At 41.3% G+C, this 561,433-nt stretch overlaps 6 protein-coding genes, 2 long non-coding RNA genes, 1 other non-coding gene and 9 pseudogenes across 102 annotated transcripts, besides 25 other annotated features; 9 read left to right on the top strand and 9 right to left on the bottom strand.

Annotated features, from left to right (window-relative positions):
- Window positions 1-38,520: 38,520 nt before the first annotated feature.
- On the bottom strand, window positions 38,521-60,704 carry AGAP7P (ArfGAP with GTPase domain, ankyrin repeat and PH domain 7, pseudogene; annotated as a pseudogene). The gene is made up of 7 exons (NR_126580.1): window positions 60,356-60,704; window positions 59,917-59,986; window positions 57,551-57,619; window positions 54,870-54,904; window positions 44,300-44,335; window positions 40,953-41,004; window positions 38,521-40,316 (listed from the first exon to the last, which is right to left on the bottom strand). The product of NR_126580.1 is annotated as an ArfGAP with GTPase domain, ankyrin repeat and PH domain 7, pseudogene (transcript).
- Window positions 72,826-73,120: an enhancer, noted in NCBI's record as "tiled region #7132; HepG2 Activating DNase unmatched - State 5:Enh". NCBI's record gives its function as "activates a minimal TATA promoter and a strong SV40 promoter by Sharpr-MPRA in HepG2 cells {active_cell/tissue: HepG2}" and the evidence as "EXISTENCE:reporter gene assay evidence [ECO:0000049][PMID:27701403]".
- Window positions 72,826-73,140: a biological region, named in NCBI's record as "Sharpr-MPRA regulatory regions 2667 and 7132".
- Window positions 72,846-73,140: an enhancer, noted in NCBI's record as "tiled region #2667; HepG2 Activating DNase matched - State 5:Enh". NCBI's record gives its function as "activates a minimal TATA promoter and a strong SV40 promoter by Sharpr-MPRA in HepG2 cells {active_cell/tissue: HepG2}" and the evidence as "EXISTENCE:reporter gene assay evidence [ECO:0000049][PMID:27701403]".
- Window positions 78,366-78,660: a silencer, noted in NCBI's record as "tiled region #10026; K562 Repressive non-DNase unmatched - State 7:EnhWF". NCBI's record gives its function as "represses a minimal TATA promoter and a strong SV40 promoter by Sharpr-MPRA in K562 cells {active_cell/tissue: K562}" and the evidence as "EXISTENCE:reporter gene assay evidence [ECO:0000049][PMID:27701403]".
- Window positions 103,106-103,606: an enhancer, noted in NCBI's record as "H3K4me1 hESC enhancer chr10:51528729-51529229 (GRCh37/hg19 assembly coordinates)". NCBI's record gives its function as "activates a minimal SCP1, AML or CMV promoter by ChIP-STARR-seq in primed H9 embryonic stem cells {active_cell/tissue: H9 hESC(primed)}" and the evidence as "EXISTENCE:reporter gene assay evidence [ECO:0000049][PMID:30033119]".
- On the bottom strand, window positions 106,431-106,962 carry RPL23AP61 (ribosomal protein L23a pseudogene 61; annotated as a pseudogene).
- Window positions 115,959-116,783: an enhancer, noted in NCBI's record as "OCT4-NANOG-H3K27ac-H3K4me1 hESC enhancer chr10:51541582-51542406 (GRCh37/hg19 assembly coordinates)". NCBI's record gives its function as "activates a minimal SCP1, AML or CMV promoter by ChIP-STARR-seq in primed H9 embryonic stem cells {active_cell/tissue: H9 hESC(primed)}" and the evidence as "EXISTENCE:reporter gene assay evidence [ECO:0000049][PMID:30033119]".
- Window positions 117,516-117,810: a silencer, noted in NCBI's record as "tiled region #2638; K562 Repressive non-DNase unmatched - State 23:Low". NCBI's record gives its function as "represses a minimal TATA promoter and a strong SV40 promoter by Sharpr-MPRA in K562 cells {active_cell/tissue: K562}" and the evidence as "EXISTENCE:reporter gene assay evidence [ECO:0000049][PMID:27701403]".
- Window positions 117,516-117,810: an enhancer, noted in NCBI's record as "tiled region #2638; HepG2 Activating DNase matched - State 5:Enh". NCBI's record gives its function as "activates a minimal TATA promoter and a strong SV40 promoter by Sharpr-MPRA in HepG2 cells {active_cell/tissue: HepG2}" and the evidence as "EXISTENCE:reporter gene assay evidence [ECO:0000049][PMID:27701403]".
- On the top strand, window positions 123,930-136,886 carry MSMB (microseminoprotein beta). Of its 2 annotated transcripts, NM_002443.4 has the most exons (4): window positions 123,930-123,964; window positions 130,108-130,213; window positions 131,128-131,233; window positions 136,648-136,886. In NM_002443.4, exons 1-4 carry the CDS (start codon window positions 123,962-123,964, stop codon window positions 136,775-136,777), a joined length of 345 nt encoding a protein of 114 aa, NP_002434.1. In that variant the 5' UTR covers window positions 123,930-123,961; the 3' UTR covers window positions 136,778-136,886. The 2 variants fall into 2 exon arrangements, with proteins under 2 accessions (NP_002434.1, NP_619540.1); NM_138634.3 differs by lacking the exon at window positions 131,128-131,233.
- Window positions 125,480-125,981: an enhancer, noted in NCBI's record as "H3K27ac hESC enhancer chr10:51551103-51551604 (GRCh37/hg19 assembly coordinates)". NCBI's record gives its function as "activates a minimal SCP1, AML or CMV promoter by ChIP-STARR-seq in primed H9 embryonic stem cells {active_cell/tissue: H9 hESC(primed)}" and the evidence as "EXISTENCE:reporter gene assay evidence [ECO:0000049][PMID:30033119]".
- LOC105378287 (uncharacterized) lies at window positions 134,350-139,424 on the bottom strand. Its single transcript, XR_945923.4, has 3 exons — window positions 139,332-139,424; window positions 137,415-137,610; window positions 134,350-134,806 (listed from the first exon to the last, which is right to left on the bottom strand). It is a non-coding gene; the product is annotated as an uncharacterized LOC105378287 (long non-coding RNA).
- Window positions 139,531-139,600: an enhancer, noted in NCBI's record as "active region_3324". NCBI's record gives its function as "activates an Ori minimal core promoter by ATAC-STARR-seq in GM12878 lymphoblastoid cells {active_cell/tissue: GM12878}" and the evidence as "EXISTENCE:reporter gene assay evidence [ECO:0000049][PMID:35858748]".
- Window positions 139,576-165,111, top strand: NCOA4 (nuclear receptor coactivator 4). 5 transcript variants are annotated; one of them, NM_001145260.2, is made up of 12 exons: window positions 139,576-139,673; window positions 142,671-142,767; window positions 153,505-153,659; window positions 154,933-155,073; window positions 155,257-155,345; window positions 155,647-155,755; window positions 156,560-156,649; window positions 157,173-157,316; window positions 158,993-159,976; window positions 160,648-160,788; window positions 160,987-161,075; window positions 163,602-165,111. In NM_001145260.2, the coding sequence occupies exons 2-11, from the start codon at window positions 142,734-142,736 to the stop codon at window positions 161,050-161,052; spliced, it is 1,953 nt and encodes a 650-aa protein (NP_001138732.1). In that variant the 5' UTR covers window positions 139,576-139,673; window positions 142,671-142,733; the 3' UTR covers window positions 161,053-161,075; window positions 163,602-165,111. The 5 variants fall into 5 exon arrangements, with proteins under 5 accessions (NP_001138732.1, NP_001138733.1, NP_001138735.1 ...); NM_001145261.2 differs by lacking the exon at window positions 160,987-161,075; NM_001145263.2 differs by lacking the exons at window positions 142,671-142,767; window positions 160,987-161,075.
- Window positions 139,961-140,050: a silencer, noted in NCBI's record as "silent region_2350". NCBI's record gives its function as "represses an Ori minimal core promoter by ATAC-STARR-seq in GM12878 lymphoblastoid cells {active_cell/tissue: GM12878}" and the evidence as "EXISTENCE:reporter gene assay evidence [ECO:0000049][PMID:35858748]".
- Window positions 146,566-146,735: a silencer, noted in NCBI's record as "silent region_2349". NCBI's record gives its function as "represses an Ori minimal core promoter by ATAC-STARR-seq in GM12878 lymphoblastoid cells {active_cell/tissue: GM12878}" and the evidence as "EXISTENCE:reporter gene assay evidence [ECO:0000049][PMID:35858748]".
- Window positions 146,566-146,880: a biological region, named in NCBI's record as "Sharpr-MPRA regulatory region 5969".
- Window positions 146,586-146,880: an enhancer, noted in NCBI's record as "tiled region #5969; K562 Activating DNase unmatched - State 1:Tss". NCBI's record gives its function as "activates a minimal TATA promoter and a strong SV40 promoter by Sharpr-MPRA in K562 cells {active_cell/tissue: K562}" and the evidence as "EXISTENCE:reporter gene assay evidence [ECO:0000049][PMID:27701403]".
- Window positions 148,407-148,602: a silencer, noted in NCBI's record as "fragment chr10:51574030-51574225 (GRCh37/hg19 assembly coordinates)". NCBI's record gives its function as "represses an EF-1alpha promoter that drives an FKBP-Casp9 reporter gene in an ReSE screen in K562 erythroleukemia cells {active_cell/tissue: K562}" and the evidence as "EXISTENCE:reporter gene assay evidence [ECO:0000049][PMID:32094911]".
- On the bottom strand, window positions 166,457-197,710 carry TIMM23 (translocase of inner mitochondrial membrane 23). 3 transcript variants are annotated; one of them, NR_073029.2, is made up of 8 exons: window positions 197,469-197,710; window positions 194,687-194,745; window positions 187,583-187,676; window positions 187,269-187,353; window positions 184,758-184,816; window positions 181,352-181,462; window positions 167,715-167,838; window positions 166,457-166,996 (listed from the first exon to the last, which is right to left on the bottom strand). NR_073029.2 is itself a non-coding variant. In NM_006327.4 (7 exons), exons 1-7 carry the CDS (start codon window positions 197,572-197,574, stop codon window positions 166,881-166,883), a joined length of 630 nt encoding a protein of 209 aa, NP_006318.1. In that variant the 5' UTR covers window positions 197,575-197,710; the 3' UTR covers window positions 166,457-166,880. The 3 variants fall into 3 exon arrangements, 1 of the variants encoding a protein (NP_006318.1); NM_006327.4 differs by lacking the exon at window positions 167,715-167,838; NR_073030.2 differs by lacking the exons at window positions 167,715-167,838; window positions 194,687-194,745.
- Window positions 167,506-167,800: an enhancer, noted in NCBI's record as "tiled region #10440; HepG2 Activating DNase matched - State 5:Enh". NCBI's record gives its function as "activates a minimal TATA promoter and a strong SV40 promoter by Sharpr-MPRA in HepG2 cells {active_cell/tissue: HepG2}" and the evidence as "EXISTENCE:reporter gene assay evidence [ECO:0000049][PMID:27701403]".
- Window positions 171,702-172,244: an enhancer, noted in NCBI's record as "NANOG hESC enhancer chr10:51396871-51397413 (GRCh37/hg19 assembly coordinates)". NCBI's record gives its function as "activates a minimal SCP1, AML or CMV promoter by ChIP-STARR-seq in naive and primed H9 embryonic stem cells {active_cell/tissue: H9 hESC(naive and primed)}" and the evidence as "EXISTENCE:reporter gene assay evidence [ECO:0000049][PMID:30033119]".
- Window positions 185,388-185,591, bottom strand: SNORA74C-1 (small nucleolar RNA, H/ACA box 74C-1). Its single transcript, NR_145721.1, has one exon. It is a non-coding gene; the product is annotated as a small nucleolar RNA, H/ACA box 74C-1 (small nucleolar RNA).
- Window positions 197,536-198,226: an enhancer, noted in NCBI's record as "H3K27ac hESC enhancer chr10:51370889-51371579 (GRCh37/hg19 assembly coordinates)". NCBI's record gives its function as "activates a minimal SCP1, AML or CMV promoter by ChIP-STARR-seq in primed H9 embryonic stem cells {active_cell/tissue: H9 hESC(primed)}" and the evidence as "EXISTENCE:reporter gene assay evidence [ECO:0000049][PMID:30033119]".
- PARGP1 (PARG pseudogene 1) lies at window positions 197,771-315,364 on the top strand (annotated as a pseudogene). Its single transcript, NR_029388.2, has 13 exons — window positions 197,771-197,982; window positions 207,205-207,388; window positions 216,993-217,076; window positions 223,288-223,362; window positions 230,752-230,838; window positions 254,028-254,120; window positions 259,493-259,650; window positions 269,773-269,852; window positions 273,955-274,015; window positions 277,692-277,767; window positions 281,887-282,034; window positions 307,085-307,213; window positions 315,304-315,364. The product of NR_029388.2 is annotated as a PARG pseudogene 1 (transcript).
- Window positions 197,825-344,605, top strand: PARGP1-AGAP4 (PARGP1-AGAP4 readthrough; annotated as a pseudogene). 2 transcript variants are annotated; one of them, NR_160519.1, is made up of 19 exons: window positions 197,825-197,982; window positions 254,028-254,120; window positions 259,493-259,650; window positions 269,773-269,852; window positions 273,955-274,015; window positions 277,692-277,767; window positions 281,887-282,034; window positions 307,085-307,213; window positions 315,304-315,396; window positions 315,569-316,544; window positions 322,887-323,074; window positions 323,444-323,512; window positions 325,805-325,873; window positions 328,512-328,546; window positions 336,083-336,183; window positions 338,770-338,805; window positions 342,119-342,170; window positions 342,598-342,686; window positions 342,809-344,605. The product of NR_160519.1 is annotated as a PARGP1-AGAP4 readthrough, transcript variant 2 (transcript). The 2 variants fall into 2 exon arrangements; NR_160518.1 differs by lacking the exon at window positions 342,598-342,686.
- Window positions 197,890-198,019: an enhancer, noted in NCBI's record as "active region_3323". NCBI's record gives its function as "activates an Ori minimal core promoter by ATAC-STARR-seq in GM12878 lymphoblastoid cells {active_cell/tissue: GM12878}" and the evidence as "EXISTENCE:reporter gene assay evidence [ECO:0000049][PMID:35858748]".
- On the bottom strand, window positions 229,286-229,740 carry RPL35AP23 (ribosomal protein L35a pseudogene 23; annotated as a pseudogene).
- RNA5SP310 (RNA, 5S ribosomal pseudogene 310) lies at window positions 313,777-313,892 on the bottom strand (annotated as a pseudogene).
- On the top strand, window positions 315,509-344,605 carry AGAP4 (ArfGAP with GTPase domain, ankyrin repeat and PH domain 4). 5 transcript variants are annotated; one of them, NM_001393378.1, is made up of 12 exons: window positions 315,509-316,544; window positions 321,287-321,356; window positions 322,245-322,339; window positions 322,887-323,074; window positions 323,444-323,512; window positions 325,805-325,873; window positions 328,512-328,546; window positions 336,083-336,183; window positions 338,770-338,805; window positions 342,119-342,170; window positions 342,598-342,686; window positions 342,809-344,605. In NM_001393378.1, exons 4-11 carry the CDS (start codon window positions 322,969-322,971, stop codon window positions 342,646-342,648), a joined length of 519 nt encoding a protein of 172 aa, NP_001380307.1. In that variant the 5' UTR covers window positions 315,509-316,544; window positions 321,287-321,356; window positions 322,245-322,339; window positions 322,887-322,968; the 3' UTR covers window positions 342,649-342,686; window positions 342,809-344,605. The 5 variants fall into 5 exon arrangements, 4 of the variants coding, with proteins under 4 accessions (NP_001380307.1, NP_001380306.1, NP_001263272.2 ...); NR_171664.1 differs by lacking the exons at window positions 328,512-328,546; window positions 342,598-342,686; NM_001393377.1 differs by lacking the exons at window positions 321,287-321,356; window positions 342,598-342,686.
- Window positions 344,606-352,874: 8,269 nt separating this feature from the next.
- On the top strand, window positions 352,875-354,771 carry FAM25EP (family with sequence similarity 25 member E, pseudogene; annotated as a pseudogene). The gene is made up of 2 exons (NR_172103.1): window positions 352,875-353,004; window positions 354,580-354,771. The product of NR_172103.1 is annotated as a family with sequence similarity 25 member E, pseudogene (transcript).
- A 22,463-nt stretch (window positions 354,772-377,234) lies between these two features.
- Window positions 377,235-443,156, bottom strand: WASHC2C (WASH complex subunit 2C). 54 transcript variants are annotated; one of them, NR_159966.1, is made up of 33 exons: window positions 442,879-442,933; window positions 442,660-442,782; window positions 441,173-441,337; window positions 432,154-432,216; window positions 429,953-430,126; window positions 428,126-428,222; window positions 426,716-426,809; window positions 425,317-425,378; window positions 423,552-423,599; window positions 420,556-420,668; window positions 419,993-420,103; window positions 419,361-419,448; window positions 418,646-418,717; window positions 417,493-417,611; window positions 416,962-417,019; window positions 415,654-415,713; window positions 415,084-415,263; window positions 413,060-413,187; window positions 410,798-410,884; window positions 406,710-406,811; window positions 406,355-406,550; window positions 404,389-404,520; window positions 400,581-400,750; window positions 396,841-396,943; window positions 392,774-392,926; window positions 391,064-391,246; window positions 385,506-385,634; window positions 385,298-385,378; window positions 384,568-384,690; window positions 382,952-383,164; window positions 380,708-381,328; window positions 379,666-379,843; window positions 377,235-377,938 (listed from the first exon to the last, which is right to left on the bottom strand). NR_159966.1 is itself a non-coding variant. In NM_001367412.1 (32 exons), the coding sequence occupies exons 7-32, from the start codon at window positions 426,756-426,758 to the stop codon at window positions 377,799-377,801; spliced, it is 3,447 nt and encodes a 1,148-aa protein (NP_001354341.1). In that variant the 5' UTR covers window positions 426,759-426,809; window positions 428,126-428,222; window positions 429,953-430,126; window positions 432,154-432,216; window positions 441,173-441,337; window positions 442,660-442,782; window positions 442,879-442,933; the 3' UTR covers window positions 377,235-377,798. The 54 variants fall into 54 exon arrangements, 53 of the variants coding, with proteins under 53 accessions (NP_001354341.1, NP_001354326.1, NP_001354336.1 ...); NM_001367412.1 differs by lacking the exons at window positions 406,355-406,550; window positions 420,556-420,668 and adding an exon at window positions 383,525-383,587; NM_001367397.1 differs by lacking the exons at window positions 406,355-406,550; window positions 420,556-420,668; window positions 428,126-428,222 and adding an exon at window positions 383,525-383,587 and having other exon boundaries at window positions 380,708-381,013; window positions 381,242-381,328.
- Window positions 428,764-429,058: an enhancer, noted in NCBI's record as "tiled region #4830; HepG2 Activating non-DNase unmatched - State 15:Elon, and K562 Activating DNase matched - State 6:EnhF". NCBI's record gives its function as "activates a minimal TATA promoter and a strong SV40 promoter by Sharpr-MPRA in HepG2 and K562 cells {active_cell/tissue: HepG2 | K562}" and the evidence as "EXISTENCE:reporter gene assay evidence [ECO:0000049][PMID:27701403]".
- Window positions 442,217-442,961: an enhancer, noted in NCBI's record as "H3K27ac hESC enhancer chr10:46222686-46223430 (GRCh37/hg19 assembly coordinates)". NCBI's record gives its function as "activates a minimal SCP1, AML or CMV promoter by ChIP-STARR-seq in primed H9 embryonic stem cells {active_cell/tissue: H9 hESC(primed)}" and the evidence as "EXISTENCE:reporter gene assay evidence [ECO:0000049][PMID:30033119]".
- Window positions 442,962-443,707: an enhancer, noted in NCBI's record as "H3K27ac hESC enhancer chr10:46221940-46222685 (GRCh37/hg19 assembly coordinates)". NCBI's record gives its function as "activates a minimal SCP1, AML or CMV promoter by ChIP-STARR-seq in primed H9 embryonic stem cells {active_cell/tissue: H9 hESC(primed)}" and the evidence as "EXISTENCE:reporter gene assay evidence [ECO:0000049][PMID:30033119]".
- On the top strand, window positions 443,017-445,447 carry LOC107984227 (RNA guanine-N7 methyltransferase activating subunit-like). The gene has a single exon (NR_199876.1). It is a non-coding gene; the product is annotated as an RNA guanine-N7 methyltransferase activating subunit-like (long non-coding RNA).
- Window positions 443,193-443,242: a silencer, noted in NCBI's record as "silent region_2348". NCBI's record gives its function as "represses an Ori minimal core promoter by ATAC-STARR-seq in GM12878 lymphoblastoid cells {active_cell/tissue: GM12878}" and the evidence as "EXISTENCE:reporter gene assay evidence [ECO:0000049][PMID:35858748]".
- Window positions 445,448-446,950: 1,503 nt separating the features above from the next.
- Window positions 446,951-470,817, top strand: FAM21FP (family with sequence similarity 21 member F, pseudogene; annotated as a pseudogene).
- On the bottom strand, window positions 470,818-491,683 carry AGAP10P (ArfGAP with GTPase domain, ankyrin repeat and PH domain 10, pseudogene; annotated as a pseudogene). The gene is made up of 8 exons (NR_160521.1): window positions 491,159-491,683; window positions 490,721-490,789; window positions 488,359-488,427; window positions 485,679-485,713; window positions 478,041-478,140; window positions 475,416-475,451; window positions 472,083-472,134; window positions 470,818-471,443 (listed from the first exon to the last, which is right to left on the bottom strand). The product of NR_160521.1 is annotated as an ArfGAP with GTPase domain, ankyrin repeat and PH domain 10, pseudogene (transcript).
- Window positions 497,125-497,844: a silencer, noted in NCBI's record as "silent region_2347". NCBI's record gives its function as "represses an Ori minimal core promoter by ATAC-STARR-seq in GM12878 lymphoblastoid cells {active_cell/tissue: GM12878}" and the evidence as "EXISTENCE:reporter gene assay evidence [ECO:0000049][PMID:35858748]".
- On the top strand, window positions 497,386-554,699 carry ZFAND4 (zinc finger AN1-type containing 4). 24 transcript variants are annotated; one of them, NM_001282906.1, is made up of 11 exons: window positions 497,386-497,520; window positions 506,357-506,657; window positions 507,518-507,619; window positions 517,140-517,215; window positions 518,166-518,233; window positions 521,665-521,905; window positions 530,236-530,383; window positions 543,094-544,248; window positions 545,562-545,616; window positions 551,939-552,059; window positions 553,628-554,698. In NM_001282906.1, exons 4-11 carry the CDS (start codon window positions 517,178-517,180, stop codon window positions 553,761-553,763), a joined length of 1,962 nt encoding a protein of 653 aa, NP_001269835.1. In that variant the 5' UTR covers window positions 497,386-497,520; window positions 506,357-506,657; window positions 507,518-507,619; window positions 517,140-517,177; the 3' UTR covers window positions 553,764-554,698. The 24 variants fall into 24 exon arrangements, 22 of the variants coding, with proteins under 22 accessions (NP_001269835.1, XP_016872422.1, NP_001121796.1 ...); XM_047426011.1 differs by lacking the exon at window positions 507,518-507,619 and adding an exon at window positions 502,003-502,069 and having other exon boundaries at window positions 497,427-497,927; window positions 530,218-530,383; window positions 553,628-554,699; XM_047426010.1 differs by lacking the exon at window positions 507,518-507,619 and adding an exon at window positions 502,003-502,069 and having other exon boundaries at window positions 497,427-497,949; window positions 530,218-530,383; window positions 553,628-554,699.
- Window positions 515,504-515,603: an enhancer, noted in NCBI's record as "active region_3322". NCBI's record gives its function as "activates an Ori minimal core promoter by ATAC-STARR-seq in GM12878 lymphoblastoid cells {active_cell/tissue: GM12878}" and the evidence as "EXISTENCE:reporter gene assay evidence [ECO:0000049][PMID:35858748]".
- Window positions 554,700-561,433: the final 6,734 nt, after the last annotated feature.

Genomic DNA, 561,433 nt, shown 5'->3' with positions numbered 1-561,433 from the left:
TATCAAGTCTGAGAAGTAGAAAAAAAAATAATAAAGAAAAGTAAATGGCACCTAAGGGGCTTGTGAAATGCCATCAAGGGGACCAACATATGAAGGAGAATCCCAGAAAAAGATGACAGAGAGAAAAGGCAGGACAAATATTTGAAGAAATAATGGCTGAAAACTTTCCATATTTGATGAAAGACATAAATATACAAATTCAAGAAACATGAATAAACATCAAGTAAGATAAAGAGATCCACACTGAGACATACAGTTGTCAAATTATTGAAAGCTAAAGACAGACAATTTTGCAAGTAGCTAGGGAAAATCAATTTATTATTTACAAGGGATTTTCAATAAGATTAATAGCTGATTTCTCATTATAAATGATGGAGGTGAGAAGATAGTGGAATAACATGTTTTAGTCCTGAAAGAAAGACCAAAAACAATAACAACTACTTACTGAGAATTCTTTATCTAGCAAAACATTCTGTGATAAATGAGTAAAAAATTAATACATTTAAAGAGAAACAAAAGATGAAGGAGTTTATAACTTGCAGACCTGTCCAGTGAAAAATGCTAAACAGATTCCTTCAGGTTGAAATGAAAAGACACTAGACAATAACTTAAAGATGAATGAAGAAATAAAGGTTTCCTGGAAAAAGTAAGTCCATGGGCAATTATAAAACTTAGCATTATTTTATTTTTAGTTTATAACTCCATTTTTATTTTCTATATGTGTTGAAAAAAATTTATAAAAATAATTATAAATTTATGTTATTCAGCACAGAATGTATATGAATGTAATTTGTGAAACAACATGAAATGGGTAAGGGGACTACATAGATATGGAGTGTTTCATGCTATTGAAATTATGTTCGCATTAATTAAAACATAGATGATTATAAATTTATTAAATAGAATCCTTATGGCAGTTAGAGACAATTTTTTTAAAATGCACACATAAGAAAATGACAAAGCTTTTTAAAACATTTCACTATAAAAATCAACTAATCACAAAAAAAGTATTAAGGGAAGAAATGAACAAAAAATTATAGAAAACAAAAAGCAAAATGGCAGTAGTAATTCTCATCAATAATTTCTATAAAAGTAAATGAAGTAAACTTTCCAATTGAGAGGCAAAAATCAGTGTAATGGATTTTTAAAATCATACAACTACATATTTTCTATAAGAGACTCAATTTAGATGCAAGCCACAAATAAATTGAAAGTGAAAAACAGAAAAATATATTCCATACAAATGGTAACCAAAAGAGAGGTGGTGTGGCTCTACTAATATGACATGAATTGACTTTAACCACTGTTACAATTGGAACAAGGGCATTAAACACTAATAAAAGGATCAATTTATCAAGAAGATATAACAGTTATAAATATGCACACACTAAACAACAGAGCCCCCAAAATATACAAAGCAAACATTGGCAAAATTTAGGGAAAGAATGTGTAGTTCTGCAATAATAGTTGGAGACATCAATAGGCCACTTCAAATTCTTGATAGAAAATCTGCAACAAGGAAATAGGGGAATTAAAGTATAGTGTTTATATAAATCAACTATACCTAATAGACATACACAGGACATTCCACCCAACAACAGCAGAATACATGTTCTCTCTGATAGCCCATGTGTTAGGCAACAAAGAATTCTTCAGTATATTTTAAAAACATTAAACTTATACACAGCATCTTCTCAGAACACAATGGAATGGAACTTTAAATCAACAGCAGGAGAAAAACTGAAAAATGTACAATATATGGCAATTAAACCATGAGTGCCTTTTCAAGCAATGGATCGAAGAAGAGAAATTACAAATATCTGAAGATATGTAATAACACAACATACTAAACTTATGAGATGAAGCAAAAGCAGTGCTCAGATGAAAATTTATAGTTGTAAGAGCCTACATTTAAAAATGTACAAAAGATCTCAAATCAATAATATAACTTCGAACTTTTATGAACCAGAAAAGAAGAGCAAATTAAACACAAGTAGAAGGGAGGAAATAATGATAATTAAAATGGAAATACATACAATACAGGGCAGGAATTATAGAGAAAGAAATAATAAAACCAAAAGCTGATTCTATGAAAAAATCGACAAAATTGACAAATCTATACTGATAAAGAAGAAAAGAGATAATAAATAACTGAAATCAGAAATAAAACTGGGGCTATTACTACTGACCTTATAGAAATAAAAATGATTGTGAGAATAATATGACCAAATTAGGCCATAAACTAGATAACCTAGATGAAATTGTTGAATTTTCTAGAAACACACTAATTACCTAAGCTCACTCAAGAAGAAATAATAAATATATGTCAACAGACCAATAACAGGTAAAGAAATAGAAGTTGTAGTAAAAAACCCACCCAATCAAGAAAATTATGATACCTACCAGATGGTTTTGTTTTTTGTTTTTTTGTTTTTGAGACGGAGTCTTGCTCTGTCACCCAGGCTGGAGTGCAGTGGCGTGATCTCGGCTCACTGCAAGCTCCGCCTCCTGGGTTCACGCCATTCTCCTGCCTCAGCCTCCCAAGTAGCTGGGACTACAGGCGCCCGCCATCTCGCCCGGCTAATTTTTTGTATTTTCAGTAGAGACGGGGTTTCACCGTGTTAGCCAGGATGGTCTCGATCTCCTGACCTCGTGATCCGCCTGCCTTGGCCTCCCAAAGTGCTGGGATTACAGGCATGAGCTACCGCGAATACCAGATGGTTTTAATAGTAACTTCTAGGATACATTTAGAGATGAACTGGCAGAAATTGCTTGGCAAACTTTTCCAAAAACAGAAATGGAGATATTACTTATTAATTCATTCTATGAGACAAGCATTTCCCCTAGTGTAAGTTCAGATGAAGAGATCACAAGTAAAGAAAATTACAGGAGAATATTTTTTACACATATAAATGCAAAAATCTTTACCAAATACTAGGAAACCAAATTCCTAAACAGGATTGTGCCCTATGACCAAGAAGAATTTATCTTATAAATGCAAAAGTAGTTCAACATAAGAAAACCAATCAATGTAAAGAAGCACACTGAAATTACCGATGTAATAGAGCAAAGAAGAAGAAGAAAAAGATCAATTCATTGACACAGAAATAGCGTTTGACAAAATTCAACACACCTTCATGATAAAAGTCACTGAGCATATAGAAGGGAATTTCCTTAACCTAATAAAGGACATTTTAAAAATACCCCCAGCTAACAACCTATTCAGTGGTGAAAGACTGAACACTTTTCTTTAAAATCAGGAACAAGACAAGGATGTCTGCTTTAATCACTAGTGAACATTGCAACTTCTAGCAGAGCAATCAGCAAGAAAGACAAATAAGAGGTATCCAAACTGGAAAGGAATAAATTATTTCTCCTTTCAGATTACATAATTCTATATATAAAAAAAATCTGAAGAAAATCCATCAGAAAGCTACTAGAGCTAATAAAAAATTCAGCAAAAGTGCATATTACAAGGTCAACACACAAGATTCATTCATGTCTCTATATGCTAGAAATAAATAATCCAAAAACAAAATTAGGAAACAAATTCCATTTATGATAGTATCTAAAAGAACAAAACACCTAAGAATAAATTTAATGAAAAATGTGAACACTTGTACACTGAAAAGAGCAAAGCATCACTGAAAGAAATTAAAGAAGTTCTAAACAAATTGAAAGCAACCCTGTGTTGATGGATTTGAAGACAAATTAATAGTGCTAAAATAGCAGAACTACCAAAGCTGTCTAAAGATTCAATACAATATTTAGTAAAATTCCAACAGTCATTTTACTGAAACAGTACTGAATTGGTACTGAAATACCAATTCTCAAATTCCTAGAATTGTACATGGAAATCCTAAAAAACAAAGACAAAGTTGGAGGACTCAAACTCTACCATTTCAAAACTTATCAAAAACCTACAGTAATTAAAACAGCATGGAATTGGCATAGGATAGGTATATAGATACATGGAATAGAATTGAATCCAGACATAAACCATATATTTATGGAAATATTTATATTTCCATAATATAAATATGAAATATTTATTTTCAACAAGCCTGCCAAGTCTATTCAATGGGCAAAGAAAAATCTTCAACAAATGATGTTAGGACAACTGAATTTCCAAAGGCAAATTAAGGTTAGGCTTCATCCCATATACAAAAATTAACTCACACCATGTGTAAAAAATTTACTCATACTATATACAAAAATTTATTCAAAATGAATCGATGACTCAAATATGAGAGCCAAAACCATGATACTCTTAGGGATAAATATGAACTGGGGTTTGGCAATGGATTTTTAAATATGACACCAAAAATACCACAGCAACAAAAAACTAGATAAGTTGAACTTTATCAAAGTTGAAAACATCGGTTCATCAAAGGACATTATTATGAAGAAAGTGAGAGATAGCTTACAGAATGGAAAAAATATTTGCAAATCATATATCTCATAAAGATTTAATATCCAAAATATATAAAGAATCTTTAAAACTCAATAACAGAAGACAAAGAACCTATTTTTTTAATTTCCATAGTTTTTTGGGGAACAGGTGGTGTTTGGTTACATGAGTAAGTTCTTTAGTGGTGATTTATGAGATTCTGGTGTACCCATCCTTGATCATTAGTGATGTTGAGCATTTTTTCATATGTTTGTCAGCCATTTGTGTATCTTCTTTTGAGAATTGTCTATTCATGTCCTTAGTCCACTTTTTGATGGGATTGTTTGTTTTTTCTTGTTGATTTGTTTGAGTTCATTGTAGATTCTGGATATTAGTCCTTTCTCAGATGTACAGAGTGTGAATATTTTTTCCCGTTCTTCGGGTTGTCTATTTACTCTGCTGACTGTTCCTTTTGCAGTGCAAAAGCTCTGGTATAAAAATAGGAGCATAAACCAATGGAACAGAATAGAGAACCCAGAAATAAATCCAAATACTTACAGCCAACCGATCTTCAACAAAGTAAACAAAAACAAAGTGAGGAAAGGACACCTGTTTCAACAAGCAATTGTCCTGCCTCAGCCCCCCGAGCAGCTGGGACTACAGTCTTATGCCACAACGCCCGGCTAATTTTGTTGTTGTTGTTGTTGTTGTTGTTGTTGTTGTTGTTTTTCAGATTTTTAGTAGAGACAGGGTTTCATTGTGTTGGCCAGGCTGGTCTCGAACTTCTGACCTCAGGTGATCAGCCTGCCTCAGCCTTCCAAAGTACTGGTATTACAGGTATGAGCCAGCACACCTGGCCTTCTTCACAACTATTATGATGACAGTAATAAAAATAAATAAATACATAAATAGAGAGAGAGAATAGGGGGAGGAAAAAGGGTTAGCCAAGATGTGGATAAAGTTAAAGACACTTACATTGGTGGTGGGAATATCAAATTGTGCGCTTACTGTGGAAATCAATTTGGAGGTTAATCAAAAAGCTAAACATAGAATAATTCCACTTCTAGGTATATACCCAAAATAATTCAAGCGTGACTCAAACAGATACTTGTACACCAGTGTTTTTTTTTGCAGCATTTTTTACAATAGTCAAAAGGTAGAAAAACCCTAACAGATGAATCTTTAAGCAATGAATAGATGAACAAAAATGTTGTACATAAATACAAAGGATTATTATTCAGCCATAAAAAAGAATGATGTTTTGATACACACTACAGCATAATGAACCTTAAAAACATTTTCTAAGTGAAATAAGCCAGACTCAAAAGGACAAATATTGTATGATCCCAAACATATGAAATATCTAGAATGGGAAAAGTCATAGAGATAGAAAATATGTTAGTGATTACTAGGATGTGAGGGGAGAGTTAAAAGGTGTTACTGTTTTATGAGTATAGTTTTTGTTTGGAGTGATGAGCTAATTTTAGAAATAGATAGTTCTGATGTTTATACATTTTGCATGTAATTACTACCATAGAATTATACACTTAAAAATTTTTAAATGATGTATGTATATCATATTGAAATTTTAAAAAGCAAACAAATAGGAGGTGCCTAAGCTTGACTCATGTTCATTAATTTGCTGACCCCTTTGTTATGGCAGTGGTTAATATATTTTAGAATTTAAAATTCACTTAAAAGATGTGTTAAAAGACAGATTGCTGTTTCCTTAGTTTCTGATTCATTCATGCTGGAATGGTACCCAGGAATTTGCATTTCTAATACATTTGTGTATGATGTGGATGCTGTTGGTCTGTTGATCACACTCAAAAAACTTCTAGACTACATTATGCCTAAAACAGTTCCTCTGTCTCATCAGTGCAGTTGTTTAATTGATTTGTTTTTTTTTTCTCCAAGTAAAGAGATTAAGTTATTCTAATCTAATAACATGCTAATATAGTTTGGCTCAGTCAGGCAAAATCAATCATACATATGAAATCATTAACAGCTGAAAAGAAATAGAGAGAGACAAAGTTGGGAAGAGATTAAAAGTGAGAGCTGATGTAGGATTGCCTGGATGCAACTAACATCCCAGTTCCATCACCTTTCTCCTCTGTAACACTGGAACAGGTAATGAACTTCCCTGAGATTTAGATTCCCTTGCCTGTAAAGGAGAATAAATAACAAAAATTCCTCATAGAGTATTTTGAGGATTACATGGGATACTGCTTATAAAGTTGCTAGCAAAATGTCTGGTACATAACAAGTCCTAATAAACAGTTACAGATGAAAAAAAGATGGACAGGGAATAACATTCATGACAAATCAATCTGAAAAATGTTGATGTAAAAAATTCTAGAACTCAGGATATCTTCACAAAGTCGGTGTATTAAAATAAATATGGCATAAACCCTCCAATGTGAGCCTTATAAAAAGAGGAGATTTGCTTATTATGAAAAAGAGAAAGAGTGGAGGGTCTATGAGGTAATTATTAATATTAGTTTTATTAAATATTAGCACATTTCCTTAAGTGTGTACAGCAACCTCAAGCTGGTGTTATTAACTGAACTTGGGAGAACATTTGAGCTCATGAACTATTCACATTGTTCTAAATCTAAGTAAAAAAGTGATAAAAGAGAGAGTGAAGAAGCTAGTTAAAATGTGTTTTCCATATATATAAATATACATAATATATAAATAAATATATATTATATATAAATAAATATAAATAAATTTAATATTTATAAATTTAACATTTATAAATATATTATATATTATATATAAATAAATATTTATAAATTTAAAGTTATAAATATATTATATATATTATATATAAATATTTATAAATTTAAAATTATATATAAAAAGATATAAATATATATGTAAATATATAATGTATAATATATCTAAATATAAATATATTTAATAATATATAATATATCTAAATATAAATATATTTAATAATATATAATATATATAAATATAAATATATTTAATATATAATATATCTAAATATAAATATATTTAATATATAATATATCTAAATATAAATATATTTAATATATAATATATCTAAATATAAATATATTTAATATATAATATATCTAAATATAAATATATTTAATATATAATATATATAAAAATAAATATATTTAATAATATATAATATATAAAAATGTAAATATATTTAATAATATATAAATAGATTATATATATATAAATGTAGCTAACAGTTCCAACAATGTTCAAATAAGGCAAAGGCCCAGCTGCAACCAATCCAGTTGTTTCTGTACCTCACTTTCCTTTTGCTGTCCATAAATCTTCTTCCACCACGTGGCTGCGCTACAGTCTCTCTAAATCTGCTGTAATTCTGGGAGCTGCCTGATTCTCCCATCGTTCATTGCTCAAACTACTTTAAATTTTATATATATATATATTTTACACAAAGAATAGGCTGAGTTAAATATACATCTTGCTGTTTGCAGTGACCATTCTGGCTTATCATTACAGATGTCTTGTTTTCTCCTATAGAAGTAACACACTTTACTACTTTTCAAGACAGATTGTTACACTGATTCTATGATTGTCGTTAAGAGAAAAATTTCAACCAAATTAAATGTAAAGTAGTATGAGCAATGAATGATGGGAGAATCAGGCAGCACCCAGAATTACAGCACATTTAGAGAGACTGTAGCGCAGCCACGTGGTGGAAGAAGATTTATGGACAGCAAAAGGAAAGTGAGGTACAGAAGCAACTGGATTGGTTGCAGCTGGGTCTTTGCCTTATTTGAACATGGTTGGAACTGTTAGCTACATTTGGCCAAAACTCAGTGATTGGTACAGATGTGGGCTACAGTTGGTTTACAACTTCACTTGTTATAGTTCACGATGTATAGAAAAACCTTTAGGTTGAACTTTAATATGTAAGGAGGCAGCTTTAGGCTAAACTTGATTTAACAATTTCCCTCTTTGGGTCATTTTCTCAATCTTGAGATATTGACCAAAACTTTAGTTATTGATGTTACTATTACCATGGCTCTTGAAACTTACTGGGAAAGAGCAGAACAGTGAGTTTGGCAAAGATGGGAACAAGGACCGAGTAGAGGGTATGTCCATATGTTGGAACATTCTGTTTACAGAAGAAAAACAAAACCTGGTCTGTTCTAGAATCTGTTTGCTATGTTTTCCATGATCAAACGTAGTTTGATTATGTTACATTCAGCACAAGCAACCCCAGTTTTGTCTGGTTTGGTCTGTTGGGGCCTAGTGCATGAGCTCAGTCCAAAACAATGGCCTCCCATAATTTCATTTAAAAGAATCCCCTTTTTTTTAGGTCATGTTCTCACTTAGGTGAGAGTGTGACCAAACTTAGGGCCTTAGCACCACTCTCAGTTACCATCATTGTGGATTTCTGGTCTCAGCATGTCATTCATAAGTTACGGTGTCCTCATGGCTGCACATTTCTTTCAGCTCTTGTCATTCCAGTTAAAGAGAGACCATTTGACATGCTAGAGATGTCTGCATGCAAACATTTAACACTTTTAAAGAGAATATAGCACACCAGAAAGACTATTATTATGACTATCAGTAGGATAATACCAAGAGTTTGGAGTGTGCTCCTTACCCGGGGTCCCCATAAACCAAACCACCCAAAATTAAATAGATCAAAGGATGAGCTACATGAAGAGTCTACTCACTTAACTAAAGAGTCTCGGCCGGGCGCGGTGGCTCACGCCTGTAATCCCAGCACTTTGGGAGGCCGAGGCGGGCGGATCACGAGGTCAGGAGATCGAGACCATCCCGGCTAAAACGGTGAAACCCCGTCTCTACTAAAAATACAAAAAATTAGCCGGGCGTAGTGGCGGGCGCCTGTAGTCCCAGCTACTTGGGAGGCTGAGGCAGGAGAATGGCGTGAACCCGGGAGGCGGAGCTTGCAGTGAGGCTAGATCCCGCCACTGCACTCCAGCCTGGGCGACAGAGCGAGACTCCGTCTCAAAAAAAAAAAAAAAAAAAAAAGAGTCTCTTCATTAATCCCCTACAACTAAATCTATAATATGTGATGTTTTCCCCATAGGCCATAAGTGCCAGCAGCTGTACAGATACTTCTGTTTAGCTAGTAACTTATCCAGATCAATTCTATTATTTAGCATAACTTTCACAAGAGAATTTAAAGTTTATTGTGTAACCATAGCCTTTACAGTAGAATCTGCTTCAGAGCCTATCATGAGGAATACATTTTTAATCTTTGCCGCTTTTATTCCAAACTATGGAAAAAGGACCTAACAAATGATGCCCTTTTAGAAGAGTGAAAGCCTCCCAGCGATGTTCTCCTTAACCCATGATGTGGGTTAAGAGGAGTAAATCAATGTTCTGTTTCTGACTGATTATGAGGCAATGTACGTACCATTAAAGTTTCTCATCTACATTGGGCCTTCATTTTTGTCTATTAAGGTATAAGGTTATCCATGTATAAGGCTGGCTGCAAAATCCTTCACAAATAAAAGTATACCCCATAAATGCACACAAGAGAACCCTTTCACTTCTATTATTCATAGAAGCATAAGCAAGGGACAAATAATCAAAGATAAGAGTCTCATGATAGTAGAGAATTCTTGATCCATGATCTTGGGAAAACCTGTTCACAGTCAAGGATGCCATCTTCTGGGGAGAAACCCCCCTGGTTAGCTTTTCTTTAAGGCTTCTAATGGGTGTACAGTTCCAAGAGTGTAAAGGGAGCCTTCTCAGTTGTGAGATTATGAACCCAAGGTTCAAGGTCCTGAAGTTTTACTGTAGTGTGCATGCCAATGACAGTCTTTCTTTGATGTTCTCAGAAGATCAGTCTTCAGGTTCTAGTTTATGAAGGCATTGATTGTCCTCAGTGAACCATAAAAACCTTACTTTACCTGGTAAAAATACACTGTAGTATAATTATCTACTGCTACAAAGATGGCAGTGGCACCCCATCTGGAGCAGCCACTGCCGTCACATCAGCTACAGCGGTGAAACATGGTAAAGAGCTGGATACAAGTGGGAAACATGCCCCTTCTGAGTTGGTGGAGTTAGAGCTTCCTGGGAACAGTTGCAGCAGCCCAAGTAGTGGCTGCAGATCTGGGCCTCCCATTCCATGGAGCACACAGGACACCTGTCCTTCAAGATGCAACTACAGATGCCCAAGCCACGGCTGCAGAGTCAGGCATCTCTACACTCTTGGGGGCACAGGAAAAAACCCCAGGCCCTTGCAGACTTGGAGGTATCTTCTGCTCCCATTGCCTGGCTCCTCCCCACTCTTGACATCTGCTCTGATCTTGGAGCAAGGTTGTGGGTAGGCTCAGGTGCTGTTGCAGCCTGGTGGGTGTGCACATGCTTGAGGCAGTGCTGATACACCAGTACCATACTGTCTCTGGCCCCTGCCCAGGCTTTGGGCACTGACAAGCATGGGAGGGAAGCTGAGGAGATGCTGAGGGCAGCTTGGCACTGGCCTGCAGGCATCCTTTGGCACAAATAGCCTGGGTGCCATGAATGGCAGCAGGAGGCAGACAGGCTCCTGCACAGAAGGGGGTGGGTCCTTGGTGAGGCCTTTCCTTCAGGCCAGGATGGGTGTGAAGGCTGGGGTCTGGGCTGCCAGTCCCGTGAACCAGAGTGTAAACTTGTGATGCCTTTTCTGGGGCCATCCATGGCCTCTCATGGACTGATCAGTGTGCATTTCTTCCTTTCTGAGACCTATAAAAGCCCCAGGCTCAGCCAGAACTGAGCAGACATTGGGACAACCAGCTACAGAGAGCAGCTACCCACTCCAGGGCCTCATCTCTTCTGAGAGATGCAGATATTGGGATGCCCAGCTGCAGAATGGAGGTGCCCACTCCAGGACATCCTCTGAGTTATTCTGTCACTCAATATAGCTCCTCTTTGCTCACTCTCCACTTGTCTATATACCTCATTCTTCCTGGAGGTAGCACAAGAACTTGGGACTTGCCAAATGACAGGACTAAAAATGCTGTAACACAAACAAGGTTGAAACATGCCCCTTGCTCACCATGTTGTGGATGACAAGAAGAGAGAAGAAAAAAAGAGCTGTGGCTCTATGGGAACCCAGACCTGGGAGCTCCCCAGGCCAGAGCTGTGACTCCCGCTATGGGACCCTGTGGTTCCTGGAGTCTGCAAGCTTCCAGGTACAACTGTGTTCCCTTGTAACAGCCATGGAAGCTGCTTGTGGTGTGTCTGGTCCAGCCAAAGCCTTATAGTGAGCTAGCACTCATGCTGGCACCTGGAGCTGCCTGTCCCAGCTGCAGCAGCTGGTGTGCCTAACTGTGTTAAAATATATTGAACAATATGAACTTCCACTCACCAAGCCTGACTTGATTGCTCAGTCTACCAGTAGCAGAGGACAATATTGAGCCCCTGATATGGTGACATTCCCTGGAGTAATCGGCTGGCTGCCTGGGGGCAGGCTGATTACATGGTATGAATTTCATCATGGAAGTAGCAGCATTTTGTTCTTATAGGAATAGACACTTACTTTGAATACGGATTGCCTTCCCTGCATGCAGTGCCTCTTCCCAAACTACCATAAGAGACTTACGAATGCCTTATACACTATCACAGTGTATCACACACCATTGCGTGTGATCAAATAAGTCACTTCCTAGCAATAGATGTCAGCAATGGGCCCACGCTTATGATCCAATGGTCTTACCATGTTCCGCATGACTCTGAAGCAATTGGATTGATAGAATGGTGGAATAGCCTGTTAAAAACTCTGCTGCAGCACCAGCTAGGTGGCAATGTCTTGCAGAATTGGGACAAATTCTCCAGAAGGCTGTATATGCTCTGAATCAGCATTCAATATATGGTGCTGTTTTTACCATAGCAGAATTCATGGCTCCAGGAATGAAGGAGTGTAAATGAGAGTGACAGAGTTCACTATTACTTACCTGTAGTGACTCAGTAGCAAGATGGTTGCTTCCTGTTTTCATGACTTTATCATATAATATGAGATGTACTGAATTTGTTTCATAGTATTTAAGTAATCCTAATTTTACATCATAGTATTTAAGTTAGGGGATATCAAGAAGAGTAAACATTACTCAATGACTTTGCTTCCTCTTTCTGGGAAGGGATTAGTGCAATTTTTGGTGTATACAGGATAGTTGTATCCTGTCAGGCAGAATTATGACCTTGCTATTGTGTTTATTTGAAAATTAAATATGGTTTTAAAAGATACATATAGGTGCCACATTGACACAGAATAAACTTATAATAGCTAGTTTTATGTGTTGGCTTGACTAGGCCATGGAGTGCTCAGATATGGAAACAAATACTATTGAGTGTATCTGCAAGGATGTTCTAGATGAGATTGATATTTAAGTTCATAGAGTGAGTAAAGCAGATTGTTCTCTCTAAAGTAGGTAGGCCTTATCCAGTCAATTGAAGACCTGAATAGCACAAAACAGTTGATTAAGGGAGGACTCCTCTTGCCTGGCTTCCTGAGCTGGGCCATTGGTCTTTTCTTGCTTTTATATTCAAATGGAAACATGGATTTTCTCGGGTATTGAGCTTGCCAGCCTTTGGACTGAAGCTTACACTATCAGGTCTGGTTCTCATGCCTTTGGACTCAAACTAGAACTAAATTTCAGCTTTTCTGTGTCTCCAGCTTGCCAATTGCAGATATTGAAACTTATCAGCCTCCATAAGATGTGAGCCAATTTCTTGTAATCTCTCTTTCTCTCTCTCTCCCTCTCTCTCTCTCTCTCTCAATATTGAGAGCAGTATACACAGCTAAGATAGTCATGGAATGGACATGATGACTCTATTACTCAATGTTATCTAGAGAAACATATGATGAGCAAGAAAGGATAAGAAATTGGCTCACACCATCCTTATAGAGGCTGAGAAGTCTCAATATCTGTAGTTGGCAAGCTGGAGACACAGGAGAGATTAAATGTAGTTCCAGTTTGAGTCCAAAGGCATGACAACCAGGAGAGCTGGTAGAGTAAGATTCAGTCCAAAAGCTGGCAGGCTCAATACCCAAAAAAGACAATGTTTCTATTTGAAACATTGAAAAGGAATCCTCTCTTAATCAACTTTATTTGTGCTATTCACCTCTTCAATTGATTGGATAAGGGCTACCTACACTAGAGAGAACAATCTGCTTTCCTCACTCCATGAATTTAAATATTAATCTTATCTAGAACATCCTTGCAGATACACTTAATATCATTTGTCAGCATATCTGGGTACCCATAGCCTAGTCAAATCAACACGTAAAATTAGCTATTATAAGTTCATCCCCTGTCAACCTGGCAGCCATGTGTCTCCTAAAACCATACTTAATTGTCAATTAAAGAAAATAGCAAGGTCATAATTCTGCCTGATGTGATACAACTATCCTGTGGCAACCAAAAATGCACTAACCCCTTCCCTAGAAGAGGAAGCAAAGTCCTTGAGTGGATGAGGGCTGCCTACTTTGAATATACATGGATGTGTATAAATACACATTTTTTTCTGTTCCTCTAGATAACCTTGACTAATACAATCATCATGTTCATTCCCTGACTATCTTAGCTGAAACAGAGACTACCAGTCAGTACTCTTATTGCCCCCGATTTGTTTATTGAATGTACTTGCTAAAATCCAAAAAATACAAATTTACTTATTGTCTACATCAAATATAATGCAATCACTATGGGAGTAAGTACTTTGTATCTCTTTTTACATCACAGAATAGATTGCATAACATAAAAGTGATGCTCAACAATTACCTGTTAACCTAGTTTTGATTAAAACATTCTGTAGAGTTCAAAAGGTTCTATTTTTGCATATATGTTCCCTTTGTTTTTATAAATAAATAAATTATATTAACTTAAAAATAATGGATATAATGGCTTTGAAAATTCTGAGATTCACCAGATGGCAAATGATGCTGAAATGAATAAATAGCTTTCAAGCAAAGATAGAATCCAGGGCACTGCCAGGAAAGTATGGTCCAAAATTGTAGCCAAAAAGATAACTGTAAAATTTTCCATATGTTGCAGGAAGATCAAAGGTTGTGCTTTGGAATGCCATTTAGTTAGACATACGGTCCTCTAAAATATAAAGTATATGATACACAGATAACTCAATCGAACAATGGAACCTGCAGGAAGCTCACAGCATTGCTCTGCAGCCTCCTCAACAAAAGTTCAAGAAAGAGAAGGGCATGTTTCTGAAAATATTACTGAGTTACCCTTTGTGTATGAGTGAATCTCAGTAAGATTCACAGTAAACCTACAAAAATTTGAAGGTAAATTACATATGTAAAAATATTGATAATTTAAACTGAATAAGCCAGATTCATTTTAAAGTGGGCCACCCAAGTTTCTTTAAGCAGATAGCAGGCTGAGTAAACTACTCAGAGTTAAATATGTTCTAACTTTTATGAAAAAGTAGGGCTATTTCAAAGGATAGGACTGAGACCAGACAGTGGAATCAAGAAATAGCCATTGATTGGTAGGAATAGGATTAAATTCCCCTCAAAAAAAAAGAAAAAATTAACATTTTCCCAGCTAGATTTCAGAACTCTCATTGACTGCTGACTTCTGTATGTCTCCCTTTTTCCTCTATTAAGTCCGAGTGCCTATGATGATTATTCTATGCCTGTCTCATCATTTTATGATAGATGTGTGAAAGATAGGTAAGTTGTTTCTTTAGTTTCAAAGGTCTTCAAATCAAGACAAACTGTACTCAAGGAGTTGTATTTGCAGCTAGACCTGATTTAAATGACAAGATTCTAGACTTCAAACTAATGCTGTGATGAGATGAAGCTTTGGTAGACTTAGGATACAATTAGTGAGGTGTGTGCATTACTTGGAGCCAGAGAGCAGTCTACAGTAACCGGCCTCTAAGAAGGACCCCAATGGACATTACCTCCTGGTATTCATGCACTGGTATAGTTGCCTCCCGCAGTGTACCAGGGTTCATCTATATGACCAGTAGAATATGCCAGTAGTGATGGTATGTCATTTCTAAGATGATACTATTTGGCACTCAAGGGTTAGCCTTCTGGGAAACATAGAGTTTGGGATTTGAAATTTAGAAACTGAAGCAACTTTTATTCTGGTAGTTACATGCTCTCATTACTGCTTCTCTCTATATATTTCTAATAATAATTAATTTAATTAAATATCTTCTTCTTCTCACCATACAATTTTTTCATATTTTACTATTGGTAATGATTTTAACTACTACAGAAGTGGTCTGTATCTATCTGCCTATTTATCTGTGTCTCTACAAGTGCATAAATGTGTGTGTGGTGTGTGGAGGGGAGTCTATGTATATGTGTGCTTATAAGTTCATGGATGAATTACAAAGCTTTCATATGTGCATTTCAGTTTACTCAGAAGTTAGCAAATTTATTTTTGGACATTTTAACCTCTGTATTACTATGAAAAGATCCACATTTCCATTTTCATGTAATCTCTTTCTTTCTCCCTCTGTCACACACGCACACACACATACACACACACACACACACACACACACACCCCACACTCCAAACAATTCTTCATTTGTGTAGATTTGTGTATTACCCTCTTCTTGGTTTTGTGTCTCTAAATTATTTACTTAAATATTAAGTTAGTTAATTTAATTGTGTTCCCCCTCTATAATTTCCATATACGGTTTACCTTTGAACCATATGGGTTTGAACTGCATGGGTTCACAGATACATGGATTTTCTTCTGCCTCTGCCATCCCTGAGACAGCAAGATCAATCCCTCCTCTTCTTGTGCCTCAGCCTACTCAACATGAAGATGATGAGGATGAAGACCTTTATGATGATCCGTTTCCACTCAGTGAATAGTGAAGATCTTGTAATTCTCTTAATAACATTTTCTCTCACTTTCTTTATTGTGAGAATGCAGTGTATAATACATATAACATGCATGACATATGTTAATTGTTTATGTTATTGGAAAGGCTTCTGATCAACAGTAGGCTATTATTATATTACCAGCAGTTAAAGTCAAAAGTGATACAGTGATTTTTGACTTCATAGAGGTCAGCACCCTAACCACTGTGTTGTTCAAGGGTTAACTGAAAACGCACTGGATTGCATGAGCATAAGATAATAATGAGACCTTAACTACTTTCCAGCTGAGGTAGGGGAATTTAAATTCTGCATAATATCTGCTGTCAATAGATTTGCCCAGTAAAGTTTTGTATCAAATAAGTTCTAAGTCTTATTTCACATTTTTATCTCAGTTTCTAAATCTGCCATTATTACATTGGATTTAGGAGGAAAATCCATTATAAAAAACCTGTTCTAACAAGAAGACTGTTTTTTGGTAGTCTCTTAAACTTCATATTGGGTGAAGATTATGCTCCTTGAGGATAAGATTCATACTGTAACAATTTTCTATATCCTCCACAATGTTTTGCAGATTCAATAACTATTTAATGAATTAAGTTAAATTTACCTATACTCTTACAAGTCTTACTCTCATAAATAACCTTCTAATCCACAATTCCTCTAAAACATACAAAAAATTGCCAATATAAAAAAGCAAGAAAGAAGGTGTTAACCATTTTGTCATTCAAAATATGACTCATTCTTTCTTATACAACTACCTTTGTCAGCATTCTTGCCATTGGACTGTCTAGCCTTTGACACTGTTATATCATGGCTTGTCGTTAGAGAAGGTAAAGTTTGGAAAAAAGAAGCAGTTACGTAAAGCAATGTTAGAAAATCCTTGAGTTTCCCTTAGAATTTTGTGTCTTCTACGTGTTTTCTATTTCACATAGATTAAGTTTGCAGAGTTGTGTCATAATTTCATGAGTGTATCTGTCAAAGAGCCCTTTGAAGGCCTATTTAATCCAACTAAGACCATTTTTTCTTGTTTTAATACCATTAAACTTGTTCTCTCTTTGATAACTGAGGGAAAAGAGAAAGACATTCCATATAATACATCAGATGCCTAAGTGCTTTGGATAGTCATAAGCCTTTTCTCCTACAGCTTCCTAATTAGAAATGCCTGCTCTGCGGAGTTTTCTTAAGTTTTCCAACTTGCTCCTTCCATTTTATAATAGTCTATTGAGGAAGACTATTATCAAATAAAAATCAGAATGATCACTGGACACCTATTTTAGCCTTGGGATTTATATCACAATTCCCTAAGACTTCATATTTCCAGAAAAGAAATTCAAACTAAAGCTCACAATTACTATTATTATGGTAATCCTGATAAGATGTACATTTTAACTAAAAGAAGTTCCCACTATTTTTTTTCTTTCTACTTTTCAATAATTCTTGGGACCTTAGTAGGAGTGTGCAATAGTCTTGTGGTGTATTTTTAGTTTAAAAGTCTATCTGATTACCACTTGGTAGATATTGTCCAAACTCACTTTTGAATCCAAGTGTTTTTACCCTTATATAATTTTTTTAAAAGAGTATTTGCTTGTTTCTATTATACTATAACTATTGGAGCTACTAGGAGGCCTTTTAAATTTCAACAACAAATAGGCAGAATGGAGACTAACTGAAGGGTTGATGGGCTTAAAGAAAATAAATAACCTAACAAAGGCTAATGGCAAAACCAACATTAGAAACCAAGTCACTTTACTTGGGATTAGTGGATACCAAAATGTGCTTTCTCGGAAGCAGCACTTTACAAGGAAACATGAAAATCCACCTTTGTTGTCCTTCAGCTAAAGGGAATAAAATCGTGTACTTTCTGTAATTTTAACCTTGTTATAACAGATGCTACAGAAACTCAAGTGGAACTCTGACTGCCTTGAGAGCTGAATAAAATGCATCCCACCATCCATTGCTGCTGCATCAAGGTATTAAAAAGAGAGACAGAAGGAAGAGGCGAGAGAGGCACAAGTTCAACAGTGTGAGGGACTTGGACACAATGGGAGGGAGAAAGAAATAAATGTCTAAATGTCATGGAAAGAACAGACAATGAAGGCATATGTAAGAGGCCTGCTAAAGCTATGGGACCTCAGAAGCCTATTTGTAAGAACTACAATTTAGAATAAGGAACTTGCAATACAATGCCTGACCTTCATTTCCTTACGTGCCTCAATCTTGTCAAAACCTTTGATTGATTTTTGTATGAACATGAATTACTGCTACAATACTCAGTTGAACTACATGAATTTCTCAAAGCAGTAATACAGTGCTATAGCGTAGCTTAACATTGTTTAAGTAATATGGTTTGCTTATATTTAAGTCATTTCTAAGGGACCCATGCAAACACAGTCAGGAGATCTATTTCTGATGTATTTCCAAGGCTAAAAACAAAAAATGCTGTTAATGCATAAACAGTCAAAAAGCTACGCATTGTGGTTTTACAGGGACTTCTATTTCTAAAGATGATGGTTGCATGAGGGCCTCTGCCTTTATAAGGGAAATGTGTAGATTTTAACTAGCTCTGTATTATAATGTTTGTGTTTTGAAAAAGAAAAGCATGTTTCTGCACTAAAAAATAAATTCCTAATCAAACCTTTAAAGTTAACATTTAGAACAGGGACAGAAATTTCTATTGTTTCCTAAGTGTTTTGTTGCTGTTGCTGTTTAGATTTAAATCATTTTTTAGAAGTTTTACTGAGGCATAATTGATATAAAAAATTATACACCTTTAATATATTCACTTGGATGAGTTTGGACATGTGTGCATACACCAATACCATCATCACAACCAAGGTACTGAACATACTTATTCACCTCCAAAAATTTTCTTTTGTTCTTTTTTAATGGTGGTAGTATATTTTTAAGAATTCAGCCTTTGAGCAGGGTACGAAGGACCTTCAACAACAAATGCAAAAGTAAATGAGCTAAGTTCATATAAAGGGTTAGCTCTCAGTGAGATATTCAAGTTATGATCATATCCTCAAGAGGCTTGTAAGCTGACTGTGGGTTTCCAGTTTGGTTATTCACAGATAGGCCTTCATTTGCTCATTTACCTATTCATTCATATAGCCACTCATTCATTCTCAAGAAGAGGTATTTGTCCATATCTCACCATGTGGATGAGCAGATGGTCAGTTCTCACTTCTTTTGCCATTAAGTGTGCTCACCGTTGAGCTCCAGGATGGTATTTTCTCTCACTTTGCATCATTACCGAAGTGGCTATCAAGATTCCCTCCCCTACCTTCTTTTTCTTTTTTCAATGTTTAAGAGCTGGAGTTAATTTCTTGACTCCTTTGGTAACACATGCACATATATACCACTCAAGGCCTGTTGGATTAAACTGTTAAATTTGTCATCTAGCTAATGTTTTCTCAGAACCAGACAAATTAAACAGAGTCAATTGTTGAAATTATTTCAAAAGATAAACAATCATAGAATGGAAATAAACTACAGAAAGTAGGGAGCAGGAGTAACTAAGTCTCCTAGAAAACATTTGCAGCAGATGTTAAGTATCCAGTCTCGTTGTTATAAATGAATTTCAAAGAATCTCAGAGCAGCTTTACAAAATTTTACTGCACTAACAAATGGCAGCCAACCTCTGTAGTAAACACAAAATACTGTACCATCCTTTGTATCTCCTTAAATTAAGCCAATTTCTGCTTACACAGAAAATCTGTCTGTGGAAAACACTGCTTAGAATTTGAAAGCACATTAATCTGGAAGCCACAACAGAAGTGTGCTTCAGAAAACTTCTTAATGTTTTTCTTGTGAGTTATTCTCTTTACGCTTTTCACATTACAATATTACCAAGTTATCATAATGTATTTTCTGCACTCCCAGAGCAAGATAAGACTCTAGTTGTTGCTGGGAACTATACATTGTCTAAATATGGGTTCACATTCTCTCACAGTGATTCTGGAATCATACACACAAATGAGATCACTGCTGTCACATCACTGGAATTAAGACAACCTCTCTACTCACTGGCCATGTAAATATAGATACAGTACTCAAATCCTCTGAGGCTTAGCTAATTATTGGTTGATTTGGTCTACACTTACCACATTAACTATTTGAAAAGATTCATTGATATAACATGTACTAAGAACAGTTCCTGACTCATAATCATTATTAAGGCAATATTTACCAATATGTGACATTAAAATAGATACTACTATTAGATAATAATTCATACTATACATTCAATATTTAAGCAACAGAATTATAATTTTGTGAAGTAAATTTTGTACTCAAATAGAAAATCTAATTCTATAATTATTTTCTGCAATATTGGGTCATAGAACCAACAAAGAATATATGACTGGCTTAGACGTATGTATTTACTTATGCGATTAGTAATAAAATTCTTCACTCATTCCTAGATTTGAATCCCAGATGCTCTGCGTAGCAGCTGTATAGTCTTAGACGAGTTGCTTAATCTGTCTGTACCTCGATTTCCTCATTTGTACTCCAATTTTCTTATGTGGTAAATATAAAATTACTTAACTCAGAGCTATGAGGTCAGTTTTATTTGAGAGAATCCAGAAAAAAAAAAAACTTAACACACATTTCCTACCATTCGGCATGCATAATACGTACTCAAGGAAATTTTAGATCTCTGTACATGATTAATATATTAAATCCTCAAACCGACTATAAGGTCTGAAAATGCATGTCTTTATGTCACTGTACCTCTCATTGCACTTGGCACAGTGTTGTGAATATATTTGTCAATTGTATGTTCTTTCTACCATACAATTCTGCCACTCCAATTAGCATATTGTGTTGGAAAACAATTGAGTGCTTGCCTTATGTTTTACTAAATTTATATGGAACTACGTTGACACTTCCTTGCCCTTAAGATGCTGGGACTCACTGGTTGCTTTCTAGTTCTCAGGAGTCTCTATGTGACTCTGTCCTTTACACTTGCCCTGCAACATCACCCTCAGCCCTAGACAAAGCCAACATCATTTTTAAAGACCTGCAAATATGTCTGCAATTCACTGTATGAATATTCTCATTCTATCAAAACCCTGACCTCACTAACTCAATGGAGCAATACAGGATGATAAAGTAGTTTATATGAAAGTCATAGAAAGTTTGCTTTGTTTATTCACCCAAAGGTATGTTTTTAAAGGATGAGGCTTTTATCTGAAATAAATAAAATTATAATTTGAAATTTCAAATAATGTGACTAATAGATTATGAATTCATTTCCAAATATAGAAATAATTAAAATACTTGGGGGTATAGAAAAAGTGAGTGCTGTATCTATTCTTTTATTATATTAATTTTACCCTAGCTGCCAGAATTTAGTACTTTTAACATCAACTGAGAGATTTAAGGCTATTGTAATTTTCCTATTTTGATTTTCCTCTTCTATTTATAACTCAAAGTAATTTGATAATATACACTGTGATGTGTCCCCATGTATCAAACATTTAAAAAATATATTTGGAACCAAAGCAAAGATACATATTTTTTTTTAATTTAAATTTTTTTTTTTGAGATGTCACCCAGGCTGGAGCGCAGTGGTGCAATCTCTGCTCACTGCAAGCTCCCCCTCCTGGGCTCACGCCATTCTCCTGCCTCAGCCTCCCAAGTAGCTGGGACTACAGGCGCACGCCGCCATGCCCGGCTAATTTTTTGTATTTTTGGTAGAGACGGGGTTTCACCGTGTTAGCCAGGATGGTTTCAATCTCCTGACCTTGTGATCCGCCCGCCTCGGCCTCCCAAAGTGCTGGGATTACAGGCGTGAGCCACCGCGCCTGGCGCAAAGATATGTTTTACTAATACCACAGAGGTATAATCTGCTGCTATTTCTTGATCAGAAGTAAACAAGTGTCTTCACAGCAGTTGATCTAATTTTCTTCCCCATTCATTCAATGGTATTTTTTGATTATTACAGAATATATTGAATTAGATAATGATAAGTCCTTTTTCTTTTTTTTTCAGAAATGGCTTCTCTCTGTTACTGAGGCTGGATTGCAGTGGCGCTGTCTTGACTCACTGCAGCCTCTGCCTGCTGGGCTCAAGAAATCCTTCTACCTCAGCCTCCTGAGTAGCTGGGACTACAGGTGAGCACCACCATGTCCACCTATATAATTTTTGTATTTTTTTTTTTTTGTAGAGATAGGGTTTCACTGTGTGGCCTAGGTTGGTCTCAAACTCCTGGGCTCACACCATCCTCCCCCCTCATCATCCCAAAATTCTGGGATTACAGGTGTAAGCCACTGCACCTGGCTGAGAAGGCTTTTTATTATAGGTTGTTCTTATTGTTCTATTTATTTGGTTTGCTTGTTGGTTTTCAAGGTAAGTTTGACATATAAAGTGGTATAATGTTTAAAGGTCAAGTTACAGAGATAGCTAGATTGAAGTTCAAATCCAGAGCCAAGTTACTTAGACTCTCTAAGGACCTGTTTTTTCCCTTATAAAATTAAAATAAAGTGGATAGCCACTTCACAGGTTTGTAATAAGAATTAATATGATCATGATGTCACAGAGTTGCAAAGAGATACTGAAACTTGGCTCTGCCAAAAAATATTAGCTATTGCCATTATGATTGTTCTCCTTAATACCTAAGGCATTTGCTGACAATCAGGTTACTCATCATGTCCTTCCAGGAAAAAAACTTTAAGAATGTTGAAAACTTAGGAACTACTTTTAAAATTTAATTTTCAGACCTGACATAACACAGCTGAGGAAGAGAGGTGGTAGCTGATTGGGGATAGATGTAGAGATCATTAATGGTATAAGAGTGTGAGAATGTGAAGCAGGATAGGATATGATATTACTCATACAGATCACAAATACATGTCAAAATTATATTTATCATTCATTTAAGTAAAATTCAACATTGTTTTCTTCAAAGAAGAAATTGCGCATTTCACTCTACCTATTTAACTCTGGAAAATTTTACAAACTGAGCATGCCATTTTTTAGTATGAATTCCTTTATTTCAGCTGCCCTGCTAACTTTGCATGATGAGCAGAAAAAAATGAAACAGAATGGTTAGTTCTGGAATATGAAAAAGTGTCCAAGAAGAGGAGTAGTCTTGAGAAGTAGGGAACAGGATGAAGTCACTAGGGGACAGAAGGATAGGAGGGAGTGGGACCAGACAAACACTGAGCTCTGCATGCACACGTAACAGTCTAAAATAGTCATCCAGCACGCAGACTCTAGGTCAAGATAACCAAGATGAATTGCAACTTCTCCACAAGCAACATGACTTTGGGTAAGGTATTTAACTTTTCTGAGTCTTAGTTTCTTCAACTGATAAATAAAAATGACGGTCATATCTACTTCATAAAATTGTGATAACTGATTAATACATGTAATGAATAGTGTTTGGCATTTAGCTTAATAATAAGACATTTCATTAAAATATTAGCTACTTTTGTTAGCTAGCAACTCTCAATTTTGCCTAAAGCTGACCCCATATCTAGGGTTAGGTTTTGAAAGAAGTTTATCACCATCAGAACTAGGTCTGGAAATTATAAAGGAAAGCTTAAAAAAACCCAGAAATATGTGCAACACCTATTTACAAAGAATCCACTGGGAAACCCCCATTGAGCCCAGGTAGATGGCACATGTCCCCTTTGGGCATGTAACTCAGTTCCCTGAGGGTCAGTATATTGTCTTTGTTTCAAAGGTCCCAAGGCAAACTTTTTAATAATTGTGGTCCCACTCAATAGTCATGTTCACTTACTTTATGGGTACATTTGTGGCATATTTTAAAATGCGAAGTTGAGTGCATTTCACTTAAAAACCAAAGGCATGTAATGACAACATGCTATAGAGGAAAAATTATTGATTTGTGTAAATAGGCAGATCTTGTTTGTATTCTAGCTCCATCACTTACTAATTTTGTGATATGGGCAATTTATATCCTATCTGAGCCTGTGTTTCCTCTACAATATGAGATAATTTCTACTTTGAAGTACTGTTATGAGGGTTAAATATAAATTACTTTCTGGTTTATGATGTTGGTATATACTATTTCCATGCATGATAGTTATTTTTATGAATAAGATTTTAACAGTAAGCCATAGAAAAATACAATGTAAGACTGATTCTTAGTATCTATCAAAACAGATTGTAAAAATGACTTAAACATCTAGCATGGCAGTGACTAACATTTTGAAAAGCTTAATTTTTCCATTGAGAACTGTAGCCCAACACAGTGTCTGTGCCTCAGTGTTCCTCTTATCAGGAAGGATAATATCTGTGATGCATGGACTAACTCTAATGAAAATTTTTATTCTTAAGACACAAGATATTTCCCAGCACAGTACATAAGGTCTTTGTGCTCATGTCAGCATTGGAGATAAATTTCTGGGAAAGAAGTAGAGAAACCGCTCATTTCTATAGACATCAAAACACCAAAGTAAAAGTGAAAATAAAGGTACGCTGCAGACTTTTTTTTAAATGCCTAAACTAAAAAGTATACCTATCAGGAAACATCCAACTCACAAATTACTTTAAATATGTTTTTAAAACAGTGTGCTTGTTTTATAACCACAGATTCATGCTATTTACCTGATATTCCCAGGTGGTTGCTTTGTGGGGCTCAGTGCCATCCTTGGAGCAATAAAAAGCATTTCTTCTACACCAGTAAAAAACTGGCTACTTCTCACATAAACCTTGGAGGGCTTCCCTCAGTGGGCTTAGTGATCAGCAAATCATGTCAAATAACCCTTTTGGTTATTTTTGACATAATAGTGTTCCTAGCAGGCAGTACTCAAGAATTCCCAGATTCTTAGCTTTAAATTCAATATACTCTCTTGTATTAAAAGTCAAGCTATTTATCCACAGTAGTTCTTAGGTCCACGTTTCATTTTACACATATATGTGGATGTAACAGCTTTTTCCTTAGAACTTTTTAAAAAAATGGAATTCAGTAAAAGTCCTATATTTGTATTTTCTATGTGCCAAGAACAGATAACCATCATTAATGTGAGCCAAATTTGAATTGAGGAGCTGAAATTAGGAGGAATTGAAAAACACCTGAAATAAATCTTCAAGTAATGAAGGGGAAAGTTTACTTTAGAATTAGTGTATCAAAAATGAGAAAATTGGCTGGGTGCAGTGGCTCATGCCTGTAATCCCAGCTCTTTGGGAGGCTGAGGCATGTAGATCACCTGAGGTCAGGAGTTTGAGACTTGCCTGGCCAACATGGTGAAACCCTGTCTCTACTAAAAATACAAAAATTAGCCGGGCATGATGGCACATGCCTGTGGTCCCAGCTACCCGGGAGGCTGAGGCAGGAGAATTGCTTGAACCACGGAGGCAGAGGTTGCAGTGAGCCGAGATCACGCCACTGCACTCCAACCTGGGTGACAGAGTGAGACTCCTTAAAAATAAATAAATAAATAATAAATAAACAAATAAATAATTTAAAAAAGTCATTGCTTTATTTTTAAAAAAGTAATAGTTTCAAAATGTATACATATAAAATCTAACTGGGAATACTTTGTACCTACTTGTAGCCCAAGATTAAGTTTATTCTCAATTACTAGGAGGTTTGCACAATAGAGTACATATTTAATCTGTATGACTAAAAGCCTCATTGTCAATGTGACTGTGTCATCATTATCACATTTGTGAATCTCCTGATTATAACTTTCACAGATGGTCTATCTACAGGGTTCTGGGATAAGAAACTTGCTGTCTGTCTACAGAGGAAGCTGTTTTCACTTCCAGATAGTTCTGAATATTTGAAAGTACTTGCTGATTCAGAGTCAAATTATGTCTTGCTGTAACATCCACAATTTCTGAACTTACATTTGAGATAAACCAAGATTAGACTAAACCATGCCTTCAAGTGACAGACTCTCAAAAATGTGATGTATTTTTTTTCAAAAAAAACTGCACGTCCAGGATACTCTACCTGGAGAAAAACGTAGCTCTCATTAACCTTGTCCAGACATTAAACTTATAAGAGAAAATCATTATTTTCCTTGTAGCCAAATTATTCCGCTAAATTGTTTTTAGGCAGGATTAATAAACCTTTACTGTAAAGGGAAAGAGGCTAAGATCTTAGGTTTTGTGGGCCATATAATCTCTATACAACTATTCAACTCTGCTGTTGCAGTGAGAAAGCATTTACAGACGATACACAAATGAATGAGTGTGTCCATGCTGCAATAAAACTTTATTTACAAAACCAGTCTATTGGCTGGATATGGCTTGCAGGCCATACTTTGCCAACCCTTGGTTTACAGCCTGGCTAGCTAAACACTGCTTGTTGTAGTAAAATCTTGCTTTTTAAAACATATGTCTCTCATCCTAGCATTGTCATTACATGTGTGTGGTTTATTGTTGAATATGTAATATTTAAGGATCTTTCCTATTTAGTTTTATTGACTAAAAGCTGTTTCATAATTATAATACACAGACATCTATATAGGTTTTTATTTTATCATTCAACCTATTAGCTAATCCTTAGAGTTGTTTCAATTTTCATGTGTTTGACAGATGAACATGTCTAAAACACTGATGAAAATGTTACCAGAATATAAACAAAAATGAATTTTTCCGGTTAAAACCATTTTACTTGTTAGTAATATGTAACTATTAACCATTAAATAATTTACCAAATTATTCCATTACGTAATCCATATTGCTCCTTCTTGTCCACAAGAATATAGTAAGGTACATTATCAAATACATACCTCTGACTTTAGTGGGCATTTAATGTATTATTAGAGGATCCCAATATCTGTCTTTCTTAAGAAAATTAAACTCATCCCTAGTGATTATACACTTTCTTCATCTAACACTATAATATTAATAACATTTGAAAAAGTAATGTCAAATAATTAACACTAGATTTACAGAGTATTTTTAGACAGTTTTCTAAAATTATCTGAAAAATTTGGCCAGAATCAGTGTAAAATTCACATCTGAGCTTATGGAAGCCAACTTTATTCCACTCTAAAAGTACAACATTTTATAGTTTTAATTTTATCTTTTAAAATGTTTTAACCTAAAGGTAGTGGAAGACGTTACTAAAGGAAGCTTAGGTAGTAACGTATTTGTCGTCTCAGTTAACACAAAGACCATAGATGGGGCAGATCTGCAGGATGCAAAAACTTTCTTTTTTCTCACCTCATAGTAGCCATATGGCTACTGCAATTCTCTGGTTTCATGTGCTTACAAAATGTCCTTTAGTTAAAAACAAAAAGAAAGAGAAAGAGAGAAAGAAAGAAAGAGAAAGAAGAAGGAAAAAAGATAGAGGAAAAATAATTTCTTCATGTGTCTATTTAAATTAACAAAGACGTGAATTGTCCCAGACCTCCCTGTGATGATTAATTTCATGTGTCAGTTTTACTGGGCTAAGGGTTGCCCACATGGCTGATAAAACATTATTTCTGAGTATGTCTGTGTTTCCAGAGAAATTAGCATTTGAATAGGTAGGCTGAGTGAAGAGGATCATCCTCACCAATATCTATGGGCATCCTTCAATCTCTTCAGAGCCCAAATAAAACAAAAAGGCAGAGGAAGGGTGAATTTAATCTGTCTTCTTGAGCTGGGACATCCATCTTCTCTTATCCTCCAATATTGGAACACCTGGTCTATGTTGGTAGGAGTGTAAATTAGTTCATCATAACCTTGTTGGCACTAGGGACCAGTTTCATGGAAGACAGTTTTTTCATGGACCGTGGTGTAGGGAAGATGGTTTTGGGATGATTCAAGCACACTACATTTATTTATTTATTTATATTATTATTATTTTTGAGATGAAATCTCACTCTTGTCACCCAGGCTGGAGTGCAGTGGCGCAATCTAGGCTCACTGCAATCTCCGCCTCCCAGGTTCAAGCAATTCTCCTGCCTCAGCCTCCCAAGTAACTGGGATTACAGGCACCTGCCACCACACCTGGCTAAGTTTTGTATTTTCAGTAGAGATGGGGTTTCACCACGTTGGCTAGGCTGGTCTCAAACTCCTGACCTCAGGTGATCCACCTGCCTTGGTCTTCCAAAGTGCTGGGATTACAAGTGTGAGCAACCATGCCCGGCACAGGCACATTACATTTATTGTGCACTTTATTTCTATTATTATTACATTGTAATATATAATAATTATACACCTCACCATAATGTAGAATCAGTGGGAACCCTGAGCTTGTTTTTCTGCAACTAGAGGTCCCATCTGGGAATGATGGGAGACAGTGACAGATGCACACACTGCAGGGGGATTGCATTAGATCATCAGACATCAGATTCTCATAAGGAGCGTGCAGCCTAGACCCTTCACATGTTCAGTTCACATTAAGATTGGTGCTCCTATGAGAATCTAATACCACCATTGATCTGACAGCAGGCAAAGCTCAGGCAGTAATGCAAGTGATGGGGAATAGCTGTAAATTCAGATCAAGCTTCGCTTGCTTACTCACTGCTCCTACTGCTGTGTGGCCCAGTTCCTCACCAGGCCATGGACCTAGTCCATGGCCCACAGGGTTGGGGACCCCGATCTAATGTGACAACTCTGGAAATCAGATTCTATACCCCCTATTTGTTGTTGCTGTTGTTGCTGCTGTTATTGTTGTTCAGTGTCTAATGAGCTTTCTGAAATAATTTTGTAGTCTGGGACTACTCTTCAACACTCAGCCAGGCAGTTTACATCTCTGCCTTAGCCTTCACTTCCTGCTTGCCCAGAGCCTCAAGGCCAGTCAGAGGTGAGAGCTTTGAGCCTTCCCAGGTCTTTACTGAACATGTACGCAGGCCTACACTTGGGAGTAGCCTCATAGATTTCTAGGAATCATTCTGTTGGAATTTTCAAAGCCCTTATGGACATCTCATTCTCCTGTTTTACTTTTAAAGCTTTTTAGTTAGCCTATTGTCTGCCCAAAATGTTATCTACAACCTCATACAGGCACCAACTTGAATAACGGCCTTTAAATGTTTTTGACAAATGCCATTAAGGAAAAGGCTTTTTCGTTAAGTGAGCTCTTAGGACAGAAAAAGACATCCTGGCAGTGGGATGTTTCTGAAAACCACCAGCCAAGTCAAATGACAGTTCTCTGGGAATGAGGCTTTGAAGGAAATCCAGCCCCATTCTGTCTTTCCAGTGGCTGCCAGGCTATTGGTCTTCACTGTAATTATGGGCTGTTAATTTTCAAGGCTGCAGTGGAGCCAGCGAGGAGAGGATGAGACTAGAATAGGGCAAGTTAAAAATACCATACTGCTTGCTGTTCTTAATGAGATTTTTCATTTTATTTATTTGTGTGTGTGTATATATGTACACACATATATATACATACACACACACACACACACACACACACAGTGAATGGAAAATAAATCTTGGGGCCCCAAAATCACTAAGCTAAAGGGAAAAGTCAAGCTGGAAAAGGGTTAGGGCAAACCTGCCTCCAATTCTATTCAAAGTCATCCCTCCATTCACTGAGATAAATGCATATCGGATTGCCTCCTTTGGAAAGGCTAATCAGAAACTCAGAAGAATGCCACTTGTCTTTCACCTACCTGTGACCTGGCAGCCTTCTCACTGCTTGTGCTGTCCCACCTTTCTTGGCAGAACCAATGTATATCTTCCATATATTGATTGATGTCTCATGTCTCCCTAAAATGTATAAAACCAAGCTGTGCCCTGACTACCTTGGGCACGTGTCATCAGGACCTCCTGAGGCTGTGTCACAGGTGTGCCTCCTCAACCTTGGCAAAATAAACTTCCTAAATTAACTGAGACCCTTCTCAGATATTCAAGGCTCACATTTTGGCAACCATGAAGGGATTCTGGGTGGAGGCTCCCCTGACCTTTGACAAATCTCCTATCAGTGCTCGGTACCAGCTTGAACTATCTTTATGGCTCAAACCAATAGAACAATTTGCCGAGACAGGCCTGGAAGCACCCCCTCCAGAGAATCACTGATCTTTCAAAATTTGGTCAAGATCTAAAGTTTATTTTGCAGTACAACTCCTTTTTTTTTTGGAGTTTTACTATCTTCCAACGCAAGAAAGGCAAGTTTTTCCTGCTTTGATGACGATGAAATGCAGGTAACTCCTTTATGGAGTTTGAGCTTGCTTCCAACGGGGAAGACAAATGTGAGTTTCTTCCTTCTTCTAGTAAGGGAGGAGACCACCCCTCATATCGTCTTATGCCCAATTTTTGCCTCCAAAGAAAGAAGTAAAAACTAAAAGGCAGAAATGAAATCCACAGGCAGACAGCCTGGCGCCGCACCCTGGGCTTGGTAGTTAAAGATCGACCCCTGACCTAATCGGTTATGTTATCTATAGATTACAGGCATTGTATAGAAATGCACTGTGAAAATCCCTATCGTGTTTTGTTCCAATCTAATTACTGGTGCATGCAGCCCCCAGTCACATACCCCCTGCTTGCTCAATCAATCATGACCCTCTCACACGCACCTCTTAGAGTTGTGAGCCCTTAAAAGGGACAAGAATTGCTCACTTGGGGAGCTCGGCTCTTGAGACAGGAGTCTTGCCGATGCCCCCGGCCAAATAAACCCCTTCCTTCTTTAATTCGGTGTCTGAGGAGTTTTGTCTGCAGCTCGTCCTGCTACACTAGGATGGTAAAGAGCAGTCTTCAGCCTGAGACCCATCCCTTACCTAAGGATGGGTAACTAAACTGGGGGTTGTCTTGGCTAAAGTTAAGATTAACAACCAGCTGGTTGTAATTTCTCTTTACCATTAGAGCACTCAGTAGTTGGATAAGTTGTGCCATCTTTGTTTTGCTTAATTGTTTTTGTTGTTGTTGTTTGTTTGTTTCTGTTTTTGTTGTTGTTTCAGTTTTTTTGCCATTGGGATTGATCAACTCTATCCGACTTGATCAAATCCAAAGGAAACTTCCAAATTATGGGGAACAAGACCTCTGAAGTGGCTAAATTTCCACACTGTGGTGGGGGAGAAAAACAGCCAAAAAAGGGGGAAAAAAAAAAACAGGGAAGATTTTTTACTTTGACTACTTAAGGGGCTTTATTTACATAACAAGGCCACCTTTTTGCTAGCCAGGCCAAACTGAAAGAGCAATGGCTGTCACTCCATACTGCAGTTCCATAGCTAAGGGCTCTGGCTTCTTTTTTTCCACCACGACAGCTTGGGTGTGGTTCCTAAATCAAGCCATTTTCGGTTTGATACTTGGTACTTCTGAAATAGCAGCAATTTGTTCTAGCTGAATTATGGTAATGAGATTTTAAAAGATTTTTTTAAAGGAGCTCAATGATTAAAAGTCAGCTTAACTAAAAGCTAACATCCAAGATGTGTGTGTGTATGTGTTTGTGCATGTGTGTGTGTGTGTGTGTATGTGTGTGTGTTTGTATTGAAAAGGCCTTCACATATTTTTTTTTTTCTCCTAGGACCTTGTCTCTCTCTTTTTCTTTTTTAGTTAAAGATTTTTTTTTCTCAGTTGACTGAGTTCTGTTTTTTGTTTTGTTTTGTTTTGTTTTATTTACTTCTGCTGCCTCTCCTTTCTCTTGCACCCTCTGCTGCTTGAGGGACCTAAACTATTATAGTTTATAATAGCCTGGCTTTCCTTCAAGAAAGCAGAGAAGGCACCAGACTCCTTTTTGGGGAGAAACCTGTTTTTCCTTATGAAACCCCAAGAGTGTAAGCAGATAAGTTCATCTCAGCTCTTAAATTGCCTGCTTTTGTATTGTGTTACCTGACTTATTGACTAAAAGGGTTGTTGCACCAAAGCCTACTCTGGTTTTTAAGGAAGAGTGTAGTTTACACATTAGAAGTGTCTTCGTTTAAAAAAAAATTTTAAGTGCACTGAAAAAGCATCACATGGTCTAGCCTCATAATAATTCTCCCTTTTGGGAGATTCAGGATTCAGTGTGGGCTCTGCCCAGAGCTCAGAGATCTAGTCAAAAGACAGGTATTTCCTACATAAATAAAATTGGTCTCTTCATATAATCCTATGACAGATTTCTTTTTTTTTTTTTTTTTCTGAGACAGAGTTTTCGCTCTTGTTGCCCAGGCTGGAGTGCAGTGGCGCAGTTTCGGCTCACTGCAACCTCCACCTCCCGGGTTCAAGTGATTCTTCTGCCTTAGTCTCCTGAGTAGCTGGGACTACAGGCGCCCACCACCACACCTGGCTAATTTTTGTATTTTTAGTAGAGACGGGGTTTCACCATGTTGGGCAGGATGGTCTTGATCTCCTGACCCCATGATCCGCCTGCCTCGGCCTCCCAAAGTGCTGGGATTACAGGCATGAGCCACCGTGCCCGGCTATCCTATGATAGATATCTGTAACTTTATGTTTGATTTGGCATCCCTCTTTTGTTTTGTTTTGTTTGAGACGGAGGCTCTCTCTGTCACCCAGCCTGGAGTGCAGTGACACAATTTCGGCTCACTGAAACCTCTGCCTCCCAGGTTCAAGCGATTCTCCCACCTCAGCCTCCCAAGTAGCTGGAATTACAGGCATATGCCACCACACCTGGCTAATTTTTGTATTTTTAGTAGAAACGGGTTTTCACCATGTTGGCCAGGGTGGTCTCGAACTCCTGACCTCAGATGATCTGCCCGCCTCGACCTCCTAAAGTGCTGGGATTACAAGTCTGAGCCACTGCCCCTGGTGTAGTACGTGGTTTTACTGCATGTGACTAGTTTACATGCAACTAGCCATGCAAGTTCAGTAACCCAAGGCGGTCTATACCCTGTTCAACAAGAACCATCTACTAATGACACTTCTGGAAGTCTGGGCAATGTCAACTTGCTGTAAAAGTTCCCAAATGCTCTCAATTATCATATGATAACAAAGGTCTCAAATCAGTAAATTTTGAGTGGCCCTTTACTAGGAATAATCTTGAATAAGCTAGTACTGCCCTCCACAACCACAATTAAAAATATATCGGTATTGGTTTTCTCTTCAGTTCAAGAATCATGTAAATATGTAATGTAGAAAATGAGGATTTCCCATATTCCCACAGAATCACAAAGATGATCACTGGTAATATGCGTGCTACATATATGATACCAGGTTTATTCTACTCTTTTTTTTTTTTTTTTTTTTGAGACAGAGTCTCACTCTGTCGCCCAGGCTAAAGTCCAGTGCTACGATCTCAGCTCACTGCATCCTCTGCCTCCTAGGTTCAAGCAACTCTCCCACCTCAGCCTCCCAAGTGGCCGGAATTACAGGCACCTGCCACCATGCCCACCCAGCTAATTTTTTTATATTTTTAGTAGAGACGAGGTTTCACTAAGTAGACCAAGTTGGTCTTGAACTCCTGACCTCTGGTGATCCACCCACCTCGGCCTCCCAAAATGCTGGGATTACGAGCATGAGCCACCATGCCTGGCCATTTTTTTGTACTTTTATACAATTATATGCTTGCTTTATAAAAATGAACTTATTCTACATATACATGTTATTACATTATTAGGACATGTTCCCAAATGACATATTACATTTTCATCATTCTTTTTTAAAATATTTTTTCGTGAGACAGTGTCTTGCTCTGTTGCCCAGGCTGGAGTGCAGTGGCCTAATCACAGGTCACTGCAGCCTGAAACTCCTGGGTTCAAGGGATCCTCCTCTCTCGGCCTCCTGAGTAGCCCAGCTAAGTTTAAAAAAAATTTTTTTTTGGCCTGGCATGGTGGCTCACGCCCATAATCTCAGCACTTTGGAAGGCCAAGGCGGGCAGATCACTTGGGGTCAGGAGTTTGAGACCATCCTGGCCAACATGGTGAAACACCGTCTCTACTAAAACTACAAAAATTAGCTGGGCGTGGTGGCAGGTGCCTGTAATCCCAGTTACTTGAGAGGCTGAGGCAGGAGAATCGCTTGAGCCCAGGAGGCGGAGGGGGCAGTGAGTCGAGATCATGCCACTGCACTCTAGCCTGGGTGACAGAGCAAGACCCTGTCTCAAAAATAAATAAATAAATAATTAAATATATATATATTTAATTATATATATATAAAATTAAATATATATATTTAATTTTATATATATATAATTAAATATTTAATTATATATATATAAAATTAAATATATATAATTAATTATATATATATTTAATTATATATATATATTTGGAGAGACAGGTCTCACTATGTTGCCCAAGCTGGTTCTGAACTCCTGGACTCAAGCAATCTTCCCATCTGGGTTCCCAAAGTGTTGGGATTACAGGTGTGAGCCACCATGCCCAGACATTTTCATCATCCTTTTTTTTTGAGACGGAGTTTTGCTCTTGTTGCCCAGGCTGGAGTGCAATGTCACGATCCCGGCTCACTGCAACATCCACCTCCCAGGTTCAAGTGACTCTCCTGCCTCAGCCTCCTGAGTAGCTGGGATTACAGGCATGAGCCATCACGCCCAGCTAATTTTGTATTTTTAGAGGACACAGGGTTTCTCCACTGTTTTTACTAGACCTTGATCACATCAAAAAGATTGTGTCTCTTCCATTTATTGTGCAGCTTGTACACAATTGACACAATGAGGAGCTCAGCAAAGGACGCAGAGTGACAGCATCCTCCCTTCAGTGGAATGGCCATGTCTAGACACCTCTTAATCACTCCCGAGAAGTAGGGATGGGTTCGGTGTATGAGAATAAGAAACGGAGCCTCCAGGGTTGAGACAATTTGCCCAAAACACACCTCTTGTGGGAAGTACAGTTGCGATCCCCCAGGTCTCTTGGGCTTGCAGGTTCCTGCTCTCCCGTGGGCCCCCAGGAGATGTTGGCTGCCAAGAGGAGGAGGAATCCTCCTGGGCAGAGGTTAACTTTTGCCACTCCAGGATTTGCCCACCCTGGGGTCCCTGCCGGGAATGTTCCCCCAGCACCACCCTCCCCATGCCGCCTCCTAACTGGCTGTGTCCTTCCCACCATTCAGCAAACACATCCTACGTCCAGGACCAGCCCCTTCATCTCAGGAAGGCTGCCATGGGACTCCCAGAACCCCCATGGCTCCTGGAGCCCTGAGGGAATCACATCTTGGGTGGGGAGTGATTTGTTTTCTCATCCAGTGCAACCTTGGAGGTAACAGACAAGAATGTCCTGTGATGCGAAGCACTTATTGTCCTGACCTCTGGTCCAGTGCCCTTCGCTCTAAGCACATAGAATCCCCAGGCTGTTCCTGGAGGTGTGGGCTGGGGTTTGTAGGGACTAGCTGGACCAGCTGGGCCAGGGGAGGCAGCCATGCCCGGGGCACATAGCCACTGCCCAGAGCTGCCCCCAGAGCTGGGAGCCATCTTGCACATGGTGCTGTGAGATGCCCTCCAGAGAGGAAGATGGAAGCTGTCTCCGTGCCCCGGGACTGATGAAGGGCCCATTCCAGGCCTTTGGGCACCCGGGCTCGCTACCCTTCTGGGAGCCCTGTCCTGTGGGCCAGGACAAAGGTGCCCTCACTGGTGGCATTCTCAGAAGCTCAGCCGCTCCCCACACATGCACATAGGGGCGTGCCCACACCAAGCCACGTGTAGGTGTCTGGGGACAATGAGTCTTGGGGGAGGGGGTGGGTCCCTTCCAGAAGGGTCTGGCCAAAGTCCAGTTATGAAGGTGAGCTGAGATGGGCTCCCTCAAAGGAGCCATAGTGTGGGGAGCCCCGGGCAGAGCCCAGAGAGAAATGCCAGCCCCGAGACCGAGACACGCTCCAAGGAGTGCTGCCAAGAGCAGTAGACACAGCCGCTGAGGCCCACGGGGCACAGTGAGGCTGTGGGAGAGGGTGGCCCCTCTGTGGCCATTTCCCTGCCTGTGCTCACATCCCCTCCTCAGGCCTGTCTCACCAGCTCTGGCAGCCCATGACCCACATTCTGTCTGACTCTCCTTCCTCTCCTGGCTACAGGGATCCCCAGTGCCCCTCACCATTCCTTCTGGTCTCTCCTCTGCCTCCCGGAACTGTTCCCCAGGACTCTCTCCTGGGCCAGCCCTTCCTGCCCCTCCACATCAGTCGTTCCGAACCCCGGATGCCTTTGGGATCAGCTGGGTGCACTTTAAATCCTTCCAGCCCAGAGCCCTGAGGCCCAAGTCACCCCCGCCTGCTCCTGTGGGACCCCTTGGATCAGCCAACCATTTTATCATCATCCATCATGTCCCCTGTCACCAAGGGCCTCTGGCATGTTGTGTTGTCCCCATGCCCACCCTGGCACCCCTCACCCACCAACCTGTGCCCACGTCCTGCCTTGAGCCTGTTTCCCCTCCTGAGTGGTATTTCCTCACTCCAGGTGGGCACTGGGGCAGCTGGCAGACTTGGCTGTGAGCTTCTGTCCCATCCAGAGGGACCCTCCCTTCCAGATTACCCAGTCAAGCTTGACCCCATGGTGTCACCGAGACGGACCAAAAGAGGGTATTGAAGCCACGCAGTCCCCCGAGCCCCACTGAGCTGCACCAGCTTTGGAGCCGGAGAGAGCCTGGGAGACTGAGCACTGAGTGCTAGGTCCCTTCTTCCCACTCTTGAGGGAGAAATCATTGTAACCTTCCCTTCCTCCCACTCTTGAGGGCCCTGGGGGGACACAGGGCACAAGGAGGGTGGCAGAAGAGGTGTGTGCCTAGGTGCTTGGCACCTAGCCGGGGTTCATTTCTGTCCTCTCAACTTGGCCTCCCAAAGTGCTGGGATTACAGGCATGAGATACTGTACCTGGTCTTATTTTTTCTTTTCTTAAGATACAGGGTCTCACCATCTGGCCCAGGCTGGACTCAAACTGCTGAGCTCAAGTAATTCCCCCACCTCAGCCTCCAAAGTAGCTAGGACTAAAGGCATGAAACCACCATGCTTGGCTCGTCCAATTTCATTCTACACACTTTCTCGGTATTTAAACAGCTGCTGTTGCTCTTCATTCTGTAGCTCTACATCAGATTCATGCTCTAGTCCTGTATATCCAAATGATGACTAGAGGCTGCCGGCTCTGCTCTTTCAAAGGCACAATGAGCGTAGCCCGTCTACAAAACTCTCCCTTTTCCAATCCAGCTTTCCCTCCTGCATCACCTATCTCTCTACATCTGGAACCATCGGCAGCTGCCTTCATAAGGCACCTCAGTCTGGCATTCGGAAAACCACCCTGTCTTGCCAGAGCCTCTTGCTCTTGGGTAGCAAAACCTGTATGCAATCTAAATCAAGCTTTCAATCATGAGAAATCACATTCCTTCTTTTCCCTTTGTAATATACTCATGTGTTTTTTTTTTCCTTTCTCAATAAGCAAATTGTACCACCATCTTATTCTGAGATGCTCCTTTTTAAAAGCTGTAGATCACATTAATGGAAGTGTTTACTGCTGGGAATATTTTCCACGTGCAATGATCTGTAACCCTCTTTTTCTTTTTTTTTGAGACCGAGTCTCGCTCTGTTGCCCAGGCGGGAGTGCAGTGGCACAATCTCTGCTCACTGCAAGCTTTGCCTCCTGAGTTCATGCCATTCTCCTGCCTCAGCCTCCCAAGTAGCTGGGACTACAGGTGCCCGCCACCACGCCCAGCTAATTTTTTTTTTTGAGATGGAGTCTCGCTTGGTCGCCCAGGCTGTAGTGCAGTGGTGCAATCTCAGTTCATTGCAAGCTCCGCCTCCTGGGTTCACGCCATTCTCCTGCCTCAGCCTCCCGAGTAGCTGGGACTACAGGTGCCTGCCACCACACCTGGCTAATTTTTTTTTTTTTTTTTTGTATTTTTAGCAGAGATGGGGTTTCACCATGTTAGCCAGGATGGTCTTGATCTCCTGACCTCGTGATCCGCCTGCATCAGCCTCCCAAAGTGCTGGGATTACAGGTGTGAGCCACCACGCCCGGCCATGCCCAGCTAATTTTTTGTATTTTTTAGTAGAGATGGGGTTTCATGATGTTAGTCAGGATGGTCTCCATCTCCTGACCTGGTGATCAGTCCGCCTAGGCCTCCCAAAGTGCTAGGATTACAGGTGTGAGCCACTGCGCCCAGCCGAACTGTAACTCTCTTATCTCAACTAGCTGACATTATTACTTCACATCCTGTTCAATTTATAAATTAAGAGAGGTGCCATGGGCTGGGCACGGTGGCTCACGCCTGTAATCCCAACACTTTGGGAGGCCGAGGCAGGTGGATCACGAGGTCAGGAGTTCGAGACCATCCTGGCTAACATGGTGAAACCACGTCTCTACTGAAAATACAAAAAATTAGCCAGGTGTGGTGGCAGGCACCTGTAGTCCCAGCTACCTGAGAGGCTGAGGCAGGAGAATGGTGTGAATCCGGGAGGCAGAGCTTGCAGTGAGCAGATATCACGCCACTGCACTCCAGCTGGGGCGACAGAGCAAAACATCGTCCAAAAAAAAATAAAAATAAAAATGAAAAAGAGGTGCCATGTGTAAAAAATCAATGCATATTTATGAACTTTATTTCAAATATATTTTCACACATTTTATCTAAATACATAATACAGAAGCCTGTGTGACTTGGGCAATGTGGCCAGGAGGGCCTGAGACTAACAAATCCACCTTGGCAAAAGGACATAAAATACGTCTTATGGTCAGAAAAATCAACATTTTGTGTATTTACTTAGTTTACGAAAAGTACTGAAAATGCTATTATTAGCTGAATTTGTGATTTCCTTTTGAAATTCTGAGTTATCCTTATTTTTCCCATTTTGTTTTTGCACCAAGGAGACTGCAGTCAAATAAAACAGATACTACACACACTCGTCGGGGCAGCCGTACTGCAGAAGCACGTTGATGCACTCCTGGCTGGAGGCCTGCCGGGCGTAGGTCAGCGCTGTGTTCCCGTGGGCATCTCGGGCCATGACGTCCACCCCGTACCAGATCAGGAGCTGCGCCAGGACCACATTCCCCTTGCGGCAGGCCAGATGGAGCGCCGTGCAGCCGTCTCCCTCCCCACAGGTCTCGTTCACCTCCTCACGGGAGCCATGTGCCAGCAGCAGGATGGCTGTCTGCAGGTCCTCATCAGCGGTGGCCCGCAGCAGCTGCTGGCCCAGGGACAGCTCAGTGCAGGGTAGTGGGGCCAGAAAGAGCTTCTCCTCATATTTGGAACGGATCCACCGTTCCTTCTCTTCCCTCGTGGACTTTTCTGTGGGTTTTGTCCGCCCCTGGCTGCTCCCTTCCCAGATGCTGTTGGCTAGGTCATTGCCAATAGATGACATAACCTTCCTGAGCTCAACTGGCCAGTCATCCAGCTCCAGAGATCGCACACGGGAAAGGCGGGTGCCAAGACTGCGGTGGATACCTGAGCATTCAATACACATGAGGACTCCCAAGTTCAAACTGGCCCACTTAGGATTCTGGGTCTCACAGTCCACACAGTGGGCGTTCCCACGCATGTTTTGGATCGACTGCAGGGCCATGGCCTCGCTCTGGCTGGTCAGCTGGGACTTGCTTTTACTGCTCTCGCATGACTGCAGGCTGGCCAGGATCTGGCTCTGGATGGCTTGGACCCATGCATCCCGCTCCTCATATGTCGTGGCTTCAAAGTGCCACGTTTGGCCAGTGGCAGACACAATCATAAAGTTGTTGGTGCTTTTCTTCTTTAGGTGTTTCTTTTTATTGGCATGAGGAGAGGGGGGCGGGTTGAGCTTGGGGATGGTGGTGCTGGAGATACTGGGGCTGAAGCATATGGAGTCACCCAGCCCGGTGTCCATGTCCTTGGATAGGCCATCGCTTTTAGAGCTGGAGATGGGTGTGCAGGCCAATGTGGCTAGGGATGGCCACTTTCCTGGGACTTTGATGGTAGATGTCTGAAGGTCAATCTCTTTTTTATGAATATACTTCATATAATCACCTAAGCTTGAATAATAGGTGAGCACACCATTGGAACACAGGGTGACGTATTTCTTTTTCCATGTCTTCAGCCATTTCCCACTTCGCTTTAAGAGCATGCCCTGTTTAATGGGGATGGCTCTGCCGCTCCCGATGGTGTCAGCATGATTCTCCGGGGCTTTCCTCTCTTTGTCTGGGTCACTCCCTTTCTCAGATGTAAACAGGTTGGACCAGCGCATGGACCGCTTGCAAACGGGGGTGGGTGTGTTGGCAGTGGGAGGAACACTGAACTGAGGGTCCTCCTGGCTGGTGCTGGGAGTCGATGGAATGGAGGAGGAATAGTTATTTAAACTCCCACCTCCATTTCTGTTCTTCGTAATGTGCACGGTGGAAACCTGTGTGGAACAGAAGGAGGAATGGCTTCAAAAATTGGGTAGTGGCTTGCAGGGTCCTATAGACAGCTCACAATTACCTTTTAAAAAGATACATTTTCTGGGCCAGGCATGGTGGCTCACACCTGTAATCACAGCACTTTGGGAGGCCAAGGTGGGTGGATCACGAGGTCAGGAGTTCAAGACCATCCTGGCCAACATGGTGAAACCCTGTCTTTACAAAAAAAAAAGAAAAAAGAAAAAAAAGTTAGCTGGGCATGGTGGCACATGCCTGTAATTCCAGTTACTCGGGAGGCTGAGGCAGGAGAATTGCTTGAACAGGGACCTGGGAGGCAGAGCCTGCAGTGAGCCAAGATCGCGCAATTGCACTCCAGCCTGGGCTACAGAAAGAGAGTCCATCAAAAAAAGAAAAAAAAAGATACATTTTCTGTTGTTTGGATAGTATATTTACTCATACTAGCTCACTAACTAAACAGAGCTGCAGATCAGTTCTTACTCCAGCACATTCTTTTTACAACACTTAAGATGACTAAATGCAACATGAAATGGGGAAGATTTAAAAAAAGATGGCTTTGACTTCAGCATGAAACAGATACAAGTGTACGATGAAAATACAACCTCAATAAAAGTGCCACTTACCGCAAATGAGTGTAACTGTTCATCAGGTATGCTCAAAGATCTATCTGCATCTCTATAAAATAAGAAAGCGCATTACTTCAAAAACTGTTAATATCTTAGTATAATATTTGTTTAGTAAAATACTGCCTCCTGTGTGCTTTGGTGTTTACTTTACCAAAGCAGTTTTTACGAATTCTTCTCCTGGATCCTGACTTGCAGAGGGTTTCCTGACTTCTTCTTTCTCAGCACATCATGGCCTGTACCGTGAAGTCTTTTGTATGATAACCAGTCAGAAATGCCCGTGAGTATTGACTCTCCCTAACAGGCCATGGCAATAAACCAAACATATTTTCACTCTTCTAACCACACATTGAAACACAAGAATGTTCTACAAAGCAGTAGTAGTAAACTTTAATAAACGTAAATGTGATTCAGATTTCCTAGCTTCCTTTCTCTTTAGTTCTCTGTAGTATACTCTCATGATGTATTTATGTACTTTCTGTTGTTTGAATGACAAACTCATCTGCCTTTTTAAGAGGCCAGTCTTTGATGAACTTTAAACTTTGTAAAACTAATGCATTGTGCCTGTGTATAAACCAGTGGTTCTCCAAATGTGCTGTGTGGACCTCTCGGGATCCCGAAGACCCCTTCCAGAAGGCCTAAGAGGTCATAACTGTTCTTTTTTTTTTTTTTTTTTTGAGACCAAGTTTTACTCTTGTTGCCCAGGCTGGAGTGCAATGGTGTGATCTCGGCTCATGGCAACCTTCGCCTCCCAGGTTCAAGTGATTCTCCTACCCCAGCCTCCCAAGTAGCAGGGATTACAGGCACCTGCCACCACTCCTGGCTAAGTTTTGTATTTTTAGTAGAGATGTGGTTTCACCATGTTGGCCAGGCTGGTCTTGAACTCCTAACCTCAGGTGATCCGCTTGCCTCGGCCTCCCAAAGTGCTGGGATTACAGGCCTGAGCCACTGTGCCTGGCCAACACTGTTCTGAATCATACTAATTAAACCTGAGAAAGCTGATGAAAAATTTTAAAAATTTGTGAAAGTAATACAAAGTCATTGCCTGCTTTTTCATTGACACTTGCCATGATTATATAAAAGCAAAAGTGGGTACAATGGCTGGTTTCTCAGCATAAATCAAGGCAGTAGTACCAATTACATTAGTAGTCATTCTATTCTTCACTGTCCCGTACAGGTAAAAAACATAGCCTGAATTTCTTAAGAATGTCTTTGATGAAGCAGTAAAAATTAATGTTGTTAAATCTTGACATGTCTCTAATATTCTGAATAAGTGGAAAGTTAACCAGAAGCGCTTTTTTTTTGTTTTTAAAGAATCCGTGATTTAACTGTGAACTGAAAAATCACTTTTTTCACAGAACATCATTTTTATTTAAAAGTACAACTAGGCCAGCGCAGTGGCTCACGCCTGTAAAATCCCAGCACTTTGAGAGGCCAAAGCAGGCAGATGGCTTGAGCTCCTTCAGGAGTTCGAGACCAGCCTAGGCAACATAACGAAACCCTGTCACTGTCAAACATATAAGAAAATTAGCCTGGCGTGGTGCCACACATCTGTGGTCCCAGCTACAAAGGAGCCTGAGGTGAGAGGATTGCTTGAGCTGAGATCATGCCAATGCACTCCAGCCAAGTGACAGTGAAACTCGGTCTAAAAAACCAGTTCAACTATCATTCTCAAAAATAAATGAAGTGAGAGGTTGTCACTTCAAGGGAAATACGTATTTTTTCCCAATGATAAAATTTAAGCTTTCCTGTGGACTTTGAAAAACTTGTTCCTTCTACTGTAGGCTTGGCAGCTTTTCAATACTTAAAGGTGTGTTAAAGTAAGATTGGTGGTTAAACTAAAAGTGATTTTTGACACAATAAAACATAAACCAATATATTCCAAGTAACTAATGCATGATATTATAAATGCAAGTATGGAGCAAAAGATCCATTTACTGTGCAAGAAAGATCAACGAGTACTGATGGAATAAATTTATTAATATGTAAAATGACACCGTAACTAATTTAAGAAACCACCACTTGTGAAGTTTTGATTTAGTGTTAACAAATACCCACAACTATCTGAAAACTTTAAAAATACACCTTCTACCAACTACATATTTGCATGAGGTTAGGTCATCTTATTGCTTCTTTTTTTCTTTTTTTGAGACAGAGTCTCTCTCTGTCACCCAGGCTGGGGTGCAATGGCGAGATCTCGGCTCACTGCAACCTCCACCTCCCAGGCTCAAGCGATTCTCCTGCCTCAGCCTCCCAAGTAACTGGGACTACAGGCATGCACCACCATGCCCAGCCATTTTTTGTATTTTCAGTAGAGGCGGGTTTTACCATGTTGGTCGGGCTGGTCTCAAACTCCTGACCTCAAGTGATCCACCCACCTCGACCTCCCAAAATGCTGGGATTACAGGTGTGAACCACTGCGCCCCACCAGCTTATTGCTTTTTTTGTTTGTTTGTTTAGGCAGAGTCTTGCTCTGTCACCCAGGCTGCAGTGCAATGGCACCATCTCAGCTCTCTGCAACCTCCGCCTCCCAAGTTCAAGCGGTTCTCCTGCCTCAGCCTCCAGAATAGGTGGGACTACAGGTGCGTGCCATCATGCCCAGCCAAGTTTTTGTATTTTTAGTAGAGACGGGGTTTCGCCGTGTTAGCCAGGATGGTCTCGATCTCCTGACCTTGTGATCCGCCCGCCTCAGCCTCCCAAAGTGCTGGGATTACAGGCGTGAGCCACCGTGCCCAACCTCTTATTGCTGCTTTAAAGCAAATTGCAAAGAAAGCTCTAGAGAATCCATTTGTCTCCTATTAAGCTCAACATGAGAGACTTTAAATAATATAAATACATGACGCACTTTTTACTCAACTTTTTGTTGTAGAGAAGTTATTTTTCAATGAAAAAATTCTGTTAACAATACTGTTCTCAAGGAATATTTTCTGTTGTTATAACCTGGGTCATGGGTTACTACTGACATCTAGTTGGTAGAGGCCATGAATACTGCTAAACTCTCTGCAATGCACAAGACAGTCCTCACAACAAAGCATTATCTAGCCCATAATATCAACAGTGGTAAGGCTGTGAAATCTAAACTAAAAATAGATTTTGAAAAAATTTCAATTGTATAATTCTACCACACTAAATATCAATATAATCAATATAAACACATACTCTTTGAGATTCTCAATCATTTAAGAATTATGAGAGTCTTAAGGAACAAAGAAAATACAAATAATTTGCTTCAATATTTTAGTAGGCACAATACAGCTTATGATGTCTAGAGCTGTGACCTAACACTGAGCTTGATATCTTGCAAAGTACTTAGCTAGAATAACAAGACAGGTTTCTAAAAAGCTCACCTTTGTGTGATATGATGAGGTATCTCCAAGGTCACACTGTGGAAGGAAAAAAAATTCATAACAATAGATGTTAACATTTGTTAGGCCTGAAGACATTTTTTAAAAGGGGGGCAGAGGAAACTCTCCTAGCGGCCCTGAAATTCAAATCTTCTAGTTCAGAACAGTACCATAAGGGCACTTTGTTTTCATTTCTTTGTTTTTTACAAAAATATGAGAACCAAAATGCAAGGAAATATGCCGTTAGAAGACGCGTTTCTGTTGGTGATTACAATATATAAATAATAACAGATTTCCTTGTTATATGCTTTTCTACCCACGAAACCTTTCGTCCCATGCGATTTATTTTATGTATTTATTTATTTTTTGACCCAGAGTCTGTCTCTCTTGCTCAGACTGGATTGCAGTGGTGCCATCTTGACTCCTCACAACCTCCACCACCCAGGTTCAAGCGATTCTCATGCCTCAGCCTCCCAAGAAGCTGGGACTACAAGTTTGTGCCACTATGCCCAGATAATTTTTTTTTTTGGGGGGGGGGGGCGGTGGATGGAGTTTCGCTCTTGTTGCCCAGGCTGGAGTGCAATGGTGTGATCTCGGCTCACCACAACCTCTGCCTCCCGGGTTCAAGAGATTCTCCTGCCTCAGCCTCCCAAGTGGCTGGGATTACAGGCATGTGCCACCACACCCAGCTAATTTTGTAGAGTGAGGCTCAAAACAACTGAGGGAAGGCAAATCTCAATTCTACTAATAGGTCTACACAATATTAGCACTTTTTAAAAAGCCTGTAACATTAGCAGGTAAGATGGATATGTCTATAGTGCTTCAAGTAGTTTTCATCTCTGAAATAATTTTAAAATCACAGAATTTAAAGTTACATGCTGGAAAGGACCAATGACCTTATGTGACATTTAATTCAACACTCGTTTTACAGATCAGGGAAACAGACCTTAAAACTGACTTGCCCAAGGTCCCACCAAATAGGAGCAGTTTCTCATCCTAAACTCAAATTAAGCAGTGGCTCTCAAACTTTGCTGCACATTAAAATCGCCTGAGAAGCTTTAATATCTGCCTCATCTTCCACATGAGACATTTTAATTTAATTAGTATTGGGTATGGCTTTGGGCATCAAGGTTCTTGGTAAACGTTTCCCAGGTGATTTCAATCAGCAGCAAAGTTTGGAATGATTGAGTTGGGGTGAAAATCAGAATCTTCTGGGATGCTTTTCTTCACAGAAAGATGCCTCACATCCATCCCGATTTTCCTAAAAGGCTTCTCAGTGCCTAGAGATAGAGGGAAAGTGGAGATGGGAAGATACATGTGTTTGCAGACTTGTATTTTGAAAAAAACCTTGCATAAGTGATCTCAGCGAGTTCCACCTATCCCACTGACAACAGTGCACTACTGATTCATGATAAAACATTTTTCAAAATATCTTCTTGAAGCCAATTTGCCCTATTAATTTGTTCAATAACTTTATTTCACCAATAGTGAATACACCAAATGATCATTTCTCAAACTTGCTGGTGGCAAATTAAAACTTACTATACTCTCAAAAGTAGACTTCTAAAAAGTAGAATAATGAGGAGAAAAGCACGAAATTTGTTTCAGCAAAATTAATCTTCAAAGCTGCTTTTGAATTATATGCTAACATATCAAAATCTTTGGAACTCAGAAGAAGCCAGGGACTCTAGTCAAAGTAATTTTTGTGTATGTGTGCTCAGAGATTTAAGAGACTTAGCTGACTACAGACATTTAGTGATTACTCAATAGGTCCCAAAGCTCAGGACTTGAGACAGAGTTTGAGTCCAGTTTTTGTTCGAAACACAATTTCCTCTCAACTATTGTTAAAAGGGAGGGAGGAAAGTGACATTATTATGAGTGTAAACTTTCCACTTTTAATTGAAGTAAAAGTTATTGACAATTGAATTAGTTAAAAAGGCTAGTGCATTTGAAACAAAATTGTTTATAAGCTAGTTATGTGTACAGAATGAAAAGTTAAATTAAAGATAAAGACATTAATATTCTAAATTAGCACTTTCCAAACTGTGTTCTAAAAATCAAGACTAATAACCCAAGAAGATGAGAATAATGTACACTGGACAGCCCCTGTGGAGCTGGTGGTGGTGTTGGTTGTTGTTCCTTTTAAAATAAACTTCATCTCAGGGTGCTCTCAAAGCGCATCTTTGTGGCCCATGAGGTGCTCATGCACAATGGGAGAAATTCAAATGCAGATACACTGTGGTGCCAGAAGAAGAAAAGCTGTTCCTTCTTCCAAGGATAATGTCCAAAGTAGTGCACACTGATTTAGGCCTATGATGCATTGAAAAACTAAGTTTCCACAAAAAACATTCAGTAAAGGGAACCTATCCTTCTCACTGTGTTCAACATTGTCTAAAGGCATAAAGGCATCAAAAAGATACACTGTTTCTGGGATTGCTTCTTTGCTAACTGATTTTTCCTTCCACCACGACGTCTAAGATTAAAAGAGAAACTGATACTTAATATTCAGAATCTGGATATCAATATATGGTTGACTCCAATTTCTTAAACTGATTGCTGAAAAGGACAACCAAATGACTGAAATAATTTTAGAATAAAGGAATCTGTCCCTCGGCAGCATAGTTGTACTCATGATATTATTGTCATTGTAAGATAATGCTGGATGGCTGTGCTGTCATCAAGGAATATTGTCGAACACAAGCTGTATTGTTGACTGAAATGCACAGTAGATACCTGAAGGGGAAGGGAAGTGTAAGTCAAACTTATCAAAGTGTATTATTTTCTCAGTTAAAATGTCAAATGACAAAGCACTAAGATATGTCTTACACTCCATGAACTGCCTGAGTGTGGTATCATGTGCACTCTATAGAAAACCCATTGGAGGCTCTCAACTTCCAGAGATGATGTTTAAGATATGGGTTATAAAATGCTGCCCTTAATATGGTACCTGTCATCAAACCTAACAAGGATTTTATGAATTACCGTTAAAAATAATGGGAAAAGTCGGCTTCGCGGGGCGCGGTGGCTCACACCTGTAATCCTAGCACTTTGGGAGGTGGAGGCGGGCGGATCACGAGGTCAAGAGATCGAGACCATCCTGGCTAACATGGTGAAACCCCGTCTCTACTAAAAATACAAAAAATTAGCCGGGCGTGGTAGCAGGCCCCTGTAGTCCCAGCTACTTGAGAGGCTGAAACAGGAGAATGGGGTGAACCCAGGAGGAGGAGCTTGCAGTGAGCCGAGTTCGCACCACTGCACTCCAGGCCGGCAGACAAAGTGAGACTCCATCTCAAAAAAAAAGAAAAGTTTAAAATAAGATTTCATTTTTTTTCTGCAGCAATAAAAAGCAGCTGAGAATTTCTATTAATTAATTAATTTATTTATTTATTTTTGAGACGGAGTCTCGCTCTGTCGCCCAGGCTGGAGTGCAGTGGCGCGATCTCGGCTCACTGCAAGCTCCGCCTCCCGGGTTCACGCCATTCTCCTGACTCAGCCTCCTGAGTAGCTGGGACTACAGGCGCCCACCACCATGCCCGGCTAACTTTTTGTATTTTTAGTAGAGACGGGGTTTCACCGTGTTAGCCAGGATGGTCTCGATCTCCTCACCTCGCGATCTGCCTGCCTCAGCCTCCCAAAGTACTGGGATTACAGGCCTGAGCCACGGCGCCCAGCCCTTCTATTATTTATTTACTACGATAAAATGTAATGTATTAAATAATCCTGCTACAAGAGCATTTTATTGCAGTGAATACAAGACTAATGCATTTACTAAATTACTAATCCTAAATGTATTATTTCAGGTGATATTGTTACAAAAGAAGTGTTTCAGATTCAGAGGCTCTGTGTGCCAGGGCTGCTAGGCCACCAACAAGTGAGGAAGCCATAGGTTTCTCTAGTCCTATTTTCTTATGTGGAGGATAAAAAGAGTATCACTTAAATATTCTCTCACACCCTGAAAACAAATGACAACTTAAAAAATCTAACTTTCACTTCATGTTTAAATAAGACTGCCAAGACATGACTCAAATGAGACTCTCGGAGAATACTTTGCATTCACTTCAAAACTTGATCAATTGCATTCTATAAATCATCTGACCTGCACCTAGCCATTTTCCTGCTCTACCCCTGCTCTCTGCCTAGAATACTGCTTTTCTCTTTCCTTGCTTCAGCAAGCTCGACTCCATCTACCCTCTTGGATCTCTTTGTCGGCAGCCACACCAAAAAATGTATTTTTATACACTAATTAGTTGAATTCACCACTGCTTACAAGATGCTAATTCCTGCAGAGTATTCCCCTTGTGAGAAAGTATGCCTCTCCATAAGAGTAAGGGAGGGCCCTTACTCTTCCTACCTCCAGCTGCTGAGCATAGAATTTTGAGTAAATCCAAAACTTCGACAAGTGTTTGACAATTCAGTTATCATTTGGAAGGTAAGTCTTACTACATTTAATTACAGCAAAAACACTACTAACAGTTTACTCTTTATAGGTATTATTTAAGGTAGTCACAAAATAGAAACAAATACTCTAACGTCAGGCAGCATAAATGAGAGTATGAAATTTTACAGTATTTAACAAGAAATGGAAGGGGTTACTTAGTAGTTTTAAGGTTTAATGACAAAAACTAGAAAATAATCGTACCTAGTAATTTAGTAAGTCAAAACCAAAGCTTTACCATCAAAGGTGCAGTACCCATTGGATGCAGATGCCCACGCACTGACTTCTTCTGCTGTACCTGCTGCCTCTCATTTTAACCCATTAAAAATACTAAAGTTGTTTTCCTTGTAGACATCTTTCACCTCCTTGGTTAGGTCTATTCCGAAGTATTTTATTTTAGTTTAGTTTAGTTTTGCAGCTATCAGAAAAGGGGTTGAGTTCTTGGTTTGATTCTAAGCTTGGTCGCTTCTGGGGTATAACAGAGCTACTGATTTGTGTACATTAATTTTGTCTCCTGAAACTTTGCTGAATTCATTTATCAGTTCTAGGAGCTTTTTGGAGGAGTCTTTAGGGTTTCCTAGGTATATGATCATATCATCATCAAACAGCAACAGTTTGACTTCCTCTTTACCGATCTGCATGCCTTTTATTGTTTTCTCTTGTGTGATTGTTCTGGCTAGGCCTTCCAGTAGTATGTTGAATACAAGTGGTGAGAGTGGGCATCCTTGTCTTGTTCCAGTTCTCGGGGGGAATGCTTTCAACTTTTCCCCCTTTCAGTATTATGTTGGTTGTGGGTTTGTCATAGATGGCTTTTATTATATTGAGCTGTGACCCTTGTATGCTGATTTTGCTGAGGGTTTTAATCATAAAAGGATGCTGCATTTTGTCAAATGCTTTTTCTGCATCTGTTTAGATGATCATGTGATTTTTTGTTTTTAATTCTGTTTATGTGGTGTATCACATTTATTGACTTGTGTATGTTAATCCATCTCTGCATCCCTGGTATGAAACCCATTTGATCATGGTGGATTATCTTTTTTTTTTTTTGAGATGGAGTCTCGCTCTGTTGCCCAGGCTGGAATATGCAGTGCGGTGATCTTGGCTCACTGCAACCTCTGCCTCCGAGGTTCAAGCGATTCTCCTGCCTCAGCCACCTGAGTAGATGGGATTACAGGTGAGCACCACCACACCCGGCTAACTTTTGTATTTTTAGTAGAGATGGGATTTCACCATGTTGGCCAGGCTGGTCTCGAACTCCTGACCTCATGATCCGTCCGCCTCAGCCTCCCAAAGTGCTGGGATTACAGGTGTGAGCCACCGTGCCTGGCCCGATTATTTTTTGATATGCCGTTGGGAACTACAAAACGTTGCTGAATGAAGTCATGGACACAAACAAATGGAAAGACACCCCATGCTCATGAATGGGTAGAATGAATATTGTGAAAATGACCATACTGCCAAAAGCAATCTACAAATTCAATGCAACTCCCATTAAAATAGCACCATCCTTCTTCACCGAACTAGAAAAAACAATCCTGAAATTTATATGGACCAAACAAGAACCGGCACAGCCAAAACAAAACTAAGCAAAAACAACAAATCTGGAGGCATGACATTACCTGATTTCAAACTATACTATAAGGCCATAGTCGCCAAAATAGCATGGTACTGATATAAAAATAGGCACATACACCAATGGAACAGAATAGAGAACCCAGAAATAAACTCAAATACCTATAGCCAACTGATTTTCAACAAAGCCACCTAAAACATAAAGTGAAGAAAGTAAACCCTATTCAACAAATGGTGCTGGGATAATTGGCAAGCCACATGCGGGAGAATGAAACTGGATCCTCAACTCTCACCTTACACAAAAATCAACTCAAGATGGATCAAGGACATAAATCTATGACCTGAAATCATAAAAGTTCTAGAAGATAACATTGGAAAAACCCGTCTAGACGCTGGCTTAGGCAAAGACTTCATGACCAAGAACACAAAAGCAAATGCAACAGAAACAAATAGGTGAGACTTAACTAAAGAGCTTCTGCACAGGAAAAGGAACAATCAGCAGAGTATACAGACAACCACAGAGTGGGAGGAAATCTTCACAGTCTATACATCTGACAAAGGGCTATTATCCAGAATCTATGAGGAACTCAAACAAATTACAATTACAAAAATATGGAACCAGCCCAAATGCCCGTCAATCAATGAGTGGATAAAGAAACCGTGATATACATACATATATATATATATGAGGAATACCACCTCAGCCATAATAAGGAATAAATTCATGGCATTTCCAGCAACCTGGATGGAAGTAAGACTATTATTCTAAGTGAAATAACTCAGCATGGAAAACCAAATATCATGTTCTCTTTCATACGTGGGAGCTGAGCTATGAGGATGCAAAGCCATAAGAATGATACAATGGACTTTGGGGACTTGGGGGAAAGGCTGGGAGGAGGGTGAGGGATAAAAGACTACAAACTGGGTTCAGCGGATACTGCTCAGGTGATGGGTGCACCTAAATCTCACAAATCATCACTAAAGAACTTAGTCATGTCACCAAATGCCACCTGTTCCCCCAGAAACCTATGGAAATAATAAATAAATAAATAAAGTACAGCATTTTTCTCAGCAAACATAAAATAAAACAAAGACTAAAGTTCATATTTTTCACTCTCCTTTTGGGCAGGACAAATTTTAGATAGGTTTTTAAAGAATTAGTAACTTTAGGCCGGGCGCGGTGGCTCACGCCTGTAATCCCAGCACTTTGGGAGGCCGAGGCGGGCGGATCACGAGGTCAGGAGATCGAGACCATCCCGGCTAAAACGGTGAAACCCCGTCTCTACTAAAAATACAAAAAATTAGCCGGGCGTAGTGGCGGGCGCCTGTAGTCCCAGCTACTTGGGAGGCTGAGGCAGGAGAATGGCGTGAACCCGGGAGGCGGAGCTTGCAGTGAGCCGAGATCCCGCCACTGCACTCCAGCCTGGGCGACAGAGCGAGACTCTGTCTCAAAAAAAAAAAAAAAAAAAAAAAAAAAAAGAATTAGTAACTTTTTTCCTTTTTCCGAGACAGGGTCTCCCTTTGTTGCCCAGGCTGGAGTGCAGCGGTGCAATTATAGTTAACTGCAGCCTCAAACTCCTGAGCTCAAGCGATCCTCTGCCTCAGCCTCCTGAGTAGGTAATACGAAAGGCGCATGCCACCAGGCCTGGCTAATTTGTTATTTAACCTTTTTGTAGACATGAGGTCTTGCTATGTTGACCAGGCTAAAAATAAACAAATCTTAATTAACTTAAATATTTCTAACACTTTGGGCATTCAGGAAAACAGCTCCATCTATGTTGTGAAGTAATGGGAAGTATATGGCAGTGGATAAACTTTGAATGAAAATATTAAACAAGGCCTTAGGAGAAAAGTGTAATATGCTTATTATAGATACATTAATTTAAAAAATTCTCTGGCTTAATATCATTAATTATACTCAAATTAGACTTTGATTTAAACACAGGTCCTAAATTTGGATTAAATATAATAGATTGACCACAAATTTATTTCGTCTCCCTCCGGAAGCCTCATCAGTCATAAAATAAAGGTTACACCCATGACCAGCACAGAAGGTTGACAGAGATAATTTTTAATAAATGCTGAGACATAAAAAGTAGATAAAGGAGTGGTAAATAACACAGAAACACAACTTTGGTGCCTACAGAAAGTGACTGGAACAGAAGCGAGCCAGTTTGTCTTGCAGAACTAAAGGCAGGTTGTGAAATTACAGGCAAATGGCACTTTGGAAAGTAGGGTAAAATGTGAAAAAAAAAAAAAAAGCCAGCAAGGTCAGTTGCAAATCTCTAACTAGAGCCCCAAGTCCACCTGTCCTTCCATCTGACAAGAAACTTAGATGTGTGTTCTCCGGATATATCAAACCTGAGAATTTCTGGCTCAGAGATACCATGGCTTAAACCTGAGATATAAAGAAAACTGTACACCAAAAATGGAACTCCAACTTTCTTCGCTAACTCTGCTTTTCCTTTCCAGGCCTGCTTTTCCTTTCCAGGCAGAAAATTGGGAGATCCTTCTCAGAAGAAACTGAAATGTCTTCAATAAAGATCCCCAGATAATACACTGAGGTCTCCCAAATGAAAAGCTAGTCAGGCTTCTAAGGCCTCACACTGAGTGCTATCAGTTAACAGAAATCCTGCTTCCAAATAAAGCAGGCCAGGGACCACCACACATTGGAGGGAAGCCTCCAAGAAAAGAGATCAAAACAATAGAAAAAAGGAATTGATAGGACCAGTCAAAATCAGGAGCAAAACTTTAAAAAAAAATCTTAAAACACTCTCAAAAAATATAAAATTCAATAGAAATAGTAGAGGATAAAGTCACAGAATATCCCAGAACTAGAATAAAAAGACAAACTGAAAAAAATACAAGGGGAAAAATTAAAAATCAATGCAGGCGTATTGGTCTAAGCAGCCTAGCATCTGAATAACAAGACTATCAGTAAAAAAGTAACAGAGAAAATAAAAAAAAATTCTCAAGAAGAGATAGTCTGCAGGTTTAGTAGCCTCAATAAAATGAAAAGATCCCCAACAAGCTGTTATAAAATTTCAGAACCTTAGAGAGAGAGATTCTAAAAAGCTTCCGCAGATAACTAAAACCTGGTTGTAAATAACGTATCACACACTGGCAATAGATTCAAGAACAACACTGTAATAAGAGCACAACTGCAAAATGTCTTCAGAACCATACAATTTAGATTCAACCTAGAGGTGTACTCTCTATCAAAGAGGAGGGATTTTAACATCTCCACACAGGAAAATGTGTTCAAGTACAACTAGAGACGATAACAGGACAGAAGGAAACACAGAATCTAGGACTCAGGCGATCCCACACAAGACAGCAGTTACGTGAGATACCAAAAGACTTTAAAGAGTTAGCCCAGAAAAGCAGACATTGAGCATATCTAGGGAAACCCACGCTATATTGAACTAGGATGACAAAAGGCCAAAGAAAGTTGCCCCCCACACAAACATAAAAAGGAACAGATGTGTTTTCGCAGATGGAAAATATCTTTGAAAGGCATGTGATAAATGCTACAATACTTGGGGGAAAACAGCTGTTAGAAAACAGGCAAATGAATATAGTCAGAAAATTAGCTTCATGCTAAAAAATAATGGATGTGAAAGCAAACAGAGCACCCAGAGGCTACTTAACGATATTTGGATAGATAAACTAACATAGGCTAGGAAAAAAGAAGATCCAGGAGAATTGCAGAAGTCCTCAGATTTCAGAACTGTTTCAGAGACAGGATGAAGGACATGGAATGCAGAGGCACAGTGAAAACACCATATGACTTAGCAGTGAATAATATTTGCAGAGTCATAATCATGTAAATATTACTGATTTAATTAAAAAGTGTGCTACAATTGGAAGAAACACAGGGAGAAACATAAGATCATGGTGTAGCGGGGAAGGTATGCTTTTACCTGCTGTGACAGAAAGTCAATAGACAGTGCTGGCAATTAACTTAGCTATTCTATTTTTGTTCTTTCATTAAAAATAAGATTAAATATTTAAGGCAATTTTTTTTTTTTTTTGAGACAGAGTTTCGCTCTGTCGCCCAGGCTGGAGTGCAATGGCGCGATCTTGGCTCACTGCAACCTCCGCCTCCTGGGTTCAAGTGATTCTCCTGCCTCAGCCTCCTGAGTAGCTGAGATTACAGGCATGCACCACCACGCCCAGCTACTTTTGTATTTTTAGTAGATACAGAATTTCACCATGTTGGTCAGGGTTGTCTCAAACTCCTGACCTCAGATGATCAGCCTGCCTCGGCCTCCTAAAGTGTTGTGATTACAGACGTTAGCCACCATGCCCAGCCTTAAGGCAGATCTTTTGAACCGGACTATTGAAATTTAACTTAAATGTCAGAAATCTTTAAAAGGTGGACACGCTAAACTAAGCACTTTTCTGGATAAATTTAACACTCAGGAAAATAGAAGAGATTTAGAAAATCCACAAAAAGAGGTCCATGCTACCACCACCAGGTCCACATTGTAATTTAAAGAAATCAAGAGAGACATCCTTTTATGTCAAACTGTCAATTTCTTAACTATTTGAGTGTTTACTTACATGGTTTGTACAGTTGCTTCTTCTTATTTCTACAACTAAGAATAAAAAAAAAAAAACTGGTCACTTCTGATACAAATACCATAAAATAAAAGTAGTTGTTAACATCTTACTGATTACTCCTATGAAAAATGAGACAAAATTCCATTAAAAAAAAAATTTTTCAATAACATATAATTTAAATTATCTGGCATGATTAATTTCATAAGTCAAATCTAAAAACTTAGATTTTCATTTAGTTTACTTTTTGTTTCTATTACATACAAATGAAAGAATCCTCATGTACAAAAGAAAAGGGCAAAAAAATTAGGCCAGATGAAAAATTTAGCTAATAAAAAGTTTAACTGTTGCATATATGAGCCATGATCCATTAGTATTCTCTCATTCTGCATTTACACATAGCTTACTTTAATTATCAGACTCTAAGAGCTAACAGTTCTAAAAACTACTTCCTGACCAGACACCTATCTCTAGATGCAACAGAATCCCTGTAAGCATCTTGAACCACACTTAGTGGTTATCTACTAATATGTCACTAAAAACAAAACAAAATTAAAAAATGGTCTTTACACAACTGGAAAGTAACCTATCTTAAATTTGTTTTCTTTTTTGAGATGGAGTCTCACTCTGTCACCTAGGCTCGAGTGCAGTGGCGGGATCTCAGCGCACTGCAACCTCTGCCTCCCAGGTTCAAGAAATTCTTCAGCCTTAGCCTCTGGACTAGCTGGGACCACAGGCACGTGCCACCATGCCTAGCTAATTGTTTTTTGTATTTTTAGTAGAGACAGAGTTACACTGTGTTAGCCAGGATGGTCTTGATCTCCTAACCTCGTGATCCACCCACCTCAACCTCCCAAAGAGTTGGGATTACAGGTGTAAGCCACAGAGCCTGGCCTAAATTTTGATGTTAAAATAAGTATACAAACCTAATTGGACATGGTGTCTGCAGCACAAAAAATCATTTTTTTTTTCCCTAAAAAGAGGCCAGAATAATAAAAGCCCCAAGAGGGACTTGGGCCATGCTTTGTTTCCTACACTGCCTCTGCCTTTGATGCTGGGAGGGCCTTGTAGGCAAAAGTTACTACCACCGAAGAGTGAGGGACATGGAATAGCTTTTCTTTTACTGCTTCCATGCTCTCTAGGTGTGAGAAGCCCATGCCTCTGGAAGGAACTGGGAAATACAATTCTGATATGTTTTGGATATGTTGCCCCTCCAAGTCTCATGTTAACATGTGACCCTTAATGTTGGAGATAGGGCCTAGTGGGAGGCGTTTGGGTAATGGCAGTGATTCCTTATGAATGGCTTGGTCCCATCCCCATGGTAATAAGCAAATTCTCATTACGGTAATTTAAAAGACTGTGGTACTGGCCAGGTGCGGTGGCTGAAGCCTGTAATCCCAGCACTTTGGGAGGCTGAAGCGGGCAGATCACTTGAGGTCAGGAGTTTCAGACCAGCCTGGCTAACATGGTGAAACCCTGTCTCTGCCAAAAATACAGAAATTAGCCAGGTGTTATGGTGCCCACCTATAGTCCCAACTACTCAGGAGGCTGAGGCAGGAGAATTGCTTGAACCTGGGAGATGGAGGTTGTAGTGAGCCAAGATCGTGCCATTGCACTCCAGCCTGGGCAACAGAGTGAGACTCCATTTCAAAAAAAAAAAAAAAAAGAGTGTGGTACCTTCCCCCTTCCCCTCTCTCCTCCCTCTTTCACGGTGTGGAACCACCTGCTTCCCCTTTGCCTTTTATCATGATTGTAAGTTTGCTGAGGCCCTCACCAGAAGCAGATGTTAAAGCCATGTTTGTACAGCCTGAAAATCTTTGAGCCAATTAAACCTCTTTTTGTTATAAATCACCCAGCCTTAGGTATCTCTTTATAGTAATGTAAAAAATGAAGACAAATTCTAACCAGAAATAACTGACTCAAGATGGCAAAGTCTACTCAAACTATAAAAACAAAGGTTGCAAACTCCCGTGTTTTACTGTGCTGCATTACTTCGCACACTATTATAGAACCCTCACTTGTGTTCTTGCTGTTTAAGTCAACTGGAAAACTTGGCTGTGTATGGCTTGTTGGCAAATAAATGAGGATTTAACATAACATTAAGGGAAATAAGCAGGAGTAAGGCATGTTTAAATTTACATTATATCAAATGAAAAAGTTAATAACCTAAAACTTTTGAGTAGCGTAAACTTGGATGTGGTAAATGAATGTGGTCAGAGGACTGTGTAAGAGGAGGCCCAAATCACAGATTCAATCCCTGATGATAAACAACTATGTTTTTTAATTTGTTTAAATGAAAACCAAGCTGAAGCCTAAGTTCTATCATTCATCTTTAAAATGTACTTTTTGGAGCAAGGGAAAAGGGATTATAAATAAAGATAAATCCATTAATTATAAATAAAGATAAATCCAAGAATTATAAAGAGAAATCCATGACTCCTCCATCACATCACAAATTAATTGTGTTGATAAAAAGATGCCAAAATGTATAAACAAAAAGGTTACACATTTTCACTAACATCATAACAACTAAAGGAAAGTATATCACATATTAAAATAAGAAAATGAACATGTGAAAAGGTGAAAAATTTAAACCAATATGAGTTTTTCTAAATACTTTCTATAACCTGATCAAACAAGAGCTTTTATTCTTTCTCTTGGCGGAAAAAACAATGTCGTCTCACCATCTGTTTGAGAGTTCCTCTGGAATATTGTGCTTGCCTCTGGATTGGCAGAAGGGTTAAACTCCAAAGCTATATGCATAGAGGAAGAAAAGAAAAAAAGATGTAATCATTGATAAAAATTTATCAACTCGTTTATTCGGCTGCTGCATTTAGGCTATTTCACTATCTCTACTTTGATTCTTATCCATTGAAATGAATGTATAGACATAAGATAGAGCCAGGCAAGATGGCACATGCTTGTAGTCCCAGCTACTCAGGAGGCTGAGATGGGAAAATCACTTGAACCCAGGTCAGGAAGTTGAGGCCAGCATGAGTAACACAATGACACCCTCCTTTATTAAAAAAAAAAAAAAAAGAAGAAGAAGAGGTAAATTTTGGCTTTGAGTTGTGTAAAATCAACTATGCATAAAATAAATCAAGATGGCAGTAAGTTTTAAAAGACAGGTCTATTTTATAGGCAAAATATAAGATGTATTCTAGAGTTTTTAAAATTTTTAAAAAGTAAATTCATCATATCTGTCACTTCCATTTCATTCTGAGGACACAGAACCTTAGTTCTCTTGAGTAGCTGTCTTCCATAGTCATGTGATATCTCTAAGTTTTCATTTCTTCATTAGCAATACATAGGGAGAACATACACAGGCCTTATTTGTATTGGAAAGGGCCAAGTGAGACATACATAAACTGTGTTGTAATCCTAAAGAATGACAATAAAGAGCCATTTTTGGGCTCTCATCCAACACTACCCATCTACTAACTGGTGTGTAACATCCATCAGGCTTTCCGAACATCACCAAGCAGAGTATAAGTTTACACAAGTACTTACATGCTTTGTGTATAAAGGTACAATCAATTAATTCACATAATGCATTTGTTTATTCTAAAGCAATCCTTAAATATCTTGAAATGTGAAGATAGTACTTTCAAGTTACAAAGTCACACTCATAATGAGTCTTAATTATCCTACCTCTTTAAAAATTAAGAGCCCGACCAAAGTTTAAATAGAAGAGCTATAAGACATTTCCTCTACAGTAATGAAATCTCTGGCATTTAAATGAAACCAATAAGCCTACTGGATTTAATATGTTTATGATGCAATGTTTTCTATTTTGAAAATTTCAGTTTTTATTCAAGAACCATATTATTACCCAGAATTACTTTTACTTAGATTCATCTCTTTGCAAAATTTTAGAGGCAAACCAACTAATTGTTTTCTCTTTTCTACCGGCTCCCATCCCCTGCCTCTGCCAGCAGTGTAGAGACTAAAAAACTCCAACTTTCTTTCCTTTTTTTTTTGTGAGACGGAGTCTCGCTCTGTCACCCAGGCTGGAGTGCATTGGCGTGATCTCTGCTCACTGCAACCTCCACCTCCCAGGTCCAAGCAATTCTCCTGCCTCAGCCTTGTGAGTAGCTGGAACTACAGTCATGCGCCACTACGCCCAGCTAATTTTTGTATTTTTTTTTTTTAGTAGAGACAGCGTTTCACCATGTTGGCCAGGCTGGTCTCGAACTCCTGACCTCAGGTGATCCGCCTGCCACGGCCTCCCAAAGTGCTGGGATTACAGGCGTGAGCCACCAAGCCCAGCCAAAACTGTAACTTTCTTATCTTTGAACAAGATGCTATTGTCAGGAGGGGAAGGGACAAAGGGGGAGCCACGGCAACAAACACTCTTACAGGGAAGGTCTGACATTTTAACCTGCAATCTTTATATTACACATTAAAAGTCTACATTGACATTTCATGTCTTTTGAAAGTTTTGACCATGAACCAATCCCCACCTCTCTTTTAGAACAAGGAGGTAAATAAAGTCTGTTAAGTCACCAGAATAAATCTGGAGACACATTTTCTGTTAAAGTAAGAACTTTAACAGAAAAGAGCTTCATAGGTAAACTCCTTTGAGAAACCCCAAACACACACACACAACCATTTTTCTGCAGCCCCGGCTGTGACATTTTACACCTTTCACAATTATTTTAAGCACTCTCCTTTTTTCTTTTTCCTTCTGTGTTCAAATTACAGTTAGAAGAAACTAAGCAGCTTCTATCAAGGTGACTTAAAGCAGCCCATTAAGAATACCATATAGCCTCTCCCGTGGCAAACTCCATTCTGATTTTAAATAAGAAATCCCCAAATATTTGAATAGGAACTGTCTTGAGATTTGGCTACTTTAACAAAGGAAACAATTAGGCACTTACCTGGTTCCTTCACTTAGGTACCATCTGGATAGGTACAAAGAAAAAATAAGATGGGTACTGAAAAGTTGGGATATTTGAGTTTTTATTGAGAAAAGGAAGAGAATAGCTCAAAGAAGCCTAAACAAAGTCCCACAGGATAATAAACAGAGCTACAGACACTGTTGTCTCACCATCTGTTTGAGAGTTCCTCTGTAATATTGTGCTTGCCCTCTGGATTGGCAGAAAGGTTAAACTCCAAAGCTATGTGTATAGAGGGAGAAAAGAAAAAAGATGTAATCATTTATAAAAATTTATCAACTCATTTATTCAACTGCTGCTTATTCGACAAGAGCCATAAATAAATGGTCCCATGCCAGCCTGGGAGAATGAGATGAGAGAGCAAGAACTGGGCGATTGGGAGGGGAGGCGAAAAGAAACTGACTGGACTCGGTGGGGAAAGACTAAGGGGTGGGAATTCAAGGCAGAGCCAGCTTTTGTTCCTGGCCAGCCCCCGGGAAAGCTGGCTACAAGCAGAAAGGAGCTCGAAGTGGGGGATGCCTCAAAGGGAACCTTGGGGACAGTAGCAGCCAGAGGCAAACCGAGGGTAGATGGCACCTATCACCTCCTCACCTTCAGGCATCTCCCGGTCACGAACGTGGTGCATGTGGAGGTCCTCACCAACTTCAACAGTCACCTCAGCAGGCTGTACAGCAGCAGCCATGGGCGCTCCTGCCATCCTGTCCTCAGCTCCTGCCTCATAGATCTCAGATTCAGAGGGACACACCGACCCCTGCTGCTGGTCAAACTCGAGGCTGACGCTAGGGTGCACACGACAGGTCAGTATGTTCCCCATGGGGCGCCTCTACTGTCTGCCACCACCTGTGCCTCTGCTCACAGCTTTGGCCACGCACTCCCGCTGTCCTAGGCCGAGGCTATGCTGCACTTGCAGAGATGGTCTTCCCGCTCCTCGCCTGCCTACCTCACAGCGAGGCCCCGGGCACCAGCCCTGGCCCCGGCCCCGGCTAGGGCTGCGGGCCAAGGCCCGCACCCTGCTGCCTCCCCTGAGTTGACTTGTCTGGGAGGGTGAAGACCAGCCGGCTTATTTAATAGGTTGTGAACCCAACAAGCGCTGAGAGACACAACAACTGCCTGAAGAGAGAACAGACGGAGCTCCTCCTCCTTCTGTAGTCACCTACAGACTGAAGCCCACTGGCCCCAGGTGGGAGCCCAGGCATGTGGCACACAATGCTCCACCCCACACTTCACAATGCCCTCCCCGACACCTCACAGTGCCCCACCCTGCCTGCCACCCCTCCCCAACAGCTCAGAATGCCCCTGCCTTGGCTGCCCCACCCTGTGGCTTATGATGCTGCTGCTCTCCTGGCCCCTCGTGCAGTGCCAGTGGGACTAAGGTTTTCATTCATCACCAGCTTCCTGAGATTTTAGTCCTAAGAAAAGCAAAGGGTAGTTCATTCCTCGAAGCCAGCTTCCTCTATGAGTTCTATACAAAGCCTCAGTAGAGTGGGTCCCATTAGCAACCAAGTTGAACAACTTTTATTTGCTGACTGAATATAGATACACCTGAATTGTTGACTGCTTTTGTAACTAAACACTCCTCTCCTGTCTTCCAACGAGTGGTCATTTTTGTCCGCAACTTGACCACAGCAATCCCTGGGGCCCTAGCTCTACTCTCAATAAAGAGTTATGGCTGTGTGTTTTGAATGACACCTTAGGACCCATCCTGCCTCCACCTCCTTCTCCATAAAATAGAAACCTAACTTGCCCCTCCAAGCTCTGAAATGCTGAAACTTACCAACTCCCTTTTCTCCCCGCTATTTCTTCCTTCCGTGGCAGGGACTTTCAGGTTTTCTTTCTTTTACTAACAAGGCACTAAGCATGATTTTCTCATACAAAATCGAGAGCCATAAAGTGGCTTACCACAGTCCTATTTCAATAAAGATGAATACTCGACATCTGGCAAGTAGTGTGTGCCTGACAGTGTCCCCACTGTGCTATGCTCATTTAACCCTCAGAAACAATCTCATGTTACAGATTTTGCAGAAGTTGTTGAGACGGAGAAGGTAAGTAACCTCCCCAAGGTCACATGACTGCTAAGGGTGGGGCCATAGTTTGATCCCAGGTAGTCTGAATTCCCCAATTGCTTAAGCATGATTATCAGAAAGTATAGCAATATGGCGTTGTTTGCCAACGGGCAATGAGTACTGCTGTTGCTCCCTGTTCTATGTCCTGGCCATCTTCAGCCATGTCCATGGCCGACTCTAAATCCGCATAGCAGGGCCCCTTGAAGCACTGCTGGATCTGCCCTCTGCTTTCACTGGCCCTGCTTCTGCACAGTCTCAGGCATCTGAGTGGGTGATGGGATTGCATCCATCCCTATGAGGGTCCAGCTCGCTCTGTAGCCCAAGCTGGAGTGCAATGGCGCGATCTCCGCTCACTGCAAGCTCCGCCTCCTGGGTTCACGCCATTCTCCTCCTTCAGCTTCCTGAGTAGCTGGGACTACAGGCGCCCGCCACCATGCCCAGCTAATTTTTTTGTGTGTTTTTAGTAGAGACGGGGTTTCACAGTGTTAGCGAGGATGGTATCTATCTCCTGACCTCGTGATCCGCCCGCCTCGGCCTCCCAAAGCCGAGGATTACAAGCGTGAGCCACCGCGCCTGGCCTAGAATTATTGTTATAAAATGTCTCATGTCACTCTCAGGAGTAATTAGGCAACTTCATTTCCGTACATCAGTGGCATGGGCAACTACATATTTTAGAAATTTACTGTTATTTTCTTATTTCCAGGCTTCCTCAAATGTTTCAGGTTCAAAGCCCTGGCCTCCCACTGTCTTCCCACAACCCAGCTCTGTATCCTGCCCCCTCCCTCCCCTGCACCTGGCATTGCACAGAAGGTGTGAGTGTCCCTTAAATGCTTCTGCGAGGCTTAGCTTACTCCTGCAATGTCTGTGCCTATTAGTAAAAGGCAAAAGGTCAAGGAAAGAATGCAATCAAGCTGTGATTCTAAAACCAGATGTTTTCTTTCAGGTAACTCTGAAAAGTCAGAGATTCATAATTTGATCATCTATGTATTTTCCCCCAGAAAAGGCACTGAACAGGTTACATGTCCAGATCTTTGGATATAATCTATTGGAGAAAGGATCTGGGTCTGATGCATGGTTCTTACCCTAGCAGCCAGCCCAAGAAGATAATGGAGCAATATGTCATGAACGGAGGGATGGGTGGATGAAGAGAACCGCGGCCCAACATGTCTCTCTAGGAGAAAAATAAATCAAAGGGAGAATTCTTGCTTGCAAAAAATGAGCGGAGGATAGGGAGAGAGAAAAAGACAGTGAGAGAGGGAAAAGAGACAAGACAGAGAAATAGCCAATAAAGCAGACACACACAAAAAAGGGAGAGATGAGAGGAGAAAGAAACGGGACGGGACAAGGAGACAAGAGGCAGAAAGGCAGGGGACAGGAACAGGAATGGGACTCAGAGAGGACCTGGGAGAATGCGGGAGGAAGCTGGCGACAGAGGGAAGGGAAGGACCCAACAGCCAAAGTCAGGACTCAAGAGCGCTACTGTGGGGAAAGGCAGTGGAAATGAGATGGGCCCCGCTGCCCGCGCCCGCTTGCTCTCGGTCTTGGTCTTGGCCGACCTGAGGGCGCTTCTCTCCCAGGCTGTCAGGCGGCGCGCAGGGAGGAGGTGCAGACGCGGCCGCCACCGCCAAGCGCCCAGCGCGCGGCTCTGAACTTGGCGCCAGAGCCCTGAGGACACCAGGCCCCGCCTTCCTGGCCGCACACGCCTTCCGGGCAGGGCTTGTGGGTGGGCGGCCCCGGCGCGGGAGGGTGCCGGGGCCGGAGAACCCGCAACCCGGTAGAAAGCCTGTGATCAGCTGGGCAGCCCAGTCCTCCCCGGGCTCAGCTCGGCAGACAGCCCTCTGATGGCTCGGACTGGGCCGGGCGCCGGCGCCTGCGGGAGGGCGAGGGCGTCCTTTGAAGGCGGCTCCAGCTCTCGCCGCCGCCCTCTGGCTCTAGGCTCCCCTACCTCTCGCTCCTGGGCCCTGGGGGCCGCGGCGATGCGCCCCGTGCCTGTGGCTCCCTCTTCGCGGACGACCCCCGTGGCCTCCCAGCCCTCCCTCCCCGCGCGACCTGGCGGCCCCGCTAGCGGCACCTCCCCAGCGCCCAAGTAGCCCAGATCCTCCAGGAGCGCCCCGCCGCCTCCGCTCTCCTGGCCCCCGCTCCCCTGGCCCCAGCTGTGACCGCGCAGCACTTTGCCAGGAAGGGGGGCTCCGCGACCCTTACAACACAGAGGTGTCTGGGGGCTTAACTGCCCCTGGAGGGTGGGAGGGGGCCAGGGCAGAAGGGCCGTGGTCTGGACGGAATGACTGTGGGGTGGGTGGAGACTGCGCTGGGACTCGGAGGACCTGGGGTTTCCCCTGCAGTGGGGGAGTGAGGGTAGATGGGATAGAGTCTCAGGTAATCGCAGTTCTTGGTGCTGTTGCAGGCAAGTGTGCATGGGTCACATTGCTTGAGCGTAGGGTGCAAAGCAGCTTCGTTTGGAGAAGGGAGAATTCTTCAAGTACTGAAAGGAAAACCACCCTGAGTCCCTGCTCCCTCATTGATTAATTCCGTCACTCAGTGGGTGTTCTGACGTGGTAGGGGTGAGTGGGTGCGCGGAGATACCGTGAGGAAGCGCTGAGTTTCTCTCCAAGGCTTTGGAGGGTCTGTTGCAAAGATGAGATCCTCAAGGACAAACATAAGTCTGAGGAGGGGAAGCTGGGTTCAGAACATACATCAAACCTTAGAGATGGTCCTGTTACAGGAAAGAGGTCCCCATCTAAACCCCAAGAGAGGGTTCTTGGATCTCACGCAAGAAATAATTCAGGGCGAGTCTGCAGTGCAAAGCAAAAGCAAGTTTATTAAGAAAGTCAAGTGGTCAGAGTGCAGCTACTCCATAGACAGAGTGGGACGTTCCCGAAAGTAAGAGGAGTAAAGCCCCCATCCTAGGTACAACGCTTGTGTAGATGGGGAGATGTGCTCTGCAAAAGAGTTTGTGATAAAGGATTCATTTTCTTAATTACTGTATTTTGCAAGCATCAATATTATCTTTAAAGCAAAATTAGGAATGCCTTTGTTCTCCAGATATCTTGATATCTGGACACTCCCAAGTCTGGGTCTGTTTAGTAAACATTATTAATTTGTTCCCTTAACTGTGAACATCTAGAGGCGAGGAATGCCTAGCTTTCTGAGAACGCAGCCCAGCAAGTCCCCTCCTCATTTTCCTAGCCCTCACTCAAAATGGAGTCGCTCTGGTTTGACTGCCTCTCACAGTCCTGAAGCAAAACTTTTCTTTTATGGAAGAGAGAACATTGAGGAATAGAGAGAGACATCAAATCCGAAATGCAGAACATCAGAGACAAAGAAAACAATTTGAAAGTCACCAAACTCAAAACACAGATTACCCAGGAAAGACTGGTGGTGAAACCAATGATAAAGTTGCCACAGCCACCAGTGATATGTCCTTGGGTGCCTCAAAAATAGAATTCTGTATCTATCTGGAATATAAATCAAGTGTGAGCACAAAATGAAGGTATTGTCAGATGTGCAAAGTGTGAGTTTACAACCTGTACAACCTTGATGAAAGGATAAGAATGTATTTCAGAAAGAAGGAAACAACTCATAAGAGTGGAGTTCAACAAACAATGGTGAGCAAAGAAGCTGGGAACACGCTGATTAAGGTGAGTGGCTAGATACAGAAAATAATGACCATCACCAATATGGGGAGTTTTCTGAAAATGAAAGAATAATTTCAGAGGGGAGACCAGTTCCAGGAAAGTTTATCCAAGCAGATGGGGAGACCTTGAGCCATCTGAGGAGTCTGAGATTTCCTAGGCATGGGCCTGTCTTCATATCCCTGCTGGCCTCTGGCTAGAAGAAGCCTGTGAGGGGTGTGGTCTTTCCGTGAATGTGGTGGCCCATTGTGGTGGTAGAGAATGGATTCCCAAAACACTCCCTTCTCCCAGTCATACTCCCCACAGTCACAGATCTGATTGGTGCAGTTTCGTGCTCCCCACAATGTACTTAACTTGCCATTTAAAGTCAGAATTTGTCTGCTAAAAAAAAAGAAAAAGAAAAAAAAATGCAATCCAGCACCGTGGCTCATGCCTGTAATTCCATAGCTCTGGGAGGCAGATGCGGGAGGATTGCTTGAGGCCAGTCTGTGCAACATAGCAAGAACCTTTCTCTCAAAAAAAAAAAACACAAAAAACAAAATTAGCTGGGTGTGGTGGTGCACACCTATAGTCCTAGTTACTGGACTGTGGGAGGCAGGAGCCTAGAAGTTCCAGGTTATAGTGAGCTATCAGTGCACCACTGCACTCTAGCTTGGGCAACAGAGTGAGACCCTGACTCTTAAAAAAAAAAAATTGGCTGGGCACGGTGGGATCACGCCTGTAATCCCAGGACTTTGGGAAGCCAAGGTAGGCGGATCATTCAAGGTCAGGAGTTCGAGACCAGCCTGGCCAACATGGTGAATCCCCATCTCTACCAAAAAAATACAAAAACTAACCGGATGTGGTGGTGCGCACCTGTAGTCTCAGGTAGTGTTGGTGTGCACCTGTAGTCTCAGGTACTCGGGAGGCTGAGGCACGAGAATGTCTTGAACCCAGGAAGCAGAGGTTGCAGTAAGCCAAGATCGCACCACTGCCCTCCAGCCTGGGCAACAGAGTGAGACCATGTCTCAAAAAAAAAAAAAAAAAAAAAAAGCAGCAATAAAAACTGGCTATATACTTTCAAAAAGAGACATATCTAATACATAAGGACATAAAAAAGTTTAACATAAAAGGATGGGAAAAGATAACGGAGATATGGCCGGGATGCTGGGGAAACCAAAAGGAAGTGGGAGTCTTCAGCACAGAGAAAGTGTGACCAGGGGTTAAGAGGATCAGTTCCTAATCAGCTGCATTTTCCAGGAAGCCATAACAATTCTAAACTTGCATGCACCTAATAAAATAAAACAAAAAAACATAAACTATAAACTGAACAACTTTATAACAAGGCATGCTAATAAATGTTCAAATTCCTAGAAAAATATGTCATATGAATTGACAGAAATAGAAACACTAAATAAGTGTTAGGGCCGGGCATGGTGGCTCATGGCTGTAATCCCAGCACTTTGGGATCCAAGGCAGGCTGATCACTTGAGATCAGGAGTTCAAGACCAGCCTGGGCAACATGGTGAAACCCTGTCTCTACTAAAAATACAAAAATTAACCAGGCCTGGTGGCACGCCCCTGTAATCTCAGCTACTCTGGAGGCTGAGGCAGGAGAATCGCTTGAGCCTGGGAAGCAGAGGTTGCAGTAAGCCAAGACCATGCCACTGCACTCCAGCCTGGGCGACAAAGTGAGTCTCCATCTCAAAAATAATAATAATAATAATAATCATCATCATCATCATCAATAAATAAGTGTTAGTCTGCTCTGGGTGTCATAAGAAAATACCACAGGCTGGGGGACTTAAACAATAAAAATTTATTTGCTACCAATCCTGGAGGCTGAAAGTCTATGATCAAGGTGCCACCAGGATTGGTCTCTGATGAGACTCCTCTTCTTGGCTTGCAAACAGAGACCTTCTCATGGAGTTGTCACATGGCCTTTGCTCTGTGCATGCTTGAAGAGAAAACTCTGGCGTCTCTTTCTCTTCTTGTAAGGACATCAGTCCTATTTGATGAAGGCCTTACTCTTATGACCTCATTTAACCTTAATTACCTCCTTAACGCCCCATGTCCTAATACAGTCACATCACCAGTTAGGGCTTCAACATACCCATTTTGGGGGAGACAGAATTAGTAACATCCAGGAACTATTAAATTATATCATTTTAAAGTCTTCCCAAAAGAAAACACAAGGATGATATCATACCAGATATTCAAAGAGCAGATTATATTTATCATGTTCAAAGTCTTTCCTAGGAGAAAGAGCAAACCTCCAGGTGCATTTTATGAGTCTCTTATGACCTAATACCAAAAACAAATAAGGACAGCACAGAAATTGGAAAGCATGGACCCATCTCTCTCATGATCATAGATAAACAAAAAGTTCTAAATTATGACTAAACTCTAGCATGTTTTAAAATATGGTGGCCAAGTTAGGTTTATTTATAGCATTTTAAAATTGGTTTTGCATGCATTAATGTATCTAAACATACTAAATTTAGGTTACTGGACAGAAATACATGTTCATCACAAAATACCAGAAAAAGCATTTAGATAGAATTCAACACTCATTTGTGACTTGTAGCAAACCAAGATTAGTAGAGAAACTTTCTAATCTGATAAAGAATTTCTACCAAAAGCCTTCAATGAATATTATTAATTGTGATGTTAGAAACATTCTCTTTAAAATCAAGAGTGCCTCCTTCACTAGTCAACATTGGATTGGAGAACTAGTCAGCACAATTCTTATTCTTTTAAAAAATATATATATATAAAATTATAAATTAAAAATTATAATTAAATTTTTTTAAAAAAATTAAATGTTATTGTAATCAAATATTAAGAAGTTTTTGAGGGAGAGGACACTTGATGAGCTGATTCTAAAATTTATGTCAAAGAGCAAATAGCCAACAATTACCAGAAAAAAAAAAAGGTGAATGATTAACCGTATTGTGTGAAGACTTGCTGTAGAACTTTGTGTATGTGTCAGATGAGTCTAGGTTATCTTCTGGTTACCCCCTTCCCTCTCCCCATTTAATCATCTGAAAAGCACAAACTATATTTCTCATGTGTATATATCATTCTCCCACGTATCCATCCCAGGTTCCCAAGGGAACGCCATACATCCTAGTTGCTCAGGCACCAGGCTGTTGGGGCCACCTGAGTCATACCTAGACTCTTAAACATTTTCTGTCCAGAAGTGGCACACATTACTTCTGTTAACATTCCATTGGTCAATCAAAACCTGCCACAAACATGGCAGGAAGCACAGTCCTTCCCTTAAATGGAAACGGACAGTTATGGACAGTAATACAGTCTTGCCCCATATAGTCATTAAGATAATGTGGTATGGATGCTATCAATATAAGCCAATAGATAAAGAGATTGGCAGCCTGGCCAACATGGCGAAACCTAGTCTGTGCTAAAAATACAAAAATTAGCCAGGTGCAGTGTGGTGAGTGCCTATAATCCCAGCTACTCAAGCATTATAATCGCTTGAACCTGGGAGGCAGAGGTTGCAGTGAGCTGAGATGGTGGCACTGTACTACACAGCCTGGGCAACAGAGAGAGACTCCATCTCAAAATAAATAAATAAATAAAAACAGATTCAAATCTATATGGAACTTGAAACACAAGTAGTGACAAGATCAATGGGGAAAAGATGGAATTTTCCACAAATGAAGCTGGGACAATTTGTTATCTACATGGCAAAAAATGAAATCAAACATCTGGCACAAATCACACTTATAAATTAATTCTAGGTAGAATCAAGACTTCAATGTGAAAGGCAAATCTTTAAAACTTGTAAAACAAAATGTATTTCACCTGTAACAGGGAAGAAATTCTTAAGATACAAAACAGCAAATCTTAAAGTTTAAGAAAACTTAAAGCACTTTGGGAGGCCGAGGCGGGTTGATCACGAGGTCAGGAGTTCAAGACCAGCCTGGCCAAGATGGTGAAACCCCATCTCTACTAAAAATACAAAAATTAGCTGGGCGTGGTGGCGGGCACCTGTAATTCCAGCTACTTGGGAGGCTGAGGCAGAGAATTGCTTGAACCCAGGAGGCAGAGGTTGCAGTGAGCCGAGATCACACCACTGCACTCCAGCCTGGGCAACAGAGTGGGACTCTAGGCAACAGAGTGAGATTCTGTCTCAAAACAAAACAAAACAAAACAAAACAATAAAACAAACAAAAAATACCAACAACAAAAGAAAAAAGAAAAAGAAAATGACAAACAACTGGATTAAAATGAACACCTTTTGCTTTACTAAGAGACAACAAATAGAGTGAAAGAACAAGCCACACCATGCAAGAAGATATTTGCAACAATTGATAAAGGATTAGTATTCAGAATTTAAAGAATGTGAATGAATCAATGTGCAAAAGACAAACACCCAAATCAAGAATGGACACAGAGGCATGAATAGGCACTTCACAAAGGAGGGAACATGAATGACCCAAAATCCTGTGAACAGATGAACAACCCTTTAGTAATTAGGAAACTGCAAATTAAGTCAATACTTTTGTCTATTGATTAGACATCAAAACATAATTAGAAATCAAAAAATATAAAATATGGCACTACCAAGAGTCATGAAGGATGTGAAGAAAGAAAACCTAATATGCTTTCGGAGGAATTACACCAACTTTACCCATTCTAAAATACCACTTGTTTAAAATGATCCATTATTTTAAACACCACTCCAAAGCAAGACAAAAAACCCCCAAAGTCCACTAACCCAGTGCTTTTTACTACTTGTAATTTTTTTTTTTTTTTTGAGAAAGAGTCTTAGGCTGGAATGCAGTGGCGCAATCTTGCAATCTGCAACCTCTGCCTCCCAGATTCAAGTGATTTTTCTGCCTCAGCCTCCCAAGTAGTTGGGATTACAGATGTGCACCACCACGCCTGGCTAATTTTTGTATTTTTAGTAGAGATGGGGCTTCACCATGCTGGCCAGGCAGCTCTCAAAATCCTGACCTTAAGTCATCTGCCAGCCTCAGCCTCCCAAAGTGCTGAGATTACAGGCATGAGCCACCCTGCCTGGCTATCACTTGTAATTTTTCTGTTAAATATGTTGAAAGATCTATTTTAGACTTATTGAAGAAAGATTTTTAATCATATATCACTTCTGCATACAAAAATGAAGAAAATAAAATTAAGGTATTTCTAACTATCACAGTCTAACTTTCCTGAGTCCAACTTGAATCCCATCATCAGTGCCCACATTTTTCCACACATCTCTGCCATTCAAAGCGTTGGTCATACAGCAGTTTTGACACTGGGATATGAACTCATCCACACTCCTGCCCTAGAGAGGGGGCCTGTGTTCTCTCCCATTGACTTTTGGCAGCTGTGACTGCTTGGACCAATAGAGTACAGTGGAAGTGACACTATGTGACTTCCAAGGTGATATCATAAAAGGCTCTACAATTTCTACCTTGCTCACTGGAAATACTCACTCTTGGAGCTCTGGGCCACCTGTAAAAACCCAAGAACCCTGAAGCTGCCATGCTGGGAGGAAGCCCAGGTCATACGAGGAGGCTACATGCAGGGTCTCCATTCACAGTCCCAGCTGAGCCCAGCTTTTGGGCCCTCCTGCCCAGGAGCCACACTTGTGAGTGGAGCAGCCTCCAGATAATTCCAGTGCCCAATCCTTCAAGTCATGGGGCCCCAGACATGAGGAGCCCTCCTAACTCGCCCTGAGTGCCTCATCCTCAGAACCTGTGAGCGTAATAAAATGGGCCTGTTCTGTGTCTCTAAATGTAGGTGGTCTGTTACACAGCAGTAGAGAACCGGAATGTCCCTCATTCACAAAGACTCTGGCAACACCACAGTTTCCATCTCCTTTCAGATCTGCCATCTCCTGGGGGACTTCAGTGTCACACAAATAACCTCCCATTGCCAACACTCTGGCCTCCCAGTCCTTGACCTCCTCATCCACAGCAATGTCCTCACCTAAGTCACCTGGGCTAACTCTTCCAGTGAACAAATGGCAGGGTCTAGTGGTTTTAAGGGACCCTGTGAGGGCTGTTATAAGGGAAATGGAGGCTTCCTCTTGTAGCCCCTCCACAGGTCCTGTGCCTCCCCCTGGTGTTGTCAACATGCAGGACATTGGGAAGAGCTGCAGTTCGCAAAGTCACCATGTCAGCCTTCCTGTCAATCACAATAGGGAATTCATAACAGAGTTGGGGTGGGAGGTGGGGAATTGGCATCACTCACCCTGGCTTCTGAGCTGGTGCCTCCGGCTTTTCACCAGTACTTGATTCTGTCTCAGCCCAAATAAGCGGATGTCCTTCGTCACCTACTCCACGGACAGCAACACCGTCTTGCCGGCTCACCTCAGACAAGTGAGTGCTGCTTTGAGCCCTAAAGGGAGGCCTGATGAACTGAGCCAGAGGGACCTCCAGGGAGCTGAGGGGCTCCCAGAGACCTTGGCTGGGAGCCTGACAGCACACAGGGCAGGCCGGTCAGGGCAACTCACAGTACCCACCCTGACCTTAGCCCCGGCTCCCCTGCATCCTCCTACCCATGGCTGCAAGGTTACCTGCAGGCCCCTGTGCTCCAGAAGTTCTCAGCCTCCCTACTTCACACTCCCCTGCCCTCTCTCTGCCCTGCCTCCTTCCCTGGGAGGTGGCTGTGAGGATTCCCGGGGTGCAGGGGCTGGCAGGGCGGGGGTGTGTGTCCTTTGAACACACACCTTTGCTGGCTGCTGCTCTGTGCCTGTTCCCCCTGCCCTGACCAGTGCAGGAGGGAGACAGTGTCAGAGCCGGTGGTGAGAGTCGTGCGACTTTAGCGCAGGGATGCTGGCAGGCCCAGACGGGAGTCCCTGGATGGGGTTCTGAGCTCCAGGCCAGGCTGGGAAACTGGAGGGAGGTAGGAGGAGCAAGCTCAGGTGGCTTGAGGTGGCCTAGAGAGGTGCCCAGGCCCAGCAGGGTACATTGCAGAGTTCCTGTTTGGCGGGAGGTGAGAGCGCTTCCAATGCACATGCCCAGAACTGGGCCCACAGAAGTTGAAGCGCAGGAGAGAGGTGAGGACACTGAGTACTGGATGGGGGCCTGGACCCCACTTGCAGCTTCAAGGGGATACAGGGTGGGCTGCCGCATCTTGAGCTAGGGGGAGGCTTGGATCTGTGTGTCCTGCGCTGTGGGTTTGGCAGAGAGACTGGAGTGGGTGTGAGGTGGTAAAAAGCAAGTCTATGGGGGAGGACTGTGGCGGGTGACCCAGACGGGGAGCCGGGTTTGGGCATGGCCTCTTCTGGGTATGGATGGACCTGGCCTCCTCCCCTCCTGAGCTGGGCAGGCAGGGCTCTCAGAGCTCCGGCCATGGCAGGGACTCTCTGCCCGCAGTGGGAAGCCAGCCTTCAGGGTCCATGCTCTGCCCAGCCTTGCTGTGCAGGCTCAGCCTGTCACATTGGATTAGCCTGACCCTAAGTCCCCAGCCTGTCCCAGTCCTGCCACCAGAGCCAGTTCTGGCTGCCCCAGCCCATTTTGTCTGTTTTAACAGCAGCTGACAGGCTATATCCCCCAGCCAGTCTGCAGATCAGTGTTCAGACCGTGCATGCACAGCCATCAGGGCTGCCTCTCCAGCCTTTGGTCTTTTTGTTTCAAGGGCACAGGAAGTCAAAGAGGCCAGGCAGTCTAATTAAGCAGATTTGGTATTTCCTGTAGCAGGGTAAAGAGAGAGGAGGAAACTGAATCAGGTTCAGGAGTCTAGGGCCATGGGGGCTGGGTGTAGGGTTGGGGGCTTAGCAGGATGACTTTTCCCAAATGCAGCCCTACCTGTTAAAGGATCGAGTGTCCAACACAAGAGAACCCTTGTTAGGGTTACGGTTTGGGTTAGAGTTAGAGTTAGAGTTAGAGTTAGGAATGTCAACCCCATTGTCAGTGGCAGACTCTCAGTTGCCCATCCCCGGTTCAGGGTTAGGGTTAGCATGAAGATTAGAGTTAGAGTTAGAGTTAGGAATGTCAACCCCATTGTCAGTCGCTGACTCTCAGTTGCCCATTCCTGGTTCTGGCTTAGGGTTAGGGTTAGGAATGTCGGCCCCATTGCAGTTGCTGACTCACAGTTGCTCATCCATCGGAAGCTCCCACTGTCACCAGAGATGGTCTAAGTGGGGCCCTGGTGAGATTCCCCAGGCCTGCATTCCCTGGAACTGGGATGAGATCACAAGGCCTGAAGTCTATGGTCAATGTCACAGTGAGGAATGAGCAGGGCAGAGCCCTTGCTTGGCCTCCTCCTCCATCCAGGAGGCCTTGCACAGTTAACAGTGGCACCCAGAGAGCTTGGGAGCTAATTTTTAACAGTCCATGTCTTTCCACGTCAACCACCTTTTTGGAGTTTTTTAAGGAAGAAAATAAAAGAGGGTCTCGACAAGCTTCAGAAAATGGTGCCTGAAGGACACACGTCCATGCAGGCAGGATTTAGAAATGTATACCACCCTTGAGCTCCAAGAATCGATTCTAGTTGACAAGGTCTTAGAGCATCAGTGGGAACATTTCACTGTCCAGGCTAGATATTTCTTCATTTTCTTGCAGGCAATTCGGCAGTTAGAAAATTTCAACTCCAGGTTTAAGCACCTGCTGTCCCCATGGTGGTCCTGTAGGGGGAACAGAGCTGGGCGTGAGCCTCAGAGAGCTCTGTGTGCAGACTCTGCAAGGCCACACCTGCCCTGCCTCTTGGAGCAAGTTGCTCACCTGCTCTGAGCTCCAGGTCCCTCCCTGGTGCAATGAGCATAGTAAGCCCTCGCCCCATGGAGTTCTGAGAACTGTGTGGGATCCTGCGTGTGCAGTTCTGGTGCTCATAACCCTGAGGTGCTTGCCCTCCAGCTGGGCTGTGTGAAAAGGACAAGAGAAGAGCCAAGGAGTTTGCCCCCTTGCACACACCTTAGTCTTCCTCCTCCCTTCCTCGTTTCCCCTCTGAGTGACTTGCATCCCTTGAGTGTGTCTCAGATGATGCAGAAGGCTGTCCACAGCCGCTGACTCCCCTCCCCACTGTGTGCCTGCAGCTCTTGTCAGGAAAAGGCAGGGTTGGTGGGGAAAGGCGTTGAGGTGGCCGTGGGGTCTCCCGCCCCGGTGCCACTGACCCGGAGTCCTGTATTCCTGGTCCCAGAGATGCCGGTAGGGCTGCCCACAGGCTCTGCCCACAGGAGAGCCCAGTTGCTCCTCCCCCTGCCTGTGCGACAGGCCTGTGCTTGTGGAGTCCTGGCTGGAGCTGCCCTCAGGCAGAGGTAGTGCAGGCTGCTAGCGGGTGAGGGTTCAGACAGCCTGATGAGAAGGGGCCTCCCCCTCTCAGCTCCTCCTTTGTAAAATGGGTGCTGGGCTGAGACCTCCCTCACTCTAGGGGTCTCTGGGTAGCAGGTGCTTGGCTCTTGGCAGCCTCTCCCCTGGAGGATGAGGTGGAGGCACCTGGACATGCCCTGGAGTGATCAGTGCTACAGGCCCAGCATCCCACAGGGGTCCCGGAGTGTTGGGGTGATCAGACCCAACACCAGATCGTGGGAGCGACAAAGTCTGGCGGAGTCAAAGGAATGAGAAAAAGACAGTTTGAGAGAGACAGTGGGACCAGGGGGCCACCGCAAGTGTGGAGGCTGCAAAGGCCCTGAGCTTTGCGAGCCCATGCTGTTTATTGGTGCTCAAACAAAGAACCCGTGAGGATGTGGGGGTTGAAAGGAAACAGTGTATCAAGTGAATGAGAAACATACAGCTGCTTGAGATAATGGGAGTGCTAAAAGCAAGGAGCCAGCAAGTCTAGCAAACATGCAAGCCCTGCCCCAGCTTTTCTCCCAACACTCAGCTCTTCTCCCAACACAAGAGCTTTTGGAGGTCACTTCTGGGGCCTTTGCTAAGCAGGCCACTCCTTGCTTCTCCTGCAGACAACAAGGTTTCCAGCATGATTATTGCAATGACCAATGGAACAATGATGAAACATCCATTTTTGGACACTCTCAAAGAAGTGAGTTCAGTTCATATTTATCAGCATTTTGCTTCATGTATTTTGGTAATTAATACTCAATGCCTTCTTTCCCTTATGCTGAAAGGGCTTAGAGCCTGGGGGCCACCATTTACACCCTGGGTGTGGCTGATTATAGGAAAGACCCAGTAATTCCAAACAGGTTAACCAGGCACCAATATGGAGCCTTGTGATCAGGTTAGGGTTAGAGTAGGGAAAGGCATCCCAGGTGGCTTTTCCAGGGCCACCCTGGGAAGGGTCATCTAATCTGCCCCAAGTGAGTTGGGCCACCCCATGACTATTGCAGAAATGACACGTGTCGTATAAATCCCACCACACCAGAGGGGAGGGCGGAAGACACTCCCTGAGAGTGGGCTGCTGGCTGGAGAAAGCTGTGGCCCTCAGAGCCTGGCATTCTGCTGCCCCCAAAGCATGGGAGCAGGACGCTGTCCTCTGGGCTGGGGGTCTGCTGCATCCTCACCCCTGGGCTGGGGGTCCAAGCTAGCTCTGCTCTCTGTAGATAACAGCAATGGCAGGCATTCCGGACCATGTGTTTGCAGTGGAGAATGGCTTCAAGGCCCTGAGAAGCACCATTGATGCCGTGAGTGGGTGGAGATGAGGGGCTGGGGGCCTGGCTCACTCTCCCTGCCCCGCCCCACCCCTCCTGTGTTCCAGCTCACGTCAAAGACCTGTCTTGATGTGACATCGGTGGAGCCTTCCTCTGCGTGTGTAGGAGGTGAGAGCTGCGGAGGCCCTGGGGTAGCCAAAGGGTGGTGTGCACTAGTGCATGTGTGTATGGAGTGTGTGCATTTGTTTGGTATGTGTGGGGGAGGATGTGTGTGGGGAGTGTGTGAGTGTGGTGTGTGTATGTGGTGTGTATGTGTTTGGTGTGTGTGGTATGTGTGTATGTAGTTTGTGTGGGTGCAGTATGTGTAGTATGTGTGGGAAGTTGTGCTGTGGGAAGCTTGATGTGTGTGAAGTCTGTGGGGGAGGGTAATATGTGGTCTGTGTGTTGTGTAAATGTGTATGTGATCTGTGTGTGGGGTGTGTATATGTGCTGTGAGTGTGGTGTGTGTGGGGTGTGCATGAGTGATGCATCTGTGTGTGTTGTATTGTGGGTGTATGTGGTGTGGGAGCCGAGGAGGTATGTGCTGTATATGTGTGGGGGTGTGAGTGTGTGTAGGGGGCATATATGCATGCGTGTGTGGGTTATGTGCAGAGTATGTGGCATAAGCTGGGGTGCTGTGGAAGTGTGTGGGAAGGGTACCTGGTGTGTGGTGTCTAGTGTGTGTTTGTTGTGTGGAGGAGTCGGGAGTGGACTGCTTGTGTGTGGTGTGTGTGTATGGGATGTGTGGTGTGTGTTTGCTGTTTGTGGTGTATATGTGTTTACTATTTATGTGTGTCTGTGGTGTGTGTGTGTACAGTGGGACTAGAGTGTTTGGGCGTGTTGTGTGTGTCATTTGTGGGTGTCTACATGGGGATATCTTGTGCGTGTGGCATGTAGGGAAGGAAATGGTGTAATGGCATGTATGTATAGTTTGTGTGTGCATTCAGTGGGAGGTGGGTGTGTGTGCCATGGCTGTGTGTGTATGGTGTCTGTATATGTGTTTGCTGTTTATGTTGTGTGTGTGGGGTGTGCTGGGTGTGTGTTGGGGGAGTGGGGAGTGTGTGGTGCATGTGTGATGTGTGTGGTGTGTGTATGGGATGTTTGGTGTGTCTTTGGTATTTTTGGTGTATGTGTGTTTGCTATTTATGTATGTGTGTGGTGTGTGGGTGTGTGTGCTTCGGGTGTGTGGTGTGTGGTGTGATGTGTGTGGTATAGGGTGGGTTGAGTGTGTTTGTGGTCCAGTGTGCATGGGTGGGTGGGTGTGGATGTGTGGCCCACATGAGTGTGAATGTGAGTGTCTATTGGTGTGGGGGGAGTATGCAGAGGTGGCAGTGTGAGTACTTGTGTACAATTAGTGTGTTGTTACCTCACAACAATAAGTTTAACCCTAAAGCAAGAAAAGACATGTGTGAGAAGCTCACAGGAAAACACTAGCAAATGGCATGGAGCAGCAGCTAACCCAGACCACAGGGCAGGAGCAGCCAGGGCTCCTCCCAGGAAGGCCAGGCAGGTGCAGAAGGTGAAATAGCTGTGAAATTTACCACATCAACAAAACGGGAAACAGGAACCAAGCGGTTATCTCAGAGGATGAAGAACAAGAAGTGGGGGCGTCAACATGCCACAGCACCCTGGGAGCAGAAGGAAACCTCCATAGCCCGACAAAGGTGTCCACACAAACACCCTCGGCTCACCTCAGTCCCACAAGATCAATCCCAGCATCTGTCCCTACTGTCTGGAATTAAGGGTGACCTCATGCCATCTGGGTACCCAGCATGGGTGGTGACAGCCTTGTGTGGTCCTCTGTGATGACCCCTGTCTGTCCTGATCTCCACCTGTGCGCACTGGGACTCCGCATGGCCGGCATTTATGCAAATGCGGCTGCTGGAGAGGAAGAGAGCCCTGGGTGTCCTCCCTCCATGGGGACAGCACGAGACTGGGTGCTGCTGGCCCAGAGCAGCAGCTGGGTTCTGGCCTCCCAGTTCCTCACTGCAGGGTGCCCTGGCAGTAGGCTGTGAGGACAGACACACCGTCCATGTCAGCTCTGCTCTCCATGGGCACACGACCAGGAGCAAATTGTCCAATGTCAGCGAGCTCCAGAGGTGCCTCCCATGAACAGAAAGGATGCTGTCAGGCCTGTCGTGAGTCCCAGGGCACTGAGCTGTGCAGGGACTGGCACAGGGCTGGGAGCTGGTAGGTCCCAGAAACAGGAGCTGTGCTGACACTTCCATGATTGGTCCTGGGCTCTGACCCCACTCACCTCTCCCCGATGCAGAGCTGAGGATGGGGGTGGAGTAGAGAGAGCTCCCCTCCCACTTGGGGTCTCTTTCTGCTGCTCCTGGTTTAAAGCTGCTCAGTCGTGCAGCCAGTGTGCTAGCTGTGCTCCTCTGACGATGTCCCCTGGACATGCACAGGCTGTGGCGTCTGAGCAGTCCTGTCAACCCCAGGTGAGGATGTGAGTCGTCACTCTTCCCTGGTGGCAGCTGAGTTGAGGTGACAGGTGCCCTCTGCCCACCAGCTCAGCCCTCTGCCTCTGCTCACGTGGCCCGGCAGTCACAGCCCTGACCTGTCAGCTGTTGGCTGACTTGGGCAAAGCTGCCCCACATGGAGGGTGACAGTCACAGCAGGGAAAGGCCAAGGCAGGAACCTGGAACCTAAATGCAACAGAATAAGCCCTCTCAGCAGGCTGCCACCAAGAAACCAGGAGGGCTCCAGGGAGCCCAGGAAGGAGGCCAGGGAGGGAGGCACGCAGCCCAGACTCCCCCATTCAGTCCTAGGCCTCATATGCAGCCTGGCAGAGGCCTCTGCTGGGCTCACTGCTCCAGGCCAGTCCTGAGCCCATCCCCCACACATGGCTGGAGGGTTTTGGCAGGAGCCTCCCTTCTAAGCCTGGCAGGTGTCTGAGGCTCTTAGCAGAACCCCCAGGCCCTCCAGGAGCCACTTCCTGTTCTGGGCGCCCTGTGCAGAGGTGGGACCAGGTGGGGCGTAGGCACCCTGCAAGCCCTGCCTCACCTTGAAGGGCCGAGCCCACCTGTCCTTCACAGCCCTGTTCATAGGGCACCTCATCCTGGAAGCCTTCCCTGATGACCAGCCCCTCTGACTCCCTGCAGCCCAAGGGCTTGGTCTGTCCCTCTCATCAGTCACTTGTCACCCAGGATGTATCATGACTTCTGATTGTCTATGTCTAAGCATAATTTTCTTCTTTAGTTATTTGGTTTTCTTCCATCCTTTATTGTTGAAATTTTCAAACCTATAGGTGAGTGGAAAGGATTGTGCAATGAACACAAACACACCTATATCCACCACTGGGATTTTACAGTGAATGTTTGCCCATGCTCCTTTATCTCTCTCTCTCTCTCTCTTTTCATCCATCCACCTTGCAAAAAAGGGAAAAAAAAATGTTTGCAATACGTAGTCCTAACACAGCCTAGAATGTAATTTGCAACCACCCCGATTATGAAGCTTTGGGGCAGCCCTCAGTCCTGCTCAGGGTGGCCGAGTTGGGCTGACCAAGGGGTGCAGGCCACAGGCCCAGTTGCTCCCTCCCGGGCACACTGAGCCCAGTGTCCGGCTGGCCAGGGCCCTTTGGACACCTGAGCGAGGAAGATGTTGAGAGTGTTGCCTGATAGCATCAGACTTGGAAGCAGCTGCTGTTGGCCTTAGTGGTGGGAGAGCACCCGATGCTTGCCCTGAGTGGGGCCAGGTCTGGTTGCTCAGCACAGGATACCAAGCTGGCCTTTCCTGCTACCGCTTTTTTTTTTTGAAACAGAGTCTCATTCTGTCACCCTGTCTAAAGTCCAGTGGCATGATCTCGGCTCACTGCATCCTCTGCCTCCCAGGTTCAAGCAATTCTCCCACCTCAGCCTCCCAGGTAGCTGAAATTATAGGTGCCTGCCACCATGCCCACCCAGCTAATTTTTTTGTATTTTCAGTAGAGACGAGGTTTCACTAAGTTGACAAAGCTGGTCTCGAACTCCTAACCTCTGGTGATCTGTCCACTTCAGCCTCCTAAAATGCTGGGATTACAAGCATGAGCCACCAAGCCTGGCCATTCTTTTGTACTCTTATGGAATTATATGCTTGCTTTATAAAAATGAACTTATTCTACATATATGTTATTACATTATTAAGACATGTTCCCAAATGACATATTACATTTTCATCATTCTTTTTTAAAATATTTTTTCGTGAGACAGTGTCTCGCTATGTTGCCCGGGCTGGAGTGCAGTGGCTTAATCACACATATATATAATAGAGGCAGGACTTGAATCCAGATCGTCTAGCTCTGGAGTGCTGGGTCTTAACCACTAAACTACAGTGAGTTCTTAAGCTGTTTAACTGAGTTATTGCATGTAACAAAGTGGTAGTAGCTGTTCTTACCTGGAAAGGTTTTTTTTTTTTTTTTTTTGAGATGGAGTCTCGCTTTGTTGCCCAGGCTGGAGTGCAGTGGCGCGATCTCTGCTCACCGCAAGCTCCGCCTCCCGGGTTCATGCCATTCTCCTCCCTCAGCCTCCCGAGTAGCTGGGACTACAGGCGCCCACCACCACGCCCGGCTAATTTTTGTATTTTTTAGTAGAGATGGGGTTTCATCGTGTTAGCCAGGATGGTCTTGATCTCCTGACCTCGTGATTGGCCTTCCTTGGCCTCCCAAAGTGCTGGGATTACAGGTGTGAGCCACCACGCCCGGCCTCTGGAAAGGTTTTTAATGATTTTTACAAATATTAAAAATTACATTAATATGTCAGATTAAAAAAATATATATAGGCCAGCTGCAGTGGCTCACGCCTGTAATCACAGCACTTTGGGAGGCGGAGGCAGGCGGATCACGAGGTCAAGAGATTGAGACCATCCTGGCCAACATGATGAAAACCTGTCTCTACTAAAAATATAAAAATTAGCTGGGCACAGTGGTGCGTGCCTGTAGTCCCAGCTACTCAGGAGGCTGAGGCAGGAGAATCATTTGAACCCGGGAGGCGTGGAGGTTGCAGTGAGCCAACATTGCACCACTGCACTCCAGCCTGGGCGACAGAGCAAGACTCTGTCTCAAAAAAAAAAAAAAAAACCAACAACAAAAACTGTTTGGGTTTTTTTGAGACAGTATCTTGCTCTTTCAGGGTTCAAGCGATTCTCTTGCCTCAACCTTCTGAGTAGCTGGGATTACAGGCATCTGCCACCACATTTGGCTAATTGTTATATTTTTAGTAGAGACGGGGTTTCACCATGTTGACCACGCTGGTCTCAAACTCGACCTCAAGTGATCCACCTGCCTCAGCCTCCCAAAGTGCTGGGAATACAGGCATGAGCCACAGTGCCCAGCCTATATATTAGATTTTTAAGCGGAAAGGTGTTTGTTAAGAATCTTAGATCACTTGAGCCCAGGAAATTGAGGTTGCATGCCACTGCACGCCAGCCTGGGTGACACAGAGACACTCTGTCTCAAAAAATAAAAGAAAAATCCAAACAGTTGTGTTCTAAGTAGGATATGTAGTAATCATGACCTTTAGCATTGTACTGCAGCAGTCTATCATCTAATAAGTGATTGTGTGATCTAAATTCACAACATGGGGTGATAATGCTACAAAGTTGGTTTGTTTAAAATTAAAGTTTAATTAACTAAATAAATCATTATTTTAATAAAACCAACATGCCATATGTAAAAATAAAATCCACACACAGACATCATCTCATTTATAGGGAGAACATACCTCTCTGTGCAATAGTTTTCTCATCTGAAAAAAAGAGGTATAATAGAGCCTATTTCAGAGTTATGTGCAATTAAGGAAATAATATATACAGAGCATTTAGAAATGCTTGGCACATGGAAAGCACTCAAGAAGTGTACGTGTCCTCAGTATAATAAAGACCATGTAGGAAAAATCCACAGAGAATTTTATTCTCAATGGAGAAAAATGGGAAGCTTCTCCCCTAAGATCAGGAACAAGACAAGGGTGCCCACTTTCACCATTTCTATTCAATATAGTATTAGAAGTTTTAACCAGACTAATTAGGCAAGAAAAATAAATAAAAGGCATTCAGACTATAAAGGAAGAAGTAAATTATCTCTGTTTGCAGGTGACATGATCTTACATGTAGAAAACCCTAAATTATACAAAATACCTGTCAGAGCTAATAATTGAATTAAGCAGTTATAGGATGCAAAATCAACACACAAAAATCAGTTGAGTTTCTATACACTCATGATGACCAATCTAAAAAGGAAATTAAGAAAATTATATTTACAATAGTACCAAAAATAATAAAATACTTAGGAGTGAACATAACTTCCTTGGTTTACTTTAGTGTGAAGACTTGAACACTAAAAACTACAAAACACTTATGAAAGAAATTAAATACACAAATAAATGAAAAGACACCCATGGTTATGAATTGGAAGACTTAACATTGCTAAGATCCAGTGCCATTCCTATAAAAAATTCAGTAACTTTTTTTGCAGAAATACAAACAAACCTAAAATTTATATGGAATCTCAAGGGACCTCAAATAGCGAAAACAATCTTAAAATAAGAACAAAGTTGGAAGACTCACACTTCCTTATTTCAAAACTTTTGGCCGGGCGCAGTGGCTCATGCCTGTAATCCCAACACTTTTGGGAGGCCGAGGCAGGCATTTCACGAGGTCAGGAGCTCGAGACCAGCCTGATCAACATGGTGAAACCCCGTCTCTACTAAAAATAGAAAAATTAGCCAGGCATGGTGGTGCGCGCCTGTAATCCCAGCTACTCAGGAGGCTGAGGCAGGAGAATCACTTGAACCTAGGAGGCGGGGATTGTAGTGAGCCGAGATTGCACCACTGCACTCCAGCCTGGGTGACAGAGCGAGACTCTGTCTCAAAAAAAAAAGAAACTTTTTACAAAGCTACAGTAATCAAAATCATGTGGTGCTAGCCATATAGACCAATGGAATAGAAGAGAAGGCCTAGAAACGAACCCTTCGATATATAGTCAAATGACAAGGGTGTTAAAATCGTTCAATGGGAAAAGAACAGTCTTTTCAACAAATGATGCTGTGGAAACTAAATATCCATATGCAGAAGAATGAAGTTGGACCCTCACTTTACACCAGATACAGAAATTAACTCAGAATGAATCAAATACCTAAATTAAGTCCTAACACTGTAATGCTCTTAGAGGAAAACATAGGGGAAAAGGTTCATGACATTGGATTTGGCAATTATTTCTTCAATATGACACCGAAAGGATAGGCAACAAAAGAGAAAACAGTTACATTGGGCTTCCTCAAAACTGAAAAATTTTGTGCCTCAAAGGACACTATCAACAGAGTGAAAAGGCATCCCACAGAATGAGAGAGAATATTTACAAATCGTGTATTTGATAAGGCATTAATAACCAAAATATATAAAGAACTCCTACAACTAAATTATATAAAAGAAACAACCCAATTAAAAAATGGACAGAGGCCGGGCACAGTGGTTCACGCCTGTAATCCCAGCACTTTTGGAGGCCAAGGCAGGCCATTCACGAGGTCAGGAGATCAAGACCATCTGGCTAACAAGGTGAAACCCCATCTCTACTAAAAATACAAAAATTAGCCGGGCATGGTGGTGGGCGCCTGTAGTCCCAGCTACTCGGGAGGCTGAGGCAGGAGAATGGCATGAACCCGGGAGGCAGAGCTTGCAGTGAGCCGAGATTGCACCACTGCACTCCAGCCTGGGCAACAGAGCGAGACTCCATGTCAAAAAAAAAAAAAAAAAAAGGGCAGAAGGCTGGGTGTGGTGGCTCATACCTGTAACCCCAGCACTTTGGGAGGCCGAGGTGGGCAGATCTCTTGAGGTCGGGAGATTAAGACCAGCCTGACCAACATGGTGAAACTCCGTTTCTACAAAAAATACAAAAAATAGCTGAGTGTGGTGGTGCATTCCTGAAATCCCAGCTACTTGGGAGGCTGAGGCAAGAAAACTACTTGAATCTGGGAGGTGGAGGTTGCAGTGATCCAAGATAATGCCACTGCACTCCAGCCTGGGCAACATAGCAAGACTCCATCTCAAAAAAAAAAAAAAAAAGGCAGAAGACTGGAATAGACATTTCTCCAAAGAAGATACACAGATGGACAATATGCACATGAAAAGATGCTCCATATCACTAATCATTAAGGAAATGCAAATCAAAACCATGTTGAGATACCACTTCACACCCATTAGGATGACTATTATCAAAAATCAAAAATAACTAAACAGAAAGTAACTAGTGTTGATAAGGATGTAGAGAAATTAGAACCCTTGTGCACTATTGGTGAAATGTTAAATGGCACACCGATGTGGAAGACAGTATGGTAGCTCCTCGAAACATTAAACATAGAATTACCATATGATCCCACAATTCTGCTTCTAGGTATCTACCAAAAATAATTGAAAGAAGGGGTCCAGGTGTGGTGGCTCATGCCTGTAATCCCAGCACTTTGGGAGGCCAAGGCGGGTGGATCACCTGAGGTCAAGGAGTTCGAGACCAGCCTGGACAATGTGGTGAAACCCTATCTCTACTAAAAATACAAAATTTTTAGTATGGCATGGTGGTGGGCGCCTGTAATCCCAGCTACTTGGGAGGCTGAGACAGGAGAATTGCTCGAACCTGGAGGGCAGAGGTTGCAGTGAGCCAGATAACGCCACTGCACTCCAGCCTGGACAACAGAGAGAGATTCCATTTCAAAAAAAAAAAAAGCCATAGGAGCTTAGGAGTTTGAGACCAGCTTGGGCAACATAGCAAGACCCCATTTCAACTTTTTAAAACAAAAAAATAAAATTTTAAAAAAATTCTATATCTCCTTCAACTCTTATGACCATTTTGGTTAGGCTGGTCTCGAACTGCTGACCTCAGGTGATCCACCCACCTCGGCTTCCCAAAGTGCTGGGATTACAGGCATGAGCCACCGCCCCTGGCCTAAAATGATAAATTTTATGTTATATATATTTGACCAAAATAAAACATTAAAAAAGAAATGTGTGTATGTGTTTTAAACTTTTTCAGCTATTTTAGCAAGGTAGGTTTACATGAAGAGTATGCTATTTGGAAATATTTATTCGTCCATTCATTACTCATTTCACAGTAGGGGAAACATTCCTGTTTCTCCCCCGTGGTGGTGATAAGTGGAAATAGCTTCTTTGAACGTGTGCAGGGTTTCACTGACCTTGGCCCACCCCTGTGACGTGGGGCCTCAGTCAGCGAAGTACCAACTCTCCGGGAGTCTATGGACTCAGCCTGCAGAGCCTGGAGGAGCCACTTCTGGTGGACATGGGGTGCAGAAGGAAACATCAGACTCATCCACCCTGCCCGTCACCTGCAGGTTTTCTAAAGTGTGGAGGAGTGTGAAGCTACAGCAAGGCTGGCCCTTGTAGAGCAGTTTTCATTGTGTGCTCTCTGCATCCCAAAGCCAGACTGGTGCAAGATGCGCGTTATTTATACATGTACTCCCTGGAATTACTCTGAGTCATCACAGGAAAACTCCAAATCCTCACAAAATCCCTTTCAGTTAACTGTACTTCCATGACCTGCTTTTGCCTTTTGCATTAAGGTTTTCATCCATGTGTGCTGGATAGTCTTGGACTGTTTTTTTAGATCCATTCTACTCCTCCCCACCCTGCTCTGTGCCCTGGGAGGACGACTTCTACAGACCACATCACTTAGGTCACCTCTCCCCCTGGCCTCGAGCTGGGTTAGGCTGATGGAGGTAGCAGCAGCTGTTGATGTAGGAGGAGAGAGAGCCTGCGGCCTGGATTTCCCTGGCTCCTTCCCCAACAGGCCATGGTTTTAGCAATAATGGTATGCCTTTACCAAAGCTTTTGTCAGGGGCCCTCCCTCTCCCCTGGCCACAGTTCTCTCCCCAGATTCTGATGATGGGTCCCATCCCTACTGCTCAGGTGAGAATGGCTCCCTGTTACTGCAAGCCTCTGGGAACATCGCCATCCCATAAACATCTACAACTTTGAAAACGGTCCTGGTTCTACATGTTACAGCTCTGCAATCTTTTTTCTAGCAGGACTCTGACTGATACACGAAGAGAAAAAAAAAAAGAGGGCATACCAGTATGGGAAAAGGAAATCACATCTCTTAAATGCCAGATTAGAGTTTTACGTATGTTATTGCATGTAATCCTTGTGACAACCTTGTGATGAAGATTTTATCATCTCTGCTCCCCTGAGAGGGAAACTGAACTTCAAAGAGAGTAAACAATTTCTCCAGATCCTTCAAATAGTGACTAGTGAAGTTGGGATTTAAACCCAGGTCTTCCTGAAAACAAAACCCATGTTCTTTCCCCTATAAGAGCTGAAGGAGATATATATTTTTTTAAAAAATTTATTCTTTTATTTTAAAAAGTTGACATGAGGTCTTGCTATGGTTGCCCAGGCTGGTCTAAAACTCCTAGGCTCAAGCAATCCTCCCGTCTTGGCTTCCCAAATTGCTAAGATTAAGGTGTGAGCCACCATGCCCAGCCAAGCTATGGAAAATTTACTTCTGTCTAGCTGGAAAATTGTTACGCATTACATCAATCAGTATCACGCATTATCAATCAGTATCTGAAAAGTAAAGTTCCACATGCGAAATTTACCTTCGAAATTTTAGATTTTATTTATTTATTTATTTTGAGACGGAGTTTCGCTCTTGTCACCCAGGCTGGAGTGCAATGGCGTGATCTCGGCTCACTGTATCCTCTGCCTCCCAGTTTCAAGCGATTCTTGTGCCTCAGTCTCCCAAATAGCTGGGATTATAGGTGCCCACCACCATGCCCATCTAATTTTTGTATTTTTTTTTTTAGTGTAGACAGGGTCTCACCATCTTGGCCAAGCTGGTCTCGAACTCCTGATCTCAGGTGATCCACCAGCCTTGGCATCCCAAAGTGCTGGATTATAGGAGTAAGCCACTGCACCTGGCCAGATTTTATTTTTTAATTAGGCATTTAAAAATTTAAAAACCACTTCCATAGTATTGGAAGTTCCGGCCAAGGCAATCAGGCAAGAGAAAGAAATAAAGGGTATTCAAATAGGAAGAGAGGAAGTCAAATTGTCTCTGTTTGCAGATGACATGATCCTATATTTAGAAAACCCCATCGTCTCAGCCCAAAAACTCCTTAAGCTGATAAGCAACTTCAGCAAAGTCTCAGGATACAAAATCAATGTGCAAAAATCATAAGCATTCCTATATACCAACAATAAACAAGCAGACAGCCAAATCATGAATGAACTCCCATTCACAATTGCTACAAAGAGAATGAAATGTCTAGAAATATAGCTAACAAGGGACGTGAAGGACCTCTTCAAGGAGAACTACAAACCAATGCTCAAGGAAATAAAAGAGGACACAAACAAATGGAAAAACCTTCCATCCTCATGGATAGGAAGAATCAGTATTGTGAAAATGGCCATACTGCCCAAAGTAATTAATAGATTCAATGCTATTCCCATCAAACTACCATCGACATTCTTCACAGAATTAGAAAAAACTACTTTAAAATTCATATGGAACCAAAAAAGAGCCCACATTGCCAAGACAATCCTATGCAAAAAGAACAAAGCTGGAGGCATCACACTATCTGACTTCAAACTATATTACAAGCCTACACTAACCAAAACAGCATGGTACTGGTACCAAAACGGACATATAGACCGATGGAACAGAATAGAGACCTTGGAAATAACACCATACATCTACAACCATCTGATCTTCAACAAACCTGACAAAAATGAGCAATGGGAAAGAATTCCCTACTTAATAAATGGTGCTGGGAAAACTGGCTAGCCATATGCAGAAAACTGAAACTGGACCCCTTCCTTATACCTTATACAAAAATTAACTCAAGATGGATTAAAGACTTAAATGTAAAACCCAAAAACATAAAAACCCTAGAAGAAAACCTAGGCAATACCATTCAAGACAGGCATAGGCAAAGATTTTATGATAAAATTGCCAAAGGCAATTGCAACAAAAGCCAAAATTGACAAATGGGATCTAATTAAACTGAAGAGTTTCTGCACAGCAAAAGAAATTATTATCAGAGAGAACAGGCAACCTACAGAATGGGAGAAAATTTTTGCAATCTACCCATCTGACAGAAGTCTAATATCCAGAACTTACAAGGAACTTAAACAAATTTACAAGAAAAATAAACCTATCAAAAAGTGGGCAAAGGATATGAACAGACACTTCTCCAGAGAAGACATTTTTGCAGCCAATAAGCACATGAAGAAAAGCTCAACATTCCTGATCATTAGGGAAATGCAAATCAAAACCACAGTGAGATACCATCTCATGCCAGTCAGAATGGCAATTATTAAAAAAGAAACAACAGATACTGGCAAGGCTGTGGAGAAATAGGAATGCTTTTACATTGTTGGTGGGAATGTAAATTAGTTCAACCATTGTGAAAGACAGTGTGGCGATTCCTCAAGGATCTGGAACCAGAAATACCTTTCACCCAGCAATCCCATTACTGGGTATATACCCAAAGGAATATAAATCATTCTATTATAAAGGTTCATGCACATGCATGTTTATTGCAGCACTATTCACAATAGCAAAGACATGGAACCAACCCAAATGCCATCAATGATAGACTGGATAAAGAAAATGTGGTACATATACACCATGGAATATTATGCAGCCACAAAAATAAATGAGATCATGTCCTTTGCAGGGACATGGATATAGCTGGAAGCCATCATCCCCAGCAAACTAACACAGGAACAGAAAACCAAACACTGCATATTCTCATTCATAAGTGAGAGCTGAACAATGAGAACACATGGACACAAGGAGAGGAACGACACACACAGGGGCCTGTCGAAGCAGGGGCGAGGAGAGGGAGAGCATCAGGGAAAATGGCTAACGCATGCGAGGCTTAAAACTTAGGTGACAGGTTGATAGATGCACCAAGCCACCATGGCACACGTATACCTCTGTAATGAACCTGCACGTTCTGCACATGTATCTCAGAACTTAAAATAAAAAAATAAAAAACAAATTTGTTATGTTTAAATTTTAGAAATTTGGGAGGGAAAATGCATCTCTGCTAAGAATCTGGAATGCTTTCCTCTTTCTGATGAGAACTGCGTAACTTGGTGGTTTTATGTGGGTTTGTTTTTGTTGCTGTTGCTGTTTGTTTTGTTTTTACTGCTCTGGAAACTAGGAACCTCATGCCCACATTCTGATGCAGTTACAACAGCCCTTTTGCTCCCATGAATTCTTGGGTTTTCTTTCCTTATCTTGATTTGCCACTTCTATTTGATTAGCTTCATTGTATAACCTTTGTTTAAAATATTTTTGGGAAATTAATATAGGAATATATAAAATTAATATATGAAATTAATCATATATGTCTCTTAGCTTTGCCTAATTTGTAGTTGAAGGTGCTGGCCTAACATCTGAAGGATGGCACTAAGAGGATCAGGGTTGGGTGTAGACAACTGCCCAGCCTACACCAGTTCCAGGATAGCCTGTCCTACAGCAGGAAATCAGCAGGGTTGTCTTTCTTTATAAAGGAAACATTCCATTATTAATGTGAACTTCAACATAAGCCAATGATTAAGGAAAGAACCAATATGTACCTGCTGCAATTTAGATCTAAAATATAAACATCCAATGTGTAGGAATAATTTCCTCCTCCTTTCATCGAATCCTGTTTGCCTAATGTATTTCATGGGTAACTTGCCACTCAGATATCCCAGGAAGCCCAAAGGCTAACACTGTGGGCTGACAAGTTGGGATGATACCAGCAGTGGTTACATTCTCACCATCCAGTCGTGTTATAGCTACAGGATCATGAAAGTTTGCTCATGGGAAATGCAAGTTCAAATTATTGTTTCTACTGAGCTGGAATTTATTTTAGAAGTGCCTAGGGTCAGTTCATTCCTTGAATTCCAAGCACTGTTTGTCAATTCCTGGTTCCAAAATTTCTTAAAGTCTGAGATCTGAAAAGGCAACATTTTTGTTCTCTTCTAAGAGGTATATGCCTGTTTGTGTTTTAAACAGGTTTGTCTGTAACTGAAAGTTAACTGACCCCAGTGGCAAAAAGGAGAAGCTGTTAGCTTGCACAAAAACTGTCAACCACAGCTGCAGATAAAACAGGGAGGGCTGAAGGGATATGGGACCGATGCCATTAGTATCTAATGCAATATTTAGTAAAAGATGTTGCCTAAGAGGATGATGCTATGGGGAGCTTGGAAGAACCTAGGTAGAAGACTGTGGAAGACATGGAGTTGCCCGACTCACCCCTTCCTCCATCTTCCCCACCAAGGAGGATGTGAAGCCTAGCTGCAGGGCTTGCAGTCAATGGGTGGCCTCTAGCTTTTGGCTCTTTGGGGGTCCTTGGTCTGTGGGGTGATCTTGGGTCACCCAAGGTTGCTGCCGTCTTGGGGCAGCCTCATCCAGTGACTGGGTGAAGCAGGATACACAGGCCCCAATATTCCAGTCTGAACAGGACACTCTTTTTTTTTGAGACAGAGTCTCGCTCTGCCCCCCAGGCTGGAGTGCAGTGGCGCGATCTTGGCTCACTGCAAGCTCCGCCTCCCGGGTTCACGCCATTCTCCCGCCTCAGCCTCCAGAGCAGCTGGGACTACAGGCGCCCGCCACCACACCTGGCTAATTTTTTGTATTTTTAGTAGAGATGGTGTTTCACCGTGTCAGCCGGGATGGTCTCGATCTCCTGACCTCGTGATCTGCCCGCCTTGGCCTCCCAAAGTGCTGAGATTACAGGCCTGAGCCACCGTGCCCGGCCTGAAGTGGACACTCTTGATGAACACCGTTGCTCCAGGGTGCCCTCCAGGTAGACTGAGGCTGTGCTGGGCCCACAACACAGTTCAGTTTTTTCCTCTGCCCCATCAGTTTTTCCTCCTTCCCTTCCTAGGTGTGGATCTCTAATAAGTATCATGCGCCTCAAACTCCATCTCACTGGTTGCTTTTGGAGAACTCATCCCTTGACAAGTCCACCAGCTAAGGCTCCCTGTCTTTATAGAGAGCACAAGGAGGGGCACCTTTTCCCCATAAAGACCTGCCTGCTGATGGGCTCTTGTTTTCTCTAGGACCCGGCACTTGGCCAAATCATATTCAAAGTTAGCAGGGAACTCCGGTCTTTTAATTATTTCAATCATAGATGATCTTCCTCTGTAGTCATGGGCCAGGCCCCTCAGGGTGTTATCTGCACAAACGTTGAAAAGTTATGCTTCCGGCGGGGTGCAGTGGCTCACGCCTGTAATCCTAGCACTTTGGGAAGCCGAGGCGGGCGGATCACAAGATCAGGAGATTGAGACCATCCTGGCTAACACGGTGAAACCCTGTCTGTACTAAAAATACAAAAAAAAAAAAAAAAAAAAATTAGCCAGGCATGGTGGCACGCGCCTGTAGTCCCAGCTACTTGGAAGGCTGAGGGATGAGAATCGCTTGAACCCGGGAGGTGGAGGTTGCAGTGAGCCGAGATCGCGCCACTGCACTCCAGCCTGGACGACAGAGTGAGACTCTGTCTCAAAAAAAAAAAAAAAAAAGTTATTCTTCCTAGAAATACTCCCAGAAGACTTTGTCTCCAGGAAATTCAGTGCTCTCCAGGAGAGAGCATCCCTGGCACCTCTGTTAGAACTGGACTGTTCTCTGGCTATTAGTGGAAACAGCTTCAACTCCAGAATGTTCCTGGTATTTGCTGGAGGATAAGGCATGGAACACAGATACAGTTATGCTTGCTGATCCTGTTCAGTCTGAACTCACAGCACAAAAAAGGAGTGAGTTTCCAGAATGTTCAGCAGGCACCTCTTCTCATTTCTACAACTAGATGCTTGGTGTAATCGAGATATTTTCTCATTGAATGAATATGTGCAGCAGTGCCAGTCATACTTCTCCATTCTGGGCAGCAGAACTCAATGGGTGTCTTAGCCCATTTTGCATTGCTATAAAGGAATACCTGAGGCTGGGTAACTTACAAAGAAAAGAGGTTTATTTGGCTTACGGTTCTGCAGGCTGTGCGGGAAGCCTTAGTGCCAACATTTGCTTCTGGGGAGGGCTCCAGGGAGTTTCCAGTAGTGGCTGAAGGGAAGGGAAGCCACCTGTGACATGGCCACAGAAGGAGCAAGAGAGTAGGAGGAGGGAGGCCCCAGACTAGCAACCAGATCTCTGTGAACTAGTAGAGAGAGCACTCACTCATTACTGCAGGGAAGGCACTAAGCTATTCATGAGGGATCCACCCCCATGACCCAAACACCTCTTTTAGGTCCCACCTCCAACACTGGGGGTCACATTTCAACATGCGATCTGGAGGGACAGATATCCACACTGCATGAGTGGTAAAGACCCCACTCTGCCTGCACTAGTTATATGCGTGAGCCAGTTCCTTAATCTCACTGAGAGTGTGTTTCTCCATCTGTATCATGGGGATAGTGATGCTTGGCTTACAGTTCTGTGCTGAGGATGACAAGACTTAATGTATTTCAATGCCTGAAACAGATCCTGACACTAAGCACTCCACTAAGGGTAGCTATTATAGCCCTGATAGTGACTGCTACCAGAACGCCCTCTTAGCAATCATTGCTTCATTAGTGTCTTCAGTAAATAAGAAATGAAAAAGAATATTGGGTCCATAAACTCTTAGGAAATTTCACTGGCTTCATGATGCCCACCAGCTTCATGGTGAAGCAGGAAGAGCTCATAGGAAATCACAAAGGTTCACATAAGAATATGCCTGTTCATGTTTTAGCATCTTTCCCAATCTTCTCAGCTCCTTTCATTATCTTGACAAACCACATCTCATAAATAAGCAGTTGAGACTATTACGAAAGAGGCAGGAAAGCAGGGTAGCTGATGTTTTCTTCTCAGCTCTTCCCTTCACCATGTGGGTAATTGTCATTTTGTGATTTCCGGCACTGTCAGCTCTCAGTTTCCCAGTGGCTCCAGGTGTTTGAGATGTTAAGCGAGCTTTTTAAAATGCTGCTTAAATCCACATGCCTTTTCCCTGACATAAGTACAGCTAAGACAAATACTCACTTTATACACATCCTGCGTAGGCAAGGTGAAGAACCACAGCTATAGGTTTTGTTTGTTTATTTGTTTGTTTTGAGACGGAATCTCGCTTTGTCCCCCAGGCTAGAGTACAGTGGCGCGATCTCAGCTCACTGCAAGCTCTGCCTCCCGGGTTCATGCCATTCTCCTGCCTCAGCCTCCCGAGTAGCTGGGACTACAGGCGCCCACTACCATGCCTGGCTAATTTTTTTGTATTTTCAGTAGAGACGGGGTTTCACTGTGTTAGCCAGGATGGTCTTGATCTCCTGATCTCGTGATCCTCCCGCCTCGGCCTCCCAAAGTGCCGGGATTACAGGTGTGAGCCACCACGCCCAGCAGGTTTGTTTTTTGAGACAAGGTCTCACTCCATCACCCAGGCAGGAGTGCAGTGATACCATCATGGCTCACTGCAGCCTCAACCTCCTGGGCTCAAGAGATCCTCCTGCCTCAGCCTCCCAAGTAGCTGGGACTACAGGCATGCACCACCACACCCGGTTAATTTTGACATTTTCTGTAGAGATAGGGTCTCACTATGTTGCCTAGGCAGGTCTTGAACTCCTGGGCTCAAGTGATCCTCCCACCTCAGCCTCCCAAAGTGCTGGGATTACAGGTGTGAGCCACCCCTTCCCCCACCTTGCTGTAATTATTTACTTAGACTCTAAACCAAAGAACAGGCTTCAGGCCAGGTGCAGTGGCTCGTGTCTGTAATCCCATCACTTTCGGAGGCCGAGGCAGATGGATCACCTGAGGTCAGGAGTTCAAGACCAGCCTGGCCAACATGGTAAGACCCTGTCTCTAATAAAAATACAAAAATTAGCTGGGAGTGGTGGCGGGTGCCTGTAATCCCAGCTACTCAGGAGGCTGAGGCAGGAGAATCACTTGAACCCGGGAGGTGGAGGTTGTGGTGAGCCGAGATCCCGCCATTGCATTCTAGCCTGGGCAATAAGAGCAAAACTCCATCTCAAAAAACAAAACAGAACAGGCTTCAGTGCCCCAAGGCACAAGGGAATGGAGGCAAGGACAGGAGGATGTTGCCCACAGGTGACATTATAAAGGAATTTTATGAGAACAAGCTTAGGGAGAACAAACAGACCGAGGGTCAATGCTCCCCGCCCTTAGAGAACTGGAGAACAAGGACAAATACAAGGCCCCAGCAGGTAACTGCAGACTTCTGACCCTTAGGTCCCGTATTTCCCTGTTGGTTCCATTTTAGCATCTACCTTTTAAAGCATGTTCACCAGTGATCATGTACCTAATTCTTCCTGTCTGTTTTTGGTAAGTGTCCCCTGCAGTCTGACAGAGAAACAGAAATCCAGCTGACCAAATGTATGCTAGTATTCTTTTCTCTCAAGTTTGTTGTTGTTGCTGTTGTTTGAGACAGGGTCTCGCTTTGTCACCCGGGCTGGGGTGCAATGGTGTGATCATAGCTCACTGTAGCCTCAAACTGCTGGGCTTAAGAAAGCCTTCTGTCTTAGCCTTCCAAGTACCTGGGCCCACCAAAGCACTGGGATTACAGGTATAAGCCATCACACCCAGGCCTTCTCTCAGGTTTGTTTTTTTTTTTTTTTGATTTTGAAACATGCTGGCTGGGTGCGGTGGCTCACGCCTGTAATCCCAGCACTTTGGGAGGCCAAGACGGACAGATCACCTGAGGTCAGGAGTTCGAGACCAGCCTGGCCAATATGGTGAAACCTTGTCTACTAAAAATACAAAAATTAGCCAGGTGCGGTGGCACGTGCCTGTAATCCCAGCTACTCAGGAGGCTGAGGCAGGAGAATTGCTTGAACCCAGGAGGCAGAGAGGTTGCAGTGAGCTGAGATTGTACCATTGCCCTCCAGCCTGGGCGACAAGAGTGAAACCTCGTAAAAAAAAAAAAAAAAAAAAAAAAAGAAAAAAGAAAAAAATACCAAACATATATTATCTAGAATAAACCACTGTTAACATTTTGCCACATTTACTTTTTGTCAGTTTAAATTTTTTTCAGAAGCAATTTGATACGGACATCATGTCACTTCATCTCAGACTACTTCAGTTTCTATCTACCAAGAACAAAAATATTCTCTTACATAACCATAATATAATTACTTATAATTACCACATTCAGAAAATTTAATATGCACACAACACTATTTCTTAACATAGGTATTCAAAATTCCCCAATTGTTCCAGTGACATTCTTTATAGTGATTTTTCTGCAGTCCCAGATTCAATCAAGGATGCTGCATTGAATTTATGTGCCCATGCCTGATAATGACATGCTTGGCTTCCAGTCTGAGAACTGACCCATATAAATTGCCTAATGGCAACTGCATTTCACATCCAGTACAATTCCCTTTTTCCACATGGGTCTCTGTGATCAACTCTGATCCTGCATGGTTAAGCCAAAACCAGTGTCTTTCACTGTACTTTGCCCAGCCCCTACCACCACATTACCAATCAAAGAAAGCCCCAGATAGCCCAGGGTGTGCCACAGCTGTTACTTGGGGCTTTCCTCATGTTATGTCCAAGCCAGCTTCAGCTCCCCTTCAATTGCATCCCCTAACAATCCTGAATTGCATTTCTGAATCTAGGACTAGTTTTTAAGGCCCTCCAACGTGGATACATGGTTTCTTTGCCATTGACCATTGACAAAAAGCTTTGAATTCAACTCTATTTTTCCCTCATTTGGTCACCTCAAGTAGTAAATTGAATCACTTTAAACTACTGGTTTTGTAGGTCAAAAACAAATATTTCATAACTTTCAGTGTAAAAAAAAATTACTCTTGAGCGACTCCAACACCTAGCAACCCCATAGCTGGCGCTAGCCCACTTGGCCAGCACTGTGGTTCGGCTGGCTCCCAGTTTTGTACAACCCCACTTCCATTTTGCTTTCCCAACTAATTATTTTATTATACTCTCTTTTGATGCCTGATAAACCCCTTCTTGTTCTTTTTCAGAATTATTCAGTCCACTATTGCTTATTTTTCAATGTTGGATTCAGCTTGTCTAGTACCAAAAGTACCTTGTTGGTCTTTTCCAGAAAGATTTATGGATCAACTTAAGAACAATTGACATCTTTATGATTTTGGATATTCCTATTCAAGAACAGAATATGCCTTTTGATTTAATCAAGTTATCTTTGTGTTCTTTATTAATTTTAATAAAATATTTATTGAAATATAATTCAAATACCATAAAATATGTCATTTATTTTGTTTCTTTATTTTATTTTTTTAGAGACAGTCTCACTCTGTTGTCCAGGCTGGAGAGCAGTGGCTCCATCATGGCTCACTGTAATATGGAACTCCTGGGCTCAAGTGACCCTCCTGCCTCAGCCTCCCCAGTAGCTGGGACTACACCACACCCAACTAATTTTGTAGTTTTCTGTAGAGATGGGATCTCGCTATATTGTCCCAGCACACACCACCACACCCAACTAATTTTGTAGTTTTCTGTAGGGATGGGATCTTGCTATATTGTCCTGGCTGGTCTTGAATTCCTGGTTTCAAGTGATCCTCCTGCCTTGGCCTCCCAAAATGCTGGGATTACAAGTATGAGCCACCATGCCTGGCCAAAAAATACCATTTTAAACTGTATATATCACTGCTTTATAGCATATTCACAGAGTTGTCTAACCATCATCACAACCAATGTTTGAACTGTTCATCATTTCAAAAAGTCACTCCATAACCTTTAGCTATCACCCCAGTCCCCTATTCCCCCATCTCCAAGCAACCACTAATCTACTTTGTGTCTCTATGAATTTATCTATTCTGGATAGCTTATCTAAAGGGAATTATATAATACATGGCCTTTTATGACTGGCTTCTTTCACTTAGCACAGTGTTTTCAAGGTTCAGCCATAGTGTAACAGATATCAATATTTCCTTCCTTTTTATAAAAAAGTTGTGGTAGGCCAGGCGCAGTGGTCATGTCTGTAATCCCAGCACTTTGGGAGGCCGATGTGGGCTGATCACCTGACGTCAGGAGTTTGAGACCAGCCTGGCCAACATGGTGAAACCCCATCTCTACTAAAAATACAAAAACATTAGCTGGGTGTGATGGTGCATGCCTGTAATCCCAGCTACTTGGGAGGCTGAGGTAGGAGAACCACTTGAACCCAGGTGGCGGAGGTTGCAGTGAGCCAAGATCGGGCCACTGCACTCCAGCCTAGGTGACAAGAGCAAGACTCCGTCTCAAAAAAAAAAAAAAAAAAAAAAGGAAAAAGCTGTGGTAAAATCACATACAAAATTTATCATCTTAACTATTTTTAAGTGTTTGTTTCAATAGTGGTAACTTTATTCACATTGATATGCAACAGATCTCTAGAACTTTTCCATCTTGCAAAAGTGAAACTCTGTGCTCACTGGACAGCTGTCCATTTCCTTCTCATTCCAGCCCCTGGCAACCACCCTTCTACTTTCCGTCTATGGATTTGACTACTTTAGATACCAAATAAGTGAAATCATACAGTGTTTGTCTTTCTGTGACTGACTTATTTCATTTAGTGCAATGCCTTTAAGGTTCATCAATGTCGTAGCATGTGACAGTATTTTCTTATTTTTTAAGGCTGAATAATGTTACAATTTTAATAATTATATATCATTATAATAACTGAATAATATTTACAACAATACAATTGCATTTTATGTATAAGTACATTTTAAAATCCATTAATGACATTTGGGTTGCTTTCACCTCTTGGCTATTGTGAATAATGCTGCAGCAAGCATGAGTGTGCAAATATTTCTTTGGGATCCTGCTTTCAATACTTTTGGGTATATACCCAAAAGGGGGATTGCTGGAATATATGGTAATTCTATTTTTATTTTTTTTAGGAACCTCCCTACCATTTTTCATAGCATCTGCGCCATTTTACATTCCCATTAACAAAGCACAAGGGTTCCAGTTTCTCTACATCCTTGCTAGCATTTGTTATTCTGTTTTTTTGATCCTAGACATCCTAACAGGTGTGAAGTGATGTCTCATTGTAGTTTTGATTTGCATTTCTTGAATGATTAGTGATGTTGAACATCTGTTCATAGGCCTGTTAGCTATTTGTATATCTTCACTGGAGAAATGTTTATTCAATCAATTGCCCATTTTTAAATTGGGTTATTTGTTTTTGTTGTAGTTGAGTTGTAAGAGTTCCTTATGTATTCTGGACATTAACCCTTCCTCAGATATGTGATTCACAAGTTTTTTTTTTTCCATTCCATAGGTTGCCTTTTCACTCTGCTCATTGTTTCCTTTGACAGAGAGACGTTTTTAAGTTTGATGTAGTCCCATTTATCTATTTTTGATTTTGTTGCCTGTACTTTTAGTATCACATTCAATAAATCATTGTCAAATCTCATCTTATGAAGTTTCCCCCTAGGTTTTCCTCTAAGAGTTTTATAGTTTTACATCTTAGCATTTAGCCTTTAATCCATTTCGAGTTATTTTTTTTTTTTTTTTTTTTGAGACGGAGTCTCGCTCTGTCGCCCAGGCCGGACTGCGGACTGCAGTGGCGCAATCTCGGCTCACTGCAAGCTCCGCTTTCCGGGTTCACGCCGTTCTCCTGCCTCAGCCTCCCGAGTAGCTGGGACTACAGGCGCCCGCCACCACGCCCGGCTAATTTTTTGTATTTTTAGTAGAGACGGGGTTTCACCTTGTTAGCCAGGATGGTCTCGATCTCCTGACCTCATGATCCACCCGCCTCGGCCTCCCAAAGTGTCGAGTTAATTTTTGTATATGAGGTTACAGGCATGAACCACCATTCCCCGCTATCAACTTTATTCTTTTTGCATGTGGATATAGTTTTCCCAACACCATTTGCTGAAGAGACTGTCCTTCTCCCATTGTGAGATGTTGGTGCCCTTGCTAAAGATCATTTGACCATATGTACAAGGGTTTATTTCTGGGCTCTCTATTCTGTTACATTGGTCTATATGTCTATCTTTATATCAGTACCACATTGTGGGTTTTTGGGGGTTTTTTTGAGACGGAGTCTCACTCTGTAAGCCCAGGCTGGAGGGCAACGGCACTATCTCAGCTCACTGCAACCTCCATCTCCAGCTTCAAGTGGTTCTAATGTCTTAGCCTCCCAAGTAGTTGTGACTGTAGCCACGAGCCATTATGCCTAGCTAATTTTTTTATTTTTTGTAGAAATGACCTTTTGCCATGTTGTCCAGGCTGGCCTTGAACTCCTGGGCTCAAGCAATCCTCCCACCTTGGCATACCAAAGTACTGGGATTACAAGTGTGAGTCAGCACATCCAGCTGCTATGTCGTCTTCTGTCTCCTCGTGTTTCTGGAGAGATATTCGTTGTCTCTGCCCATATAGTCCCTTTTGTATCCAGTGACTCTTTGCTGCTTCCTCGAGATCCCGGGACATAGGATTCCTTTAGAAAAGTGAGAGCCCTGGGGCTTTTGGTCTCATCTCCTGGATGCATCCCTCACTCATTCCTCTCTGGGATCCTTCCATGTCCAAAGGGGCCTCTGGAAAGAGAGGCTAAGATCCCCCTTTGCTGAGAATTCCAGCTTTCCCTCTGCTCTCCTTGGGATTCACAATCCTGCTTCCTTTCAGCACCACTGATCCTTCCCTGGAGCACTCTTCTCCCTTTGACTTTTTCTGAAAACTTTCTCATTCTCCTTAAAAATGAAAGCCAAGGAGCATTACTAGCTAGCTAGGCTTTCTGCCTTGCTTCCTGTCTCCCCAATGCACTAGAGCATCTGACTCCATGGCTGAATGAGAGGAAAGGAAAGAAAAAATTTGTGATAACTGAAAATGTTGCTGCCCATATACCTCTACCTTGCAGACCTCCAGAACAAACTCTTCCTATGGAATGATAAATGATGTGATGTGATGTGATAATGATGTGATAAACCTGAATACTGTGAGCCCAACAGGTCTTCCCTCCGGGTCCACATGCCGACTTCCCTCACCATTCTTCATAAAGCATGGTTTCTGTCATGTGGTGGCATCTGGAAGATCAGTGTTTAAATTCCACTACAGAGTAGCTGTGCGACTCATTTCTCTGAACTTCAGTTTCCTCGTTTGTGAAATGGGGCAGTTATTTCTTCTTTCCTGGATTGTTGTGATGATTAGAATGAGGCTGTACGTGCAAAGCAACTAGCACAATGTCTGGGTGCAAGAGTTTTAAAAAGTGAAGCTATTGTTATTCTAACCTGGGCCTCTAGCTCACTTATATTGGAAAGCCCAAACAGAAAACACTCATTTTGACCAGTAGGAGAAACCCTCCCCTGCTTTTGGCCTGGCTGCACTCACAGAAGTCTACGAAGACTGAAGACTGTGCAGCAGAGCCCAATATTACCCAGACCATAGCTCACACATGCTCTTCTGCACCCAGCAGAACACTTCTTTATTCCTCTATGGTGGATTTAATCTTATGAGCCTCCATCCAGAGGGGGAGCAGGGCAAGTATAAGGTGAAAGTGGACTTCACTCTTTTTTTTTTTTTTTGAGATGGAGTCTCGCTCTGTCGCTCAAACTGGACTACAGTGGCCCAATCTCAGCTCACTGCAAGCTCTGCCTCCCGGGTTCACGCCATTCTCCTGCCTCAGCCTCCCAAGTAGCTGGGACTACAGGTGCCCGCCACCACGCCCAGCTAATTTTTTGTATTTTTAGCAGAGATGGGGTTTCATTGTGTTAGCCAGGATGGTCTCGATCTCCTGACCTCGTGATCCGCCTGCCTTGGCCTCCCAAAGTGTTGGGATTACAGGTGTGAGCCACTGCGCCCGGCCAAAAGTGGACTTTACACTTGCCAATCTCATTTTTTTCCAATTTAAACAGCCTCTTCAGGAGGACTCAATCTCTTCCAGAGAAATCCACAATTGTTCCTCTGTCTTTGCCTCTTCCTTCCTTTGTCCAATTCCAATAGTACAAGCCAGGGATCCCTAGTGCCTTTGATGGTCTTACAGAGAGCCAAGTTTGCTGGGGTTCCTGGGCCCCTTATCTTGGTGTATTTGGTGTGAATTAGTGGTCTGGTCTTGACTCATTCAGGCTGGTAGTCTTCCCTGTGAATTGGCCCCACTGTGGTCTTGTGATGCTGCTGCCTAGAGTTCTGGTTGTTATTCCTGTTCAGCGAGGTCCACTTCACCCCTCCAGGAAGGCCTGCTTTGCCAAGTGCTCCAGCCAGAGTTAGCTACATTCTGTGCTCCCTGCCTCTCAGGGGACTTGGAACCTCAACATCACCAGCACATCACACATGGGCTCTGGTGTCGGCCACTGCTCTCTGCCATTGCTGTGCTTTCATCTCCAGCTTGCTGCAGGCCCCCAGCAGAAAACCCTGCCAGGACTTCAGATGGACAGAGCCCCTTTGTTGTTGGCTTTCCTTTAATCTAACATGTTGTTTTGACTAGGAATGTTTTTGGCTGCAAGTAACAGAAACTCTAACTAACAGTGACATAAACCATAAGGGTTTTCATAAGGTCCTGGAGCAGGTGGTATCAATGGTTTGGCAACTCCGTGAGGTCATTAAGAGCCTCTCTGTGTTGTCCCTCTGTTATACTTGGCCTATTTTTCTTATCCTTTTCAGCTAATCATCATAAAATGGCTGCCTCAGCTCCACCCATCACGTTTGTGTTTAAGGAATGTATAGGTGAGACCAACGAGCGCAGGCAGCGTTTCTTTTGTGCTGGTCCCTTTCATTTGAAACAAAATGTCTTCCCCAGAAGCTCTAGAGGAAATTTACGTCTAATCAGTCAAAACTAAGTCACATTCTATTCTCAAGGAAGGCTGAGAAAGAGAGTATTTGGTTTTCCAGCCTCTTCAGGAGGAGGTTACTGGGGAGAAGGAAATTGGGGGCACCTTGTGAGTAATCACCTCATGTCCTCCACCCACTTCCCCCTTTGGGACTTTGGAATAGAAAGGGGAGATTAGGAACCACTGTTTGACCACTGCTTCCCCGAGGAGCATGGACAATGGGAAAGGATGCAAGGTCTGAATCCCTCATAGGGATACTGTAAGGATCAAAGGAGATTATTTATGTAAGCAGTTAGCACTATGCTGGCACAGAGTAAGCACCCAATAGAAGTTTGCTATTGTTATTCTTTTTATTGATACTTTGTTATTGTTAATGCTGCTGTTTTCTCCTTTCTTGACTCCTCCAGGCCAAAAGAGCCAGGCTTTCCACTTCTTCTCTGAAAGAAAATTCCCCTCCTTCATATCCTTTTTCTATTGCAAGAGCAAAACTCCATTATCAAATCAGGCTTGCTTTTGAGTCCTATATAAAACTTAAGTAGAGTGATCATACAATTTATTATACAAACTGGAACGCTTTGGAGAACAAACAAGAACACTTTTTGGTGGAATTATGGGAGTTCAAGAGGAAAAAAATTTTAAAAACAACACTTTTTGAGTAATAGCTTTGTTGAGATAGAATTCACATACCATACAATTAACCTTGCACCTCGGTGATTTTTAATATATTCACAATTGTTCAACTATTGCCACAATCAATTTTAGAATATTTAATCTCTCCCAAAAGGACACTCTATATCCTTTAAATATAACCCTGCTATTCTCCATCCTCCCCAGCCCTAGGCAACCACTAATCTACTTTCTGTCTTTATATTTTGGCCTATTCTGGACATTTCATATAAATGGAATCCTATGATGTGTGGTCTTTTGTGCTTCCTTCTTTCACTTAGCATCATGTTTTCAAAGTTTCAAAGTTTCAAAGTTTACCCATGTGATAGCATGTATCAGTACTTCTTTGCTTTTTATTACTGAATAATATTCTATTGTATAGTTAGATCACATTTTCCTGTTCATTCACGGACATGTGGATGGTTTCCACCTTTTGGCTATTGTGAATAATGCTGCGATGAATAATTGTGTACAAGTATGTGTTTTTGTATCTGTTTTTAATTCTCTTGGGTGTATGCCTAGGAATAGAATTACTGGGTTAAATGTAACTGCACATTTAACCTTTTTTTTTTTTGAGACGGAGTCTTGCTCTGTCGCCCAGGCTGTAGTGCAGTGGCGTGATCTCAGCTCACTGCAAGCTCCGCCTTCCGGGTTCACGCCATTCTTCTGCCTCAGCCTCTCAAGTAGCTGGGACTACAGGCGCCTGCCACCAAGCCTGGCTAATTTTTTGTATTTTTAGTAGAGACGGGGTTTCACCATGGTCTCGATCTCCTGACCCCGTGATCCGCCAGCCTAGGCCTCCCAAAGTGCTGGGATTACAGGCGTGAGCCACCGCGCCAGGCCACGTTTAACCTTTTAAAGAACTGCCATACAGTTCTAATATCTACACCTTCACATCAACATAGGCTATCTTTTTTTTTTTTTTTTTGAGACAGAGTCTTGCTTCATTGGCCAGGCTGGAGTACGGAGGCACGATCTTGGCTCACTGCAACCTCCACTTCCTGGGCTCAAGTAATTCTCCTGCCTCAGCCTCCCAAGTATCTGGGATTATAGGTGTGTGCCACCACGCCAGGCTAAGTTTTGTATTTTTAGTAGAGGCGGGGTTTCATCATGTTGGCCAGGCTGGTCTCGAACTCCTGACCTCAGGTAATCTGCCCGCCTCAGCCTCCCAACGTGCTGGGATTACAGACAAGAGCCACCGCAGCCGGCTGGCTATTATCTTTTTGACTGTAGTCTTCTCAGTGAGTGTGAAGTGGTAGCTCATTGTGATTTTGATTTGCACTTCCCTACTTTCCTGAATGCCTGATGATATTGAACATCTTTTTTTTTTTTTTTTTTTTTTTTTTTGAGACAGAGTTTCACTCTTGCTGCCCAGGCTGGAGTGCAGAGGTGCAATCTCAGTTCACTGCAACCTCTGCCTCTCAGGTTCAAACAATTATCTTGCCTCAGCCTCCCGAGTAGCTGGGATTACAGGTGCCTGCCACTATGCCCAGCTAATTTTTGTATTTTTTAGTAGAGACAGGGTTTCATCATGTTAACCAGGCTGGTCTCGAACTCGTGACCTCAAGACATCCGCCCGCCTCAGCCTCCCAAAGTCCTGGGATTACAGGTGTGAGCCACTGCATCTGGCCATTGAACATCTTTTTATGTGCTTCTTGGCCAGTAGAGGACCCTTAAAAAACTTTTAATTTTGACCTAGTTTCACATGTACAGAAAAGTTACAGAATAGTTAAAACAAAAAACTATATACCCTTCACCCAGATTTTCCAGCGTTAACACTTTGCTCCATTTCAGCTATTATTTCCTCTCTCTCTCACTCTCTTTCTCTCTCTTTTTTTTTTTTTTTTGAGACGGAGTCTTGCTCTGTCGCCCAGGCTGGAGTGCAGTGGCGTGATCTTGGCTCCCGAGTTCACACCATTCTCCTGAGTAGCTGGGACTACAGGAGCCCGCCACCACGCCCGGCAAATTTTTTGTATTTCTTTTAGTAGAGATGGGGTTTCACCGTGTTAGCCAGGATGGTCTTGATCTCCTGACCTTGTGATCCGCCCACTTCGGCCTTCCAAAGTGCTGGGATTACAGGCCTGAGCCACCATGTCTGACCTCTCTCTCTCTTTTTTTTTTCTTTCTAAGGCTGAAGTGCAGTGGTGCAACCTCTGCTCACTGCAGCCTTGATATCCTGGGCTCAAGAGATCCTCCCACCTCAGCCCCGCAAGTAGTTGGGACTATAGGTATGCGCCACCATACCTGGCTAATTTTTGTATTTTTTGTAGAGATGGGGTTTTGCCCTGTTGCCCAGGCTGGTCTTGAATTCCTGAGCTTAGGCAATCTGCCTGCCTGGCCTCCCAAAGTGCTGAAATTACAGGCTTGAGCCACTGTGCCCAGCATCTGTCTCTCTCTCTCCCCTCACCCCCACGCATATACACTTATACACTTTTTTTTAAAACAATTTGAAAGTAATTTGCATTCATCATGTCCCTTTATCTATGAACACTTCAATGTGGAGTTCCTGAGAACAAGGACTTTTTTTAATGTGATCTCAGAACATTTATCAAAAATCAGAAAACTCAATGTTGATAAAATAATATTATGTAATCCATAGTCCATATTCAAACTTCACCAGTTGTCCCAATATTCTATGTTCAAGTCCAGGATCACAGATTACATTTACTCATCAGATTTCTTTAATTACCTTTCATGTGAAACAGCTCCTCAACCTTTCTCTCTCTTCAGTGGCCTTGATATTTTTGAAGAGTTTAGGCCAGTTACTTTGTAAAATAGGTTTGTCTGCAGTTTCCTTGTGATTAGATTAAATTCTGCATTTAAAAATATTTTATTTTACTTATTTTTGAGACAGGGTTTCACTCTATTGCCCAGGCCAGAGTGCAGTGATGCAGTCATGGCTCCATTGGAGCCTCAACCTCCCAGGCTCAAGTGATGTTCCCACCTCAGCCTCCTGAGTATCTGGGACTAAAGGTATGTGCCACCACCCCCGGCTAATTTTTGTATTTTTTATAGAGATAGGGTTTCGCCATATTGCCCAGGCTGGTCTCCAACTCCTGAGTTCAAGCAATCCTCCTGCCTCGGCCTCCCAAAGTGGTAGGATTACAGGCATGAGTCACAGTGCCCAGCCTAGGGCATTCCTTTGGGAATCTCTTCAGAAAACACTCTCCCTGAGCCCAGGGGCACCAAGTGGGAGAGTAGGGTGGAAGGACAGGGCAAACCTTGTTGACTAATCCTGTGGACACCAGCCCATTATTGTGCAGTTAGTCTGGGGGAAATAAACACAGGATTTCATGTTTATCTGCCTGAAATATTATCCTTATTTATCTACCTTAATCACTCCTCCTTTTAATGTTGAACAAATTAAATATTTATCTGCCTTAATTCCTCTTCCTTTTGACTGTAGGACAAACTAAATATTGATCCTGCCTTAGTCCCTCCTCCTTTTGACTTTAAGACAAGCCAGATAAAGAAATGTCTTTATTGACATTTTACTTTATTTTATTTTTCTGGTAGTGTGGCAGGTGGGAAGGTAAAGATGACTGGAGAAGGCAAAAGAGGGCTAGATCCTATGATGGGCTGTGTGCTCAGGCAAGGAAGGAATGGAACTTTGCGAGCATTGAAGAAAAGGGTGGCTGTGCTGAGGGAACTGTGTGGGATTAACCCCGGAGAAACAGAGGCTGCGTCTTCACCCAAGGCATGTTTATGGCACAACAAATACAACAAGCAGGAGCTTTTTCTGGCAGAGAAAGTTTCCTTTTTTTTTTTTTTTTGAGTCGGAGTCTCGCTCTATCACCCAGGCTGGAGTGCAGTGGTACAATCTTGGCTCAATGCAACGTCTGCCTCCTAGTTTCAAGCGATTCTCTTGCCTCAGCCTCCCAAGTAGCTGGGATTACTGGTGCCCACCACCACACCTGGCTAATTTTTTGTATTTAGTAGAGACGGGGTTTCACTATGTTGGTCAGGCTGGTCTTGAACTCCTGACCTCAGGTGATCCACCCACCTCAGCCTCCCAAAGTGCTGGGATTACAGGTATGAGCCACCGCACCTGGCCGAGAAAGTTTCCTTTTTTTTTTTTAATGGTGAAAAGATATACACATATTTAGAATTAGCCAGCTGGGCTCAGTTTAGATTATTCCAATTTTGTTGGCAACATCCAGAGCATCGTAATCAGGAGCCAGTGAAACATATTCCTTCTTCTCTCCATCAGGCCAAATCACGGTGTTGACCTTGGCCACATCAATGTCTTAGAACTTCTTCACAGCCTGTTTGATCTGGTGCTTGTTGGCTTTAACATCCACAATGAACACAAGTGTGTTGTTGTCTTCTATCTTCTTCGTGGTGACTCAGTGGTCAGCGGAAACTTGATGATAGCGTAGTGGTCAAGCTTGTATCTCCTGGGAGCGCTCTTCCAAAGATATTTGGGCTGCCTCGGGAGTTGCAGCGTCTTGGGCCGCCGGAAGGTGGGTGACGTACGGATCTTCTTTTTTTGTGTGGCTGTGGACACCTTTCAACACTGTCTTCTTGGCCTTTAAATCCTTCGCTTTGGTTTCGGCTTTAGGAGGGGCAGGAGCTTCCTTCTTCACTTTCGGCGCCATCTTGTGAAAAGGGAAAGTTTCCTTTCTAATACCATTTTCACTTCTCCCGAATTTTGTGGATCGTTTCTTGGTATCTACCCCAGATTTCAGGAGTGTTGGCTGGATCTTAGGGATTGTGAAGTCTTCATTTCCCTGTGGTGAGATCTGAGGCATGATTTTAAACAGTGTGAGGGAAGGAGATCTCCAGGCACTTTAATAGAATGGAGAAGCAGGATGGGATTTGAGAGGAAATCTGATTTTGAAAAAAGGAGAACTAGAGTTGAGTTCGTAATTAACTAGCACCTTAAAGGTCATTCAGCATGCCCATCTGCACAGTGGGTGTAATCACCCTACAGAACAAAAACAAAAAGGCAATGGAGAGGAAGCTGTAAAGCACTGTACATGTTTAACTCATTGTTATGTAAGCTAGCCGAAGGCTTCACAGACTTGAATTCATCTCCCAAGTTCTCTTCCTGTACTGGAAACTCTGCCTTAGGTTGCTTAAAACTTGAGAAACAGAATATTGCTTCCCCTGCCTGCCTTCTTGAGTACACTTGCCTACACAAAGATGCACATCCTTGTTTGTGTGTGTGTGTCCATTTGCTGTGACATTCTTGTGAAAGTCAAAGTTTCCCAGCTGTTGACATACACAAGTTTGTTTGGTGCAACCTGTCAGATGCATCCCTTAGACAGGCCCTTTGATACTCTGGGAAAGACATTGGACTTACAGTCGGAACGAAAAGAAAGAAATGTGATATGTATAGCGTGCAGTGAGTTGGAGTTTTACCTGTATTGTTTTAATTTCAACAAGCCTGAGGACTAGCCACAAATGTACCCAGTTTACAAATGAGGAAACAGGTGCAAAAAGGTTGTTACCTGTCAAAGGTCGTATGTGGCAGAGCCAAGATTTGAGCCCAGTTATGTCTGATGAACTTAGCCTATGCTCTTTAAACTTCTGAATGCTGACCATTGAGGATATCTAAACTTAGATCAATTGCATTTTCCCTCCAAGACTATTTACTTATCAATACAATAATACCACCTTTACCAATCTATTGTTTTGATACGAGACTCAAATATGCCAGATATATGTAAAAGCAACCTACAAGCTCTCTAATCATGCTCACCTAAAAGATTCCCGGGATCTAATAGGCTCAAAGAAACTTCTTCTAGAAATATAAAAGAGAAAATTGGATTATGCAAAAATTCATTATTAATTTTTTTCATCCATCCTTTAATTCAGCAAACATTTATCTGTTGTTGACTTTATGCAGTATGGCCTTTTAAGGATTGGGGGACAGGTGAAGAACGGGGTGCCAGAATGCATCCTCCTACTAATGAGGTCAGTACACATTTGCATTTTAAAATGCCCTGTCCAGCTGGGCATGGTGGATCATGCCTGTAATCTCAACATTGGAAGGCCAAGGCAGGAGGATTGCTTCAGCCCAGGAGTTCAAGACCAGCCTGGGCAACATAGAAAGACCCCATCTCTCAATCAATCAATCAATGCCCTGTCTTTGAAAATAAAACTCTTTAAGAAAGGTTTAATGGGCAGGGTGTGGTAGCTCATGCCTATAATACAGCACTTTGGGAGGCTGAGGCAGGAGGATCACTTTAGCCCAGAAGTTCAAGACCAGCCTGGGCAACAAGTGACACCTCATCTCAATTTTTTAATAAAATGAATACATACATAAGGAAAGATAAAAAGAAAAGTTTAATGAAAGAATACAGTATAAAACAAATCTCTTGGACCTAAAAGTATTTTTGTTCAAGCCAAATATTGTGAATCACCTCTCTGTGTTGAGGATACAGAATATCTAAGCCCAGGAAACTGAGCAGAAAGTTCATGTACTAACTAATCAACCCGAGGCAAGGCAAAAATGAGACTAACTAATCAATCCGAGGCAAGGGGCAAATTAGACGGAACCTGACTCTGGTCTATTAAGCGACAACTTTCCCTCTGTTGTATTTTTCTTTTATTCAATGTAAAAGGATAAAAACTCTCTAAAACTAAAAACAATGTTTGTCAGGAGTTACAAACCATGACCAACTAATTATGGGGAATCATAAAATATGACTGTATGAGATCTTGATGGTTTACAAAGTGTACCCACTGTTAATCACTTTAAACATTAATGAACTTAAAAATGAATTTACGGAGATTGGAATGTTTCTTTCCTGTTGTATTAGTTGGCTCAGGCTGCCATAACAAAATACCACAGACTGGGAGGCTTAAGTAACAGAAATTCATTTCTCACAGTTCTGGGGGCTGGAAGTCCACGATCAAGGTGCAGGAAAGGCAGGCTTCATTCTGAGGCCCCTCTCTTGGCTCACATGTGGCCACCCTCCCACTGCGTGCTCACATGACCTCTTTGTGCTCCTGGAAAGAGGGTGTGGGGGACAGAGGGAAAGAGAAGGAGAGGGAACTCTCTGGTGTCTCGTCTTTCAAGGACCCTAACCTGGGCCACTTTGGCCCAGGCACTGTGGGGTGGGGGGTTGTGGCTGCTCTGCTCTGAGTGGCCAAGATAAAGCAACAGAAAAATGTCCAAAGCTGTGCAGCAAAGACAAGCCACCGAACAGGGATCTGCTCATCAGTGTGGGGACCTCCAAGTCGGCCACCCTGGAGGCAAGCCCCCACAGAGCCCATGCAAGGTGGCAGCAGCAGAAGAAGGGAATTGTCCCTGTCCTTGGCACATTCCTCACCGACCTGGTGATGCTGGACACTGCGATGAATGGTAATGTGGATGAGAATATGATGGACTCCCAGAAAAGGAGACCCAGCTGCTCAGGTGGCTGCAAATCATTACAGCCTTCATCCTGGGGAGGAACTGGGGGCCTGGTTCTGGGTCAGAGAGCAGCCCAGTGAGGGTGAGAGCTACAGCCTGTCCTGCCAGCTGGATCCCCAGTCCCGGTCAACCAGTAATCAAGGCTGAGCAGATCAGGCTTCCCGGAGCTGGTCTTGGGAAGCCAGCCCTGGGGTGAGTTGGCTCCTGCTGTGGTACTGAGACAATATTGTCATAAATTCAATGCGCCCTTGTATCCCTTTTTCTTTTTTATCTGTCTACATCTATAATCACTATGCATACTAGTCTTTGTTAGTGTTTCTATTCAACTTAATAGAGATATGTTATACTTAAAAAAAAAAAAAAAATGGGCCGGGCGCAGTGGCTCATGCCTGTAATCCCAGCACTTTGGGAGGCCGAGGTGGGTGGATCATGAGGTCAGGAGATCGAGACCATCCTGATTAACGTGGTGAAACCCCGTCTCTACTAAAAATACAAAAAAAATTAGCCGGGCGTGGTGGCAGGCGCCTGTAGTCCCAGCTACTCAGGAGGCTGAGGCAGGAGAATGGCGTGAACCCGGGAGGCAGAGCTTGCAGTGAGCCGAGATGGCGCCACTGCACTCCAGCCTGGGTCCAGCCTGGGCAACAAGAGTAAAACCCTGTCTCAAAAAAAAAAAAAAAAAGATAAATAATAAAAAATAAAATATAAATAAAAAAGCAAACTGCAGACTCTCAGCACAAATGATTTCATCCACCTCTGGCACTAAGAGACTTCAACAAACACTGTTGTTTCTAACAGTTCATGGCCACATCCTTAGGATGATGACTTCAGCCCCCTTAAGTTTCTGCCTAATAAAATTCAATGCTGCCCAAAGAATTTATGATTTGTTCCAGGCAAAACCTGAATATAGGCCCCCGAACCCCCTTTTCCTAAAGGATTTACTTTAGAAAACTGGCAGTTAGAAATCCTTTCTCTGTCTCTTGGAAATGTATCTTCTATAACACAGGAATGTCTTTCCCAAGGACCTGGGAGCCATCCTTTCGAAATGTAATCATTAGGTAGGACAGAGCCTCTGTCTCCCAATCTTGGTGGTAGGGTAGGACCCTGATATTGATAAGCACCAGTTCACAATTTGATAAGCACAAGTTCACAATCTGGTCAGTGTACTCATTGACCAAACCTCCCTCCCCTCAACTAGCATCCTTCAGTACTTTTCCCTTAACACATCCTAGCATTTAAAAAGCCTCTTGCCTTCTGGTTTGGTAGAATTGAGCTCAGTTAATGCTGAAGTGTCTCTTCCCTGCCACAGTAGTCTGAATAAAATCTGTCTTGACATTTTTGACAAGTGTCTGGTGCAAAATTTTTCTTTAACAATAGCAAGTGTTGAAATTGGATAGTGTAAGTTTTTTTTTTAGCTTTGTTCTTTTTCAGAATATTTAGGCTATCCTAGGTCATTCGCTTTTCTATATAAATTTTAGCAAAAGCTTATCAATTTCCACAAAAACCTGCTGGACTATTTTTTTTGTTTTTGTTTTTGAGACCAAGTCTCACTCTGTCATCCAGGCTGGAGTGTGGTGGCACAATCTTGGCTCACTGCAACCTCCGCCTCCCAAGTTCAAGCGATTCTCCTGCCTCAGCCTCCCTAGTAGCTGGGATTACAGGCAGATGCCACCATGCCCAGATAATTTTTGTATTTTTAGTAGAGTCACTGTTTCACCATGTTGGCCAGGCTGGTCTTGAACACCTGAACTCAGGTGATCCACCTGCCTCGGCCTCCCAAGTGCTGGGATTACAGGCGTGAGCCACTGCACCCAGCCAGGACTGACTTTTTAATTTTTTCCCTTGATTTCGCAGTATTTGGAATGGACTCACTTTCTTAGGAACGACATTAATTTTTTTTAAATTGGCAGAAATTTATCAATAAATTGGGGGAGGACTGTCATCTTAACAATAGAGTCTTTTAATCTATGAACATGGGATTATTTAAATCAGGGATTAGCAAATTTTCTGCAAAGAACCAGATAGTAAAAATATTTGTGGTATTGTGGGCTATATTCAACTTTGCTTTGTAGTGTAAAAGCAGTGTTGGCCCGGCGCGGTGGCTCATGCTTGTAATCCCAGCACTTTGGGAGGCTGAGGCGGGTGGACTACCTAAGGTCAGGAGTTCAAGACCAGCTGGCTAACATGGAGAAACCCCGTTACTACTAAAAATACAAAAAAAATAGCCAGGCATAGTGGCGCACGCCTGTAATTCCAACTATTCGGGAGGCTGAGACAGGAGAATCGCTTGAACCTGGGAGGTGGATGTTGCAGTGAGCTGAGATCACACCATTGCACTCCAGCTTGGGCAACAAGAGCAAAACTCCATCTCAAAAAAAAAAAAATTGTGTTTCAATAAAACTTTATTTACAAAACAAACAGGGGGCCAGTTCAGGGCCATGGACTGTAGTTTGCTGCCTCTAATTTAGAACTTCTTCAATTTCTCTGAGCAAAGTTTTATAGTTTTTATTGTAAGTCTTGCATTTCTTTCATTAAACTCATTTCTAAGTATTTTATTCTTTTAGGTGTTACTGTGAATGAAATTTTGTTTCCTTAATTTCATTTTCACATTGTTTATTACTAGTATGTAGAAATACAATTGATTTTTACATATCGGCCTTATATACTTGAACCTTGTTTGCTAAACTCATTTATTAATTCCAGTAAAATTTTTTGATAGATTACTTGGGATTTTCTGCATACAGATCATGTGGTCTACAAATAAACACAGTTTTACTTTTTTCTTTTCATTCTAGATGTCTTTAATTTACCTTTCTCTCTCTTTCTCCCTCTACCCCCTTTTTAAGTTGCCCTGGCTATGACCAGTAGTACAATGTTGAATGGAAGTGGTAAGAGTAGACATTCTTGCCTGTTTCCTAATCTTGAGTGGGAAACATTCTGTCTTTCATCATTAAGTACATTAACTGTAGGTTGTCTGTAGTTGCCCTCTATCAGATTGAAGAAGTTTACTTTTATTCCTAGTTTGTTGAGAGTTTTTACCACGAATGTATGTTGGCTATTGTCAAATGCTTCTGTATCTATTGAAATGACAATGTGATGTATTTTAGTCTATTAATCTAGTACATTACATTCACTGATTTTGAGGTTTTGTTGTTTTTAATTAATTAATTTTAAAAACCTCACCATATACTAGAGAAAGCATTACTTGATTTTTGGATGTCACACCAACCTTGCATTTCTGGGATAAATCATACTTGGTCATGGTGTATAATCTTTTGTACATGTTGATGGATTTTTGTTTGCTAATATCTTATTGAGTATGTTTGCATCTCTATTCATGAGAGATATTGTTCTATAATTTTTGTTTATTTTGGTGTGTTTGTTTAGCTTTGATATTGGGGTAACACTGGCCTCATTAAAGGAGTTGGAACATGATCTATCCTTTTTTATTTTCTGAAAGATTTTTGTGAAAGACATAATATTTCTTCTCGTCTTATTGTGTCGTGTCGTGTCCTGTCCTGTCTTTTTGAGGTGGAGTTTTGCTCTTGTTGCCCAGGCGGGAGTGCAATGGCATGATCTCGGCCCATTGCAACCTCCACCTCCCAGGTTCAGGTGATGCTCCTGCCTCCCAAGTAGCTGGGATTACAGGTATGCACCACCAGACCTGGCTAATTTTTTTTTTTTTTTTTTTTTTGAGACAAAGTCTTGCTCTGTCACCCAGGCGGGAGTGCAGTAACGTGATCTTGGCTCACTGCAAGCTCCGCCTCCCGGGTTCACGCCATTCTCCTACTTCAGCCTCCTGAATAGCTGGGACTACAGGCACCCGCGACCACACCTAACTTTTTTTGTATTTTTAGTAGAGACGGGGTTTCACCACGTTAGCCAGGATGATCTCGATCTCCTGACCTCATGATCCACCCGTCTCGGCCTCCCAACGTGCTGGGATTACAGTTATGAGCCACCATGCCCTGCCTAATTTTGTATTTTTAGTAGTGATGGGGTTTCACCATGTTGATCAGGCTGGTTTTGAACTCCTGACCTCAGGCCATCCACCCGCCTTTGCCTCCAATTTGGCTAATTTTTTTATTTTGTAGAGATGGAGTTCTCACTGTGTTGTCCAGGCTGCTCTTGAATTTCTGGCCTCAAGCAATCCTCCTACCTGGGCCTCCCAAAGTTCTGGGATTATAGGTATAAGCCACTACTCCTGGCCTAAAAATGTATTTTTTATACATATGTCTCTGTCAAAATTGGGATAAAGAGAAACAGACTGGCAGTGGTATGCATTTCAAGGAAAATAGGAGAAAGCCTATTTACTTAGGAAAGTGAGGCTCATAAGTACTTCATATACAAACATCATACCTGCTTCACTGGGTTGTGTTACCTGACTTGCCCCGAGCATTTGAACTTGCTACCCCCAATAGAGAATTGACTCCCTCATTAGCCAAAGAGGAATCTGAGACCTGGTGAGGGTGAGCACCTGGCCAGTCATCAGTAAGCTCCTTTTCATCCCACCCACCGGCGGTGATTAGTAACCATGTCTGACAGGCATTTACTTTCCTCCTGGTGAGTAGCTGGAAAAGAGAGTAGTTTGGAAATATTTGGAAATAGCACCGTTTGTCTCTCACATATGTGATCTGGAAGCCCCCTGCCTGCTTCACATTGTCCTGCCTTTCCAGACTGAACCAGTGTTCATTTTACATATGTTGAGTGATGGCTCATGTCTCCCTAAAAGGTATAAAACCAAGCTGTGCTCTGACTACCTTGGGCACATGTTGTCAGAACCTCCTGAGGGTGTGTCACGGTAGCATATCCTCAACCTTGGCGACTTGGTGCTAACGCTGTACTAAATTACCAGGCTGGTTAACATCTATTGGAATTTCTTGGTGCCAAAGGCTGTGGGAGACCTGAACACATTGTCAAGGGAGGAGGAAGGGGAAGGAGAAGGGCTGTGGGATCTCCCGCATGAAAGGCCCCATGCTGGTGGTAGCCCCCACCTGCTGCTCTGGGGCTCAAAGGTGCTTAGATCTCTTCACTTGAGTGCAGATGCTGCCAGCCCTTTGGGCAGGTGTGTGAGGGAGGCAGCCCTGGCTGTAAAGAGAGCAGGGGCTTGGCTGGGCGTGGTGGCTCACGCCTGTAATCCCAGCACTTTGGGAGGCCGAGGTGGCAGATCATTTGAGGTCAGGAGTTTGTGACCAGCCTGGCCAACATGGTGAAACCCCATCTCTACTAAAAAAAAAATACAGAAATTAGCTGGGCATGGTGGCATGTACCTGTAATCCCAGCTACGCAGGAGGCTGAGGCAGGAGAATCACTTGAACCCAGGAGGCGGAGGTTGCAGTGAGCTGAGATAGCGCCACTGCACTCCAGCCCGGGCGACAGCGCGAGACTCCATCTCAAAAAAAAAAAAAAAAAAAAAAAAAAGAGAGTACTGGCTTTTGGGTCATTAGGACTATTATATAACTGAATTGTGTCAGGCCTCTGAGCTGAAGCTCAGCTATTATAACCCCTGTGACCTGCACATATATGTCCAGATGGCCTGCAGGAACCAAGAAGTCTGGAGCAGCCAAAAAACCCACAAAGTAAAACAGCCAGTTCCTGCCTTAACTGAGTAACCAAAATTACAACATTTTACCATTGTGACTTGTCCCTGCCCTACCTTAGCTGATCAACCAACTTTGTGACATTCTTCTTCTGGACAATGAGTCTTATGATCTCCCCACTATGTACCTTGTGACCCCCTCCTCTGCTAACAATAGATAACCACGTTTTACTGTAACTTTCCATTACCTACCCAACTCCTATAAAGCAATCCCTTCCCCATCTCCCTTTGCTGACTCTTTTCGGACTCAGCCCACCTGCACCCAAGTGAATTAAAAGTTTTATTCCTCATACAAAGCCTGTTTGGTGGTTTCTTCACATGGACGTGCTTGACAAATTGGGGTCGGCTTGCCCAGTGCAGTTAAGTCCAGATATCCACACTGAAGTTGCAGCACTAGAAAGGAAGGTGTTTATTCACAGAGCCCTGAGCAAGGGGGACCAGGCAGCGCATGCTCAAAACCTGAACTCTCTGATGGCTGGCAGATGTGAACCCTGAAAATCTGAGACAAGTGTCAATTTAGAAAGTTTATTTTGCCAAGGTTGAGGACATGCCCCCGTGACACACCCTCAGGAGGTTCTGACGACATGTGCCCAAGGTGGTCAGAGCACAGCTTGGTTTTATACCTTTTAGGGAGACATGAGCCATCAATCAACATATGTAAAATGAACATTGGTTTGGTCTGGAAAGGCAGGACAACTTGAAGCAGGCAGTGGGCTTCCAGATCACAGATAGGTGAGAGACAAACGGTTGCATTCTTTTGAGTTTCTGATTAGCCTTTCCAAAGGAGGCAATCAGATATGCATTTATCTCAGTGAGCAGAGGGATGACTTTGAATAGAATGCGAGGCAGATTTGCCCTAAGCAGTTCCCAGCTTGAATTTTCTCTTTAACTTAGTGATTTGGGAGGGCCAACATAGTTTCCTTTCACACAGGTAAGGGTTTTTAAAGGCGGGGTAAATTTTCAGGAAAGCAGCAGAAGTTAGATAAAATTGTAAATCAGTACATGAAGGGTACACATTGGTTTGGCCTAAAAAAGGTGAGATATCTTGAAGCAGGGGCTTACAGGTCATAGGTGGATTCAGAGATTCTTTGATTTGTAGTTGGTTCAGGAGGCGATGCCTTGCCTGAAAATTCAGGGTTAACAGAAAAGAATATTAGCTTTAGCTCATGGGTGTGGCTTTCAGGAGCCTCCGGAAGAAATTTAGAATGAAAGAAGGTGGTCAGAGTGCAGTCCTCAGCTCCCTCTATCTGAGGTCTGCAGGCCAGCAGATCCGTTTGGTGGGGGTCCACATGGAGGTCCAGGTTTCTGAATGACAAACTCAAGGACGTGTGTTAAGATGTTATCTTTAGTTCCTAAAACTAAACATCTCCGGACTCTAACTTCCTTGGCTATTGTTTTGGGCTACTATTACCTTCCTGCCTAACAAGTTACTTACTTACTTCTCAGGGCTAGCTGGATGCCTGAAATTTCCCTTGAAGGCACTCAAGATTTTCCTTTATTTCCATGCTTGATGGTGGCGTTCGGGGTGGTGGCACAGGTCCCTGCTTCATCTCAGGCCTGGGTTTAAATTCTCACTCTTTCTCACCATCTGAAAACCCTGAATAGTTGTTTCCATCCTGAAACCTCAATGCCCCACTGGTAAAGTGGGCGAGAGAAGGCCTGTTTTGTTGTGTTGCTGGGAAATCCCTGAGGTAATGCATGTGTGGACATGAGAGGCTCCAGCTCCCTTCCCACCTCTCAGCCCTCCACCCTGGGGTGGTTCTGGAAGGCACTGCTCATGGTAAGGACAGAAGGTTGCTGGCTGGCGTTCTTCTGTCTGATTCAGTGGCTGCATTTACTTAGCATGTGCTCTATGAGGAGAATAAGGGCCTGTGATGCTGGTATAGATCAGTTCAGATATACTGGTGGGTACGTGGCTGCTGCCCAACACTCCTGAGTGCCCCCACTCAGCATGTTGGATCCTGGCCCCTCCAGACCTCAACATCATCCAGAAACAGAAGGAATAGAGCCTCGCACAGTAGGGTCCCCCAGACTGACTTCTGGCAGCTGAACTGAAGGGTCAGTGGTTGAGCCATACTGGTTGTTCAACACTTTGAATACCACATCCAGAAAGAAAATACAAGCTCCCTGTCACGGTAGCCTCCTTGTGACTGTGTTACATTCAACACAAGACAAACATCAGCTTCACAAAAGGGAGCAGTCTCTGGGACAATCCATTGAAAGCGTGAGAGGCAGGTAGTTCCTGGGTTCTGTGCATAGTTGCTTTAAGCTGTAAACACACAATCCTTGACCAAATACCCTTTAATCCACTTGACAAACAAGAAGCTTCCGGGCCTCCAAGGGGATGCCCAAGTCTCCCTTTTCTCTGGGACAAAACCTGGTTTTGTTTCTTAGGTTTCTCAGCGGCTAATCTGGAACATGTTTGCTTTTGCCCCGTTTCTTTGTCCCAGTGTTTTTTCTGCTGTTTTCACACCTCTCTGGATAAGCTTTCCAAGTTCCTTACAGAAAACCAGAAAGATTATTCACCAGCAGTCTTCCTGGTCCCTGGCTTGTCAGCCTCAATGCATTCCAGTGCACTCTTGTGACACTGTATCCAGAGTAGCTGTGGCTCACAGCATTTACAGTGTTCTTTCTCGCTATTCTATTAGTGGCTTCCTTTTCCAACCCAGTTCTTTGCCTGGATATCCAGGATCTCTATCCCACCGTCACCCTCACTCCATATAGGGGGTTCATCCTACAGCATTTCTGTTGCTGTAAAAAGACCCTCTACTGCATCCTTTGGCATGGAGAATTTGTCTTATTGTATTTTTGAAGCAAGAGATTATGCAGAAATGAATCCATGGGTGGGGGCAGAGTCTGTCTTTCTGGTTTCTGCAGAGTGAAAACTCTCATAATGTCTGTCCTAGACTAAGCCCCGCAGTCCAGAAGCTGGTCCACCTCTGGACTTAACACTTGAGCTGAAAACGTCTCTTTTTGCCCATGCTCATTTTAGTTCGGTTTCCAACAGAACAGAATCCTGACGAATACCAAAACGGGTCCTGCCACAGGGTATCACAAAGATTGGGCTCTACAAAGTAAAATTGCCAGGGTATAAGTGGACCCTCAGGGAGGCTGGCTTATGCCAGGCTGGGAATTGGGCAGTCCTCGAACACTGAACACTTTTCCATCTGTCCCTTCATGCCTGCTTGTCTTGGGGAGGCTGGCTTTTATGGAGGGGTCCCTGGGAAGGAATGGGGGCCGATGGGGAGGGGAATGGGATCCGTATTGCGTATTTGGGGTGAGGAAGGGACCCAGAGGGAAAGTGGAAAGAACAGGAGCCGGTGGAGGGCAATGTGCAGGGTAGGGGTGGGGGTGCAGTTTTCACCTCTGGTCTCTGTGAGATACGAAATAAGATTGTGTTCTGCGTATGAAGTAGGCAGTTGGGTGAGAGGTTTAAGAGAAGAGATCATGGTTTGGAAAGGCTCTAGAGCACGATGGGAGAGGAAGTGGATGAGAGATAAGTCATCAGCTTGAAGACTGGTAAGGGGAGACCCCACCGATCCTGGTGTTAAATCAAGTTTAGCCTAAAGCCTTCTCCTTACATATTTTAAATTCACCCTAATGGTTTCTCTGTACATAGTGAACTGTAAGCTAACTGCACGTGTAAACAGGCTGTCACCTACTCTCGTACCAAGTAGCCGAGTCTCAGTTAATCACAGCAGCCAGACTTCAACCACTCACAGGCGGCCAGCTGTTGAAACTGGACTCAAATAAGCCAAGCACCATGCCATCACCAATCCGTCTGTTTCTGTACCTCACTTCCAGTTTCTGTACATCACTTTCCTTTTTCTGTCCATAAATCTTTGACTATGAGGCAGTGCAGGAGTCTCTCTGAACTTATTTTTGCCTGGGGGCTGCCTGATTCACACAAATGGTTCTTTGCTCAATCAAACTCTGTTAAATTTAATTTGTCTAACGTTCTTTTAACACTGGGAATGATGGCAGGGCACGGTGGCCCATGCTTGTAATCCCAGCACTTTGGGAGACCAAGGCAGGCAGATCACTTGAGGTCAGGCGTTCAAGACCAACCTGGGCAATGGTGAAACCCTGTCTCTACTAAAAATACAAAAATTAGCCAGGCATGGTGGTGCATGCCTATAGCCCCAGCTACTGGGAAGGCTGAAGCACAAGAATCGCTTGTGCCCGGGAGGTGGAGGTTGCAGTGAGCTGAGATTGCAGCACTGCACTCCATCCTGGGCGACAGAGCAAGACTCTGTCTCAGAAAAAAACAAAAAACAAAACAAAACAAAAAACCCTGGAAATGAATGGCAGCTCCTGCCACAGCATCAGCCCAAGGGCTGTGTGACTCCATGGATCTTGAGGTGTTCTTTGGGGCTTGTAGTGCTGACCCACAGGTGGGGATAGTGTGGCTGTAGTCAGTTAAAGTTTAAAATCTCTACATGTCAAAACATATCATTTGAGAGGTAAAAATATAAATGAGGAAAATTTCTCATTCCTTAGTTCTAACTCCAGAATGGGTGTGCTGACCATGAAAAAAATCAGGGAAATATTTTAACATGTGTGACACTTGAAGATTAATATCTTTAATATTAGAAGCCTTAACTAATCCAGAAGAAAAATATAAATAACCCAAACAGAAAAATAGCTAAAGGACATGAGTGAACAGGGTACTCACAAAAGAAGAAAAACAATTGGTCAATACATATACAAAAAAAGGTCTAGGCTGTGCACGGTGGCTCACGCCTGTAATCCCAGCACTTTGGAAGCCCGAGGGGGGCAGATCACGAGGTCAGGAGATCAAGACCATCCTGACTAACATGGTGAAACCCCGTCTCTATTAAAAATACAAAAAATTAGCCGGGTGTGATGGAGGGTGCCTGTAGTTCCAGCTACTCGGGAGGCTGAGGCAGGAGAAGGGCGTGAACCTGGAAGGTGGAGCTTGTACTGAGCTGAAATTGCACCATTGCACTGCAGCCTGGGAGACAGAGCGAGACTCCGTCTCAAAAAAAAAAAAAAAAAAAAAAAAAAAGGTCTAATCTTGCCAATTAGCAAAGAAAAATAAATTAAGACAAAGCATTTCCCACATATCATAGTAACAGGTGATAATCTAAGAGAATTATAATTTTCTTTTACCCAGAAATTCTACCTTTGTGATTTTTTTTTTTTTTGAGATGGAGTTTCGCTCTTGTTGCCCAGGTTGGAGTGCAATGGCGTGATCTCAGCTCACAGCAACCTTCGTCTCCCGGTTTCAAGTGATTCTCCTGCCTCACCCTCCGGAGTAGCTGGGATTACAGGCATGCTCCACCACGCCCGGCTAATTTTGTATTTTTAGTAGAGACGGGGTTTCTCCATGTTGGTCAGGCTGGTCTCGAACTCGTGACCTCACGTGATCCACCCACCTCGTCCTTCCAAAGTGCTGGGATTACAGGTGCGAGCCACCTCACCCGGCCTCTATGAATTTATCTTAAAGAAATTAGTATAAGTGTGGGAAATTTTTATCTGAAGGACCTGGATTTCAACAGCGTTTCTTTTTTTTTTTTTTGAGACAGAGTCTCGCTCTCTCGCCCAGGCTGGAGTGCAGTGGCGCGATCTCCGCTCACTGCAAGCTCCGCCTTCCGGGTTCACGCCATTCTCCTGCGTCAGCCTTCCGAGTAGCTGGGACTACAGGCGCCCGCCATGACGCCCGGCTAATTTTTTTGTATTTTTAGTAGAGACGGGGTTTCACCATGTTAGCCAGGATGGTCTCGATCTCCTGACCTCGTGATCCGCCCGTCTCGGCCTCCCAAAGTGCTGGGATTACAGGTGTGAGCCACCATGCCCAGCCCAGTGTTTCTAATTATAGAAAAAAAAGTCAGAAACAACCTGAGTGTTCAACAAGAGGTACCTGACCAAATAAATGATGGTCCATATCATTCCATGGAATAAAATGTAGCCATTAAAATGATAATCAGCCTGGGCATGGTGGCTTATGCCTGTAATCCCAACACTTTGGGAGGAGGAGGCAGGAGCATCACTTGAGCCCAGGAGTTCAAGACCAGGCTGGGCAGCATAGCAAGACCCTGTCTCTACAAAAAAAATCTAAAAATTAGCTGGGTGTGGTGGCACGCTCCTGTAGTCCCACCTACTTGGGAGGCTTAGGTGGGAGGATCAATTGAATCTAGGAATTGGAGGTAACAGTGAGCTATAATGGTGCCACTGCACTCCAGCCTGAGCAGCAGAGCAAGACTATGTCTTTAAAAAAAATTAAAATAAATAAAAAGAAAAATAAATAATTAAAAGAAATTAAGTTGGTTCCATCTATAAGGATGACAGTTGAGGTAGGATCAACACTGAAAACTGATCAGGCAGGTTTGGACAGAGCTGGCTGTCACACACCCGGAGAGCACTGCTCATTTCATTTGCCTTCCTCCCTGTGGGCAGCTGGCCACACCTGCTCTGAGCATCCCTTTCTCAACCCCTGGGGAGCAGTAGATGAGCTCATTTCAGCAGTGATATGGGTTGGTCTTGCCAGGATACTTTCTACTTGGGAATACCTGAGATAACCCAGGTGAAATCCTGTTCTGGGCAGCTGCTTTGCACCAGGCACCCTGCTGGTCACTGGAAGGCACACAGACAGGAATAGGTCACAGTCACTGTCTGGGTCACAAAGTTCTTAACTGCAAACAATAGAATTTACTCTAGGTCATTTGAGGTGGAAAGAGATTTGTTAGAGAATTCAAGCCTCTACTAACGGCCAGAGACACAGGCTTTCTTGGCACAAGTTCAGGTAGAGCACTGAAACCACACTGCTGCTTGGCTCCAGCAAGACCACCTTGCTACCAGTCACAGTCACAGCCCCCATGCACTGACACTGCACACTGGACTCCAAGAAACCCTTGCCCTAAGAGCCAGAACCCTCCACACCATCATTCCTAGGGAGATTCTGCATGATGCCAGTGTCCTTGGACCCTCTCTGAAGAGGACTTTTTGAGAGGAGAGTGTTTGTGGAGCCGAGGTTTGTGCCTGTACCCTGGAGGTAAGCAGGTGAGGGCAGCAAATCCTAGTTCCTCTCAATGTAAGGCAGAACTTCCCACTTCACACTGTGGGAAGTTCTTCAAACTTGGAGTTTTAAAAGAATCCAAGGGGCTACAGTGCATGATGAATGTGCCCCGATTTCCTGGAACTTAGAGTCGATGAACACTTAACTTATGCAGGTAAAGGCAGAAGTGTGTGGCACCGTTGGTGAGTGAGGAGGCAGCCAGACAGCACTACAGCTCTTCTAAGGAGCAGGAGAGTGACCTCAAGCTGTGTTAGGGGTGGTGAGGCTGATTTTAGGGAGGGTAGAGGATGGTGCTGGAAAGGGCCACTGTGGCCAGCTCAGATGAGCTTCAAGGATCCCCTGGTTAGGAGCATGAACTCTCATCTGTGGGCAGAGGGATCTCAGGTTAAATTTTAGGAACTGTAGCAAGCTGTGGCGAGGAGTGAGGGGACTTTTTGGGATAAAATTGTCTTATGAGCTCAATTGCATCCCCTAAAAATTCATTGGTTTAAGCCCTAACCCCCAATATCCCAGAATGTGACTGTAATGGAGACACGGCCTTTAAAGAGGTGGCTTAGGTAAAATGAGATAGTTAGAGTGGACCCTAATCCAATACAGCTAGTGTCCTTATCAGAAGAGGAAATTTGGACACAGAGAGAGATGCCAGGGATGCATGCCATGTAAGAGGCAGCAAGAGCATGGCCATCTGCAAACCAAAGAGAGAGGGCTCAGAGGAAAACAAGCCTTCCCCAATGGCTTGACCTCACATTTCTAGTCTCCAGAACTGTGAGCAAATAAATTTCTTTAGTCAAAGCCACCCAGTTGCAGTGTTTTGTTGTGGTGGCAGAGCAAACAGATAAAGTAGTAAGTCCCTCCAGCACCCTAGGAGGTTCTGCTTGTTGCCATTCCCCAAAGGCCATCCTAGCCATGATGAGGGCAGGTGCGGTTGTTTGGGAGGAGACCACTGTGGAACAAAGAGAAACAAGGCTTGCTTGATGCAGCAGGGAGTAGACTACAGATTCAAGAAGGGCTCTAGAAAGGTCCAGCAATTCAGCTTGTCAGGGAACCCCGAGCTGTATGTAGTTCTTGCTCTCCTGTGCCCTGCAGGATGGCTTGACCCATTTCTGTTCTCATGTCAGACCCTAAGGGCAGGGTCATCTGGGCCACAGACCCAGGCCCGGTGGGCCTGGTGGGCTGACCTGTGGGCTATTCTTATGCCTTCAGGAAACCCACCTTTACCACCTGGCTGTTGTGACTGGCATCGCTGAGGCTGTTTCTTTGTGTATAAAATCGAATAAGGACACATCACGTGCTAGCAATCCACCAGCATAGGGCGAAGGCTCAGCAAAGAGAAGTTCTCTCCTCCTCTGCTCTTTTAGGTCAGCAGCAAATGCAGATCGGGGTGGGGACAAGGTAAACACATAACTTGGGTGGAGATGTGATTGATTAATAACTCATAAATCATCTGAAACCATACTTTCCTTTTGATAGTCAACCCTCTGTAAACACTCAATGTGTTCTCACCTTGTTATCATTCCCAATGATGTCGAATGCGTGGTTGCCCTCTCCAGTATAAAAGTTTGATGCAGCTTTGCCTGGATGTACCTGTCTATAAGGAGTCCTGCTTATCACAATGGTAGGTAACTGGTTTTATATATAAAGGCTAGAAAAGCAAAAGAGAATATGTATTCCTATTTTAATATGCGTGTGCTTCTACCACATAGCATTGAATGGTAAATGTGACCTAGTTAGGAACCTTATGTTATTACCTGCAATTCAATGTGCAGAGTATGAGAGTCTGAGAGCTTGCGAAAATTGTAATGAGTTTAGCACTAGTTCTGTTCTCTAAGATCTAAGTTGTTTTTCCTTCCAGTAATTCTGGGGTTCAATTAGATTTCATAAGTGTCTCTAATTCTTGGGTCCTATGTGAGTAATTTGAAATTAAAAATAATTTCAGAGCTACATGACTGCATCGTTTTTGAGATGAGGGAACTGAGCCTGGGGAGGGGAAGAAGCTGCCACTGGGGTCTCACCGCAAGCCTGTGAATGAGCTGAGATAGGAACCCAGGCATTCCTCTCTCCCTGCCAGGGGCTCCCAAACTTGGCTGTGCAGTGGAAACTCCGGGGGAATTTTGAAGAACACTGACACCCATCTTCCACCCCGACACTCTGATTTAATTGGGCTGCAGTGAGAACAGAGCATCAATTTAAAAAGCTGCCCAGGTCATTTTAATACTCAAGTTTGGGAACCATTTCCCTAGGCCCTTTTCACTGTATCATGTGTTAAGGAAAAATCTTGGGTTTGGGGCTGTGTTTGTTGGTTTATTTGTTTGTTTTTGAGACAGGATCTCACTCTGTTGCCCAGGCTGGAGTGCAGTGGTGCAGTCATGATTCACTGCAGCCTGGACCTTCCTGGGCTCAGGTGATCCTCCCATCTCAGCTTCCCAAGTAGCTGGGACCACAGGCGAGTGCCACCATGCCCGACTAATTTTTGTATTTGTTTTAGAGATAGGATTTTGCTATGCTGCCCAGGCTGGTCTTGAACTCCTGGGCTCATGCAATCTGCCCACCTCAGCCTCCCAAAGTGGTGGGATTACTGGTGTGAACCACTGTGCCTGGCCAAGAAAGAATTTTGCTTCAAAATTTATAAAAACCCATGCAGGCTTTTCTTGTGTCTTAAACTTGATCTTTCTTAAAACATTCTTTACTAACGCTGGGGACTGAACTGGGCTGCTCTGGGGGCTGCAAGGGAGATGAGGCAAGAAACAGCCAGCCAAGTGGGAGGAGCCAAGGGAGGTGGGAGAGGGTCCTCAGGAGGGGACCCCGGGCCTCCTCTGGGCCACTCGGCAAGACAAACTTGCTCTCAGAAACTGTCCGGAGGCAGAACTGGGGATGGTAAAACAACAGTGGGGTGGGAGGTCCTCCCCATCTCCACTAGACAGGCTCCTCCAGCCTATACTCTATGCAGCCTCACAGTGAACTTAGCAAGCTGCAGAGCTGGCAATACCTCTGCCTGCCTAAGATCCTGAGGACCCCCAACTCTTTATTTATTTATTTATTTATTTTATTATTGTTATTTGTAGTAGAGATGAGTTTTTACTATGTTGCCCAGGCTGGTCTCTAACTCTTGGGCCCAAGTGATCCTCCCACCTTGGCTTCCCAAAGTGCTGGGATTACAGGTGTGAGAAATTATGCCTGGCCAGACCCCCAACTCTTGATCATGGGATAACCCTTCCAGGAGCAGTAATTTACCTAAAGAGATACAACTTTTTTTTTTTTTTTTTTTTTTTTTTTTCTGAGACGGAGTCTCTCTGTCGCCCAGGCTGGAGTGCAGTGGCGCAATCTCGGCTCACTGCAAGCTCCACCTCCCGGGTTCACGCCATTCTCCTGCCTCAGCCTCCTGAGTAGCTGGGACTACAGGCGCCCGCCACCACGCCCAGCTAATTTTTTGTATTTTTAGTAGAGACGGGGTTTCACCATGTTAGCCAGGATGGTCTCGATCTCCTGACCTCATGATCCACCCGCCTCGGCCTCCCAAAGTGCTGGGATTACAGGCGTGAGCCACCGCGCCCAGCCAAGAGACACAACTTCTAAGGATACTGCCAGCCTGCTTCACCTCAAGGCTCGCTGTACCATCTAGAAAATCCTAGCCCATTCTGGCGTCGTGGTGTAATCTCCTGCACACATCAGGAGCTCAGGGTTACTAAATGCAGGAAAGGAAGACACAAAGGGAAGGAAGGCTGGTGGCAGAATAGAAGACAGGAATGAAAAAAGCTTTAGAGCCTCTCTACTCAGGGGTGGACCTCAGACCAGCAGCGTGGGCATCACCTGGGAGCTTCCGTGTAAGTCTAAAGACCTACTGAAGCAGAATCTGCAGGTTAATTAACAGGCTGTCTGGTTGGGCGCGGTGGCTCACGCCCATAATCCCAGCACTTTGGGAGGCCGAGGCGGGCGGATCATTTGAGGTCAGGTATTTGAGACCAGCCTGGCCAACATGATGAAACTACGTCTCTACTACAAATACAAAAATTAGCCAGGTGTGGTGGTGCACTCCTGTAATCCCAGCTACTCAGGAGGCTGAGGCAGGAGAATCACTTGAACCCGGGAGGCGGAGGTTGCAGTGAGCCAAGATTGCATCACTGAACTCTACTCTAGGCGATAGAACGAGATTCCGTCCCAAAAAGAAACAAACAAACAGACAAACAAAACAAAACAAAAAAAACTCCCAGGAATTTATATGCACATTAAAGCAGCACTGGGTTGGTCATTGTTCCTGGGTTCTCACCTGGGAGACTAGGTAAAGACACTGAGGCACTGGCTCCTAGATTGTGTTTCCTATGAGCTCCCTGGATAACTCTAATGGTCACCCAAATGGGAGAACCCCTCTTTTTACAGGGAAGGAAAACTGAGTTTCAGAGAGAGAGAGAGAGAGAGACAGAAAGGGAGGGAGGGAGGGAGGGAGAGAGAGAGAGAGACAGCATTAGGCTATTTCTGAGATACTGTCAAGTGGATAATCTCAAAATTAAATAATTTGCTCTCTGCTGTCACCATGTTTGGGCTCTCCCCCAGTGGTTCAATCTCCTGCCTCTGCTCTAGAGCTGCAGGAGACTTGGGGATTTTGCACATGTCACTTGTCCTGGGATGCAGCCCTGCTTGTCCCTGTTGACTCTCCTGCTTTGTGACTCAGTGAAACCAGATCCCCAAGATTCCAGTGATCCCCAGTACCCCAGGAGCCCTCTTTCTGCATGAAGGGAGTAAAAATGCTGTCAACAAGGCTGGCTTTTTGGGGGGAAAAGTTTAGGTTTCCACAATGATTTCGAGCTGAAGGCTACTCAGAAGAATGAAACAGAACAAGTGCCACTCCAAGTCCTGGCTTGAGCTGAATGTATCAAGGCGTTGTGTCATTTTTAAAGAATCTTTCTTTCTTTGTGGCTATAAAACTCATATATTTTATTGTAGAAAATTTAGAAAATAAGAGGAAAAGTCCAAAGAAGAAAATTGTCATAATCTCCCCATCCAAAGATGACTTGTTATTTGGTACAAAACCCTCAGTGTGTTCTGAGCATCTCTCTCCGCATCATGTATTTCATAGCCTGCTTCATTTCATGTCGTGACATGTGGTGATCAATTGCTCATGTGACTTCACCTTCTACCTTGCTGGCTCACCAGGTGTTTTTCTGAGTCACTGTTCTCCACTGGCTCTGTTCTTGGGCATTTTGTTTCTTTCCATTTTTCCACTGCAGTGAGCATCGTTGTGGAGGAGTCTGTCTCTGTCTCTGTCTCTGTGCCATTTTTAGGATCACATCTTGGAGATGAAAAGGTGAAATCAAATGTTGTAAACGGTTTTAAGAATGTGGATATATAGTAGCAAATTGTTCTCCTTAACGATTGTTCAAAGTAAGTCATTCTTGTGCATATCACCTCCCATAGATACCTCTATTTCCCTCTGGGTATTATAAATTAAATGATTATTCTCACCATCCCATTATGCTTCTATTTCATGCTACATATTTACATTTCTTTTGTTATCAGTAAGTTGAACTTTTTCATGTGTTTATTCATCATTTCTGTGTGTGTGTGTCTGTGTGTGAAATGCCACTTTATTTCTCTTGCCCTTTTTCTGTTTAAGATGTTTTTCTTCTCCCATTGGTATGTAATGATATTGTTCTGAAAATTTGATATCTTTCTAATTTCAGTTATGTTCTTATGACGTTTATATTCTCAAATCTATTTTTCTTTTATGCTTAGAATAAGTATTTATGTATATATGCTGTGATTATTTTATGATCTTATTGTAAAAACTTAAACCTTGAATCCTTTTAGAATTTATTTCACTAATGGGGACTCAAATAGGAAATTAACTTTTTTTCTTCCCCAAATAGTTCACCACTTGTTCTAATAGCATTTATTGAATAATCGCTCTCCACAGATCTCAAAGAACATGTTTATTTTATAATAAACTTCTACATATATTTATACTTTCTGGGTTTTGTTTTTTTCTTTTTTACCCTATCCAACTACCTTTGGAATTTTCTGGGTTTTCTATTTTGATCTCTGTGTTTGCCTTTTTTTTTTTAAAGACAGGGTTTCACTCTGTTGCCCAGGCTGGAGTGCAGTGGTGCTATCATGGCTCACTGCAGCCTCAACCTTCCTGGGCTCAAGTGATTCTCCACCTCAGCCTCCCAAGTAGCAGAGACTACAGGGACACACCACCATACCCACCTAACTTTTGTACTTTTTGTAGAGATGGGTTTTCACCATGTTGCCTAGGCTGGTCTTGAACTCCTGAGCTCAAGCGATGTGCCTGCCTCAGCTTCCCAAATTGCTGAGATTACAGAATTGAGACACTGTGCCCTCCCTATCTTTCTATTCATATATGAGTAACATACTACTTCAAGTAGCGTCACTTCATAATTAATTTTAGCAATCTTACAGAATAAATGCCTTCATTCCCATTGTCAAAAGACAAAATTACAACAAATTTAGTTTAAAGATCTTAATTGATTTTTTTTTTTTTTTTTTTTTTGAGACGGAGTCTCACTCTCTTGCCCAGGCTAGAGTGCGGTGGCACAATCTTGGCTCACTGCAACCTCCGCCTCCCAGGCTCAAGTGATTCTCCCACCTCAGCCTCCCGAGTACCTGGGATTACTGGCGTGTGCCGCCACGCCCAGCTAATTTTTTGGTATTTTAGTAGAGAATGGGTTTCATCATGTTGCCCAGGGTGGTTTCAATTGCCTGAGTTCAGGCAATCCACCCACCTCCGCCTCCCAAAGTGCTAGGATTACAGGCATGAGCCACCACGCCTGGCCCTCAATTAACTTTTACTTGTGAGTCTATAATCAGGGAACACTTCATTCCATAAAATAGATCGAGTGTTCTGCAGAGCTGACCAGAGAAGTTTGGCTTTTTTTTTTTTTGAGACGGAGTCTCGCTCTGTCACCCAGGCTGGAGTGCAGTGGCCAGATCTCGGCTCACTGCAAGGTCCGCCTCCTGGGTTCGTGCCATTCTCCTGCCTCAGACTCCCGAGTAGCTGGGACTACAGGCACCCACCACCACACCCGGCTAATTTTTTGTATTTTTAGTAGAGACGGGGTTTCACCGTGTTAGCCAGGATGGTCTCGATCTCCTGACCTCATGATCCACCCGCCTTGGCCTCCCAGAGTGCTGGGATCACAGGCGTGAGCCACCGTGCCTGGCAGAGAAGTTTGGCTTTATAGACAGAAAAGAGCCAGAAAAAGCAGAAACAGAGAACAAAAAGCAAATTGGTCTTTTCGAAGTGACTTTGCTTATAAGTTAAAGCAGAGGGGACTTTCTCATCATGTCAGCTAAAACTGGCCTGTTGGGCATTTGGCTATTACCTCTCACTCTCTTCTAATTTCTTAGAAGGTTGGTTAAGCAACTTAGTTTTGGCTTAGTGGCAGAGAACTTCAGCATGGGCGACTGCATTTTGGTTTGGTCTGTTGGGCCCAGTGCAGCTCAGTCCAAACAAATGGCCTCCTCAACATTTTTTTTAACACCATCTTCCCTTTCAAAAGTTCCCAGAAATTACCATGTTAAGGTTTGTTTGTTTATTTAGCTCATCTCAAAAAGATGACAAAGTCAACTAGATACTTTTCCTTGTTCTACAATTTCAGCCTAGATTAACTGGTTTGTTCAGTTATGAGCTCCACATCATAACCTCTCAGCAGAGCCCAGCCGAGATCCTGGTACACAGCACTCAGTCAAGGATTATCCTTTGAATTAATTCATTCTCCACCCTGACCTTTCTTCACATTACAGAATGTTCTCCTGGGCAGCGTTGTGATCTTTGCCACCTTCGTGACTTTATGCAATGCATCATGCTATTTCATACCTAATGAGGGAGTTCCAGGAGATTCAACCAGGAGTAAGTCTTGGCTTTTCAATGTTTATTATGTTATTGCAGCCTGGTAGATGGACCTGTCTGCAGATGAAAGCCTTTGTGTTTCTGTTTGTTTGTTTCTTTGTTTTTTGAGATAGTCATGCTCTGTCTCCCAGGCTGGAGTGCAGTGGCACCATTTCAGCTCACTGCAAACTCCTCCTCCCGGGTTCCAGTGATTCTACCTCCTCAGCCTCCCAAGTAGCTGGGACTACAGGTGTGTGCCATCATGCCTGGCTAATTTTTGTATTTTTGGTAAAGATGGGGCTTTGCCACGTTGGCCAGGCTGGTCTCGAACTCCTGACCTCAGGTCATCTGCCCGCCACAGCCTCCCAAAGTGTTGGGATTACAGGTGTGAGCCACTGTGCCTGGCCTCACTTGGGCAGCCTTCTAAGAACACAGTAGCCTGGGCCCTGTACCCAGAGATACTGATTTCATTGTTCTAGGGTAAGGCTGAGACATGGGTGGCTTTCAAGTACCCAAGATGTTTCACATGTGCACCCAGGGTTGAAAACCACCGATGCAAAGCAAAGGGAAGTGTAGAAGTGAGATTCTCATCCAGAGATAATCCAGTAGGAAAAAATGTGGTCCCAAGTACCCACAGGCTCACATGGCTATCTAATTCAATAAAAGGGCCTTATTTTTTCTTGAAATATCTGTTCTGAAATAAAACTTAGAAGGATATAAGCTTTCTGTAAGAAAACATTATCAGTAGCATGAACTGAACAGTACTGGAATTAGCCGTGGGTGAATACAGGAGCACCATTCTTAGATACCTTTAAAATAATTGAGCTCCTCTCTCTCTGGGAGGGGTGTAGATAGTAGGGGCAGGACTCAATGTCCTGATAGGCCTTGTTCTCATTGCATGACTTGCACTGATGATGTTGTGTGTATTATTTTAGAATGCATGGATCTCAAAGGAAACAAACACCCAATAAACTCGGAGTGGCAGACTGACAACTGTGAGACATGCACTTGCTACGAAACAGAAATTTCATGTTGCACCCTGTAAGTCTCAAGCCAGTGCTGGCCAAGAGGGGGACATAGCTGTTCTCTGAGGAACAGCTACTCCGTCTTGCAAAATTCCAATCTTCAGGGGTTTAGTTTTTGTTTTAGTTTTTTATAGACTTTATATAGAGTAGTTTTAGATTCACAGCAAAACTGAGCAGAGGTACAGAAATTTCCCATGTGCCTCCTGCCCTCACACATGCACGACCTCCCCGTTATCAACATCGTCCACCACAGTGGTGTATTTGTTATGACTGATGAACCTACCTTGCACATCATTATCACCTGAGTCCATAGTTTATGTTAGGGCTTCCTCTTGGTGTTGTGGTATTGGGGGGTTAGTTTTCAGTCCTATTTCTTTCTTTTTAAAAAATTGTGGGCCAGTCACAATGGCTCACGCCTGTAATCCCAGCATTTTGGGGGGCCGAAGCGGGCGGATCACGAGGTCAGGAGATCGAGACCCTCCTAGCTAACACGTGAAACCCCGTCTCTACTAAAAATACCAAAAAAATTAGCCGGGCTTGGTGGCGGGTGCCTGTAGTCCCAGCTACTTGGGAGGCTGAGGCAGGAGAATGGCGTGAACCCGGGAGGCAGAGCTTGCAGTGAGCCGAGATCGCACCACTGCACTCCAGCCTGGGCGACAGAGCGAGACTGTGTCTAAAAAAAAAAAAAATTGCGGTAAAATATACGTAACGTAAAATGTACCATGTTAACAATTTTAAATGTATACTTTAGTGGCATTAGGTCCATTCACATTGTTGTGGCATCACTACCATCCACCTCCAGAACTTGTTCATCCTGCAAAACTGAAGCTCTATACCCATTAAGCAGTCACTCTCCATCCCCTTCTCCCCAGCCCCTGGCAACCACCATTTCACTTCTGTCTCTATGATTTTGACTACTCTAGGTCCCTCATATAAGTGGAATCATACAGTAATTGCTTTTTTGAGACTGGCTCATTTCACTTAGCATAATATCCTCATGGTTCATCTGTGTTGACGCTTGCATCAACATTGCCTTCTTGTTCGAGGCTGAATCATGTTCTGTAATATGGAGAGACCACATTTTGCATCTCCATTCATCTGTTGATGAACACTTGGGTTGTTTTCCACCTCAATCTCATTTCTTTTCTGTTGTTTTTGAAACTTGATAAGTAGCTTTATTCCAGATGGGCTCCTGAAGACAGGAAAGAGTATCTAATTGTCTGACACTATTCCAGAGATTGGCCCGGTCATCACCTCAGTCTGGGCCTTGTAGATTTGTAGAAATAGCAGTGGCTCTGAGCATAGGCAGAGGGATCAGATGTGAGGGGTAAGGGAGGATCTGTAGTGTGCCTTGCACCATAAAACTTATGCTGCTTCACTGCTCAAGTTTAACTCACGTCAGCCCAAAGGCTATGCAGATGTTTTCTGCTGGGTTGCTATGGACACCAGAAGTCTAGAACTTGAGCAGGCGGAACACAGAGTACCCGCAGTGCCGTCCTAATTTACCTGTTTCCTCAGCAGCTATGTCCATAACAGCTACCTAACTCCCAACCCCCCAAATCCATCTAACCTCTTCATGTAGCCTTGGCTTGTAGTGTTCTGCAGGAACAGGAATGGATCTGATGGCAGAGCATTGGTGTCAAGGGGCATTTCGCAAACTTGTCTGATCACAGACTCACCTGGGAAGCTTGATGAAATACAGATTCCTGGGCTCCATCCCAGAACTGATTGATCAGAATCTGTAGGGGAGGGGCCAAGGAATCTGAATTTTAACAGGTGCCTCGAGAGTCTTATGAGGACACTGCGAGTAAAGAAGCAAGCACTTGACTTAGAGCAGAACACCTGAGTCCTACTGAACTTGAAGTGCCTGGAGAGTTCCAGCCACATTTATCGAGCAGGCCTCATGCTAGGTGCCTAATGGAACAGAGGAATATTGGACTGGGAGATGGCTGGCTGCTCAGAGCAGGCTCCTGGGCATCGCATTGGCCAGATCACTGGGTATTACAGCTGAACCTTGATTTTGTGGCTCCAGAAATTTGACATTGTCTTTATATCAAGTGTTGATGTCACTCTGGTGGAGTGTGATTGTATCCCAGCCAGGTGAAGGACTGGTGACTGGTCCCTCCCTCACATAGGAGCGTGGCTCCCTGGTGGCTAAAATGTCCATGTCACCCAGATTTGGCATCCCTGCCCTCTTCTAAGATTCTCCACTGTAGGCTGGGATTCTCGTGGTCCTGGTGTGGAAACGAGCCAGGCTGCTCCTTGCAGTGAAGAGGGAAGAACCTCACTGTTGGAGTCAGAGTAACTTGAGTCTGAATCTCCATTCCCTTGTATACTAGCTGTGTGACCCTGAGTCAGTTTCTGAATGTCTCTGAGCCTCTGTTTCCTCACATTATAATTATGTGGCTATGATAATTAAATGAGATTCTGTGTATATATTCTTTAACCCAACAAACACTTAATGCCTTCTCTGTGCCAATTCTGTGTCCTGTGATCCTGGGACAGTAACTGACACCTGGTCAGGTTTCAAGGTTTCAAGGTTTCTACTGCCATGTTGCCTGTTCCATTTGGCACACTGCTCCATGCAGGGGAAATGAATCAACACCTTCTTCCCTGGAATTGCCTCACCTCCTTTGTTTTTCTCATGAACTTTTTTCTCCTCCATGGAAAAATACAGACTTTGATTAAGCTTTTTCTGGAAGAAGTTTTTGGACCCACTGCACCCTCTATGGGACGCTGCCCAGATCTCAAGGTGCTCGGTGGCAGTGGAGCCTGAGGCTGGGGGCCCAGGCAGAGGCTCCCAGGTAGGGCATGGGAGATGTCCTGGGCTCCACGCTGCCCGGGCCCAGGGCTGGCTCCCTGACTTGGGTGAGGAAAAGGGAGTGGGAGACAAAAGGCCAAGGTCATCCAGCCACTGACTCTGGTTAGCTGAATACCCGATGTTGACAGTTTCTCCCTCCCTCTCTCTCTCTGCTGTTTCCTCTATAGAGCTAAGTCTGGTTTGCATTGAAATAAGCATGCAGTAATATGCCTTTTGCCTTACCAACTTGTATTTGCACACAGGCAGCACAGATTCACCATTTCACTTCCTACCATGAACTAAAAGAATTGTATCTCTTCAACAAACACCACTTTATTTTTAACCTTTTTTTTTTATTGTGGTAAAATGTATACTACATAAAATGTGCCAGTGTAACCATTTTAAAACATACAATTCAGCGGCATTAAGTACATTCACAGTACTATGCAACCATAAACACTATTTCCAAATCTTTTTAATGACTCCAATCTGAAACTCTATATCCATTAAACAATAACTCAGATTCCCTGTCCCCCAAACCTGTGGTAATCTCAAGTCTACTTTCTGTCTCTATGAATTTGCCTACTCTAGATATTTCACATAAATACAATCACACTGTGTTTGTCTTTTCGTGTCTGGCTTATTTCACTCAGCATGTTGTCAAGGTTCATTCATGTTGTAGCATGTATCAGTACTTCATTCTTGTTTCTGCCAGAATAATATTCCATGGCATGGTCATACCACATTTTGCTTATCCATTTATTTGTTGAACACTTGAGTTGCTTCTGCCTGTTGGATAAAGTAAGTAATGTTGTTCTGAACATTGGCATACAGTGTTTGTCAATATACAAACATTGGCATATAATGTTTGAGTCCCTGCTTTCAATTCTTTTGGGATATATACCCAGGAGTAGCTTTCTGGGTCATATGGTAATTTTTTGTTTAACTTATTGAGGAGCTGCCAAGCTGTTTTCCACAGCAGCTGCACCATTTTACATTCCTACCAGCCAGCAATCACCTTTAAACATGAAAAACATGAAAGGTTTTAAATGATATTTCCCAATTTTCTAAGTAAACATATGAATTATAGAATCATTGGGAAGCATAAGAGAAAAAAGAAGAAATACCTACTCATAATCCCAACTGTGTAAAGGTAATAACTATTAACATTCTATTTTTATTTATTTATTTATTTGTATTAAAAAAATTAAGACAGGGTCTCACTATGTTGCCCAAGCTGGTCTCAAACTCCTGGGATCAAGCTGTTGTCTCACCTCAGCCCCAAGTAGCTGGGATTACAGGCATGTGCCACCATGCCTGGGCTTCTATCATCATTTATTTTCTTTTTTTTTTTTTTGAGATGGAATCTTGCTCTGTCGCCCAGGATGGAGTGCAGTGGTGTGATCTCTGCTCACTGCAAGCTCCGCCTCCTGGGTTCACGCCATTCTCCTGTCTCAGCCTCCTGAGTAGCTGGGACTACAGGCGCCTGCAACCACGCCCGGCTAATTTTTTGTATTTTTAGTGGAGACGGGGTTTCACCGGTTTAGCCAGGATGGTCTCGATCTCCTGACCTCGTGATCCGCCCGCCTCGGCCTCCCAAGGTGCTGGGATTACAGGCGTGAGACACAGCGCCCGGCCCTATCATCATTTCTTTATGTCTCTTTTCTATATGTTTTTTCTTTTACATAGTGGATATCAAATTTTATATCACAGTTTTGTGGGCTGATTTTTCCACTTAATATTCTAGCACTGGGCTGGGCATGGTGTCTCACGCCTGTAATCCCAGCACTTTGGGAGGACAAGGTGGGTGGATCATTTGAGGTCAGGAGTTCGAGACCTGCCTGGCCAACATGGTGAGACCTCCCCCGCGCCGACCCGCCATCTCTACTAAAAATATAAAAATTAGCTGGGTGTAGTGGTGTGCTCCTGTAATCCCAGCTACTCAAGAGGCTGAGGCAGGAGAATCGCTTAAACCTGGGAGACGGAGGCTGAAGTGAGCTGAGATCGTGCCACTGCACTCCATCCTGGGTGACAGAGTGAAATTCATCTCAAAAAATTAAAGTAATAATAGTAATAATACATAAATATTCTAGCATTAGTATCATCTCATCTCATCAGAACTCTTCAAAATATTTGTATGTACTGCAGCTCAATTAGAGGTGGTCTCTGACTTTCATCAGCTTCTCCCTGGGCTCCATGACACTGGCCTGGAGTGACTCATTGCTCTGGTTGGTTGAGAGAGCTCCTTTGCCAACAGGCCTCCAAGTCAGGGCTGGGATTTGTTTCCTTTCCACATTCTAGCAACAATATGCTGGCCACTTCCTGAACAGGGAGGGTGGGAGGAGCCAGCATGGAACAAGCTGCCACTTTCTAGAGTAGCCAGACTTGCCCCTGGGCCTGTCAGCACCTACTGATGACCTTCTGTGCCTGCAGGATGGAATGTAGGGGTGAGCTGTGTGACTCTATGGTACAGACTGGTCCAGGTTCCTGGAGGTCACACTCTGGGGCTGCCAGCCAAAGGGTGCCCTTAAGTTGGAGTGTGGGTGACTTCCTGAACAGAGCTGGCACTGGGGAGGGGGTGCTCGGGGTCCTTTCTCTTCTAACAGGCCCCAGTTTTGTCTCAATGACAGTGTTTCTACACCTGTGGGTTATGACAAAGACAACTGCCAAAGAATCTTCAAGAAGGAGGACTGCAAGTATATCGTGGTGGAGAAGAAGGACCCAAAAAAGACCTGTTCTGTCAGTGAATGGATAATCTAATGTGCTTCTAGTAGGCACAGGGCTCCCAGGCCAGGCCTCATTCTCCTCTGGCCTCTAATAGTCAATGATTGTGTAGCCATGCCTATCAGTAAAAAGATTTTTGAGCAAACACTTGAATATGTGTGTCCTTTTAATTTATAATTTATGTATGCATTGATTTAATACACATTATAAAGAATACAAAACATTTAAAAAGGGAGACAAAACTACATATGAATGGCCGGGCACAGTGGCTCATGCCTATAATCCCAGCACTTTGGGAGGCCAAGGCAGGCGGATCATTTGAGGTCAGGGGATCGAGAACAGCCTGGCCAACATAGTGAAACCCCGTCTCCACTGAAATACAAAATTAGCGTGGTGGCAGGCACCTGTAGTCCCAGCTACTCGGGAGGCTGAGGCAGGAGAATCACTTGAACCCGGGAGGCGGAGGTTGCAGTGAGCCAAGATCACATCAGTGCACTCCAGCCTGGGTGACAGAGTGAGACTCCGTCTCAAAAAACAAGCAAACAAACAAACAAACCCAAACCCAAACAAAACAAAACAAAACAAAATACATATGAATAAAAGTTCTATTTTTCCTAAACTCTATAATAGGTCATTGTGCATCCCTTACTCAGGGGACCACTGCCACTCTTACTGTTTCTGATGTCTGCACTCTGCTGCCCGTGTCCTGCTGTCTGGTGAACGATGAAAAAAATGTGTGTCTTCAAGCTGGAATTAGATCCCTTCTTTTCTTTACGGTGTTCCTGTTTATCCCTCCTTCCTCTTCATCAGGAAGTGTCTTCTATGATGTGTCCCCCACATTCCTCTGTGTTTGCTTGAGGTCAAAGCAGCTTAGAACAAGAAACAGCTTAGAACAAGCCTGTAAAACAGCTTAGAACAAGCCTGAAGAAAGTGCCCCCAAGACCACATGCAGCCCGAGGGGAATTAAAGGCCAGGGGCTCTGCCTTGCAGATGGAGAGTGGCCTGGGTGCAAGGCCCCAGCATCAGCTACCTCTTGCTACACACAGACCACCGAAAACTTAGTGGCTTAAGACAACGACAACATTGATTCTCTTTTAACTGTTTCTGTGTTAAAGAACATCTGTTCACTCAACAGGTCTGTACTGAGCACCTGGGCCAGGCAGTGCTCTAGACCTGGGGATACAGCAGTGAACCAGAGAGATTTCAGGAGAGAACCCTGTTCTCCTGGGGCTTGGACTCAGCTGTGTGTACGTGACAGATCAGAAATGAGCAAACAGTCATCTGTTGAACAATCAGTGGGCAACTGATAAAGAGCTTTATTTTCCCCTGTCCCCTATCTGTTTAAACATGCTATGTGGGCCAGTTGAGCAATCTAGACAGGTCCCTTAGCTTTCTTGTTCACCTTCAGATAATTTAAAAAAGTGGTCTGAGTTACATTTTGAGTTACACAAAGTCTCATTCCAGGGGCTGCATCTGAATTGAGAGGGAATGGGGGACAGGAGAGTTAAGGGCTCCTTCTGCCTGAGGTCATGTTCTAGGCTGACTTCCTCATGGGACTTTTGTGGGCTTCTCTCTCCACAGCTCCCCTTCCACTCACAGCCTATGACTGTTATCTTAGCTTCTGCATCGTAATCTATGTCTCCTATTGTTTTCTAATGAGGTTGCCTTGCCCCTTGTAGCAGAGTCACTCTTGGATGAGATCCATAAAACCCTGCTATGATCACCTCCTTTGCTGCGGAATGTGGGGAAGCAGTTGGCAACTGAGTATGGAGGACCTCTGTCAAAACTGAGACAGAAAGAAGTGCTATTTAACATCTAGTCACAAGTAAATAATGTGGGTTATAATCTGGGCTGTAGGCTGGACGTGGTGGCTCATGCTTGTAATCCTAGATCAGGTGGGAGGATCGCTTGTGCCCAGGACTTTGAGACCAGTCTGGGTAACACAGCAAGACCCTGTCTCTACAAAAAAATTTAAAAACCGGGCATCATGGCGCATGTCTGTAATCCCAGCTACTCAGCAGGTTGAGGCAGGAGAATCGCTTGAACACAGGAGGCAGAGGTTACAGCAAGCCGAGATTGCGCCACTGCGCCTGAGCGACAGAGTCAGACCCTGTCTCAAAGAAAAAAGAAAAGAAAAAAAGAATCTGGGTTCTGCCATTTATTTATTTACTCAATTTTTTTTTTTTTTTTTTTTGAGACGGAGTCTTGCTCTGTCGCCCGGGCTGGAGTGCAGTGGAGCGATCTCGGCTCACTGCAACCTCTGCCTCCCAGGTTCAGGCAGTTCTGCCTCAGCCTCCCGAATAGCTGAGGCTATACGCGCGAGCCACCACGCCTGGCTAATTTTTTTGTATTTTTAGTAGAGAAGGAGTTTCACCGTGTTAGCCAGGATGCTCTCCATCTTCCGACCTCGTGATTCGCCCGCCTCGGCCCCCAACGTGCTGGGATTACAGGCGTGAGCCACTGCTCCCGGCCTATTAACTCAATCCTTAGAAAAACAAATGTGGCAAAGGTGGAATCATACAACATATGGCCTTTTGTGTCTTACGATATTCATTTTTGCATCTGAATGTTCAAACTAAATAATATCTACCTTGTGAGGCCATCTGAATCACTTAGGATGGTCCTTGGCACCAAATTTGCCTTCAAAAAAGCATTTGCTTCATTTAATTTCGATTTATTCACGAAGGACTAAAGGACACTGCAAGGGCGGGGAGGGAGTGTGCGCCTGCGCTCTGCGCCTCCTAGAGGGCAGTCAAGGGCTTCTGGCTGACCCGAGCGGAGATCTCGCGAGACTGTCAGACGTATGGCGAGAGGTGTGGGAGGAAGATTGTGTTGTCGCGAGAACTCTGCCTTTGGGCCGTAGGTTAGTGTGGGGCCGTGTCTCAGTCCACCCAAGGTCTCCTCGGATCGCCTGGAGAGGCACTCGGACCTGGTAAGAACGCTGTGGGCCGGGTGGAGGCTCGATGACCGCTGGCCCGCTGGGCCCGGGCTTGTCCGCCCCTTCCCGACCCGACCGACACCGGGACCGGTCTGCCTTCTCCTTCCCTTCCCTCCCCTCCACACGCCAGGCCCGGGCACCTCTTCCTGCCTGCCCGCCGGGCCCGGGCCTGTCTTCTCCCCTTCCGGCCACACGCCGGGCCCGGGCCTACGTTCTCGCCTTCCCGCCACACGCCGGGCCCGGGCTTGTCTTTTCCTCCCCGACCCTCCTCGTGCCCGGCCGTGGGCCTGTCCTTTCCTCCCCGACCCTCCTCACACCCGGCTCGGACACCTCCTGCTCCCCGCCGGCCTTCCCCTCTCTTTAGGTGTGACAGCTCCAAGTTTCCTGTTTCTCTCGCCTCTTGCTTGGATGTGGGGCGAGGCGAGGTCTGTTTTGCCGGACGGGCACAGAACATAATCCATTTCTAGCTTGTCAGGTGGAAATGCAAAGAAGATATTGGGTTTTTTTGGCCCTCTGTGTGCCAAACACATACTGTCACATTTAATTCTCCCAATAATCCCGAAAAGTAGCTTGATTATCTCTGTTTTACAGCTGAGAAGAGTAAGGCTTGCTCATTCATTGGTTCATTCCACCAGCAATCATTTATTTGGTGCCTGTATGTTCAGGATGTTGAGGATAGCAATGAAAAAAATGGACACCTAATTCTCATGGAACTAAATTCTTGTTGTGGGGAAAACAATAATCATAATCTTACGTGGCACGGGATTTAACATGGAATGATGCCATCAAGAATGGCAGAAGTAGAATGACAGAAGTCAGAGTGCTGAATTTATCTGACCCCAAAGGCAGAGCTTTTTTACTTTTAACTGTGCCTTTTTGTGTCACTTTCTAATCAGGGTCGGGTTCACCACAGTAATTGCCTTTTGGATGGACTTAGCTTTCCACCACGCACTTGGTAATTTGGAACTAAGTTTATAGAGACTCTTGAGTTACTTATTGGAATGAGGATGGCACAGGAAGTCATAGTTGGCCCATTTTTATACCGAGATCCTAGTGTGACATTTCCAAACTTTAAAGTACTTGAGACCGTTTGAGAAAGACTTACCCTAAGGATGCAGTGGCTTAGGCAATTTACTTGGTTTTCTCATTTGAAGATTTGCTAGCTTGCAGATTTGTTCAGATAAGTAAATGAGATTATGTATGTAAAGTCCAGCACAATAACGTTCCTTTCATTTTCTCCTTTCCTGCCTTCCAGGGAGCCTTTGTCCTTGGGTCTCTAAGGAAAATCCTACTCTTTGAAAGTTTTGTGGTAGTTTTTATCTAAATAAATCTCTACAATTACATTATTACCTTTGTGCAAACAGGCATTTCGGAAATGGAAAAACATGTTGAGCTATGGAAGGGGAGGAAGATGTCCTTCTCAAAGGGAGAGAAGATATTTTAGAACTACATAGTACCCCTCACCCCCCCCTTTTTTTTTTTTTTATTAAATCAGTATAGCTGTGCCAGAATCTCAGGATCCGGTGTAGGGGTTTCATAAAACTCCATAGGATATCCTGACACATATCCCTCCCCCGGTTGAGAGTCCCTAAGTTAGTGTTTTATAATACTTTCCCTCACATAGTGTTAGCATTCAGAGCCAGTCATTGCTGCTGCTGATGGACTTTGAACTCAGTCTCTTATTTCAAAGAATTAGTATTTTCTGCTTGGTTGGTGAATCTATGACACGAGTTCTCCTCTAGGTGGCAAGCTCACCATTGTGTTCTCAGGGACTATCACAGTAGTGTCAGTTTAGGTACTCAATAAATAGTTGTTGGATGAATACATAATACCTTAATACTTAATGATTCCTTCAACATACCAGGTGTGGTTAGGGACTTTGGACTCAGATCTGGGATTAAATCTTGGCTCTTCTACTTGGGAGTTTGTGACTGTAGGTAATATATTTAACCTTGTCAAGTCTGCTTTTTTTTTTTTTTTAATTAATGGTGATGATAATAGCCACTTTAATGAGGGCTAATTGAGATAGTGAGTTTTTTAAAAAAAGGCTCGGCACATAGTAGACTAGATGTAAATACTTACTGAATTCATTTACTCAGTAATTAATTGTTGAACACCTACTATACAACAGTGAACAAAAAGACAAAGTCCCCGCCATGTGGAACTTACCTTCTAGTATGTTTTCTGAAGGGAGATCAGAAAATAAATGGTTGCTACGTGCCAGACTGTGGTTAGTACTATGGAGAGTAATAAAGCATATTAAGGGGGATTGGAGGCAAGACTTTTAAAAATAAAAGATGGTGAGGAATGGCCTCAATGAGAAGATGACCTCTGAGCAGACACCTGAAGGAAGTGAAGGCCTGGGCTCGAGGATACCTGGAGGAAAGCGCAAGGGCCCTGAGGCAGAAGCATCCTTGTTAAGCTAAAGGAGCAGCAGGAGGAGAAGAGTAAGGGTAGAGGGGAAGAGTAGGTAGCAGTCATGAGGTTTCTGCAAGAGTCCTGGAGAGAGATGATGGTAATGAAATTGATGAACTTTATGTCTTTCTTTGTTATATCCTGTTCTTTGACTAAAAGTAATAAAAATAGGTAATACTTCTATAGCTCTTAATGTGCATCAGGCACTATTTTAAGTGCTTTACATATATTAGTCATCAGATCTTTCCAAGAAAGTATACCTAGCCTCAGAAAATGAAGATTTGTCACTCTTTAGGATATACAGTGGAATGTGCTGCTGGTTCAGAGAGCACTTTCTCAAGCAGTACTGAAATCAGCAGTGAATTCACTGCCTCTGTTCACATACTGGTTAGGTTGCAAAGGCAAGCCTAAAGTGTCGATAACAGACCACCCAACCAGTATGTATGCATTGGGTTAAGTTCAGTTTCATGGAAGAACTGTAGAAGGCCATGGCATTTTTTATTACTCTTCTTGCTACTTTTTAGTCCTTTTAAAATTTTCATCCAAGGTTTTCATCTTGACTTTGTTTTCATACAGTTATGTCTGGACACATTGCTTCAACATAGAACGCACATGAACAATGTGGAGGTCTAGGCTGGAATGGGGGCCCAGTTGACCACTTTTGCTCTAGCTGGTAGGCATTAATACTATCTCCATGCATGTCAGTTAGAGGAGCTGCCATATTGTCCTTAGCTTATCTTCTTTGATTGTTAAATCATAACATTGCAATGCTTAACTTCTGATATGAATGACTACAGTCTTAAGTCTTAATCATTCTTTTTTTTTTTTTTTTTTTTGAGACGGAGTCTTGCTCTGTCAGGAGGCTGGAGTGCAGTGGGCGATCTCCGCTCATTGCAAGCTCCGCCTTCCGGGTTCACGCCATTCTTCTGCCTCAGCCTCCCGAGTAGCTGGGACTACAGGCACCCGCCACAACGCCCAGCTAATTTTTTGTGTTTTTTAGTAGAGATGGGGTTTCACCGTGTTAGCCAGGATGGTCTTGATCTCCTGACCTGACCTCGTGATCCGCCCGCCTCGGCCTTCCAAAGTTTTGGGATTACAGGCGTGAGCCACCGCGCCCGGACCACTCTTAGTCATTCTTATCCCAAGTTGTCATCCCTAATTTTGCTTGGCTTGATTAATCAAGATGTTCCTCTTTGGGGTTAGCAGTGTGTTTGGGGGCACCTTTGGGGCTTAATATTCCTCTTATGCAGCATTACCTAAGTGCTCTACAAATATGGCAGTTTGGTTCAGTGAAGTAGTGAGTAGCTCACAAAATAGGTTAAAAGGTTTTGTTGTCAGTTTGGTCATGGGTGAGAAGTTAAGTCTTTTAATACTGAGACAATTTCAGCTTTCAAAAGAAGATAATCTCAGGTGTGTTTTGAGCTTTATTTTGGCATTATTGTTAGTCCTCTAGGCTTTAAAGGAGGGAAAATATTAATATTTTATCACTTGTTGGCTTCTATGGGGAGAACCACAAAGTGTTTGCCATATAAAATCAGGATAAAATGGCATTATTACTGTGATAGTAGGTAAGTTAACATATTTTCCTATCCTTGACTCTATTATGGCAAGAAGTTTCAAGTTGAATATAGTCCCCCCAATATTCAACTTGAAATTCAGTTAGAATTTCTGTGGTACTGCCAACTCTGAAGAAAAAATCCAGAGTTGGCTGTAAAATACAGTAAATGTGTCCCCTTTAACCCACAATCTTGCTGCTATTTGTGTGAATCCATGAAGCTGAGCTTTGTGGTTCTGGCAGCAGGAAAGACACTATCTCAGCACTTATTCTGGGATCATACTTTCAGTGGCAACACCCTTGCCAGCTTTGTCTTGTTTGAAAAAAGCCAAAAGTAATAGTTGTGCTAGAAACATTTTCTTTCTCTGAAAAAACCTTCCTGCATTAATACAGGCCTTAGTGGGACATCAAGTTGATTATCTATGTTTAAAGCAGAACTATACCATACTTACTGTGGCTAGTCTGAACCTAAACATTAATTTATCATATATTCATCCGTTTGTCCAAAATGTCTTAGGCCTCTGTTGAATTTAGGGTGAAGCATTGTACAATTGCCAGGGACATTTTCTCTTTATGTCGATTCAGTGGCACACATAGAATGTGAACGGTTGGTAATGACAAGGTACTGATACCAGGTTGTCTGCTTAGTATTAGGATGTACAAAGCTATTAATTCATAAATAAGACATGGTTTCTTCTCTCATGGAGCCCTCAGGCTAAGGAGGCAGGCATGTAACAATAGGGTAACATATGTTACAGGCGTCCTGCCGGAAACCCATACAGATTACAGTGGTAATGCAGGAGGGAGCAGCCAACTCTATTGGCCAAAAGTATTGAGGAGTGAGGTGCTCAGTCAGGAAAGGCTTTGTAGTTAGTGATGGTGACTTGAAAAGCAGATAGGTAGGGAGAAGAGGAGAGACTGGCATTGCTGACAGAACTGGCATAGCCAAGCTGCACAAGATAAACCAAACTATCCTATGCATAGAAAAGCTGTCCAGTAGATTAGGGTGTGGGAGCTGTTCTGGGAGACAGCAGGAGAGTCAGAGTGAGGCCAGGAAATAGACAGCTGTGATGGTTAATTTTAGGTGTCAACTTGACTGGATTAAGGACATCTAGAAACCTGGTAAAATGTTATTTTGGGGTGTGTCTGTTTCCAGAGGATATTGGGGTGTGAATCCAAGTGGATTAGGTGGGGAAAATCCACCCTCAGTGTGTGTGGGCACCATCCAATCTGCTGGGGCCCAGAGAGAACAAAAACATTGAAAAGGCAGATCTATTTGCTGGAGCTGGGATACATTCTTCCTCTCCTGTCTTTGGACAACAGAACTCCAGGCTCCCCAGGCTTTGGGCTTCAGGACTTGTATCATTGGCCCCCTGGGTTCTCAGGCCTTTGGCTTCAGACTGAGAGTTACACCATCTGCTTTCCTGGTTCTGAGGCCTTTGCACTTGGACTGAGCCATGGTACTGGCATCCCAGGGTCTCCAGCTTGCAGACAGCCTGTCATGGGATGTCTCAGCCTGCTAATCACATGAGCCAGTTCCCCTAATAAATCCCCTCTCATATCTATATCTGTATATATCTTTATGTCTATATCTATGTCTGTCTATATAATGTTCCATCTCTCTGGAGAACCCTAACTCAGGAGCCTTATTGCCTTTAAAAGAAATTTGGACTTTATCCTGTAGGCAAATGGGGAGCCATAGGAGAGCTACGCTGCTTTAGATGAGATGATCTACTTGGGATGGTTGGTTGTTGTTTTGAGACAGCATAGAAATTCTTGAAGCAGAAGAGAGGTAAAATACCTTATGCATTTTTCCCCTTTAGAACCTAAACATTTTATAAAGACACAAGGGCAAATACTGAAGCATAAGGGAGTAAAAAGCTACATGTAAAGTGGTCTGAGTGCAGAATTTTAGATTTTTGTGATTTTCTTTCTCCTTAGTCTTTTTATGTTTATGTAATATTTAATAAATCACATCATTATAGTAACAGCTACAGCTGGCTTGAGGAGAGAAACACAAATGAATATAACTGTGAAACTCAGTGAACATATACATAGGGGAGTAGCTGAAGACTTTACTGTGCTGGGGCGTTGGTCAGGATCTTTTAGAGAGAGAACAGAGACCGTTGGTTAAGTAGGTGACGGCCAACAAAGTTTCTTTGTATTTACATTGTGATCAGCCATTTTTCAGAGGCACATAAAATAGATGAAAGTTCCTGACATGAGTTATATTTTAATAGAATTCCTTCTTTGTTGCCATTGATGTAAATTAGTACAAAGGACCATAAAATTGTAACTTTAGTCATTCAGAAGTATGTCTGTTTTTTTTGTGTCTTTACGAAATGTATTATCCAAGGAGGGCTTTTGGAATTAGGGAGAAATTTTCTTATTTTTGATAATGAATGCCTGGATTGGGGTCCCAGAAATTGTATGCATCACAGACAAAGCAGGCACTTCCACTCTGTTCATCTGAAATCTAAGGGATACTTAATTTAGGGTAATGGCTCCTTAGTGTTCCCCTTTGGTGTTTCTCATGTGATTTTGCTTTACTCTTAATATTAACAAAAACAGCTTTATATGCATAGACAACAGCAAGTATTTTACATTCAAAAAATCGACTGAAAGGTAATAGAATTACAACATTGTCTAGATTTCATCTTTTGGCCTGATTGCATATGCAGGCTATGAGGATTATCTTGGAGAAAAGGGAAAGCTAGAAGTACCATAAGCATGATAGTCACAGGTAGGTAGGGCTATATTGCCAGGCACTGTCCTAAACATTTTAATTCATGTAATTCATTATAGTTCATATATAATTCTCATTGAGTTGGGCCCATTATCGGGTGGAGCAAGTGGGGAGAGGAGAGGCTGGAGAGGAGCCCCAGGTGCCATCCGAGGTCCTTCTAGCTGGCCTTACCCTGGGGGCCGGGCGGGGGCAGCAGGCGTCTAGCAGGGAGGCCCAGCGGGGAGGGAGCTGCAGGGGGGCCGCGAGCGCCAGCGGGGACTGGCTGGGAGCAGGGCAACAATGGGCGGAGTTTTCCGCTCCTCCCCGCCCTTGGCTTGAGCGCTCCAGCTCGCTAGTGGCCCGGGCGAACTGGAGTTGCCGTGTGACGCGTGGGCGGGACGAGGCCCGGGCTCGGGGACCTTTCGCACTCGGGTCAGGGGTAAAGCAGCCTGTCGCTTGCCGGGCAGCTGGTGAGTCGGTGACCTGGCCTGTGAGGTACGTCTGGCAGCCCAGGGGCCGTAGCGGGAGCCCTTGAGGCCGGTAGCCTTGCAGGGCTGGCGCCGGGCAGGAGCCGGGTCGCAGCGGCTGACTGCACAACTGCGTGCGAATCGGCGACCGGGGCGAGGGCAAGGGCTCCTGAGGCCGCTTGGAAAGGGCTTTTGGGAAGTCTAGAAAGCCGCATGAGTCACTGTTGCTTTCGTATTAGAAATGCCTTGTTTTCGAATTAGAAATGCCTTGCGGTCGGTTTTCAGTTACTACTTTAGAAAATTGATGTGCTGGGATTTATTGCCCTCAGTTGCTTGTATAAAGGTGGACAAATCTGAGCCTAGTAAACTCTGAAGTGTTAAATCTTAAAATGTTCAATAGTGAATTTATTATTATCTTATTTTAAATCTGTTGCGATATTAACGTTTGTTTGTGTGGTTTTAAAAAGATTACAGAGAACCAGATTCTGGATTTCAGAAACTGCTTGTCTTGATAAGGAATTTAAAATGGGCTGGGGCTAAGGTAAGATGTATATAATCCTTGAGTTAATGAGTTGTATAAAAAACAACCTTTAGGCCGGGCGCGGTGGCTCACGCTTGTAATCCCAGCACTTTGGGAGGCCGAGGCGGGCGGATCACGAGGTCAGGAGATCGAGACCATCCTGGCTAACACGGTGAAACCCCGTCTCTACTAAAAATACAAAAAAATTAGCCGGGCGTGGCGGCGGGCGCCTGTAGTCAGTCCCAGCTACCTGGGAGGCTGAGACAGGAGAATGGTATGAAGCCGGGAGGTGGAGCTTGCAGTGAGATCGCGCCACTGCACTCCAGCCTGGGCGGCAGAGCTAGACTCCGTCTCAAAACAAAAAAAAAACCCAAAACCAACCTTTAAAAAAAAGACGGAAGAAAGAACGTGTGAAGTGAAAAAAGTCTCAAGGTAAAATTGCAAAATATTTTTTAACATAATTTTTTTAAACTAAAAGCTTTACAGACGGTCTAATGCAGGTTGTCTCATCAAAGATAACCAAATTGTTCAGTTAGTATTTCGAGTGTAGTACTCATAGAACACATAGGTATCCTGTGGATAGATGCTGCGCTTGGCCTTTTAGCAATGACTAGGATGCCAGGCAAATAAGTAAAAAGTAGAGGTCTTTGGAGGGGCAGGGGCAGGTGGCAAGGGGGGCAGAGAATGTGAGAGTTGGAAGGTGAGGTTACAGATGATCTAGTCTGAGCTTTCATTCTTACAGACGAATGAAGCCTGGAGTGGCTGTGATACAGACGTTGAATCAAAACTATTTGCATTGGTATTTGGCAGTGTTTTGGTTTTTCTGAGCCTATCATGACATACAAGGGTACTGTTTATTTATTTATTTATTTATTTTGAGATGGAATTTCGCTCCTGTTGCCCAGGCTGGAGTGCAATGGCTGCGACCTTGGCCCACTGCAACCTCCGCCTCCCAGGTTCAAGCGATTCTCCTGCCTCAGCCTCCCGATTAGCTGGAATTACAGGCATGCGCCACCACGCCCGGCTAATTTTGTATTTTTATTAGAGACAGGGTTTCTCCATGTTGGTCAGGCTGGTCTCGAACTCCTGACCTCAGGTGATCCGCCCACCTTGGCCTCCCAAAGTGCTGGGATTACAGGCGTGAGTCACCGCGCCCGGCCAGTACTATTTTTGTTAGTGTTATCCAAGGCAGAAGATTCTGAACAATTGTGGTTATAATTTACTGAGGACTATGAAAATTGACTGAAAATCTTAACGGAAGTTATTTCAATAGTAATCCATTGGAATGTTAATTTTAATCACTAGTGTTGGCAAGTAAAAATACTTTACAGGTGATAATACACTAAAGGAAGAACAAGCTCATCTGGGAGAGAGAACCCAGGACTAGACCTTGGAAACTGTAGTTCTAAACCCAAATCTTACCCCTTCTGGCTGTGGCCCTTCAGATGGGTCACTTAAACTATCTGGGCTTTTGTGGCTTCATATGTAGAATGAGAGTGTTATATTAAAGAGATGACCAAGATTTTTTCCAGCTTTATTTTTTATTTTTTTAAAGAGGCTTGTGAGGAGCTATTTTTCAGCTTTAAATTGTAGTTTGTGTGGGTCACAAGAGTTAAAGCTCTTTGGAAATTTTATGGTTAAGCCATACAGTAATGACTTAGCTTCATTACATAACCACTTCATTTGTGGTTAGTTGCTCAATTCTGGTGCCATGATCTTCAGACTTCACAAATAGATTTGTGCAAAGCATTGTGTAAGCATGGCATATATAGTTTAAAGAATTCCTTGTTGCGGAAACTCCAGGTTTTGTTATTCGTTTGAAGGGTATGTGTGTTTCCTCCTCCTTTACTTCCTCCACCCCCAAATTTAGGACAGGGATACTAGAGGCAGGGAAGTTTTAGAAAGCACTTAAACTTTTAATGTTGTCTCAAAACATAAACATTTAAGGCAGTCCTCTTTTGAAGATGGCAAGGCAATATTTTGGATTATAATGGTGAAGATAAAAAGACATTTTTAGTAATCTTTTATTGATTTGAATATTAGGATCAGAGCTGATTTGGTCCAATCTTTCTACACGTAAGAAAACAGTCAAAAATATCCATACTTGGTATATATTAGAGGATTTAGACTATTGAGTTTTTGGAGTAAATAAAAGATTGCCTTTTGCTGTGCTGTATAGTGAAAGACTAGATGGAAATCTAATATTTATTAAATAAGCACGACCTCCTTACCCCTAAGTCTGTGAGTCTATATTCCTCACATATGAATTAGGAAGTTAGGTTCCACAAGGGCAAATGGTGCAAGGTCATAGCCCTGATAAATGGCTAAAGGATTCTGTCAGGTCCTGTTCACAGCCTGTCAGCTAAACCTGATAACAATAACCACTGCAATGTGGAGGGCTTACGGTGTGCAGGTGCTAGGCTAAGTGCCGGTAGACATATAATATCTCACTTTAACCTTACTGCAGCCCCTCTGTAGCAACCATCCTTGTCTCCCTTTTTCCTGAGGAAGTTGAGGCCCAGAGAGATTATGTTACTAGCTCAGGGGTCTCAAGCTTGGAGACACAGCCATAACTCAGGTTTGTCAGACTCCAGAGTGACCTCTTAACGGTCATGCTTGCTACTCTGGCTCTTGAACCTGAAACAAATGGTGAATAACTGTTGAAAATGGCCATGTGAACTAGTTACCTCATACAAGTCTCTTTGGATGTAACATTTCGTACAGCTGGCTTAGGCTCATTGTGATTTGAATTCACCCATGGTTGGGGCTCTTCATTTCCGCTCTGAAGGCTTCCTCTTCATCACAGTGCAAGAGGGCAAGCCTTTGCATAGCTCCTTTCTTGGCATCTGGGCTCTGAAAGCTGACAGTGCTCTAACTGCGCCACAGGGAGGAGGAGGGACAGAGAGAGCCAAAGGCAGCAAAGGGGCAAGCATCCTGGGACTTACCATAAAGAAATGAAACAGATTTTCTTCGTGGCTGACAGATGAGTTCTCAAGATGACTTTTGAAGGATAACACTCCTTTTAATTTGAAAAAAATGTGATAACTGTGTGTGGAAAAATCAGTTTTGTAACTTTTAAATCTCATCCTACATTCTGTCTATAGCTGATAAGGGCAAAGTCCAATGTGTGAACTCTTGCTGTAGTCTACTCTTATTGTGTAATATTAATACTTGTGATTGAATTGAGAGGACTTGCTTTAGGAATCTAGTAATACAGTCAGCACTGTATGTATTTGAGTTTGTCTCCCGTATGTTCCGGAATTCTGGAGTTTTGACATTGTGAAGCAACAATTTAATTTTATTGATTCAATTTTACACTGTGCCAGGCATTGTGGCATTCCACACAAATGGTGAGAAGCTAAAAGTGAGAAATTTGGCACAGGTGAAGAAGGCTGGGTAACACATTTGAAAGACTGCTAAACAGGTCTTGCATGACTGGCCTAAGTGCAAAGTGAAGCAGCCCATCACGCTCCAGCTCTCCAAATCGGAGCCGGCATTTCACCCATGTGATACAGGTATTTTTCATAGTCCCTGCAGTGAGTTCCAAGTGCACACTAATGCTTCTGCCTAACACAGGCAGCTTATGGCATGCAAAAGGAGGCTGCAAAGTAACCACTGTTGGTGTGTCCAGGGTTAGAAAAATTTCCACAGGGATTTCTGTGAAATCCAATTAAGGCAGCCCTTTCTTTTTAATAGATGATTATGGAGAAAAGAGACTGACGAAACAAAATCAGCAAGGGGAAGTTAAAAAATTTCCTGAATTGTTCAGTTTCTTGTGGAAACTCTAGTTCCTGAATCTGAGTCTTTTGCTGAGATAGTGTACAGAAAGTTTGTTTTGCTGCTCTTCCCACTTCCCTCAGAATACATTATTTCTGAGGGAAGAACTCACCACTTTTGTCTCTAGCCAGCTTTCAGTTAGGCACCTGGCCCTAAACTTAGTCTTAAAGATGCAGTCAAGGCCTGGCAAAGTTCCTTTGTCTGAAATGGGCAGTCAAGCCACTTGGAGGACTCTACACTGGGTAGGCCACTTTTCACCCCAAAGCTGGCTTCTCCAAGAAAGTCATTGCTTTCAGGACTGTTAGGAAGTTATTTGATATATTGCCTAACATGCCTCCTATTAATGTTTTTTACCCCCTTGTGTCTGTTCCAAACAAATTTAGTTCTTCTAGTTGACAGGTCTCCACATACTTGAGAATGGTAATCATGTCCTCCTGGAGACGTCTCTTATCTAGGCTAAACAGCCTTCCTTCCTGGAGAAGTGTTTCATGGTTTTGAGGCCTCTCTCCCTTTTCTAAGTGTCCTCTTCTAAAGTGTGTTACTCAGAAATAAGTTTTGAATTTAGTCTAATAAACATGGAACAGGCTAATCCTGTGACAAACACTATACTTTTGGTAAATGTAGTCAAATAGTGTGTAAGTTATTTTTTCCCACAGACCCAGCACACTGCGAATTCATAGAGAATTTACTTTCGGTTAAAAATTTCCACCCTTTAAAAAGGAATTATTCTCTTCCTTGCCCTCCCTAATTAAAGTGAAAAAACTTACATTTTGTTTTGTAAAATTGAACAGCTATGTAGAGATTGTTTTGGGATCTGTTTCTGTCACAGCCCCATGTTACCTCCAGCTTTAATGTTTGTCTTGTGTGTTTTCATACAGGTAATTAGGAAAAACAGGGATGTGCCTCTCAAAACTTTACAAACTGGCCTTAGTCTGTCATCCTTTGAGTATTTTGTAAAAAATAATCTTATTATTCAGTTTAATTGTGCTTCTCTTTAGCTAATATTCACTTTTTCCACAGTGATAACATATAGTCTTGCCACAAGTCTTCTGTCATCCCTTTGTGTCTACAGCATTACCTTGACTTGCCAGTTTAGTAAAACAATCCAAAAGGAAATAACTGGTATCACAAGGCTTAGTGAACCTATTCTGAGCTCTAGTAATCACTGCTGTCATTTTCTCAGTGTTTAAAAATCATGTCATTGTTCTTGCAGTAGCTTTTGTCAAGTTTTACGTTATGGCTTTACTGACACTCATGTGTTACAGTCTCATTTTATCATTATATGCTGTTCTTCCCATTTGTGTTTCCTTTCGCTCCTAAACCCAAGCTTCTTAGAGAACTCTGTATTTACCCACACCAATTTCTGTGTCTCCTTTATATGAGAATCATGAAATCATTTTGTCACATATAATCTGTTACATATAATGCACATTCTTTTATATATTATATATTACATATATTCTCTCTATATAAAACATGTATCTCTATATCTGTTATATTCTTTTTTGTTGTTGTTTTGAGACAGAGTTTCACCCTCTTACCCAGGGTGGAGTGCAGGTGCAATCACGGCTCACTGCAGCTGCGAACTCCTGGGCTCAGGTGATCTTCCCATCTCAGCCTGCCAAGTAGCTGGGACTACAGATGCACACCACCACATGTGGCTAATTTTTATATTTTGTAGAGACGGGGTCTGGCTATTTTGCCCAGGCTGGTCCCGAACTCCTGGAATCAAGTGATCCACCCACCTTGGCCTCCCAAAGTACTAGAATTACAGGTGTGAGCCACCGTGCCCGGCCCTATGTTATATTTTTGAGAACTTCCTAGCTGTGAAGTCATTCTTAAGTTCTTCCTAAATAAAAAAAAAAGTTCTACCTAAAAGGGGGAAATTAAAAATTCCGTCTTCTAAACAAAGTGTTCTAAACTTGATTGTTTGCAGCTTATTTTGAAAGTAATCAAAGATCCTTCTGTACCTTTTAGTCTTCATCTCTAAATCTACAAAGAGGAACACATGCCTCATATGACTATATGTGTGTTATAAATAGAAAATGATATTCTAATGTTCTTTTAACTTTTCAGGACACTGTATGCTCTTTGATTCAGGACAATTAGTGTATTTTTCCAGAAATAGCTATTCACATGTAAAGTGTCACTAAAGTAGATTATAGAGTTTTATGGCAGGAACAGTGGTAGAGGGAAGGGAGGAGACAATATTTATTAAGAGTATCTTATGTGCTAGGTTTGGTGTTGGAAAGTAATCTAAGTAGTTAGTAATGGGAGTTGGCTGGAATGATCATTTGAGGGATGATTCAAAGGTGGTTTTTGGTTGTAATTATGGTGCTATTTATATATATTTTTTTCTTTTAAAGGAGCAGTGAGGAGAATGAATACCTTCCAAGACCAGAGTGGCAGCTCCAGTAATAGAGAACCCCTTTTGAGGTGTAGTGATGCACGGAGGGACTTGGAGCTTGCTATTGGTGGAGTTCTCCGGGCTGAACAGCAAATTAAAGATAACTTGCGAGAGGTGTGACATGTGCTTTTCTCTTCTGTTGTCTGGACTCTTGACACAGGGCTGATTTGAGCATGGCCAAGGACTTGGTCTCTCCGTGCCAGCAAAAAATTTCACCCCATGCCTTGCGTGGTCTACTTGGTCCCCGTCAGTTGCCTGATATACTGGTGCCTTTCATCCCAAGGGGAAATAAGGCAGATGCTAGAAGAGTCTGGAAAACCCTGTGCCATTCTAGAAAATTCTATTCAGCTTACTTAGATTACTAACTACTTAGATTTTTGATTACTCCTCTGTGTGATTCCTCAGGCACTGTGACCAGTAAAAATATGAAATGAGTGAGCAGTATCCTCTCAGCTGCATCCTCTTGATTGCATGAAGGATGCACTTGAGCATCCTCCCCATCATCTTTTAGCTGGTTAATGGCATTGTTCTGTAAATGACTATCTGTTAGGGCAAGCCAGAGTGAAATCTGTTGTTGGTTCCAGTAGTATTTTGTTGTTGTGTGTGTTAGACCAAGTATTACATGACTTTGAAACACAACTTTATTAAACAGAAAAAAATGTGTTTTAAAATACAGTTTCTTATGTATATTGTCACGGATAATTTATGGCCTGTTTTGACTTTTTCCCTTGGGATTTTTATATTTAGCCCTGTTTGAATCACTGTTTATGCTTCCAGAAATATTAGTTTATAATTTTACTTAAATTGTCTACCCTAATGGTCTTTTAGCTGTTGACATGTGGTGGCACATCTCTTTACTAAATTGGCCTCCTGTAAATGGACCGCTCATTCTGTGGGGTGAGAAAAGAGATAAGGGGCTAGCTATTAAGTTAATACTCTGTCTTTATTCTGCTGATAAACTTGTAAAACCGTAGGTTTTTAAATTATGTGGAAAACTGAGGGGGTCAGTATTTCCTGGTACATTCTTGTATTTTCTCTTGATTAGGACACCCAAATTAAACCTAATCCTCTTAGAAGGCTGGGTATTGAAGAAGGATTTTAGAGTTTAGGTATGCCTTTATGGCTAGGATTCTTAAATTGGGGTCCATAGGGCTTTAGTGGGTCCTTGGGTGGGCTTTGGAACACTAAACCCTGAAATTATAGGTAAAATCTTGAAAATATACATTTTTTCTGGGGAGATACTTCATAGATGTCATTGGATAATTAAAAGGATTTGTGGTCCCCCCAACCCCACCCCCCCAAAAAAAGTTTTAGAAACTCACTATTCTTTGGGAAACATCATTCTTTGGGATTAACACTAGGAAGCTAACATGTATGTGTTTCCTAGGTCAAAGCTCAGATTCACAGTTGCATAAGCCGTCACCTGGAATGTCTTAGAAGCCGTGAGGTATGGCTGTATGAACAGGTGGACCTTATTTATCAGCTTAAAGAGGAGACACTTCAACAGCAGGCTCAGCAGCTCTACTCGGTAAGGTGACTGCATGGCTAGAATTGGTTTGAGCATGGCTTCTGGTTGCCAGAGAGTATCTTCCTTGTAATGCAGTGTTAATATAGATCAGATAGAAGTTTAATCTCAAGTGCTGTTTGGTAACTTGAGTATATCTGGTGCTTTTGGTGTCATTGTGGCTAGTTGGTTTCATTTTTCTTTTAGTTATTGGGCCAGTTCAATTGTCTTACTCATCAACTGGAGTGTACCCAAAACAAAGATCTAGCCAATCAAGTCTCTGTGTGCCTGGAGAGGTAATGACCCTTTTTGCGTATTTTAACTTTTGACTCTTGAACTTTGGTATACTAAAAGAAAGTCGATTTTGTAACTCATTGCTTGTGTTATATTTAACTTCTGTGTTGCTAGGATAAGATCATTCTGCTTCATGTATTTAATATTATACTTGCTGATACATGAATAAGCCATCTATCTTTGGTTGAGTTTCTTAGAGAAGTGTAATCATTTAAAATTACTCACAATTTGGCTTTTGTTTTAGATGAAGTTGATGAAACAGATATTCCTTAAAAATAGCCAATTTTGTTTTTTTTTCCCCAGACTGGGCAGTTTGACCCTTAAGCCTGAAGATTCAACTGTCCTGCTCTTTGAAGCTGACACAATTACTCTGCGCCAGACCATCACCACATTTGGGTCTCTCAAAACCATTGTGAGTAATCTCATATGCTTCACTGGGCACTTCTCATATCTGTGGCCTCACAGCTGGTCTTAAAAAAAATTGCTATGAATAGTGACTTTCTTGAGAATTTGATTAGCTTCAAAAATTTCATGTTCTCAGCTGGGCGTGGTGGCTCACGCCTGTAATCCTAGCACTTTGGGAGGCCGAGGAGGGCGGATCACTTGAGGTCAGAAGTTCAAGACCAGCCTGGCCAACATGGTGAAAACCCATCTCTATTAAAAATACAAAAAAATTAGCTGGGCGCCTATAATCCCAGCTACTTGGAAGGCTGAGGCAGGAGGATCGCTTCAAGCTGGGAGGCGGAGGTTGCAGTGACCTGAGATCGTGCCACTGCATTCCAACCTGGGCGACAAACAGTGAGACTCCGCCTAAAAAAAAAAAAATTCATATTCTGATTAAGTTGCCTAGGTTGGTAGTTCTTGGAATGTAGTACAGACTCAGTGATACTCTTTGGAATGCCTCATGTATCTCTCTAAATACTTTTGAAATATTTTTTGTAAAATTTATGGCTTGAATAGTTTTTAATAAAGAACGAAACGTTTGGGTCTTGTTAAAAGTGGTAATACAACCAATTCTGGTAAAGATTTTTTATATAATAGTTATGTGGTAGAGTATTCTCAAATTTGATAACTACTTTGTAAGTCATGGAATTTAGTGTGAACAGTATTTCTAATGAAATGGTAATGCTTTAACATTTTTGAAATTTGGAATTATAATTTCACTTTTTTGGCAGCATAGCATAAATAACATGATTAAATTATCTCTATTTTGTAGCAAATTCCTGAGCACTTGATGGCTCATGCTAGTTCAGCAAATATTGGGCCCTTCCTGGAGAAGAGAGGCTGTATCTCCATGCCAGAGCAGGTAAAATATCATTTTGTTTTTGGTAATTGAGTCATTACTTGGCTTATACTTCCTTTGGGTTTTATATAGCATTAAAAAAATGCTACTATTTGTAAAAAGGCACCAGTGGCAATGAGTTAGTTTATGAAATTGAATGCTTCCCTTGAGACCTAATGCCAAATAGAAATTTAGATGTCTTGTCGGGGCTGATTAACAGAAAAAGTAATTATCAATCAGTTCACAGGAAATTATCATTAGCTGTCTTACTGATACTGGTTCTCTGTGAGCGATCCTCTTTATAATTTGTAGAGATGATTTATTTCTAAAGGAATGGCAATGTGAATAAAGGTTTCTATATGTTTTAGTTGAGAAGAGCCCTAGAGATCAGCTGTGTGTCTCTTGTTTTATAATTGTGAAAATTGAGGCTCTTGGAAGGCACATGATTTGCCCAGGGTCAGTGGCAAGCCAAGATTAGAGAGTGGCTCTTCTCTTTTTCTGGTGAACTTTCTACTGCATTTGACATTCCTTGTTTTGTGATTAACAGAAGTCAGCATCCGGTATTGTAGCTGTCCCTTTCAGCGAATGGCTCCTTGGAAGCAAACCTGCCAGTGGTTATCAAGCTCCTTACATACCCAGCACCGACCCCCAGGACTGGCTTACCCAAAAGCAGACCTTGGAGAACAGTCAGGTCTGTTGCTGCTTTTATTGTTTCTACAGTAGACACAGCAGTAGGTGGAGTTAGTTACTAATCAGTAGTACTATGTGTCATTGTTAACTTTTTGGTTGCAGTCTGGAAACATATTTATTAATAGTCTCTTCATCATAGAAAGTTTAGAAAATAAGGAACTCTTTATCATAGAAAATTTTAAAAATAAAGAATTTTATATTAAAAAAGCCCACAAACCCATAATCTCAACACAAAGAGAAAAACACTGTAACAATAAAAGTGAAGTATTTATATACTTCAGTTTTCTATACATACATATTTTAAAAGAACCATTCTGTAAGTCCTGTTTCGGTAGGTAGATTTTTTTTTTCACCAGGATAACATTAACATATTTCTCTGTCATTTAATTTCTTCTGTAAAGTATTTAGTAGTATATAATTGATTGGCTGTAATTTAAATTCAAGTTTTTCTGGATATAAAAAAGGATTCCCTAAACATCCAGGAGCCAATTATTTGTGTGCATTCTTGATTAGTTCCTTAGGAGTACATTTATAGAAATTGCATTCCTAGATTATAATTCTGCTTACGCTTTAAGACTTTGGATACATATTGCCAATTTGGCTTCCCAGGAAGTTGCCAACAGTTTATAGTCTCACCAGCAGAATATTCAGGGTACCTGCTTCCCTGAAACCTAAGAGTAATAGTCATTTAGGTTTTTTGCTCTGAATTTGACACAAAATAGCAATTTTGCTTTTGTTTTTTCTTCCATTAGTAAGGAGGTTGAGTATTTTCTTTTTTCGTTTTTTTTTTTTTTTTTTTTTTTTTTTTTTTTTCTTTCTTTTTGAGACCGAGTCTTGCTCTGTCTCCCAGGCTGGAGTGTAGTAGTGGGATCTCGGCTCACTGCAAGCTCCGTCCTGCGGGTTCATGCCATTCTCCTGCCTCAGCCTCCTGAGTAGCTGGGATTACAGGCGCTTGCCACCACACCCTGCTAATTTTTTGCATATTTTTTATTTTTTAGTAGATACGGGGTTTCACCCGTGTTAGCCAGGATGGTCTCTATCTGACCTTGTGATCTGCCTGCCTCGGCCTCCCAAAGTGCTGGGATTACAGGCGTGAACCACCGTACCCGGCCAAGTATTTTCATGTTTATTAGGCTTCTTTGATGACTTGCCTGATCATATCCTTTGCTTATTTTTTGTGCTTTATTTGTAAAGGCATATTACACCCTTTTCTATCAGATAAGAGTATCTAAATAGAGAAATCCCTTGCCTTTTGGCTTTGTGTACTTAAATTTCAAAACACTGGGCAAGACAGTAAATATGCAGACAGGGCCGGGCGTGGTGGCTCACGCCTGTAATCCCAGTACTTTGGGAGGCTGAGGTGGGCGGATCACGAGGTCAGGAGATCGAGACCATCCTGGCTAACACGGTGAAACCCCGTCTCTACTAAAAATACAAAAAAAAAAAAAATTAGCTGGGCGTGGTGGTGGGCGCCTATAGTCCCAGCTACTCGGAAGGCTGAGGCAGGAGAATGGCGTGAAGCTGGGAGGCAGAGCTTGCAGTGAGCTGAGATTGTGCCACCGCACTCCAGCCTGGGCGACAGAGTGAGACTGTCTCAAAAAAAGAAAAAGTGCAGACAGAATCTCCAAAGCAGTCATAATTGTTCTGGCAAACTAATACTGTGTACTTTTTGTGTAGACTTCTTCCAGAGCCTGCAATTTCTTCAATAATGTCGGGGGAAACCTAAAGGGCTTAGAAAACTGGCTCCTCAAGAGTGAAAAATCAAGTTATCAAAAGTGTAACAGCCATTCCACTACTAGTTCTTTCTCCATTGAAATGGAAAAGGTTGGAGATCAAGAGCTTCCTGATCAAGATGAGATGGACCTATCAGATTGGCTAGTGACTCCCCAGGAATCCCATAAGCTGCGGAAGCCTGAGAATGGCAGTCGTGAAACCAGTGAGAAGTTTAAGCTCTTATTCCAGTCCTATAATGTGAATGATTGGCTTGTCAAGACTGACTCCTGTACCAACTGTCAGGGAAACCAGCCCAAAGGTGTGGAGATTGAAAACCTGGGCAATCTGAAGTGCCTGAATGACCACTTGGAGGCCAAGAAACCATTGTCCACCCCCAGCATGGTTACAGAGGATTGGCTTGTCCAGAACCATCAGGACCCATGTAAGGTAGAGGAGGTGTGCAGAGCCAATGAGCCCTGCACAAGCTTTGCAGAGTGTGTGTGTGATGAGAATTGTGAGAAGGAGGCTCTGTATAAGTGGCTTCTGAAGAAAGAAGGAAAGGATAAAAATGGGATGCCTGTGGAACCCAAACCTGAGCCTGAGAAGCATAAAGATTCCCTGAATATGTGGCTCTGTCCTAGAAAAGAAGTAATAGAACAAACTAAAGCACCAAAGGCAATGACTCCTTCTAGAATTGCTGATTCCTTCCAAGTCATAAAGAACAGCCCCTTGTCGGAGTGGCTTATCAGGCCCCCATACAAAGAAGGAAGTCCCAAGGAAGTGCCTGGTACTGAAGACAGAGCTGGCAAACAGAAGTTTAAAAGCCCCATGAATACTTCCTGGTGTTCCTTTAACACAGCTGACTGGGTCCTGCCAGGAAAGAAGATGGGCAACCTCAGCCAGTTATCTTCTGGAGAAGACAAGTGGCTGCTTCGAAAGAAGGCCCAGGTGAGCATAAACATCAAAATAGCACTGGTTTGAGTTTTATTTATTTATTCATTTATTTTGAGATGGGGTCTCTGTCACTCAGGCTGGAGTGCAGTGGTGCGATCTCAGCTCATTGCAACCTCCCCTTCCGAGGCTCCAGCCATCCCCCTGCCCGCACTACAGCCTCCTGAGTAGCTGGGACCATAGGTGTGCACCACCATGCCTGGCTAATTTTTTGTATTTTTGGTAGAGATGGGGTTTTGGCCTGGGCTGGTCTCTGAACTCCTGAGCTTAAGCGATCTGCCCGTCTTGGTCTCCTAAACTGCTGGGATTACAGGCGTGATCCACCACACCCAGCCTAGAGTTTCATATTTCATAATCCCAAACCTTGCAAACCGGCCAGCCAGATCCTTAAATATGTTAAATACTAAATTTGGAATGGAGGATTTATGATTTTTTTGTGCATTTTCCAGGCCTAAGCCCCATCCTTCAGGAAAGAAAAGAATCTAGCCTGTTTTATTGCTATTTATGGAAAATATTTGGGGTAGAAATAACAATTGTCACCTTTGTTTTTGGTTGTTACAGAGAATGGCCAACATTTAAATTATTCTCTGTAGACCCTATTTGGAAGATAAGTTGGTCTCATGCCTCCTTGTTTTCATGAAGCAACCTACTCTTTTCTTTTATTGCAGGAAGTATTACTTAATTCACCTCTACAGGAGGAACATAACTTCCCCCCAGACCATTATGGCCTCCCTGCAGTTTGTGATCTCTTTGCCTGTATGCAGCTTAAAGTTGATAAAGAGAAGTGGTTATATCGAACTCCTCTACAGGTGGGTACATGCCACCAGCATGAAAATTAGATTATAGCTATTTATAAAATAAATGTTTTGTCTTACATATGAAGTCATACTTGGCTCACTGAACCATATCCCTTTTAATAGTATGTATATTAGGCAAGTGAGGGTGGGACGGGGGAGCTCATAAAAAGTTGATGTATTTTAATTGAATTTGCTTTATTAACTAACTAGGCATACTTCAAAATGAACTTTCAAGATGTAACCGTTGGGAATTTTCAGATCCCATGTGGATTCTAGTAGTTTATATACCTACCTCGAAGGTGGGTTTGGTTCCAGGCCACTGCAATAAAGCAAATATCCCAATAAAGAGAGCTACACAAATACTTTGGTTTCCCATTGCATATAAAAGTTGTATATAATACACTATAGTTAAGTCTGCAATAACATTATGTCTTAAGAAGAAACCAATGTACATACCTCAATTAAAAAGTATTTTATTACTACAAAATGCTGATGGTCATCTGAGCCATTAACACATAATCGTTTTGCTGTTGGAGGTTCTTGCCTTGATGTTGATTACTGCTGACTGATTAGGATGGTAGCTGCTTGAAGGTTGGGATGGCTCTGTCAGTTTCTTTAAATAAGATAATGAAGTTTGCTGCATCGATTGACTTTTCCTTTCACGAAATATTTCTAACATGTGATGCTGTGTGATAGCATTTTATCCACAGTAGAACTTTCAAAATTGGAGTCAAACCATGTTGCTGCTTTATCCACTAAGTTTATTTAATATTCTAAATCCTTTGTTGTCACTTCAACAATACACAGCATCTTCTCCAGGAGTAGATTCTATCTCAAGAAATCACTTTCTTTGCTCATCCGTAAGAAGCAACTGCTCATCCGTTTAAGTTTGATCATGAGATTGCAGCAATTCAGTCACATATTCAGGCTCCACTTCTAATTCTACTTCTCTTGCTGTTTCCACCACATCTGCAGTTACTTCCTCCACTGAAGTCCTGAGTTCCTCCAAGCCATCCATGAGGGTGGGAATCCGTTTCTTCCAAACTCCTGTTAATGTTGATATTTTGACTTCCTCTCATGAATCATGAATGATCTTAGTGGCACCCAGAATGGTGAATCCTTTCCAGGTTTTCAGTTTACTTTGCCCAGATCTATCAGAGGAACCTAGGTAGCTAGGGCCTTAAAAAATGTATTTCTTAAATAATACTTGAAAGTTGAAATTACTCTTTGATCCATAGGCTGCAGAATGGATGTTTTATTAGCAAACATGAAAACATTAATCTCCTTCTGCATCTCCATCAGAGCTTTTGGGTGACCAAGTGCACTGTCAATGGGTGTAGTATTTTGAAAGGAATGTTTTTTTCTGAGCAGTAGTTCTCAACAGAGGGCTTAAAATATTCAGTAAACCATGCTGTGAACAGGTGCGCTGTCATCCAAGCTTTGTTGTTCCATTTCTAGAGCACAGGCAGAGTAGATTTAGCATAATTCTCAAGGGCTCTAGGATTGAAGCACTGGCTTCAACTTAGCCACCAGTGGCCAGGTGCAGTGGCTCAGGCCTGCAATTCCAGCACTTTGGGAGGCAGAGGTAGGAAGATTGCTTGAGCCAAGGAGTTTAACACCAGCCTGGGCAACATACAGAGACCCTGTCTGTACAAAAATTAACAAATTAGCTGGGTATGGTGGAGCGTGCTATAGTCCCAGCTACTCAGGAGGCTGAGGTGGGAGAATCTTGTGTCTGGGAGGTCAAGGCTGCAGTGTGCTATAATAGCTCTGCTGCGGTCTTGCCTGGTTGACAGAGGGAGACCCTGTCTCAAAAAAAAAAAAAAAAAAAAAAAAAAAAAGAGTCACTGGCTGTGTTAGTCCCTAACAAGAGAGTCCATCTGTCCTTTGAAGCCAGGCATTCACTTATCTCTCTAGCTATCAGTTCTAGATGACTACTTCTTCCAATAGGAAGTTGTTTTGTCTGCACTGAAAATGTTGAGTGTAGCCAACTTCATTTACGATCTTGGCTAGATATTCTGGATAACTTGCTACTTCACCTTGCATTTTTGCTATGGAGATGGCTTCTTTCCTTAAACCTCATGAACCAACCACTGCTAGCTTCAAACATGACTTCTGGTTCCTGACCTCTCTCAGCCTTCATAAAATTGAAGAGAATTAGGGCCTTACTCTGGGGTTACGCTTTGGCCTAAGGGAATGTTGTGGCTAGTTTGATCTCCTATAGAGACCACTAAAACTTTCTCCATATCAGAAATAAGGCTGTTTGCTTTTTAAATTATTCATCTGTTCACTGGAGTAGCACCTCTAGTTTTTTTCAAGAACTTTTCAGCCAGAGAATGAGAAGCTGAAAAACAACAAAAAACTTTGCTTTTGTGCTCACAGCTTGGCTGGTCCAAAAGGCCTGCCCAGCTTTCAGCCTCTCGTGGCCTTCAACATGACTTTCTCGCTAAGTTTAATCATTTCTGGCTTTTGATTTAAAGAAGAGTGAGAGATGGGGACTATTCCTTTTAGTTGAACACTTAGATGCAATTGTAGGGTTAATAATTGGCCTAATTTCAATCTTGTTTTGTCTCAGGGAACAGGGAGGCCTGAGGAGAGAGAAGAGAAATAGGGAAAGGCTGTTTGGTGGGCATTCAGGACATTTATTGATGAAAAGTTTACCATCTTTAATGGGCATAGTTCATGACACAAATGCTTAATTTGTAAAAAATACAATGTAACAAGGGTATACCTGTATTGGGAAATGAGTCGGAGCTTTAAGGCAGGGAAAATTTGCTTTTATTCTTCATTGAAGTAACTTATCATCTGTGGGTGTCTCTTTACAGATGTGAAGGAATGGACAAGAGTTGAGCAGCCTTTCTGCTGATTATCACACATCATGAGCTGAGTGACTGCAGCTTGCCAAATCTTTGTGTTTCTGGGTCTGACCAATTAGCTTAGTTCTTCTCCTGCCTAATTTTGAACTAGTAAAGCAAAGTGAGTCATCAGATTATGAGTTACTGTTTAAAAGAAAAATGCTGTTTATTCATGCTGAGGTGATTCAGTTCCCTCCTTCTTACAGAAGTATTTTAATTCACCCCACACTAGAAATGCAGCATCTTTGTGGACGTCTTTTTCACAAGCCTCCAAGGCTCCTTAGATTGGGTCGTTACTAAAAGTACATTAAAACACTCTTGTTTATCGAAGTATATTGATGTATTCTAAAGCTAGTAAACTTCCCTAACGTTTAATTGCCCTACAGATGCTTCTCTTGCTGTGGGTTTTCTTTTGTTAGTGGTCTGAAATAATTATTTTCCTGTTCTATTAATACATAGTGTATTTTGCACAAAAAAATTAACCTGGTCAATAGTGATTACCAAAATATATATTAATAATCTTGGCAATTTTTGACATTAATTATGAAACATTTTAGCCCACGTTAGTTCTACATTATTCTTCACTTAAACTCAGCTACTGCAAATTTTGTCTTTCTGTAAATGTTATTAAAATATCCAGTGAGCTCTTTAGAAGGACTCAGTATTATTTCAAGACTATTTTTGAGGTAATTCTAGCCTTTTAAAATATTCTACAGACCTACGGGGCTTAAAAGAACCCCAGTACCGACTAAGCAAATAGGCAAAAGACATGTTGGAAATGTAGTATAGTACTTGAAACAGTCACTATCATAGGGATAATTGGTGCATCCTGTGTAAATGGAAGCTGAGCTTGACACCTGGTGCTTTTAAGTAGGGATAAAGTCATCCTCTCACTGCAAGCACAGCATACCTGTACCTCCAAAAGTGACGTTTTAGTGAACAGGCCGTTTTCAACACTTGTGCCTTGGGGTGTTCATTGAAGCTTTGTGAAAACTACTGATGTTTTCTCAGTCTCCTTAAAGTTACGTCCATGCTTTAAAATGTCTGTGTAGGAGAGAAGTGGGGTTTATAATGTTTTCTCTAAGATATCTTTGCTGCTTTCCAGACTTTGAAACTATTAAGCTTCTTAACTGCCTCTTACCGGAAATACTTCTGGGGAAACTTCATGGTCCCAAAATGTCATTGCCATACAGCTTCACTAGAGTTCTTTGAACCACAGCTGAAAAGAGCTTTGTATTATTTTTTAATTCCCTCCCCAGATATCATTTAGGAGTATTATATAAAGGTGGTGGGCAAAAACAATGTAAGGAGCCTTTCCAGTTATCTTGAGTTGCAGCTCTGTAGTTTCTTGAGGCCAAACACACTGTATTTTACAAGTCAAAATATAATTTACATTAATCACTATGTTAATGAGTATGTAAAACATTCTTTTGCATTGATGAATTTTGTATCTGCTTCCATTAAAAGCATAACAGCCATAGTTGTTGCGTGTTATTTTTAAAACTATTTGTCACAAAGTGTGGTGTGGTACCACATAACGTGGTAACTTTTGGTTAGTAATCCAGCTGAGAAACAGCTTGAACATAAAAATAACATCAGTGTATTTTATGAAAAATTAGCAAACAATAGGTATATTAACCTCCATTTTCAGTCTTTTATAAAAACTATTCACATCTATTAAAAAAAAACCTATGGGACTTCAGCCAAGATTCAGTGCCTTTCTACTGGATTCCTCTTACTAGATGCATCCGAAGAGGCCCTAGTTTACTTTCTCCAATCATATAGCCACCAGGTATTTAATACAGTAATATTTATGTGTATAACCTGTAGTGCAATTATACATGATTAACTTCATATGGTGGATGAGAAAACAAACTCAGAAATTAAACAATTTGGCCTCATGTCCTTTAGTTTTCCCAAGGCTTCCTTGAAAAACATCTAGCTCTTGGCCAGGCACGGTCGCTCACGCCTGTAATCCCAGCACTCTGGGAGGCTAAGGCAGGTGGATCACCTGAGGTCAGGAGTTCGAGACCACCCTGACCAACATAGTAAACCCCGCCTCTACTAAAAATACAAAAATTAGCTGGGCATGGTGGCAAGTGCCTGTAATCCCAGCTACTTGGGAGACTGAGGCAGAATTACTTGAACCCGGGAGGTGTTCAAGTAATCTCAGCAGTGCGCTGAGATTGTACCACCGCACTCCAGCCTGGGGAACAGAGACCCTGTCTCAAAAAAAAAAAAAAAAAAAACCTAGCTCTTAATTATTCCTAGTAAGGTGTGAGTTAATATGTATGGAATGAAGCAGGATTGTTGGAAAGATTGTTCTAGCATACTAGTCTAACGGCTGACCTGAAATACCTTGAGGTGGTTTAGTACCAGCTCTATTGGTGAATGCCACCAGTAGCTCATTTCTTTTTTTGAAATGGAGTCTCACTCTGTCACCTGGGCTGGAGTGCAGTGGCATGATCTGGGCTCACTGCAACCTCCGCCTCCTGGGTTCAAGCGATTCTCCAGCCTCAACCTCCTGAGTAGCTGGGGTTACAGGTGCACACCCACCACACCCAGCTGATTTTTGTATTTTTAGTAGAGACAAGGTTTCACCATATTGGCCAGGCTGATTTTCAAACTCCTGACCTCAGGTGATCCACCTGCCTTGGCCTCCCAAAGTACAGGGATTACAGGCGTGAGCCACCACACCCGGCCACCAAGTAGCTCATTTTAACACAAACACGAAGATGTTGTTTTGCCCACTGGGACAAAAAATGCCAAGGGTACCTTTCACTTTATACCCAGGTAGATACTTTTAAATTGAGACAACCACTATGTTTGTGTGTTGGAGTTATAACTTTGGTTCTGTTTTTACCCTTTATTTGGAATACAGTGCAACATTACAGTTTTGGATCATTAAATGAATGGACTTGGTGATATAGTACTAACAAGCACGACCTGAATTCTGGGAGTAAGTGGTTTTCTAGTTCATGGGGGAGGAAAACAGATACGTGCAAGATCTCCAGAGGAGAACAGAACCATGGTACTCAGTGAGTCACCAAAGGGCTTTGGCTTCAACTCACTAATGGCTGGAACAAGTGCCAGTCTTGGTCAGCCATCCAGGATTTTCATCACAGCAAATCAAAATCTCCAATTTTTCAAACTAATTGTAGGTAGAAGAGAGAGAATAACTCCAAACTGTCTTATAAAAGGATCTAGATGACTACTGAAGTGTCCTCCATTCATGAGTTGGCAAAATCTTCAGAGTGACTGTTGGAGCAAGGAGCCTTTCATGTGCTCCCAGTTATTATATAGTGCATAGAGGCTGGTAAGTGTTAGTCCTGTCAGACCACCTCGTGCTATCCCTCGAAGACCACCTGGGAAACAGAGACAAAAGGAAAATGAAATAGCTGTATATTGCATAGTGCCCTAGCACGATAGGGTTAAATAAAAAGTACTGTGAAATGGGCTGGGCACGGTGGCTCAGGTAATCCCAGCACTTCGGGAGGCCGAGGTGGGTGGATCGCTTGAGGATAGGAGTTCAACCAGCCTGGCCAACATAGTGAAACCCTATTAAAAATTCAAAAAAATTGGCTGGGTGTGGTGATGTGTGCTTATAGTCCCAGCTACTTGGAGGCTGAGGCAGGATAATCACTTGAACCCAGGAGGCTGAGGTTGCAGTGAGCTGAGATCATACCACTGCATTCCAGCCTGGGCGACAGGATGAGACAAGTGAGACTCCGTCAAAAAAAAAAAAAAAAAAAAAAAATACTATGAAATGGAGAGACCATTTTAAAAATAAATCAATATTCCATCTCAAAAAGGAGACAACGTTTTTAAAGTAATACCACTTGTGTAATACATATGACTTAACATTTTCATATTCATAATTTTTTTCCCCCTACTTTCCAATTTGTTCCTATGGCAGTTTATTACGGAGTTCCAACTAGAACAGTCGTTTCCTGCTAGTAATATGATTTAGAACTCCACTAGCACTGTCAATGGATTTAAGTCTGTAATGTAAACAAGGTGACACCCTATTTGGAAAGAGTATTAACAACCTTTGGACTCTGGATGGGTCCTCCAAATATTAACCTTGAAGATTAGTGACGGCCAGGCATGGTGGCTCACACATGTAATCCCAGCACTTTGGGAGGCTGAGGCAGGCTTGAGCTCAGGAGTTTGAGAACAACCTAGGCAACACGGCAAAACCCTGTCTCTGCAAAAAATAGAAAAATTAGCTTAGTGGGGTGGCATGCGCCTGTGGTCCCAGCTATTTGGGAGGCTGAGGTAGGAGGATCGCTTGAGCCCAGGAGGTCGAGGCTGCAGTGAGCTGAGATTACACCACTGCACTCCAGCCTGGGTGACAGAGTGAGAAAGAAAAAAAAAATGTGGTAAGATAGCTATAATCACACTTTGAGTTAGATGCTGGTGACCACCCCCCACTTCATGCACTGACGCATCAATCTCCCACAATTAAAAAACAGTGAGTGACACCTAGCATCATGCTAGTTGAAAAGAACTCAAGAATTACAGATATTGAACTACCTGCTTGATAACAAGTGAACAATTTTACATGTGGCAAAAGATTAGCAACAAGGATTTCACTTGCAATGGAGAAACAAAAATATTTCAATCGGTTACTTAAAAATAGTCCCCAAGTGTAAATAAAAGGAAGCTACAGATAAATTTCTCAAAATAAAAAGGCCTAACTGCTTATGGTTATAAAATGTTAGTCTTACAAACGTAATGTGGCAAAGAGAAACCAAGCTACAAAACTCCTCAGGAATGGGGGTGCCCAAAGCAGCTTTTTAAAAAATGTGAAGTCCTCAAGCAGCTCCATGAGTAGGGATCATAAACTTCAGGTAGCCATCTTTGTACCTAGAGTGTATTTGTTCCAAGTCATGTGTTAGGGAGACAGAGGTAGAGCGGAGTTGTGGGGGTGGCTAGAGGCCCTTTTAGCTCCGTGCCTGTCAATTCTGTGACATTCAGTGATGTTGCTGAGTTACAACATTTCAGAACTAACCATTTCTGCAACGAGCGTCCTACCAGATGGCTTCAGCTGATGGATTAAAGGGCCACTCCCCCTCCAGGAATCTCTCCAGTCTGAAGACTTCTGATAGCTGACCTGCTTACGTTCTTCTTAGTTTTCCAATGCTAAGTGTCATAATTATCTCTCTCAAACAGAAACTGCAGACATTATCTATAAACAGCTGTCATGTAGGGGGACCAAAAACATTTTTAAGAAACCCAAAAAAACCCCACTAAAAGTATAACATGAGGTATCTCCTTGAAGTTCACATCATCTCTTTGTGAACTTGCCATATTCAGACTGTAGGCACAGCAATTAAACTTCCAACTGTATTCAATGTGGTTGAAAAATTGTACTAATTGGAAAATAGTGTATACTCAAAATAATCTGTTCAGTTTAATAAGGATCGACCTCATGTCTCTGCCTAGTAAATCAGTAAAAAGCTGCAGAGCTGAAAGTGAACTAGACCAAATTCCTAATGTGGAAAAAATAAGCCATGAGGCACAGGAGAATAAATGCTAAAGGTATCTGCAACAGCATTGCTATCGCTCAGTTATTAGATCTAATTTTGAGTGTAATAAGGATTCTTCCAAGCAGGTAGCCAAAATGTAGTAACTCAAAACCCCATTCTGAATGTAAGACCAAGCAATAGCCAAGGTGCCCTCACTGCTGTTTGTCAGTGGAAAAATGCTGGTGGGCCGGTAATTGAAAACACAATACTTTTGCAGACACTATTTCCTATAACCACACATTCAACTTCAGATTAACTCCCCTGAACCTATAAGTCAATAATCCACAGGACTGTGAAGTCAGTCCATGGGCTTTGGAAAGAGCTGCAAAACCACTGCTTCTAGCTGGTTCTTTGCTTTGTGCATTCTAAGAACATGGTATCTACTTGGCCCTTGTGGAAGGATTCTCACATTAGTTCTCAGCCATCAAATAACAAGCTTCCCTGGGAATCCTCTTTGGCATATGCACTAGGGGTAACATAGTGACAGTGGAATCTATAAGGCTTTAAGATACTTGGGGGCTGGACGTGGTGGCTCACACTTGTAATCCCAGCACTTTGGAAGGCCAAGGTGGGCGGACTGCTTGAGCCCAGGAGTTCAAGACCAGCGTGGGCAACATGGTGAGACCCCATCTGTTGCGGGAAGTCAGGGACCCCAAACGGAGGGACCGGCTGAAGCCATGGCAGAAGAACATGGATTGTGAAGATTTCATGGACATTTATTAGTTCCCCAAATACTTTTATAATTTCTTATGCCTGTCTTTACTGCAATCTCTAAACATAAATTGTGAAGATTTCATGGACACTTATCACTTCCCCAATCAATACCCTTGTGATTTCCTATGCCGCTGTCTTTACCTTAATCTCTTAATCCTGTCAGCTGAGGAAGATGTATGTCGTCTCAGGACCATGTGATAATTGCGTTAACCGCACAAATTGTAGAGCATGTGTGTTTGAACAAATATGAAATCTGGGCACCTTGAAAAAAGAACAGGGTACCAGCAATGTTCAGGGAATAAGAGAGATAACCTTAAACTTTGACCGCCAGTGAGCCAGGTGGAACAGAGCCATACTGTTCTTCCTTCAAAAGCAAATGGGAGAAATATCGCTGAATTCTTTTTCTCAGCAAGGAACATCCCTGGGAAAGAGAATACGCGCCTGGGGGTATAGGTCTATAGATGGCCCCCCTGGGTGTGGCCATCTTTTATGGTCTGTAGACTGTAGGGGTGAAATACACCCCAGTCTCCCATAGCGCTCCCAGGCTTATTAGGAAGAGGAAATTCCTGCCTAATAAATTTTGGTCAGACCGGTTGCTCTCAAAACCTTGTCTCCTGATAAGATGTTATCAATGACAATGGTGCCCGAAACTTCATTAGCAATTTTAATTTCGCCCTGGTCCTGTAGTCCTATGATCTCGCCCTGCCTCCATTTGCCTTGTGATATTCTATTACCTTGTGAAGTACTTGATGTCTCTGACCCACACCTATTCGCACACTCCCTCCTCTTTTGAAAATCCCTAATAAAAACTTGCTGGTTTTTGCGGCTTGTGGGGCATCATGGAACCTACCGACATGTGATGTCTCCCCCGGATGCCCAGCTTTAAAATTTCTCTCTTTTGTACCCTGTCCCTTTATTTCTCAAGCTGGCTGACGCTTAAGGAAAATAGAAAAGAATGTACGCGACTATCGGGGCAGGTTCCCCGATACCCATCTGTACAAAAAAATGTAAAGAATTAGCTAGGCATGGTGGCATGCATCTGTAGTCCCAGATATTTGGGAGGATGAGGTGAGAGGATTGCTTGAGCCTAGGAGGTGGAGGTTGCAGTGAGCCAAGATCGTGCCACTGTACTTCAGCCTGGGCAACAAAGCCAGACCTGGTCTCAAAAAATAAAAAAAAATTTTAAAAAGGCCTGGCATGGTGGCTCACGGCCTGTAATCCCAGCACTTTGGAAGGCCAAGGTGGGCAAATCACTTGAGGTCAGGAGTTCAAGACCAGCCTGGCCAACATGGTGAAACCCCATCTCTATTAAATATACACAAATTAGCCAGGTGTGGTGGCAGGCACCTGTAATCCCAGCTATGTGGGAGGCTGAAGCAAAAGAATTGCTTGAACCTGGTGGGTGGAGGTTGCAGTGAGCAAAGATTGCATCACTGCACTCTAGCCTCGGCGATACAGCAAGACTCTGTCTCAAAAAAAAAAAAAAAAAAAGATATTTGGGACACCAGTAACATATTAAATAATTTACTCCCCCAAAAGCTTTCTATTTTCTTGCCAAATGAATCAAAAACTTAGTTCAAATCGATGAAGTTACTTCTTAAAAGCCAGAGAGAAAAAAAATCAACTCCAACAAGACACTAAACATTGGTGTTTGTACTTATCACATAGCATCTTTACTCAAGGGTGGCCTTTTACCACATACCAGCCATGTTCTAATTGTAACTGTTTCCGTTAATTCCAGGGTTTCCCAATTGGTTGATGTGTTTGCAAGTTTAAGGGTCTCTAGGGTTTCTTTACTCAAACAACTCTACACAACTAAGCACAGGAAGTTGATAAGCAAAGGTACTTGCTTTGAACAGAGTAACCAAATAAGGCCAATGGTCAATCTCTATAAAGCAAAGCAAATATGACTTGTGTTTCAGTTTTACCTCCTGTATTTTGGGATCCTTATGTAGTTCTTCCAAAGCGATAGGCAAGCACCACCTCTTCTATACATGAGAAAATGAGGCCCAGAATATTTAAGTGCCTTGTTTGTGGGATATAGGGTTGATTAGTGGCAGAACTAATGCATTCAAATGACAATGACTTTAAAGCACAGATTAACATGTATCTTTTTTAAAAGGGCCAGATAGTAAACATTTTGGGCTTTGAGGGTCAAAGGCTATTGTTATGTAGGTACTTATATAACCATTTAAAACGTAACTAAAAAACGTAAAACACATTCTTAGCCTTCTCACAGCAAATAAACAGGCAGCTGGCCAGCAGGAGTTGGTGGCTCCTGTTCTATAGGAACAGCCTTACCTACATACTAACATGACTACTAAATGCCATTGTTGAGGACTGTCAGCAGCTGTCTTAAAATTTTAAAAAAACTTTATTCTTTTAAGAATTATGGTACAATACATGTAACATAAATTTTACCACCTTAACCATTTTTAAGTGTACATTTCAGAGGCATTAAGTACATTCACACGGCTGTGCTATTACCAACATCTACTTTTCCTTTATTTTTTCTTCTGAGACAGGGTCTTGCTCTGTCGCCCAGGCTGGAGTGCAGTGGTTTGGTAAAGGCTCACTGCAGCCTCGACCTTCTGAGCTCAAGTGATCCTCCCACAACAACCTCCTAAGTAGGTAGGACTACAATCATGCACCACCATACCGGGCTAAATTTTTTGTAGAGATGAGGTCTCCCTATATTACCTAGAGTGGTCTTGAACTCCTGGGCTCAAACAATCCTCCTGCCTCAGCCTCCCAAAGTGTTGAGACTACAGGCGTGAGCCACGGTGCTCTGTGTACCAACATCTATCTTCAGAGGACTCTTTTCATCTTGCAAAACTGAAACTCTCTGCCCATTTAGCAATAACTACACCCCATCCCAGCCGTCTTCCATTCTACTTTTTTTCTGTATGAATCTGACTATTCTAAGTACCTCACATGAATCTGACTATTCTAAGTACCTCACATTAGTAGAATCACACCATTTTTTTTTATAGATGGCCTATTTAGCATAATGTACTCAGAGTTCATCCATGTCTTACCATCTGTCAGAATTTCCTTTTTAAAGGCAGAATAATATTCTATTCTATGTATATACCACATTTTTCTTTTTTGGAGACAGGGTCACCTAGGCTGGAGTGCAGTGGCATGATCACGGCTCACTGCAGCCTTGACCTCCCCAAGCTCAAGTGATCTTCCCACCTCAGCCTCGGGAGTAGCATGTACCACCATGCTTAGCTCATTTTTTGTATTTTTAGTAGCTATGTTGTCCAGGCTAGTCTCCAATTCCTGGGCTCAAGCAATCTGCCCATTTGCCTGCCTTGGCCTCTTAGAATCTATCTTTTTTTTTTTTTTTTTGTTTGACACAGGGTCTCACTCTGTCGTCCAGGCTAAAGTGCAGTGGCACAATGAAGGCACACTGCAGCTTTGACCTCCTGGGCTCAGGTGATTCTCCCATCTCAGCCTTCCCAGTAATTGGGACTACAGGTGCCCACCACCAAGCCCGGCTAATTTTTTGTATAGACAGGGTTTCACCATATTGCCCTTACACTCCTGGACTCAATCTGCCCACATTGGCTTCCCAAAGTGCTGGGATTATAGACATGAGCTACCACACCCAGCCTGTATGGCTGTTGTGAATAATATGCTGTTATGAACATGGGCACACTAAACACCATTCAACTTAAAAAAATAATCAAAGCCTTAAGAACTGAACCAAAATGGCTTAGGTGAAAATAAAATACCAAACTCTGCTCTAAGAAAAGGAAAGAACATTCACTGAATTATACCTTCAGCAATAAGCACTTAATGGAACTTGTTTCATTTAAAATGCACCACAATCCTGTAAATTGATAATCATCATACCCCAATTTTATAGATGAGCATGGTATTAGGCGGACCTTTTTCAAAAGGTCATACAGCTAGTGACGAATATTTCCAAATTTTTCATAACATTTCTTTTTTTGAGACGGAGTCTTGCTCTGTGGCCCAGGCTGGAGTGCAGTGGTGTAATCTCGGCTCACTGCAAGCCTTGCCTCCCAGGTTCACGCCATTCTCCTGTCTCAGCCTCCCTAGTAGCTGGGACTACAGGCACCCACCACCATGCCCGGATAATGTTTTTGTATTTTCAGTAGAGACGGGGTTTCACTGTGTTAGCCAGGATGGTCTCAATCTCCTGACATTGTGATCCTCCCGCCTTGGCCTCCCAAAGTGCTGGGATTACAGACGTGAGCCACTGTGCCAGGCCTAACATTTCTGTTTTAAATAGCTTAATTAACTACACATGTTCTATATTCTTGCCTCCGAAAGGCAGCATTTTTTGTTAGGTTGGTTTATTATGCATCAGACACTTGATTCGCTGAGGAATTCTGTTTTTCAGTAATTCATCCACCACAAATATCACGTAGCATTTTGACTCCACAGACCTAAGAGTCTTAAGTCTTAAAAGGATTGTAAAATCTAAGTTTTTCTGAGATATCTGAGAGTAAGAGGCTTTTTTCTATTGAAAATAGGTTGCATTTCAAACTTTATCCGTAAGAGCTCACAACACTTTCTCCAACATGCATGCCCATGTGCTCACTTAAACAGAACTCTGAGTGAGACAGTAAATACCTCATATGCCCTTGAAAATTTTACCTTGGCATAGAAAAACCTTGTTAAGAACCTAAAAATAATTTCACTTTGAAAGTCTTTAGGGTTAGACAAATGTTAAACTTCAATTGGCAGTACAAGGGCAGCACTCAAGCCAGCAAGAGTTTTGTTGGGCCAAATTATGTTGAAAAAGATCAAATATTTTAAAAACAGGAGATTTCACATAAAAATCTGGGATTCCAGCTTCTTCTGAATAAATGAGGTACACTAATTATGCAGAGTGGCAAATGGCTGGAGTTGAGTGGGAGGTGTTTCTAGCCCATCAGATAGGCATGGAAGCTCCAGCTCAGCCCCCTCCACTCCATTTTCTAACACAAGGGAAGCCACTATAGTATGGCATCTAATTTAAGGCATATTATATGTATTCTTAAGACAGAGGAAAAGGCTGAATATTTGATATTATCAAAAGAAATTAGAGTCTAACTTTCTGTGGCAAGGACCTTCTTGCAGTAGTAACATAACATAGTCTGGAACACCTCCAACATAAATTATGAAAAGAAAGCTCTTGGCTCAGAAGAGAAAAAGCAAAAAAGAATACTCATTAATTCTATGTCACAGGACAAATAGATTTCAATTTCCATTGCAATTGTAGAAGAGGTAAATAATCTGCTGACCCAGAATTCCAACATGGACTCACACTTCCTGTCTTAATAACTCGAAACACTGAAATCACTCTAACAAAGGCAAATCAATGTCTTATTAATTTCTGGTTAAAAACAGACCCAGGAAGACAGGGCACAGACATAAATTTTGTGTGGTGGGAATACAAATATAACTTCAACTTCCAGATTCATAGATTTGGAAATGACCTTAGGCACTCTAAGTATAGCACCACTGAAGAAGTTTACATTTAGGGAATGGCTAATCCCTGCTGATCTAAACTATTTCCAATCCCCAATGTACTCTTTAAATACAGAAATTTAAAAAAAGAGGGGGCCGGGCGCGGTGGTTCACACCTGTAATCCCAATACTTGGGAGGCCAAGGCAGGGTGGATCGCTTGAGCTCAGGAGTTTGAGACTAGCCTGGGCACCATGGTGAAACCCCGTCTCTACAAAAAACACAAAAAAATTAGCCAGGCATGGTGGCGTGTGCCTGTAGTCCTAGCATCTTGGGAGGCTGAGATGGGAGCATCACTTGAACCTAGGAAGCAGAGGTGGCAGTGAGCCATGATCACACCACTGTACTCTAGTCTGAGACCCTGTCAAAAAAAAAGGAAGGGCTCAACATAGTAGGTACAGAGCTATTTTAATAGAAAGATCATGAGGGAAAAACTAGCAGCTGTCAGATAGAGAGTAATTTATTTTATTCATTTATTTATTTTTATTTTTATTTTTTTGAGACAGAGTTTCGCTCAGCTGCCCAGGCTGGAGTGCAGTGGCGCAATCTTGCCTCATGGCAACCACCATCTCCTGGGTTCAAGTGATTCTCCTCTCTCAGCCTCCCAAGTAGCTGGGATTACAGGCACCCGCTATCATGCCCGGCTGGTTTTTGTATTTTAGTAGAGATGGGGTTTCGTCATGTTGGCCAGGCTGGTCTTGAACTCCTGACCTCAGGTGATCCACCTGCCTCGGCCTCCCAAAGTGCTAGGATTACAGGTGAGCCACCACACCCAGCATTTCGTATTTCCTTTCATTTCATATTTAATTTTGTTTCATTACTTCATCATTTCATTTCAAGATGGAGTCTCACTCTATCACCCAAGCTGGAGTGCACCACCACACCCGGAATTTTATTATTCATTTCAATATTTCATTTATTTCTTCATTTCATTTCATTTCACCCGGTGTTTCATTGTTCATTTCATTATTTCATTTCATTTCATCCCATTTCATCTCATGTCATCTCATTTCATTTCGAGATGGAGACTTGCTCTATTGCCCAGGCTGGAGTGCACCACTGCACCCGGCATTTCATTATTCATTTCATCATTTCATTTCATTTCACCTGGCATTTCATTATTCATTTTATTATTTCATTTCATTTATTTCATTTATTCTCTTCATTTCATTCCATTTCATTTCGAGACAGAGACTTGCTCTATCGCCCAGGCTGGAGTGTGCCACCACACCCGGCATTTCATTATTCATTTCATCATGTCATGTCATGTCACATCATTTCATTCTGAGACAGACTCGCTCTATCGCCCAGGCTGGAATTCAGTGGCGCGATCTCTGCTCACTGCAACCTGAGGTCGGGAGTTCGAGATCAGCCTGACCAACATGGAGAAACCCCGTCTCTACTAAAAATACACAAAATTAGCCAGGCATCGTGGTGCATGCGTGTAATTCCAGCTACTCGGGAGGATGAGGCAGGAGAATCGCTCGAACTCAGGAGGCAGGAGGCAGAGGGTGCTGTGAGCCGAGATCATGCCATTGCACTCCAGTCTGGCCAACGAGAGTGAAACTCAGTCTCCAAAAAAAAAAAAAAAAAGTGATGGTAGATGCTCACACTGGCAAACGTTAGCAAGTACTAGAAGGGTCATTTGGCAGTAGTCATTCACGTTTTAAGCATGCAGATAATTTGCTCAAGTAACTTAATTTTTAGCAATTTATCCTACAACTAAAATGTATGTGCAAAACTGTATGTACTACAGTGTTTAAGGCCTCAAAGAAAAGGTGGTATCTGAACAAAGATGGACAGATGATGCAGCATTTGAGGTAGGTATCTGGAAGGATTGTTCTAGGAAATGGTAACGGCAAGAACAAAGGCCCTGAAGTGGGAGTTAAAAGACAATGGGAATAGGAGTAGAATCTGGAGTCATCAAAGTGGCAAGGGAGCAAATTACAGAGAAGATAGAGCCACTTTAAAGAATCTGGCTTGGCCCGGCGTGGTGGTTCATGCCTGTAATCCCAGCACTTTGGGAGGCTGAGGTGGGCGGATCATGAGGTCAGGGGATCGAGAACATCCTGGCCAACATGGTGAAACCCTGACTCTACTAAAAATACAAAAATTAGCTGGGCGTGGTGGCGGGCATCTGTAATCCCAGCTACTTGGGAAGCTGAGGCAGGAGAATCGCTTGAACCCGGGAGGTGGAGGTTGTAATGAGCCAAGATTGTGCCACTGCACTGCAGCCTGGCGACAGAGCAAAACTCCGTTTAAAAAAAAAAAAAAAGGAAAAAAAAGCTTAATTGGATTTTGATTGCTACCTTCTAATCATTTACTCATAAGCCTCCAAGTGTTTATAAAACTTCTAAAGAGTTAAGTTTCACAATTCTCCTAAGGAGAGTCTACGCATATTGAGATGTTAATGCAGGGTTTAGAAACTGTCAAAAACTTTCATAAGACCCTCAAAGAGATCTAGGACAATTCCTCCCACCCACAGAAAAGCAATCACCCAAACAACTGAGAATCAGTGGCAAAAAAACTCTCCTAAAAGGACACAGTACTATGGGGAGTCAAAAACAATTCAGGCAGCTGGGCACAGTGGCTCACGCCTGTAATCCAGCAACTCAGGAGGCTGAGGTGGGAGGATTGCTTGAGGCCAGCCTGGGTAACATAGCAAGACCCCATTGCTAAACAAAAAAAGAAACAATGAAAAAAATTAGCTGGGTGTGGTGGCATGCACCTGTAGTCTGAACCACTGGGCAGGCTGAGGTGAGAGGATCCCTTGAGCCCAGGAGTTCAAGGCTGTAGTGAGCCATGATGGCACCATTGCACTTTAGCCTGGGTGACAGAGCAAGACCCCAACTCAAAAAAAAAAAACAAAGGAAACATTTTAGTGAGTTTAGTCTTGCCTGGAAGAGACAAGTAAGGGACAGATGGGGGCAGTGGTGAGGGAGCCCAGGACAGCTAGCTGCTATGCTATTCAAAGTCACATATATTGCTTCCACAATATAACAAAACAGAAAGAAACCACCAAACAGCAAACAGTCTTCTAGTAATCCAATCATCATTTTTTTCTTTTTTCTTTTCTTTTTTTTTTTGAGACAGAGTTTCACTCTTATTGCCCAGGCTAGAGTGCAGTGGCGTGATCTCGCCTCACCGCAACCTCCACCTCCCAGGTTCAAGCAATTCTCCTGCCTCAGCCTCCCGAGTAGCTGGGATTTCAGGCATGCGCCACCACACCTGGCTAATTTTGTATTTTTAGTGGAAACCGGATTTCTCTATGTTGGTCAGGCTGGTCTTGAACTCCTGACCTCAGGGGATCCACCCGCCTCAGCCTCCCAAAGTGCTGGGATTACAGGCATGAGCCACCGTGCCCAGCTGACCCAATCATCTTTCATTTCAACCTTTTCCTCACCATCTCTTCAACTAATACTTTTCCTGGACCATTTTGACTTCAGGCTTCTACCTCCAATCTATTTTATCTACCCACCACTTCTAGCTTAATCTTCCTCAGAGATAATTCTAATCCTCTGTCCAAAAAACCTTTGATGACATGCTGCCTTTCTATGTAATTTTAAGCTTCTTACTTTAGCTTTCCATGCCATAAGCCTAAACTATCTTCCCAGACTTTTCTCCCACACCTTCCTTATATGTATCGTATAATCAAACAGATACATCAGAAAATTCAGTCCATTCTTAAGGTCTGGCTCAACTGTTATTTATTACTTCTTTCCCTTTTCTAGAAATTTTCCTGATTTCTCTATCCTGGAGGTAATTTGGTTTGGTGAGAAAGACAACGGGCTTTGGACTCAGACTAGAGTTTGATGCACTAGACCGTGACAGAGCTGTGTGAGCATGTGGAGGTAATTTAACTTGTCTGAATTTTAGTTTGTCTATAAAACAAGGGAGTACCAGTCTACTACCTTCAGAGAATGGTAAATGAGCTGACCTATATAAAGGATGTGACCTCCTTTCTACTTTAAGCGTATTTTGTACAATTCTTAGCGGAGTTAACACAGCTTTCCTCTTGGAAGTCAACAGACAATATGTAAGACTGAAAAGTCAAGAAAAATCAAGATAATAATATTATTTAAAAACATGAAAATAAAAAATAATGAATTAAAGCAGCCTAGGCATGGTAGCTCACATCTGCAATCCTAGCACTTTGGGAGGCTGAGGCAGGATGACTGCTTGAGCCCAGGAGTTCAAGACCAGCTTGGGCAACACAGTGAGACCCCATCTCCGATAAAGAAAAAAAAAAATAATTAGCTGGGTGTGGAGGCGTGTGCCTGTAGTCCCAGCTACTCAGGAGGCTGAGATGGATCACCTGAGCCCAGGAGGTCAAGGCTACAGTGAGCCTTGATTGTGCCACTGCACTCCAGCCTGGATGACAGAGTGAGACTCTGTCTTAAAAAAAAAATTAAAATAAGCTGGGAGTGGTGGCTCACGCCTGTAATCCTAGCACTTGGGAGGCTGAGGAGGGTGGAACACCTGAGGTCAGGAGTTTGAGACCAGCCTGACCAATATGGTGAAACCCTGTCTCTACTAAAAATACAAGAATTAGCCAGATGTGATGGTATGTGCCTCCAGTCCCAGCTACTCAGGAAGCTGAGATGGGAGAACTGCTTGATCCCAGGAGGTGGAGGTTGCAGTGAGCTGAGATCATGCCACTGCACTCCAGCCTGGGTGACACCTAGACTCCGTCTCAAAAAAGAAAAAAAAAAAAAAAAAAATTAAAAGTTGCCTTTGGGAAAAGGGAATTAAGGTGAGACGTATAGAACACTGTTGCACATCACTAAAATCTTTTAGATGTTAAAAAGATAAAAACCTTGACTTAAAAAATCATGTATGTGGATTAAACATCATTAAAATCTTTTAGATGTTAAGATAAAAACCTTGACTTAAAAAATCACGTATGTGGATTATTTTGATAAAAATAAAAATTAAGTAGCCAAAGATGTATCAACACAATAAAAAAGCTAAATTAGGCATTACTTGAATGTATGCTTCTAAACTAGTAAAACTTATCACAGAAGAGAATTATCTGACCCTTGACAGCAACACGTTGATCTCCCAGTAGAGTAAGATGATCATAGGAATAAGATGCTCTAAATTGACTTACAGGGAAGCCATTCCTGGGCTTTGACCTTGTGTGTGTCTTGTGATAGTTTAATATGCTGATGTCACAGGTCAAACTATTGTTTAAAACAAAACCAACAATTCTGAATATTCTATTGCTTAGTCTGTCCAAGATTAAAAAAACTAAACTAAAATGAATGAAAAATACAGAAAAGAATCTTATATTCTTAATGTCAAAAAACCACCATAAACCATATGATCCAAGAATTCCACTTCTGCACATATATCCAAAAAAAGAAAGAAGGACCTTGAAGAGATATTTGTACATCCATATTCGTAGCAGCATTATTCACAATAGCCAAAAGGTAGAAGCAACCCAAATATTCCTTGATAAAAGAACGCACATGCAAAATGTGGTATACATACACAGAATGAATATTATTTAGCTTTAAAAAGGAAGGGAATTCTGGCACATGCAACAACATGGATGAACCTTGAGGATATTATGCTACGTAAAATAAGCCAATCAAAAAAGGACAAATATTGTATGATTCTACTTATATGAGGTGCCTAAAGCAGCCAATTCAGAGACAGAAAGTGTAACATTATCAAGAGCTAAGGAAGTGGTAAATTGGGAGGCTTAATAGGTACAGAGTATCAGTTTTGCAAGATGAAAAAGTTCCAGAGATTGGTTATATAATCATGTGACTATAATACTAATGTACTGTATACTTAAAAATGGTTAAGATGGGTAAATCTTATGTTTATTTTACCACAATTAAAAACCAAACCAAACCAAAATAACCATAAAGTTAGAACACTAGATTATACTGCAACAGAGTGTAATTTCCTTGAAAACCATGAATTTTAAAAAGCGCACTTCAAGTGTATTAAGAGATGGCTCCCCATTCAACAGTACTCACCTGTACATTTATACAACATGCCTGTCATGGTTCCAGCTGCTACTGTGTTAAGGTCATCTTCTGCACCTCGTGTTTTCTCAATGATGACACCAAATGCACTATAGAGCAAAGCTAAAGAGGAAATGGAAGTGCTCAGTGACAAAACAGTGATAAAGTGTGATATTATGATATACATATATTGGTTTTCATCCATGGTTCCTAGCTCATAACTCCCATAGCCCTTCCTAAGTGACTAAAACAATCACTTGTTAAGGTATTTGTCCTTGGTTCTGGAATCAGCTTTGGAACAGCTTCAGAGGGACAAAGGTGAAGGTCTTTTGTTGTATTACTGGGGCACTTCAGGCCTCAGAAGCAGCCTCAGAAACAGAATCTCTCTCTCTGACCTTCTCCTGCCCTCCTTTCACCTACTCCCTTTTCTCCCCACAGCAGGACTCTAATCTTTCCCCACACCTTTCTGTCTTGGAACTGGCCATAAAGAAATTCTATGACCTACCTTGTCTGATTGCAGGCTGTAAGACCCCCATTTCAGAAAAGATCGTACCCCATACCCAGGAAGAAGAAATGCTGCACAGAAAGGCCAAGGGAGAATCTGGGCAGGCAGGCCTTGCTGGGTTTCTGTGCCCAGTCTATTAGTAGTAGAGCATGCCCTTTTTGTCCAATCACAGTTCTATAAGGTTGTCCATGCTTCAGTCATGCCTATCCAATCAATTTTCCACATGAGGCCCAAGTGGATGGGGTCGGAGGACTTTCTGGACAGCTGAACTCATGGGACTTGCAGGAAAGTGAGAAAGAACTCACCCACGTGTCAGGAGGCTAGTGCACCCCAACTCCAGTGAAATGAAAGCTCCTGCACTCAGGGCCCATCCAGGCCTCACCTTATGTATTCCTTGACTGGGCTATTTGTATCCTTTAAAAATATCCAGCCAGGTGTGGTGGCTCACAAAGTTTCTGTAATCCCAGCACTTTGGGAGGCCGAGGTGGGAAGATCACATGAGCCCAGGAGTCAGAGACCAGTTTGGGCAACAACATAGGGATACCCCCTTCTCTAAAAAAATTTAAAAAAAAATTAGTTGGTATGGTGGTGCATGTTGCCTGTAGTCCCAGCTCCTTGAAAGGCTGAGGTGGGAGGCTTGCTTAAGCCCAGAAGTCTAGGTTGCAGTGAGCTCCACTGCACTCTAGCATGGGTGACAGAGCAAGACCCTGTCTCAAAAAAAAAAAAAAAAAAAAAAAAATCTTTATAATAAATACGCAAATGTTAAGTATGTGTTCCCTCGAGTTCTGTGAGCCAATCCAATAAATTAATCAAACCCAAAGAGTGGGTTGTGGGAAACCCTGACAAAGCTGGTTGGTCAGAAGCACAGGTAAAATAACCTGGAGCTTGCTATCAGCATCAGAAGTATCCAAAGTGGGGCTCAGTTTTGTGGGACAGAGTGCTCAACCTGCTGATCTAATGCTATCTCCAGGCAGAAGTGAAACAGGTGGACACCCAACTGGTGTCCACTGCAAGAGAGATTACTTGGTATGTGGGGAAATATTCCCACATAACTGGTCACAGAACTATCCTATGTTGACTGTTGTAGTGTGAGAGCAGAGGAAAAACTGTTTTTTTTTTTTCAACACAAAAGTCAGTATGGCAATTATATTTAGAAAAATTTATCCAAAGATATACATGGAATGATCACTAGAACAGTTTCTAATAGCAAACACCTGGCAACAAATAAAATGCCCATCAAGAGCATTTGTACCATCTGAATTGATCCAGAGAGGGACTTTTCATATAATGGAATACTATACAGTCACTTAAAAACCAGAAGAATCATTTTCACTAATAAGTAAATCAGGGACATGTGCACATGGTACACGACTGACTGGCTATGCAGAGAAACGCCTGGAAGAATTCAGAAGAAACATCAATAGTAGCTATTTCTAGAAAGTACCGCTAGGAAGTCTCAGGAAGAATATTTAAAATTTTCATTTATATGCTACCCATAATTGCTATACTTCAGATTAAAGACACACACATACACACACACACACACACACGTATTTCTAGTATAAGAAAAAATAGATTAAAAAAAAAGTGAGGTTTGATTCTCACGTATTATAACACTAGCACCATTTCATTTTAAAGTATCTTCCCCCAAGCCATCCTTCTATGCTCTTGCAGATTCCTATCTGGAACGAATGTTAAACTTTTAAACTCTTTCTCAAAATTATAGCTACACTTGCCCCTTGCAACAATACACCGCGCTCAGCCTTACAACTCCTCTACTGCAGTATTTTTATACTTCTATGAAAGCTCATCTTCCTCTTCAACTTATTTAACTGAAACTGATCACGAGCAGAACACCCTTCTTGATCATACCACAATGGGTACACAGAGGGTGACCAGCCATTCTAGTTTGTCCAGGACTGTGGGGCGGGGTGGGCGGGGGGTGATTATTGGAACATAGTTTCTTGGACTTTTCTCTGACAGTCCTACGCAGACAAGGACAGCTGACTACTCTAGGTATACAAGCAATTAAAAGAAACAGAGCGGGGTGACTCTGTAGGAGGGTGGGAGGAATGCAGACATCAGCAACATATGAAAGCAGCCATCTCTTAGGATCCAAAGTGTGAAAACTAGCTTTACAGTGTGAAGATGTACTGCTTCCAAATTCTGTGACAAGGCAGGACCTTACCCTGCCATAACAAACGCTTTTTCTATGTTTTCAATGAGTTTTCTATGTCTTCCCCTCCTTAATCTGCCACAATTTAAATTGAGATTTTCAACTAAGTTCATACAGTAGGAAAATTTTGGATGTCAGGACATAAGCCATAAGAGATCTATTGTAAGTGATCAATCATTCATAAACAATATGGTATGAAAGCATAAGGCTCTGACTAAGCACTACTAAGTTACCTTTTGCCTAGAACTGCAAACGTTTTCATTATCTACAAGGAACCTATTCCAATTGTGGCAATTAGGTGCCTGAAATCTACTCAGGTAAACAGACTAATGAACCGGCTATTAAGAAAACATAGCAAGAGGGCTGGATTAATTTATCATGTATCACTACAGGACCTTGAACCTTGCCTAACATACAAAGCTCTTTACTTTGGACCTAAATTACCTGGATTTCATTTAAACATGATTTTATTGGGTGTTGTGCTTGGAAAGGAGAGTGTGCAGTGTCCAAAAGATTTTAAAAATTCAGCAATGGTATTCAGAACGGTATTAGCACCTGAGATTATTTCATAAGTTAGTTCATGGTCTTTCCCTAAGTAGTATCTACATTATGCATTGGAATGGGTTTAAACATAATTGTCTCATATCCTAGGACCAGAATATGGGTTGATCAAATTGTTCATGATATTTGTGCATTCTTTCTTTAACAATTTATTATCAAATGAGATCTCTACTTACCCAGAGAACCTAGAGTATTAGCCCAAAGTGCCCCTTGCCTAGTCACCATATTCAAAATCCTATCAGGGCAGAAAGAGAAAGAATCTGTATTTAGAATCATTATTTCTCTAGTAACCTTTAAAAACAATAATGGCTATTTAACATGTCTAGACCCAGGGCGCAAAGTTTTTTAAATTCTAAAATACATCTTAATATCTCCGATTTCAATAAGGATGGTTTTTACTCTACATAAGTGAAAATTAGGTTAAAACTTTCAAAACTTTAGGCAAAAGTCTTAAGGACTTTTATATAAGTCCTTAATAATAATAATAAGGAAAACTCTTATTATTAAATGTATAATATAATGAATACACATTAAATATATATAAGGCTTTGAATGACAGCCTGGAATGTATCTTACAGAGGTTTACAGAAACTAATCTATGTAAAAAATGCCACTGTTAACTATGGCGAGCTAGCTTCTAAAAGGTTCTTTTTGGGAGGGGAACATATGCTTAGAATGTTAAAGATAATCAAAGTAAAGAATATCAAAGTACAGAATATAAAGTAAAGAATATCAAAGTACAGAATATAAAGTAGAATTAAAGAGAAGGAATCAGCCATCTAACTAGAATACATGGGGAAAGCACCCTGTGTCTGCTCCTAGACTAGAACCAAGCAGCCAAGGTGAATGCTCAGCACACTCTCAAGGAAGCACAGTTCTGCCTTGCACCAGTGCCAGACACCACCAGAACAGTGATGGACGCAACTGGATGAAGAGAAGACATTCTTCTCCCAGCAGTGTAACATGATCCCAGGAATGGTTCTGTCCAGACAGCTGACTACTGCTGGAAATTATGGAAATACAGTAACAAAGAGTGAAGGAACTCATTCAGTTTAATTATTAAACGACTCAATTAATGTTCTACAGAAACAAAAATTTGTATTTTCTAAAAGATTGTTTTAAAAAATCAGTAATGTTTACAAACAGAAGTATATTGTTTCTAATTATGTTACATATTTACTAACATATTTTAAGTTCAGCCATCATTTTTTCATTTTTAACAAGCATTTTAATAACTTGTTTTAAGAAAGGAAGCAAGTTGTCTTTTCTAGGAGATCTACTTCCAAATTTGTATTTAATATGATATTGGGGTTTTTGTCTCAAAATAAGATGGGAGAGGAGAAGGAAATGGGATAGAACTGGCCATGGTTGATGGTTGTTGAGGATGCGTTATGGTTCATGTGTTCACTATGCTATGTATTTTGTCTACTTTTATATATTCAAAATTCCCCATAATACAAAAACTTAAAAATATTATTGAAGCGAGGGACAAGTAATAAAAATATTGAAGGATCTAGGCTGGTAAAGCATGGACAGAGATCCACACAGTAACAGGAATATAAAAAACTTAACAGGGCTAGGCGCAGTGGCTCACATCTGTAATCCCAGCAGTTTGGAAGGCTGAGGCAAGAGGATCACCTGAGCTCAGGAGTTTGAGAACAGCCTGAGCAATACAGTGAGACCCCGTCTCTACAAAAAATTAAAAAATTAACTGGGCATGGTGGCATGTGCCTGTAGTCCCAGCTACTCGGGAGGCTGAGGTGGGAGGATCACTTGAGCCCAGGAGGTCAAGGCTACAGTGAGCTGTGATGGCGCCATTGCACTCCAGCTCAGGCAACACAGCAAGGCCCTGTCTCTCAAAAAACCACACAATTTAACAGGCCTTCCAGTTTCCCATGGTCTAATTCTAGCACATCTGGTGCCATCTGCTGGCTGAACAATATGAAAGGAAGATGGAGTTTAAAGTGTCCTAAAACAAAACAGTAGCCATCGAAGAATACATACTCATGATTCCACTTACATGAAGCATAAAAATGGGCAAAACTAAACATATTGTTTAAGGAATATCAAGAGGGACTGGCCATGTTTACTTCTTAAGTTGGGTGAAAACATACTTTCCGATCCTTTTAACTGTACTTTCCCTTCTCTGTAACTTCAAGTTCTAACAGAAAACTGTGTCTTATCCTTTTGGAATTAACTCTAATTCTAAAAATTTTATTTAAAATGTATCTGGCTCATCATTTCGGAAACATAAAGTCAAGACAGTAAGAACTTCAAGTTAAATGATGGCAGCTTGAGCCATCACTCTCATGAGCTGCTTATTCTTCATTACCATTTCCTATGGATCTGCATGCCCCCAAACAATCCAAAATTCCCATTAGCAACTCAACAATTTGAAAAGCAAGTCACATAGGGTTGGAGAATGTAACAGGTGCAGCTGAGAAGTCAGGCTGGCATAGCACTAGCTGACTGAGGGACACTGATTAAAAAAATCACTCCTTTTTAAAAGCTTAGAGTCAGTAATCTGATTCCTTAGTTGCTTTTATTTTGATTAAGATTAAAAAACAAAGACAAAAAAGCACATAACTATGCTAACCATCTGTAATCTCAAGGTTGTACTCATCAAACCAATACAACAGAGCTTAATATTCAAGTATCACTACATCAGATGGTTACAAGAGACTTACTGTACATTTCTTGGTTTGGACCAGGCCATGTTCTGGGTTTCCTTCAATCCTAGCCGAAGACCATTCATTGCACCAAACGCAGCCCCTGGTAAATCATAACAATTCACCCAGATAAAGACAGCTTTATATTAAAAAAACAAACTCAAATCTGCATAACTACACTTCTGATTCTTTTTCATTTTTATTTAATAGAAAAAGACAAATGTAAATATTAAAAAAAAAACCCTGAAACCAACATTCTAATTGCTTTTGATTTTACGCACCCTCAACTACTTGAACTGAGCACTCTTGAGAAAAAAGTATGTAACACTCACCTGTCATGCAACATCCTCCAATCGTAAAGAAGGCCAGCTCAAATCTGCCCCGGGTTTTATTAGCTCCGGTAGGTAAAATAAACTCATCTGTATCCTAAAAGGATAATAATGAAAACCAAGCTGAGTGTCCCTCAAGACACAAATCTTGTAAAGTTGCCTTTTTAACATTTCAAAGTAGTTTTTCACAGAAAATAAACCTTAAATTAACTCAAACCTATACTTAAACAAAAATAAAACTTTCTGCAGCAGTAACACCTAAATCAAAGTGAAATGAAATACGAAACATAGTTCTTAGAAGGGAGTCTCATTAAAGACTTTGTTTCCTTCAAAACGTAAATCTGATAGATTTGTGCAAAAGTGTTTAGAAAGGACAGCTCTAGAGAAAGGAACACTGAAAGCTATGAGAAGAACAGAACAGACAATCAGTCTGGAAGAAACAAATAACTTTCATTCTGTAGCAGCTATTTATTGTGCATTTTTCTATGTATAAAGCCAAATGTTCACAAACATGAGCAAAAACTAATAAAGTACAACAGTTTGGATCAATTATGCAAGGGCAAATGACCCCCTTTAATAATTCTTATCTGTTTAAGGAGTATATATTCCTTTGATACTCTCAGAAAGCTATAGACCCTATTTCTAGTAATTGCATACACAAAATGTGGCATGAACCCCTGGAAGGTCATCCAAAATACTAAGACTGAGAAATGACACTCTTAAGAGCAAAATATGGTTACCAATTTTGAAGAGTCAATGCACCTTTATGAAAAACACACTCAAAAAAACAAACAAAATTTTATCACCATGTTGGATTAAAAAAATAAAATCACACTCATTTTTGGCAAGCTTTCCAACCAAAGATGGTTAAAATAAGCCTCTAATGGCTAGGTCACACCCTTGGCAAAAAGACACATAGTGTGTTACATTTAACATAGTAAAGACCACTGACAATTAACATTCTCCTACATCCTTGTGGCAAATACTGAACGTTGATTCAGAAAATTGTATTCCTAATCAGAAAACTGTGGTTCTGCCTTGGTTTTTTCTTTCTGGCATGTGCACACATCCTCACCAAAAATTGCAAAAGTAAACAAACACATCCACTCTCATCACATAAGAATGGTCTGTTGGGCAATAATAAAATCTGAATAGATCCCATGTCATAATATAATTGTATAGAGTTTTATAAATTTTGGGTACTTCAACTTTTAAATAATGACTTAGTATTAAACTGCTTTTTGTTTGAGTTTTTAGAAATGCTAGATTCAATGTGGTAAGGTAAATAATTATTCTTCAGTCTCAGGCCATGGTTGCTGAGAAGAAAAAAAAAATTATCCTTCAATACAGAAACAGATTACTAATTAAGAATAGAAAACTTGGCCAGGCACGGTGCCTCCCGCCTGTAATCTCAGCGCTTTGGGAAGCCGAGTCGGGTGGACTGCCAGAGCTCAGGAGTTCGAGGCCACCCTGGGCAACATGGTGAAACCCCGTCTCTACTAAAATACAAAAAATTAGCTGGGCGTGGCAGTGTGCGCCTGTAGTCCCAGCTACTTGGGAGGCTGAGGCAGGAGAATTGCTTGAACCCGGGGGTGGAGGTTGCAGTGAGCTGAGATCACGCCACTGCACTCCAGCCTGGGTGACAGAGCGAGACTCCATCTCCAAAAAAAAAAAAGAAAAGAAAACTTAAAAAAAAAAAAAAGGCTGTGATGAACATTATCAAGCAAGCAAAAGTGCACGTTAGCACCAACTCATTCTCCTGCTAGTATCAACTGAAAAATATAACAAGGGTTGCAAGCAAACGTCCATCAATTCACACACAAACAAGGTTGTTATCAAAGTATGTTAATATATTGAATGTATAGAAGATTTACTAAAAACCTCTTGTTAAACCTGTTCTGCTGACACTCCAGGACACTAGTATTACTAAAATCCCAAGTACCAGAGCTTGCTGACATGGAAGATAAATCCAAGAATGGGTATCAATGTACTTGCTGGGGGAAAAGAAAAAACTTTTTTAATTTATAATTTTGCGTGTTTAACACTATGGATGTTAAAAATATTTAAATTTTCCTTATTTTTGTACCAGATGTTCACCTGGGCTAACAAAAAAATTTATTACTTGACACAATTTAAAAAAAAAAATCAATAAGGATACAAGAGTAGTGACAATACAAAAGCATTAGTAAGAGAAACTACAATACTGTATCAGATAAAAGTTGGCTAGGCACAGTAGCTCACGCTTGTAATCCCAGCACTTTGGGAGGCCAAGGTGGGAGGACTGCTTGAACCCAGGAGTTCCAGACCAGCCTGGACAACACAGTGAGACCCTGTGTCTACTATTAAACAAGAAAAAAAAAAAGTTGTTGCCAAAGTCACGACATGGTGAGTTGACAGGTACTATTTTCTTTAAGATGTCTCTAACCTTCAAAAGTATAAATAAAAGTTTTACAAAATGTAATTTCTATTATCTTTAAATTTAAGGTCTCCAGAATTATTTCCAATAACAGATGAGGTTTATAAAACACTTTTTAAAGTCTGAAGTCCCTCTAGAATTCCAATGGAAGATTAAATGTTCATGATGAAGAATGAATTCACAAGTTTTTGGGGGGATATGAAATATTTTATGTCTAACCTTAATAAGCCCCACCTAGCAATGCAGGGCCACAATGATATTGAATTTTAACTAGATCTAGAGTACAACCTCTAAGTGTAGATTCAACATTAAAGCAAAATACATGCAGCTAGTTTTGAAATTTTGAGTAAACTGACAAAGGAGTACTTTTAAAGTAAAAAAATCAATGAACACCCAATGTTAAAATATAACATTTGAAAAACATTTCAAAAATAATGAAGCTTTAAATTGGCAAGGTCCGAACCATCAACTTGCTTCAATTTGAACACTTAACGCAAACAAGAAATGCAGCAGCTGTCAGATGCCGTTAGTGATTCAACTGTGAAATAAAAGGTTCCAACCATAATGCTTAAAAAAAAAAAAAAAAAAAAAAAAAAAGGCCAGGCATGGTGGCTCATGCCTGTAATTCCAGCACTTTGGGAGGCCAAGGCAGAAGGACCACTTGAGGCCAGGAGTTAAGAGACCAGCCTGGGCAACCAAGTCAGATCACATCTCTACAAAGAATGTAAAAAAAAAAAGAATTAGCCAGGCATGGTGGTGTTCATCTGCAGCCCTAGCTATCTGGGAGGATGAGGCAGAAGGACCGCTTGAGCCTAGGAGTTTGAGGTTACAGTGAGCTATGATGCTGCTACTGCAACTCCAGTCTGGGAGACTTTGTCTCTTAGAAAAAAAAGAGAGAGAGAAAATGGAGTTACTGATCTGTATCTCATGTATCACACAATCCACTTACTTAGAGCGTACAATTCAGTGGTTTTTAGTATATTCAGAGTCGTGCAACCAAGACTACAATAAATTTTAAAGCATCTTCATCACCCCCCAAAAAAATCACATACCCATTAGCAGTCACTGCCCATTTACTCCTAACCCTTGGCAGCTACTAATCTACTTTCTTGTCCATATATTTGCCTATTCTGGACATTCCATATAAATGGAACCACACAATATGTGGTCTCTTGTGACTGGTTTCTTTCATTTAGGAAGTTTTAAAGGTTCATTTATATTGTAGCACAATTTAATAATTCTTTTTTTATTACCAAATAATATTCCATTGTATGGATATGCCACACTTTTTTATCCATTCATCAGTGGATAAACATTTGGTTTGTTTCCATTTTTTGGTTATTATGAATAATGCTACTAGCAACATTCATTTACAACTTATGTGCACAGAGGTTTTCAATTCTCTTGAGTATGGAGTATACGCAAGTGAAATTGCCAGTCATAAGGTAACTCTATTTTTAACACTTTGAGAAACTGCCAGACTGTTTCTAAAAGCAGCTGTATCATTTTACATTCCCACCAGCAATGTACAGAGGTCCAATTTCTCTACATCCTCAACAATACTCATTATTTTCTTTTTGATTATAGTGATCCCCGTGGGTGTAAAGAGGTATCTCATTGTGGTTTTATTTCTCTAATTAATGTTACTGACCAGCTTTCATGTCATTATTAGACATCTGTATATCTTCATAGAGAAATGTCTACTCAAATCCTTTGCCCATTTTGTAATTATTTTTTATTAATGTTTCAAGAGTTAAAAAAATTAAATATTCTAGATATAAATTCCTTATCAGATACATAATATGCAAATATTTTCTCTCAGTCTGTGGATTGTCTTTTCCCAATTTTTTTCCTTTTGAGACAAAGTCTCTCTCTGTCACCCAGGCTGGAGTTAAGTGGTTTGATTATGCTGAGACTTGACCTGCTGGACTCAAGTGATCCTCCCACCTCAGCCTCCCTAGTAGCTGGGACTACAGGTGCACACCACCACACCCGGCTAATTTTTGTATTTTTTTGGAGAGATGGGATCTTCTTATGTTGGCCAGGCAGGTCTCAAACTCCTGGGCTCAAGTGATCCTCCCGCCTCAGCCTCTTAAAAGTGTTGGGAGTATAGGCACGAGCCACTGCGCCAGGACTTTTTCCATTCTTTATTTATTTTTTTATTTTTTTTTTGAGACCGAGTCTTACTCTGTTGCCCAGGCTGAAGTGCGGGTGGCGCGATCTTGGCTCACCGCAACCTCTGCCTCCCAGGTTCAAGTGATTCTCCTGCCTCAGCCTCCCAAGTAGCTGGGATTACAGGCGCCCAGCACCACGCCTGGCTAATTTTTGTTTTTTAGTAGAGATGGGGTTTCACCATGTTGGCCAGGCTGGTCTCGAACTCCTGACCTCAGGTGATCTACCCACCTCAGCCTCCCAAAGTGCTGGGATTACAGGTATGAGCCACTGCACCTGGCCTCCATTCTTGTTGGTATTGTCTAAACCACAAAATTTTTAAATTCTGATTAAATACAATTTATCAACTTTCTTTTTACCACTTGTGCTTTTGGTGTCACATCCAAGAAATCACAGTCTAATCCAAAGTCACAACTACTTGTGCCCATGATTTCTTCTAAGAGTTTGACTGCTTTAGTTTACATTTAAGTCTTTAATCCATTTGGTGGTAACATTTTGCATATGGTGCAGGGTTAGGGTTCAACTTCATTCTTATGCATATGGATTCCAGTTGTCCTAACGTCTCCCCTGACTTAACTATCTTGGCATCCTTGCTGAAAAGCAAGTGACTGCATATATTGTAAGGTCTTTCTTCTGGACTCTGTATTTCATTAACTATGGATTTATTCTTATGTTACTATCATGATGTGGCTCTGTAGAAAGTTTTGAAATTGGCAAGTTCAAGTCCTCCAATCTATTTTCTCAAGGTCATTGGCCATTCTATGTCCCCTGAATTTCCATATGAATTTTAGGATAAAAGCTTGTCAATTTCTGCAAAAAAGCCAGCTGGGATTTTGACAGGCACTGCACTAAATCTGTTGGTTAATTTGGTGAGCACTGCCATTTTAATATTAAAATTTTCAGGATCATAGCATGTGTCTTTCCACTTAATTTCAATAATGTTTTATAGTTTTCAGAATATGTTTTGCACCTGGTCCATTTATTTCTAAGTATTTGCTTTTTGATGTTATTGGTAATCAACTGTTTTTTGTAATTTCATTTTTGTAGTGTTCATTGCAACTGTCTAGAAATATATTTGATTTATGTATATTGAACTTGTATTCTGCAACTTGCTGAACTCGATCATTAGTTTTAACAGATTTTTGTGATTTCCCTTGTGATTTTCTATAGATAAGATCATGTCATTTGTAAACAGATAGTTTAACTTCTTTCTCAACTTGAATGCCATTTAACGTACTTGACTAATTGCCCTGGCCAGACAATGCTGAATATAAATGAGAGTAAATATACTTATTTTGTTCCTGATCTTAGGGAGAAGGCATTCAGTCTTTCACCATTAAATTATGTTAGCTTTGGATATTCTGTAGATGGCATTTAACAGGCTGAAGTCCCTTTTATGTCTAGTTTTATTTATTTATTTAGAGATAGGGTCTTACTCTGTTGCCCAGGCTGGAGTGTAGTGGGGTGTTCTCAGCTCACTGCAACCTTTGTCTCCAGGGTTCAAGCGATTCTCGTGCCTCAGCCTCTCAAGCAGCTGGGATTACAGGTAGGCACCACCACGCCTGGCTAATTTTTGTATTTTTAGTAGAAACAGCGTTTTGCTATGTTGGCCAGGCTGGTCTCAAACTCCTGGCCTCAAGTGATCTGCCCACCTCAGCTTCCCAGAGTGCTGGGATTACAGGTGTGAATCACTGCGCCCAGCCTAGTTTGTTTTTATAATCATTAAAGGGGGTGTTGGATGTTGTCAAATGATTTTTGTGAATCTATTGAGATAAGCATGTGGTCTTTGTACTATATTCTTTCCTTGATTGCTTTATTATAAATTGATATGGCACAATACATTAATTTTCAGATGTTAAATCAACCTTGCTTTTCTAATATACCCAAGATATATTTCCTAATATATCTTGGATTCAAAAAGATACTCTTTGAAACTTTTGATGCTTAGTCAAAAAAACCCTGATATTGTAAACTGAGCTTTAAAACACACTTTGCCTGTAATCCCAGCACTTTGGGAGCCTGGCCAACATGGTGAAACCCCGTCTCTATTGAAAACACAAGAATTAGCCAGGCGTGGTGGTGGGCGCCTGTAGTCCCAGCTACTTGGGAGGCTGAGGCAGGAGGATGGCCTGAATTTGGGAGGCTGAGGTTGCAGTGAGCAGAGATCGCGCTACTGCACTCCAGCCTGGAGGACAAAAGCAAAACTCTGGCTCAAAAACAAACAAACAAACAAACAAAAAACCCCACACACTTTGTAACTAGGCATCCCAATACTTTTATTGGGGTGCTTTCAAAAATTAATTCTGCTCTGGTTTTAAAAAATAAGCTTTTGAAGGGAGTTAACTGGTTTCAGAGAGATGCAGGCCAAGCTCCTGGTGTTTGTGAGGAAAAAAGGGTGAATGGAGACCAGAGACTTACTGCCTCCAAAAGTGTATGTCATAGTTCAAGTCAGCATAGCACTTGGCGTTTTTTTTAAAATGGTAAAATAATGCACCAAACTAGTAAAATCTTAATCTTACCTGCACGAGGTATCGTGGATCCACATTTAAATAAGGAGACAGAGGGTTCATACCAGTTACTAGAGAGAAAACAAAATGTCACATTGCAACAAAATTCTTTAAGTTAATCCAGTTAGAGTTAATCCAGCTCCTGACTGTTACATGTGTTTGCAATTTTTATAGGCTCACTGAAGGCGGAAAATTTTTTCCCATTTTATCCTCCCTATCTGTCAGTTTGGGGGCTGACTCATCCTGAGACCCTCAATCCCAAACCAGGTCTTCCACTGGTGGCTCAGGCTTTTACACCAATAAGATAATTGCAGTGTCATAGATCTGATTTTTGAACTTACAGGAAGTGTAGTCCAGGCCATTTACAAAGCTAATTTCTTTCACTTTACTCCAAGAATGCTTGGTGACTATGTAAATTACAAAATAAGACTGAAAAAAGACTAATCAATTCCATGGGAAAAACAGTGGTTGGGTTGGGTTTTCTGACTGTGTACATGTTGTATCTAACTATTTCAAGGCAGTTCCTTCACATATTACTATTAACGATTGATTTACTGTGGCAAGGTTGAGAATCCTTGGGTCATTACCACAGGTATGTGGGTCTGTGCAAAAGAAAACACAAACTTTGAGAGGGCCAGACCTGAATTCACTAACATTGAAAACAGTAAAACCTATCATCTTTGGATCCTTCTGTATCTCAGCAGTTATTTACAAACCTATGCATCACCCATGCCTCTATCTTTTCATCAATTAGGAGTCCTGCTTGTTCTATTTTTAATATCTATTTTGAATTGTGTTACTTATCTTCTCTATTGCTACCATCCTAGTCCAACCATCATATCTCACAGCAACAATTTCCTAACTCCTTGCTTTCTCTTACCCCTTCAATTCACTGTCTACATAGCAACTACAGTGATTTGTCTTAAGAAAATCGAAACTCCTTACCATAACTTACAAAATCCTACATTAGCTGTCATTCCCTACCTCTCTGATTTCACAAACTTCAATGGATCCAACTCCCTTGTAACTACGAAGACAGACTGGCCTAAGAGCTGTTCCTTAAACCTGCCAAATTTGTTTTGTTTCAGGACATTTGCACTAGCTATTTTCCTGGATACTTGCCTCCCAAGCATTTGTACTGTATTTGGGTCACAGCTCAAATGTCAACTCCCTTGAGATGTTTTCCCTAACCGGCTCTAAAATGGCATCCTGCTTCCATCACAATCTCAAGACTCTGCTTTATTCCCTTTACAGCACTTATCACTAACGGCAATGTTTTAATTTATGTTTGTTGGTTTACCTCAGTATTATGTAAGCTCTGTGAGCGCAAGAGTCCTCTTTTCAAAAAAAAACAAAAAAAACCCCCACAAAAACCACTATAGTCCTGCCCCCAGAAAAGTAGCTAGCACACTGTAAAAGCTCAGTAAATGGTGTTCATTCCCTGGTCCCCCAATTTACCTTCAAATCTTAATCAAATTAATTTAACAATATTGTCACATTAAGGAAGTGTATATGCCCTTTGTGCTCTGAAACTCAGAGATACTAAGATTAATATGAAACTGTGTTCTAAACAGGTAAAGTAGTAGCTCAGGCCTAGGAATCCCAGCATTTTGGGAGGCCGAGACAGGAGGATGGCCTGAGTTCGAGAGTTTGAGACCAGCTTGGACAACACAGGGAGACCCCATCTCCACAATAAGTCAAAAAAAAAAAAAAATTAGCCAGGCGTGGTGGTACGTACCTAGAGTCCCAGCTACTTAGGAGGCTTAGAGGGGAGGATTGTTTGAGCTCAGGAGTGCGAGGCTTCAGTGAACTATAATCATGCCACCGCACCCCAATATGGGTGACAGAACGAGGTCCTGACTCTAAAAACAAACAAACAAAAAAACGAAACAAAACACCATGTGTTGTAGATTCAGTTTTTTGACAAAGGTGACACCAGGGAAATGAAAGGTCTTTTATATTTTTTTGCACTACAGTCTGAACATATTTCGTTGTTGTTGTTCCTTAGTATAAAATACCTAGAGAAATATTACAAGGATTCTCTAAAAAGAAAGTACTTTCGTAAAGGCTTTATCCACGACCAACTGCCTATCTTTAGGTCCAAGTTGTATTTATCTAGTTGAACAACCACAGTTACAAAGTACCAAAGTTCTGGAAAACATTTTCACAAGACCGAGGAGAGGCAAAGGCAAGATATTTATGCCTCTGTATACCTTGATGTTGCCTATTTCCGTTTCTATAATTCTTACCTGGCTTCTTTCTTCATGTCTATATATCACCTTTAAAGTTCAGCTTACTTCCTAGCTCCTAAAGAAGGTTTCCTAGCCTGTCCCAAGTCATTTATTTCTCACTTACAAACAATATTACTGAATATTCTGCCCTGACGGCTACTTGGAGGCTCAGAATATGTCGCTGTGTACTAAAAAGTTAACTACGGGCTTGCTATTTGGAATACATTTACTCCCAAAGCTCGGCTCTACTCTTAATCAAGGGTCAATCACACGGCCCACCACACACAAAACGTAGGAGGCTTGGATATAAACCTAAGAAAACATGCATCATCTCGCGAGTCCAGGTCAATCACGGACAGCTTCCCCAGGAGATCCGTGGCCCTTTTTTAGGCCTTTCTATCTTGAAAGAGCAGCCATGCAGATACACTAACCCCACCACTGGTACTTAAGCTTGTAAATGCCAGCAAGGAAAAAAAAAACAACAACATAAAACATGGGACGCGCAACTTAGTGTAGACGCAAAAACCAGTCAGAAATAATCGCAAGCTAGGCCCCATACTTACGCGGGACGCCAGCCAAATCCGCGTGCGAGTAACCTGCTCCGCCGGCTCCGAAAAAGCCGGCCAATCCCCCTGTGGTTTTGTTGCCGCTTCCCCCGCCTCCTTCCATGGTATCGCAGCAAACCGAGTGGTTCCCGCCGCTGCCTCAAGCCTGGGTGGTCCGCTGGGCCGTTACTCCTCAATAACAGCGGGTAACCCCGCGTTGCCAGCGCCTACTTCACACGCTGACCTTCCGGGCGCCGGTTCCCGTTAAGCGCCACACTTCCGCTTTGCGGCAATGTGCGCCCCGGAAGCTGGAAGCGCCTGACGGCAGCTTTCCGGTGGTGGGAAAGTGAACGAATCCCGAATCAAAGCGGCGCATTGAGGCAGGTGGGGTGCCAGTGGAAGAGAGAAAGCAGGCGAGTGTTTACGGCCTGACTTGGGAGGCCGGCGGATCAGCAATTGCAGAAGCAGGCAGCGGCAGAGAGGGAATGGTGCAGGCAGGCGCTGAGAAGGACGCGCAGTCCATCTCTCTCAGGTTAGTGAAATGAGGCTCTCCGCCCGGGGCCGGCCCGGGGACAGTGCGCTGCTGGTCCCAGCATGAATGCGGGCCCCGGCTGTGAACCCTGCACCAAGCGACCCCGCTGGGGCGCCGCTACAACTTCGCCGGCTGCTTCGGACGCCCGGAGCTTTCCGAGCAGGCAGAGGCGCGTCCTCGACCCCAAGGACGCTCACGTGCAGTTCAGGGTCCCACCGTCCTCGCCAGCCTGCGTCCCAGGGCAGGCGGGACAGCACAGAGGCAGCGCCACCTCGCTTGGTACGTGGGAAAATAAAAATCTTTGTCCTTCGCCTCGGCCCGAACCTTCTGGTCTCAGGGACTCCAGTCACTCCTTTCTGGTCTTGTGTGCATCATCACTCTGAGGTCCACTTGCTGAGCTACCAAAGCCACTAGTGGGTGAATGGGGCCGCATTTTTCCCAGTGCGATTGATGTGAGAAACTCTGATGAGCAGTCACTCACAGGGCGGAAAATGGCAGGAGACTCCACCACCTGTTTGCTTCTTCAGGTTTGATTGAGAAATTGCCTTAGTCGTCAAGGAGATCTAATTGTGTATGTAAAACAGTAGGGCGCTTCAGCCTCTAGATAGGAAGAAAACAACTTCACTTGTGCAGATTCTGGGTCCCAGGGTGCAGAGCTATTAGTCTAAGCTGGCATTGTACCCGTCCCTGGTATACAGTGTTGAATGAGAGAAACTTGGCCTCTGCCTTCATACCTTAAAATCTATCTGGAGAGATAGACGATAGCAAAAGTTAATATAATAAAAGGTAATGGATGTTCTGATAGATGAAAGACAGATTGTTTTACCTAACTGAATTTATGGAATCGAAAATAGTCCTCCAGAAGATGAGATGCTTATTCTGAGGACTGTAGAATGAGTAGGAGTTAGATGAAGAGGAAGTAAGAAGTGTTTCAGGAGTGCAATGGAGGCCGGGCGCGGTGGTTTTGCCTGTAATCCCTGCGCTTTGGAAGGCCGGGGCGGGTGGATCACCTGAGGTCAGGAGCTCAAGACCAGCCTTACCAATATGGTGAAACCCCGTCTCTGCTAAAAACACAAAAAATTAGCCTAGCGTGGTGGCGGGCAACTGTAATCCCAGCTACTCCGGAGGCTGAGGCAGGTGAGGCAGGAGAATCACTGGCATCCGGGAGGCGGAGGTTGCAGTGAGCCGAGAGGGCACCATTGCACTCCAGCCTGGGCAACAAGAGCGAAACTCCGCCTCAAACAAAACAAAACAAAACAAAACAAAAACAGGAGTGCAATTGATATATAGAGTGAACGCAAGAGAGTGTGAGAGATGAGGCTGCAGGGTGGTACAGAAAAGTCAGATCAAATTGGATATGTAGACATTGCTAAGGATTTTGAACTCTAAGGGCATTGATAAGCTACTCAAGGGTTTTTAGTAGGGGAGTGACTTGATTAGACTTATTTATTTGTTGAAAAGTCTGTGTGGCTGGTGTGTGGAAAATAAAGAATGGATTGAAAAGGAACTCAAGTGGAGCATCAAGACTCAGTTAAGGAGTTAATCTAGGTTGGAAATAATTGTAGCTTAGGCCTGGATGCTGGCAATAGGGAAGGGGATGGATTCATGAAAGAATGGGATACTTGAGAAGAAATATTTCTGTGCTGGAGAAGTAGATTGGGGAGTTCATGGCATAAACATTATAATGGATGCTATGGGCATAGATAACATAAACATGTAGAGAAAGTAAAGGTGACCTAGGGCAGAAGCCTTAGGAACACCAAAGTTTAAGAGTAGACTGAAGAGAAGCGGCTGTAGAGGTGGGAGGAAAGCCTGGCTCGTGTTGTGTCAGACAAAGGAGAGCATTTCAAAAAGGATGCATTCATTAACAGTGTAAGAGGCTGGGCAGAGCTCGGGCAGTTCTCTGGTGAAGAGTGTACACTTAGATGTCTTCGAACTTAGGGACAGTACCAAGTAGACTTGCACTAGGCCTTGAAGGATGAGGAAGATTTGCTGTATAAATCAAGAGGAGAAAGAATTATACACGCAGAGGGAATAAGACATGCAAAAGTTGGTAAGACTGGAGCATAAGATGACAGAGGAGTGTCTGATGAGGCTGGGTGGCAGACAGGAGCTTATGAAGAAACTCAAATTCCATTTTAAGGAATTTCAACCTTATTCTGTGGTTAATGGAGAAACCACTAAAAAGCTTTTAAGCGTGGGAATACCATTTGGTTAATATTTTAGAAAAGTGGCTTTTGGACTTTCCTAACTGCAACCCACAGCATAAATTTTATCCAGTACACAGAGTAAGAAATATATGTAACCTGGCAAATAAGCCATATTTATAACTGAAATAAATGTTTCATGAAATAATACTTAATCTTTCTATGTGTGATGCATTCTTATATTGTCTGTGTTATTTCATTGAAAAATGACTGGTCATTTGTAGTTTGTAGAACACTGGATAGTCAAGGCTGTAGACAGGGAGACTAGTTGCAAGAAACAAATGGCAGTTGTCTAGTAAGCGATGTGTTTAAAGAGTATGAGGAAGGGATGGATTTAAAATTTAGGATGTAGATTTCAGAGAACTTGGTATAGGGGAGAGGGAACTGAAGGTGAACTTCAGGTATATGTTCAGGTGTACTTCAGCTTCTGTGACTGGATAGTTTGTGGTTTCATTAACCTTATTTGCATGTAAAGGAGGAGGAGTTAGTTGCAAATAGGGGTGAGGGCAGTCAGTCCTCACTGGTTGGATCTTAATTAAGATTTCTGCAGAAGAGGTACCAAATGAATACTTGGGGCTGTATTTCGCATGTTTAAATGTTTTCTGTATACCTGGCACAGGACACCAATTAACAGAATGTTCAAAGACTATATTTGTATCAAAAGCCCATTGTTTGAATTTTTGGGATTCCTTTAGGAACTTGGTATTTAAATTTTTATATATAATTATCTTAGGACAAGTAGGCGGGGTAGCGAAATGGATATTTATTCAGTATCTTTAAATTTTATATTCTTTATCTTCCTGGACATATTTCTTGTATTGACTGAAATCGCTAATTTTGCTGGGCATGCACCTGTAGTCCCAGCTACTTGGGAGGCTAAGGCAAGAGGATCACTTGAGCCCGGGAGTTCCCGTCCAGCCTGAGCAACATAGCGAGACCCCACTTCTGAAAAAAGAAAAAAAAAATCTGCAAACCTGCATATTGGCAGAACTCAGCATGTTATTCACATTGTGATGACGCAGGTTTATCCAGATGTGTTGCTATAGACTTTTTGTGAAAGTGGAATGTTCCTTTGACATGCAGGTGAATTTTATTGCATTTTGTGCCTTTTGGCTGTATCTATAGCTATTAATTGAATGACTTGCTGATTAAAATATACTGGGTACTGAATAATGTTGCTGATGAGAGTAAATGTAAATGGTGTGAAGTCAAAGTTGGAGAATTATTGATCTCAGTGGAAAAAAAAAAGACTGGGTGGAAATGTCGAGAGATAACATATTGAGTGCTTTGTGAGGCTGAACACAATATTTTCTCTAATTTTTGCTTTGTAATTGATCCACATAACCCTTAGAAGTAGGTGTTGTTAGCTTCATTTTCTGGGTGAGGAAATAAAGGCTTAACGAAGTGATATTGCAAAGAGCAGTAAGCAGTCCTTTCTCTGAGGCCCTAAGAAGGACTGATCAATGTTTTATTAGCAGAAGATACTGGTTCCTTACCTCTTGCTTTTCCTCCTTCATCCCTTCCCCAGGCTTCAGGAAGCCTGAAACTGGAGAGAGAACACATTCTCAGGGTCAGGGCTACGGGAGAGAGCTCTCTTCTTCTTTGCCATCACTGGAACACTCCTGGTTTTTCATGAAATGATGTGTGCGGTCTTTAGGTTCTTTAGACTTATCACGGGAGTACATGCTTCGTGTGTGTTATAGGAACCTAGTCATTGCATCTTAACATTAATCCTTACATTTATGGAAAAAAGATGTTTTAACTTCTAAACCAACTCAAAAAATGAATGTTTTGGCATATTACTGGTTTGTAATTTGAGGATTTTTTTTTTAGTTTTTGAGACGGAGTCTCACACTGTCGCCCAGGCTGGAGTGCAGTGGCGCGATCTCCGCTCACTGCAAGCTCCACCTCCCGGGTTCACGCCATTCTCCTGCCTCAGCCTCCCGAGTAGCTGGGACTACAGGCGCCCGCCACCACGTCTGGCTAATTTTTTGTATCTTTAGTAGAGACGGGGTTTCACCGTGTTAGCCAATCTCCTGACCTTGTGATCTGCCTGCCTCGGCCTCCCAAAGTGTTGGGATTACAGGCGTAAGCCACTGTGCCCGGCCCAATTTGAGGATTTTCTAAACTATACTTGCTGTATTTGATATAAAGAAAATAAATAGAGAATACAGAACTGTAGAAAAAATTTCAGAATCAAATGGTTTATCCTCTTACTCCCTCTGACTGAAGCTCATTTTTTCTCTGAAGCCTGATCTGCTGCAGAAATGCTAAATAAAATCGTGGAAGTAATGGTGTTTAACAATAAGAAATCACTATGCGTGATTACTTTTTTGTGATAGAAACTATTTTTGAAACATTAATCAAAGATTTTTACTAGCTGGATTATAAGTATTTTGTGGAAGGTAAAGATTATATAGCAATTGAATATTTTTCTGGTATAAAATTCTCCCCATCTGAAATGTATTTCGATTATGCCATTATTTCAATGAAAAATAAACCATTGATTTTCGTATATTTGGCCTGCATCTGTTTTGCTCCATATGGTGTTTGAGGAGAGGTAGGTAAATAAGAAAGATCCTGTGACTTAGGATGCTAAGATTCTTACATTGCAATTTAGTGAGTATCTCAAATCTTAAACATTTGCGAATGTTTAAGATTTTATTTCTGATACTAAAATATGATGTACATTTAATCCCTATTCAGTATGTTAAATTTTGACAGCATACTTATTTCTAATGATTATATAAAATGTGGCTTGTATTTATTTATATTTAATCTCCCTCTCCTGAGCTATCAATTCTACTTTTGCTACTGTCTGCTGGTGTGTTGGGAAGGAAACCTTAGGAAGCCAGAAGTAGTGATATGGTTTTCTATCTAGTTACTTCTTTGGCATCTCAAATTTAGTATAGGCAGAATTGACCTAATCGTATTTCTTCCCTAAACACAATTCTCTTGTATTCCATATTTCTACTTAAGGCTGTCATCACTTTTCAAGTCTCTCAAGCTCAAAGCTTAAAGTCACTTTTAACTTCCCCTATTATTGTGAAGTCTGTAATGACTCTCCTCACTTTTACTACTCTCACAAGGACTAGTTTATGTTCTTGGCAAGTAACTGTTCAATCTAGTGGATCATCAGAATCACTTTTGGAAAAAAAAAAAATAGATTCCAGCTCCCCTCATGCCTTCATCCTACTCACATATAGATTCTGATTCAGAAGGACTGGGGTGTGGCTGGCTTCCTGATGATCCAGATAGTTTGGGAACCACTGACCTGGACTAGTAGCTTCCTCCCTAGTTTCTGGCAATACGCTCTTCCCTCTTGCCCCTCAAATTTATCCTCCAGGCTGTCATGCATGACTGTGAGCCTCCTAGATGAGAGGAATCATGTCTTTCAACACGTTTTTTGTGCTTCTCTTTGTGGGTCATTCAAGATCCTATTGTATGGTATGATCCTGGCTGACTTTTCAACCCTATTTTCTTTTGCTTTCTTTTTAAGTTCTTTATATTTCCCTGATATTGGTGCCTTTGCTTATAATTTTCTCTTTATGTGACTGCATGTTTACTTTTCAAGGCATAAGTCAAGCCTTACCTTTTCCGAAGAAATCTTACCGATTATGCCCATGTTCTCCTGTTCACTGAAGTAGTGTCTTCCTCAGAAATAACCTTAATTCCTTTATCAGGACCTCTTTTAATAATCATGATAATTAAGAATCAACATTTACTAAGCGTAAACCAGATAATGCCCTAAATGCGTTACATGAACTATTTTTACTTAATTAAGCCTTATCTCATGAGAGATAGTTATTTTGCATGTTTACAAATGAGGGATCTGAGATACAGAGAAATGACCCCTCACAGAGTAACATAGGAAGCTAATGGGAGAATCAGGATTTGAATGCAGATGTTCTGATTCCATAGCCTATGCTCTTATCCATTAGGCCATACCAACTCTTTTAGGCACCAGTCATTTTCTACCCTGTGTCATATGTATTAACATTTATGTTCCTGTCTTACCCATATACTTGAGGGCAAATACTTGAGTTATTAATCTTTTGTTTAACCCGTAGAACCTAGCATAGTTCCTTGCATGTACAATATGCTGTATATGTTTTCTATTGGAAGGAATGTATGAATATACATTTTTTTTATAGTTTTCAAACAAAAAACTATTACCAGTTGGATGGACACTGAAGGAATCAAGACAGCGGAATCAGACAGGTATAGAAACATTCCTATGTAGAGAAATGAATAATAATACATGGATGTTTTATCTTGTTGCTTTAATATTTTCTCTCTTTGTTCATGCTTTTCTGTTCTCCTTTATCTATGTTAATTCAAAATCAACTTATAAGTAATTTTTTAGAGAGTCCTGTGTGCCAGGGACTGTCCTGTATACTTGAGATACCGAGATGAGAGAGGAATAGTCCGTGTCTTTTTTTTTTTTTTTTTTGAGATGGAGTCTCACTCTGTTGCCCAGGCTGGAGTGTAGTGGCGTGATCTTGGCTAACTGCAAGCTCTGCCTCCTGGGTTCACGCCATTCTCCTGCCTCAGCCTCCCAAGTAGCTGGGACTACAGGCGCCCACCACCACGCCTGGCTAATTTTTTGTATTTTTAGTAGAGATGGGGTTTCACCGGGTTAGCCAGGATGGTCTCGATCTCCTGACCTCGTGATCTGCCTGCCTCGACCTCCCAAAGTGCTGGGATTACAGGTGTGAGCCACTGCGCCCGGCCAGTCTGTGTCTTTAAGATACTTACAGTGTAGCAGTGGCCACAGACACAAAAACACATAATTACTGCCTGGTGTGATAGATGCAATAGTAAAGGTATGAGCAAGGCACAGTGGTGGTTAGTGTGTAGAAGAAACAAATGTTCAACTTTACCTTTGGTCCCTAAAGGAAGACTGCACAGAGAGGTGAGTGACATTTATGACTTGAAGGAAAGGCGGGTGTTTGCCAGACACACAGCTGCAGGGAGGGCATTAGGGATCACATACAAAGACATGGAGTCATGGAAGACATGCTGTGTGCTCAGCTGACCACAGGGAGTTTAATTACTGCTGTGACACTGGAGGTATGATTGGATAAGTGACTTGTTTGTATTATAAGTTGTTTTTAGTTCCTTCTGTTCTCTTGTAGTTTGGATAGTAAAGAAAACAACAATACAATAATAGAATCCATGATGAGTTCTGTACAAGAAGATAACTTTTACCAACATAATGTAGAAAAATTAGAAAATGTTTCTCAGCTAAGTCTTGATAAGTCACTCACTGAAAAAAGTACACAGTATTTGAACCAGCATCAGACTGCAGCAATGTGTAAGTGGCAAAATGAAGGGAAACACACGGAGCAGCTTTTGGAAAGTGAACCTCAAACAGTAACCCTGGTACCAGAGCAGTTTAGTAATGCTAACATTGATCGGTCACCTCAAAATGATGATCACAGTGACACAGATAGTGAAGAGAATAGAGACAATCAACAGTTTCTCACAACTGTAAAGCTTGCAAATGCAAAGCAGACTACGGAAGATGAACACGCCAGAGAAGCCAAAAGCCACCAGAAGTGCAGCAAGTCTTGCCATCCTGGGGAAGACTGTGCAAGTTGTCAGCAAGATGAGATAGACGTGGTGCCAAAGAGTCCATTGTCAGATGTTGGCTCTGAGGATGTTGGTACTGGGTCAAAAAATGACAACAAATTGATTAGACAAGAAAGTTGCCTAGGAAATTCTCCTCCATTTGAGAAGGAAAGTGAACCCGAATCACCGATGGATGTGGATAATTCTAAAAATAGTTGTCAAGACTCAGAAGCAGATGAGGAGACAAGTCCAGGTTTTGATGAACAAGAAGATGGTAGTTCCTCCCAAACAGCAAATAAACCTTCAAGGTTCCAAGCAAGAGACGCTGACATTGAATTCAGGAAACGGTACTCTACTAAGGGCGGTGAAGTTAGATTACATTTCCAATTTGAAGGAGGAGAGAGTCACACTGGAATGAATGATTTAAATGCTAAACTACCTGGAAATATTTCTAGCCTGAATGTAGAATGCAGAAATTCTAAGCAACATGGAAAAAAGGATTCTAAAATCACAGATCATTTCATGAGACTGCCCAAAGCAGAGGACAGAAGGTAATTTTCTGTCAGGAGTATCTCTCCAATAGCATAATATGCTTTATAGTTTTGTAAGGGAGTTTAACGAAGCTATGATTTCTAGTAAAGCAAAGAAATGGTTTTGTTTCTTGTTAACTACTTATGCTAAATTTAAACCTAGGCTCCAAAGTTTAAACTCTAAAAAGGCTAGAAACAGAAAACAAGAAATAAAATAAATATTAGAAATCAGATTTTTAGTTTCATGAGTTTCCTTTTGGTATTTATGGGAATTACTAGAACATGAAAATACTAGGTTGATAGTAGCTACTGTTTCTTCAGCCAGACATTCTTCTAGACCATTGTATATTACACTTTTTTTTTTTTAACACTTTGTTTAATGCCGTGACAGGCAGACAGATGGTATTATACTCACTAAATGAGATAACTGAGATTTGGGTAAGAGAATTCACTGGAATCATGTACCTTCTGAGTGGTAATGCTGGGATTTAAATCCAGGTGTGTCCTATTACAAAGCTTATATTTTGCCGTTACCCCATATGGAATCTTAAATCCCATCCATGATTTCTGTGATTTGAGTTTCCTGAGATAGTGCAATCAGCATGCAATAGTGAGTTCACTTCATTGAAAATTACTGTGTAGATGATACTGTGAACCATGACTCATTTCTGTTTTGAGAAGGTGATTTACATGTGTTTGGAACTTTCTTCCACAGACTGTTGAAAATAAGCTCTTGAGTTTTATAAGCTTTATAGGTTTTTCTTTTGATTGTAAATATAAAACATAACGAAGTGAGTGACCAAGTATGGCATACTTTAAACAATAACGTCTGGGTAAGTTTTGTGCTTGTGTATCTAAGGGAATTAAAACAGTAAATAATTTGTGACTAAATACATTTGTCTTGACCTTAGAAAAGAACAATGGGAAACCAAACATCAAAGAACAGAAAGGAAGATCCCTAAATACGTTCCGCCTCACCTTTCTCCAGATAAGAAGTGGCTTGGAACTCCCATTGAGGAGATGAGAAGAATGCCTCAGTGTGGGATCCGGCTGCCTCTCTTGAGACCATCTGCCAATCACACAGTAACTGTTTGGGTAGGTAGCACCTCTTATCTATGATGAGAGAAGACTGGAAGTCCTTATTTATTGTGATATTTATTAAGTGAGAAACAGACCAAGGCTTAGAAAGTTCTTCTGTTTTCTGCATATATAAAATACTGAGAATTCTACAGAATGGAGCAATATAATGATAACTTACTTAGTATAGAACTTAACAAATTAGCAATCATTAGCAATCATTATCAGCTGATGGTGAAGATAATTTTTTTTTTTCCAGTATTTTTAAGAAACCTCATTGGATTCTTTTTTTTTCTTTTTACTCAGTTGATAGTATTGTGTACTGACTGCAGAATCCTGCATTCGTCCCTAAATTTCAAAATTACGTATGGTTTAGTGTCCTTAAATCATTATCCAGTTGTGCCTTTTTTTTGTTTTTGTTTTTTTTTTTTTTTGCTGGAGACCAGAGTTTTCTTATTACTCAAATCAGTCTCCTCGAGCATTCGGGGATCAGAGTTTTTAAGGATAATTTGGTGGGTTGGGGAAGGCCAGTGAGTCGAGAGTGCTGATTGGTTGGGTCAGAAGAAGAAATAATGGGAAGCTGAAGCTGTCCTCTTGTGCTGAGTCAGTTCCTGGGTGGGGACAAGATCAGATGAGCCAGTATATCCATCTGGGTGATGCCAGCTGATCCATCAAGTGCAGGGTCTGCAAAATATCCCAAGCACTGATCTTAGCAGTTTAGGGTGGGTCAGAATCTTGTAGCCTCCAGCTGCATGACTCCTAAACCATTATTTCTAATCTTGTGGCTATTTTGTTAGTCCTACAGTGGCACTCTAGTCCCCAGGCAAGAAGGGGGTTTCTTTTGGGAAAGGGCTGTTACCATGTTTGTTTTAACATTATATTATAACATTATAACAACATTGTAACAAAACATAACAAAAGACTAACATTATAACAAAAGACTATAACGAGGGCTATGGGAGTTACAAGCCAAGAACCTGGACAAAAACCAATGTGAATATCATAACACTATACTAACAGAAACTGTACATATTAAACATATTAAATAATTAAACCTCCTTCCCTGCTTCCCCTAGTTCTTAGTAACCTCTTTTGTACTTTTTGTGTGTTCTTGCTTTTAAAAAACAACTTCATTGAGGTATATAAAAATTCACCCATTTTAAGTGCTCGATTTGGTGATATTGAGTCCATTTTTTGAGCTATGTGACCATCACCATAATCCAGTTTTAGATTTCCATCACTTGCTGGGTAGTTTTAAACATTCATCTCATTTATTAGTCAGGTTTTATATAGATTTCACACGCAGTACTAAAAAAAATTGACATGATCCCTTTTAACATACAATTTAGTGTAGATGTGATTAACTATTTTGAAATTCAGAATTCTTTAGCATATTTAGAGGTGAGAGTAACATTGAGCAGAGTTATGGGGTTTGAGCTGAGCTCTAAAAGATAAGCATAAATTTCTGAGGTGCAGTTAGTAAGATAGGAGACTTCCAGACAGATATATAAGGTTTATAAGAAAAGGCTGTGTGGTTGAAAACTATCTGTTTTAGAAATGGAAAACAGTGCCTTTGCTGGAGTGTGGAATTTGGGTGGGGAATGAGGAAGAGACTTGAAAATTGGATTGGCTTCATATCACAGGGGGCTTCAAGTGCCAGGAACCAGACTTAAGTCATGTCTGTGCAGACAGTATCTGTGCTGTAGCAAGATTAATCAGACAGCTGCATGTAAGGAAAACAGAAGTGAGGATACACTGGGAGACAGGAGAGGTAATGTAAGAGCCCAGATAAGAGTTAAGTAAGGTAACAGTATGTACCGAATTGTGCCACATAGAGGTGCTTCAGGGGTTCTTTTGAAGTTTGATGCAAATTTCATTTCTAAATTATATTTTTAACAGTGAAAAACTTGTTAAAAAAGAACTGCACAATCAAATTTGAAGATGCTTAATTCCACATTTGAACCAGCTGTTTTTGCCAAGATAACCCATTTTTGTGCAGACGATAGAGCCAAGGTTCCCTTGCTACCATTTATCTGAAGAGTTAGCTTAATATCAAAATAAAGTTTGTAAAATGTTACCATTTGCAACTGTATAGATGGATGAATCAGGATTTTCTTAATAATGTGTAAGAGAGATAAATGTAAACTAAATGGTAGATTGATGTAAGCTTTAACTCTCATCCCTAACTCCTACTTTCAAATTTTGTATTTAAAACTGTCTCATCATCACTTATTGATATTAGAGTAAGTAAAAGTTACTATAAAAACTGTATTTCTTTTTTTTTTTTTTTTTTTTTGATGGAGTTTTTTGCTCTTGCTGCCCAGGCTGGAGTGCAACAGCACGATCTCGGCTCATGGCAATCTCCACCTCCCGGGTTCAAGCAATTCTCCTGCCTCAGCCTCCCGAGTAGCTGGGATTACAGGCATGCACCACCACGCCTGGCTAATTTTGTATTTTAGTAGAGACGGGGTTTCTCCATGTTGGTCAGGCTGATCTCAAACTCCCGACCTCAGGTGATCTGCCCACCTTGTCCTTCCAAAGTGCTGGGATTACAGGCGTGAGCCACCGCGCCCGGCCAAAAACTGTATTTCTAAAAATAGCTTTGGTGTGACTTTAAATTACTTTATGTCAAATTTCTTAGGGAAAAAAGGGATTCTGCTATTTTAAAAAGCTTGAAAATCACTGAGATAATAATCATGGGGATAAAAAAGAAAATAGAAGGTTGCATTATTATGAGGTAAAATTGATAGAATATGGTGAATTCCTAAATATGGGTGACAAATAAAAAGGAGTTGTTGATAATGCATGTAAAATTAAGGTTCTTAGTCTGGATTACTGAGATGATGTTAATGGTGAGGAACTGGAGAAAAGATGGACAGAGGGTGTTAAGTGATATTTTAGCTTTTTCTCTTCCTCCTCTCTCCCACCCTCCCACAAAGAAAACCCAAACCATCCTGTACCGTCATTATATCTCTCTAATATCTACCATCTCTACCATCAAATAATCTCTATAGTTAATGTTTCTTTCTTAGATACCCAGGACCCTTGAGTTTTTAAAATCTTCTGTTTTATTACAAGAGCAATGCAAGACTATTGTAAAAAATATGCAACTATTATATGAAAGCATGTAACTCAGAAAACCCATCTGTCAGTCTTATTCCCAGAGTTTAACAGTTTGTTGTATTTTCTTCTAGATTCTTATTCCTGAATATGATAATAAGATATAAATGTAATTAACAGTTACTTAATAGCAGTGTTTAGTTACATTATTAAGATTCCAGATATTAATAGTTACAGATTTTGAAATAGTAAAATGAAAGTTGGGCATGATAGCTCACACCTGTAATCCCAGCACTTTAGGACGCCAAGGCAGGAGGATCGCTTGAGGCCAGGAGTTCAAGACTAGCCTGGGCAACATAGGCAGAGCCCATCTGTACAAAAAGTTAAAAAATTAGCCAGGCATGGTGGCACATGCCTGTAGTCCTAGCTACTCATGAGGCTAAGGCAGAAGGATTACTTGAGCCCTGCAGTTTAGCCTGGATGACAGAGTAAGACCCTGTTTCTTAAAAATAAAACCAACATTTAGCTTTAGAAATGTAAGGCAATCTGAAATTGCACTTAGTGGTCGATTTCCAACAAACACATGCATACGTGCGTGCATGCAAACACAGAGCCACACACAAAGCATATTACATGTATGTTCCCCTTTTGTGAAGCTCAACTGGTACCTATGCTGTTTTATCAGATGATATGGAACGTCCTTATAAAATCACCTTTGGGACCTTCTTATGAGGGTGAAAATACTTTCAGCATAACTGCTGATTCTGTCACATCTGGCTTTTTTTTTTTTTTTTTTTTTGAGATGGAGTCTTGCTCTGTCACCCAGACTGGAGTGCAGTGGTGTGATCTCGGCTCACTGCAACCTCTGCCTCCCGGGTTCAAGCGATCCTCCTACCTCACCCTCCCAAGTAGCCGGGACTACAGGTGCATACCACCAACCTCGGCTGATGTTTGTAGTTTTAATAGAGACGGGGTTTCGCCATGTTGGCTAGGCTAGTCTTAAACTCCTGACCTCAGGTGATCACCCGCCTGGGCCTCCCAATGTGCTGGGATTACAGGTGGGAGCCACTGCTCCTGGCCTTCTTTTGTTTTGTTTTTGTTTTTTTTTTTAAAGAGACAGGATCTCACTCCGTCACCCAGGCTGGATTGCAGTAGCAGTGGTGTGTGATCTTGGCTCACTGCAGCCTCCAACTCTTAGGTTCAAGCAATCCTCCCACCTCAGCCTCCTGAGTAGCTGGGGTTACAGGCATGTGCCACCACACGTGGCTAATTTTCTAAATTTGTAGCTATGTTGGCCCAGGCTGATTTTGAACTCCAGGCCTCAAGTGATCCTCCAGCCTCAACCTCCCAAAGTGTTGAGATTGCAGGCGTGAGCAACTGTGCCTGGCCACATTTGACTCCATAGACATTTCTTTTCTCCTTGGAATATACTCATCCTTTGGCTCCGTGACACAATATAATCCTAAATTTCTTTCTTCCTCCTCAGCCAATTCTTATTTTCCTTTTAGGCTGTTCTTCTGTATGTGACAAGTAAGTGTTGTTGGAGTTCCTCAAGCCTTTTTCATAGGTCCTTTTTTCTTCTGTCTCTCTCTGGTTGGTCTCACCCACCCTTGTGGTTTTAGTGATCACCTATATAGATGACTCACAGGTTTATTTTTCTTTCTTTCTTTCTTTATTTTGAGACAGAGTCTTGCTCTGTCACCAGGCTGGAGTGCAGTGGCACAATCTCAGCTCACTGCAACCTCTGCCTCACAGGTTCAAGCGATTCGCCTGCCTCAGCCTCCTAAGTAGCTGGGACTACTGACGTGCGCCACGATGCCTAACTAATTTTTGTATTTTCAGTAGAGATGAGGTTTCACCATGTTGGCCAGGAAGGTCTCGATCTCTTAACCTTGTGATCCACCCTCCTCAACCTCCCAAAGTGCTGGGATTACAGGCATGAGCCACCACCCCCTGCCCAGGTTTATTTTTCTTAAGTTGCAGTGTTACTAAACTGAACCTGAGTACACTCACCCAGTGCAGTAAAGCCAAACACCGACACTGACGTCTGTAGCAAGAGAAGTAAGGGTGTTTGTTTGCAGGGCACCAAGCAAGTAGAATAAGGTAGCTATTGCTTAAAACCTGACCTCCCCAATGGCTTACAAGCAAGATTTTTTAAAGGCAGAGATATATTCTAGGAAAGCAGAAGTTATTGGCAAAATCATACATCAATACGTGGGGGTTATATATTGGTTTGGTCCCAAAAGGCAGGATATCTTGAAGTGGGGTTGCAGGATTCAGAGATTCTTTGATTTGCGATTGTTTAAGGAAGCAAGGCTTTGTCTAGAAACTTGGGATCAGTGGAAAGGAATGTTAAGGTTTGGCATGTGGGTGTCACTGTCTCCGGGCCCCTCAGGAAGAAATTTAGAATGAAGAACGTCAGTCAGAGTTCAGTCTTCAGTTCCCCCTTATGTGATGATGGTGGTTGGCACTTTCCATTTGGCGGGGGTCTGAGTTTCTGAAAAATAACTCAGGGACCTATGTCAAGATGTTATCTTTATTTTCTATAGGGAGCAACACATCTTGTGGCTCTGACTTCCATGAGTGGCTATTGGTTTAAGCTGTTATTACCTCCTTGCTTATCTGGTGGCTCATTTACTTCTCAAGGCTAGATAGGTGCCTGGAATTTCCCTTGAAGGTTTCAGATATGATGAGGTTTCTCTTCAAATAACCTGATCAGTCTTTTATTCTTTAATTCATAGTGCCCCCCTTCCTTTTTTCCTTTTTCTCCTTTCTTCCATTTTGCCTTTGTTAGATGCCCAGGCACGTCACAGTACCAAGCGTTATCAATACCAGCTCACATTCCTTTCCTTATTTGGAAAGAGAACTAACTTTCTAGCTTATTACAGACATGCCTTCCCCTTTCCTCTCCGCTTTCTTTCACATGCCCACCTTATCTAAAAGAATCAAATGTTTAGCTAACTGGAATTAGTTTAGATTGTACGACCCAACCCCAGCCAATGGGGAAAGGGTACAGGGGCAGGACTTGCGTCAGGAATAAAGGCTCTTGTGCCCCTTTGTTCAGGTGTGCTCTCATGGCGACTGGCCAAGGAGGCACTCCTCTGTGCAGAAGTAAAATTGCTTTGCTAAGAATCCTTTGTTCGAGTGTTCAATTTCCTTAGGATTTTGAGCGTTATTCCTAACAAAGGGATTCGAGATTTTCTTTTATTTCCTTGCTTGAGGGCCCTCCTGGCAGGCCCCTAAGAGGGCTCCCTGCTCTGTCTCAGCAGATGTTTTTATGAAGCTGCCTCTTTGACAGTCTTCTTTCCATAGTTCTTCCCTTTTTAAGGAATGTTGGTGAATAGAGTCAAACTCTGTAAAATATTTAAAGAAATTTATTCTGAACCAAATATGAGTGACCAATGGCCTGTGACACCGCCCCAGGAGATCTGAGTACATGTGCCCAAGGTGGTCAGGCTACAGGTTGGTTTTATATGTGTTAGAGAGGTATAAGACGTCAATCAATACATGTAAGATGCATATTGATTTGGTCCAGCAGGCAGGACAACTCGAAAGGGGCTTCCAGGTCATAGATTCTCTGCTTGGCAATTGGTTAAAAGGGTTATTATCTAAAGACCTGGAATCAATAGAAAGGAATGTCTGGGTTAAGAAGGGTTTCTAAAGACCAAGGTTTTATCATGCAGTTGATGCTTGTAGGTAACAGGCTTCAGAGCTCTTACCAGATGCTTCATTACTTCTCTCCTGGACTGGATCAGGGAAGACCTGGAAAGGGAAGGGGATTCTCTACAGCAGCAGTCCCCAACTTTTTGGCACCGGGGACCAGTTTTATGGAAGACCATTTTTCCATGGGTTGGGGGATGGTTTCAGAATGAAACTGTTCCACCTCAGATCATCAGGCATTTGTTAGATTCTCATAAGGAGTGTGCAACTTAGATCCCTCACATGCACAGTTCATAATAGGGTTCTTCGTCTTATGAGAATCTGATGTTGCCACTGACCTGACAGAAGGCAGAGCTCAGCCTTGCTCACCTCCTGCTATGCGGCCTGGTTCCTAACAGGCCATAGACCCCTAGTCCATGCCTGTCTGGATTCCGGGGGGTTGGGGACCCTTGCTCTACAGAATGTAGATTTTACCCACAAGAGACAGTTTAGCAGGGCCATTTCAAAATATTTCAAATAAATACATTTTGGGGTAAAATACTTCCGTTTCTTTCAGAGCTTGGTATCTGTCATGTTGGTATCTTAATTGCTATAAAGAGTCTGCCTTGTCAGTCTTAAAGTACCTGTTTTAATGTTAATGCTGGTCAGTCACATCTAAATTTCAAAGGGAGGAAGGTATAATGAAGCATGTCCAACCACCCGTTCCCATCATGGCCTGAACTAGTGTATGGGGTTTGCTTTAGAATGCCCTTGGCTGAGGGAGGGGCCCATTCAGTTGGTTGGGGGGCTTAGAATTTTATTTTTGTTTCACCCTTTTCCTTGTTAATTTTTTAGCCTTTAGAGTTAAGCTCAGTTGCCACTTCCTCAAGGAAGCCTTACCTAAGTTTACCAGATAAACTAAATCTGAGCTGGTCTCATAACACAGTGTTCCTCATATTCATAACATATTACAAGTGAAATTATATATTTATGTGATTATGCTCTGCGGTGAAGTACTCATACATACTACCACATGGATTAATCTTGAAAACATTATGCTAAGTGAAAAAGGCCAGACACAAAAGGCCACATATTATATGATTTCTTTTATATGAAATATCCAGAATAGGCATAATGTTAAACTTTAAACCATAATCTCTTTCTCTTACCAGTGGCAAATCTATATGGGTCTGCAGCAATGTTAATACTCCTCCTTAGAAGAAAGGATTTGATTGAGAGGCATAAGGCAGAATGAGAGACCAAGGCAAGTTTTAGAGCAGGAGTGAAAGTTCATTAAAAAGCTTTAGAGCAGGAATGAAAGGAAGTAAAGTACACTTGGAAGAGGGCCAAGCGGGCGACTTGAGAGATCAAGTACACAGTTTGACCTTTGACTTGAGGTTTTATATGTTGGCATGCTTCCAGGGGGTTGTGTCCCCTTCTCCCCTGATTCTTCCCTTGAGATGGGCTGTCTGCATGCGCGGTGTGATTACTGGAGTTGTACACATGCTTGCTTGAGGTATTCTTCCCTTACCAGTTGAGTGTTCTTATAAGGTCATATACCAGTTAAACTTTGCCATTTTGCTCCCTAGTACACATGCTGGAGCTGACTTGCCCAACTCCTAAGATCTTAACAGGAAGCTGCTGATCACCAATTTCAGATTTTTCTATCTATTGGGTGACTCCTTTCCCTGGCGCCGGCTGCTTCCAATTATTTTAGAGAGGCAGTTTCACAACTCCCTGTGCATCACTTGAGGGTTGTCTGACATTCCTGGTAGTGGTAGGGGCCCTGTCCTGCCCTGCTCATGTCTGACTGGCTACCTACTGTACCACTTCCTCAAACATTTACTTAATAGTTATTATAGTAGCATATGTGTGTATATATATATTTGCATGTATACACGTACACATGTACACATACCAGGTTCTATCTTACATATTCAGAATACAAAGTTAATATGGTTATTTTCAGGAAGTTTGGGATCTAGTGAGGGAGAGGAAGACAAGTGTGCTCTAGCATGATAATAATCTAACAAAACAAGATAAATAGCTGCCTACTTTGAAGTTTCTAAAGACTTCATAAAGATAATGAAAATCTGGCAGAGCTATGAAGGTGACAATAGAGATTTAACCAGATACAGTGGGGGAGGTGGCAATTGGTAGTAGTGGTATTAAAAAGAGAGGCCACAGTAGTATGTATACAGGCATATAAATATGAAAATGAATTTGCTATGTTTAAGGAATTTTAAGTGTTGTTTAAGACTTGTTTGGAATGAATGGTGTTCTGATAAGAAAGTATATGAAAATCAGGATGACATTTAGAATCAGAGTATAGGCGTTATAGCATTAGAAGCCTGGGAGTTCTTTAGAAAGGGTTTTATGGGGGCTAGATGTGTCTAGCAACAGCTGGAGTTAGGGAGAAGGATAGGAAACAGTAAAAGCTGAGGCAAGGAAGGATTCCTAGGGAATATGGAGCTAGAATATATACTATATCTGGTGACTTGGAACCTGGTTGAATGGAGGTGAGGAATGGGAAGAACTGAAGGGTTCTTTGGTGATTTCTTGCCTGGGAGCTGGTCTCTATTTTATAGCATTTGCTTTGGTTACTTAGGATTATTTTATAGAAGATACATTTTGTTTTTATGCACTGACAATTTTGTTTACCCTCAATTTCAGGTAGATCTTTTGCGAGCAGGAGAAGTTCCTAAACCTTTTCCAACACATTATAAAGATTTGTGGGATAACAAGCATGTTAAAATGCCTTGTTCAGAACAAAATTTGTACCCAGTGGAAGATGAGGGAAGAACAAAACCGAGATTCTTTTAGTCTCTGAAAAATGGTTTGGTACTTGCTTGTTTGACCTTTGATTCTGTGATGCAAAAGAACTTAGAATAGCTTCCTCATACGTTTTTCTTTTTTCCAAAAGAATGGTGAGCGAACTGCGGGGAGCCGGTGGGAGCTCATTCAGACTGCACTTCTCAACAAATTTACACGACCCCAAAACTTGAAGGTATGTTGTTTTTACCATGCTTGCCTCTTTATGGGCCCTGTGTCTCCTCTTTCGAAGACTTTTTGGTCTTAATAGACTCAGGTAGCAACATTCTTTAGATGCAGAGTGCTTGCTTCCTGGCACTAAGGAAGGCTCCTTAGAGACATTCTACTAGGAAATGAGAAGAACTGAGAGTTGCAAATGCCTTGCCAGGAGCCACACAGAATAATTTGGAGAACCAGGAATAATACCTCTGTTTCTTGATTCCCCATCCGATTTCCTTCAGTTCAAGCTTCTCTTTCTTTTTTTTGTTTTAAAATTATCATGTTTCTGAAATATCTTTAAAAGTAAATCAGGAAAGAATTATGACTTCAGCAATATTTGCCCAAAGGGAAGCTGAGTTTCCCAATTCTGCCCTTAATATAGCTCCTAGCAGTTTAATAATTTACTCATCTTATATTTTGGCAATAATTTATTTTTGATATATTTATATTTCATTTATGACTGCAAGGGTAACTAGTAGATTGTTTTTCTAATATCTAAAATATGAGTGAGTGTGTGTGTGTGTGTGTGTGTGTGTGTGTATATATATATATATATATATATATATATATATATATATATATATATATTTATATTTTGGGGACACTATAGCCATGAAAACTTTTCATGTTTTTATAAATATAAACAGTGACAGAATTTTTTGTACCTCTATGAAAATGAGTTTTATTTTCTTTCAGAGACTTAATTTGTTGTGTATAGTTTCTCAGCTTTCTTAATATTTTCTACTGATACTTGCAAGTTATTGTTAAACTTTCTATACCTTTCTGTAGCTCCTGTTTTTTTTCTTTACATGGAAAACATTGATATGTTATACCATAATGTATTTTGAAGGCTTTATTCCTTGGGGACAGTGTTTCTCAATCTTCTAATGGGCTCTTTTTTTAAAAAAAGAAAAAAAAAGCAGGCTGTTTATTTTTCTTTTTTACAGTACAAATTGATTTATTTAAAACAGTTAGAAAAAAACAAAACAAAATAGAGATTATCATTAGAATTATTAATGGTTTGTTAAAAATCAGGTAGGATTACGGGGTAAGAAATGGTATTAGGTGGGAGGAGCACCTGACTAGTTCTAAGGCTGTAGATACAATGCAGTTGATTACGTATTAATTCAGCCATTACATACTGGGGATAGTAGATGGGGGATCAGTGATTTATCTACAGGGAACTCCTACACAGATCCATGAAGACCTCCCCAGTGCCATCCTTTTCCACTCCTTAGACCCTAAAACCACCTGGGTGACAACATTTCCGTCCTTCTTTCTCCACCCCATTCCCTATCCATATATTCTTCCCACACCTAAGGTGCTGTGCAAGCTGAGAGCAGTCTGCTCTCTGCAGCTGGAACATATACTGTTTTGGCTACAGGGATCCTGTGTGACTAAGAAGGTTTTAGGGGCAGCCTTATTTTAATATATCAGGTTAGCCATGAGTACAGTCAGTCCCTTCCCTAACACAATTTAGATTATCTTGAACGCAAGTATCAGGTGAGGGATCAACCCTGCCTCCAGCAATACCAGCAATACGCTAACCACTCAGGCTCACAACTACAGAAAGCAAACTCTTTAAATGGAAACAATCTCAAGTTCTGCTAGAGTTTGCTTAGTTTTAGTATAATGTTAATTATGTGTATACAAACATAAAACTAAATATAAACTCCATATGTGTGTGTGTGTGTGTGTGTGTGTGTGTGTGTGTGTGTATATTTTTTTTTTTTTTTTTTTTAATTTGAAGCTGGGTCTTGCTCCATCACCTAGGGTGGAGTGCAGTGGGGTGATCACAGCTCACTGCAACCTCTGCTTCCCAGACTCAAGCAATCCTCATCTCAGCCTCCTGAGTAGCGGGGACTACAGGTGTATGCCACCATGCCCAGACTAATTTTGTTTATTTTAGTTTTTTGTAGAGACAGGGTTTCTCTGTGTTCCCTAGGCTGGTCTCCAACTCCTGGGCTCAAGTGATCCACCTGGCCTTGGCCTCCCAAGGTGCTGGCTGGGATTATAGGCATGAGTCACTGCTCCCAGCTAACTCCCTATACCTGTAGTGCTTATACAGCTATATCAGTTTGATTTTCTTTTTTAATTTCAGGTATAATGAACCATCATTTGATTTGTATTTATTATCACAGTGAAAACAATTTGTAGTCATTATTCCTTTTTTTGCACAGAAATTTTCAAACCGCTGATCCAAACCCCAAAATAGTATGCTGAGAAATTCTTTAAAATACTACATAAAGAAGAAATTATTTTGCAATTATTACTTTTCCTACTAATCATGAACAGTTGAGGGGTGTTGGTGGATACAAAGATGGGATCCTTAAATAGAACATCAGATCGCAGTGGCACGATCTCAGCTCACTGCAACCTACACCTCCCTGGCTCAAGCGATTCTCGTGCCTCAGCCTCCTGAGTAGCTGGAAAAAAATCTCAAGTTCTGCTAGAGTTTACTTGATTTTAGTATAATGTTACAGGCATGTGCCACAGGTGCATGCCACCACACTGGGCTAATTTTTTATATTTTTTGGCTGAGACACTGGGTCTTGCCATGTTACCCATGCTGGTCTCAAACTCCTGAGCTCAAGTGATCCACCTGCCTTGGCCTCCCAAAGTACTGGGATTACAGGCATGTAATTACCACATCTGGATGAAGGTTCGTTAGAATTTAACATACCTGTACTGTGGTGTATAGTAGGACAGCTCAATCTTTTCACTGTTTTTGTCTATTAATAGTACCAGCCTTCATTCGTACAGCGTGTTGTTATTTGGCTGTTGTTTTCTAAAAACAAAATTATAAACTCACATAGAAACAGGCTGCCCAGGAATACTACCCGGAGTCCATTTGATGAACACTATCTTAGGTTCTTTATTTTTATTCTTCTAAACAGAGGCTGTTTTTAAGAATTTTTATATTTCTTCAACTGCAAATAGAATAATTATAGTGAGGCCAGGTGCGGTGGCTCAAGCCTGTAACCCCAGCACTTTGGGAGGCCGAGGCAGGCAGGTCGCCAGAGGTCAGGAGTTTGAGACCATCCTGGCCAACATGGTGAAACCTCATCTCTACTAAAAATATAAAAATTAGCCGGGCATGGTGGCGGGTGCCTGTAATCCCCGCTACTCAGGAGGCTGAGACAGGAGAATCGCTTGAACCCAGGAGGCAGAGGTTGCAGTGAGCCGAGATCATGCCACTGCACTCTAGCCTGGGCAACAAAGAGCGAAACTCCATATTTGAAAAAAAGGAAAAGAATAACTATAGTGTTTTAACTTACACAGTCTGCTTACCTCTCTAGCAATTCCTTAGTGCACCATGATTATTTCAGGAAGGGGTAATTGCTTTAATCTGAATTTCCTTTTTGTGTTTCTCTTATGGTAGATTCAATAGAACAGAGTAATCCATCGAGATATTTTTCTGTCTGCTTATGGTAATTGTTTCCTTTGCTGAAAGAATGCTTTGAGAGAGGAAGAGGGAAACATTAAACCCCTCTAATTGAATATAATGATTTTTTTGCTGTTCATATACCATTTAATGTTGGATTTAGAGGGATTAGAGACATTCAGAATTTTAAAAAGTAATAGTGTCCTCAAAAGTTGATTTACACAGTAGTACTTATATAAATAATGTGTGTGATAATTTGCACAGAAAGAATTTTTTGTGCTTATTGTGAATTATGAACTATAAAGAACTTACTCAGTAGTTGATAACTCAAGAGTACAGAGTAGTATCCAGTTTTTCTAATGACAGGCAACCTCATGGTGGACTACTTTTGAGACTTGAAGACTGAAGTAAAAATAAATACGAGCTAAAGCTTAATGCTAATTATAAAACACTAAAATAATTAGAGAATTACAGTGAAGAATTAGAATGCAATTGCTACTTAAAATTTTTTTCCTTACCAACTTTGAGGAATAATAACATATGGATAAGAAAGTTTATCCTTTTAAAGTGTGTCATTTGATGAGTTTTGACATTTACACATACCATGAAGCTCCCATTATAATCAAGATACAGAATGTTTGTATCATCCCCAAAGATTCCTCTCCCCACTTTGCAGTCCATTCCACTTTCTGCTCTGGCCCCAGACAACTACTAATCTGTTCTTTTTCACTATAGTTTACATTCTGCATGAATTGAATCATAGTGGGTGTGTCTGGCTTCATTCACTCAAAATGAAGATAATTTTGAGATTCATCCATGTTGTTCAATGTATTGATAGTTTGCTCCAGTATATGCATTGTTTATTCCTTCACCTATTGATACACATTTCTGTTTAATACTTTATGAAGTTTTGAAATTAGATACCAGTGATTGGAAAAAAAATCCTTAAAATCTTTTAATTTTTTTTTTCTTTCTTTTTTTTTTTCTGAGACAGGATCTTGCTCTGTCACCCAGGCTGGAGTGCAGTGGTCCAATCTCGGCTCACTGCAACCTCAACCTCCTTTGCTCAAGCGATCCTCCCATCTCAGCACCCTCATGTAGCTGAGACTACAGGCATGCACCAACCATGCCTGGTTAATTTTTGTATTTTTTTCTAGGGATCTTGTCATGTTGCCCAGGCTAGTCTCGAACTCCTGGACTCAAGCGATTCACCTGCCTCGGCCTCCCAGAGTGTGCTATGATTACAGGCGCGAGCCACCATGCAGGCCAAAATCTCTTAATTCTTTTTTTTTTTTTTTTTTTTTTTGAGACGGAGTCTCGCTCTGTCACCCAGGCTGGAGTGCAGTGGCACGACCTCGGCTCACTGCAACATCTGACTCCCTGGTTCAAGTGAGTCTCCTGCCTCAGCCTCCCAAGTAGCTGGGATTACAAGCATATGCCACCACACCCAGCTAATTTTTGTATTTTTATTAGAGACATGGTTTCACCATGTTGGCCAGAATGCTCTCGATCTCCTGACATTGTGATCCGCCCGCCTCAGCCTCCCAAAGTGCTGGGATTACAGGCGCGAGCCACTGCGTCAGCCTAAAATCTCTTAATTCTTAATGGAAAATGTTATGTATGACTTGTGAGTGAAAAATAAAGACTCTTTCACTCTTTCTTGCTATCTTATTTTACGGAAGATTTTTCTTTTCTTTTATCTTCTCTTCTCTTCTCTTTTCTTTTCTTAAGGAACTTGGATGTCCCCTGATTCCAAGTGAATAAGACACATTTTGTTGGCTCATCTTTTAACCTAGATACTTAGTATGGCATGAAGTACTATTCAGGAAGCTTTGACAGAGTATTAATTTTTTAAAAACTTATTCAATGATAACGAAATTTGGAAGATTTATAGTAATAATCTAACAGTGGTTTTCAGACCTGTGTGCCTCAGTAAAAAAATTTTGAGTGTGTATTACCAATATAAATAGTCATTTATAAATTCTACATATCTATTACTTTATTAATGTAATATGTACAGTATAAAATAAAACCAAAGTAGATATTTAAAAGGATGAGATAAAAGATAATTATAAATAAATAGTTGTTTCTGCACATCTAGTGGATTGTCTTATGCATACCTGACTCTGGAAACCAGATGTATAGTATTGCCTATTCAAACAGTTAAAAGCTACACCAGTAGATGGCATAATATTTTGACTTTTCATTCTACATAAATGTGTAATTTATGTGAACTGCTGGAGGAAGATAATAATTTATATATAGTATAAAAATACTTTATAGTAAAGGAAAAAAGACAGTTTTTAAATACTTTTTTCCTAATCTCCTCGTCCCCATGAAATTTTTATTTTTTATTTTTTACAAAAAAATTTATGCCTCAACCCTATTAACTGACCCATGAAATTTTCATACTACAAATCTGCTGTGTATGTCTGTGTATATATAATCTGATGCTTTCAAGGACCACCAACAATTGTGATAACTAAGTTTATTTTTTACCCCTCAAGATACAGTTTTTGTCTATTTGGAGTATATCACCTTATTTAGAATGCATGCTTTAGGGTGTAATTGTGTTTTTTCACCTATTACTTGACCGTTCTAATCTCATTTTTTAAAGTGAGTAATAAATTAGTAATCATTCTGTTTGTCTGTAGCTACTGATGTCCATATCAGTAGCAGGGGGAGGTAGTCGGAAGCTTGTCTAACATTATGAAATATACTGGAGGTAATTCATAAGAGACAGGCTCTTCATAGGTCATTCACTTGGCCATACCATGACGTTTTGTTTCTGCATTTTCCACAGGATGCTATTCTGAAATACACTGTGGCATATTCTAAGAAATGGGACTTTACAGCTTTGATCGATTTCTGGGATAAGGTAAAAGTATCCCTATTTCTTTATGAAAATATTATTGACAACTCAATAAGAAGGTTTGAGAAGAATACCCATAATTCTGCCACGCTAAGATAATTATCTTTTAGTTTTATAAATTTGCTGTTATTTTATATGTATGTTTTAGGTAAATACAATTAGGAGTTAATATTGAATTTTGTTTTCATCTCTTAGAACACACATTTTCTGTTATATTTTCATACCATTATCAGCATTATCAAGGAATGTATAATAGTCCATGACTAGATTTTGAGAATATAATGGTTCTTATATTCTCAAACATACAGGTTGCATCCAGTTTTACCTTCAGTTACATAGTGGCAACATCATTATATATGTATATATATTTTCCCATATTTGATATTGTTTCTTTAGGTGATTTCCAGAAATTAGATGACTAAGTCAAAGGGCACAAAACATTTGTTTAAAAATCTTTTAAAAACTTTTGCCATAAAATCATTTTTCCACAGATTAATTGTAGCAATTTACTATGCTGCCAGTAGTGGATAAGAATATCACTTTCATAGTACCATCAGCAGAGAGAGTCTTTTCATTTGTCTATTGGCCATTTCTATATCTTCTTTGGAAAAATACCTATTCAAATTTTTTGTCTTTATTATTGAATTTTAGGCATTCTTTGTATATTTTAGATGCAGGTTCCTTACCAGATATATGATTTGCAAATATTTTCTCCCATTTTGTGTTTTTTTTTTTTCTTTTTCTTGATGTTACACTTTGAAGCTCAAAAATTTTTAATTTTGACAAAGTCAGTTTATTATTTTTTTTCTTTTCTTCTGTTTTCGGGATCATATTTAAGAAGCTAATCTAAGTTCATGAAGATTTATGTTTCTTCTAAGAATTTTATAGCTTTAGCTCTTACACTATGACCATTACCCATTTTGTGTTAATTTTTGTATATGATGTAAATTAGAAGTCCAATTTTATTATTTTCCATGTGAATATCCATTTCGAGTTAATTTTCATATGTGGTATAAGGTAGGAGTTCAACTTCATTATTTTGCATGTGGATAACAAGTTGTCCCAGCACCATTTGTTGAAAAGACTCTTCTATCCCGTGTTGAATTGTCTTGGCACCTTTTCAAAACCAGTTGACGTAAGGATTGTTTCTGGCCTCTCAGTTCTACGACACTGATCTGTATGTCTGTCCTTGTGCCAGTACCACACAGTCTTGGTTCCATAGCTTTGTGGTAAGTTTTAAAATCAGGAAGTGTGTGTCCTGTAACTTTGGTCTTTTTCAAATTTGTTTTGGCTGTTTTTGGATTCTTTGCATTTCACTCTGAATTTTAGGATTAATTTGTTAATTTCTGCAAAAAACCTAGGTGCTAAGGGCAATTCTTACATCACGTTAATAGAATCCAAACTAATTCTGCATTTCGAGGTAGTGCCAGTAATTTCAGAATTATCTTATTGAGCTTTTGACCCATATGGCTTTTACAAGGCAGGCATAAATAATGGAAGACTTATCCTTGTGTCTGGAAATTGGATATCTCAGATATCCTTGAATCTAAATGTCTTTCACTGTAACAGCAATGTAATATCTGATATGATGAAAAGTAGATCAAACCGATATAATCATTATCCTTGTCACTTAAGTTATCAGGACATAACATTTGTATTGTAAGTTTCTGGGCTTAAATTGGATATGATGGTTAATTGGGGTAAGAAGTAATGTATAATTTAATACCTTGAGATGGCAGTAAAACATGCCGTTGGTTACAATACCTCTGTCACCTTGCTATGAAGTAGTCATTTTTTTCTCTCTTCTTAATCAGAATACTCAGACAGGACCTTGTTTCCCCTTTATCTGGTGACCTTGCCCAGAAGCATGCCTGAAACGGGTAACATATAGCAAGTTTTGGTGTGTTTAGTGTAGATCATAAATATGAGATGATTACTCAGGTGCTGATGATGGTTTTACAGTTCTTTAGGGAGAAGAGTCCTTGCGTTTTCGACCTTCTAATATTTATTTATTTATTTATTTATGAAATGGAGTCTCACTCTGTCACCCAGGCTGGAGTGCAGCGGCACAATCTCAGCTCACTGCAATTTCTGCCTCGCGGGTTCAAGCGATTCTCTTGCCTCAGCCTTCCAAGTAGCTGGGATTACAGGTGCCCGCCACGTTGCCCGGCTAATTTTTGTATTTTTAGTAGAGATGGGGTTTTGCCATGTTGGCCAGGCTGGTCCCAAATTCCTGACCTTAAGTGATCCACCCAACTCGGCCTCCCAAAGTGCTGGGATTACAGGTGTGAGCCACCGCCCCCAACCAGACCTTCTGATTTGTATTTACTTTGTAAACATATGGAGGGTTGGAGAAGTCCCCACAACTACACTAAGTATTTATTTCTTGTTGTATTCTTTTTAAGTCTTTGCCCATATATATGATGTCTTATAGCTAGATATAAATGTATGTTTAAAATTTATGCTGTATTATAAAATCTTCTGTGTTATATAACTTTATAATGTTTAGCCTTAATGGTTGCAATAATATTCCATCAAATTGATAAATTGTCTGTTCATCCATTCCTGTGTTTGTTGGAGATTTGAGGAAATTTGTGTAAAGCTTATCTAGAGATTTGAAGGTGGTTCTCCCTGTGATTGTTTGCTATTCTGTCATTATGAGTGTACTTAACAAAATACCTTGGATGTTTAATACACTTGTTTATTTTTCTATCCATCAAATCTCCAGATATTATTCTAGAACTTTAGCAAGTCATGACCCACAGGGACAACATTGCCCACACTTGCAGTGGTTAGTGAGAATTAAGTGTCAGACATACCTATATAGGTGGGATTGGTGGAAGAAAAGATTTTTAGCGCAAGGGAAACAATTGTTTGGTTTGGTTTTAAGTTGAAAATAAATTATATTTGGTTTGCATTTTCAGTGTCTTATGTTCTGTACTAGGAATGCTTGTTTATAAAGGGTTCTTTTATTTTTTTATTTAAAGCCAGGCTATAGTGCAGTGGTGCTGTCACAGCTCACTGCAGCCTCAACCTCCGGGGCTGTATACATTCTCCCACTTTAGCCTCCCGTTTAGCTGGGACTACAGGCATGTGCTACCACACCTGGCTAGTTTTTTGTATTTTTTTGTAGAGACAGGGTTTCACCATTGTTACCCAGGCTGGTCTTGAACTCTTGGGCTCAAGCAATCTTCACTCCTCAGCCTCCCAAAGTTCTGGGATTATAGGCATGAGCCACTGTGCCTGGCCTATAAAGCGTTCTTTATTTTCGAGATGGATTCTAGCTCTGTCACCAGACTGGAATGCAGTGGTGTAATCTCGGCTCACTGCAACTTCCACCTCCTGGGTTCAAGCCATTCGCCTGCCTCAGCTTCCCGAGTAGCTGGGACTACAGACGTGCGCCACCACACCCAGCTAATTTTTGTATTTTTATTAGAGACGGGGTTTCACCATGTTGGCCATGTTGGTCTCGATCTCTTGACCTCGTGATCCGCCCGCCTCGGCCTCCCAAAGTGCTGGGATTACAGGCATGAGCCACCGCGCTCGACCTTAAACTAACGGTTCTTAAACATTGTTTATTAGCAGGGTTTGGCAATATTTTCAATTTTTATTTTCTAATTTTTTGTTGTTTTGAGACAGTATCTCACTCTATTGGCCAGGCTGGAGTGCAGTGGAATGATCTCGGCTCATTGTAACCTCCACCTCCCAGGTTCAAGCAATTCTTGTGCCTCAGCCTCCTGAGTAGCTGGGACTACAGGCATGCACCACCACACCTGGCTAATTTTTGGATTTTTGATAGAGACAGGGTTTCACTATATTGGCCAGGCTGGTCTCGAACTCCTGACCTCAAGTGATCTGCACACCTCGGCCTCCAAAAGTGTTGGGATTACAGGTGTGAGCGGCTGCTCCCAGCCAGAATTTGGAAATTCTTTACTTAAATGTCACATTGAACTCTGAGTGGCTTGTTTTATTAAGGAAAAGAATTAAATTTGACATCGTATTAAGATTAATATTTTGCAGTTACGTTTATTTTGAAGCTGTTGATATTTATCTCCTTAAAACCTTTCTTTGATTAATTCTGTAAGTAAAGGATTTTGTAACCCAAACTACCTTACAACAAGAGGAGTTCATGTCAACAGTCATTGTGAATCCATGGTACCATAATTATGTACATTCTGGTCTCTAGCACAGGAGGTAAGGTGCCCAGAAGCCCACCCTGGTGTGTGAGCACCTCTACTGGAATGGAAGTAAGGAGTATTACCTAAGCTTTTATTAGTTTTTCAGAAACCAGCAAAGATCACAGAGACCAATCTGTTAATTTGTTATTTATAATTATATATTTAGATGCTACTGAGTCGAAATGGCTGTTATTTAGTGTTTTCTGCAACTTCAGGGCTAATATTGGTCTTCCTCACTGCCAGCTGCTGGAAGTGCTACAAACACACAATCTGTGTTTTATGGCCCTCCTGTGTGGTGTTTCACAAAATTAAATTCAAACACTTCTGTAATTTATATTCTAAATGAATCAATGTACTTACTCCTGGCATTTTTCACTGGAAAGTTGAACAAAATGTTCTATATGTTATAAAAGTCCTCTATCAATGCATCTTGGAGGAATTTTTAAATACTTCTCTTTTTTTTTTTTTTTTTTTTGAGACAGAGTCTTTCTCTGTCACTCAGGCTGGAGTGGAGTGGCACGATCTCGGCCCACTGCAACCTCTGCCTCCCAGGTTCAAGTGATTCTCCCGCCTCAGCCTCCTGAGTAGCTGGAATTATAGGCACCCACCACCACGCCAGGCTAATTTTTGTATTTTTAGTAGAGACAGGGTTTCACCATCTTGGTCAGGCTAGTCTCGAACTCCTGACCTCAGGTGATCCACCCACCTTGGCCTCCCAAAGTGCTGGGATTACAGGTATGAGCCACCGTGCCCAGCCAAATACTCCTCTTTTACAACACCTGTGGCACTGTTTCATTTCACTTATAGTGTGTTAACTTGTGAAATTTACATTAAAGCTGTAGTAACTGAAGGGCATGGGGGATGTATTTTTAAGGGGGTTTCTTCTGTTTCTGCAATGTTGGCTTCTATTTCTGGACTTGGATATTTGTTTTATATTTATTCATTAGACTATACATATATATTTTTATGTACTTTTTGAATATTCACAGTAAGCATAAAATGTTATTATAAAGAGCTTTAAATCTGCAATTGATTTATGTAGCAAACTTCTTAAGAAAATGGATTAATTGTTGAAAGGAAGCCTAAGGATTTTAGTGACTATTTCATCTTCCTTTCCATGTTGAGTTTTATGTCTGGAATTGAAAAGATAGAAATGTATAAGCCTTTCGTTTCATCCTTCCATTGGTTTTTCCATGAAGGCTGTCATAAATAACAAAATGAAGTGGTTTTGGTTTTGCTTTTGTTTTTTGCATCTGTGGCTGGTAAAGGTAGAGAGTGAGAGATAGGAGTACAGGAAGGAGAGGACATTTAAAAGTAAAAAATGAAAAACCTAGACTTTAGAATGATTATGTTGCTGTGATGAGGCTAGTAATATGTTTCTCTTTGTAAACCACAATTTAAATATAGATGTATAGCATAAAGTCTTTACTTCAAATCATACATACAAAATAGATTATTGCAACTTAGAAATTGTGCATCTTTTGTCTTCGCTGTAGTTATTAAAATATCGACTACGCATTCTCCTATCAGCTCTTGTCCTATGACTTGTCAGAGAAAGACTGTTTAAAGCCTCTATCACTGTAAATAAGAGTGTGTAATTCTATTAGTATTGAACTTGCATTTTTATTTATGTGCTACTTAATTTAAAAGGTAAATGGGACATCATATTGAGTTTTGAATGATGCAAATTAAGTTGATCATGTTATTACATCTGTCTTTTTCTTCAGAACTGTTTCTGTCATTTAAATTTTTTTTTTACTTTTTTTTCCAAGAGCACAAATCCACTTTTATTTATTTACTTTTCATTAATTTAAATGCTTGAGGGGTACAGCATCACACAGATTCTGTGTCCAGTGGCCTTAGCAGGAAGATTGCTTCAGAATTTGGCGTGAACCATGCCACTATTTCCCTGGGACCGAGTTACCTTTCCCTAGATTACTCTGATTTTGTTTGGTTTGCCACCAGGAGTCACTTTGTTGTTCTTTGTTTTGTATATATAAGCACATCTTATGCCCGAATAGAATTCTGTTTCATTTTGGGCATAAGCACCTTCTATTTTAAAAAGAGCTGTGTGCTGTCTTTGGTTCTGGAGACCCCACTTATACTCAGCAAAAATGGCCTTGGACCACAGCCTTCCAGACATACTTCCTTTTAGTATTCCTGTTCCCAGCAGGCCTCCACAGGCTCCAAGTTGGCAGAAAGAGAAAGGCCATTTAAAATTTTAAAAACAGGTACAACATAATTCATTGTCTCCAAAATTGAGGCATGTATTATTATAGCTGTGTTTAGCTAAAATAACAGTTTTTGAACTTGTGATTATGGAAAACTTTAAAAATGATAATGTATTGACAGAGCATCAGTAGAAACTCAGAAAAAAGAACATAAACTTGTATTAAAATAGATTACAAAAAGTTATTTCACATACACAAAGTAATGGCTGGAAGAAATTAAGTTTTGATTTATGCCTTTATTATATAATAAAAAGTTAAAATATATGTTGAAATTATTAGGCAAAAATCACAGCACAAATCAGCTATGATTCAATAACGTAAAACACAATAGTTGTATGTTTATGCATCACTTGAGCATCAATGCATTCAAGCATATGTGGTATACTGTGGACATCCTGGCTTTCTGAGGTGTGGCATGCTATTATGAGTAGCTTATCTCATGGTAATTTTAACTGTATCAAATATACTCAGTATTTTTGTGTATTAAAAATTTTAGAACAAAAATATTGTTAGAGGATTTTTCTTTCTTCTCTCTTCATTCCTCCTATCCCCACCCCTTTATCCCCAGACTGTCTATAAACATTTCATGTAGGGTTAGTGCTTTTTAGAATAGTTTGGGAAAAGCTGACCTAAGGCGGTAAATTGTTATAACTACCTTTTTAAATCACAACAGATTTCGTTATTCAGTAACTGAAGGAATGTGGCCTCCTTCCATGATAGCCTTTTGGTGGTCATTTTTTGTTTTGTTTTGGTTTGGTTTTTTGATAACACTGAAGTAAGTTTCTGAATGTATATAAACACATTATTACTTAGCTTGATTTAACATTCTTCGTAGATAATCTGTTTTCTGGGATTTTCTTCAAAGCTTAAAAAATATCAAGTGTCTTTGTTATATTTGTCACAAAGAGCCTGTACCAAACTCCTAATCAAATGAAAGCAGCCTTGAATGTTTCATAAGACTAAAGCTAATGTCTTTATCTCTCTAGCTTTCGAACCTCTGATTTGGAGTTCAGTGGAAATTTAACCTTTTTGGACCTCTTCCCTTGGTGACTCACAGTCTCTGGAATCATAAGGTCTGCATTACTTTACAGCTCAATTTAATTCATGAGAACTATAGGAGCCAAAAGGGAGCTAATCAGAATCACTAAAATATTGAAACAGATCAATTGTGACTTTTAGATTTGTATGGAATATGTGGAATTTCTCTCCCTGGTTTGGTTAATGAGTGCTTTTGAATGGGGACATATGTTGAGGGTCTCATATTTATGATTTATGATTTCTAAATAGTGCATATCCCAAAGGACAGATTACTCCAATTGGAACTAGGCACTTTGCTTTTATAAACTTGATGAGTTACCATGGAATATCAGTCTTAGTTGAGCCCTCTATGCACTAGATCACTGATGAAGTTGGAGTTGTTATTTTGTGTTTGCAAAACACTATCTGGATTGTATTTATTTATGTGGTGGACAAAGAGGTTAGAAGTTATAGATACTCAAAAGTGAAAATTCATTCAGTAGACTTTCTCTTATATTCTAATAATGAAATTAAGCTAGTACTTAGTTTGTCCTATAACTCTAACCCTTCATTTGTGTCAAATAGCAGTAGAAGTTATTCTTTTTAAATGTTGCTGTGGTGTTGATTTCATTATCCAAAAATCTACTGTTAGAGGAGTGAAAATAATTCTGTGTTTTAATCTTGCCCATGATTTATATCTCTATCAGCTAGCTCTGAAGTGTTTTGGGTTTTGTTTTGTTTTGTTTGTATTTTATTAACACAGTTAAACATGATGCCTTGATTTATAATTCCTGTTAATTTGCATTTATTCTTCTTATGTTCCTACTCATAAAAATAAATTCTGTAGTCCTTTTGAGTATGCTTTGAACACTTATCTACATGTAACATTGCATATTTAACCCTGGAAGGACTATTGTAGTATTTTTATCTGAAGGTAAAAATAATGAGTAAATAAAAACAGAACGTTAGATCTGTTTTTCAAATTTATATATTGTTTCAGTGTGTAGCCTATCTAAACAAGCGGTAAACTTGCTCATCAAAGACTAAATAGGTCCATTGGTCCTTTTATATGAGGGGGTGCTGTTAGTGCTGTGGTTTACCAAAGACTAAGCCAATGGTGTTTCTCCTTATTTTACTATTAGTACTAGTAGAGAAAAATACTCATCCTCGATTTATTGTGATGATAATGACAGGTAATGATTTACTACAAGAGTCTGTCAGATTCTAAGCAGGCTAAATAATTTTTCTTTATAGTGTGTTAACAAAGTTTTTAGTACGCTGAGTGACATAGTGCCTTGTCACCACAAATGCTCTTTGATTACATGAAAAGTGTTACAAAAAGACATTTTCTGCAGCAAGGGCCATTTCCAGCATAATGAAATATGGAATATTTTCAAATGAACTCCAAAGTGATATGTATTGAGGTCTTGCTCTTGGTCTAATCTGCCTCAGTCCTGAGAAGCCTAGCTCTAAGATAAACAAAGGGCATCTTCCACTGGGAGTGCAATGTTGGAACTGCTCACTGCCTTAAGTAACCATATGCATAGCCTCTTTCCTGATAGTTGGCTCCTGTCTCCCTTTGTAATCCTTTCCTTCTTCCATGCCTGCTGCTTAAGTTGCAGACTATTCCAGCCTCACTTCTCTTGGACACTTCTATCTGTTGCAGGCATAGGCCTGTCTCATCCCAGACTCACCTCTTCTACAAGATCCTCCCTGTACATATCTTCTTTGTGTTTGCTGGATCATCTTATTTGGTTATCTTTGGCGATGGAGGTGGTAGTGCTTATTACTGAGAGTTTTCTATGTACCAACTATAGTGTCAGCAGTATGCTTTATCTGATTTAATTCTAACAACCACCTCATGAGTTAGATGCTATTAATATTTCTGTTTTACAAATGAAGAATGGAAAACCAAGGTTTAGGGAGTTTAAGTAACTGACATCTCATTTTTATCTATGGACTGTGGCACATGCTGTCAGAGTCGGTCTTTGACATAGCACCTAGGAAAGAAGCTGAATCAGATTAAACATACTACCCAAACATTAGGTCAATTGAAAATGGCTAGGGAAAAGGGAAGATTCATCATAAAAACTAATTGAGTAAAACTAGGGAGGCCCAATAAGTTCAAATATTTGAATTCAAGGTAGAAAGAAGAAGAAAACCCTCTAGCAAAAGTCGGCCTTAATGGCCCATAGCCTTAGATCTGGCATCATTTAGAACCACATGGCTGGGCATGTGGCTCACGCCTGTAATCCCAATACTTTGGGAGGCTGAGGCGGACAGATCACTTGAGGTCAGGAGTTTGAGACCAGCCTGACCAACATGGTGAAACCCTGTTTCTACTGGGAAAAAAAAAAAAAAAAAAGCAGCAGCATCACAGCCTCAGGGAAAGTACCTACCAGCTTCCAACAGTCTTCGTTCCTTTGAATCCTTTGCCATCTGGTTATATTCCCTCTTCCCATTCTTGTTATCTGCCCATCTTTGACACCTCTTTTCCTCTCTCCTGTTACTTGGCATCGCCTTGGGCAACTTCGGTTCAGTTGATATTCATGTTGATGAACCATTTACTAGTCAAACCCAGTCTGTGTGTGAGACCTTCTACTTTATTAACCCATGTGACCACAAATGACCAGAGCTTGGACCTGATTATCCCGTGGGCCAGCTCCTTCTCTAAAGCCATGAGCTCAGAATTCTTCTCCCACCACAGCCTCCTAGTTTTCTACTCCCTTATTCCTACTGTGCTTTCTGTTTTTTGAGTCTCCACTGCGTTCATCCCTTTTCTTCTGGTCCACTGTGTCCCAGGTTGTATTACGCAAATATTAACACTTCGTAAGTAAAGGGTTAATAGTTAAGTTGGGGGAATGTACTGGGTATTATATCCTTCTTCTGGGAATAGCTCTGAGGAGTCTTAAAGTAAAGAAACATGCTTAGCTTTATTTAATTAAACCTCTTTTTTTTCAAACTTATTTATAAACAGCTTCCATGTAACAGCTTTTGACTTCCTTTGTAGCAAGTATTCCATGGAGCACACTTTGCAGAGCACAGTTGTAATGGGGAAGGAAGGGAAGGAGGAAGAAATAAAGGGCGAGAGGAGAGAGGGAAGGAGGGAGAGAGGGAATAACAAATCTTACTGATAGGCCTTGCTAAGAGTTCATGTTATTCAATCTTAACTAGGCCTTTGTTTCCTGTTGCCATCTTTTATATATTTCCTTATTACTCTAGGATTCCAAACCTTTTCATTGTTTTGTAACATTTACTGACATTCCACTATCAGTCTGCTCCTACTTAATACCTCTTGGAGAGATTTGAGGACATCTAAAAGGTAAATTCTTTAAGTTTCTTTATTTTAAGGTTTTCAACATACCTCATGCTTCTCTTTCTTGTTATCTCAAAGGAAAAGCTCGTCTTATTCCATTCCTCAAGGGCAGCATGTCCAAAACAATTATACTTTAGGATACATATGTCACTGTTTCTTTTCTGGCCTTGTCCCTCTTTCCCTGCTGCCTGGTTAGTGCTTCCTTGACTTTTAGTGTTCAGCATGACTATCACTTCTGCAATTGACTTTATTTATTTATTTATTTATTTTTGAGATGTTCTCTTGGTCTGTTGTGCAGGTTGGAGTACAGTGGCATGATCTTGGCTCACTGCAACCTCCGCCTCCTGGGTTCAAGCGATTCTCCTGCCTCAGCCTCCTGAGTAGCTGGGATTATAGGCACGCACCACCTTGCCGGGCTAATTTTTATATTTTTAGTAGAGATGGGGTTTCACCATGTTGGCCAGGCTGGTCTCAAATCCCTGACCTCAGGTGATCCGCCCACGTTGGGCCTCCCAAAGTGCTGGGATTACAGGCATGAGCTATCGTGCCTGACCTAGACTTTCTTTTTTTAGAGCAGTTTTAGATTCATAGCAAAATACACTGATTTCTCATATATCCCCCACTCCCAGGCATGCACACCCTCCCCCATTATCAACATCCCCCACCGGAGTGGTTCATTTGCTACAATTGATGAACCTACCTTGACACATCATTACCACTCAAAGTTCTGTAATTGATGTTTTACAGTCATCTTCTATAAGCTTCCTTGTATGAGGCTGTGATTTGTTCTTTGTTATGTTCCTAGCACTTAACATAGTGAGAACTTTCAATACCACTTAATGCAGGTTATATGCAAATCTTTTTTCTTTTGCTCTTTCTCTCTGCCATCTTCTAATTGACTATTGGATTTATTCACCTGGATATGCCACAAGTACCTAAAACTATCCTTGTCACCACTCTTCCACATTCTGTCAGTGAATGATTCCACCATTTATCTATTCATTCACTCAAGCCAGAACTTGTTAATCATCTTAGCTGCCCTATTCTGCCTCAGCCACCTTTTTCTGCTCATCTACCATTTCCTCATCTTACAGTATGATGTCATAATTTTACTTCCTAAATACTTCTTGAGTTTCGGCTCTATTTCTGTTACACTTGTCTCCTCCATACCATCGTCATGACTCAGCTAGTATATTGTAACAATCACCTAGCCGACCCCTGTGTGCAGTTGATCCCTTCAAATCCATCCTTCATGCTGCTTACACACAGTGAACTATCTGAAGCATAGATCTTAAAACCTTCCATGGCATTTCATCTCTTTTCAACTCTATTGGTGATATTTATGGCATTCCATGACCTTGCCTCTGCCCACCTCTCTGGCATCATTTCATGCCACTTTTCCTGCTTGAAACCTGATGGTCTAATGACTCTAAATTACTTGTGGTTCTCTGTCATGGTGTTTGCCTGCTTCTTAATCCAGCCTTCAAGACTCAGCTCAGTTTTTATCTCCTCTGAGTATCCTTTTTTGTCCTCTCAGCCGCTACTAAAAACTCCTCTGTGTGCTCACAGTAGTACCTGTGCACAACTCCATGTGCTTGTTACATTAGGCATCATATAGCCACGAAATGTCTGAATATTCATGAGGCCCAATTTTTCCAGGGCATCTTACTATTTTCTAGCCCATGGCTAATGCACAGTTAATGTTTCTTGAACTGAGTTCAGGATATTCAGGGAGAGTAGTCCAGCACACAAAAATGTGGGCCTTGAACCACAATCACTTACCGAGAGATTTAGGAATTATTTTGTGTAAGGTGATAGTTGACCATTTGCGACTGGTGATTGGTAGAGAGAAAAGGTAAGGCCAGTATGCATAACCTTTACTATAGTCTTTTTTGTTTCTTTTTTTTCCAGAGACAGGGCTTTGCTCTGTCCTCCAGGCTGGAGTGCAGTGCCATAATCATGGCTCATCGCAACCTCAAATTCCTAGGCTTAAGCAAGATCCTCCTACCTCAGCTTCCAGGGTAGCTGGGACTATAGGTCTATACCACCACACCTACCTAAGTAAAATTTTTTTTGGCCGGGCATGGTGGCTCTCATGCCTGTAATCCCAGCACTTCGGGAGGCTGAGGCAAGCAGATCACGAGGTCAAGAGATCGAGACCATCCTGACGAACATGGTGAAACCCTGTCTCTACTAAAAATAAAAAATTAGCTGGGCGTGGTGGCGCGTAAGTTGCAGCTTCTCTGGAGGCTGAGGCAGGAGAATCACTTGAACCCGGGAGGCAGAGGTTGCAGTGAGCCGAGATCGCGCCATTGCACTCCAGTCTGGCGACAGAGTGAGACTCCGTCTCAAAAAAAAAAAAAATTTTTTTTTTGTAGAGACCGAGTCTCACTATGTTGCCCAAGCTGGTCTTAAACTCTTGCCCTTAAGCAATCCTCCCGCTTTGGCCTCCCAGAGTGCTGAGATTACAGGCATGAACCACTGTGCCCAGGCTTTATAGTTGTTGTGTAGCATTTTTACCCTAAAAAGTAGTAAGTTTCTAGAGGACAGACACCTTGTATTGTTTGTCTTGGTGTTTATTTTTCACAGTGCTCAATCTAATGTCCTGGACAAAGTGGGTGTTCAATATGTGTTTGGACTAAGTAGCAATATGTGACTAGAATTCAGTAAAAGGGAGAGGCTGTTCTATTTCTTGTATTTCTGAGCTCCGTAAGTTCACGCTTCAGGGGCCCATTTACCTCTTTAATTCCCTGCATGCAAAAGGAGGATGAATGCCTTAGATGATAGATTGAACCTGACCTCTTAATGTTTTATGTGATATAGCTATGTGCCACATCAGTCCTCATATGCCTTCATTTTTATATGGGCTATAAAACCAAAATTACTTCAAGAGGAATATTTGACCATTTTCATCCTTCTTTTAAAATGAATTGGAGTTACCAAAAGTAGCCTGATGCAGTTGAATAAAATTAAGTGTATTTTAAAATCTCTAAACAAAAAGCTACAGATTTAATCATCTGTAGTTGTATCTACATATGTCTGAAAACCCCTGAATCTTCTTTCGGTTGCCCTGGTGACTGTTTCATTGGAGTAGCGTATCAAGAAAGACTACATCTGTGGAGTCCAAACACTAGCTACTATCCACATAGGCTATTTAAATAAAAATTAATTACAATGAAAGAAAATTTAAAATTCAGTTCTTCAGTCACAGTAGCCACATTTCAAATGCCACATGTGGCTGCCGGCTGCCATCCTGGACAGCACAGATATAGAACATTTTCATCACTGCAGAAAGTTAGACTGAATAGAAATGTACTAGGTCATCCCTAAGGATCCTTCTGCATCTGATATCCTTCTACTGGGAAACCTGCTCACAGGGACTTCTGAGATTTCTCAACATTGTTTGACTGCATTTTGAATTTTTTTAGATTGGATATTACTTCAAATAATTGAGTTGTTGAGTAGAACTTGTCCATTTTTAATAAAGATCTTTTCATTGTAATAGCATTTGTTTTAACTACAAATGTATTTGCATTTTTATTCTTTCTCCAAAGAGTGCGCTTCCAGAGAGTGTCCTCAAGCCTTTTAGGAAAATTAGTTTTGTTTCATCCTTAATAAGAGTGAAGTTCAGACTATAATATTATTATTTCATACTGGATAATTTAATTAAATTAAGAATTAAGCACTATAATATGTATGTATGCACGTTACTTGATTTGCATGGCACATTTTATAATAGCGCTGTGAGTGTGCTAAGCTGTCATTGAACTACCATAAAAATTACTTAAGTCTGGGTGTGGTGGTTCGTGCTTGTAATTCTAGCACTTTGGGAGGCTGAGGTGGGATGATTGCTTGAGCCCAGGAGTTCAAGACCAGCCCGGGCAAGATGGTGAGACCCCATCGCTACAAAAATTTTTTTAAAAATTAGCTGGGTGTGGTAGCATGCATCTGTAGTCCCAGCTACTTGGGAGGCCGAGGCAGGAGGATCCCTTGAGCCCAAGAGTTCGAGGTGGCAGTGAGCTATGATCACACCAGTGCACTCCAGCCTGGGTGACAAAGTGAGACCCCCATCTCTTAAAAATATATATTACTGAGAAATAAGTATTTTTCAGGGTACTTCTTAGAGTTGAAAAAACCTGCTAATTATTTAAAAGTATAAACTATAATAAAAGATTGAAGTTATTGCTCACCTGTATTTCTTGGACAAATTACATCCATTTTACTTCTAGGGCTAGAAAACTTATATCACCATTAGCTGTTTCTCTGAAATTTTGTCATGTTGAGTTTGATTGCCTGTCTATAAAGATGGATAATAATGTGACTATGTGGTATTGAAAGTATCCATTGGCTTGGACATAATAGCAATGTGGTTTGGTGGTGTTTACAAAAGTGATTGATGGATATGGCCATGTAGTCGTACAGTAATAGAAGTGAGAAATAGGAAAGACATGTCAGAGCGTCTTGTGCCAGTGTGGGTTTATTTCCTAAGGAATAATCATTTACCATAATAGTACTGAGAAGTAAATTCTTTGGCGGCATAGGATAATAAGGATGTATTATTATGTTTTGTCTTTTCTAAAGTAAGAATTCTGCTGTTTATTATTAGCATGAAAATCGATATGATTGTGCAATAAATACTGTTTAAAGAAGAACTTCCTTCATGTTTTATAAACCTACACAATTCTATTCTTCATGTTTAATGAAGTTTGTGTAGGAAAATAGTGTGACTGTTTTTGATTAGAGGCATATTTTGTTTCAAGAATTGGATGAAGATCTTCTTCCTAAACTGATTGTGTTCCCAGACTAGTTGTTAATTATTTGGAATTAGGAGTCATGATGGGGAAATTTCCACCACATCCAGAAAGTCTGTGAATTTTAAACCTCTGATGGCTTGTTTTCTGAAGTGAAAAACTAATGCAGATTTCTGTCACTAGAAACACAGCAGTGCTTAGGAGAGATTGGAAGTAGGGTTGTGGTGAGAATTGGCAGGAGGACTCTTTCTCCCTTCATTCCTCCTCCTTCGTCCTGCACTAGCTGATAAGAGCTGGGCCATAGGAGTGGAGACTAAAAATGAAAGGAGGTTTCATTGCTTAGCACTTCTTTTCCTCTTTTCCCCCTTCTGCTGGCAATCCTTGATGGGGAGGAAACAAAGTGTCTGTATAGCAGCCCGATTATTTCATATTAAGCAACTGTCAAATTAATATAAGGACAACTGCAGGTTATTTCCAGTGTGAATTACAGAGTACTTTAAAAACTCGTTATATTTCATTTATCTATCGTTAGGGCAAATCATTTCAAATGCTTATAATGAGCTGTGATTTTTATCAGTATTTCCCAGATTTGAGTCATAAACACTTTGAAAATTCATAGGGAGACTCTTAATAGCTGTTTAAAGAGGAAAACCAAATCAAACCAAAAGAAAGTAGAGGGGCAAGGTGATCCTCAGCACAGCCATTTGTATGTGTCACCACAGCTGACCCCTGGACTCAGCCTTTCACACCACCTTGCCCTCTGCTACCACACTGATTTTGTACCTCTCCATGCACAGTCTTATTTAGGTCCATGAACTAAATAAGTTAGCTGCTAATTGGTGAAATATGCCTTCTTAAATATGACCATGTTAGCCTGGCTATTTCCTGAAAACCAGTTGGAGTTTATTAAAAATAGAGACCATTTTTATTGAAGCCATAATTGTCATGGGCGATACACATGAGAGATCACCCTGTGGCTGGCCTGTCAGACTTTCATGAGCCTTCAGAAATTAAGGGGAATGAGTGAGTTTGTTTTCTTGTAAGCTGTCACATTCTTCTCTTCAAAGTGTCAGCCTGAGTTGTGCACAGATAAATGTTAGAAACTTTCACCTTCTCCAGTTGATTTTTTTACCCTTACATAATTTAGTAGTATGATTGTTTTTCCTCTAACATTTAATGTTTTTGTACTTTTAATTTTTGAAATGTGAGCTTGTGCTTTAGAGTTGGGAAAACTTAGAGGTAGTTCCAGTATAGAAAGCTTAGCCTATAGACAGTTTAATCAACTTACACAAAACTATAATATTTTTGCTAAGTAATAGAGATTCTGAAAGGCAATGGAGAGGAGGAGGATGAGCTTTGTAAAATCAGCTAATCCAGATAGAAAGTGTCAGTTAATTTAACATATTTTTATTGACAGTTTTACATATGAACACCACTGTTGTAGGAATGGTGAATCAATCATAAATCTTGTCTTAAAGGAGCTTCTAGTAAGGGCTAGAAGGCACGTTCATAAATAACAACAGAAAGCAGAAAGTCTTAAGTGTCTTGTGAAAAAAAGTTCAAATAAATTACAAGAGGGAGAATTACTTTTTAGCTGGAGAGTAAATTTGGATAGACTTGAAGCAAACTATTGTTTGAGCAAGATCAAAAGGTTGGATAAGTTTTGGAGTTAAGAAGGAAAGATATTCCAGGATCGTATCTGTAGCAGCACAAACAGATGCTATAGAAAAATGAATTTCTGAGTTTCTAGTATGTAGGCTGCACAGAAGGTAGAGTTTGTGAGTGTGTGTATGTTATATATATGTGCTGAATGAGACTAGATAAGAATCTAGGGTAAGGGAGCTTGACTGTTAGTTCAAGGGATTTGTTCTGTATTGAAAAGGCAGCAGAAAGCCATTGAAAGCTTTGAAGTGGAGCAGAAGCACATCATAGTCTACTTGGGCAGAAACTGAAGGTGGGCTATCAGCAGGGCAGCAGTTAGATTATTGTAGTAATCTTGATGAGACTGGATGAGGGCTGAGGGTAGTTTAGTAGTGATTAAGATGAGGTAATAAATATGTGAGATCCTGCTGGATCAATCAATATAGGACTTGGCAGTTAATTGATATGGGGGTGATCAAAGAAGAAGGAGGCTCCAGAAAGTTTGTGAATTACTGGCCCATTAGACATTAATACTTTTTATATGGAGCTTTAGAATTCATAAAACCCTATTATATCTGAAAGCTTTCGTAACTCTGTAAGTTAAAGTTATAGTAGAATTATCCTTACTATGGATGAGGAAATAAAGAATTTAGGGATTTTTCTGTGGTTAATATGAGAGTAAATGCCGATCTAGGCCTATAACTAGTCTTCCAGTTTCTTGGCCAGTATTTCTTTTATATCCTTCCTTGTGAACCTGGGAAGAAAAACTCTGGCATCTAGTCCCAATGTCTTTTTGTTTTTTTTTTTTGTTTTTTTTGAGACAGAGTCTTGCTCTGTCACCCAGGCCGGAGGTGCAGTGGCATGATCTCAGCTCACTGCAACCTCCACCTCCCGAACTCAAGCGATTCTCATGCCTTAGCCACCCAAATAGCTGGGACTACAGGTGTGGGCCACAATGCTCAGCTAATTTTTGTATTTTTAGTAGAGATGGCCAGGCTGGTCTTGAACTCTTGACCTCAAGTGATCCACCTGCTTTGGCCTCCCAAAATACTGGGGTTATAGGTGTGAGCCACTGCCCCCAACCACCACTGGGTTTTTGAATGTGGACAAATTGCTTATTTCTTGGAGCTTTAGTCTCTCTAGATGCCCTTATCCTTTCTATCTTGCAAGGATACTTTGAAGATAAAATGCAATGTTTTTGGTTTTATCAACTCTTTATTCAGCAAATAATGAGCACTAAATACTATGCTTAGTACTGGGGGGCCACAAGATGTTTAAATTTGTGTGTTTCACAGATCAGAGGACAGGAAATGCAGATAAATAATTGTAATAACCGCAGTAAGTGTTCTAATACAAGTATGTACATTTGGCTCTAGAGTCATAGAGTAAGGGGCAGTCAGGCAATCAGCGAAGGCTTCCCAGGGAGATGGGAACTGAGTCCTGAAGCATAATTCGTGGTTTAATGGTAGTAAAATGTTAAACAAGGCAGAGGGTAAAATAATGCATCATCATCATCATAATACTAGCTGTTATTTGTTGAAAAGCTTATAATTCTGACCACATCTCTGCAAGATATTTTCATTTTATAAGTAAGAAAATAGGTTCAAAAGGTTGTGATTTGATCATAGTATTTAATGAAGTCAGTATGGTACATTAGGGAGGTGCAAATGGTTAAGTATCACTGGACAGTAGCAAACAAGCAACAGAAAGGATAAAGATAAAACTGAAAAAGGGGCTCAAGTATGCTATATTCTAGATATTAAAAAATAAAAATAATAAAACTAGTGGTTTCATGACAGACAGGGGAGACTATTTTAACATATATGAGACAAAGGATTAATACCTAGTAAAATATGCCTAATTAAACATTGGTTACTATGTGGACCAAGATGTTTTCACTGATCAGTTCTCCGAAACATTTAAGGAAGATATAATACTAAGTTCACAGAAACTCAAATAAGAGAGGAGGAGGGAGCACTTTCCAACTCATTTATAAAGCCATATATATATACCTCTCATACTAGTATGTGACAAAGATTTTATAAAATATTAGCAAATGAAATCTAGAAATATGTAAAAAGGATAATACATGATTACTAAGCAGAGTTCATCTCAGAAATGCAGGATTGGATTTATATTTTAAAAGCTGTATGATTATTGTGATAAATGCAGAATAAGCACCTGACAAAATTTAGTAACCATTCAGAGTGAAAAACTGTTAGCAGGCCGGGAGTGATGGCTCATGCCTGTAATCCTAACACTCTGGGAGGCCAAGGCGGGTGGATCACCTGAGGTTAGGAGTTCAAGGCCAGCCTGGCCAACATAGTAGAACTCCATCTCTACTAAAATTACAAAAATTAGCTGGGCATGGTAGCATGCACCTGTAGTCTCAGCTACTCGGGAGGCTGAGGCAGGAGAATTGCTTGAATCCAGGAAGCAGAGGTTGCAGTGAGCCAAGATCGCACCACTGCACTCCAGCCTAGGTGACAAAGCAAGACTGTCTCCAGAAAAAAAAAACAAAAACAAAACAACAACAACAAAACTATTAACAACTATGTCCTCAATCTGATAAAGCGTATCTGTGAAAAACCTACTACTAAAATCATGCTTCATGGTGAAATATGAAATACTCTTCCCAAAGATTGGGGGAAAAGCAAGAACAGCCATGCTCTTCATTCTTATTAACATTGTACTAGAAATCCTAGCCAATGCAGTAAGGCAAGAAAAAGAAATAAAATGTTTGAAAATCAGAAAGGAAGAAGTAAAACTGTTTCTATTTGTAGTTGACAGTGTTTGTTTATGCAGAAAAACCCAAGAAACCTAAAAAATAACTATTAGAACTAATTTATTTAGCAAGACATAAGGTCAGTATACAAAAATCATTATATTTTTATATACTTACCATAAATGAAATTTTAAAAATTTCATTAAAAATAGTGTTAAAAAACCATAAAATACTTAGAAATAAATTTAACAAAAAATGTGTAAGACCAGTATCTTGAAGACTGTAAAACATTGCTGGGAGAAATTGAAGAAAACCTGAATAAAAGAATATCTACCATGCTCATGGACCGGATGACTCAGTGTGGTTAAGATATCAGTTCTCAGCCGGGCGCGGTGGCTCACACTTGTAATCGAGCACTTTGGGAGGCTGAGGTGGGTGGATCACTTGAGGACAGGAGTTCAAGACCAGCCTGGCTAACATGGTGAAACCCCATCTCTACTAAAAGTACAAAAAAATTAGCCAGGTGTGGTGGTGGGTGCCTATAATCCCAGCTAGTCAGGAGGCTGAGGCAGGAGAATTGCTCGAACCCAGGAGGCGGAGGTTGCAGCGAGCCGAGATCATGCCGTTGCAATCCAGCCTGGGCAACAAGAGTGAAACTCCATCTCAAAAAAATAAAAAGATATCAGTTCTCCCTATATGCAGTTCCAATCATAATACCAAGCAGGCATTTTGTAGAAAATGCAAAGCTGATTACTAAAATTTATATGGAAACACAAAGGACCCTTATTTACAAAGAAATTGTAAATAAGAAGGGCAGAGTTTGCAGACTTACGTGAATTGCTTTGGATACTTACAATAAGACTACAGTAAACAAGACAGTATGTGTGGTGAGTTGAATAATGTCCCCCCAAATTAATGTTCACCTGGACTCTCAGGATGTGGCTTTATCTGGAAATACAGTCTTTGCAGATGTAACTAGTTAAGATGAGGCCACACTGGATTATGGTGTATCCTAAATCAATGACTGGTGTCCTTATGAGAGAAGGAAAGGACACAGAGACAAAGACACTGAGGGAAAACGCTTATATGATGATGGAGTTAGAGATTGGACTGATGTATCTGCATGCCAAGGAACCCCAAGGATTGCTAGAAGCCACCAGAAGCTAGGAAGAGGCCAGGAAGAGCCTTAGAGCCTTCATAGGGAGCGTGATACTACCAACAACTGGTTCCAGATTTCTAGACTCCAGAACTGTGAGATAATACATTTTTGTTGTTTTAAGCCGCCTGGTTTGTGGTTCTTTGTCACAGCAGCTCAAGGAAATGAATACAATATGATACTGACATAACAATCAAATTGATCAGTGGAACCAAGTGGTAAACCCAGAAACAGACCCATGTTTATACAGTCATTTGGTTTTCAACAAAAGTGCCAAAGCAATACAACAAGGGAAAAGAAGTGTCTTTTCAACAAATGGTGTTGGCGAAACTGGATTTCCATGTGGGCTTAAAAAAAAAAATTGCCCCTTCCCACATACTATACATAGAAAATAATTCTAAATTCTAACTGAAAAAGCAAAAACTATAAAGCTTCTAGAGGAAAACATCTTTGTAGCTTAGGAGTCGACAAAGATTTCCTAGGACCTACAGCTTTTATAGCTAATGGGAAACCTTAGCTATAAAAGAAAAAAACTTATAAATACTTGTGACGAAAACACATTAGGAAAATAGGCAAGCTAAAGACAGGGATGCCAGGCGCATTGGCTCATGCCTGTTATCCCAGCACTTTGGGAGGCCAAGGCAGAGGGATCGCTGGAGTACAGGAGTTCAAGGCCAGCCTGGGCAACATAGGGAGACCTTGTCTCTACAAAAAAAAAAAAAAAAAAAAAAATTAATTAGCTGGGCATGGTGGCACATGCCTGTGGTCCCAGCTCCTTGGGAGGCTGAGGTGGAAGGATCACTTGGAGGCCAGGTGTGGTGGCTCACACCTGTAATCTCAGCAGCTTGGGAGGCTGAGGTAGATGCATTGCTTGAGCCCAGGAGTTCAATACCAGTCTGGACAACATGGCAATGGTCTCTATTAAAAATCCAAAAATTAGGCCAGGCATGGTGGCTCACACCTGTAATCCCAGCACTCTGGGAGGCCAAGGCGGGTGGATCACGAGGTCAGGAGATCAAGACCATCCTGGCTAACACTGTGAAACCCCGTCTTTACTAAAAATACAAAAAAAACATTAGCTGGGCGTGGTGGCGGGTGCCTGTAGTCACAGCTACTCGGGAGCCTGAGGCAGGAGAATGGCGTGAACCTGGGAGGCGGAGCTTGCAGTGAGCCAAGATCGCGCCACTGCACCCCATCCTGGGCGACACAGGGAGACTCCATCTCAAAAAAAAAGGAAAAAAAAAAAGTCAAAAATTAGCCAGGCATGTTGGCACACACCTATAGTCCCAGCTACTTGGGAGGCTGAGGGTGACAGGATTGATGCCTGGGAGGTCAAGACTGCAGTGAGATGTGATTGCATCATGACACTCCAGCTTTGGCGACACAGTGAGACCCTGTCTCACATAAATAAATAGAAATAAATAAATTTTAAAAGACGGAGAAATATTTGCAAAATGTTTATCTGACAAGGGACATGTATCCAGAATATATAAAGAACTACAATTGAAAAATAAAAAGACAGCCAACCTCACTAGAAAATGAGCAAGAGTTTGAAAGGATTTCACAAAGGAAGGTATACAAATTGCCAATAAGCACATTAAAAAATGCTTGATATTATTTGTCACTGGAGAAATGCCAGTTATAACTAGAAAAGATATTAGCCTGCAGGCACTAGAAAGACTAAAAGATCAAATGTAGGTAGCGATATGGAGCAGTTGCAACTCTCATACTTTGTTGTTGGGAGTTTAAAATGTACTACAATGTTGGAAAAAGGTCTGGCTGTTTTTTAGAAAACTGAACATATACTTACCCTATTACCCATTAATTTCATTTCTTTCTATACCTACCTATGAGATATGAAAATATATGCACACAAAAAGATTTGTAGAAGAATGTTTATAGCAGTTTTACTTATAATAGCCAAAACCTGGGGACAGCCCAGGTATCTATCAACAAGAGAATGAATAAACAAATTGTGGGTGTATTCATACAATAAAATAATTTTTGTATTTTTAGTAGAGATGGGGTTTCATCATCTTGCCCAGGCTGGTCTTGAACTCCTGACCTCAAGTGATCCACTTGGCTTGGCCTCCTAAAGTGCTGGGATCACAGGGGTGAGCCACCATGCCTGGCGTGAACTCTAGTTGCTGATATGCAAACTGAAGTGATGGGGTGGAATGCTTGCAACTTACCTCAAAACGCATTAAAAAATGCATTGATATGTGGTCAGAAGAATGGACTGATGACAACATGACAAAAGCAAATATAAAATGTTAATCATAGAAACCAAATAGTATTTGGGTATTCAGTGTATAGTTATTTTAACTTCACCATATTTTTGAAATTTTTAAAAACGTTGGGAAAAATGGTTCTCAAAGGGGAATGATTACAAAAATTATTGTACTTCTCTACTTTGGAATACTGTGTAGCATTTGTCATTGTATAATACGGAAAGACTTTTTAGGCTTTCTCTTAAGGCAAAAACAAGTTGTAGAAAAATATAATATTTTAAAAATTAAGGTAACACAAAACTGTGTGTTTATATGCACACACACCTAAGTTCTCAGAAGAAGTTTGGGGAGGAAATACGCATCTGTTTATATCTGAGAAGAGGATATCTTGGCAGTGGGCTTGTGGGTAATATTTCTTTTCTTTTTGTTTATATTAATTTTCTTCAGTGAAAATACATGACATTTTAAAAAACATTTTGCCTTTAGTGATGTAAAAAATGCCTTTTTGTCATATTTGGTGAGAAAAAATACTAAATTGAGCAACATAATTTCCACTGATAAATGCACCTATGTAAAAGGAAAAAGAAACTTAGGTATAAATATTGGTTATGTTACTATTAGGAACATAGTTGATCCACCCACCTCAGCCTCCCAAAGTGCTGGGATTGCAGGTGTGAGCCACCACGCCCGGCCAGGAAATTTTTTTTTAAAGAAGCATTTCAGACATACACAAAAATAAAATGGGGTAATGAACCTCCCTGTTTCCATCACTCATCTTCAGTATTACAGGCTCATGCCTGTCATCCCAGCACTTTGGGAGGCTGAGGTAGGTGGATCACCTGAGGTTAGGAGTTTGAGACCAGCCTGGCCAACATGGCGCAACCCCATCTCTAAAAATACAAAAATTACCTAGGTGTGGTGATGCGTGCCTGTAGTCTCAGCTACTCAGGAGGCTGAGGCAGGAGAATCGCTTGAATCTGGGAGGTGGAGGTTGCAGTGACCTGAGATCATGCCACTGCACTCCAGCCTGGGTGACAGAGTGAGATCTATCTCAAAAAAAAAAAAAAAAAAAAAAAAAAAAATATATATATATATATATATATATATATATATATATATATATATATGGACCATAGGATTATGAGGATATATCCTCTTTGCTATTTAGCTTTTGGAGTGGTGTACTTCTTATTGAAAAATTGTCTAAAATTTCACATCCTAGACGTTTCATATAGATTTCATTTTTTTTTTATTAAAGAGGATTGTTAGTAACTTTTCACAATTTTTTTAGGATCTAACTAGGTTTAGACCAATAGAGAAAACGGAGCAGCTTGTGCTATTTCTTATATTCATTAATTTGTGATTTTTTTTTATTTTTTATTTATTTATTTATTTATTTATTTTTGAGACAAAGTCTCACTCTGTCGCCCAGGCGGAAGTGCAGTGGCACGATCTCGGCTCACTGCAACCTCTGCCTCCCAGGTTCAGGCGATTCTCCTGCTTCAGCCTCCCGAGTAACTGGGACCACAGGCATGTGCCACCATGCCTGGCTAATTTTTTGTATTTTTAGTAAAGATAGGGTTTCACTATGTTAGACAGGATGGTCTTGATCTGCTGACCTGGTGATTTGCCTGCCTTGGCCTCCCAAAGTGCTGGGATTACAGGCATGAGCCACCACGCCCGGCCTGATTACTTTTTTAAAGCTGTTTGCCCTAAACTGTTTGAAAAAGATCTATGGAAATATTTTCTTTTATTGAAATAACACTGGTCTTCTCATTTTGCGAGCTACAGATTTCACTTATTAATTCAAAGTTCAGTAGTCAATATTTAATACTTTCCATATGTCAGGTATGGTACTTAGTCATGTATAAATATGTCTTTCATAAATATTAGAGCACATTTAACAGATGTATGTAGTTAATCAGATATTCAAAGAAAGAAGAAATAAGTAAATATCTCTTTTCTGTTTGGATGTTTGTAGATATTTAAATATTTATAACGTTTTGATGTTTGGCAGATTTAGTTCCTTTATTTTAGTAGCTTGTTTCTATTTGTGGAGAGAAGAAAAAAAAATAGCCTGTCCACAGTCACTATGATGTGGTTGCAGTTATTACTGCCCTCCTAGGTTAGGGCTGATGTATTGGGGGTCACAGGGAGAGGATAGGGCTTTGTGCCATGAGATTCATGAGGTCAGTGACCACGTCTGTTAACTGTTTACTCTTCTGTCATCTTCTGGCACAATTCCTGAGACATAATAGTTCCTCAGGTATTTGTTTATCAGCCAATCGAATGAATGAACATATCTATAATCTAAGGAAAGGAGATAGGCAAAATAGCAGTATAATTTTGAAATTTATTGTATCAATTTTGACTGAAATATATGTATAATATATATTACATATATATACAGCCAATTTGTGGGACTAGAATAAAAAGTTGCTACACACACACGCGCACACGCACAGATCAAAACACTTGCTGTATGTAATTATCTATGCAGACTATCCAGTAGAGGGCAGGGTTTTACTTGTGGGAGAATTTAATACAACTTTCTTTTTTTACCATCATGTAAATGCTTACCTCCCTTATAATCATCATTATCATCATAATAAGTAATGTATGTTTATTTTTCTTTAATTGTTATAGAAGATTTGACCAATGGCTCTTGCTTTTCTTGAAGTTAAGAAATGATGTACATCTTAAATAACTTTTCCCTACTTGCATCCCAGTTTGCATTGTACAGGTTATAAGGTCATGGTGATATTTTAGATTATGCATTCCATCTCAAACAGTAGTTGAGTCGCTTATGTTCTTAAATGACATTTTTAGGTTCCCTTTTTGTGTTTCCAAAGCAGCATTAGACATAGGTCTGGAGTGTTGACAGTTGTGAAGAAGTACAGTGCAATAATGCTTCATCAGATAAATAAGCAATATTGTAAAGCTTGTCAGCAGAGCACTGCAGCAGCCACTCATGTCAGTTTTAAAAGACAAAGATGGATACCCAAAGGAGACGTGTCAGCTTGTTAAGACACTTAAGGTTTCATGTCTTTAGGTTTAACATGGTTGAATAGGCACTTCTGTCTGTCCTTCCCACTAATTACAGTGAAAAACAGGGGACCTTGTATGTAAAACAAACATAAGACTCTGAAAGGTAGAAGACCACTGACCAGCAGGGACTATGGGACCCTAGGAGAGTACATGGCACCAAAGTGGTATCAGTAAAGACCTAGTGGGGAGCTGGAACTCTCACCCCAACCCAGCACTATCGAGGTACCTCTCTCACTTTCCACTTTGGGTACTAAAGGCTGACTGGGGAACATGAATTTTTACCCTCAATTGCTGGTAATGAAGTAGCTATCCCATTCCCCTGCTGGCACAGTATCACAGAAGGCCTGCTCTGGCTGAAGATTTAAATAAGATCTAAAGATTTATAATACCCCAAATATCCAAATTTCAACAAAATGTCCCTCATGACCAGAAAAGAATCAGGAAAATCTCAACTGAAATGAAAAATGAACATCAATAGACACCAGGAGAATACAGATGTGAATTGTCTGACAATTATTTTAAAGTAGCCATCACAAGAAGGCTGAGCAATTATAAACATACTTGAAACAAATGAAAAAAACAGAAAGTCCCAGCAAAGAAAAAGAAACTATCCAGAGAAACCAAATGGAAATTTTAGAACTGAAAAATATAATAACTGAATTTTTAAAATGGAATAGACAGGTTTAATGGAGAATGGGGATGATAGAGGAAAGAATCAGTGAACTTGGAAGAAATTAAGAGAAATTACTCAGTCTGAACAGCAGTGAGAAAATAGATGAAAAAACAAAACCCAGAGTTTAGATATAACATTTGTGTCTTTGTGTGGTCAGAAAGGGAGGGGAAAGAGGGTGGGACTGAAAAAATATTCAAAGAAATAATGGCTGAGAACTTCCAAAATTTGACAAAAGTCATAAATCTACAGATTCAAGAAGCTGACCAAAACTTAAGTAGGATAAACCCAAAGAAATTCATACCAAGACATACTATAATTACATTTCTTAAAACCAAAGGCAAAGAAAAAATCTTGAAAGCAGCAAGAGAGAAATGACACAATGCCTATACAGAAAAACAGTTTGAATGACAACGGATCTCTCAGCAGCAAACATGGAGACCAGAAAGAAGTGACACAAAATTTTGAGGACTAAGGAAAGAATTGTCAACCCAGAATTCCATATCCAATTAAGATATTCTTCAGAAAGGAAGAGGAAACCACAGTGTTCTCAGGTGAAGGAAAACAGAACTTGACATCAGTGGACCTAACATAAAGTAATGTCTAAAGAAATTTCCTGAAACAGAAAAGAAATTATAAAAAAAAGGAATCATGGAACATCAGGAAAGAAGAAAGAACAACAAAGAGTAAAAATATAGTAAATATAATAGACTTTTTAAAAACTTTTTTGAGTGTTGTAAATTATGTTTGACTTTTTTCACTGTTTTCAAATATTGTAAAATAGTATAGTTATCAATGTATGTAGAGGAAATATTGAAGATTATAAATGGAGAAGGGTAAAGGAATTTAAAGGAAGGTAAAGTCTACACTTTACTGGAACTGGTGAAATGTTGACACCAGTAAATGTTGGTAAGTTATATGTAATGCAGTCCTTCAGCAGCTACTTTAAAAAAAATCTATTCAAAGAGATGCAGTCAGAAACATTTTAGATAAACAAAAATGGAATTTTAAACTATGTTCAAGTAACCCATAAGGAGGAAGGGAAAAGAAAACAGATAAAAGAAATAAAATGAAATAACAGATTTAAGTTTCAACATATCAAAGACTACATTAAACATAAATGACCTAAATTCATCTGTTAAAAGACAGATGTGCAGAGTGAATTTTAAAAATGACACACTGTGCTGTTTATAGGAAGTGATTTCAGACAACAATATAGATAGGTTGAGACTAAAGATAGCTTTATTTATAATAGTACAAAACTGAAAACAACCAAAGTGCCTCTCAGTAGGTGAAATTGCTAAACAAACCATGGAATATTATATAATATTATATTCATACCATGGAATTCTACTTAGTAATGAGGAGGAGTGAACTATTGATACTTGCAATAACTTGAATGCCTTTTAAGGGCATTAAGCCATGTAAAAAATGTCAATTTCAAAAGACTTGTATGTTTCCATGTAGGTAACATGGCAAAATTTTTCAGCTGAAAAACAAATTAGTGGGTGTTAGGTGTTAGGAATAGCGAGAGGAAGGAAGCTGAGTGTGACTATAAATGGGTAGCATGAGATCTTTATTGCAGTGGAATGGTTCTGCATCTTGATTTTGGTGGCGATTACAGAAATGTATGTGTGATAAAATGGCATAGAATGATACACATTGTACAGGTATTCCTGGTTTTTAGTATGTTATAGTAATGTGAAATGTAACCATTGAGAGAAACTGGGTGAGAGGTATACTGTACCTCTGTAGTATTTTTGTAACATCCTGTAAATCTATAATTATTTCAGAATACATAGTTTTAAAAAGCAAAAAGGCCTGTATAGTCCTAGCTGCTCGGGAGGCTGAGGCAGGAAGAGATTTTTTGAGCCCAGGAGTTCAAGGTTACAGTGAGCTATGGTCATGCCACAGCACTCCAGCCTGGGCAACAGAGCAAGACCCTGTTTCTATTAAAAAAAAAAAAAGATAAATTATAAACAGGAAGAGTTTGAATATTTTAAACAAATGCATTAATATATTTTATATATTTTCAGGTATAGAGAAGCCAGTATCTTTAGTGCATACCTCTAAAATAGTAGAATGTCATCTATGAATATATGATTTTTTAAAAATTTAGTTTTTTAATTTTTAACAGAGTTAAAGAGGCAGATTATAAAGAGGCAGTCATTTGACTACTCTAAAGTCTTTTTAAAACAAGTCCCACTTTAGAAGATTAGGATTTAGCTCTTATTCTCACTTTCTCCACTACCATAAATGCAAACCTCATTTCTACCTCTGCATTTTCTCACTATAGTTTTCATATTCATTTCAATTACATCAGTAGTCTTTTTTCAGTTGGATAGTATAAACACTATTCATATATGGGCTGTGATTGCTTTTCCTCTCTTAAACAACTCTTTTTCTCCAGAATTAATAATTGTCTTTTGTTTAATTTTCTGTATGCTTATGACTAATTGAATTTCCAACTCTCTGAATTACAAATATCCTTCTGTTCATTCTGAATGTGTTTACTCATTATCTTAATTTTAAAAGAGAAGTAAACATAGGTTGGGTTTTAGAGTTTTGGTGTAAAGAAAATTCTTAGTGTTAGAATTTTCTGGCAAAATCAGGGCAAATATTCTTTGTTACTTTTTCTATTTACACACATACCCTGTCCGGCTGCAGATAAACAAATGGTTTTACCTTTATTTCAGCTTAGTTCCTGATTTTTGTCAAGAGTCTGTTTCTTCATCGATTCCAAACATTGGTCACATAGGGAAGTAGGAAGAGCTGTGGCATAGAGACCAGAACACTTAGGTTCTTGTTCTGATTTGGTTTTAATTGACCTCAATGTAGGATGATCAGGTAACCTCCTTGGCCTCAGTTTTCTCTGTAATAGTGACAAGCTCAGACTAGATTATAACTGAGGCCTCTTCTAGTTAAAATGTGATTTCAAGTAGATAAAGTATTTACTTCAGTCCTGACTGTATATGTAGTATCTCTAAATTAAGAGTGTTGTCATTTCCAGTACTTTTAAAGAAATACCCTGATGTTTAGAAAGACATTAGATTAAAAGGTGTTATAGAGAGGGGAAATTTTATAAAAGACAAAAATGGACCATGCATGGCATCTTTGTTGTGCTTCAAATTTTTATATGGGAATTGTGGTTTTCACTTTCCAAGGGTGTCTGGAAAAGAGAAATTCTAAGACCATCAGAAACCTCATTGTTTATTACCCAACAGATTAGATTTGACCCATAGAGTATGCTCTGAAGTAATTAATGTGGCTTTTATGGAGATTTCTTCAATTGTAGACCATTGAAACTAGATGGGTCCTTGGGGGCTTCTAAGAAAGTCCCTGGTGTCTAGCAGTTTCTAGTTGATATAACCAAGGGCAGAATGTACTGTTTTCCATTTGCAAGTGTTTTTACTTTATTGTGAATGTTGTGTGAGGGATATTTGATATTTGGGATACTTACATTTTTTTCAGAGGGCATTAAGGTGAATTGCCTTAATGCCAAATATACATTTGGAAATGAATTTGTAAGTTTATTTGTATACACCTGTTGATGCATTTGTACATGTGTTTGGTGATGCTGATAGGGTGCCACTTTATGGGGTTCCATGAAAAGCAGATATGTAATTTAATTTCATAACAAACATATTCATTGGTTATTATATTTACTGGTTATTGTTATTCACATAACTTATTTTATTGGTTTTCAGGTACTTGAAGAAACAGAAGCTCAACATTTATATCAGTCCATCTTGCCTGATATGGTGAAAATTGCACTCTGTCTGCCAAATATTTGCACCCAGGTTAGTGGATGTAGCTTCCTCAGTAGCTTCCCTGAGACTGACAATTGAATTTCCCTTAAACTTGAATGGCCAGGGTCACAGAGAGAGAGAGAGAGACAGAGAGACAGAGAGAGAGAGAGAGAGAGAGGAAGAGAAGAGAAGAGAAGAAATGGGAAACAGTTTTTGCCAAAGAGTATAGTAATTTTGCTGTATTAAGGAAAAGGTTAGAGGGTAGAGAGTACTACAAAAGGACATTAAAAATGCAGCATTCCATTCCTCAGCTTCTGTTTACACTGTTGAAGCTTGTTTACTTTGACTTTTTTCTCTCTTTGTTTAAATAACCTCTAACTTAAAAAAGTATTCATTATTTCAAAACATACTAGTGGATTTGGAATAGCGTATTTTCAAAATGGCTTAATACGACCCACTCCTTCCTCACCCTCCCCCAAATTCTACAACAAATGAGTTAATGATACTTTCTTAACTTTTTTTGAGACAGAGTCTTGCTCTGTCACCCAGGCTGGAGTGCAGTGGCATAATCTTGGCTCACTGCATCCTCCACCTCCTGGATTCAAGCAATTCTCCTGCCTCAGCCACCCAAGTAGCTGGGATTATAGGCATGTACCACCATACCCGGCTAAGTTTCTTTTTTTGGAGTGCAATGGCACAAATCCCAGCTCCCTGCAACCTCTGCCTCCTGGGTTCAAGCAATTCTTGTGCCTCAACTTCCCAAGTAGCTGGGATTACAGGCGTGCGCCACCACACCTGGCTACTTTTTGTACTTTTAGTAGAGACGAGGATTCAGCATGTTTGCCAGGCTCGTCTCAAACTCCTGACCTCAGATGATGCCTTGGCCTCCCAAAGTGCTGGGATTACAGGTGTGAGCCACTGTGCCAGCCTTAACTTTTAAAAATAAAGAATCCTGTATTTTATTTTGTTTGGAGTACATTAATTATATATTGCTACATAACAAATTATGTCAAAATTAATGGCTTAAAACAATAAACATGTATTATCTCACAGCTTCTGTTGACTTTGGGAGCAGATTAGCTGACTGAGTGGTTGTGGATCAGGATTTCTCTCGTGGTTGCGGTGAGGATGTCAGCCAGGGTTTCAGTCATCTGAAGGCTTGCCTGGGGCTGAAGGACACACCTCTAAGTTGGCTTACTTACAGAGCTGTTGGCAGAACGCCCTGACATGGGTCTCTCTATAGGCTGATTGATTGTCCTTATGACATAATAGCTAACTTCCCCAGAGCAAGCAATCCAAGGGAGAGAGCAAGGAAGCTGCAGTGTCTTCTATGACCTATTTTTCTCAAGGTACCTAGCATCACTTCTGCTGTTTTTCTGTTCATTGGAAGCTAGCCAGTACCCAGGGGGAGGGGTATTAGACCACCTGTTTTTTTTTTTTTTTTTTTTTTTTGAGACTGAATTTCATCCTTGTCCCCCAGGCTGGAATGCAGTGGCATGATCTTGGCTCACTGCAACCTCTGCCTCCTGGGTTCAAGTGATTTTCCTGCCTCAGCCTCCTGAGTAGCCGAGACTACAGGCATGTGCCACTACACTCGGCTAATTTTTTTGTATTTTTAGCAGAGACGGAGTTTCACCATTTTGGCCAGGCTGGTCTCGAACTCCTGACCTCATGTGATCCGCCCGCCTTTGCCTCCCATGGTGCTGAAATTACAGGCATGAGCCACCGTGCCCAAGACTCCACCTCTTAAAGAGAGGAGCATCAAAGAATTTGTGAACGTATTTTCAAACCTCCACAGGGTTTGTTTTGTTCATAATTTTATTCCTGTGTTTCTCACAACCGTGCTTGAATTTGCCTTTGTCTTTTATTTCTAGGGCCAACGCCTCTTGCTGCATGGCTGCTAGCCAGGGTTCTGCTAGCATTTTACTCCACAGGGGCCCTATGGACATTTGGGTGGAACAATTTCTGAATGTGTATAATGGTCCCATGCATTGCAATATGTCATTAGGACACCCCAAAAACCACAAATAGGGTCACTGGGGCAACCAGAAAACAACCCATACATGTCCAAATGCCTTCCTGGACTATGCCACCTTCAGTTGAGACCCATGAAATGTTTTCCAGTGTGATGTTTTCAATTTTATGTAACTTTAATTTCACCTCAGTAATGCATTGTGCCTGAAATAAGTTTTACTATTGGGCAGGGGAAATATATTTTAAAACATATCTTCTTGTTTCTGTTGGAAGTTATTTGCTTGATCATATTCCATGTTTGTTCTTTTTCCTTTCTCTCCTTACTTAGTAAATTCTCTCCCTACCTCCTAGGTATGCCTGTCTGTTACTTCCCCTGTGAAGCCTTCCCTGCCTCCCAGGCAAGGTTCATCCCTCTTGAAGCACTCAAATCATTGTTTTGTAATTCTTGTCATTATATATCTCTTGCCACTGGATTATAGTCTCCTTAAAGGGAGATCCTCTTTGTGTCCCTGGTTTGCATGGTGCTTAATTATATGCTTTTTGAATTCAATATGTAGTTCATAATCAATAATAGGTAGTAGGTAGCCTTTGGGTGTGGGCCATTTAATCCTCTTCCCCTCGTGCATATGAGAGTTTCCATATTTTATTTAATGAGAAATTTTTGTTCAAAGGTATCTGACTTTGTAAGCTATAACAAGTCCCTTGGAACCAAAATCAGACCCCTGAGTCCTCAGCTTTTTGTCCTGGCTTCTCTCAGTGACTTTCTTCTCCATTAGCATATCAACGGGTAGGCATGGAAATTCTGTGCTTTGCCCCCTATTGAAAAGTCAATCTCTGCTGTGAAAGTTAAGATTTTTATTTGAGATCAAAATACGTCTTGTGGCAAGTTAAATTGTATATGTTGGTGTTTAATAATTTATCACATTGAAGTACTCTAGGCCAAATCTAAAGGGTAAATTTTAGATTTATCAAAATAAAATTAAAGGAAACAAATTTGGTCAGGAACTTTTTGAAATATCTTGGTTCACAGTAACCAGCCTCTTATTTTGTTGAGCCGATTGCTTGACAGTAAGATTTACATCTCCTGATTTCTCCAAATAATGAGTTTTTAGGCATTTCTCCTCACCAAGAGAGGAGAAATCATTAACTCTATTTAAAATTATACTATTTGTTTATTTGGGAGACAAGAAATGTTTGTGTTTGAAGTCCATTAAGCCTGAAATATTTACCATTAATTTTTAAAATCATTTTTCTGAATAACTTGGTAAATGGTAGTTAAAAACTCATTTCTTCCTAAAACCAAGCAGCACTTTGCTTGAAGCCATTGATGCACTGTCACCTTTTCTAAACTCGTTGCTTGGTTGTGAACAAATGCACAGGATGGAAAATGGAGATCAATATGAGCTCTCTATTTTTCTCAGAAATGGTGATTGCTAAGACCTGAAGGGGAGAGAATTTTGTAAACATAGTGAAAATACATTCTTTACCTTTTGCTTATTTGTTTACCTTTGAATTTTTCCAAGAGAAATAGTTGAATTACAAGTTTAATCTGTTCTTTTTTCTGGCAAACTCTTATTCTAGCAGTGGTGTGTACTTCTGTACTTAGAAAAGCATTCATTATTCAGCACCGCAGTTTTGGTTTGTCTTGCCTGCCCTTTCCTCAGGTTCATTCTGGGTGTCCACTCCTGAGGTATGATCAGGACAGTTTGCTCTAGGCATGCCATTTTGAGATGAGTGCAGTTACCCGAAACTCTTAGTTCTGGGTCTTACTGAAGGGGAGAATGAAATGCATCTCTAAATATTCTGTGGGAGCATTTTGAAACTTAACAGCAGAAGGATAAACTGGTAGTTGGTCTTTGATTTTATCAGCATGTCTTTAAAAACATAGTTTAACATTTAAAATATGTTAACAAAAAGAGTCAAACTCTGTAAAATATTTGAAGAGATTTATTTTGAGCCAAATGGGAGTAACCAGTGGCCTGTAACACAGCCCCAGGAGATCTGAGAACATGTGCCCAAGATGGTCAGGCTTGGCTTTATACATTTTAGGGAGACATAAGACATCAATCAATACATGTAAGGGGGGCTTACAGGTCTTAGGTAGATTCAAAGATTTTCTGATTGGCAATTGGTTGGAAGAGTCAAAGACCTGGAATCAATAGAAAGGAATATCTGGGTTAAGATAAGGGTTTGTGGAGACCAAGGTTTTATCATGTGGATGAAACCTTGTAACAGGCTTCAGAGCTTTTATCAGATCTAAAAAGGTACCACACCCTTTCTTAATTCTCACCTGGAAAGGAATAGAGATTCTTTACAGAACGTACATTTTCCCAACAGACAGCTTTGCAGGGCTATTTCAAAATATGTCAAAGAAATATATTTTGGGGTAAAATACTTCAATTCTTTCAAGGTATGCTATCTGTCATGTGATGCTATACTCGAGTCAGGCTGGAGTTGAGTCTTATTATTATAAAAAGATTTGTTTCATCAGTTTTAAGGTCTCTGTTTTCTTGTTAATGCTGGTCACTTGTGCTGAATTCTAAAGTGAGGAGCATATAATGAGGCGTGTCAGACCCACACTTCCTATCATGGTGTGGACTAGTGTTTCAGGTTAACTTTGGAATCCCCTTGGTCGAGAGGAGGGGTTCATTCAGTTGGTTGGGGGGCTTGGAACTTTATTTTTGGTTTACAAACAGAATAAAACCCACTGAACACAATACTCAGGTCGTGTGGATTATACTGAAATAAAAGGTAAGTGAATTTGGTGGCATAACTAGAAGACATTTTAGACATAAAAGATTTGAAGGAAAAATGTCTTACATCTTCCATGACTTGGAATGTTTGGTTATGTAAGAAATGTCTTATCTTTTTACAACTTATACATGTCCGTATGGTGGTTTTTACATGTTCTATTAATAGCTTTAATGAAGTTAGATTTGATTCTTATAAAGAAATTGTGAGTATGAAGTGTAATTTGGAATAAGAGGGAGGGTTAAGACTTATTTGTTGAATTATCTTAGATCATTTTATTGAGGACTAAGAAAGATTATTCTAGCCAATAATTTTTAATATAAATAAGAACAAAATTTAGCTTAAACAATGTTATATATTTTTGTTTCATCTTTTGTTCTAATTTTTCATTACATGGGCAATGTGTTTTTATTTACTTGCTGAAGCAATCTTGTTTTTCACTAATAAGTAATGTTTTATATTCTCTTCACTATCATTATTATTGATTAGAAATCTGCAGTTTGTCAAATAAGTGCATTTTCTGAATCATCCCTGATAAACAGCCCTTGACTTTTACAATATTGCTGATTTAAGGATTCAAGAATGGCCTGAAATTATTTCTGCCTTAATTTAGCAAATGCAATTTGGTGCCTCTGCTTTTGAAATTGCTAAACTAATTATTGCTCTTCTCGTCTGTATTTTTTTGTTTCTTTTATCAGCCAATACCACTCCTGAAACAGAAGATGAATCATTCCATCACAATGTCGCAGGAACAGATTGCCAGTCTTTTAGCTAATGCTTTCTTCTGCACATTTCCACGATGAAATGCTCAGATGAAATCGGAGTATTCTAGTTACCCAGACATTAACTTCAATCGGTATGTTTTCAGAAAACACCTCTTTAACAATGAAAAAGACAAAGGTGGAAGGAACTAATAATATTTCTTGAATGAATTCCATAGGCCAAGCATTTTATATGCAGTTGTCTTATTTAATTTTTACAGTACTTAAGTGACATTTTCACCATTTTGCAGGCAAGGTGATTAAAGTTCATTGAGGTTAAAAGAACTTGATTAGGATCCAGGAGCTAGTAAGTCACAGAACTGAGATTTTATTTCAGGCCTGTCTTACTCCAGGGCCCATGTTCTTTCTGTCCTCTCAGATGATTCCCCAGTTCTCTGGACTCCACATGCCTCTTCAGTTTGATTATTCACGAGAACTTTTGTTGTGCTTATATTCCTTAATGCTGAAATACTGTGAAAGGTAGAGGAAAAGTCCTCCTTTCTACAAAGGTCTTATAAAATGAGAGTCTAAAGTCATGAGCTGTCTTATGAGACTTGAAAAGTGTAATTGTTTTGATGAAAAGTGAAAGGTGATTTTGACCCTTTATAGACATGGTTAATTTATCAGTGTAATATTTTTAAAAGAAAAACAAAAGAATGTTCAAACTGCTCGACTAAATTAATACAGTGTGAAGGTATTGATAAAGTTTTAGATTCCAGCCATTTTCCCAGGTGACTACTTTCTCTATCTTCTACACAAACAAAAATATTTTAAAGAATCTTCTTGGCAAATTAATGTTTGTTCTTCCCTCCTACTCACTACTCCCATATCCCCACCTCTGTTTCTTTCTTCACTTGAGAATTATCTTTATAGGACCCATGAATAGAATATGTGAGTTTTCTTCCCTGATTTCAGTGTGAGACTTGAGAAAATTGCTATAATCTGTGCCCCTTTCCCAGCAGGCTGTGTGTAATGCCCTTCACTGCCTCTGGTCACCCAGAGCCTGCCTCTGAGGGTAGGGCAGTATGCAGAGTAGGAGATAAAGTCATAGAGCGGATACACAAACAAAACCCACTTTTGTTTGCCATACTGCTTTTGTCTCTGAAGTAGAATGATCAGTAGCATCACTTTTTTTTTTTTTTTTTTTTTTTTAATTTTAAGACGGAGCTTCACTCTGTTGCCCAGGCTGGAGTGCAGTGGCGCAATCTTGGCCAACTGAAACCTCCACCTCCCGGGTTCAAGCGATTCTCCTTTCTCAGCCTCCTGAGTAGCTGGGCTTACAGGTGCATGCCACCACACCTGGCTAATTTTTGTATTTTTAGTAGAGACGGGGTTTCACCATGTTGGCCAGGCTGGTGTCGAACTCCTGACCCCAGGTGATCTGCCTGCTTCTATCTCCCAAAGTGCTGGGATTACAGGTGTGAGCCACTGCACCCAGTCTGATTCTACCAGTTTTTCTAGTATCCTTTTTCTGTTCCAGGATCCTACCCAGCATCCCAGTTACATTTAATTACCTAGTCTCCTCCAACATGTTCCTTGTTTTTTCTTTTCTTTCGTGATCTTGACAGTTTTGAAGAGTACTCATCACAGTTATTTTGGAGAATATTCTCAGTCTGGGTTTGGCTGATGTTTTTTCAGGATTGGAATGAGGTCATGCATTTTTGGGAGAATACCACAGAAATGATCCTGTGTCCTTCTCAGTGCACCATATCAGTGGGATCATGATACTTCTTATTACTGGTGATCAGTTGGCAAAGGTAGTGTCTGCTGACTTTTTCCACTATAAAGTTACCATATTTCCTTTTGTGATTAATAAATATTTTCCAAAAGATAAAACACTATGCAAATGTTGTTTTGCCTCACATTTATCCCTACTAATTTTGGCATCCATTGGTGCATCTTGTCTGCAATGATTATTACCATAGTGTTTGCCTGTTGTGAATTTTCTGCTTCCCTCTTCTACATTTGCTAATTGAAATTCCATTGTAAGGAAGAGCTATCCCTTTTCCCCCGTTTTTAAAATATCAGAATGGACTCATGGATATTTATTTTGTTGTGTCAGTTTAAATTAAACAGTATTATTTATTTTACTGCTTTAATTATTCTAGCTTTGGCCATTAGGGCTCCTTTAGGTTGACTCCTATGTTCTTTTGATAAGCCCTATCCTTTTTTTGAGCATTAACTTTCATTCTGGAATCATACATTGTTCCAGATTCATCTTACATTTTCCATGCCTCAATCCTGGAATGAACCATTTTCTCAAGGATTCCTGGTCTCTTTTATTGTACAACGGTATTTAGAGACCAACATCTAGGTGATAGGTGTGCTCATTGCTGCTAGAGTGTCATTGTTTCTAATGCAACTTACTTTATGTGGGCAGCATTCCTTATAACTCCACATGGCAGCAGAGAAATGAATTCACAATTCTCTCCAATATCAGAGTGTCAGCCCCGAAGACCATATTTTTTAGCCTTTTAAAATTGGAGAATGTTTTACTCTCTTAAGATGAGAAGAATTCTAGAATTCAGCTGGTTAGTTCCTAATGTAAATTTTTAATTAAACTTAAAAACTAGACATTTCGGTGCATTTATTGTGTGTTTAGCAGATGAAAGTATAGCAGATGACTTGAATATAAGCTGCTCTTAGACTGTCATAATTCTTGGGTTATATTTTTATGACCTTCAAACATTAAAATATTGATGATAATTTGTTATTATATATGGTTACCCTCTACTATCAACACTAAGAAAGGGGCAGCAAAGAATGAAAAATAATGTTATCTAAGAAAATTTCTTTAAAATCCTAGTGTTAGCAAACAGGATAGTTTTTTTTTAATATATAATATGCTCCTTGGTTACATAAATATTAGTTGCAAGGGGCATATTTTTAATCTATTTTTCAAGTTTGTACAGTAGGTAAGTTTGTTTTTAGATACTGGTATTTAGTCAATGTTTAGTTCAAATGTACAATGAGCAACTGCAATATTCCCCACAGTGTATTAAGTGCCATAAGGTTACAGAGAAAGGAGAAGCCAGTTTCTGAGTTCTTACTGTTATGTAGTATTGTCTCATTTTCAAACCTCACGTCACAGATGCCCTTCTCTTTTCCACGTGGCTTTTATTCCTCCTCCAGTACTCAGTTCACGTATCAGTTTTTCTGGTGTCTCAGATTCTGCTAGGATAGGTTTGCTACTCCAGGTTCCTATGCTAGCCTGTGTGTACCTCTGGAGAGGTGCACAGCACCATGACGTTTTATTAAAGAAAGATATAATTTAATAAAGGAAACTTTCCTCAAGGAAATAACTTTTCTTGCTGTTGTTGTTTTGAGACTGGGTCTCATTATGTTGCCCAGGCTGGTCTCAAATTCCTGGGCTCAAGAGATCCTCCCACCTCAGTCTCTAAAGTAACTAGGACTACAGGTACATGTCACCATGCCCAGCGCAACTTTTGAATTAAGTACAAAAGGGTGAATAAGAGTTTTGCCAAGGAGAAGGAGAGGTGGTTGCATTCTAGGCAGGGGAAAAGTATGTGTAAAGTCACTGTTGCAAGAAGGACCTGACATGTCCAGAGACTGAGAGAAGACAGTGTGGTTGCAGCACAGAGAGTGAGAAGGAGCATGGAGATGGTAGAGGCTACAGAAGTAGCTGGAGGCTGGACCATGCTGTGCCTCACTAGGCCATCTGAAAACAACAGGAAGTCATTGGAGGATTAGATATGTGGGTAGAGGGAGACTAGCACATGTGTTCAGATTTACATTTTCAAAAGTTTATTTTGGCTGTAATGTGGGAATCAAGCAGAGAGGGGCCAGAGTACATGAGTTTACCCAATTGGAGAGGCTACTGCAATGCACCGGGAAAGAGGATGGTAGCTGGGATAGTGTAGGGGAGGGGACAGAGGTGTGGAGACATTTGAAGGGGTAGCCAGAGTGATGGTGATGGACAGGATTGGTAGATGGGCAGAGAGAGGCATCCAAGGTACTCCTTAGGTTTGTACAGCCAGATGTGTGCCTTTACTGTCCCCTACTTTTCCTACTGTACTACCTAGACTACTTCATAATTGCTTATTTAATCATTTCAGTGGGACAGGGATCTTAACTGTCTTTGTTATTTTCACAAAGTCTCATGCATTGTAGGCCTTCAATAAATGCTTCTTGAATGAATGAAAAGAAATTTTACAGATGAAATATTTGAGAATTAAGTGACTTGTTTTGAGTAATGGAGCTGGTTAGTGGCAGAGTGCTAAGACTATAATTTAGACCCTTTGTTCTCAGTCTCTTGTCTTTTACTTTTCATATTATGTCTTAGTCTTAGGAATTACGAGATGTTTTATTTTTAAGCCACATATAATCAAACATAGCTTTTACTTCTGATTTCGTTAGTAATTGGGGTAGAATTGAGAGAAAACACAGAGCATTGGAATCTGCAATTGCAGTTATATAAAAAACCTGTTTCACAGGCGTGAGCCACTGCGCCCAGCCCATATATTACTTTTACGTGCAGAAGAAAAAATAGTTCAGGGAAGAACAAGTCAGTTGTCAGAAATCAAGCTGAACACAAAGTTAATAAGAGTGGACAATTTTTGTAATTTGATTTTGAGGGTGGAATTTCACAGATTTTTTGAGGCTTTTCCAAAAAAGCTAGTGTGGATAGCTTCTTTCCAATTACTCCTCCATAGACACATTGTCATTGTGTCTACTTCACCCTATTTTACTTATTCAGCATATAGCATTTTATTTCTTATGGAAGAAATAGAATCCACAGAGTTCTGTAGGGAGCAAAGACCCATCGCTGCTGGATGGCTGACAGGCAGAGGTCAAGATGTCTTGGGAAGGCTTGGCTTTGGTGACTTCCAATTTCCTGTAACCAATTACCAGAATTTACATTCATATATATATCTTTTTTGTTTTTGTTTTTGTTTTTTTTGGGACAGAGTCTCGCTCTGTCGCCCAGGCTGGAGTGCAGTGGCGCCATCTCGGCTCACTGCAAGCTCCACCTCCCGGGTTCACACCATTCTCCTGCCTCAGCCTCCCTAGTAGCTGGGACTACAGGCACCCACCACCACGCCCGGCTAATTTTTTGTGTTTTTATTAGAGACAGGATTTCACTGTGTTAGCCAGGATGGCCTCAGTCTCCTGAACTCGTGATCCACCAGCCTTGGCCTCCCAAAGTGCTGGGATTACAGGCATCAGCCACCGCACCCGGCCAATTTTATTATATATTTTAATTTTAAAAGACCTTTGTTTTTCAGCCAACCTTCTGAGTGGGGAAGCCTGGGGCTTCTTGGCGATGGCAGGTTTATCTTTTTCATTGTACATGGTCATTTATCCTGAAGACTGAGCTGGTTAGCGCTGAAAGTCAGCATGTTGGGCTTGATGGGAATCAAGGCTGGGCCATTTTTTTAAATGAAGGGAATATTAATTAGAACAATGCAACTGCTTTATGTAAATGAATGTTGATTTTTTTGGCCTGGGCATTATGTAATGCCTTATTTTAGCGCAAGTACCTTAGCTTACTCAGCATTATCTGAAATTCATTTACTTGTCACATTAACCATATGAATTAGAATATTGATTAGGAATTGTTGTTACACTCATTTTTAAAATGAGGTGGAAGTTTAGAGAGGGGAGGTTACTTCACCAAGTTAACACAGTAACTAGTAGACTTGAGATTCAAACGCAGGATGTAGTCTCCTTTGAGAAGCTGTGTCCCTTAACCATTCTGCTACACAGTCTCCCTTTGAATGAACTGAATTAATAATTCTTACCTCATGACTAGTCAAAAATTAGAACTATTTTTAGAAATAATTATTGATCTATTAAATGAATTAAAGCCATTTTTAAGTCCAGAGTGACCGTGACGGATTTAAGCTTGCAGCAAATAGCATTCTCACCAAATAAGAGTTTAAGTAGTTCCGTTGAAGATTTGAAATCAGGCATATTCTTGTCTTCCTAGGTGATGGATGTTCTTTTGGATAGCAGAACATGAAAAATGAATTAAGGCAGGTAACCTAGTGTTAGTCTCCACAATGTTGTAGAGAATCCTAAGCAGCCAGGATGTCTGCACTTGCCTTTCACTGTGAGATGGTGTGTGTTTTAATGAGCCTAAGCTAGCAAATAATAGGAACAACAACTGTACATCACCATTGATACTGTCTTTTGATGGCTTGCTTTGATTCTGTCTATGGAATTTTCTAGGTAGGGAAGCCTCTCTACTGATAAGGTTCAGGGAGAATAAATGAATTGTTAGCACAACTGGAACTTGATCACTGTCTTCTACTCAAACTCAGTGTTCTTTTATTATATCTCAAAGCCTGTCATGAGCAAAATGCTCTGAGTGCTCCGGAAATGCCAAACAACTGAAAGTCCCCCCACTTTTATGTGGCTTCTGAAAGATCCAGTACGTAATCTGATGAGCCATTTGTTAAGCTGATTATGTAGCATTTTATTGTGTTATTTCCTTTTATGCATAGTTTCTACTTATGATTATAGTTTCTAGCAGTGGGGAGTTGTGTGTGTGAGAGTGTATTTAATCTCAAAAGAGAGGTATGGCTAGCTAGTTGAATAAGAAAAATGGTAAGAGTATGTGGTGGGAGGCTGAAGTCAATAAATTGAATATGTCTTCCCTTTTTTATTTATTGCTGTGTTCTTTAAGCCCTGCTTAGTTATGGTAAATACCCCTGACCTTTTTCCCTGCTTGCCTTTCAGGTCCTAAACATTCATATAAAGGCTTCCAATGTGATTAGCATCGATGCTTCTGAGTTTGCATGGAAACTAGATGGTCAGAGATAAATTGTGGGTCTCAGCAGTGGTCAGCCCAGGAGGTTTTTACATCTGCCTCTTCCCTGTATTGAAAATGCTGCTGGGGCCATATGGCAGAGTGCCTCACAGAAGAGCCAGGAATGACTTTCTGGCTGGGTTCCGGACTATCACTTGCTCGTATTTTAAAATGGAGGTTGTAGTGCTTTGGGTTTGATTTACTGTATACTAATGGGATTATTACTTAACTTGAAATGGCATAGTGGGTCATGGTGGGGGTGGGGATGGATATACCTAGAATAAAATTCCAGTAATGTTATCAGTATTCCATTCAGGGAAAGATTTTATTCAACTCTGTTTCTCCTTATAAGTATGCAAAGAAAAACACCAGCTAATAAGTGTCTGACCTTTGACTGATGTCTGTCTTTGAAAATACCAACAGTTTTGTTTAGAACAAAGTAAGATTTCCTGACTGGCTTTTTGTGTTTGATTTCTTTAATAATCTGTAATTATCTTTCAATTAAATGCCCAAATGTCCTCCCTACATGTAGAGGAGTTATTGTGGCCTGGTTTGTGTGCACACTGCTGACTTAAAATATGCCTTCAAATATACATACCCAGGACTTGAAAAATCTAAATTAAAAAAGAAAGGTGTTGGGAAGTTTACAAAAAAAGTGGGGGCGGGGGAATGATGCTTAATGATTATGAGAAGGCCTCACTTTCTCTGAGCCTGTTTGTGTATGTCTTTCTCTCTGTGTGTCTGTCTCTCATGCTCTCTTTCTCTAACCCCATTTCTATCAGCCTTTCTCTTCTCTCTATCTTCCCTGCCCCATCTTTCTTCTCCCCCTTCACCCGTTTCTTGGGCTCCAGCCTCAGTCCTTTTGTTTTCCTCCTCATTCCCAAAAGCTGTCCCTCAGATTGTATATCACTCCTGGGATGACTTTCATTCATGCTGTTTGCCTGTCTATTTATGTTATTTTTACTTGCTTCCATATCAGGATAATTCATTTTATTTGAGTGGCTGTGCATACAACTTTAAAATTTCACAACAGCCAAGTCTGAGAATTGTCACAAGGATTTTAAACCTGCTTCATCTCCTCTGACTTTATCTCCACTTCTTACCCCCGACACCCACCACGACACTTCCCCCACTTCCCCCTGCTCTATCAGGAAGATGGGAAAGTGTATTTGGTTACACAGTGATTTGAAGTTAGGATTGGAGCAGTGAATAAACAGAGTACATTGAGATTCTGCTTGATTTGTACCTTTAAGATTTGTACCTACAAAATAAACAGTGGTGTTCATTTGTAGTGGGTGATAATAACAGCCATAAAATCTTCCAGGAAAGTCTGTCTCGCCAGGATAATAAATCTGCAGTCTCACGAGGCTCCTAAAGTTAATAATTTGTCATCATGGTTGTGAAGTATGTGACCTTTTATGTGATTTTATACAGATGACCGCATATGGAAGCTAGGGACACTTTTCCTATGTTTTAGAGAATTATTTCTTAAGAGCAACAGCCATTTTCTCCTCACTATGCAATAGTTCTATTGAAGAAGAACTTTTATCCTTTAATTGAATTGTATAGTACATCAATTCATCTCTAGGAAAAGGTGGTGGCTACTTTTGTATTCATATTGCTTTCCTCTAGTGCATAGTGAGCCTAGAAAGAGATTTTGCAGTGGAGCCTTAGGTATTCATTTAGTAAATCATATTTATTGATATAGGATGTTTAATTAAACTGCCATGTGGCTTCTTCATTTTGACTTAAATAAACTCTATTCTAGAAGAAGCCATGCTGAAACCTGCACCCTCAAAGAGCCTTTCTTTCAGCTGGCAACTGGATTATAAGAGTATGTGTATTAAATATTTTAGAAAGATAGGTTCTTTAAATAAAAATTATCACACAGGCTGTCTTAAACTATTTTTAAAAAGAGATCTGATTTTAGATTTGGTTAAAATACTAGCATACATTAGTATTCTTTTTAGGAAATAAATATTCATATAAATTGTTTTTCCAGAAATTGACCCTGAATACAGATTTCAGATCATTGAAAACGGAACCATTTGAAATGTGCATTTCCTTTCCTTTTCCTAATTTATTTCAGTCGCTCAATAGGATTTTCTCATGGAATTAACTTTTCCCTCTCAGCGTAGTTACATAAGCTTGCTGTTGTAATCATGAAAAATAATTACCCATTTCAGCACTTATTAACATGGACTTTACTTGAAGGGTCTCTGGTTTTAAAGTCAGAGCACATGACTAGAGGCAGATGAAGAGTACCTCATCATTCATAGCCACTGAGTCTCTATAATTTTTAAATGCCTTTGGAAAGCTAGATCTTATGCTCAAAAGCATGCTTTTGTGTTAGAAATCTTTCAGTGAGCTACTTACTCAGGTCATAATGCTTTTAAAGCCCTGCTTTTCTTTCCTCAGAATAAACTGAATTGTATGTTACCAATAACAATGCCACATCATTTCAAAGAAAACGGAATTAAGTAATCCAAGTCCGGGTTGCTGAAAACTAGATGACACAGGGTAGGCACTGTTGTGGTTACCATGCAAAGGATCTCTATTAGTCAGCTTGGGCTGCCATAATAAAATACCATAGAACTGGGTGGCTTAGACAACAGAAATTTATTTTCTCATGGTTCTGGAGGCTAGAAGCTGCAGATCAGGGTGCTGCTGCTTTGGTTCCTGATGAGGGCTTTCTTCCTGGCTTATAGGTTGGCTGGCATCTTGTCCTCACATGGCAGAGGGAGAGTACTGTAGTCTCACCTTGCTTTTTAAAATGACACCAGTTCTATCAGATTAGAGTCCCACCCCTATGACCTCATTTAACTGTTACTACCTGCTCACAGGCCCTATCTCCAAATTTAGCTATATTAGGGATTAAGGATTCAACATATAAATTTTGAGAGGTCACAAACATTCAGTCCATAAAAGAATCTAGTTGTTTAACAAGGATTGTTGAGCCCTGATATCTTGTTATACCTGCCTGTGTCCCTACCCCCATTCCCCTCCACTCTCATTTCCTCACAAACACTCAGATAAGGATTTTTTTTGATACCGTTTTTGTTACTTATCAAACTACGTAGTAACATTATGAATTATAAATGTTATTAGCCATTGAGAAAGTAGCTGTGCACTGACTGACTGACCCCAGTTGACTGGGAGGGCTGGATGGTGCCTTCTCTGTGGTGGAAGATAGGTTGGAGAAATGTGGTTGGTAGTAAATGATGTCTGATTTGAGCAGCTTTGAAGAAGTCTGGTTCTAGTTGGTTTCAGTTCTTTCCAGATGCCATTTGAATCTAAACCAATTTTCCAGTTCTTATCATTACAGAATTGTCTTCTGGAAGAATTATTTCTTTGTATTACTTGGTAGCAATATGGATGTAGTTTTGTGAATCATTAAGGCATTTTAACTTATCTTCCATTCTCTTTTATTTTTTATCTCTTTTAGATTGTTTGAGGGACGTTCATCAAGGAAACCGGAGAAACTTAAAACGCTCTTCTGCTACTTTAGAAGAGTCACAGAGAAAAGTAAATTCCTTTCATTCTTACTGTAATTTTTCTTGCTGATGGGAACAGTTCAAGTCAAGTGACATGTGAGGAACATTTTGTGTTTAACGTAAACCTTCCTGTCCCAACCACATTGAAACACTAGTAATGATGCGACAATATAACCTAGATTTTATGCTTATGTTGTGTATAAGCATAAACGTGTGCTAAATGTAGGGGGGGCGGGGTTTACATACTCTGAAATCGGACCCATATTCTCTGAAATCTGTAATATACATCAAAAGATTTTCATGAATAAAAACCAGAGAAAGTATATTGACCAGGAAATAAATTTTGGATGCTCTTTATTTAAAGAAGTATTCACTAGTTTATTTGCATAAGTCAACTAACGCATTGCTTTTCTACCCATTCCTCTCTTTTGTGCCCCCCTAAGCCCTTTGTGGAGTTCTTATAAAACTGTTTTGTACTGAGTTTTATATCTCCATCTTCCTCTATTGAACCTTAACATTCTTGCTTCCCCAAAAACTGATAGCAGCTAACACAGTAATAGTAAATGTCCAACAAATACTGGTAATGACCAGCTGATAATAGATTGGTATTGCCACTCTTATCTCAGAAGCTGAATGACCATGGTCAAGTTTCTTGACACCTCTAAGCTTCAGTTTTATCACCTATGAAATAATATAATAACGGCCATTACCTTACAGGGTAGTTATAGATATTAAACAAGAAGATACATGCTTAATAAATGTAAGCTATTATCAATGGGTAGCCTTTCCTACAAGTGGATGTAAACCAGAACACCTCAAAAGTTCCTTTGTGCTAAGTAGGTAAGGTCAACCTGGTCAAGTGAAATGGCTTTTTTTCAGTTCTGGGTCATAGGATTGTCTTAAAATATGTCTTTGAATCATTTTAAGGTCATTTTTCTCATATCCTTCTTTTACTCTTGCATTACAATGTGCTTGGCATCTTCCCCCTTGAATGTATTGCTATTGGACATTGTTAAATTTTTAGAATGAAATCAATTATCAGGATTTTGATATTTAAGGGAAAATTACATGCTTCTCTGATATGGAATTACCTCATAGCTTATTGAATTTCAGTTTTGTGCCCTGTACTGAATGAAATATTAAAATGCAGAATCATTTGGACCTATGAGACACAAAATCAAATTAGAATTTGTAATGACTTGTTAAAAAGATGACTACGTAAGGCGAGGCACGGTGGCTCACGCCTGTAATCCCAGCACTTTGGGAGGCCAAGGTGGGTGGATCACGAGGTCAGGAGTTCCAGACCAGCGTGGCCAAGATGGTGAAACCCCATTTCTACTAAAAAATACAAAAATTAGCCAGGCGCGGTGGCGGGAGAGTGTAATCCCAGCTACTCGGGAGGTTGAGGCACAAGAATCACTTGAACCCAGGAGGTGGAGGTTGCAGTGAGCTGAGATTGTGCCACTGCACTCTAGCCTGGGCGACAGAGCAAGACTCTGTCTAAAAAAATAAATAAATGACTGCTTTTTTTGGCCATTCTAGGTCTAATTAGAATTATTACTATTGTTTTTTTTTGTTTTGTTTTTACAGTACTTTGAGTTGCCGTTTTAAGTAGAATTATTATAACTAAGTAGTACAGAGTTTACTTTTTTGTCCTGGGAGTCAAATCATGTATGTCTTCTCTAAAAACTAACTTGGCTTTCTAAATTTTAGGATTTCAGATACTTTGAGGAAAAAGCTTAAAGTTTGTTTTTTCAGCTGGAAATGTATATGCCATTATAAGTATTGGGAATTTGAAGAAATAAATTATAACTAGACATTTTATTTTCTGACTTTTTCACTGTACATGTTAATTAAGTTCTTTGTAGAAATACAGTACAACATTGCTCTTGGTCTTCAGTGTGTAAAGCTAATGGTTTGAAGAGGAAATACTAAAGAGAATAAAAGAGGTTGCAGTATAATGAGTGGTTGTGTAGAAGTTCTGGAGCCTACTCAATAGACTTCAGAAGCTTATTTAAGGTACCATATTTCATCGAATCTGAGATGTCATAGATGACTTTTTAAAAATGCTCTTATATTATATACCTCTAAGAAGGAAAAAACACTCAGGACAGGGAGTTTAGTAGGAGACATGACCCACAAGGCTGGTACACCTAAGGATAAATGAGAAATTAACTTGACCTTCCAGGAAAGGGACCATAAAGAAACGTGCAAGTCTCAACCTTGACACTAAATAGAGAAAGGAAAAAAACATTTCTCTGAGAATTTGAACCACAAGCCCTAAGCTTTGAGTGTGCAGCCTTACCACCAGTGTGGTCCACAAAGGCCTGCCACAAAGGATTAATTCAGATGGTATCAGGCTGATAGTGTTCCCAGACGACAGCAGAAGCAGATGCACATCTTCTCTGGGAAAATTCACCTCTAGTCTACACCTATGGTAAGATACCTCCATTATAAAAGATGTATTCCAGTTTCAGAAATGTAACATGTGAAAAAACATGCCTTTTAGAATTGATAAACTAGAATTCCATCAGGACCAACTTTTCAGTGTTGTTAAACATGTGTATTTTATATCTGATGAAGATCTTGAGACTGAAGTATTTTAAAAAGCCTTCTGAATTAAATTACTTTCTATATAGTTTTAGATAAAGTGTCTTATAGATCAGGTTTTTGAAAATTTATGACCTGTATATAGTATATATTGTGATTTTATGATGGGAAGTATTTGATTAATCAAAGTATCCTATTCTGAGATGAAAGTTGCCTTGTTACGAAAAAACGCTAACAGACGTGCTCTCAAGGCATTTTTGTTAATCTAAGAAACCATGTTCTTCTGCCTTTTCTTGCTTTGCCAGCAGTGTTTATGAATTTCTTTTAGCATCTCTTAGTATATATTAAGGACATTTGATGTTCTTCTCTGCTAAGTTACCGAATGACAAGAGAGATGTTTTCTATTATATTCATGGAATTGCTTCACTAGTGTTTGAGTTGTTTGACCACTTACTTGTGAGTTTTAAATATGTTATCCATTTATCTTAAAGTTAGGTATCTAAAAGACGTAAGACCCATCTTAACAAAAAAATTTGTTTTCTACTGCAACTGCTCCATATGGTTTTTGAGTGGTTCCTGCTTTTGACTGAGAACAAGGAAATGTGGAATTGTGCACAGGAATGAAATGATGGCCAGGCTTTCACTGGGTTATACACTGTCATCACTAATAGTTCCTGACATCTCTCTCTTTCCTTAAGAGCTTTTTTGTATTCAAGAAAACAGAAACGGCATGGCCTTTTTAGTTTGTTCTTTGATTTGAATCAGACAAATTACTTCTGGCCAGCTGATTTATTTGTTTCTTTTGCTACTAGCTTGAAAAAATAAATAAATAAATCTGACTAGAAAAGGATCTCATCCTCTAAAATTATTGACTACATTAATAGTACTTCATTTAGATCCTCCCAAATTTATTGCTCCTTGAAAAATATGTCATCTTTGTTCTGTAAACTCTTAGAACCAGTAATTTCTCCTCTGGCTACGACTGCTACTAACAAGTAGAGTGATTGCCCACTATTTAAGCCTGAGACTTAGCTGTACTAACTCCAGAGGATGTGCAAATGATTTCCTTTTTAAATCTGTGACATTTCACTTTACCATATAGTACATAAATGTGTATTTATTCTCCAGTCTTTGAATGTAGGGTTAAGTCCTTTCTTTGTAAAGGAGTCTACAAATTTGAATTCAATTTTGTCTTTATTGCATTAGCTGTACCAGTTATACATCCTTTTTTTCAATGCTCTTTTTTTTTTAAAAAAAAGTGTATTCAGCTTCAAAAACTTTACCAAAAATACCAGCACTCAAATCCTACTGTTGTGCTGTTATTTGTATAGTTTCGTTTAGTGAAGTCTTATTATTTTATAGAAGGAGTTTCTACTGTAAGGATATTATTTTCAATCAATATTCTGTTATTTTCCAATGCTAGGCTTTGTATTTCCTGGTTAGTTTTATAGCCAATGTTAGACCTATTCTTTTACCGAGTGTGTGTGTGTATGTGTGTGTGTGTGTGTGTGTGTGTGTGTGTGTATAATCTTTTCAAAATTGAAACTTATTTTGGGTATGTTTTTCTTTTATTGCTTCTGTAGAACCTACTGGGTTGGTGACATTTACAAGACAGAGTCTTGAAGATTTTCCAGAATGGGAAAGGTAACAACAATAATAAAAATAATCCTAGACCCCCTAGAAATAGAAGGACTCTTGCACCATGAGAGGATTCTATTTTATAGCACCTAGAAAGATGGTTTTCCAACCTCTATTTATCCTAGTGCCAGGGAATTTCTTCTCATAAATGATTCATTGATAGCTCTCATGTTTGAAAAGGTTATGCCTTTTAAATCAAAGTCTATAACCCTTTGATTTCTACCATTTTGTCTTGGTTTTGTCTTCTGAAACAAAGTCCTGTTTAAAATTGAGAAGTGTTGTATGTGAAGACACTAATAAAAGGAACACCAATATTTAAATGTTTCTCCTTACCCTTTTTTTTTGGTTAGTGTTTGAACTTTATGGCTTTTCTTTCTGGAGGACAAGATTGAGAAAAGTCTTTTTATTATTTACATTTTAGTAAACAGTAACCATCTAGAGTTCGTCGAGTGGCAAGAATTTTGAAGTTTGGCTGCCCTTGTGTACTACTGGTAGATTTTGTGGAAGTTGCTATTTACTGTTTGTTTCTTATTTATCAGAAAATATTGAGGAGATAGCAGCCAATATGAGCTAATTCAGATTTGTAAAGTCCTTAGTGTCCTGAAATAGTTAACATATTTCTTAATCTAAAGCAAGTCTCCCAATATACTTAAAGAAGGGTCCTGAAATAGTTAACATATTTCTTAATCTAAAGCAAGTCCCCCAGGACACTTAAAGAAGTGTAGATTAACTTTTTAAATATGTTTGAGGACATGATGAAGCATACTAAATACATATTTAACCAATGCCTCCCATTTTCACTTTCTAATAATTTTATGATAGTTTGTAATTGTTTTGTTTGGAATTAGTGATGAATGGAAATCACTTAAAAAAACGTTAACTTGAGAAGTCATATCTGCTTAGGTGGCTTTCCTGCAGTGTTTTCATCCATCAAAGATGTTTATTTGTGAAGTGAAAGATAAAGAAATTTACTTCAGAAGACTGAGTGCGTGGTTTAGATGATTATTAATAGAGGGAAGTAGATAAAAGGTTAAGCGACCTGAAGAGAGAAAAAAAAATGAGCCAGAAAAAGATGAGAACATGTACAGCATTTTGGCATCATGGCATGTTAGATCTGAAAGGAACCCCAGCCGCCTGCTAAAACTCTTGATCAGCTCTGTAATACCTGCAACAGACAGAAGACTGGATAGCTTCAGTGATGGCAGATCCGCTGTTTCGTATCAGTTTGTTCCATTGGTGGCTGCTTGTGTTATCATCTCATGCTTTCATTCACTAAAAATGTTTTCTACATTCATTCTCCACCATTCCTGGTTCTTCCTTCTGGAGCTACATAAATAAATCTGAATTTCTAGTTTTCTTTAACATTTGACCCTCCTTCATGTATCTTAATGGCTTCTTAACCTACTTCCCTCTCTAACAGTGCATACAAGTTCATACTAAACTGATTCGTTTCTTCTATTTCACATGTAATATGGATTCTAAACCCTTTATCTCTGCTCTTAACATACTCCCATTCATTGGGCCCTCTTAAAATATAGTACCTGGAATTAAAAGTACCATTCTGCTGTGTCATCTCTATGGTGCAGAGGATTGTTTTTCTTCACTCTTCTATTAATCTCTAATAGGAATGCATATGTTTTGTTCCTGTTACTTTGGTGTAGATTTTATAGATCAATCTGAGGGCTTATTTTTAAGTCATCCAGGATCTCTACTTTGCATCTGATATTCATTTGGCACTAATGTGAAAGAACACCCATTTGTATACCACCATGTGGGAGAGAAGGGACAGGTCAAAATGCAGAGACTGGCAAGGCTGCTGTGTCAATGAGACACAGTAACTTTGCCTCTAAGTGAGACGAAGATTGTCCCCTTAATTTTGATAGGCAGAATTTGACTTATTTTTATTTCATTGATCTCTTTTTTGTTTTAGTTGCTTTATAAGTGAGTTGGAGAATATAATTAAAACCAGTCTCCCAGACTCCACAGAACCAGAAACATGCATTCACTTAAAGAGGGAGAATGAAGAAAAGATAAGGATTGTTGGTGTTCCCAAGCGTAAGGGGCTAAATGGGTCCAGGAACTTAGAGGCTTTCCTGAATTCCATGTTTCTGGCATGTTATAGTTAACCCTTTGATTATCAGCAAATACTTTAGCCAGGCTTAATCACAGAGAGCCAGAATCACCTACGTCTCTGACTCCTGGGGCGGGGGTGTAGAGGATGACCTACTGGGAAGTTAGAAAATGCTTCAAAACAAAACCAAGAAAAAGTTTCTAGCAATTTCGTGATTTTATTAAGAGCTATACTATAAAGTTTCTAGCTTCAGTCATGGAGAATAGTTGACAACAGATGGAATTCCCATTCTGAAGTCCTGACTGACAGCCCAGAGATTTTTAGATTATGCTTCTTTATCTTTTTAGTAGTATGCTTACAGGGGTCTTCCTCTGAATAAAATGGCTAGGAAAGTAGGACCAAAAAAAGGAAGTTAAAAAAATATATCAAACTTACCGTACTGTTTTCTACAAGAGACTGGGAAAGTAATTTTTCTAAAAGTGTAGCATACTGATTCAGAGCTTGAGTGAGTCTACCTAGTTTCACATCTCTGCTGCTTTATTTCACTAGTCTTGGTTAGCTTACTTAGATGTTCTGTGCTTTGTTTCCCCGTCTATAAAAGGAGATAGTAATAGGGTTGTTGAGAGGATTCAATGAGTTAATACAAATAAGGCTCTTAGACAGAACCTGTGCAGAATTACCTTCTGAGTTAAAGCTATCAGCCTGTTGGGCTGGAGTTTTGCCAGAAATGTATTTAAACTCATTGAAACCAGGAAGGAATCAAACAATTCTCAGTACTTTTCCAGCTAACCTCCTAGACTATTTTCTAAAAATATAATCATCTCCTCCCTCCCAAAAAAGATTATGGGCACTCTTATGTGAGTTAGAACTTTGGATCTCCTCTGTTTCATTCATTTATATTTTTTATTCAGTAAGTGATCAGGGGAAAAATATCTAATAAGGCAAATAATGTTAACAAATACTTTTAATACAATGGAATTTGTTGTTAATATAACATAAGTCAAGTAAATACCTCAGTGGCCATGGTTGAAAGGGAAAGAAAATAATTATGCCTTCTAAATTACAGGTACTAAGTTTATCTGTTAACCTTATTAATAGAAAAATACCATTGTTCAGAATTTCTGTGGCAGGTATTTTCATCAAGACACACACACACACACACACACACACACACACACACACACACACGGTTATGAAACAGTGAAAATAGAAAATGGAAGCCAGAAGAGAATCATATATGATTTATTGCCAAATTTTTCTACATTTTTCCTCAGATTGCCAACTCTAGCCATAACAAAATTTCATAGATCTTAATTTTTTTTAATATTTTGTAATGTTTTTCAACTGTTTTAAAGAAGAAAAACTTTCATATTATTTAGAGGAAAATCAGGTTTCAAACTATGTTATCCAATTTTAATTTAAATATGTATATTTACATGTTTGAATAAAGGAGGATCAATACCAAGAATGTTAACAGTAGGCATCTGTTTCTGACTTTCGAGATTTGGGGTGGTTTCGGTTTTTGAATAGTTACCTATATTTTCACTTTTGTCCGCAGTGAACAACTTGTCATTAAAATAATAAATAAGGGAATGTCTTTTTATATTGTAGATGTGAAAAACCCTTGACACGATTGCATGTCACTTACGAAGGTACCATAGAAGAAAATGGCCGAGGCATGCTACAGGTAGGTGAATCTTAGTAGTGTCTGTGTATGGTTAGGACTTTTTCTTGTCAAGCTTCTGACAGCAAAAGAAATTTGAAAAACTGTTTATTTGTCTCCTAAACTGATTTAATGCAAAGAAGCATGATAGCAGAATGAAGAAAAACACCAAACAGATCACTTTGACAGCCTTGGTAATGTTGTGATTTGCCAGTGTATACTCTCTGTTTCTTATATGTGCTTCTCTAAAAAGCCTTTGACAGAAAATCCCAAGATCTGGACAGCATCAGCCTCTTGGTTCAGACATTGATAGTAGGTTGACAGTGGAGGAAGTTCCCAGGGTATAGTCTTGACAGACTGTCACCAGGCATTTTTATTCTTTTTCCTTAAAGGCTCTTCTTGCTCTGCCCCAGTTGATGACCAGATGGAGATGTTTTTCTGCCACCAACAGCTTTGTTTAGGTTGAGGGGGCAGACGTCTAAAACTGATTGATAAGAAAGGCCTCTCTCTCATATGTAACAGTTTCACGCACGTGAGCTAGCTGTTTGCTATGTCTTTTCCCTGTTAAAAGCAGGTAATTCTGGTCCACTTCTCAATCTTTGTTAATAATCTGTTACCGCCTTTACCTTTAAAAAGTATTTTTGGAGAAGGGGGTTAACAAAAGCCCCGTGTTTAAAATATAGTAATATCTAACCTAATCTTTTGATTTATAATGCTTCTTTAAAATTCACTAATGTTAGTGTTTTGTGTTCTTATCCCATTTATAAGAGCATTGTAAACTGAGTTTTCTTTGAAAGAAGCTTGTATACCATCTCATTTATACTGATAATAGTTTATTTTTCTTCTTAGATTCTTATTTGGTGCTTATATTGGTTCAGAATCTAAAGAAAGCAGTTGCCTGAAAATGGACTGATTTGTTTGAATAACTTAATGCTCACTATAAAATTTACGTCTAGTTATTATTTAAATGAAACTGAGATTCTTTTTTAAATGGCCTTTTATTTGGACATATTTGTAATTAAAATCTTCAAAGAGACAAACTATGTTTTATTCTAAATCACCTTCTCCCAGTGGTTATTTGAGCTTATAAACAAAAACAAAACATATTTAAATTTGCATTTACTCCTATACCTTTTTTCTGTTTAAAAAATAATCTTAAAATATGCTTAAATATTGGTTCAAATTAGTATCACTTTTTCCCCCACATTCCCCTCTTGATGAAGTTCTTTCCATCTTTAAAGTCTTGGATAAACTGAGAGATTCTTAATACACATGAACTAAACAAAGTTACTGCTAGTTAGCACCACAGGAATGCTGACCTTTCATTACAATACAATTCAACAAGGAATTATTTAACAACAGTTAAGGTTGAGATCCTCCCCACTTCCTTGGAATATATTATAGATGGAAATGTGAGACCTCGGTAGATTAGAGAATACCGTAAGGGCTTCTTTCTATTAATTGTTCTCCCTACCCATGCCATGTCTCCGCAGGAGATCGGGGAATATTGTATTGCAATGCTACAGAGCTCCTTGTGTAGCATATAAATTACATGATGCTGAATGGCCACAACAACAAAACCTCTCTGAGGAGCTTTATCATTCCTGTCTTTTCATCAAGTTATAATTCAGAAGCTGAGTAATCTGAATGAGTAGCTTTAAAGTGACTTGGAAAATAACTGGCTAAAAATAAGGATGCATTCACATTCTTGTTTTCATGTACTGGAACAGGTCTCTCAACTGTTGTAGAGGGTCTTTATTGTTAAGAACTTTTTTAAGTAGTAAAACTTTGGTTTTCTAAAAGACTCTGGCATTTAGAGGCATACTGAGTTTAGTGTCTTTATTTCTGTGTACACCTTTCAAGTTAAAAATGTGGGCCTTTTATTCAAAGAGTAAACAATAACATACACATTGAATGTATTTCATCATCATTATCAAGTAGTACATAAGTTGGATAGAGCTTATCTTTTTATTTTTGTTATGTACCTTATTCCAGTAAAAATTAAGTTAGGCCAATCTTAAACCTCATCTGTTTCTCATTTGTAGTCACAATATCATTATACTTTTAGGCACTCAGCCAGTCTCTTAGTTCTCAAGTACAGTCCATTTTATTTCTTTACCGAGTTTCTTCTCTTTCCTTTACTTTACCACTTTCCTGTTTGAGGCCCTAGTAGTGCCTGTATAAACTATTTAGTACTCACCTAACCAGCATTTTTACTTTTAGTTTTACAGTTTTCCATTTATTCTTTAAACTCTAGCCTGAATTATCTTCCTAAAACATAGGTCCAGGTGTTACTTGAATCTTTCCCAGAACCTTCAGAGGGAAATTGAGTAAAAATTCCCTAGACCTCAGACCACCTCATCACCAACTGTAAGCCTCCACCTACTCTACACTGCAGGCAAGCACAATGAATCTGTTTACCATTCCCCTCATACAGTGATTTACATTTGTTTTTTTTTTTGCCCTGTGTCCTTGTGCAGCTATGCCCTCAGCCTGCATGTCAGCTGCCACATCCCCTTGTAAAGCTTTCCTATCTTCCTCCCATGCTCCAATTTTAGTTAATTGTATTATTAGAAAGTATCAAATACATAGTAACAAGCTCTTCAATAATCATCTTCTCATTCTGCTTATGCTCATTCTGACTGCCATCTAAATTGCAAATGCCGTGAGGCCAGGAACCATACATATCTTATTCATCTTTGTATCCAGTGATTCCCAGCACAATACTCAGTAAATAGTTGTTGAATTGGACAGTTTAAGCCATGAATCACCCAGTGCCCATAGACCTCATATGTAGTAGGTAGCTAATTCTAATCAACAGACTGGTTTCACCAAAATTATTTTCCTATTTAAGCTAAAGAGTTACTCTGGTTTTTTAGCATTGGTTTTAGTACTCCAGAACACAAATCCAAATATATGATTCTCTCTGGTAGCTCAATTGAAGAACTCCTCAGTGGTATGTTTTAGTATTTTCTAAGTTCTCCTGTGGTAAAAGAAGACTGCTTCGCCTTCTATTAATTTCTGTCTTTTGACATATATTTTTACATATCAAACGATTCATACTATTGTTTTACTATTTTGTAAAATAGGCTTCAGATTGTCATTTAGTATCAGTTGCTTTAGAGAACACTGAAGTTTTAAGAAATCGTATATTTTAAAATAGTTTGAAAGAATATAAGCCTCATGGTATTTAGTAAATCCTATTTTACTTGTGTGTATGACTATGTATATACACAAGTTGTGTGTGTGTGTGTGTGTGTGTGTGTGATCTAACTCCTCAGATAGTCTCACTAAGGAAAAGATGGTTGCTATTTCTTACATACTGCTTCATGAGGCTGGCATAGTGCTGGACACACTGGACAAACGGAAATAATGCCAGCAAGTTGAGTTTGCTTTCTCTGGAGGATTGTGTAATTCTTCTTTATTAGTAGGCATTTGGGGATCCCATCATACTACTCCACATAAAGCTTAAGAGTTTCCAACCTAATTGGAAATATTACTTTAATTGAATCTTTGTTGCTATACTGGGTTTTCTTTCTTCCTTTTTTCCTTAGTTATATTTTTAAAAAGTAGTTTGTAATGTTCATGTAGTTTGGGGTTTGGGGTTGAATTTAGAAGGACAAAAATTCGATCTCTTTATTCTTACAATAAAGTTGGAAAAGGTTACCCAAAAAGTTGATTACTAAACTTTTCAGTTCTTTAGGGCAAGTGTTTGGTTACCATATTACATAAGAAAAGTTTAATTATATTAAAGTCACGTGAAATACATAAAGGGAAGTTGAGTAGTGAATGGGGGAGAATGACTTTGAAACCTTCCCAGATAAAGACCTCCCTTGATTTGTGGCCCATGAGACACAAATAGGTTTATAAACAAGAGTCTGTATGATTCATAATATTTTGCCTAAAAGCTCCATTTTCCAGATTGCTTCTCTGGTTCTGGGATCCAGAAAAATGTGCAGAGATGTTAACTGCAGTGAGGTGGAAAGAGCTTAAGCAACCAAAATCTGCCCTTCCTGGGAAGATTACTTATTTGGGGATTGATTTTCATGGGAGAGGAAAAGATGAGAGCTTAGAGACTATGTGCTTCTTGATCATATGTGTAGGTATTTTTGACCATTATTTAATGTCACATTTCCCCAACAGGTGGATTTTGCAAATCATTTTGTTGGAGGTGGTGTAACCAGTGCAGGACTTGTGCAAGAAGAAATCCGCTTTTTAATCAATCCTGAGTTGATTATTTCACGGCTCTTCACTGAGGTGCTGGATCACAATGAATGTCTAATTATCACAGGTTAGTTTTGGGAAGCCTGGAAAATGGGGTAGTCTTCCCCATCTGTGAATATCTGTCATGAAGACTAGAGACTACCCAGTATAGCTTTTATCTTCCATGGGCATCAGTCCCAATATTTTTATCCATTAATTTATACTTAGTTTTTGAAATTATTACAGCCTTATTTTCCTAATCTTAAGTAAGACATCTTATTTTTACCTTTTCTTTCTTTCGTGGCATCTTTATCTGAGGAAGAGGGATTAAAAACTATTCAGTTACCCCACAGTTTGAATTTTTTTTTTTTTTGAGACAGAGTTTTGCTGTTGTTGCCCAGGCTGGAGTGCAATGGTGCAATCTCGGCTCACCAAAACCTCCTCCTCCCAGGTTCAAGCGATTCTCCTGCCTCAGCCTCCCGAGTAGCTGGGATTACAGGCATGCGTCACCACACCCGGCTAATTTTGTATTTTTAGTAGAGACAGGGTTTCTCCATATTGGTCAGGCTGGTCTCGAACTCCTGACCTCAGGTGATCCGCCCGCCTCGGCCTCCCAAAGTGCTGGGATTACAGGTGTGAGCCACCACGCTTGGCAGTTTGAAATTTTATGACATAATAATGCTCTTAAGAAGAACATAGTGATATGCCTCTAGTATGTATTCTGTTGTAATTCTTCCATTTGAGAGTGATTTGTTTCTATTAAAAATAATTTTCAAGTGGTTTCTTGTACTTTAGTATGAAGACATTGTGTAAATATAAGAAGCATAGGAACAGTATTTAGAGAAATCAGTAACCTTTTGTTTACCCTATTTTGAATCCTAAAAGAAAAAGTTCAGTTATCATGGCCAGGCGCGATAGTTCAGGCCTGTAATCCTAGCGCTTTGGGAGGCCAAGGCAGACAGATGGCCTGAGGTCAGGAGTTCAAGACCAGCCTGGCCAACATGACGAAACCCCGTCTCTACTAAAAATACAAAAATTAGCCAGGCACGGTGGCGGGTGCCTGTAATCCCAGCTACTCAGGAGGCTGAGGCAGGATAATCACTTGAACCCGGGAGGCAGAGGTTGCAGTGAGCTGAGATCGCGCCACTGTACTGCAGCCTGGGCGACAGAGCAAGACTCCATCTCAAAAAAAAAAAAGTCTGATTATCTTGGTGTTTCTTCTTGTTCTTCTTGATTTCTTTACGCTAATATGGGAGGAGGAGGGGGGAAATTTAGTCACGTGTATGCTTTAGGTCTGTTATAGAGATTTAATTTTTTTTTGTTTCTTCAGACTGAGATCACTATGTAACAGTATTTTCTTTGAATAAGCTATCAAGAAAAATGATGATTACCTCATATCTCTTAAGAAACTCTTAATCAGGCACCATATGTAAGTTGAGTCTTTTATTCAAGTACGTAAAAGAATATTCCCACATAAGTGCCGTTAATGCACCATGAGTTGCTGGTACTATTTTTTTTTCCTGAAAAAGTGGATTTTTTATTTCCACTTAGAATCTGTTACTGCTTGGAGATGAGTTTCGGGGTCTAAACACTCACCTGGGTTGTAGAATTTAGTTTATTGTTATTCCCAAAAATTATAATAGGAGAAAAACCTTCCCCATGAGTTATATAAAATGTGTACCCAACCGCATTACCTCCAAAGACATACATGACAAAACCGACTCCAAAGTCTAATCTTGAAGCCACACTGTGCCTCAGATAGATTTGTAGACAACCTTCAGAAGAGTATATTTTCTTATGTTTTGCTTTTAAGATTCTCTTTGACTTTCAATGGTTTGAATATGGTGTGTCTACATGCAGATCTCTTTGACTTTATCCTACTTGAAGTTTTTTGAACCTCTCTAATGTTTGTTATATTTGGTAAATGTTGGGCCATTATTTCTTCAAATGTTTGTTCTTCCCCTTTCCTCATCTTCTGGGACTCCCAAATTACGTGTTTGTTGATTCACTTGATGTTCCACAGGTCTCAGAAGCTCTGTTTATTTTTCTTCATTCTTTATTCTTCTTGTTCCTGAGGCTCAGTCTCAATTGCCCTGTCTTCAAGTTCACTGGTTGTTTTTTCTGCTTGCTCTAAACTGCTTTTAATCTCACTGGTGAATTTTTTATTTCAGTTATTGTACTTTTCAATTACAAATTTCTGTTTATTTTTTATAATTTCTATCCCTTTATTTATTAATATTCTCTATTTGAGAGGCATCATTCTTATACTTTAGTTTTTTAGACATAGTTTTCTTTAGTTGTTTCAGTATATTTTAAATAGCTGATGTAAATTCTTTGTCTACTAAGTCCAACATCTGGGCTCCTCAGGGGCAGTTACTACTGACTGCTTTTTTTTTGAGTATGGGCCATACTTTCTCATTTCTTTCCATGTCTTCTAATTTTCATTTAAAACTGGACATTTAAAATAATGTAATGTGACCCTGGAAATCAGATTTTCTCTTTTCATCACAGTTCATCCTTCTTGCTGTTTTTTCAATGACTTTTCTAAACTAATTTTGTGATGTCTGTGTTCTTTCTGTGTGTGGCCAGTGAAGTCCCTGCTTGTTAGATTAGTAGTCAGCTAATGCTTGAACAGATTTCCTTAGATGCCTGAAACTAATAAGTCTCAACGAAGTCTAATAGTCTTTGTTGAAGGGCTGTATGTGCAGGTGCAGCCTACCTTCAACACTGCACTAAGCAGTTGATGCCTCTGCCTTAGCCTTCACTTCCTGTCAAGGTCAGGCAGAGGAGAGAGCTGAGGGCTTTCTCTAGTTTTTCCTGAGCATTCATATGGCCATGGGCACGCATGAGCCCTCTAGATTCCTTCTTGTTTTAATATATTAGAACTTTTCAAAGCCCTTTGTGGACATTCTCATTCTTCAGTTTTTCCTTTGAAGCTTTTGGTTAGCCTATTGTTTGCCCCAGCTGTTTGCCACCACCTCAAGAAGTTTCAGTGTTAAACAATCCCTGTAATTGTTTTCATCAAACCCTCAAAAGAATTATGCTTTTCCTACTGGCCAAGCTCCAAGTCCTGTAAAGTAAAGACAGCCTTCTGAGCGGGGCCCTCCAGGGGACCACCAGACAGGTCAAATAATGACAGTTCTCTGAGAATTGGGCTTTGAAGGAGCTTCAGCTTTCTTTTGCCCCCTCTGATGGCTTCTGATTTTCACTGTGATTCAGGAAGGTTAGTTTTTAAGGCCGAGATGGAGCTTGGGAGAGTGGGATGGGAATAAGGCAAATAAAACACTGCAAAGTTTATTGTTTTTACCAAGATTCAGCTGGTTTTTCTTGAATAAGCACTCCCTGGATTGCTGCAAGCCTTTGGCTACTTTTCAGTTGATTCTCACAGTGCTCATCACAGTGTTCACATTGCTTTCATGGAGGAGAGAGTTTTCAGAGGTTTTTACTGCACCATTTTTTACTGATATCTTTTTATCTTTTGTAAGCACCCGTGGATAAAGGAGCTTTCAATGAGTTATTCTACATCATTTAGACATCCTATGTAAATTTTTATCCCTGTGATTCTGCTTTTTTGGTGAAGTAAGGCAAAAAATAAAAAATTGTAAATTGTCTGAGTTTATGTAGGAAATTAAGATTGGAACTTCCGCAAAGGAATTTTTTTCCTGGACAGAGCCTCAGTCAGCCATTTGAAGTTAGTGACTTGGAGTACTGCATTCAGAATTCTGAGATTATGATCCAAATTATACTGAAATGGAAAGATAAACTCCTTTTGTACTCAACACTTCCTCAACTCACATTTTGGCCATCTGTCTGCATTTGTTAGTTATCATGGATGCACGTGGGAGGTATATAATTGGGCAAGGTACTAGGGGAGATAAGATTGCAAGGAATTACAGAACAAAAAAAACTGGCATAAATCTATTGTTGAGCAACCAGCACTTTGGCTATTGGTCTCATACTATTGTAGGGAAGCTCTGCAGGTTTGGAATATGGCTGTCTTCATCATTTACGTACATCAAATAATACTTTAAAAGATTGTTATTCCGGCTGGGTGCAGTGGCTCACGCCTGTAATCCCAGCACTTTGGGAGGCTGAGGCGGGCGGATCATGAGGTCAGGAGATTGAGACCATCCTGGCTAACGTGGTGAAACCCCGTCTCTACTAAAAATACAAAAAAAAATTAGCTGGGCCTGGTGGCAGGTGCCTGTAGTCCCAGCTACTTGGGAGGCTGAGGCAGGAGAATGGCGTGAACCCAGGAGGCGGAGCTTGCAGTGAGCCGAGATCGCACCACTGTGCTCCAGCCTGGGCAACAGAGCGAGACTGTCTCAAAAAAAAAAAAAATTTTTTTTTTTAGCTCTTAAGGTAGATTTGGATTGAACACTGAGAACAAAATATCCCATCAGTTTTTAAGATGAATTTACATTCTTGAAATAAAAAACTTGGTAAAATGCATTTAAACTTAAAGCTAACTTGTTTCATTTGCTTAATTTCTCTAGAAAGTAGTAAGAACTGGGCTGGGCGAGGTGGCTCACCCCTGTAATCCCAGCACTTTGGGAGGCCGAGGCAGGGGGCATCACAAGGTCAGGAGATTGAGACCATCCTGGCTAACACGGTGAAACCCCATCTCTACTAAAAATCCAAAAAATTAGCCAGGCATGGTGGTGTGTGCCCGTAGTCCCAGCTACTCAGGAGGCTGAGGTGGGAGAATCTTTTGAACGTGGGAGGCAGAGGTTACAGTGAGCCGGGATTGTGCCACTGCACTCCAGCCTGAGTGACAGAGTGAGACTCCGTCTCAAAAAAAAGAAAAGAAGAAGAAGAAGAAGAAAGTAGTCAGTACATTGTCATCCTCCATTAATGTTAATGTAAATAAAGGATGTCATTTTCCTTGGGAATAAAACAGGAATGTTAAAAGGAAAACATAAGAATATTTTCTTTTTTTAAAGATAATTTGTCCCCAGTCTAAAAAAGGATTCTAATCTCCTTTTACGTAATCTCTAAACGTTCCTGCAGCTATTGTAAAATGAATGGAAAATTGCAGATCCATGACTCACCTTCAGATCTGTAATTACCTCAGGCTAAGGACATATGGGGTGACTTTTAACTCAGCATTTTCCCCCCACATCCACTTAACTTTATTATAGTGCCTCCTAATTAATATCTGTGATGTGATGTTACCTTAATGGAAATGGCCATTTCATCATCTATTTGATGTCTGGATTTCTGCCATCTCCCTCCTTAGGAGACTCTTAGCCATGCACTGCAATCTATCTGCCTGATCAATTCTGTTCCTTCAATGATGCATCCAGCTCAGTGAGCTAATGGCTGTGACTGTGCTGCCTGAATCTGTAGAAGAGTTTGAGAAATTGGAAATAAATTAAATTTATCATCATTGTGGGACATCTGGTTGGTATCATTATTTTAAAAGAATATGAAACAGGTCATGCAAACAGGCAAATACTTTTATACAGACAGTGTTATCCCTCTGTTTGTTGTGATCCTGCCTGGGGCAGCCATGAGTTAAAAACCTTTCAGTAAGTATAGATAGAGGGAAAGAGTTAAAATTCCAATCTTCCCATTTCTTCTTTTTTTTTTGTCTTCTCTTACTTGTTTCTGTACAACATCCAGAAAATAGTTTCAATACTAAAGGGTGTTAAGTTTTCTGAGAGTTGTTTTTCTGCTTCTGTTTGGTGAGCACATAAACCAGGTGCCTAGACATGAAACCTACTGGGCAGAGTATTCCTGTATTTAACGTAAAACCTGCCTCTAGTGAATCAGATTATCCCAGACATCACAAATCTTTACATCTTTTCCAAATGTCAGCAGAGCTGATAGAAATGATAACAAGTAGACACCATTGCTTATAGTACTGGTGACATCTTCTAGAGTTAAAGTACTAGAGGTGCCTGTCAAGACACCAGCTCATTGGGAAAGGTCCAAATTCAGTTGGAGTTTTCCAAAAATGTTTGGAAATTAAACGTTTTTATGCTTGTCTTTTCTAAGTTTTTAATAATCATTAGAATTAAAAGCAAGAGTTTTCTATTTACTGCATAATCACTACTGTTTGAGTGATGCTAATAAAATTTGGGTAAAATGGTGTTTATATAAACCTGCTTTCCAAGGGAACAATCCATTGGTAAGTAGAATTTTTTTTAATCTCCGAATGTTTTTTCCCATGATCGTTACAAACTCTTATTCCTAATAAGGGAAAATAACCATGTTTCTTACTACTAAATCTAAAAAATCATGAAGAGGTCATGAATTCCTCATAAGATTTTAATGGATTCCTTCTAGTTTTTTCCTTAAGTGAAGGTCTTTGACTATGAAGTCTTAAAGGCCCATCCCTAGTGAGAGCTATCACAAAGGTCATTCAGTCTTCTGTCTCAGTAGCTGTTACCAGTTTACCTTTATATTTTCATCATAGTTCATTAATTTAAATTTTAAACAAGTTAAGGGCATTCACTTTTTTCGAAGGAGACAGTTGGCATGTTAAAAGGTGTCTACTTAGAAAACCCAGGGTTTAACTTGTTTAGTACAAAAGTGTTTGTATGTGTATTTTTTATTTCCCATGAAGGAGGGAAGGAAGTAAATCTAACCTTGTTCCTCTCAGAGAAGAACACTGAAACTATATTAACATGAAGTAGAAACATGATAATTGATATGTTATATTTTTCAGCCACTTTCTTTTAAAAAGACAGAACAAGTATTTGTTTTCCGAGTTAACAGATCAGAATAGGCAGTTTGTCTTTTTATGAACAGGAAAAACGAGGCTTGTCTACCGCTAGGCAGAAAACAGAAAAGAAGGAGTAGTCCTTGCTGTCTTGGTTCCTATCAGGCAAGTAGACCAGGTTGCTTTTCACCCTCGAGTAAATAGAATCACGTATCTGTGGTTTCTCTACCCCCTTAAAAAATTTATTTCTAATGACACCAATACTGATGGCTTTGTGGGTTTGAATGAATTTTTTACTTGTCTTATTTAGTTTCCCAAGGAATTCTATGATGTAAACAAAATAAGAATTATTAAGAACCCTGAATTTCAGATGATGGAATGATGTCCAGTGAGGTTTGGTTATCTAAGGTCACCTAGCTAGTGAAGATCCACTTTGAGTTTCTCACGTTTCCTAATCTCAGTGCAGTGCTCTTTTTACCATACCATGCATTTATTGTAGATGTGAATTTTTAGTATGCGTCAGTTATGTAGTGCCTTCGGATTATTTCTGGACTCATTGTTTTAATCATCAGTTAAATTTCTTTGGCTCATTAATTATTATGTTTATTCGGCAAGTTCTTACTCAACTGCTTTTATATTCTTGCATTACAAGATGCTAATGTAGATAAAAATATTATTTATTTTTTCTTTTTTTAGACACAGGATCTCTGTCACCCAGGCTAGGGTACAGTGGCACAATCCTAGCTCACCGTTACCCCAAATTCCTGAGCTCAAGGGATCCTCCCACCTCAAACTCCTGAGTAGCAGGAACTGCAGGCTCACACCACTGCACCCACCTAACTTTTTTTTTTAATTTTCAGTGGAGACAAGGTCTCATTCTGTTGCCCAGGCTGGTCTCAAACTCCTGGGCTCAGGCAGTCCTCCTGCCTCGGCCTCTCAAAGTGCTGGGCTTACAGGCATGAGCCAACACACCCCGCCTATAATTTATAATCCCTGCCCTTGAGGAGCTGAGAGTCTAGTGAGGGAGTCAGATTCCATTTCTTAAGACAGATTTATTGAGGTATAATTGACATAAAATAAACTATTTGTTTATACAATTATGTAAGTTTGGACGTATGACTACACCCATGAAGCTATGTTTTGTTTAAGTTTTCATTGTTTTTTGTTTTAATTGAGTTTTGAAAGCTTTATATATTTTGGATATAAATCCTTTATCAGATATTTCTAGCATGTCTTTTCATTCTCTTCACAGTGACTTTTGAAGCACAGAAGTTTTAAGTTTTGAAGTAAGCTTATTAATGTGTTGTTTTCTTTCTTCCTGTTTTGGTTGCTATAGCTTTATAATAAGTCTTAAAATCAGGTAGTATGGGTCCTTCAACTTTTTTCTCCTTCAGAGTCATTTTGCCAAGTTTTAGAATCAGTATTTCAATGTTTACCAAAACAGCTTGCTGAATTTTGAGAATGCTTTGAATCTGTAGATCTGTTTGGGGAGAATTGACTTTTTTTTTGAGACGGAGTTTCGCTCTTGTTGCCCAGGATGGAGTGCAATGGCGTGATCTCAGCTTACCGCAACCTCTGCCTCCCAGGTTCAAGCGATTCTCCTGCCTCAGCCTCCCTTGTAGCTGGGATTACAGGCATGTGCCACCATGCCCGGCTAATTTTGTATTTTTAGTAGAGACGGGGTTTCTCCATGTTGGTCAGGCTGCTCGCGAACTCCCGACCTCAGGTGATCCGCCCACCTCGGAATTGACATCTTAACAATGTTTTGTCTTTGACACATGTCTAGGATGTATGTCTCTGTTTATTCATGTCAGTTTTACTCACTAGTATTTTATATTAGTATTTTATGGTTTTCATTGTATAATTCTTCCCCATTTTGTCAGATTTATCCGTATTTCATAATTTTGTTGCTGTTGTAAGTTTTTAAAATTTCTGTTTTTAATTATTCATTGCTACTATGTGGAAATGCAATTGATTTTCAGATTACAATTCAATATGCTAAGTGCTCTACCAATGTTATGTGCAAAATACCTTGGGAGCATGGAGGAAGAACAATCAACCCTACTTATGGTGTCAAGGAATGCTTCATAAAAGAAATAACATAAATTTTCTAGTTATTTTCTTGATTTTTAGCATGAATATCTTGTCCAAAATTCTAGATAAATGTCTAATAATTAAAATACAAATTATTTTTAGAAGTAGTATATTAAATAATAGACTGGAAACTCTAGTATTGAGTTTAAATCTTGGAACTTTTGATTCTGGAAATTTTTAATCATATATGAAAATAGAGTATTTTCATAGCTTTATTTATATTATGTGGTTTTTATTGTGTGTTTTTCTGTTTGTTTTGAGACAGAGTCTCACTCTGTCACCAGGCTGGAGTGCAGTGGCGCAATCTCAGCTTACTGCAACCTCCACCCTCCAGGTTCAAGTGAGTCCCCTGCCTCAGCCTCTCCTGAGTAGCTGGGACTACAGGTGCACGCCACCACGCCCAGCTAATTTTTGTATTTTTAGTAGAGATGGGGTTTCACCACGTTGGCCACGATGGTCTCGATCTCTTGACCTTGTGATCCGCCCGCCTCGACCTCCCAAAGCGCTGGGATTACAGGCATGAGCCACCCCGCCCGGCCTTATATTACGTGTTTTTATGTGTATGTATATGAAATTTCAGACTTACAGAAAAGTTGCAGGTATAATACATGGAATTTCCATATACTCTTTACTCAGATTCACAGAAAAGTTGTAAGAATAATACATGGAATTTCCATATACTCTTTACTCAGATTCACCAGTTTACATTTTTGTCCCATCTACTTCATCATTTTCTCTATTTTCTTTTCTTGAATTGTTTAGGAATATGTTGGAGATACTGTGCCCTTTTATCCCTAAATACTTTGTTGTATATTTCCTAAGAACTAGGACATTGTCTTACATCAGCACAGCACAGTTAGTTATCAAAATCAGGAAATTTAATTTGATACAGTACTGTTAGTTAATCTATATTATAATATAATTTTGTTATTCCAATTATGACCTTTGTAGCTTTCTTTCCAGTCTTCAATTAGTCCAGGCTCATACCTTGGTATTCTTTAAACTGGAACCATTTCTCAGCTTTTCCTTGTGTTTGTTCACTTTGATATTTCTAAAGTGGATAGGCTAGTTATTTTGTAGATTGTCCTTCTTGTGTTTGCCCACTGCTTCTTCCTAATTAGGTTCAGGTTATTCATTTCGGTAGGAATCCCACTGAAGTGATACTGTGTTCTATTTAGTATATCTTTTGAGGAGACATGTGATAGCACTTTGTCCCAATATTTGTGACACCAGTGTAATGACTTGGTTAAGTTGGGTTGACCAGGTTCCTCCACTGTCAGGTTATACTTTTTCATTCTGTAATTAATGTATCGCTATATATTTTATATACTTTGAAACTGTAAACATCTTGTCCTCATAAAACCTTCACCTACTAATTTTAGCAGTCATTGCTAATTTTTTAAACTCCCATTCTTTCTACATTTAGTAGTTGGCATTCTACTATAAGGAAGAATTTTCCCTTTTTCCTTATTTGTGTATACTTATTTATTAATATTTATTATTTATTAATATATATGCAAGTATAGACACTTGCATTCTTATTGTATTCAGTGGATTATGATCCATTGCTATTTTCTGTTTGGTGCTAAATTGTCCCATATTCCATCAGTGGGAATGCCTTCAAGTTAACTATTGTGTGCCTTTGACATGTGCCCATCATTCTTTAATGCACTTTCTTCTTTGAGCATCTCCATCTTTTTAGCACAAAAAGATGTTGTAGGCTCATCTTGTATATTCCCTGCACCAGCTCTGGAATCAGCCATTTCTGCAGGTGGTCCTGGATTTTAGTTAGTTTTGGAAGCCAAGATTTGAACTAGAACATATATGTTACACACACACACACACACACACACACACACACATATACAACTGTGAATTTATATTGATACCTCCCATTCTTAACCAGCATCACAGCCTATATTATAGTCTTTCCCCCTTTCCATAATTGGAACTCTCTTCTCCAACAATGAAGAATGTGGTTCCCAATATCTTCAATTTTTCTCATTTGTTTAAGCCTAATATATACAAAAGGTGATTTCAGAACTTCTAAACCATGCCACTGCAAAAAGTAAACCTGTTAAATAGAGTTCATTACTTGTTTACAGTTCTTTTATTTTTGAAGTAAAATTTACACACATTGAAGTATACAATGTTAAGTGGATAATATGGTGAGTTTTGGCAAATTGATATGCTTTTATATCCCACACCCCTATCAAGACATAAAAAAAAACCATGTCTATCACCTCAGAAAATTCCCTTGAGCCCTTTTCTGGTCAGTCCCCAACCCCAGAAACAACCATAATTTTTATTCTTTTCATTATAAATTACTTTTTTCTTTTTTTTAGAATGTCATGTAAATATATGTCATACACACTTCTGTATCTTGCTGCTTTTGCTTAGCGTAATGTGAGATCTATCTATGTTTTTTAATGTGTCAGTGGTTCTATCCCTTTTATTACTAAGGAGTATTCCTTTGTGTGATCGTGGCAAATGTTTTGTTAATTTTTTATCAATAGTTGGATTGTTTCCACCTTTAGTTTTGTGATAGTCTTTTTTTTTTTTTAATGTCAACTTAGCTAGGCTACAGCCCCCAGTTATTCTGTCAAACACTAATTCGGGTATTGCTGTGAAAGTATTTTATAGATGTGATCAAAGTCTACAAGTAAAGGAGTTAATCTTATTGCATTCAATAAGCATTTTTTTTTCCTTTGAGACAAAGCCTCACTCTGTTGCCCAGGCTGGAGTGCAGTGATGTGACCTTGGCTCACTGCAACCTCTGCCTCCTGGGTTCAAGTGATGCCCCTGCCTCTGCCTCCCAAGTAGCTGGGATTATAGGTGCCTGCCACCATGTTCAGCTAATTTTTGTATTTTTAGTAGGGACAGGGTTTCACCATGTTGGCTAGGCTGGTCTCGAACTACTGACCTCGAGTGATCTCCCCACCTCGGCCTCCCAAAGTGCTGGGATTACAGGCATGAGCCACTGTGCTTAGCCACATTCAATACAATTTGCATTAAGTAAGCGATAATCTGGGTGGGCCTGATTCAGTTGGGTGGAAGGCCTTAAGAGCCTTACCCAGAGAGAACACAATGACATAGTGTAAACAGGTAAATCATTTATAGTAAGTCTCAGAGGTTAAAGGATTTGGGGGCAAACAAAAGGAATCTAGTTCTTTGTTTTCCTCTAATACTAAGGACATGCCACTAGCATCCTGACAAAAGCTCATTCCTCCTTTGCTTTGAGAGATCTGCTTTAAATCACTGGGGTTGTAACATCACTATATACTGTCCAGGAAATAATCCTAAGAAGATCTTGTACTAAAAATAATCTTGTATTTTTAGTAGAGACGGGGTTTCACCATATTGGTCAGGCTGGTCTCAAACTCCTGACCTCAGGTGATCCACCCTCCTCAGCCTCCCAAGTGCTAGGATTACAGGCGTGAGCCACCACTCCCAGCTTATTTTAATTTTTTTTTTAAGACAGAGTCTCACTCTGTCATCCAGGCTGGAGTGCAGTGGCACAATCAAGGCTCACTGTAGCCTTGACCTCCTGGGCTCAGGTGATCCATCTCAGCCTCCTGAGTAGCTGGGACTACAGGCACACGCCTCCACACCCAGCTAATTATTTTTTTTTTTTTCTTTTTTGGAGATGGGGTCTCACTATGTTGCCCAGGCTGGTCTTGAACTCCTGGGCTCAAGCAGTCATCCTGCCTCAGCCTCCCAAAGTGCTAGGATTGCAGATGTGAGCTACCATGCCTAGGCTGCTTTAATTCATTATTTTTTATTTTCATGTTTTTAAATAATATTATTATCTTGATTTTTCTTGACTTTTCAGTCTTACATATTGTCTGTTGACTTCCAAGAGGAAAGCTGTGTTAACTCCGCTAAAAATTGTACAAAATACGCTTAAAGTAGAAAGGAGGTCACATCCTTTATATAGGTCAGCTCATTTACCATTCTCTGAAGGTAGTAGACTGGTACTCCCTTGTTTTATAGACAAAGAAACTAAAATTCAGACAAGTTAAATTACCTCCACATGCTCACACAGCTCTGTCATGTTCTAGTGCATCAAACTCTAGTCTGAGTCCAAAGCCCGTTGTCTTTCTCACCAAACCAAATTACCTCCAGGACAGAGAAATCAGGAAAATTTCTAGAAAAGGGAAAGAAGTAATAAATAACAGTTGAGCCAGACCTTAAGGATGGACTGAATTTTCTGATGTATCTGTTTGATTATACGATACATATAAGGAAGGTGTGGGAGAAAAGTCTGGGAAGATAGTTTAGGCTTATGGCATGGAAAGCTAAGGTAAGAAGCTTAAAATTACATAGAAAGGCAGCATGTCATCAAAGGTTTTTGGACAGAGTATTAGAATTATCTCTGAGGAAGATTAAGTTAGAAGTAGTGGGTAGATAAAATAGATTGGAGGTAGAAGCCTAAAGTCAAAATGGTCCAGGAAAAGTATTAGTTGAAGAGATGGTGAGGAAAAGGTTGAAGTGAAAGATGATTGGGTCAGCTGGGCACGGTGGCTCACGCCTGTAATCCCAGCATTTTTGGGAGGCTGAGGCGGGTGGATCCCCTGAGGTCAGGAGTTCGAGACCAGCCTGACCAACATAGAGAAATCCGGTCTCCACTAAAAATACAAAATTAGCCAGGTGTGGTGGCACATGCCTGAAATCCCAGCTACTCGGGAGGCTGAGGCAGGAGAATTGCTTGAACCTGGGAGGTGGAGGTTGCGGTGAGGCAAGATCACGCCACTGCACTCTAGCCTGGGCAATAAGAGTGAAACTCTGTCTCAAAAAAAAAAAAAAAAAAAAAAAGAAAAAAAAATGATGGGATCACTAGAAGACGGTTTGCTGTTTGGTGGTTTCTTTCTCTGTTTTGTTATATTGTGGAAGCAATATATGTGACTTTGAATAGCATAGCAGCTAGCTGTCCTGGGCTCCCTCACCACTGCCCCCATCTGTCCCTTACTTGTCTCTTCCAGGCAAGACTAAACTCACTAAAATGTTTCCCTTGTTTTTTTTTTTTTTTTTTTTTGAGTTGGGGTCTTGCTCTGTCACCCAGGCTAAAGTGCAATGGTGCCATCATGGCTCACTACAGCCTTGAACTCCTGGGCTCAAAGGATCCTCTCACCTCAGCCTGCCCAGTGGTTCAGACTACAGGTGCATGCCACCACACCCAGCTAATTTTTTTCATTGTTTCTTTTTTTGTTTAGCAATGGGGTCTTGCTATGTTACCCAGGCTGGCCTCAAGCAATCCTCCCACCTCAGCCTCCTGAGTTACTGGATTACAGGCATGAGCCACTGTGCCCAGCTGTCTGAATTGTTTTTGACTCCCCATAGTACTGTGTCCTTTTAGGAGAGTTTTTTTGCCACTGATTCTCAGTTGTTTGGGTGATTGCTTTTCTGTGGGTGGGAGGAATTGTCCTAGATCTCTTTGAGGGTCTTATGAAAGTTTTTGACAGTTTCTAAACCCTGCATTAACATCTCAGTATGTGTAGACTCTCGTTAGGAGAATTATGAAACTTAACTCTTTAGAAGTTTTATAAACCCTTTGAGGCTTATGATTAAATGAAAGTGCTGATATTTAGAAGGTAGCAATCAAAATCCAATTAAGCTTTTTTTTTTGCTTTTTTTTTTTTTTTTTTTTAAACGGAGTTTTGCTCTGTCGCCAGGCTGCAGTGCAGTGGCACAATCTTGGCTCACTGCAACCTCCACCTCCTGGGTTCAAGCGATTCTCCTGCCTCAGCTTCCCAAGTAGCTGGGATTACAGATGCCCGCCACCACGCCCAGCTAATTTTTGTATTTTTAGTAGAGTCGGGGTTTCACCATGTTGGCCAGGATGTTCTCGATCCCCTGACCTCATGATCTGCCCACCTCAGCCTCCCAAAGTGCTGGGATTACAGGCGTGAACCACCAGGCCGGGCCAAGCCAGATTCTTTAAAGTGGCTCTATCTTCTCTGTAATTTGCTCCCTTGCCACTTTGATGACTCCAGATTCTACTCCTATTCCCATTGTCTTTTAACTCCCACTTCAGGGCCTTTATTCTTGCTGTTACCATTTCCTAGAACAATCCTTCCAGATACCTACCTCAAATGCTGCATCATCTGTCCATCTTTGTTCAGATACCACCTTTTCTTTGAGGCCTTCTCTTAAACACTGTCGTACATACAGTTTTGCACATACATTTTAGTTGTAGGATAAATTGCTAAAAATTAAGTTATTTGAGCAAATTATCTGCATGCTTAAAACGTGAATGACTACTGCCAAATGACCCTTCTAGTACTTGCTAACGTTTGCCAGTGTGAGCATCTACCATCACTTTTTTTTTTTTTTTGAGACAGAGTTTCACTCTCGTTGGCCAGACTGGAGTACAATGGCATGATCTTGGCTCACAGCAACCTCTGCCTCCTGAGTTCAAGCGATTCTCCTGCCTCAGCCTCCCCAGTAGCTGGAATTACAGGCATGCACCACGATGCCCGGCTAATTTTGTGTATTTTTAGTAGAGACGGGGTTTCTCCATGTTGGTCAGGCTGATCTCGAACTCCCGACCTCAGGTTGCAGTGAGCAGAGATCGCGCCACTGAATTCCAGCCTGGGCGATAGAGCGAGTCTGTCTCAGAATGAAATGACGTGACATGACATAACATGATGAAATGAATAATGAAATGCCGGGTGTGGTGGCACACTCCAGCCTGGGCAATAGAGCAAGTCTCTGTCTCGAAATGAAATGGAATGAAATGAAGAGAATAAATGAAATAAATGAAATGAAATAATAAAATGAATAATGAATTGCCAGGTGAAATGAAATGAAATGATGAAATGAATAATGAAATGCCAGGTGCAGTGGTGCACTCCAGCCTGGGCAATAGAGCAAGTCTCCGTCTCGAAATGAAATGAGATGACATGAGATGAAATGGGATGAAATGAAATAATGAACAATGAAATGCCGGGTGAAATGAAATGAAATGAAATGAAGAAATAAATGAAATATTGAAATGAATAATAAAATTCTGGGTGCGGTGATGCACTCCAGCTTGAGTGATAGAGTGAGACTCCGTCTTGAAATGAAATGATGAAATAATGAAACAAAATTAAATATGAAATGAAATGAAATACGAAATACTGGGTGCGGTGGCTCACGCCTGTAATCCTAGCACTTTGGGAGGCTGAGGACGGTGGATCACCTGAGGTCAGGAGTTCAAGACCAGCCTGGCCAACATGATGAAACCCCATCTCTACTAAAATACAAAAACTAGCCAGGCATGATAGCGGGTGCCTGTAATCCCAGCTACTTGGGAGGCTGAGAGAGGAGAATCGCTTGAACCCAGGAGGCAGAGGTTGCAGTGAGCAGGGATTGCGCCACTGCACTCCAGCCTGGGTGTTAGAACAAGCCTCTGGCTCGAAATGACATGACATGACATGACATGACATGGTGAAATGAAATAATGAAATGAATAATGAAATGCGTGTGGTGCACTCCAGCCTGGGCAATGCAGCAAGTCTCTGTCATGAAATGGATTGAAATTGAATGGGAATGGGAATATGGGAATGGAATAAATGAAATGAAGAAATATGAAATGCCAGGTGTGGTGGCGCACTCCAGCCTGGGTGATAGAGCGCGTCTCCGTCTTGAAATGAAATGAAATAAATGAAATGAGAAATGATGAGATGAAATATGAAATGCTGGGTGAAATGAATAATGAAATGCCAGGTGTGGTGGCGCAGTCCAGCCTGGGTGATAGAGCGAGTCTCTGTCTTGAAATGAAATGAAATGATCAAATGAAATGATGAAATGAAATAATGAAATGAATAATGAAATTCTGGGTGCAGTGGCGCACTCCAGCCTGGGCAATAGAGGGAGTCTCCGTCTCAAAATGAAATGAAATGAAATGATGAAATGAAATAATGAAATGAATAATGAAATGCCGGGTGAAATGAAATGAAATGAAAAAATGAAATAAATGAAATGATGAAATAATGCAATGAATAATGAAATGCCAGGTGCAGTGGCACACTCCAGCCTGGGTGATAGAGCGAGTCTCTATCTCAAATGGGATGAAATGAAATGAAGAAATGAAATAATGAATAATGAAATGCCAGGTGAAATGAAATGAAATGAAGAAATAATGAAATGAAATGAATAATGAAATGCTGGGTGTGGTGATGCACTCCAGCCTGGGTGATAGAGTGAGACTCCGTTTTGAAATGAAATGAAGGAGATGAAATGATGAAATAAATATGAAATGGAATATGAAATGCTGGGTGCAGTGGCTCACGCTTGTAATCCTAGCACTTTGGGAGGCCTAGGTGGGCGGATCACTTGAGGTCAGGAGTTCAAGATCAGCCTGGCCAACATGGTGAAACCCTGTCTCTACTAAAATACAAAAAGTAGCCGGGCATTATAGCGGGTGCCTGTAATCCCAGCTACTCGGGAGGCTGAGAGAGGAGAATCGCTTGTACCCAGGAGGTAGAGGTTGCGGGGAGCAGAGATCACACCACTGCACTCCAGCCTGGGCAATAGAACGAGTCTCCATCTCAGAATGAAATGACATGACATGATGAAATGAAATAATGAAATTAATAATGAAATGTGGGTGGCGCACTCCAGCCTGGGTGATAGAGTGAGTCTCTGTCATGAAATGAAATGGGAAATGAAATATGAAATGAATAATGAAATGCTGGGTGCACTCCAGCCTGGGTGTTAGAGCGAGTCTACGTCATGAAATTGAAAAATGAAATGAAATAGATGAAATGAAAAAATGAAATAATAATGAAATGCCGGGTGTGGTGGTGCACTCCAGACTGGGCGATAGAGCGAGTCTCTGTCTCGAAATGAAATGAAACAAATGAAATGAAATGAAGTGAGAAATGAAATGATGAAATGAAATACGAAATGCCGGGTGAAATGAAATGAATAATGAAATGCTGGGTGTGGTGGCGCACTCCAGACTGGGCGATAGAGCGAGTCTCTGTCTCGAAATGAAATGAAACAAATGAAATGAAATGAAGTGAGAAATGAAATGATGAAATGAAATACGAAATGCCGGGTGAAATGAAATGAATAATGAAATGCTGGGTGTGGTGGCGCACTCCAGCCTGGGTAATGGAGCGAGTCTCCATCGAAATGAAATGAAATGAGATGAAATATGAAATGAAATAAATGAAACTAAATGATAAAATGGAATAATGAAATGCCGGGTGCGGTGGCGCACTCCAGCCTGGGCAATAGAGCAAGTCTTCATCTGGAAATGAAACGAAATGAAATGAAATGATGAAATGAATAATGAAATGCTGGGTGAAATGAAATGAAATAAATGAATAATGAAATGCCAGATGCAGTGGCGCACTCCAGCCTGGGTGATAGAGCGAGTCTCTGTCTCGAAATGAAATGACATGGCATGACATGACATGACATGACATGATGAAATGAAATAATGAAATGAATAATGAAATGCTGGGTGTGGTGGTGCACTCCAGCTTGCGCGGTAGAGTGAGTCTTCATCTCTAAATGAAATAAAATGAAATGATGAAATGAATAATGAAATGCCAGGTGCGGTGGCGCACTCCAGCTTGGGCAATAGAGCAAGTCTCTTGTCTCGAAATGAAATGAAGTAAATGAATAATGAAATGCCGGGTGTGGTGGTGCACTCCAGCCTGGGCGATTGAGCGAGTTTCCATCTCGAAATGAAATGAAACTAAATGAAGAAATGAAATAATGAAATGAATAATGAAATGCTGGGTGCAATGAAATGAAGAAATGAAATAATGAAATGAAATGAATAATGAAATGTCAGGTGCAGTGGCATACTCCAGCCGGGGTGATAGAGTGAGTTTCCATCTTGAAATGAAAGAAATGAAATATGAAATGCTGGGTGTGGTGGCTCACACCTGTAATCCTAGCACTTTGGGAGGCCGAGGCAGGTGGATCACCTGAGGTCAGGAGTTCAAGACCAGCCTGGCCAACATGATGAAACCCCATCTCTACTAAAATACAAAAACTAGCTGGGCATGATAGCGGGTGCCTGTAATCCCAGCTACTTGGGAGGCTGAGAGAGGAGAATCGCTTGAACCCAGGAGATGGTGGTTGCCATGAGGCAAGATCGCGCCACTGCACTCCAGCCTGGGCAGCTGAGCGAAACTCTGTCTCAAAAAAATAAAAATAAAAATAAATAAATGAATAAAATAAATTACTCTCTATCTGACAGCTGCTAGTTTTTCCCTCATGATCTTTCTATTAAAATAGCTCTGTACCTACTATGTTGAGCCCTTCCTTTTTTTTTGACAGGGTCTCAGACTAGAGTACAGTGGTGTGATCATGGCTCACTGCCACCTCTGCTTCCTGGGTTCAAGTGATGCTCCCATCTCAGCCTCCCAAGATGCTAGGACTACAGGCACACGCCACCATGCCTGGCTAATTTTTTTGTGTTTTTTGTAGAGACGGGGTTTCACCATGGTGCCCAGGCTAGTCTCAAACTCCTGAGCTCAAGCGATCCACCCTGCCTTGGCCTCCCAAGTATTGGGATTACAGGTGTGAACCACCGCGCCCGGCCCCCTCTTTTTTTAAATTTCTGTATTTAAAGAGTACATTGGGGATTGGAAATAGTTTAGATCAGCAGGGATTAGCCATTCCCTAAATGTAAACTTCAGTGGTGCTATACTTAGAGTGCCCAAGGTCATTTCCAAATCCATGAATCTGGACGTTGAAGTTATATTCGTATTCCCACCACACAAAATTTATGTCTGTGCCCTGTCTTCTTGGGTCTATTTTTTAACCAGAAATTAATAAGACATTGATTTGCCTTTGTTAGAGTGATTTCAGTGTTTCGAGTTATTAAGACAGGAAGTGTGAGTCCCTGTTGGAATTCTGGGTCAGCAGATTATTTACCTCTTCTACAATTGCAATGGAAATTGAAATCTATTTGTCCTGTGACATAGAATTAATGAGTATTCTTTTTTGCTTTTTCTCTTCTGAGCCAAGAGCTTTCTTTTCATAATTTATGTTGGAGGTGTTCCAGACTATGTTATGTGACTACTGCAAGAAGGTCCTTGCCACAGAAAGTTAGACTCTCATTTCTTTTGACAATATCAAATATTCAGCCTTTTCCTCTGTCTTAAGAATACATATAATATGCCTTAAGTTAGATGCTATACCATAGTGGCTTCCCTTGTGTAAGAAAATGGAGTGGAGGGGGCTGAGCTGGAGCTTCCATGCCTATCTGTTGGGCTAGAAACACCTCCCACTCAACTCCAGCCATTTGCCACTCTGCATAATTAGTGTACCTCATTTATTCAGAAGAAGCTGGAATCCCAGATTTTTATGTGAAATCTCCTGTTTTTAAAATATTTGATCTTTTTCAACATAATTTGGCCCAACAAAACTCTTGCTGGCTTGAGTGCTGCCCTTGTACTGCCAATTGAAGTTTAACATTTGTCTAACCCTAAAGACTTTCAAAGTGAAATTATTTTTAGGTTCTTAACAAGGTTTTTCTATGCCAAGGTAAAATTTTCAAGGGCATATGAGGTATTTACTGTCTCACTCAGAGTTCTGTTTAAGTGATCACATGGGCATGCATGTTGGAGAAAGTGTTGTGAGCTCTTACAGATAAAGTTTGAAATGCAACCTATTTTCAATAGAAAAAAGCCTCTTACTCTCAGATATCTCAGAAAAACTTAGATTTTACAATCCTTTTAAGACTTAAGACTCTTAGGTCTGTGGAGTCAAAATGCTACGTGATATTTGTGGTGGATGAATTACTGAAAAACAGAATTCCTCAGCAAATCAAGTGTCTGATGCATAATAAACCAACCCAACAAAAAAAGCTGCCTTTCAGAGGCAAGAATATAGAACATGTGTAGTTAATTAAGCTATTTAAAACAGAAATGTTAGGCCTGGCACAGTGGCTCACGTCTGTAATCCCAGCACTTTGGGAGGCCAAGGCGGGAGGATCACAATGTCAGGAGATTGAGACCATCCTGGCTAACACAGTGAAACCCCGTCTCTACTGAAAATACAAAAACATTATCCGGGCATGGTGGTGGGTGCCTGTAGTCCCAGCTACTAGGGAGGCTGAGACAGGAGAATGGCGTGAACCTGGGAGGCAAGGCTTGCAGTGAGCCGAGATTGCACCACTGCACTCCAGCCTGGGCCACAGAGCAAGACTCCGTCTCAAAAAAAGAAATGTTATGAAAAATTTGGAAATATTTGTCACTAGCTGTATGACCTTTTGAAAAAGGTCCGCCTAATACCTTGCTCATCTATAAAATTGCGGTATGATTATCAATTTACAGGATTGTGGTGCATTTTAAATGAAACAAGTTCCATTAAGTGCTTATTGCTGAAGGTATAATTCAGTGAATGCTCTTTCCTTTTCTTAGAGCAGAGTTTGGTATTTTATTTTCACCTAAGCCATTTTGGTTCAGTTCTTAAGGCTTTGATTATTTTTTTAAGTTGAATGGTGTTTAGTGTGCCCATGTTCATAACAGCATATTATTCACAACAGCCATACAGGCTGGGTGTGGTAGCTCATGTCTATAATCCCAGCACTTTGGGAAGCCAGTGTGGGCAGATTGAGTCCAGGAGTGTAAGGGCAATATGGTGAAACCCTGTCTATACAAAAAATTAGCCAGTCTTGGTGGTGGGCACCTGTAGTCCCACTTACTGGGAAGGCTGAGATGGGAGAATCACCTGAGCCCAGGAGGTCAAAGCTGCAGTGTGCCTTCATTGTGCCACTGCACTCTAGCCTGGGCGACAGAGTGAGAAAAAAAAAAAAAAAAAAAGATAGATTCTAAGAGGCCAATGCAGGCAAATGGGCAGATTGCTTGAGCCCAGGAGTTGGAGACTAGCCTGGACAACATAGCTACTAAAAATACAAAAAATGAGCTAAGCATGGTGGTACATGCTACTCCCGAGGCTGAGGTGGGAAGATCACTTGAGCTTGGGGAGGTCAAGGCTGCAGTGAGCCGTGATCATGCCACTGCACTCCAGCCTAGGTGACCCTGTCTCAAAAAAAGAAAAATGTGGTATATACATAGAATATTATTCTGCCTGTAAAAAGGAAATTCTGGCTCTCCCTCTCACTCTCCCTCTCCCCACGGTCTCCCTCTCCCTCTCCCCACGGTCTCCCTCTCCCTCTCTTTCCATGGTCTCCCTCTGATGCCGAGCCGAAGCTGGACTGTACTGCTGCCATCTCGGCTCACTGCACCCTCCCTGCCTGATTCTCCTGCCTCAGCCTGCCGAGTGCCTGCGATTGCAGGTGCGCGCCGCCACGCCTGACTGGTTTTTGTATTTTTTTGGTGGAGACGGGGTTTCGCCGTGTTGGCCGGGCTGGTCTCCAGCTCCTAACCGCGAGTGATCTGCCAGCCTCGGCCTCCCGAGGTGCCGGGATTGCAGATGGAGTCTCGTTCACTCAGTGCTCAATGTTGCCCAGGCTGGAGTGCAGTGGCGTGATCTCGGCTAGCTACAACCTCCACCTCCCAGCCGCCTGCCTTGGCCTCCCAAAGTGCCGAGATTGCAGCCTCTGCCCGGCTGCCACCCCGTCTGGGAAGTGAGGAGCGTCTCTGCCTGGCCGCCCATCGTCTGGGATGTGAGGAGCCCCTCTGCCCGGGCTGCCCAGTCTGGGAAGTGAGGAGCGCCTTTTCCCGGCTGCCATCCCGTCTAGGAAGTGAGGAGCGTCTTGGCCCGGCCACCCATCGTCTGAGGTGAGGGGAGCACCTCTGCCCCGCCGCCCCGTCTGGGATGTGAGGAGCGCCTCTGCCTGGCCGCGACCCCGTCTGGGAGGTGAGGAGCGTCTCTGCCCAGCCGCCGTGTCTTGAGAAGTGAGGAGCCCCTCCGCCCGGCAGCTGCCCTGTCTGAGAAGTGAGGAGCCCCGCCGCCCAGCAGCTGCCCCCTCTGAGAAGTGAGGAGCCCCTCCGCCCGGCAGCCGCCCCGTCCAGGAAGTGAGGAGCGTCTCCGCAAGACAGCCGCCCCGTCCGGGAGGTGGGGGGGCAGCCCCCGCCTGGCCAGCTGCCCCGTCCGGGAGGGAGGTGGGGGGCAGCCCCTGCCCCGCCAGCCACCCCGTCCGGGAGGGAGGTGGGGGGCGCCTCCGCCCGGCTGCCGCCCCGTCTGGGCGGTGGGGGGCGCCTCTGCCCAGCCACCCCTTCTGGGAAGTGAGGAGCCCCTCTGCCCGGCCGCCACCCCGTCTGGGAGGTGTACCCAACAGCTCATTGAGAATGGGCCATGATGACGATGGCGGTTTTGTTGAATAGAAAAGGGGGAAATGTGGGGAAAAGATAGAGAAATCGGATTGTTGCTGTGTCTGTGTGGAGGGAAGTAGACATAGGAGACTCCATTTCTTTCTGTACTAAGAAAAATTCTTCTGCCTTGGGATGCTGTTGATCTATGACCTTACCCCCAACCCGGTGCTCTCTGAAACATGTGCTGTGTCCACTCAGGGTTAAATGGATTAAGAGCGTGCAAGATGTGCTTTGTTAAACAGATGCTTGAAGGCAGCCTGCTCCTTGAGAGTCATCACCGCTCCCTAATCTCAAGTACCCAGGGACACAAAAACTGCGGAAGGCCGCAGGGTCCTCTGCCTAGGAAAACCAGAGACCCTTGTTCACATGTTTATCTGCTGACCTTCCCTCCACTATTGTCCTATGACCCTGCCAAATCCCCTTCTCCAAGAAACACCCAAGAATGATCAATAAATACTAAAAAAAAAAAAAAAAAAAAAAAAATACTGCAAGAACATCTGCCCCAGAACTGCCTGTCCAACCTGGACTGACATCATCCTTGTTATTGATCTTTGTAGCCAAATATAATTATTTTAAAACAAACAAAAAAAGAGAATGTAAGCAGTATAAGACTTTAAAACACACAAATGAAATATACATGACTACATGCTTCAGTGAACTAAAACTTTCATCTGTAATCTTTATTTTGCAACATTCTGAAGTAACATTACAGTCTTTTCAGTGTGCTGTGTCATTTATATCCCTTACTTTATCCTAGGAATCCTGTATTGCCATTGAGCATATGCAGATTGAGACATGTGCATAGCTTCTCCCCGTTGAGCCCATCAGTGGGGAGGAGCTATGTACCGGGGACATTTGGCAAAGATTTTCACGAGTCTCTTGGATGTAACAGCTCCTTAAGAAAACCTCAGTTTACCTTCCCTATTTTTTTACCATTTGTAAAACTAAGGCTCAGTGATGTAAAATATAACACATTCTGTGCTGTGGCATAACTGCAGCTTAGGTTTTTATATTCAAGACAAGCAGAGGTATAGCTGAAAAGGTATGAACACTTACTATGCTTCAAGATCCCTTCGTTGGTTTAGTTGTGGCATTTTAGAACAGCTGACTTGGGACTAAAGCATCTTTCTATCTGGGATCAGTATTTCTAAGTTGCCTTTAAGCTGAATAAACATTTGGTTTTTATATTTAGTTGCTTCGATGTGAAACACTGCAATTTAAAAAATTACACATATGTAATATAGTATTTTACACTAAATAATAGTGACTGGCAGTCCATTGGCCGAAGAAGTATTATTTTTCAGATATTCTGCTCTGTCATCAGCTATAGACACTGACAGGTATTTATCTGGAAAGGCTTGCTGTCAGGGGTTCACAGTGCTGCTTGTGGGTTATCTCCAGACCCTTTACATTTGGCACTTTAGGACAGCGTGAGTCACAGGTTGCACTAGAAGTTGCCTTTGAAATTAGACCTAAACTATGTGGAACTGGAACCCTTGTACACAAAGCTCTCTATCATCCAAATCCTGCTGAACTCTCTTAGGAAAGAACAGTTTTACAGATTCATTCTTTCCACACACAAGATTTCCCCACTGCCCAGTTACTCTCACCTTTTTATTTTCTTGACTGTTATGTTTTACTTGACTCTGGAATCTTACCTTGTACTCTCACATTTACATGGAAGTATAGCTTATTTCACCAATTATACTATCAAAAGCAGAAGTAGTTACTTACACCTGAAAATTTGTACTGAGAATGTAGCTGTGAATATGTTTAAGAAAGTATACTTAAAGCAGAAATCCAAGGAAGTATATTTAAATCAAAGCAAGAAATCCCATTTCCAAATGGCAATAAAGCATGTGTTACATAGAATCAGTGCATGAAAGTGTTTTAGTAGCCCAGATTAGATTGTACCCTGGCGAATAAGCAAGAGTTCTTTTTCATTTTCATCTTGCAATTCAACTGGGTATTTGGGTTCTTTTTCTATTCACTCATGTCAGATAGAGACATGCATGTTGTAAATTATTTTGTCAGAATGAAAGCCTGGCAGATTAAATGCTTTCTTCTCTTCTTGCTTTACTTGATATCAATCTCTTGTTCATTTCTTGATAATATGTTTGGTTATTTTTGTTTTCATTGCTTTTAGTGTCAGAGATGGCTTTGGATTCCCCATTCTGTGTGCTGCTGTCTGGCTCCTGAACCCACCTGTAGAGGTGTGTCAATCCCAGCTGGTGAAGTACTGAGAAGAAGCTACACAAAAGGCATCAAAGTATTAGTAAGTGTACCTCTGACATTTTAACCACCTCTGACTTTTCCATGGAATGGACAAGTAGTAGTCTCTGTCAGAGCTACATTTTAAAGGAGAAAAAGAAACGTGAAGTCATGAACTGTTTATTTATGCTGTTATTTTTGTGTTTACTCACCTCATTTATATTGACTTGTAAATTAGTAATTTCTGAACTATTACTTATCAATTCATTGCCTACATGTCAGCAAACAAATTTTCTTCTTAATAAAGAATACAGTTGCTGGGCACAATGGTTCACACCTGTAATCTCAGCACGTTTGGAGGGCAAGGCAGGAGGATTCCTTGGGGCCAGGAGTTCAAGACCAGCCTGGGCAATATAGCAAGATTTCATCTCTACAAAAAAATGAAAACATTGGCTGGGCATAGTGGCTCATTCCTATAGTTCAGGCTACTGAGGAGCCTGATGTAGGAGGATCACGTGACCCCAGTAGTTTGAGGCTGCAGTGAGCTATGATCCTAACACTGCTCTCCAGCCTGGGTGACACACCAAGTTGCCATCTCTTCAAAAAAGGAATCTAGAGACATCAGTGTGTGCACAAGCATGGTTTGTGAATTTGGAAGTGTGTATGTGCGTAGTTTTGCTCAAGAATGTGTTGATGATTATACCTTCTCAGAATGAAGGTAATTTTTTTTCTTTTCTTTTTTTTTTGAGATGGAGTCTTGCTCTGTTGCCAGGCTGGAGTGCAGTGGTGCTCTCAGCTCACTGCAACCTCTGCCTCCCGGGTTCAAGCAGTTCTCCTGCCTCAGCCTCCCAAGTAGCTGGGACTACAGGCACACACCACCACTCCCGGCTAATTTTTTGTGTTTTAGTAGAGACGGGGTTTTACCATGTTGGCCAGGATGGTCTCGATCCCCCGACCTTGTGATCCACCCACCTTGGCCTCCCAAAGTGTTGGGATTACAGGTGTGAGCCACCGTGCCTGGCCTGAAGGTCATTTTTATAAAGATCTCTCCACGTCTTAGATTTGATTCTTCCTTTAAATATTTTTCTCATTGACATTTGAAAGCACCTGACCTTATATAAAATGAACAATTTTCATAACTCCATAAAAGGAGAATTATGGCATCATCTATTTCTTTCTCTTGTCTCATAAATCTAAACCATCAACCTGCTTATTTTTGTATACTGTCACACTGTGTATTCCCTGCATTGAATGCCTGTCTGTTGACATTGTCTGTAAAAATTGTGGGAAGTTTTCTGCACCCTGAAATTTCTGTTATGCGGATTAAATATCCACTATCCATGTTTTTCCAAGTCTTACAGTAGAAAGGGTAAATGCAGCCCTCACAGCAGCCTGTTGTTCGTCCTGCAAATGTGTTTCCATCACATTACACAAAGCCTCTTTGTCTTCGTGGTTCTACCCTACTAATAAGTTTTTAAAAAAATTATGTAATGTGTGTATATACAAATACCTATATGTATGTGTGTACACATACAGCTGATATCTGCTGAGATTATGTATGCATGAACTATAGAATTAACTTGTAATTTTAAGAAAATAAATTATTTTGTAAAGATAAATCTCATGTTTAAGAAGAGGAATTACAGTTGAATCATTTAGGGATGCCTCAGCCTAAACATAATATGGAAAAAGCCATAACCAAAAGTCATTTTAGAGTACTGCTAGGTTACTCAACCTATCATCACATTTAATTAAAATGTCAGTTTGAACCATGGCCAGTCTATGTTGGTTAATATGTTATTTAAATCAACTTGTGAAGTCTTCATTTTAAATATAGAATTTGTGTTAATGGACTGGAAAATAACATTCTATTGCTTGGAAGATGTGTTAAAGTCTAAAGATTTATGACTTTGTAAAAGAAGAAAACCAGGTGATGATCAGTTGGCATTAGTATATGAGGATGTACTCATATTTGGTAATAGCCATTTTTTTCTAACTAGAGTAAGGGAGTTGGGAATGGGAGGCAGAAGCAAGGACACAGACATGTAAAAAATCATAGAACAAAACTGTATTGAGTTCTGAGTATGGGTCTGTGATCCATGGTTCAGTTTGAGAGGTTCATGTGTCCCTTATGAGAAGGGACAGGAAAGCCAGGAGGAAAGGAGTATGTTTGGGCCTGTGCCTCTGCTTCCGCCACAAAAGTCAGCAGCTCTACCTTTCTCTTTTCTCCTCTTTATCTAATAATTGTCTCCTCTTCAAATTTGGGAAATGAGCTTAATCAAAGATTTGTTGTGTTTTGTTTGTTTGTTTGTTTTTGAAATGTGGCCTCAGTGTGTTTGCCCAGGCTGATCTTAAACTCCTGGGCTCACATGATCCTCCCTCTCAGCCTCCTGAGTAGCTGGGACTACAGGCATGATCCACTACACCCAGCTAAGTTAATGCTAATGTGTAGTTTATCTGCTTCAATTTTGAAGGGTAGGATATATATAGTTATGTGTGTGTGTGTGTGTGTGTGTGTGTGTGTGTGTGTGTGTGTGTGGTGGGGGGGTAGTGTTTGTGTGTGTGTGTGTATATATATATTTATATATTACTAGTCCATTGCTGCTACAACAAACTACCACTATGTCAGGGCATAAAACAAATTTATTACACTCCTGTATGTCAGAGTATGATGTGGATCTCACTGGGCTAAAATCTAGGTGGTGGAAAGGCTACCTTCATCTCTAGAGGCTCTAGGGGATCTTTTTTCTCGCCTTTTCCACATTCTGGAGTCTGCCTGCATTTTTTGGCTTTGGGCTCTTCTCCACTCTCACCATTAGCAACCTTGCATCCCATGGACCCTTCTTCTGTGGCCACATGTCTCTGTGGCTCTTTCCTTCCCCCTTCTCTTCCACTGTTAAGGACTCATGTGCTTACTTAGTCCTGAATGGACACACCGTCATCATCCACATGAGCCCACTGTCCTAATCCATACAGGCTGCTACAAGGAAATGCATTAGACCAGGTAGCTTATAAATAACAGAACTTCGTTTCTCACAGTCCTGGAGGCTGAGAAATGCAAGATCAAGGTGCCGGCAGTCTTGGTGTCTGGTGAAGGCCTGCTTTCTCATAGAGGCTTCCTTCTTGCTGTGTCTTCGCATGGTGAGAGGAACAAACAAGCTCCCTTGTGCCTGTAATAAGGTGCTAATCCCAGTCATGAGGGCAGAGTCTCCCGTAAGGCTTAACCTCCTAATACCATCACCTTGAGGGTTAGGATTTTAACACATGAACATTGACGGAACACAACGTTCATTCCATAGCACCAGGGTAGTCTCCTCATGTCAAGGTCTTTACCTGAATCACATGCATGATGTACCGTTTTCATGTAAGGTTCTAGGAATCTGTGGACATCTTTGGGGGGCCATTATTTTGCCAATCACATATTACATATATTTTAATATCCTAGACTAGTATGAAAACAATGCCACTTCCATTGCTTTATATATGTATATATATATACACATTGTCTAATGCTATAATTAAAAAAAAGTTGTAGACACAAATATACCCATTTAAAAAAAAACCCATTTTTTTCTATTTTACTTCATACTGCCAACTCCTTTTTCCTGAAACTGCTTCAACTCTGGAATTCTTTTTTGCTATTAGTTTTATTTTATTGAAGTATTCATGAACAAGCATACACTTGTATATGGATTTAAAATTCACAGTAATGTTTTCATGAATTCATCTGTGAATAACATTTTATAGACAAAATGTCTGCACTAGGACAAGAGAAAGATGTATAATTACCTTGTTCTAAGGTACCGCCATTCATTGTTATTATTTTAAAATACGAGTGTCGACTGATGTTAAAACACAAAATGGGGCCGGGAGTGGTGGCTCCCGCCTGTAATCCCAACACTTTGGGAGGTGGGTGGATCACCTGAGGTCAGGAGTTTGAGACCAGCCTGGCCAACATGGTGAAACCCCGTCTCTACTAAAAATACAAAAATTAGCTGGGCATGTGTTGCGCGCCCGTAATCTTAGCTACCCGGGAAACTGAGTCAGGAGAATTGCTGGAATCTGGGAGGCGGAGGCTGCAGTGAGCCGAGATCACACCAGTGCACTCCAGACTGGGTGACAGAGCGAGACTCTGTTCTTCCCCCCACCCCCCCCAAAAAAAAACCACAAAAAGGGATAATTGGCCGGGCACAGTGGCTCATGCCTGTAATCCCAGCACTTTGGGAGGCCAAGGTGGACAGATCACCTGAGACCGGGAGTTCAAGACCAGCCTGACCAACATGGAGAAACCCTGCCTCTACTAAAAATGCAAAAATTAGCCGGGCATGGTGGCACATGCCTGTAATCCCAGCTACTCAGGAGGCTGAGGCAGGAGAATTGCTTGACTTTGGGAGGTGGAGGTTGCTGTGAACCAAGATTGCACCATTGCACTCTAGCCTGGACAACAACAGCAAAACTCTGTCTCAAAAAAAAAAAAAAAAAAAAAAAAGATTTATAACTGGGCAATGGAATTGAAAATCATTTTTAAAAATATCCAAAATATCTAAGGAACTTGTATAAATAAATAGGAAAAAAAAAAAGAAAAACATCAAGAAGCCCACAAAAAAGCAGATTTGTAAATGGGCAATGGATTTCAATAGACATTTAGCCACAGAAGATATCCAGTTGGTGAAAAGGCATATGGAAAGGTGCTCAGCATCACTGATTATCAGGAAAATGAAAATCAAAACCACCACGAGTGGTTTAGACCATAGCGGCATGCATGAAAGTTTTCAGACCTCCAGTTGTTGGGAGTGGCTGAGGAGATTGGGGAGCTTCTGTCTGAGTTGGAAGAGTGGAGTCTCAACAAGAACCATTGTATTCTGGACATGTGTGGGCCCTGGAGTGTGCAAGGCTGGATGCCTTGTCTGCCTGTGCCTTACAGAGTGACACCATTGTGGTGTGGTTGATCAGAGGTTTGTTTGCCCACGGATGAAAGCAAAAGTGAGTTGGCTTCCCAAGAACTTTTACCAGTAGCCTGTTTTGCTACAATTCTCGACCCAGACTGGGGTCCCAAGGCATCATAGCCCACAGCTTCTTAGCAAGTGCATGTTCAGTTGGATCCCCCAGCTCAGCCTGGGTCATCCCCACCTTTTGCCTCTTGGGCCATAGCTCAGCTCTGCACACTGAGCCATCATCCTATGGTGAGCAAGACCCCATTCTTGGGCTTCAGTCTCTTTCCTTGCAGCAGGCAATCAAGGTGGTGGCTGGAAAGGGCCAAGGAGCCACATCTCACAGTGCCCTGCTGCCTGAACAAGGACCAGAGGCCTGTGGAACACATGGCTCTCAGATTTCTCCCATTTGATGACTCATCAGCTGCCCCCACATGGCTTCCTAGCTCACAGCAGATCTAGCCTTCTCTGAGCAGTGAAGATGGGATGTTTTGTGGTCATTTTCCCTGGTGCGCAGAGCCCAAGTGGAGTTCTTCAGCACCCTACACCATCCCCTCACTAACACCCCCACCTGTCCAGTCTTACCTGCCTTCATATCAAAAGCACACAGTTAACCCAGAGGGCTTCTGCCCTGCCCTGCCTGACTTTCTGGGAAACCCCCCTCTCCACCCACCCTAATCAGGACACTGTCTGAAGGTTCCCCCTCATCATTTTAAAAGAAAGAAATTTTTCTGCCACAGAGGTTCTGGTGAAGTGGCCTGCTCCCACATCACAGGGTGATGGCGGTTTGGGCTGGACCAGGATCAGACAGTGCTGTCCTGAGGCTGGCCGTCTGATAAGGGGCTACAGAAAGGGCAGTGGTGGAGCCCTGGGAGGCTTTCTGCTCTCCTGATCGCAGGTTTTTGGTGAGAGGACCTATTGGCCACTAGGGTGTCTGCGTGCGTGCGTGCGTGTGTGTGTGTGTGTGTGTGTGTGTGTGAGATGTGTGTTTACTTGGATTGACTTCTTTCAGCATGAAGCCCACTGTTTTGCTGAATGTATCTCACTGTTTCCTGAAACTCAGTACATTCAGCTGGCTTAAGGGTCCTGGGGCCTCGCTGTGTCATATTTGCACAAGCCTAGTGTCTGTGCAGACTGTACACTGGAGTTCAGTTGTAAGACCCTTTTGATCCCTTATTCTGTTCCTGTAGTAGAAAAGGCATTTCACTCAATGGAATAGAAACCCAGATCCAATGGAGAGATGTTCTAATCTGCCATACACTGGGGCAGTGGCCAGTGATTTGGACTTTGTGGCACAGATGGAAATTTCCAGGTTCTCTAGGTGGTAGGCAGAGGCCTCACTTTTTAAGAAACTCCCCCACTCCACCCCTGCCAATGAGGACGTTGCTTAGAGGTATTTCTATCAGTGTTGAGTAGAAGAGATCATTTCTTGATGTTGAATTTCAGGTAAGGATGCCAGCTTCTGCGTATCAGGGTGGTGATGCTTGGGCTGAGACAGGTCTAGACAGCACTGTCTGAAAGGGGGCTCAAGGAAGTAGCTGTGAAAGGCCCCTGGGATGTTTTCTGCTCCCCTTCCTGCAAATCCCCTGGAGGGAGATCCTGTTAGTCACTACGGGATGTGTGTGTGTGTGTGTGTGTGTGTGTGTGTGTGTGTGTGTTCATCACTTGTTGCTTGGGGGTGGGAAGAGACAACAACAACCTACAGAATCCAGAGTTCTCAGTTCATCTCCCATCCTAGTCCAATCATGGCCTAACATCCTTAGCTACCGATCGCAGAGGAGACTGTGCATTTGTGTTCATGTGGCCTTGGATGTTGGCAGATTCAGATTGGTGCCCCAGGCATCTGTGCCTGTAACTGCAGTTTCAGCGGGCTCAGGACCAGGCTAAAGGGCCTCCAAGCTTCCTCCAGTTTCCTGGTGCATGCATGTGCAATATGCTCCCCTGGCCTGGGTCTTTCCTGCCGCTTCTTGCCAGTTGGGTCAGAACTAGCTTATTAACCAGTTTTTTCTGAGCTTTAATCGAACTGGCTCCAACCAGTTGGAGACTTGAAAAGGGCTACGTGATAGTTATAGATTTTTAAAGATATATTATTATTTTAGAGTAGTATTGAGTGTACAGCAAAATGGAGTACAGGGTCCAGAGATCTCATATGGCCTCAATTCCTGTATACTCTCGGGTCACTCCACCAACAACCTCCTACACCAGAGCCACTTTGAAACATTAGAAAATATATTTGAGCATTCAGAAATGTATAAACTAGGCAGCCCCAGACTGCAAGCAGCTCAGAGGTCCCACAGAGAGGCTTAGGGAGGGTGGGGGAAGAATTTTATATGGTGAATGTGGAAGAAAAAGAAAATACTTGATTGGGTGAAGTGGAGCAGTGGCCTCATTTGGAACATTACAGTGGAAGGTCTCTAGTTAGATGTTAGTTGGTGGTTTCTGACTGGTTAAACTTAAGTTTCCTTTTATTATTTACACTGAGTCAAGTTTTGGGTTATTTAAGGAGGAATTGAGTGCACTGCAGCCACCTCAGCCTCATGGCCACCTGTTTATTTGATTATTTTTAACAGAGAAGATCCTTTAAAAAATATCTGTTACCCTGGCTGGAGTGCAGTGACGTGATCACGGCTCACTGCAGCCACAACCTTCCAGCTCAGGTGATCCTCCCACCTCAGTGCTCCCCACCCTGAGTAGCTGGGACTACAGGCATGTGCCACCACACCACCATGCTAGGCTAATGGTTTGTATTTGTTTGAGAGATGCAGTTTCCCTAAGTTGCTTAGGCTTCTTTTTTAGACTCAAATAATCTGCATGCATTGGCCTCCCTTAGTGCTGGAATTACAGGCCATCTAAATCTTTTATCTCAGGTTTGCCTTGTGACAAAAGGAGGGGTACTTTTTCTGACATGAGGCAGAGAAAGGTGAGGTGGGCGCATCCTGTGCATATGATTTTCTCAGGTGATGGGAATATGGTTGGCTCTTGACTAATGGGATATATTTTCTCTTTGAATGATTTGGCAAGATATCAGATGAGAGAAGTTGAATGAATGTTAGAAGAACATAGAAAAAATAGGTTATACACGTTGGGTTTCTGAAGAAATGATGTCTTTGGAGAAACAAAACTTTTATTGATTTCTGGAAACATTTAGGGCCAATTTTTTATGTAAGTAATTTGAATTTATGATGATATCTCTGACCACTTTTTGATATTTTTTCTGGTTCAGGTGAGTGGTGTCATTGAGCAAACACAAAGTCGGGCTCATCCAAGGATGAGATTTTGCCAGAGAAAGGACGAGCAGCAAGTCAGGGAGCTTAAGGTAATTATGGGAATGTGACTATCTGCAATTGCTTAGGTAGAAGGAGACAGATTGGATTTTTGTGTGTTTGGTATTTGGGATAAGAGGGATGTGGGTGTGTACTTGACATGGGTTGTTTATTCTCTGTCTCTCTCTTTTTCTCTCTTTTTTTTTTTTTTTTTTTTTTTTTGAGAGGGAGTCTCACTCTGTCGCCCATGCTGGAGTTCTGTGGCACAGTCTTGGCTCACTGCAACCTCTGCCTCCCAGGTTCAAGGGATTCTCCTGCCTCAGCCTCCCGAGTAGCTGGGATTACAGGTGCCTGCCACCACGCCCGGCTAATTTTTGTGATTTTTTTTTTAGTAGAGACGAGGTTTTACTACGTAGGCGAAGTTGGTCTCGAACTCCTGACCTCAGATGATCCACCCGCCTCAGCCTCCCAAAGTGCTGGGATTACAGGCGTGAGCCACCGCACCTGGCCTGTTTATTCTCTTAAGAGAGAAAATGAGGGGATTAGTGGACTGTAGTTCTGGACAAGGTGGAAAACTCTTAAAGTGGAAGTATTGGGGCAAGTGCTCTGACAGGCTAGGATGGTGCAGTCAGTCCCTTCACCCAGAAATCAGTAGAATGTTAACAGTTCAGACTCAAACCTTGTGAAAAACAGGTTCTAGAAAGGAAATCCCTCACAGCAACTGGCACCATAATCAAGACAGAATTTTTGCAGAATAAATAGAGTTACCTGCTTTCAGCCCCAGGTCGTAGCTATTGTCTGCCCTGCTGATATGTGATAATAATTTGTGATCCTGTTGTCTTAAAATGGGGTCACTCATCTCCAGTAGAATTAAGTCCACAGTGAAGTTGTCCCCCCATCCCCAGAGATAAACATATATGAATGAACTTACGTGATAACAACTACTGCTGCCTGGGATCATGAGAGACCTGAACTGAACTGATAGGAAGTGAAAGGTGGCTGAGGTAATGAGAATAGACCCATCTGCAGAGGATCATAAAACCAGCAAAGACAAGATCTTGTCTAAGATGCCTTCACAAACTTTGTCCATGAGAACTGTAAGGTCTTCTCCAGACCTGTTGGCTGCTGCTGTGATCTCTGCCCAAGAGGAGCTTCTGACCAACATCCAAAGGGCTTCTGGACCCACTGGACTCCTCTGGAGGTACCTTGGTCTCCCGATCCATGGCTGTGTTTTTTTACTCCCTTTATCGCTGCCTGTGTGTAGAATGATAATTGCACAATTGATAGTGTGAAGACCTCTTGATAAATGGTAAATCTGAGCATATGTATTTGGCTGACATGTCATTGTGAAACCTCACAGCTTCAGTCAGTGTCAGCACAGCTAGGGAGCATGTACCTAATGCACATATCACTGGGCATAGTCTACAGGCACCTAATAACCCAGGTACCTTAACAGTCACTAATGCGTGTCTCTCCAAGGTCTAAACAATGGAAGACTGTAGAAGATGTTATTCATTAAGATATCTCAAGAATGTGGAAGACTATTATTCGCTTCTAAAGGGACAGGACTTCATAGGGCACCTGAAGAAACTCCCATGAAAAATCACTTTTACAAAATGTCAAGTTATGATATCCAAGATGAAACCAATGAGTCACAACATTCACATAATACACTGTACAACCCTGATCTCTTGACTGTCATCAAATGTTTCTTACCTCTAAACCAAAGTTTCATTTTATAATTTAATTTTTCTCATTTTTTCTGTTCTCTTAGCTTAAGAAAAGATCATTACAGACTTTTTGTAAGTTTTTCATATATGCTTGCAAAGGGTTGTAAAACTTTATTGTGATTATTCTTGCTTTAAGCTGAAACTTCCCTAATCTTTCTTTAGAGATTGTGGCATAGCATGTTAGTTTCTTTTCCATATCCAATTGTTTTCTGTAATGAATACAGAAATATGGGCACTATTTTGTAACTTTAAATAGACATCATCTCAAGTCTACAAGAATTATCCAAAATGGTATTTAATGACATTTCTAGGTCTTCAGACACTATTAATGCAGATTGTAGCCTCTAGGTCCTGAAGATTTTACTAGATACTGGTTACTGAAACTGAGCTTTCTTGAATTATTTTTCCTTCCACTGTGGTTTCCCGCATTTCAACACATCACCTATTTTTGTCCTCAAACATTACTTAAATTTTTTCCACAGAATTAAATTAAATATGAATCATCCCTCCTCTGATTTTTGAAATGACCCTTTGCTTCCTATGATAATGATTCTTCTGGTCCATTTTGTAGTTATATGTTAGAGTTTGTAAATAGTCACACATTTTGCAACTGCATATAATTTTCTTATTATTTTTTCCTCTTCCTCTAAACCTGCTGTTATTTCTTTTAACTTTTTGTGGGAAAAATTAAACCCATCTTTCACTTTGTTGATATACTTATTTATAATTGAACTCCTTGATTTTTGCTCAAATTGCTTTTCAAGTTACCCACTTTTAGGGAAGACATTATTTGGGTTTTGTTTAGTGTATCAGGCTTTTTTTAGTTAGTTGTATCAAGAAGTGTAGACTTTTCTATACATAATATCCTTTTTCCCACAGTAGTTTTTTTTTTTTTTTTTTTTTTTTTTAAAGTCTGGCCGGGTGCAGTGGCTCACGCCTGTAATCCCAGACTGTGGGAGGCCGAGGCGGGCAGATCACGAAGTCAAGAGACGGAGACCATCCTGCCTAACACGTTGAAACCCCGTCTCTACTAAAAATACAAAAAATTAGCTGGACATGGTAACGGGTGCCTGTAGTCCCAGCTAATCAGGAGGCTGAGGCAGGAGAATGGCATGAACCCAGGAGGCAGAGGTTGCAGTGAGCCGAGATCGTGCCACTGCACTCCAGCCTGGGTGACAGAGCAAGACTCCATCTCAAAAAGAAAAAAAAAGTCTGTTAAAATAAAGGTCATCAAAAGATCTTTTCCTAAACCTTTCCTTTACCAGAAATATCTCTAGAGTCACATGGTCCTTTCTCCCTTCTTGCTTTTGTAGGAGTCCAAAGCTAATCTGTCCCTGATCCAGATTGCAGGCACCTGTGCCTTTTGGGGCCCTTCTGCATTAGTTCTTCCTTCTCTTCTAACCTCAAAAATGTGTTTTCTCTGTTGGCTCTTTCCCTTTAACATAGAAGTATACTCACGCTTTTGTTGAATCTTGGAATAAAAGTCTTCCTTTACCACATATCTCCCTTTAATACTACATCTCTCTTCTCAGCCAAATACTTGGGAAGAGAAGCCCTGAGTTTGTGTCATTGTTTTCTCACCTCCAGTTCACTACTTTACCCACTGCCTGACATCCAGCTCGCTCACACACACACACACAAGCCCAATCACTAAGTTGCCATAGCTAATTTGTGGCTTTCCTGCCCTCCTGGCAAAATTTGACTCTGCATTGGGATAATACATGTTGAGTACCTATTGAACAGGCACTGTGCTAGGTGCTGCTGTTATAGATATGAAAAGAAGGCATCATCTCCTTTCTAACAACTCACAGGAGCAGCCATTCCTGATTCATATGCAGGTCTCTTGAGTCTCAGTGCTCACTTTTGCAAGCTTCACTTAATGCCGTGCAAATCACCCTATTCTCCAGGTCTTCTTTCTTCCCAGTTCTCCTTACTATACACAGCTTCTCAGGGCAGTCACCTCCACACCCATGGCTTCAATTGCTTTCTCCATTCTCTGAGAACAACAGAATTTTAAATGGCTTTTTTTTTTCATGTATTAGCTTTATTTTATACAAGGTGCCTCAATTGCTGTAACCATAGATTCAAAGTTGCTCCATGAAACTAATAAATGAAAAATGGTGATTTTTTAGCATGTAAATTTTAGGAAATTTCCCCAGTTACGCTTAATGGCTTGATTTAGTATGTATGTTATTTTTGAAAACATATGTTGGGATGTCACAAATGGACTTAGCCTACAGAGATTTATATTCAACTTTTGACCAGAGAGTTCCATTTTAATGTGACACTGAGAGTAAAAAACTGTCTTTTCCTCCTTACCTATTTCTCTTCCTACATTCTTGGCCAGGAGGAAGGCACTGCTACATACCCAGTCTTCCCCAGCAGAGCCTGAGCAGCTCTGTTTTCCTTCTACTTCCCCTCTTCTTTCACATCTCATGACCAAGCACTTCCTATTCTGTCTCCCAAATGATCACAGACTTTTTCCTCCGCTTTTGTCACTGCCACTGCCCTTAGCATTACTCTGCCTTTAGAGAAAGTCTCTTAATTTGTTTGGTTGCTTCCTTCAGTCCTTATTATACAGACCACTACACACACATCTGACAGAGACTTTTCACCTTTTCATGGTTCAATGACTGAAATTCCCAGAATAAAATTAAAACCACCCCAGCATCAAATTTGAGGTCAAATAGAGGTGGGTTTGTATCCCAGGTTCATATACTGTCCAGCAGTATGGTCTCAGAAAACTGACCTCCTTAAGGCTTTGTTTGTGTATCTGCCTACACTCATTGAGAGTTGGGACTATTTCACACATACAGTGCCTGGCATGTAGAAGGGACTTAATCAATGTTGAAAGAAGGGGAGGCATTTTAAAATCCACATCAAAAAAATGTTGTTCTGTTCGGGAGTGGTGGCTCACGCCTGCAATCCCAGCACTTTGGGAGGCCAAGGCAGGTGGATCACCTGAGGTCAGGAGTTCGAGATCAACCTGAGCAACATGGTGAAACCCCATCTCTACTAAAATACAAACATTAGCTGAGCATGGGGTTGGGCTCCTGTAATCCCAGCTACTTGGGAGGCTTAGGCACTTGAATGAGAATCACCTGGACCCAGGAGGTGGAGGTTGCAGTGAGCAACGATTGTGCCACTGCCTGGGCAACAGAGTGAGACTCTGTCTCAAAAAAAATAAAAAAAAAATTCTTTTAAAAATATACGAATCTGGCTGGGCACGGTGGCTCATGCCTGTAGTCCTAGCACTTTGGGAGGCTGAGGCGGGCCTGACCAACGTGCAGAAACCCCGTCTCTACTAAAAATACAAAATTAGCTGGGCATGGTGGCGCATGCCTGCAATCCCAACTACTTGGGAGGCTGAGGCAGGAGAATCGCTTGAGCCCAGGAGGCGGAGGTTGCAGTGAGCCAAGATCATGCCATTGCACTCCTGCCTGGGCAACAAGAGAGAAACTCCGTCTCAAAAAAAAAAAAAATAGTGTTCAGCAAGGTTGAAGCATAAAAGGTTAATAGCCAGAATCATTTATCAATTGTATTTCTATACATCTACAAGACACAATCTGAAAATGAAATTAGAGAAACAATTTCACTGGGCAACAAGAGCAAAACTTCATCTCAAAATAATAATAATAATAATAATAATAATCATCATCATCATCATCTACAATGTCATTTCCCATCCAAGCTTGACTTCTACCTTTACTTTCTGATATGGTTTTGCCATGCCCCCACCCAAATCTCATCATGAATTATAATCCCCATAATCCTGATGTGTCGAGGGAGGGGCCTAGGGGGAGGTGATTGGATCACGGGGGCAGTTATCCTCATGCTGTTCTTGTGATATTCAGTAAGTCCTCATGAGATCTTATAGGGTTTTGTTTTGTTTTGTTTTTTGGGATGGAGTCTTGCTCTGTTGTCCAGGCAGGAGTGCCATGGCACGATCTTGGCTCACTGCAGTCTCTGCCTCTTGAGTTCCAGTGATTCTCCTGCCTCAGCCTCCTGAGTAGCTGGGATTACAGGCATGCACAACCACACCCAGCTAATTTTTGTATTTTTAGTAGAGACAGGATTTCACTACATTAGCTAGGCTGGTCTCAAACTCCTGACCTCAGTTGATCCACCTGCCTTGGCCTCCCAAAGTACTAGGGTTACAAGTGTGAGCCACCGTGCCCAGCTGAGATCTGATGGTTTTATACATGTTTGACAGTTGCTCCTTCACATGTTCCCACTCTCTGTGCGGCCACCATGGAAGTCGGACCTGCCCTTCTGCCATGATTGTAAGTTTCCTGAAGGACTTCCCCCTCTGCCATGATTCTAAGTTTCCTGAGGCCTCCCCAGCCATGTGAAACTGAGTCAGTTAAACCTCTTTCCTTTAAAAATTACCCAACCTGAGGTATTTCTTTATATCAGTGTGAAAACAGACTGCTATACTTTCTGATAATCATGCTTAAGCAACTGGGGAATTCAGACTAGCTGGGATCAAACTATGGCCCCACCCTTAGCAGTCATGTGACCTTGGGGAGGTTGCTTACCTTCTCCGTCTCAACAACTTCTGCAAAATCTGTAACATGAGATTGTTTCTGAGGGTTAAATGAGCATAGCACAGTGGGGACACTGTCAGGCACACACTACTTGCCAGATGTCGAGTATTCATCTTTATTGAAATAGGACTGTGGTAAGCCACTTTATGGCTCTCGATTTTGTATGAGAAAATCATGCTTAGTGCCTTGTTAGTAAAAGAAAGAAAACCTGAAAGTCCCTGCCACGGAAGGAAGAAATAGCGGGGAGAAAAGGGAGTTGGTAAGTTTCAGCATTTCAGAGCTTGGAGGGGCAAGTTAGGTTTCTATTTTATGGAGAAGGAGGTGGAGGCAGGATGGGTCCTAAGGTGTCATTCAAAACACACAGCCATAACTCTTTATTGAGAGTAGAGCTAGGGCCCCAGGGATTGCTGTGGTCAAGTTGCGGACAAAAATGACCACTCGTTGGAAGACAGGAGAGGAGTGTTTAGTTACAAAAGCAGTCAACAATTCAGGTGTATCTATATTTAGTCAGCAAATAAAAGTTGTTCAACTTGGTTGCTAATTGGACCCACTCTACTGAGGCTTTGTATAGAACTCATAGAGGAAGATGGCTTCAAGTAATGAACTACCCTTTGCTTTTCTTAGGACTAAAATCTCAGGAAGCTGGTGATGAATGAAAACCTTAGTCCCAATGGCACTGCACGAGGGGCCAGGAGAGCAGCAGCATCATAAGCCACAGGGTGGGGCAGCCAAGGCAGGGGCATTCTGAGCTGTTGGGGAGGGGTGGCAGGCAGGGTGGGGCACTGTGAGGTGTCGGGGAGGGCATTGTGAAGTGTGGGGTGGGGCATTGTGTGCCACATGCCTGGGCTCCCACCTGGGGCCAGTGGGCTTCAGTCTGTAGGTGACTACAGAAGGAGGAGGAGCTCCGTCTGTTCTCTCTTCAGGCAGTTGTTGTGTCTCTCAGCACTTGTTGGGTTCACAACCTATTAAATAAGCCGGCTGGTCTTCACCCTCCCAGACAAGTCAACTCAGGGGAGGCAGCAGGGTGCGGGCCTTGGCCCGCAGCCCTAGCCGGGGCCGGGGCCAGGGCCAGGGCCAGGGCTGGTGCCCGGGGCCGCGCTGTGAGGTGGGCAGGCGAGGAGCGGGAAGACCATCTCTGCAAGTGCAGCATAGCCTCGGCCTAGGACAGCGGGAGTGCGTGGCCAAAGCTGTGAGCAGAGGCACAGGTGGTGGCAGACAGTAGAGGCGCCCCATGGGGAACATACTGACCTGTCGTGTGCACCCTAGCGTCAGCCTCGAGTTTGACCAGCAGCAGGGGTCGGTGTGTCCCTCTGAATCTGAGATCTATGAGGCAGGAGCTGGGGACAGGATGGCAGGAGCGCCCATGGCTGCTGCTGTACAGCCTGCTGAGGTGACTGTTGAAGTTGGTGAGGACCTCCACATGCACCACGTTCGTGACCGGGAGATGCCTGAAGGTGAGGAGGTGATAGGTGCCATCTACCCTCGGTTTGCCTCTGGCTGCTACTGTCCCCAAGGTTCCCTTTGAGGCATCCCCCACTTCGAGCTCCTTTCTGCTTGTAGCCAGCTTTCCCGGGAGCTGGCCAGGAACAAAAGCTGGCTCTGCCTTGAATTCCCACCCCTTAGTATTTCCCCACCGAGTCCAGTCAGTTTCTTTTCGCCTCCCCTCCCAATCGCCCAGTTCTTGCTCTCTCATCTCATTCTCCCAGGCTGGCATGGGACCATTTATTTATGGCTCTTGTCGAATAAGCAGCAGTTGAATAAATGAGTTGATAAATTTTTATAAATGATTACATCTTTTTTCTTTTCTCCCTCTATACATATAGCTTTGGAGTTTAACCTTTCTGCCAATCCAGAGGCAAGCACAATATTCCAGAGGAACTCTCAAACAGATGGTGAGACAACAGTGTCTGTAGCTCTGTTTATTATCCTGTGGGACTTTGTTTAGGCTTCTTTGAGCTATTCTCTTCCTTTTCTCAATAAAAACTCAAATATCCCAACTTTTCAGTACCCATCTTATTTTTTCTTTGTACCTATCCAGATGGTACCTAAGTGAAGGAACCAGGTAAGTGCCTAATTGTTTCCTTTGTTAAAGTAGCCAAATCTCAAGACAGTTCCTATTCAAATATTTGGGGATTTCTTATTTAAAATCAGAATGGAGTTTGCCATGGGAGAGGCTATATGGTATTCTTAATGGGCTGCTTTAAGTCACCTTGATAGAAGCTGCTTAGTTTCTTCTAACTGTAATTTGAACACAGAAGGAAAAAGAAAAAAGGAGAGTGCTTAAAATAATTGTGAAAGGTGTGAAATGTCACAGCCGGGGCTGCAGAAAAATGGTTGTGTGTGTGTGTTTGGGGTTTCTCAAAGGAGTTTACCTATGAAGCTCTTTTCTGTTAAAGTTCTTACTTTAACAGAAAATGTGTCTCCAGATTTATTCTGGTGACTTAACAGACTTTATTTACCTCCTTGTTCTAAAAGAGAGGTGGGGATTGGTTCATGGTCAAAACTTTCAAAAGACATGAAACGTCAATGTAGACTTTCAATGTGTAATATAAAGATTGCAGGTTAAAATGTCAGACCTTCCCTGTAAGAGTGTTTGTTGCCATGGCTCCCCCTTTGTCCCTTCCCCTCCTGACAATAGCATCTTGTTCAAAGATAAGAAAGTTACAGTTTTGGCTGGGCTTGGTGGCTCACGCCTGTAATCCCAGCACTTTGGGAGGCCGTGGCAGGCGGATCACCTGAGGTCAGGAGTTCCAGACCAGCCTGGCCAACATGGTGAAACGCTGTCTCTACTAAAAAAAAAATACAAAAATTAGCTGGGCGTAGTGGCACATGACTGTAGTTCCAGCTACTCACAAGGCTGAGGCAGGAGAATTGCTTGGACCTGGGAGGTGGAGGTTGCAGTGAGCAGAGATCACGCCAATGCACTCCAGCCTGGGTGACAGAGCGAGACTCCGTCTCACAAAAAAAAAAAGGAAAGAAAGTTGGAGTTTTTTAGTCTCTACACTGCTGGCAGAGGCAGGGGATGGGAGCCGGTAGAAAAGAGAAAACAATTAGTTCGTTTGCCTCTAAAATTTTGCAAAGAGATGAATCTAAGTAAAAGTAATTCTGGGTAATAATATGGTTCTTGAATAAAAACTGAAATTTTCAAAATAGAAAACATTGCATCATAAACATATTACATCCAGTAGGCTTATTGTTTTCATTTAAATGCCAGAGATTTCATCACTGTAGAGGAAATGTCTTATAGCTCTTCTATTTAAACTTTGGTTGCGCTCTTAATTTTTAAAGAGGTAGGATAATTAAGACTCATTATGAGTGTGACTTTGTAACTTGGAAGTACTATCTTCACATTTCAAGATATTTAAGGATTGCTTTAGAATAAACAAATGTATTATGTGAATTAATTGATTGTACCTTTATACACAAAGCATGTAAGTACTTGTGTAAACTTATACTCTGCTTGGTGATGTTCGGAAAGCCTGATGGATGTTACACACCAGTTAGTAGATGGGTAGTGTTGGATGAGAGCCCAAAAATGGCTCTTTATTGTCATTCTTTAGGATTACAACACAGTTTATGTATGTCTCACTTGGCCCTTTCCAATACAAATAAGGCCTGTGTATGTTCTCCCTATGTGTTGCTAACGAAGAAATGAAAACTTAGAGATATCACATGACTATGGAAGACAGCTACTCAAGAGAACTAAGGTTCTGTGTCCTCAGAATGAAATGGAAGTGACAGATATGATGAATTTACTTTTTAAAAATTTTAAAAACTCTAGAATACATCTTATATTTTGCCTATAAAATAGACCTGTCTTTTAAAACTTACTGCCATCTTGATTTATTTTATGCAAAGTTGATTTTACACAACTCAAAGCCAAAATTTACCTCTTCTTTTTTTTTTTTTTTTTAAATAAAGGAGGGTGTCATTATGTTACTCATGCTGGCCTCAACTTCCTGACCTGGGTTCAAGTGATTTTCCCATCTCAGCCTCCTGAGTAGCTGGGACTACAAGCATGTGCCATCTTGCCTGGCTCTCTCTTATGTCTATACATTCATTTCAATGGATAAGAATCAAAGTAGAGATAGTGAAATAGCCTAAATGCAGCAGTCGAATAAACGAGTTGATAAATTTTTATCAATGATTACATCTTTTTTTCTTTTCTTCCTCTATGCATATAGCTTTGGAGTTTAACCCTTCTGCCAATCCAGAGGCAAGCACAATATTCCAGAGGAACTCTCAAACAGATGGTGAGACGACATTGTTTTTTCCACCAAGAGAAAGAATAAAAGCTCTTGTTTGATCAGGTTATAGAAAGTATTTAGAAAAACTCATATTGGTTTAAAATTTTCATCTTTTCACATGTTCCCTTGTCTTATTTTAATATGTGATATACTTTCCTTTAGTTGTTATGATGTTAGTGAAAACGTGTAACCTTTTTGTTTATACATTTTGCCATCTTTTTATCAACACAATTAATTTGTGATGTGATGGAGGAGTCATGGATTTCTCTTTATAATTCTTGGATTTATCTTTATTTATAATTAATGGATTCATCTTTATTTACAATCCCTTTTCCCTTGCTCCAAAAAGTACATTTTAAAGATGAATGATAGAACTTCAGCTTGGTTTTCATTTAAACAAATTAAAAAACATAGTCGTTTATCATCAGGGATTGAATCTGTGATTTGGGCCTCCTCTTACACAGTCCTCTGACCACATTCATTTACCACATCCAAGTTTACGCTACTCAAAAGTTTTAGGTTATTAACTTTTTCATTTGATATAATGTAAATTTAAACATGCCTTACTCCTGCTTATTTCCCTTAATGTTATATTAAATCCTCATTTATTTGCCAACAAGCCATACACAGCCAAGTTTTCCAGTTGACTTAAACAGCAAGAACACAAGTGAGGGTTCTATTATAATGTGCGAAGTAATGCAGCACAGTAAAACACGGGAGTTTGTAACCTTTGTTTTTATAGTTTGAGTAGACTTTGCCCATCTTGAGTCAGTTATTTCTGGTTAGAATTTGTCTTCATTTTTTACATTACTATAAAGAGATACCTAAGGCTGGGTAATTTATAACAAAAAGAGGTTTAATTGGCTCAAAGATTTTCAGGCTGTACAAACATGGCTTTAACATCTGCTTCTGGTGAGGGCCTCAGCAAACTTACAATCATGATAAAAGGCAAAGGGGAAGCAGGTGGTTCCACACCGTGAAAGAGGGAGGAGAGAGGGGAAGGGGGAAGGTACCACACTCTTTTTTTTTTTTTTTGAAATGGAGTCTCACTCTGTTGCCCAGGCTGGAGTGCAATGGCACGATCTTGGCTCACTACAACCTCCATCTCCCAGGTTCAAGCAATTCTCCTGCCTCAGCCTCCCGAGTAGTTGGGACTATAGGTGGGCACCATAACACCTGGCTAATTTCTGTATTTTTGGTAGAGACAGGGTTTCACCATGTTAGCCAGACTGGTCTGAAACTCCTGACCTCAAGTGATCTACCCGCTTCAGCCTCCCAAAGTGCTGGGATTACAGGCTTCAGCCACCGCACCTGGCCAGTACCACAGTCTTTTAAATTACCATAATGAGAATGTGCTTATTACCATGGGGATGGGACCAAGCCATTCATAAGGAATCCACTGCCATTACCCAAACGCCTCCCACTAGGCCCTGTCTCCAACATTAAGGGTCACATGTTAACATGAGACTTGGAGGGGCAACATATCCAAAACATATCAGAATTGTATTTCCCAGTTCCTTCCAGAGGCATGGGCTTCTCACACCTAGAGAGCATGGAAGCAGTAAAAGAAAAGCTATTCCATGTCCCTCACTCTTCAGTGGTAGTAACTTTTGCCTACAAGGCCCTCCCAGCATCAAAGGCAGAGGCAGTGTAGGAAACAAAGCATGGCCCAAGTCCCTCTTGGGGCTTTTATTATTCTGGCCTCTTTTTAGGGAAAAAAAATGATTTTTTGTGCTGCAGACACCATGTCCAATTAGGTTTGTATACTTATTTTAACATCAAAATTTAGGCCAGGCTCTGTGGCTTACACCTGTAATCCCAACTCTTTGGGAGGTTGAGGTGGGTGGATCACGAGGTTAGGAGATCAAGACCATCCTGGCTAACACAGTGTAACTCTGTCTCTACTAAAAATACAAAAAACAATTAGCTAGGCATGGTGGCACGTGCCTGTGGTCCCAGCTAGTCCGGAGGCTAAGGCTGAAGAATTGCTTGAACCTGGGAGGCAGAGGTTGCAGTGCGCTGAGATCCCGCCACTGCACTCGAGCCTAGGTGACAGAGTGAGACTCCATCTCAAAAAAGAAAACAAATTTAAGATAGGTTACTTTCCAGTTGTGTAAAGACCATTTTTTAATTTTGTTTTGTTTTTAGTGACATATTAGTAGATAACCACTAAGTGTGGTTCAAGATGCTTACAGGGATTCTGTTGCATCTAGAGATAGGTGTCTGGTCAGGAAGTAGTTTTTAGAACTGTTAGCTCTTAGAGTCTGATAATTAAAGTAAGCTATGTGTAAATGCAGAATGAGAGAATACTAATGGATCATGGCTCATATATGCAACAGTTAAACTTTTTATTAGCTAAATTTTTCATCTGGCCTAATTTTTTTGCCCTTTTCTTTTGTACATGAGGATTCTTTCATTTGTGTGTAATAGAAACAAAAAGTAAACTAAATGAAAATCTAAGTTTTTAGATTTGACTTATGAAATTAATCATGCCAGATAATTTAAATTATATGTTATTGAAAATTTTTTTTTTAATGGAATTTTGTCTCATTTTTCATAGGAGTAATCAGTAAGATGTTAACAACTACTTTTATTTTATGGTATTTGTATCAGAAGTGACCAGTTTTTTTTTTTTTATTCTTAGTTGTAGAAATAAGAAGAAGCAACTGTACAAACCATGTAAGTAAACACTCAAATAGTTAAGAAATTGATAGTTTGACATAAAAGGATGTCTCTCTTGATTTCTTTAAATTACAATGTGGACCTGGTGGTGGTAGCATGGACCTCTTTTTGTGGATTTTCTAAATCTCTTCTATTTTCCTGAGTATTAAATTTATCCAGAAAAGTGCTTAGTTTAGCGTGTCCACCTTTTAAAGATTTCTGACATTTAAGTTAAATTTCAATAGTCCGGTTCAAAAGATCTGCCTTAAGGCTGGGCATGGTGGCTAACGTCTGTAATCACAACACTTTAGGAGGCCGAGGCAGGCTGATCATCTGAGGTCAGGAATTTGAGACAACCCTGACCAACATGGTGAAATTCTGTATCTACTAAAAATACAAAAGTAGCTGGGCGTGGTGGTGCATGCCTGTAATCTCAGCTACTCAGGAGGCTGAGGCAGGAGAATCACTTGAACCCAGGAGGCGGAGGTTGCAGTGAGCCAAGATCGCGCCATTGCACTCCAGCCTGGACGACAGAGCAAAACTCTGTCTCAAAAAAAAAAAAAAAATTGCCTTAAATATTTAATCTTATTTTTAATGAAAGAACAAAAATAGAATAGCTAAGTTAATTGCCAGCACTGTCTATTGACTTTCTGTCACAGCAGGTAAAAGCATACCTTCCCCGCTACACCATGATCTTATGTTTCTCCCTGTGTTTCTTCCAATTGTAGCACACTTTTTAATTAAATCAGTAATATTTACATGATTATGACTCTGCAAATATTATTCACTGCTAAGTCATATGGTGTTTTCACTGTGCCTCTGCATTCCATGTCCTTCATCCTGTCTCTGAAACAGTTCTGAAATCTGAGCACTTCTGCAATTCTCCTGGATCTTCTTTTTTCCTAGCCTACGTTAGTTTATCTATCCAAATATCGTTAAGTAGCCTCTGGGTGCTCTGTTTGCTTTCACATCCATTATTTTTTAGCATGAAGCTAATTTTCTGACTATATTCATTTGCCTGTTTTCTAACAGCTGTTTTCCCCCAAGTATTGTAGCATTTATCACATGCCTTTCAAAGATATTTTCCATCTGCGAAAACACATCTGTTCCTTTTTATGTTTGTGTGGGGGGCAACTTTCTTTGGCCTTTTGTCATCCTAGTTCAATATAGCGTGGGTTTCCCTAGATATGCTCAATGTCTGCTTTTCTGGGCTAACTCTTTAAAGTCTTTTGGTATCTCATGTAACTGCTGTCTTGTGTGGGATCGCCTGAGTCCTAGATTCTGTGTTTCCTTCTGTCCTGTTATCGTCTCTAGTTGTACTTGAACACATTTTCCTGTGTGGAGATGTTAAAATCCCTCCTCTTTGATAGAGAGTACACCTCTAGGTTGAATCTAAATTGTATGGTTCTGAAGACATTTTGCAGTTGTGCTCTTATTACAGTGTTGTTCTTGAATCTATTGCCAGTGTGTGATATGTTATTTACAACCAGGTTTTAGTTATCTGCGGAAGCTTTTTAGAATCTCTCTCTCTAAGGTTCTGAAATTTTATAACAGCTTGTTGGGGATCTTTTCATTTTATTGAGGCTACTAAACCTGCAGACTATCTCTTCTTGAGAATTTTTTTTTTTATTTTCTCTGTTACTTTTTTACTGATAGTCTTGTTATTCAGATGCTAGGCTGCTTAGACCAGTACGCCTGCATTGATTTTTAATTTTTCCCCTTGTATTTTTTTCAGTTTGTCTTTTTATTCTAGTTCTGGGATATTCTGTGACTTTATCCTCTACTATTTCTATTGAATTTTATATTTTTTGAGAGTGTTTTAAGATTTTTTTTTAAAGTTTTGCTCCTGATTTTGACTGGTCCTATCAATTCCTTTTTTCTATTGTTTTGATCTCTTTTCTTGGAGGCTTCCCTCCAATGTGTGGTGGTTCCTGGCCTGCTTTATTTGGAAGCAGGATTTCTGTTAACTGATAGCACTCAGTGTGAGGCCTTAGAAGCCTGACTAGCTTTTCATTTGGGAGACCTCAGTGTATTATCTGGGGATCTTTTTTGAAGACATTTCAGTTTCTTCTGAGAAGGATCTCCCAGTTTTCTGCCTGGAAAGTAAAAGCAGGCCTGGAAAGGAAAAGCAGAGTTAGCGAAGAAAGTTGGAGTTCCATTTTTGGTGTACAGTTTTCTTTATATCTCAGGTTTAAGCCATGGTATCTCTGAGCCAGAAATTCTCAGGTTTGATATATCCAGAGAACACACATCTAAGTTTCTTGTCAGATGGAAGGACAGGTGGACTTGGGGCTCTAGTTAGAGATTTGCAACTGACCTTGCTGGCTTTTTTTTTTTTTTCACATTTTACCCTACTTTCCAAAGTGCCATTTGCCTGTAAGTTCACAACCTGCCTTTAGTTCTGCAAGACAAACTGGCTCGCTTCTGTTCCAGTCACTTTCTGTAGGCACCAAAGTTGTGTTTCTGTGTTATTTACCACTCCTTTATCTACTTTTTATGTCTCAGCATTTATTAAAAATTATCTCTGTCAACCTTCTGTGCTGGTCATGGGTGTAACCTTTATTTTATGACTGATGAGGCTTCCGGAGGGAGACGAAATAAATTTGTGGTCAATCTATTATATTTAATCCAAATTTAGGACCTGTGTTTAAATCAAAGTCTAATTTGAGTATAATTAATGATATTAAGCCAGAGAATTTTTTAAATTAATGTATCTATAATAAGCATATTACACTTTTCTCCTAAGGCCTTGTTTAATATTTTCATTCAAAGTTTATCCACTGCCATATACTTCCCATTACTTCACAACATAGATGGAGCTGTTTTCCTGAATGCCCAAAGTGTTAGAAATATTTAAGTTAATTAAGATTTGTTCATTTTTAGCCTGGTCAACATCGCAAGTCCTCATATCTACAAAAAGGTTAAATAACAAATTAGCCAGGCCTGGTGGCATGCGCCTTTCGTATTACCTACTCAGGAGGCTGAGGCAGAGGATCGCTTGAGCTCAGGAGTTTGAGGCTGCAGTTAACTATAATTGCACCACTGCACTCCAGCCTGGGCAACAAAGGGAGACCCTGTCTCGGAAAAAGGAAAAAAGTTACTAATTCTTTAAAAACCTATCTAAAATTTGTCCTGCCCAAAAGGAGAGTGAAAAATATGAACTTTAGTCTTTGTTTTATTTTATGTTTGCTGAGAAAAATGCTGTACTTTATTTATTTATTTATTATTTCCATAGGTTTCTGGGGGAACAGGTGGCATTTGGTGACATGACTAAGTTCTTTAGTGATGATTTGTGAGATTTAGGTGCACCCGTCACCTGAGCAGTATCCGCTGAACCCAATTTGTAGTCTTTTATCCCTCACCCTCCTCCCAGCCTTTCCCCCAAGTCCCCAAAGTCCATTGTATCATTCTTATGGCTTTGCATCCTCATAGCTCAGCTCCCACGTATGAAAGAGAACATGATATTTGGTTTTCCATGCTGAGTTATTTCACTTAGAATAATAGTCTTACTTCCATCCAGGTTGCTGGGAATGCCATGAATTTATTCCTTATTATGGCTGAGGTGGTATTCCTCATATATATATATATATGTATGTATATCACGGTTTCTTTATCCACTCATTGATTGACGGGCATTTGAGCTGGTTCCATATTTTTGTAATTGTAATTTGTTTGAGTTCCTCATAGATTCTGGATAATAGCCCTTTGTCAGATGTATAGACTGTGAAGATTTCCTCCCACTCTGTGGTTGTCTGTATACTCTGCTGATTGTTCCTTTTCCTGTGCAGAAGCTCTTTAGTTAAGTCTCACCTATTTGTTTCTGTTGCATTTGCTTTTGTGTTCTTGGTCATGAAGTCTTTGCCTAAGCCAGCGTCTAGACGGGTTTTTCCAATGTTATCTTCTAGAACTTTTATGGTTTCAGGTCATAGATTTATGTCCTTGATCCATCTTGAGTTGATTTTTGTGTAAGCTGAGAGTTGAGGATCCAGTTTCATTCTCCCGCATGTGGCTTGCCAATTATCCCAGCACCATTTGTTGAATAGGGTTTACCTTCTTCACTTTATGTTTTAGGTGGCTTTGTTGAAAATCAGTTGGCTATAGGTATTTGAGTTTATTTCTGGGTTCTCTATTCTGTTCCATTGGTGTATGTGCCTATTTTTATATCAGTACCATGCTATTTTGGCGACTATGGCCTTATAGTATAGTTTGAAATCAGGTAATGTCATGCCTCCAGATTTGTTGTTTTTGCTTAGTTTTGTTTTGGCTGTGCCGGTTCTTGTTTGGTCCATATAAATTTCAGGATTGTTTTTTCTAGTTCTGTGAAGAAGGATGGTGGTATTTTGATGGGAGTTGCATTGAATTTGTAGATTGCTTTTGGCAGTATGGTCATTTTCACAATATTCATTCTACCCATTCATGAGCATGGGGTGTCTTTCCATTTGTTTGTGTCCATGACTTCATTCAGCAACGTTTTGTAGTTCCCAACGGCATATCAAAAAATAATCGGGCCAGGCACGGTGGCTCACACCTGTAATCCCAGCACTTTGGGAGGCTGAGGCGGACGGATCATGAGGTCAGGAGTTCGAGACCAGCCTGGCCAACATGGTGAAATCCCATCTCTACTAAAAATACAAAAGTTAGCCGGGTGTGGTGGCGCTCACCTGTAATCCCATCTACTCAGGTGGCTGAGGCAGGAGAATCGCTTGAACCTCGGAGGCAGAGGTTGCAGTGAGCCAAGATCACCACACTGCATATTCCAGCCTGGGCAACAGAGCGAGACTCCATCTCAAAAAAAAAAAAAAGATAATCCACCATGATCAAATGGGTTTCATACCAGGGATGCAGGGATGGATTAACATACACAAGTCAATAAATGTGATACACCACATAAACAGAATTAAAAACAAAAAATCACATGATCATCTAAACAGATGCAGAAAAAGCATTTGACAAAATGCAGCATCCTTTTATGATTAAAACCCTCAGCAAAATCAGCATACAAGGGTCACAGCTCAATATAATAAAAGCCATCTATGACAAACCCACAACCAACATGATACTGAAAGGGGGAAAAGTTGAAAGCATTCCCCCCGAGAACTGGAACAAGACAAGGATGCCCACTCTCACCACTTGTATTCAACATACTACTGGAAGGCCTAGCCAGAGCAATCACACAAGAGAAAACAATAAAAGGCATGCAGATCAGTAAAGAGGAAGTCAAACTGTTGCTGTTTGATGATGATATGATCATATACCTAGGAAACCCTAAAGACTCCTCCAAAAAGCTCCTAGAACTGATAAATGAATTCAGCAAAGTTTCAGGAGACAAAATTAATGTACACAAATCAGTAGCTCTGTTATACCCCAGAAGCGACCAAGCTTAGAATCAAACCAAGAACTCAACCCCTTTTCTGATAGCTGCAAAACTAAACTAAACTAAAATAAAATACTTGGGAATAGACCTAACCAAGGAGGTGAAAGATGTCTACAAGGAAAACAACTTTAGTATTTTTAATGGGTTAAAATGAGAGGCAGCAGGTACAGCAGAAGAAGTCAGTGCGTGGGCATCCGCATCCAATGGGTACTGCACCTTTGATGGTAAGGCTTTGGTTTTGACTTACTAAATTACTAGGTACGATTATTTTCTAGTTTTTGTCATTAAACCTTAAAACTACTAAGTAACCCCTTCCATTTCTTGTTAAATATTGTAAAATTTCATACTCTCATTTATGCTGCCTGACGTTAGAGTGTTTGTTTCTATTTTGTGACTACCTTAAATAATACCTATAAAGAGTAAACTGTTAGTAGTGTTTTTGCTGTAATTAAATGTAGTAAGACTTACCTTCCAAATGATAACTGAATTGTCAAACACTTGTCGAAGTTTTGGATTTACTCAAAATTCTATGCTCAGCAGCTGGAGGTAGGAAGAGTAAGGGCCCTCCCTTACTCTTATGGAGAGGCATACTTTCTCACAAGGGGAATACTCTGCAGGAATTAGCATCTTGTAAGCAGTGGTGAATTCAACTAATTAGTGTATAAAAATACATTTTTTGGTGTGGCTGCCGACAAAGAGATCCAAGAGGGTAGATGGAGTCGAGCTTGCTGAAGCAAGGAAAGAGAAAAGCAGTATTCTAGGCAGAGAGCAGGGGTAGAGCAGGAAAATGGCTAGGTGCAGGTCAGATGATTTATAGAATGCAATTGATCAAGTTTTGAAGTGAATGCAAAGTATTCTCCGAGAGTCTCATTTGAGTCATGTCTTGGCAGTCTTATTTAAACATGAAGTGAAAGTTAGATTTTTTAAGTTGTCATTTGTTTTCAGGGTGTGAGAGAATATGTAAGTGATACTCTTTTTATCCTCCACATAAGAAAATAGGACTAGAGAAACCTATGGCTTCCTCACTTGTTGGTGGCCTAGCAGCCCTGACACACAGAGCCTCTGAATCTGAAACACTTCTTTTGTAACAATATCACCTGAAATAATACATTTAGGATTAGTAATTTAGTAAATGCATTAGTCTTGTATTCACTGCAATAAAATGCTCTTGTAGCAGGATTATTTAATACATTACATTTTATCGTAGTAAATAAATAATAGAAGGGCTGGGCGCCGTGGCTCACGCCTGTAATCCCAGTACTTTGGGAGGCTGAGGCAGGCAGATCGCGAGGTGAGGAGATCGAGACCATCCTGGCTAACACGGTGAAACCCCGTCTCTACTAAAAACACAAAAAGTTAGCCGGGCACGGTGGTGGGCGCCTGTAGTCCCAGCTACTCAGGAGGCTGAGTCAGGAGAATGGCGTGAACCCGGGAGGCGGAGCTTGCAGTGAGCCGAGATCGCGCCACTGCACTCCAGTCTGGGCGACAGAGCGAGACTCCGTCTCAAAAATAAATAAATAAATTAATTAATTAATAGAAATTCTCAGCTGCTTTTTATTGCTGCAGAAAAAAAAATGAAATCTTATTTTAAACTTTTCTTTTTTTTTTTTTTTTTTTTTTTTGAGGCGGAGTCTCACTTTGTCTGCCGGCCTGGAGTGCAGTGGCGCGAACTCGGCTCACTGCAAGCTCCGCCTCCTGGGTTCACCCCATTCTCCTGTTTCAGCCTCTCAAGTAGCTGGGACTACAGGGGCCTGCTACCACGCCCGGCTAATTTTTTGTATTTTTAGTAGAGACGGGGTTTCACCATGTTAGCCAGGATGGTCTCGATCTCTTGACCTCGTGATCCGCCCGCCTCCACCTCCCAAAGTGCTAGGATTACAGGTGTGAGCCACCGTGCCCCGCGAAGCCGACTTTTCCCATTATTTTTAACGGTAATTCATAAAATCCTTGTTAGGTTTGATGACAGGTACCATATTAAGGGCAGCATTTTATAACCCATATCTTAAACATCATCTCTGGAAGTTGAGAGCCTCCAATGGGTTTTCTATAGAGTGCACATGATACCACACTCAGGCATTTCATGGAGTGTAAGACATATCTTAGTGCTTTGTCATTTGACATTTTAACTGAGAAAATAATACACTTTGATAAGTTTGACTTACACTTCCCTTCCCCTTCAGGTATCTACTGTGCGTTTCAGTCAACAATACAGCTTGTGTTCGACAATATTCCTTGATGACAGCACAGCCATCCAGCATTATCTTACAATGACAATAATATCGTGAGTACAACTATGCTGCCGAGGGACAGATTCCTTTATTCTAAAATTATTTCAGTCATTTGGTTGTCCTTTTCAGCAATCAGTTTAAGAAATTGGAGTCAACCATATATTGATATCCAGATTCTGAATATTAAGTATCAGTTTCTCTTTTAATCTTAGACGTCGTGGTGGAAGGAAAAATCAGTTAGCAAAGAAGCAATCCCAGAAACAGTGTATCTTTTTGATGCCTTTATGCCTTTAGACAATGTTGAACACAGTGAGAAGGATAGGTTCCCTTTATTGAATGTTTTTTGTGGAAACTTAGTTTTTCAATGCATCATAGGCCTAAATCAGTGTGCACTACTTTGGACATTATCCTTGGAAGAAGGAACAGCTTTTCTTCTTCTGGCACCACAGTGTATCTGCATTTGAATTTCTCCCATTGTGCATGAGCACCTCGTGGGCCACAAAGATGCGCTTTGAGAGCACCCTGAGATGAAGTTTATTTTAAAAGGAACAACAACCAACACCACCACCAGCTCCACAGGGGCTGTCCAGTGTACATTATTCTCATCTTCTTGGGTTATTAGTCTTGATTTTTAGAACACAGTTTGGAAAGTGCTAATTTAGAATATTAATGTCTTTATCTTTAATTTAACTTTTCATTCTGTACACATAACTAGCTTATAAACAATTTTGTTTCAAATGCACTAGCCTTTTTAACTAATTCAATTGTCAATAACTTTTACTTCAATTAAAAGTGGAAAGTTTACACTCATAATAATGTCACTTTCCTCCCTCCCTTTTAACAATAGTTGAGAGGAAATTGTGTTTCGAACAAAAACTGGACTCAAACTCTGTCTCAAGTCCTGAGCTTTGGGACCTATTGAGTAATCACTAAATGTCTGTAGTCAGCTAAGTCTCTTAAATCTCTGAGCACACATACACAAAAATTACTTTGACTAGAGTCCCTGGCTTCTTCTGAGTTCCAAAGATTTTGATATGTTAGCATATAATTCAAAAGCAGCTTTGAAGATTAATTTTGCTGAAACAAATTTCGTGCTTTTTTCCTCATTATTCTACTTTTTAGAAGTCTACTTTTGAGAGTATAGTAAGTTTTAATTTGCCACCAGCAAGTTTGAGAAATGATCATTTGGTGTATTCACTATTGGTGAAATAAAGTTATTGAACAAATTAATAGGGCAAATTGGCTTCAAGAAGATATTTTGAAAAATGTTTTATCATGAATCAGTAGTGCACTGTTGTCAGTGGGATAGGTGGAACTCGCTGAGATCACTTATGCAAGGTTTTTTTCAAAATACAAGTCTGCAAACACATGTATCTTCCCATCTCCACTTTCCCTCTATCTCTAGGCACTGAGAAGCCTTTTAGGAAAATCGGGATGGATGTGAGGCATCTTTCTGTGAAGAAAAGCATCCCAGAAGATTCTGATTTTCACCCCAACTCAATCATTCCAAACTTTGCTGCTGATTGAAATCACCTGGGAAATGTTTACCAAGAACCTTGATGCCCAAAGCCATACCCAATACTAATTAAATTAAAATGTCTCATGTGGAAGATGAGGCAGATATTAAAGCTTCTCAGGCGATTTTAATGTGCAGCAAAGTTTGACAGCCACTGCTTAATTTGAGTTTAGGACGAGAAACTGCTCCAATTTGGTGGGACCTTGGGCAAGTCAGTTTTAAGGTCTGTTTCCCTGATCTGTAAAACGAGTGTTGAATTAAATGTCACATAAGGTCATTGGTCCTTTCCAGCATGTAACTTTAAATTCTGTGATTTTAAAATTATTTCAGAGATGAAAACTACTTGAAGCACTATAGACATATCCATCTTACCTGCTAATGTTACAGGCTTTTTAAAAAGTGCTAATATTGTGTAGACCTATTAGTAGAATTGAGATTTGCCTTCCCTCAGTTGTTTTGAGCCTCACTCTACAAAATTAGCTGGGTGTGGTGGCACATGCCTGTAATCCCAGCCACTTGGGAGGCTGAGGCAGGAGAATCTCTTGAACCTGGGAGGCAGAGGTTGTGGTGAGCCGAGATCACACCATTGCACTCCAGCCTGGGCAACAAGAGCGAAACTCCATCCACCCCACCCCCCAAAAAAACATTATCTGGGCATAGTGGCACAAACTTGTAGTCCCAGCTTCTTGGGAGGCTGAGGCATGAGAATCGCTTGAACCTGGGTGGTGGAGGTTGTGAGGAGTCAAGATGGCACCACTGCAATCCAGTCTGAGCAAGAGAGACAGACTCTGGGTCAAAAAATAAATAAATACATAAAATAAATCGCATGGGACGAAAGGTTTCGTGGGTAGAAAAGCATATAACAAGGAAATCTGTTATTATTTATATATTGTAATCACCAACAGAAACGCGTCTTCTAACGGCATATTTCCTTGCATTTTGGTTCTCATATTTTTGTAAAAAACAAAGAAATGAAAACAAAGTGCCCTTATGGTACTGTTCTGAACTAGAAGATTTGAATTTCAGGGCCACTAGGAGAGTTTCCTCTGCCCCCCTTTTAAAAAATGTCTTCAGGCCTAACAAATGTTAACATCTATTGTTATGAATTTTTTTCCTTCCACAGTGTGACCTTGGAGATACCTCATCATATCACACAAAGGTGAGCTTTTTAGAAACCTGTCTTGTTATTCTAGCTAAGTACTTTGCAAGATATCAAGCTCAGTGTTAGGTCACAGCTCTAGACATCATAAGCTGTATTGTGCCTACTAAAATATTGAAGCAAATTATTTGTATTTTCTTTGTTCCTTAAGACTCTCATAATTCTTAAATGATTGAGAATCTCAAAGAGTATGTGTTTATATTGATTATATTGATATTTAGTGTGGTAGAATTATACAATTGAAATTTTTTCAAAATCTATTTTTAGTTTCGATTTCACAGCCTTACCACTGTTGATATTATGGGCTAGATAATGCTTTGTTGTGAGGACTGTCTTGTGCATTGCAGAGAGTTTAGCAGTATTCATGGCCTCTACCAACTAGATATCAGTAGTAACCCATGACCCAGGTTATAACAACAGAAAATATTCCTTGAGAACAGTATTGTTAACAGAATTTTTTCATTGAAAAATAACTTTTCTACAACAAAAAGTTGAGTAAAAAGTGCGTCATGTATTTATATTATTTAAAGTCTCTCATGTTGAGCTTAATAGGAGACAAATGGATTCTCTAGAGCTTTCTTTGCAATTTGCTTTAAAGCAGCAATAAGAGGTTGGGCACGGTGGCTCACGCCTGTAATCCCAGCACTTTGGGAGGCTGAGGCGGGCGGATCACAAGGTCAGGAGATCGAGACCATCCTGGCTAACACAGCGAAGCCCCGTCTCTACTAAAAATACAAAAACTTGGCTGGGCATGATGGCACGCACCTGTAGTCCCACCTATTCTGGAGGCTGAGGCAGGAGAACCGCTTGAACTTGGGAGGCGGAGGTTGCAGAGAGCTGAGATGGTGCCATTGCACTGCAGCCTGGGTGACAGAGCAAGACTCTGCCTAAACAAACAAACAAACAAAAAAAGCAATAAGCTGGTGGGGCGCAGTGGTTCACACCTGTAATCCCAGCATTTTGGGAGGCCGAGGTGGGTGGATCACTTGAGGTCAGGAGTTTGAGACCAGCCCGACCAACATGGTAAAACCCGCCTCTACTGAAAGTACAAAAAATGGCTGGGCGTGGTGGTGCATGCCTGTAGTCCCAGTTACTTGGGAGGCTGAGGCAGGAGAATCGCTTGAGCCTGGGAGGTGGAGGTTGCAGTGAGCCGAGATCTCGCCATTGCACCCCAGCCTGGGTGACAGAGAGCGACTCTGTCTCAAAAAAAGAAAAAAAGAAGCAATAAGATGACCTAACCTCATGCAAATATGTAGTTGGTAGAAGGTGTATTTTTAAAGTTTTCAGACAGTTGTGGGTATTTGTTAACACTAAATCAAAACTTCACAAGTGGTGGTTTCTTAAATTAGTTACGGTGGCATTTTACATATTAATAAATTTATTCCATCAGTACTCATTGATCTTTCTTGCACAGTAAATGGATCTTTTGCTCCATACTTGCATTTATAATATCATGCATTAGTTACTTGGAATATATTGGTTTATGTTTTATTGTGTCAAAAATCACTTTTAGTTTAACCACCAATCTTTCTTTAACACGCCTTTAAGTATTGAAAAGCTGCCAAGCCTACAGTAGAAGGAACAAGTTTTTCAAAGTCCACAGGAAAGCTTAAATTTTATCATTGGGAACAAATACGTATTTCCCTTGAAGTGACAACCTCTCACTTCATTTATTTTTGAGAATGATAGTTGAACTGGTTTTTTAGACCGAGTTTCACTCTGTCACTTGGCTGGAGTGCATTGGCATGATCTCAGCTCAAGCAATCCTCTCACCTCAGGCTCCTTTGTAGCTGGGACCACAGATGTGTGGCACCACGCCAGGCTAATTTTCTTATATGTTTGACAGTGACAGGGTTTCGTTATGTTGCCTAGGCTGGTCTCGAACTCCTGAAGGAGCTCAAGCCATCTGCCTGCTTTGGCCTCTCAAAGTGCTGGGATTTTACAGGCGTGAGCCACTGCGCTGGCCCAGTTGTACTTTTAAATAAAAATGATGTTCTGTGAAAAAAGTGATTTTTCAGTTCACAGTTAAATCACGGATTCTTTAAAAACAAAAAAAAAAAAAGCGCTTCTGGTTAACTTTCCACTTATTCAGAATATTAGAGACATGTCAAGATTTAACAACATTAATTTTTACTGCTTCATCAAAGACATTCTTAAGAAATTCAGGCTATGTTTTTTACCTGTAGGGGACAGTGAAGAATAGAATGACTACTAATGTAATTGGTACCACTGCCTTGATTTATGCTGAGAAACCAGCCATTGTACCCACTTTTGCTTTTATATAATCATGGCAAGTGTCAATGAAAAAGCAGGCAATGACTTTGTATTACTTTCACAAATTTTTAAAATTTTTCATCAGCTTTCTCAGGTTTAATTAGTATGATTCAGAACAGTGTTGGCCAGGCACAGTGGCTCAGGCCTGTAATCCCAGCACTTTGGGAGGCCGAGGCAAGCGGATCACCTGAGGTTAGGAGTTCAAGACCAGCCTGGCCAACATGGTGAAACCACATCTCTACTAAAAATACAAAACTTAGCCAGGAGTGGTGGCAGGTGCCTGTAATCCCTGCTACTTGGGAGGCTGGGGTAGGAGAATCACTTGAACCTGGGAGGCGAAGGTTGCCATGAGCCGAGATCACACCATTGCACTCCAGCCTGGGCAACAAGAGTAAAACTTGGTCTCAAAAAAAAAAAAAAAAAAAAAAAAAAAGAACAGTTATGACCTCTTAGGCCTTCTGGAAGGGGTCTTCGGGATCCCGAGAGGTCCACAGAGCACATTTGGAGAACCACTGGTTTATACACAGGCACAATGCATTAGTTTTACAAAGTTTAAAGTTCATCAAAGACTGGCGTCTTAAAAAGGCAGATGAGTTTGTCATTCAAACAACAGAAAGTACATAAATACATCATGAGAGTATACTACAGAGAACTAAAGAGAAAGGAAGCTAGGAAATCTGAATCACATTTACATTTATTAAAGTTTACTACAACTGCTTTGTAGAACATTCTTGTGTTTCAATGTGTGGTTAGAAGAGTGAAAATATGTTTGGTTTATTGCCATGGCCTGTTAGGGAGAGTCAATACTCACGGGCATTTCTGACTGGTTATCATATAAAAGACTTCACGGTACAGGCCATGATGTGCTGAGAAAGAAGAAGTCAGGAAACCCTCTGCAAGTCAGGATCCAAGAGAAGAATTCGTAAAAACTGCTTTGGTAAAGTAAACACCAAAGCACACAGGAGGCAGTATTTTACTAAACAAATATTATACTAAGATATTAACAGTTTTTGAAGTAATGCGCTTTCTTATTTTATAGAGATGCAGATAGATCTTTGAGCATACCTGATGAACAGTTACACTCATTTGCGGTAAGTGGCACTTTTATTGAGGTTGTATTTTCATCGTACACTTGTATCTGTTTCATGCTGAAGTCAAAGCCATCTTTTTTTAAATCTTCCCCATTTCATGTTGCATTTAGTCATCTTAAGTGTTGTAAAAAGAATGTGCTGGAGTAAGAACTGATCTGCAGCTCTGTTTAGTTAGTGAGCTAGTATGAGTAAATATACTATCCAAACAACAGAAAATGTATCTTTTTTTTTTTTTTTTTTTTTTTTATGGACTCTCTTTCTGTAGCCCAGGCTGGAGTGCAATCGCGCGATCTTGGCTCACTGCAGGCTCTGCCTCCCAGGTCCCTGTTCAAGCAATTCTCCTGCCTCAGCCTCTTGAGTAACTGGAATTACAGGCATGTGCCACCATGCCCAGCTAATTTTTTTTTCTTTTTTTTTTTTTGTAAAGACAGGGTTTCACCATGTTGGCCAGGATGGTCTTGAACTCCTGACCTCGTGATCCACCCACGTTGGCCTCCCAAAGTGCTGTGATTACAGGTGTGAGCCACCATGCCTGGCCCAGAAAATGTATCTTTTTAAAAGGTAATTGTGAGCTGTCTATAGGACCCTGCAAGCCACTACCCAATTTTTGAAGCCATTCCTCCTTCTGTTCCACACAGGTTTCCACCGTGCACATTATGAAGAAAAGAAATGGAGGTGGGAGTTTAAATAACTATTCCTCCTCCATTCCATCGACTCCCAGCACCAGCCAGGAGGACCCTCAGTTCAGTGTTCCTCCCACTGCCAACACACCCACCCCCGTTTGCAAGCGGTCCATGCGCTGGTCCAACCTGTTTACATCTGAGAAAGGGAGTGACCCAGACAAAGAGAGGAAAGCCCCGGAGAATCATGCTGACACCATCGGGAGCGGCAGAGCCATCCCCATTAAACAGGGCATGCTCTTAAAGCGAAGTGGGAAATGGCTGAAGACATGGAAAAAGAAATACGTCACCCTGTGTTCCAATGGCGTGCTCACCTATTATTCAAGCTTAGGTGATTATATGAAGAATATTCATAAAAAAGAGATTGACCTTCAGACATCTACCATCAAAGTCCCAGGAAAGTGGCCATCCCTAGCCACATCGGCCTGCACACCCATCTCCACCTCTAAAAGCAATGGCCTATCCAAGGACATGGACACCGGGCTGGGTGACTCCATATGCTTCAGCCCCAGTATCTCCAGCACCACCAGCCCCAAGCTCAACCCGCCCCCCTCTCCTCATGCCAATAAAAAGAAACACCTAAAGAAGAAAAGCACCAACAACTTTATGATTGTGTCTGCCACTGGCCAAACGTGGCACTTTGAAGCCACGACGTATGAGGAGCGGGATGCCTGGGTCCAAGCCATCCAGAGCCAGATCCTGGCCAGCCTGCAGTCATGCGAGAGCAGTAAAAGCAAGTCCCAGCTGACCAGCCAGAGCAAGGCCATGGCCCTGCAGTCGATCCAAAACATGCGTGGGAACGCCCACTGTGTGGACTGTGAGACCCAGAATCCTAAGTGGGCCAGTTTGAACTTGGGAGTCCTCATGTGTATTGAATGCTCAGGAATCCACCGCAGTCTTGGCACCCGCCTTTCCCGTGTGCGATCTCTGGAGCTGGATGACTGGCCAGTTGAGCTCAGGAAGGTTATGTCATCTATTGGCAATGACCTAGCCAACAGCATCTGGGAAGGGAGCAGCCAGGGGCAGACAAAACCCTCAGAAAAGTCCACGAGGGAAGAGAAGGAACGGTGGATCCGTTCCAAATATGAGGAGAAGCTCTTTCTGGCCCCACTACCCTGCACTGAGCTGTCCCTGGGCCAGCAGCTGCTGCGGGCCACCGCTGATGAGGACCTGCAGACAGCCATCCTGCTGCTGGCACATGGCTCCCGTGAGGAGGTGAACGAGACCTGTGGGGAGGGAGACGGCTGCACGGCGCTCCATCTGGCCTGCCGCAAGGGGAATGTGGTCCTGGCGCAGCTCCTGATCTGGTACGGGGTGGACGTCATGGCCCGAGATGCCCACGGGAACACAGCGCTGACCTACGCCCGGCAGGCCTCCAGCCAGGAGTGCATCAACGTGCTTCTGCAGTACGGCTGCCCCGACAAGTGTGTGTAGTATCTGTTTTATTTGACTGCAGTCTCCTTGGTGCAAAAACAAAATGGGAAAAATAAGGATAACTCAGAATTTCAAAAGGAAATCACAAATTCAGCTAATAATAGCATTTTCAGTACTTTTCGTAAACTAAGTAAATACACAAAATGTTGATTTTTCTGACCATAAGACGTATTTTATGTCCTTTTGCCAAGGTGGATTTGTTAGTCTCAGGCCCTCCTGGCCACATTGCCCAAGTCACACAGGCTTCTGTATTATGTATTTAGATAAAATGTGTGAAAATATATTTGAAATAAAGTTCATAAATATGCATTGATTTTTGTACACATGGCACCTCTTTTTCATTTTTATTTTTATTTTTTTTGGACGATGTTTTGCTCTGTCACCCCAGCTGGAGTTCAGTGGCGTGATATCTGCTCACTGCAAGCTCTGCCTCCCGGATTCACACCATTCTCCTGCCTCAGCCTCTCAGGTAGCTGGGACTACAGGTGCCTGCCACCACACCTGGCTAATTTTTTGTATTTTTAGTAGAGACGTGGTTTCACCATGTTAGCCAGGATGGTCTCGAACTCCTGACCTCGTGATCCACCTGCCTCGGCCTCCCAAAGTGTTGGGATTACAAGCGTGAGCCACCGTGCCCGGCCCATGGCACCTCTCTTAATTTATAAATTGAACTGGATGTGAAGTAATAATGTCAGTTAGTTGAGATAAGAGGGTTACAGATTGGCTGGGCGCAGTGGCTCACACCTGTAATCCTAGCACTTTGGGAGGCCTAGGCGGACTGATCACCAGGTCAGGAGATTGAGACCATCCTGGCTAACATCATGAAACCCCATCTCTTCTAAAAAATACAAAAAATTAGCTGGCCATGGCCGGGCCTGGTGGCTCACACCTGTAATCCCAGCACTTTGGGAGGCTGAGGCAGGGGGATCACAAGGTCAGGAGATCAAGCCCATCCTGGCTAACATGGTGAAACCCCGTCTCTGCTAAAAATACAAAAAAAAAAATTAGCCAGGTGTGGTGGCGGGCACCTGTAGTCCCAGCTACTCGGGAGGCTGAGGCAGGAGAATGGCGTGAACCCAGGAGGCGGAGCTTGCAATGAGCTGAGATTGCACCACTGCACTCCAGCCTGGGCGACCAAACGAGACTCCATCTAAAAAAAAAAAAATTAGCTGGGCATGGTGGCGGGCACCTGTAGTCCCAGCTACTTGGGAGGCTGAGGCAGGAGAATGGCATGAACTCAGGAGGCAAAGCTTGCAGTGAGCAGAGATTGTGCCACTGCACTCCAGCCTGGGCAACAGAGCGAGACTCGGTCTCAAAAAAAAGAAAAGAAAAAGAGGGTTACAGATCATTGCACATGGAAAATATTCCCAGCAGTAAACACTTCCATTAATGTGATCTACAGCTTTTAAAAAGGAGCATCTCAGAATAAGATGGTGGTACAATTTGCTGATTGAGAAAGGGAAAAAAAAAAACACATGAGTATATTACAAAGGGAAAAGAAGGAATGTGATTTCTCATGATTGAAAGCTTGATTTAGATTGCATACAGCTTTTGCTACCCAAGACCAGGAGGCTCTGGCAAGACAGGGTTGTTTTCCGAATGCCAGACCGAGGTGCCTTATGAAGGCAGCTGCCGATGGTTCCAGATGTAGAGAGATAGGTGATGCAGGAGGGAAAGCTGGATTGGAAAAGGGAGAGTTTTGTAGACGGGCTACGCTCATTGTGCCTTTGAAAGAGCGGAGCCGGCAGCCTCTAGTCATCATTTTGATATACAGGACTAGAGCATGAATCTGATGTAGAGCTACAGAATGAAGAGCAACAGCAGCTGTTTAAATACCAAGAAAGTGTGTAGAATGAAATGGGACAAGCCAAGCATGGTGTTTTCATGCCTTTAGTCCTAGCTACTTTGGAGGCTGAGATGGGGGAATTACTTGAGCTCAGCAGTTTGAGTCCAGCCTGGGCCAGATGGTGAGACCCTGTATCTTAAGAAAAGAAAAAATAAGACCAGGTACAGTATCTCATGCCTGTAATCCCAGCACTTTGGGAGGCCAAGTTGAGAGGACTGCTCGAGTGTAGGACTTCAAGACCAGACTGGGCAATAAAGTGAGACCCATTTCTACCAAAAAAAAATCAAGAAATTAGCTGGACATGGTGGCACATGCCTGTGGCCCCAGTTACATGGCATGGCAGGCTGAGGCAGGAAGTTCACTTGAGCCCAGGAGGTGGAGGCTGCAGTGACCCATATTCATGCCACTGCACTCCAGCCTAGGCAACAGAGTGAGACCCTCTCTCAAAAACAGATAAAGTGGACAGAAAATAGGTCAGTAAGGACTAATCATTTAAGGGACAAGCCCCCAGAAGAGTGGCTACTAGAGTGGGAGGAGGAAAAGCAGAAGGAGAAAGAGTTGAAGATAGGCGAGGCTGTGGTCCCAGTGCTGAATTCTGCCAAGCAGTGACTTGATTCATGAACACTCACTGGATGCTGACTCTGTTGCTCTTCTGAGTGCTGGGGTAGAGGAGAGGAGAGGTGGAGCACAGTTCTTGCTTTTATGAGCTTATGTTCTAGGAAGTTCAAACAAGTATTTTTTCAGGTAGTATGAAATAGCAGGAAGAGGAAGCAGGCTAAAGGGACACAGAGTGATTGGGGGCTATTTTAAGTAGAATGATAAGGAAGAGCCTGTCTAGAGAGCTATTTGAACAGTGACCTGACTGAAGGGACAACAGAAAGCAGTGCTGACATTACAGGTAGCAGGATGACTGCCAAGACAGAAACGCATGTCATATGTGTTTGAGGAACAAACAGCAAGGTGACCAGCATGGGGAGAGTGAAGAATGAGGGAAACCTTGAATGAGAATAAAGCAATTCCATGTTGGATGCTAATCTGCCATGTTCTGATTAATCCCAGTTCCAAGAATTCATCTACGATTTCTATTTTATCTTTTTAACAAAATTATTTTTTATTTTTTATTTTTTGAGACTGAGTCTCACTCTGTCTCCCAGGTTGGACTTCAGTGGCACAATCTCAGCTCACTGCAAACTTCACCTCCTGGGTTCAAGCGATTCTCCTGCCTCAGCTTCCCGAGTAACTGGGATTACAGGCGCCTGCCACCACGCCTGGCTAATTTTTGTATTTTTAGTAGAGACGAGGTGTTACCATGTTGGCCAGGCTGGTCTGGAACTCCTGACCTCAGGTGATCCGCCCACCTTGGCCTCCCAAAGAGCTGGGATTGCAGGCGTGAGCCACCGTGTCTGGCCATACACATCCCTGCTGAAGCCCGCATTACCCTTTCCCTATGCTATAGAAGCCCTGGGTCGGGGGGGTGGGGGTGATGGCACAGGGATCCACCATCTTATCTTGGTGCCATCCCTGACTTGCCTTCTGTTCATAAACGCCTATTAAATGTTTCTTTCTGAGAAACTGGATTTGTCAGCCTCTTTCTTTGGTATCTCAGGTTCCTTGGCCTTTGCAGATAGGTTTATATAGACCTGCTCAGCACAGGACAGGCAGTTTCTCAAAAAATTAAAAATAGAATTACCAAATGATCCGGCAATATCACTTCTGGGTATATAGCCAAAATAATTGAAAGCAAGGTCTCATAGAAATATGTGTACACTGATATTTATAGCAGTGGTATTCACACTCGTCAAAAGATGGATGCAGCCGAATTGTCCATAGGCAGATGAATTGATAAAATGTGGTATATACATACAATAAAATATTCTTCAGCCTTAAAAAGGAAGGAAATTCTAACACATGCTACAACATGGATGAACATTGAGGACATTATGCTAAGTGAAATAAGCCAGTTAGAAAAAGACAAATACGGTGTTCCTTCACTTATGTGAAGCGTCCAGACTGAGTAAGCAAACTAATAGAAACAGAAGGTAGAACGGGGGTTGCCAGGGACATGGGGAAGGGAGAAAATGGGAAGTTGCTTAGTGGATATAGAGTTTTGGTTTTGTCAGATGAGAAAGTTCCGGAGATTGGTTGCATGGCAATGTGAATATACATTACCCAACCCAAGGGCTCTCCTTGACCCCTGTTCCAACTGCCACTTAGAAGTGGTTAAGGTAGTAAATTTTATGTGTATTTTACCACTATTCAAAATAGAATTATTATTTTTTTATTATAATTTTTTGAGATCCCTCACTCTGCTGCCCAGGCTGGAGTGCAATGGCACCGTCTCGGCTCACTGCAACCTCTGCCTTCTGGGTTCAAGCGATTCTCCTGCCTCAGCCTCCCAAGTAGCTGGAACTTACAGGCACATGCCACCATGCCAAACTAATTTTTCTATGTTTAGTAGAGACGGGGTTTCACCATGTTCGCCAGGCTGGTCTTGAACTCCTGACTTCAGGTGATCCGCCTGCCTTGGCCTCCCAAAGTGCTGGGATTACAGGTGTGAGCCACCATGCCCGGCTGTCAAAATAGGTGTTTTTTGTTTGTTTGTTTGTTTTTGAGATGGAGTTTTGCTTTTGTTGGCCAAGCTGGAGTGCAATGGCGGGATCTCGGCTCACGGCAACCTCCACCTCCCGTGTTCAAGCAATTCTACTGCCTCAGCCTCCCGAGTAGCTGGGATTACAGGCATGCACCACCATGCCCAGCTAATTTTGTATTTTATTTTAGTATAGATGGGGTTTCTCCATGTTGGTCAGGCTGGTCTCCAACTCCTGACCTCAGGTGATCCACCCACCTTGGCCTCCCAAAGTGCTGGGATTACAGGTGTGAGCCATTGTGCCTGGCCTTTTTTTTTTTTTTTTTTTTTTTGTGGGTGTGTGTGTGTGTGTGTGTGTGTGTGTGTGATGGACTTTTGCTCTTGTTATCCAGGCTGGAGTGCAATGGCACGATCTCAGCTCACTGCAGCCTCTCCTCCCGGGTTCAAGCGATTCTCTTTCCTCAGCCTCCTGAGTAGCTGGGATTACAGGCATGCACCACCATGCCTGGCTAATTTTGTATTTTTAGTAGGTATGGGGTTTCTCCATGTTGATCAGGGTGGTTTTGAACTCCTGACCTCAGGTGAGCCATCTGCCTCGGCTTCCCAAAGTGCTAGGATTACATGCGTGAGCCACTGCGCCTGGCCTGAAAAAAAATTTTAAAGTTTGAGAAAATACAAAACTTTCATAGTCTCCAAGTATTTCTCCTAAGATCTTTCCCCCTATGAGGGGGAAAGATAGTAACTTTACAATGGAGAAATCCAGCAGAAACCTGAACCAAATGAACAAGTTCAACATCATCAGTAAGAAGAACTATCAATGCCATAACTCTGAAGGAATGCACTGGGAAGGATTCCACATCATTTTTGTGCTGTAATTGCCAAAAGTGTGTAACTTCAGTCCAATCATGGAAATACATCAGACACACCCAAATCGAGGAACATTTGACAAATAGTGATCAGTACTGGTTCAAGATGTCAGGGTTATGAAAGATAAGGAAAGATTGAGGAACTGTTATTGCAGTCCTACAAAACGGCGAGAGACTGAGAAATAACTAAATGCAGCGTGATCCTGGGTGGAATTTGGGAACAGAAAAAGGACATTAGTGGAAAAAGTGGCAAAACTCCAATAAGGTCTTTAGTTTAGCTAATATGTTCATTTTTAAATAGTTAAATAATTTAAATACATTTAAACGTCATTTAAATGTATTTAAATTAACAAAATTGGTTATTTTGTGAAATAATTTTAATATAGTTAAATATGAGAATGTGGATTTCCTGGTTCTGATCACCGTACTGTGGCTATCTAAGATGTGAATGTTCAGGGAGGCTGGGGGAGGAATAAATGGAAATTATACTATTGAATTGGAAAAGAGAAACCTACCCCATCAGTCACGAAACCCTCACATTCATGGCAGTGTGTCGGAGGTTCCAGTATGAATGGCATTTCCCAGATGTCAGCGCAAGGTCCCTGTGGAGGGAGTGGGACTCCCTGGGAATCTAGTGGAGAGCATTCGGGGCTCCCTTCCTCAGGAGCCTGCCCTTCCTGCACAGAAGCGTCGGCCTCACCTGTACCACTGCCCCTCTGCCTCTCAGAACCAACTCGGCTTCAGGAAGGTTCTACTGCCAGCTTCCTTTCCCGGATACAGCCTCCAGGGACTCAGCCCTGCCTTCCCAAGTGTTCCTGCCTCTCTTGGGAAGGGACGCTGTCAGATCCCGCACCCCTGGACTTCCCCGCACACCACCTGTTCCTTTTTTCTTCACTTCTCCAGCTCTGCGTTCTCACTCTGAGGGTCCTCTCTTGCTGGGAGTGTGTGTTGCTGGCAACAGTGAAGATTCCCCCTGGGTGGCCCCCCATGCCCTGTTCTTCTGCACTTCCCTGGCTTCCTGTGTTGGTTCTGCTGGTGTCACCTGCTTTTGGGTTTACGTGGCTTCCCAGCTTCCTAATTTCTCTGAAGTTGAGTTTGATGTGTATGTTGATGATGGGCTTTTTCTTCCTCCTTCTCCTCCTCCTCCTCCTCAGTCTTGTTGTTGCTCTATATAGTTTCCAGAAGGAGAAAAGGGACACTGTAAAATTGAGCTGCTGCAGGCTGGACACAGTGGCTCATGCCTGTAATCCCAGCCCTTTAGGAGGCCCAGGCGGGCGGATTACCTGAGGTCAGGAGTTCGAGACCAGTCTGGCCAACATGTTGAAACCTGATCTCTACCCAAAATAAAAAAATTAGCAATGTGTGGTGGCATGTCCCTGTAATCCCAGCTACTCGGGAAGCTGAGGCAGGAGGATCTCTTCAACCCAGGAGGCAGAGGTTGCAGTGAGCCAAGATCACGCTACTGCACTTCAGCCTGGGTAAAAAGAGTGAAACTCCATCTCAAAATAATAATAATTAAGCTGCTGCTATGTTTCTATCAGACCCAGAAATCCCGCAGAGTGAGCTGGAATTCTCTGTTTCTCTGTTTCCCCTCCATACCCACTGGCTCCTCTCTGCCCACTCCCTCTTGGACTGCATCACCAAGGTTCCTCACTGTCTGGCCCTAGTGGAATTCAGACAGTGGGGGATGTCATAGGAGGTGGGAGAGAGAGGAGAGGTGGTTATTCACTCAGATTCTTCCTTGCTGGTTTGCCAGTGGCCACATCTTTCTAGTGATGGCTGCAGCTCCTGATGATCCTCCCCTACAGCCACAGCTCTCTTCGGGGTCTGTGGACACCTTTCCTGTCCCTCTAGACCCAGGGAGATAACAGCTCCCACTCTTGCTGGTCCAGGGCATTTCTCATCTCTCATTGGTTCCCTTAACTCTGTCCACACTTCTGTGAACAGCCCCTTTTCCTCAAGTACCCATTCGAATATGTCCTCTGGCTTCCACCAGGAGCCTGACTGATACCCACAGGTGGGTGAATGCTGGCGTGCTTCTGGGCCGAAGCATGTTTTGTATGCAGAGGTCAGCAGCTGTGTGTGGGGAGGCCCAGCCAGGCCCCACTCATGGGTCATCATGTGAAAAACAGCCTTGCCTGAGTTTGTGTCCTCTTTCTACATGGCAGCAGATGTGTATTTTGTTTTTGACTCTGCAGCTGGTGATAACCACCTGCTTTAACCTTTCACTAGCCTCTGAGTTTTCTATGATTCCTGTTGGGAGAAAAGCTGAGTGTTGGTAGAGAAGCTGAGGCAGGGCTTGCATGTCTGCTAGACTTGCTGGCTTCTTGATTCCAGCATTCCCATTATCTCAAGTAGCCATATATTTCTCATTCACTTGCTACACTGTTTCCTTTCAACCTCCACATCCTCACCACCTGTTTCTTTGTTAGATCACCAATAAATAGCATGGGCTCCCAGAGCTCAGTGCCTTTGCAGCCTCCACACTGGCAATGGCCCCCTGGTCCCACTTTCTCTCTTGAACTTTTTCTCATTCTTTTGACTCCGCGGGACTTTGTTGCCCCCACGACCTGGTGTTGGCTCTGATCATCCCAACAGATTCCCATTCTAAAGATGAGGGAACCAAGAGGTGGAAGGGAGAGTTAGAATAAGAACCATTTCTTCTGACTCCAAAATCTTTCAGTTCTAGCACACTACCACCCACACTTTAAAAAACTCTGAAGTAGGCAGAGAATTCCCTCTTGTTGGAGGAATTGCTTTGAGAGACATGGTTTTACTGGATGAGGCTTTGGAAATTAACCTGAGGCAGGCGCCAGCACATCCTGAGAGGGATGTAATCTGGCACAGAGGCCTAGCCTGGTCTCCAGGTCTCAGCTGGCAAGACAGTCTGATCATTGACATTCCAGGCTGGGCAGGGCCAAGGGGCTTCAGGGGCCCATGCCCTCATGGGGCTCACTGAGCTTGTCTCCCATCAGCCAGTGTCCCGGCATCTCCAAATGAAGGCAGCTGTGGGGGAAGTTCCTTCTAATGAGCCAGTCTGTCCTGGCTGGGGGTGGCATCCCGGAGCCCCACCTTGGATGTCCAGGGACGTATAGGTCCATTGTGAGGATAAATGGGTCAGCACTGAGCCCTCACCCTGGACTCAGGGGACATGAGCCTGCTCTGAGCCCTCTCCCTGGACTGGGAGGGCATTGGGCTTGCTCTGAGCCCTCACCCTGGACTCAGGAGGGCAGTGGGCCTGCTCTGAGCCCTCACCCTGGGCTGTGGGGGCAGTGGGCCTGCTCTGAGCCCTCATCCTGGACTCGGGGGCAGCGGGCCTGCTCTGAGCCCTCACCCTGGACTTGTCTCCTCTGTTCAGTTCATGCCATGGAGGAAGTGGTGAAGGAGGTGGTGGGACATGCCAAGGAGACTGGAGAGAAAGGTACAGCTGGCTGAGGTCGGGCATGGAAGGAGGGAGGGAGGAAGGGAAGCTAGGTGCTGGGCCAACCTGTTCTTTGACTAACCGGGTCAAACTCTGCACCTAATGTTGCAGCCTTTCAGAGCCTCTCGGCTGGGACAGTTATCTATGTTCATCAGAGGCCACAGACTGTACTATGTTAGGGCACTGTCTAGATGGTTCTCTCCATGGAATGATAAGAAGACAAAGTCACAAAAGACTATGTGACAGCACACTGGGACAAAACATTTAACATGTAAAATTATATGTTAAATGTCAAATTGATGTGTGTGAGCTATGAGTAGAACTATGTACAAGCATGTGTATATCTCATTCCTCTTCAACAAAATAGATTCTGGGTAGATGAAGGACTGAAATTTACATACATGAATTTATTAACTTATAGGAGATAACTATCTTAGCTCAGGCTATTATAAAATACCATAGGCCAGGCACAGTGGCTCATGCCTGTAATCCCAGCCCTTTGGGAGGCTGAGGCAGGTGGGCCAGCTGAGGCCAGGAGTTCGAGACCAGCCTGACCAATATGGTGAAACCCTGTCTCTACCAAAAATACAAAAATCATCTGGGTGTGGTGGCACATGCCTGTAATCCCAGCTACTCAGGAGTCTGAGGCAGGAGAATCCCTTGAACCTGGGAGGCGGAGGTTGCAGTGAGCTGAGATTGTGCCACTGCACTCCAGCCTGGGTGACAGAGCGAGACTCTGTCTCAAAAACAAAAACAAAAACAAACCATAAACTGGGTGACTTAGAAACAACAGAAATTTATTTCTCACACTCCTGGAGGATGGGAAGTCCAAGATCAAGGCTCCAGCAGATTTGGCATCTGGTGAGGGCGTCTTCCTGGTTCGTGGATGGGCCTAGTTGTGTCCTCACATTGTGGAAGGAGCTAGCTCTCTGTGGTCTCTTTTATGTGGGTGCTAATTTCAACCTCCCAAAGGCCCCACCTCTGAATACCATCACATTAGAGCTGAGGATTTCAACGTATGAGTCTTGAGGGGGAAGACATCATAAACATTTAGACATAGTAATAACATAAGAGACTTTGGCCTAATCTTGGAGAGGGGAGAATCTTTAGAACTATGGAAAAAAAACCCAGCAGCCATAAAGGAAATATTAAATAAATTTGACAATCCAAAACTTCAAAATTTTCTATAGCCAAAAAAAAAAAAAAAATACTATAAACCAAGCCAAAAGAAAAATCACAAACTATGAAAAATATTTGTAATAGAAATGATAATGCAATATAACAACCCAACATAAAAATGGCCAAAAGACATAAGCAGGCATTTTCCAGAAAAAAAGGATAAGCAGGCAATGTACCCATGAGTAGATGCTCAGTCTCAGAGTTGAAGAAATACAAGTTGTTGGGGAAATTAAAACCAAATTCAAATTCATTCTGCCAGGAGTCCTGCTCCCCTTGGTCCCATTGGGCCACTCCATGGACTAATCCATTAAGATGGCCACATCCCACAGGCCACTCAAGGGGATACAAGTTCAGTGGGTGGATCACTAGGACATTCTTCTTCTTTCTTTCCAACAGCCATTGCCGAAGCCATAAAGAAAGCCCAAGAGTCAGGGGACAAAAAGATGAAGGAAGTCACTGAGACAGTGACCAACACAGTCACAAATGCCATCACCCATGCAGCAGAGAGTCTGGGCAAACTTGGACAGTGAATGCACCTGCTACCATGGCCCACCCTTCCCAAGTCTCAATAAAAAGCCATGAAATATGTACGTAGAGCCCTGGATTTATTCCCATTTGGATGGAAACGCTAGGCAAAGTATTTCCTTATTGATATAAAATAGTTTACATATTTATGGAGTACATTTGAGTATTTATTACATGCACAGAATGTGTGGTGATCAATCAGGGTGTTTAGGGTGTCCATCACCTTGAATATTTGGTATTACTATGTGTTGGACACATTTGAAGTCCCCTCTTCCAGTTACTTTGTTTTTTTGTTTTTGTTTTTGTTTTGAGACAGAGTCTTGCTCTGTCGCCCAGGCTGGAGGGCAGTGGCTTGATCTCGGCTCACTGCAACCTCTGCCTCCCAGGTTCAAGCAATTCTCCTGCCTCAGCCTCCTGAGTAGCTTGGACTACAAGCGCAGGCCACCACGCCCGGCTAATTTTTTATTTTTTGTTTTTTGTATTTTTAGTAGAGACGGGGTTTCACCATGTTAGCCAGGCTGGTCTCGAACTCCTGACCTCAAGTGTTCTGCCTGCCTGCGCCTCCCAGAATGCTGATATTATAGGCATGGGATACCACACTTAGCCTTCTAGCTACTTTGAAATATACAATACATTCCTGCTAACTATAGTCACCCTAGGTGAAGTTTTTTTCAATGGAAACACTTTTCATGTCCCCTGTGTCTCCTCTGCTGAGGTGGACACCGGCACTGGGGCCCCTGCTGCTGGTTGGATATGTCCCCATGATGAATCAGATGCTTCTCTCTCATGCTAAGATCTTTCATGTCAGGAAGGGGCTCTCCTGGAAGAATAGTTAGTGTCTGTGCTACATTTCCTAAAAAACTGTTTCCCCAGAAAGTATATATAGTTTTCAGGCACCTCAGTGCTTCAAGAACACGCTAAGGGAGGACCTTCATTTGTCTTGCATGTTTTTGGGATTTTTCTTGAGATGTTCTTGCAGGACTCAGGGCAGATAACAGACCAGCTTGATGAAGAATTTAGCAAGGAAGGCCCCCACTGAGCTGCTTCCTGTTCTCCCACAGATCAGGTAAACTTTTCTGCTGGATGGTTACAGAATCTGATCAAGGAGAGACTGAGTCACTGCTCAGTCATCCTAGAAGCCTCTGTTGATTTTTTTTCTTTTCTTTTCTTTTCTTTTCTTTCTTTTTTTTTTTTTAAGATGGGATCTCGCTCTCTTGCCCAGGCAGGAGTGCAGTGGCATGGTCTCGGCTCACTGCAACCTCCACCTCCTGGGTTCAAACAATTATCCTGCCTCAGTCTCCTGAGTAGCTAGAACTACAGGCGCCCGCCACCACACCTGGCTAATTTTTTGTATTTTTAGTAGAGACGGGGTTTCACCATGTTAGCTAGGATGGTCTTGATCTCCTGACCTCATGATCCGCCTGCCTTGGCCTCCCAAAGTGCTGGGATTACAGACGTGAGCCACCGCACCTGGCCCAGAATATTTATTTAGAGACTGATGTCAGGCCTAAGTGTTGATAGTGGGTAGTAGTGGGCAAGAATGCCTGGCCCTCTCTCTTTCTTCTCATGAGCAAGTCAGTATCATAGAGGTTAAACATATCTTAAGTCGCATTTAACCTAAAATTTTTTTTAATAAAAAAAGAAATAATTTGTAAAAATATTGCATCCCCTATTTATCTTGCTGGAAGCTATTTGTTCTTAGCAGAAATGAGAAGAAAAGGTGTTTTGCTTAAAAAATAAGTGAGCTGCTCACCCTTTTTCTGGATCTCATCTAGAATTGGCCTCACAGTTTGTGAACAGCCCAGGAATAGCCAATGTCTTAGCTTTGGAACGTTTGCCACTTTCCAGCTGCAGCTGAACCTTATATCCTGGTTTGGTTCCTGATGACTTTCAAATTCTCCTGACCCAAACGCAAGCTCAGAGGCACGAGCACATTGTTGGTGGCAGTACAGACTGAAACACCCTCTTTGGATGGCAGTTTCTCTCACAGGACTTTATTCTCCAGGTATGCACAGGTACACACAAGTGCCCAAAGGATAAGCACACAGATCTATTGTAGCATATTTGTATTACTGAGAGATTAGAAACATCCTAAAATGTTAACCAAATCACTTGGATGAAAAGTTTTGCTCTGCTTATTAGGTTTGGCATACAATATGGAGGTGACATCTATTACTTCCAGTGTATTACAGATACTTTAGCTTGAAAAATGAGACCTGTACCTAGATGGGCACCAAAAGGGAATGGTTAACAAATATTGCATACACAGGGGTGTGTGGGGGCTCCAGGGCCGGGATGACGGCGGCTGCAGTTGCGGCGGCTGCAGGATGAGCGGGTGGATCCCAGGAAGCGCTGTGAAACGGGCTGGCTCCCGAGCCAGCCGGGAGGACGCTTACTACAGCTGTTCAGAAGCACCACTGGAAGCTCAGATGTGGGCGCCCCAGCCAGAAGCAGTGAGGGGTACAGGGAAGCTACCGAGAAGCCCCTCCTGATGCCCCAGGGAGCAAGCCAACTCCTTCCAGGCTCCAGGAACACCACAAAGCAATATGAAACCTGTTCATGAGAGGAGTCAGGAATGCCTTCCACCAAAGAAACGAGACCTCCCCATGACCAGCTGCTCCACTAACCACACACCCTCCAGTGATGCCTCTGAATGGTCCCGAGGGGTTGTGGTGGCCGGGCAGAGCCAGGCAGGAGCCAGAGTCAGCATGGGGGGTGATGGAGCTGTGGCCATCACCGGTCTGACAGTGGACCAGTATGGCATGCTGTATAAGGTGGCTATGCCGCCTGCCACCTTCTCACCAACTGGCCTCCCATGTGTGTGAATATGAGCCCCTTGCCCCCGGAAAAAAAAATGCATATACAGTTGATTAAATGGAATGCTCCATGGCTATTAGGAATGATGAAAATGGGCTGGGCGCAGTGGCTCATGCCTGTAATCCCAGCACTTTGTTAGGCTGAGATGGGCAGATCACCTGAGGTCGGGAGTGTGAGACCAGCCTGACCAACATGGAGAAACCCCTTGTACTCTAAAAATACAAAATTAGCTGGGTGTGGCGGCTCATGCCTGTAATCCCAGCTACTCAGGAGGCTGAGGCAGGAGAGTCACTTGAACCTGGGAGGCGGATGTTGCAGTGAGCCGGGATGGTGACATTGCACTTCAGTCTCAGCAACAAGAGCAAAACTCCGTCTCAAAAAAAAAAAAAAAAAATGAATGATGAAAATGTCTGGGCATGGTGGCTCACACCTGTAATCCCAGCACTTTGAGAACCGAGATGGGAGGATTGCTTGAGTCCAGGAGTTCAAAACCAGCCTGGGCAACATAGTGAGAACTGTCTCTCCAAAAAAAAGAAAGAAAAAAATTATTTATTTATTTATTTTTGAGACAGGGTCTTTCTCTATGTCACCCAGGCTGTTAGTGCAGTGGTGTGATCTTGACTCAATGCACCCTCCACCGCCTGGGCTCAAGCAATTCTCCTGCCTCAGCTGCTCAAGTAACTGGGATTACAGGCACCTGCCACCACACCTAGCTAATTTTTTGATTTTTGGTAGAGACAGGGTTTCACCATGTTGGCCAGGATGGTCTCAAACTCCTGACCCCAAGTGATCTGCCCACCTCGGCCTTCCAAAGTGCTGAGATCACAGGCATGAGCCGCCGCGCCTGGCCTGGTAACACATTTTTCTTTATGGCTGCTGCCTGCCTTTTTCCTGGCTCACTTCTTCATGCCCCACTCAGTGTTCCCTGTGCCTCCAGATAAAAGAACTGTCGCCAAATACTTGTCTCAGGGCAGCTCCTAGGGGAACCCAAACTAGGACGTTTCATGCCATTTTTATAAAGCACAAAAATAAGTGAAATTATTCTGTGCTATTAGAAGTCTGGGTGATGATTGTCCTTGGGTAAGAGGAAGGTAGAGACTGGATGGGGACAGATGGGGGTTTCAGGCGTACAGGTAATGTTCTTGTTCTTAATCTGAGTACTGGTTAAATGACTGTGGTTTTTTATTTGTGAATCAGTGAGACATACAGTTATAATAGGTACAATTTTTGGTTGGATTATTATAACTCAATAAAATACTTTTAAAATTATTCAGTTAGTTTTGGCAGAATGCAGGAGCTTTTTGTTTGGTGTTTTGTTGTTTGTTTTTCGAGTAAGGATCTTGCTCTGTCACCCAGGCTGGAGTGCGGTGGTGCAATCATAGCTCACTGCAACCTCAACCCCTCCTGGGCTTAAGCAATCCTCCCGCTTTGGCTTCCGAAGTAGCTGGGATTGCAGGCAGGAGCCATCACACCTGGCCTCAGTTTTATTTATTTTTTATTTTTATTTTATTTTTTATTTTTAAGACGGAGTCTCACTCTTTCACCCAGGCTGGAGTGCAGTGGCACAATTTCTGCTCAATGCAAGCTCCGCCTCCTAGGTTCACGCCGTTCTCCTGCCTCAGCCTCTCGAGTAGCTGGGACTACAGGCACCTGCCACCACGCCCCGATAATTTTATTTTTTTTTTGTATTTTTAGTAGAGACAGGGCTTCACTGTGTTAGCTAGGATGGTCTCAGTCTCCTGAACTCGTGATCCGCCCACCTTATTCACCCAAAGTGCTGGGATTACAGGCATAAGCCACCGCCACCGGCCCTCAGTTTTATTTTTTACAGTGAAGGAATGGTAAAAATTCTTACCCATTGGCTTTTGCAATGAAAACAGAAATCATACATTTGTAGTAAGTAAAACAACAAATCATTTTTATAATTATTTTTCTGATCCACATATGGCCAGAAAATAGGAAGAGACAAAGGCCAGAGGGATGAAAAGTTGGTTCCAGGTAACAAAGGAGAGGACAAAAAAGAGAAGAGATAGGCCGGGTGCGGTGGCTCACATCTGTAATCCCAGCACTTTGGGAGGCTGAGGCAGGCCGATCATGAGGTCAAGAGATCAAGACCATCCTGGCCAACATGGTGAAACCCCGTCTCCACTAAAAATACAGAAATTAGCCAGGTGTAGTGGTGCATGCCTGTAGTCCCAGCTACTCAGGAGGCTGAGGCAGGAGAATTGCTTGAACCCGGGAGGCGGAGGTAGCAGTGAGCCGAGACCATGCCATAGCACTCCAGCCTGGTGACAGAGTGAGACTCCGTCTCAAAAAAAAAAAAAAGAAAGAAAGAGAAGACATAGAGAGGATGTGGTACACACAGACCAAGAAGGGAGAAAAGAAAGCAAATGACAACAAAACATGAATACAGAAAGACAGACTTTTTATCTCCATGCTGTCAGAATGGATGTAAGGATTCCTCTCCAAAGCTGAAATGCATAGGCATTCATGTAATGCCCTCTTTATTCTACATTCAACAAAGAAAAATTTCTAAAACCTTGTTTTACATTGAATAAGGACAATTTCTTTTGAGAGAGCAGCAGGGTCAATCCCCCTTTGCAAAGGGTAGTGCATCTCTTTTCACGGCATCACATTTCCATCTGGTGGCCTTTTAGGATATCATGGACAAGGACTCAAGATTTACAGCGAAGGCAGGGCAAATATTTCCTGCTGGCATCTGTCTTGTTTGAGCATTAAATCCAGGCCTCAGATGGGGGCGGTCTGCACTCCTATGGCAGATTGTAATGAGAGGTGTGGAAGAAGACATCGAACCCAACCCTGTGAATTTCATTTTAGGATGGACTGAGGAACAACATTCACATCAAAAACAAGCATTTTATCATGAGATTTATTAAACTTTGTCAGCCACTCCTACTAGGTCTTCCTATAGATATTAATGATTAAAAAAAAAAAAAGCACTAACACCCAAAGTAAATTTTTCTGGGAGATTCCAGATTGGCCTATTATGAAGTTGAATTGTTCACTGTACCGACACTGAAACATTTATTGCAATACATTACAGAACAGGTTTAAACTGCATAGGCACACATACACACATACACCCGCCTACTCCAAACTCATGTCTGAGTACTCTATTCTTCCTAAATAAAAGACAAAAGCTTTGGTGGTATTTTTTTAAGTGTAATTTAGGGATTTAAGATGGGGCAAGAAAAATATCTGAAAGGCCCTCCCCTCCATGCTGTGCCCTTATAAATGATAGAACAGATAGAGAAATTAAATTACTGACTATACAATTGGGCTTGAAGTCATAAAGGGGAGTGCTTGGGATCACAGAAATAAACAAGGAAGTTCTTAAGAAGCCATGGGAGAAGCCAAGGCCCAGGTAACCTGAGTCTGCACCCACCTGGGAATGCTGCAGAATCCTGAGACTCAGGTGGAGAATTGGAAACCAGAAATCTAGTGTGCATTGAAGAAGTGCCAGATGTCTGAGGAAGCCCACTGCTATGAAAGAGAAATAACAAATAGAGCAAATGAAAAATCTTCTCTACAACCAAAGGTCAATTAAAGCAAGTACATTTAATACCTTCAGCAAAACAGGGGAAAATAAAACCAAGCAATTATGAAAAAGAACCAATTAGAGATCTCAAAAATTAAAGCCCAAGTTATTGAAAGAAAAACCTCAAAAGATAGGCTGAGTAACAGCAGAGACACACTGAAGGGTCCATTAGCAAAATGGAGCATTCAGTTGAGGGAGTCTTGCAGGTTAAAGAACAAAGAGAAAAAGGTGAAAAGGTTAAGAGCCAGAAAGTCTGGGTGACCGCATTCAAGCTTTCGTCTAGTAGGAATTCCAAAGGCAGAGAGAGAATGGGAGAAAGTAGTATTTAATTAATAGCTAAAAATTCCCCAAAAGTGAAGAAAGCTATGAAAATAGAGAAAAAAATGTTAAAAGCTACCAAAGCAAAAAAAAAAAAAAAAAAAAAAATAGTTTAAATTCAAAGAAATAAGGATCAGATTTTCCTCATTAATTTCATTAGCAACACTAGATACAGGCCAATGAAGCCATGTCTTCAATGAGCTTTGGAAAATAACTAATTGATGCTGAATTCTATAACCCAGCTACAGAATCACTTAAGGGCACAGTGAAACAAAGCCATTTTTTTCTTTTTTGAGACAGGGTATTGCTCTGTTGCCCAGGCTGGAGTGCAGTGGCATGATCAAGGCTCACTGCAGCCTTGACCTTCCTGGCTCAAGCGATCCTTCCATCTCAGCCCCCCAAGTAGCTGGGACTACAAGAACCTACCACCACGCCTGGCTAATGTATTTTGTTTTTGCGTAGAGACGGGGTTTTTCCATGTTGCCCAGGCTGGTTTTGAACTTCTGGGCTCAAGTGATCTGACTACCTTGGCCTACCAAAGTGCTGGAATTATAGGCGTGAGCCACCGCACCCGGCCCAAAGGCATTTTTGAACATTCAAGATTTAAGAAAGTTTACCACCAACAGATTCTGTTGAAAACAACTACTTAAGAAGCCCTCCTGCAAGAAATGACATGAAACCAGAGGAAGAAGGAGTGCGAAAAAAGTAACACTTCCCTAAGTAATCAGCCAATGCTATTATTTAAGACTAAAGTATTGATTGCCATGGATGCTTAAAATAACAATTTGGAATTAGAATTCTGGATTATATCAACAGGAGACTTGGGAAAAAGGAAAACAGGGGGAGGAAGTGAACATTTCTTATCTTGTTTGGGAAGAGTCTATATGTACAGTTTACCTTCAGATTTTGTTAGGCAACATTATATATGGATATAAAAAATTAAGAGTAACCATTAGAAAAATAGCAATGAAATGTATAAATTTCAAACCAGTAGTGGAAATAAGATGGAACAAAGAAATTTCAATCAACCCAACAGAAAACAAGAATGGGGACAAAAAGAGAAACAGAGCATCATCAATAAAAAACACAAAGATAGGCCAGGCATGGTGGCTCATGCCTGTAATCCCAGCACTTTGGGAGGCTGAGGAGGGTGGATCACTTGATGTCAGGAGTTCAAGACCAGCCTGGCCAACATGGTGAAACTCTGTCTCTACTAAAAGTATAAAAATTAGCCGGGCTTCGTGGTGGGCACCTGTAATCCCAGCTACTTTGGAGGCTGAGGCAGGAGAATCACTTGAACTTGGGAGTCGGAGGTTGCAGTGAGCCAAGATCATGCCATTGTACTTCAGCGTGAGCGACAGGGTGAGGCTCTATCTCAAAAAAAAAAAAAAAAAAAAAAAGACACAAAGATAATAAAGTCCAAACAAATGAGTGTTCATAATAAATGGGCAATAAGAAAAAAATCAAATGAATAGCAAATAGGCAATTCATATGAAAATACTATTCAAGGAAATTAAAATTGCTAAGAAAGAAAAAATGCTCGATCTCACCATTTATCAAGGAAATACAAATAAAAGGTCATTGAGATGCTATTTTTACTGATTAGATTGGCAAGTATTTTTAACTTTGATAACAAATGTTAGCCAGAGTTGGACAAACGGGTACCCTCATGTCCCACCAAAGGGAGTGCATATTAGTACAGTCAATTTGGAGGGCATCTGACATATCTGTTAAAACCAAAACATTTGCATGTGTGTGCAAGAAAGTATAGTCAAGATTATCTTAGCAGCATTGCTGGTAGCAGTGAGATATTGGCAATGATCTAAAGGTTCATCATTGGGAGAATAACTACATGAACTATTGTATGTTCCTACCACAGAATACTCTGCAGCAGTTAAAAACAATAACTTAGAATCATTTCTTTCTTCTTCATTTTCTTCTTTCTTTCTTTTTTTTCTTTCTCTCTCTCTCTCTCTTTCTTTCTTTGAGACAGACTCTTGCTCTGTCTCCCAGGCTGGAGTGCAGTGGTACAATCTCGGTTCACTGCAATCTCTGCCTGGCAGGTTCAAGCGATTCTCCTGCCTCTGCTTTCCAAGTAGCTGGGATTGCAGGTGCCCACCACCATGCCTGGCTACTTTTTGTATTTTTAGTAGACATGGGATTTTACCATGTTGGCCAGGCTGGTCTCGAACTTCTGACCTCAGGTGATCCACCTGCCTTGGCCTCCCAAAGTGCTGGGATTACAGGCGTGAGCCACTGTGCCTGGCCCATTCACCAGATATTTACTGAGCACCCAACCTGTGCCAGCCACTGTGCTAGAATCAAGGAAGACAGCAGTTGTAGAAAAGGAGAGGAAAATCCTTATCTTCTCAGAGCTTACATTCTGCTGGAAGACAACGGATGGGCAAGGAGATGGATGAATATATGCCATGGGACCAAGCCTTTGCTCCACCCTCACCTTGCTGGATGACCTGGGGTATTTCACTCCACCTCAGTGAGCCACAGTTTTCCATTTCTGTCAAATAAGGAAGTAGGGCAAGATGGTCTCCTTAGAATTCAAGACACTCCCAGAGGGTCTGCAGGGATTTCTCAAACATTGAATTGTCTTCCATCCAATGTCAATCCTTTAAGCATACTGAGGACCCTGTTTGTTGCTTGGACTTAATTAAGCCCAGGGTTGTGTGGGCAGGAAACTCAATGCTCATGTTTCAGGAAAAGCACTGGATCCAATGATTGCCAAGCCCCACCCCAGCTCAGATCAGCTAATCAGGGACCCCATGCTTCTGCATTATCTTTTTTCTGTGTGTAAACAGGCACATCCTAGGTGCTTCAATATTGAGTTCCAGCTGAATCAGCCCTTCCAAGGTCACTGACCAGGGTATAGGGCATCCCTAGCCCTGGGCTGTGAACCCTTGTCTATCCTTGTTACTCTCACCGGAACCTAAGGCTCAATGGAAGATAAATAGCAGGGGTCAGAAATTTGAGGGATTGCATGTGGGGAAACCCAGGGGCTCCAGCATCACTTGGAGGACAAGAAATAAATGAGATAAGTGAGGGGTCTTTGTCTGGGCTGGTGCAGGAGCACTTCTTGTTTTCACAGACAGCCCTCATTCCTGCACAGCTATGATCCTCATTCCTTAGCTGGGTATCCCAATGTTAGAAAGGATCACCAAAGAGCTGGGTAATGGGGTTCTGGGGTCGGGCTGGACTTGCCTCCAATCTCAGCCCTACTGTGTGGAGCAGTGGAACCCTCATATGCTGCTGGTGGGCAACCAATTTACATAGACAAGTTTGGCAGTTTCTTGTATAACTTACTCTCATCATGTGACCCAGCAAATCCAATCCTAGGGATCTACCCAAGAGAAATGAAAACATATTCTCACACAAAAACTTATACACACATTTTCATAACAACATTATTCATAATGGCTCAAGACTGGAAACAACCCAAATGTGCACCAGCTGAAGAATGGATATGTAGACGTTTGTGATCCACCCATGAAACAGAACTTTATTTGTCAATAGACAGGGATGAAGCCACAATGGACATTACAACGTGGATGAACCTCAGAAGCATTACACTATGTGAAAGAAGCCAACCATAAAGGCCACACAGTATATGATTTCACTAAGAGGGAATGTGCAGAAAAAGGCACATCTGTAGAGTCAGAAAGCAGATTGGTGGTTGCCTAGGGCTGGGGGTGGGAATGGAAGATTGCCTGCAAACAGGCAAGAGAAATGTTTTCAGGGTAATAGAAATGTTCTAAAACTGGCTTGTGCTGATGGTTGCCCAAATCTATAGATTTGCTGATCTAACTGTACATTTATTGTGAGTAAATTTTATGGTGTGTAAATTATACCTCAGTAAAGCTGCTGAAATATGCAAAATAAAACCCAAAACTCACCCCTTGATTCTTCCTAGCTGTGCAGGCTGGGACCATCAACTCCAGTTCCCTGAGCCTCAGTTTATTCATGTTTAGTTTATGAAGATGGGCATGTAGTAATGGAACCTCTCAATGAGCATGCCAGGAGGATTCATATAACAGAAAATACATGCAAAGACTTTTGCTGGGAACCCGGCACCTGCACAGGGCCCTCAATTATGTGGGTTGTTGGTGTCATTTCCATGGAACCAAAGAGACTATAGCCACAGAACTCCTCCTTGCTGACATCTGGTGGGGCTGGTGTTGGCTTGCTTCACTGAGCATTTCCAGTGCTCGGCATTCACTGTGCACTGTAAACATTCTCTGAGCATCATGGACAAGTGACCAAAACAGAGCCCCTCTACAGGTGTCCAGCACCCTTTGGGGAATCAGAGAAGAAAACTGGTGTTTGCAACCCTGTGTGATGGGCACATGTGCTGTAGGAGCCCAGGGAGAAACAAACTGGCTAAAATGGGCATGTGAGGGGCTCCTCAGAGGCAGCTACACTTGTGTCCTTGCATGAACCCTGCTGAGCCCGATTCTGGAACAGATCAGGACAGGAAGAGCTTTCAAAGAGTTTCTGTTTCAATATTCTTTTCACTGCTGAGGAAACTGAGGCTGAGAAAGGGGTAGGAACTGGCTCAGGTTCTGTGATGGAAGTGGGATTTGAATGCTGTCTGACCTTGAAACCTGTGTTAGTATGAATCCTCCCAGAAGCAGACACCAAGTTAGAATGAAATCAGCAGAGATTTATTGGGGATGCACCTGTGCAGGTTAAGAGAGGGGCCAGGAGTGATCAGGGAGAGCCTTCAGACTGCCGTGTGAGAGGGGAGAGGGGAAAGGAAGGAAGGTAGGGCAGGAGGAGTCCGAGACACAGCACAGCTCTAGGAACGTTTGGCCGGATCAGTTGGGAGTCTCTGGTGGACTGTTGACTGTTAGAGGATTCCCTTGTCCTGCAGGAACAAGTGGCACTAGTACCCTGGCATGCTCGGTTCTGGCTGGGAGCAGCCTATAGGAAGTGTGGCCTCAGTGCCCAGGCTGGAATGCAGTGGTGCAATCATGGCTTACCACAGCCTTGACCTCTTGGGCTGAATTGGTTCTTCCACCTCAGCATCCTGGGTAGCTGGGACCACAGGCATGTGTAACCATGCCCAGCTAATCTTTTAATTTCTTGTTGAATGTCTTGTTGTGTTACCAAGGCTGGACTCAAACTCCTGGGCTCAAGCAATCCACCCTCCTCGGCATCCCAAAGTTCTGGGATTACAGATGTGAGACCCCGGGCCCGACCGGTTGGTTGTATTTCTATTGGATAGTGCTGGTCTAACACAGGTTTTCTCAGCCTCAGCACTGTTGACATTTGGGGCTGAATCATTCTTTGTGTTGAGGGTGGTCTTGTGTATTCTACAGTGTTCAGAAGCCTCCCTGGCCTCCAGCTACTGGATGTCAGTAGCACCTAGTTAATCCTCAAGGCATAGCAACCCAAAGTTTCTCCAGACATCGACAGAATCACCCCACTTGAGAACAGAGCAAATGTTGTATAGCCACAAGAGCCTGTGGCTTACCACATGCCAAGCACTGGTATTAAGGACAGGGTGTTAGGGATACAAACAGGGAACGAAAAGTCCTGCCTATGTGGCACTTACTTTAGTGGGAAGTAGAGACAATGAATAAGTAAATATACATTGTCCCTGGCAACACGTGCCGTGGTAAACAGTGAAACAGGAAAGGGGACCAGGAGCACAGGGTGGTATGTGTTAGCAGGCTTCCTGTTGTGTGTATTTCATCAGGGAGGCCTCACAGAGAAATCGAAGAGTGAGGAAACAAGCTGGATTCTGAGAACAGTGTTCGAAAAAGTGGCAGGAGCCAGTGCAAAGACCCAGAGGTGCACATCACTGAAAACAAGGAAGGAGATCTCTATGTAGTGACATGAAAAGACTATTAATCAGTGAAAAATTTGTAAATGGGGGCCTTGAACTTAAACTAGGACAAATGATACACGTCTTTCTGGTGAGGTGGTTAAACCTTTTCAAAAATAGCTTTATTGAGGGCCAGGTGAAGTGGCTCACATCTGTAATCCCAGCACTTTGGGAAGCTGAAGTAGTCGAATCACCTGAGGTCAGGAGTTAGAGACTAGCCTGGCCAACATGGCAAAACCTGGTCTCTACCAAAAAAATACAAAAATTATTTGGGCATGGTAATGCATGCCTGTAATCCCAGCTACTCGGGAGGCTGAGGCAGGAGAATCGCTTGAGTCAAGAAGGCAGAGGTTGCAGTGAGCCAACATCACGCCACTACACTCCAACCTGGGTGACAGAGCAAGACTCCATCTCAAAAAAAGAAGAAAAAAAGCTTTATTGAAATATAATTCACATGCCATAAAAGTCACTCATTTAAAGCCTAAAATTCACTGGTTTTTATGATGTACACAGAGTTGTGCAACAATCACCACATTTGCTTTAGAAAATTTTCATTACCTCTAAAAGGAACCCCATACCCTGTAACCAACACTCCCAAATTCCCCCAGTCCCCCACTCAACCCTAGGGCAACCACTAATCTACTTTCTATCTCCAAATTGGTCTATTCTGGACATTTCACATAAATAGGATCATATATGATTTTTTTGTGACTGGCTTCTTTCACTTAGCATAATGTTTTCAAAGTTCATCATGTTCTAGGATATATCAGTACTTCATTCCTTTTTATTGCTGAATAATAGTCCCCTGTAGCAATATATCTCATGTTGTTTATCCATCCATCAGTTGATGAGCATTTGAGTCATTTCCAATTTTGGGCTGTTACATATAATGCTAAGATGAACATTCAACTGCAAGTTTTTGTGTAAACATATGTTTTCCTTTCTCTCTGAAGTAGCTTTGCTAGGTTATGTGGTAACTCTTATGTTTAGCAAATTGTGGCACTACCAAATTTTTCTAAATGGTATGGATCATTTTATAGTCCCATCAACAATGAATGAGGGTGCCAATTTCTCCACACCCTTGCCAATACTTCTTTCTGTCTTTTTGATTAAAGCTATCCTAGTGGGTGTGAAGTAGTATCTCATTGTGGTTGTGATTTCCATTTCTTTAAAAACTAATGGTACTGAGCATCATTTTAATGTGATTATTGGCCATTTGCATACATTCTTTGGAGAAATGCCTATTCACATATTTTGTCTATTTTTAATTGGATTTTTTATTGAGTTGTATGAGTTTTTTTATTACATATTCTAGATAAAAACACTAACGGATATATAAATGGCAAATATTTTCTCTCAGTTCGTGGGTTGTCTTTTAACTTTCTTGATGGCATCTATTGAGACACACAAGTTTTTCATTTTGGTAAAGTCTAATTTGGCTATTTTTCTTTTGTCATACTTCAAAAGCTTGGCCTATCCCAAGTAGTAAAGATTGACTTATATATTTTTCTAAGAATTGTATAGTTTTAGCTCTTATATTTAGGTGTATTGTCCAATTTCAATTTAGTTTTGTGTATGGTGAGAGGTAGGGTCTAACTTTATTCTTTTGCATGTGGATAAACAGTTGTTCCAGTATCATTTGTCAGAAAAATCATTCTTTCCCAATTGAATTGTCTTGGATCCTTGTTAAAAATCCATTTTTTGTAAATGTGAAGGTTTATTTCCAGACTCTTTATGCTAGCGATCTACCTATGCCAGTACCACCCTATCTTAATTACTGCAGCTTTGTAGTAAGTTCTGAAATTAGGAAGTGTGAGTCCTCCAATTTGTTCTTCTCTTTTTAGATTGTTGGCTATTCTGGACTCCTTGAATTGCCATACGAATTTTAAGTATGCCCATTTTGCAAAAATGTTAGCTGGGATTTTGACAGGGATTGTATTAAGTCTGTAGATTTGGAGAGTATTGCAATCTTAATACTAAGACTTCTAATCCATAAATACGTACTATTTTTCAGTTTATATCTAATTTACCTCCACAATGTTTCACAATTTTTAGAGTACAAGTTTTGTTCTCTTTTGTTAAATTTATTCCTAAGTATTTTATTCCTTTAAATGCTATTATAAATGGAATCACTGTCTTAATTTCAGATTGCTCATTGCTAGCGTATAGAAACACAACTGATTTTAATATATTGATCTTGTACACTGCAACTGTGCTGAACTGTTTATTTAGTTCATTTAGTTATTTAGTTCTTCCCAAAGATCTTCTATATAAAAGCTTTATATACAAGATCATGTCATTTACAAATAGAGTTTTACTTCTCCCTTTCTAATCTATATGCCCTTTTATTCCCTCCCCCACTTTTTTTTTGAGAGAGTCTCGCGCCATTGTCCAGGCTGGAGTGCAATGGTGCAATCTTGGCTCACTGTAACCTCCACCTGCTGGGTTTAAGCGATTCTCCTGCCTCAGCCTCCCAAGTGGCTGGGATTACAGGCATCCGCCACCACGCCAGGCAAATTTTTGTATTTTTAGTAGAGACGGGGTTTCACCAAGTTGGCCAGGCTGGTGTCGAACTCCTGACCTCAGGTGATCCACCCACCTCGGCCTCCCAAGTGCTGGGATTACAGGCGTGAGCCACCATGCCCTTCTTATTTCCCTTTCTTGCCTAATTGCCCTGCTCTAGAACCTTCAGTATAAGATTGAATAAAAGTGGTGAGACTGGACATCCTTGTCTTATTCCTGACTGTAGAAGGAAACCATTAGGTATAACGTTAACCGTGGGGTTTTTATAGATAACCATTATCAGGTTGAGGAGCTTCCCTTCTATTCCTATTTTAGTGGGGTTTCTTTTTAATCATGAAGGGGTGTGAATTTTGTCAAATGCTTTCTTCAGTGTCTATTGAAATCATCATGTGATTTTCTTTCCTCTTTTATTCATATATTACATTAATTTTTGTGTGTCAAATCAACCTTGCATTACTGGGATAAATCCCATTTGGACATAGTACGTAACCTTTACATATGTTGATGGATTTGGTCTGGAAGTATTTCCTCAGGATCTCTGTGTCTATAATCATAAGAGATGATCTGTAGTTTTCTTTATGTCTGTCTGGATTTGGTATCAGGGTAATATTGGCCTTATAGGATGAGTTGGGAAGTGTTTCTGACATGGGTAAATGTTTAGATGTATTTCAGGATAGGCAAAGCCTCAGAGTGGGAGAAGGATATCAGTAAGTAAACCTAGGTGAACAGAAAGTGAACACTATGAAAGTGCAAGCGTCAGAGAAATGTGCCATACATAATTTTTTTACAATTTTTTCTACCAAAGGATATATCACTGAACTCACTACAATATAAGCATGTTTAAAGAAGCAGTTATTTTTAAAGATGGTGGTTTTGTTAGTAATCTCCACTCCATAAGCATGATATTCCAGAGGCCTCTGAAATCCAATGTACTCAAAACTTATAATTTTTCCCACAAACCTCCTGCTTTCCTGTAGTCCCCATCTTGGTAAAGAGATGCCTTTCATGCCATCACTCAAAATGATCTGTCAATCATTTTGGATTTTCCCCCAACCCCATGACACCTAGAAATGACCAATTCTAGACAATATGACTTCTTAATATTGTTTTTTGTTTGTTTTTGAAACGCAGTCTCGCTTTGTCACCCAGGTTGGAGTGCAGTGGCACGATCTGGGCTCACTGCAACCTCCACCTCCCAGGTTCAAGCGATTCTCCTGCCTCAGCCTCCTGAGCAGCTGGGATTACAGGCATGCACTACCATGCCTGGCTACTTCTTGTATTTTTAGTACAGATGGGATTTCACCATATTGGCCAGGCTGGTCTTGAACTCCTGACCTTGTGATCTGCCCGCCTTGGCCTCCCAAAGTGCTGGGGTTACAGGCATGAGCCACTGTGCCCAGCCTCTTAATATTGTTTAAATCTGTCACCCACTCCATCTACAATGATTAGGACTTAATTTAGGGCTTCATTAGCTCTCAACTGAGCAATTTTCATGGCCTAGTTTTGATCCTCGATTCTTGCCGTTCACTCTTTCAACCCATCTGTCCATGATGCTAGTTTTTTTTTCAACTTTGAAAAAAGTTTATGAAAACTAGATTAGGGTATCATATTTTTACATTATTCCGCAATGATGTTTAAGCAAGGGGAAAAGTCACACAAAGCTCTAAAATAATTTTATGTTCGACTTGAGAATGCATTGCAATGAAACCTCACCAATGAAGGAACTAAAGGAGGGAAATGAACTAAGTTAGTCTAAACATGAAAAGGCTCCTTTTTGAATAGATTTCTTTTTTTGAGCAGCAGAACTGAGCAGAAATTACAATGTTCCTATATGCCCCTCACTCCCACAGCCTTCTCCTATCACAACCTGCACCAGAGTGGTACATTTATTACAACTGATGAACCCCACAGTGACACATCATTTTCACACATAAATTGAAGTTTGTAATTTACATTAGGGTTCACTCTTGATGGATTTGAACTAATGCATAATGACATGTATTCACCATTACAGTACCACACAGAATACATACACTGTGCTACAAATCCTCTGTGCTTTGCCTATTCATTCCTCTCTCCCCTCAGATCTTGGCAAACACTACACTTTTTACCGTCTCCATAGTTTTACCTTTTCCAGAACGTATTTCGGGATTTTATAGTATACGGCCTTTTCAGATTGGCTTCTTTCACTTAGTAGCACACACTTAAGGTTCTTCCATGTCTTTTCATGGGTTGATACAGCTCATTTCTTTTTGGTGCTGAATAACAGTCCGTTGTCTGGGTATAGTACAGAGATTATTTATACATTCATCTACTGAAGGACATTTTGGTTGCTTCCAAGTTTTGGCAATTATGAAAAAAGCTTCCGTACACATCTGTATGCAGGTTTTTGTGTGAACATGTTTTCTACTCACTTGGGCAAATTCCGAGGAGCATAATTGCTGGATCATACAGTAAGAATATGTAAGAAGTTGCCAAACAATCTTCCAAAGTACCATTTTGTATTCCCACCAGCAGTGAATGAGAGTTCCTGTTGCTCCCCATCTTCCCCAGCTTTGGTGTTGTCAGTGTTTTGGATTTCAGCCATTGTAACAGTCATGTAATAGTACGTCACTGCTGTTTTAATTTGCATTTCCCTAATGACACATAATGTGGAGCACAGTTATCTTTTCAAAACGTAGAGCTGATCATGTTATTTCTTGCCTCAAGGCGCTATAATGACTTCTCCCTGTCTATAGAATAAAATTCAGACTCCTTAGAAATGCTCCCAAGATTATGCACCTCATATTCCGGCCCCATTTTACCCATCTACTACCTCACCTCATCTTGCAACATCTCTGGTACTTCTATCCTCTAATCATCTGCATCTGCAGCTTCAGAACACATCAGCTTCTATATTGTTGCTCCTGCTCTGCTCTACTTACTGTCTTGTGCACACATGGTTACCTGACAAGCACCTAATCACCTTTCAACATTCAGCTCCAATATCAACTATTCCACAAAGCTTTTATACCTACCCCCTTTACACTACTACCTACATCATATATTGCACCCATAACAATTTCTTTATTTTATTTTATTTTTATTATTTTTTTGAGACAGAGTCTCACTCTGTCGCCCAGACTGGAGTGCAGTGGCATGATCTCGACTCACTGCAAGCTCCGCCTCCTGGGTTCATGCCATTCTCCTGCCTCAGCCTCCTGAATAGCTGGGACTACAGGCACCTGCCACCACGCCTGGCTAATTTTTTATATTTTTAAGAGACAGGGCTTCACTGTGTTAGCCAGGATGGTCTCGATCTCCTGACCTCGTGATCCACCCGCCTCAGCCTCCCAAAGTGCTGGGATTACAGGCATGAGCCACCGCACCCGGTCCCTAACAATTTCATTTTTTACTAAACTGAAGGGAGCACATCTGATCTCTACCACCTAGCACAGTGTTTTGCACATATTGGTACTCATTAAAGCTTTGTTCAAGGAAAGAACAGATATTTTTGTCTTTCAATTGATCCTCAGAATAAACCTGTGCTATAGGTAAGGTATTATCCAAGTTTTAGACATTAATAACTATTTGGTTATCCTGTGTTAGCTGTTTGTGTTGCTATAAAGGAATACCTGACACTGGGCAATTTATAAACAAAAGAGGTTTATTTTGGCTCATGGTTCTGTAGACTGTACAAGGGGTATAATGCTGTTATCTGCTTCCAGTGAGGGCCTCAGGAAGTTTACAATCATGGTAGAGGAGAGGAGCCAGCATGTTACATGGTGAGAGAACAAGAGAGAGAGAGAGGAAGGACGTGTGAGGTTGTTTTTTGTTTGTTTGTTTGTTTTGAGACAGAGTCTTCCTCTTGTCGCCCAGGCTGGAATGCAGTGGCACGATCTCAGCTCACTGCAACCTCTGCCTCCTGGGTTCAAGCAATTCTCTTGCCTCAGCCTCCCGAGTAGCTGGGACTACAGATACGTGCCACCACACCTGGCTAATTTTTGTATTTTTAGTAGAGATGGGGTTTCTAGATGTTGGCCAGGATGGTCTCCATCTCCTGACCTCGTGATCCACCAGCCTCGGCCTCCCGCAGTGCTGAGATTACAGGTGTGAGCCACGGTGCCCGGCCCCCAGGTTCTTTTAAACCAGATCTCATGTGAACTCAGAGTGAGAACTCATTCATTACCACAAGGACAGCACCAAGACATTCATGAGGATCCACCCCCATGATCCAAACACCTCCCACTAGGCCCACCTCCAACACTGGGGGTCACATTTCAACATGAGATTTGGAGGGGACAAAACATCCAAGCCATATCATGCTCCAAAAGTTTGTTTAGAGGGATGTTGGCTTCTCACAGGAATCCCATTCTGATTCACTCCAAATGAAGTCCACCAACGTTTATCCAACTCATAACATACATGCACATACAGGAATCTGCTATAATATGAGTTTTTAATTACACTAATAGGAAAGATCATTAATTCGGGAATCTGCATTGCATTGTACAGACTTCTAGTGATCCTAAAGGGAGGGCATTACAGAAAGGAAAGTTGTTTCTTGTAGTGCAGCTCATTTGAGTGTCGTTGCACCATATTTCAAAATGATGGGTATTAAGAGTAATACAAGGTACCAGGCTAATAATACTGCTGGTGATAGTGGTAAAGGGTCATTGCTCTTAAATAAAAGCTAAATTAAAAAGCTGCATTGCTTATATATGACTTTGTATGGAGCTCTCTAACCTTAACCCCCTTTCTTTCACTCATTCAAACAACTGCTTTTATAATTTTGGATAACATGAATTCTTAAAAACATACTTATGCTATATCAAATAAGACTGTCCTATAGAGTTGCCAGCGTGTGTATCCCCGAAGCCAACAGTACTCGTACCTACACAGGTGCAGCTCTAGCAACAGAAGTCAGGTGTCAGGACTGCAAAATGCACATGACAGAAATAAAGACATGAGTGACTATAACTGCCTAAGGAATATGGATTGTTTCCTTCACCACAGTGTTCTTCCATAGTGAGACCCTGAAAATAATAGGCTGGGGGAGGGTAGAAGATAACAAACAGATTTGGAAGTCCTTCACCTATAATGAGAATGGATAATTCAACTATATGCCAGAAGAAAAAGCATAACCCCGTTCAGCATTAATTGTGCTGGAACTTCCACCGTAAGTCTGGGTCCAGTCAATGGGGTAATTTCCAATATCCCAAAAGAACCAAGGTTGATAACCAAAAGCTAAAATGTTTCCCTCTAGAAGATAGTTATGCTTCTCCTCAGGAGTAGAAATCACTGTAGCAGAGGACAAAATGAGGCCATGAAATCTGGTTAAGCCAGACTGGATGCCTAGAGGGTAGCTGAGGAGCAAATGGAAGCTGCAGCAGGAGAACAAAGACCCAGCCAGTAATAAAAGCTGGGTCCATGAACGGCTTCTTGAAATGGTGTGTGGTCATGCTTAGCTGAGCATACTGTGGGACTCATGATCTTGGAAAATGAGGTGGCAATGAAGACTTAAAGATGGGATGGAAAATGATGCGAGAACAGCTTAAAAAAAAAAAAAGGAAGAAAACAGAAGGGGAAGAGGAAACAAAGAAAACAGAAAGAAGCTGGCCATTGTGGCTCATGCCTGTAATTCCAGCAATTCAGGAGGCCAAGGTGGGAGAATCACTTGAGGTAAGAAGGTTGAGACCAGCCTGGGCAACAGACCCTTGTCTCTACAAAAATTTTTTTTTAAAAATTAGCTGGGCATGATGGCACACACCTGTAGTCCCAGCCATTCAGGAGGCTAAGGTGGGAGGATCACTGGAGCCCTGGAGTTCAAAGGTGCAGCAAGCTATGATTATGCCACTGCACCCCAGCCTAGGCAACACAACCAGACCCTGTCTTTAAAAAAAAAAAAAAAAATGGGAGCAGGTAGAGAAAAAAGTATTTCCATAATTTTTTACAATTAAAAAATATATCTAGCTCTTAAGAGTAATGACACCAAAAAGATTTCTAAATAAATTCCCAAAGCATTTATCTCATCCCTTCTGAAAAAGTTCTAAAAACACAACTCCAAAGATGAAATGGAAGGTAAACAAGGCAATAGCACTGAATACGTAATTTCAGTAACTCAGAATTTGCTCCATCCTCTGCTCTAAAAAAGCTTTGCTACAGAAGAGCAGTTACCTTTAAAACTTTTTCCCCAACATAAAGATATCCAGAATGTGAAGCTACCATTAGAAATGTTGACATAGGCTGGGCGCAGTGGCTCACGCCTGTAATCCCAGCACCTTGGGAGGCCAAGGCGGGCAGATCACAAGATCAGGAGATCAAGACCATCCTGGCTAACATGGTGAAAACCTGTCTCTACTAAAAATACAAAAAATTAGCCGGGCGTGCTGGTGGGCGCCTGTAGTCCCAGCTACTCGGGAGGCTGAGGCAGGAGAATGGCATGAACCCAGGAGGCGGTGGTTGCAGTGAGCCGGGATCACGCCACCGCACTCCAGCCTGGGTGACAGAGCGAGACTCCGTCTCAAAAAAAAAAAAAAAATGTTGACATAGATCTTCATTTACTGATATGTGAAAACATCCCTAAAGTTCTAAATACGAGCTACAGAATCACATCAACCATCTAATATGTCTGTAACCTAAACGCTAGTCGGCAGTTGATCCGCAAGCGGGATTAGGAAATATTTCAGAGCCAGCATCTCCTCGCACCATCCAGGTACCTATACACTTGAGGCCACCAAGTCACCTGCGCAGCCCTTGCTCCTCCAAGACCAACCAGGGCTCCCCAGACCCACAGGCCTGAATCTGGAGGACAGCAGTCTGCCTGACAACAGCGACTCGGAGATCTCAACCTAAGGACAGAAGGAAGATGCATAAAATGAATAGGGGAAAGGAGTGGCCAACTAGCAAGTGCCCTTATCTGTTATCACGTCACTCTCACAGCAGACTTGGGCAAATGGTTGACCTGTGGAAGCCGTACAAAATGTTTGACTCTGGGTATGAGTAATTCCCCTTCCGATCTTACAGTGCCCAAGGAAGAAGTAAGTAGCTCCACGATCGCTGAGACCAACCTGGGCGGCCTACAAGACTGTGCTGTGGTGACAGGCTGCATAGTCAGCAGCAAGACGACAGAGCACCAAAAAACACAGATTAGAATGGGGTCAGCCATCCAGGTGGCTAGTGGCTACTGCCTTTGTCGATACAGATAAAGAACATTTTCATTCCTGTGGAGTTCTATGGGGCAGTGCTGCTCTAGAGGCTGACATTTCCATCTTCAGCACTTCCCCCGGCTATTACCTAGGTTCATTCTGCTGCTTCCACAAGACAAGGATGGAAAAGGATGCCTTAGAGCAATGGTCAGCAAACTGTATATAAAGGGGCAGATAGAAAACATCTGAGGCTCTGTGAGCCATCCAGTCTCTGTCATAATCACTCAACTCTTACATTGGAGGTAGGGTGAGAGCAGCAATAGACAGTAAGTAAACAAATGAATGTGATTGTGTTCCAATAAAATTTTATTAACAAAATATGACAGTGGGGGGGCCACAGTTTGCCAAACTTTGCCTTGGAGGACATGCAGAGGCACCCTCAGAATTCAGTGAAAACCTGCTCCCATATTGCTAAGACTCATGAAGTATAATCTCTCATCTTCTTTCTCTTTCCCCTGCCCAAGCCCTAAGTTAGGGTTCCCATCCATATAACAAAGACTTCTGGTCAGGTGGCATTTGCTATCTCTGAGATTCCCTGCCCATGAAAGCCACAAAGAGATTTCTTCTTTTACACACCCTGAAGCATATTATGGCCCCAGCAAGGCTAACTAAATCAAACTGTGGTTTAAAAACAAAACAAACCAACCACTGTGAAATATTTATTTTTGTTTTGTAGTATTAAGCATGATTAAACCAGTGCAGAAAAATACTAAGTACATTGGGTAAAAGATGAGCTAGCTGTTCTAGTATTTGCTTTTTGTAATCCAGTTAAGACCATGAGCATATACAATATCATCACTAACTCAACAATGTAGCTGCAGGGTAACATGTGGATACCCTGTGTGCTCTACTGGCCTCCAAAGGCATTCAGGGGATCATCAAAGATGTTGGACACCTTGTGTTCAAATCTTGGTTCAGGTGCGGCCTGTGCAGATCGGCTTTTTGGTTTGGTTGTCTTAGCCTGGATACCAGTGGAGAAGATGTCATCTTTAGAAAGAAAAAAGAAAAACAGTTGCTGAAGAGGGGTGGAGAAAGGTACTTTTAAGACACATGCAAGCAAACCACCAAAGACCCAGCTCTCGTAACAGCATGGAGTACCCTAAAACACTAACCTAGAACTCAAGCCTCTTAGATTCTGGTTCTGTGTTTGTTACTCATTAAATTTTATGATCACACACAGGTTTCTCTTGGAGCACAATTTCTTCAGCTACAAAAGTGTATGTATGTGCGTGTGCAGGACAGAAAAAAGGGAAGGGTAACTTGATCTCCAAACCAGCCCACGCCCCTACCATCAGGGACAATGGACTTATTTAGATATTCTTTTCATACTGGGTTTTAAAAGAGCAATAAAAATATGCAAAGGGAAATCCAATATAGGACCCACCTGTTTTCTTTCAGAATAAATGCACTGATTTGAGGCATCTCGATGTAAGACTGTAAGCCTCCGTCACTGCATTCGTTTAGTGTTTCACTGACTCAAAAGCTTGTCTTATCTAATTATGGTAATTACCCAGTAATGTTACTGCTAGGGTTTTATCCAACCATGATTTTAGCATGTATACATAAAGTTAGGTGTACACAAATGGTAAAGACCACAGCATTATTTGTAATAAAGAAAACAGAAACAATCGAGATTGCCGTCAACAGGCTAATGGCTAAATATAAAGAAATCGTGCACAGCACTGAAAACAAGGAAGGAGATCTCTGCGTACTGACATGAAAAGACATTAAGTAACTAAAAGACAGAGCAGAATAGGGAAATATATTCTTACTTTTTAAAAAGGTGGGTATATATTGATGTGTACACAAACATATATTAATATCACTGTGTCTGAAAGGATACATACCAAACTGTTACTATTACCTCTAGGGGTTATTCACTTTTTACATTTTCTGAATTGCATGAATCTATTACAATAAGCATGTATTACTTTTTTTGTATTTAAAATAATGAATGAGTTCCCTTCTGCATTCCATGTGGTGGGAAGCAGGGGAGACAGAGCATACGGCTTGCTGGAGGCACAGAGCCAGTGTGTGGCTCTGCAGCACCAGCTGTCTCCCAGTTAGTCTAAAGGTCTAGATTGACGGGGGGAGTAGGAAATGTGTATGTGGCTCAGCCCACAGGATTTATCAAAAGTCCAATATTTAGGGTTCTCGGGCATTTGCCTTGTCTACTAATAAAGCAGAAGTTGTGCCATATAAGGAAGACAAGCTTGTTCCCAAACACCAAAGACCTCAGTGAAATGCAACGCCTGAGGTAGAGCCTACACCCAGGTCTAGACTTGCTCTCTTCTCGCACAGAACCATGGACACTCCCTGTCCATCTGGAGCTCTGACTCAACCAACCACATCACACCCAAGGCAGTCCCCTCAGCCTACTTTAGCACGTGAGGTCATTTCTGATCAAACCTCCTTACATAACATCAGGGTGTGTCACAGATGATTGGTGAGGTGCACTGAGATCAAAGTTAAATTATACTTAAACATCAAACTCTGGGTGCCTTCAAATTCTTTGATGACTATCATAGGAAAGAGTTACTTCACTAAAATAATTAGTCCATCTCTTACCTATCTTCAGCCTAACTCAGGATTACACTGAAGTGAACCCGCTGGGGTGCATTTTCCAGAAAAGGGCCAAGAAAAGGTAGCAGGAAAAATACCAAGTGATGGAAAGGTAAGAATTCTCTAGGTCAGATGTAGAAAACCAAACTTACCCATATCATCATCAAATATAGACTTGGCTTCCACTTTCTTTTTGGACTTTTCTTTTGGTTTTACAGTTAAGTCAGCAAAGATATCAATGTTATCATCAAATAAATTAGATTCCAATGTTTTCTCCTTCTCTCTGGTTTTCTGAGAGGGTTTAATTGCTTCCGTAGCAAATATATCATCCTTGTTAAGCCAAAAATACATACAAAACAATGTTAAATCAATTTTTCTTTTTAAACTCAAACACGTCAACAAGCTATGGAAATGCAATTGGCCAGGGTGTGTGGAACGGCCTCGAGACTGCCCACTCTGCCTGGGATGCACTACCCCAGATCTCTGCACAGCTTGGCCCGCGCATCTCACCCCGGCTCAAATGCCGCCACTGCAGTGACACCTTCTCTACCAGTCCTGCCTAAAGGAGCACCTCCCAGCCCTACCCACCACTCTGCCCCAGGTTACTTTCTTCATGACACTTAGTACTATTTGAAAACATCTTAATTATCCATTGCCCTGTTTGTATTTGATTATCTTCCCAGAGAGCTCTGAGGAGCCTAGCACTTCTCTGAGTTCACCTTGTGCCTGCAGTCCCCAGGTGCTCAATAAACATCTGCTGAGCAAATGCCACTGAAAGTCTTATTGCCTGCATGCACTACATTGTCAGCTCCAGCCAGGGCCAATGTCCCCAGAACCAGAGGTTAAACTCCCAAGCTGGACCAGTGGAGCTGTATGCCATGTCACCGAGTGGCATGCCCAGGAAGCTGATTACAACAATATTCTATAAAAATAAAAAAACTGTAAAAACTAGAGAAACCAAGATCAGTATCAATGATCATGGCCAGCCAAGAAATACATTCTACATGCAACAAAACAAAAAACCACTTCTGAATCAATGTTAGACTTATTAATAAAAGAGCCTAATTATAATTACTAAGCAAGTGGCTATGGGGTATGCACGCAACAAGCTAGACATAATCTATGGCTCAAATAAGCCAATCAGATACCTTCCTTAACTTAGAACAGACACAAAAACGTGTTAAGTCCTATTACCTCAAAAATATCTTGTGTTGTTAATATGACATCCTGCTGACTACTGGATTTTGTCTCATTCTTCTTGACTTTCTGATCTGTAAAGAGGTCATCCTCATCTTCCAGGAGAGGAAAGGGATTTGTTTTCTTTGCTGGTTTTGGTTTAGCAGACTGAAAGAGATCATCATCACTGCTGGCCTCGCCTAGAGCAGGAAACATGGGGCTCTTTGCTTTACCACCCACTGGTGGGTTGGCAGGATTCTCTGCTATCTTTGCCTTGGGTTTTGTTCTCTCCACGGACTGAGATCCAGTGCCCGTGGAAAAAATGTCCCCAGAATCAAAAAGGTCAGCCTCCCCTCTGGAATGACCCAGAGACTTTGCAAAGGGGCTTGTGTCCACTCCAGGCACAGGACCACCTTCCCAAGGTGCAGCGGCAGCTGCCAGGGCCTCCTCAGTGCTGTCTTCTCCACTGGCTGCTCTGAGCTGTGGCCGATGGCCATTTGGGGAAATGGCGCCATCAGCCCACTGTGCAATGGGTCCTCTGGGGACGCTCATGTCCTCAGCCTCGCTGGACTCCTGAGCAGCCAGCCGCCTAGCTGCACGGGTCTGCGGTCTACGCTTCCCTCTCATCTTGACACGGCTCTGCAACGGCAAAAAAACATACATTGATCTGACGATAAAATAAAGTGTTCAAAGCTACCATGGCAAAGAATCAGTGACTCAAAATATTGTAAGGTTATCTGGTCTACTTCAATGAAGATATTATCTAAGAACATAGAAGAGGTTATTTCTTAATGATTTCCAAGGAAGGAGTTTAATAGCTCCTAGTACTCCAAGACTAAGTCATTCTTAATCCTTTAGAGTTCTCCATTTTTTAATCTTTTCAGGGCAGTTTCAGTTCAGTTTCACACAAAAAGTTTCATCTGTTGCTGGAAACCTGGAAAGTAGGCATGTTGGCTCTCTGTGTCTCACAACCCCTCCCTTGGCCCCTACTCTACCCTCAACAGAAACGTGGGTATCTTTCAAAACAAGAAAGAATCGGGGAATTCTGGTACTAACCTTTGTTAGGGGGCTAGTCTAAATTCAGGCTCCAGGAGCGGGGAGAAACATGACACAATAAAGAGAGGTAATCTAAGGTGCTGTTTTCTTCAAGTCAATAAACATTGAATTCAAATGTTAAATATTCCACATAAGAAATATGGCTTAGAAATCAGAACTTTTCATATAATCTCAAAACATGAATCACTTAGTAGCAATGATGCAGTTTATGATAGTTTCCAAAATATACAATCAAGTAGAATTTTGAGAAGCTACAATCTACTCTGGGCAAAGTATGATTGTGTTGTCAACTTCAGGGGAATGTCACAATTTTAGTTGCCAATTTAAACTTAATAAAAAAAAAGCCAATGAAAATTGTCGTTAAAAGGAAGGCTGTTTTGTTTTGCACAAGGAAACAGGTTTGCAAACATTTGAAATGAATCTATTTGTCAGGGTAGGTCATTCTGTGTCCTGTCACTTACTTGCAGATCAGTTAAAGCTTTCTAGAGAAGGGAGACTGGATAGAAACAAGAAACCCAACTACAATGAAAGGAAAACTTCAAAGAGTTCACAGTCCATTGAGGAGATCCCATGAAACAGTGTCGCTGCTGTGGGAACTTGGTGCAGGGAGTGCAGGGCACAGTGACAGAAGTGGGGATGTGGAAGCACAGCTGTGGACAGAGAGGGGCATTCCTGGTGAGGAGGCAGCAGGAGCCTTGGGCAGCAGCAGAACAGACCATGTGTGTTCAGGGAGTGGCACCTGGTGTGCCTGGAGTCAGGCTGGAAAGTGTGAAGTGACTAGTGAGGAAGCTGCACACATGGGCTGGCACCGATTGCAAAGGGGTTTCATACCAAACCCAGGAGCCCGAATGCTCTCCTTGGAGTAGTGAGGAAGCGCCAGCAGGAGGGGCATGATCTGCTCTGTGGTTAGAAGACCCCCAGGTGGCAGTGCTGGAAACCTGCAGGTGTCAGACACCAGCCAAAGTGGTGAGACGTTACTGTGGCTACTGAGCAGAATGCAAATGTACCAAATGCAGGCCATGGAAAAGCAGGTGCAGGATGAGGGGGGTGGGGAGAATGGAGGGGGGAGCGGCTGAAGGAAGGATGAGGCACCTCCTTCAAAAGGAGAGTCAAAGACTGCTGTGTATGCAACTGATAAACTAGAAAGAAGCATATGCATGTTCTGGTTAAAAGAAGAGAGCAAGGAAGCAAAGATGGTTTCATCACCTTGTTTGCACTGTGTAAGGTGTCTGCCTGAGCTGGAAGATCAAAACTCACACCGGCCTCCCCACTCCCGGGAAGGACAGGCACACTTTCCAGACCGTGGCTCCTTCTGTGTTCAGATGAAGGAAAAGCCAATTCTGGCAAAACAGGCTTTACTTCAGAGATCTGGGAAGCCGCTGTGGGCAGCAAGGCCGCTGGGTTGATCGCTAAATTTGCCTAAAGAAGAAAAATGAAACTCTGTATTTGTTCTTCAACACAGCAGTCTATTATCTTTATTGTGACACATGACAAGATTCGGTACACATAATGTATAATACGAGAGGAGTAGAGAAACGTAGGAAAATCGCCCAATCTAGTCTCAGAATTAAAACAGAGCGTCTTACACCTATGCCCACCACTGGGCTCAAAGAATAGATGTTAAAGACGCAGCACACAGGAGACAACAACTAGGTGCAGGGGAGGGGAGGCGGGGGAAGAGATGAGAAGATGTTTGGCAGCAGCTGACAAGAGTAGGAAACCCAAAAAAGTTTATAGATGCCACAGGGCAGGCAATGAAGATTCCAGTGTTTTAATTACTTGTATCTTCCCGATCCGAGTGGATGGTTCTTTGGTTTTAAATGGAGCGAGACCTGATGAGTCCTGTGTAAGATTACATCCAGTTAAAAATCCATTTGGGAAACAGAAAGACAAGTGTTTCTTATGCCTGTAAATAAATCTGTGATGGAGCAAAACTGTCACTTTCTGTAGCTCTTTAATGGGAAAGGCATTCAAATCTCTCCTGGGGCCTGATGTTTCACTAGCACTACTTCACGTATGCCTCCTCCTCTGTCACATAAGTGGAAAGCTGCCAGATCAGATATGGAGTCAAGGAATACAAGATGAGTAAGATTCCCAAGAGTCACAGTTTATCAGAGCACCTAAAACTGACCAGCAGGCAAAATTACCATGTTGGTTATCAAATAGAAATTTCAAGGAGCACACAAAAATTCAACCATAGCCTAATGCACTGGCTCTAAAAGCAAAAGATCTGAGCCCCAGGAAGGGTCAGTGGTGATGTGTTCGTCCAAGTGCCTCAGGTTTACGGCTCAGGACACTAAGGCTTCAGTGAGACACCCTGGGACACCTGCACGTGGAACTGTCACTCGCTCTCCAGTCCTGGGCTGTTCCCAGGAGGAGCTCCACAGCGTTCTGAGAAGACTGCTGCAGAGTACGGCCCAACAGCAATGACCTCGGGAGAGGCAACACTGAGAGCAGGCAGGAAATCAGATGTAATTTATATTTATTTCTATTTTAATTCTATTCCAAGGAAATCCAGAGGGAGAAATAAATTCTTTAGTGGGAAGAAGATTCTTCATCCTACCTTAACTCCACTTCAGAGTCAAATCTGGCATGGCATCAAAAAACACTAACTATTAAAGTATAGATTCATGAAACTCTGGCGTGTGGAGTGAGGAGAGGGGAGATGACTCGGGGGAAGTGCAGTGAAGACAAAGCTGTAGCCCTGGTTGCTGTTTCCTCCTTAATGCAGACAAGTCTAAATAACTGTGGGTCTGCATAATGGAATTTCTCTGTACTGGGATGCAAACAAGAGCTGAAAATCCTTAAAGAGGATTTCTAACCTGAGGTGTTTCCGGCTTCCATATGCCTTTTTCTTTACTACCTTGAATGGATTCAGGATGTTTCTGGTTTTTGAAAGAGTTAACAGAGTGGTCTTTTTTCACTACTCTCTTTTTCTCTTGTACCTTCAAAAGAAAAAAAATACCAAAAAGGCATCAAATATCTTAGAAGTTTTAAGGAAAAATCATAATGCAAAAAACAATCCTGGCTTCTGAGTCTTAAAAATACTTTCTCAAATGAGGGCTGAACCAACTCAAAGGTAGCATTTCAGAAATAGCATTCTGAAGACTGTGGCTGTCACAGGAGTCCTCTCTATGATAAAAAGAAAACAGAGTACTTACAAAAACCTACTGGGGCTGGGGGAGAAAATGACATAGAAAGGCTAAAACTCAGATTCAAAGCTTTGCACCTGAAAGGCACGAATATTTAGCCACCCCAGTGTATGCAATGGTCTTTCAATCAACCATTTAAACATCACACAGATGTGTAGTACAGTCAGAGAGCCTGGATTATTAATGTTTTAATGTTAGTATAGGGAACATAAGATGAGGAACAACAGAAACTAAGCATTGCATCCTCCACACACGCTCCCCTCGGCATGTTATTTGCCATTCATTTAGCAGGAAGCAGCACGACTCTCCTAGGATTTTCCTTAATCATCTAACTGGACGTTAGTTTCCTTTCCCAGAATCTTTCCCACACAACCCAGTATTGAGAACAAAAGGCTGGTACCAAAGGCTGGGACTTGGCAGAGCTGAAAAGATCATCATCTTCATCATCCCCAAACAGGCTCCCAACACTTGGCTCTAACAGCTAGAATAAACAAGACCCAAGTTCAATATCCAAAAGCAAAACAATTTACAAAGAGAACTAGGTGAGCTGTTGAGACAGCACCCAATACAATAACAAGTCATACTGTGGGGAACCATTTGGAACTGACCTTGGTTTTTTTGGTGCCAGCAAAAAGGTCAACATCTGGGTCATTGTCCTTTTGGAGCTTGTGGCTGAAAAGCAGCTCTTCATCCTGGAAGACACCTGTGCTCTTGGGGTGGGCATCAGGATCGCAGCCCTGGGAACAGGAGGGAAGGTCATGTGTGATTAGAGCTGTAAGAACTTATCTCAAGGAAGTTACATATGTAAAGATGGACACAACAAAGATGTCCCCTGCAGCTGTATTATATTAGCAAAAGGCTGGCCACAGCCTAAAAGCCACTCAGTAGGGGAATGAAACATTGACAAAATGGAATGCTATGGCGCTTCCAAAAATACCAGAAAATATATTTATAAATACAAAGTTTACATATATATATATATGTGTGTGTATATATATATATATATATGTGTATATATATATATATATATATATATATATATATATATACACACACACACATATATATATATATGCACAAGCTTTAGAGATAATCTTTCCAGGTTATATATATTATATAAACTTCGTATAGTATCTAAATTTTTTATTAGAAAAGCAATCCATTAGTTCCATAATGAGAAACATTTTGAAGGTAAAAAACATACAACTGAATGAATTCTCTTCATCTCATTTCCAAAGGGAAGAAGAGACAGCAGCTGACTCAAGCACAAACTACACAGAGTGGTCAAGTATGTGTCCCTCACCTGTAAGCACTGCAGGCCAAAGACCTGGCACAGGTGCGACCACAAGCCTTCCTATGGCTGTCCATCACTTCTGCCCTACTTTCAGACCCCGAGTGAGTCCCTTTTTTGTTTACTAGATATCTAACATTTAAAAGTTACCATCAACATTATTGGTTTGATAATATAATGCTCCAGACCTGACATTCTAAAATTCATCCCTATTTCCTTATCACAGCCACAGATTAAAACTTAACAAAAAGGCCAGGCATGGTGGCTCATGCCTGTAATCCCAGCACTTTGGGAGGCCAAGGCGGGTGGATTACCAGAGGCCAGGAGTTCGAGACCAGCCTGGCCAATGTGGTGAAACCCCACCTCTACTAAAAATACAAAGATCAGCCGGGTGTGGTGGCGTGTGCCTGTGGTTCCAGCTACTTGGGAGGCTGAGGTGGGAGAATCCTTGAACCTGGGAGGCAGAGGCTGCAGTGGGCCGAGATCATGCCACTGCACTCCAGCCTGGGCAACACAGTAGGACTCCATCTCAAAACAAAACAAAACAAAACAAAAAAACCAAAAAAACTAATGAAAAACTTACTTCTAACAAAATAAATCACATTAACAATAATTATTATTGTTACATATAAAAATGAGTTTAACACAGCAAGTAATGTTAAATATTTCACAACTGTGGAAAAATATTACAAAACCATACACAGTAAGAGACTGGGAGAAAATATATCAAATTAATCATATTCACTGTGTGCAGCTCTCATTTATAAATAAGCTTATAGTATTGGTATAACAAAAAAATTCATATAACATTTTTTGTAGAAATAAACATAGACTATTTCTTTGGTTAGATCTATAAAAAGGATTGGCAATCTATGACCTGCCAACCTGGTTTGCATAACATCACCATTGAGATCAAATTCATATACCATAAAATCTACCCATTTACGTATAAAATGTAATGATTTTTTGGTATATTCAGATCTGTGTATCCACTACCACAATCTAAGTTTAGAATATTCTCATCACCCCCAAAAGAAACCCCAAACCATTAGCAGTAATTATCCATTCCTGCTCACTGCTACTCCCAGCCCCCAGTAACTACTAATCTACTTTCTGTCTCCATTGATATGCCTATTCTGGACATTTCATATAAATGGAATCACATAATATGTGGTCTTTCATGACTGGCTTATTTTATTTAGAATGTTTTCAAGGTTCATCCATGTGGCAGCATGTATCAGTACTTTGCCTTTTTTATTACCAAATAATATTCCATTGTATGGATATACTATATTATGTTTAGCCATTGTTTCCATCTTTTGGCTATTATGAATAATGCTGCTGGGAGCAATCATATTCAAGTTTTGTGTGAACATGTTTTTATTTCTCTTGGATATGTACCCAGGAATAAAATTCCGGATTGTGTGGTAGCTTTATGTTATAAGAATTTGAAGAACAGCAAACTGTTCTCCAAAGTGGTTGTACTGTTCCACACTTGCAGCAGCAAGGAATGAGAATTTCCATTTATCCACATCCTTACCAACACTCGTTACTTCCCTTTTTTTTTTTTTTTTTATTATGGTCCTCTTCCCGGGTATGAAGTGGTATGTCACTGTGGTTTTGGCTTCCCTGATGCTGAGCATCTTTCTATATCCTTTTTGGCCATTTGTCTATCTTCTTCAGTAAAATCTCTATTCAGATGTCTGTCTTACCTATTTTTTTTCAGACAGGGTCTCGTTCTGTCACTCAGCCTGAGTGCAATGGTGTGATCACAGCCCACTACAGCCTTGAACTCCTGGGCTCAAAGGACTCTTCTGCCTCAACTTCCCAAGGAGATAGAACTATAGGAGCACGCAACCAGGCCTGGCTAATTTTTAAAATTTTTTGTAGAGACAGGATCTTGCTATGTTGCCCAGGCTGGTCTTGAACTCCCAGCCTAAAGCAATCCTCCCGTCCTGGTCTCCCAAAGTGCTGGGATTACAGGCATGAGCCACGACGCCTGGCCTATCCCTTCTTTCAACTGGGCTATTTGTCTTTTTATTATTGACTTATAAGTCTTTTACATATTCTGGATCTGAGTCCTTTATCAAATACATGATCTGTAAATCTTTTCTCCCATTTTGTGGGTGGTCGTTTGACTTTCCAGATGGTGCCCTTTGAAGCACAATGTTTTTCATTTAAATAAAGTCCAATTTAGCTATTTTTGTCACTTGTGCTTTTGGTGTCTTATCTAAGAAGGCTTTGCCTAATCCAAGGTCATGATAATTTACTCACATACTCTCTAGATTCTAGGAGTTGTACAGTTTTAGTTCTTACATTTGGATCTTACATTGGATCTGAGTTTATTTATTAATGGGTCCAACTTCATCCCTTTGCATGTAGATAATCAGCATCCTGGCACATCTGCTGAAGACTATTCTGTCCCCACTGAAATATCTTAGCACCTTAAGCAACTGACTGTAAATGTGAGGGTTTATTTCTAGACTCTCAATTCTACTTCACTGATCTATATATTTTAACCTTATGCCAATACCATCCTGTCTTAAAGTAAGTTTTGAAATCAGGAAGTGTGAGTCTTCTAACTTTGTTCTTCCTTTTCAAGACTGTTGGCTATTCTTGGTCTCTTACAGTTCCATAAAAATTTTAGGATCAGCTTGTCCATTTCTGCAAAAAGCAAGCTGGAATTTTGATAGAGATTACAATAAATCAATTTGGGAAGGAAGTATTGCCACCTTACCAATATTAAGGTTTCTGGTCCATAAACACAAGATGTCTTTCCATCAATTTTAGGTCTTTAATTTCTTTCAATGTTTTGTAGATTTTAGTTTACAAGTCTTGTACTTCTTTTGCTAAATTTACTCCTAAGTATTTTACCCTTCTTGGTATTACTATAAAAGAAACTGATTTCTTAATTTCATTCATAAGCTGGTAATTGCTTATGAAAGTTACTACTAGTAGGTTGGGTGCAGTGGCTCATGCCTGTAATCCCAGCACTTCGGGAGGCTAAGGCAGGTGGATCACCTGAGGTCAAGAGTTCAAGGTCAGCGTGGCCAACACGGTGAAACCCTGTCTCTACTAAAAATACAAAAAATAGCTGGGCATGGTGGTGGGTGCCTATAATCCCAGCTACTCAGGAGGCTGAGGCAGGAGAATCGCTTGAACCCGGGAGGCAAAGGTTGCAGTGAGCCAAGATTGTGCCATTTCAATCCAGCCTGGGGGACAAGAGTGAAACTCCATTGCAAAAAAAAAAAAAAAAGAAAGTTACTAGTAGTAACTTTTGTAAGTTAGTAAATGTTCATTACTAGCTTACAGAACTACAATTGGTTTTCACATATTGATCTTACATCCTTCAATCTTAATGACTTTATTTCCAATGGATGTTTTTTGCAGATTCCTTAAGACTTTCTATATAAAAGATCATGCCATCTGCAAATACAGATTGCTTCATTTCACTTTTTCCTTTCCAATCTGAATGCCTTTTATTTCATTTTCTCACCTACATGGCTTGCTTAGAATCCCCAGTACAAGGTTGATTAGAATTACCAAGAGTGGACATTGTTGTGTTGTTCATGATGTTAGGGTTGAAAAGCATGCAGTCTTTCACCATTAAGTATGATGTCAGCTGAGGGATTTCATAGATGTCCTTTATCAAGTTCATTAAGCTTCCTCCTATGCCTAATTGAGTGCTTTACCATGAAAAGGTTTGGATTTTATTAAAAGCTTTTTCTGCATCTGTTGAGATGATCATGCGCCTTTTAATTCTGTATTTTATTGATACAGTGCATTATATCAACTAATTTTAGATGTTGAACCAACCTTGCATTCCAGGGGTAAATCTCACTTCTCATAATGTGCAATCCTTTTTATATTTTGCTGAATTGGGTTTAGTAGTATTTTTGTTGAGGATTTTGGCCTCTACATTCATAAAGGATATCTAGCTTTCTGGTGATGTCGCTGTCTAGTTTTAATATCAGGGTCATACTAACCTCACAGAATGACCATCATCTATTTTTTTTTTTTTTTTTTTGAGATGGAGTCTCGTTCTGTTGCCACACTGGAGTGCAGTGGTGCGATCTCGGCTCACTACAACCTCTGACTTCCTGGTTCAAGCAATTCTCCTGCCTCAGCCTCCCAAGTAGCTGGGATTACAGGCAAGCGTCATCACGCCAAGCTATTTCTTGTATTTTTAGTAGAAACAGGGTTTCATTATGTTGGCCAGGATGGTCTCGATCTCTTGACCTTGTGATCCACCCACCTTGGCCTCCTAAAGTGCTGGGATTACAGGTGTGAGCCACCATGCCCAGCTGACCATCACCTATTTTTATTAATAAAACTTACTGGAACACAGTCATGCCCATCCATCTTCATGTTTCCTAGGGCTGTTTTCATGCTGCCAATGGCAGAGCTAGGCAGTTATGACAGAGCCCAAATAGGCTGCAAAAGCTAAAATAGTCATTATATGGTCCTTTATAGAAATAGTTTGCTGACACCTGATCAGTATGAAAGGTTCATCTACAACACTTTTTCTTAAACTGAATGTTAGAAATACTTAACTGTACAGCTCCAGCCTAACTTCCCTTTCCTGCTGTTTACATCCCACAACTGGCCAAGGGGCAAAGTTTTGCTAGAAGGAACAACAAGGTCTGTAAATCCCAGAAGAGGGGGGTGAAATTCTAATCCCCTATCCTAACACTGCTACTTGAGGTAAGAGTTCCTGATTAAGATTCCCAAATATCTAAATGACTGCACAGAATCATTAACACACTACATTGAAGGTTAAGATTCCTTCAGAAACTCACATGACAGAATGACAACCATGAGATGAGAGTCTTTTATCTCATCCAGAGACTTGAACCACTACTGCTTTTTGCTTACCTTTCCTACTTCTTTCTGTGGAGCCTGGATAATGTTTTGATCTTCCATTTTATCCTCTTCCTCATCAAACAAGCTAAGAACAGTTTTGGTTCTAGGCTTGGTTCCTTTGTCCCATGGGGATGATGAAGAAAATAAATCAGAATGCTTGACTGTTTCCTGAGCAGATCTAGTCAAAAGTCCTTCCTGAAAATGAAAATAATAGGGGGAAAAAATAAGTAACACCTGGAAATACAAATCCTATCATGGAGCCTGCCAAGCTTCTCGTTAATTCAGTAACTGCCACATTTGCATGACTCAGGGCACAGTGAATCACATCTGTGCCCAAGTAACAAAACACTGAGGTCAATTCTTGATTGGCTGCTCCAAGAGACAGTCTTGTACAATCATCCGTAGCCAAAGATAACTTTTCCAAGCATTAAGACCATGGGTCCCTCTCTCCTATCAAGTGATAGGACGGCTATAATCCTGATGCACACTGGTTGCTCATGAACTAGGAAGAACTTCTAAGTGTCAAAGATAACCAATACAAGTGCCAATCATTGGGAGTGGACCATGAATTCGTAGCATTTAACTAATACATAAGCCCCAAGGGGGAAATCTAATCAGGAAAATCAGACCCTCAAATTGTAAAAGGCTTACACTGTATAGGCAATTGAAGAAGAATCTCTGAAATAATTCTAAAATGCAGTATTTATTCATTCAACAAATGGCACATTTCAGGTAAGATACCATTGATTATGAGGTACATCCCGATTTCAGAGTACTCAAACTATTAAAAAAATGCTTCTTTAAAGAAATACAAAGTTTATAACATAGTGCCTACTGTGTGCAAGGTAATATGCCAGTACTACAGATATGATGGTGAGCAAAACAAACTGGGCCTAGTCCGCAAGGGGCTTACACTCAGGGAGAGGGCAGTACAGCAACCAGTCAGAGTCAAGTGTGGACCAGGACTGGGATAGGACTGGGGTCCACACACAGCCACTAGGAAGAGAATTTCACACAGGAACACAGGTACAAATGAAATGCTTGTATCACTGTAGCTCCAAGGAGCCTCAGCAGCAAATGCAAATGCAACGCTCTTCACACAGGCCCTGGGAGATCTTAGACCTAAGCAGCTGGACACACAGCGTATAAGAAAAGTTAGAGAAAGAAAAGAGGCATATAGAGACTGAAGGCAACCACAAAGCTGGATGCCCAGGTGTGGCCAGCAGAACTACCCACAGGCCTCCTGCAAGAGACGGCAGACCGTCCAGGACTTGAAAGCTAGTGTTTTAGAAAGAGTAGAAATTTCACTCTACTCTGTAATCCTTGCCAATATCATCTAAAAGTAAAAGGATGCTAAACTAAAATCTCCTTAAAACTGACATTTAAATTCAAGTGCACTTGGGGACCAAAGGAGGACCAAGGGTAACAGGAACACTGCACAGAAGAGAACAAGTTAGAAAGCAAAGATGCCATGACGTGACAGTAACCACAGAGACAGGAGCAGGCACACCACAGTGCGCACATGTCTTGGAGAAGGGCCGGGAGGAAAGGCCCTGCAGAGGCTTCCTGCACTGTGGGGACACAGCCTGCTTGTCTATGTTTTCAAATCTGTCTACAAATGGGCCATTTATTTTCTGTGGTCAAAAAACTTAAGGGGTTGGGTGTGTTTGAAACAACATACGAGAGACAAATGCATTCAAGTATACAAGAAAAAAAGTCCACCTTTTCTGACTCAGCCACATCAGTTCTCCCAAATTTTAATGACTCCTTGGCACTCTCAACCTTCTTATCCACAGACTTCACTCCAAGTTGTGCCTCCTTCTCTTCTTCATCGCTGAACAGCAAAGGTGGTGCCTCAGAGACAGTCTCTTTTTTCTACCAAAAGAAGAGTACATGACATCCACAACAATAAAAAAGTGTGTCTGACCAGCATGGCCATATACAGAACAAGCCCAAACCATCCTCTTAGGGCTTCAGCTAAATGTGATCAAGGAAGAGAGGACAGGATAGTGAAGGTAGCACCAAAAGGGAGAAGCAACAAACACCACCACCCGGGACTTGTGGACAGGACACTTCACGCCACCATATCACCTGTATCTGTCTACTTGTGTCTGTCAACCCCCATGCCTCCCTCCCTCAGATCCTTATCTCTGCCACCAGACGATCATGAGTCTCTCTCTCTGCCTCACTCCTCTTATATTTCAACTAGAAGACATTATCCAGCGTTGTCTTGCTAAAACAAAACACCTGCTGGATCAGGTCCTCTCCCAACCCAAACCAGCACTCCTTGCATGAAGCAAATGACACTCAGCAGATACCCCATTCTATCCCTCTACTCATATGCATCTCCTCCTTTCCCTGCTGTTCCTTAAGGTCGCTGCAAACTTTCAAACTTCCATGCCACGCTGCCCTCGATGTCTGTAGGTGCAAATCCTCCCCATCCTTCAAGCAGGGCCCCCACGCAGATGTCACCCACGGTCTCTGTCCTCTTCAGTTAAGTGTCAGTTGCTTTGTTGAATAAGCATAATATTTATCTCTCTACTTGACCCTTCCTTGACTTTCTTCCTAACTTATATAACAGCTAGCACACATCTGTTTGTCTGTTCATCTGAAAGGACTATACACTATATTTTCATGGACAGTCCCAGTGTTTTATACCAACTCAGTGTTCAATACAAGTCTGCAAGCACTTCAGCCCATTTCTCATCTCTTCCTTATCAGGGAGGCAGGGATTTGGGGACTAGGAAACTGAGGTTTGTGACTTTCCTGGAATTCATGGCATTTTTGCAGCAAGTGACTTATCAACAAGTGCTTGAGAAAAAACTAAAGCTCTATTATAGTATAGTACAGATACAAATCATACCATATGACACGAGGAAGTGTGCTTTGAGGCAATGCCTAAATCAAGTTAGGAAGGCAGATTTGGGAAACTAAGGAAGGACATTGCTAATCATGATTTTAAAATGTGATGAATGAAGAAAGAAGAGAGCAAGGGGATTTTTAGTTAGGAAGAGATAAGTAAAGTGCAAAACCATTGAACTTGACATAAAAGAACACTGGAAGGCATAAAGAATTTCAGAAGAGATAAGGCAACACTGAAGTGATCAAAGGAAAAGGCTTTTGTGGAACATCCTGGACTCACTGAAAACTACATAAAAATTCAGTGCAGGCCGGGCACGGTGGCTCACACCTGTAATCCAAGCACTTTGAGAGGCCAAGGTGGGCGGATCATGAGATCAGGAGATCGAGACCATCCTGGCTAACAAAGTGAAACCCCGTCTCTACTAAAGAAATACAAAAAATTAGTCGGGCATGGTGGTGGGTGCCTGTAGTCCCAGCTACTAGGGAGGCTGAGGCAGAATGGCGTGAACCCGGGAGGCGGAGCTTGCAGTGAGCCGAGATGCGCCACTGCACTCCAGCCTGGACGAAAGAGCAAGACTCCGTCTCAAAAAAAAAAAAAAAAAAAATTCAATGCAAATAGTTGATAGGGGAGACAAAAAGAGACTTAAGTATGGCAAATCATATTCTTCCTTCATATATAACTAAGGTCCTTAAACCACAGAAAATGCTACCCAAAGTACCAGTTTTAATCTTCTTGAAGACAAGCTCATCCTTGTCATGAAGTTTACTTCCTGTTTTTTTCTTTCTTTTTTTTTTTTTTGAGATGGAGTCTCACTCTGTTGCCCAGGCTGGAGTGCACTGGCACAACCTCAGCTCACTGCAAAATCCATCTCTCAGGTTCAAGCGATTCTCCTGCCCCAGCCTCCCTAGTAGCTGGGATCACAGGCGTGCACCACCATGCCTGGCTAATTTTTGTATTTTTAATAGAGATGGGGTTCCACCATGTTGGCCAGGCTGGTCCTAAACTTCTGACCTCAGGTGATCCACCCACCTCAGCCTCCCAAAGTGTTGGGATTACAGGCGTGAGCCACCGTGCCTGGTCAAATTTACTTTCTTGATAGGTGTCAGAAAATAAGGAAAGTCTGAAGAAAAAAAAATTGTCTAAAATGGCTGCATCTTGGCCATATGGGTAATAGAAACCGGGCCTATGAACGAAAGCTGAACCTCACCTGCAAGGCCAGAGTCTGTCAAATATCACACTGACAGGCACCGATTACAACCTGCCTATTGGATGAAGCACAAAGGCAGCACAAAATCAACCATCCCTCTCCTGACCCTGCAACTGCGACCCCTATGTACTCATTAGGGTAAAAGGCTAATGAGGAAAATACATTAACCACATATTTACTTTATCTTATATTCAATGTCATTGAGCACCAATCTGAATTAAGAAAGTCACCGTTGCTTCACTGCCCCCTTTTCCCATTTTCTATATAACAGAAATGTATAAATGCTGTGTCTCGTGTGGCCCACTCTGGGACGCATTCTCAGTTTGTGTGGAGTCTCTTTACTGGGCTAGTAGTTCTCAAGCTTGGCTCAAAACAAAACTCACATTACATTTCTTTAAGTTCTCCTGCCTGTGGTTTAACCTTTTGGTCAACATAGGCTTACAACCAAGTCACAATTAACTTACACTGAAATATCTGTAAACAAGAAATATCTTTTATTTACTATTGTCTAAAGATGATTATATTTCACAAATAATCAAAAACGTGTAGGCTATTCAGCTACTTAAGTTGTGTGTCTTGACCTTTTGTTTTATTTAACAATCATAATTACCATAGGTTGAAAGAAGTTTTACAGCTCCAGAGGCTCCAAAATTCATTAATTTATTGCTCAGTTATCCTCCAGAGTAGTTTATTTATAATTTACAAAGAAAAACCAATCAGATCTCCTGACTCCTTTAATTGTACAACCACTGGATGTCCTTAAAGGGGGAGATGTAAGTACAGAGCACCCAAGGAAAGGCTCAGGAGCCCCGTAGAAGCAGCAGCAGGGAGCCTGGGGCCCAGGGTGGGCAGCATGCTGGCCCAGGGCTGAGAGCTTCTGGTATAAGCTGAGCAACTCCATTTAACAGGAAGGGTCTTCTTCCATATCTCCTAGATATTTTTTGTTTGGAGTTTATTTCTAATTCCACAGTAATGCACAAATGCCTTCCTTAAAAAGGCTTTAAAAAGGCATTGAGAGTATGAAGTTCCCCATTCCATACCTTTCCCTGGACATAATCACTGGTAACAATGTGCTATCGATGCTTTCAGGCCGGTTTCCAGGCATTCATGTGTATTTCTTGTTTTGTAAAGTTTAAATTACACCATGTTTACGTGTTTACGCTTTTTTTTTTTTTTTTTTTTTTTGGCCTGCAGTATGTTTTTCATCCCAATAAGCTCCACCCTGGGTTTTTTTTTACCACTGTATAGTATTCCACAGTCTAACTGTACTAGGACCTGTGTGACCATTTCTCCACTGATGGAGTATAACGGCCTCAAGGTTCATGCATTTTGTAGCACATGTGAGAATTTCCTTCCTTTTTACTGACTGGCTAATATAAACCAGGACCAGTGTTAGTACTCGACACACACTCATAAAAGGAATGATTTTGCCTTAACTGGCCTAGTCTAATGTTAGCAGAATTCCATGCCAATGGGGCCCAAGCCTCTTCTGAGACCCAGTTCCTTGTGCCTACACCTGACACTGAATGATGGCTTTGCACGTGTGCTTCTTCTGTAGAATACTATTAATCAGAAGATCTCTTTCTGAAACCAGGCAAATAAGGTCTTCCATAAGACTCAGCCTCCAAGGTTAGGTATGAAGAGCTGATTCGGGGAAGTACCACTACTGATGCAGCATAAACTCAAGGACATTTCCTGGGACTAAGAGATGAAGAATACCTTTGTTGCAGGAGGAACAGATGTGGGAGGAGAGCCAAACAGAGAGCCTCCGCTATCAACATCGTCTTCAAAGAGGAGTGACACTCTCTGGGTCTTCTTTTGGCTACACAAACAAACAAAAGGTCAAATTAAGGAAAAGTGTGATGAAAAAAACAAAAACCATAACAACAATATTTCTTCTAGACTGCACCTACAGGAATCCACCTACCACCCAAACACCCAAGCCATTAGTTGACCTTACACAGTTGAAAGCAAACAGGAAAGACCTTTGAAATAGATGAAATCTGACTCCAACAAATCACCAGCCTCTGTCCCTCCTGCCTCAGGTTGCCCCTTTCCTGTTACTATCCAGTGCAGGTTCATCAGCTGTTACCGCTGCAAGGCACACGATGCCTGAGCCTTCCCAAGCAGAACATTCTCTCCCACTTCCTATAGCACAAAAAGAATCAAAGCGGACGTGCCTATTTCCAGAATTGTCATGAAGACGGTTGCCAAGAGAGATCACAGGGCCAGGATTAGCACTGGGAAATGACCCTGTGCCTGGCTTCTATTTCTTTTTTTTAGTAGCGTTATCGAGACATAATTTACATTCCATAAAATTCACCTTGTATTTACTCTATTTTTAATATTTATTTTACTTTTTAAGACAGGGTCTCACTCTACTGCCCAGGCTGGAGAGCAATGGCACAATCATATCCCACTGCAGCCTCAAATTCCTGAACTCAAGTGATCTCCTGCCTTAGCCTCTCAAGTAGCTACGACTACAGGCACACGTCACCATGCCTGGCTAATTTTTTTACTTTTTTGGAGAGGTGAGGTCGCTCTATGTTGCTCAGGCTGGTCTCAAACACCTGGCCTCAAGAGATCCTTCCACTTGGCCTCCCAATCAGTTAGGATTACAGGCATGAGCCGTTGCACCTGGCCAGATTCACTCTTTTAAAGTGCGTACACTTCAATGGTTTTCTTAATCCAGATTCACTCTTTTAAAGTGCATACTTCAATGTTTTCTTTAATATACTCATCGAGTTGTGCAATATCACTACAACCTAAGTGCACAACATTATCATGACCCCAAAAAGAACCGCCATGCCTATGAGCCATCACTCTCCATTCCCCCTGCCCCACAGGCCCTGGCAACCACTAATCTACTTTCTGTCTCTGTGGTTTATCTATACATTTCATATAAATGGAACAATACAATATGTGGTTTTCTGTGACCAGCTTCTTTCAAGTAACATAAAATTTTCTAGGTTCATTCATGTTCTAGGATGCATCACTACTTTATTCTTTTTTATTGCTGAAGAACAGTCTATCGTATGGTTATACATTTTGTTTATCCAGTCATCAGTTGATGGACATTTGGGTTGTTTACACTTTCGGCTGTTATGACTAAGGCTGCAATAAACACTCATGTACAAGTTTTTATATGAACAACTAATTTCATTTCTCTTATGTATATACATAGGAATGAAACTATTATGTCATATGGTGACTCTATGTTTAACATTTTGAGGAAATGCCAAACTACTTTCCAAAGTGACTACACCATTTTACGTTCCCACCAGCAGTGTATGAGGGTTCCAATTCCTCCACATCCTCACCTCAACTTCTTCTTGTGTGTGTAAAGCTTCTTTTGAGATCTGATGAAGGTATGAATTACTTTCCATACACAAAACTTGACAGACAACTTCGGGAACAATAGGAGGTAGGATGTATCTGGAGCAGAGAAAGCATTCCTGAAAGCCAGGTATGGTGTGTGGCTGGAACCAGGACCCACAAACAAGATGGGGTTCAGACTGCCAGATTTATGACCTTGTGTGGGGTGGGGGTAGTGGACACTCATGGGAATAAGCTAACCTGGATACAGTGCAGAAAATGCTCAGCTGAGGGTGTTGGGGTATGAAGGTGGAGCCATGTCTGCCCTCTACTCCCTATTTCTTCTCTTTCTTGTCTGTTTAAAGTTAGGAAAGGCCTTTTTTTTTTTTTTTTTTTTTGAGATGGAGTCTCTCTCTGTTGCCCAGGCTGGAGTGCAGTGGTGAGATCTTGGCTCACTGTAACCTCTGCCTCCCAGGTTCAAGCAATTCTCCTGCCTCAGCCTCCCGAGTAGCTGGGATTACAGGTGCGTGACACGACGCCCAGCTCATTTTTGTATTTTTAGTAGAGACGGGGTTTCACCATGTTGGTCAGGCTGTTCTTCAACTCCTGACCTCGTGATCTGCCTGCCTCGGCCTCCCCAAGTGCTGGGATTACAGGCGTGAGCCACTGCGCCCAGCCGGGAAGGCTTCTTAAGAAACTTACACTTAGTTTTGAAAGAAGGTGGCCAGGCAACACAGGAAGAAGAATGTCCCAGGAGAGAGCAACAAAAATAAAGGAATGTACTATTTCCCTGCAGTCACGATGCTAACTGGCAATACCTGAGGGCTCAGAATGTGCCAGCTCTTGTGCTCAGCGTTTCACATTTAGATTCCACCTCATCATCCCAACAAACCGATGAGAGAAATGCTGTTTTTATTTTTGTTTAACAAATGAGGAAATTGAGGCACAGGGAAGTTAGGTAACTTGCCCAAGGTTATTCAGACAGGAACTGGCAGAATCAGAATTTAATATCAACTTTCCAGAGCCTATATTCTAAATCAGAGACCAAAGATGCATCCGAGTGTCAAGTTACAGAGGCCTAATGCAGAAATGGTGATGCTTGACAAGATTCGAGTATTTGGAGACAGAAACCTGAGGTACTTCTGAATCTATCAAATGACGCTTAACCACACCAAAGCATAGGATTTACATGTCCAATCAGTTACTTCTTTCTGCTAATAACATTCAGGTGAATTTCAAAGTAATCATGTCAGGCTTTCAAAAGGAAAAAAAGTATTTGCAGGGAAGTAATTCTGAACCCATAAGCTAATCTGGCAGCATGTTATACCAACCACAGCCCACGCTCACTCTGAATATCCTAGCAGCTTCAGTTCCAGCATTAATGGGGAGAGGCACCTAGGTTGGCTATGGGTTATCAGCCCCTGGAGTGATACTGCACAGCTCTACAGGGAACTTCCTCCTAACAGGATGTGTTAAATGCTGAGCAGATTTCTATTCAAATAACTTTTTTTTTTTTTTTTTTGAGATGGAGTCTTGCTCCGTTGCCCAGGCTGGAGTGCAGTGGTGCCATCTCAGCTCACTGCAACCTCCACCTCCCGAGTTCAAGCCATTCTTCTGCCTCAGCCTCCCAAGTAGCTGGGACTACAGGCGCGTGCCACCACACCCGGCTAATTTTTATATTTTTTTAGTAGAGACAGGGTTTCACCATATTGGCCAGGCTGGTCTTGAACTCCTGACATCGTGATCTGCCCACCTCGGCCTCCCAAAGTGCTGGGATTACAGGCGTGAGCCAACGTGCCTGGCCTAAAGTAACTTTTAAGTAATCCTGACCAAACCTGACATACTTTAGAGTAGCCCAGAGAAAAATCACAAACAAAAGATACTCAAATCCCTGACAAACAAAGAAAAAGAATATGGTTAAAAAATAATGATTGGGGAAGAAATCAGATAAGGATCCACAAAGACAAACATTTCCGGGTACTGAGGGAAAAGATGGTGCCATTGAAAAGCAAAGACATTCTCACTGGCACAATCACTATGTGATCCATGATTAGCAATCACCCGATGAACTAGATTGTGCATCAGATTCCTTTTCTTGTTACCACGGTAATGGAGTGAGGGACTCCTTCCAATGACTATCTCACCTGTCCTTGGCAATGGCAAAAAGATCATCTTCTTTGTCTTCCTCAAAGAGACTGGTCTTTTTCACAGCCTTGGCCTCCTGGCTCTGGAGGGTCCCAGAATCCCTGGGTTCTCCTTTAGACCTGCTGTCAGATGCTAAGTGGGTCTGTGAAGCAGGAATATTCCACTGGTCCTTAAAACATAAAATATATATTAAAACTCCAGGCCAGGCGCAGTGGCTCATACCTATAATCCCAGCACTTTGGGAGGCCGAGGCGGGTGAATCACGAGATCAGCAGATCAAGACCATCCTTGCTAACACGGTGAAACCCCATCTCTACTAAAAATACAAGAAAATTAGCCGGGCGTGGTGGCGGGAGCCTGTAGTCCCAGCTACTTGGGAGGCTGAGGCAGGAGAATGGAGTGAACCCAGGAGGCAGAGCTTGCAGTGAACGGAGATCGTGCCACTGCACTCCAGCCTGGGGGACAGAGCGAGACTCTGTCTCAAAAAAAAGAAAAAAAACTCCAATGGCAATTTAGATTATAAAACATGGGGAGTAAAATCAAACTTATATTTGTTAAACTAAGTTGTATTTAAACTAAGTATTAAACTTAGTGCATCAGTCTTGAAGAAAGCTCATGCTTAAGACTTTTCTTTGAACTCAAATCTAGACAGCTGGGCTCTCTGACCTCACAGAGCTTCTCATGATTTCCTCCTCCAACACCTGCCACGATGTCTCTTCCCAATGTGGTTCTGCACTGTATTACAAGCGACTTGTCTATTTCAGGGAATCAACATTAATTACAGAGGCTATAAGAAGGAAGCCAAATGTAAAAATACCAAGAACTCAAGAACTTCCAACTCCAGAGAAGAATATTTTAATTTTAAAAATCCTAAAGCAGATTGAAAAAAAAAGTGTAAAAACTCACGCAACACACATGTGAACAAGACACAATGAAAAACTGCTAGTAATCCTTTTACCACAAGTCTGAATGTGGCCTTTAGAAAGCATTTAAGGGAATTCTACTCAACTATGCTCACACCCCTTCAAATCAAAGAACTCCCAAGCACTTGCATAAGTGCTCTATCTCTGGAGTCTAGAGTCTTGCAAACCAAACTGGAGTCCACAAGCCAGCAGCAGATTATGCAGAATTTCAGGCCCCGCCCCTATTTTCTGAATCAGAACCTGCATTTCACAGGGTGCCTGGGTGATTTCCTAAACATGAAGGTTTGAGAAGTGCTCCTCAATGTTTAGCAGTGACTAAACGCTGAAATCCACTAGAGAGTATCACAAAACTCCAATGACGAGGCTGTACCCCAACCAGATTAATTCAGAATCTCTGGAGCTGGGATCCACTGTCAGCACTCGTTAGGTCTTCTCTTTCTTTTTTTTTTTTTTTTTTTTTCCTTTTTCGAGACAGAGTCTTGCTCTGTGGCCCGGGCTGGAGTGCAGTGGCGCGGTCTCGGCTCACTGCAACCTCTGCCTCCCGGGTTCAAGTGATTCTCTTGCCTCAGCCTCCTGAGTAGCTGGGATTACAGGCAAGCACCACAACACCCAGATAATTTTTGTATTTTTTAGTAGAGACAGAGTTTCGCCATGTTGGCCAGGCTGGTCTCAAACTCCTAATCTCAGGTGATCTGCCCACCTCCTTGGCCTCCCAGAGTGCTGGGATTACAGGCGTGAGCCACTGTGCCCGGCCTGTCAGCACTCTTTTAAGTTCCCCATGGATCCCAATGAGCAGCCGAAGTTGACAGCCTTTGTTCTAGGACAAGCTTGTCCAACCTGTGGCCCATGGGCCACACACAGCCCAGTATGGCTTTGAATGCGGCCCACCACAAATCTGTAAACTTTCTTAAAACATTATGGGATTTATGCACGAACCTTTTTATTTTTTTAGTTCGTCAGCTATTGTTAGTATTAGCGCACTTTATGTGTGACCCAAGACAATTCTTCTTCTTCCAGTGTGGGCCAGGGAAGCCAAAAGACTGGACGCCCCTGTTCTAGAACCTTGGCTGTCTTTCTTCTGCATGTCTTTTTGCTCCAAGCTTTAGGTAATGTTTTTATTTTCCCTGAACCACTATAATACTCTAGTAGGAGCAACTACACTGATGTCTGGCTGTTGCTACAGGGGGAACAATCACTGACAATGTTTAAAAGAAAAAAACTGGATAATCTATCATAAATTCATACATTTGAGTAGAAAACACAAATTATATATGCTTGGGAGTTCCTTGATGTGAAGGCATGAGCACAGCTGGGTGGGAATTCCTTAAACGCTTTCTAAAGGCCAGACTCAGACTTTTGTAGTAAAAGGATTACTAGCAGTTTTTCATTGTGTCTTGTTCACATGTGTGTTGCATAAGCTTTTTTTTGAGACGGAGTTTCGCTCGTTGCCCAGGCTGGAGTGCAATGGCGTGATCTCGGTTCACGACAACCTCCATCTCCTGGGTTCAAGTGATTCTCCTGCCTCAGCCTCCTGAGTAGTTGGGATTACAGGCATGCGCCACCACAACCTGCTAATTTTTTTGTATTTTTAATAGAGACAAGGTTTCTCCATGTTGGTTAGGCTGGTCTCGAACTCCCAACCTCAAGTGATCTGCCTGCCTCAGACTCTCAAAGTGCTGGGATTACAGACGTGAGCTACCACGCCCGGCCGCATAAGCTTTTAATACATTTTTTTTTGCAATCTGCTTCAGAATTTTTAAATTGCTTTCAGTAAGGACATGAACATATCTATGACTTATATATCCACTTCACCCCCTACTAACTTGCCTACAATGTTAAAAAAAAGAGGAATTATTATAACACAGGAAGATGTTTAATACTCAGGATTTTTTATATCATCATATTTAAAGTCTTTTTCTGCACAGCTAAATCTGATTCCCTGCTACTAAATCTGATTGAGTTAGCAACTAAACTAACTGATTTGGTAGTATCTATCCAGATCACAAACAGAAATATTGTTAAGACTCCCTCAAAAAGGAGTTTAACCTCAATAGGTAACTCCTCCTAACTATAGTTCTAAATTAATGAAACACAGTAGTCATTTAACAAGATACTAGTATATATGGCCATTGGGGTATACGGGACATGCTACCTCAAAATATGACACCTTGGCATTTGAGAAAACAGAAGCAGAAAGGTCTCTCTGACCTTTCCCTGGCCCTTCTCCTCTGAAGCAGGACATAGAAGAATCCTCTAACCCTCTCTGGAGTAGGTCATAAAACCTTCATTCCAGTCCTCCCTATTCCCAGAGGAAAGGAGCCTCCTTATTTGTAAAGATGCAGAGAATGATCTGACCACACAGGCCTTGCTGAGCTCCCCCCAGCTTATTCCCATCAGGTCACACCCCTTTCATCTAATCGTGCTCCCCCAAAACTGTCCGCTTCTTCATCAGACTGCATAAAATTGACACAGGATTTCCTGTTTCTCTTGAGTTTTTCTTTCTGAAGGCTCCTGTGTCTGGTAAAACTTATCTTACGTAAACTTGCACACTTTTCTCTGGTTAATCTGTCATTTGTTCTAAGGGACTCGACCATGAACTAGCGATGGCTGAGAAATCATTTCCCCCCTAGCCGGCCTAACTCATTTGAAGGAGCATACACTATTGTGTGGGAGTCATACTTATTCCTAACCATTTTGAAGAGATTCATCTTTAAATTAATATATTACATTAAATGTCTTCCTTCAGAAAAGACAATCTTGTGAACATCGCCTTTGGTGACTGAACATCACGAGATATAAAACAGGTAGAAAAAGACTTGGGATGGCTTTAACTCTTAAATCCCATGAAATAATCCCCTCTTTTTTAGCAGAAACCTCAGCTCACCTCCTCATCACTGCTGAACAACAGGGCAGATGCTTTCTTTTTGGAGAGCTCGGAGGCTTTTGCTTTCTCTTCTCTCTGAGCTTGTAGAGACAATGTCTGCTTCTTAGCAGCTGTACCCCCAAAAAGATTATCCTAGAAAAGCAAATGGCAGAAAGGTAAGACAACTTTATAATCAGAAAACATAGGATGTCCTCCTATATCAAACTTTAAGGAAGTAAGTCTCCAGTCAGGTATACAAATAACAACTCTGGCGGGGAAAAACCGCAAAATGCTAGTAAATCCCAAACTACAGCCTTTTCTCACTGCACCCATAGAAGGGAAAGAGATTACCATAGAACTCGAAGGCAGAACAGCTGCATATAAGCAGGAGAACAACATGCAAATGAGATCATGAAGTACAAGGAGAAACTGAGCCCCATCCAGTCACCCTGTGGGCAAGTGCCTCTCTGCTCATTTCAGGTGGTTACAGCCTGCGATGGGCACGGGAGCCCCCGCAGCAGCCAGAAACTCACACTGTTGTCTCCACGAATGAGAAACCAGAACAATGGCTGAAAGGAGAGAACTGGGGGTCTGTCTCCACTCCTTTACAGGTCAGAAAGACATACACCTGGGATGGAGGGAAGGCATGACTTGTGTTTCTCATTAGTTTCAAAGAGATTATACAAAGTGGAGAAATAGCTTACTAAATAAAATTGCTGGTGTACTAAGTTTAATGGCATTTGTAAATTCTTCTGTGGTCAAGCACTCCCCAAAAGTTATATTTATTAAGGTGCTTTTATTCAGATAAGGGGAACAAAAGCATCAGAGGGCCTGAGTCTGAGTTAGGATGGACAAACTCAGGTGAACAGCCCTGGAATGTGAAGATGGATGAAGGGAGTGTCTTCCTGGATGAAGTCTCCTTTAAGGAGAGTGCGGTAATGTAGGACAGGCCAGGAGAATAATGAGCTGGTGTCCATTGGGGATGCTAATGACAGAGCTCACATTCACTATGCACTTATTATGTGCCGGCACTCTGCAAGAGCTTCACACTAGTAGTTACAGCTGCCACAGTGACCCTACTCACTGTTAAGCCACATGAGCTTAAGGAAGGTTAAGTTACTTGCCCCAGGTTCCTGGTTTGCAAGTGGTGGAGCTGGGATATGAACCCAGGGGTCTGATGGCAAAGCCTTTGAGCTCACCACCGCCCAGTACTGCATGAGAGTTAAGGTTTGGGTTGTCTTCTCTCTTATTTCTCTTCCCCACTGTGCTCTCTCCAGCCAGGACGGGAAAGAAAGACAATGGTCAGGACATGGCTGCCTCCTCCTTTGTATCTCCACTTGATCCAAAACATTCTTGTAGGTCATTGGGTATATGTTGATCCATCCTCTAGACTAAAGTACAGCTCACCCTGAATGACACAGGTTTGAGCTGCACAGGTCCACTTCTACACAAATGTTTTCTCAGTAATATGTTGAAAATTTTTTTGGACATTTGCAACAATTTGAAAAATCTTGCAGACAAACCATGTGGCCTAGAAATATCATAAAAAAAATAAGGAAAAGCTGGATATGTCAGGAATACAAAAATATATAAATAGATATTATACTATTTATATGTTAATCACCTGTTTATGTTATCCATGAGGCTTCTGGTTAACAGTAAGCTATCAGTAGATAAGTTTTTGGGAAGTAAGAAGTTATATATGGATTTTTCACTGCAATGTGGAAGTCAAAATAACCTCCACACTGTTAAAGGGTCAATTGTATTTCTCAAAGGCAGATTTCTAAAAATAAAACCTGTAGATTTCACTCCATAAGAACTGTGTCAAGAAGCCAGGCACGGTGGCTCACACCTGTAATCCTAGCACTTAGGGAGGCCGAGGCAGGCGGATCACCTGAGATCAGGAGTTCGAAACTAGCCTGGCCAACATGGTGAAACCCTGTCTCTACTAACAATACAAAAATTAGCCGGGAGTGGTGGTGCGTACCTGTAGTCCCAGCTACTTGGGAGGTCGAGGCAGGAGAATCACCTGAACCCGGTTACAGTGAGCCAAGATCGCATCACTGCACTCCAGCCTGGGTGACAGAGAAAGTCTCCAACTCGGAAAAAAAAAAAAAAAGAACTGCGTCAAGAATCTAATGTCTTCTCCATTGCACAGCTAGGAAAATATAAGGAAGAAGTCACTGAAATAAAAACAGAAATATTTTTGTTATATAAACTTCAGGTAGCCTGACTGCTTCCCTACCACCTTTTGCTAGTATATGAGCCTCTGGGTAGAAAGTTACATCAACAACCGTTTTCTCCTAATCTAAATTATCTAGTGTTACAATAACAATGTTTACCTCTTCATCTTCATCATCAAACAGGGAAACCGACGTGGGGAGCTTGCCAGGCAGCAGAGATGCACCTTTTAAGTTACTCGCACTTTGAGAAGAAAACAAATCCTGTTGGATTGAAATTAAAGTTGCTGGTTAACAGGAATATCAGTTTTTAAAATATCAGGTCAGTATAAAACACAAGTGACTCAGACATGACAGCTGCCATGTGTCTAGGCTTCTTTCCTGAGAGGGAAGGTGGCTCAGACAGAGTCCTTAAAGGGATAGGCCTCAGGGTCTGTGCAGGGTGTGTGCAGTGGCGCTAAGGAGGAGGAGAGCTACAGGATCTGGTGGGCTCGCAGAGCCCAGGGGCTTCTGTATTCCCACCTGAATGACAGAAGGCAGGAATAAGTTTTTGAATCAATTTCCTACACCATGCTAAAAAAATAAATATATAAGCATGGCTTCCCATTACTGTCTAAAGAATCAGAGATTAGACAGGGTCAATAAAGAAACAGGGGCTAGATTCCCAAATTAATGGAGCTACAACTATTTTATTTAGTAACACCCTCCTCTCCTAAGATTATGACTTACTTCTTTTTCTTTTTTTTGAGGCAGAGTCTCGCTCTGTTGCCCAGGCTGCAGTGCAGTGGTGCAATCTCGGCTCACTGAAAGCTCCGCCTCCCGGATTCACACCATTCTCCTGCCTCTGCCTCCTGAGTAGCTGAGACTACAGGCGCCTGCCACCACGCCCGGCTAATTTTTTTGTATTTTTAGTAGAGACGGGGTTTCACCATGTTAGCCAGGATGGTCTCGATCTCCTGACCTTGTGATCCGCCCGCCTCGGCTTCCCCAAGTGCTGGGATTACAGGCTTGAGCCACCACACCCGGCCGACTTATTTCTTTTAAATAAATACAAATTAAACTTTATTTTTAAATGTTTGCTAGTCTACTTAGCTTAACTATAGGTATATGACGTTGCAAACCAGGATAAGACCTGATAGATTCTAAAGAAACTTTCAGCTCGGTGCTGTGGCTCATGTCTATAATCCCAGCATTTTGGGAGGCTGGGGCAGGCAGATCACCTGAGGTCAGGAGTTCAAGACCAGCCTATATTAATTTTGTAAAAATACCAGATTAGCCAGGTGTGGTGGTGGGTGCCTGTTATCTCAGCTACTCAGGAGGCTGTGGCAGGAGAATTGCTTGAACCTGGAAGGCAGAGGTTGCAGTGAGCCAAGATCCCACCATTGCACTCCAGCCTAGGCAAAAAGAGTATAATTTCATCTCAAAATAGCTAAAAAATATAAAAATCAAGAAATTTTCAAAATGTTATAAAACATCAGCTTATCCTGCAAAGAAAGACCTGCAAGTTGACCTACATGAAGTAGAAACATAAAATGGGACATCTATTCCCTTGGGAAGATAAACTTCAATACACAAGAGCCGAACAATTAAATAGGACAAGAAGATATTTCTAAGACCTCTTTGGACAGTTTTTTTTTTTTTTTAATTATGGGGTCGCTGTCTACTCCTAAATATAGACCTAATGAGTTCACTAAGTGAGATCTCCTCCACACAGTGTTTTTCCCCTGTGCTCCCCGGAGTCCCATGGGTTTATTTAGATAGAAGAGGCCACGTGGGGGATTCCAGGCATCCCGTGCCCCTCCTGCATGTTACACAATGGCAAGAGAAAGGGTTCTGCTGTTCTAAGAAAATGAAAGTAAACCAAAGCAAAGAACAAAAACAAATGTCAACATCACAGTTTCGGACCCTTAACTGATACCTTTCTTGGTACTGCAAGAAAAGACACTTCCGTTACCTCAAATATGTTCCCCCAAAATGACTTCACAGGGCAAGCTTCAGCCTCACACTTCAGATATAGAGAAAGGAGTCAGGACGCATTCCTTTGGGTCCAAAGCTTTAACTCTTACTTAGACTGCCTTAGTTTTACTTCTCCTTGCCTCAGAATCTGAACAATATCCAATAAAAACATTCACTCTATGATGACACACATGGGGCAAAGCCTTTGGTAGGGTTTTCACACAAGTCTGAGAGTACATTTACACTCCCACCATCAAGAAGGGGAGCCTATGGCCTCTCCCCATAAACCTGGATGGGCCATTGTGACCATCTTGACCAACAAATGAAGGAAAAGGACCACCGTTGACTTCCAAGGCTGGAACACAGAAGGCGACATGGCCTCCATCGGGCTCTCTCTGAGGACTCTCCCCTACAGCCCTGAGCCAGTATGTAAGAGGACCGGCTTCCCTGACTACATGCTGGGAGCCACACAGGGCTAGTGAGAGATGTCCCAGGGGCCCCAGTGCCCAGGTACCAGACATATGAGTGAGCTGACCCTCAGCCCAGCCACCTTCAGACACAAGAGACCCTCAGTGACAACGGCCTAGCTAAGCCCAGTCAACCTCTCGAACTGTGAGACAACAAAACTATGGGTGTTATGAACCACTAGGTTTTTGAGTTACTTGTTTCATAGCAACAAATAACCAGAACATCTCGTAAGTCACTGAAATTGCTCACATTTGGTTTTCTTGTCTAATCAACAATTACTGGATGGCTTACAACATGCCAAGCACAGGTATTAAGGACGGGGTGTTAGGGATACAAATAGGGAATACAAAGTCCTGCCCTCATGGCACGTACTTTAGTGGGAAGTAGAGACAATGAATAAGCAAATATACACTGTCCCTGGCAACACGTGCTGTGGTAAACAGTGAAATAGGAAAGAGGACCAGGAGCACAGCGTGGTATGTGCTAGCAGGCTTCCTGTTGTGTGTATTTCATCAGCGAGGCCTCACAGAGAAATCGAAGAGTGAGGAAGAAAGCTGGATTCTGGGAACAGCATTCCTCAGAGTGGCAGGGGCCGGTGCAAAGACCCCGAGGTGCAGGTGTGGGTGACACAGGGGATCCATGAGCATAAGACGGTGGAGGCCCCATCATGCTGTTTCTCAGGGGTCAGGGTTGTGACTTGACTGGACTTTGGTTAATTGCCATGTTTTGTACACTCGCCTTCAATGAAATAATAGCCTCAAAGGTATTCTTTACGTCAAGGGCAATCACTATACTTCCAAAGGGTTCCATGTTCATCCTTGCTGTGAGTGCAAAGCCCAACCATGACAGCCTAACCTAGAGCCCACAGTTTCTTGAAATACATGTAAGTTTCTGCCATGTCCACATGTTTTTCTGTAAAAGGGGCTTATTATTTCCCATTACATTTCTCATACAGGTCTCCGATCTCCTAAAAGGCCAACTTAAAATTGGATCTAAGACGACCTAGGCCTGAGAGACTCAGGAAAAGCAGTGAAATTCTGAGAGGTGGTTCTAAGGTGCCTGGAGGGACCAAAGCAACCTATGAACCAGGGTCCCAGAGGCTGTTAGTGGTCTCAGTCTCGACAAGACAGATGGCTATGCCAGAACCCATCTGCTACAGCATTAAGCCACGGTCTAGTTAGTGAGAATGTGAATAAAGGAAGTAGCATGGTGACCTCCACTCTGGTGCAAGCTCCTCATCACATCATGAGCCCATGAACAGTTTAAAATCTGAGCATCCTAAAGAGAGAGGATTTTCATCCCAGGAAATGTAAATACAGTCCAACCCAAAGTGAAAAGTATTGTAAACATATTGCTTTCTAAAGCCCCTGTGCTCTCAAGAGATTATTTTTTATTCATTTATTTATTTTGAGATGAAGTCTCGCTCTGTCGCCTAGACTGGAGTGCAATGGTGTGATCTCGGTTCATTGCAACTTCTGCCTCCCGGGTTCAAGTGAATCTCCTATCTCAGCCTTCTGAGTAACTGGGATTACAGGCTCGCACCACCATACCCGGCTAATTTTTGTCTTTTTAATAGAGACAGGGTTTCATCATGTTGGCCAGCCTGGTCTCCAACTCCTGACCTCAGGTATCCGCCTGCCTTGGCCTACCAAAGTGCTGGGATTACAGGCATGAACCACCACTCCTTGCCTCTAGAGATAATTTTTAAAGAACTGGAGTACTTAACAAAAAGTCTTATAACTCTATTGAGAAAAACCTGATTCAAAAATAGTTTCTATGTCATATCCATAGACTAATACCCACAACTAAGCAAAAGAATTCCATACCTCAGAGTCCTCCTCATCTGAAAATAAGCCTTTTTGAGTCTTTGTTTCTGATGAGGGCTTGAGATTTTTGCTGTAAGATAAGGTAACCTTTGTCGGGGGTGGGGGGGGGGTGGGGAAGAAAAAAAGAAAAAGAAAAATTAAGCATTAACACGTAAGATACCCAGAAAAGAGGGTTTACTCAATCAATCGAGAAAACGCACGGAGTCTCTGCTGTGATAGGCAGCAAGCTGAGGGGGCTGTTAAGAGAACAGCAAGACAAACAGAGGACACATCTGGTGTATCAGGGAGCAGGACACACAGTCTGGGTCAATGGGTGCACAGATGGGACATATGCAATGAGAGACAGCATGGAAAGACAGGCTGCCTGACGGGCCTGACAGGTTCTGAATGCTGGGCCTTAGGTGGTCGGCAGGAGAAAGTCAGGGCTTCACAGCCAGGACATGACACAAAGAGACAAAACTGTAGAAAGAGGAGGGACCAGCTGTACAGGACAGCAGTGAAAGGACAAGCAGTCAGAAGGGCTTAAAGACTGCTGGGGACACACACACTGGCCAAATGCAGGTCAATCTGAGCATCAAAAAGAATGATGGTTTGGCCAACATGGGCAAAACCCGTCTCCACAAAAAATTAGCCGGGCATGGTGGCGCACGCATATAGTCCCAGCTACTTGGTAGGCTGAGGCTGGAGAATCGCTTGAACCCAGGAGGTTGAGGCTGCAGTGAGCTGTGATTGTACCACTACACTCCAGCCTGGGCAACAGAGCAAGACCCTGTCTCACAAAAAAAAAAAAAAAAAGAAGAAGAATGATGGTAATGGATTATCATCTACACTGAAGAATGAATACATGATCCCAAAGCAATACTAAAAATCGGGGAAGGAGGGGGAGAGAAAGAACTTTATTCAGAAGAATGCCAACTAATAAGAAATATAGAATTAAAAAAATAGTGGTTTGTGCCCGCTAACAGATTAACTGAGTCAAGAAAAGATCATCAGTGGATTTTCAAAACACTGAGTAAAAGGCTGGGAGAGAACAGGTATTCACACTGTGTTCAACTATCACTTTAGAGATCAACTGAGCAATGGCAAAAGAGAACAGGGTACCTTTCCAATGAAGCAGTGTGGTGGGCACCCTAACAACCAAGTGACAAACGTGTCTGAATGAGGCAGACAGTGGACCTGATGTGTCTTGGGAGGTGATCCAACTGGAAGTGCACAACCCTGCCTGCTTGTATTCTTGCCAAAACTTCTCACCCTGAATCTATTCATAGGAAAATAATCAAGCAAATTCACGAGACACATTCTACAAGACAAGTGGCTGGATATTAAAAAAAAAAAGATGTGGGAGGTGTTGCTCTAGATTAAGGAGACCAAAGAGACATGACAACCAAATGCAATGCAGACACACTGTCCGAATCCTGAGTTTCTTAGAACAAAAAAAAAATCAAAACATAAAAAAATACTATAAAGCAGGGGTCCCCAACCCTGGGCTGCAGACCAGTCCATGGCCTGTTAGAAGCCGGGCCGCACAGCAGGAGGTGAGGTGAGCAGCAAGCATTACTGCCTAAGCTCCTCCTCCTGTCAGATCAGTGGCAGCATCAGATTCTCATAGGAAGGCAAACGCTATTGTGAACTGTGCATGCGAGGGATCTAGATTGCAGGTTGCACTCTCCTTATATCCCTAATGCCAAAAAGGTTGGGGATCACTGCCGTAAATGGCATTTTGGGGACAAGAGAGGAAATTGCAGTATGAACTATATGCGAGATAATTTTAAATCTGTATTCTATTTGTTGGGGTGATTTTGCAAAGACATTCTGGGGCAACTGGAGCAATTCTAATACAGACTAGATATTAGATTCTACTATAGAATTACTGTTAGTCTCACAGCTGTTGATAATGGCATTGTGCTTATATGGAAGTCTTTTCAAGAGAGGCTTAATGAAATATTTAGGGGTAGAATGTCACAATGACTACATGGAAACAGTTCCATGCAGCAAACAGTTCAAACAACTTACATGCAAATAGTTCAGGAAAAAAATAGATATGTAACAAGGTTTACATCCATAAAGTGTTTGCCAAAACCCTAAGAACTGATCAATCTGGGTGGCAGTTATTTGGGTGTTCACTGCAATGTTCTTTCCACTTTCTGTTTGAAGTTCTTCAATATGAACGTGAAAGGGAACAGTACTTCCCTCTGGGTTCCGGATGAATTATTAAAATGCTGCAGATCAATGCTCCTGCGTTAAGTCTTCCCTCCTGCTCACCTTTTTTTCTGCTCTTGCTTTATTTTCATCTGTCTGACTCACAGTGGCTTCTGGCGATGCTACGGCTTTTTCTTTGAACAGATCTCCTTCTTCGTCACCAAAGATATCGGCAGTGGATTGGACTTTGCCTGTAAAAAATACCAAGGCATAAAATGACACTAACGTCAAACATCCTATCACAAAATTCACAGATTAAAAAATTCTTCCCTCCCAAAGAATAAACATAAAAAGTTATGTTGTTTCTTGATTAGTTATAAAGAAATAGTAAGTGGAACTATACTCTTCCCTTGGAATTTTTCAAAGTGCATAGTAGCAGTTCAGTTGAAAGACAGAACAGATAGTTTATCCACGTGGCTGACATGCTTATCCAAGCAGCCATTTCCTGTGCTTAGAGTAGCTTGGACTGGCTTACAAGGTGAAGAGAGATCTAGAGGAAGAAAGATCATTTAAGAGGGCCACCAAGTCAATCATCTAAGGAATCTGAGAAATGAAGGCTTGGCTCCTGCTTTAAAAAAAATCAAACTGTACAAAAGCAGATAAAAGCAAATAATGAAATCCCCTCATAATTCCACCAGTCTACTCAAACAAGATGAACATTGGGAACAGTTCAGCATACATGCTTCTAATTCCCCCAAAGGATGTACTAATGAATTAACACTAGTTATTTATAAATAAGGCTATAAATAAGAAGATAATTTGAACAATGTCTTACCATTTGTGTTTTCCACTCAATGTACCTACAAAATCTTCCCAAGTCAACAAGCGTAGACCCCTTTCTTTTTAACTGTCACAGAATAGTCCACTGAATAGAAGGGCCATAGCTTACTCTACTGATAAGTATTTGGGTGGTTTCCAACCTTTCATCACCATAAGCACTGCTGTACCGAATAGGGCATGTGTTGCTGAAATGAGGTCACTGACTCATGAATGTCTGAAGAGACTAGGAGTTGTCAAAGAAAGCAGCATCAATTTACTAGGGATTCTAAATCAGTTCTCAAAGATATCCACTAAGTAAGAGCCCTGTGGAGCTACAAAAAGCACTACTACCTTCATTCACTGTCATCTTCACCGAGACCTGTGTGCATTGTCATCTTCACTGAGACCTGTGTGCATTCTGCATCCGTTTGCACTCTTTCTAGATTAACTAGGCTATCGTTTTCCCTCACACTTCGGCTTCCATCCTTACTTTCTACACCTAACACTGGAAGAGAGTGAGTCCAGACAGCCGGCTTCTAAATGCATTCTAGTTCCATCCATTCCTATGCCATCCTTTTTTATTTTTTAAAGTTGCTGAAAATCATGTGCACCTTAGGGATCTAGGGATCTACCTTTCTTTTCTGGAAGAGCAGTCAATGGATCTAAGTCTTGCTATTCGAAGTGTGATCTACAGACCATGAAGCTTGCTGGAAATGTAAATTCTCAGGCCCCACCCTGGACCTACTGAATCGGAATCTTCATTTTGACAAAAGCCCCTGGAAGATTCATCTGCACATTTAAAAACAAATGATTTATGGGAATGACTTCAGGACATAGGACTTACATTTAAGAGGAAAAGAGAGGAGAATGCCAAAGTGGCCAAGGGGATGAAAACATCATCTGAGGAAAGACCAAGGCCACCTGAGCTTTTTGGCAGAGAAATGAGAAGCTGGGAAATAAATGGCCGGCACACAACCTGCTGCTCATGTAATTGACTAAGGTCGGCTGGAAGAAAGGATGATTAAAACTTTACAATACCAAAGGTCAGAACTGGAAATTGCAAGCAAAAATTATACAGAAAAGGATTTCAGCTCTCTATAAGGAAAATAATCATAGTAATTAGCTTACAGAGCAGAAAAGATTGGGTCATAAAACAGACCTCCCAGGCACCACACCTATGTAAGTACAGACACAACAACTCAATGACAGGAATGCTGGAGAAGGGATTCTGGCACTGTAAGAGATACAGAACTAGGTGAGCTTATGTTCTTTTTAGGCAACATTCTTTTTCTGGCTGAAGTCCTAGAAACGGAGGCAGGAACACATACGTGTTTTAGAAGGTTTGCTGTGGGGTGCCGAGAAAAAGTCGTCATCATCATCACCATCATCATCATCAAAGAGGCCAGTGGGAGGGGGACCATAGGGGCTTTTCCTTGGAGTGGGCTGCTCAGGCTTCTGTGGCTCCTTCAGTGATGGAACGGAGGCAGCACCAAACACATCCGTGTCTCCTGTGAGTGAAGGGACAAGACAGCCACAGCTGTGAGCCAGTGTGGGCCGGTTGAATTTACAGAAAAAAATTATCACCCACCAAAAACTTTCCATTTCAGTTAATCCACAAAATGCATAACAGGGCCCAATAGCCTCCATCCATTACTGCTACAGAACATCTCACAACGGAGAATCACCAGGTCGCTCAAACACAAAAAAGTCCAAGGCCACTGAGCTCTAGGAGAATAAGAGCTAATATCAGTAAATGAGCTCTTTCTATAAGATGCTCAAAGCCCTTTGAAGCTCCCAGGTACTTCCTCATCTCCAGCCAGACTTTAGAAGATGATAATTTTGAAATGCAAAAAACAGTATTTGTGTAGTTTTTAGAAAACAAACCTAAGTTATGTTACCTAAAAATACAGAAACAGCTCCTGCTGGGATTTTCTTTCCAGGTTTGGATGATGAAGACTCTAGAATGAGAAAGCAAGGGGTAACCATTTTACAAGGGAAATAACTTTCCTTGCTATTTTCTTCCTGAAATACGTGCAATGTAACACACAGCTAGTACCAGACCTTTTGAAACTACTTTTTCCTGAACAAGCCATTTTAAAATTCCTTAGTATTTTCTTCTCTACCGATGTCAGGACTTTTTTTTTGGGATTAACACAATCTGAGCTGTGACTCAAATGGAAGAGCATGCTGACCGTCATCAAGCCACAGCAGTGGGTCAGCTGGGGGACACCAAGGGAGGAGGTGAGCACAGCAGAGGCAGGGACAGCATGACCGGGGCTCCCCCAAACAGTTCCACCTCTACCCATTCCAGTTGGATGAGAATGAACGGGTGAAAAAGAACCGCAAAAACATGTGAGTCATCAGTAAAAAAATAAAGACATAAGAGCAAAGGGGGAAACCAAGCAAGTCACTGATGCCAAAACATGGACAGCAGAAAGCAGAGGAGAGCCAGGCTAGCAGCCCGCACAGCAGGCACAAGGAGCGGCCTCCAAGGCCCAGCTCTGATGCCTGCGCCCGGGAGACTCGGCACTTAGAATCACTAATTCCCAAGTCCCAAGAACTACCACAAACCTATTGAGTAACATTTGTAGGTTAAAAAAAAAGAAAAAAAAAAAAAACATATTTATATTTGTGTTTTTTAAAAACTGCACCAAGGGGACAGGTGCAGTGGCTCATGCCTGTATTCCTAGCATTTTGCCAGGTCTAGGCGGGTGATCACTTGAGGATAGGAGTTTAAGACCAGCCTGTCCAACCGTCCAACATGGTGAAACCCTGTCTCTACTAAAAATACAAAAACAAAAAACAAAAAAACAAAAAAACCTGCACAGATGATTTTAATGCACACTGGGTTGGGGAATTACTGGTCTCCAACTTATATACAGAATGTTAAAAATGTTTCTTTAAATTAAACTTCATTCAATGAAAACCATCCTCAACATTGCTCTAGGGTACTTTTCTTGTTTGACTTTCTATGAGTTCTCTCCTAACAAAGAGGCAAGACTGTGGTATGGGTTTACAGATGGTACTGTTTTTTCCAAGACATGAATTAGTGAAGATGAATTACTTTCAACTGGACCGCAGTAAAAACAACAGCTTCTTGCTTGACACAGAAACAAGGCTTGGGAACAACCTTGTTCCATCTCCTAGTGAGAAAGACAGTTTTGGAACTCTGCACACGGAGACGCAGCTGCCCAGCCCCAGCTTACCCTCCTTAACAGAGGCTCCAGCTTGCCGATCCTGGGAGGCTTCCGTGAAGAGGTCACTCTGGTTGAAATAAGGTATATGACAAAGAATTCAAAAAACCAGGAGAAAGCATAGCTGCATGTGAGGATTCCTAAGGAAAAATAACCTACAAGATTTAAAGCTACATATTTACTACTCTGCCAGAAAATCAGTTGCAAAGTGATAACTATGGCAAAATCAGACCCTAAAATAATTTAGGCCTGTCCAGGAATTAAAAACAAACGTGGAAGACAACAGATAAGGCAAGAAACAATCACCTAGTAAATTATTCACATTAACACGTGCACATCTTCTCCTCACCTAACAAAGCATAGAAGGATACGGCATTTCTCACTCTGTGATTCTTAGTTCAAAATGTCCCAAAATATGAAAATAGAAGCAACTTCCAACTGAGAAACTGTTTTTCCCCCACTAAACAAGCAAAGCCTATATCTTCCCTGTGGACCCCTGACACAGCTAGCTGCAGGGAGTGTTGCTGGGTGCCATGGACTCACCTCCTCGTCCTCATCATCAAATAGCCCCTTGCCGCCACTGAACAGGCCACCTCCAGAGCCAAATGGCGAGAAGTCCTCGTCGGTCAGCTTGGGGGGTGCGAATAAGTTATCCTCTTCATCTAGCAAACAGAAAGCAATGTTTTGCAGGGAGTATTAAAGATGGGTCCAGAACTCAAATTCCCGGGTTGGCATCTGCTGTGTCTCCAAACTGGCATGGAGTTTATCTGACACTATTTAACAAAGTGTGAGGCAGTCTGATGAATTTCACACTAAACCCCTGGCACAGTCCACTGACACCCTCAAAAGACTCTCTGGGCCTCCACTCTCAAGTCTGTCCACGTCTGTGGCACACAGCATTCATTCTCTAGGCCAGCACCCTGGATCTAGATTTACTCTGAAGCAAGCATTCGGGTCAGACGCCACATTCAAGACCCATTCCCCAACCAATCTGGGGGAAGGAAGGGCAGAATAAACAAAGGGATCTGCAAACTGACACAGGGACAAGTCTAATGTAATCGACATGGCTGTTTGCAGGAAAAGGCCTGGTGTATCCTTTATTGAAAACAAATGCTTGAGATTCCTAAGTTTCTATACTTCTAAGAATTCTAGGAAGACAAGAAATGATTGCTGTAAAATCTAATAAATCAAATCTCTACAGGAATTTTTACTCCACACCCACATATCCTCCCAGCACCCCAAAACATGCCTTCCAAGGCTTCTGTTTGTTTTTGGGATGGAGTCTCGCACCATCACCCGGGCTGGAATGCAGTGGCGCGATCAAGGCTCACTGCCATCTCTGCCTCCCGGGTTCAAGTGATTCTCCTGCCTCAGCCTCCCAAGTAGCTGGGACAACAGGCACCCACCACCATGCCAAGCTAATTTTTTGTATTTTTAGTAGAAATGGGGTTTCACTATGTTGGCCAGGCTGGTCTTAAACTCCTGACCTCATGATCCACCCGCCTCGGCCTCCCAAAGCGCTGGGATTACATGTGTGAGCCACCGCGTCCAGCCCAGAGGCTTTAGAAAAGTAAATGGAGACAGACCCATTTGTCAGAGGGAAAACAGCATGTAAAGCAGTACTTCATGAATTATGTAAGCAACATTCCTTAGTCAACAGGCTCCTAAAATAACAGAATTGAGGGAAAAGGCCCACCGTCTGAAGGAGTTCTCCTTTCCTTCTTCTCTTTGAGTGTCTTCCGAGGTTTTGCTTCTCCTGAGGGTAAGGCTTGAAGAACAGTTCACAGTTTTAATAGTACTAAGTCCTCCCTCAGTATACACATCCTGGTTCTTTCCACGTCTGTCATCCTCATAACTCACAGCTAAGAGCAAGACATCTGCCTTTCATCTCAGCTGCACCAGAGCACTGAACTCCCTGGCCCTGCCCACAGTGGGCACTCAAGAGTCTCTTTGTAAGGCAGAAGGCTTCTGCTTTCGTACCAGGCTCATGTGCATAACAGGATTGTATTTGTTGAAAGAATTATTGTGTTATCTTTCTACCCTGTTATAACTAGAATATGCTATATAGCACATTCTTACGTGTTCAAAATATAGGAGTAAATATTCAGCCAGGAATTCTTAAGCTGTTGCCCATGGTTCTCTGGAGTTTCCATTAATCCCCTGAAATTATATGTAAAGGGTTATCTACATGTGTACATGTACGTTTTTCTTGTGGGTCCACAGTGTTCAGTTATCTAAAGGAGCCCATTAACCAAAAAAGGAATAAGCGCTACAATTTAAATTATATGTAGCAATTACTAATAAATATATGTAGTAATTACTAATAAAAAGAGAAATCCGCCTTTGGTGAAGCCAGCAGAGGGCCCTGCACTACTCCTCCCCTACTCCCCATCAACGTGGCTGGGGCTCACTTGTCGGCTCCTCGTCCACTCGACCCATGGCATCCCCCTTGATGCGGGCAGCCAGCTCATCTGCAAACGATGTAGGTCTGCTTCTTTTCTACAGCAGGAGAAATCAAAAGAATCGCTTTTTTGTAACAAACTAGTACACTTCACTTTGGACACCTAACAACATTATGTATACAAGAGCAAAGAAATTGAACTGAGGAGAAAACAGAGTTTAATTAAATGAATTTAAACATATGTACCCTATACAGCTCACCCAAGGAATAGGACTCATAAAATGTTCCTTCAAAGGGAGATGCCCTTTATTTCCTTATTCTTTTTAATACTTGACTTTAATACTTAAAAATCTAAATACGAAAATAAGAAAAAGGTGAATGGGTGGAGAGACAGGAGCACTATGGTCTTCAAACTCTGGAACTAGACATATTCTGAATGATCTGACTCATAAAATCATAACATCTGGACAAGAAAGTGGTACTTGTGAGGCAATTTGAGATGCTTGCCATTATTTTCCAAAGTGTAAATGAAATGACAAATATGCCAAAATGAGTGATGTACAAAGTAAGTCACAATAAAAAGAAAAACAAGTCATTGGTTCTAAAACTCTGCCAAGTGATAGCAACTACAGCCTTCCTTACAGGTCTAGTATTTTCTTCAATGTCCTCAATATCTTCCTCCTCCTTCTCAGAGTCAGCAAAAAGGTCACAGCCATCATCATCCTCTTCCTCATCACTCATTTGTGTGGTGTGCTAAGAGTATAAAATACCAAATTAGAACTACTAGTTATTAAGCTAAAGAAGAGATACTGTCAGCCTTTAGGCTCCTCCTTCAAAGAAGTAACAGCTTTTTAAAATAATAATCATAAACATGATGCAGCAAGTTATGAAGCAAAAGATGTGCTGGAAGAAATAATACACAAGATTTACTTTGAATCTAAGAAAAAAAATATATAAAAATATATATAAAATATAAATATATATATATATAAATATATATATATATATATATTTTTTTTTTTTGAGATGGAGTCTTGCTCTGTGGCCCAGGCTGGAGTGCATCAGCACGATCTCGGCTCACTGAAACCTCTGCCTGCCCAGTTCATGCTATTCTCCTGCCTCGGCCTTCCGAGTAGCTGGGATTACACGCATGCACCACTACGCCCAGCAAATTTTTTGTATTTTTAGTAGAGATGGGGTTTCACCATGTTGTCTAGGCTGGTCTTGAACTCCTGACTTCAGGTGATCCACCCGCCTCAGCCTCCCAAACTGCTAGGATTACAGGCGTGAGCCACCAAGCCCGGCCTAAAAATGTATCCTTTATAAGAATGTAACAACAAGAATATAAAAAGCAGAATATTAAAATATCAAAAATGGCTGTTACTAGAGAAATATTTTTATTTATTTATTTTTGAGAAGGAGTTTCGCTCTTTTTGCCCAGGCTGAAGTGCAATGGGGTGATCTCGGCTCACTGCAACCTCCGCCTCCTAGGTTCAAGCCATTCTCCTGCCTCAGCCCTCTGAGTAGCTAGGATTACAGGCACCCGCCACCACGCCCGGCTAATTTTTATATTTTTGGTAGAGACGGGGTTTCACCATGTTGGGCAGGCTGGTCTCGAACTCCTGACCTCAGGTGATCCAACCACCTCAGCTTCCCAAAGCGCTGGGATTACATTCTCAAAGCACTGGGATTACAGGCGTGAGCCACCATGCCCAGCCTTTTACTAGAGAAATATAAACATCATCAGCATAGTCTTACCTTAGTAAGAATACTGAGTAATAGTTAAAAGGTAAAAGCTGTAATGACTAGAGAGCCATCCAAGGTAGGTCAAGCAAAAAAGCGCAGAATAACAAATCCAGGATGATACCAAGCCCCGCCCCCTCTGCAAACACTACAGCATTTCTATGGAAACAGATGTGTTTATAAAAGCAAAGAAACAGACTTGGAATGACATGCTCCCAGAGCATGATCCCAGTTACCTCTGAAGAGTATGCAGAGAAGGAAAGGACTGGAAGGCTCAAACTTAGCCTTATCTGTTAAGTTCTAATTTTTCCAAAGGTACACACTACTATGTATAATTAAAAAAATTTTTTTTCAATGTTTGAATCAATGAACTGTGCCAGGCATGTTACTAAAAGCACTTTATTATCTAATTTAATCCTTACAACTTTGAGGTTAGCTGCAGCACACAAAACCAACCTGTTGCATAAGCTAGTGCTTTTACTCACTATACTGTACTGTTTTTGAAAAACTGTTTGTGGCCGGGCGTGGTGGCTCACGCCTGTAATCCCAACACTTTGGGAAGCTGAGGCAGGCGGATCACCTGAGGTCAGGAGTTCAAGACCAGCCGCGCCAACATGGCGATACCCCATCTCCACTAAAAATACAAAAACTAGCTGGGCATGGTGGCACATGCCTATAATCCCAGCTACTTGGGAGGCTGAGGCATGAGAATCACTTGAACCGAGGAGGTGGAGGTTGGAGTGAACCAATATCGTGCCACTGCACTCCAGCCTGGGTAACAGAGAGAGACTCTGTCTCAAAAAAAAAAAAAAAAAAAAAAAAGGAAAGAAAAACTGTTTGCATTTACAGATCTTAATAGGAAATTCCATAGAAACAAATATCCTATGAAGAAAGACTGATCGTTAAAATTATAGAGATCAACCACATTTATGAATACAACCAGGAAAATACAGTAACAACCAGAAAGTATAAAATCCTTCATTTGATAGTTAAACATTTTTGTGAAAAAAATATTTCCCAGTTAAGAAATTTAAATGCAAATTTTTAACTAAAAGAAATTTAAAATAATCACCCCAGTGATGAGATTGTAGGAAAATCTACATGCATAATACTTAATTTAGAATGTCCACCAGACATTAAGAGTTATTAACATAACTCTATACCACCTCATTCTGAAGAAACAGTTCACCGAAGCAAAGGATTTCTATATATGAAAATATTGGCTGGGCGTGGTGGCTCATACCTGTAATCCCAGTACTCTGGGAGGGCAAAGTGGGTGGTTTGCCTGAGCTCAAGACCAGCCTGGGAAACATGGGAAGACCCTGACTCCACTAAAAATACAAAAAATTAGCCGGGCATGGTGCCACACACCCATAGTCCCAGCTACTCAGGGAGGCTGAGGCATGAGAATCGCTTGAACCCTGTAGGCGGAGATTACATTGAGCTGAGATCACACCACTGCACTCCAGCCTAGGCAACAGAGCGAGACTCTGTCTCAAAAAAAAGAAAAGAAAATATTGAATACATTATTACATCAAAAATACAACTCTAGAAATAAACTCTTTCCCTTATACATTTAGAGACTATGACAGTATCATACTCAGTATGTTTAAAAGTATAGAAGTTTACAACGCAAACTGCAAAGGCTATTTAAAATAAGGAGGCCAGGCATGGTGGCTCACGCCTGTAATCCCAGCATTTTGGGAGGCCAAGGTGGGTGGATTACCTGAGGTCAGGAGCTCGAGACCAGCCTGGCCAACATGGTGAAACCCCATCTCTACTAAAAATACAAAAAAAATTGGCTGAGCATGGTGGTGGGCACCTGTAATGCCAGCTACTCGGGAGGCTGAGGCAGAAGAATTATTTGAACCCAGGAGGCGGAGGTTGCAGTGAGCTGAGATCACGCCACGGCACTCCAGCCTGGACAACAAGAGCAAAACTCCATCTCAAAAAAATAATAATAATAAATAAGGACACATTTATAAAATGTTAACATAAAATGGCAGAAAATGAACGATGCACACTATGAAAAGAATACGCCTTTAGATATTCAAAAATTAAGATAACCGTGCTAAGACAGTAGGGTAAGAAGTTTTCATCTTGTGAATACTCAATAATGTTACTGCTAGATTGTCTCCAATTTTAAAACAGAAGAGGGACTCATGCAAAGTAGTTCAGTTTGGGTAACTGAGTCTTCTTTTAGAGGCTCTGTTTTCCAATTGTGCTTTTCACTTCTTTGAAACTTCTTTTCTAAGAAAAATAAACTATAAAGCAAAATTGGAAAAAATATATACAAAGGAGGTAGTTAGCCTAAATACATGAAATGCTTAAAGGAAAATAAATTGTATACATGAAAAAATCCTCACTTGGTCATAAATCATTCCAAAGTAATTTTAGTATATATACTATGCTTCAATTAAAATGTAAAAACAAAGTCATTTCAATATATGAGCCTTACCTGGTTTTGTTCATTGTCACTGTGATGGGCAAAATCTTCATCTGACTCCTTTATGGGTAAGAAAAGGCTTTGTTGTTAAATGGGCTTTACTTAGAAGCACAGAAATGATTGCAGGTCTAAGTCTCTGGGGCAGGCTGATTCTATGTCAAGTGGAGAAAAAGCTCTGACACTCAGTCTCTTTGTACTGACTACTGGTCACCTTAAGTATCAAGGTGCAGATAAGCTGGGTAGCTGGCAATATTGTGAAGGGTTGTTCCAGTTAACATGTAATTTTTGTGGTTCACTTAAATGCCTCTAACAATTTGTTCACATCACCTGCACTTTCAACTCTTGCCTTTGGATTTAAAGAGTTGCACATTTAACTAACTAAATTACTGAAAGTCAGTTTGTGTTATTTTACATTTTGGACTATACTGTCTCTATTTCCTTGCATTATTCACAATAGCAAAGACTTGGAACCAACCCAAATGTCCAACAATAATAGACTGGATTAAGAAAATGTGGCACATATACACCATGGAATACTATGCAGCCATAAAAAATGATGAGTTCATGTCCTTTGTAGGGACATGGATGAAACTGGAAACCATCATTCTCAGTAAACTATCGCAAGAACAAAAAACCAAACACCGCATATTCTCACTCATAGGTGGGAATTGAACAATGAGATCACATGGACACAGGAAGGGGAATATCACACTCTGGGGACTGTGGTGGGGTGGGGGGAGGGGGGAGGGATAGCATTGGGAGATATACCTAATGCTAGATGACGAGTTAATGGGTGCAGCGCACCAGCATGGCACATGTATACATATGTAACTAACCTGCACAATGTGCACATGTACCCTAAAACTTAAAGTATAATAAAAATAAAAAATAAAAATAACTACTTCATTAGGCCCAAGAAGGGGACATCAATAGTTGCTACGAGCAACTATTGATGAAGTGCCACATAGAAGTGCCACATCGGTGGCTAAAAGCAAGGGATTCCCCTAATGAGCACTGCTTTTGTTATACGAAAGTTACTTAAGAAAAGCTCATTTCCTGCTGTCAGGTTTTTCTTTGGAGGACTGGAAGAAAGGCGGGCAGGGAGAGTGCAGAAAGGGGGACCAACCAGAAGAGAAAAGCACATACACAACACTGTCTCCTTTCGGAAATCCCATACTCGAGGACTCTCCTGCAACATGGCTGTGTCCTTTCCAATAACGAATATCCCATCTAAAGAACAACTACAGATTCAACTGTAGTCAAGGCCCACAGACTCAAACTCTAGACAAGGAAATGAAATTATGCTCTGTGGATATGAAAGCGCTAGCGGCAGCAGCAAAATAGAATGTAAGTGGTGGCTTTCGGTATATCCTGCTCTAGGTTTTATAGTTTACAAAAGTTCTAAATGTAGATTTTTTCCCTTAGAATTATTCAAAGACGGAATATACTCAAAGACTATATCCCAGGCAGAGATTCCACCAAAACATCTAAGCTGCCCTTCTCAAAAATATATTGGGTGAAAGAGATATTTGGTGGCAAGGTGGGAGAGAGGATAATAGTGGAAGAGATGAAAGCAGCTTTCCCTATTATTGTACATAAGGCAAAAAGGAAATCTAACCCTTGGGAAAAAAAACTCAGAATGTGGCTTCTATCACTGTTAAAAGCTTTATGGAAGCAGATTACGAATTCACAGTTATGCTATTTACTTAGCCTGCTAGGCCCATCTTAAATTAAGCTTGCTGCCCACCGTGACCTGGTCATACCAAACAGCCCTTACCTCCTCTTCTTTCTCTTCCTCAGTGTCCACAATACTGCCACGATCACTGCCTACAGAGCCTTCTGTTGAGAAGAGAGATAAGGGTCACCACACCAATATTCACAAGAAAATGTCCTTAGCTCAAAATCACAAACCACCATACAACAGCATCACAGAGATCTTGATAAAACCATCTATACCCACTTACTGGAATTGAAAGTGTCATTATGGTGAGGAATTACATATTTATGTAGTCTTGAAGTATCTCTCCCCCCAAAAATTATTCATTACAAATAAAAAAAAAACTTGCTTGTACTCTTTAAAGATGTCAGGGTCATAAAAAGCAAAGAAAGGCTGAGAAATGGCATCAGATTAAAAGATAACTGAAGATTTGACAACCAAATGTGGTGGCTGGTCCTGGATTGAGTCCCGGACCACAGAACAAAAGAGAGAGACTGTAAAGGGTGTCACTGGGACAAACGGCAAAATGTGAACATAGCAGCAGATTGGATAATACCCTTATGTCCAGGAAAATATCCTGGCTTTGTAATTCTACTGTGATTATACAAGAGATGTCCTTGTTCTTAGAAAACACACACAGAGGATCACCTGAGGTCAGGCGTTCGAGACCAACCTGCCCAACATGGTAAAACCCCATCTCTACTAAAAATACAAAAATTAGCCAGGTGTGGTGGTGGGCACCTGTAATCCCAGCTACTCAGGAGGCTGAGGTAGGAGAATTGCTTGAACCCAGGAGGTGGAGGTTGCAGTGAGCCAAGATCGCACCATTGCATTCCAGCCTGGGTGACCAGAGAGAAACTCCGGCTCAAAAAAGAAAGAAAGAAAGAAAGAAAAAGAGCCGGGCACGGTGGCTCATGCTTGTAATCCCAGCACTTTGGGAGGCCGAGGCGGGCAGATCATGAGGTCAGGAATTCGAGACCAGCCTGGACAATATGGTGAAACCCCATCTCTACTAAAAATACAAAAATTGGCCAGGTGTGGTGGTGCACGCCTGTGGTCCCAGCTACTCAGGAGGCTGAGGCAGAAAAATCGCTTAAATCCGGGAGGCGGAGGTTGCAGTGAGCTGAGATCGCACCACTGCACTCCAGCCTGGGCCACAGAGCGAGACTCTGTCTCAAAAAAAGAAAAAGACAAAGAAAAGAAAAAAAGAAAACACACAGAGAAACATTTAGAAGTAACAGGGCATGAGCATGATGTCTCCCAAATAGGCTCAAGACAAAATATTACGTATATGTAGAGAACAATCTAACAAATGTGGTGAAATGTTAACTGGTAAACCCAGGTGAAGGGTATATGAGAGTTCTTTGAACTATTCTTGAAACTTTAATGTAAAATTTGAAATTATTTTAAAATAAAAAAGAAATGTTAAGGAATAAAATTATTTGGTGAAGAAAAGTACCTTCACTGGACAGCTCTCCAAGACCTACATCTTCTTGTTCCATGAACAGCTTTGACCCAATGAGATATGGTAAAGGACGATCAATGTATAGATCCTGTACATGATGAAAGGAATAGGCTGTCAAACATTTCAGTTGAAAACAAACTTACATGTGCCACCTGATACCCTGTTCCATCTGACTATCCCAAACAAGCTACATAACGAAGGTGGAGAATAAGAAACACAGCAGGACTAAAAGTTAAAAAAAAAATTCTTTTTTTCACTGATTTTTTTAAAAGTCAAATCCTAGGTAAAGATGTCAAGGTAAGGCCGGGCACCATGGCTCACGCCTGTAATCCTAGCACTTTGGGAAGCCAAGGCGGGTGGATCACTTGAGGTCAGGAGTTTGAGACCAGCCTGACCAACGTGGTGAAACCCCGTCTCTACTAAAAATCCAAAAAAATTAGCGGGACATGGTGGCGGGTAACTGTCATCCTAGCTACTCGGGAGGCTGAGGCAGGAGAATCACTTGAACCCAGGAAACAGTGTTGCAGTGAGCTGAGATTGCACTACTGCACTCTAGCCTGGGCAATAAGAGCAAAACTCCATCTCAAAAAAAAAAAAAAAGAAAAAAGATGCCAAAGTAAAGCTGTATCACACAGAATCTCCCTCCCCAAGGGCCTAATTAACAAAATTTAACAAAAATGGCAAAAGCCTACCAAAAGTCTATCAGCAGCAAGCAAACAGGGAAAAGGGTACAACCTCCTAGTATAAGGTCCAAGAAGAGGAGGACCAAGGAAAGAAACTGAACATTCTGGTGAGCTGTCCCCTAAAAAGCAGTACTAATGAGACATAATATATCTATATATTTTAATATAAAAATAGATTAGGCCGGGCACAGTGGCTCATGCCTGTAATCCCAGCACTTTGGGAGGCTGAGGCAGATGGATCACTTGAGGTCAGGAGTTTGAGACCAGCCTGGCCAACGTGGTGAAACCCAATATCTACCGAAAATACTAAAAATTAGCTGGGTGTGGTGGCGCACACCTATAATCCCATTTACTCAGGAGACTAAGACAGGAGAATCTCTTGAACCCAGGAGGTGGAGGTTGCAGTGAGCCAACATCACATCACTCCACTCCAGCCTGGGCAACAAGAGCGAAACTCCGACTCAAAATAAATAAATAAATAAATAAAAAAGATTATAACTCAATAAACAGAAGAACAATACCCCCTAGTGGTTCCACACTGTTGAATTTAGAAAAGTGAAGTTGGTAAAATAAGACCAGATGAGAAAACAGAGTGAGGGCAGGAGACTGTGGCCCCAACAGCACATGCTGGAGATCTGCCCATGTCAGCCGTCTACTCCTGTCAGTCCCACACCACACACACATTAAAAATTTAGGGTTGGTCGGTTGCAGTAGCTCCCACCTGTAATCCCAGTACTTTTGGGAGGCCGAGGCGGGCGGATCACTTGAGGTCAGGAGTTCAAGACCAGCCTGGTCACCATGGTGAAACCCCGTCTCTACTAAAAAATACAAAAATTAGCCAGGTGTCATGTTACATGCCTGTAATCCCAGCTACTTGGAAGGCTGAGGCAGGAGAATCGCTTGAACCCAGGAGACAGAAGCTGCAGTGAGCCGAGATTGCGCCACTCCAGCTTGGGCAACAAGAGTGAAACTCTGTCTCAAAAAAAAAAAAAAAAATAGGGTCAAGAAAGTGCTCCACCCTTGCACAGCCTCCTACCTCCACTGCTGAAGGAAATGCTGCCCTGTCCCCTGTGAGGCATTGCCCTTTGGCAATGATATCTCTTCCTTGTCAAAGGACTCTGGGGCAGGGGAGAATAATTCTGACGTTTCACACAACAACAGAAAGATTGGGAAGGTTAAAGTAAAGGTTCAACGACGTCACAGCAACCAATGGAGCATAAGGCAAAGACAGCGTTAATTTGGACTAATTCTCACTGACTCAGAAGACATCCCCAAATCCTCCTACAAAAGAAAAGTGTACCTCCACAACTTTCTCTGCAAGGGGAAAAAAAAAAGGGAGAAAGTGCTGTGTGTCTTGGAAGTATCAAGTGTGGTCCAGGCAATCCATTTCCCAGAGTCCACTGCTGACTTTTAAAGGCATACAGTGAAAATCCAAGCAGCAAGTGTACTGGTCAGTGCCAAATGATCTGCCTCAATTTGGTGTGACTCAGCAAAGCTCAAACTGGAAGAGAAATGTGCAGCTACAGAATGACTAGAAGAGTGGTTCAGGCTGGGTGGGGTGGCTCATGTCTGTAATCCCAGCACTTTGGGAGGCCAAGGCAGGCGGATCACCTGAGGTTGGGAGTTCGAGACCAGCCTGGCCAACATGGTGAAACCCTGTCTATACTAAAAATACAAAAATTAGCTGGGTGTGGTGGTGGGCGCCTGTAATCCCAGCTACTCGGGAGGCTGGGGCAGGAGAATCGCTTGAACCTGGGAGGCAGAGGTTGCAGTGAGCCAACATCGTGCCACGCACTCCAGCCTGGAGGACAGAGTGAAACTCCGTCTCAAAAAAAAAAAAGGGTTTGGTTCTGTGGCATGTTTTAATTCGGAAGGCCTTGTGTGTCACAAGGCCTCTTTCTATAAATCACTGTGGTAACTTTCTGTGTTCACTACCGAGAGACTCTGTGTCACCCCAATTGTCTCTTTGAACAATGTGGGAGAAAGTGTGTCAAGCAACCAACACTCACTAGGCTATGAGGGAGCCTGGACATGAATGCTCACAGCAGCTTCATTTGTATTTAATAATTGCCCAAACCGGAAACAACCCAAATGCCTTTCAGTTCTTCTGCAGTCTTCCTTAGCCCAAGCTACATAATTTCAGGTTCCCAACACTCTCTGTCTCTTTTGAGCCTCCCCACCCTTCAAACCCCAATTCAAATATCATCTTTGCCCCAAAATTCCAGCTGGAAATCAATTCTCTCTCAGGGCATTTACAATGGTTATTCGTATGTATGTCTCCTCTCTCCCACCAGACTGCAACACACACCTCGAGAGTAGAGGCCATGCTCTGCATCTTTGCACCCCAACTTGACATGTTGCCTTGCACCTCACAAGTACTCCATCAGTGCTCAGGTAAAGCGAGTCTTTCTGGTGGAGTCAATGTGAGACTACTAAGTGACATACTCACTTCCCAGAGGTTAAGTCCATGACTTACTAATCGTGTGCCCAATTAAAGTAGCCCAAACATAATAGTTGTGCAATAAATATTTAAGTTGAATGTCTTCACCTTTGGTTCAAGGATCAGTTCCACCCGCCCATTAGCATCATCTTCCTCGGAGTCTGAGTTTCCTGCTTTGATATCAAGTTGCTCAAAGGCACTGTCCAATACTTGTAAGCCATAGTTCACAGCCTCCTGGACTTTAGGAATGAGATCTACTTCTTTCTGCTCTCGTGTCTTCTCCTACAAAATAAATACCATGCAGTATGGGTCTCCAATATACTGATACTGCCCCAAAAGAATACTGTGAATGTTCTCTAAAGCCTAGCCTCAAGCTCCAAAAAAACTTATTAAAAATGTTAAAAAAGTCAAATTCTGCTGAATGCCTTGACACAGACTTTGGAGTAAGACTGCAAGTTTTAAATCCCAAGTTTGCCCCTTTCTGGACATGCATCAAACTACCTAAGGTTCCAGAGCTCAAGGGTCATCGTCTACAAAAGCAGAGGTACAACTAGTGTGTGGAGAAGTATCCCAACAATGAATGCATGCTGTTTCCCCACTGCTGGAGGGCCTAGACTCTCAGACTCACCATGACTATCCCACGAGCCCTGGTTATCCCTTGGGTAATTTTAGGTGTTAAGACTTAGAAGGAAGGTCACAGAGGTCTCATTTTTCAATTACAGTTTAAAGAGACAAAAAAAAAAAAAACTGGACAATTACAATTATTTTATAAATCTGTTCTACATCAAAAGGGGGTCATTTTCATCTCCGGTCTATTCTGTGTATACCCTACAACAATGCCCCATTCAAGAAAAAAGGTTTGTTCATATCACCAACAGGCTGAGAATCTCCCTCAGGTGTCTTCTTCCTGCAACAGCAGTTCTCAATGGCAGTCCCCACAGACACAAGTGTGCCATTGTGAGAAATACCGAAAAATATTTAGTGTCATTTCCCCCTCTACAAATATTCTAGAAGGAACCAAACCACACAGTGTTGTTCTGAGGGCCAAAGGCAAAAAAAAAAAAAAACCCTACGAGCATTTTAGTCTTTTATCTCAAGTACTGAAGTCTTTCTAACTGAACTTTTTTGTCTTGGTTGTGTATTTTTCTATTTGGATATGCTTGATTCTGAGTTAAATAGCTAATATTGTACTGAGTTTGTGAAAATGTGTATGAAATATATAGCAGTTTTTAAAAATAGTACACTAAATACCTATCACCTTCAAATTAAACCCTGAATTGGTATAACCAGATACTACTGCACTTAAATGGCTAGCAAATCCTTGAGTTCTATTAAAAATAAAATAACCTGCTGGGCACAGTAGCTCACACCTGTAATCCTAGCACTTTGGGAGGCCAAGGCTGGCGGATCATTTGAGGTCAGGAGTTTGAGACCAGCCTGGCCAACATGGCGAAACCCCGTCTCTACAATAAATACAAAAAAATTAGCCAGGCGTGGTGGCACACGCCTGTAGTCCCAGCTACTCGGGAAGCTGAGCCAGGAGAATCACTTGCACCCAGGAGGCAGAGGTTGCAGTGAGCTGATATCGTGCCACTGCACTCCAGCCTGGGCAACAGAGTGAGACTCCATCTCAAAATAAAAAAATTTTTTAAATAAAAAATAAAATAAAATAACTTTTTTAAAAAAATGCTGGCAACAGGCAGAACTATAGCTGGTTTTGAATACCCTTTTCCTAGTCTAACAGCTTCATCTGTTACAAGTAATAATTGCTGACAAAGGGCCAACCTTTACAGGTGATCCATATTTTCTGAATAAATGAGAACAAAATCAAAGCTACTCCAATAATAAACTTATTCACAGTCCATGTGCCTTCCTGAGTGGAAGAAAAAGAAATCTCTGCTGGAGTGCTAAGAAGTCAGTGTGACCCAGAACCTCTTAGCTATGTTTTGGGCTCTGGTGTGAGAAGATCTCAGGAAGAAGGCTGGTCCATCTGTAACTCAGGAAGCCACAGGAAAAAAATGACCTCTGTGACCCTCCAAATCTGTAATATGTACTATCTGGCCCTTTACAAAAGAAGTTTGCTGACTTCTACTCTATTCTTATATCAGAATTCAAGGATTTGATCTCTGTATTAGTTAATATACTACATTTCAGAAACAAAGGAAAGAATCCCCTCTTGGGCTGCTGTCAGGAGCAGTCCCTCCCTTTCCCAACCCCACCCACCATCCCCCAGTTCCCACATAACACATCGATCTCCACCACACTTTTCAAAGTCAGAAACTCAGCTAAGAGTGATTTTATACAAGTACCTGCTCTGTTTTTTCTGCCTCAGCCTTGAGTACTGGCTCCTCCACTTCTTCATCATATACACGCTAAATATGGAAGCAAACTCAATGTTAAAAGGTCAACACGTCATTGGAAATAAATCACAATATAAGAATTCACACAGTAACTAAGGACAAAGATGCGGAAGGAAATGGTTATTCAGCAAAGGGCTGAGACCACTACCAGGTGGGTGTCCGTAACAGTGGGTCATGGACTAACAGCAAAGAATAGTCCATTCACCAAAAAAAAAAAAAAAAAAAATTTAAATACAAATGACTAGGAAACATGATGAAACTTTAACCTCGTTGTAAACCAAGAGTTGCAAAAACAGTAAGATATCAGTTTTCACACCTTTTCATTTAACCTAATAATGTTGATGGGCAATGATACAGTATTCTGACCCCAGCTTATGGAGAATGTCAACTGATGTAATTTATCAACTAGGAAACTAGAACTTCAGGATTTTGAACAAGGAAAATGGTAAAGGCAAAACTTATTTTCATTCAGTTGCTTAAAATGGCTGATAAATTTTTATTATCCCATTTGTATGAAAGCAGAGAGAAAAATCTACCACTGACTTGCCAGAAAGCCTGGGCATTTGACTAACCCTGACAGCATGGGTAGGCAAGACTCTCTTTTCCAGAAAAGACCCACTGCTCTGCCAAATCACTGTGATTCTTGGTTTTTAAAATCATTTTTATGTTTTAAAAACTACCGAAGTACAACATGCTTGTTATAAAAAGTCAATATAGGCCAGGTGCGGTGGCTCACGCCTGTAAGGCCAGCACTCTCTGAGACCGAGGCAAGGGGATCACTTGAGCTCAGGAGTTCAAGATCAGCCTGGGCAACATAGTGAGACCTCATCTCTACAAAAAATACAAAAATTAGCCAGGTATGGTGGTGTGCACCTGTAATTCCAGCTACTTGTGGGGCTTAGTCAGGAGGAACTCTTGAGCTTGGGAGGTAAAGGCTGCAGTGAGCCCTGATTGCACCACTGCACTGCAGCTTGGGTGAAAAAGTGAGACTCTATCTCAAAAATAAAATGAAATGAAATTAAAATTTTTTACAAAGAAAGAAATAAGAAGTCAATATAAATGAACTGATGAAAATCTTCTGGCATTAGACAGTGGCCGTGATTATAAAACTTTGAGTACAGTAAAAACCACCAAATTGTATACTTTTTAAAGGACTGAATTTTATGGTATGTGAATTCTATCTCAATTTTTAAAATTTTAAGTCAATATAAAGGCACATGGAAAAGAGATGTATTTTAAAATAGTTCCCTCCCTATCCCCAACCTGATCCTTGGAATACCCAATTTAAGCCTGGTGTGTATGCTCATTTCCTGAGGCTCTGAACACAAATATAAGCTAACACGTGCATATATTTAGAGCTCTCCTACCCTTCCTGCTTATTTATTTATTTATTTAGAGACAGAGTCTAGCTCTGTCACCCAGGCTGGAGTGCAGTGGCAGGATCTTGGCTCACTGCAACCGCCACCTCCCAGGCTCAAATGATTCTCTTGCCTCAGCCTCCCAAGTAATTGGGATTACAGGCGTGCACCACCACACCCGGCTAATTTGTTTTTGCCCTTTTTTTTTTTTTTTTTTTTTTTTTTTTTTTTGAGATGGAGTCTCACTCTGTTGCCAAGGCTGGAGTGCAGTGGTGCGATCTCGGCTCACTGCAAGCTCTGCCTCCTGGGTTCACGCCATTCTCCTGCCTCAGCCTCCTGAGTAGCTGGGACTACAGGTGCCTGCCACCATGCCCAGCTAATTTTTTTTGTATTTTTAGTAGAGATGGGGTTTCACCATGTTAACCAGGATGGTCTCAATCTGACCTCATGATTCGCCCACCTCGGCCTCCCAAAGTGCTGGGATTACAGGTGTGAGCCACCATGCCCGGCCTGCATTTTTTTTTTTTTTAGTAGAGATGGGGTTTCACCACGTTGGCCAGACTGGTCTCAAACTCCTTGACCTCAAGTGATCCATCGGCCTTGGCCTCCCAAAGTGCTGGGATTACAGGTGTGAGCCATTGTGCCTGGCTGAAACTGATTATTTATTTATTATTTATTATTTATTTATATACCTAGAGAAGGATTTTACCTAGAGAGGGAATAAATAAATCTTAATAGTCATTCCCAGATTCTATGCACAAATGCGTAGAATTCCCTGTCACTAGCAGCATACTCAAGTGCCCCTTACCCAAACCTTTGCCAGCAATGGCTCCTGTCCACCCATCTTTAAGTATCTGCCAATCTGATCAAACAATGTTGCTTTTAAATGATCATATCCTCTGACCCAAAATTCTACTTCTTGAAATTTAGCTCCCATGAAAATTATCATAAACGCAAACATCAGAATGTTCATGGTATCATGATTTCCAGCAGAAAGTCACAAATACCAAATTTATAATTCTATGTAATTCCAATCAAACGCTAATAAAATATTCTGTGGCACAATATAGTAAGATAATCCTGCTGGGGACAGTGGCTCATGCCTGTAATCCCAGCACTTTGGGAGGCTCATACCTGTAATCCCAGCACTTTGGGATCACCTGCGGTCAGGAGTTTGAGACCAGCCTGGCCAACATGGTGAAACCATGGCAAAACCCCATCTTTACTAAAAATATAAAAATTAGCTTGATGTGGTGGCCGGTGCCTGTAATCCCAGCTACTCAGGAGGCTGAGGCAGGAGAATCGCTTAAACTTGGGAGGCAGAGGTTGCAGTGAGCCGAGATTGCACAATTGCACTCCAGTCTGAGCAACAAGACTGAAACTCTATTTCAAAAAAATAAATAAATAAGTAAAAGATAATCCTCAAATTCACACAGAAAAGTAAAAAGCCAAAGATTGATAACCATGACAATTCTGAATAAAAACAGATTATGGGGACTTGCCCTAATAAGACATTAGAAATCTGCAGTATTTAAGATTATGATACTGTCAAACAGCAGAGAAACAAAACAAACAGCAGAGGGCAGAAACAGACCCACAATTCCATGGAGGCCTGATTTTATTTTCACATAAACACACACAAACATTCATACATAATAGTCAATGAAGAAAAGAACAACTACACAATAAAGGTTATCTATAAGGGATAAAAATGAAATCCCTCTCTAGGTAAAAAGAATAAAAAGTTGGCCAGGCATGGTGGCGAACACCTGTGGTCCTAGCCAGCTATTCAGGAGGCTGAGATGGGAGGATGGCTTGAGCCCAGGAGTTTGAGGCTGCAGTGAGCTGTCTGCACCACTGAACTCCAGCCTGGGCAACAGAGGGAGATCCTGTCTCAAAAACAAAAAAAGAATAAAAAGGCAGAGATACCAAGGAATCCCCACCCAAAATGATTAGAGTTAAGGACGAATATGGTGGGTAGGCACCTTTGAAGCAAATGTGGCAAGATACAAAACCACTGATGCTAGGTGCTACATTTTCTTAGCACTTGTGGTTTCTCTCTGAACTTTTCTATTTATTTATGAAACATTTATGAAATTTATGAAACATTTCATAAATAACATTTAATATTAGAAGATTATTAAATAAATTATGATACGGTTTAAGAACAAAAAAATTAAATTCACAAAAGTCTCAAAGATGGGTTAAATAAGTTCACATTAAGAAAAAAAGTAGGCTGCAAATGAAAATACACACACACACACACACACACACACAGTCATCTAGAAAAGGTTAAAGTTAAAAAACAAGAACAGAAAAAAATACACTGAAAAGTTCAATGGTTGGTTAATTTGGGGTAGCTGATTTTTTGTAGGTTCAATTATTTATTTATTTATTTATTATTATTTTTTTGAGACGGAGTCTTGCTCTGTCACCCTGGCTGAAGTGCAGTGGCGGGATCTCGGCTCACTGCAAGCTCTGCCTCCCGGGTTCATGCCCTTCTCCTGCCTCAGGCTCCCGAGTAGCTGGGACTACAGGCGCCTGCCACCACGCCTGGCTAATTTTTTTGTATTTTTTAGTAAAGATGGAGCTTCACCGTGTTAGTCAGGATGGTCTCAATCTCCTGACCTCCTGATCCGCCCACCTCGGCCTCCCAAAGTGCTACAGGCGTGAGCCACCGCACCCGGCCTACTGTAGGTTCAATTCTTTTAAGCCTGATGTCTGCATGGGAAATGGACTTAGAATATATGTGCTAAACGTTGAGAGGCTCCCCTCAAGCTGAGGAAATTTCACATGATTTTTCTTTTTCTTACTTTTCCTAATTGCTCTATAAAGATCAGGGATTACTTTGGTAATTTTCAAAGTCAGGACTCCAAAAAGTTAAGTAAATCTCAAAAGTGAGACTTTAAGACCTGGCAGCTACCATGGTTACCCATCAGCAGCCTGCAGCTAGAAAGCCAAACATGACATCTAAGAAACCTAAACCCATGGGACCTAAAGCCCATGGGATCTTTTCAGGGTGAGCAGGACTATGCATCCTCAAGTACTTCATATCCAGCAGATAACCAATGCTAACTTCTTTCATCCTCACCTGCTAAACTCACAGCTTCATGTGTTTTGTGATCAATTTACAGTCAGATAGCTATACCCAGGACTGTTAAATATCTTTGGTATTGCTCCTCATCTGGGGAGACAGGGTAAAAGGGGAAAGAGGGGAACTGGGGAAAAAGGGACCAGGGCTGGAGAGTAACAGACTATACACAGCCCTGGTCCCCTTTCATTTATGCGTACTCTCATTCATTCAAATATTCACTGGATCCCTAAATATCAGGCTTGTGCTGGACCCCTCAAATATATTTGTTGTTAAAAATATGGGGCTTGATTTAGTGGGAGGGTCCAACTCATCAAATCCCATCAATAATTGTAAAATTACAATTGTAAGAAGTCTACTAAAGAATGTGATGCTTCAGCTGCTTTTATCCAGGGGGTGTGCCTAGTGCAGAGGGTCCAGGAGGAAGTAATATAATTGAGCAGAGACCTAGAAGACAGACAGATGTCAATCAAAGGGTAGAGGCATAGGAAGCAATGTAAGCAAAGGCCCCGTAGCAGCAGGGCATATGGCATCTCCAAGGAATGAGAAGGCTGGAGTGTCAAAAGCAAGGGGCATTATGTAAAATAAAGCAGGTCTAGGGGGAGAGGGAAAAACCTGTGCAGGAAATTATATGTTAATAAGGCTTTTGGGCTTTACCTCCTTCTCTCTAATTGCTGAGTACTTGACAGTTTCAGCAACTCCATCTGTTTCTTCAATAGAAAAGTAGAAAAGGAGGGAAAAATGACCAAAATTCAGCTTTTATAAATCAACAGGAAGATGATCTGGAAAATTAACCCATTTATGCCTAGTGTCCCATTATTGGAACACTAAGCTTGTCAGAATTATGTATATCCTACTGCTCAAGGTCATTGCCAAGGTCTGGCTTTTCACAAAAAAAATTCTAACCTTGGGCATAAACAGGTTAATTTGTTTCATTCTGGAATTTTTTTTTTAATTTTACAAAGCTAAGATTTTGAAACAATTGACTTTAAAAAGAAAAAATCCTCCCTCACCAGTTCATTTAACAAACTAAAGTCATTAACTATGGCACTTGCTATTTCAGGATCCAATTCCTAAATTAACAGATAATTAAGCCTTTAGAATTGTGTTGCCTTCTAATTAGACACTAGAACACTGGCCAATGTTAATTAGTATTTCTTCTCCCTCCAAGTCCCCTCTTGAGCCTTTACTAATGGTACTAATTTCTCTTGCCCTAAAAAGTCCTGACTGTTCTCGCCCTAGAAAGTACGGATTGTTTCACTAACTTTATAATATAGTTTGCAACTTTGTGGCTGCCCCTGAGGCTAATTAATAAAACCCAGAAACCTATCTGACTTTGAATGTTTCTGATAAATTACCATGAAACCAAATGGCACCATAATTCAAGCTGGAATTGTAACACCTAAGTACTGATGTCAGGGATTGAAAATAAAACATTAAAAAGCCAGATTGCCGGGTATGGTGGCTCACACCTGTAATCCCAGCACTTTGGGAGGCCAAGGCGGGTGGATCATGAGGTCAGGAGATCGAGACCATCCTGGCTAACACGGTGAAACCCCATCTCTACTAAAAATGCAAAAAAAATTAGCCAGGTGTGGTGGCGGGTGCCTGTCATCCCAGCTACTCAGGAGGCTGAGGCAGGAGAATGGCATGAACCCGGGAGGTAGAGCTTGCAGTGGGCTGAGATTGCACCACTGCACTCCAGCCTGGGCGACAGAGTGAGACTCCGTCTCAAAAAAAAAAAAAAAAAAAGCCAGATCACTTACAAATATATATCAGCAAGTATATTTTTTCAGAGTTTTATTATGCATTAGCTGTTTTCTCAGTATTATCATGCTTTGCCACAAATGAAAAAAACCTATAGCATGTGGCCTTATGGAAGGTCTGGGAAGTAATTAAGATTTGGCAGCGGCAACCAGCACATCCGGAGAAGAGTTCTGGCTGCAGACTGGAAGGCGAAGGGGCATCAAGACTTAACACTAAGGGCCGAGCGCAGTGGCTCGCGCCTGTAATCCTAGCACTTTGGGAGGCTGAAGTAGGATAACTGCTTGAACCCGGGAGGCGGAGGTTGCAATGGGCAGATCGCTTGAGGTCAGAAGTTCAAAAGCAGACTCACCAACATGGTGAAACCCCATCTCTACTAAAAATAGAAAAAAAATTAGCCAGGCCTGGTGGCGGGAGCCTGTAATCCCAACTACATGGGAGGTGTGGGCAGGAGAATTGCTTGAACACGGGAGGCGGATGTTGCAGTGAGCCGAGATGGTGTCACTGCACTCCAGCCTGGATGACAGAGCAAGACTCTGTCTCGGAAGAAAAAAAAAAAAGCTAAGGCTAAAGGGATGGAGAGATGGATGGAAAACAGGAAATCCCCAGTATTGGACAGAAATAAAGAACAATTACCAAAACACAATAAAACAAAACCAAAAAAACTCCACAAAAACTACAACATGGAAAACTCAGAATCTACGAAAACTTGGCTAGAAAAGAGCTGGAGAAAAGATAAGACCTAAGACTGTGATTGAGAAAAATTGTATGATGTTCCCCATTTCTTCCCACTGAAGTATTGATCTGGTACCAATCTAGTACCAATCTGGTACAGGCACACTGGGTACAAAGTAAACTTCCCTTGCCGGGCGCCGTGGCTCAGGCCTGTAATCCCAGCACTTTGGGAGGTCGAGGTGGGCGGATCACGAGGTCAGGAGATCGAGATCATCCTGGCTAACTCGGTGAAACCCCGTCTCTTCTAAAAATACAAAAAATTAGCCAGGCGTGGTGGCACGCGCCTGTAGTCCCAGCTACTTGGAAGGTTGAGGCAGGAGAATGGCGTGAACCCGGGAGGCGGAGCTTGCAGTGAGCGGAGATCGCACCACTGCACTCCAGCCTGGGTGACAGAGTGAGACTCCATCTCAAAAAAAAAAAGAAACTTCCCAAATCCTTTGGGACTCTGGTGCTGCAGCACTGACTGCAGAGAAGTGCTGACTACCTGATCCAGCAAGAAAAGTACAGAATGAAAAGAACAGGAGTGCTTAAAAGGACACCAAATTAATCTTGATGAAAACATTATGGGGCTGTGCACACCAGAGAAGTTGAGTCTAGAGTCCCTGACTTTTCCAGTGAGATAGTCAGGACCAAGCATGGACATTCTGTGTAAACAATCAGAAAACTACTGATTTTACTTGAATACTTTTTTTTTTTTTTGAGACGGAGTTTCGCTCTTATTGCCCAGGCTGGAGTACAATGGCAGGATCTCGGCTCACCGCAACCTCCGCCTCCCAGGTTCAAGCGATTCTCCTGCCTCAGCCTTCCCAAGTAGCTGGGATTACAGGCATGCGCCACCATGCCCGGCTAATTTTGTATTTTTTTAGTAGAGACGGGGTTTCTCCATGTTGGTCAGGCTGGTCTCGAACTCCCAACCTCAGGTGATCCACCCGTCTTGGCCTCCCAAAGTGCTGGGATTACAGGCATGAGCCACCACGCCTGGCCGAATACTTGTTATTTTTCAAACTCATAAGTACTCCTTTGCTGTTAAAGGAAATAACTGGCAAAGAGATCTCTAACACCTTTATTAATGTCTTTATTTTATATATAGCTCTCCAAAAAAAGACAGGAAGTGGCATTTAACTTGAGCTATTAAAAAATGCACAAACATGCTGCACAAGTTGACTACATGGCATTCTCTTAACTATTCTAAATCTTGGGCTTTTTTAATAATTTTGTGATTCTGAAAATTTTATTACTTTATATCTAACAATCTCGGGAGATCGCTTACTTTAATAATCCTTTTTCCACAAATGAATGCTGATATTCAGAAAGTTGGGACACCCTATGAGAAACACAGGTCTGTTACCTAAGCTTCCTCTCCATCCTCATCTCTTAAGTCTCCACTCTGCTCCAGCCATACTTACTTCCTTTGTATGCTGGAATTATACTATTTGCCAAGGGAGAGGCTCTATCTAATTTACCTATGTATTCCTACCACCTAGAAGAAACAGTAAATAGACAGAAATCACACATAGATTTAAGCTCAGTAATCTGTTTACAGTTGATTCCATATTGTAAGTTCGGCCATCATAAACTTTAGTTGAGAATATTGCAAGCAGACATATATATCCCCTGAATATAATTTATCAGAACAGAATGACCCCAATCAACAACTGAAACCATATGCTGGTGTCCAGAGGGTCTAACCAGGTAAACAGCTGTCCTTACAGATCACGCCACAACAAAGGCAGTGTGAGTGCCACACAATTCAGCACAATTGCTGACTACTCTCAAAACGACAAAAGATGGAAGCACTGAAGTATAAGAAAATTTTATCATTAGACTTTTTTAGAGGCTTGGAAAAAAGGACTTAAAACTTTACAAATAAAAAAGAGGCGTTAATCCCAGAGAAAAAAGCTACAATTACCAAGAACCACACTTCCACCAAAATTTAGGAGGGAACCTAACAGTAAGTTATTTAAAATTACAATATCTCCTACTCCCAAAAAAGGAATTATAATATAACTAAATAACTCACATTCTCTATGAACTGGGTATTAGAGAGCATAAGGAAGTCATTGAAGACATTATGCAGGCGACAATCTGTGGCTTTGGTTTCCCGGATTAGTCCGTCCACTTGTTTCTTGATTTCATGGGTCCTAGAGATAGTTTGCTGTGAGAATTCCTGTAGAAACTGTAGTAGCTATTTTAAAAAATAAACATACAGTAGTATCAATGTTACATGTAACTATTCTGCATGTCACATCAAAAAAGAACCCATTTCCTTTCACCTTTGAGTGTTAGAATGTGAAAGAAATGCTTTTTTTTTTTTTTGAGAGAGAGTTTCACTCTGTTGCCTGGGCTGGAGTACAGTGGCGCCATCTCGGCTCACTGCACCTCCCGCGTTCAAGCGATTCTCCTGCCTCAGCCTCCCGAGTAGCTGGAATTACAGGTGCCCGCCACAACGCCCAACTAATTTTGTGTATTTTTAGTAGAGACGGGGTTTCACCATGTTGGCCAGGCTGGTCTCGAACTCCTGACCTCGTGATTCGCCCACCTCGGCCTCCCAAAGTGCTAGGATTACAGGTGTGAGCCACTGTGCCCGGCCGGAATGCTGGTTTGACAAGTACTAAAACCAAGTGACATTGGAAAACACTAAGAAAGCTCATCAAAAGAGTGGCAGTGAGCTAATGGACACCTATCTCGTTTCTGGAAAAATTTAAAATCCCTTTTTGGCACTGGGTATGGTGGCTCACGCTTGTAATCCAACACTTTGGGAGGCTGAGGCAGGGTTATCGCTAGAGTCCAGGAGTTGCAGACCAGTCTGGGCAACATAGCAAGACCCCCATCTCTACTAAAATTAAATAAATAAACAAATCAGACAGGTGTGGTGGACGCCTATAGTCCCAGCTACTCAGGACGCTGAGGTGAGAGGATCACCTGAACCCCAGAGGATTCAGTGAGCCAAGATCGAGCCACTTGCACTCCAGCCTGGGCGACAGGGCAAAACCCTGTCTCCTTTTAAAAGTCCTCTTTGGTTGTCAATCTACAGAGATCACAGACCAAGGGTTAGCTAATCAACCACCACTCTTATTCAAAAATCCTATTCATTTGGGACTCGAACAGTTCTGAGCTTTTTGGGCCCCCGATTTGAAGAATCCCATTAAAGGATATCCACATACTGGCTTGTTTCCCACCCCATTTAGTCCAGGTCCCAACAGGAATCGCCTCCCTAGTGCCCGAGCAATCCCTCAGTGTGGCGGAAACGGATCTCCCCTCCGGATGGAGCTGAGCCAGAAACCCCATGAAGGGAACGTCGCGTCTGGGCCACGGTCAGGGTCTGCCCCTCTCCCTGGTGGCCGGGGACTGCCAGGGTGGCATTCTCGGGGGCTAAACGGGGCGTGTGTTCCTAAGAGGGCAGGCAACGGGACGGGCCAGGTGCAGGGGCAGTCGCGGTCCGGCCCTCCTGCGCGCAAGCCAAGCGTCACCCCTGCCGCTCTCGCGTCCCCGGGGCCCGCCTCTCACGCCCGCGTCGGCCGCCAGCGACCAGCTCTGGCTGCTCCTGCGGATCTCCTCCACCGACCACGGCCGCTCCCACACGGGCTCCGACGCCGGCACCAGCTCCTGGTCGGGGGTCGTCCGGTTCATCTGCAGCGAAAAAAACGAGAAGAGAGGCTGAGCCTGAGGGCGGCAGGGACGGCGGCCCCAGCCCAGGCCGGCCCCTCTCCGGCCCGCCGCCCTCACCATCCCAGCCGCCCGGCTCGGTGGGCTCCGAGGCTGCCAGCACAGGCCGAGGACCGCAGAGCCCCGGAAGCCTAGCCCCAGCCAAGCTGCCCGGGGCGTGACCGGCCTCACGTGACCTGATGTCACGTGACAGAACCCGCACGTGATCCGACCTGCGATGCTGAGGGGAGGAAGCTGCGGAAGTGGACTGGGACTGGAGTTTGGGGTTCTACCCTAGGTTGGGGCGGAGGAAGCTGGAGGATAGGGGCTGACGCCAGGAACGCTGCAGAGGCGGGTTGGGCGGGGGGCGCTGCCGCCCAAGGCCCGAGGCAGCGGCGCGGGATCGGCCAAAGCACCGGCCGCCAGTTCGGCGGGTCTGGAGAGAGGGGACCTCAAGCAGCCAGTGGAGCAACCAGCCTGGGAGCCTTCGACGTAGGCGCTGTGGGCGAAGGAAAAGGCCTGGCCTGCTGCCTCTTCTCTTGCAGCAAAATCCGCTGCTGTGAAGGAGCTGGTAGGCGGACGCTCTGTAGATAAGAGAATCCCTGATCTGCCTGGGCATCATCTTGCTCTTTATGACCTGCTTGGCTGCCACTGTGTAGGGCCTGCTTAAAGTCCTTTGCACTCTCAGCATTCCCCTCAAGTTCAAGGACAAGCTTCTCATTATGGCAGGCATAAAACTCTTTATAATTCGTCCTCCACTCTCCCAGCTCAGGGCTCCAGCTGTTGTCTCACACTTCCTTGAAGTTCCCTCTGCTGAGTCGCCCTTGTGCCTGACCAACTTACTTACTAAAATAAAAATCCCAATTTCTTTCCAGTCATGTGTGCCCAAGGGCGAGTTATTTAACTTTTCTGAGCTTTCCTCAGTAAAACGAAGCTACATATCTTGCAAGGATGTGATATTAAAGTTATGATATTGTAAAACAGGTGCCACGGTGCTTGGCCTAGGGTGAGCCTTCAACCTAGAACATACCACTGTCCCCATGCACCTTGCTCACACACCCAATCCCAGACTTTTCTTTTGTAGTCACCTCAGTTATCACCTCATTAAATAACCTGATTACCCCAAGTACAGCTTAAGTGACTTAAGTTATTTTCTATGGCTAGCGGAAGGGTCTCCGCTACATTGGAGAGCTGGGGTGGTCTGGAGTTCCACGGTGTGGTGGGCCAGAGGCCACCTCTCCTGCGGTCTCTTAGTGTCTCGCTGGCGGGGTTCGGCCCGAGCTAGATAGACACAGCCCTTGGCGGATTTAAACAACCTAAACATTAAACAATACAGCTGCCTCAAATCTTTGGGAATTTCAGAATGACTGACACTGCCAAAGCTGTTCCAAATTTTGAAGAGATGTTTGCTAGTAGATTCACAGAAGATGACGAGGAGTATCAGGAATACTTGAAACGCCCTCCTGAGTCCTCTCCAATTGTTGAGGAATGGAATAGCAGAGCTGGTGGGAACCAAAGAAACAGAGACAATCGGTTGCAAGATAGCAGACAGTTCAGAGGCAGGGACGGCAGATGGGGGTGGCCAAGTGACAATCGATCCAATCAGTGGCGTGGACAATCCTGCGGTAACAATTACCCGCAACACAGACAAGAACCTTACTATCCCGACCAATATGGACATTAAGGTTACAACCAGCTGCCCCCTTACGATAGAAATGTTGGCAGCTTTTAGTAAAAGCATTTACTGTGTTACCACGACAAAAGTTTGGGTGTCTTCTGTCGGTCATAGTTGGTTTTTTTTGTTGTCGTTTGTTTGTTTGTTTGTTTGTTTTTGAGACGGAGTCTCTCTCTGTCGCCCAGGCTGGAGTGCAGTCTCGGCTCACTGCAAGGTCCGCCTCCCAGGTTCATGCCATTCTCCTGCCTCAGCCTCCCGAGTAGCTGTGACTACAAGAGCCCGCCACCACGCCTGGCTAATTTTTTGTATTTTTAATAGAGACAGGGTTTCACTGTGTTAGCCAGGATGGTCTCGATCTCCTGACCTCGTGATCCGCCCGCCTCAGCCTCCCAAAGTGCTGGGATTACAGGCGTGAGCCACTGCGCCCGGCTCGGTCATAGTTTTACATCTGATTTTACAGAATGGATTATTGATTTTTTGGAAGTTGAGACTTTAAAAAAAAATACATCTTACTTGCGAGATGCGATGGTTGCTGGGAATACCTGAAATTGTGGATTATATTGCTTGACTTCTACCTCAGAGTCTTCGTTTCATGACTTAATAGTGTTTTGAGTTTGGTATATTTTTCTTATTTGACCTCCAGGAATTCTTCGTTTTACACAGATATAAAAATTTTAAAATAGAAAATGCTTGCTTTTACTTTGTAAGGTAAGAGAGTATCCACATGCTTAGATGTGCTCGTTTCTAAAATTCTAGAGGTTAATACAATCAGCTCATGAATGCACAGCTATGCTTCTTGTGATAGATTGTACATAACATCAGCAGTTGAAAGGTAAAACAATTGCTTTTTTTTTTTTTTTGCTTTTGTTACGTGACTATGGTACTTTGTGATTCCTTACTCTATAATGAGTCGCTCCACATTTATTTGGGTCTCTTTTTAGAGGGAAATCAGTAATAAAGCTGTAAAATAAATAAGGAAAAAAGTTGTTTTTGATGTATTTATCCTAAGGTATTACATTGTATTGTAATCATTTAAATATCAGTCTCTCCTTTAATAATAGCTAACATTTATCAAGTGTTCAGTATTTACCACTTTATACATTGTTCATTTAATTCACACAATGACTATGAGGGAGGAAATATTATTTCCAAATTATAGTTGAGGAAACTGAGGTACAGAAAGGAGAAGTAACTTACTTATGATTAGGTAACCAGGAAAGAGGCAGACCCGAGAACACACACTGTGAGCCAATATGTTACAGTAACCTATAACAGTGTTAACACTAAGGCTGGGCTGGCGTGGTGGCTCACACCTGTAATCCCAGCACTGTGGGAGGCCAAGGCGGTTCGAGACCAGCCTGGGAAACATGGTGAAACCCCATATCTACAAAAAAAAAAAATTAGCTGGACATGGCGGCATAGATCTGTAGTTCGAGCTACTCAGGAGAATGAGGTGGAATGATCGCTTGAGCCCCTGAGACCAAGGTTGCAGTCAGCCGAGATTGCACCACTCCACTCCAGCCTGGAAGAAGACTAAGACTGCTGTCTGCAAAAACAGTCTTAGAGTCTTAAGGGGACTTCATTTTTAAGTCACCATCTACCAACCTCTTCCACTTCCCCCACATTCATTAAAACACACACACACGCGCGCGCGCACGCACGCACACACATACACACTTTAGAACTTGGAACTTGGTTGGTAAAATTGAGGCGAGCCAATTACCAAACTTGGATTTTATGTAACACCATCATGGGTAACTTCAGTGGCCACGAACTTAACACCCTTAATCTACGTCCCACACCCTGGAATTTATCACTGAAACATTGTGACTCCAAAATCTGAATTTCTCCTGAATAGAGTAGCCCATTTATTTATTTATTTGTCTGTTTGGAGACAGAGTCTTACTCTGACGCCCAGGCTGGAGTGCAGTGGCACGATCTTGGCTCACTGCAACCTCCACCTCCTGGGTTCAAGTGACTCTCGTGCCTCAGCTTCCCAAGTAGCTAGGATTACAGGCGTGTGCCACCATGCCCAGCTAATTTTTGTATTTTTAGTGGAGACAAGGTTTTGCCATATTGGCCAGGCTGGTCTTAAACTCCGGACTTCAGGTGATCCACCTGCCTCACCCTCTCAAAGTTCTCCGATTGCAGGCGTGATTCACAATGCCTGGCCACAAACTGTTTTTCAAAACAGTACAGTATAGTGAGTAAAAGCACTAGCTTATGCAACAGGTTGGTTTTGTGTGCTGCAGCTAACCTCAAAGTTGTAAGGATTAAATTAGATAATAAAGTGCTTTTAGTAACATGCCTGGCACAGTTCATTGATTCAAACATTGAACAAAATTTTTTTTTTGTTATACATACTACTGTGTACCTTTGGAAAAATTAGAACTTAACAGATGAGGCTAAGTTTGAGCCTTCCAGTACTTTCTTTCTCTGCATACTCTTCAGAGGTAACTGGGATCATGCTCTGGGAGCATGTCTTTCCACGTCTTTTTCTTTGCTTTTATAAATATATCTGTTTCCATAGAAATGCTTGTATGTAGAGGGGGCGCGGTATCGTGCTGGATTTGTTATTGGCACTTTTTTGCTTGACCTACCTTGGATGGCTCTCTAATTGTTACAGCTTTTACCTTTTAACTATTACTCAGTATTCTTACTAAGGTAAGACTATACTGATTTTGTTTATATTTCTCTAGTAATAGGCCAGGTGTGGTGGCTCATGCCTATAATCCCAGCACTTTGGGAAGCCAAGGCAGTTTGATCACCTGAGGTAAAAAGTTTGAGACCAGCCTGGCCAACATGGTGAAATCCAATCTCTACCAAATATAAAAATTAGCCAGGCATGATGGCAGGTGCCTGTAATCCCAGCTACTCGGGAGGCTGAGGCAGGAGAATCGCTAGAACCCAGAAGGCGGAGGTTACAGTGAGGCGAGATCACCCCATTGCACTGCAGCCTGGGCAACAACAAAATTACTCAAAAATAAAAAAAGTAAATAAATAAAAATATTTCTCTAGTAACAGACAATTTTGATATTTTAATATTTTGCTTTTTATATTCTTGTGGTTACATTCTTATTAAAGATTGCATTTTTATTTAGATTTGAAGTAAATCTTGTGTATTATTTGTTCCAGCACATCTTTTGCTTTATAACTTACTGCATCGTGATTATGATTATTATTTTAAACAGCTGTTACGATTTTGAAGGAGGAGCCTAAAGGCTAAGTGGCAGTATCTCTTCTTTAGCTTAATAACTAGTAGTTCTAATTTGGTATTTTATACTCTTAGCACATCACACAAGTGAGTGATGAGGAAGAGGATGATGATGGCTGTGACCTTTTTGCTGACTCTGAGAAGGAGGAGAAAGATATTGAGGACATTGAAGAAAATACTAGACCTGTAAGGAAGGCTGTAGTTGCTATCACTTGGCAGGGTTTTAGAACCAATGACTTTTTTTATTTTTTATTGTGACTTACTTTGTACATCTCTCATTTTTGCATATTTGTCATTTCATCTACACTTTGGAAAATAATGGCAAGCATCTCAAATTGCCTCACAAGTACCACTTTCTTGTCCAGATGTTATGATTTTATGAGTCAGATCATTCAGAATATGTCTGGTTCCAGAGTTTGAAGACCATAGTGCTCCTGTCTCCCTGCCCATGACCTTTTTCTTATTTTCTTATTTAGATTTTTAAGTATTAAAGTCAAGTATTAAAAAAATAAGGAAATAAAGAGCATCTCCCTTTGAAGGAACATTTTGAGTCCCATTCCTTGGGTGAGCTGTATAGGGTACATATGTTTAAGTTCATTTAATTAAACTCAGTTTTCTCCTCAGTTCAATTTCTTTGCTCTTGTATACATAATGTTGTTAGGTGTCCAAAGTGAAGTGTACTAGTTTGTTACAAAAAAGCGATTCTTTTGATTTCTCCTGCTGTAGAAAAGAAGCAGACCTACATCGTTTGCAGATGAGCTGGCTGCCCGCATCAAGGGGGATGCCGTGGGCCGAGTGGACGAGGAGCCGACAAGTGAGCCCCAGCCGCGTTGATGGGGAGTAGGGGAGGGGTAGTGCAGGGCCCTCTGCTGGCTTCACCAAAGGCGGATTTCTCTTTTTATTAGTAATTACCACATATATTTATTAGTAATTGCTACATATAATTTAAATTGTAGTGCTTATTCCTTTTTTGGTTAATGAGCTCCTTTAGATAACTGAACACTGTGGACCCACAAGAAAAACGTACATGTACACATGTAGATAACCCTTTACATATAATTTCAGGGGACTAATGGAAACTCCAGAGAACCATGGGCAACAGCTTAAGAATTCCTGGCTGAATATTTACTCCTATATTTTGAACACGTAAGAATGTGCTATATAGCATATTCTAGTTATAAGAGAGTAGAAAGATAACATAATAATTCTTTCAACAAATACAATCCTGTTATGCACATGAGCCTGGGATGAAAGCAGAAGCCTTCTGCCTTACAAAGAGACTCTTGAGTGCCCACTGTGGGCAGGGCAGGGGGTTCAGTGCAGCTGAGATGAAAGGCAGATGTCTTGCTCTTAGCTGTGAGTTATGAGGATGACAGACGTGGAAAGAACCAGGATGCGTATACTGAGGGAGGACTTAGTACTATTAAAACTGTGAACTGTTCTTCAAGCCTTACCCTCAGGAGAAGCAAAACTTCGGAAGACACTCAAGAGAAGAAGGAAAGGAGAACTCCTTCGGACGGTGGGCCTTTTCCCTCAATTCTGTTATTTTAGGAGGCTTTGACTCGGGAATGTTGCTTACATAATTCATGAAGTACTGCTTTACATGCTGTTTTCCTTCTGACAAATGGGTCTGTCTCCATTTACTTTTCTAAAGCCTCTGGGCTGGGCGTGGTGGCTCCCGCCTGTAATCCCAGCGCTTTGGGAGGCCGAGGTGGGCGGATCATAAGATCAGGAGTTTAAGACCAGCCTGGCCAACATAGTGAAACCCCATTTCTACTAAAATACAATAAATTAGCTTGGCATGGTGGCGGGTGCCTGTAGTACCAGCTACTTGGGAGGCTGAGGCAGGAGAATCACTTGAACCCGGGAGGCAGAGGTTGCAGTGAGCCTTGATCGCGCCACTGCATTCCAGCATGGGTGACAGTGCAAGACTCCATCTCAAAAACAAACAAACAAAAGCCTTGGAAGGCATGTTTTGGGGTGCTGGGAGGATATGTGGGTGTGGAGTAAAAATTCCTGTAGAGATTTGATTTATTAGATTTTACAGCAATCATTTCTTGTCTTTCTAGAATTCTTTAGAAATATAGAAACTTAGGGATCTCTAGCATTTGTTTTCAATAAAGGATACACCAGGCCTTTTCCTATTAAACAGCCATGTCCATTACATTCCACTTGTCCCTGTGTCAGTCTGCAGGTCCCTTTGTTTATTCTGCCCTTCCTTCCCCCAGATTGGTTGGGGAATGGGTCTTGAATGTGGCATCTGACCTGAATGCTTGCTTCAGAGTAAATCTAGATCCAGGGTGCTGGCCTAGAGAATGAATGCTGTCTGCCGCAGACATGGACAGACTTGAGAGTGGAGGCCCAGAGAGTCTTTTGAGGGTGTCAGTGGACTGTGCCAGGGGGTTAGTGTGAAATTCGTCAGACTGCCTCACACTTCGATAAAGAGGGTCAGATAAACTTCATGCCAGTTTGGAGACATTGCAGACGCCAACCCAGGAATTTGAGTTCCGGACCCGTCTTTAATACTCCTTGCAAAACATTGCTTTCTGTTTGCTAGATGAAGAGGATAACTTATTCGCACCCCCCAAGCTGACCGACGAGGACTTCTCGCCATTTGGCTCTGGAGGTGGCCTGTTCAGTGGGGGCAAGGGGCTCTTTGATGATGAGGACGAGGAGGTGAGTCCATGGCACTCAGCAACACTCCCTGCAGCTAGCTGTGTCAGGGGTCCACAGGGAAGAAATAGGCTTTGCTTGTTTAGTGGGGAAAAAACAGTTTCTCAGTTGGAAGTTGCTTCTATTTTCATATTTTGGGACATTTTGAACTAAGAATCACAGAGTGAGAAATGCCGTATCCTTCTGTGCTTTGTTAGGTGAGGAGAAGATGTGCACGTGTTAATGTGAATAATTTACTAGGTGATTGTTTCTTGCCTTATCTGTTGTCTTCCACGTTTGTTTTTAATTCCTGGACAGGCCTAAATTATTTTAGGGTCTGATTTTGCCATAGTTATCACTTTGCAACTGATTTTCTGGCAGAGTAGTAAATATGTAGCTTTAAATCTTGTAGGTTATTTTTCCTTAGGAATCCTCACATGCAGCTATGCTTTCTCCTGGTTTTTTGAATTCTTTGTCATATACCTTATTTCAACCAGAGTGACCTCTTCACGGAAGCCCCCCAGGATCGGCAAGCTGGAGCCTCTGTTAAGGAGGGTAAGCTGGGGCTGGGCAGCTGCGTCTCCGTGTGCAGAGTTCCAAAACTGTCTTTCTCACTAGGAGATGGAACCCTGAGGTTGTTCCCAAGCCTTGTTTCTGTGTTAAGCAGGAAGCTGTTGTTTTTACTGCGGTCCAGTTGAAAGTAATTCATCTTCACTAATTCATGTCTTGGAAAAAACAGTACCACCGGTAAACCCATACCACAGTCTTGCCTCTTTGTTAGGAGAGAACTCATAAAAAGTCAGACAAGAAAAGTACCCTAGAGCAATGTTGAGGATGATTTTCATTGAATGAAGTTTAATTTAAAGAAACGTTTTTAACATTCTGTATATAAGTTGGAGACCAGTAATTCCCCAACCCAGTGTGCATTAAAATCATCTGCACAGGTTTTGTTTTTGTTTTTGTTTTTGTATTTTTAGTAGAGACAGGGTTTCACCGTGTTGGACGACGGTTGGACAGGCTGGTCTTAAACTCCTATCCTCAAGTGATCACCCGCCTAGACCTGGCAAAATGCTAGGAATACAGGCATGAGCCACTGCACCTGTCCCATTGGTGCAGTTTTTAAAAAACACAAATATAAATATGTTTTTTAACCTACAAATGTTACTCCATAGGTTTGTGGTAGTTCTTGGGACTTGGGAATTAGTGATTCTAAGTGCCGAGTCTCCCGGGCACAGGCATCAGAGCTGGGCCTTGGAAGCCGCTCCTTGTGCGTGCTGTGCGGGCTCCTCTGCATTCTGCTGTCCACGTTTTGGCATCAGTGACTTGCTTGGTTTCCCCCTTTGCTCTTATGTCTTTATTTTTTTACTGATGACTCACATGTTTTTGCTGTTCTTTTTCACTCGTTCATTCTCATCCAACTGGAATGGGTAGAGGTGGAACTGTTTGGGGGAGCCCCGGTCATGCTGTCCCTGCCTCTGCCAGCTGTGCTCACCTCCTCCCTTGGTGTCCCCCAGCTGACCCACTGCTGTGGCTTGATGACGGTCAGCATGCTCTTCCATTGGAGTCACAGCTGAGATTGTATCAATCCCCCCAAAAAAGTCCTGATGTCAGTAGAGAAGAAAATACTAAAGAATTTTAAAATGGCTTGTTCAGGAAAAAGTAGTTTCAAAAGGTCTGGTACTAGCTGTGTGTTACATTGCACATATTTCAGGAAGAAAATAGCAAGGAAAGTTATTTCCCTTGTAAAAATGGTTATCCCTTGCTTTCTCATTCTAGAGTCTTCATCATCCAAACCTGGAAAGAAAATCCTAGCAGGAGCTGTTTCTGTATTTTTAGGTAACATAACAGGTTTGTTTTCTAAAAACTACACAAATACTGTTTTTTCCATTTCAAAATTATCATCTTCTAAAGCCTGGCTGGAGATGAGGAAGTACCTGGGAGCTTCAAAGGGCTTTGAGCAGCGTATAGAAAGAGCTCATTTACTGATATTAGCTCTTATTCTCCTAGAGCTCAGTGGCCTTGGACTTTTTTGTGTTTGAGTGACCTGGTGATTCTCCATTGTGAGATGTTCTGTAGCAGTAATGGATGGAGGCTATTGGGCCCTGTTAATGCATTTTGTGGATTAACTGAAATGGAAAGTTTTTGGTGGGTGATAATTTTTTTCTGTAAATTCAACAGGCCCACACTGGCTCACAGCTGTGTCTGTCTTGTCCCTTCACTCACAGGAGACACGGATGTGCTGCCTCCGTTCCATCACTGAAGGAGCCACAGAAGCCTGAGCAGCCCACTCCAAGGAAAAGCCCCTATGGTCCCCCTCCCACTGGCCTGTTTGATGATGATGATGGTGATGATGATAACGACTTTTTCTCGACACCCCACAGCAAACCTTCCAAAACAGGTATTTGTTCCTGCCTCTGTGTCTAGGACTTCAGCCAGAAAAAGAATGTTGCCTAAATGGAAGATAAGCTCACCTAGTTCTGTATCTCTTATAGTACCAGAATCCCTTCCCCAGCATTCCTGTCATTGAGCTGTTGTGTCTGTACTTACGTAGGTGTGGTGCCTGGGAGGTCTGTTTTATGACCCAATCTTTTCTGCTCTGTAAGCTAATTACTATGATTATTTTCCTTATAGAGAGCTGAAGTCTTTATCCCTATAATTTTTGCTTAATTCGCAGTTCTGACCTTTGGAATTATAAAGTTTTAATCATACTTTCTTCCAGCTGACCTTAGTCAATTACATGAGCAGCATTTTGTGTGCTGGCCGTTTAGTTCCCAGCTTCTCTTCTCTCTGCCAAAAAGCTCAGGTGGCCTTGGTCTTTCTTCACATGATGGGGTTTTCATCCACTTGGCCACTCCTTTCTTTTTGGCATTCTCCTTTCTTTTTCCTCTTAAATGTAAGTCCTGTGTTCCTGAAGTCATTCCTGTAAATCATTTGTTTTTAAATGCGCAGATGAATCTCCCAGAGGCTTTTGTCAAAATGAAGATTCCGATTCAGTAGGTCCAGGGTGGGGCCTGAGAATTTACATTTCCAGCAAGCTTCATGGTCTGTAGATCACACTTGGAATAGCAAGACTTAGATCCATTGACTGCTCTTCCAGAAAAGAAAGGTAGATCCCTAGATCCCTAAGTTGCACATGATTTTCAGCAACTTTAAAAAATAAAAAAGGATGATATAGGAATAGATGGAATCAGAATGCATTTAGAAGCAGACTGTCTGGACTTACTGTCCTTTTCCAGTGTTAGGTGTAGAAAGTAAGGATGGAAGCCAAAGCACGAGGGAAAACGATAGCCTAGTTAATCTAGAAAGAGTGCAAACGGATGCAGAATGCATGCAGGTCTCGGTGAAGATGACAGTGAATGAAGGTAGTAGTGCTTTTTGTAGCTCCACAGGGCTCTCACTTAGTGGATATCTTTGAGAACTGATTTAGAATCACTAGTAAATTGATGCTGCTTTCTTTGACAACTCCTAGTCTCTTCAGACATTCATGAGTCAGTGACCTCATTTCAGCAACGCATGCCCCATTCGGTACAGCAGTGTTTACTGTGGTGAAAATATTCATCAGTAGAGTAAGCGATGGCCCTTCTATTCAGTGGAATATTGTGCGACTGTTAAAACGAGTGGGGTCTACGCTTGTTGACTTGGGAAGGTTTTATAGGTACATTAAGTGGAAAATACAAATGGTAAGACACATTGTTCAAATTACCTTCTTATTTATAGCCTTATTTGTAAATAACTAGTGTTAACTCATTAGTACATCCTTTGGGGGAATTGGAAGCATGTATGCTGAACTGTTTCCAATGTCCATGTTGTTCGAGTAGGCAGGTGGAATTATGAGGGAATTTCATTATTTGCTTTTATCTGCTTTTGTACAGTTTGATTTTTTTTTTTTTTTTTTTTTTTTTGAGATGGAGTCTTGCTCTGTCACCCAGGGTGGAGTGCAGTGGCGGATCTCGGCTCACTGCAACCTCCGTCTCCTGGGTTCAACCAATTCTCCTACCTCAGCCTCCCGAGTAGCTGGGATTACAGGCGCCTGCCCCACACCCAGCTAATTTTTGCATTTTTAGTAGAGATGGGGTTTCACCACGTTGGCCAGTGTGGTCTCAAACTCCTGACCTCACGTGATCCACCCGCCTTGGCCTCCCAAAGTGCTGGGATTACAGGTGTGAGCCACTGTGCCCAGCCCAGTTTGATTTTTTTAAAGCAGGAGCCCAGCCTTCATTTCTCAGATTCCTTAGATGATTGACTTGGTGTTCCTCTTAAGTGATCTTTCTTCCTCTAGATCCCTCTTCACCTTTTAAGTTAGTCCAAGCTTCTCTAACCGCAGCAGGAGACTGCTGCTTGGATAAGCATGTCAGCTGCATGGTTAAACTATTTGTTCTGTCTTTCAACTGAGCTGTCAATACACTCTTTGAAAAATTTGAAGGGAAGAGTATAGTTCCACTTACTATTTCTTTATAAGTAACCAAGAAACAATGTAACTTTCATATTAATCTTCGGGAGGGAAGAATTTTTTATTCTATGAATTTTGTGGTAGGATTTTTTGTGGTAGGATTTCCGGCCTTATTGTAATTTTATGCCTTGGTATTTAAAGGCAAAGTCCAATCCACTGCTGATATCTTTGGTGATGAAGAAGGAGATCTGTTCAAAGAAAAAGCCGTAGCATCGCCAGAAGCCACGGTGAGTCAGACAGATGAAAATAAAGCAAGAGCAGAAAAAAAGGCGAGCAGGAGGGAGGACTTAACGCAGGAGCATTGATCTGCAGCATTTTAATAATTCATCCGGAACCCAGAGGGAAGTACTGTTCCCTTTCACGTTCATATTGAAGAACTTCAAACAGAAAGTGGAAAGAACATTGCAGTGAACACCCAAATAACTGCCACCCAGATTGATCAGTTCTTAGGGTTTTGGCAAACACTTTATGGATGTAAACCTTGTTACATATCTATTTTTTTCCTGAACTATTTGCATGTAAGTTGTTTGAACTGTTTGCTGCATGGAACTGTTTCCATGTAGTCATTGTGACATTCTACCCCTAAATATTTCATTAAGCCTCTCTTGAAAAGACTTCCATATAAGCACAATGCCATTATCAACAGCTGTGAGACTAACAGTAATTCTATAGTAGAATCTAATATCTAGTCTGTATTAGAATTGCTCCAGTTGTCCCAGAATGTCTTTGTAAAATCACCCCAACAAATAGAATACAGATTTAAAATTATCTCACATATAGTTTATATTGTAATTTCCTCTCTTGTCCCCAAAATGCCATTTATAGCAGCGGTCCCCAACCTTTTTGGCATTGGGGACATTAGGAGAGTGCAACTTGCAACCTAGATCCCTCGCATGTACAGTTCACAATAGCGTTTGCCCTCCTATGAGAATCTGATGCTGCCACTGATCTGACAGGAGGAGGAGCTCAGGCAGTAATGCTTGCTGCTCACCTCACCTCCTGCTGTGCGGCCTGGCTCCTAACAGGTCATGGACTGGTCTGCAGCCCAGGGTTGGGGACCCCTGCTTTATAGTATTTTTGTGTATTTTGATTTTTTTTGTTTTGTTTTAAGAAACCCAGGATTCAGGCAGTATGTCTGCATTGCATTTGGTTGTCCTGTCTCTTTGGTCTCCTTAATCTAGTGCAACACCTCCCACATCTTTTTTTTTTTTTTTTTTAACGTCCAGCCACTTGTCTTGTAGAATGTGTCGCATGAATTTGCTTGATTATTTTTCTATGAATTGATTCAGGGTGAGCAGTTTTGGCAAGAATACAAGCAGGCAGGGTTGTGCACTTCCAGTTGGATCACCTCCCAAGATACATCAGGTCCACTGTCTGCCTCATTCAGACACGTTTGTCACTTGGTTGTTAGGGTGCCCACCACACTGCTTCATTGGAAAGGTACCCTGTTCTCTTTTGCCATTGCTAAGTTGATCTCTAAAGTGATAGCTGAACAGTGTGAATACCTGTTCTCTCCCAGCCTTTTACTCAGTGTTTTGAAAATCCACTGATGATCTTTTCCTGAATCAGTTAACCTGTTAGTGGTCATAAACCACTGCTTTTTTAATTCTATATTTCTTATTAGTTGGTATCTTCTGAATAAAGAGTTTCCTCGTCCTCTGCTTCCCTAATTTTTAGTGTTGCTTTGGGATCATGAATTCATTCTTCAGTGTAGATGATAATCCATTACCATCATTCCTCTTCTTCCTTTTTTTTCTGAGACAGGGTCTTGCTCTATTGCCCAGGCTGGAGTATAGTGGTGCAATCACAGCTCACTGCAGCCTCAACCCCCTGGGCTCAAGCGATTCTCCAGCCTCAGCCTACCAAGTAGCTGGGACTATATGTGCACACCACCATGCCTAGCTAATTTTTGTATTTTTTTGTAGAGACTGGGTTTGACCATGTTGGCCAGACCATCATAGTTTTTGGTGCTCAGATTGACCTGCATTTGGCCAGTGTGTGTGTCCCCAGCAGTTTTTAAGCCCTTTTGACTGCTTGACCTTTCACTGCTGTCCTGTACAGCTGGTCCCTCCTCTTTCTACAGTTTGTCTCATCATGTCATGTCCTGGCTGTGAAACCCTGACTTTCTCCTGCCGACCCCCTAAGGCCCAGCATTCAGAACCTGGTAGGCCTGTCAGGCAGCCTGTCTTTCCATGCTGTCTCTCATTGCATATGTCCCATCTGTGCACCCATTGACCCAGACTGTGTGTCCTGCTCCCTGATACACCAGATGTGTCCTCTGTTTGTCTTGCTGTTCTCCTAACAGCCCCCTCGGCTTGCTGCCTATCACAGCAGAGACTCCGTGCATTTTCTAAATGGTTGATTGAGTAAACACTCTTTTCTGGGTATCTTATTTGTTAATGCTTAATTTTTCTTTTTCTTTTCTTTTCCCCCAACAAAGGTTACCTTACCTTCCAGCAAAAATCTCAAGCCCTCGTCAGAAACAAACACTCAAAAAGGCTTATTTTAGGATCAGGAGGACTCTGAGGTATGGTATTCTTTTCCTTAGTTGTGGGTATTAGTCTATGGATATGACATAGAAACTATTTCTGAATCAGGTTTTTCTCAGCAGAGTTATAAGACTTTTCGTTAAGTACTCCAGTTCTTTAAAAATTATCTCTAGAGGTCAGGAGCGGTGGTTCATGCCTGTAATCCCAGCACTTTGGGAGTCCAAGGCAGGTGGACACCTGAGGTCAGGAGTTCAAGACCAGGCTGGCCAACATGATGAAACCCTGTCTCTATTAAAAAGACAAAAATTAGCTGGGCATGGTGGTGCGAGCCTGTAATCCCAATTACTCAGGAGGCTGAGATAGGAGATTCACTTGAACCCGGGAGGCAGAAGTTGCAATGAACCGAGATCACGCCATTGCACTCCAGCCTGGGCGACAGAGTGAGACTTCGTCTCAAAATAAATAAATGAATAAAAAATAATCTCTTGAGAGCACAGGGGTTTTAGAAAGCAATATGTTTACAATACTTTTCACTTTTGGGTTGGACTGTATTTACGTTTCCTGGGATGAAAATACTCTCTTTTTAGGATGCTCAGATTGTAAACTGTTCATGGGCTCATGATGTGATGAGGAGCTTGCACCAGAGTGGAGGTCACCATGCTACTTCCTTTATTCACATTCTCACTAACTAGACCGTGGCTTAATGCTGTAGCAGATGGGTTCTGGCATAGCCATCTGTCTTGTCGAGACTGAGACCACTAACAGCCTGTGGGACCCTGGTTCACAGGTTGCTTTGGTCCCTCCAGGTACCTTAGAACCACCTCTCAGAATTTCACTGCTTTTCCTGAATCTCTCAGGCCTAGGTCGTCTTAGATCTAATTTTAAGTTGGCCTTTTAGGAGATCGGAGACCTGTATGAGAAATGTAATGGGAAATAATAAGCCCCTTTTACAGAAAAACATGTGGACATGGCAGAAACTTACATGTATTTCAAGAAACTGTGGGCTCTAGGTTAGGCTGTCATGGTTGGGCTTTGCACTCACAGCAAGGATGAACATGGAACCCTTTGGAAGTATAGTGATTGCCCTTGACGTAAAGAATACCTTTGAGGCTATTATTTCATTGAAGGCGAGTGTACAAAACATGGCAATTAACCAAAGTCCAGTCAAGTCACAACCCTGACCCCTGAGAAACAGCATGATGGGGCCTCCACCGTCTTATGCTCATGGATCCCCTGTGTCACCCACACCTGCACCTCGGGGTCTTTGCACCGGCCCCTGCCACTCTGAGGAATGCTGTTCCCAGAATCCAGCTTTCTTCCTCACTCTTCGATTTCTCTGTGAGGCCTCGCTGATGAAATACACACAACAGGAAGCCTGCTAGCACATACCACGCTGTGCTCCTGGTCCTCTTTCCTATTTCACTGTTTACCACAGCACGTGTTGCCAGGGACAATGTATATTTACTTATTCATTGTCTCTACTTCCCACTAAAGTAAGTGCCACAAGGACAGGACTTTTTATTCCCTGTTTGTATCCCCAGCACCCTGTCCTTAATACCAGTGCTTGGCATGTGGTAAGCCATCCAGTAATTGTTGATTAGACAAGAAAACCAAATGTGAGCAATTTCAGTGACTTACGAGATGTTCTGGTTATTTGTTGCTATGAAACAAGTAACTCCAAAACCTAGTAGTTTATAACACCAGTAGTTTTGTTATCTCATACTTCGAGAGTTTGACTGGGCTTAGCTAGGCCGTTGTCACTGAGGGTCTCTTGTGTCTGAAGGTGGCTGGGCTGAGGGTCAGCTCACTCATATGTCTGGTACCTGGGCACTGGGGCCCCTGGGACATCTCTCACTAGCCCTGTGTGGCTCCCAGCATGTAGTCAGGGAAGCCGGTCCTCTTACATGCTGGCTCAGGGCTGTAGGGGAGAGTCCTCAGAGAGAGCCCAGTGGAGGCCATGTTGCCTTCTGTGTTCCAGCCTTGGAAGTCAACGGTGGTCCTTTTGCTTCATTTGTTGGTCAAGATGGTCACAATGGCCCATCCAGGTTCATGGGGAGGGGCCATAGGCTCCCCTTCTTGATGGTGGGAGTGTAAATGTACTCTCAGACTTGTGTGAAAACCCTACCAAAGGCTTTGCCTCATGTGTGTCATCATAGAGTGAATGTTTTTATTGGATATTGTTCAGATTCTGAGGCAAGGAGAAGTAAAACTAAGGCAGTCTAAGTAAGAGTTAAAGCTTTGGACCCAAAGGAATGCGTCCTGACTCCTTTCTCTGTATCTCAAGTGTGGGGCTGAAGCTTGCCCTGTGAAGTCATTTTAGGGGAACATATTTGAGGTAATGGAAGTGTCTTTTTTTGCAGTACCAATAAAAGTATTAGTTAAGGGTCCAAAACTGTGATGTTGACATTTGTTTTTGTTCTTTGCTTTGGTTTACTTTCATTTTCTTAGAACAGCAGAACCCTTTCTCTTGCCATTGTGTAACATGCAGGAGGGACACGGGATGCCTGGAATTCCCCTTGTGGCCTCTTCTATCTAAATAAACCCATGGGACTCCGGGGAGCACAGGGGAAAAACACTGTGTGGAGGAGATCTCACTTAGTGAACTCATTAGGTCTATGTTTGAGGAGTAGACATCAACCCCATGATTAAAAAAAAAAAAACTGTCAGAAGAGGTCTTAGAAAATATGTTCTTGTCCTATTTAATTGTTCAGCTCTTGTGTATTAATGTTTCTCTTCCCAAGGGATTAGATGTCCCATTTTATGTTTCTACTTCATGTAGCTCAATTTGTAGGTCTTTCTTTGCAGGATAAGCTGATGTCTTATAACGTTTTGAAAATTTCTTTATTTTTATATTTTTTACTTTTTTGAGACAAAATTTCACTCTTTTTGCCCAGGCTGCAGTGCAATGGTGGGATCTCGGCTCACTGCAACCTCCGCCTTCCGGGTTCAAGCAATTCTCCTGCCTCAGCCTCCTGAGTAGCTGAGATTACAGGCACCCACCTCCACGCCTGGCTAATTTTGTATTTTTAGTAGAGACAGGGTTTTGTCATGTTGCCCAGGCTGGTCTCGAACTCCTGACCTCAGGTGATCCACCTGCCCCAGCCTCCCAAAATGCTGGGATTATAGGTATGAGCCACAGTGCCAGGCTGAAAGTTTATTCAGAATCTAGCAGGTCTTATCCTGGTTTGCAACATCATATACTTGTAGTAAAACTAAGTAGACTATCAAACATTTACAAATAAAAATTTAATTTGTATTTATTTAAAAGAAATAAGTGGGCTGGGCGCGGTGGCTCAGGTCTGTAATCCCAGCACTTTGGGAGGCAGAGGCGGGCGGATCACGAGGTCAGGAGATCGAGACCATCCTGGCTAACACGGGGAAACCCGGTCTCTACTAAAAATATAAAAAAATTAGCCGGGCGTGGTGGCGGGCGCCTGTAGTCCCAGCTACTCAGGAGGCTGAGGCAGGAGAATGGTGTGAATCCGGGAGGCAGAGCTTGCAGTGAGCCAACATGGCGCCACTGCACTCCAGCCTGGGTGACAAAGTGAGACTCCATCTCAAAAAAAAAAAGAAAGAAAAAAGAAAAAGAAATAAGTCATAATCTTAGGAAAGAAGGGTGTTACGAAATAAAATAGTTGTAGGTCCCTTAATTTGGGAATCTAGCTCCTATTTCTTTATTGACCCTGTCTAATTTCTGATTCTTTAGACAGTAATGGGAAGCCATTCTTATTTATTTATTTTTTTAGCATGGTGTAGGAAATTGATTCAAAAACTTATTCCTGCCTTCTGTCATTCAGGTGGGAATACAGAAGCCCCTGGGCTCTGCGAGCCCACCAGATCCTGTAGCTCTCCTCCTCCTTAGCGCCACTGCACACACCCTGCACAGACCCTGAGGCCTCCTTTAAGGACTCTGTCTGAGCCACCTTCCCTCTCAGGAAAGAAGCCTAGACACATGGCAGCTGTCATGTCTGAGTCACTTGTGTTTTATACTGACCTGATATTTTAAAAACTGATATTCCTGTTAACCAGCAACTTTTTAATTTCAATCCAACAGGATTTGTTTTCTTCTCAAAGTGCGAGTAACTTAAAAGGTGCGTCTCTGCTGCCTGGCAAGCTCCCCACGTCGGTTTCCCTGTTTGATGATGAAGATGAAGAGGTAAACATTGTTATTGTAACACTAGATAATTTAGATTAGGAGAAAACGGTTGTTGATGTAACTTTCTACCCAGAGGCTCATATACTAGCAAAAGGTGGTAGGGAAGCAGTCAGGCTACCTGAAGTTTATATAACAAAAATATTTCTGTTTTTATTTCAGTGACTTCTTCCTTATATTTTCCTAGCTGTGCAATGGAGAAGACATTAGATTCTTGACGCAGTTCTTTTTTTTTTTTTTTTTTTTTTTTGAGATGGAGTCTTTCTCTGTCACCCAGTCTGGAGTGCAGTGGTGCAATCTTGGCTCACTGCAACCGGGTTCAAGAGATTCTTCTACCTCAACCTCCCAAGTAGGTGAGACTACAGGCGTGCACCACCACTCCCGGCTAATTTTTGTATTGTTAGTAGAGACAGGGTTTCATCATGTTGGCCAGGCTAGTCTCAAATTCCTGATCTCAGTTGATCTGCCTGCCTCGGCCTCCCTAGGTGCTAGGATTACAGGTACGAGCCACCGTGCCTGGCCTCTTGACACAGTTCTTATGGAGTGAAATCTACAGGTTTTATTTTTAGAAATCTTCCTTTGAGAAATACAATTGACCCTTTAACAGTGAGGAGGTTGTTTTGGCTTCCACATTGCAGTGAAAAATCCATATATAACTTCTTACTTCCCAAAAACTTATCTACTGATACCTTACTGTTAACCAGAAGCCTCATGGGTAACACAAACAGTTGATTAACCTATAAATAGTATAGTATCTATTTATATATTTTTGTATTCCTGACATATCTAGCATTTCCTTATTTTTTTTTGATATTTCTAGGCTAAGTGGTTTGTCTGCAAGATTTTTCAAATTGTTGCAAATGCCAAAAAAAATTTTCAGCATATTACTGAGAAAACATTTGTGTAGAAGTGGACCTGTGCAGCTCAAACCTGTGTCATTCAGGGTGAGCTGTACTTTAGTCTAGAGGATGGATCAACATATACCCAATGACCTACAAGAATGTTTTGGATCAAGTGGAGATACAAAGGAGAAGGCAGCCATGTCCTGACCATTGTCTTTCTTTCCCATCCTGGCTGGAGAGAGCACAGTGGGGAAGAGAAATAAGAGAGAAGACAACCCAAACCTTAACTCTCATGCAGTACTGGGCGGTGGTGAGCTCAGAGGCTTTGCCATCAGACCCCTGGGTTCATATCCCAGCTCCACCACTTGCAAACCAGGAACCTGGGGCAAGTAACTTAACCTTCCTTAAGCTCATGTGGCTTAACAGTGAGTAGGGTCATTGTGGCAGCTGTAACTACTAGTGTGAAGCTCATGCAGAGTGCCGGCACATAATAAGTGCATAGTGAATGTGAGCTCTGTCATTAGCATCCCCAATGGACACCAGCTCATTATTCTCCTGGCCTGTCCTACATTACCGCACTCTCCTTAAAGGAGACTTCATCCAGGAAGACACTCCCTTCATCCATCTTCACATTCCAGGGCTGTTCACCTGCTGTTAAGAGTTTGTCCATCCTAACTCAGACTCAGGCCCTCTGATGCTTTTGTTCCCCTTATCTGAATAAAAGCACCTTAATAAATATAACTTTTGGGGAGTGCTTGACCACAGAAGAATTTACAAATGCCATTAAACTTAGTACACCAGCAATTTTATTTAGTAAGCTATTTCTCCACTTTGTATAATCTCTTTGAAACTAATGAGAAACACAAGTCATGCCTTCCCTCCATCCCAGGTGTATGTCTTTCTGACCTGTAAAGGAGTGGAGACAGACCCCCAGTTCTCTCCTTTCAGCCATTGTTCTGGTTTCTCATTTGTGGAGACAACAGTGTGAGTTTCTGGCTGCTGCGGGGGCTCCCGTGCCCATCGCAGGCTGTAACCACCTGAAATGAGCAGAGAGGCACTTGCCCACAGGGCGACTGGATGGGGCTCAGTTTCTCCTTGTACTTCATGATCTCATTCGCATGTTGTTCTCCTGCTTATTCACAGCTGTTCTGCCTTCGAGTTCTATGGTAATCTCTTTCCCTTCTATGGGTGCAGTGAGAAAAGGCTGTAGTTTGGGATTTACTAGCATTTTGTGGTTTTTCCTCACCAGAGTTGTTATTTGTATACCTGACTGGAGACTTACTTCCTTAAAGTTTGATATAGGAGGACATCCTATGTTTTCTGATTATAAAGTTGTCTTACCTTTCTGCCATTTGCTTTTCTAGGATAATCTTTTTGGGGGTACAGCTGCTAAGAAGCAGACATTGTCTCTACAAGCTCAAAGACAAGAGAAAGCAAAAGCCTCCAAGCTCTCCAAAAAGAAAGCATCTGCCCTGTTGTTCAGCAGTGATGAGGAGGTGAGCTGAGGTTTCTGCTAAAGAAGAGGGGATTATTTCATGGGATTTAAGAGTTAGAGCCACCCCAAATATTTTCTTTTTCTACCTGTTTTATATCTCGTGATGTTCAGTCACCAAAGGCGATGTTCACAAGATTGTCTTTTCTGAAGGAAGACATTTAATGTAATATATTAATTTAAAGATGAATCTCTTCAAAATGGTTAGGAATAAGTATGACTCCCACACAATAGTGTATGCTCCTTCAAATGAGTTAGGCCGGCTAGGGGGGAAATGATTTCTCAGCCATCGCTAGGTTCATGGTCGAGTCCCTTAGAACAAATGACAGATTAACCAGAGAAAAGTGTGCAAGTTTACGTAAGATAAGTTTTACCAGACACAGGAGCCTTCAGAAAGAAAAACTCAAGAGAAACAGGAAATCCTGTGTCAATTGGATGCTGTCTGATGAAGAAGCGGACAGTTTTGGAGAAGCACGATTAGATGAAAGGGGTGTGACCTGAAGGGAATAAGCTGGGGGAGCTCAGCAAGGCCTGTGTGGTCAGATCATTCTCTGCATCTTTACAAATAAGGAGGCTCCTTTCCTCTGGGAATAGGGAGGACTGGAATTAAGTTCTTATGACCTACTCCAGAGAGGGTTAGAGGATTCTTCTATGTCCTGCTTCAGAGGAGAAGGGCCAGGGAAAGGTCAGAGAGACCTTTCTGCTTCTGTTTTCTCAAATGCCAAGGTGTCATATTTTGAGGTAGCATGTCCCATATACCCCAATGGCCATATATACTAGTATCTTGTTAAATGACTACTGTGTTTCATTAATTTAGAACTATAGTTAGGAGGAGTTACCTATTGAGGTTAAACTCCTTTTTGAGGGAGTCTTAACAATATTTCTGTTTGTGATCTGGATAGATACTACCAAATCAGTTAGTTTAGTTGCTAACTCAATCAGATTTAGTAGCAGGGAATCAGATTTAGCTGTGCAGAAAAAGACTTTAAATATGATGATATAAAAAATCCTGAGTATTAAACATCTTCCTGTGTTATAATAATTCCTCTTTCCTCCCCTCATAGGGGGAAAGATCTTAGGAGAAATACATGGAGACTATAAAAATTTTATATTTTCTCAAACTTTTAAATTTTTTTTCAGGCCAGGCGCAGTGGCTCACGCCTGTAATCCTAACACTTTGGGAAGCCGAGGCGGGTGGATCACCTGAGGTCAGGAGTTCAAAACCAGCCTGATCAACATGGAGAAACCCCATACCTACTAAAAATACAAAATTAGCCAGGCGTGGTGGTGCATGCCTGTAATCCCAGCTACTCAGGAGGCTGATGAAAGAGAATCGCTTGAACCCAGGAGGAGAGGCTGCAGTGAGCTGAGATCGTGCCATTGCACTCCAGCCTGGATAACAAGAGCGAAGGTCCATCACAAAAAAAAAAAAAAAAAAAAAAGGCCAGGCACAATGGCTCACACCTGTAATCCCAGCACTTTGGGAGGCCGAGGTGGGTGGATCACCTGAGGTCAGGAGTTGGAGACCAGCCTGACCAACATGGAGAAACCCCATCTATACTAAAATAAAATACAAAATTAGCTGGGCATGGTGGTGCATGCCTGTAATCCCAGCTACTCGGGAGGCTGAGGCAGTAGAATTGCTTGAACACGGGAGGTGGAGGTTGCCATGAGCCGAGATCCTGCCATTGCACTCCAGCCTGGCCAACAAAAGCAAAACTCCATCTCAAAAAAAAAAAAAAAAACAAAAAAAAAAACAAAAAAAAACTATTTTGACAGCTGGGCATGGTGGCTTACACCTGTAATCCCAGCACTTTGGGAGGCCAAGGCAGGTGGATCACCTGAGGTCAGGAGTTCGAGACCAGCCTGGCAAACATGGTGAAACCCTGTCTCTACTAAACATACAAAAATTAGTTTGGCATGGTGGCATGTGCCTGTAAGTTCCAGCTACTTGGGAGGCTGAGGCAGGAGAATCGCTTGAACCCAGAAGGCAGAGGTTGCAGTGAGCCGAGATGGTGCCATTGCACTCCAGCCTGGGCAACAGAGTGAGGGATCTCAAAAAATTATAATAAAAAAAATAATAATAATTCTATTTTGAATTGTGGTAAAATATACATAAAATTTACTACCTTAACCACTTCTAAGTGGCAGTTGGAACAGGGGTCAAGGAGAGCCCTTGGGTTGGGTAATGTAGAGTATATTCACATTGCCATGCAACCAATCTCCGGAACTTTCTCATCTGACAAAACCAAAACTCTATATCCACTAAGCAACTTCCCATTTTCTCCCTTCCCCATGTCCCTGGCAACCCCCGTTCTACCTTCTGTTTCTATTAGTTTGCTTACTCAGTCTGGACGCTTCACATAAGTGAAAGAACACAGTATTTGTCTTTTTCTAACTGGCTTATTTCACTTAGCATAATGTCCTCAATGTTCATCCATGTTGTAGCATGTGTTAGAATTTCCTTCCTTTTTAAGGCTGAAGAATATTTTACTGTATGTATATACCACATTTTATCAATTCATCTGCCTATGGACAATTCGGCTGCATCCATCTTTTGACGAGTGTGAATACCACTGCTATAAATATCAGTGTACACATATTTCTATGAGACCTTGCTTTCAATTATTTTGGCTATATACCCAGAAGTGATATTGCCGGATCATTTGGTAATTCTATTTTCAATTTTTTGAGAAACTGCCTGTCCTGTGCTGAGCAGGTCTATATAAACCTACCCGCAAAGGCCAAGGAACCTGAGATACCAAAGAAAGAGGCTGACAAATCCAGTTTCTCAGAAAGAAACATTTAATAGGCGTTTATGAACAGAAGGCAAGTCAGGGATGGCACCAAGATAAGATGGTGGATCCCTGTGCCATCACCCCCACCCCCCCGACCCAGGGCTTCTATAGCATAGGGGAAGGGTAATGCGGGCTTCAGCAGGGATGTGTATGGCCAGACACGGTGGCTCACGCCTGCAATCCCAGCTCTTTGGGAGGCCAAGGTGGGCGGATCACCTGAGGTCAGGAGTTCCAGACCAGCCTGGCCAACACGGTAAAACCTCGTCTCTACTAAAAATACAAAAATTAGCCAGGCGTGGTGGCAGGCGCCTGTAATCCCAGTTACTCGGGAAGCTGAGGCAGGAGAATCGCTTGAACCCAGGAGGTGAAGTTTGCAGTGAGCTGAGATTGTGCCACTGAAGTCCAACCTGGGAGACAGAGTGAGACTCGGTCTCAAAAAATAAAAAATAAAAAATAATTTTTTTAAAAAGATAAAATAGAAATCGTAGATGAATTGTTGGAACTGGGATTAATCAGAATATTGCAGATTAGCATCCAAGATGGAATTGCTTTATTCTCATTCAAGGTTTCCCTCATTCTTCACTCTCCCCATGCTGGTCACCTTGCTGTTTGTTCCTCGAACACATATGAAATGCGTTTCTGTCTTGGCAGTCATCCTGCTACCTGTAATGTCAGCACTGCTTTCTGTTGTCCCTTCAGTCAGGTCACTGTTCAAATAGCTCTCTAGACAGGCTCTTCCTTATCATTCTACTTAAAATAGCCCCCAATCACTCTGTGTCCCTTTAGCCTGCTTCCTCTTCCTGCTATTTCATACTACCTGAAAAAATACTTGTTTGAACTTCCTAGAACATAAGCTCATAAAAGCAAGAACTGTGCTCCACCTCTCCTCTCCTCTACCCCAGCACTCAGAAGAGCAACAGAGTCAGCATCCAGTGAGTGTTCATGAATCAAGTCACTGCTTGGCAGAATTCAGCACTGGGACCACAGCCTCGCCTATCTTCAACTCTTTCTCCTTCTGCTTTTCCTCCTCCCACTCTAGTAGCCACTCTTCTGGGGGCTTGTCCCTTAAATGATTAGTCCTTACCGACCTATTTTCTGTCCACTTTATCTGTTTTTGAGAGAGGGTCTCACTCTGTTGCCTAGGCTGGAGTGCAGTGGCATGAATATGGGTCACTGCAGCCTCCACCTCCTGGGCTCAAGTGATCTTCCTGCCTCAGCCTGCCATGCCATGTAACTGGGGCCACAGGCATGTGCCACCATGTCCAGCTAATTTCTTGATTTTTTTTTGGTAGAAATGGGTCTCACTTTATTGCCCAGTCTGGTCTTGAAGTCCTACACTCGAGCAGTCCTCTCAACTTGGCCTCCCAAAGTGCTGGGATTACAGGCATGAGATACTTACTGTACCTGGTCTTATTTCTTCTTTTCTTAAGATACAGGGTCTCACCATCTGGCCCAGGCTGGACTCAAACTGCTGAGCTCAAGTAATTCCCCACCTCAGCCTCCAAAGTAGCTAGGACTAAAGGCATGAAACCACCATGCTTGGCTCGTCCAATTTCATTCTACACACTTTCTCGGTATTTAAACAGCTGCTGTTGCTCTTCATTCTGTAGCTCTACATCAGATTCATGCTCTAGTCCTGTATATCCAAATGATGACTACAGGCTGCCAGCTCTGCTCTTTCAAAGGCACAATGAGCATAGCCCGTCTACAAAACTCTCCCTTTTCCAATCCAGCTTTCCCTCCTGCATCACCTATCTCTCTACATCTGGAACCATCGGCAGCTGCCTTCATAAGGCACCTCGGTCTGGCATTCGGAAAACCACCCTGTCTTGCCAGAGCTGCTTGGTCTTGGGTAGCAAAAGCTGTATGCAATCTAAATCAAGCTTTCAATCATGAGAAATCACATTCCTTCTTTTCCCTTTGTAATATACTCATGTATTTTTTTTTCCTTTCTCAATAAGCAAATTGTACCACCATCTTATTCTGAGATGCTCCTTTTTAAAAGCTGTAGATCACATTAATGGAAGTGTTTACTGCTGGGAATATTTTCCATGTGCAATGATCTGTAACCCTCTTTTTCTTTTCTTTTTTTTGAGACCGAGTCTCGCTCTGTTGCCCAGGCTGGAGTGCAGTGGCACAATCTCTGCTCACTGCAAGCTTTGCCTCCTGAGTTCATGCCATTCTCCTGCCTCAGCCTCCCAAGTAGCTGGGACTACAGGTGCCCGCCACCATGCCCAGCTAATTTTTTTTTTTTTGAGATGGAGTCTCGCTTGGTCACCCAGGCTGGAGTGCAGTGGTGCAATCTCAGCTCATTGCAAGCTCCGCCTCCTGGGTTCACGCCATTCTCCTGCCTCAGCCTCCCAAGTAGCTGGGACTACAGGTGCCCGCCACCACACCTGGCTAATTTTTTTTTTTTTGTATTTTTAGCAGAGACGGGGTTTCACCATGTTAGCCAGGATGGTCTTGATCTCCTGACCTTGTGATCCGCCTGCCTCGGCCTCCCAAAGTGGTGGGATTACAGGTGTGAGCCACCACGCCCGGCCATGCCCAGCTAATTTTTTGTATTTTTTAGTAGAGATGGGGTTTCATGATGTTAGCCAGGATGGTCTCAATCTCCTGACCTGGTGATCAGTCCGCCTAGGCCTCCCAAAGTGCTAGGATTACAGGTGTGGGCCACTGCGCCCAGCCGATCTGTAACCCTCTTATCTCAACTAGCTGACATTATTACTTCACATTCAGTTCAATTTATAAATTAAGAGAGGTGCCACGGACCGGGCACGGTGGCTCACGCCTGTAATCCCAACACTTTGGGAGGCCGAGGCAGGTGGATCACAAGGTCAGGAGTTCGAGACCATCCTGGCTAACATGGTGAAACCATGTCTCTACTAAAAATACAAAAAATTAGCCAGGTGTGGTGGCAGGCACCTGTAGTCCCAGCTACCTGAGAGGCTGAGGCAGGAGAATGGTGTGAATCCGGGAGGCAGAGCTTGCAGTGAGCAGATATCACGCCACTGAACTCCAGCTGGGGCCACAGAGCAAAACATCGTCCAAAAAAAAAAAAAAAATGAAAAAGAGGTGCCATGTGTACAAAAATCAATGCAAATTTATGAACTTTTTTTCAAATATATTTTCACACATCTTATCTAAATACATAATACAGAAGCCTGTGTGACTTGGGCAATGTGGCCAGGAGGGCCTGAGACTAACACATCCACCTCGGCAAAAGGACATAAAATATGTCTTATGGTCAGAAAAATCAACATTTTGTGTATTTACTTAGTTTATGAGAAGTACTGAAAATGCTATTATAAGCTGAATTTGTGATTTCCTTTTGAAATTCTGAGTTATCCTTATTTTTCCCATTTTGTTTTTGCACCAAGGAGACTGTAGTCAAATAAAACAGAACTACACGCACTCGTCGGGGCAGCCGTACTGCAGAAGCACGTTGATGCACTCCTGGCTGGAGGCCTGCCGGGCGTAGGTCAGCGCTGTGTTCCCGTGGGCATCTCGGGCCATGACGTCCACCCCGTACCAGATCAGGAGCTGCGCCAGGACCACATTCCCCTTGCGGCAGGCCAGATGGAGCGCCGTGCAGCCGTCTCCCTCCCCACAGGTCTCGTTCACCTCCTCACGGGAGCCATGTGCCAGCAGCAGGATGGCTGTCTGCAGGTCCTCATCAGCGGTGGCCCGCAGCAGCTGCTGGCCCAGGGACAGATCAGTGCAGGGTAGTGGGGCCAGAAAGAGCTTCTCCTCATATTTGGAAAGGATCCACCGTTCCTTTTCTTCCCTCGTGGACTTTTCTGAGGGTTTTGTCTGTCCCTGGCTGCTCCCTTCCCAGATGCTGTTGGCTAGGTCATTGCCAATAGATGACATAACCTTCCTGAGCTCAACTGGCCAGTCATCCAGCTCCAGAGATCGCACACGGGAAAGGCGGGTGCCAAGACTGCGGTGGATACCTGAGCATTCAATACACATGAGGACTCCCAAGTTCAAACTGGCCCACTTAGGATTCTGGGTCTCACAGTCCACACAGTGGGCGTTCCCACGCATGTTTTGGATCGACTGCAGGGCCATGGCCTCGCTCTGGCTGGTCAGCTGGGACTTGCTTTTACTGCTCTCGCATGACTGCAGGCTGGCCAGGATCTGGCTCTGGATGGCTTGGACCCAGGCATCCCGCTCCTCATATGTCGTGGCTTCAAAGTGCCACGTTTGGCCAGTGGCAGACACAATCATAAAGTTGTTGGTGCTTTTCTTCTTTAGGTGTTTCTTTTTATTGGCATGAGGAGAGGGGGGCGGGTTGAGCTTGGGGCCGGTGGTGCTGGAGATACTGGGGCTGAAGCATATGGAGTCACCCAGCCCGGTGTCCATGTCCTTGGATAGGTCATTGCTTTTAGAGCTGGAGATGGGTGCGCAGGCCGATGTGGCTAGGGATGGCCACTTTCCTGGGACTTTGATGGTAGATGTCTGAAGGTCAATCTCTTTTTTATGAATATTCTTCATATAATCACCTAAGCTTGAATAATAGGTGAGCACGCCATTGGAACACAGGGTGACGTATTTCTTTTTCCATGTCTTCAGCCATTTCCCACTTCGCTTTAAGAGCATGCCCTGTTTAATGGGGATGGCTCTGCCGCTCCCGATGGTGTCAGCATGATTCTCCGGGGCTTTCCTCTCTTTGTCTGGGTCACTCCCTTTCTCAGATGTAAACAGGTTGGACCAGCGCATGGACCGCTTGCAAACGGGGGTGGGTGTGTTGGCAGTGGGAGGAACACTGAACTGAGGGTCCTCCTGGCTGGTGCTGGGAGTCGATGGAATGGAGGAGGAATAGTTATTTAAACTCCCACCTCCATTTCTGTTCTTCGTAATGTGCACGGTGGAAACCTGTGTGGAACAGAAGGAGGAATGGCTTCAAAAATTGGGTAGTGGCTTGCAGGGTCCTATAGACAGCTCACAATTACCTTTTAAAAAGATACATTTTCTGGGCCAGGCATGGTGGCTCACACCTGTAATCACAGCACTTTGGGAGGCCAACGTGGGTGGATCACGAGGTCAGGAGTTCAAGACCATCCTGGCCAACATGGTGAAACCCTGTCTTTACAAAAAAAAAAAAAGAAAAAAAAATTAGCTGGGCATGGTGGCACATGCCTGTAATTCCAGTTACTCAAGAGGCTGAGGCAGGAGAATTGCTTGAACAGGGACCTGGGAGGCAGAGCCTGCAGTGAGCCAAGATCGCGCGATTGCACTCCAGCCTGGGCTACAGAAAGAGAGTCCATAAAAAAAAAAAAAAAAAAAAAAAAAGATACATTTTCTGTTGTTTGGATAGTATATTTACTCATACTAGCTCACTAACTAAACAGAGCTGCAGATCAGTTCTTACTCCAGCACATTCTTTTTACAACACTTAAGATGACTAAATGCAACATGAAATGGGGAAGATTTAAAAAAAGATGGCTTTGACTTCAGCATGAAACAGATACAAGTGTACGATGAAAATACAACCTCAATAAAAGTGCCACTTACCGCAAATGAGTGTAACTGTTCATCAGGTATGCTCAAAGATCTATCTGCATCTCTATAAAATAAGAAAGCGCGTTACTTCAAAAACTGTTAATATCTTAGTATAATATTTGTTTAGTAAAATACTGCCTCCTGTGTGCTTTGGTGTTTACCAAAGCAGTTTTTACGAATTCTTCTCCTGGATCCTGACTTGCAGAGGGTTTCCTGACTTCTTCTTTCTCAGCACATCATGGCCTGTACCGTGAAGTCTTTTATATGATAACCAGTCAGAAATGCCCGTGAGTATTGACTCTCCCTAACAGGCCATGGCAATAAACCAAACATATTTTCACTCTTCTAACCACACATTGAAACACAAGAATGTTCTACAAAGCAGTAGTAGTAAACTTTAATAAATGTAAATGTGATTCAGATTTCCTAGCTTCCTTTCTCTTTAGTTCTCTGTAGTATACTCTCATGATGTATTTATGTACTTTCTGTTGTTTGAATGACAAACTCATCTGCCTTTTTAAGACGCCAGTCTTTGATGAACTTTAAACTTTGTAAAACTAATGCATTGTGCCTGTGTATAAACCAGTGGTTCTCCAAATGTGCTGTGTGGACCTCTCGGGATCCCGAAGACCCCTTCCAGAAGGCCTAAGAGGTCATAACTGTTCTTTTTTTTTTTTTTTTTTGAGACCAAGTTTTACTCTTGTTGCCCAGGCTGGAGTGCAATGGTGTGATCTCGGCTCATGGCAACCTTCGCCTCCCAGGTTCAAGTGATTCTCCTACCCCAGCCTCCCAAGTAGCAGGGATTACAGGCACCTGCCACCACTCCTGGCTAAGTTTTGTATTTTTAGTAGAGATGTGGTTTCACCATGTTGGCCAGGCTGGTCTTGAACTCCTAACCTCAGGTGATCCGCTTGCCTCGGCCTCCCAAAGTGCTGGGATTACAGGCCTGAGCCACTGTGCCTGGCCAACACTGTTCTGAATCATACTAATTAAACCTGAGAAAGCTGATGAAAAATTTTAAAAATTTGTGAAAGTAATACAAAGCCATTGCCTGCTCTTTCGTTGACACTTGCCATGATTATATAAAAGCAAAAGTGGGTACAATGGCTGGTTTCTCAGCATAAATCAAGGCAGTGGTACCAATTACATTAGTAGTCATTCTATTCTTCACTGTCCCCTACAGGTAAAAAACATAGCCTGAATTTCTTAAGAATGTCTTTGATGAAGCAGTAAAAATTAATGTTGTTAAATCTTGACATGTCTCTAATATTCTGAATAAGTGGAAAGTTAACCAGAAGCGCTTTTTTTTTTGTTTTTAAAGAATCCGTGATTTAACTATGAACTGAAAAATCACTTTTTTCACAGAACATCATTTTTATTTAAAAGTACAACTGGGCCAGCGCAGTGGCTCACGCCTGTAAAATCCCAGCACTTTGAGAGACCAAAGCAGGCAGATGGCTTGAGCTCCTTCAGGAGTTCGAGACCAGCCTAGGCAACATAACGAAACCCTGTCACTGTCAAACATATAAGAAAATTAGCCTGGCGTGGTGCCACACATCTGTGGTGCCAGCTACAAAGGAGCCTGAGGTGAGAGGATTGCTTGAGCTGAGATCATGCCAATGCACTCCAGCCAAGTGACAGAGTGAAACTCGGTCTAAAAAACCAGTTCAACTATCATTCTCAAAAATAAATGAAGTGAGAGGTTGTCACTTCAAGGGAAATACGTATTTGTTCCCAATGATAAAATTTAAGCTTTCCTGTGGACTTTGAAAAACTTGTTCCTTCTACTGTAGGCTTGGCAGCTATTCAATACTTAAAGGCGTGTTAAAGTAAGATTGGTGGTTAAACTAAAAGTGATTTTTGACACAATAAAACATAAACCGATATATTCCAAGTAACTAATGCATGATATTATAAATGCAAGTATGGAGCAAAAGATCCATTTACTGTGGAAGAAAGATCAATGAGTACTGATGGAATAAATTTATTAATATGTAAAATGCCACCGTAACTAATTTAAGAAACCACCACTTGTGAAGTTTTGATTTAGTGTTAACAAATACCCACAACTGTCTGAAAAGTTTAAAAATACACCTTCTACCAACTACATATTTGCATGAGGTTCGGTCATCTTATTGCTTCTTTTTTTCTTTTTTTGAGACAGAGTCTCTCTCTGTCACCCAGGCTGGGGTGCAATGGCGAGATCTCGGCTCACTGCAACCTCCACCTCCCAGGCTCAAGCGATTCTCCTGCCTCAGCCTCCCAAGTAACTGGGACTACAGGCATGCACCACCACGCCCAGCCATTTTTTGTACTTTCAGTAGAGGCGGGTTTTACCATGTTGGTCGGGCTGGTCTCAAACTCCTGACCTCAAGTGATCCACCCACCTCGGCCTCCCAAAATGCTGGGATTACAGGTGTGAACCACTGCGCCCCACCAGCTTATTGCTTTTTTTGTTTGTTTGTTTAGGCAGAGTCTTGCTCTGTCACCCAGGCTGCAGTGCAATAGCACCATCTCAGCTCTCTGCAACCTCCGCCTCCCAAGTTCAAGCGGTTCTCCTGCCTCAGCCTCCAGAATAGGTGGGACTACAGGTGTGTGCCATCATGCCCAGCCAAGTTTTTGTATTTTTAGTAGAGACGGGGTTTCGCTGTGTTAGCCAGGATGGTCTCGATCTCCTGACCTTGTGATCCGCCCGCCTCAGCCTCCCAAAGTGCTGGGATTACAGGCGTGAGACACCGTGCCCAACCTCTTATTGCTGCTTTAAAGCAAATTGCAAAGAAAGCTCTAGAGAATCCATTTGTCTCCTATTAAGCTCAACATGAGAGACTTTAAATAATATAAATACATGACGCACTTTTTACTCAACTTTTTGTTGTAGAAAAGTTATTTTTCAATGAAAAAATTCTGTTAACAATACTGTTCTCAAGGAATATTTTCTGTTGTTATAACCTGGGTCATGGGTTACTACTGATATCTAGTTGGTAGAGGCCATGAATACTGCTAAACTCTCTGCAATGCACAAGACAGTCCTCACAACAAAGCATTATCTAGCCCATAATATCAACAGTGGTAAGGCTGTGAAATCTAAACTAAAAATAGATTTTGAAAAAATTTCAATTGTATAATTCTACCACACTAAATATCAATATAATCAATATAAACACATACTCTTTGAGATTCTCAATCATTTAAGAATTATGAGAGTCTTAAGGAACAAAGAAAATACAAATAATTTGCTTCAATATTTTAGTAGGCACAATACAGCTTATGATGTGCCTAACACTGAGCTTGATATCTTGCAAAGTACTTAGCTAGAATAACAAGACAGGTTTCTAAAAAGCTCACCTTTGTGTGATATGATGAGGTATCTCCAAGGTCACACTGTGGAAGGAAAAAAAATTCATAACAATAGATGTTAACATTTGTTAGGCCTGAAGACATTTTTTAAAAGGGGGGCAGAGGAAACTCTCCTAGTGGCCCTGAAATTCAAATCTTCTAGTTCAGAACAGTACCATAAGGGCACTTTGTTTTCATTTCTTTGTTTTTTACAAAAATATGAGAACCAAAATGCAAGGAAATATGCCGTTAGAAGACGCGTTTCTGTTGGTGATTACAATATATAAATAATAACAGATTTCCTTGTTACATGCTTTTCTACCCACGAAACCTTTCGTCCCATGCGATTTATTTTATGTATTTATTTATTTTTTGACCCAGAGTCTGTCTCTCTTGCTCAGACTGGACTGCAGTGGTGCCATCTTGACTCCTCACAACCTCCACCACCCAGGTTCAAGCGATTCTCATGCCTCAGCCTCCCAAGAAGCTGGGACTACAAGTTTGTGTCACTATGCCCAGATAATTTTTTTTTGGAGGGGGGCGGTGGGTGGAGTTTCGCTCTTGTTGCCCAGGCTGGAGTGCAATGGTGTGATCTCGGCTCACCACAACCTCTGCCTCCCGGGTTCAAGAGATTCTCCTGCCTCAGCCTCCCAAGTGGCTGGGATTACAGGCATGTGCCACCACACCCAGCTAATTTTGTAGAGTGAGCCTCAAAACAACTGAGGGAAGGCAAATCTCAATTCTACTAATAGGTCTACACAATATTAGCACTTTTTAAAAAGCCTGTAACATTAGCAGGTAAGATGGATATGTCTATAGTGCTTCAAGTAGTTTTCATCTCTGAAATAATTTTAAAATCACAGAATTTAAAGTTACATGCTGGAAAGGACCAATGACCTTATGTGACATTTAATTCAACACTCGTTTTACAGATCAGGGAAACAGACCTTAAAACTGACTTGCCCAAGGTCCCACCAAATAGGAGCAGTTTCTCATCCTAAACTCAAATTAAGCAGTGGCTGTCAAACTTTGCTGCACATTAAAATCGCCTGAGAAGCTTTAATATCTGCCTCATCTTCCACATGAGACATTTTAATTTAATTAGTATTGGGTATGGCTTTGGGCATCAAGGTTCTTGGTAAACGTTTCCCAGGTGATTTCAATCAGCAGCAAAGTTTGGAATGATTGAGTTGGGGTGAAAATCAGAATCTTCTGGGATGCTTTTCTTCACAGAAAGATGCCTCACATCCATCCCGATTTTCCTAAAAGGCTTCTCAGTGCCTAGAGATAGAGGGAAAGTGGAGATGGGAAGATACATGTGTTTGCAGACTTGTGTTTTGAAAAAAACCTTGCATAAGTGATCTCAGCGAGTTCCACCTATCCCACTGACAACAGTGCACTACTGATTCATGATAAAACATTTTTCAAAATATCTTCTTGAAGCCAATTTGCCCAATTAATTTGTTCAATAACTTTATTTCACCAATAGTGAATACACCAAATGATCATTTCTCAAATTTGCTGGTGGCAAATTAAAACTTACTATACTCTCAAAAGTAGACTTCTAAAAAGTAGAATAATGAGGAAAAAAGCACGAAATTTGTTTCAGCAAAATTAATCTTCAAAGCTGCTTTTGAATTATATGCTAACATATGAAAATCTTTGGAACTCAGAAGAAGCCAGGGACTCTAGTCAAAGTAATTTTTGTGTATGTGTGCTCAGAGATTTAAGAGACTTAGCTGACTACAGACATTTAGTGATTACTCAATAGGTCCCAAAGCTCAGGACTTGAGACAGAGTTTGAGTCCAGTTTTTGTTCGAAACACAATTTCCTCTCAACTATTGTTAAAAGGGAGGGAGGAAAGTGACATTATTATGAGTGTAAACTTTCCACTTTTAATTGAAGTAAAAGTTATTGACAATTGAATTAGTTAAAAAGGCTAGTGCATTTGAAACAAAATTGTTTATAAGCTAGTTATGTGTACAGAATGAAAAGTTAAATTAAAGATAAAGACATTAATATTCTAAATTAGCACTTTCCAAACTGTGTTCTAAAAATCAAGACTAATAACCCAAGAAGATGAGAATAATGTACACTGGACAGCCCCTGTGGAGCTGGTGGTGGTGTTGGTTGTTGTTCCTTTTAAAATAAACTTCATCTCAGGGTGCTCTCAAAGCGCATCTTTGTGGCCCATGAGGTGCTCATGCACAATGGGAGAAATTCAAATGCAGATACACTGCGTTGCCAGAAGAAGAAAAGCTGTTCCTTCTTCCAAGGATAATGTCCAAAGTAGTGCACACTGATTTAGGCCTATGATGCATTGAAAAACTAAGTTTCCACAAGAAAACATTCAATAAAGGGAACCTATCCTTCTCACTCTGTTCAACATTGTCTAAAGGCATAAAGGCATCAAAAAGATACACTGTTTCTGGGATTGCTTCTTTGCTAACTGATTTTTCCTTCCACCACGACGTCTAAGATTAAAAGAGAAACTGATACTTAATATTCAGAATCTGGATATCAATATATGGTTGACTCCAATTTCTTAAACTGATTGCTGAAAAGGACAACCAAATGACTGAAATAATTTTAGAATAAAGGAATCTGTCCCTCGGCAGCATAGTTGTACTCACGATATTATTGTCATTGTAAGATAATGCTGATGGCTGTGCTGTCATCAAGGAATATTGTCGAACACAAGCTGTATTGTTGACTGAAACGCACAGTAGATACCTGAAGGGGAAGGGAAGTGTAAGTCAAACTTATCAAAGTGTATTATTTTCTCAGTTAAAATGTCAAATGACAAAGCACTAAGATATGTCTTACACTCCATGAACTGCCTGAGTGTGGTATCATGTGCACTCTATAGAAAACCCATTGGAGGCTCTCAACTTCCAGAGATGATGTTTAAGATATGGGTTATAAAATGCTGCCCTTAATATGGTACCTGTCATCAAACCTAACAAGGATTTTATGAATTACCGTTAAAAATAATGGGAAAAGTCGGCTTCGCGGGGCGCGGTGGCTCACACCTGTAATCCTAGCACTTTGGGAGGTGGAGGCGGGCGGATCACGAGGTCAAGAGATCGAGACCATCCTGGCTAACATGGTGAAACCCCGTCTTTACTAAAAATACAAAAAATTAGCCGGGCGTGGTAGCAGGCCCCTGTAGTCCCAGCTACTTGAGAGGCTGAAACAGGAGAATGGGGTGAACCCAGGAGGCGGAGCTTGCAGTGAGCCGAGTTCGCGCCACTGCACTCCAGGCCGGCAGACAAAGTGAGACTCCGTCTCAAAAAAAAAAAAAAAAAAAAAAAAAAAAAGAAAAGTTTAAAATAAGATTTCATTTTTTTTCTGCAGCAATAAAAAGCAGCTGAGAATTTCTATTAATTAATTAATTTATTTATTTATTTTTGAGACGGAGTCTCGCTCTGTCGCCCAAGCTGGAGTGCAGTGGCGCGATCTCGGCTCACTGCAAGCTCCGCCTCCCGGGTTCACGCCATTCTCCTGACTCAGCCTCCTGAGTAGCTGGGACTACAGGCGCCCACCACCGTGCCCGGCTAACTTTTTGTATTTTTAGTAGAGACGGGGTTTCACCGTGTTAGCCAGGATGGCCTCGATCTCCTCACCTCGCGATCTGCCTGCCTCAGCCTCCCAAAGTACTGGGATTACAGGCGTGAGCCATGGCGCCCAGCCCTTCTATTATTTATTTACTACAATAAAATGTAATGTATTAAATAATCCTGCTACAAGAGCATTTTATTGCAGTGAATACAAGACTAATGCATTTACTAAATTACTAATCCTAAATGTATTATTTCAGGTGATATTGTTACAAAAGAAGTGTTTCAGATTCAGAGGCTCTGTGTGCCAGGGCTGCTAGGCCACCAACAAGTGAGGAAGCCATAGGTTTCTCTAGTCCTATTTTCTTATGTGGAGGATAAAAAGAGTATCACTTACATATTCTCTCACACCCTGAAAACAAATGACAACTTAAAAAATCTAACTTTCACTTCATGTTTAAATAAGACTGCCAAGACATGACTCAAATGAGACTCTCGGAGAATACTTTGCATTCACTTCAAAACTTGATCAATTGCATTCTATAAATCATCTGACCTGCACCTAGCCATTTTCCTGCTCTACCCCTGCTCTCTGCCTAGAATACTGCTTTTCTCTTTCCTTGCTTCAGCAAGCTCGACTCCATCTACCCTCTTGGATCTCTTTGTCGGCAGCCACACCAAAAAATGTATTTTTATACACTAATTAGTTGAATTCACCACTGCTTACAAGATGCTAATTCCTGCAGAGTATTCCCCTTGTGAGAAAGTATGCCTCTCCATAAGAGTAAGGGAGGGCCCTTACTCTTCCTACCTCCAGCTGCTGAGCATAGAATTTTGAGTAAATCCAAAACTTCGACAAGTGTTTGACAATTCAGTTATCATTTGGAAGGTAAGTCTTACTACATTTAATTACAGCAAAAACACTACTAACAGTTTACTCTTTATAGGTATTATTTAAGGTAGTCACAAAATAGAAACAAATACTCTAACATCAGGCAGCATAAATGAGAGTATGAAATTTTACAATATTTAACAAGAAATGGAAGGGGTTACTTAGTAGTTTTAAGGTTTAATGACAAAAACTAGAAAATAATCGTACCTAGTAATTTAGTAAGTCAAAACCAAAGCCTTACCATCAAAGGTGCAGTACCCATTGGATGCGGATGCCCACGCACTGACTTCTTCTGCTGTACCTGCTGCCTCTCATTTTAACCCATTAAAAATACTAAAGTTGTTTTCCTTGTAGACATCTTTCACCTCCTTGGTTAGGTCTATTCCCAAGTATTTTATTTTAGTTTAGTTTAGTTTTGCAGCTATCAGAAAAGGGGTTGAGTTCTTGGTTTGATTCTAAGCTTGGTCTCTTCTGGGGTATAACAGCGCTACTGATTTGTGTACATTAATTTTGTCTCCTGAAACTTTGCTGAATTCATTTATCAGTTCTAGGAGCTTTTTGGAGGAGTCTTTAGGGTTTCCTAGGTATATGATCATATCATCATCAAACAGCAACAGTTTGACTTCCTCTTTACTGATCTGCATGCCTTTTATTGTTTTCTCTTGTGTGATTGCTCTGGCTAGGCCTTCCAGTAGTATGTTGAATACAAGTGGTGAGAGTGGGCATCCTTGTCTTGTTCCAGTTCTCGGGGGGAATGCTTTCAACTTTTCCCCCTTTCAGTATCATGTTGGTTGTGGGTTTGTCATAGATGGCTTTTATTATATTGAGCTGTGACCCTTGTATGCTGATTTTGCTGAGGGTTTTAATCATAAAAGGATGCTGCATTTTGTCAAATGCTTTTTCTGCATCTGTTTAGATGATCATGTGATTTTTTGTTTTTAATTCTGTTTATGTGGTGTATCACATTTATTGACTTGTGTATGTTAATCCATCCCTGCATCCCTGGTATGAAACCCATTTGATCATGGTGGATTATCTTTTTTTTTTTTTTTGAGATGGAGTCTCGCTCTGTTGCCCAGGCTGGAATATGCAGTGCGGTGATCTTGGCTCACTGCAACCTCTGCCTCCGAGGTTCAAGCGATTCTCCTGCCTCAGCCACCTGAGTAGATGGGATTACAGGTGAGCGCCACCACACCCGGCTAACTTTTGTATTTTTAGTAGAGATGGGATTTCACCATGTTGGCCAGGCTGGTCTCGAACTCCTGACCTCATGATCCGTCCGCCTCAGCGTCCCAAAGTGCTGGGATTACAGGTGTGAGCCACTGTGCCTGGCCCGATTATTTTTTGATATGCCGTTGGGAACTACAAAACGTTGCTGAATGAAGTCATGGACACAAACAAATGGAAAGACACCCCATGCTCATGAATGGGTAGAATGAATATTGTGAAAATGACCATACTGCCAAAAGCAATCTACAAATTCAATGCAACTCCCATCAAAATACCACCATCCTTCTTCACAGAACTAGAAAAAACAATCCTGAAATTTATATGGACCAAACAAGAACCGGCATAGCCAAAACAAAACTAAGCAAAAACAACAAATCTGGAGGCATGACATTACCTGATTTCAAACTATACTATAAGGCCATAGTCGCCAAAATAGCATGGTACTGATATAAAAATAGGCACATACACCAATGGAACAGAATAGAGAACCCAGAAATAAACTCAAATACCTATAGCCAACTGATTTTCAACAAAGCCACCTAAAACATAAAGTGAAGAAAGTAAACCCTATTCAACAAATGGTGCTGGGATAATTGGCAAGCCACATGTGGGAGAATGAAACTGGATCCTCAACTCTCAGCTTACACAAAAATCAACTCAAGATGGATCAAGGACATAAATCTATGACCTGAAACCATAAAAGTTCTAGAAGATAACATTGGAAAAACCCATCTAGACGCTGGCTTAGGCAAAGACTTCATGACCAAGAACACAAAAGCAAATGCAACAGAAACAAATAGGTGAGACTTAACTAAAGAGCTTCTGCACAGGAAAAGGAACAATCAGCAGAGTATACAGACAACCACAGAGTGGGAGGAAATCTTCACAGTCTATACATCTGACAAAGGGCTATTATCCAGAATCTATGAGGAACTCAAACAAATTACAATTACAAAAATATGGAACCAGCCCAAATGCCCGTCAATCAATGAGTGGATAAAGAAACCGTGATATACATACATATATATATATATGAGGAATACCACCTCAGCCATAATAAGGAATGAATTCATGGCATTCCCAGCAACCTGGATGGAAGTAAGACTATTATTCTAAGTGAAATAACTCAGCATGGAAAACCAAATATCATGTTCTCTTTCATACGTGGGAGCTGAGCTATGAGGATGCAAAGCCATAAGAATGATACAATGGACTTTGGGGACTTCGGGGAAAGGCTGGGAGGAGGGTGAGGGATAAAAGACTACAAATTGGGTTCAGCGGATACTGCTCAGGTGATGGGTGCACCTAAATCTCACAAATCATCACTAAAGAACTTAGTCATGTCACCAAATGCCACCTGTTCCCCCAGAAACCTATGGAAATAATAAATAAATAAATAAAGTACAGCATTTTTCTCAGCAAACATAAAATAAAACAAAGACTAAAGTTCATATTTTTCACTCTCCTTTTGGGCAGGACAAATTTTAGATAGGTTTTTAAAGAATTAGTAACTTTTTTCCTTTTTCCGAGACAGGGTCTCCCTTTGTTGCCCAGGCTGGAGTGCAGTGGTGCAATTATAGTTAACTGCAGCCTCAAACTCCTGAGCTCAAGCGATCCTCTGCCTCAACCTCCTGAGTAGGTAATACGAAAGGTGCATGCCACCAGGCCTGGCTAATTTTTTATTTAACCTTTTTGTAGACATGAGGTCTTGCTATGTTGACCAGGCTAAAAATGAACAAATCTTAATTAACTTAAATATTTCTAACATTTTGGGCATTCAGGAAAACAGCTCCATCTATGTTGTGAAGTAATGGGAAGTATATGGCAGTGGATAAACTTTGAATGAAAATATTAAACAAGGCCTTAGGAGAAAAGTGTAATATGCTTATTATAGATACATTAATTTAAAAAATTCTCTGGCTTAATATCATTAATTATACTCAAATTAGACTTTGATTTAAACACAGGTCCTAAATTTGGATTAAATATAATAGATTGACCACAAATTTATTTCGTCTCCCTCCGGAAGCCTCATCAGTCATAAAATAAAGGTTACACCCATGACCAGCACAGAAGGTTGACAGAGATAATTTCTAATAAATGCTGAGACATAAAAAGTAGATAAAGGAGTGGTAAATAACACAGAAACACAACTTTGGTGCCTACAGAAAGTGACTGGAACAGAAGCGAGCCAGTTTGTCTTGCAGAACTAAAGGCAGGTTGTGAACTTACAGGCAAATGGCACTTTGGAAAGTAGGGTAAAATGTGAAAAAAAAAAAAAAAGCCAGCAAGTTCAGTTGCAAATCTCTAACTAGAGCCCCAAGTCCACCTGTCCTTCCATCTGACAAGAAACTTAGATGTGTGTTCTCTGGATATATCAAACCTGAGAATTTCTGGCTCAGAGATACCATGGCTTAAACCTGAGATATAAAGAAAACTGTACACCAAAAATGGAACTCCAACTTTCTTCGCTAACTCTGCTTTTCCTTTCCAGGCCTGCTTTTACTTTCCAGGCAGAAAATTGGGAGATCCTTCTCAGAAGAAACTGAAATGTCTTCAATAAAGATCCCCAGATAATACACTGAGGTCTCCCAAATGAAAAGCTAGTCAGGCTTCTAAGGCCTCACACTGAGTGCTATCAGTTAACAGAAATCCTGCTTCCAAATAAAGCAGGCCAGGGACCACCACACATTGGAGGGAAGCCTCCAAGAAAAGAGATCAAAACAATAGAAAAAAGGAATTGATAGGACCAGTCAAAATCAGGAGCAAAACTTTAAAAAAAAATCTTAAAACACTCTCAAAAAATATAAAATTCAATAGAAATAGTAGAGGATAAAGTCACAGAATATCCCAGAACTAGAATAAAAAGACAAACTGAAAAAAATACAAGGGAAAAAATTAAAAATCAATGCAGGCGTATTGGTCTAAGCAGCCTAGCATCTGAATAACAAGACTATCAGTAAAAAAGTAACAGAGAAAATAAAAAAAAATTCTCAAGAAGAGATAGTCTGCAGGTTTAGTAGCCTCAATAAAATGAAAAGATCCCCAACAAGCTGTTATAAAATTTCAGAACCTTAGAGAGAGAGATTCCAAAAAGCTTCCGCAGATAACTAAAACCTGGTTGTAAATAACGTATCACACACTGGCAATAGATTCAAGAACAACACTGTAATAAGAGCACAACTGCAAAATGTCTTCAGAACCACAACATTTAGATTCAACCTAGAGGTGTACTCTCTATCAAAGAGGAGGGATTTTAACATCTCCACACAGGAAAATGTGTTCAAGTACAACTAGAGACGATAACAGGACAGAAGGAAACACAGAATCTAGGACTCAGGCGATCCCACACAAGACAGCAGTTACGTGAGATACCAAAAGACTTTAAAGAGTTAGCCCAGAAAAGCAGACATTGAGCATATCTAGGGAAACCCACGCTATATTGAACTAGGATGACAAAAGGCCAAAGAAAGTTGCCCCCCACACAAACATAAAAAGGAACAGATGTGTTTTCGCAGATGGAAAATATCTTTGAAAGGCATGTGATAAATGCTACAATACTTGGGGGAAAACAGCTGTTAGAAAACAGGCAAATGAATATAGTCAGAAAATTAGCTTCATGCTAAAAAATAATGGATGTGAAAGCAAACAGAGCACCCAGAGGCTACTTAACGATATTTGGATAGATAAACTAACGTAGGCTAGGAAAAAAGAAGATCCAGGAGAATTGCAGAAGTGCTCAGATTTCAGAACTGTTTCAGAGACAGGATGAAGGACATGGAATGCAGAGGCACAGTGAAAACACCATATGACTTAGCAGTGAATAATATTTGCAGAGTCATAATCATGTAAATATTACTGATTTAATTAAAAAGTGTGCTACAATTGGAAAAAACACAGGGAGAAACATAAGATCATGGTGTAGCGGGGAAGGTATGCTTTTACCTGCTGTGACAGAAAGTCAATAGACAGTGCTGGCAATTAACTTAGCTATTCTATTTTTGTTCTTTCATTAAAAATAAGATTAAATATTTAAGGCAATTTTTTTTTTTTTTTTGAGACAGAGTTTCGCTCTGTCGTCCAGGCTGGAGTGCAATGGCGCGATCTTGGCTCACTGCAACCTCCGCCTCCTGGGTTCAAGTGATTCTCCTGCCTCAGCCTCCTGAGTAGCTGAGATTACAGGCATGCACCACCACGCCCAGCTACTTTTGTATTTTTAGTAGATACAGAATTTCACCATGTTGGTCAGGGTTGTCTCAAACTCCTGACCTCAGATGATCAGCCTGCCTCGGCCTCCTAAAGTGTTGTGATTACAGACATTAGCCACCATGCCCAGCCTTAAGGCAGATCTTTTGAACCGGACTATTGAAATTTAACTTAAATGTCAGAAATCTTTAAAAGGTGGACACGCTAAACTAAGCACTTTCCTGGATAAATTTAATACTCAGGAAAATAGAAGAGATTTAGAAAATCCACAAAAAGAGGTCCATGCTACCACCACCAGGTCCACATTGTAATTTAAAGAAATCAAGAGAGACATCCATTTATGTCAAACTATCAATTTCTTAACTATTTGAGTGTTTACTTACATGGTTTGTACAGTTGCTTCTTCTTATTTCTACAACTAAGAATAAAAAAAAAAAAACTGGTCACTTCTGATACAAATACCATAAAATAAAAGTAGTTGTTAACATCTTACTGATTACTCCTATGAAAAATGAGACAAAATTCCATTAAAAAAAATTTTCAATAACATATAATTTAAATTATCTGGCATGATTAATTTCATAAGTCAAATCTAAAAACTTAGATTTTCATTTAGTTTACTTTTTGTTTCTATTACATACAAATGAAAGAATCCTCATGTACAAAAGAAAAGGGCAAAAAAATTAGGCCAGATGAAAAATTTAGCTAATAAAAAGTTTAACTGTTGCATATATGAGCCATGATCCATTAGTATTCTCTCATTCTGCATTTACACATAGCTTACTTTAATTATCAGACTCTAAGAGCTAACAGTTCTAAAAACTACTTCCTGACCAGACACCTATCTCTAGATGCAACAGAAACCCTGTAAGCATCTTGAACCACACTTAGTGGTTATCTACTAATATGTCACTAAAAACAAAACAAAATTAAAAAATGGTCTTTACACAACTGGAAAGTAACCTATCTTAAATTTGTTTTCTTTTTTGAGATGGAGTCTCACTCTGTCACCTAGGCTCGAGTGCAGTGGCGGGATCTCAGCGCACTGCAACCTCTGCCTCCCAGGTTCAAGCAATTCTTCAGCCTTAGCCTCCGGACTAGCTGGGACCACAGGCACGTGCCACCATGCCTAGCTAATTGTTTTTTGTATTTTTAGTAGAGACAGAGTTACACTGTGTTAACCAGGATGGTCTTGATCTCCTAACCTCGTGATCCACCCACCTCAACCTCCCAAAGAGTTGGGATTACAGGTGTAAGCCACAGAGCCTGGCCTAAATTTTGATGTTAAAATAAGTATACAAACCTAATTGGACATGGTGTCTGCAGCACAAAAAATCATTTTTTTTTCCCTAAAAAGAGGCCAGAATAATAAAAGCCCCAAGAGGGACTTGGGCCATGCTTTGTTTCCTACACTGCCTCTGCCTTTGATGCTGGGAGGGCCTTGTAGGCAAAAGTTACTACCACTGAAGAGTGAGGGACATGGAATAGCTTTTCTTTTACTGCTTCCATGCTCTCTAGGTGTGAGAAGCCCATGCCTCTGGAAGGAACTGGGAAATACAATTCTGATATGTTTTGGATATGTTGCCCCTCCAAGTCTCATGTTAACATGTGACCCTTAATGTTGGAGACAGGGCCTAGTGGGAGGCGTTTGGGTAATGGCAGTGGATTCCTTATGAATGGCTTGGTCCCATCCCCATGGTAATAAGCACATTCTCATTATGGTAATTTAAAAGACTGTGGTACTGGCCAGGTGCGGTGGCTGAAGCCTGTAATCCCAGCACTTTGGGAGGCTGAAGCGGGTAGATCACTTGAGGTCAGGAGTTTCAGACCAGCCTGGCCAACATGGTGAAACCCTGTCTCTACCAAAAATACAGAAATTAGCTAGGTGTTATGGTGCCCAACTATAGTCCCAACTACTCGGGAGGCTGAGGCAGGAGAATTGCTTGAACCTGGGAGATGGAGGTTGTAGTGAGCCAAGATCGTGCCATTGCACTCCAGCCTGGGCAACAGAGTGAGACTCCATTTCAAAAAAAAAAAAAAAAAGAGTGTGGTACCTTCCCCCTTCCCCTCTCTCCTCCCTCTTTCACGGTGTGGAACCACCTGCTTCCCCTTTGCCTTTTATCATGATTGTAAGTTTGCTGAGGCCCTCACCAGAAGCAGATGTTAAAGCCATGTTTGTACAGCCTGAAAATCTTTGAGCCAATTAAACCTCTTTTTGTTATAAATCACCCAGCCTTAGGTATCTCTTTATAGTAATGTAAAAAATGAAGACAAATTCTAACCAGAAATAACTGACTCAAGATGGGCAAAGTCTACTCAAACTATAAAAACAAAGGTTACAAACTCCCGTGTTTTACTGTGCTGCATTACTTCGCACATTATTATAGAACCCTCACTTGTGTTCTTGCTGTTTAAGTCAACTGGAAAACTTGGCTGTGTATGGCTTGTTGGCAAATAAATGAGGATTTAACATAACATTAAGGGAAATAAGCAGGAGTAAGGCATGTTTAAATTTACATTATATCAAATGAAAAAGTTAATAACCTAAAACTTTTGAGTAGCATGAACTTGGATGTGGTAAATGAATGTGGTCAGAGGACTGTGTAAGAGGAGGCCCAAATCACAGATTCAATCCCTGATGATAAACAACTACGTTTTTTAATTTGTTTAAATGAAAACCAAGCTGAAGCCTAAGTTCTATCATTCATCTTTAAAATGTACTTTTTGGAGCAAGGGAAAAGGGATTATAAATAAAGATAAATCCATTAATTATAAATAAAGATAAATCCAAGAATTATAAAGAGAAATCCATGACTCCTCCATCACATCACAAATTAATTGTGTTGATAAAAAGATGGCAAAATGTATAAACAAAAAGGTTACACGTTTTCACTAACATCATAACAACTAAAGGAAAGTATATCACATATTAAAATAAGACAAGGGAACATGTGAAAAGATGAAAATTTTAAACCAATATGAGTTTTTCTAAATACTTTCTATAACCTGATCAAACAAGAGCTTTTATTCTTTCTCTTGGCGGAAAAAACAATGTCGTCTCACCATCTGTTTGAGAGTTCCTCTGGAATATTGTGCTTGCCTCTGGATTGGCAGAAGGGTTAAACTCCAAAGCTATATGCATAGAGGAAGAAAAGAAAAAAAGATGTAATCATTGATAAAAATTTATCAACTCGTTTATTCGGCTGCTGCATTTAGGCTATTTCACTATCTCTACTTTGATTCTTATCCATTGAAATGAGCGTATAGACACAAGACAGAGCCAGGCAAGATGGCACATGCTTGTAGTCCCAGCTACTCAGGAGGCTGAGATGGGAAAATCACTTGAACCCAGGTCAGGAAGTTGAGGCCAGCATGAGTAACATAATGACACCCTCCTTTATTTAAAAAAAAAAAAAAAAGAAGAGGTAAATTTTGGCTTTGAGTTGTGTAAAATCAACTTTGCATAAAATAAATCAAGATGGCAGTAAGTTTTAAAAGACAGGTCTATTTTATAGGCAAAATATAAGAGGTATTCTAGAGTTTTTAAAATTTTTAAAAAGTAAATTCATCATATCTGTCACTTCCATTTCATTCTGAGGACACAGAACCTTAGTTCTCTTGAGTAGCTGTCTTCCATAGTCATGTGATATCTCTAAGTTTTCATTTCTTCATTAGCAACACATAGGGAGAACATACACAGGCCTTATTTGTATTGGAAAGGGCCAAGTGAGACATACATAAACTGTGTTGTAATCCTAAAGAATGACAATAAAGAGCCATTTTTGGGCTCTCATCCAACACTACCCATCTACTAACTGGTGTGTAACATCCATCAGGCTTTCCGAACATCACCAAGCAGAGTATAAGTTTACACAAGTACTTACATGCTTTGTGTATAAAGGTACAATCAATTAATTCACATAATACATTTGTTTATTCTAAAGCAATCCTTAAATATCTTGAAATGTGAAGATAGTACTTCCAAGTTACAAAGTCACACTCATAATGAGTCTTAATTATCCTACCTCTTTAAAAATTAAGAGCGCAACCAAAGTTTAAATAGAAGAGCTATAAGACATTTCCTCTACAGTGATGAAATCTCTGGCATTTAAATGAAACCAATAAGCCTACTGGATGTAATATGTTTATGATGCAATGTTTTCTATTTTGAAAATTTCAGTTTTTATTCAAGAACCATATTATTACCCAGAATTACTTTTACTTAGATTCATCTCTTTGCAAAATTTTAGAGGCAAACCAACTAATTGTTTTCTCTTTTCTACCGGCTCCCATCCCCTGCCTCTGCCAGCAGTGTAGAGACTAAAAAACTCCAACTTTCTTTCCTTTTTTTTTTTTGTGAGACGGAGTCTCGCTCTGTCACCCAGGCTGGAGTGCATTGGCGTGATCTCTGCTCACTGCAACCTCCACCTCCCAGGTCCAAGCAATTCTCCTGCCTCAGCCTTGTGAGTAGCTGGAACTACAGTCATGTGCCACTACGCCCAGCTAATTTTTGTATTTTTTTTTTAGTAGAGACAGCGTTTCACCATGTTGGCCAGGCTGGTCTGGAACTCCTGACCTCAGGTGATCCGCCTGCCACGGCCTCCCAAAGTGCTGGGATTACAGGCGTGAGCCACCAAGCCCAGCCAAAACTGTAACTTTCTTATCTTTGAACAAGATGCTATTGTCAGGAGGGGAAGGGACAAAGGGGGAGCCATGGCAACAAACACTCTTACAGGGAAGGTCTGACATTTTAACCTGCAATCTTTATATTACACATTGAAAGTCTACATTGACGTTTCATGTCTTTTGAAAGTTTTGACCATGAACCAATCCCCACCTCTCTTTTAGAACAAGGAGGTAAATAAAGTCTGTTAAGTCACCAGAATAAATCTGGAGACACATTTTCTGTTAAAGTAAGAATTTTAAAGTAATCAGAGCCTCATAGGTAAACTCCTTTGAGAAACCCCAAACACACACACACAACCATTTTTCTGCAGCCCCGGCTGTGACATTTCACACCTTTCACAATTATTTTAAGCACTCTCCTTTTTTCTTTTTCCTTCTGTGTTCAAATTACAGTTAGAAGAAACTAAGCAGCTTCTATCAAGGTGACTTAAAGCAGCCCATTAAGAATACCATATAGCCTCTCCCGTGGCAAACTCCATTCTGATTTTAAATAAGAAATCCCCAAATATTTGAATAGGAACTGTCCTGAGATTTGACTACTTTAACAAAGGAAACAATTAGGCACTTACCTGGTTCCTTCACTTAGGTACCATCTGGATAGGTACAAAGAAAAAATAAGATGGGTACTGAAAAGTTGGGATATTTGAGTTTTTATTGAGAAAAGGAAGAGAATAGCTCAAAGAAGCCTAAACAAAGTCCCACAGGATAATAAACAGAGCTACAGACACTGTTGTCTCACCATCTGTTTGAGAGTTCCTCTGGAATATTGTGCTTGCCTCTGGATTGGCAGAAAGGTTAAACTCCAAAGCTATATGTATAGAGGGAGAAAAGAAAAAAGATGTAATCATTTATAAAAATTTATCAACTCATTTATTCAACTGCTGCTTATTCGACAAGAGCCATAAATAAATGGTCCCATGCCAGCCTGGGAGAATGAGGTGAGAGAGCAAGAACTGGGCGATTGGGAGGGGAGGCGAAAAGAAACTGACTGGACTTGGTGGGGAAAGACTAAGGGGTGGGAATTCAAGGCAGAGCCAGCTTTTGTTCCTGGCCAGCCCCCGGAAAAGCTGGCTACAAGCAGAAAGGAGCTCAAAGTGGGGGATGCCTCAAAGGGAACCTTGGGGACAGCAGCAGCCAGAGGCAAACCGAGGGTAGATGGCACCTATCACCTCCTTACCTTCAGGCATCTCCCGGTCACGAACGTGGTGCATGTGGAGGTCCTCACCAACTTCAACAGTCACCTCAGCAGGCTGCACAGCAGCAGCCATGGGCGCTCCTGCCATCCTGTCCCCAGCTACTGCCTCATAGATCTCAGATTCAGAGGGACACACCGACCCCTGTTGCTGGTCAAACTCGAGGCTGACGCTAGGGTGCACACGACAGGTCAGTATGTTCCCCATGGGGTGCCTCTACTGTCTGCCACCACCTGTGCCTCTGCTCACAGCTTTGGCCACGCACTCCCGCTGTCCTAGGCCGAGGCTATGCTGCACTTGCAGAGATGGTCTTCCCGCTCCTCGCCTGCCCACCTCACAGCGCGGCCCCGGGCACCAGCCCTGGCCCTGGCCCTGGCCCTGGCCCTGGCCAAGGCCCGCACCCTGCTGCCTCCCCTGAGTTGACTTGTCTGGGAGGGTGAAGACCAGCCGGCTTATTTAATAGGTTGTGAACCCAACAAGTGCTGAGAGACACAACAACTGCCTGAAGAGAGAACAGACGGAGCTCCTCCTCCTTCTGTAGTCACCTACAGACTGAAGCCCACTGGCCCCAGGTGGGAGCCCAGGCATGTGGCACACAATGCCCCACCCCACACTTCACAATGCCCTCCCCGACAGCTCACAGTGCCCCACCCTGCCTGCCACCCCTCCCCAACAGCTCAGAATGCCCCTGCCTTGGCTGCCCCACCCTGCGGCTTATGATGCTGCTGCTCTCCTGGCCCCTCGTGCAGTGCCAGTGGGACTAAGGTTTTCATTCATCACCAGCTTCCTGAGATTTTAGTCCTAAGAAAAGCACAGGGTAGTTCATTCCTTGAAGCCATCTTCCTCTATGAGTTCTATACAAAGCCTCAGTAGAGTGGGTCCCATTAGCAACCAAGTTGAACAACTTTTATTTGCTGTCTGAATATAGATACACCTGAATTGTTGACTGCTTTTGTAACTAAACACTCCTCTCCTGTCTTCCAACGAGTGGTCATTTTTGTCCGCAACTTGACCACAGCAATCCCTGGGGCCCTAGCGCTACTCTCAATAAAGAGTTATGGCTGTGTGTTTTGAATGACACCTTAGGACCCATCCTGCCTCCACCTCCTTCTCCATAAAATGGAAACCTAACTTGTCCCTCTCCAAGCTCTGAAATGCTGAAACTTACCAACTCCCTTTTCTCCCCGCTATTTCTTCCTTCCGTGGCAGGGACTTTCAGGTTTTCTTTCTTTTACTAACAAGGCACTAAGCATGATTTTCTCATACAAAATCGAGAGCCATAAAGTGGCTTACCACAGTCCTATTTCAATAAAGATGAATACTCGACATCTGGCAAGTAGTGTGTGCCTGACACTGTGCTATGCTCATTTAACCCTCAGAAACAATGTCATTTTACAGATTTTACTGAAGGAGTTGAGATGGAGAAGGTAAGTAACCTCCCCAAGGTCACATGGCTGCTAAGGTTGGGGCCACAATTTGATCCCAGGTAGTCTGAATTCCCCAATTCCTGAAGCATGATTATCGGAAAGCACATTAGTCTGTTTCACACTGATATAAAGAAATACCTGAGGTTGGATAATTTATAAAGGAAACAGGTTTAATTGATTCACAGTTTCGCATGGCTGGGTAGGCTTCAGGAAACTTACAATCATGGCAGAAGGGGAACCAGGTCCGACTTACATGGTGGCCGCACAGAGAGTGGGAACATGTGAAGGAGCAACTGTCAAACATGTGTAAAACCATCAGATCTCAGCTGGGCTTGGTGGCTCACACTTGTAACCCTGGTACTTTGGGAGGCCAAAGCAGGTGGATCAACTGAGGTCAGGAGTTCGAGACCAGCCTAGCTAACTTAGTGAAATCCCGTCTCTACTAAAAATACAAAAATTAGCTGGGTGTGGTGGCGCATGCCCGTAATCCCAGCTACTCAGGAGGCTGAGGCAGGAGAATCACTGGAACCCAGGAGGCAGAGGCTGCAGTGAGCCAAGATCGCGCCATGGTACTGCAGTCTGGGTGACAGAGCAAGACTCCATCCAAAAAACAAAACAAAACAAAACCCTATAAGATCTCATGAGGACTTACTGAATATCACAAGAACAGCATGAGGATAACTGCCCCCGTGATCCAATCACCTCCCCCTAGGCCCCTCCCTCGACACATCAGGATTATGGGGATTATAATTCATGATGAGATGTGGGTGGGGGGACATGGCAAAACCATATCAGAAAGTAAAGGTAGAAGTCAAGCTTGAACAGGAAATGACATTGTAGATTACTATTTTTTTTTTCTTTTTTTTTGAGATGAAGTTTTGCTCTTGTTGCCCAATGAAGTTGTTTTTCTAATTTCATTTTCAGATTGTGTCTTGCAGATGTGTAGAAATACAATTGATAAATGATTCTGGCTATTAACCTTTGATGCTTCAACCTTGCTGAACATGTTTTTTTTTTTTTTTTTTTGAGACGGAGTTTAGCTCTTGTTGCCCAGACTGGTGGCATGATCTTGGCTCACCACAACCTCCGCCTCCCGGGCTCAAGAGATTCTTCTGCCTCAGCCTCCCTAGTAGCTGGGATTACAGGTATGTGCCACCATGCCCGGCTAATTTTGTATTTTTAGTAGAGATAGGGTTTCTCCATGTTGGTCAGGCTGGTCTCGAACTCCCGACCTCAGGTTATCCGTCCACCTCGGCCTCCTAAAGTGCTGGGATTACAGGCATGAGCCACCGTGCCCGGCCAAATCTGCTTATTTTTAAGCTTTTTGATGCTTTTCTGTTTTGTTTCAGTTTTTTTTCCTATTTATTAATACAAGTTCTTTAGGTATTTTGGATAATTGTTAAAAAGCTTTTTAATTTGTTCATTGGTTTCTTTGCTGTGAAGGTTTTCAATTTGGCATTGTCCCATGTTTAGTTTGGCTTTTCATGTCTCCACTTTTGTGACATATTCTGTAAATTATTGTCAAGATCAATACCTAGAAACTTCTAGACAAAAACCTAAAAGAAAAGTTTTCTCATTTCAGGTCTTACACTTAAATGTTGTTTTTTGATTTTTTTTTTTTTGGAGACAGAGTCTCGCTCTGTTGCCCAGGCTGGAGTGCAGTGGTGCGATCTCGACTCACTGCAGCCTTCGCCTCCCGGGTTCAAGTGATTCTCCTGCCTTAGCCTCCTGAGTAGCTGGGACTATAGGCACGCGCTACCACGCCCAGCTAATTTTTGTGCTTTTAGTAGAGACAGGGTTTTGCCATGTTGGCCAGGATGTTCTCGACCTCCTGACCTTGTGATCCACCCGCCTCCGCTTCCCAAAGTGCTGGGATTACAGTCATGAGCCACCACGCTTGGCCACATTTAAATCTTTAATAAATTTTTATTGGATTTTCGTTTGGCAAACTATGCTACCCCCCCCCCCCCACTGTCTGATCTTGTTAATAAAGTTTTATTGGAACACAACCACATTCATTGATTTACTTACTTTCTATTGTTGCTTTCACCCTACCTCCAATGTAAGAGTTGAGTAATTATGACGAGACCGGATGGCTCACAGAGCCTCAGATGTTTTCTATCTGCCCCTTTTATTTATTTTTTTGAGACGGAGTCTTGCTCTGTCACCCAGGCTGGAGTGCAGTCATGTGATCTTGGCTCACTGCAACCTCTATTTCCTGGGTTGAAGCGATGCTCCTGCCTCAGCCTCCCGAGTAGCTGGGATTACAGGCGCCTGCCATCACACCCAGCTAATTTTTGTATTTTTAGTAGAGTTGGGGTTTCACCATGTTGGCCAGGTTGGTCTTGAACTCCTGACCTCGTGATCCACCTGCCTCGGCCTCCCAAAGTGCGGGGATAACAGGCGTGAGCCACTGCGCCTGGCCCTGCCCCTTTACATAAACAGTTCGCTGACCATTGCTCTAAGGCATTCTGTTCCATTCTTGCCTTGTGGAAGCAGCAGAATGAACCTAGGTAATAGCCGGGGGAAGTGCTGAGGATAGAAATGTCAGCCTCTAGAGCAGCACTGCCCCATAGAACTCTGCAGGAATGAAAATTTTCTTTATCTGCATCGTCAAAGGCAGTAGCCACTAGCCACCTGGATGGCTGACCCCATTCTAGTCTGTGTTTTTTGGTGCTCTGTCGTCTTGCTGCTGACTATTCAGCCTGTCACCATGGTGCAGTCTTGTAGGCCGCCCAGGTTGGTCTCAGCGATCCTGGAGCTACTGACTTCTTCCTTGGGCACTGTAAGATCAGACAGGGAATTACTCATACCCAGAGTCAAAGATTTTGTTCAGCTCCCACAGGTCAACCATTTGCCCAAGTCTGCTGTGAGAGTGACGTGATGACAGATGAGGGCACTTGCTAGTTGGCCACTCCTTTCCCCTATTCATTTTATGCATCTTCCTTCTGTCCGTAGGTTATTTGTGCACATAGTTTCTTGCTGTAGTACCCAATGTCGGTCAGAGTCAGCATTTGTTAAATACGATGATTTTCTTTTGGAACAACTAAATCTACTCATCAATCAGTAGGATTGGTTTCAGGGGATTCAGGAGACAACAGGTTTAGAAAATACGCAAGCTGCTATTTTGAGAGGCTTGAAAGGGAGAGAGAACTTACGTTAAAAAAAAGTTCCTATGGTAACAACTTTTAATGCTATTTTATTCAGTCTCCATGGTCTATCAGATAGGTAATGTAGTAACACTAATTTTACAGATAAAGCTAAAATCTGGAAGCAATGTGGAATAATGGAACAAGGTTGGATTTTTGTATTGTGTCCTAGTTTAAATATGGCTTTCCGACATAGAGCTGTTTGATTATAGGTAAATTGTTCTACTTTAATTGGCTTTTGTTTACTCCTTTGTAGACGAGGGATTTCACTACCAACTTTGCAGGATTGTGATGGGGAGAGAATACGTAAAGACCCTTATCAACTATCTGGCACTTGAAGAATGGCAGATGATAATGATGATGATGTTGTAAAGAATGAATGACTTGGCCAGGTAATGGAGCTTCTGGTATTGGGAGGCAAGGCTTTAAACACACCTGCCTGACTCCACGGTCCATGCTGTCAATTCTCCAGTGTGAATGAAGTGGGCAGGCAAGGGTGAGAAACGCTAAGGTTTTTACTCAGTAAGTCTCCATCACAGGCCCTATTCTAGGCTCAGGAATGCAAAGATGATTACCATCATAGCTCTGTCCTCAAAGGTCTCCAATCTATTTAGCATTAAGCATATGTGGAGTTTCAGAAGGAACCAACGGCGAGACTGGTGAATCAATGCCCAGTGCCTCACCATACTCCCCCAGTGTATGCTCAATAGTTCGTTGAACTGTGGAGATAAGTTGGTGGGTAGGGTCTCAGAAGAATGAGAGAGGACAGGAGACACAGATTAGATGTTTAGTTTCATATTAGACTGGCTCCTCTGAGCCAGAAGTCGAGGATGAGTGAACCCGCAGTGGGAGTGAGATGACATTCTTTGTCAGCTGAGTAACCCACTTAGTGAAGGAGGTTCACGGAGTTGGAAAATCGGTAGGGGGAACGGAACGAGGCAGTGGGCTCCCATGTTAGGTTGAAAGGCAGGTGTTGGCTTGAAGCCAGTTACTGTTTACACCGCAGCTCAGCAGCTTGGAAACTGGAGCAGGAGGTGTGGCTGGGCTTACCCAACGCTGGGATTTGAGCCCAGGGTGCCTACTCCATTGCCTGGCCTACAGTTCTCAGTAAATTGTATGAGGACTACAGAAAGTTATCTGTTTTCGCCTTTGTCTTCAAGCAGGCACGGTAATGCCCCCATTTTCCAGATGAGGCAATTGAGGCCAGAAACATTAGGGGACGGTGAAGCCTAAAGCAGATTTGTTAGGACAGGCCGGCCCAAACGCACCAGGAGCGCCCCTCACTCTGGAGAGGCCACCGACTGGACAGCGTCTGCCTGTATCGCCTATCTCCAGCAAATCAGGCGCCTGGAAGAGGATCCCCGGTGGGTCTCACGGAGGGCGGCTCCGGCTTCAACCCCGCCGTTCCCAGCAGGCCATGCGGCTGCCCTCCAGACGCCCGCGTGGGCACGAGTCAGGGGTCCAGTGTTGCTAGTAATAAAAGATCAACATCCGGGCCTCGTAACTCACAACCTCCAGCGAATGCCAAGAAGGCCCCAGGGCCCTGGCGCCCCGGCAACCGCCCACGTCCGGGGGCCAGGCCTGCCCCCGCCCGCGCTGATTGGAGGGCAGCGAAAGCGCCGTCCAGCGATTGGTAGGTGGTGTCACAAAGGGGCGGGGCGCGGCGGCAGCGGAGCGTTGTCGGCCAGTGCCTTCCGTGAAGTTGCTCGCCGGGTCGTTGGGCCCTGTCGACCTGTAGGCGGGCGAGCGAGCCAGCGGACAAGACTGCGGGTGAGGCTGAGCTAGCGAGCGGCCGGCAGGGGGGGCGCCCGGGCTGCGAGCCGCTGAGCCCAGCCGCGCTGCCGCCGCCGGCCGTCGTGGGGCCGGAATGGCGCAAGGCCGGAGTGGCGCGGGCGCTCGGCGCTGGGCTGCCGGGTAGAGTCCTGTCCCCGCCCCTCGCCTTGCGGCCTGACGCCGGCCGCTGCTGCCCGGGGACCGGAGCGGCGGGCCGCCTTTGCCCAGGACACACGCTCTGGCGTTTGTTCCTTTGGGCGTGACGCCAGCTTCAACGGGTACGCGGCTTTCCCGACGGGTGCTGATCTCCGAGTCGCTGTTGTCACGCGGACTGCTGTCCTCCAGATTCAGGCCGGTGGGTCTGGGGAGCCCGGATTGGTCTTGGAGGAGCAACGGCTGCGCAGGTGACTCGGTGGCCTCAAGTGTGTAGGTACCTGGATGGCGCGAGGAGATGCTGGCTCTGAAATACTTCCCAATTCCGCTTGCAGATGAACTCCGGACTAGAGTTTAGGCTACAGACAAGTTAGGCGGTTGATGTGATTCTGTAGCTCGTATTTCGAACTTTAGGGATGTTTTGATGTATCAGTAAATGTAGATCTGTGTCACAGTTTTAATGGCAGCTTCACATTCCGGATATCTTTATGTTGGGGAAAATGTTTCAAAGGTAACTGCTCTTCTGTAGCTAAGCTTCTTTAGAGCAGAGGTTGGAGAAAATTCTGAGTTACTGAAATTACGTATTCAGCGCTATTGCCTGTTTACCTTTAACTTCCATTTCATCCTTGGAGTTGTGTTTTTAGAAACTTTTCAGAAGAAATGAGAGAAATGCTTTGGGAATTGATTTTTTTTTTTTTTTTAAGTTCTAGGGTACATGTGCACAACGTGCAGGTTTGGTACATAGCTATACATGTGCCATGTTGGTTTTCTGCACCGACTAACTCGTCATTTATATTGCGTATTTCTCTTAATGCTATCCCTCCCCCCATCTCACTCCCCACGACAGGCCCCAGTGTGTGATGTTCCCCTCCCTGTGTCCAAGTGTTCTCATTGTTGAGTTCCCATCTATGAGTGAGAACATGGCGGTGTTTGGTTTTCTGTCCTTGTGACAGTTTGCTGAGAATGATGGTTTCCAGCTTCATCCATGTCCATGCAAAGGACATGAACTCATCCTTTTTTTATGGCTGCATAGTATTCCATGGTGTATATGTGCCACATATTCTTAATCCACTCTATCACTGATGGACATTTGGGTTGGTTCCAAGTCTTTGCTGTTGTGAATTGTGCCACAGTAAACATACGTGTGCATGTGTCTTTATAGTGGCATGATTTATAATCCTTTGGGTATATACCCAGTAATGGGATCGCTGGGTCAAATGGTATTTCTAGTTCTAGATCCTTGAGGAATTGCCACACTGTTTTCCACAACGGTTGAACTAATTTACAGTCCCACCAACAGTGTAAAAGTGTTCCTATTTCTACACATCCTCTCCAGCATCTGTTGTTTCCTAACTTTCTAATGATCGCCATTCTAACTGGTGTGAGATGGTATCTCACTGTGGTTTTGATTTGCATTTTTCTGATGACCAGTGATGATGAGTGTTTTTTCATGTGTCTGTTGGCTGCATAAATATCTTCTTTTGAGAACTGTCTGTTCATATCCTTTGCCCACTTTTTGATGCGGTTGTTTTTTTCTTGAAAATTTGTCTAAGTTCTTTGTAGATTCTGGATATTAGCCCTCTGTCAGATGGGTAGATTGCAAAATTTTTTTCCCATTCTGTAGGTTGCCTGTTCACTCTGATGGTAGTTTCTTTTGCTGTGCAGAAGCTCTTTAGTTTAATTAGATCCCATTTGTCTATTTTGGCTTTTGTTGCCATTGCTTTTGGTGTTTTAGTCATGAAGTCCGTGCTCATGCCTATGTCCTGAATGGTATTGCCTAGGTTTTCTTCTAGGGTTTTTATGGTTTCAGGTCTAACATTTAAGTCTTTAATCCATCTTGAATTAATTTTTGTATAAGGTGTAAGGAAGGGATCCAGTTTCAGCTTTCTACATATGGCTAGCCAGTTTTCCCAGCACCATTTATTAAATAGGGAATCATTTCCCTACGTCTTGTTTTTGTCAGGTTTGTCAAAGATGGTTGTAGGCTGGGCACAGTGGCTTACGCCTGTAATCCCAGCACTTTGGGAGGCCGAGGCAGGCGGATCACCTGAGGTTGAGAGTTTGAGACCAGCCTGACGAACATGGAGAAACCCCTGTTGGGAGAAATCTCTACTAAAAATGCAAAAAAATTAGCCGGGCGTGGTGGCACATGCCTGTAATCCCAGCTACTAGGGAGGCTGAGGCAGGAGAATCACTTGAATCTGGGAGGCGGAGGTTGTGGTGAGCCAAGATCACACCATTGCACTCCAGCCTGGGCAACAAAAGTGAAACTCCGTCTCAAAAAAAAAAAAAAAAAATCAGATAGTTGTGATTTTTGCACATTGATTTTGTACCCTGAGACTTTGCTTAAGTTGTTTATCAGCTTAAGGAGATTTTGGGTTGGGACGATGGGGTTTTCTAAATGTATAATCATGTCATCTGCAAACAGGGACAATTTGACTTCCTCTTTTCCTAATTGAATATCCTTTATTTCTGTCTCCTGTCTGATTGCTCTGGCCAGAACTTCCAACACTGTGTTAAATAGGAGTGGTGAGAGAGGGCATCCCTGTCTTGTGCCGGTTTTCAAAGGGAATGCTTCCAGTTTTTGCCCATTCACTATGATATTGGCTGTGAGTTTGTCATAAATAGCTCTTATTATTTTGAGATACGTTCCATCAATACCTAGTTTATTAAGAGTTTTTAGCATGAAGAGCTGTTGGATTTTGTCAAAGGCCTTTTCTGCATCTATTAAGATAATCATGTGGTTTTTGTCATTGGCTCTGTTTATGTGATGGATTATATTTATTGATTTGCCTGTATTGAACCAGCCTTGCATCCCAGGGATGAGGCCGACTTGATCATAGTGGATAAGCTTTTTGATGTGCTGCTGGATTCGGTGTGCCAGTATTTTATTGAGGATTTTCGCATAGATGTTCATCAGGGATACTGGTCTAAAATTCTCTTTTTTTGTTGTGTGTCTGCCAGGCTTTGGTATCAGGATGATGCTGGCCTCATAAAATGAGTTAGGGAGGATTCCCTCTTTTTCTATTGATTGGAATAGTTTCAGAAGGAATGGTACCAGCTCCTCTTTGTACCCCTGGTAGAATTTGGCTGTGAATCCATCTGGACCTGGACTTTTTTTGTTGGTAGGCTATTAATTATTGCCTCAATTTCAGAGCCTGTTATTGGTTTCTTCAGAGATTCCACTTCTTCCTGGTTTAGTCCTGGGAAGGTATATGTGTCCAGGAATTTATCAATTTCTTCTAGATTTTCCAGTTTATTTGTGTAGAGGTGTTTATGGTATTCTCTGATGGTAGTTTGTATTTCTGTGGGATCGCTGGTGATATCCCCTTTATCTTTTTTTATTGCATCTATTTGATTCTTTAGTCTTACTAACAATCTATCAATTTTGTTGATCTTTTCAAAAAACCAGCTCTCAGATTCATTGATTTTTTGAAGGGATTTTTGTGTCTCTATTTCCTTCAGTTCTGCTCTGATCTTAGTTATTTCTTGCCTCCTGCTAGCTTTTGAATTTGTTTGCTCTTGCTTCTCTAGTTCTTTTAATTGTGATTTTAGGGTGTCAATTTTAGATCTTTCCTGCTTTCTCTTGTGGGCATTTAGTGCTATAAATTTCCCTGTACACACTGCTTTAAATGTGTCCCAGAGATTCTGGTGCGTTGTGTCTTTGTTCTCATTGGTTTCAAAGAACATCTTTATTTCTGCCTTCATTTCGTTATTTACCCAGTAGTCATTCAGGAGCAGGTTGTTCAGTTTCCATGTAGTTGTGCAGTTTTGAGTGAGTTTCTTAATCCTGAGTTATAATTTGATTGCACTGTGGTCTGAGAGACAGTTTGTTGTGATTTCTGTTGTTTTACATTTGCTAAGGAGTGCTTTACTTCCAGCTATGTGGTCAACTTTGGAATAAGTGCGATGTGGTGCTGAGAAGAATTTGCCAGACATTAAAATGTCTTTTAATTGGGGCATTTAGCCCACTCACATGTAAGGCTAATATTGTTATGTGTGAATTTGATCCTGTCTTTATGATGTTAGCTGGTTATTTTGCCCATTAATTGTTGCAGTTTCTTCACAGCATCAATGGTCTTTACCATTTGGCATGTTTTTGCAGTGGCTGGTACCGGTTGTTCCTTTCCATGTTTAGTGTTTCCTTCAGGAGCTCTTGTAAGGCAGGCCTGGTGGTGACAAAATCTCTCAGCATTTGCTTGTCTGTAAAGGATTTTATTTCTCCTTCACTTACGAAGCTTAGTTTGGCTAAGGCCAATATTACCCTGATACCAAATCCTGACAGACATAATGAAAACTACAGATCATCATCTCTTGTGATTATAGACACAGAAATCCTGAGGAAATATTTTCAGATCAAATCCATCAACATATGTAAAGGATTACATACCAGGTACAAATGGGATTTACCCCAGTAATGCAAGATTGATTTGACACATAAAAAGTAATGTAATATGTGAATAAAAAAGTAAAGAAAACCAAATGATTATTTCAATAGACAATGAAAAAAGCGTTTGATAAAATTGGCACCCCTTCATGATTAAAAAGAAAACCCACCTAAAGCAGGAATAGAAGGGAAGCTCGTCAACCTTATATTGGTAATCTATGAAAACCCCACGGTTAACATTATACCTAAAGACTCAATGGTTTCCTTCTACAATCAAGAATTAGACAAGGATGTCCAGTCTCACCACTTTTATTCAATCTTGTACTGAAGGTTCCAGAGCAGGGCAATTAGGCAAGAAAGGGAAATAAGCCCAGTGCAGTGGCTCAGGCCTGTAATCCCAGCTCTTTGGGAGGCCAGGGTGGGTGGGTCACCTGAGGTCAGCAGTTCGAGACCAGCCTGGCCAACTTGGTAAAACCTTGTCTCTACTAAAAATACAAAAATTTGCCTGGTGTGGTGGCAGGTGCCTGTAATCCCAGCTATTTGGGAAGCTGAGACAGGCGAATCGCTTGAACTCGGGAGGCGGAGGTTACAATAAGCGGAGATCGTGCCATTTCACTTCAGCCCGGGCAACAGAGTGGGACTTTCACCCCCTCCAAAAAAAAAAAAAAAAAAAAAAAGAAAGAAAAGAGCATATAGATTAGAAAGGGAGAAGTAAAACTCTATTTGTAAATGACATGATCTTGTATATAGAGCTTTTATAGAGAGCGTTTAGGAAGATTTAAATAACTAAATGAACGAAATAAACAGTTCAGCACAGTTGCAGTGTACAGGATCAAGATATTAAAATCGGTTGTGTTTCTATAAACCAGCAATGAGCAATCTGTAAATAAGACAGTGATTCCATTTGTAATAGCATTTAAAGGAATAAAATACTTAGGAATAAATTTAATAAAAGAGAACAAAACTTGTGCTTTAAAAATTATAAAACATTGAAATAAATTAGATATAAACTGAAAAATAGTATGTATTTATGGATTAGAAGACTTAGTATTAAGATTGCAGTACTCTCCAAATCTACAGACTTAATACAATCCCTGTCAAAATCCCAGCTGACATTTTTGCAAAATGGGCATACTTAAAATTCATATGGCAATTCAAGGAGTCCAGAATAGCCAACAATCTAAAAAGAACAAATTGGAGGCCTCACACTTCCTGATTTCAGAACTTACTACAAAGCTACATTAATTAAGATGTGGTGGTACTGGCATAGGTAGATCAACAGAATAAAGAGTCTGGAAATAAACCTTCACATTTACAGTAAATTGGTTTTTAACAAGGATCCAAGACAATTCAATTGGGAATGAATGGTAATTCTGACAAATGATACTGGAACAACTGGTTATCCACATGCAAAAGAATAAAGTTAGACTCTACCTCACACCATACACAAAACTAAATTGAAATTGGACAGTACACCTAAACATAAGAGCTAAAACTACAATTTTTAGAAACATATATAAGTCAATCTTTATTACCTTGGGTTAAGCCAAGCTTTTTAAGTATGATAAAAGAAAAATAGCCAAATTAGAGTTTAACAAAATTAAAAACCTTTGTGTTTCAAAAGATACTATCAAAAGACAACCCACAAAATGAGAGAAAATATTTACCATTCATATATCTGTTAAGTGTTTTTATCTAGAATATGTAATATAAAAACTCATACAACTCAATAAAAAATCCAATTAAAAAATAGACAAAGTATATGAATAGGCATTTCTCCAAAGAATGTATGCAAATGGCCAATAATCACATAAAAAAGATGCACAATATCATTAGTTTTTAAAGAAATGGAAGTCAACCACAGTGAGATACTACTTCACACCCACTAGGATAGCTTTAATCAAAAGGACAGAAACAAGTATTGTCAAGGGTGTGGAGAAATTGGCACCCTCATTCATTGTTGATGGGACTATAAAATGATCCATACCATTTAGAAAACAGTTTGGTAGTTCCACAAATTGCCAAACATAAGAGTTACCACATTATCTAGCAAAGCTACTTCAAAGAGAAAGGAAAACATATGTTTACACAAAAACTTGCAGTTGAATGTTCATCTTAGCACTATATGTAACAGCCCAAAATTGGAAACGACTCAAATGCTCATCAACTGATGGATGGATAAACAACATGAGATATATTGCTACAGGGGACTATTATTCAGCAATAAAAAGGAGTGAAATACTGATATATCCTAGAACATGATGAACTTTGAAAACATTATGCTAAGTGAAAGAAGCCAGTCACAAAAAAATCATATATGATTCTATTTATGTGAAATGTCCAGAATAGACCAATTTGGAGATAGAAAGTAGATTAGTGGTTGCCTAGGGTTGAGTGGGGGACTGGGGGAATTTGGGAGTGTTGGTTACAGGGTATGGGGTTCCTTTTAGAGGTAATGAAAATTTTCTAAAGCAAATGTGGTGATTGTTGCACAACTCTGTGTACATCATAAAAACCAGTGAATTTTAGGCTTTAAATGAGTGAATTTTATGGCATGTGAATTATATTTCAATAAAGCTTTTTTTTTCTTATTTAATGATGGAGTCTTGCTCTGTCACCCAGGTTGGAGTGCAGTGGTGCAATCTTGGCTCACTGCAACCTCTGCCTCCTGGACTCAAGCGGTTCTCCTGCCTCAGCCTCCCGAGTAGCTGGGACTACAGGTGTGCGCCACCATTCCTGGCTAATTTTTGTATTTTTTGGTAGAGATGGGGTTTCGCCATTTTGGCCAGGCTGGTCTCGAACTCCTGACCTCAGGTGATCCGCCCACCTCGGCCTCCCAACGTGCTGGGATTACAGGTGTGAGCCACTGTGCCTGGCCCTCAATAAAGCTATTTTTAAAAAGGTTTAACCACCTCACCAGAAAGATGTGTATCATTTGTCCTAGTTTAAGTTCAAGGCCCCCCTGTATAGAGTTTTCACGATTAATAGCAATAGCAATTTGATCATTTTTGTGCTCCTAGTTCTATACTTGTCATTTAGTTTACTACTTCTATTTGTTGGGCTTACCACTCATACTTATTAGCCATTGTATGTATGTGAGCAGAGATTGTCTAATACTTATTACCAATTCTAATGTCATCTGAATGCTATAATATCCTCTGGAAACCGTTGATGATTTAGTGAGTACTACTTTTTTTTGTTTTTGAGACCAGAGTCTTGCTCTGTTGCCCAGGCTGGGGTGTTGTGGCGCAATCTCGGCTCACCGCAAGCTCTGCCTCCCGGGTTCACGCCATTCTCCTGCCTCAGCCTCCCAAGTAGCTGGGACTACAGGCAGACACCGCCACGCCCAGCTCATTTTTTTCTTGTATTTTTAGTAGAGATTGGGTCTCACCATGTTAGCCAGGATGGTCTCGATCTCCTGACCTCATCATGATCTGCCATCTCGGCCTCCCAAAGTGCTGGGATTACAGGCATGAGCCACAGCCCCCAGCCTAGTGAGTACTATTTTTAAGCAACCTATTATGGTGGTTGGCATTCCTTTTATCCAGTATGATTCAAATATACAACAGGAGTAGGCATGGTGGCTCACGCCTGTAATCCCAGCACTTTGGGAGGCCGAGGCGGGTGGATCACAAGGTGAAGAGATCGAGACCATCCTGGCCAACGTGGTGAAACCCCGTCTCTACTAAAAATACAAAAATCTGCTGGGCATGGTGGTGGGTGCCTGTAATCCCAGCTTCTTGGGAGGCTGAGGCAGGAGAATTGCTTGAACCCGGGAGGCGGAGGTTGCAGTGAGCCGAGATTGTGCCACTGCACTCCAGCCTGGCGACAGAGCGAGACTCTGTCAAAAAAAAAAAAAAAGTCAAATGTACAATCGTTGTAAAGTTATGCTTTATATGGTATAGAAGACATAATTTGTATGTTTTAGAAAAGGATATGAATAAATTTTTCAAAGCCTTACAGAAATATACTGATGTGTTTGTTGAGTTTGGCTTATATATCACTTAACAACAAAAGTATTTGTTGAGCATGTACTATATATATAACTGTGCTGAGCTCTAGTAAGATACATTATAATATCAAAAATATGCGTATTCTTAATAATCTTATGGTCTAGATGGGAGAGTGATTTCAGAGACAAATGTGAAAAGTTCAGGATTAGACATAATTAAAAGCACTAAAGTGAATTCTGGGGCCGTCTGGAAGATTGATATGGGCCACAGTTAACGGAAAATCTTTATGGACAAATACAACTTTCAGATAGGCTTGTTAAAAAAATTCTTGTTTTTTTAGGTACAAAACTCAAAACATGAACAACAATATATATTACCAATCTTCAAACCTGGTTTGCCTAGAACTGGAATACAGTTGCCTGCGACATATTTTAGAAGAACTAGAAAAGTCAAAGTAATGGATAACAGAAAAGAGCCTCCATTCTTCAATGATGATAACATGGGACCATTTTACTACAGACTTCATTTCTGTGATACCATGGAGCTCTTCATTGAAACATTAACTGGAACATGTTTTGAGCTGAGAGTTTCACCTTTTGAAACTGTTATTTCTGTGAAAGCAAAAATTCGAAGATTGGAAGGTACTCATCTTTCTTTGTTTTTAGGATATGAAAATTAAATTTGTTCATCAATAATGTCTAGTAGTTTTTAAAGTATTTTAATGGAGACAATTTCAAACATATATGATGTTAGAATAAGATAATGAACCCCCTCCTACTCCCTCTCTCCAACATTTATCAGCTTATGAACTATTTTATCCCCATTGCTGTGTTCACCAGATTCTTTGGAAACAAATCCCTGGCATCATGCTATGGTGTGAAATAATATTTTAGAATAGCTTTCAGCAGGTTATGGTGACCTGCAAATTATGCCTTAACTATTTTATAGTTACTTTTAATGTTACTTTATATTTTACTTTTAATGGGAAATAGTAATTATATTCCCTTCTAGGGACCTTATTTCCCTTTTTACACTGCTTTGCAACCACCCTCCTTTTTTTTTTTTTTAATGTGGAGGTTTTCCGAAAAGAGTCTTTGGCTTACATTTACGTATATTCAAAGTTCCCTTAGTATAGCAGGGGTGCTGAATAATGTGTAATGTCTCTTTTGTGGTTTGTATATTTGCAGAAAGTGCCTAAAAAGACTAATTTTTATTAAAATTAGTCTTTGCATTTTGCAGATTTCTGCAATAAGTAATGTTTGCCATTTATAGTTGTTAAAAATCCAGTTTTTAGTAGAAAATTAAATTGTTCCATATAACAGTAAATGGATCTTTGTTGATGGAACCAGCTGGAACTTGCTTGTAATATAAAGGTAGTGACTAGGGTTGCCCTCCAGCTGGTTTAAGTTCAGAATTATAGAAGGATGAGGAGGGTTAGAATTTTTCATTTTTGTGAGGCCAAGGATATATATGAGCTCCTGAATATTTGCTATTTCTCTAGACCCAGGAGATCCTACTGAAGTGAGTGGCTGGCCGAGTCCAGTGACCACATCAGCACATTCAGTAATGACTCTTGAAGCTTTTGTCTGCCCTAAATGATTTGGTGAGATCTAGAGTCATGATAGTTTATTTTGACTTCGTTCTGCTTTGCAATTTATATCATAGTTTAAAGGATACCTTTTTTGGAGCATGAAGGTGAAATCTTGCGTTGTAAATAATCTCTGTACTTTTTATCTCTTTCATGAATTTTAAATAATTTGTATGCAGCAAAAGCACTTTAGAGAGAATCCTGTTTCAATCTTTTTATGTCAGAAGAGTCAACTTGGGTTTAGAGGAGATTAATAACTCATCCAAGGGAAATATTTAGTTTCCATGAGTCAGAACCAGAGCCAAGTTATAGAGTCCTTGTCTCTGTAGGAGGAGACATTGTGGGGACAAAAGCAGTGGCTTTTTGGTTATTAGACAATTGAATCTAAGTTTAAATGTTTATGAACAAATACAGATATTAGGAAATTAAATAAGGTAATATGTAAAATACCTACTATCTTAGTCTGCTGGAGCTGTCATAACAAAATACCACAGACCGGTGGCTTAAACAACAGAAATTTATTTCTCACTGTCTGAAGGCTGAATATCAGGGTACCAGCATGGGCAGGTTCTGGTGGGGGCTGTCCTCTAGGCTTGTTCACTGCATTTTCACATGGCAGAGAGAGAACATAGTATCTTTTTTTTTTTTTTTTTCTTCGAGACGGAGTTTTGCACCTGTTGCGCAGGCTGGAGAATGGCGCAATCTCTGCTCACCACAACCTCCGCCTCCTGGGTTCAAGCGATTCTCCTGCCTCAGCCTCCCGAGTAGCTGGGATTACAGGCATGCGCCACCATGCCTGACTGATTTTGCACTTTTAGTAGAGATGGGGTTTCACCATGTTGGCCAGGCTGGTCTCGAACTCCTGACCTCAGGTGATCCACCTGCCTCGGCCTCCCAAAGTGCTGGGATTACAGGCGTGAGCCACCTAACCCAGCTGAAAAACACATTTTAAGCCCTTTCTGGGTGATCTTTATATTTATATCCTGGAAGACATTTGGGGTCACATGGTGTGAGTCAGATTCTCCAAGTTAGAGGGATATGGAATACGGAGGGCAGAGATGAGGCTGCTTGGGTTCGTCCTGCTGGGAAAATGATTACTCTGCCAGACTGCTTTTTCTTTAGGGGAAGTTTTTGGTGAGTTGAGAACTAGAGCCTGGTGGGGAGAGTGGGGAGGATGGAGGGGCTAGTGGAGAAAGGACTGAAGGAGTGTGCTGCATTAGGAACAAGGAGGCTGCAGCAAGGGAGGAGCAGGGCCTGCTCAGGGATTTACAATGGGCCTTGAAAAAGGGACTGGAGTGCCGAAGCCATGCTGCCTGGCTTCAGATTACTGGCTGCCCAAATTACTTAATCTCTCTGTATCTTAGTTGTCTCAGTCTAAGATAGGAAGAATAATAGTATTTATCTCAAAGGGTTGTTCTCAGGATTAAATGAGTTAAAGGTGAAGTGCTTAGCAGAGTGATCCTCCTGCCTCAGCCTTCCAAAGAGCTGGGATTACAGACCTGAGCCACCAGGCCCAGCCCTCTTCCTTTGTTTATGTAGATCTGAGTTTCTGACCTACATCCTGTTTTTTGTGAAGAATGTCTTTTAACATTTCTTGCAATATGGGTCCACTGGCAACAAATTCCACCTCTTGCTTTCTTTATGTAGATCTTAGTTTCTGACCTACATCATTTTTTCTGTGAATAATGTCTTTTAACGTTTCTTGCAAAAAAGCCATCTTTTAACGTTTCTTGTTTGTCTGAAAAAGTATTTCTCCTTCATTTCTGAAGGATAATATTTCAGGGTATAGAATTCTAAGTTGGTATTTTTTTTCTTTCAACACTAAATATTTCACTCTAGTCTTTTCTTATTTGCATGATTTCTGATGAAAACTCCCCTGTAGTAATTATCTTTGCTTCTCTTTAGGTAAGGTGTTTTTTTCCCTTTCCTGGCTGATTTAAGAATTTTGTCTTTGTCTTTGCTTTTCTACAGTTTGATATAATATGTTGAAGGTGTAGATTCTTTGGTAGTTATCGTGTTTGGTATTCTCTGAGCTTCTTGGATCTGTGGTTTGGTATGTTTCATTAATTTTGGAAAATCTGGGCCATTATTTAAGTATTTCTTCTGTCTCATTTTTTCTTCTGATATTCTAGTGGCACCTTTTGAAATTGCCACAACTTTTGAAATTGTCCCACAGTTAATAGATGTTGTTTTTGTGCATTCTTTTTTCTCTTAACAGTCCGTTTTGCCAAGTTTATTTTCTTTTCTTTGTTTCTTTTATTTATTTATTTATTTTGAGATGGGATTTCACTATGTTGGCCAGGCTGGACTCGACCTCCTGGACTCAAATAATCCTTGTGCCTCAGCCTTTCAAGTAGCTGGGACTACAAGTGCATACCACTGTGCCTTGCCTAGGAAGTTTCTGTTGCCATTTTTCTTTTTTTTTTTTTTTTTTGAGATGCGTCTCGCTCTGTCGCCCATGCTGAAGTGCAGTGGTGTGATCTTGGCTCACTGCAAGCTCTGCCTCCTGGGTTCACGCCATTCTCCTGCCTCAGCCTCCCGAGTAGGTGGGACTACACACCCGGCTAATTTTTTGTATTTTAGTAGAGACGGGGTTTCACCGTGTTAGTCAGGATGGTCTCGATCTCCTGACCTCGGGATCCGCCTGTCTCGGCCTCCCAAAGTGCTGGGATTCCAGGCGTGAGCCACCGCGCCCGGCCTCTGTTGCCATTTTTCAAACTTCCCAATTCTTTTCCAGATCCAGTCTGCAGATGACCAATCAAAGGCATTCTTTATTTCTGTTGGAGCTTTTATTTTTAACATCTACTTTTTATTCTTAAAGTTTCCATCTCTGCTTGTATTATCAATCTGTTATTTCATGTTGTATACTTTTCCATTAGATTTCTTAGCATATTAATCTTAGCTGTTTTAATTTCCCTGTCTGATAATTTCAAGATCTCTGACATACCTGAGTCTATTTCTGATGCTAGTTTTGTCTTTTCATACCATATTTTTTCATGTCTTTTAGCATGCTTTGTAATTTTTAGTTGAAAACCAGACATAACATATCAGGTAATAGGAATTGAGGTAAATAGGACATTAGAGTGAGGTTTTATCTTCAACTTGCTAGAAATTGGGCTGTGTTTAATGTTTGCTGTAGTTATAAGTGCCAGAGCCTTCAAATTCCTCTAGTTTTTTCTTGTTTTGTCTCCCCTGTTGCCTTTGAGTTTCCCTAAAGACTCCTCCTTAGAGTTTGCGTCTTACAATTCTTTCCGTTGTAATCCACTGTTGTTATACTGGAGCCTTGTTAGTGTGGTGGTGAGGTATTGGGAAGAGGGGGAACATTCTGTAATCTTATGATTAAATCTTGCAGTGGGCCTGTGCCTCTAGGCTGGGACCTTCAAAGTGTATCTTAGCTTCTCCCCTCCTTCAACTTCTAGTAGTTTAGGTGAGGTAGGGAGGCTAGAGGGGCCTGGTTTCTGGCCCTCAATAATTTCCCAGTCTCATACTAGTCCACACTCAGCCTCTATGAATTCATCAAAATTACCATTCAAGTGTTCCTTCCAGTTTATGACTTTAGAGGCTTCAGCTTCACGTAAATGGATCTTGGCTCTGACTCTCTGGGTTTGCCTATCTCAACAGATTTTCTTATGGTGATTTACCTTACTACCTAATTTCTCTGATGGCACAAAGAAAAGTTGTTGGTTTTCGGTTTGTTCAGCTTTTTTTCTTGTAAGGAGTGGTGAATTAAAAGTTCTCCATATATCAGAGCTGAAACTAGGAGTCTCAACTTCTTAAAAACATAACCGTTTATTTTAAAATTCCAATAACTGTGTTAGCTATATCCTACAAGTTTTTGGTAAGTTGAATGTCAGTGTTATTAAATTCCAAGTATTTGTTTTGCTAAAAATATTTTTTTGTTTAAAAAATTATAATAGTTCTTTAAGGGCTTTGTAATCACAGCAATATATACGATTAGACAGCTTCGATCATTTTTTTTAGTTTATACACATTCTTAATTTGCTAACTAATAATACTGAGCATGTTTTTATTTGTCTCCAAATTCTAACAAACTATTTTTTAGGAAGATATAATTTACATATCATACAATTCACATATTGTATTAGTTTGCTAGGGCTGTCATAGCAAAGTATCACAAACTGGGTGACTTAACAGAAAGTTACACGATTTTGGAGGCTGAAAATACAAGATTTAGTTGGTGACAGTGTCAGGTCCTTCTGAGGGCTGTAGAATCTGTCACATGCCTTTCACCCAGCTCCTGGGGGTTTGCTTTCAATCTTTCTAGTTCATTGGCTTATTCAAGGCATCACCCTGGTCTTCTCATGTGATAATCTCCTTGTGTCTGTGTGTATCTGCCTCCAAATTTCTCCTTTTTATATGGATACCAGTCATATTGGATGAGGGCCCTCCCTAGTTAGCTCACTTTAACTTGAATACATATGTCAAGATTCTGTCTTCAAGTTAAGGTCACATTCTGAGGTATAAGAGGCTTAGACTTCCACCTAAGAATTTTGAAGGGACACAGTATATCATAACAAGTATATCGTTCTGTTGGTGTTGGCAGACATTTACTATCATACAGTCACCACCACAATCAAGATATAGAACAGTTCCATCACCTATCAGAATTCTCCTGTACCTTTTGTGGTCAATCCCTTCCTCTATTCCAAGCCCCTATCATACCCACTGATCTGTTTCTGTTCCTGTAATTTTGCCTTTTTTAGAATTTTATATAAATGAAATCATATACTTTATAGTCTCTTAAGTCTGGTTTTTTTCACTTATGCATAATATGTTTGAGACTTATCATATTGTTATATGTATCAGTAGTTCATTCTGTTTATGGCCGAGTAATGTTCCATTATAAGGAAGTACCATAGTTACTCATTCCCAAGTTGAGGGACATCTGGGTGGTTTTTAGTTTTTGGTGATTACAAATAAAGCCATATAAACTTTCACATACACATTTTTATGGAAGCATAGGTTTTTATTTCACTTGGGTAAATACTTAAGAGTGGAATTGCTGAATTGCATAGGAAGTATATAGTTAACTTTATAAAACTGCTAAATTATTTTCCAGAGTGGTTGTTACCATTTTGTGTTTGTATGAGTAATACATAAAAGTTCTAGTTGCTCTGTATCCTTATCAGCACTTAATAATATTGTCTGGGTTCTTTTAGTTTTACTTTTTGTTTCATTTTTGCTATTATAATTCGAACTGGAAATATTTCACTGTGGTTTTAATTTACATTTTCCTAATGACTGATGATGTTATGCATCTTTTAATTTGCTTGTCATCTGTCTTAATAAGTTCAGGTTGAGAGGCTGAGCCAGGTGGATCACTCAAGTCCAGGAGTTCAAGACCAGTCTGGGCAACATTGCGAAACCCTGTCTCTACTAAAAATACAAAAATTTTTTCTGGGCGTGGTGGCATGCGCCTGTAGTCCCAGCTGCTCAGGAGGCTGAGGTGGGAGGATCGCTTGAGCTCAGGACATGGAGATTGCAGTGAGCTAAAATTGCACCATTGCACTCCAGCCTGGGCAATGGATGAGACCCTGTCTCAAAAAAAAAAAAAAAAAAGTTCAGGTTGCTGTCACAGAATACCATAGATTGGATGTCTTAAACAACAGAAGTTTATTTCTCACGGTTCTGGAGCTGGGAAGTCCAAGATTACTAATCCACAGGTCTAGGGTCTGGTGAGGGCACTCTTTCTGGTTTGCAGATAGCTATTTTCTTTCTACATCCTCTCACGGTAGATAAAGAGAGGGAGATCATCTCTCTTCTAAGGACACTAATCCCATTCTTGAGGACCCTACCCTCATGACCTAATTACCTCCAAAGACCCCCATCCTTACCTCTGATACCATTATATTGGGTATTTAGGCTTCAGCATATGAATTTGGGTGGGGGAATACAAACATTCAGTCTGTTGCATTATCTGTATATCTTTTTTGGTGAAGCGTCTTTTCAAATTTTTGTCGTTTTCTTGTTACTGTGTTTTGATATTCTGGTGCTTTTAAGTTTTCCATTACAGTTTTTGTTTCTTTTCTTTCTTTCTTTTTTCTTTTCTTTTTTTTTTTTTTTTTTTTTTTTGAGACAGGTTCTCACTTTGTTACCCAGCCTGGAGTGCAGTGGCACCATTACAGCTCACTGAAGCTTTGAGCTCTCAGAGACAGGGTTTCACCATATTGGCCAGGCTGGTCTCCTGACCTTGTGATCTGCCCACCTCAACCTCCCAAAGTGCTGGGATTACAAGCATGAGCCACCTTGCCTGGCCGATTCCCTCTTTTTCAATCTTTTGGAATAGTTTCAGTAGGATTGGTACCAATTCTTCTCTTCTCTTCTCTTCTCTTCTCTTTTCTTTTTAGAAACGGAGTCTTGCTCTGTCAAGGCTGGAGTGCAGTGGTGCGATCTCAGCTCACTGCAACCTCCGCCTCCCGGGTTCAAGCCATTCTCCTGCCTCAGCCTCCCAAGTAGCTGGGGCTACAGGTGCGTGCCACCACGCCCAGCTAATTTTTTGTATTTTTAGTAGAGATGGGGTTTCACTGTGTTAGCCAGGATGGTCTTGATCTCCTGACCTCGTGATCCACCCACCTCGGCCTCCCAAAGTGCTGGGATTACAGGCGTGAGCCACTGCGCCCGGCCAGTACCAATTCATTGAATGTCTGGTAGAATTTGTCTGTGAATCCATCTGGCCCTGGGCTTTTTTTGTTGTTTGCAATTTAAAAATTACTGATTCATTCTCACTGCTTGTTACTGGTCTGTTCAGGATTTCTATTTCTTCCTGACTTAAGGTAGGAGGATTGTATGTTTCTAGGAATTTATCCATTTCATCTAGATTTTCTAGTTTATGTGCATAAAGGTATTTATAGTAATCTTGAATGATCTTTTGTATTTCTGTGGTGTAAGTTGTAATGTCTCCATTTTTATTTCTCAGTGAGTTTATTTGCATTTTCTGTTTTCTTTTCTTGATTAATATAGCTAATGGCCTGTGGATTTTGTTTATATTTCCAAAGAACCAAACTTTTATTTATTGATCTTTAGTATTTTTTGTTTCCATTCAATTTAGTTCTGCTCTGATCTTTGTTATTTCTTTTCTAATGCTAGCTGTGGGTTTGGTTTGTTCTTGTTTCTTTAGTTCCTTGAGGTGTGATGTTACACATCAAACTGTGATGTCAGTTTGTGACCTTTCAGACTTTTTGATGTAGGCATTCAGCACTATAAACTTTCCTCTTAGCACTGCTTTTGCTGTATCCCAGAGGTTTAGATAACTTGTATTACTATTATCATTCCTTTGGAAGAATTTTTAAATCTCCATCTTGATTTCATTGTTAACCCAAAAATCATTCAGGAGCAGATTGTTTAATTTCCATGTATTTGTATAGTTTGAGGATTCCCTTTTGGAGTTGATTTCTAATTTTATTCCACTGTGGTCTGGGGGGGATACTTGATAGAATTTTGATTTTTTAAAAATTTTTGAGACTTTTTTGTGGCTTCTCATATGATCTATCTTGGAGAATGTTTCATGTGCTGATGAGACGAATGTATATTTTTCAGTTCTTCGGTTGAATGTTCTGTAAATATCTGTTAGGTCCATTTGTTCTAGAGTGCAGTTTAAGTCCATTTTTTCTTTGTTGACTTTCTGGCTTGATGACCTGTCTAGTGCTGTCAGTGGAGTGTTAAAGTCCCCCACTATTATTGTGTTGTTGTTTATCTCTTTTCCTGATAGCAATTGTTTTATGAATCTGGGAGCTCAAGAGTTAGGTGCATATATATTTAGGATTGTAATATCTTCTTGTTGGATTGATCCTTTTATCATTATATAATGACCTTCTTTGTCTTTTTTTGTAATATTGTTGCTTTAAACTCTGTTTTCTCTGATATAAGAATAGCTACTCCTGCTTGCTTTTGATTTCCATTTTAGGCCTCAAATACTAAACTCTTCAGGCCTGATTCATGATATCTTTTTTTTTTTTTGAGATGGAGTCTCACTCTGTTGCCAGGCTGGAGTGCAGTGGCGCAATCTCGGCTCACTGCAACCTCTGCCTCCCAGGTTCAAGTGATTCTCCTGCCTCAGCCTACAGAGTAGCTGCTACTACAGGCGCCTGCCACTATGCCTGGCTAATTTTTGTATTTTTAGTAGAGACGGGGTTTCACCATGTTGGCCAGGATGGTCTCGATCTCTTGACCTCGTGATCCACCTGCCTCGGCCTCCTAAAGTGCTGGAATTACAGGCATGAGCTACTGTGCCCAGCCCAATATCTTTTTTTGTTTTTTCAACTTTTAGGTTCAGTGGATACATGGGTAGGTTTGTTACGTGGGTAAATTGTGTGTTGCTGAAGTTTGGTGTATGAATTATCCTGTCACCCAGGATGTGAGCATAGTACTCGATAGGTAGTTTTTCAACCCACATCCCCTTCCCTCCCCATGTAGTCCCTAGTGTTTATTGTTCCCATCTTTGTCTCCATATATACTCAGTGTTTAGCTCCTGCTTATAAGTGAGAACACATGTTATTTGGGTTTTCTGTTCCTGCATTTGTTCTCTTAGGATGATGGCCTCCAGCTGCATTCATGTTGCTGCAAAGGACATGATTTTATTCTTTTTATGGCCGCATGGTGTTCTGTGGTGTATATGCACCACATTTTATTTGTCCAGTCCACTGTTGCAGGGGCATCTTGATTGATTTCATCTCTTTTGTATTGTGAATAGTACTGTGATGAACATACTAGTGCATGTGTCTTTTTGATAGAGTGATTTATTTTTCTCTGGGTATATACCCAGTAGTGGGATTGTTGGGTTCAATGGTCGTTCTGTTTTAAACTCTTTGAGAAATCTCCACATTGCTTTCCACAATGGCTGAACTAATTTGCATTCCCACCAGCAGTGTATGCGTTCCCTGTTCTCCTCAACCTTGACAACATCAGTTATTTTTTGACTTTTTATTAATAGCCATTCTGACAGGTGTGAGCTTGTATCTCATTGTGGTTTTGATTTACATTTGTCTAATGATTAGTAATGTTGAGCTTTTTAAATATATTTGTTGGCCACATATATGTCTTTTTTTGAGAAGTGTCTGTTCATGCATGTCCTTTGCCCATTTTTTAATGGGGTTGTTCTTTGTTTGTTGAATTAAGTTCTTTACAGATCGTAGATATTAGATCTTTGTCAGATGCATAGTTTGTGAATATGTTCTCCCATTCTGTAGATCATCTCTTTACTCTGTTGATAGTTTCTTTTGCTGTGCAGGAGCATGATATCTTGCCTTTTAAAGGGATCCCTATCTTATACCTTGTTTTAGGACCAGAGAGTTATTGCAACATGCTGTTCTTTTCTACAGTGAATGGATTGGACTATATCTCCTTTTAGGCATGCCTTCTACCTATGATTCTGTAAATTTTAGCACCTAGCATTCAATTTAGAAGAATGTTTAATTTTTTAGTGCTCTTAGTTCCTTAATGAAATAGATTTGTATCATACTCTTTTGGAGATGCTATTGAATTCTTTAACACTTTTTTTTAATAACTTTCCCTTAAGGTATTCCCATCTGTCGACAACACTTAATTTGGAATAACATGGAACTTGAAAATGATTATTGCTTGAATGATTACAAGTGAGTGTAATTGCATATTGGCTGTTTTGTAGGCACTTAGTATTATGACTCCATATGCTAATGTTTTTCTTTTGAACTCTTAGATCATGTCTGTTTTTCTCCTGAATAGTTCACATTCCTAGATTTCATTATACATCCTGAACTTTAGATGCATTAGTTTGGTACTGTATACTACTTTAACCTTTATCCTCTGATACATTTATTTTCCCTTTTCATTTTTCATGTCAAGCTGTTTATCTCCTGCCTTTTGAAATCCTCCTATTATCTTCTTGCCTACTTTTCTCCTTTCTTTGAATATTGAACCATTCCTTCCTGGCTATGTTCCTTTCTTTCTGTTTTTACAAGAGTTTTGGATAAGAGAGAATTGTTCTTCCCAAAGTCTTTCCTTTCTCATTAAGCCCTCCTTTTGTTACTAAGCAATGCTGTGTGCACCAGTGACTACCAACGTACTTTCTGACACTTTGTCTCTCTTATTTCTCCCCTCTTTCACATAATTCATCACTCTTTTGTTAAGAAAAGAGTAAAAGGATAAGAGGCAGTGTGGAATAGCTGTAAGAGCACTGAGAGTCAGGAGACCTTGTTATTTTTCTATTTTCTGTTTTATTAAATAGATTTGCTATTTTCTGCACTTTGGGTCTCCGGCATGCCACTTTTGTTCTCTGGGCCTCCTTTTCCTTAATGTGAAATGAACAGGCTAAAACACGTAATCACAGAGGTCTTTTCCAGTATGTTTATTCTTGGATTTCTTTATGGCTTATGAGAATTTGTTTCACCTTTTTTATTATTTGTACCAGTAAATATGTTAACATTTTATATGTATTTACATTGCTATATCTTTTTATATTTTAGAGAGTGGCCACTCTGCCTGATAAGCCAGCACATAATTATGTGTACATTTAACTGAATGCATTTTGATGATTATGATTTATTTTTGTGTTAACTATCCACAGCATTTCAGAAGGGTGTACCTTGAAGCTAGTTTTGGCTATGCGTGGCGGACCTATAAATACTAGAAGAGGTAGGCATATATATATATTAAAGCAATTTGACAGTAACATTCTTTATGTCAGTTAGTATTTTTATAGCCTCAGGTTTTATTTAGGTTTCCTTTCTGCTATTAGGTCTTAGAAAAATCACATTTGATTCTCTAGGCATTGTTCTTTAAAACCTAAATGCCTAGAGGCTGGAACTCTAAAATACAATTCAGAAAAATCACATGATTCCTGATCCAATTCAGAGAGGTTTAAAAATAAACCTTTTGCCAGTATAGGGAACAGAAATGGAATGACATACTATAAATACTACTTTACCATTGTGTTTAGTTTCATACGAGTCTTGTTTATTTTTAAATCTACCAGATCTTCAAATCCCAAGATGATGATCGTTTTGCAAAATTCCAACATTGCCTGTTTACCTGGTTTGTGATGTGTCTGGGTTTCATGGATATTATCATGGCCCCGGTTGCATCCTTTCTCAGAATATAAGTAGTTCTGAAATCCAGTCATTCATTCAACAAATACGTATTGAGCGTCTACTGAATGGTCAGTGCAATGTTCCAAGTATGGTAGACATGGGAGAGAAAGTCTCTGCTTCATGACAGTGCCTACAATAAATGTGTAAAGAGTCGATGTAACTCCTAATGGTTGTAAGTGCTATGCAGAAAATAGGGTAGGAAGGGCCCTCGAAAAAGATGACATTAGTGGAGACTTGATTGATGAGAGGGTTTTATTAAGCACAAGAAGAGACGGCAGTATTCACATTGGTCCCTGAGTCAGGTATGTCACATGAATTCCCATGAAGTGGAGGAGACTAGTCAGAGCATCCTCTTCTGTGGACCTCATTTTGAGGAAGTCCTTCAGATTTATTTGATCCTTCACTAACCAGAAAACCGAAGGATAAGTATTGATTCTACTCCTGGCTTGCTTCCACATGTCAAATTATATCCCTATGTTTAATAATTTTGGTTAGAAAATAGGATTATTGCCATCTTTTTCTTAGCTATTTCAAGAGGATTTAATGAGATATGCTACTTTGGCTGTTGGACTGCTTTTTATAGGTTAGAGAAAAACAAAGTTAATAATGTTAGGGCCTTTTAGCACTCCTGATACCAGAGACTTTTAATTAATTGGATTTAGGTAATTGTCCTATGTGACATTTATAGTAATAACTATAAATGTTTATAGTAATAACTATGTGATGTTTATAGTAATAACTCTTGAAGTAGCACAAGAACCCTGTGTTTACTGAACCATTATGTTAAGATAGAATTATATAGTGTTTAATGCCATGTGAACTCTATTGTATTACATTTTTGAAAGTTGGTTATTTGTGCGTAGTACTACTTTAAACCAAAGTGTTTAATCAAAACACCTACTTTTCTTATTAGAACTAAAATTATTTTATATGTTTATGAGGAGTGTGATACAGATTCTGAGGTAAATATATATATTTTTTACTTTTCTTTTTTTTTTTGAGACGGAGTCTTGCTCTGTCACCGAGGCTGGAGTGCAGTGGCATGATCTCTGCTCACTTCAACCTCTGCCACCTGGGTTCAAGTGATTCTCCTGCCTCAGCCTCCCGAGTAGCTGGGATTACAGGCAGTGGTATTGAGGTCAGGAGTTTGAGACCAGCTTGGCCAACATGGTGAAACCCCATCTCTACTAAAAATACAAAAATTAGCTGGGCATGGTGGCGGGCTACTCAGGAGGCTGAGACATGAGAATTGCTTGAACCTGGGAGACAGACGTTACAGTGAGTGGAGACTGCGCCACTACAGTCCAGTCTGGGTGACAGAGGTTACAGTGAGTGGAGACTGCGCCACTACAGTCCAGTCTGGGTGACAGAGTGAGACTCTGTCTCAAAAAACGAATACAAATAAAAAAAAATTGTTTTTGAAATAACTATTATCAAAGCAGCATAGAAAGATTAAAATGTTTCTTTTCTAAAACTAAATTGTGCCCAATGCATATCAAACTTCATATATATTGTTTTATAGCTGATAAAATCTGAAAGATTTTTCTGTTATGAGAAGATCCACACATACACTTGCCTGAGTAAGGCACCCTGTGCTGGTTTAGGAAAGGCTTTCATGTGACTGTGGTAATGGCTATAGCAATATCTAAAAAATGGGCATAATTTTTATTTCTTTTTTGTTGTGTTTTGTTGGGTTTTTTCCCCCCTAAAGGTCTGCTCTCTGATCCAAATTTTTATCTCTTGATGTAATATGGAAAGTGGAGCATTAACTTACAAAAGGCAAGAACTTGTTTGAAAAGTGTCTTTTAATATTTATACATTTTGGGCCTGTGAAAGTAAATCAAAACATCCAAATAACTGTTTTCATAAAGCAAGCTAAACCATATTATAAGATTTTTATGTTAGTAATAGTGTTATTGAATTTAGGCTATGGAAGCATCTTTGATGTTTTTACCTTACTGCTTTCCAAGTTTAATATTTTCCTATTGCTGCAACTTCTTTTTAAAGGGTTGTAGAGCACCACGATTCTGTTAATAAATAAGTGAAAGTTATGCAGCTTGGGAAATCTTTACCTCTTTTAGGAGAAAACAGATGTTTCTGCAGTATGATGAGAATGTCTTTGGGAGAGAACTTTTATTTTTTCCTGGAACTGTTGCAGTTTTAGTACATGAAGTGACCCCCCTCACGTTCTAAGTTATTATGTACTTTTAATTACCTAACTTCATGTCAAGGAACAGCTCTTAAGAATCAGCCTTTATATAAAACCAGAAAGAAAAAGATAGGTCTGCTTACTTCTAATTTCTTAGATATGTCTCCTAATTGTGTGTGTGTGTGTACTTTTTTTTTTTTTTTTTGAGGGACTACAGGTGCGCACCACCATGCCCAGCTAATTTTTGTATTTTTTTTAGTAGAGACGGGGTTTCACCATGTTGGCCAGGATGGTCTTGATCTCTTGACTTCATGATCTGCCCGCCTCGGCCTCCCAAAGTGCTGGGATTACAGGCATGAGCCACCGCACCCGGCCGTGTCTGTGTACTTTTAATCTAACGTAAGTGGAATTTATTTTGGTTTTAATTATTGTTGGAACCAATATTTGAAAATATAGGGAGCAGAAAGTATATAGTAAAAAAATTATTGATAGTAATATCATAGAATCAGCAAATACACAGACTCTAGTGACATAGGGAAAAAATATAGACTATAATGGCATAGGACAAAAAACTCTCATGTTTTAGTTTAGCCCTGTCTTTGAATATAGCAACATAATCATGCATTTTGTTTGTTTGTTTCTTATTAATATAACATAGGGAATGCTATATTAATTGTAGAAAGATCAGAAACTTATTTGAAGAATATCATGTTTATATTATATGCACAGGACTGTTGTTCAAATTCAGTATATTATATCCTGTCACTGTACCAAGATGCATAAAACTTGATCCAAATTGAAGACTTATTTCAATTTTCCATTTGTAGTTCCTACAGACGATCCACTTAGGAAGATGGCAGAGTACTTGGATTCCAGTCGAGTTGAGGTCTGGGAGAAGACCTCCTGCAGCAAACAAGTTACATTTTTGGTATACCAAGAAGGAGATCAATTGAATTTCTTTCCTGCAGTAGATAGGGGAGATGGCACTTTAACACCGTTATCTGACTCTTCAAAGAAAATAGATTTTCATTTGCATGTCCTACGGAGAAAAGGAGAACATCGTATGAGGTACTCCATAAACTTTTGTTTACCTTGTGTTGTCAAAATAATCTATATATATTAACAAATGTCATGCATCTCATTCCTGCCCCAGCCCCCAATATATAAGTCTGAAATTGTCCTTCGTATAATTGATATGATAAAACTGAGGTTTTTTTAGAGTGGGATGTTTTCATAAAAAGATTTGTTTCTGTTAGTCTGTGAAACTCTAAGATGCCTAATAGATTATAGAATCCTGTCATAATAGTGTGTTATTATACAACCTTAGCATAATAGAAAGGGTTAAACCTAAAGTTGATACCTTTTTTTCTAAATTTAACTCTGCTCCTTAAAGGCAGATAAATCTCTTTACTTCTCTGGTCTTGTTTTCCTACTCTATAAAAGGGAGATAAATTGTAATATTCTAAAATCAGGAGGAAAAACCCTACATATATTTAGCTAAGCAATAGAAGAATTAGAGAATTGGACAAGGCAACCTCTCAGTTAGTTGCTGTGCATTCTGAGTTACTATGATTTTTTTATCTCCTTTCACTTCAAGTTATTAAGCATTCACTCACTGAACTTTTATGGCCATTCACTGAGCAAGGCACTGATGTTGTAAAGATGATTATTCCTACCTTCATGGAGCATGCAGTCTGCTATGAAGAGTATCAGTGATATAATGTTGGTGATGTTATAAAAAGATATCAAGATCTCTGGGAGAATAGATGACAGGGCCTTTATTATGCATGAAAGGCAGAGAGTTAGACACATCCTCTGAGAAGAAGTGACCCTAAAAGGGGAGTGGAGTTTGCCAAGCAGACAAAGCAAGGGAAGGTGTTACACATCCTGCAAAATAAAAAGGTAGTGGTAAAATCATTAAAAAAAAAAAAAAAAAACAGCTTGTAGTTTGGAGAACAGTTTCTGTGGATCAGGAGTCCAGGCACAGCATTGCTGTGCTCCAAGTCCCACAATCTGGAGTCAAGGTGTCAGCAATTCTCTTATCAAGAGGCTTGACTGGGGAGGAGAATCTACTTACAGAGTCACTCTTATTGCTGGCATAATTCATTTCCTTTCAGTTATATGATGGAGCGCCCAGTTTTTTGCTGGCTATTGACTAGAGGCTGCCCTCAGCTCCCTTTTGATGAACCCAAAACCAACTGATTTGGGGCCTAAATTACATCTGCAACGTCCTTTGCCATATTCAGTTGGCTAGAAGCTAGATGTCCATCATGCCCACACTCAAGGGTAGGAAACCATATGTGATGTGAACACCAAGGGTCAAGAGTCAGAGAGATTCCCCTAGGCTTCTGCCCCTCCACAGAGTGTTACATGAAAGAAAGATTAGACTGAATTTTTTGTGGCCTCAGAGAGCAGACTGTGACACATGGGTGTTACCTGTTGACTTTAACATGTCAGCATCTGGTTAGCACTTCAAACTTGGCATAAACCCTGGGCAAGAAATGGAGGAGGTAGCAGTGAGGGTTACAGCCTTAGGCCATTAATAGAATGTCTTCATACCAGTTTTGCCGTGTGCTGGCTCACTGTTTAGTTTTCTTCTCTAGTACACACTCTTTTGGCTCCCTTTTCCTAAAGGAAACCCAAGCTCCTCAGCTTAGCGTATGAGTCCTTTGACAACGTGTTACCATCAGTTTTCCAGGTCTTCTCATTATGCTGTGTTTTTAGACATCTTTTCTCCTTTGCTTGAAACGTCATTTTCTCCTCTTACTCCAGCTTCTCCTCAGCCAACTTCTATTTGTGTTTATGACTCAGCCCAAATATCATCATGGAATTTAATTAGAACTGTCTTGTTGTTCATCACAAGATAATTTATATATTTTTTCTTCCTTTGTATTCATCTACAATAATTGGACAAGGAAAGGGATGGATGAATGAGAAAGAGGAGTAGAAAACAATCTGATCATACCATGAAGAACATTTATATTTCCTGTTCTAGAAGAGGCTTTCCTAGTCTACAACAGGGGTAGCAAACTTCTTCTGTAAAGGTGTGCAGATAGTAACTATTTTAGGATTTTTAGGCCAAGAGACAGCATCAAGGATATTAAATAGGTACTTATGTAACGAGAGAAAACAAATTTCCACAGAACTTTCACTAACAAAGTTCAAAATATAAGACTAACAATTGGGTACTTTTCTTCTGTTTGTACCACAGAATTCCAGAGAAGAATGGAATTCTTTTTCATGGGAATAACGTTTTACCTAATTGAGGTGGAAAGTTAGTGTTGCCCATCAAATTTGCAAAGTCAATTGCAAAAGTTCACTTGTTAGAGCTGATCTGTAATGAGATTTTATGTATTTTATCTTAGAAATTTTTTTTTCACACAGATAGGTACTGTCAGATGCTGATATCAGTCCATGAGCACATGCTTTTATTGAACATATTGATCATTTTTAAGGCGTTTATAAAATTCTATCAGATCTTCTCTTGGTGTTTGCCCTGGAAGCTCCTCAGTTGCACATTTAAATGAATTTTGAAATAGAACATTATTTGGAAATTGCACTGAGGTATAAAAACACTGCTAGACCTATAATTTGAGCTCGGAAATATATCTGCTGCAAATTTCTGTGGGAATAGAGATATCACTTAATTTCTACTTTTGAAAGCATGGGAATGATTGCAGCTTGCTGTTACGTGTAATTCAAACACTAGTTGTTGTTAACATGACATTATTGCAGTATATGTTTCACATATAAATATTGTTTTATTTTGTAATTTTAGGTTAAATTCATTATGAAACATTATGAAGTCCACAGTAAAAATTAATTTCCAAAGGCAATTTAAAAATTTAAAAAGTGTTTGTAATAGTAGTTAAGGCCAGTTCTTCTCATTCAGAGTTCCTGAGCTAAAAAAAACATAATAAAACTTTATTACCAGTAAGCCACCAAACTGATGATGGATAAGTCCATGAAACAATTGAAGTTTACCATTAACACTGCTGGTTTAATAACACAGGATAGACTCAGATATTTACCATGAAATACCTGCTGATGAATAATACAATGAATAACTGTAGACTTTAAAGACCTTACATGTTTAAAGGGCATGGTGGCTCACACCTGTAATCCCAGCACTTTTGGAAGGTGGGCGAATCTCTTGAGTCCGGGAGTTTGAGACAAGTCCGGGCAACACAGTGAAACTCCATCTGGAAAAAAATTAGCTGGGCCTGGTGGTGCACACCTGTAGTCCCAGCTACTTCGGAGGCTGTGGTGGGAGGATTGCTTGAGCCCAAGAGGTGGAGGTTGCAGTGAGCCGAGATCACACCACTGCACTCCAGCCTGGGTGACAGAGTGAGACCCCCTCTCAAAAAGACAAAAAAAAAAAAAAAAAGACCTTACATGTTCACTAACTATAAATTTGTCCAATAAGTTTTTTTCTGTTTCACACATCACCCCATCAGTTATAGCAGAGTTCACTTAAAGTTGTACTAAATTAGTATTTAGCAATTTATTTGAAAATATTCTCACCTGTAGTAGCTTCATGCAGACTATTCATAGGGGCCAACTCTTCAGTCACTTCAAACTTGGTATTGACGCCCTCAATAAACAATAACACAGAGCAATATGGGTAATATATGTCAGCTCATCAAAAAACAATCAGCTTTTTAAATCAGCTGTTGACATTACTTCCAATTCTATCAACTTTTTGAGAAATTGTCCCTGCTGGAAAAGTAATCTTTAAACAACTTTATTTTCTCAGGACATACTTCCTCAACTGCTGTGATCAATAGTGAATTAATTCACTATTGATGAGTAGCTTTCCTTGCTTGGCTAGCAGATATAAACATTCAGAAACTTCTTTGGTTTTATAGCTTCATTTTCATTTTTTATTTGTGTAAAGAAATTCTGCTGTGATGAGATATTCTACTGTAAATTTTCTAGTTTTTCTGACTGTTGCTTTCCTGAAAGTTGGGAATATTGTGATGAATGCCTAACCTGGTAATGTCTATTTATGCTGTTTTCCTTTAGCATAGCTATAGTGTCACTGCATTATAAGCATCATGCTTTGCTATCTAATTGCTAACAAATAATCCACTCTACGGTACCTTAAAATGGCAACATTTGAAGTCTACTTTTCTTGTTTGACAAGGTTGGGTATACCCTAGTAATAAAAAAAGTCACAGAATAGCAATATACATGGCAGTCAAAATACTGTTGAATTATGACTATGTTACTGTGATTTGTAGTTCTCCATATCACAGTGTAGAGCAACGAGAGAGCCACATAAAGTCTGTCATAGCTACTCAACTCTGCCATTGTAGGCAAAAGCAGCCATTTGTAATACATGATTGGGTGAATATGGCTTTGTTCCAATAAAACTTTATTTATGGACACAAATTTGAATTTTATTTAATTTTCATTTGTTATGAAATACCATTATTTTGAGTTTTTTCAACTAATTAAAGTTCATAAACCATTCTTAGCTCATGGGCCACACAGAAATAGAAATAGGTGGTGGGGCAGATTTGACCCATGACCATGGTTTGCTGGCTTCTACTCTAAAAAGAAAGAGGGAGAATTGAGTGTTAATTTGTTTCATTCTGATACAAAATGCAGCATCAGTCTTTTTTTAGTCTCAAATCTTTTTAGTGGATCATGCCACCTTACTGGTATTTTTTTTTTTTTTTTTTTTTTTGAGATGGAGTCTTGCTCTGTCACCCAGGCTGGAGTGCAGTGGCACGATCTTGGCTCACTGCAACCTCTGCCTCCCAGATTCAAGCGATTCTCTTGCCTCAGCCTCCCAAGTAGCTGGGACTACAGGCGCCCGCCACCATGCCCAGCTAATTTTTTGTATTTTTAGCAGAGACGGGGTTTCACCGTGTTAGCCAGGATGGTCTTGATCTCCCGTCCTGGTGATCCGCCCACCTCGGCCTCCCAAAGTGCTGGGATTACAGGCATGAGCCACTGTGCCCGGCCTGGGATTTTTTAAGCAGAAAGATAGATAAGGAGACATTGTAAGACTTAATGGTAAACTGTGAAAGTTAAATGAGGTCTTGGCTTTGCGATGTGCAGATTTCATGCTTGAATAATATTACATTTGCCTATCTTGTATCCTTTAATCATATCATTAAATCAAAAGATTTGAGGCCGGGCGTGGTGGCTCATGCCTGTAATCCCAGCACTTTGGGAGGCAGAGGCAGGCGGATCACCTGAGGTCAGGAGTTTGAGACCAGTCTGACCAACATGGAGAAACCGCATCTCTACTAAAAATGCAAAATTAGCCGGGCGTGATGGTGCATGCCTGTAATCCCAGCTACTAGGGAGGCTGAGGCAGGAGAAAGGGCGCTTGAACCCGGGAGGTGGAGGTTGCGGTGAGCCGAGATTGCACCATTGCACTCCAGCCTGGGCAACAAGAGTGAAACTCTGTCTCAAAAAAAAAAAAAAAAAAAAAAAAGATTTGGAGAAATTACATATAGCACTAAAAAAAATTTAGAAATTCAAGGAAATGTTATATTATATTTAAATATAAAGAAAGTCATTTCGGATTAAATTTATAAATTAGTATGTTAACCTAGTTACATTTTTTCATCTGAAAAAAATTTGTGATTGGATTCTAACTCATCTCATGAATCTATACTTCATGAGAGAAAACAAAATAATGTGGTTCTTTGAAAAAAAAAGGTGAATTTAAAAGTGTTTTTATACTCTAAAATGAGTCCAGTGATTTATCATGATTGTTCTTTTTTTTTTTTTTTTTGAGATGGAGTCTCACTCTGTCGCCCAGGCTGGAGTGCACTGGTGTGATCTCGGCTCACTTGCAAGCTCTGCCTCCCGGGTTCACGCCATTCTCCTGCCTCAGCCTCCTGAGTAGCTGGGACTACAGGCACCCGCCACCACGCCCGGCGAATTTTTTGTATTTTTAGTAGAGATGGGGTTTCACCATGTTAGCCAGGATGGTCTCGATCTCCTGACCTCGTGATCCACCCGCCTCGGCCTCCCAAAGTGCTGGGATTACAGGCGTGAGCCATCACGCCCAGCTGATTGTTCTTTTATATATATATATATGTGTGTATGTATGTGTGTGTATATATGTATCTATTCCATGAGAGAATAGGTCTTTTCATGACAGTAATGTTGAATCAGAAACTTCTTTCAGTATTCAGTAAAGATACTTAAAATGCCACAGAGTAACTCAGAAGTATTTAAGGTTAAAATATTGCAAGGTAACTGAGAATAGTGTATACTTGAGTTATTCCTTCTAACTCCACAGGGTGACATGACGAAAATCTTCATGCACCCTTCTTCAGGTATTGTATAGTTGGCCTTGAGACAAAAGCCTTCACACAGTAGAAGTTCTGGCACTCATCTGGGTGCACAAGCATGATGCAGTAAGTCCTGTCATTTGGTGCCTGGGGAAGCAATGAGTAGTAGTAGGAAGAATCAGCTTAGGAACCAGACACATAGGGGATTTGAATCTTAGGTCTGCTGTCTATAGCTTTCTGATCTTGAGCCAAATCACTTAACCTCTCTCACCTGCAGTTTCTTCATTAATAAAATCAGCTATAATATCTACCTTATGTAGTTTTGTGAGAATTAGGAATAATGTGTGGGAAGTGCCTGGCAGAGCAGGCATTCAGTAAATGGCAGGCAATATTATTACTTCAGTGTTGTACTTGTGTCAGTTATCATACTGTGGTAGCCATGCTGTAGTAGGTAACTGTGGCTGTCACAAGTCAAGCACCACAGACTGAATTGGTTGTGGAGACCAGTCCTACATTCTTCCTTCAGATGCTACCCATGCGTATAGTGCGTGTAATTAACCCACAGTTTCAGAACATTTCATGTTGCACCATATAAAATTTAGGAATGGGGCTGTCTGCTCTCTTTTTTGGCCTTGTGTGACAATATGTGCTTCAGAAACATTAAGGAATATACCCCATTAAGGCTGTCCTAAATTGTTTCCATTTCTTACAACCATATAAAACGGGAAATTTTCCTCATACTTCCATAGTGTAGATAACCTAGTTTTCCTATAAGTAAATCTGCATAGAAACTAATATGTATTCTTATTTTGCTTTATTTAAAGTCTTAATTGTTTTCCAAATGTGCCAAGCTTGTGTTTTATCAAATCCTTGCCATTCTAATTTTCCCATTATAGAAAAAATAAATTAAATTTCAAAATCTTTGTGTTCAGTTCATCAAACATTTATTGGCTATGTGCCAAGCGCTGTGCCTGGTGCAGACTCAGAAGATAAAGTCTAATGTCTGCTTTCAACTTGCTTACATGTGGGAGAATAAGGGGCAAAACAAACATGTAAGTATAAATATGAGGATCGTGTGATACATCATTATATTATACAATCAAAGAGGAAGGGCTCCAAATATTAATTACATTGAAATATGAATAACGTCGCTGTGGTTGATCAGTAATTGAAATGTTTAACCTGTTTAATAGCTTGTATCATGACTTGACTGGATGTGTTTTTTCTTGTTAAAATCTATGCTAGTCTAGGTTTTTACATTTTCAAACACACTTAGAAAAATTTGAAGTTATCTCTACTTAAAAAAATGTATTGGCTGGGCGCGGTGGCTCACACCTACAATCCCAGCACTTTGGGAGGCCGAGGTAGGCGGATCACGAGGTCAGGAGATTGAGACTGTCCTGGCTAACACAGTGAAACCCTGTCTCTACTAAAAATACAAAAAATTATCTGGGCATGGTGGCACACACCTGTAGTCCCAGCTACTTGGGAGGCTGAGGCAGGAGAATCGCTTGAACCCGGGAGGCAGAGGTTGCAGTGAGCCGAGATTGTGCCATTGCACTCCAGCCTGGCGACAAGAGTGAGACTGTCTCAAGAAAAAAAAAATGTTTTTTGCTCCTTAAGAATAGAAAATGTTCTGATGACACCTGTGTATGAATTCTTTTTTTTTTTTTTTTTTTAGTGAGAATCTCCTCAGGATGACTAAAAATCTGTACTTCTCTCCCGTGCCAAATTTAAAAAAATTCTGATTCATGGAAATCTCATCAGCCTGTTGTCTGGGTTGCACAATTATCAGCCTTGGCTGATAAAATGAAATCAGACATTCTCATGGAAATGGATTTTGCCTCTTTGGGAATGATATGGCAGGTGTCAAAACATCTTCATTTATGATATACTGAATTCAGAGAAGCTCAGCTATACTAGATTTTCAGTAATCCTAGATCATAATATTTATTCCCATTTCATTTTTTCTTTTAAGAAGTACATTCTTTGAAATATATTTTCCTGACATTAACATTGACAAAATGGATGTAGTGTTTTATCATTAGTAACTTCTATAGATTGCTGTTTCATATAGAGCATTTTTAGTCACTGAGCAGGTATCAGAAAAATTTCAAGTAGTTATTGTTTTCTTTGCAGTGGTGGTTCTATGTATAATTCAGATACAGATGAGGATGAAGAAACTGAGCCTTCTTCTTCTGGGCAACAGATAATTGAAAATTCAATAACTATGAATAAGATGAAGCTGCTGAAGGCTAAGATGAAGAACATGAATCTCAGCAAAAAGGTGAAGCTGTTGGCATTTGACCAGGCTTATCTCTAGCTTACCCCTGCAGAGCACTCAGCAATGAGGTCTGTTGGTCATTGTGAAAAAATTATAAAGTATTATTCATTTCAGGTTTCTGGCCTCAGTTATTTATTAAACTTCTAAAAGGGATAAATTGGATTTTTTGGATTAGAAGCACACCTGAAGGGATTATACTGCACTTAACATCATTTTAAAGATCATTCTGGGTCTAAGAAGGATAAAAAAAGAGAGCTTAATCTTAATCTGGCAATAATTACTTTTTAAAATATGTTAATATTTATTTATTATGGATAAAGATATCTACTATTTAGTAGATAGTGCCAGTTTTTTCCAAAGTGATTGAACCAATTTACATTCTTTACAACAGTGAATGAGAGTTGCCATTTTCCCATATTCTTACCAGTATTTGGCATGGTCCTTTGTAATTTTTGTAATCCTACTTTGTTTGTGGTGGCATCACATTGTGGTTTTAATTGCATTTCTCTCATGAGACCTGGAAGGTTGAGCACCTTTCATATGTTTATTGGGCATTTGGATACCCTTTTTAATAAAACACCTATATTTTTCCATTTTTCTATTGGGTTGTATGTTTTTTGTTACAGATTTTTTTTGGAGTTTTATATATATTCTAGATAAAAGTCCTTTGTTTCATATTACCACTTTATTGCTTTCCTTTTTACTCTATTAATGGCTCCCTTCCTTTTCATGTATAATAAAATTCAAAAATCTTTAATATACTACTTGACGAATTTTTACATTTATATACACTCATGTAGACACAACCCAAATTAAAATAGGACCTTTCACTCCAGAATGTTTCCTCATAATATTTCCCAGTTAATACGTACCTGTTCCTACTCTCAGAAATAACGACTGTTCTTACATCTATTACCGTAAATACGTTTTTCCTATTCCTGAAATTTATATAAATGGAATCATAGAGAGTATGGTCTGGTTTCTTTTGTTAAAAGTATTTGTTTGATTTATCCATGTGGTTGTATGTATCAGTTAATTCTTTTTTATTGTTGTGTACTATTGTACTGTGTGATTGATTTACCTCAATTTGCTTCTTTCTTTTCCTTTTGATGGACATTTGAGTTGTCTCTAGCTTTTGGCTTTTATCAATAAACTTCCTTTGAATATTCTCATACATTCTTTGGTGGACATAGCACTTGTTTCTTTGGAGCATATACCTAGCAATGGACTTTCGGAGTCAGAGGGAAGATGCACGTTTAACTTTAGTATTATGCCAGACAATTTTGCCAAGCATTTTTTGGTTTTTTTGTTTTTTTGTTTTTTGTTTTTTTTCTTTTTTGAGACAGAGTCTTGCTCTGTCACCCAGGCGCTATCTCGGCTCACTGCAAGCTCTGCCTCCCGGGTTCACGCCATTGTCCTGCCTCAGCCTCCTGAGTAGCTGAGACCACAGGCGCCCGCCACTACGCCGGGCTAATTTTTTTTTTTTTTTTTGTATTTTTAGTAGAGACGGGGTTTCACCGTATTAGCCAAGTTGGTCTCGATCTCCTGACCTCATGATCTGACTGCCTCGACCTCCCAAAGTGCTGGGATTACAGACATGAGCCACCGCGCCCGGCCAATTTTGCCAAGCATTTGAACCAATTTACATTCTTCCCAGCAACGTGAGAGTTCTAGTTTATGCCACATTCTTGTCAACACTTGATATTGTCAGTCCTTTTAATTTTAACCATTCTGGTGACTGTGTAAATGGTTTTCTTTTATATTTCTCTAATGAGGAATAATATTGACTTTTCATATGATTATTGACCATTAAGATACGTTTTTTATGTGAAGTGCCTGTTCAAGTCTTTTGCTTATTTTTAAATTGAGTTCTCTGCCTTTTGCTTACTGATTTCTAGGCATCTTTATATACTATGGGTACAAGTCCTTTGTCAGATATATGGGTTGCAGATACTTCTAACACTCTATGGTGGCTTGTTCTTTTACTTTCTTATTCTTTGGGTGAATGTTTTTAATTGTATTCTAATTTATCAGTTTTGTTTTGTTTTGTTTTGTTTTGTTTTGTTTTTGAGACAGAGTCTCGCCCTGTTGCCCAGGCTGGAGTGCAGTGGTGTGATCTCTGCTCACTGCAACCTCCACCTCCTGGGTTCAAGCAATTCTTCTGCCCCAGCCTCCCAAATAGCTGGGATTACGGGTGCGCATCTCCACGCCCGGCTAATTTTTGTATTTTTAGTAGAGACGGGGTTTCACCTTGTTGGTCAGGCTGGTCTTGAACTTCTGACCTTGTCATCTGCCTGCCTCGGCCTCCCAAAGTGCTGGGATTACAGGCATGAGTCACTGCACCCAGCTTACTTTTATGATTATCATTTTTGATAACCTTTTGATGAAATATTTTCCTACCACAGGTCTTTAAAGCTTTATGATTGTTTTTCTCTCACTTAGGTTTAGTCCAGCTGAAATTTTTTTTTTTTTTTTTTTTGAGACGGAGTCTTGCTGTGTCTCCAGGGTGGACTGCAGTGGCACAATATTGGCCCACTGCAACCTCCACCTCCTTGGTTCAAGTGATTCTCGTGCCTCAGCCTCCTGAGTAGCTGGGACTACAGGCATGTGCCACCATGCCCGGCTATTTTTTGTATTTTTAGTAGAGATGGGGTTTTGCCATGTTGGCCAGGCTGGTCTCAAACTCCTGACCTCAGGTAGTCCTCCCACCTTGGCCTCCCAAAGTGTTGGGATTACAGGAGCGAGCCACCGCGCCCAGCTGAAATTTTTCTGATATAACGTAAAGTGGGGTAAAGATCTTTTTTTTTTTTTTTTCTGATGGGGAACAATTGACTTAGCTCTATTAAGAAAAAACATCCTTTCTTCACAGTCCTAAATGTTTATGCACTTAATAATAGAACTTCAAAATACATGAAGCAAAAACTACAAAGAAATAAACAAATACTTTTGTTGAAAGATTTCTACATCCCACTCTCAAAAATCGATGGAACAGATAGAAAATCAGTGAAGGATTTAGGAGACTTGAACAACACTAATCAACCTACTTGACCCAACTGACATTTACAGTATGCTCTACCCAAAACAGCAGAGTACACATTTCTTTTTAAGTGCATGTAGAACATTTACCAGGGTAAACCATATTGTGTGCCATAAAACAGGTTCAATTTTCTTTTTTTTTTTTTGAGACAGAATCTTGCTCTGTCCCTCAAACTGAAGTTCAGTGGCACAATCTTGGCTCACTACAATCTCCACCTCCCAGGTTTAAGCGATTGTCTTACCTCAGCCTCCTGAGTAGCTGGGACGACAGGCTCATGCCACCATGCCTGGCTAATTTTTTGTATTTTTAGTAGAGACGGGGTTTCACCATGTTGGTCAGGTTGGTCTTGAACTCCTGACCTCAAGCAATCCACCTGTCTTGGCCTCCCAAAGTGCTGGGATTACAGGTATGAGTCACTGCGCCTAGACCAGTTTCAAATAAATTATAAAAGATTCCAAATAATACAAAAATGCTCTCTGATTACAATGGAATAAAATTAGAAATTAATAATAGATATGTGGAAAGCTTTCTGATATTTGAAAATAACACACTTCTAAGTAACTGATAGTCAAGAAGTCCAAAGAGAAGTAAGTATTTTTTCACTGAATAAAAATATTCTGATATTGTGATGAACTGATTTTTTAAAAATATAAAATAGTCTTGCATTGTTAGAATGAACCATTCTTGGTTGTGATGTATTTTTCATTTCTTTAGATTTAAATTATTAATATTTTCTTTAGGATTTTTGCATTACGATTTCATTCATGAGAGAAATTTTGATCTATATTTTTCTTTTCCAATATACAGTAAGGTTGAAAGAATTTTACCATGAACACTTATTTATCTAATATCTAGATTCTACCATTAAAATTTTTTAAATTTTATTTTTGTGGTAAAATACATATGTCATAAAATTATCTTAACCATCTTAAGTGTACAAACAGTTCAGTAATGTTAAGTGTATAACACAGTGTTGTGCAACCAATCTCCAGAAGTTTTTTGTCTTGTAAAATTGTCATAACGTGTCAGAATTTCCTTCCTTTTTAAGGCTGGATAATATTTCATTGTATGGCTATATACCACACTTTTTTAATCCATTCATTCCTCAATGTATACTTGGATTGCCCCCATCTTTTGGCTATTGTGAATAATGGTGCTATGAACATAAGTATACAAATATGTCTTTGAGACCCTACTTTCAATGTTTTCTTTTAGTAGTTTCATAGTTTCAGATCTTAGAGTTAAGTCTTTAGTTCATTTAGATTTGATTTTTGTATATGGTAAAAGATAAGGGGTCTAATTTCATTCTTCTGCATGTGGATCCAGTTTTCCCAACATTATTTATTGAAGAGACTATCCTTTCCCCAGTGTATGTTCTTGGCATCTTTATCAAAAATAAGTTCACTGTGGGTCTGTGGACTTGTTTCTGGGTTCTCTGTTCTTTTCCATTGGTTGTGCATCTATGTTCATGTCAGTACTGTGCTGTTTTGGTTACTGTAGCTCTGTAGTATAATTTAAAGTCACATAATTGTGATTCTTCCAGTTTTTTTTTGTTTGTTTTTTTTTTGTTTTTTTTTTTTTTTTTTGCTTAGATGGCTTTGACTATTCTGTGTCTTTTGTGGTTCCATGTAAATTTTAGGATTATTTTTTCTGTTTCTGTGAAAAATGTCATTGGTATTTTGATAGAGATTATGTTGAATTTGTAGATTGCGTTGGGCAGTATGGACATTTTAACAATATTAATTCTTCCAACTCATGAACATGGAATATTTTTTCATATTTTTGTGTCGTCCAATGTTTTATAGCTTTCATTATAGAGATCTTTCACTTTTTTAGATAAGTTTATTCCTAGGTATTTTATTTTACTTTATTTGTAGCTATTGTAAATGAGATTACTTTCTTGATTTTTTTAGATTATTGTTGGTATATAGAAATGCTACTGGGTTTTGTATGTTGATTTTGTATCCCGCAACTTTACTGAATGTGTTTATCAGTTCTAATCGTTTTTTGGTGCAGTCTTTCTGTTTTTCCAAATACAAGATCATATTATCTGCAATCAAGGATAATTTGACTTCCTTCTTTCAAATTTGTATGCCCTTTATTTCTTTCTCTTGTCTGATTTCTCCAGCTAGGACTTCTAGTACTAGTACTTCTTTTCATTTAGGGTTCCTGATGATAATTCTCTCAGCATTTGTCTGAAAACTTATTTTACCTTTTTAATTTTGAGAAATGTTTAATTCTTTTTTTTTTTTTTTGAGATGGAGTCTTGCTGTTGCCCAGGCTGGAGTGCAGTGGTGTGGTCTCGGCTCACTGCAACCTCCACCTCCTGGGTTCAAGCGATTCTCCTCCCTCAGCTTCCCGAGTAGCAGTAGCTAGGACTACAGGCATGAGCCACCATGCCCAACTAATTTTTGTATTTTTAATAGAGATGGGGTTTCACCATGTTGGCCAGAATGGTCTTGATCTCTTGACCCCGTGATCTGCCTGCCTCGGCCTCCCAAGGTGCTGGGATTACAGGCATGAGCCACCGCGCCTGGCTGAGAAATGTTTAATTATTTAGAAATGTTATAAGACTAGATTCATCAATTAATATTTTCCCACATTTGCTTTCTGTTTGGATTTTTCTTTAGCTGATCTATGTGCAAGTTAGATATCATGACACTTCCCCTAAGTACTTTATTTATTATGTATCTCCTAAGAATAAGGGCCACCTTTTACATGATTATGATACAGTTACCATACTCATTTATGATTGATACACATTATGTCATCTATATTCATATTTCCCAGGTCTTAATAATGTGCTTAATAGCATTTTATATTGTTTTTAATCTGGGATCCAATCAAGAATGATGCATTGCATTTCGTTGTAATGTTTTCATAGTCTCCTTTTATACAAAACTGTTTCTAAGCCTTATTTGGACATGCATGTAAAATATTTTTGAAGAATATAGATCAGTTGTTTTGTAAAATATTCTTCAATTTGGAGATTTGGCTGTTTCATTATGATTAGATGGAATTTGAACATTTTTGGTAGGAATACTACACAGATGATTTATTCTTCTCAGTGCAACACATCAGAAGGCACATAATGTTAATTTGTAGTAGTTTCTTTTTCGTTTTTTTTTTTAAAGAAAATTTGCAATTTTAGTTGGTATTTCCTCATTAGTCCAAGAGTATTTTAATATATTTTGAAAATGTTCTGGTGGCAGAGGCTTTTTGGTTTTTCTTTTTCTTTTCTTTTCTTGTTTTTAGAGGTGGGAGTCTCACTATGTTACTGAACTCCTGGGACCAAGGGATCTTCTCATTTCAGCCTCCCACGTAGCTGGGACTATGTGTGCAGCACCATGCCGGGCTTGATTTTTCATTGTTTTTAATTTCTAGTTTTATTGCATGGAACTCAGAGAATATTGTTTGTATTTCTACTTTATAGCATTTTATTCTTTGGGATCTAATAGCACTTTTCATGAATATATACCTCAGAAGACAGTTTATTCTCTATCAAAAAGGTAAAAGTTTGCTAGATATTTATAAGATAGACCTTATTAAAGTTTTTTTTTTTTTTTGTCAACTTGATCTGTCTTAGAATGAGAATGGTAATAGATGAAGGTCTATTATTCATAGGTTTCTGTGTATTTCTCTTTTCATTTCTCATACTTTTTGCTGTAAGAAAGTGGTAGTTGTGTAATTTGGTACATAAATATTAATAACATATTTTCACTGTGTTGCTAGTTACAAAAGTAGTGAAATGTTTCATCTCTATCACATTCACTGACTTTCCCCTTGAATTTTCCTTGCCTGATATCAGGCCCATACCTACTGGTATCTTCTTGGTTTCATTTGCTTGGTATACCTTTTCCCATGTCTCTATTTATTAACTTTTAAGTTACTTTGTTTTACATATTTCCTTTATATACACTATAGAGTTGGTTTTTGCTTTGTGAGCCAGCTTGAAATTTTAAAACAGGTAACTTAATCACGTTTATATTTATTGATATGACTTCATATTTGGTCTTAAATGTCTTATTTTGTTATACTTACAGTTTCCTTCTCTATGCTTTCTTTTGTGTGTATCTGTATATATGAATGTGTAAGGGTGTATTTTTTGGTATTTCAGAAGGCTTTTGCATTTTGTTTTATTGATTCACTTTACATTAATACTATTTATCATGTTCTTGATCTGCCTTTTCCTTATTTAACCTTCTCCTCTTTTATTTGCCAGCTTTAAATATCCTTTGACTCCTAATTACTAAGTGAAAATCAGTGAACTTATTTTTTTCTCTTCTCTCTTCATCCTCTCATTAAAAATTTTTTTCTACTTTTTTAAAGAAAACATAGCCTTTACAAATCATTTTTCTTTCTACTCACTCTTATTTTAGTTTTAATTTTATTCCATCCTTTTTATTTATTCACTTATTTATTTTGAGATGGAGTCTTGCCCTGTCACCCAGGCTGGAGTGCAATGGCACGATCTTGGCTCACTGCAACCTGTGCCTCCTGGGTTCAAGCAATTCTCCTGCCTCAGTCTTCTGAGTAGCTAGGATTACAGGCGTGTGCCACCACACCCGGCTAATTTTTTTTTTGTATCTTTACTAGAGACGGGGTTTCACCATGTTGGCCAGGCTGGTCTCGAACTCCTGACCTTGTGATCCACCCACCTTGGCCTCCCAAAGTGCTGGGATTACAGGCATGAGCCACCATGCCCGGCCAATTGTATTCCATTCTTATGATCAGTCTTTTTGCTGTAGGTTTCCCCATACATTTTGGTTAGAAGAAGCTCATCTGAAGTCCTCAAGAAAGGCTTGTAGGTACAGTAATTCTTGAATTTTTCGATGTTCAAACCCTTTTCTTTAGACTTAACATTTTTATTTGTTTTTACCATTATGTATGATATTAATTGTAGGTTTTTCTTCTATTTTTGTATTTTCCTATTTTCATTGATACGTAATAGATATATTTTCAGGGTACATGTGATAATTTAATACATGAATATAATTTGTAAACATCAGATCAGTGTAATTGGGATATCCATAACCTTAAATATTCATCTTTTTTTAATGCTAGAAACATTAGCCTTAATCCTTACATGATGGCTTGCCTGGATATAAAATGTTTGGTTCACATCTTTTCCCTTGAGTTTGTCTAAAATGTTGCTCTGCTATGCTTTGCTTTTTATATTGCCATTGAGAAATCTAATTACCAATCTTTCTTTTCTCTGTAAATGATTTGGTTTTTTTGTCTGGAGAAAATGAGGATTTTTTTTTCTTTTAAATGTAGTGGTTTTATTAGGATGTATCTTGGAATTAACTCTTCAGGGTCAATTTTCACTATACACTTGAGTCTTTTTAACATAAAGATTCAAGTCTTTTATTTCAGGATTATTTCTTAGAATTTATATGTTTTTTTTTTTTAGTACTTTATTTGTTTTTTTGTTTGTTTTCTTTTTTGGAATTTTTTTTTTTTGGGGGGCGGAGTCTTGCTGTGTTGCCCAGGCTGGAGTGCAGTGGCATGATCTCGGCGCACTGCAAGCTCCGCCTCCCAGGTTCACGCCATTCTCCCGCCTCTGCCTCCGGAGTAGCTGGACTACAGGCGCCCGTCACCACACCCAGCTAATTTTTTGTATTTTTAGTAGAGACAGGGTTTCACCGTGTTAGCCAGGATGGTCTCGATCTCCTGACCTGGTGATCCGCCCGCCTCGGCCTTCCAAAGTGCTAGGATTACAGACGTGAGCCACCGCGCCCGGCCTTTGGAGCTTATTTTATACATAAGTTAGAACATCGTCGTGGTCTTTTCTTTCTTTCTTTCTTTTTTTTTTTTTTTAAAGACAGGGTCTTGCAGTGTCACCCAGGCTGGAGTGCCATAGCCTGAGCTCACTGCAGCCTCGAACTCCTGGGCTCAAGTGACCTTCCTGCCTCAGCGGCATGAGATACCCCCTCTGCCCTGTTAGAACTTCTTTGTCTAATATACAACCACCTTCTCTCTTATCCTTTTAGATTCTTTATTTTATTTTTATTCTTTTGGCTGTTTTCATACCTTTCCTCAGTATTTTTGTTTTTGAGATGGAGTCTTGCTGTGTCGCCCAGGCTGGAGTGCAGTGGTGCGATCTTGGCTCGCTGCAAGCTTTGTCTTCCGGGTTCATGCCAATTCTCCTGCCTCAGCCTCCTGAGCTGGGACTACAGGTGCCTGCCACCACGCCCGGCTAATTTTTTTATATTTTTAGTAGAGACAGGATTTCACCCTCTTAGCCAGGATGGTCTCGATCTCCTGACCTCGTGATCCGCCTCGGCCTCCCAAAGTGCTGGGATTACAGGTGTGAGCCACCGCACCCGGCCTATACCTTTTCTCAGTATTCTTTATTAAATATTAAGTAGAATTTTAGTCTCCTGTGGGCACCTTGTAATTTAGTCTTCATTTCTGAGATGATTTTGTTTTCTGCAGAGTATTTCTGGGTTTGCTCAGCTCTCATTTCGTATCCTCCTATTACTTTTATCTATTCTGCCTTGAGTTTTTGCATTTATGATTTGATGAGATTTTAAAAAATATCTGCAAATACTAAAAGATACTTAATTTAGGTTGGGGTATTGTGATGGAGTTTTCTTTTGTTTCATTGTTTTAGGGAGGATTTTCATTAGCTAAAATGTTCTGATTCTCATTTTCTGTTTTATTTTTATAGCAGCTTTACATGGATTTGGTCTGCCTTTTTCTATTTATTTTCTAATTGTATTTTCTATAATTTTATTTACTTAGATGAGTATTAACAGTTATATATTAATACACAGAAGTGAGGATTTTGTGTAGGGAAGTAAGTTTCTTATTTCAAGAGCATCCTCTTCCTTTGGTGTAGTGAGATGCAGGTTTTTTAAATCAGTGACACACTTTTTTATTTGTTATTTTAAAAATTAATTTATTTTTATTTTTTGACATGGGGTCTTGCTCTATCATCCAGGCTGGGGTGTAGTGGCATGATCTTGACTCACTGCAACCTCTGCCTCCTGAGCTCAAGCGATCCTCCCACCTCAGCCTCCCAAGTAGCTGGGACTACGGGCTCCTGCCACCATGCCCAGCTAATTTTTTTGTATTATTGATAGAGATGGGTTTTTCTCATGTTTTCTAGGCTGGTCTTGAACTCCTGAACTCAAGCAATCTTCCCACCTTGGCCTCCCAAAGTGCTGGGATTATAGTTGTGAGCCACCATGCCTGGCTCAAATCAATGACACTCTTATTGGAGGGCAGTGTCAGTATGTTTTCTGATTTGTGATTCACTACTGTTTTTGAAGGATCCTTATTTTCCCTTTCCTGCTTCTTTCTTTACTTTTACTATCAAAGTCTCAATGGTTGCCTTTTCCTTTCAATTTACCCCTTCTCCCTTCAAAAAGTGATGTCTTCTTGAAGCTACCTCCTTTATCCTGAACAACTTTAATGCCCGGTGTGGTGGCTCATGCCTATAATCCCAGAACTTTGGGAGGCAGAGGTGGGAGGATCACTTGAATCCAGGAGTTTGAGACCAGCCTGTCAACATAGGGAGACCCCATCTCTACAAAAAATATAAAAATTAGCTGGGCATGGTGATGTGTGTCTGTAGTCCCAGCTGCTCGGAGGATCGATTGACCCTGGGAGGGTGAGGCTGCAGTAAGCCATTATTGTACCACTGCACTCTAGCCTGGGTAACAGAGCCAGACCCTGTCTCAAAAAATACACATAAAAATAAAGTCACTTCCTTTTAATTTCTCGGTAGCCTGTGTTTGATATCCCATATCTTAGATCTATTTTTAGTATCTTCATAATCAAGTGGGATTTTGTCTTTTGTGGATTTTTCTTTGTTCCATCAGCAAACCTCTCCTTTTCTTTCTTTATTTTTTTTCCCTTTTTTTTTTTTTTTTTTTTTGGTGAAGCTCCATACTTCTCCATACTTTTGCCTGTCTGTCACCACAGGCATAGGCTTTGCAGATGAGTTTCTTGGATTGGGGAATATTTTGAAGTTCATATCATATGTCTCCCAGTTTTTCTGATGCATGGGTTATGAGTGATTTTATTTGTGTATGTTGTTGATCTGTGTAGTTTTTCTGGAGCATGGAGAAATTCAGTTTTAGGCAGCTGTCATTAATTTCAACAGCCCAGAAGTCATATCCTTAATTTTTGAAGAATTTTTTGCTGGATAAAGAATTACAGATTGGGCCAGGCGTGGTGGCTCACACCTGTAATCCCAGCACTTTGGGAGGCTGAGATGGGTGAATCACCTGAGGTCAGGGGTTCGAGACCAGCCTGGCCAACATAGAGAAACCCCATCTCTACTAAAAATACAAAAATTACCTGGACATGGTGGCGGGTGCCCATAATCCCAGCTACTCAGGAGGCTGAGGCAGGAGAATTGCTTGAACCCGGGAGGTGGAGGCCTGAGATTGTGCCATTGCACTCCTGCCTAGGCGACAACTCTGTCTCTAGGATAAAAACATCTATAGGAGCCAGCTCATCTTTCCAAGGTTTCTTCCTTCTTAGCTCCTCTAATTTTTCTTGCCTCAGTTGGTATCCACTGAATTATCCAGCTTTTCTTATATTTTCATATATTTTATATCTTCTGTAAGTGGGAGCATTGGTATGTCATAAGGTATTCCATCCCATCCTCATGCCTGCTTGCTACCATTTTTGCTTATTTTTAAGAGCTAGATTTCTTGTGTTTAGTTCTCAACTTTATTCATAAGATCTTGAATTTTTGTGGTACTTTTTAAAAAATCTACCATGCCAGAGGGCACCAAGACCACCCCAGGTGTGATGGTTTGCTAGGAAGATTCACAGGGCTGTAGTATGTTGCTGTATATAGTTGTACTTATTACAGCAAAAAGATACAAGGCAAAATCAGCAAAGGTAAAAGGTGCATAGAGCCACGTCTGGAGGAAACCAAGTGCAAGCTTCCTAGAGTCCTCTTTCAGTGGAGTCTCATGAGATGTGCTTAGTCCTCTATCAGTGAGTTGTAACAATATATGTGAAATGTTGTTTACCGGGGAGGCTCATTAGAGACTCTGTGCCCAGGGATTTTACTGGGCCTCTTCATTGTAGGCACCCTCTGCCTAGCATTTGCGGTTCAGACTCCCAAAAGGAAAGCAAGTGTTCATCATGAACTGTATTATTGCGTAAATAGTTTGGCACAATGAACGACTCTTATCAGTTAGGTTCATGGGAACCCTCCTGAACCTCCTGAAATAGATGTTCCCAAAAGCCAGCCAAAGGCCAGTGTTGCCAGCAAGTCTTTTCAAGGATAGCAGTTTAGCCCTTTTAACTTTTTTTTTTTTTTTAGGATTGATAACTTTTTTTCTGTGTACCAGTCCAATGAAACATTTATTCAACATAGTAGGAAAAATTGTTGGAGATCTAAAATAGGTCAGCAATGTCATATCTAATATAATCAGTTCATTTTCTTTGTAGTAAAACTCTGAGAAACAGCAGTAAGGAAATAAAACAAAATTATTTTTCTTTAATATTCCCAGAAAAGTATACTCAGTGAAGGAAAATAGCATCTTCTCTGTCATAATCTTAAGATTTTATTCTTCTTAAACATTTTAAATTGAGATAGTAAAAATGCTAGTATGTTATGGTAAGTAACATTTTCTTCCTTCGCTAATTTTTGTTAATGGGCAGAGAAAACGACTGTGTAAAGAAACTGTATATTCATTCCTTTTAGCCTAAGAAAGCTGTCAAGATAAAACCTCACCCACCTGTAGCTCCTCGACCTTCTAGTGGTTCCACTGCACCATCTCGCCACCGATTGTTAAGGGTCCTCCCCAACATTGGTCAATCTTGTTCACCTGCTTTTGGGAATGCATATCCGCCCGAAATCTCCAGGAATGGAATTTCAAGTTTGGCAACTCAACTCTCTGCTGAGAGATACATATCTTCTATCACTGGTGAATTTCTTAAGGAAGATAATAGCTGGGAGAATAACACACTGTCTCACTTCAGTAGCAACGTCAAACTACCTCCTCAGATACCCCATTTGGAGTTGGGAAATGACCAGGAGCTTGCTGACTCTGTTCTCCATCTTGGATCATCCCTGCCTAGGCAAACAAAACATTTTTTAGGAAACTTGCCATCTAGTAATGGGAACATTGTCTTACCTTCAGAAGAATGTGTAACCGAACAATCACTTCTACCTAAAGTGGGCTCACTGGCTTCATTTGCAGAAGGAAATGCTGATGAACAGAGCAGCGGCTTAGAAGGTGCGTGCAAAGTGAATCTGGAGTTGCTACTCACTAATGCTGACAAAGGGTTGAAAGCTCCAGAGCAGCATCTCAAGCATGTTGCAGGAGTGCTGAATGGGGAATCAGTAGAGACTTCAGTTCTTAACTACCGGGAATTAAGTCCTCACAAGAATAGACTCTTGTCACCTCTTCGCTGTTCTGCACCAATGTCGCTACATAATTCTCTGGTGAAACCAGAGAGACAGTCCAAATGTTTTGAGTTTGGGAAGCTACAGCCTTCTTCTTCTCAGTCACTGGATGTTCAAAACATAACTGATTCTTCTTTCTCTAGGACTACTTGCTTTCAAGGTGTTAAAGTTGATTCACTTGGGAAAAGATCTGATGTTATTTCCAAAGTTGAGGCTCGGGATATCACAGAAATGACTAACAAGGCTTCCAAAGAGCCTGTTGGTTGTGTAAATAATATCAGTTTTCTTGCCTCACTGGCCGGGAGCACAAGCAGAAATAGATTACAGAGCACACGTGGGGCAGGCAGGCTTCAGAACTCTGGAACTGGGCTGTCTACAAACCTCCAGCATTTTCAGGAAGAAAACTTTAGGAAAAGTTCTCCCCAGTTAGAACATACAGGAGTTTTTTTGGTCAGTATTTTCCTTTCAACATGCTCTAGTAGTTATCCTTGTAGTGATTCAACTTATTTAAAGTTTGGTTTTTGTTTACATAAATAAGGAAGGCTAAGATTAGATTATTTTCATAAATTTATCTGAAAATGTTTATTTAGTTTGTATAAAATCTTGATAGTCGAATTTTGAATGCTGTTTTAGTCCTGAAATGAGAACAGTAATTTGAACATAAGTTAATGTAAACAGTTTATCAGATATGTATGTATATGTTGTACTCCTCAAACTCCTGGGCTCAAGCAATCCTCCTGCCTTAGCCTCCTGAGTAGCTGGGAATATAGGAACATGCCAATACACCCATATTTTCAAATACGTATTAAAAATATGTATTTTTAAATGCTAAATGTTTTTAATGTTTTTTTCCATCCCAAGTAAGAACTTTTTATTTGAGTCATCAAATTTCACTCTCTCTCTCCCTTTTTTTTTTTTTTTTTTTTTGAGACGGAGTCTCGCTCTTTCACCCAGGCTGGAGTGCAATGGCGCTATCTCGGCTCACTGCAAGCTCTGCCTCCCGGGTTCACGCCATTCTCCTGCCTCAGGCTCCCAAGTAGCTGGGACTACAGGCACCTACCACCACGCCTGGCTAATTTTTTTTGTATTTTTAGTAGAGATGGGGTTTCACCGTGTTAGCCAGGATGGTCTCGATCTCCTGACCTCGTGATCCACCCGCCTGGGCCTCCCAAAGTGCTGGGATTACAGGTGTGAGCCATTGCGCCCGGCCTTTTTTTTTTTTTTGAGACAGGGTCTCACTCTGTCACCCAGGCTGGAGCACAGTGGCATAATCATGGTTCACTGCAGCCTTGACCTCCAGGGCTCAAGCAATCCTCCCGCCTCAGTCTCTTGAGTCCCTGGGACTACAGGCACATGCCACCATGCCTGGCTAACTTTTATATTCTTTGTAGAGATGGGGTTTCACCATGTTGCCCAGGCTGCTCTCAAACTCCTGGAACACAGTGGTGCAATCACAGCTCGCTGCAGCCACGACGTCCCAGGCTCAAGCAATCCTCTCACCTCAGCTTCCTAAAGTGCTGGGATTACAGGCATGAGTCACAGCACCCGGCAAATTCTACCCTCTTAAAGATAAATAATAAGCACGATATTGCTAGATGTGGAATCAGGTTCTGAGTTAATTTAATTAAACAAAAATTGGAATAAATAATTTAAAATGAAAGTCCAACAGCATCTTAGTGATAAAATACAAGTATTTCATGTTTGTTGATCATTTCTATTCTTCATTGACTCACCTCTATAGATGTTTTGTGTTTTAATTGTAGTCTACCCATGGTGTTGGAATGAATGGAAATAATGCAGCAGCAGGGAAAAGCGTAGGTAAGCTACAGATAATTTTGAAAACAATACAAGGCTGATAATTACATAATTATGCATCCGGTTGAATTTTCAAAGAGAAATGGGAAGAACCTTCTCTGTGGCATGTACAGAGTAAATTCTGTCTCTAAATGCTTTTTCCAATTAAGAATAATTATGAGAACGGACTGTAGGACATATATAAAGAATAAAACAAAAATTGAAATTGAAATATATTATCTTGGAAGAGGTGTTATCTATGTCAAAAAAACCCACAAGATTATTGAAGAATGAACATGTAGTTCCCAACCACCTTAGTTGCTGGCCACTCTAGAGCCATGTGGGTTTTGAAGAATTACCCTAGAAAGATGTCTTTCAACATCATGGCCAAACATCAGAGGTGGTGGTAAGAATCTCTTTTTGATGAACTAGTCATTTCTGGATAAAAGAAAGGGACAGTCTGTAGGGCCAGCCCTTTCCAAGGCCTATTAGTGGAAGTGACCATGACATTAGCACTTCTTTCTACCAGTATGGTAACACATTAAAGATGCACCGGCCAGTCATTATTTTCAAGGAGGAAGGAAGCCATCTTTTTAAATGTTTTAATACCCAGACCAGGGATGGGAAACTCGTTACCAAAGATGTGCCACCTTTGTAGCCTCAAGGTTTTAAAAGATACCTTATTTGTTATGGTTGTCATGTGGGTTTTATGTTTTTATTGAAGACATTTAGGGTTTGTTTTTCATTCCTATGTAAGGCCCAAGGTTATAAAATCATAATCTATTTGCACATTTTTTCAATTATTTTGTACTGTGGTAAAATAAACATAACATAAATTTTACTGTCATAACCATTTTTAAGTATAAAGTTCAGTGACTTTCACATTGTTGGGGATCCATCACCACCACCTTTCTCTAGAACACTTTTCATCTTACAAAACTGAAACACTCTTCCCCCTCCCACCACCCTGGCAACCACCATTTCATTTCCTAATTCAATGATTTTTTAGGTACTCTAAGTACCTATGTAAGTGGAATCAAACAGTATTTGTCTTTTTATGACTGGCTTATTTCACTTATCAGAATGTCCTCAAAGTTTACCCATGTAGTAGCATATATCAGAAATTATTTTCTTTTTGGGGCTGATACTGTATTGTGCGTGTGTGTGTACACACACACACAATATACACATACACACACACCATATTTTGCTTATCCATTCATCTGTTAATAGACAGTTGTATTGTTTCCATGTTTTAGCTATTGTGAATAATGGTGCTGTGAACATGGGTGCACATATATGTCTTTGAGACACTACTTTCAATTCTTTAGAATATATACCCAGAAATGAAATTGCGGGATCAGAAGGTATTTCTATTTTTAATTTTTTGAGGAACCGTCATATTGTTTTCCACAGTTGCTGTACCATGTTTCATTCCATCGACAGTGCAAAAGGATTCCAATTTCTCCACATCCTTGGCAACACTTGTTATTTTCCTATGTTTTTGCTAGTAGCCATCCTAATGGGTGTGAGGTGATGTCACTGTGGTTTTGATTTGCGTATCTGTGACGATTAGTGTTACTGATTATTGATTCCCTAATTAGTGAAGTTGATTTCCTAATGAGTAGTTTCATGTGCTTATTGGCCATTTGTAGATCTTCTTTGGAGAAATGTCTTTTCATGTTTTTTTTTTCCCCGAAACCAAACTGTATCCAGCTTTATTAAAGATACTTTCCATAAACAATCATGGTATTTCAGGCAGTACATGGACAGACAGTCGTTAACAGTATACAACAACTTTCAAACTCCCGTCTTCAACGGACTACCAAAAATCAGAAAGCCACTATAAAACCCAATGAAGTATCTGATGTTCTGAACGGGGAAAGTTTAGAGTGAGGGTTGACATTTCACATTTAGCATGTTGTTTAACAACTTTTCACAAGCCAACCCTGACTTTCAGGAAGTGAAATGAAAATGGCAGAATTTATCTGAAGATCCACAATCTAGAAATGGAACCACTGCTCTTTTGACAGGTGCTATCTCAGTGGCATCACTGGAAAGTCCAGAATGCCTGACACATTAGGAAATCCGATGCCTGACACATTAGGAAATCCAGTTTGTCTATTTTCTCCTTTTGTTACCTGTGCCTTTGGTGTCATATCCAAGAAATCACCACCAAATCCAATACCATGAAGCTTTTCCCCTATCTTTTCTTCTAGAAGTTTTATAGTTTTAGGTCTTATGTTTAGGTCTTTGATCCATTTTGAGTTAAAATAGAGTGTAAAGTAAGGGTTCCACTTCATTCTTTTGCATGTGAACATCCCATTTTCTTATTAACTTTTGTTGAAACACTGTCCTTCCTCATTGAATGGTCTTGGCACCCGTGTTGAAAGTCATTTGATCATGTATACGAGGATTTGTTTCTGGACTGTCTACTCATTGGTCTATGTGTCTGTTTTATGCCAGTATCACATCGTTTTTATTACTGTAATTTATTGACTTTTAATGTTATAGTTGTTGTTTTTCGTTGACACATAACTCTGTCCTGCCCTAACGCACAACTGATCTTCTTGGAAATTTGCATTGCACCCATCCCTACTCACTCAGCTCTAGTTCAGTCTTCAGTGCTGGTTCACGTCTCACTGCTCTTCTGAAACTGCTATTGCCGTGGTCACTGACAATCTCCATAATTTCAAATCCATTGGATGCCTCCATATCTTTATCTTATTTGATTTTTGTGTCCTTCATTCTTGAAATAGTTTTTTTTAAAAAAAATTCTAGGCTATCACATTGTTATAAATTTTTACTTTTGTTTTAATCTTTTTTTAACCTCAGTTTTTGTTTGTTTGTTTGTTTGTTTTTTGTGAGGTGGAGTCTCACTCTGTCTCCCAGGCTGGAGTGCGGTGGCACGATCTCGGCTCACTGCAAGCTCCACCTCCCAGGTTCACGCCATTCTCCTGCCTCAGCCTCCCGAGCAGCTGGGACTACAGGTGCCCGCCACCACACCCGGCTAATTTTTTGTATTTTTAGTAGAAACGGGGTTTCACTGTGTTAGCCAGGATGGTCTCGATCTCCTGACGTCGGGATCCGCCCACCTCAGCCTCCCAAAGTGCTGGGATTACAGGTGTGAGCCACTGCGCCTGGCCTTAACCTCAGTTTTCTTCTGTCCTTTTTTTTTTTTTTTTAACCAGCCCTCTGCTTGTCCCCAGATATATGCTTTTTTGTTTGATTTCATTTAGATTTGAAGTATCAGCTGCTAGCTGCAGTAGAGCTGTGTAACTTGCTTCCATTTTTCTCTCACTGTAATAACTATCATTCTGAATTATCTAGAAGAGTCTATATACATTTTGATGCAAGTTTCATTTAATTGACTTCCTAAATTCCTCCATTGGTCCTCTGTTCTTTTCACTATAAGGTTTCCCTTGGAAACTGTATTCATTATTATAGATTTAGCCATTGATTTTAGGCAGACGACTACCAGCCTTGCGTCTGGAACACTGATTTATTACTTTTTGCTGCCTTTCTGTTGGGTCAGTTTTTGTAGATCCTGTTAGATGTTAGATAAAATATGAGACTAGGAAATGGCAAGCAAGTGAATTACCTCAAGTACCTTTCATCTTGTTGTGAAAAGCAACTCTTACCATCAATATGATTTTATGGGTTTTTTTCTTTATTCATCTGTTCAGTACACATTTGAGAGAAGGCTTCAGAGAGGAGTTGATAATTGATGATGTCTTACAGGATAAGTCAAATTCTACTGGGTTGACAAGGTAGAGTTTACTTTAGAAGAGATTGCAGATGTGGAAGGACTTGGTACATCCTTCGGGGTAGGTATGACATGGTAAATTACAGTGTCTCTGGATAGTTAGAAAGGCATTATATTGGACATAATAATACCTTAAATGCCAGTCCAAGGAATTTAGATTTTTCCTGTTTATAGTGGGGAATCAATATGTTTATTGATGGTTCCTAGTACACAGTAGTTGCTAATAGTTTTCTCTATTGGTAGAAGGATGTATGGAGGCTGCTCTCATAGAGTACTGCACTTATATTTTTGTGCTACCTCATTACTGTCACTAATGTATTCTCTGTCTCTACACATTCGCAAGAGTTCTTTTTTTTTAGACAGAGTCTCGCCCTGTTACCTGATTAGGCTGAAGTGCAGTGGCACGATCTCGGCTCACTGCAACCTCTTCCTCGCGGGTTGAAGTGATTCTTCTGCTTCAGCCTCCTGAGTAGCTGGGACTACAGGCGCGTGCTACCATGCCCAGCTAATTTATGTATTTTTAGTAGAGACGGAGTTTTACCATGTTGGCCTGACTGGTCTTGAACTGACCTCAGTTGATTCGCCCACCTTGGCCTCCCAAAGTGCTAGGATTACAGATGTGAGCCACCGCGCCCAGCCTCACAAGAGTTCTTAAATGAAAAAAAGTATGGAGAATATCAAGTTAAGCATCCCCTAAGAAAAGAAAAAAAATGAAAATGTGACTACAGTGAATTAAATTATCATCAGAGATTCTTCCACCATTGTTTAAGGAAGAATATCCTAAGCCTGAATTTTAAAGATGGTTTCGAGTAGATTAACATTCATTGGACATCTTGTAATATATGCCTTTCTTTGGTGTCTTGTGCAAGTGCAAGTAAATATCTTTTTAAAAATACTTTAAATAATGGAATTACTCCCTCACCTTTGTGAGATGTTCTTGGTATCTCTAAGTGCACTTGAGAAAGAAAACGTTTATTAACTGAGTTGGTACCCAGGCACCATTAGGAGTCTCTCAATTGTTTCAAATTTTGTTTCTAGTTTTGGCAAGATCTGGAAGTGTATTTTATACTGGTAATAAAGAAGATTTAATTTTGCTGGGCTTGTGTACAAATTACCTAATCTCTGTTGTGACAAAAAAAAAAAGACATAGAACCAATTAATTGTAAATCCAATTTTTTGAACCCTTTAAGAAATTTCAGACTTTTAGCTGCCAACTAAATACCAAGCTTAGGCCTCCTAAACCTTTTTCAGTAGTGGAGAAAAGGTCCCAGCACCATTGACACTACCAGTTTTTCCTCACTCCTTCCACTTGTTCTTGCATTCTTTCTTTGCCTCTTGCTTCTTAGCCTTTGTGTGACACCAAGCACATGTGTATTTGTACTGTTACTTTATCAACTATGGGCAGGAACTTTGAGCCTCTCTGCTTATGACTGGGGTTTGTTGGCATTTTGATCAGTTCTAAAAGACATTTAACTTAGTAATTAAAGAAATTGATTTGGCCTGGCGTGGTGGCTCACACCTGTAATCCCAGCACTTTGGGAGGTTGAGATGGGCGGATCATGAGGTCAGGAGTTCAAGACCAGACCAGACTGACCAAGATGGTGAAACCCCGTCTCTACTAAAAATACAAAAAAAAAAGCTGAGCGTGGTGGTGCGTGCCCATAGTCCCAGCTACTCGGGAGGCTGAGGCAGAAGAACCACTTGAACCCAAGACACAGAGCTTGCAGTGAGCCGAGATTGCGCCACTGCACTACAGCCTGGGCGACAGAGCAAAATGTCTCAAAAAAAAAAAAAATTGATTTAATTCTTTCTTATATAATAACAGATGTGCTCTTATTTTTAAGGTAAAAACTCAAGTTGATACAGTAATACAGAATTCAGTAAATATTTTTGGAAAACTAGTAGTACTGTGAAATTGAGCTGTGTACTGTTAGTTACTATTATTAATATGACATTTTATGTAATTATAACATGCTTAAAACTTTCAGAGTGCTTTTTACATATATGGATTGAGTTGACCTTAAAGTGCTTATTAACCTAGAGAGAAAAATACATGTTCTATTATGTTAAAAATAAACATATTGAAGTTTTGAAAGAATAAATGACTTGCTCATGGTTTGATGAACTGTCAGTGGTGTAATAGGACTAAAAGGCATGTTTCATGATATTCTGGTACTTCTTTTTGGTGTGAACAAACAGAATATTTATATTGCAATCATGTTCTCAGAGGCTTCATCAAATATGATTTTGAAGCAGACATTTTTCTTTATTCTCTGTCAAAATTTGGTGTACTTTATATAAACTGATTACCATTAGAAATAATGAGGAAAGTGGTGTGTATAAAAAGTTCTAAAAATATAAGTGCTAATCAGTAGAAACCTACCACATCTTAAAAGAAATAGTTCCACTGCAACTTGACCTGTAGATTTTATAAGTAATTTTAGATATAAAAATAGCACAAATTAATTTTTATGGCATAGATATTTACTTTGATAGGACTATGTTTTGTGTTTTGCTTAATAATATTTCATGTTTAGGATTTTATGCCTGTGTTAATCAAGGTGTCCTTTCTCTAAACAGGAGAATGTACTACTCATCACCTCCCACCTGTGAAAGCCCCTCTTCAGACAAAGAAGAAAACAACAAATCATTGTTTTCTTTGTGGAAAGAAAACAGGACTGGCTAGTAGCTACGAATGCAGGCAGGTTGGCGAGCTGGAGAAGCTCAGATGCTTTCTCTGTGATAACCCAGCTTGGGGATTATGCAAAATAAAATATTTAAATTGCCTGTTTATAACATCATTAAGATGATGTTCAATAGCTATCTTCAGTTGAACTTCTAATTGGCTGAAGTAAAGAACAAGTAGATAGCTCATGGGTTTCCAAAAGACAAAAACAGATCCTTCCTTGTCCTTTAAGTTAGGAGGTTTAAACCAATCTGAGAGTGTACCTTTTTCGTCTTATGATGAACCTGCTTGGATTTTGTTTGAGTGGCACCTTGGAAGAACCCCTCCCTGAATATTCTATTAAAAATTTAATTAAAAAATTAAAAGTTAATATAAAATAGATGAATAATATATTTCCAAAAAAGTATGACCTTTTTCTTACTGTAATTATTTATTTCATTAGTATTGATTGATATCCTCCAAGGATGTTATGTCATATTATCTTGGATGTCTGCCCTTAGATTGGGGCTAGGCTTGAATTAAAATAACTGCTGCTGCGGACTTTTTTTTTTTTTTTTTTTTTTCAGTACTGTAATCATAACTCACTGGAGCCTTGATGTCTTGGGCTCAAGCGATCCCCCTGCCTCAGCCTCCCTAATAGTGAGGACTATAGGCATGTGCCATCATGCCTGGTTAATTTTTTAAATTTTTTGTAGAGACAGATCTCACTATATTGCCTAGGCTGGTCTCAAACTCCTGGCCTCAAGTGATCTTCTCACCTTTGCCTCCCAAAGTGCTGGAATTTCAGGTGTGAGCCGCCACCACACCCATCCCAATCCCTGCTTTTTAGAGTGTATTCGGTTCGAATGAAAACAACCTATTTTGCTACTAGAAATATTTTTAAAAATCCTTTCATGGCATAGTTAGGTTTTACTATTTTAATTTTATCATGAGACTGAATTCCTCAGAAATTCAGAATTCTTTTAGGTTTACTAGGTATAAGAGAAACGATGGGCATATTTATCAGCTTTTTGCAGTTTTACTACTGATAGAGTTCTATACCCTGTTTCATTCTTTTTTTTTTTTCTTTTTTCTTTTTGAGATTGTGTCTCGCTCTGTCACCAGGCTGGAGTGCAGTGGCACGATCTTGGCTCACTGCAACCTCCACCTCCTGGGTTCAAGCGATTCTCCTGCCTCAGCCTCCCGAGTAGCTGGACTATAGATGCACGCCACCACACCCAGCTAATTTTTGTATTTTTAATAGAGATGGGTTTTCATCATGTTGGCCTGGATGGCCTGGAGATCCACCCGCCTCGGCTTCCCAAAGTGCTGGGATTACAGGCTTGAGCCACCGCCCCTGGTCTACCCTGTTTCAGTCAATAATGACTTCTTTATCATAAATTGTCATATTCGTAGATAATTAACTTGTTCTTTTTGGGGGTATTTATGCTTGTTTACGAATGGAAGGGAAATGTCAGCAGTGAAATTGCTAAAAAGAACCAAAGGGCCCCTGTTGGACTACCTGAAGTCAAGCTCCTGTCTCCCAGACAGATGAGCCTTTCATAGAAATACAACTATTCACGTAAACTTTTTTTGTGCTTTAGATGTGGAAACAACTTCTGTGCATCTCATCGTTATGCAGAAACTCATGGCTGTACCTATGATTACAAGAGTGCAGGGAGGAGATACTTGCACGAGGCAAATCCTGTGGTTAATGCACCAAAGCTTCCAAAAATCTAACTCTTCCTCTACATCTTACTGTTCTGCCCGGGATTCGTATTATAATGACAGAAGAAATGTTGTTTAGACTATTATTTTTGTTCGACTCTAAAAGATTTGCCAAATAACAAAAGCATACAATGCATACTGTTGGAGAACAAGAATGCTACTGTATTTTACATCTTTATTTCTTGGTGAAACAAAAGTTTTAAAAGTAGTTTTAACAACTTTACACTGGAATGATTTAGCTTTGTTATTGCATGTCTTGTGTTAAGTGTTTTGTATATGATATTGCAGTTTTACTAGGCAAATCTTCAAAAGATGCACTTTAGGAAACGAAATATTTCCTAAATAACCAGGCTTCCACATTGTACAGAATGAGCAGTCATGTAATGAATGGCTCTACTCAGATTGACCATATGGGTTTTTTCTTTTTCTTTCTTTTATTCTTCTCCTTCTTTTTTTTTCAGAGGTGGGATGGGTGGAGATTTTTTAAAAATCCCACGTGTGAAAGTTTACTGGCTTTATTAGCAAGTTCCTTTTTACTTCAAGCTACTTTTTATAAAAAAGAACATTTTTCCAGTGTGGTTTTTAACAGATAATACATTTCTTCCACATTCAGATTAGTATTCGGACATGAATCCATTCTATAAAACACATCGTGTTCATGATAGTGTATATTTTACTACTTTTTGAATGTTAATTTTAAAATAGAAGATGTCCCACTTGCCATTAAATATAGAAGCCAACTTTTTACCTTTTGAAATATGGCTACATTTAAAACAAAATCTCACAGCTCGGTTTTTCTTATTTGTTGAGTGCTATTACCAGGAGAAATTCAAATAAATATTCAATTTCATTATGAATTTCATTATTTATTTATAATAGTTTTTCTTTTATAAATAATTTTTCTTTTATAAAACTATTTAATTAAATGAGTGATTTATTTTACGTGGATAAAATAACTATCAGTATAAAAATATTCTTTTAGGATATTAAGGACCCTGTTCCCCAGGTGTAACCAGAAACCACTAAGGCACTTAGTGGCCACTTGCTGTATAGAAGCTCAGTTCAGACTGATGCTGAACCCTGGTAAACAACTAGCACCTAACCCAGGTAGACTCTGCAGCCCTGGGGTAGCAGACTCTGCTAAGAGTACCAGACTCTGCTAAGAGTACCAGAAGGCTAACTTAGGAGCTGTGAGGGGCCCCTTCCTCTACTTAAGGCTGAATGAACTGGAGAGCTCACTGCCCCTGCTCCTGTAAGAAATGAAATGTTGATGGAGACAGATGCCTTCAGACAAAGAGGGCAGTACATTCATAAGAGGGAATGGCTAAAAGTTAGCAGAGGAGCTATGCAAATGGGGGTTGAAGGCATGCTTTTTAAGAAGGGTGGATATAAGTAGATGAAAAATACTTTCATCTGTGTTATGAATAATTCAGTATTTCCTCCTGTATCAAGAAGACACGTGTTTTAGACACTTAAAATATAAGAACTGCCTTACAGAGTTAGACTGCTGAGAAATGGACCATAGCATATTTATTCTGCAAACAAATATGAATGCCTAGGGCCTACTTGATGTAGTGTGCTATGCTTTTTAAACCAAGACTATAAGTAGAAGTAAGTCTCATTCTAAGTTTTACTAAAGATTGTGGTGAAAGTTAAGTCTTTTTACTAGTTTTCAATAACTGACAGCTGAACTATTTTAATTCAACAAGTTATATCATTATATTGAGGGGCATTTCTTTATGCTTTAAATTCTTACACAGACACATTCCAAATTTTAGAGACATTGTATCTGTCTTTGCATTTCCAGTAATTAGCAGAGTAGATTGCCTGTAGGTACTGGTTAAACATTAGTTGAATAAATTGATGCATTGGACAACTTAACCGTGATTTTTTTTTTTTTTTGACATAGAGTCTTGCTGTGTCACCCAGGCTGGGTGCAGTGGTGCGATCTTGGCTCACTGCAACCTCTACCTCCTGGGTTCATGTGATTCTCCTGCCACAGCCTCCCGAGTAGCTGGGATTACAGGTGCCCACCACCATGCCTGGCTAATTTTTGTATTTTTAGTAGAGAAGAGGTTTCACCATGTTAGCCAGGCCAGTCTTGAACTCCTAACCTCAAGTGATCTGCCCACCTTGGCCTCCCAAAGCGCTGGGATTACAGCCATGAGCCACTGCACCTGGCCCATGCTTTTTTAAAAAAGGCATTTATATTGTTTTATTTAGCTAAGCCCATTTTATGTAACGAAGTTCAGTTTCTGGATTTTTTTAAAACAGCATTTAGTTTTAACAGCACTAAAAGTTTTAAATTTTTAACTTTTGGCTATGTGGAATATTTTCAGGTTATATTTAATGTAATCATTCTAAAAAGGGAAATCCAAATACTCAGGTGTCCTTAAAATCCTATCAGTGTACGTGTAACTTGTGGAGACAATTATTTTTTAAAAGACAGGAATTCATTTTCTCATATATGTTTAATGTGATTTTTCTTTTTTTTTTCTTTTTTTTTAGATGGAGTCTCACTCTGTTGCCAGGCTGGAGTACAGTGGCATGATCTCAGCTCACTGCAACCTCTGCCTCCGGTTCAAGTGATTCTCCTGCCCCAGCCTCCTGAGTAGCTAGGACTACAGGTGCGCACCACCACGCCCAGCTAATTTTTATATTTTTAGTAGAGACAGGGTCTCACCATGTTGGCCAGGATGGTCTCAGTCTCTTGACCCCGTGATCCACCCGTCTCAGGCTCCCAAAGTGCTGGGATTACAGGCATGAGCCACCGTATCCAGCCTATGTTTAATATGTTTTTAAGCCATCAAGACGAATACTCAAATTTTGCATCTAGTCATGTTTTTCAAAGTGTAAGCCGTCTACCACTCCTGGAACGTGAGATAATTTTAGGTATTACATGGGTGAACATTTGTAATAATTATATATTTTAATGTATTGGAAAATGTAAGTATAAGCAGCTTAAGTTGAAAATAATGTAAAATAAATTGATTTAGGTTAAAAATGTTGGTTTAAAATTGGCAAGGATTAATATAGCAAAAATCATAAAAATAAAACAATGAAATTTAAGGAATGAAGGCATGATATTTTAAGTTTTCTTTGAAAATTAAGTTAAACTTTTGAAATGGTTGATGAAACTAATATACATAGCTTTAGAAAAACTAAGGGTTAAAAAGTAAAATTTTATCATAGACACCCCCCTCCAATTTCTTCTAATAATTAATTTTAGTTTTTCTAGTTGTTACCATCATAACACTAGCCAGTATATTTTAGACGTTATTTTATTCTACTCTACTATTAAAAGTGAGGAATTAGCTTAACAACACATTACCTCAATACTTCCTAATTTTTGTCAGTGTATTAGTCTTTTCAGGCTGCCATAACAAAGTACCATAACCTACAGAAATTTTTCTCACAGTTCTATAAGCTAGAAGTCTCAGATCAAGGTCCAACAGGGTCAGTTTCTGGTGAGGGCTCTCTTCCTGGCTTGTAGACAGCTGCCTTCTTGCTTTGTCCTCACATGGCCTTTGTTCAATGTGTACACACAAAGTGGGTTGTGGGTGGGAGAAGAGCATGAGTGCTATCTGGTGTCTCTTCTTCTAAGGACACTAGTCTTGTCAGATCAGGGCCCCACCCTTATTACTTAATTTAATCTTAATTACTGTCTTACTCCAAATACAGCCACACTAGGGGTTAGGGCTTCAAAGTGGGAATTTTGAAGTGGGGGGCACATGCGTTCAATCTGTAACATACTGTCCGTGGCCTGCCAAAATCTGTGTTCTTGTCACATGTAGATATATTCTCTTCCATCCCAACCACACTAAAAGTCTTAACTTGTTTAAGTATCAACTCTAAAGTCTAAAATCCAAAGCCTAATGTAAGCATAAATCAGGTATGGCCGAGACTTTTGGTACCATTCATTCTGAGGCAAAATTCCTCTCCAGCTGTGAACCTGTGAAACCAGACAATATGCTCTTCCAAAACACAATGATGGGACGGGCATAGGAAAGACATGCCATCTCAGAAAGGAGAAACAAGAAAGAAAAAAAGGATGACAAGTCCCAAGCAAGTCCCCAAACCTGGCAAGGCAAATCCCATTAGGTCTTAAGGCTCTAGAATTATTCTTTTTGGTTTGATGCTATGCCCTCCAGGCCCACTTGCACTGTCACCCTTATGGCACTGGGCCTCAGCCTTGTCCCTGAGGCATTGGGCAGTGGGATCCTGGCCTCCCCTGAGTGAAAAAGCCCCACCCTTTGAAATGGAGGAGGAACTAGCCCTGCCTCTTAGGCCTGTGGTGAGAATGGCAGGCTGTGGTTCACGGACAGTATTTGAATCACTTTTGGGGCCATTCTTCACTTTTTAAAAGGGTAGCTCATGCTCACAGCCAGATAGCTCTGTTGTCTGTTTCTGTAGAATCTGAGAAGTCCTACAGCCTTCTTTCATTCCATTCTGATTTTTCCTGTCCCCTTTAGTCCTGGCTGACAGTATCTCTGCTGGTACAATCCCATCTCTATTCTTGGCTTCTGCTCAGGTGGCTGATTAAATCTGTAGTTCACACCCACACTAATGTTATCAAATGGTTGTTCAACCACACCTTTAATGTTCTCTTCCAAACAAGCTTTCTCATTTCTTCGCAATGTGGATAGGCTTGAGAATTTTCTATATCTTCAAGTTCTAGTTTCTTTTTGCTTAAAATTCCTTCGCTTTATCTCCTTGCATTTTAAGTGGTAGAGAAACCAAGTTGCTCCTTCAATACTTTGCTTAGAAATCTCCTTAGCTAAATTTAGATCCAGTTTCATTGCTCACAATTTCTGCCTTCCACAAAACACTAGAACACAACTATTTATTTCTTTCTATTTTATAACAAGAATCTCCTTTGTTTCTATTAACCTGTTCTGCATTTCTACCTAAGACTTCACCAGACGGGCCTTTAAAGTCCATCATGCCCACGAACATTCTGTTGATGATGATATATGTATTCTGTAAGAATATGGAGGCTTTCTCTCTGGCTCTCCTCTTTTCTTTCTGAGCCCTTATAAGAGTTACCTTTAATTCAATCATCTGTTGGACCATAGCTATCAACAGTCCTTCAGGACACTATAGACTTTTTTTTTAGCATGCATGTTAAAACTCCTCCAGCCTCTCACCATTACCCAGTTCCAAAGCCACTTCCACATTTTTAGGTATTTGTTACAGAAATACCACTTTTTGGTACCAAAATCTGTATTTATCTTCAGGCTGCCACAACAAAGTATAGTTGGTCCTCCATATCTAAGGGTTCCACATCCATAGATTCAACCAACTGGGGATAAAAATATTTCCGTTAAAAAAGGATATTTGCATCTATGTTGAACATGTACAGACTTTTTTTCCCTCTCATTCTCTAAATAAGGCAGTGTAATTACAAGAGGATGGGCATAGGTTATGTGGAAATACTATGCCATTTTATATAAGAGACTTGAGCATCCATGGATTTTGGGTTCTACAGGGGATCTTAGAACAAATCCCCCATGGATACCAAGGGACGACTGGGTGGCTTAAACAACAGAAATTTGTTTTCTCACAGTTCTGGATTCTAGAAGTCCCAAATCAAAGTTCAGCAGGGTTCTTTGTGGGTAAGGGCTCTCTTCCTGGCTTGCAAATGGCAGCGTCCTTGCTGTGTTCTCACCTGGCCTTTCCTTGGTACATGTGCAGCAGAGTGAGGGGCAGTGGGGAGACAACAAGCTCTTCAGTGTTCTTTCTTATAAAGATATCAGTCCTATTAGATTAGGGCCCTACTCTCATGACCTCTTTAGCCTTAATTACTTTCTTACTCCAAATACAGCCATGCATGGGTTAGGGCTTCAACATAGAAATTTGTGGGAGGGGGGACAAACATTCAGTCCATAAGTCAGTTATTTCAAATTCCCTATTCTACTGCAGTTAGACTAGTCCATGTTACCATAGCTTTTACCTGAGCTATTGCAATAGGTCCCTACCTAGGCTCCCTGAATTACTTCTATGCCCTTTACAACCTGTTTCTACACTTAGCCAGAGTGAGCTTACAGAAACAAAACTTTGAGCACATCAGTGTTTGAAATATTTCAGGACTTCCTCTGTTCTTAGAATAGACCCTGTGTTAACTGTTTGGCCTGCTATAACAGAATACTATAAAAACAACAGAAATGTATTTCTTACAGTTCTGGAGACCGGGAAGTCCAGTATGAAGGCACTAGCAGATCTGATGTCTGGTGAGGGCCTACTTGAAGATAGGTGACCATATTTTCATCATGTCCACATGGTGGAAGGCACAAGGGGCCTCCGTCCTGGGTCTCTTTTATAAGGGCTCTACTCCCATTAATGAAGGCTCTACCCTTGTTACCTAATCACTTCCCTAAAGCCCCACCTCAAAATACCATCACACTGGGAATTAGATTTCACCCTAATGAATTCAATGAGTTTTGGGAAGACATAAACATTCAGTCTATGGCAGAGCCAAATCTTTAACCTTTTCTCTTCCTAGTAAGGCTTCTGTTGTCTAGCCCACTCTTACTTCTCCAGCCTCATCTTGCACTGTTTCCCTAGGCTTCCTGGGATTTGCCCACATTCACTTTCTTTTAGCTTTTCCAACCTGTTTTCTCTTGTTAACACCCACTCTTCTTTCAGATGTCCACTCCATCATTACTTCCTGAAGGAAGCCTGCCAGGATATATTCCTGTCTAGGTCAGTGCCTTTCCTCTTGAAACCATTTTCTTTCCCTGAAAGGAAATCCACAACAGGTTTAATTGTGTGAGCCTTTGAGTTGGACAAGATGGCAAGTCCATGAAAGCAGGAATTGCTCTCCTGCCCATCTATCCATCCATGCTCCCAAGCCATCACCAGGCATTGTGCTTAAGCCCTCAATAAATATTTGTTGAATGAATGAAAAAGCTTTTAAGAATGTACTAAGTCTCGGCTGGGTTTGGTGGCTCATTCCTGTAATCTCAGCACTCTGGGAGGCAGAGGCGGGTAGATCACCTGAGGTCAGGCATTCGAGACCAGCCTGGCCAACGTGGTGAAACACCATCTCTACTAGAAATACAAAAATTAGCCAGGTGTGGTGGCAGGTGCCTGTAATCCTAGCTACTCAGGAGGCTGAGGCAGGAGAATCGCTTGAACCCGGGAGTTGGAGATTGCAGTGAGCCAAGATCATGCCACTGCCCTCCAGCCTGGGTTACAGAGCGGGATTCCATCTCAAAAAAAAAAAAAAAAAAAAGGGCGTGGTGGCTCATGCCTGTAATCCCAGCACTTTGGGAGGCTGAGGTGGGTGGATCACAAGGTCAGGAGTTCGAGACCAGCCTGGCCAGCATGATGAAACCCCCGTCTCTACTAAAAATACAAAAAATTAGCTGGGCGTGGTGGTGTGCTCCTGTAATCCCAGCTACTCGGGAGGCTGAGGCAGGAGAATCGCTTGAACCCAGGAGGTGGAGGTTGCAGTGAGCTGAGATCGTGCGAAGACTCCATCTCAAAAAAGAAAAAAAAGAATGTACAAAGTCTTTTTAGTGATCTATCCACTTTAAGTAGTATATGTTAGCCCTAAAGCATATTATGTTCTGTTAAATTATAGCCTTTTCTGCCTTTTTTTTAGGTTGACTTAAAATCTGACACTAATAAAGTTAAAATATTACATTTTTAGAAATATTTACTGAAGATCTAATTATGAG

Source organism: Homo sapiens, chromosome 10 (assembly GCF_000001405.40).
Source record: "Homo sapiens chromosome 10, GRCh38.p14 Primary Assembly".
In the NCBI taxonomy this organism is placed as follows: Eukaryota; Metazoa; Chordata; class Mammalia; order Primates; family Hominidae; genus Homo; species Homo sapiens.
The sequence above is the reverse complement of the archived record's forward strand: the minus strand, read 5'-3'. Positions and strand labels throughout refer to the sequence as shown.

What these genes read in the sequence shown, in the direction of transcription:
- MSMB (NM_002443.4), top strand. An exon ending in TCCAGGAGATTCAACCAGGA is followed by an intron (nt 130,214 to 131,127) that starts GTAAGTCTTGGC and finishes GTATTATTTTAG; the next exon opens with AATGCATGGATCTCAAAGGA. An exon ending in GAAATTTCATGTTGCACCCT is followed by an intron (nt 131,234 to 136,647) that starts GTAAGTCTCAAG and finishes TCTCAATGACAG; the next exon opens with TGTTTCTACACCTGTGGGTT.
- NCOA4 (NM_001145260.2), top strand. Translation starts at nt 142,734, where the DNA reads ATGGGGGCCCAGTTGACCACTTTTGCTCTAGCTG. An exon ending in TTGGGTCTCTCAAAACCATT is followed by an intron (nt 155,756 to 156,559) that starts GTGAGTAATCTC and finishes TCTATTTTGTAG; the next exon opens with CAAATTCCTGAGCACTTGAT. An exon ending in TATATCGAACTCCTCTACAG is followed by an intron (nt 160,789 to 160,986) that starts GTGGGTACATGC and finishes TTAACTAACTAG; the next exon opens with GCATACTTCAAAATGAACTT.
- TIMM23 (NM_006327.4), bottom strand. Translation starts at nt 197,574, where the DNA reads ATGGAAGGAGGCGGGGGAAGCGGCAACAAAACCACAGGGGGATTGGCC. An exon ending in GGATTTGGCTGGCGTCCCGC is followed by an intron (nt 194,746 to 197,468) that starts GTAAGTATGGGG and finishes TTTTCTCTCTAG; the next exon opens with TAACTGGTATGAACCCTCTG. An exon ending in TCCAAACCAAGAAATGTACA is followed by an intron (nt 184,817 to 187,268) that starts GTAAGTCTCTTG and finishes CTGCCCTGATAG; the next exon opens with GATTTTGAATATGGTGACTA.
- AGAP4 (NM_001276343.3), top strand. Translation starts at nt 322,852, where the DNA reads ATGGGGAACATACTGACCTGTCGTGTGCACCCTAGCGTCAGCCTCGAG. An exon ending in CTTACAATGACAATAATATC is followed by an intron (nt 336,184 to 338,769) that starts GTGAGTACAACT and finishes TTCCTTCCACAG; the next exon opens with TGTGACCTTGGAGATACCTC. An exon ending in CCTCATCATATCACACAAAG is followed by an intron (nt 338,806 to 342,118) that starts GTGAGCTTTTTA and finishes CTTATTTTATAG; the next exon opens with AGATGCAGATAGATCTTTGA.
- WASHC2C (NM_001367395.1), bottom strand. An exon ending in CAGCAAACCTTCTAAAACAC is followed by an intron (nt 413,188 to 415,083) that starts GTATGTGTTCCT and finishes TATTTTTTACAG; the next exon opens with GCAAAGTCCAATCCACTGCC. An exon ending in TTTGCCATTGCCAAGGACAG is followed by an intron (nt 398,577 to 400,580) that starts GTGAGATAGTCA and finishes CCTGGCTTTCAG; the next exon opens with GAATGCTTTCTCTGCTCCAG.
- ZFAND4 (XM_047426008.1), top strand. Translation starts at nt 498,137, where the DNA reads ATGGCAGCTTCACATTCCGGATATCTTTATGTTGGGGAAAATGTTTCA. An exon ending in AAAGGAGAACATCGTATGAG is followed by an intron (nt 521,906 to 530,217) that starts GTACTCCATAAA and finishes AATTTCAAGTAG; the next exon opens with TTATTGTTTTCTTTGCAGTG. An exon ending in AACATACAGGAGTTTTTTTG is followed by an intron (nt 544,249 to 545,561) that starts GTCAGTATTTTC and finishes TTTTAATTGTAG; the next exon opens with TCTACCCATGGTGTTGGAAT.